The sequence below is a fragment of the Bufo gargarizans genome, chromosome 7, assembly GCF_014858855.1.
Source record: "Bufo gargarizans isolate SCDJY-AF-19 chromosome 7, ASM1485885v1, whole genome shotgun sequence".
NCBI lineage: Eukaryota > Metazoa > Chordata > Amphibia > Anura > Bufonidae > Bufo > Bufo gargarizans.
In genome coordinates, this window is record NC_058086.1 from 173,441,866 (window position 1) to 174,018,581 (window position 576,716).

At 45.7% G+C, this 576,716-nt stretch overlaps 7 protein-coding genes and 2 long non-coding RNA genes across 10 annotated transcripts; 6 read left to right on the forward strand and 3 right to left on the reverse strand.

The window, feature by feature from the left end:
- The first annotated feature begins 73,520 nt into the window (after window positions 1–73,520).
- Window positions 73,521–321,303, forward strand: LOC122943598 (zinc finger protein 436-like). The gene is made up of 9 exons (XM_044301467.1): window positions 73,521–73,603; window positions 77,016–77,095; window positions 77,175–77,253; window positions 265,438–265,529; window positions 313,395–313,473; window positions 314,556–314,647; window positions 314,729–314,807; window positions 314,903–314,974; window positions 320,133–321,303. Exons 1-9 carry the CDS (start codon window positions 73,570–73,572, stop codon window positions 321,269–321,271), a joined length of 1,746 nt encoding a protein of 581 aa, XP_044157402.1. The 5' UTR covers window positions 73,521–73,569; the 3' UTR covers window positions 321,272–321,303.
- A 5,792-nt stretch (window positions 321,304–327,095) lies between these two features.
- Window positions 327,096–337,563, reverse strand: LOC122944228 (zinc finger protein OZF-like). Its single transcript, XM_044302456.1, has 3 exons — window positions 337,512–337,563; window positions 334,071–335,336; window positions 327,096–327,262 (listed from the first exon to the last, which is right to left on the reverse strand). Exons 2-3 carry the CDS (start codon window positions 335,302–335,304, stop codon window positions 327,096–327,098), a joined length of 1,401 nt encoding a protein of 466 aa, XP_044158391.1. The 5' UTR covers window positions 335,305–335,336; window positions 337,512–337,563.
- A 4,428-nt stretch (window positions 337,564–341,991) lies between these two features.
- Window positions 341,992–344,361, reverse strand: LOC122943684. The gene is made up of 7 exons (XM_044301605.1): window positions 344,305–344,361; window positions 344,163–344,218; window positions 343,953–344,081; window positions 343,784–343,864; window positions 343,477–343,693; window positions 343,232–343,391; window positions 341,992–342,849 (listed from the first exon to the last, which is right to left on the reverse strand). The coding sequence occupies exons 1-7, from the start codon at window positions 344,324–344,326 to the stop codon at window positions 342,093–342,095; spliced, it is 1,422 nt and encodes a 473-aa protein (XP_044157540.1). The 5' UTR covers window positions 344,327–344,361; the 3' UTR covers window positions 341,992–342,092.
- Window positions 344,362–386,733: 42,372 nt separating this feature from the next.
- PALMD (palmdelphin) lies at window positions 386,734–397,243 on the forward strand. Its single transcript, XM_044302457.1, has 6 exons — window positions 386,734–386,807; window positions 387,940–388,054; window positions 388,212–388,236; window positions 389,145–389,258; window positions 390,423–391,421; window positions 395,202–397,243. Exons 1-6 carry the CDS (start codon window positions 386,734–386,736, stop codon window positions 395,243–395,245), a joined length of 1,371 nt encoding a protein of 456 aa, XP_044158392.1. The 3' UTR covers window positions 395,246–397,243.
- A 16,777-nt stretch (window positions 397,244–414,020) lies between these two features.
- Window positions 414,021–444,666, reverse strand: LOC122943660 (putative ferric-chelate reductase 1). Its single transcript, XM_044301570.1, has 16 exons — window positions 444,569–444,666; window positions 439,634–439,829; window positions 437,765–437,901; window positions 436,598–436,692; window positions 432,093–432,234; window positions 429,338–429,520; window positions 428,195–428,293; window positions 427,166–427,313; window positions 426,969–427,082; window positions 426,609–426,724; window positions 425,054–425,140; window positions 424,221–424,318; window positions 422,866–422,924; window positions 419,851–419,991; window positions 418,414–418,475; window positions 414,021–416,984 (listed from the first exon to the last, which is right to left on the reverse strand). The coding sequence occupies exons 2-16, from the start codon at window positions 439,827–439,829 to the stop codon at window positions 416,892–416,894; spliced, it is 1,770 nt and encodes a 589-aa protein (XP_044157505.1). The 5' UTR covers window positions 444,569–444,666; the 3' UTR covers window positions 414,021–416,891.
- An 8,841-nt stretch (window positions 444,667–453,507) lies between these two features.
- LOC122944038 (DNA damage-regulated autophagy modulator protein 1-like) lies at window positions 453,508–456,457 on the forward strand. The gene is made up of 7 exons (XM_044302238.1): window positions 453,508–453,801; window positions 454,401–454,468; window positions 454,661–454,803; window positions 455,019–455,190; window positions 455,557–455,612; window positions 455,772–455,858; window positions 455,963–456,457. The coding sequence occupies exons 1-7, from the start codon at window positions 453,683–453,685 to the stop codon at window positions 456,041–456,043; spliced, it is 726 nt and encodes a 241-aa protein (XP_044158173.1). The 5' UTR covers window positions 453,508–453,682; the 3' UTR covers window positions 456,044–456,457.
- Window positions 456,458–469,349: 12,892 nt separating this feature from the next.
- On the forward strand, window positions 469,350–470,286 carry LOC122943176. Its single transcript, XR_006390835.1, has 4 exons — window positions 469,350–469,409; window positions 469,776–469,831; window positions 469,991–470,077; window positions 470,182–470,286. It is a non-coding gene; the product is annotated as an uncharacterized LOC122943176 (long non-coding RNA).
- Window positions 470,287–484,722: 14,436 nt separating this feature from the next.
- Window positions 484,723–496,563, forward strand: LOC122944049. 2 transcript variants are annotated; one of them, XM_044302259.1, is made up of 3 exons: window positions 484,723–491,075; window positions 496,233–496,300; window positions 496,494–496,563. In XM_044302259.1, the coding sequence occupies exon 1, from the start codon at window positions 484,761–484,763 to the stop codon at window positions 490,590–490,592; it is 5,832 nt and encodes a 1,943-aa protein (XP_044158194.1). In that variant the 5' UTR covers window positions 484,723–484,760; the 3' UTR covers window positions 490,593–491,075; window positions 496,233–496,300; window positions 496,494–496,563. The 2 variants fall into 2 exon arrangements, with proteins under 2 accessions (XP_044158194.1, XP_044158195.1); XM_044302260.1 differs by lacking the exons at window positions 496,233–496,300; window positions 496,494–496,563 and adding an exon at window positions 495,077–495,424.
- Window positions 496,564–512,134: 15,571 nt separating this feature from the next.
- LOC122943518 lies at window positions 512,135–512,658 on the forward strand. The gene is made up of 3 exons (XR_006390874.1): window positions 512,135–512,174; window positions 512,334–512,420; window positions 512,525–512,658. It is a non-coding gene; the product is annotated as an uncharacterized LOC122943518 (long non-coding RNA).
- The last annotated feature ends 64,058 nt before the right edge of the window (window positions 512,659–576,716 follow it).

The window sequence follows — 576,716 nt, forward strand, 5'->3', positions numbered from 1 at the left end:
AGCCCTGATATCGGGGGGCGCTCTTGTCCCTCTATGGGGGTTCAGCCCTGATATCGGGGGGCGCTCTCGTCCCTCTATGGGGGTTCAGTCCTGATATCGGGGGGCGCTCTCCTCCCTCTATGGGGGTTCAGCCCTGATATCGGGGGGCGCTCTCGTCCCTCTATGGGGGTTCAGTCCTGATATCGGGGGGCGCTCTCGTCCCTCTATGGGGGTTCAGTCCTGATATCGGGGGGCGCTCTCCTCCCTCTATGGGGGTTCAGCCCTGATATCGGGGGCGCTCTCGTCTTTCTATGGGGGTTCAGCCCTGATATCGGGGGGGCGCTCTCGTCCCTCTATGGGGGGACAGGCCAGATATCGGGGGGGCGCTCTCGTCCCTCTATGGGGGTTCAGCCCTGATATCGGAGGTGTTCTCGTCCCTCTATGGGGGTTCAACCCTGATATCGGGGGGGCGCTCTCGTCCCTCTATGGGGGTACAGGCCTGATATCGGGGGGCGCTCTCGTCCCTTTATGGGGGTTCAGCCCTGATATCGGGGGGGCGCTCTCGTCCCTCTATGGGGGTACAGGCCTGATATCGGGGGGCGCTCTCGTCCTTTTATGGGGGTTCAGTCCTGTTATCGGGGGCGCTCTCGTCCCTCTATGGGGGTTCAGTCCTGTTATCGGGGGCGCTCTCGTCCCTCTATGGGGGTCACACTTTCTGGAGATTTTTCGGTCTCTGCTATTAGAAGCTGAAAACTGAAGGGTCAGAATTTCTCCTGTAAACTATAAAATGTCTGTTGAATCTGCGGCTCATAAACTGCTGCCGGCTGCCCATAGACTTCCAGGCTGCTGACTGCCACACCCCAATCATCCAGACTCTGAGGGCAGCGGGGTGAACTCCACCCTAATCCACCCGCAGGTCTCTGTTCTCCTCTGCCGCATTTCAGGATCCACAAGAGGATTTACAAAGATGGCGGCAGAAATGGCGGCTGACAGCAGAGTTCCTCCTCCTGTTTGTGGCGCTCAGTATTCAGTCTGTGTGTTATCTCCTATAGGTTCTAGCTCCAGGAGGAGAAATCCCCCCGAGAGATGTCCCCGTCCTCTGTATTCCCAGGACTGTCCAGAGGAGAAGCTCCCAGAGAACCATCAGGTAGATGGAGCTGAGCCCTATACACATCTATATAGGGGGGTCCTGCAGTCATAGAGGGGTCATAGATTGTGGGGGTCTCTTATGTGGACCTGTTAGATTTCCCACCTGTCTGCTGTATTGTCCTGAATTGTTACAGATGACAAATCATGAGGAAGATGTGACTGATATTAAAGTGGAGGATGAAGAAGAGCGGATGATGGGCGATCCCCCGTGTAAGAGTGAGGTGGAGGAGGACATTACAGTCCATGTGACCACAGGTATGGAATCATGAATGGAGGAAGGGAATTGGGAGGTTTCTTCAGGTGAGGCTCCACCTTAGAGCTGCAGTAAAGTAGCACTCCGGGCAGTGACCCCCTGTGTTATGTACAGGAGCGGAGGGAGCTGTGACTGCACATAGACATCCTCTCCAGGATCTTCTCTCCACCCTCTCATGGTCCAGGCTGGACACTAGGCTTAGTATCAGGTTTTGGGGGGCAGCAACTGTGATCAACGGCTGCAGTAATGGCAGAGCCTGAGAAAACCCAGTTTAACCACATACTGTACGCTCTCTGATAGGGGGCCGCCTGTGACACTTGTCTTTCAGTAAATACCAGGCTGATGGTATTATACTGACAAAGCCCCAGAGACATGTAGTAATGGCTGTTATACCTCAGGTAGGTGTCATCAGATGCCGGGTGTTATAGATGACATTACTTCTACACTATAAAGGCTGGAGACATGTAGTAATGGCTGTTATACCTCAGGTAGGTGTCATCAGGTGCTGGGTGTTATAGATGACATTACTTCTACACTATAAAGGCTGGGACATGTAGTAATGGCTGATATACCTCAGATAGGTGTCATCAGAAGTGGGGTGTTATAGGTGACATTACTACTACACTATAAAGGCTGGAGACATGTAGTAATAGCTGTTATACCTCAGGTAGGTGACATCAGATGCCGGGTGTTATAGATGACATTACTACTACACTATAAAGGCTGGAGACATGTAGTAATGGCTGTTATACCTCAGGTAGGTGTCATCAGATGCCGGGTGTTATAGATGACATTACTACTACACTATAAAGGCAGGAGACATGTAGTAATGGCTGTTATACCTCAGGTAGGTGTCATCAGATGCCGGGTGTTATAGATGACATTACTTCTACACTATAAAGGCTGGAGACATGTAGTAATGGCTGTTATACCTCAGGTAGGTGACATCAGATGCCGGGTGTTATAGATGACATTACTTCTACACTATAAAGGCTGGAGACATGTAGTAATTGCTGTTATACCTCAGGTAGGTGTCATCAGATGCCGGGTGTTATAGATGACATTACTTCTACACTATAAAGGCTGGAGACATGTAGTAATGGCTGTTATACCTCAGGTAGGTGTCATCAGATGCCCGGTGTTATAGATGACATTACTTCTACACTATAAAGGCTGGAGACATGTAGTAATGACTGTTATACCTCAGGTAGGTGTCATCAGATGCCGGGTGTTATAGATGACATTACTAGTGATGAGCAGCATAGGCAATATTCCTTTTCGCAATATTTAACAAACTTATGGCCTAATATTCGCCATAAATTCCAAAATTTGTGATCTCCAGTCATAAATTTTCTTGATTGCTCACTTTTGCTACATTTTTCTAGCTTCTAGACGTTCCCGGAGACTGAAGAAAAGGGTTGGCAGCAAGTTTCGTGAGTGTGACATATCAAAGCCCAATTTGGAAAGGGGTTCAGGAGTTAATTTCCAAACAGGTAATAACAGAGGTACCCCCATTGGAAAGAGGTAAAGGGTTCTACTCGACTCTTTTTCTGGTGAGGGTTCATTTCGAACCATTATAAACCTAAAGCTCCTAAACAAATTTATCTCTTATCAGAAGTTTCGTATGGAGACACTAAATTCAATCATTCCCCTCTTACAGAAATAGTCAGTGATGTGCACGGTGGATTTAAGCGACGCTTACTACCATGTCCCAATACACCACAATTCCCAGCAATTTCTGAGGTTTGCAATAAAGGATCACAGGGGCGATATTCACCACTACCAATTTACCTCTCTTCTTCCTTTCGGCATATCCTCGAGTGTTCAAAAAACTGATAATAGAAGTAGTAGCATATCTGCGGAAAAAAAGGACTAACAATCTTCCCATATCTGGACGATTTCTTAATAACCAACAACTCTCCTTCCCAACTACAGAAAGACCTGGAAGTGTTTCTACTAACCTTGGACAGACTGGGATGGATGGTCAACAGAACGAAATCGAACCTTGTACCATCAACCAAGATCAGGTTCCTAGGAGTTATCCTTGACTCTCAAAAACAGCTAACCAGTCTACCTCTGTACAAGATATCCGACATCGAACGGAAGATCAAGGTATTTTCATCCAAAACAACCTATTCCATCAATGAGTCTTCTAGGTGTCCTCACTTCTTGCATCCCATCAGTCCAGTGGTGTTAAATTCACTTCAGACCTCTTCAAATGTGGATACTCAGAGTATGGACAAACAAGTTTTCTCTCTAGATCACAGGGTTACCATACCTCAGAGGATAAAATCCTCACTTCAGTGGTGGAGGATCCAGGAGAACTTGACCAGAGGAGTAACATGGAAGAAGATACCTCACACCCAGATCACCACAGATGCAAGCCAGTGGGGCTGGGGGTCGAAGGTTGGCAAAGTTTATTATCAGGGACCATGGTCCAGTTCAATCAGGAGTCACTCATCGAACTACCGAGACCTGAGAGCGGTATGGGAAACTCTGAAGATTGCAGAATCGCAACTCCGAGGCCGTCATTTAAAAATACTATCCGACAACACGACGACAATAAAATATCTAAACCATCAAGGAGGTACAAAATCTATGAGTCTACTAAAACTATTCTCAAAAATATTCAGTTGGGCAGAAATAAACATAGAATCCATTTCAGCGGTTCACCTAAAAGGATCCCTGAATATAGAAGCCGACTAAAGCAGGAAAAAGATAGACCAATCGGAATGGTCCTTAAACAAACAGAACTTCCATATGATAAGACAAATGGGGAATACCGGAAGTGGACCTGTTAGCCCCTCGGGAAAATTGAAAGGTCCCAACATTTTGTTCCCTAGACCCCAGGGACAATCCATGGATTTTAGACGCCTTCTCCTTCATGTGGGACCAAGCGCTGAACTATGCCTTCCCGCCACTTTCGATAATACCAAAAGTGATACAGAAGATCCATCAGGACGGAGATATCATACTGATATTTTACATTTATATGAAGATCTGGAAGAAATTTAGTTCTTGGTCAGGCTCATCCTCTCCTAATAAATCTGCTCCAAATATACGATCGATTCTAGATTACCTACAAAATGGCTTCGATATAGGGTTAAGACCTGCTACCCTCAAAGTTCAAATATCTGCCTTAAGTTGTTTCTACGACACTGAATTAGCAAATTGTAAATGGCTCAGAAGATATTTTGAGAGCGGTTACAAGAATATGTCCAACGTTAAAATCTCGGATTCTTACCTAGGACTTAAACATAGTTCTCACAGGATTATCACGTCCCCCCCTTCGAACCATTGAGTGATTTATCTTTAAAACTAAAATCGTTTAAGACTGCTTTCCTAGTGGCCATCACTTCTGCCAGAAGAATTAGCGAACTACAGGTGTTATCCATGAGGGAACCTTATTTGCAAGTCAAAAATGATAGATTAATACTGAGGCTAGACCCAGAATTCATGCCAAAAATAGTGTCTAAATTCCACAATGATCAGGAAATTACGCTCCCCTCTTTCTATGATAACCCTTCAGACGACTGAGAACTAACCTTCCATTCCCTAGATGTCAGAAGAGCGGTACTTGACTACATAGACTCTACAAAAGAGATTAGGAGATCCGACTGTCTTTGTTCAATTCGGGGGCAAAAACAGAGGACAGAAAATTTCCAAATCTTCAATCGCTAGATGGATTAAGAATGCTATTTCAGCCTGTTATACTATTAAGAATCTCTCTTGTCCAGATAATCTGAAGGCTCACTCTACCAGAGCGATGTCTTCTTTCCAAGCGGAGAGAGCGGGTGTTTCCCTACTTGGTCTAGTATCCATACCTTCATTAAACACTATAGACTAGACCTTTTAAAAAAATCAGACATGTCTTTTGGGCAAAAAGTCCTTCAGGCTGTCACCCCTTCTTGATCATATTTTGTATATCTCCTTGTGTTGCCGTCGTGGTGATGCTATGGACAACTGGAATTGGTACTCACCGGTAATTCTTTTTCCATGAGATCACCATATAAATTCCCTCCCATTACGTTCTTTCCTTGTGTTTTTTGTGATTGCTAGACCTGTCCCACCCAATGTCTATGTTCACTATTAAAACCCCGATCCAAAATCCATATTAAAGACAAAACCCCAGAAACCAAACAGGCGTGCTGATTCATGTAAATTATCTCCCGGAGGCGTACAGTCTCATTGAGACATACCGAGCTTCCCTGGTTCTCCCCTTTGGGCTACTACAGTGCACACAGCAATATCAATCCTTCCTTTCAAAATGTAATGGTGGTAAAATATAAATTTTAATAATTATGGCAAAGATTAAGTTATAACAAGAACACTATAGTGCCAACCACCCGCCAGTCCCGTCATACTCTGCCACAGTTGGCTTACACAGCTCGTTCTCTGGAGAGGAAAGACTCCACTGTGAGCACCGTTTACATTTAAGATTGGTTTGTTGTCGCAAAATATGATAGAATACTATTTATATCTCGATGAATTAAATATAGGTAGTTTATTTCGGAATACTTCATTACAGTGTTGATGGTTATGATGTGGATAAATTAATTAGTTTATCGTTGTGACACTTTTCAATCTCGTTGAGCAAAAAATTTCAAAAAATCGTCCAATTTTAAAATAAAAAAAATCACAAGAGCCCTATCATTCATACCAATAATTCAAAATTTATGATACAACTCAAATGGCAGATGTAAATTATGACCTCCATGCCAAAGACTATTCCTGGCCCAATGGCAGGTTATACATCCAAAAATCAGACTTTATGTAGACAGAACCTCTGAAAAAGTTCTTCTTCACAGTCTTTGTTTCGCCTACAATCGCCATTAGTCAACAGCTTTATACAGTATTCACTAAATTGCATTTAATCTGGTGACAAAATAATAAACACTTTTTTCTTTTTTAACAGTAATTGAAGAAATAGAAAAAAAACTATTGGCCCTTCAGCGGGACAACAAAAAGCATCACCGGAAGCTCCGGGAGCTCTACAATAGAAAGATGACGGAGCTGGAGCTCCACTTCTCCCACGTCATGGCAGAATTGGAGGAGCAACACCGCAAGGCCATGGAGGAAGTGTTAGACCTCTGCGACAAACTCTAATCATTGCCTTAATGTGAATTGTTATAATTATATAAAACCAAAACAGATTTAATTAAACGTTTGAATATTTAACTTATATTGTGTTTGTTTTTATTTTTTTAATTGAAGGTTCCTTATAGATTTCTAAACATTAGGTTACAGTAAGGCCCCTATACTCCATCCCAAACTCATCAGTATCCTGACAAACAGCAGCCGCAGGTACATAGAAAAGGGGCAGTATTTGGTCTACACAGGACTCCAAAGGATATTGATGATAGCAGTAGTCCTTGATAATGGAGGAGTATTTGGTCTACACAGAACTCCAAAGGATATTGATGATAGCAGTAGTCCTTGATAATGGTGGAGTATTTGGTCTACACAGAACTCCAAAGGATATTGATGATAGCAGTAGTCCTTGATAATGGTGGAGTATTTGGCCTACACATGACTCCAAAGGATATTGATGATAGCAATAGTCCTTGATAATGGTGGAGTATTTGGCCTACACAGGACTCCAAAGGATATTGATGATAGCAGTAGTCCTTGATAATGGTGGAGTATGTGGCCTACACAGAACTCCAAAGGATATTGATGATAGCAGTAGTCCTTGATAATGGTGGAGTATTTGGTCTACACAGAACTCCAAAGGATATTAATGATAGCAGTAGTCCTTGATAATGGTGGAGTATTTGGCCTACACATAATCATTAAGGATCAGGACAATAGCAGCAGTTATTGTTAACGGTGGATTATAAGGCCTACACCAATCTCTGAATCATCTTCACAAACCAGCAGCAGGCAGATGGTTAGTTAACGTTGTATTTTAACCCCTTCCCGACCACAATACGTCTATATACGTGATGACTACACATGCCCCGTGCAGCTATCACGTATATAGACATCGGGAGCCTTAAAGAGAGGAAGCGCTGCTTCACTACTCTATGCAGCGCTTCCCCGCAATGTACCCGGCTTCCTTCTTCTGCCCAGCGATAACCGAGCCTTTAGCATCGGTTTCTGGGCAAAATAGTATCTGTTGACCACCACGATTTTTGTCCAATCGTGGTGGTCATATTGCTTACATGATCCGGCGCTCCCCTTGCTTTTTTTCAGCCTGCGCCTCCCTCCTCCTCCTTTACATCGCAAAGAAATAAATACATACCTACGGTCTTCCCCTGCTTCCTTCTTCTGCTTGGGGATAACCGAGCCTATAGCATCGGTTTCTGGGCGGAGTCGTTTCTGTTGACCACCACGATTGTCCAATCGTGCTGGTCAAATGTTTACATGACCCAGCGCTCCTGTCCTTATTTCAGCCCCCTTCTCCTTCTTCACAGCGATCCAGTGAAGGAGGACTGAAGAAGACACAGTGTGACGCTTCTCTATATATCTTTATACATAGTATTGCCCGCAATAAGACGCAACCCACCGTCTTGAAATACAAAGAAGAAAAGACTGCAGCACTTTTAATTGGTGAAAAAAATGTGAGGTCCTTTATTCACTCGCGCAATGTTTCAGTCCGCTCTCTGGGGCCGTTCTCGTGTATTTCAAGACGGTGGGTTGCGTCTTATTGCGGGCAATCCATACTTTGGTTACAATTTTGTGCTGCCTTGAATTTTCCTTTTGATATATATACAGTATATAAAAAAAGTGGCGTCCTTTAGTGATGTTTCAGTTCTCTTACTGGAAGATAATCTGCTTAATACCAGTAAGAGATCTGAAATATCGCTACTTGGGTTAATAAAGGACGCCACTTTTTTCACTTTATCTGGATGTGACGCTGATTTTTTTTTTTTCTTTTTTATACAGCAGATAATTGGTAAGGCACACGATTTATTCCTTAATCTGCATGACACCTGTGTTGCATCCATTTATTTTCTTTGCGGATCCATTGTAACAATGTCTGTTCTTGTCTGCAAAAAATGTGGGCATGCAGACACGAAATGCGCACAGTAATTTCAGTTTTTTGTAGCCCTATTGAAGTGAATGGTTCTGCATAAGGGCCACAAAAAAATGAAACGGACAAAGACAAAAAATGCATTTGTGTGCATGAGCCCTAAGGCCCCTTTTACACAAGCGAGCGCCACGCATTGGTCTCTCAGCACGTGTCAGCGAGAGCACCCGCACTGACGGGGTCACATAGCCTTATATTGATTTATGATGCAGTGTAACCCTTGCATAATGCTGTCAGTGTTACTGTATACAATACATTTAAGGTTGAGTTCACACTTCAGTCGTTTCCATCAGTTATTGTGAGCCAAAACTAGTAGTGACGCCTACTCAGAGATCAGCCATGATGTATAGTGACGCCTACTCAGAGATCAGCCATGATGGAAAGATTTGCACCTAGTTTTGGCTCACAATAACTGATGGAAATAACTGACCAAAAGTCACATAGGGCTAACTAGGTTGCGGGGGGGGGTCAGTCATATAAGCGTTTTGATTTCCGTATAACATGGTTATAATGAAAAATAACAGAATTGGTATAACGGAAAACAAAAGGAACACTTTCTGTTTTAATCCATCCTAATATATTTAAATGGAGAATAAATAATAGTCTGTTCGCTGATCGTTATTTTTAAAATTTTATTTCAGAAATATGTCCCAGAAACAGTACACTGCAGTACACTGCTGAGCTTAGACAGTGAGCTGTCTGATAACGCTGATAGTGATGTCGGTTTCTGTGGTTTTGAGGAGAGCGACACAGAGAGCTCTGACAGTAGTGTGCACGCTGGACGATTATCAAAGAGGTGCAGAACCACCAAACCACAAAATTCTGACACGCCTAGCACCAGCAGAGATGTCACAACTACAAGTGCACCAAGTTCTGACACGCCTAGCACCAGCAGAGCTGTCACAACTACAAGTGCACCAAGTTCTGTCACGCCTAGCACCAGCAGAGATGTCACAACTACAAGTGCACCAAGTTCTGACACGCCTAGCACCAGCAGAGCTGTCACAACTACAAGTGCACCAAGTTCTGACACGCCTAGCACCAGCGGAGATGTCACAACTACAAGTGCACCAAGTTCTGACACGCCTAGCACCAGCAGAGATGTGCCAACTACAAGTGCACCAAGTTCTGACACGCCTAGCACCAGCAGAGCTGTCACAACTACAAGTGCACCAAGTTCTGACACGCCTAGCACCAGCGGAGATGTCACAACTACAAGTGCACCAAGTTCTGACCTGCCTAGCACCAGCAGAGATGTCACAACTGCAAGTGCACCAAGTTCTCACACGCCTAGCACCAGCAGAGCTGTCACAACTACAAGTGCACCAAGTTCTGACACGCCTAGCACCAGCGGAGATGTCACAACTACAAGTGCACCAAGTTCTGTCACGCCTAGCACCAGCAGAGATGTCACAACTACAAGTGCACCAAGTTCTGACACGCCTAGCACCAGCAGAGATGTGCCAACTACAAGTGCACCAAGTTCTGACACGCCTAGCACCAGCAGAGATGTCACAACTACAAGTGCACCAAGTTCTGACCTGCCTAGCACCAGCAGAGATGTCACAACTACAAGTGCACCAAGTTCTGACACGCCTAGCACCAGCAGAGATGTGCCAACTACAAGTGCACCAAGTTCTGACACGCCTAGCACCAGCAGAGATGTCACAACTACAAGTGCACCAAGTTCTGACCTGCCTAGCACCAGCAGAGATGTCACAACTACAAGTGCACCAAGTTCTGACACGCCTAGCACCAGCAAAGATGTGCCAACTACAAGTGCACCAAGTTCTGACACGCCTAGCACCAGCAGAGATGTGCCAACTACAAGTGCACCAAGTTCTGACACGCCTAGCACCAGCAGAGATGTCACAACTATAAGTGCACCAAGTTCTGACACGCCTAGCACCAGCAGAGATGTCACAACTACAAGTGCACCAAGTTCTGACACGCCTAGCACCAGCAGAGATGTGCCAACTACAAGTGCACCAAGTTCTGACACACCTAGCACCAGCAGAGATGTCACAACTACAAGTGCACCAAGTTCAGACACGCCTAGCACCAGCAGAGATGTCACAACTACAAGTGCACCAAGTTCTGACACACCTAGCACCAGCAGAGATGTCACAACTGCAAGTGCACCAAGTTCAGACACGCCTAGCACCAGCAGAGATGTCACAACTGCAAGTGCACCAAGTTCAGACACGCCTAGCACCAGCAGAGATGTGCCAACTACAAGTGCACCAAGTTCTGACACGCCTAGCACCAGCGGAGATGTCACAACTACAAGTGCACCAAGTTCTGACACGCCTAGCACCAGCAGAGATGTGCCAACTACAAGTGCACCAAGTTCTGACACGCCTAGCACCAGCAGAGCTGTCACAACTACAAGTGCACCAAGTTCTGACACGCCTAGCACCAGCGGAGATGTCACAACTACAAGTGCACCAAGTTCTGACCTGCCTAGCACCAGCAGAGATGTCACAACTGCAAGTGCACCAAGTTCTCACACGCCTAGCACCAGCAGAGCTGTCACAACTACAAGTGCACCAAGTTCTGACACGCCTAGCACCAGCGGAGATGTCACAACTACAAGTGCACCAAGTTCTGTCACGCCTAGCACCAGCAGAGATGTCACAACTACAAGTGCACCAAGTTCTGACACGCCTAGCACCAGCAGAGATGTGCCAACTACAAGTGCACCAAGTTCTGACACGCCTAGCACCAGCAGAGATGTCACAACTACAAGTGCACCAAGTTCTGACCTGCCTAGCACCAGCAGAGATATCACAACTACAAGTGCACCAAGTTCTGACACGCCTAGCACCAGCAGAGATGTGCCAACTACAAGTGCACCAAGTTCTGACACGCCTAGCACCAGCAGAGATGTCACAACTACAAGTGCACCAAGTTCTGACCTGCCTAGCACCAGCAGAGATGTCACAACTACAAGTGCACCAAGTTCTGACACGCCTAGCACCAGCAAAGATGTGCCAACTTCAAGTGCACCAAGTTCTGACACGCCTAGCACCAGCAGAGATGTGCCAACTACAAGTGCACCAAGTTCTGACACGCCTAGCACCAGCAGAGATGTCACAACTATAAGTGCACCAAGTTCTGACACGCCTAGCACCAGCAGAGATGTCACAACTACAAGTGCACCAAGTTCTGACACGCCTAGCACCAGCAGAGATGTGCCAACTACAAGTGCACCAAGTTCTGACACACCTAGCACCAGCAGAGATGTCACAACTACAAGTGCACCAAGTTCAGACACGCCTAGCACCAGCAGAGATGTCACAACTACAAGTGCACCAAGTTCTGACACGCCTAGCACCAGCAGAGATGTGCCAACTACAAGTGCACCAAGTTCTGACACGCCTAGCACCAGCAGAGATGTCACAACTGCAAGTGCACCAAGTTCAGACACGCCTAGCACCAGCAGAGATGTCACAACTGCAAGTGCACCAAGTTCAGACACGCCTAGCACCAGCAGAGATGTGCCAACTACAAGTGCACCAAGTTCTGACACGCCTAGCACCAGCAGAGCTGTCACAACTACAAGTGCACCAAGTTCTGACACGCCTAGCACCAGCAGAGCTGTCACAACTACAAGTGCACCAAGTTCTGACACGCCTAGCACCAGCGGAGATGTCACAACTACAAGTGCACCAAGTTCTGACACGCCTAGCACCAGCAGAGATGTGCCAACTACAAGTGCACCAAGTTCTGACACGCCTAGCACCAGCAGAGCTGTCACAACTACAAGTGCACCAAGTTCTGACACGCCTAGCACCAGCGGAGATGTCACAACTACAAGTGCACCAAGTTCTGACCTGCCTAGCACCAGCAGAGATGTCACAACTGCAAGTGCACCAAGTTCTCACACGCCTAGCACCAGCAGAGCTGTCACAACTACAAGTGCACCAAGTTCTGACACGCCTAGCACCAGCGGAGATGTCACAACTACAAGTGCACCAAGTTCTGTCACGCCTAGCACCAGCAGAGATGTCACAACTACAAGTGCACCAAGTTCTGACACGCCTAGCACCAGCAGAGATGTGCCAACTACAAGTGCACCAAGTTCTGACACGCCTAGCACCAGCAGAGATGTCACAACTACAAGTGCACCAAGTTCTGACCTGCCTAGCACCAGCAGAGATGTCACAACTACAAGTGCACCAAGTTCTGACACGCCTAGCACCAGCAGAGATGTGCCAACTACAAGTGCACCAAGTTCTGACACGCCTAGCACCAGCAGAGATGTCACAACTACAAGTGCACCAAGTTCTGACCTGCCTAGCACCAGCAGAGATGTCACAACTACAAGTGCACCAAGTTCTGACCTGCCTAGCACCAGCAGAGATGTGCCAACTACAAGTGCACCAAGTTCTGACCTGCCTAGCACCAGCAGAGATGTCACAACTATAAGTGCACCAAGTTCTGACACGCCTAGCACCAGCAGAGATGTGCCAACTACAAGTGCACCAAGTTCTGACACGCCTAGCACCAGCAGAGATGTCACAACTACAAGTGCACCAAGTTCTGACCTGCCTAGCACCAGCAGAGATGTCACAACTACAAGTGCACCAAGTTCTGACACGCCTAGCACCAGCAAAGATGTGCCAACTACAAGTGCACCAAGTTCTGACACGCCTAGCACCAGCAGAGATGTGCCAACTACAAGTGCACCAAGTTCTGACACGCCTAGCACCAGCAGAGATGTCACAACTATAAGTGCACCAAGTTCTGACACGCCTAGCACCAGCAGAGATGTCACAACTACAAGTGCACCAAGTTCTGACACGCCTAGCACCAGCAGAGATGTGCCAACTACAAGTGCACCAAGTTCTGACACACCTAGCACCAGCAGAGATGTCACAACTACAAGTGCACCAAGTTCTGACACGCCTAGCACCAGCAGAGATGTCACAACTGCAAGTGCACCAAGTTCAGACACGCCTAGCACCAGCAGAGATGTCACAACTGCAAGTGCACCAAGTTCTGACACGCCTAGCACCAGCAGAGTTATACCAACTTCCAGCAGAGAGGCACCAGTGCCTAAAACGCTCCCTCAAATTGCCTCTCTGAATTGGCATCCCCCAAGTACAGGCCTCCCGTTTGTACCCCCAGAATTTAGTGCTGTGCCAGGTATTACACTGGATGTAACTGGATTTGACCCACTACAGTTTTTTCAGCTGTTTGTACCGGACGACTTTTTTGAGCTTTTAGTAAAAGAGACAAATTTATATGGTGCTCAATATATTTCAAATAACCCCTCCTCTTCCTATGCCCGGCCTGGACAATGGACACCCACAAATGTGGAAGAAATGAAAAATGTCTTGGCCTTAACATTTGCAATGGGTATCGCAAAAAAACCTACAACACGGTCTTATTGGGAGGCAGGTCCCATCCATTGCACCCCAAGTTTTGCAACTGTTATGTCCAGACAACAATATGAAATACTCCTCAAGTTCTTCCATTTCAATGACAACAGTCAGTGCCCCTCAAATTCTTCTCCGGATTACGACCGGTTATATAAAATTAGGCCGCTTCTAGATTATCTGTCAGAAAAATGTTTAACGGTTTATACCCCCTCTGAAAATGTCTCAGTTGATGAGTCACTTGTAAAATTTAAAGGAAGGTTACATTTCAAGCAATTCCTTCCATCCAAGCGCGCCGGATATGGCATCAAGTTGTGTGAAAGCACAACAGGTTACACTTCTGCATGTCGAGTGCACCAAGGGAGGGACTGCGAATTAAACCCCCAAGGATGCCCAGCTGGTTTAGGAACAAATGCAAAAGTTTTCTGGGAACTAATGGGTCCTCTGTTCCAAAAGGGATACAAATTATTTATAGACAATTATTACACAAGTATTTCCCCTTTTCCAGAGCCTGCAAGAAGCAAATACAGGAGCAGGGGGCCCATTCAGGAGAAATCGCAGAGGTTTTCCACAATCCCTGCTGGCAAAAAAACTACAAATAGGACAATCTGATGCCATTCGTAGTGGCAACCTGCTGGCACTACGCTACAAGGACAGAAAAGATGTACTTATGCTAAGTACGATTCACACAGAAGTCACAGTGCCAGTAAGAGAAAGGGGGTCTGTGGTGAAACCAACCTCGCCACAGTGTTTTGGAGGGGGCTGTTTGCCAGCCTCCTGCCCTGGGATTATGGTCCCTTAAGTTATTGGGTCTTAAGGCACTTGGGACTGAGCCCTCTGTCCCTGGATTGCATCCTTTGCCTTACTTGCTTGGATGAAGCACATGGTGAGAACAATAGATAGCGGCCATTTTACCTCACAGACACTGTTCTGACTTTCCCACACGGGGCTATCTTGCCTGTATTTGGTGCACAGAGACATCATTCAGTAGTTTGAAACTACCAAACAGGGGACACATTTATTAGTGACTATTTTCTGTATAACTTGTATATTTTCAGTGTAACTGGCATAAAACTGTATCTTCCAAACTACTGAACGGATGTGGGTGAATTTTGGACATGTGGTTCACCCAGATCCCCCGGTTCCGAGGATATATTGGTTATGGGGTTAGTTATTGCATGTTTTGGGGTCCCTGTGATATGTTTTCTAAAACTGTATTTCTCTGCCTTTGATAATTATATTCGTCATTGTGTTCAATAATCATCATCGGCAGAGGGGAGGATTTTGTGTGGGTGTGTTTCTATTGTCCCATTGTGTGTTTAAATGGTGATGTCTGTCCTGTTGTCTCCACATGTGTATTGGCGATCTCCCTTTGTCCTGAGAGATAATTGGATTGCCCTCGGTTGTCTCCGGGACAGAGAGGAGGAAACCATGATGCATTGTGGGGATGTGTTGTATCTGTCCTGTATTTGCAACAACTGTAATAAAAACCAGGCTGGGTGTGCCAGCACATCAGACCACTGCTTGACCCTCAACACGGAGGCTTGTCTCGTTATTGGGGGGATTCCCTGTATGCTGTTAGAGACTGATTGCCAGGAGTGTAAGCTGATTGTATGCTTTTCCTGTTCGCCTGCTGGCAGCTATTCGCGAGGTTCCAGTTTGGAGTGCTATTTTGTATCCAGTTCGGGAGTTTGGTGTTCTGCAGTAGCTTTGCCTGTCTCTCAAAAAGGGGCATACCGCCTAAACGGATTTTAACTCCTTGTCTGCTGAAACGGTCCGTTACAATTGGTGGCAAGCAGCGGGATCGTTCCTACAGCCAGAAGGACAGCTACAGGAGACACCATTTCTTTGGATTTTACAACTTAAGGGCAACGCATTTCTCAGTACAGCGACCCTAAAAGCACCAGGATGGAACCAGCAGTGGAGTACAGATACTCTGTTGAGGAATTTGACTGTATGATGTGGTTGCGGCTGAACTTCTTCGGACCCAATCCAGCTGAGAAATACGTGAAGTTCGTGAGGAGTCTAGTGTTCAAGACCCTACTATACCGGGCAGAAGGTGACGGTCAGCTGCTACGTTGGGTGGACCTCCATCGGAAGTTACAGTTGCGGGACAGAGGGAGCCCAGTCTCCATTCCCCAGTGGCAGTGTGAATTGCAGGGAATTGGGAGCCCAGTCTCCATTCCCCAGCGGCAGTGTGAAGTGCAGGGAGAGGAGAGCAGCGTCCTCCCTCCCCAGCGGCAGGCTGAGTTACAGGGGGCAGAGGTAGTTGTTCCTGCCCCCAAGCAGCAGAGTGATATGCCGGGAAGGCAGTGTGAAATGCAGGGAGAGGAGAGCAACGTCCTCCCTCCCCAGCGGCAGGCTGAGTTACAGGGGGCAGAGGTAGTTAGTTGTTCCTGCCCCCCAGCAGCAGCATGATTTTTGGGGAATTGGGAGCCCAGTCTCCATTCCCCAGCGGCAGTGTGAAGTGCAGGGAGAGGAGAGCAGCGTCCTCCCTCCCCAGCGGCAGGCTGAGTTACAGGGGGCAGAGGTAGTTGTTCCTGCCCCCCAGCAGCAGAGTGATATGCCGGGAAGGCAGTGTGAAATGCAGGGAGAGGAGAGCAACGTCCTCCCTCCCCAGCGGCAGGCTGAGTTACAGGGGGCAGAGGTAGTTAGTTGTTCCTGCCCCCCAGCAGCAGCATGATTTTTGGGGAATTGGGAGCCCAGTCTCCATTCCCCAGCGGCCGTGTGATGTACAGGGAATTGGGAGCCCAGTCTCCATTCCCCAGCGGCAGGCGGAGTTACAGGAGGCAGAGACAGTCGGTCCTGTCCCCCAGCGGCAGAGTGTCCAGCAGGGGAACAGAGAGCCCAGTCTCCTTTCCCCAGCAGCAGGACACTGTATTGGGAGCGGATACAGTCGGTCTCCCCCTCCAACAACCAGGCTTCTTCCATGGTAACGCTGGCACCAGGGCAGAGTACCGCTGATACCTGCCCACAAAGCAACCTCCACTCCAAGCCAGGGAGAAACTCAGAGACCGGGAGTACCAGCTACCAATATAATCTTGGTGGATTCACTGGACAGAGACAGGCTACTAAATTCAACAGGTACAGTATTGGGTTGTGGTTGGACTGCCAGACTAACTCAGGTACTGACCGTGAGGTCAGGTATCTGGTTAGTCTTTCCTGGGAGGAGGGGGGATGTGTGGCGAAACCAACCTCGCCACAGTGTTTTGGAGGGGGCTGTTTGCCAGCCTCCTGCCCTGGGATTATGGTCCCTTAAGTTATTGGGTCTTAAGGCACTTGGGACGGAGCCCTCTGTCCCTGGATTGCATCCTTTGCCTTACTTGCTTGGATGAAGCACATGGTGAGAACAATAGATAGCGGCCATTTTAGCTCACAGACACTGTTCTGACTTTTCCACACGGCGCTATCTTGCCTGTATTTGGTGCACAGAGACATCATTCAGTAGTTTGAAACTACCAAACAGGGGACACATTTATTAGTGACTATTTTCTGTATAACTTGTATATTTTCAGTGTAACTGGCATAAAACTGTATCTTCCAAACTACTGAACGGATGTGGGTGAATTTTGGATATGTGGTTCACCCAGATCCCCCGGTTCCAAGGATATATTGATTATGGGATTATTGCATGTTTTGGGGTTCCTGGGATATGTTTTATAAAACTGTATTTCTCTGCCTTTGATAATTATATTCGCCCTTGTGTTCAATAATCATCACCGGCAGAGGGGAGGAATATGCTGGGTGTGTTTCTATTGTCCCATTGTGTGTTTAAATGGTGATGTCTGTCCTGTTGTCTCCACATGTGTATTGGCGATCTCCCTTTGTCCTGAGAGATAATTGGATTGCCCTCGGTTGTCTTCGGGACAGAGAGGAGGAAACCATGATGCATTGTGGGGATGTGTTGCATCTGTCCTGTATTTGCAACAACTGTAATAAAAACCAGGCTGGGTGTGCCAGCACGTCAGACCACTGCTTGACCCTCATCACGGAGCCTTGTCTCGTTATTGGGGGGATTCCCTGTATGCTGTTAGAGACTGATTGCCAGGAGTGTAAGCTGATTGTATGCTTTTCCTGTTCGTCTGCTGGCAGCTATTCGCGAGGTTCCAGTTTGGAGTGCTATTTTGTATCCAGTTCGGGAGTTTGGTGTTCTGCAGTAGCTGTGCCTGTCTCTCAAAAAGGGGCATACCGCCTAAACGGATTTTAACCCATTGTCTGCTGAAACGGTTCGTTACAGGGTCAACCACCTATAAACAAAAACTGACTTGCCTACTAGAATACAATAAGTACATGGGGGGGCACTGACCTGTCTGATCAGGTACTCAAACCATACGAGGTAATGCACAAGTCCTATGTCTGGTATAAAAAGTTATCTATCTATTTGCTATGGTTGCTAGGAGACGATCTGGATGGAGACCCGATCATTAGTATTTTCCCTTATAACATGGTTATAAGGGAAAATAGTAGCATTCTGAATACAGAATATATAGTACAATAGCGCTGGAGGGAATAGAAAAGATAAAATAATTTAACTCACCTTAATCCACTTGATCGCGTAGCCGGCATCTCTTCTGTCTTCATCTTAGCTGTGTGGAGGAACAGGACCTGTGGTGACGTCACTCCAGTCATCACATGGTCCATCACCATGGTAAAAGATCATGTGATGACTGTGACGTCACCACAGGTCCTGTTACTGCACAAAGGTGAGTTAAATAATTTTATTTATTTTTTTAACCCCTCCAGCGCTATTTTACTACGCAGTCTGTATTCAGAATGCTATTATTTCCCCCCAGCCCATAACTGTGCCATCCACAGACCCCCCCAGCCCATAACTGTGCCATCCACAGACCCCCCCAGCCCATAACTGTGCCACCCACAGACCCCCCCCAGCCCATAACTGTGCCATCCACAGACCCCCCAGCCCATAACTGTGCCATCCACAGACCCCCCCAGCCCATAACTGTGCCATCCACAGACCCCCCCCAGCCCATAACTGTGCCATCTACAGATCCCTCCCCCCCCCCGCCACCGCTGCTCCTCCAGTATACAAATATAAGATGTCTTATTCAATTAATAGTTATTAAACATGCCCCCTCACTCCTAATAGTACCTTACATCCTAACCGCTTCAGTAGAACCCAGGCAGGACGGGCGGCCGGCGCGTCTCTTACTGACGTCACTTGCCTGCGCCGCCTGCTTCATTCATAAAGTAGGCGGCTCAGGCACGTGACAAGAGTTACGCTGCCGCCTGCCCGGCCTGCCTGCCTGAATTCTACAGAAGCAATTAGGATGTAAGGTAATAATAGGAGTGAGGGGGCATGTATAATAACTAGTAATTGAATATGACATCTTATATTAGTATACCGGAGTGGCGGGGCTATACTACACTGACTGCACCGCCCCGCCGCTATTGCCAGCCCCCAGATCCTCCTCCCAGTCCCTCCCCGAGTCCCCGCTCGCTGGTACATCGCAGCTTGCGATGTAAAACTGCAAGCATTCGCCCCATAAGACGCAGGGGCATGCGTCTTATAGGGCGAAAAATACGGTAAGAAAAATATAAAAGTAACTATCCATATATACATGTGTCATTCAGGATTCATTCACAAAACCGGATTTCCACACGGATGAGTGTAACGCCAGTCACACCGAACCATGTAGATAGGTCAACGCGGAAGTCAGCCATCCCTCCCAGGACAACAGACAACACCATGTTCGAACCAAAATCCGTATCTAAATTAAAAAGAAACAAAATAAAAATGTATTAATAGGTTCATCAATAAGTCCAGTACAATGTTTACTGCACAAGACCTTTTGACAAATGCGGTCCACAGCTTGCTACAGCGTGAACCACAACACGGCCGCACCAAACCCAACTTATTTTAAAATAAAACCAAATAAAGTAAAATATTAAAATTTTGTAAATGAAGCCAAACAACGCAGGATTCTATTTTTAAAAAATATTACCGTATTTTCCGGCGTATAAGACGACCCCCAACTTTTCCTATTAAAATATAGGGGTTTTGGCTATACTCGCCGTATAAGACTACCTCTGAATGCCCAGCCCTCCCTGTCTTCAAGACGATCTTCTCCAGTCCAGGGAACTGACTGGGATCTGTGAATGGCACTGCTATGAGGAGGGGGATCTGTGAATGGCACTGTTATGAGGAGGGGGATCTGTGGATGGCACTGCTATGAGGAGGGGGATCTGTGGATGGCACTGCTATGAGGAGGGGGATATGTGGATGGCACTGTTATGAGGAGGGGGATCTGTGGATGGCACTGTTATGAGGAGGGGGATCTGTGGATGGCACTGCTATGAGGAGGGGGATCTGTGGATGGCACTGCTATGAGGAGGGGGATCTGTGGATGGCACTGCTATGAGGAGGGGGATCTGTGGATGGCACTGTTATGGGGGATCTGTGGATGGCACTGTTATGAGGAGGGGGATCTGTGGATGGCACTGTTATGAGGAGGGGGATCTGTGGATGGCACTGTTATGAGGAGGGGGATCTGTGGATGGCACTGCTATGAGGAGGGGGATCTGTGGATGGCACTGTTATGAGGAGGGGGATCTGTGGAGGGCACTGTTATGGGGGATCTGTGGATGGCACTGTTATGAGGAGGGGGATCTGTGGATGGCACTGCTATGAGGAGGGGGATCTGTGGATGGCACTGTTATGAGGAGGGGGATCTGTGGATGGCACTGTTATGAGGAGGGGGATCTGTGGATGGCACTGTTATGGGGGATCTGTGGATGGCACTGTTATGAGGAGGGGGATCTGTGGATGGCACTGCTATAAGGAGGGGGATCTGTAGATGGCACTGTTATGAGGAGGGGGATCTGTGGATGGCACTGCTATGAGGAGGGGGATCTGTGGATGGCACTGTTATGAGGAGGGGGATCTGTGGATGGCACTGCTATGAGGAGGGGGATCTGTGGATGGCACTGTTATGAGGAGGGGGATCTGTGTATGGCACTGCTATGAGGAGGGGGATCTGTGTATGGCACTGTTATGGGGAGGGGGATCTGTGGATGGCACTGCTATGAGGAGGGGGATCTGTGTATGGCACTGTTATGAGGAGGGGGATCTGTGAATGGCACTGTTATGAGGAGGGGGATCTGTGTATGGCACTGATATGAGGAGGGGGATCTGTGGATGGCACTGATATGAGGAGGGGGATCTGTGGATGGCACTGTTATGAGGAGGGGGATCTGTGTATGGCACTGTTATGAGGAGGGGGATCTGTGGATGGCACTGTTATGAGGAGGGGGATCTGTGAATGGCACTGTTATGAGGAGGGGGATCTGTGGATGGCACTGCTATGAGGAGGGGGATCTGTGGATGGCACTGTTATGAGGAGGGGATCTGTGGATGGCACTGTTATGGGGAGGGGGATCTGTGAATGGCACTGTTATGAGGAGGGGATCTGTGGATGGCACTGCTATGAGGAGGGGGATCTGTGGATGGCACTGTTATGAGGAGGGGGATCTGTGGATGGCACTGTTATGAGGAGGGGATCTGTGGATGGCACTGCTATGAGGAGGGGGATCTGTGGATGGCACTGTTATGAGGAGGGGATCTGTGGATGGCACTGCTATGAGGAGGGGGATCTGTGGATGGCACTGTTATGAGGAGGGGGATCTGTGGATGGCACTGCTATGAGGAGGGGGATCTGTGGATGGCACTGTTATGAGGAGGGGATCTGTGGATGGCACTGTTATGGGGAGGGGGATCTGTGAATGGCACTGCTATGAGGAGGGGGATCTGTGGATGGCACTGTTATGAGGAGGGGATCTGTGGATGGCACTGTTATGAGGAGGGGATCTGTGGATGGCACTGTTATGGGGAGGGGGATCTGTGAATGGCACTGCTATGAGGAGGGGGATCTGTGTATGGCACTGTTATGAGGAGGGGATCTGTGGATGGCACTGCTATGGGGAGGGGGATCTGTGAATGGCACTGCTATGAGGAGGGGGATCTGTGGATGGCACTGCTGTGAGGAGGGGGATCTGTGGATGGCACTGCTATGAGGAGGGGGATCTGTGAATGGCACTGTTATGGCACTGCTATGAGGAGGGGGATCTGTGGGTGGCACTGCTATGAGGAGGGGGATCTGTGAATGGCACTGCTATGAGGAGGGGATCTGTGGATGGCACTGTTATGAGGAGGGGATCTGTGGATGGCACTGTTATGAGGAGGGGGATCTGTGGGTGGCACTGTTATGAGGAAGGGGGATCTGTGGATGGCACTGCTATGAGGAGGGGATCTGTGGATGGCACTGCTATGAGGAGGGGGATCTGTGGATGGCACTGCTATGAGGAGGGGGATCTGTGGATGGCACTGCTATGAGGAAGGGGGATCTGTGGGTGGCACTGCTATGAGGAGGGGATCTGTGGATGGCACTGCTATGAGGAGGGGGATCTGTGGATGGCACTGCTATGAGGAGGGGGATCTGTGGATGGCACTGTTATGAGGAGGGGGATCTGTGGATGGCACTGCTATGAGGAGGGGGATCTGTGGATGGCACTGTTATGAGGAGGGGGATCTGTGGATGGCACTGCTATGAGGAGGGGGATCTGTGGATGGCACTGCTATGAGGAGGAGGATCTGTGGATGGCACTGTTATGAGGAGGGGGATCTGTGGATGGCACTGTTATGAGGAGGGGGATCTGTGGATGGCACTGCTATGAGGAGGGGGATCTGTGGATGGCACTGCTATGAGGAGGGGGATCTGTGGATGGCACTGCTATGAGGAGGAGGATCTGTGGATGGCACTGTTATGAGAAGGGGGATCTGTGGATGGCACTGTTATGAGGAGGGGGATCTGTGGATGGCACTGCTATGAGGAGGGGGATCTGTGGATGGCACTGCTATGAGGAGGAGGATCTGTGGATGGCACTGTTATGAGGAGGGGGATCTGTGGATGGCACTGCTATGAGGAGGGGGATCTGTGGATGGCACTGCTATGAGGAGGGGGATCTGTGGATGGCACTGCTATGAGGAGGAGGATCTGTGGATGGCACTGTTATGAGGAGGGGGATCTGTGGATGGCACTGTTATGAGGAGGGGGATCTGTGGATGGCACTGCTATGAGGAGGGGGATCTGTGGATGGCACTGCTATGAGGAGGGGGATCTGTGGATGGCACTGCTATGAGGAGGGGATCTGTGGATGGCACTGCTATGGCACTATTTCACATTTTATACACGATGCATGATGGCATTGTCTTCTTCAACACTGCCCCTGGCATCATGGAAGAAAATATACATTGATGTATTAATAACCCGGTCACTCGATCTGTTCAATTACTCATGTGACCTCATTCTTGCAAAACATACTGTTGCTGAACATAGACCTGACCAAGTGCTGCGACCCCAGAATATAGCACTGCCCCACCGGCTGGTACAGTGGGCACTAGGCATGATGGGGGCATCACTTCATCTGCCTCTCTTCTTGTTGAGCCCATCACTCTGGAACATGGTAAATCTGGAATCATCTGCCAACATAACGTTCCAGAGTCCGATCTTTGTGCTCCCTAGCATATTGATTTTATTATTATTATTTTCCTACGGGCACCCGACTGTTCAGTCCCAATGTCCGGAGTTCCCTTTTCATTGTGCTTTTAAAAAAAAGCGCTTACTTTCACTAGTAAACATAGCCCTGAGTTGTTTTAGTAAGATTTTATTTCATAAAATGCTTTATTTATTGCCTGGCAGGATAATAGCGTTTATCTTAAATATTCATCTTTTTGTGTCCCTTCTAGACTTCAAGTTTTTACCAGTGTTTAGAACATTTATTACACGCGTCACTCTCCCTCATTGTTCGCTCTATGCTTGATACTTGCCGCTGTTTTGACCTTTCTCTAACTGACAAACAGAAGATATGTCTTTCAACGTGGTTGTTTGGTTGTTTATGAAATAAAAAGAAAATGAATACGGAGCAGAAATATAATAACACAAGCATTCATTTTGTAATCGGTGGCTGCGAACTATTATCTTATAAAAATCACGTATTTAATTTTTTCAATGTCCGAAAGCCATTGTAGTAAAGCTACAATTTAACGCCAAAACAAACTGTTGTGGACATTTTATTAGGATGTGTATTTAATATATTGTGTATTGTCATCATGTCTCTCGGTGTCAGGGTAAACCATCGGAGTGGATATCTTCCCGTGTACGTCCTGTCACAGCTGCTGGGCACAGAGGTCTCCGTCAGCGAATGGTCCATGTGCTAAGCACCGGGCTGTGGGCCGGGGGAGACTGATGTGTTCAGCAGAGCAGGGTTTTGTTGGCTGATGTATGGACGCCGGCTAGGGCCCCCACCGCGCAAGACGCGGATTCATTGGTTTGGCGTGGATGCATTCGTTAAGAGAACAATATATGAAAGGAACGTGCGCTTGTTGTCTCTAGTGCGCCTGATCATCCGCTGGAGATAATGACGCTGTCCTGCAAAATAAACCTGCAGGAGGATCATGGTAACTTTATCTGGCATTGATCACTGAGCGAGGATGGATAGAGTTCACTCCAGTGGTAATACATGTGTTTGTTAGCTGGCTAGGTTATTCTAAATGATGGTGTCTTATCTTCCTATGTCATCACTTCCTGTATGTCATCACTTCCTGTATGTCATCACTTCCTGTATGCCATCACTTCCTGTATGTCATCACTTCCTGTATGTCATCACTTCCTGTATGCCATCACTTCCTGTATGTCATCACTTCCTGTATGCCATCACTTCCTGTATGTCATCACTTCCTGCATGCTTGTTACATGAAGTAAGTGGTCGGGTGACGGGCAGCCCCTTTTCTATTGTTACACCTTTTGTGAGTAAACAATAAAAGTGTACAGACTGGGCGGGATCAAGGGAGTTGCTCAGCAGAAATCAACATGAAAACACCTTTGACTGCGGCTGAGATTTTTACCTTTCCTTACACAAAGTCTGATACGAGCGGACTTCTAATATAGAGTTGTTGCGATACCAAATTTTTGATTCTGTTGCGATACCATGAAAAAGTATTGCGATACTCGATACCATTCGATACAACGCAAAAAAAATAAACCAAAAAAACCATGTGCATTCCGCATTTTTAAAAATGGCAAATCGCGCAGTTTTTATTTATTTTTTCTGTTCCGGCGTTCACCGCATAGATTTTTTTAAATATTTTAATAGTTTGGACTTTTCTGACGTGGCGATATGTAATATGTTTATTATTTATACATTTTATATGTGAAATTGGGAAAGGGGGAGATTTATACTTAATATTTTGGTGGGTTTTTTGTTTACTTTTTTTTTTACACTTTTTTATTTAATAACTATTTCCCCCCTTAGGGGCCAGAACCTGGTATTTTTTCATCCCTTGTCCTATTCACCCTAATAGAGCTCTATCAGGGTGAATAGGACCTCACACTGTCCCTGCTGCCCTGTGCTCTGTGCACACAGCATCAGGGATGTTACCATGGCAGCCGGGGCTTCAGTAGCGTCCTGGCTGCCATGGTAACAGATCGGAGCCCTAGGATTACACTGCTGGGGCTCCGATCAGAAGCTGCCACTGCCACCAATGATTTAATGATTTAATACTGGGGGGGTTGAGAGGGGCCGGCGCACTGTGCCACCAATGATTTTAATGGGGTGGGGGGTTGAGGGGCGCACTGCGCCACCAATGATAATTACCCCTTAATACAGGAGGCGGGTACTGGCAGATCAGCGGCAGTTAACCCCTCAGGTGCCGCCTGAGGGGTTAACTGCCGCTGATCGCAGCTCCCTGTCAGGGGCAGGGTGCCGGCAATGCAATTCTGCTGCCGGCACCCGCCTCCTGTATTATGTGTTAAAGACTGACTGACTACTTTTCCTGGGTCCAGACTAAGTATTAGGCTACACAGAGCGGCGCCCAGAGATGTCCCAGCACTCACCATTATTCCTGGGCGCCGCTCTGTTCGCTCGCTGTGCCCCATTACTGTCTCCTCTCCTGCTCCATATGCTAATTACTATCGGAGCAATGGGGAGGAGACATCAGCTTCTCTGGTGGGCGTTCCTTCTCCCTGGCTGTAGCGCTGTCCAATCACAGCGCAGGGAGAAGGAACGCCCACTAGAGAAGCTGATGTCTGAAGCTGAAGACAGTAATGGGGAACTGCGGGCGAACAGAGTGGCGCCCAGGAATAATAGTAAGTGCTGGGACATCGCTGGGCGCCGCTCTGTGTAGAAAAAGTCGTATCATTGGTGGCGCAGTGTGCACGCCCCTCTCTTGGTGGCAGCGGCAGCAGCACAGGGGGGAGGGAGGTCAGCTTCCTTCTCCCCGTGCTGCTGAGGGAACATGAGCGCGCTGACAGCAGCGCGCTCATGTTCAGAGATACTAGACTGCGCAGAAGCGCAGCCCAGTATCGAAAAAATGGGAATACGATACCGGGACAAAAGTATAGATTGGGTATTGAAATTTCGATACCCGCAACAGCCCTATTCTAATAATATTTCTACAACAGATGGCGAGCTTGGAAGGACTCAACAGGTTTTTTCTCTGCACAGCAGGTAAAATGGGAGAGAAATGCGTCAGAGAAAATCTCTGCTTGTTAAAAGAACATTTTTCGCTCTATTTGTGTACGGATAAGGTAAGTGTTCTTCCGTTTTGAGTAGTTTTTGGTGGATCGGAGTTGATTGTACAGCGATTGTGATGTGTGTGCTGAGCAGGACAGAGTATTGTGTTCTTGTTGTAACTTCTTAACTTTTATATTACTGTGATTTTGTAAGAGGCGATTCTATAGAGGTTTATAGCGGCAGCAATTGGTTTTAGTGTTTGTACATTAGAGACAGCGTTTAGAGAGTATTTTTATATCGTTAGGCTGTAAATCACCCGCAGAGTGGAGGTTTGCTCTGGTTTCGGGGGTGGGGAACAGGGAATATAGAAACTGTTTTGTTTAGTTTGGTTTTCCTATTGCAGGATATTGTAGATGCTATCTTGTCTTCCTTTGTGTGAAGGCCATGTGGTTTTGTCGGCTATTTTATTTTCCTTTGTGTGTGTCAGGCCATGTGGTTTTGTCGGCCATTTTATTTTCCTTTGTGTGTGTCAGGCCATGTGGTTTTGTCGGCCATTTTATTTTCCTTTGTGTGTGTCAGGCCATGTGGTTTTGTCGGCCATCTTTAATCTCCTTTGTGTGAAGAGCATGTGGATTTGGCAGACATCTTGGTGAGTTGGTGCTGCAGGTTTTAACAAGGAATTCATTTAGTTTTGGTGTCTATGGAAAGCGATTTGGTTGTTTTTGCCTCAATTGTCAGTTTTGTCCAGAATAATTATCTTGTCTTTTTGTAACTTTCTATGTACAGTTGGATTTTGTGTTGGTAAGTTCTGTGCTGGATATCGGTTTAGTGCTCGGTTATGGTAGAGCGCAGTGACCGGTCTGATACAGGAACCATTGTGTGAGCATTAGTGGCAGTTTAGTGGTGAAATCTTCCTATAGTTGATGATTCTGCTTAATGTTCGTATATCTGTGGCTGTTACACTGAATTGTAGACTTGTTTGGCATAATTAACCCCTTAAGGACTCAGCCCTATTTCACCTTAAGGACTTGGCCATATTTTGCAAATCTGACCAGTGTCACTTTTAGTGCTGATAAAACACTTTGACTTATCCAAGCCGTTCTGAGAATTCATTTTTATTTATAAAAAAATACTAAATTTTACAAAAAATTTGTAAAAAATAGTAAATTTCCAAGTTTCAATTTCTCTACTTCTATAATACCTAGTAATACCTCCAAAAAATAGTTATTAATTTACATTCCCCATATGTCTACTTCATGTTTGGTTGAATTTGGGAATGATATTTTATAATTAGATATTTTAGTTTACAAGAAAATCTTGAAATTTTTCAGAAATTTTCAAAAACCCACTTTTTAGGGACCAGTTCAGGTCTGAAGTCACTTTGTGGGGCTTACATAATAGAAACCACCCAAAAATGACCCCATTCTAGAAACGACACCCCTCAAGGTATTCAAAACTGATTTTACAAACGTCGTTAACCCTTTAGGTGTTGCACAAGAGTTATTGGCAAATGGAGATGAAATTTGAGAATTTCAATTTTTTGGCAAATTTTTCATTTTAATCCATTTTTCCAGTAACAAAGCAAGGGTTAACAGCCAAACAAAATGCTATATTTATTGCCCCGATTCTGTAGTTTGCAGAAACACCCCATATGTGGCCGTAAACTGCTGTACGAGCACACAGTAGGGCGTAGAGGGAAAGGAACGCCGTGTGGTTTTTGGAAGGCAGATTTTGCTGGACTGGTTTTTTGACACCATGTCTCATTTGAAGCCCCCCTGATGCACCCCTAGAGTAGAAACTCCAAAAAAGTGACCCCATTTTAGAAACTACGGGATAGGTTGGCAGTTTTGTTGGTACTAGTTTAGGGTACATATGATTTTTGGTTGCTCTATATTACACTTTTTGTGAGGCAAGGTAACAAGAAATAGCTGTTTTGGCACCGTCTTTTATTTGTTATTTACAACATTCATCTGACAGGTTAGATCATGTAGTATTTTTATAGAGCAGGTTGTCACGGACAAGGCGATACCTAATATGTATAATTTTTTTTATTTATGTAAGTTTTACTCAATGATTTCATTTTTGAAACAAAATAAATCATGTTTTAGTGTCTCTATAGTCTGAGAGCCATAGTTTTTTCAGTTTTTTTGGCGATTATCTTAGGTAGGGTCTCATTTTTTGTAGGATGAGATGACGGTTTGATTGGCTCTATTTTGGGGTGCATATGACTTTTTGATCGCTTGCTATTACACTTTTTGTGATGTAAGATGACAAAAAATTGCTTTTTTTACACCGTTTTTTATTATTTTTTTATGGTGTTCATCTAAGGGGTTAGGTCATGTGAAATTTTTATAGAGTCGGTCGATACGGACGCGGCCATACCTAATATGTATACAATTTTTTTTATTTATGTAAGTTTTACACAATTATTTCATTTTTAAAACCCCAAAAAATCATGTTATAGTGTCTCCATAGTCTGAGAGCCATAGTTTTTTCAGTTTTTGGGCGATTATCTTGGGTAGGGTATGATTTTTGCGGGATGAGATGACGGTTTGATTGGTACTATTTTGGCATACATGCAACTTTTTTTGATCACTTTTATTACCTTTTTTGGGAAGTAAGGTGGACAAAAATTCAATTTCCTCATAGTTTTTATTTTTTTATTTTTATGGCGTTCACCGTGCGGGGAAAGTAACGACCGTTTTATAGATCAGGTCGTTACGGATGCGGCGATACCTAATATGTGTAGTGTATTTTATTTTTTGAATTTTTATTCAGTGATAAATGTGTTTTTTTTAATCTTTACTTTTTTCACTTTTTTTTACATTTTTTTTGACCCAGACCTACTTGGTTCTTGAAGATCCAGTGGGTCTGATGTACAGTACAGTAGAGTACACTATATAGTGTATTGTACTGTATTTTACTTACACTTTGTCTGAACAGATCTATGCCTTCAGCACAGATCTGTTCAGCACCATGGACGGCAGGACCATGGGAACCTTCCCCGTCTGCCACAACTGAGCAGACGGGGAAGGGGAAGGAGGGGGGCTCCCTCCCTCTGTGACCCCATCTGTGACATCACAGCACAGATGTCAGCCGTTTATACCAGAGTGTCAGCAATGTGCTGACACTCTGGTATACCCACTGGACACCAATGAATATTCAAGAGGAGGCAGGCGGGGGATCGCGATCCCGTCTGCTGCACCGCCTGCACCGCCTGCAACCCCCCCTTGCACCACCGGCCAGCATAAAATCATTCAGGGGTGCAGGGGGGGGGGGAATCTATATTTTCGGCATTTTAAAGTTTCTGATCCCCGCAGTCAGGGACCGCGGGGATCAGAAACTGCAGAAAGCGCTGCAAACCGCAGGTCTGAATTGACCTGCGGTTTGCTGTGATCGCCGATACGGGGGGTCATATGACCCACCCCGGCGTTGTGACAGGATGCCCGCTGAATGATTTCACCGGGCATCCTGTTCCGATTAACCCCCGCAGCGCCGCAATCTCGTTTTAAACTCATGACGTACCGGATTGAAATTGGTACCAGTGTTTTGTTTTTTTGTAGCAACCATTGTGTTTGTATTCCTCTGCAATGGAAAGCATTTTTAAAGAAGTTGCAAAGTTGAAGGACACGGCGGCCATTCTTCAAGCTATGCAGGGATCTACTGATCCATGGCTGTAGGCTCTGAATTGTGTAGCAAACCTGATCGGTACCAAAAAATGGCACAAAAGGAAAGGCAAGTGTGCTCAGATTTTTGCTGCTGGGTGGATAGCGGATAAATCAGGAGTCTTGTGGGCTGAAGCTGAGTTTGGAAGGAGAAGTAGAAGATTTAAAAGTTGAAATTGTTAAATTGAGATCTCTTGTCCAGCAGGCAGCTGAAGCTAGCCCTGAGTATGAATGTGCTGTGAGGTGTAATACTGCGCTGTGCAAGGAGAATGAATGGTTATCTGAAAGCCTGACGCATGCACAGGGTGCTGTAAGGGAATTGTCTGCTCTCTGCAGAAGGACAGAGGATGAGCATTCTCGGTGCTTAGTGCAGCCGGAGTCATTGAAGCAACCGTTAGAGAGTAATGTGTCTGGGATTAGAGGAAAAGTATGTATGGGCTGTAAGCATGGAGAAGTCTGAGGACTGTGGGTCACAGAGTGGATCCGACTCAGGGATGGAGATGGACAATGTGTCCGACCCTGGAGTTGGAAGTGTTAACACAATGCCAGAGGATTCCTCAGATGAGTCCGTGGTAAGTGGACTCAATACAGATGGTAGTGTGGGATCTAGTCATGCTAGGATGATTAATGTTGTGCACCAAGTCAAATCACCATGTGCCCAGAGAAGGTATTGTGCAGGGAGACATGCTATTCGTTGTTTTGCATGCAGGAAATCTGGGCACATTGCATGATATTGTGACGTTGCTAATGGCAACAGACACAGGTATAAGTACCCCAGAACCACACCTAGAAGTAAAGTGGTTTATTCAGCAAGGTGGGGTAGTGGTCCCAGACATGGTTCTTTGCAAAGGCAGAGAACCCAGGGACAGCCAAGGTCATTGATCAATGAAGCGGATTTTAACCACCTCCCGACCGCTGTACGCACATATGCGTCCTGGAGGTGGTTGCTTTACTCCTCCTGGACGCATATACACTACGTGCAGAATTATTAGGCAAATGAGTATTTTGACCACATCATCCTCTTTATGCATGTTGTCTTACTCCAAGCTGTATAGGCTCGAAAGCCTACTACCAATTAAGCATATTAGGTGATGTGCATCTCTGTAATGAGAAGGGGTGTGGTCTAATGACATCAACACCCTATATCAGGTGTGCATAATTATTAGGCAACTTCCTTTCCTTTGGCAAAATGGGTCAAAAGAAGGACTTGACAGGCTCAGAAAAGTCATAAATAGTGAGATATCTTGCAGAGGGATGCAGCACTCTTAAAATTGCAAAGCTTCTGAAGCGTGATCATCGAACAATCAAGCGTTTCATTCAAAATAGTCAACAGGGTCGCAAGAAGCGTGTGGAAAAACCAAGGCGCAAAATAACTGCCCATGAACTGAGAAAAGTCAAGCGTGCAGCTGCCAAGATGCCACTTGCCACCAGTTTGGCCATATTTCAGAGCTGCAACATCACTGGAGTGCCCAAAAGCACAAGGTGTGCAATACTCAGAGACATGGCCAAGGTAAGAAAGGCTGAAAGACGACCACCACTGAACAAGACACACAAGCTGAAACGTCAAGACTGGGCCAAGAAATATCTCAAGACTGATTTTTCTAAGGTTTTATGGACTGATGAAATGAGAGTGAGTCTTGATGGGCCAGATGGATGGGCCCGTGGCTGGATTGGTAAAGGGCAGAGAGCTCCAGTCCGACTCAGACGCCAGCAAGGTGGAGGTGGAGTACTGGTTTGGGCTGGTATCATCAAAGATGAGCTTGTGGGGCCTTTTTGGGTTGAGGATGGAGTCAAGCTCAACTCCCAGTCCTACTGCCAGTTTCTGGAAGACACCTTCTTCAAGCAGTGGTACAGGAAGAAGTCTGCAAGGTAAGAAAAACATGATTTTCATGCAGGACAATGCTCCATCACATGCGTCCAAGTACTCCACAGCGTGGCTGGCAAGAAAGGGTATAAAAGAAGAAAATCTAATGACATGGCCTCCTTGTTCACCTGATCTGAACCCCATTGAGAACCTGTGGTCCATCATCAAATGTGAGATTTACAAGGAGGGAAAACAGTCCACCTCTCTGAACAGTGTCTGGGAGGCTGTGGTTGCTGCTGCACGCAATGTTGATGGTGAACAGATCAAAACACTGACAGAATCCATGGATGGCAGGCTTCTGAGTGTCCTTGCAAAGAAAGGTGGCTATATTGGTCACTGATTTGTTTTTGTTTTGTTTTTGAATGTCAGAAATGTATATTTGTGAATGTTGAGATGTTATATTGGTTTCACTGGTAAAAATAAATAATTGAAATGGGTATATATTTGTTTTTTGTTAAGTTGCCTAATAATTATGCACAGTAATAGTCACCTGCACACACAGATATCCCCCTAAAATAGCTAAAACTAAAAACAAACTAAAAACTACTTCCAAAAATATTCAGCTTTGATATTAATGAGTTTTTTGGGTTCATTGAGAACATGGTTGTTGTTCAATAATAAAATTAATCCTCAAAAATACAACTTGCCTAATAATTCTGCACTCCCTGTACGTGTCATCTCGCGAGACGCGAGATTTCCTGTGAACGCGCGCACACAGGCGCGCGCGCTCACAGGAACGGAAGGTAAGCGAGTGAATCTCCAGCCTGCCAGCGGCGATCGTTCGCTGGCAGGCTGGAGATGTGATTTTTTTTAACCCCTAATAGGTATATTAGCTGCTGTTTTGATAACAGCGTCTAATATACCTGCTACCTGGTCCTCTGGTGGTCCCTTTTGTTTGGATCGACCACCAGAGGACACAGGTAGCTCAGTAAAGTACCACAAAACACTACACTACACCCCCCCGTCACTTATTAACCCTTTATGAACCACTGATCACCCCTGATCACCCCATATAGACTCCCTGATCACCCCCCTGTCATTGATCACCCCCCTGTCATTGATCACCCCCCTGTCATTGATCACCCCCCTGTAAGGCTCCATTTAGACATCCGTATGATTTTTACGGATCCACTGATACATGGATCGGATCCGCAAAACACATGCGGACGTCTGAATGGAGCCTTACAGGGGGGTGATCAATGACAAGGGGGTGATCACGCATATAGACTTCCTTATCACTTCCCTGTCATTGATCACCCCCCCCTGTAAGGCTCCATTCAGACGTTTTTTGGGCCCAAGTTAGCGGAAATTTTTTTGTTTGTTTTTGTTTTTTCTTACAAAGTCTCATATTCCACTAACTTGTGTCAAAAAATAAAATCTCACATGAACTCGCCATACCCCTCATGGAATCCAAATGCGTAACATTTTTTAGACATTTATATTCCAGACTTCTTCTCACGCTTTAGGGCCCCTAAAAGGCCAGGGCAGTATAAATACCCCACATGTGACCCCATTTCGGAAAGAAGACACCCCAAGGTATTCCGTGAGGGGCATATTGAGTCCATGAAAGATTGAAATTTTTGTCCCAAGTTAGCGGAAAGGGAGACTTTGTGAGAAAAAACAAAAAAAAACAATTTCCGCTAACTTGTGCCAAAAAAAATAAAAATTCTAGGAACTCGCCATGCCCCTCATTGAATACCTTGGGGTGTCTTCTTTCCAAAGTGGGGTCACATGTGGGGTATTTATACTGCCCTGGCTTTTTAAGGGCCCGAAAGCGTGAGAAGAAGTCTGGGATCCAAATGTCTAAAAATGCCCTCCTAAAAGGAATTTGGGCACCTTTGCCCACCTAGGCTGCAAAAAAGTGTCACACATCTGGTATCGCCGTACTCAGGAGAAGTTGGGCAATGTGTTTTGGGGTGTCATTTTACATATACCCATGCTGGGTGAGATAAATATCTTGGTCAAATGCCAACTTTGTATAAAAAAATGGGAAAAGTTGTCTTTTGCCAAGATATTTCTCTCACCCAGCATGGGTATATGTAAAATGACACCCCAAAACACATTCCCCAACTTCTCCTGAGTACGGCGATACCTTATGTGTGACACTTTATTGCAGCCTAGGTGGGCAAAGGGGCACATATTCCAAAGAGCACCTTTCGGATTTTACCGGTCATTTTTTACAGATTTTGATTGCAAACTACTTCTCACACATTTGGGCCCCTAAAATGCCAGGGCAGTATAACTACCCCACAAGTGACCCCATTTTGAAAAGAAGACACCCCAAGGTATTCCGTGAGGGGCATGGCGAGTTCCTAGAATTTTAAATTTTTTGTCGCAAGTTAGTGGAATATGAGACTTTGTAAGAAAAATAAAAATAAAAAAATCATCATTTTCCGCTAACTTGTGACAAAAAATAAAAAGTTCTATGAACTCACTATGCCCATCAGCGAATACCTTAGGGTGTCAACTTTCCGAAATGGGGTCATTTGTGGGGTTTTCTACTGTCTGGGCATTGTAGAACCTCAGGAAACATGACAGGTGCTCAGAAAGTCAGAGCTGTTTCAAAAAGCGGAAATTCACATTTTTGTACTATAGTTTGTAAACGCTATAACTTTTACCCAAACCATTTTTTTTTTTTGCCCAAACATTTTTTTTTTATCAAAGACATGTAGAACAATAAATTTGGCGAAAAATTTATATATGGATGTCGTTTTTTTTTGCAAAATTTTACAGCTGAAAGTGAAAAATTTCATTTTTTTGCAAAAAAATCGTTACATTTTGATTAATAACAAAAAAAGTAAAAATGTCAGCAGCAATAAAATACCACCAAATGAAAGCTCTATTAGTGAGAAGAAAAGGAGGTAAAATTCATTTGGGTGGTAAGTTGCATGACCGAGCGATAAACGGTGAAAGTAGTGTAGTGCAGAAGTGTAAAAAGTGGCCTGGTCATGAAGGGGGTTTCAGCTAGCGGGGTTGAAGTGGTTAAATCCCAATATGAACTGTGGAAATGTGAAACTCGGAGAGGCAAGAGATCGGTTCCTGGAATTCAGTAGAGTTTCTAGTTTTTGTGTGCCAGAGAAGGGTAAATTAAGGTCTTTATAAAGTTAAACCATTTTAACTCTAAGACCTAATTTAAATAGATTTTTCCCTTCCCCTAAAAAAAGATAGAGATCGGACCTTGTAATGTTAAATCCCGCTTCTTGGTTTGGGTCTGGGCAAATTAACATTTCAATGACTGGGTGGGTAGAAATTCTCCTGCTCACGGTTTCAGGTGAACCCTCCAAGACATTGATTTGTTAATTCAGTCCTATACAGTTGTATGTTTTCCAAAGGGTTTTTGTTTTTTGTATTTGAGGTTTGACTTTAAAGGGAACCTGTCACCAGTTTTATGGTGTCCTAACTAAGGGCAACATAAATAAGTCACTGATTCTCTTAGCAAAATGCTGGGTCACTTTCTTTAATTGACCCAGTGAATCTGCCAACATCTTGTATTGAAAAGCTCCAGCTGATAATGATTAGTCATGAATATTTATGAGCTCCTGACTCTCCCCGCCTACCTGCTGCTGATTGACATTTTTTGCCATATGAATCAGCAGCAGGTGGGCAGGGGAGTGGCTATAGCTCTGAATAAAAAAAAAACCCGCTGGACTCACTGACATCACGCTGGACTCAAATCAGCTCATTAGCATGCGGCATCTTTGTGTGTATATTATGAGATAACCATCTGTCACACCAGTAAGTGAATACATCTAAGGCACTTTTTAGTAGTTAATGATTGTATATAATTAGTTAGATTATAATCAAATATCCACATGACAGGTTCCCTTTAAGTTAACATTTACTGAATCTCAATGGGAGAGACTGATGTGTTCAGCAGAGCAGGGTTTTGTTGGCTGATGTATGGACGCCGGCTAGGGCCCCATGCAAGGTGCGGATTTAGTGGCTTGGCGTGGATGCATTTGTTAAGAGAATATATGAAAGGAACGTGCGTTTGTTGTCTCTAGTGCGCCTGATCAGCCGCTGGAGATAATGACGCTGTCCTGTAAATAAACCTGCATGAGGATCATGGTAACTTTATCTGGCATTGATCACTGAGCAAGGATGGATAGAGTTCACTCCAGTGGTAATGGTAGATCATTGTATACATGTGTTTGTTAGCTGGCTAGGTTATTCTAAATGATGGTGTCTTGTCTTCCTATGTCATCACTTCCTGCATGCCATCACTTCCTGCATGCCATCACTTCCTGTATGCCATCACTTCCTGTATGCCATCACTTCCTGTATGTCATCACTTCCTGCATGCTTGTTACATGAAGTAAGTAGTCTGGTGATGGGCCAGCCCCTTTTTCTATTGTTAGACCTTTTGTGAGTAAACAATAAAAGTGTACAGACTGGGCGGGATCAAGGGAGTTGCTCAGCAGAACTCAACATGAAAACACCTTTGGCTGACTGCGGTTGAGATTTTTACCTTTCCTTACACAAAGTCTGATGCGAGCGGATTTCTAATATTAATATATCTACAACAAAACTATAATCATGTTTGACAGCAGCATTGAAATGTCAACTATGTAGTGAAAGGACTACAAAATGTATTGACTTAACAAAACATATAGCTTGGCCCAACTCAGCAGGACAGGCAGCACCAGCAGGTAATCTAGTGTTATTAGGCCCCTAGATGACTCAGCTAGATCAGGATAGGCAGCATCGTCCACCACATGATTTTTTAAATGGTCTAGTATTAGGCCCACATAAAGCTCAGACCAACTCAGCAGGACAGGCAGCAGGTTATATAGTGTTATTAGGCCCCTAGATGACTCAGCTAGATCAGGACAGGCAGCAGCATCCACCACAGGAATTTTAAAATGGTCTAGTATTAGGCCCACATAAAGCTCGGACCAACTCAGCAGGACAGACAGCACCAGCAAGTAATCTATTGTTATTAGGCGCCTAGATGACTCAGCTAGATTAGGACAGGCAGCAGCATCCACTGCAGGATTTTTGAAATGGTCTAGTATTAGGCCCACATATAGCTTGGCCCAACTCAGCAGGACAGGCAGCACCAGCAGGTAATCTAGTGTTATTAGGCCCCTAGATGACTCAGCTCGATCAGGACAGGCAGCAGCATCCATTGCAGGATTTTTTAAATGGTCTAGTATGAGGCCCACATATAGCTTGGCCCTACTCAGCAGGACAGGCAGCACCAGCAGGTAATCTAGTGTTATTAGGCCCCTACATGACTCGCCTAGATCAGGACAGGCAGCAGCATCCACTGTAGGTTCCCTTTAAGTGCTAAAAAAATGAATAGAAAATAATCTGAGGTCAACTGACTGGAATCCATGGGCGTATCATCAGCCTCTGTTATCGCCAGAACGTGTAGCCACCATCCTTCGGCTATGTAAAACCAACATTAAGTCCCCTGACGAACCAAGCTTTTTACTTGGGGAAACGCGTCGGGACACTCTTTTGGGACATTTCCACTATCGGAATTCATTTACCATCATCCATAGGACAATCTATCTTGTCCTCTAAACAAGCAGCCTACTATGAGAAAGCATTAGGGTCATGTAGGGGTAAGTAAAGGGTTAGTTATCGTGTATCTATAAGGATATCGAACCCTCCGCACTTATAAATTCAAACATCTTCAAAACGTAAGTGCCGTTTCCCTGCTTTTTATTCTATCAACAAAGTATTTTTCACCCTGGTGTCTAGGGTAGGTTTTGCTTGACATTTAGTCTGGCCTACAATTTTAATATCATAGAAAGATTTGGAATGATGCTCTTTTAAAATATCATTAAGTAAAAGTTAATTTTTAAAATAGGTAGCTATATTTCTCTGTGATAATATTTGATGATAGCGTACCACTACAATATATGACACTCTGTGATTGTGGAATCCATGGAGGCAAAGAATGGTGGATATAAGGAAGAATCGAAGAGCTTCATTTATTGACAGAGCAGTGACAACTGATGATGAATTGTCCCCATGAACCTTGCCTCTTCTTTATTCATACCTCCACCCACACTGCAGGACAATCCAGAGGGATACAGTGGAAAAGGAAGGACACAACATGGATATATTTTTTTTTTCTATCATATATGGACATTTAACATTTAGATAAAGGTGATGGACATAAAACAGGAATTTACAATAATTTGATAAAAAAAACAACAACAAAAAAAACAGATCTTCCATTTCCTTTTACCTGGTACTTACCTTTTGGCAAAATATTCTCCAGCAGGCATTAATTATAAGGTCTCATTCACACTTGTGTGTTCTGGTCAGTATTTGATATCATTATCTGTAAGCTAAAACTAGGAGCAGCTTCAGAACATGGAAGACGCTCCCAATCAGTTTTACATCTCCCCAGCATCTTGAAGGATTTAGAACCAGGCTTTGATTTGCTCATTCAACTCTCAGCCATTCCTCGGTGGGTTTCTTGCTATATTTAGGGTCATCACCATGTTGCTAGGTCTACCGTGAGCTGATTTTCAATCTTTTTGATGGGTAGTCTCATGGTAGCCACCAGCAACCTTGGGTCCAATGAAGAATTCATAGTAGAGTTTATGATGATAAACTGCTGATGTAGTAAAGCAGTCCCAACCCAGAACATTTCCACCATCGTACCGTCACATCAGTATCTGGAATTTCTGGTAAAATTTGTTTAGCAAACATGTCTTCTGATTCTGCGACCAGATAACCTTTTTGTAGAAGATTGTTCCATAACTCCTGTAATATGTGCTCATGGGTAAACTGTAGTCTTCGTCTGATGGTTTATTGTGGACACTACAGGTTTTCTTTCAGAAAACCTCAATATAGTTAGATTTTTGCTGACTTATGGCAATGGTAGACATTATTGGTGATACAGAGCCTAAAGCTCTTGGGTCTTTAGATGCTTCTCTTGGAACCTTCTGCTCTTAGGCCGATCTTGCTGAGATAGACTGGCCTGCTCCAGTTGGCAGCTGCAATCTCCACCTGTAAATGGTTTTCTGGACAGTGGCATGAGCCGTCATCCCTTTCCAGACTCATATGCACCCATAACCTTTCTGGAGGGATCTAGGCAGGCGATACCTCTCATTTCAATAACAGAGCAACAAGTGGCTGCAACTGTCCTCTGGATATGCTATCAAAACAAAAATGTTTCAGTGGCAGAAAAGTCTGCGAGAAACCTGTCACATATGAATGTACCCTAATGGTAGGACCAGACGTGGCAGAGGAGATGTGTCTGTGAGCGCCAATAAGCTCCACAGTGTTTTAGTAGATTGTAGAATAAGAAATCAGCAGCACCAGATTTTCGAGGAGTTGAAACTTGACTATATTTGGTTATGGTTTAGGTAAGCCCTCGTTGCAGCTGAGGAGCGCTGCAGGTCTTGACTGATATTAGTAGATTGTTAATAATTAATTGTCCATCATTTGCTGGATGTTAATTGCACGGTAAACCTGAAAACCCGTACGACCTCTGGAGGCCTGGTGGTGATTTCAGGTCTCTAAGGCAATGATGAATATGCGTCTGACATTTCCTTCTATTAATTGCAGAGTCGGTTTGTTCAGTTCCATCACATTTATCTGTGAAGATCAGATCCTGATATGTCCACACTGTGAGGGATGAGAATCCATTTTGTATAAATATGTCCTCCATCTTGTCAGTGGCGTGCCCAGGGTGTTTGGCACCCGGGGCGGGTCCTTTCTCTGGCACCTCCCCCCCCCAATACTTGACCACATACCTCTTACATCCAGGGACATCTCCTGTCATGTAGACCTTCTCTTTCCTCTTCTCCTCCGTTAGACCGCCATGACAAATTCTTTCAGCCGCATCTCGTCTCTACACAGTTTGTAACACAGACACGTTAGATTTCTTAATTTTTCTATCAACCTCCCCATCCTGGTGTCCCCACAGTGTCATCCTGCTGCCACCCCCAATACCTGTGCCGTTGTGCCCCCCAATGCCCCAGGTACTATACTGCTGAAAAAATAGTGACCCTAATAGACATAATTGGGGTAATTTATTAAACTGGTGTAAAGTAGAACTGGATTTCCAAAAGAGCTGTCAAATATGAAAGGTGGAATCTGATTGGCTGCTATGGGCAACTAAGCCAGTTCTGCGTTACACCAGTTTGATAAATGACCCCAAATGTTCCTACAGTGTCTACAGCAGCTAAAATGTCCCCTAGAGACCCCCAGTAATAATAACACCCAATACTGTGGTCCAGGTAATAATCCCTCTATAGTGTCCCCAGAAATAATAGAATGGCCTCTACAGTGCCTCCCCAATAGAACGGCCCCCATGCTGCCCCCCCACACAGTAGTGTCCCCCCACGCTGCCCCCCATACAGTAGTGTCCCCTACACAGTAAGTTCTCCCACACTTCCCCCCATACAGTAGTGTCCCCATACAGTAATTTCCCCCACACTGCCCCCCATACAGTAGTGTCCCCCACACTGCCCTCATACAGTAGTGTCCCCTACACAGTAAGTTCCCCCACACTTCCCCCATTACAGTAGTGTCCCCTACACAGTAAGTTCTCCCACACTTCCCCCATACAGTAGTGTCCCCCATGCTGCCACCACACAGTAGTGTCCCCCATGCTGCCACCACACAGTAGTGTCCCCCATGCTGCCACCACACAGTAGTGTCCCCCACGCTGCCCCCCACACAGTAGTGTCCCCCACGCTGCCCCCCACACAGTAGTGTCCCCCACGCTGCCCCCCACACAGTAGTGTTCCCCACGCTGCCCCCCACACAGTAGTGTTCCCCACGCTGCCCCCACACAGTAGTGTCCCCCACACAGTGGTGTCCCCCACACTGCCCCCACATAGTGTCCCCCACACTGCCCCTCACACAGTAGTGTCCCCCACACAGTAGTGTCCACCACGCTGCCCCCACATAGTGTCCCCCACACTGTAGTGTCCCCCACGCTGCCTCCACACAGTAGTGTCCCCCACGCTGCCCCTCACACAGTGGTGTCCCTCACACTGCCCCCACATAGTGTCCCCCACACTGCCCCTCACACAGTAGTGTCCCCCACGCTGCCCCCACATAGTGTCCCCCACACTGTAGTGTCCCCCACACTGCCCCTCACACAGTAGTGTCCCCCACGCTGCCCCCACAAAGTAGTGTCCCCCACGCTGCCCCCACACAGTAGTGTCCCCCACACAGTGGTGTCCCCCACACTGCCCCCACATAGTGTCCCCGACACTGCCCCTCACACAGTAGTGTCCCCCACACAGTAGTGTCCACCACGCTGCCCCCACATAGTGTCCCGCACACTGTAGTGTCCCCCACGCTGCCTCCACACAGTAGTGTCCCCCACGCTGCCCCTCACACAGTGGTGTCCCTCACACTGCCCCCACATAGTGTCCCCCACACTGCCCCTCACACAGTAGTGTCCCCCACGCTGCCCCCACATAGTGTCCCCCACACTGTAGTGTCCCCCACACTGTAGTGTCCCCCACACTGCCCCTCACACAGTAGTGTCCCCCACGCTGCCCCCACACAGTAGTGTCCCCCACGCTGCCCCTCACACAGTAGTGTCCCCCACACTGCCCCTCACACAGTAGTGTCCCCCACACTGCCCCTCACACAGTAGTGTCCCCCACACAGTAGTGTCCCCCACGCTGCCCCCACACAGTAGTGTCCCCCACACTGCCCCTCACACAGTAGTGTCCCCCACACTGCCCCTCACACAGTAGTGTCCCCCACACTGCAGTATCCCCCACACTGCCCCTCACACAGTAGTGTCCCCCACACTGCAGTATCCCCCACACTGCCCCTCACACAGTAGTGTCCCCCACACAGTAGTGTCCCCCACGCTGCCCCCACACAGTAGTGTCCCCCACACTGCCCCTCACACAGTAGTGTCCCCCACGCTGCCCCTCACACAGTAGTGTCCCCCACGCTGCCCCACACAGTAGTGTCCCCCACCCTGCCCCCACACAGTAGTGTCCCCCACGCTGCCCCCACACAGTAGTGTCCCCCACACTGCCCCTCACACAGTAGTGTCCCCCACACAGTAGTGTCCCCCACGCTGCCCCCACACAGTAGTGTCCCCCACACTGCCCCTCACACAGTAGTGTCCCCCACACTGCCCCTCACACAGTAGTGTCCCCCACGCTGCCCCCACACAGTAGTGTCCCCCACGCTGCCCCCACACAGTAGTGTCCCCCACACAGTAGTGTCCCCCACACAGTATTGTCCCCCACACAGTATTGTCCCCCACACAGTATTGTCCCCCACACAGTAGTGTCCTCCACGCTGCCCCCACACAGTAGTGTCCCCCACACTGCCCCTCACACAGTAGTGTCCCCCACACTGCCCCCACACAGTAGTGTCCCCCACACAGTAGTGTCCCCCACACTGCCCCTCACACAGTTGTGTCCCCCACGCTGCCCCCACACAGTAGTGTCCCCCACGCTGCCCCCACATAGTGTCCCCCACACTGCCCCTCACACAGTAGTGTCCCCCACGCTGCCCCCACACAGTAGTGTTCCCCACGCTGCCCCCCACACAGTAGTGTCCCCCACGCTGCCCCCCACACAGTAGTGTCCCCCACGCTGCCCCCCACACAGTAGTGTCCCTCACATTGCTATCCCTCCCATAATCAACTGCCCCCCACTGTGCCACACAGTATCCCACCATATTCCCCCCACGTCCTCCTGTGTGCACCCCCCTCATGTCCCCCAAAGTTGGCACATAATAAAAGTTTGCCCCCACACGTCCTCTGTGTTGTGTGCACTCCGGTCCCCTCATGTCCCCCAAAGTTGGCACATAAAAGAAAAAACCTTAAAAGCTAAATACTTACATGCGCTTGCTCGCAGAGTCCCAGCACTGTGCTGCTGAGTCCCGGCACAGGCGCGCTCAATGACGTCATCACGCGCGCCTGCGCCAGGATTTCACTACCGCATAGGCTTCGGCGGCAGGGCAGGGAACTATGCGCTCTGCTCCCTGCCCCACTGCAGTATGTGGGACTGGGTCACGGGTGTCAGCGCTTCAGCAATGAGCGCTTCCATCTGTATTGATGGAAGCGCTTATTGCTTCTGTATATAGCTGAGTACATGTGTATAGCCGGGTACATGTACAGGTCCTTCTCAAAAAATTAGCATATTGTGATAAAGTTCATTATTTTCTGTAATGTGCTGATAAACATTAGACTTTCATATATTTTAGATTCATTACACACAACTGAAGTAGTTCAAGCCTTTTATTGTTTTAATATTGATGATTTTGGCCACAGCTCATGAAAACCCAAATCCTATCTAAAAAAATTAGCATATCATGAAAAGGTTCTCTAAACGAGCTATTAACCTAATCATCTGAATCAACTACTTACCTCTAAACACCTGCAAAAGATTCCTGAGGCTTTTAAAAACTCCCAGCCTGGTTCATTACTCAAAACGGCAATCATGGGTAAGACTGCCGACCTGACTGCTGTCCAGAAAGCCATCATTGACACCCTCAAGCAAGAGGGTAAGACACAGAAAGACATGTCTGAAGGAATAGGCTGTTCCCAGAGCGCTGTATCAAGGCCCCTCAGTGGGAAGTCTGTGGGAAGGAAAAAGTGTGGCAGAAAACGCTGCACAACGAGAAGAGGTGACCGGACCCTTAGGAAGATTGTGGAGAAGGACCGATTCCAGACCTTGGGGGACCTGCGGAAGCAGTGGACTGAGTCTGGAGTAGAAACATCCAGAGCCCCCGTGTACAGGCGTGTGCAGGAAATGGGCTACAGGTGCCGCATTCCCCAGAAACAGCAGCAGAAGCGCCTGACCTGGGCTACAGAGAAGCAGCACTGGACTGTTGCAGGTCATTCGGAAATCAAGGTGCCAGAGTCTGGAGGAGACTGGGGAGAGGGAAATGCCAAAATGCCTGAAGTCCAGTGTCAAGTCCCCACAGTCAGTGATGGTCTGGGGGCCATGTCAGCTGCTGGTGTTGGTCCACTGTGTTTTATCAAGGGCAGGGTCAATGCAGCCGCTATCAGGAGATTGTGGAGCACTTCATGCTTCCATCTGCTGAAAAGCTTTATGGAGATGAAGATGTCATTTTTCAGCACGACCTGGCACCTGCTCACAGTGCCAACACCACTGGTAACTGGTTTACTGACCATGGTATTACTGGGCTCAACTGGCCTGCCAACTCTCCTGACCTGAACCCCATAGAGAATCTGTGGGATATTGGGAAGAGAAAGTTGAGAGACGCAAGACCCAACACTCTGGATGAGCTTAAGGCCGCTATCGAAGCCTCCTGGGCCTCCATAACACCTCAGCAGTGCCACAGGCTGATTGCCTCCATGCCACGCCGTATTGAAGCCTCCTGGGCCTCCATAACACCTCAGCAGTGCCACAGGCTGATTGCCTCCATGCCACGCCGCATTGAAGCCTCCTGGGCCTCCATAACCCCTCAGCAGTGCCACAGGCTGATTGCCTCCATGCCACGCCGCATTGAAGCCTCCTGGGCCTCCATAACACCTCAGCAGTGCCACAGGCTGATTGCCTCCATGCCACGCCGTATTGAAGCCTCCTGGGCCTCCATAACACCTCAGCAGTGCCACAGGCTGATTGCCTCCATGCCACGCCGCATTGAAGCCTCCTGGGCCTCCATAACCCCTCAGCAGTGCCACAGGCTGATTGCCTCCATGCCACGCCGCATTGAAGCCTCCTGGGCCTCCATAACACCTCAGCAGTGCCACAGGCTGATTGCCTCCATGCCACGCCGCATTGAAGCATCCTGGGCCTCCATAACACCACAGCAGTGCCACAGGCTGATTGCCTCCATGCCACGCCGTATTGAAGCCTCCTGGGCCTCCATAACACCTCAGCAGTGCCACAGGCTGATTGCCTCCATGCCACGCCGCATTGAAGCCTCCTGGGCCTCCATAACCCCTCAGCAGTGCCACAGGCTGATTGCCTCCATGCCACGCCGCATTGAAGCCTCCTGGGCCTCCATAACACCTCAGCAGTGCCACAGGCTGATTGCCTCCATGCCACGCCGCATTGAAGCCTCCTGGGCCTCCATAACACCTCAGCAGTGCCACAGGCTGATTGCCTCCATGCCACGCCGCATTGAAGCCTCCTGGGCCTCCATAACCCCTCAGCAGTGCCACAGGCTGATTGCCTCCATGCCACGCCGCATTGAAGCCTCCTGGGCCTCCATAACCCCTCAGCAGTGCCACAGGCCGATTGCCTCCATGCCACGCCGCATTGAAGCCTCCTGGGCCTCCATAACACCTCAGCAGTGCCACAGGCCGATTGCCTCCATGCCACGCCGCATTGAAGCCTCCTGGGCCTCCATAACACCTCAGCAGTGCCACAGGCTGATTGCCTCCATGCCACGCCGCATTGAAGCAGTCATTTCTGCAAAAGGATTCCCGACCAAGTATTGAGTGCAGAACTGAACATAATTATTTGAAGGTTGACTTTTTTTGTATTAAAAACACTTTTCTGGTGGCTAACGGCCGACATGAGCGGTCGCACTTGATCTGAGCTCCGGCTCCCGTTTCCATCCTGAGCCATCCTGAGTGCTACAGCAGCAATTTTCAGACTTACCCGAAGCAGCAAACAGCTTGGATCCGACATACGGTCAAGGATGAGCCCCAGCAAAGCTCAGGCCGCGGCGGACCGGCTGAAAGAATTTGCGCGCCAAGAAACTCAACATGGCGCCGCGGCGAGTGGAACGCCCCGATCTCAGCATACCCGAGGTCAGGCGGCATTGCAGGCAGCTGCGGACGAACCAGAGACGGTGGAACTTACCCCTAAAGAGGCGCATGATCAGTTGATGGCCGCGATACTGGTGTGCCAGACCTCCCTCACGACTAAGATTGAGGAGGTACGTGTGGATGTGGGCCTCCTCCGGCATGATGTCCAGCAACTACGGGACAGAGTGCGGGGGACTGAGGACAGAATCTCTGAGCTGGAGGACCTTACGCGCCCGCTGCCCGCCAAGATACAAGCTCTGGAGGGTTCAGTTTCGTTATGGCAGCAAAAATGTGATGACCTGGAGAACAGGGCCAGGAGGAACAACGTGCGCATATTGGGCCTACCTGAGAGGACGGAGGGGCAGGATCCGGCAGCATTCCTGGAGGCCTGGTTTAAATCAACCTTTCCTGAGGCGGCATTCTCTATGGCGTATGCAGTTGAGAGAGCCCACAGAGTACCGGCGCGTCCGCCGCCTCCGGGAGCCCCACCTAGACCGCTTCTAGCCCGCATGCTGAATTGGAAAGACCGGGATTTGATCCTTACCCACGCTAGGAAAAAGCAGACCGTCATGCACGAGAATGCCAAGGTATCTTTGTTCCCCGATTTCTCCGCTGACCTGCAGAAGAGGAGGGCGACCTTCGTTGCTGTTAAAAGGAGACTACGGGACATGAACTTGCCGTATTCTATGGCGTACCCCGCTAGGTTGCGGGTGGTGGATGGCGACAGATCAATCTTTTTTACGGATCCTAAAGAGGCGGATGACTGGGTCGTGAGGAAGAGGCGAAGATCACCACCACGCCATGAAGCATGGCGGCACATCAACAACCCGCCTTTGTTATCCCCATGGGACCTTGGGGGTCAGTCGGGACGTATTCTGCACTTACGGGTGGTGCTTAGCTGCCCGCACAAGATACCAGGCTGACATTACGATCTCGGCGTGAGTTATGCTGTTTCACTGTTTATGTGCATATGATAGCTGCAAGCACGACCTATATCGTGCTGAGGGAGTTGGTCAGATACCGGCATGTTCTGTTTTCCACCTCGTGACATGCTGGTCCCTGAATCTGTAGCCGCACAGGAGATATTACCTGTCTTTTGGCATTATACAATGTTTTTCATTGCTAGTTTATGGCATGGTTGGTTCACATCTATGTTGTTTTATTGTGTATGGGCACTGTATGGTATGACACTGTTTGTAGGCGGCAAAATCTATGTCTGTAGCATGTTGGGGAGGAGCCTGCACAGGGATCCCTGGGGGGTAGACAGCCTTGTAGGTAGCTGGATAACACAGGAGGAATGGCTGCCATATTGTTAATGTCGTGGAATGTGAGGGGTCTGGGAGCTCCGGGTAAGAGAATATCCGTGTTTGCGCATGTCCGTAGATATAACCCACATTTGCTTTGCTTACAAGAGACCCATCTCACGGCCGACACGGCATCTAGATTACAGAAACCCTGGGTCCAATGGTCTAGTCACTCTTTTGGTACTTCCCACTCAAGAGGAGTGTCCCTACTTGTTAACCGATCTGTTAGGTGGGAGCCGCATACGGTTGAGTCTGATACAGAGGGCAGGTATATTTTTGTCCATGCACATGTGAATAATATGCCGTTTGTGATTTTCAACATTTATTGTCCCCCTCCTGCTAACATGTCACTTCTGCAGACCGCGGCTACTTTTGCAGCTCAGTATCCGCATGCTGGGTTGCTGTGTGTGGGGGATTTGAACATGGTTATGGATCTGCGGGTAGATCGATTCCATGCTAATCCGGCTTCCCCGCCGTCTGGTGCGCCGAGTTTATTGGCGTCCTGGATTGCGGAGATGGGATGGTTGGACCTGTGGAGGGAGAAACATCCGGACTCCATAGAGTATTCCTGTTTCACTCCCTCCTCCGGTGCAATGTCTAGGATTGACTACGTGTTTGGATCCCCCGGGGTATGCCTGGGATTGTCAGATATCTCTCATGGTCCCAGGAGTGTCTCAGATCATGCACCATTATTAGTAAGGCTGAATGATTCACGGGAGGGAGGGTCTGGGACAAAGTTGAGAATTCACCCCTTCTGGCTCACCCTCCTGAAAGACCAGGACAGGATTCCTGATCAGTTGCGAGTGTTTTTGGAGGTACAGGATGTGGATACGGATCCCTTATTATTGTGGGACACCCTTAAAGCCTATCTTAGGGGGTGTCTTAAATCTTCTATATCTTATATCAAGAGGGAAACCAGGGAGAAGGAGGACTCCTTTAACACGTGCGTTAGGGAGGCTGAAGCGAGGTTTGCTGCGGATCCCTCTGAGGGGAATAGACAGGACTGGTTGCAGAAGGGCAGGATGTATCTGGTACACTTGCATGAAAAGAGTAACCGGAAGATGTTCTTTTACAAGCAGCAGGCTTTTGAGGTGGGAGATAGGGCTGGGAGAGTACTGGCGCAAATTGTCCATAGGAATTCGGCTGCTCCGCCGGTTTTGCGTATACAGGCCCCAGATGGCGAGGTGAGAGACTCTGTACCAGGAATCCTATCGAGTTTTGCCGACTTTTACCGCGATCTATACCGCTCACGAGCGGAGCACTCGGAGGTAGAACTGGAGAATTATATAGCTGAAATAGACCATCCGACTTTATCAGTGGAGGACAGTAATGTGTTGGAGGAGGACATAACTGTTGAGGAGATACAGGAAGCTGTGGGAGACCTGGCAAATGGGAAGGCCCCTGGTCCTGATGGTCTGCCGTTAGAGATATATTCTAAATATGCAGATATCCTTGGGCCTCAACTTAAGACGATGTTCCAGGGGGCGTGGAGATTGGGTAGGTTACCTGATTCTTTGTATGAAGCGACTATAGTAGTGCTTTTGAAGCCGGATAAGGATCCAGTGGACTGTGCCTCCTATCGGCCGATATCTTTGCTGAACCTTGACTATAAGATTCTGACAAAGATCTTCGCCAATAGGCTGAACAGGATGATAGCCAGTATAGTACATAGCGATCAGACTGGGTTTATACCTGGTCGCTCGACCTCTAGCAATATTCGTAGGACCCAAGTCATTGCCCAAATTGGTACTCAGGATGATAGGCAGTGGGCCTTGGCTTCACTCGATACCGCGAAGGCATTTGATTCGCTAGAATGGGCCTATCTGCTGAAGGTGATGGAGAAGTTTGGCTTCGGTCCTAGGTTCCTGCAATGGATTCGGATATTGTATAAAAGTCCCAGGGCCAATGTCTTGGTGAATGGTACCACCTCGGCTTATTTTGATTTACAAAGAGGTACGAGGCAGGGTTGCCCTCTTTCCCCTCTCCTGTTTGCGATTGCCATTGAGCATCTAGCTCTTCGCATTCGACAGGATCCTCTTTATGCGGGTGTCGAGCTCGGGGGGAGGGAGGATAGAGTGGGCCTGTACGCAGATGATCTCATATTGTTCATCAGCAGGCTGGAGGTGTCTTTGCCTCGAGCGATCAGTATTATAGAGACATTTGGGCAGTATTCGGGTTTACATATCAACTGGACCAAGTCGGCTCTCATGCCTTTATGGAACGCTGACTGGCCCATTGAGTATCATAATCTGAAAATTGTGGATCATTTTAAATATTTGGGGATTTTCATTACCAGGGAGCCGAGAGAGGTGTACGCCAAAAATATTGCCCCTTTGGAATCAGTTTTTTCTAGCAAGTTTGCTATCTGGAAAACACTGCCTATATCTATTATGGGACGGATTAACTTGATAAAGATGGTCCTATTACCCAAGGGGCTATATTTGTTGGAACATGCCTGCACTCCAGTGTCTAGGAGTTTTTTTGATCGGCTTCATTCCTTAATGGTGTAGTTTATCTGGGGCAAGGCCAGACATAAATTAGCCTTGCACACGTTACAGCGGTCCAGGATGTTGGGGAGCGCGGCTCTCCCGGATTTTCATTTGTACTTCCTAGCGGGTCAATTGAGATTTTTAGCTGGTTGGGTTAATGGGCAGCCTCTTGTGAATATGGAATACTACCTGCAGCAGTACTTGGGGTTGTCCAGTTTATGGCCAGTGTTAGAAGGGGCGGGATCGCTGTCAGGGAAATTATTGCAGATTCACAGGCTGGCACATCAAGTTTGGAGAGACTCCAAATTGAGGCGCTATCAGGATTGGGCGGATGATATACCTCTGTGGGATAATCCATTGCTTCCCCATTTGCAGTCTATAGAGGGAACTCAGGTTTGGGCATCTTTAGGGATACATGCGCTGCGCGACTTGTACCAGAATGGTGTTCTTTGTTCCTTTTCTCAAGTTCAGGAGAAATATGGCCTGGAGCGTACCCAATTTTTTAGATACTTGCAGATCAGACATGCGCTGCAGGCACAGTTTAGGGATCTGAGCAGGGCCATCTCTTCATATCCCTTAATCGGTGTGGTGAAATCACAAGGACCTAGGGGGTTAATTTCAGCCCTTTACACTTACCTGTTGGGGTTACGAATGTCTTCACAACCCATTCTAGCCGAAGCCAGGTGGAAGGGTAATATTCCCCATCTTACTGCAGAGGAATGGGCGGATGCGTTGGAGGCTGTCACCTCTGTGTCACCCTCGGTTAACAACAGACTGATACAGTTATATATGCTGTACCGTAGTTATTTGACTCCTACCAGGCTGCATAAGATGGGGAGGATGCCTCAGCCTGACTGCCTTAGATGCTTACAGACTGGCGCGGACTTCTGGCACATGATGTGGGAATGCTCCCATATCAGATCATACTGGCAGGATATCCTTAGAGTCTTGTCGTCATTAGGTATGGGCCCGATTCCGCTATGTCCCAAGGTATGTCTGTTGGGTGTATTAGACAATGACGGGTGGTCGCATTATAATAAAATATTCCTCAGTGAATCCCTGTTTATGGCCCGCAAGGTGATAGCCCTAAAATGGATGGCGGAGGATCTTCCTACTGTGGGAATCTGGAAGAGGCTAGTGAACCAGATCATCCCATACGAAAAAGTACTATATGTGAATAGGAAGTGCCCTGACAAATTTCAGAAGGTTTGGGGTTTATGGTGCGACTCTGCTCTAACCACATCGTCCAATTCTGTAAGGTCAGACAACCCCTGAGGGGGCAAAGAGCCTCTAGGTTTTCTCTATTTTGCTTCGATGCTTTGATTGTCCACACTGTGCTCGGGAAGGGAGGGAAGTGATGACTTCTGTGCAACGGTGTACTCTTTATTTATTGTACTGTATTGTATGACATTTCGGTATGTTTCATTGTACTTGCTGTAGCCTACTGTATGCGATTTTACGATATGCATATGTCTATGCCATGTATGTGTCTATGCCATGTATGTGTCTATGCCATGTATGTGTCTATGCCATGTATGTGTCTATGCCATGTATGTGTCTATGCCATGTATGTGCCTTGTTACTCTTTTTCAATAAAACGAGTTTAAAAAAAAAACAAAACACTTTTCTTTTATTGGTCGGATGAAATATGATAATTTTTTTAGATAGGATTTGGGTTTTCATGAGCTGTGGCCAAAATCATCAATATTAAAACAATAAAAGGCGTGAACTACTTCAGTTGTGTGTAATGAATCTAAAATATATGAAAGTCTAATGTTTATCAGCACATTACAGAAAATAATGAACTTTATCACAATATGCAGATTTTTTGAGAAGGACCTGTATATAGCCGGGTACATGTGTATAGCCGGGTACATGTATATAGCCGGGTACATGTGTATAGCCGAGTACATGTATATAGCCGGGTACATGTATATAGCTGAGTACATGTATATAGCTGAGTACATGTATATAGCTGGGTACATGTATATAGCTGGGTACATGTATATAGCTGGGTACATGTATATAGCTGGGTACATGTGTATAGCTGGGTACATGTGTATAGCTGGGTACATGTATATAGCTGGGTACATGTATATAGCTGAGTACATGTATATAGCCGGGTACATGTATATAGCCGAGTACATGTATATAGCCGAGTACATGTATATAGCTGAGTACATGTATATAGCTGAGTACATGTATATAGCTGGGTACATGTGTATAGCTGGGTACATGTATATAGCTGAGTACATGTATATAGCTGAGTACATGTATATAGCTGGGTACATGTATATAGCTGGGTACATGTATATAGCCGGGTACATGTGTATAGCTGGGTACATGTATATAGCTGAGTACATGTATATAGCTGAGTACATGTATATAGCTGGGTACATGTATATAGCTGGGTACATGTATATAGCTGGGTACATGTATATAGCCGGGTACATGTATATAGCTGGGTACATGTATATAGCTGGGTACATGTATATAGCTGGGTACATGTATATAGCTGGGTACATGTATATAGCTGGGTACATGTATATAGCTGAGTACATGTATATAGCTGGGTACATGTATATAGCTGGGTACATGTATATAGCTGAGTACATGTATATAGCTGGGTACATGTATATAGCTGGGTACATGTATATAGCTGGGTACATGTATATAGCCGGTGTGAGACAGTGACAGGTCTCACTCAGGTTAGAGGCAAGGAAGGGGTGGATAGTTCGGTCCACACCCCTGTTCCACCACAGGTGAGAGAAGCTGGAGGTCCTCAGCCTGGCACAAAGCACCTCCCAGAGTGTCAGAAAGGGGGGAGTGTGGTACCTAGCAGAGTACATGTATATAGCCGGGTACATGTATATAGCCGGGCACATGTATATAGCCGAGTACATGTACAAAGCCCCGGGTGCCGGCTCTGACGGGGGGCCAGCAGGCCCAGAAGCAATAAGCGCTTCCATCAATACAGATGGCAGCGCTCATTGCTGAAGCGCTGACGCCCGTGACCCAGTCCCACATACTGCAGTGGGGCAGGGAGCGGGGCGCATAGTTCCCTGCCCTGCCGCCGAAGCCTATGCGGTAGTGAAATCCTGGCGCAGCTAAACACATGTACCCGGCTATACACATGTACTCGGCTATATACATGTACCCAGCTATACACATGTACTCAGCTATATACATGTACCCAGCTATATACATGTACCCAGCTATACACATGTACCCAGCTATATACATGTACCCAGCTATATACATGTACTCGGCTATATACATGTACCCAGCTATACACATGTACTCGGCTATATACATGTACCCAGCTATACACATGTACCCAGCTATATACATGTACCCAGCTATACACATGTACTCGGCTATATACATGTACCCAGCTATACACATGTACTCGGCTATATACATGTACCCAGCTATACACATGTACCCAGCTATATACATGTACCCAGCTATACACATGTACCCAGCTATACACATGTACCCAGCTATACACATGTACCCAGCTATACACATGTACCCGGCTATATACATGTACCCAGCTATATACATGTACCCAGCTATATACATGTACCCAGCTATACACATGTACCCAGCTATACACATGTACCCAGCTATATACATGTACCCAGCTATACACATGTACCCAGCTATACACATGTACCCAGCTATACACATGTACCCAGCTATACACATGTACCCGGCTATATACATGTACCCAGCTATATACATGTACTCAGCTATATACATGTACTCAGCTATACACATGTACCCGGCTATATACATGTACCCAGCTATATACATGTACCCAGCTATACACATGTACCCAGCTATACACATGTACTCAGCTATACACATGTACCCGGCTATATACATGTACCCAGCTATATACATGTACCCAGCTATACACATGTACCCAGCTATACACATGTACCCAGCTATACACATGTACCCAGCTATACACATGTACTCGGCTATATACATGTACCCGGCTATACACATGTACCCAGCTATATACATGTACCCAGCTATACACATGTACCCAGCTATATACATGTACTCAGCTATATACATGTACTCAGCTATATACATGTACTCGGCTATATACATGTACTCGGCTATATACATGTACTCAGCTATATACATGTACTCAGCTATATACATGTACCCGGCTATACACATGTACCCAGCTATATACATGTACCCAGCTATACACATGTACTCGGCTATACACATGTACCCGGCTATATACATGTACCCGGCTATACACATGTACCCAGCTATATACATGTACCCAGCTATACACATGTACCCGGCTATACACATGTACTCAGCTATATACATGTACCCAGCTATATACATGTACCCAGCTATACACATGTACCCAGCTATACACATGTACCCAGCTATCTTGTCCTCCACACAGTAGTGTCCCCCACGCTGCCCCCCACACAGTAGTGTCCCCCACGCTGCCCCCCACACAGTAGTGTCCCCCACGCTGCCCCCCACACAGTAGTGTCCCCCACACTGCCCCCCACACAGTAGTGTCCCCCACGCTGCCCCCCACACAGTAGTGTCCCTTACATTGCTATCCCTTCCATAATCAACTGCCCCCCACTGTGCCACACAGTATCCCACCATATTCCCCCCACGTCCTCCTGTGTGCACCCCCCTCATGTCCCCCAAAGTTGGCACATTATAAAATAAAATAAAAGTTTGCCCCCACACGTCCTCTGTGCTGTGTGCACTCCGGTCCCCTCATGTCCCCCAAAGTTGGCACATAAAAGAAAAAACCTTAAAAGCTAAATACTTACCTGCGCTTGCTCGCAGAGTCCCAGCACTGTGCTGCTGAGTCCCGGCACAGGCGCGCTCAATGACGTCATCACGCGCGCCTGCGCCAGGATTTCACTACCGCATAGGCTTTGGCGGCAGGGAAGGGAACTATGCGCTCTGCTCCCTGCCCCACCGCAGTATGTGGGACTGGGTCACGGGTGTCAGCGCTTCAGCAATGAGCGCTTCCATCTGTATTGATGGAAGCGCTTATTGCTTCTGGGCCTGCTGGCCCCAGTCAGAGCCGGCACCCGGGGCTTTGTACATGTACCCAGCTATATACATGTACCCAGCTATATACATGTACCCGGTGTAAGGGATCGCCTCTTATTTGGGGGTCATTCTCACAGATACGCCTTTAGGACACCAGGTTTCAGGTCCAAACAGTGTATTTATTGTTCAACACCAGCAACAATAAAATGACAAAATAATAAACACTCGCCCGTCCAGGCTCTAACTAAACACAGAGTTTCCTGACTCACCTAGGGCCCAGTTCACACCCTGTGAACTCGTGCGGCTTTTTCAGCCAATGTCCCCCAGCCTCCTGGCTGTACAGAGCACAGTACGCCCACTGCCTCCAGTTCAGTATTTCTTGTGGGGGATTGGGGCTCAGTAGTCTGCCTGACTATGGCCCTGCGACCCTCCCAGGCGTCGCTGCGTCCCCCAACTCCAGGCTATCGCCCAGCTTTGTGGTCCCTCAGCCTTGCCCAGCTGAGACCACACAGACAGAGCCTCCAGGCCTCTGTCTACAGGTACCACACTCCCCCCTTTCTGACACTCTGGGAGGTGCTTTGTGCTAGGCTGATTACCTCCAGCTTCTCTCACCTGTGGTGGAACAGGGGTGTGGACCGAACTATCCACCCCTTCCTTGCCTCTAACCTGCGTGAGACCTGTCACTGTCTCACATATTCCCCCCCCCGTTGTTCAAGCCCGTGAGGGTGAACACCTGCATAACCACGGGAGGCTGGTGAGAGGGTATCGACCTGGCCTGGACGTGGGGAACAGCCACCCACCCTGCTCTTTGGCTGCTCCCAATAAGAACCGGCCCAGATTGGCTTTACAGCCACACTAAGTAACCCAGTGTCAGCGAGCACTAGCTGCCGCTGACACAGAAAATTACCGGTTCTTATTTCACCGAGGCCAGGAACCTCGGTGACACGTACCTTCCCTTTGTTCTGCCAAACCCACGCCATCAGAGCTTGGTTTATCACCAAAACCAACATCTTGCCTAACCGAAACTGCCTAAAGGCCTCATGTGCCCATCTCATGGCCAGATACTCTTTTCTTACTCTTTCCCGAGTGATAATGATGCGCTGTCGTATATTTTGATCTCTCTCTCTTTTTAGATCCTCTGGCTCCTGTACATGCGCCTCACGTCCTTTCTGGGACTGCTGCAGCTCTTGCCTGAACTGTTCCCAGTCATGGTCATATCCTGAGACTTTCTCCTTTGCTTTGCAGGGCTCCTTCAGCAGAGCATGCTTGCCCCTACTCGCTTCTTTTACGTGCATCTGGGTCACTTCTTCCTTCTTTCCAGCAGTAGTTACCCCAGCTACTATGGCAGTTTTAGAGACCTCTGCTTCTTTAGCGGCTTTTTCCACTTTGGCCGCGGCTCCCTTTGGCTTAACTTTGGCCTCTGTAGAACCTGGGGACTTCATGTCAACCAACATATCGACCTTAACTTTTTCAGTCTTTGTCTTCTTGAAGTCTCCAGTCTCTTTGACCGCCTTCTCATCCTTCTCGGACATGGCACCATACACTTGCCCTGTTAACCCCTCCCCCTCTTTCTCATTGAGGCAGGAGGCACCAGGGTCTTCAGCAGACTCCTCGTCTTCTTTTATTTTCTCCAGAGGCTCATCCAGGACCCTGTTCTCATTTTGTGGAGGAGTCAGGAGATACAGGCCATTGTAATAGCCCGGATCCGAAAACTTATCGTTCACCTCCTTGTACTTCTTCCCCAGCAGCCTGCTGGCTATTTGGAAGGCCTTGTATGCAGAGGGGACATCTTCCAGGCCTAGGCTACACGCTACCACGGGTCTGTGGTCTTCGGCATCCACATCAGCCCCATCAACTGGTTTAGCAGAAGCATCTTCCATCTTCTCTGCCACAGCCAGCACCACAGTGCCACCCTCTCCAGTCCCATTTTTAACAGGCTCTGGCTTCTTGACGTCTTCCAGAGAACTCTCCTCTTCAGGTTTCTCACCTTCCACCTGCTGTTTGAGAGCACCCTTAGATTTCTCCAACTCATCTTTTAAGCTCATGAGATTTTCAGTCTCTGCTCTGAGTTGCTTGTTCAGCCTCTCCAATTCAGCATGCTCCTCAAGCGCTTCTTCCAGGGCTCTAGCCAAGGAGAGGGCCTTGGTCTCCTTTTCCCAAGCATCAGTCTCTGTTTGGTCACTTTTTTCACCATATCGAGCAGAGATGCATTTCTCTTCAGCTAGGAGCCAGTCACACTTCTCCTGTTTCTTCGCTGGATTAGACATAACTTGCTTCTGGTGGTCCAGGTCCACCATCAGATCATCCAATCCTCGCTGAAGTTTGTTCTTTGTTTTCTCCACCTTTTTGTAAGTCACACCCTGTTTCTCCAGGCGCTGAACCACCAACTCCATGTTTTTCAGCAGTTTCTTTTCAGCTTTTTGCACAAGCTTGTGGGAAGTGCCCCGCTTTTTGGCCTCCGGTTTCAGCTGCTCCTTGCTCGGCTCTGCTGCAGCAGATGTAGGAGTATCACCATTCTCTTTCTTTGCCCTTTCTGAAACCTTCTTCAGTTGCTCTGTGAAGACAGCTAGTCCTGTCTCTAACGTTTCTAGGGAGCGTGAGGAGATAGAGAGATCATCCTCCTGTTTGCAGCTGTACTGTCGTGTCAGGTCACCTACAACTGCCTGGACATGGACCTCAGACCCTAGGCTGATGTCACCCGACTTAATTCCCATCTCGTCAGATATAACTGTCTGGTCACTACTAGTAACCACCTTTGTTTCGCAGGACCTTGACATGGTAGCTTCACTCTCTGAGTCGGTCACAGCACATACGTCACCTATACCGCTCGTGTCATTATTAATTCTGACCTCTAGGGGCACCGATGAGCTAATCCCCACCTGGGACACTTCCTTAGTAACCGACCAACATTGTGGAGACTGCATTTCCACCTCTGGTCCGTGTGGTACACCCTCTAACCCGATCCTATTTTCCTGCACCTTCAAACACTGAGCTGGAGCTGGGCTTTGCTCCACACTACTTATATGCACGTCTTCAAACCTTTTGATTACGTCATATCGCGCTTCATGGAACATAGCAGATGCAGAAAATAAAGTTTCATCATCATTTACATTTTTACCACCAGGGGGCGCTTCTCCCCTGACCACAACCTGCAACGGAAAAGTTATATCACTGTCACCACATATTTCATATGACATCACATTTTCCTTATGCATTTCCGCACTTTTGTCACCATCACCTTGCACTTGACCAGCACCATTGTTTCCAATGGTCAATATTCTTTCCCCATGCAGGTCAAAGTGCAGCTCCCTTAGATCCTCACTTAAAGGGACAGGTACAGGTTCTGCAGGAGTTTCGTCACTATCTGCAGAAGTGTCTACCTTACCCCACAGCAATAAACCGATATCACGGCCCAACACTCCCTCATGCAGGAGCGTATCTGTAACATCAAGTTCATCAGTCTCTGTTCTCATTGGAGTCTCGCGCTCAGTGAAAATCAGCGGATAGTCCTTCTCCGCACGACTGTCTAGCACCTTTAATATTTTATCAGTCTCTGGTTTCAATATTGTGCTGCCCTTTACCCGGGCTAGCATGGGATCCCAGATCCTAGTCATCCCAAAACTAGCTTTGGTCATGGGCAACTGAGGAAACACAGAAACCTTCTCCCCTGCGGGTTTCTGCGAGGGAGCGATCACAGCCGGCTTATCCGCCTGTTCAGACACGGTTCCTTCTCTGTGTGACTTATCACCTACCGGCCCAGCAGATATCCCCTGCCGCCGGCTCACCGTCACTGGCTCTGCCACGTATCCCCCGCCGCCGGCTCACTGTCACTGGCTCTGCCACGTATCCCCCGCCGCCGGCTCCCTGTCACTGGCTCTGCCACGTATCCCCCGCCGCCGGCTCACTGCCACTGGCTCTGCCACGTATCCCCTGCCGCCGGCTCACTGCCACTGGCTCTGCCACGTATCCCCCGCCGCCGGCTCACTGTCACTGGCTCTGCCACGTATCCCCCGCCGCCGGCTCCCTGTCACTGGCTCTGCCACGTATCCCCCGCCGCCGGCTCACTGCCACTGGCTCTGCCACGTATCCCCTGCCGCCGGCTCACTGTCACTGGCTCTGCCACGTATCCCCTGCCGCCAGCTCACTGCCACTGGCTCTGCCACGTATCCCCCGCCACCGGCTCACTGTCACTGGCTCTGCCACATGGTTAATAACAGGAACAGTCTTACCCTTTGTAATCAGCCATTCTGGTAAAGCAGTGACATCCTCTCCCGCGGACTCATCAAGGTTGTGGTCGCTCCTAGCAACAGCCTTACCGCACCTCCGCACTTCCTCTCTAGGACTCCGGACACAGTCGCAGGGAGGATATGCACTCCTGAGAACCGCACCGCTCTCCCCCTCTTTGTCTTCCCGACGGTTGCCCTTGGCAACGGCATATCTTTTCTTTTCCCCCGATAGTCCCGGCACACCACCAACCTCTTGGAACTTTGTCCAGGGTCCATACAATGTTGAGAACCCATTTCTCAAGGCCAGCTGCAACTGCGCCTCCAAAGCCTCTCGCTCTGCATCAAATTTTGCCAATTCATTTTTAGTGTAGCCAATTGCTATGGGCATTTCTTCTGCCTGCTGTATGCGCCAGCGCCGCCGGAAGTACTCTTCCCCGAGACCCATGGTAGCAGGAAAAGCTTTCAGCCACAAGTCCACTTTTGCTGGGCTACTGGCCCTTTAATTCACTGCAGTTTTACTTGCACCACAGCAAAATAGTTCACACTCTTATGAGCAGCACCTGCTCCACTGGACAAAAAAAAGCTTCCGTTCCTTTAACGCCACACACGGCAAAAACAGCTTTTAGCAGCACCTGCAGTCTCAGCGTTGCCCCTAGCAACCGACCGTTGCCCTTCTCTCATGGACAACTGCCCGCATCCTCCACCAATTGTAAGGGATCGCCTCTTATTTGGGGGTCATTCTCACAGATACGCCTTTAGGACACCAGGTTTCAGGTCCAAACTGTGTATTTATTGTTCAACACCAGCAACAATAAAATGACAAAATAATAAACACTCGCCCGTCCAGGCTCTAACTAAACATAAAGTTTCCTGACTCACCTAGGGCCCAGTTCACACCCTGTGAACTCGTGCGGCTTTTTCAGCCAATGTCCCACAGCCTCCTGGCTGTACAGAGCCCAGTGCGCCCACTGCCTCCAGTTCAGTATTTCTTGTGGGGGATTGGGGCTCAGTAGTCTGCCTGACTATGGCCCTGCGACCCTCCCAGGCATCGCTGCGTCCCCCAACTCCAGGCTACCACCCAGCTTTGTGGTCCCTCAGCCTTGCCTGGCTGAGACCACACAGGCAGAGCCTCCAGGCCTCTGTCCACAGGTACCACACTCCCCCCTTTCTGACACTCTGGGAGGTGCTTTGTGCCAGGCTGAGGACCTCCAGCTTCTCTCACCTGTGGTGGAACAGGGGTGTGGACCGAACTATCCACCCCTTCCTTGCCTCTAACCTGAGTGAGACCTGTCACTGTCTCACACCGGCTATATACATGTACCCAGCTATATACATGTACTCAGCTATATACATGTACCCAGCTATATACATGTACCCAGCTATATACATGTACTCAGCTATATACATGTACCCAGCTATATACATGTACCCAGCTATATACATGTACTCAGCTATATACATGTACCCAGCTATATACATGTACCCAGCTATATACATGTACCCAGCTATATACATGTACCCAGCTATATACATGTACCCATCTATATACATGTACTCAGCTATATACATGTACCCAGCTATATACATGTACTCAGCTATACACATGTACTCAGCTATATACATGTACTCGGCTATATACATGTACTCGGCTATATACATGTACCCGGCTATATACATGTACTCAGCTATATACATGTACTCAGCTATATACATGTACCCAGCTATATACATGTACCCAGCTATATACATGTACTCAGCTATACACATGTACTCAGCTATATACATGTACTCAGCTATATACATGTACCCGGCTATATACATGTACTCAGCTATATACATGTACTCAGCTATATACATGTACCCAGCTATATACATGTACTCAGCTATATACATGTACTCAGCTATACACATGTACCCAGCTATATACATGTACCCGGCTATACACATGTACCCAGCTATATACATGTACTCAGCTATATACATGTACTCAGCTATATACATGTACTCAGCTATACACATGTACTCAGCTATATACATGTACCCAGCTATATACATGTACCCATCTATATACATGTACTCGGCTATATACATGTACTCGGCTATACACATGTACCCAGCTATATACATGTACTCAGCTATATACATGTACTCAGCTATATACATGTACTCAGCTATACACATGTACCCAGCTATATACATGTACCCAGCTATATACATGTACCCAGCTATACAGTATACATGTACTCAGCTATATACATGTACTCGGCTATATACATGTACTCGGCTATATACATGTACCCGGCTATATACATGTACTCGGCTATATACATGTACCCCGCTATATACATGTACCCAGCTATATACATGTACTCAGCTATATACATGTACTCAGCTATACACATGTACTCAGCTATATACATGTACCCAGCTATATACATGTACTCAGCTATATACATGTACTCGGCTATATACATGTACCCAGCTATATACATGTACCCAGCTATATACATGTACTCAGCTATATACTGTACATGTACTCAGCTATATACATGTACCCAGCTATATACATGTACTCGGCTATATACATGTACTCGGCTATATACATGTACTCGGCTATATACATGTACCCGGCTATATACATGTACCCGGCTATATACATGTACTCGGCTATATACATGTACCCCGCTATATACATGTACTCAGCTATATACATGTACTCAGCTATATACATGTACTCAGCTATATACATGTACCCAGCTATATACATGTACTCAGCTATATACATGTACCCAGCTATATACATGTACTCGGCTATATACATGTACCCGGCTATATACATGTACTCAGCTATATACATGTACCCAGCTATATACATGTACTCGGCTATATACATGTACCCCGCTATATACATGTACTCAGCTATATACATGTACTCAGCTATATACATGTACTCAGCTATATACATGTACCCAGCTATATACATGTACTCAGCTATATACATGTACCCAGCTATATACATGTACTCAGCTATATACATGTACCCAGCTATATACATGTACTCGGCTATATACATGTACCCCGCTATATACATGTACTCAGCTATATACATGTACTCAGCTATATACATGTACTCAGCTATATACATGTACCCAGCTATATACATGTACCCAGCTATATACATGTACCCAGCTATATACATGTACTCAGCTATACACATGTACTCGGCTATATACATGTACTCGGCTATATACATGTACTCGGCTATATACATGTACTCGGCTATATACATGTACTCAGCTATACACATGTACCCAGCTATATACATGTACCCAGCTATATACATGTACCCAGCTATACAGTATACATGTACTCAGCTATATACATGTACCCAGCTATATACATGTACTCAGCTATATACATGTACTCGGCTATATACATGTACTCGGCTATATACATGTACCCAGCTATATACATGTACTCGGCTATATACATGTACTCGGCTATACACATGTACCCAGCTATATACATGTACTCAGCTATATACATGTACTCAGCTATATACATGTACTCAGCTATACACATGTACCCAGCTATATACATGTACCCAGCTATATACATGTACCCAGCTATATACATGTACTCGGCTATATACATGTACTCAGCTATATACATGTACCCAGCTATATACATGTACTCAGCTATATACATGTACCCAGCTATACAGTATACATGTACTCAGCTATATACATGTACCCAGCTATATACATGTACTCAGCTATACACATGTACCCAGCTATATACATGTACCCAGCTATATACATGTACCCAGCTATACAGTATACATGTACTCAGCTATATACATGTACTCAGCTATATACATGTACTCAGCTATATACATGTACTCGGCTATATACATGTACTCGGCTATATACATGTACCCGGCTATATACATGTACTCGGCTATATACATGTACCCCGCTATATACATGTACCCAGCTATATACATGTACTCAGCTATATACATGTACTCAGCTATACACATGTACTCAGCTATATACATGTACCCAGCTATATACATGTACTCAGCTATATACATGTACTCGGCTATATACATGTACCCAGCTATATACATGTACCCAGCTATATACATGTACTCAGCTATATACATGTACTCAGCTATACACATGTACTCAGCTATATACATGTACCCAGCTATATACATGTACTCGGCTATATACATGTACTCGGCTATATACATGTACTCGGCTATATACATGTACCCGGCTATATACATGTACTCGGCTATATACATGTACCCCGCTATATACATGTACTCAGCTATATACATGTACTCAGCTATATACATGTACCCAGCTATATACATGTACTCAGCTATATACATGTACCCAGCTATATACATGTACTCGGCTATATACATGTACCCGGCTATATACATGTACTCGGCTATATACATGTACCCCGCTATATACATGTACCCAGCTATATACATGTACCCAGCTATATACATGTACTCAGCTATATACATGTACTCAGCTATATACATGTACCCAGCTATATACATGTACCCAGCTATATACATGTACTCAGCTATATACATGTACTCAGCTATATACATGTACTCAGCTATATACATGTACTCAGCTATATACATGTACCCGGCTATATACATGTACTCAGCTATATACATGTACCCAGCTATATACATGTACTCGGCTATATACATGTACCCCGCTATATACATGTACTCAGCTATATACATGTACTCAGCTATATACATGTACTCAGCTATATACATGTACCCAGCTATATACATGTACTCAGCTATATACATGTACCCAGCTATATACATGTACTCAGCTATATACATGTACCCAGCTATATACATGTACTCGGCTATATACATGTACCCAGCTATATACATGTACTCAGCTATATACATGTACCCAGCTATATACATGTACCCAGCTATATACATGTACCCAGTACCCATCTATATACATGTACCCAGCTATATACATGTACTCAGCTATATACATGTACTCAGCTATATACATGTACCCAGCTATATACATGTACTCGGCTATATACATGTACCCCGCTATATACATGTACCCAGCTATATACATGTACTCAGCTATATACATGTACTCAGCTATACACATGTACTCAGCTATATACATGTACCCAGCTATATACATGTACTCAGCTATATACATGTACTCGGCTATATACATGTACCCAGCTATATACATGTACCCAGCTATATACATGTACTCGGCTATATACATGTACTCGGCTATATACATGTACTCGGCTATATACATGTACCCGGCTATATACATGTACCCGGCTATATACATGTACCCCGCTATATACATGTACTCAGCTATATACATGTACCCAGCTATATACATGTACTCAGCTATATACATGTACCCAGCTATATACATGTACTCGGCTATATACATGTACCCGGCTATATACATGTACTCGGCTATATACATGTACCCCGCTATATACATGTACTCAGCTATATACATGTACTCAGCTATATACATGTACTCAGCTATATACATGTACCCAGCTATATACATGTACTCAGCTATATACATGTACCCAGCTATATACATGTACCCAGCTATACAGTATACATGTACTCAGCTATATACATGTACCCAGCTATATACATGTACTCAGCTATATACATGTACTCGGCTATATACATGTACTCGGCTATATACATGTACCCGGCTATATACATGTACTCGGCTATATACATGTACCCCGCTATATACATGTACCCAGCTATATACATGTACTCAGCTATATACATGTACTCAGCTATATACATGTACTCAGCTATACACATGTACTCAGCTATATACATGTACTCAGCTATATACATGTACCCAGCTATATACATGTACTCAGCTATATACATGTACTCAGCTATATACATGTACCCAGCTATATACATGTACTCAGCTATATACATGTACTCAGCTATATACATGTTACTCAGCTATATACATGTACCCAGCTATATACATGTACCCAGCTATATACATGTACTCAGCTATATACATGTACTCAGCTATATACATGTACCCGGCTATATACATGTACCCAGCTATATACATGTACTCAGCTATATACATGTACTCAGCTATATACATGTACTCAGCTATATACATGTACCCAGCTATATACATGTACTCCGCTATATACATGTACCCAGCTATATACATGTACTCCGCTATATACATGTACTCAGCTATATACAGTGGGGGAAATAATTATTTGACCCCTCACTGATTTTGTAAGTTTGTCCAATGACAAAGAAATGAAAAGTCTCAGAACAGTATCATTTCAATGGTAGGTTTATTGTAACAGTGGCAGATAGCACATCAAAAGGAAAATCGAAAAAATAACTTTAAATAAAAGATAGCAACTGATTTGCATTTCATTGAGTGAAATAAGTATTTGAACCCTCTAACAAAAAAAGACTTAATACTTGGTGGAAAAACCCTTGTTTGCAAGCACAGAGGTCAAACGTTTCTTGTAATTGATGACCAAGTTTGCGCACATTTTAGGAGGAATGTTGGTCCACTCCTCTTTGCAGATCATCTCTAAATCCCTAAGGTTTCGAGGCTGTCTCTGTGCAACTCTGAGCTTGAGCTCCCTCCATAGGTTTTCGATTGGATTAAGGTCCGGAGACTGACTAGGCCACTCCATGACCTTAATGTGCTTCTTCTTGAGCCACTCCTTTGTTGCCTTTGCTGTATGTTTTGGGTCATTGTCGTGCTGGAACACCCATCCACGACCCATTTTCAGTTTCCTGGCAGAGGGAAGGAGGTTGTCGCTCAGGATTTCACGATACATGGCTCCGTCCATTTTCCCGTTTATGCGAATAAGTTGTCCTGTGCCCTTAGCAGAAAAACACCCCCAAAGCAAAATGTTTCCACCCCCATGCTTGACGGTGGGGACGGTGTTTTGGGGGTCATAGGCAGCATTTTTCTTCCTCCAAACACAGCGAGTTGAGTTAATGCCAAAGAGCTCTATTTTGGTCTCATCAGACCACAGCACCTTCTCCCAGTCACTCTCTGAATCATTCAGGTGTTCATTGGCAAACTTCAGACGGGCCTGCACATGTGCCTTCCTGAGCAGGGGGACCTTGCGAGCCCTGCAGGATTTTAATCCATTGCGGTGTAATGTGTTTCCAATGGTTTTCTTGGTGACTGTGGTCCCTGCTAATTTGAGGTCATTAACTAACTCCTCCCGTGTAGTTCTAGGATGCTTTTTCACCTTTCTCAGAACCATTGACACCCCACGAGGTGAGATCTTGCGTGGAGCCCCAGAGCGAGGTCGATTGATGGTCATTTTGTGCTCCTTCCATTTTCGAACAATCGCACCAACAGTTGTCACCTTCTCTCCCAGCTTCTTGCTAATGGTTTTGTAGCCCATTCCAGCCTTGTGCAGGTCTACAATTTTGTCTCTGACATCCTTGGACAGCTCTTTGGTCTTTCCCATGTTGGAGAGTTTGGAGTCTGCTTGATTGGTTGATTCTGTGGACAGGTGTCTTTTATACAGGTGACTAGTTAAGACAGGTGTCCTTAATGAGGGTGACTAATTGAGTAGAAGTGTCTAACCACTCTGTGGGAGCCAGAACTCTTAATGGTTGGTAGGGGTTCAAATACTTATTTCACTCAATGAAATGCAAATCAGTTGCTATCTTTTATTTAAAGTTATTTTTTCGATTTTCCTTTTGATGTGCTATCTGCCACTGTTACAATAAACCTACCATTGAAATGATACTGTTCTGAGACTTTTCATTTCTTTGTCATTGGACAAACTTACAAAATCAGTGAGGGGTCAAATAATTATTTCCGCCACTGTACATGTACCCAGCTATATACATGTACCCAGCTATATACATGTACTCAGCTATATACATGTACCCAGCTATATACATGTACCCAGCTATATACATGTACCCAGCTATATACCTGTACCCGGCTATATACATGTACCCAGCTATATACATGTACTCGGCTATACACATGTACCCAGCTATATACATGTACTCGGCTATACACATGTACTCGGCTATACACATGTACCCAGCTATATACATGTACCCAGCTATACACATGTACTCGGCTATACACATGTACCCAGCTATATACATGTACCCAGCTATATACATGTACCCAGCTATATACATGTACCCGGCTATATACATGTACTCGGCTATATACATGTACCCAGCTATATACCTGTACCCAGCTATATACATGAACCCAGCTATATACATGTACCCAGCTATATACATGTACCCAGCTATATACATGTACTCAGCTATATACATGTACCCAGCTATATACATGTACCCAGCTATATACATGTACTCAGCTATATACATGTACCCGGCTATATACATGTACCCGGCTATATACATGTACCCGGCTATATACATGTACCCAGCTATATACATGTACCCGGCTATATACATGTACTCAGCTATATACATGTACTCGGCTATATACATGTACCCGGCTATATACATGTACCCGGCTATATACATGTACCCGGCTATATACATGTACCCGGCTATATACATGTACCCATCTATATACATGTACTCAGCTATATACATGTACCCATCTATATACATGTACCCAGCTATATACATGTACCCAGCTATATACATGTACCCAGCTATATACATGTACCCAGCTATACACATGTACCCAGCTATATACATGTACCCGGCTATATACATGTACCCAGCTATATACATGTACTCGGCTATATACATGTACCCGGCTATATACATGTACCCAGCTATATACATGTACCCAGCTATATACATGTACCCGGCTATATACATGTACCCATCTATATACATGTACTCAGCTATATACATGTACTCAGCTATATACATGTACCCAGCTATATACATGTACCCAGCTATATACATGTACTCGGCTATATACATGTACCCGGCTATATACATGTACCCGGCTATATACATGTACCCGGCTATATACATGTACCCGGCTATATACATGTACCCATCTATATACATGTACTCAGCTATATACATGTACCCAGCGATCCATCTGATCGGTGAGGGCCGCCTGAATATTGTCTTCACATTTTTGCACTTTAAAGCTTTACCAGGTCTTCCCAATGCTAAAACTCTTGCACAGGTGTTTGTCGATAACACCGTGAAGCTACACGGTACATTCCCTCTGATGTGGTGTCTGTACTCGTCTGGAGGTCGAATTGTCCTTCTCTTCGGCCTTTCATCCTCAGTCGAACGGACAGACGGAGCGCACTAACCAGGATCTGGAGACTTACTGGAGATGCTTTGTGTTAGAGAACCAGGAGGAGTCTTCATTCTTGTCTTTGGCCGAATTTGCCATAAACAACCATAGACAGGAATCTACTGATAAGTCGCCTTTCTTGGGGCATATGGGTTCCACCTGCAGTTTGGCACATTTCCTGGCACTGAGACTTCTGGTGCACCGGAAGAGGAATGATTTTTCTTCTTTTTTGTCAGCTATTTGGTGTTAAATTTTAAAATAATCTAAAAAAGATGGGCAAGAAGTATAAACGTGTGGCTGACAAGAGACCTATGAGTGGTCCGGACCTGAGAGTGGGGGATTCTGTGTGGCTGTCTGCAAGAAACATTAAAGGGAACCTGTCACCAAAACAGCGGATACTAAGCTGTTGATAGTCCCTTATAGTGCTGCAGAGTAGTTTCCTAATGCACTCTTTGATAGTTTAGCCGCATCTAGCCTCCTGGAGAAATCGATGTTTTATTCAGCCGCTGCCCCCTGCTTCAAGTCAGGTTTGAAGTCAAGGGGGCAGCGGCCTAGGCGTCTCCAATCCTGCTCTCCCCGCCTCCCGCCGCCTTTATTGACACGCCGGATCTCAGTGCCGGGACCGCGCTCCCAGCCCGCATGCGCAGTAAAGGGCTGCTGTAGCGCGATCCCGGCTCGTACACTCAGCCGGCTTCAGTTTTGCTACTGCGCATGCACCCGGCATCTTCTGTAACTGCGCTAGCATGTAAGGCTGGCTGAGTGTACGAGCCGGAGCCGGGATCGCGCTACAGCAGCCCTTTACTGCGCATGCGGGCTGGGAGCGCGGTCTCGGCACTGAGATACAGCGTGTCAATAAAGGCGGCGGGGAGAGCAGCATTCGAGACGCCTAGGCCGCTGCCCCCTTGACTTCAAACCTGACTTGAAGCAGGGGGCAGCGGCTGAATAAAACATCGATTTCTCAAGGAGGATAAATGCAGCTAAACTATCAAAGAGTGCATTAGGAAACTACTCTGCAGCACTATAAGGTACTATTCACAGTTTAGTATCCGTTTTTTGGTGAAAGGTTCCCTTTAAGTTGAAAAAACCTTCTTGGAAGTTTGGTCCAAGGTTTATTGGTCCATATAAGATCACTGCCATTGGTAGCCTTTCGTCTTGAGCTCCCCCAAGCTTTGAAAATTCATAATGTGTTCATAAGTCAAAAGAGTTATGTTGAACCGTTCACCTTGCCTCCCGCTCCTGTTATGGTGGACGGTAATTTTGGAATTTCAAATCACCAGGATAATTGACTCCCGAGTTCTCCATAGATCCTTCCAGTATCTTGTGCACTGGATGGGTTACGGACCGGAGGAGAAGATGTGGGTCCCAGCGGCCGACGTTAATGCTTAGCGTCTGGTGAAAGCTTTTCATCCAGATAAAGTGGGTCCTGGGTGTCCGGAGGCCACCCGTAGAATGGGAGGTTCTGTCACACCCATGACAGGTGGTAGAAGATCTGAAAGACTGGCTGCACACCAGTGATCTGACAGCTTCTTTTGGTTGACCTTGTCTATGTGTTGCTGGGATGTCCACACCTCAGGTGTAGATCATGTGACCATTACTACTCCTTTCTTGATCTGGATTTACCCATCGCTCCTTGCGGTTGTTAGCTCATTCTGGTTGTGGATCGTTTGGTGTCTGGATCTCGGCTGAGTTCCTGCTTTCCATTTACCTGAAGTTAAGCGTATTTCCTTTTTGTATTGTGTTTATTTCCCTGTCTCTTGGTACCAGACCTGAGGCAGACTCTTGTTCCTTCAGCTGGGAAGGAACAGGTCGTCTGTGGCCCAATCACTATCTTCAGGGCCTTCTAGGGTGAGACAGGCTTAGGTTCCTGCGGGTGAACAGTCCTACCGTCAGGGTCTGTTCATTCTGTTAGCAGTCAGGGCTCGGGTTGGGATTTATTAGGTGGTGACCTTTCTCCTTTCCCAAGTTTGCAGGCCTGGTACCTTCTCCATCCCTTTTGTGTTTGGTGTGGAGTTCCCCTCCCACACCATGCCGTGACAGTATGCTTTTTATGGAATAAAGTGAAGTAGTTGATTCAGCAAGCGTGTCTGTGTCCGCTCTCCGAGCGCTCATAAATAAAACTTCAATTTGGAATTCCGACAATCATAGAGGTCGGGGGTTTTACCCCAACATCCTAACACTGGGCAAAATAACACATGCTCCCTGCAAGGTGCACTTCATCAACCTAGTCGTGCAGCACTTTCTAAATAATGACACTGGCTTGTGCAAGGTGCTGGAGACCGTCCAAGGACTTCAGCCACTCTTACGTGGCGAGGAACACTCTCCCTGCACCGACAGAAGGGCCTGCCACTACATCTCTTAATCCGCAACATGCCACCTCGCTGGAATTCGACATTTGACATGCTCGAGCGTCTGTACGAGCAGTGGAAAGCCGTGAACAATTCTGTCGTACACCTGGGAGCACGTGTTGCTTTGAGGTCAGGCAGTGGCAGCTCATCTGAGACACCTGTCGGGAGCTGAAGCCCTTCGAAGAGGCCACAAAGTTCATCAGATGGGACAACTGCGGCATAAACGATGTCATCCCTCTTATATTTATCTTAGAACAGACGCTGATGCAGCAGGTGGCGATGGCAGAAGAACAGCTAACGGGGACTCCTAAAGAGAATCTGCCATGGAGAAGGATGAGGAGCTGCCATGGAGGTGGATGAGGAGCTGCCATGGAGGTGGATGAGGAGCTGCCATGGAGAAGGATGAGGAGCTGCCATGGAGGTGGATGAGGAGCTGCCATGGAGGTGGATGAGGAGCTGCCATGGAGAAGGATGAGGAGCTGCCATGGAGGAGGATGAGGAGCTGCCATGGAGGAGGATGAGGAGCTGCCACTGTAAGAGGAGGAGATGGAGGAGCAAGAGGACAACGATAACAATGCCACCAAGACATGCAATCGCCTCAGTTGGTGGCGGATCTGGAGAGAACTGACTCCTCGGGCACGCTGGACACAATGGCGACCTGTATGCTTGCTTACGCAGTGACAGGCGGATCGGTGACATCACGCAGTCTGAAGATTACTGGAGAGCCATGCTTTTAGACCCTCGCTATCAAAGCAAAATGAAGGAATGTTTTTCTCCCACAGAAAGGAGGCCAAATTACGTTATTACCAGTAAACACTGGACGCGGCATGTCATAGCTTACAGCGAACAGATGACTGCCGCCAGCGGGTCTGAAAGGGAGGCCCCTCTCCGCCGCCCTCTCGATGCCTCAAGCAGCAGAAGTCACAGCAGCTGCCATTTCAGTCTCCTCAACATGATGAACAGCTAGGGCCGATCAGCAAGCCGAAAGCTCCTGCCTCACCGCCCAGGTCCAGTCCTACCTAAACTCTGGCCAGTCTGGCACATTCCCAGTTCCCTGACCCATGGATTTCTGGGCAAGTGGCCTGAACTGGCACAGCGTGCTCTCTATCTTCTTTCTCGCCCAGCCCCCAGTCTCATCTCGGAGAGGGTTTTCAGCGCCACGAGAGGCGTCCTGACACCAAAACTGGCCACGTTGTCCTCAGCCAGTGTCCAAAACATGACTTTTGTCAAAATGAATCAAGCCTGGATTCGGGAGGATTCTCGCACTCCTCTGACTGATGCCGATGAATAGACCTGGCTTTGCTGGCGGTGCCTCATCTTGCCACTGTTGCTGCCAACCTGTACCATATGGCTGCTGCGGCCCCCTTGGCTGCTAATCCCCTACTACCACCGCCATTAATGCAAAGTATCTGCCACTACTACCACCACTATCAACATTACTTCTACTATAAGTACTACTACCCAGAGACAGCCGACCTACTGCCTTGTATGTTCCAGCCTGTTATATGATATCAGAAGACATCACAGGAGGTAGAAAAGGACTACAACTCCTAGCATGTCCAGCCCGTTATTATGTGATATCAGAGGACATTACAGGAGGAGGTAGAAGAGGAGAGGACTACAACTCCCAGCATGTTCAGCCTGTTATTATGTGATATCAGAGGACATTACAGGAGGAGGTAAGAGGACTACAACTCCCAGCATGTTCAGCCTGTTATGTGATATCAGAGGACATCACAGGAGGTAGAAGAGGAAAGGACTACAACTCCCAGCATGTCCTCATAGTTATTATGTGATATCAGAGGACATTACAGGAGGAAGTAGAAGAGGACTACAACTCCCAGCATGTCAAGCCTGTTATTATGTGATATCAGAGGACATTACAGGATGTAGAAGAGGAAAGGACTACAACTCTCAGCATGTCCAGCCTGTTATTATGTGATATCAGAGGACATTTCAGGAGGTAGAAGAGGAGAGGACTACAACTCCCAGCATGTCCAGCCTGTTATTATGTGATACCAAAGGACATTACAGGAGGAGGTAGAAGAGGAGAGGACTACAACTCCCAGCATGCCCAGCCTATTATTATGTGATACCAGAGGACATTACAGGAGGAGGTAGAAGAGGAGAGGACTACAACTCCCAGCATGTCCAGCCTGTTATTATGTGATATCAGAGGACATTACAGGAGGAGGTAGAAGAGGAGAGGACTACAACTCCCAGCATGTACATCCTGTTATTATGTGATATCAGAGGACATTACAGGAGGAGGTAGAAGAGGAGAGGACTACAACTCCCAGCATGTCCAGCCTGTTATTATGTGATATCAGAGGACATTACAGGAGGAGGTAGAAGAGGAGAGGACTACAACTCCCAGCATGTTCAGCCTGTTATTATGTGATATCAGAGGACATTACAGGAGGAGGTAAGAGGACTACAACTCCCAGCATGTTCAGCCTGTTATGTGATATCAGAGGACATCACAGGAGGTAGAAGAGGAAAGGATTACAACTCCCAGCATGTCCTCATAGTTATGTGATATCAGAGGACATTACAGGAGGAGGTAGAAGAGGAGAGGACTATAACTCCCAGCATGTTATTATGTGATATCAGAGGACATTACAGGAGGAGGTAGAAGAGGAGAGGACTACAACTCCCAGCATGTCCAGCCTGTTATTAGGTGATATCAGAGGACATTACAGGAGGAGGTAGAAGAGGACTACAACTCCCAGCATGTCCAGCCTGTTATTATGTGATATCAGAGGACATTACAGGAGGAGGTAGGAGAGGAAAGGACTACAACTCCTAGCATGTCCAGCCTGGTATTATGTGATATTAGAGGACATTACAGGAGTAGGTAGGAGAGGAAAGGACTACAACTCCTAGCATGTCCAGCCTGTTACTATGTGATATCAGAGGACATTACAGGAGGAGGTAGGAGAGGAAAGGACTACAACTCCTAGCATGCCCAGCCTGGTATTATGTGATATTAGAGAACATTACAGGAGGAGGTAGGAGAGATACAAAGCTCCGCCTACTGGATGTCACATGACGTCATTACAGATCCTTTACCGCCTCTTCGCTTTTGCTCTAATGAACTCCACCCCCTGATGCGCTGATCACATAACCATGACGTCATCACAGGTCCTGTACCAACAGTTCTCTAATGAACTCCACCCCCTGATGCTCTGATCACATGACCATGACGTCATCACAGGTCCTGCAGTTCTTTGTCTAGTTCCACATCGGTGTCCGGCCGCCATGACGGAGAGTCCCCGGCCCCTCACCCGCTCAGGTCAGTGTGGATTAGTGTATCCATGTTCAGGGGCTGAGCCCTGACCGAGCACAGGCTATGCGAGGTGATGCTGCCCTGAGGTCTGCTCCTCAGTGTCTGACCTGGTGAGAGGGGCTGACGGCGGAGCGTACCACAATATATAGGAGGGGGCGTACCACAATATATAAGGGGGGCGTACCACAATATATAGGAGGGGGCGTACCACAATATATAAGGGGGGCGTACCACAATATATAGGAGGGGGCGTACCACAATATATAAGGGGGGCGTACCACAATATATAGGAGGGGGCGTACCACAATATATAAGGGGGGCGTACCACAATATATAGGAGGGGGCGTACCACAATATATAAGGGGGGCGTACCACAATATATAGGAGGGGGCGTACCACAATATATAGGAGGGGGCGTACCACAATATATAGGGGGGGGGGCGTCTGTGACAGGGGCTGACGGCGGAGCGTACCACAATATATAGGGGGGGCGTCTCTGTGACAGGGGCTGACGGCGGAGCGTACCACAATATATAGGGGGGGGCGTACCACAATATATAGTAGGGGGCGTACCAGAATATATAGGGGGGGCGTCTGTGACAGGGGCTGACGGCGGAGCGTACCACAATAGATAGGGGGGGGCGTCTGTGACAGGGGCTGACGGCGGAGCGTACCACAATATATAGGGGGGGGGCGTCTGTGACAGGGGCTGACGGCGGAGCGTACCACAATATATAGGGGGGGGCGTACCACAATATATAAGGGGGGCGTACCACAATATATAGGAGGGGGCGTCTGTGACAGGGGCTGACGGCGGAGCGTACCACAATATATAGGGGGGGCGTCTGTGACGGGCTGACGGCGGAGCGTACCACAATATATAGGGGGGGGCGTACCACAATATATAGGGGGGGGCGTCTGTGACAGGGGCTGACGGCGGAGCGTACCACAATATATAGGAGGGGCGTACCACAATATATAGGGGGGGGCGTCTGTGACGGGCTGACGGCGGAGCGTACCATAATATAGGGGGGGGCGTACCACAATATATAAGGGGGGCGTACCACAATATATAGGGGGGGGCGTACCACAATATATAGGGGGGGCATACCACAATATATAGGGGGGGCGTACCACAATATATAAGGGGGGCGTACCACAATATATAGGAGGGGGCGTACCACAATATATAGGGGGGGCGTCTGTGACAGGGGCTGACGGCGGAGCGTACCACAATATATAGGGGGGGTCGTCTGTGACAGGGGCTGACGGCGGAGCGTACCACTATATATAGGGGGGGGCGTACCACAATATATAGGGGGGGGCGTCTGTGACGGGCTGACGGCGGAGCGTACCACAATATATGAGGGGGGGCGTACCACAATATATAAGGGGGGCGTACCACAATATATAGGAGGGGGCGTACCACAATATATAGGGGGGGCGTACCACAATATATAGGGGGGGCGTACCACAATATATAGGAGGGGGCGTACCACAATATATAGGGGGGGCGTCTGTGACAGGGGCTGACGGCGGAGCATACCACAATATATAGGGGGGGGGCATCTGTGACAGGGGCTGACGGCGGAGCATACCACAATATATAGGGGGGCGTCTGTGACAGGGGCTGACGGCGGAACGTACCACAATATATAGGGGGGGCGTCTGTGACAGGGGCTGACGGCGGAGCGTACCACAATATATAGGGGGGGCGTCTGTGACAGAGGCTGACGGCGGAGCGTACCACAATATATAGGGGGGGGGGGCGTCTGTGACAGGGGCTCTCCGGGGGCTGGCTGTCGACGGAGCGCACTACAATATATAGGGGGGGGGGGCGTCTGTGACAGGGGCTCTCCGGGGGACACGGCATGTGCCGGACCCCACCGACCTGGTATTGGTGACCGATCCCGAGGACAGGTCATCAGTAGTAAAAGCCGGAGATCCCCTTTATATATTACTGACAGAGGGACCCCGCCGACCAGTGACCGGAGGGAAGGACCCGCCGACCAGTGACCGGAGGGAAGGACCCGCCGACCAGTGACCGGAGGGAAGGACCCGCCGCTCCTGGACCTACAGCTGATACCCCCGCAGACGATGGACTGGTGTGGAGACAACTTGTGTTTAAGTTCGGGTTATCGAAGAATCGCGTTATGGATCCTAAATTTCCGTTCCGGTCCGTGGTAGCGGAATCCATAGCGCGATTCTTCGATAACCCGAACTTTAATCACAAGTTCGCTCCATACTACTGCAGAGGGGACCTTTCCTCCAGGTCACAGTCTGATTACATCTGAGGCCAATGATTAGTGTCAGTCAAGAGGGTTCAGCCCTGATATCGGGGGGCGCTCTCCTCCCTCTATGGGGGTTCAGCCCTGATATCGGGGGGGCTCTCCTCCCTCTATGGGGGTTCAGCCCTGATATCGGGGGGCGCTCTCCTTCCTGTATGGGGGTTCAGCCCTGATATCGGGGGGCGCTCTCCTCCCTCTATGGGGGTTCAGCCCTGATATCGGGGGGCGCTCTCCTCCCTCTATGGGGGTTCAGCCCTGATATCGGGGGGCGCTCTCCTCCCTCTATGGGGGTTCAGCCCTGATATCGGGGGGCGCTCTCCTCCCTCTATGGGAGTTCAGCCCTGATATCGGGGGGCGCTCTCCTCCCTCTATAGGGGTTCAGTCCTAATATCGGGGGGCGCTCTCCTCCCTCTATGGGGGTTCAGTCCTGATATCGGGGGGCACTCTCCTTCCTTTATGGGGGTTCAGTCCTGATATCGGGGGGGCGCTCTCCTTCCTCTATGGAGGTTGTCGTGATATCGGGGGGCACTCTCCTCCCTCTATGGGGGCTCAGCCCTGATATCGGGGGGCGCTCTCCTCCCTTTATAGGGGTTCAGTCCTGATATTGGGGGGCGCTCTCCTCCCTCTATAGGGGTTCAGCCCTGATATCGGGGGGGCGCTCTCCTCCCTCTATGGGGGTTCAGCCCTAATATTGGGGGGCGCTCTCCTCCCTCTATGGCGGATCAGTCCTGATATCGGGGGCGCTCTTCTCCCTCTATGGGGGTTCAGCCCTAATATTGGGGGGCGCTCTCCTCCCTCTATGAGGGTTGCCCTTTCGGTCTCTTTTACATTATAAGCAGAAAACCAAAGGGTCAGAAATTCTCCTGTAAAATGTCCGGTGAATATGCGGGTCACAAACTGCTGCCGGCTGCCCATAGACTTCCAGGCTGCTGACTGCCACACCCCAGTCATCCAGACACTCAGAGGGCAGCGGGGTGAACTCCACCCTAATCCACCCGCAGGTTTCTGTTCTCCTCTGCCGCATTTCAGGATCCACAAGAGGATTTACAAAGATGGCGGCTGACAGCAGAGTTCCTCCTCCTGTTTGTGGCGCTCAGTATTGTATTCAGTCTGTGTGTTATCTCTTATAGGTTCTGATTACATGAGGAGATGTCCCCGTCCTCTGTATTCCCAGGACTGTCCAGAGGAGAAGCTCCCAGAGAACCATCAGGTAGATGGAGCTGAAGTCTCCCCAGAATCTGACCAGAAAGGGATTGAACCAAAGACCATTTTACATTTCTCTTCTTCAGGATGAAAATCTGATGGATATTAAGGTTGAGGTTAAAGATGAAGCAGAAGAGGAGACGGATTTATGGGGCGATCAGCAGAGTAAGGAGGGGGGCTGTCATGGGTCACCTGGATACTACTCCCATCATCTCATCATCACATGTAATAATCTCTCCTGTCCCTGTGTGTTTCCTACAGATGGACTCATAGAAGGAAATCCCCCCGAGAGATGTCCCCGTCCTCTGTATTCCCAGGACTGTCCAGAGGAGAAGCTCCCAGAGAACCATCAGGTAGATGGAGCTGAAGTCTCCCCAGAATCTGACCAGAAAGAGATTGAACCAAAGACCATTTTACATTTCCCTCTTCCCCCTCCAGGACGGCTCCTGACCATGAGATGATCCTCCTTCCACCAGGCAAGGACAGTGAGGGTAAAGCATCTTCTCCTCGGTGTCTTCCTGTCCTTCCAGGTGGGGAGAGGACATCATCTTCACATTGCAGGAGGCGCGGTCATTCAGACTTACTTTGGGCTCTTAGGTTTGTGTAATGGAGCCTGCCGCAGACCTTTCTTCCCTGATCCTCTGGAGCACCAGTGGAGGCTAGGAGCCTCTCTCAGGCCCAGTGGAGTCCCTCCAGTCTTCTCCTCTGCTTCCTGAGATTCTCAGCTCCGGGGAGTGACGTCAGCAGGGTCTGGAGGCTTGGCGCCCACTCGATGCCCCTTCTGATGTTGGTGAGGCTGTGATTGGCTGGAGATTCTGGCTCCATTTTAAATGCAGCTTGATGTTGGAATGAGATCCAGCACAATCCTCCAAATATAAAATAAATCTAGCTTTTCTAAGTCCTTCAAAAACATGTTCCAACCATCATCAGTGTAATATAAAAACAGTACAGCGAAGTATGTGTGAACAGGGCAAACCACGGTCAACGCGTTCCTGACAACACTAGTCGTTATATATGACCTACCTGTTATACGTCTTGACACACATTATGTGAGGTCGTGAAGCAGCCACAGCTCCCACCCGATGACCGTGCCACAGAATACACCTGGGGGACGTAGCCGTCCTTTTCTCACATATATCAATAATTGAAGGCATGTTGAGCCTGCCGGTAATGGGGTGGGGGCTGTGGCTGCTTCATCTCCTCACCTAAATCTGTAGTAAGACGTATAACATGTGAGTCATGGAATAGGACTGGTGGTGTCCGAAATGCATTGAGTGGGGGTTTCCTCGGTTCACACGTGCTCCTTATGTACCCACCACATTTTTACACTCCTCAGCATTGAAATTGCAACACTAAGAAGAAAAAGTTGTTGAATTATGGAAATTACAGGATCGATCGACATGTTAATGATATGCAAGTTATTAGAAATGGAAACAAAACATTGTAAACATCTGAATATATTCAGTGGCTGCTCACGGTAGCATGAGCAACATGCGGCCACGAGAACTTCTATTGAAAAACGGCTTCTAGGACACTTTGGAGAAATGGCCGGACCACTGGTTCCACAACCAAATCAACGTAACGCTGAGCTGTTAATGTACTGAAATGAAGACTAGACGGGTCCGGCTACCGTATATTATGCCACCCCACACCATAATCTGGGGATAGTTCCGGTGTGACGTTCCCATTTTGAAGGTCTTTTCATGACATTGTCCACGTGGTCTCCAGACCAATCTTCAGCTATTGTTGGTTCTGAGAAAAACAAAGGATTCATTGCAGAAGAGGACAGACCTCCATTCCAGCCTCCACTGCCGTTTTTCTGTGCACCATGATAGCCTCTTAGAGCTGAGGTGTGAGATCAGTGGACACCTGTAGCTGGACGTCCTGATCGTACCCAATGTCATGCAGATGCCTTCTGATGATTTGTGTAGACACTGTGTGATGTCCAATTTCACTTGCAGTACAGAATGGATCACTGCGTGCCGTTCTTCTAATCAGGCAATCCGTCCGTGCAGAAGTTCTCCTCAGTACGTAATAAGTGGCATGTCGACGTACAGGAGTCTGCTGCCACTGGGAGGTGGACACGGAGCATGAAAGGTGTTCACTCTTCCCACCAGATATACCCTTCCCACCTAGATCAGTTTTCAGCTTTTGGTTTTTTTTCTCAGCTTTTTTTTTTCTTGGAAAGGATTTATAGTTGGACCCCCCCTCCCCCTCCCCAGCTGTGCCAGCATCACTGCCCTCCACAAGGGGCGTCGCACTGAAGGACATAATCCTGCTGTAGCTGGGGACCATCCTTGCGGTGAACAGGTAAGTATCTGCAGTGATTTGATATATATCTTTATATATACTCTTTTCTCCAGGGTCACCAGTGCCAGCTTCTGAAATCCCCCTTAATCACGCTGCCCCGCAAGGACACCCAGCCGGTCTGCACATACCACACCGGTCCTTCATAGGTGGTCATCAGTGCTGCTCTGTCCCGCTGCCAGCAGCCTTGGACTCAATCTCTCGGTTGGCGACCGACGGTCATTCCCTCATAGTCTGCTGGCAGTACCTCCACTGGGAGCTCCTTCTCATCCCCCACCTCCTTGTGGGAATTTGGTCCCACTGCTCTAATCCTGGCACCGGTTAGGCCAGGTTGGACTTCCCACTGCACCCGTGACTACAGTCTTCCTCTTTCATGGCTCAAAAGTCTTGCACCGCTCCTGATCCCTCCTTCACTCTGGGCCTTCCTCACATTCAGCAGAACGCTATTTTTCCTCACGCCTCCACAATGGCACTTCCTGGATGGTACCCGCCTCTTCAGGGACAGGAAAACAATGGAGATCGACGTATAAATGCCCCCTCCCCTTGACTACAGTCTTCCTCCTCCTCTTCCATGGCACAAAAGTTTCCAACCGCTCCTGATCCCTCCTTCAGTCTGGGACTTCCTCACATTCAGCAGAACGCCATTTTCATTTGGCGGCAGCTCTCTGCACCATCCTCAAACTCCTTCTCCTCTTCTACTGAGGGTCATCACCGCAGCACTATCTCTTCTACATTCTTGGGGGACTTCATCTGCAGACTAGGCAAGATCTGCTTAACCTGGCTTTCCCCCTTCCTACAGAGATAAGCTTTAACCCTTCTACAGTGGTGTTAAACCCTAGAAACTGTCATCCAAACTATGATCAAGGCCAGAAAACCAGCATCCACCCATATCTACCATAGGATATGGAAGTCTTTTTTTTTTTACTGGTGCGAAGAGCTTCAGCTTTTCCCCATGCAGTTTTCTTTCCCTTCTGTCCTATTCTTCCTTCAGACGGGCTTGAATCTCGGCCTAGGTCTCAGTTCTCTCAAGGGAACAGGTCTCTGCACTATCTATTTTTTTTTCAGTGATCTGTTGCCACCAATTTGACGTCTCACACCTTTCTTTGGGGTGTGGCCCTTAAGGTATCCACTTACCGCTGTCTATTGCCACCTTGGAACCTCAACCATGTTCTGGGCTCACTCCCACAGTCTCCGTTCGAATCCTTACAGGATATTTCTTTATGTTTTCTTTCTTCCAAGGTAGCCTTCTTGGTCGCATCACGTCTATCCGCAGAGTTTTGTAAATGGGAACCTTGTCTTGGAAATCCCCTTTCTTGATTTTACATCAGGAAAAGGTTGTTCTCTAAGGAGCTTGAGGCGTCTTAACCCACCATCTCTTGCTGGAGTTGTTTAACCATATATGAGGTGTGCTGCTGTAAAGGCTGGGAGACCCCCTTTCTGGGTTACCCCTGACTCTACTTGTTTCTTCAGAGGTTGTTGGGCAGTGCGTCACCAAGTGTCTGCTTTGCAGGTGTTTAAGGCCACTACCTGATCCTCTCTTCAAACCTTTACAAAATTTTATTGGGTGCACACATGATAAAAGTGGTGGGGTGCAAGGTTCTGCAGGCAGTGTCCACTAATCGCATGTCTGTTTTCTAAACCCTTTTGTTCCCTCCCTGGAGACGACTTTGTCCAATCGTCTGCCTTGTGTCCTTCAATGACCGAGATGAGAAAAATAGATTTTTGCTTTTCTTTAAAATCCTTTTCTCTTCCATGCGTTGGGGGACACGGTTCCCACCCTTCAGATCCTTGTTGTGTAGGTTCATTTTTTCCTGAGCTCTAGCTTCTCCATTATGGACTGTTTCTGTTCTGGGTTCCTCTGATACCTTGGCTATGTTTTCCTGTTCTCCTACTGCTCTGGCACTCACTTATTTAGCGTAGTCCCCCTGGGAACAGTATAGCTGGGGGGAGGAGGAATGAACGCTTTTATGCTTGGTGTCCTCCTCCTAGTGGTAGAAGCTATACCCATAGTCTATCATACAGTTGCAAGAAAAAGTATGTGAACCCTTTGGAATGATTGGTCATAAAATGTGATCTGATCTTCATCTAAGTCACAACAATAGACAATCACAGTCTGCTTAACCTAATAACGCACAAAGAATTAAATGTTGCAATGTTTTTATTGAACACACCATGTAACCATTCACAGTGCAGGTGGAAAAAGTATGTGAACCCTTGGATTTAATAACTGGTTGAACCTCCTTTGGCAGCAATAACGTCCACTAAACGTTCCCTGTAGTTGCAGATCAGACGTGCACAACGGTCAGGAGTAATTCTTCACCATTCCTCTTTACAGAACTGTTTCAGTTCAGCAATATTCTTGGGATGTCTGGTGTGAATCGCTTTCTTGAGGTCACACCACAGTATCTCAATCGGGTTGAGGTCAGGACTCTGACTGGGCCACTCCAGAAGGCGGATTTTCTTCTGTTTAAGCCATTCTGTTGTTGATTTACTTCTATGCTTTGGGTCGTTGTCCTGTTGCAACACCTATCTTCTGTTGAGCTTCAGCTGGTGGACAGATGACCTTAAGTTCTCCTGCAAAATGTCTTGATAAACTTGGGAATTCATTTTTCCTTCGATGATAGCAATCCGTCCAGGCCCTGACGCAGCAAAGCAGCCCCAAACCATGATGCCCCCACCACCATACTTCACAGTTGGGATGAGGTTTTGATGTTGGTGTGCTGTGCCTCTTTTTCTCCACACATAGTGTTGTGTGTTTCTTCCAAACAACTCAACTTTGGTTTCATCTGTCCACAGAATATTTTGCCAGTACTGCTGTGGAACATCCAGGTGCTCTTGTGCAAACTGTAAACGTGCAGCAATGTTTTTTTTGGACAGCAGTGGCTTCCTCTGTGGTATCCTCCCATGAAACCATTCTTGTTTAGTGTTTTACGTATCGTAGATTCGCTAACAGGGATGTTAGCATATGCCAGAGACTTCTGTAAGTCTTTAGCTGACACTCTAGGATTCTTCTTCCCCTCATTGAGCAGTCTGCACTGTGCTCTTGCAGTCATCTTTACAGGACGGCCACTCCTAGGGAGAATAGCAGCAGTGCTGAACTTTCTCCATTTATAGACAATTTGTCTTACCGTGGACTGATGAACAGCAAGGCTTTTGGAGATACTTTTATAACCCTTTCCAGCTTTATACAAGTCAACAATTCTTATTCCTAGGTCTTCTGAGAGCTCTTTTGTGCGAGGCATCATTCACATCAGGCAATGCTTCTTGTGAAAAGCAAACCCAGAACTGGTGTGTGTTTTATATAGGGCAGGGCAGCTGTAACCAACACCTCCAATCTCATCTCATTGACTGGACTGGGTTCACATACTTTTTCCACCTGCACTGTGAATGTTTACATGGTGTGTTCAATAAAAACATGGTAACATTTAACTCTTTGTGTGTTATTAGGTTAAGCAGACTGTGATTGTCTTTTGTTGTGACTTAGATGAAGATCAGATCACATTTTTTGACCAATTTGTGCAGAAATCCATATCATTCCAAAGGGTTCATATACTTTTTCTTGCAACTGTATGTCCCCTTCAGGGTTAACGCTTGCACTTCTCGTAACCCTGAAGACTGTATTGCTGGTGGGGATTACTTCAGACGGGATTACTGACCCATTTTTGGCTTTAATGGATGAGAGAATTGTTCTTAAATTCGGTCATTTCTTTCCCCCTAAGGTGGCTACTCATTTTTGAAATTTGAAGGTGTTCTTCCTTTCATTTGTGAAAATCCTAAGACCAAAAGTGAAAAAACATTGCTCAAGTTGGATGTTCTAAAGATACAAATAAGAAGAACGAGGCGCCACAAGTGCGGTATCAGTAGTTAACCAATAGGTTTTACAAACACGCAATTGTGCTTAGTGAAAAGTCACAACTGCTGTAGGTCGCTTGACCGGTTATTTGTAAACCCGACCGGTGGACGGTTATCCTGGTCCTCTGTGTTGCCCCCAGGGCAAACGACGCGTATAGACGATAACTTGACAAAAGGTCAGGATCACTGGAGGTGCTGCCGAGGTTCAGGTGAGTGATACATCGGAGACGGTGTAGTTGATGCAGGGTTTCTTTATTCACAGGTAGTCTCCGAGTTTCTGGGGCTGGATTGTCCCCTTCGTCAGGACTATGTACATGAAACAATGTTACAGCACATTTAAAACAAAGCTATTTGGCGCGCAGACCAGGGGGCGGATGGTGGGGGTGTTTTGAGTTGACATTCCTCTTACAGTGACACAGCGCAGGCTGATGCTGGGATGTGGAGATGGTGTCGGTGGTTAAGCAAATAAATAGACCAATAAATATATACATCAGTGGAAAGACCTGTGGTGGTTATTTTCTTTATGGGTGCTGTATTTGATGGGTGCAGCCATCGCTCTGTTATGTGTGGTGCTAGGGGCTGGGTGCGGTGATGTCCCGGCTAACAGTCATCTTGAGCAGGCTTTTCCTGTGCTGGATCTTTACAGAGGGGGGTGTTTAATGGTATTTAGATCTTTGCTTGGTGCCGGGATCGCTCTGTGTCGGCAAGGGTCGTTTTTTCGGGAGTATTGGCGCAATGCCTAGATAAGCTGTGTTTGGTATACTGTTTCTGCATGTTATGGCGGTGTTGATTCAGACGGCAGTGTAGTGTTTGGGTTGTGCGCCCAGCATATTGCAGACCACATTGGCATTCTGTCATGTAGATGACGTACGAGGACTGACGTGTCGGGTGGTGTTTGATGAGAAGGCTATTTTGTTATGTGTAATGGTGGTGCCACAGAGGCAGCGGGAGGTGTTACATCTGTAGCTCCCTACTTTATTCATACCTATTAGAGTGTGTCCCTTCTGATGGTGTTTTGGTTTACTTGGTGCCAGTAGGTTTCTGAAGGTGGGGGCGCGTCTGTATGTTATTTTGGGTTTACTGGGGAGATACTTTTTTAGGTGTGCATATTGTAGTAGGATGTGCCGATGTTTCTGTAACACCTGCAGAATGGTGTGATGAAATGGAGGTTCTTCGGAGCGGTTTGTTCTTTACTACTCCGTTTGGCTGTAGGCTCTGTTTGTATACGTCTTGTATGATGATGTTAGGGTATTGGTTTTCTTTAAATCTTTTTTCTAATTTCTTTGCTCGTGTGAAAAAAATCAGTGTGATTGGTGCAGCTGCGTCTAATGTGTTAATATTGGCTCTGGGGTATATTTTTGAGCCATTTGTTGTGGTGGAAACTGGTGTATTGTATATAGCGGTTTGTGTCGACGGTTTTAGTAATAAGTCTGTTGTCCTGATTAGTAATGACGATGTCCAGGAATTCTATTGACTCTCTCCTGTATTTTGGGGTAAAGGTTATGCCCCAATCTGTAAGGTTCAAGCTTCCGCAGAACTCCATGGCAGATTTCTCGTCTCCGTTCCATATAATAAACAGGTCGTCTATATATCTTCTGAAGTGGATGATGTTATCTTTGTATGTCTGGTGGCCCCAAATATGTGCCGCCTCGAATACGCCCATAAATATGTAAGCAAAAGATAGCGCTACCCGTGTCCCCATAGCGCTCCCAATTCTTTCATGGTAAATGTCGTTATTGTATATAAAGTAATTGTGTTCCAGGATAAAGAGAAGACTTTCCAGTAGGAAGTCTATCTGCATTGGTTTGAGGGATTGGTCCTTATGAAGAGTATCTTTTACACAGCTGATCCCTAATTGGTGAGGTATGTTGGAGTATAGGGCAGTTACGTCCAGTGTGAGGAGGCCATAGTTTGGTGACCATTCTATTGCCTGTAAATTGCGAATTAGCTGACTGGATTTTCATTCACTCGCTGATCATCTCTCTTTTTTCAAGTTATCATTAAGTTGGATGTTAGAAGATGACTTCTTCAGCACCTGGAGGTTACAGAACCTTGGAGGACGTCTAATAGTCTTCTCATCTATATTCAAGTTAATAGGAAGAGGATGAAAGCTTCCAAGATCTCCATCAGCAGGTGGAGTAGAATGGCTACTTGTGAATCCTACAGAACCATGGACAAGGAGCCACCTGGGAACTAAAAGACCACCCGACTAGAGCTTCATCCACTACCTGGGCAGAGGGGCATCTGCCTCCACTGAACACATTTGTAGGGCAGCAGCTTGGGTTCTTCCTCACACTTTTGTGAAACATTATAGAGCGGATAATTATTCAACACAAGATTTAGTATTTGGGGAGAAAGTCCTCCGGGCAGCAGTCCTACCATAGACTGTACTCTGGTAGATCTCATGGTCAGGTGCCGTAGTGGAGGGTGAAGGGGAAAAGCCGAATTAGTCTTACCGATATTTTCTCTTTTCACGTAACCTCCACAACGGCACCACGTAACTTCCCAACATTATGATATATATATATATATATATATATATATATATATATAAATACAGAAACATAATTGTACATATGAAAATATTCGACTGACCTCTGAGAGCATTTGTTTAATAAAATTTTTTTATTTTTTATTTTAACACCAAATAAAATTGTGAAAAATCAATACAAAATACATATGAAAACACATAAAGCCCCCCTTCCCCCCCAGCCAAAGAATAAACAGCAGCAGAGTAGTAAAGGGATCAATTCAGAACGGTCCCATTTCAAACACCCTTTCTTTTTTCTCCCAAATTGATGTCCATTATTTATATTGGCCTATACGATTATAATACATTCTTTCAGAACAGCTTACAGTCCTAACTAAATTTACCCAAACTGCCCTTGACGGTCCATCTTTAGAGCCGCTGCCTGACAACTGTCAATCCGGCCAAGAAGAGCGTCGTTGTACATAGGAAAATATTCAGCTGAGCATGAAGAGGGTGTCTGCTTCCTGCAAGTTCTCTTTAGGGTCTCTCAGGGTTGCAGGACATTGAGGAAAAGATGGAGAAGGACCCTTTTAGGCTTCTCTTCTCTGCCTGGTGGGTGGAGGATCATCTCAAGGTCAGGTGCCATCATGGTTTAGTGAAATAGGAATTTCAAATAAGACTTCATTTTTTTTTTCTTCTTTAGGATGAAAATCTGATGGATATTAAGGTTGAGGTTAAAGATGAAGAAGAAGAGGAGACGGATTTATGGGGCGATCAGCAGGGTAAGGAGGGGGGCTGTCATGTCTGTATTTAGGATACTACTCCCATCATCTGATTTTCACATCTGTTCCATCCCTGTGTGTTTCCTACAGATGGACTCATAGAAAGAAGTCCCCCCGAGAGATGTCCCTGTCCTCTGTATTCCCAGGACTGTCCAGAGGAGAAGCTCCCAGATAACCATCAGGTAGATGGAGCTGAAGTCTCCTCAGAATCTGACCAGAAAGGGACTGAACCAAAATTTTACATTTTCTTCTTGTTTAGGATGAAAATCTGATTGATATTAAGGTTGAGGTTAAAGATGAAGAAGAAGAAGAGGAGACGGATTTATGGGGCGATCAGCAGGGTAAGGAGGGGGCTGTCATGGGTCACCTGGATACTACTTCCATCATCACATCATATGTAATTAGTCTTTTCTGTCCCTATGTGTTTCCTACAGATGGACTCATAGAAGGAAATCCCCCCGAGAGATGTCCCCGTCCTCTGTATTCCCTGGACTGTCCAGAGGAGAAGCTCCCAGAGAACCATCAGGTAGATGGAGCTGAGCCCTATACACATCTATATAGGGGGTCCTGCAGTCATAGAGGGGTCATAGATGGTGGGGGTCTCTTATGTGGATCTGTTAGATTTCCCACCTGTCTGCTGTATTGTCCTGAATTATTACAGATGACAAATCAAGGGGAAGATCTGACTGATATTAAAGTGGAGGATGAAGAAGAGTGGATGATGGGCGATCCCCCGTGTAAGAGTGAGGTGGAGGAGGACATTCCAGTCCATGTGACCACAGGTATGTAATCATGAATGGAGGAAGGGAATTGGAAGGTTTCTTCAGGTGAGGCTCCACCTTAGAGCTCCAGTAAAGTAACACACTCTGTGTTATGTGCAGGAGCGGAGGGAGCTGTGACTGCACATAGACATCCTCTCCAAGCTCTTCTCTCCGTCCTTGGTCCAGGCTGGACACTCGGCTTAGCATCAGGTTTTGGGGCGCACCTGCTGCACTAATGGCAGAGCCTTAGAAAACCCAGTTTAACCACATACTCTACGCTCCAAAATCCATGCTGATAGGGGGCCACCTGTGACACTTGTCTTCCAGTTCTATTTGGGTAAATGGCATTCTGACACTGTCCCTGCCAACGCTGCATGGTAACCGATCACAGGCCCCCAGTTTAAATGCGGAGCGCTAACCTCATAGCTGCCGCAATCTCTGTTGAATGCAGTATACGAGGGGTTAATTGACCGGTTTTGGCGTGATCGTCTTTATCCATCATCATGGTCGGGTACCTGCTGTATTTGCACAGCCAGCACCCACCGCATATGGATCGGGCTCAGCACAACAGCTGGCTCCATACAATTCCCAGTTAACCACCTCCCGACCGCTGTACGCACATATGCATCCGGGAGGTGGTTGATTCATTCCTCCTGGACGCATATACGCGTCCTCTCGCGAGACGCGAGATTTCCTGTGAACGCGCGCACACAGGAACGGAAGGTAAGCGAGTGGATCTCCAGCCTGCCAGCGGCGATCGCTCGCTGGCAGGCTGGAGATGTGATTTTTTTTTTAACCCCTAACAGGTATATTAGACGCTGTTTTGATAACAGCGTCTAATATACCTGGTCCTCTGGTGTCCCTTTTGTTTGGATCGACCACCAGAAGACACAGGCAGCTCAGTAAAGTACCAGAAAACACCACTACACTACACTACACCCCCCCCCCGTCACTTATTAACCCTTTATGAACCACTGATCACCCCTGATCACCCCATATAGACTCCCCGATCACCCCCCTGTCATTGATCACCCCCCTGTAAGGCTCCATTCAGACGTCCGTATGATTTTTACGGATCCACTGATACATGGATCGGATCCGCAAAACACATGCGGACGTCTGAATGGAGCCTTACAGGGGGGTGATCAATGACAAGGGGGTGATCACGCATATAGACTTCCTGAGCACTTCCCTGTCATTGATCACCCCCCTGTAAGGCTCCATTCAGAGGTCCGCATGTGTTTTGCGGATCCGATCCATGCATCAGTGGATCCGTAAAAATCATACGGACGTCTGAATGGAGCCTTACAGGGGGTTATCAATGACAGGGGGGTGATCGGGGAGGCTATATGGGTGATCACCCCTCTGTCATTGATCACCCCCTGTAAGGCTCCATTCAGAGGTCCGCATGTGTTTTGCGGATCCGATCCATGTATCAGTGGATCCGTAAAAAATCATACGGACGTCTGAATGGAGCCTTACAGGGGGGGGTGATCAATGACAGGGGGGTGATCACCTCATATACACTCCCTGATCACCCCCCTGTCATTGATCACCCCCCTGTCATTGATCACCCCCCTGTCATTGATCACCCCCGTTATTGATCACCCCCCTGTAAGGCTCCGTTCAGACATTTTTTTGGGCCCAAGTTAGCGGAAATTTTTTGTTTGTTTTTGTTTTTTCTTACAAAGTCTCATATTCCACTAACTTGTGTCAAAAAATAAAATCTCACATGAACTCACCATACCCCTCACGGAATCCAAAGCGTAACATTTTTTAGACATTTATATTCCAGACTTCTTCTCACGCTTTAGGGCCCCTAAAATGCCAGGGCAGTATAAATACCCCACATGTGACCCCATTTCGGAAAGAAGACACCCCAAGGTATTCCGTGAGGGGCATATTGAGTCCATGAAAGATTGAAATTTTTGTCCCAAGTTAGCGGAAAGTGAGACTTTGTGAGAAAATACAAAAAAAAAAAATTTCCGCTAACTTGTGCCAAAAAAATAAAAAATTCTAGGAACTCGCCATGCCCCTCACGGAATACCTTGGGGTGTCTTCTTTCCAAAGTGGGGTCTTTTGTGGGGTATTTATACTGCCCTGGCTTTTTAGGGGCCCGAAAGTGTGAGAAGAAGTCTGGGATCCAAATGTCTAAAAATGCCCTCCTAAAAGGAATTTGGGCCGCTTTGCGCATCTAGGCTGCAAAAAAGTGTGACACATCTGGTATCGCCGTACTCAGGAGAAGTTGGGGAATGTGTTTTGGGGTGTCATTTTACATATACCCATGCTGGGTGAGAAAAATATCTTGGTCAAATGCCAACTTTGTATAAAAAAATGGGAAAAGTTGTCTTTTGCCAAGATATTTCTCTCACCCAGCATGGGTATATGTAAAATGACACCCCAAAACACATTCCCCAACTTCTCCTGAGTACGGCGATACCAGATGTGTCACACTTTTTTGCTGCCAAGGTGGGCAAAGGGGCACACATTCCAAAGTGCACCTTTCGGATTTTGCAGGCCATTTTTTACACATTTTGATTGCAAGGTACTTCTCACACATATGGGCCCCTAGAATGCCAGGGCAGTATAACTACGCCACAAGTGACCCCATTTTAAAAAGAAGACACCCCAAGGTATTCCGTGAGGGGCATGGCGAGTTCCTAGAATTTTTTATTTTTTGTCGCAAGTTAGTGGAATATGAGACTTTGTAAGGAAAAAAAATAAAAATAAAAAATCATAATTTTCCACTAACTTGTGACAAAAAATTAAAAATTCTAGGAACTCGCCATTCCCCTCACGGAATACCTTGGGGTGTCTTCTTTCCAAAATGGGGTCACTTGTGGCGTAGTTATACTGCCCTGGCATTCTAGGGGCCCATATGTGTGAGAAGTACTTTGCAATCAAAATGTGTAAAAAATGGCCTGCAAAATCCGAAAGGTGCACTTTGGAATATGTGCCCCTTTGCCCACCTTGGCTGCAAAAAAGTGTCACACGTCTGGTATCGCCGTACTCAGGAGAAGTTGGGGAATGTGTTTTGGGGTGTCATTTTACATATACCCATGCTGGGTGAGAGAAATATCTTGGTCAAATGCCAACTTTGTATAAAAAAATGGGAAAAGTTGTCTTTTGCCAAGATATTTCTCTCACCCAGCATGGGTATATGTAAAATTACACCCCAAAACACATTCCCTAACTTCTCCTGAGTACGGCGATACCAGATGTGTGACACTTTTTTGCAGCCAAGGTGGGCAAAGGGGCACATATTCCAAAGTGCACCTTTCAGATTTCGTAGGCCATTTTTTACACATTTTGATTGCAAGGTACTTCTCACACATTTGGGCCCCTAAATTGCCAGGGCAGTATAACTACGCCACAAGTGACCCCATTTTAGAAAGAAGACACCCCAAGGTATTCCGTGAGGGGCATGGCGAGTTCCTAGAATTTTAAATTTTTTGTCGCAAGTTAGTGAAATCTGAGACTTTGTAAGGAAAAAAAAATAAAAAAATAAATCATCATTTTCCGCTAACTTGTGACAAAAAATAAAAAGTTCTATGAACTCACTATGCCCATCAGCGAATACCTTAGGGTGTCTACTTTCCGAAATGGGGTCATTTGTGGGGTTTTTCTACTGTCTGGGCATTGTAGAACCTCAGGAAACATGACAGGTGCTCAGAAAGTCAGAGCTGCTTCAAAAAGCGGAAATTCACATTTTTGTACCATAGTGTGTAAACGCTATAACTTTTACCCAAACCATTTTTTTTTTGCCCAAACATTTTTTTATCAAAGACATGTAGAACAATAAATTTGGCGAAAAATTTATATATGGATGTCGTTTTTTTTGCAAAATTTTACAGCTGAAAGTGAAAAATGTCATTTTTTTGCAAAAAAATCGTTACATTTTGATTAATAACAAAAAAAGTAAAAATGTCAGCAGCAATGAAATACCACCAAATGAAAGCTCTATTAGTGAGAAGAAAAGGAGGTAAAATTCATTTGGGTAGTAAGTTGCATGACCGAGCGATAAATGGTGAAAGTAGTGTAGTGCAGAAGTGTAAAAAGTGCTCTGGTCATGAAGGGGGTTTCAGCTAGCGGGGTTGAAGTGGTTAAGATGATTTCAATGTGACTTTTAAGATTTTTATATTGAAAGGTAAAAACAACCTTCCAGATCCATGATTAGTAGGAGGCTCCTATGTCCCCTATGACATTTCAGTGATGATTACCTACACCCAGACACCACATCATTAGGACCACATTTATCGTACTTGTTCCCCTTAGAACTAGAAACCTTTCTTACAGATTCTGATTGACCTCATTCTGTCTATTCCTCTACATATTAATGATGTAAATAAACCTGGGATCTGATGACTGTGCGGCCATTACACTATACAGACCGCTTTGTTATCTCCATGACTCCAACCGGAGATGTGCACCAAGCCTCATGTCAGTATCATGTTAGAGGTAGACTTTGGCCAAGATCACATTGTGAATGGTTTAGATTTGAGAACTGAATGTGTTTGCAGAGGAGAAGGCTGATTACCAAACAAGACTGTTGCGCTTATCAGATTTAGAGTTTATTACACCTGGGTGTAATAGAAGTGATCGCTGAGTGTAGACCAGCATTATGGACTCTTATCATTCATTGTAATGTGTTATACGAAGCTCTGTAAGGCCGGAGCAATTTATGCATTTTTTTTTGAGCCAAAGGGAGGACTGGATTCATAAGGAATGGGAAATATAAAGGAAGAAGGACTTCTGCTTCTCCTTCCTGCTGATCCACTGTATGTGTGTTTCCAGCCTGATAACGTTATAACTTTATCTTCTTTGTTGTTGGAATAAGAATTCATGACATTTTATTTTAAATTCTTACAGGAAATCCAAGTGAGACCGCTCATGGAAACTTCATGTTATCACTAGATGGTAAAGTAGAAGATGAAGATATCGGGCAGCGCTCTTCACAAGAAAACATCCTTACCTTTAACGTATATCCAGGAATTTACAGTACAGATCTATCACATAATTCCCCTAATCATGAGGAACCTTCTCCTGACCAATCAGAGATTGTTACCACAATTATCGGGCAGGAAGGAGATAAAAGGTTTCAGTGTGGAGAATGTGGGAAACAGTTTGCACACAGCTCAGGTCTTTGCAGACACAGAAGAAGTCACACAGAAGAGAGGCCGTATTCTTGTTCAGAATGTGGGCAGTGTTTTCTAAAGACATCAGATCTGGTTAGACATGAGAGAAGTCACACAGGAGAGAGGCTATTTTCATGTTCGGAATGTGGGAAATGTTTTACCAATAAAGCGGCTTTAGTTAAGCATGCGAGAATTCACACAGGAGAGAAGCCGTTCTCATGTTCAGAATGTGGTAAATGCTTTACAAATAAATCGGCTCTTGTTAACCATGAGAGAATTCACAAAGGAGAGAAGCCGTATTCATGTTCAGAATGTGAGAAATGTTTCACAGAAAAATCTAATCTCCTTACACATCAGAGAATGCACAGAGGAGAGAAACCATATCCATGTTCAATATGTGGGAAATGCTTTACAGGTAAATCAAATCTTAATCGGCATGAGAAAATGCACACAGAGAAGCAGTATTCATGTTCAGAATGTGGGAAATGTTTCAAAGAAAAGTCAAGTCTCCTAAACCATGAAATAACTCACGTAGGGGTAAAGTCATATTCATGTTCAGAATGTGGAAAATATTTTACAGTTAAATCAAATCTTATTATACATAAAAGAATTCACACAGGAGAGAAGCCATATTCATGTTCAGAATGTGGAAAGTGTTTCACAGTAATATCAAATCTCCTTACACATCAGAGAAGTCACACAGGAGAGAAGCCATATTCCTGCTCAGAATGTGGGAAATGCTTTATAAATAAATCTAATCTTATTGTACATGAGAGAAGGCACACAGGAGAAAAACCATATTCATGTTCATTATGTGTGAAATGCTTTACAAATAAATCAGCTCTTATTAAACATGAGAGAAGTCACACAGGAGAGAAGCCGTATTCGTGTTCAGAATGTGAGAAATGTTTTACAAGTAAATCAGATCTTATTAAACATGAGAGAATTCACACAGGAGAGAAGCCGTATTCTTGCTCACAATGTGAGAAATGTTTTGCTAATAAATCAAACCTTATTCAACATGTGAGAATTCACACAGGGGACAAGCCGTATTCATGTTCAGAATGTGGGAAATGTTTTGCAAATAAATCAAATCTTACACAACATGAGAGAATTCATACGGGAGATAAATAATTCTGATGCTTCGCACAATGGAAATTAGATTTTAAAATTCCATCAGAGAATTCACACAGAGAAGAAACCATATTCTTGTTCACAAGTTTTGGAAATGCTAAACAACCAATAAGAGGGAATGTTTTTGGGTGGAATCAGCCTGTATCTACAAACGCCCAAAATATATTTAATAGAGGTCATCTGACTGGGACCCATGGAGAAAAAGCATTGTGGATATGAACAAGGGCCTTGTTTACCGGGGAAGGACACGTAGACTTTTATGTAACATATGTGGACATCAATATTTGATCTTCATTCGTACAGTATGGGGAGATAGAACAAGGCAAAAATAAAAAAATGGAATTTCTGATCATTTGTAAAATATTAATAAAATCCTTGGTCTGTAATTTCCTTCTGTCTGTTATTATTTATTTAGAAGCGCCCGAGAACACTCTACAAGCCTCTGTAGAATACCTTATACTGGCCCTTTGTCACAAACACCATCCAGTAGGTATTTATTATAAGGCCTCATTCACACTTGTGTATTTTGATCAGTATCTGTGAGAGAAAGCTAGAACGTTCTCCAGAACATGGAAGACGTGTAAATCTGTCGGTTCCAGGGGTCTCTGGTTATGTTCTCCTCCCAGTTTTGTCTTCCAAACAGATTCAAAATACACAAGTGTGAATAAGGTTGTACCATCTACTGCTCTCTTATATGGGTTTTCTAACAGATGGTCTTATATCCGCACACATTATCTGGGACAGTGATAGGATAAAATATGTGTGAGCCAAACCCATGGTGGATCTGCCTCTAGGACCAGAAATGCAGCTAAATGAAAATAGCACTAGCCATTTTCCTACGGATTTTAACTGAGAACACAGCTAAAATGCTCTTGAAATAAGTACCATGCTACTTCTCAAAAACATTCAGGAACAGCTTTCACTGAAATCAGCAGGAAGCTGTTGGTGCCTTGAATACAGATTCTGCAGAAGACTATAGAATTCATGGTGGATCCTATGAGAACACTCTCCCAAAGCAGAACATGGTCTCCAGTCATGAACAGCTTTTCTGGTTAAATGTCTTTAATTTTCGCAAAACATGTCTTCTGCTCCAGTGGGCAAATAATTGTTCCAGAAGTCCTGTCCTTTGCTGTTGAGTTCACGGACAAGTTGTAGTCCTGCCTTGTGATTTTTCACTAGGATATGCCCCCATTGTCTGATAGGACAAGAAGAACGGAGCGGGAGAGCTGTGGCTGAAGGACCCCAGGTGGGTCTGTCCACCACCAAGCGCTGCTCCCATACAAGTGAATGGGAGCTCAACGCTCACGCACGGCCCCTGCTCCCTTTCATATTTATGGGGCAGACGGAAAAAAACGAGGCAGCGCTCGGCTATTTTCGGTGGCCCAATTGAAATGAATAGAGGGCGGCTGCGCAGTGCGCCCTCCGTTCATTTCCCTGCTCCGTTCTTGTAGGTGCTGGTCCCAGAGGTGGGACCCACACCTATCAGACAAAGGGGGCATATCCTAGCGATATGCCCCCATTGTCTGTGATGGGAATACCCTTTTTAAGCTAGTTTCACACTAGTGCTAGAGGGCTAGGGAACAGCCGTCCAGATCTCTCTGTGTTCCAGCATTGCTGGAAGTTAGTGAGTCTCCGTCCGGCCCCATTAACTTTAATGGGGACTGGCAAGAGATCTGGCCACAACCCGAGAATCGGCCGGAAAAAAACCTGTAGATGTTGGATCTCTGCTGATTCGCATGATAGTTAACGGGGCCGGAAGGAGACTTACCAATTTCAAGTAATTGTGGAACGCAGGGAGATCTAGTCGGATGTTCCTTGCCGGAACAGCCGGCTGGATCTCAAGCACTAGTATGAAACTAGCTTCAGATAACACTTTTTGGCATTTCCGTATGTAGTTTTAACCCTTTCCAGTGCCGTACTAATATGTAACAGCAGGAAGGCAGATCTCACTAAGTGATGCAATAGTACGACCCTGCTTATCAGGTGTCATTTTCCATTGCTCTGTGATAGGACCCTCACAATGTACCCCTAAGGGGCTAATTGCAGTAGTCCCACTTCCCCTATCACTGCAATTGGTTAGCCAGTGACAACTGAACCACTGCAAGGATCAGTCCTGTTAGATGCAGGTGCTTCTGGCTGCATTTGTTCTGAACATCTCACTTGGGTCCAGAGCTGTTTAGATGAGGGCACCATCAGAGAGCTACCTTGTTTGGGCCTAAGCTCCCACTTTCCTCCACTGTCCCTTCTAGTTGCCTCCAGACCTTTTTATGAGGTTTATTTGTTGGCTAGATGTTATTGGTTTTGTTAGTGTGAATAGTTGTTTGTTGCAGCTTAGTGAGGTCATTGGTTAGTTTAGTTTTTTGGATAGCGTGAAGGAACTGTTCGAATAATTCGGTTATATACGAAGTGATCTTTCAGGAAATTATTGGGAACAAACTAAGCGCTCCATATAATTGCCTGATCATCAGCGGAGGTGAGGACTGCATTCCCGTTCAGTGATCACCTCTGTAGACAAGTGATTAATACAGCGACCGCCTGTCTCCATAGAAAATCACTGTTCATGTTCTGCAGACGGCTGTTTATACAGCGTGATCTGCTGCATCGGCACAATGAACGATCATCAATGTTCATCCCTGATAATTGACCTGATTATCAGTCCGTGTAAAAGGAATCGGGAAAGTCCACATCAAATAATCCAATAAGGTTTCGCAGCAGGGAAGTCTGCACCAAGCAGTCTAGTTACTGTATGTCTAGTTTTAGGAAAGTCCACATGAAGTAATCTCATTAAATGTAGCAGCGGGTAGGGGGGGGGGGCAGACCTGGGAGCTGTGTGCCTGGGAGATTAGTCTGTCTCCCGTGTCCAGGAAAGCTGTGTGCAGGGCACATGCTATCCTGAAAAGAGTGACTCGTGTAGTCAGCCTGATTGTTCATCCATGTCTGATATGTCTTTGGTTATTTTCTGTTCTGGCCGTGAACGCCATGCTTCCTGTATGTATCCTGATCTGCATGGGTTCCGGTTTATTCCTTGATCCTGATTCTGTGTCTTTGATCCGGTTTGCTTGTCACCTTGATTCATGTCTGTTTTGTGAGCTTCCAGTTCAGGCTGTGTGAACAGGTCCCTGCAGGTCTAACTGCGGGTGCTTGGACTAGATCCCTGTAAATAGCCAGCGTAGGGACATAGTAACATAGTACATAAGGCCGAAAAAAGACATTTGTCCATCCAGTTCAGCCTGTTATCCTGTAAGTTGATCCAGAGGAAGGCAAAAAAAACAAAAAACGGTGAGGACTGTCGACTGTTGTTTTAGACAGACCGTCCAAGCAGGTAGGGACAGTGGTACGGTGAGACCAGGTCTGCATTGTGTGATGTAAGTTGACAAAGATGGCTTTTTTACATTTTTTTTATTTTTATTTTTGGACGGTGTTCATCTGAGGGGTTAGGTCATGTGATATTGTTATAGAGCAAGTACTTTTTTATTTTATTTATGTAAGTTTTACACTGATATAATTTTTTAAACAAAAAAAGTTTTTTTCAGTTTTTGGGCGAATGTCTTCGGTATTGTATCATTTTTGCGGGATGAGATGACGGTTTGATTGGCACTATTTTGGGGTGCATATGACTTTTTGATTGCTTGGTATTATACTTTGTGATGTAAGGTGACAAAATGGCTTTTTAAAAAAAAAAAAAAAAACATTTAACACAATAAAAGCATTTTTGAAACAAAGAAAAATCATGTTTTAGTGTCTCCATAGTCTGAGAGCTATAGTTTATTTAAAATTTTTGCCAATTGTCTTATGTAGGGGCTCAATTTTTGCGGGATGAGGTGATGGTTAGATTGGTACATTTTGGGGGGCATACACCTGTTTGATCGCTTGGTGTTGCACTTTTAGTGATGAAAGGTGAAAAAAAAAAGTTTTTTTTTAGCACAGTTTTTATTTAATTTTTTTGATGGTGTTCACCTGAGGGGTTAGGTCATGTAATAGTTTTATAGAGCCGGTCGATACGGACGCGGCGATACCTAATATGTCTACTTTTCTTTTTTTCTCTATTTTTTTTTATTATTATTTTTTTTGGGGGGGGAAAGGACGCTTTTATTTATTTTTTATTGAAACTTTAAAAAAGTGGTTTTAACCACTTAGGGACATAGCCTTATTTCACCTTAAGGACCAGGCCATTTTTTGCAAATCTAACCAGTGTCACTTTAAGTGCTGATAACTTTAAAACACTTTGACTTATCCAGGCCGTTCTGAGAATGTTTTTTCGTTACATATTGTACTTCATGACACTGGTAAAATAAAGTAAAAAAAAATATTTTTTTTGCATAAAAAAATACCTAATTTACCAAAAATTGGGAAAAATTTGCAAATTTACAAGTTTCAATTTCTCTACTTCTGTAATACATAGTAATACCCCCCAAAATTGTGATGACTTTACATTTCCCATATGTCTACATCATGTTTGAATTATTTTGGGAATGATATAAAAAATTTTGGGGATGTTACATAGCTTAGAGGTTTAGAAGCAAATCTTGAAATTTTTCTGAAATTTACAAAAACCCAATTTTGAGGGACCACTACAGCTCTGAAGTCACTTTGCGAGGCTTACATAATAGAAACTACCCAAATATGACCCCATGTAAGAAACTACACCCTCAAGGTATTCAAAACTGATTTTACATACATTGTTAACCCTTTAGGTGTTGCACAAGAGTTATTGGCAAATGGGGATGAAATTTGAGAATTTCATTTTTTTGTCTAATTTTCCATTTGAACCCATTTTTTCCACTAACAAAGCAAGGGTTAACAGCCAAACAAGACTGTATCTTTATTGCCCTGACTCTGCCGTTTACAGAAACACCCAATATGTGGCCGTAAACTACTGTACGGCCACACAGCGGGGCGTAGAGGGAAAGGTGCGCCGTTTGGTTTTTGGAGGGCTGATTTTTATGGACCGGTTTATTTACACCGTGTCCTGTTTCAACCTCCCTGATGCACCCCTTGAGTAGAAACTCCCTAAAAGTGAACCCATTTTGGAAACAACGGGATAAGGTGGCATTTTTTGGGGACTATTTTTAGGGTACATATGATTTTTGGTTGCTCTATATTACATTTTTGTGAGGCAAGGTTACCAAAAATCGAAATTCTGAAATTTCATCTCCATTTGCCATAAACTGTTGAGGAACACCTAAAGCAGGGGTCGAGTGGAGGGGGAACGCGTGGGAACGGCGTTCCTGCACTTTTTTCATGGCAGGAACGCCGTTCCCTTTACAAGCCTCAAGCCAGGAGAACGCGGCTGAAATCAGGGGGTGAAGCGCACTGTGCAGGGCAGGCTAAGCGGCTTCACAGCTGTCTGTGCGGTGCTGCCTGTGACTCCTCTCATGGCGCCCCGATACCCTACTGACATCATCTCCTTCACTTCTTCTGTCGGCCTAATACGCTGCGAGTATGTTCAGTCACTTCGCAGCTGACACATAGGAGATCATTTAGAAGTTCATCATTAAGAAAAGCTTGTCCCTGGGATTCGAACTCACAACCTCTACACATCAGAGGCAAGGCATTTACCCTCACAGCCATGAATGCTGTCTAGGTAGTTGCTTTAAAAAAAAAAAAAAAAAAAAAAAAAAAATAAGACTTCTACTTATACCTAGTGTACTGATACCTAGTGTACAACCATACACATGACAGCTGTCCACTGTGTATGGATGTAGCAGAGCTGGGTGTGTTGGGGCAGCTGTCATGTGTATGGTTGTACACTAGGTATCAGTACACTAGGTATAAGTAGAAGTCTTTTTTTTTTTTTTTTTTTTTTTTTTTAAGTAACTACCTAGACAGCTTTCATGGCTGTGGGGGTAAATGCCTTGCCTCTGATGTGTAGAGGTCATGAGTTCGAATCCCAGGACAAACTTTTCTAAAAGTGTTTTTTTTTTTTTAAGACTCCTACTGATACCTAGTGTACTGATACCTAGTGTACAACCATACACATGACAGCTGCCCCAACACACCCAGCTCTGCTACATCCATACACAGTGGGCAAAGTTACCTACAGTAGAAGTCTTATATATATTTTTTTAAGTTATTAGCTAGACAGCTTTCATAGCTGTGAGGTCATATGCCTTGCCTCTGATGTGTAGGGGTCATGAGTTCGAATCCCATGACAAACTTTTCTAAAAGTGTTTTTTGTTTTTTTTTAAATACCGGACTGTTACTTTACTGCCACGGGGGAGGCGGGCTATTGGCGCCATGATACTGGCACATGAAGGGGGTAGGAGAGAGGAACTTGATACTGGCACATTAGGGGACAGGGGGAGAGGATGGCACTATGATATTGTGTTTTGATCACAATGTGTACATTTGGCTCAGTCCGCAGCTACACAAATTACAGCGTGCTAGATTTTCTGTGCTTTTTTTTTTTTTTTTGAGGGGGGGGGGGGTTGCAGTGGATCTTGGGTGAGTTCCCACACTTTTTTTCCCAGGACTTGACCCCTGACCTAAAGGGTTAATAAAGTTTGTATAATCAGTTTAGAATACCTTGAGGGGTGTAGTTTCTTAGATGGGGTCACTTTTAGGGAGTTTTTACTCTAGGGGGCATCAGGGGGGCTTCAAAAGGGACATGGTGTCAATAAAAAAGGCCATAAGAATCGGCCTTCCAGAAACCATGTCGGTCCTTTCCTTCTGCACCCTGCCTTTTACTGATACAGCAGAATACGACCACAAATGTGGCATTTCTGTAAACTGCAGTATCAGGGTAATAAATATTAACTTTTGTTTGGTTGTTAACCCTTGTTTTGTTACCGGAAAAAACGGATTGAAATGAAAAAGTGCCCAAAATAGCGGTTTTGGCCCCGTTTTTTTTTTTTTTTGACCGTGTTAATCTGGGGAGTTAGGTCATGGAATATTTTTATATAGGAGATTCTTACGGATGCGGCGATACCTAATAATTCACAATTTTTTAGGTTTTTGACTATATTTTCCTTTTTGATACAAAAATTTTTGGCACTATTTTGGGGGCTATTTGACTATTTGATCACTTGCTATTAAACTTTTTATTATGTAAGGTGAGAAAAAAAATCTTGGGAACCAGTTTTTTATCCGATGTCAGTGCTAAATTGGGATATAAATTTAGTACTCCATGGAAGTGTGATACTCCCTGAAGCAACCGTCAATGCAAAGGCCCGGATGATCGGGGCACGTGTCGCACTGAGTAGTGGTGTCCTTCCGTATCCCCCTCCTGCGACACACTCTGCACTTTTGGGGGGTTCGTCCCTTCTTTCCAGTATAGGGGACCACACCTGGAAAGTGTTGGCCAGGGACGATCCGGGCGCCTACAGTTCCAGAGGTACTCCGGCCTGCTCTTTCCCAGTCCGAAAAGATCAGGTCCTTGAGGACCTGCGCTCCGGGATAGTACAAAAGAGTTGTACATGGCAACCTGCATCAAGTAGACCGCAACTTTTTTGTACCATGCCTGGGTTTTGCGCATGGCGTTATATGGCTTGAGGACTTGATCAGAGAGATCAACTCCTCCATATACCGATTGTAGTCGACAATACAATCGGGCTTGAGGACCGTTGCCGCGGTACCTCGCACAAAGACGGGGGTGATGCTGTTACCGTGGATTGTGGACAGCATAAGAACATCTCTCTTGTCCTTATATTTGACCAGCAACAGGTTTCCAGTGGTAAGGGCACGGGTCTCACCCCTGGGGATAGGTACCTGGAGGGGGTGGGCAGGGAGGCTGCGTTGATTTTTTCCGCACGGTCCCACAAGCGGATGTGGATCTGGCGGCAAGGGACTGGAACAAGGAGATACTGGTATAAAAGTTATCCACGTACAGGTGGTGGGTACATAAGGTCCCACACAAGTTTCCCGGTAACACCCAGAGTGGGGGGACATTCTGGGGGTTGAATCGGGGAATCTCGCCCCTCGTATACACAAAATTTGTAAGTGTACCCTGAGGTACTCTCACAAATTTGGTATAGCTTCACGCCATACCTCGCCCTCTTGGAGGGCACATACTGGCAGAAAATGAGTCTCCCCTTGAATGCAATGAGAGACTCATCAACCGCGACCTCCCTTGGGCAGGATCACCTCGGGGGGGACATGCTGCATTATCTGAATAATGCAGACATTTCCGGATGGCCTCAAACCAGGAGCGTGTCATGGCCGTACTGTAAAGTGGGGTCTGGTATAGGACGTCCCCACTCCAGTACAGCCTGGCACTGGGTTTCTTGACCAGGGCCACCGGGCCTGGCCAAAAAGGAGCCCAGGTGTTGAGCGACGAACTGTTGGGCGTACAGGATCGTCTGCTCCACCATCAGATTTACCAGTGGGTCACTAAAAAAATGACCAAAATAAGTCATATTCAGTGTAGCCGACTGTGGAAATCTGGATTCCTGATTGGCCTACAAAATCAGGAATCACGGGCTCGTATCGCTCTGGGCTACACCAGACTAGTTCACCGGCAGGGTCCTTCGGTGGATTTAACTGGTGGGCCGGGAAACCAGTACGAGCCCCAGAGCTGCTCGTACTAGGCTGGGCCACAGGGTCCCTAACATGGCAGTCCCCTTGCTCCGCCTGGCGGCGTCTCCGCTGCCTTGGGGGCTCATCATCATTGCTAGATGATGAGAAGGACGCGAATGACAACAGGAATAAGGGGTCATCCTCGTCCTCACTGGGACTCTCGGAGTCAGAGGCAAGCTGAGCGTATGCCTCCTTGGCCGAGAACGTCCGGCGGGCCATAGGGGAGTGTGTGTAAATCTTTATTTGGTGTGCGTGTGTGTGGGGGCACGGGTGTTCACGAATTCACCCTTAAACTAACAGAAAAAATTAAATAACTAAAAAAAAGGGCAAAAAATGAGAAAAAAAATATTCATAACCGCTGATCAACCGTCCGAAGTTGATCAGCGGTGGGGTGTGCAATGCGCTAATAGTGGCCGGACGCTAAAAGTGCCGGCCACAGTCAGCGTACACAAAAAAGTTGGGAGGGGGGGCAAGCGGCAGCACTCCTGGGGGGTCTAGGGTCACACAGCTGTGCTGTGGACCCCAGACACCCTAACTTAGTGTGATGCAATCAAAGTTTACCAAACTAACTTTCCCTTAATTTTCCCTGCCTAACCCAAACTTTCCCTATGCTTTCCCTATGTACCTGATGGGGGGTGCTGGGGCACAGATCGGGTCCCGGGGGCACAGATGGGGTGATGCTGGCAGCGATCGACGAGACATGCAGGCAGCTCCTCTCTCCTCCGGCTCCGGAACACAAAAGGAGGAGGAGAGGAGCGCTTGCATCATTTGAATTTCGCGCCGTCCCGCCCACCAAACAATCAGAGGCGATCCTGAGAGGTGATGTCACCATCACCTCTCAGGATCGCTGGATGGTGATTGGTGGGGTGAAATCACACCACACCACCATCACCATCTTCAGAGACCCGAATAACCCAGAAACGCAGAAAACAGGTCTGAATTGACCTGCAGTTTTCTGCAATCGCATACATGGGGGGTCACAGGACCCCCCCGGCGCATTTGCGCCAGGTGCCTGCTCAGTGCTGACCGCGGCCGTGCAATGGTTAATGCACCGTCATCAGTATTTTCACCGATGCCGGAGTATACAGCAGGGGTCTGGCTATCAGTGATAGCCAGACCCCTGCCTCTGATCGGGCGGGCGCAGCTCCTGCACCCGCCCAATCAGTGCGCCGTACTTGTACTGCGCTGGGATTTCTGTCCCGCAATTTTGCGCTGTACATGTGCGGCGCTGGTATCCTAAGGGTTATCCAATCCCTAAAATGCCTCCCCGTACAACCGGGCCCCTCACACAGGTTGTACTCCCCAGCACCCGCATTGCATCTGACTCCCGCACAGCCGCTGCATCTCCCCATCGCGCGGATGGAAGATCTGACTACTGCCCTTAACGCATTATCATCTAGTGCCACACCAAAGAAACCCCTTTGATTGCTGCATAAGTCCCTTTACTAAGGACTCTTTGGGTGCTCTACCGCCAGGAACTCCATTCGCATCCAATACTTAATCTGCTGCAATATCTCCAATGAAAGAGGTGTCAAGGGTTTCAACCAGTGCTTTAAAAAACACCATTTGGTGGCTACTATCTGAGGGATTGTCTCATCCTCTGGAGGCCAATGGAACAAAACAACCTCAGGAGACAGTTTATCCACATTTATCGGAAATTTGGCACAGGCCCTCACCCTAGTATCTAAAAGTCTCTGGGCACGTCCAAATACCATGATATAGGCTGAATTACATTTTCTGGCAACTAGTTTTCCTATCCACCCGTTCTGGTACCTGAGCACCATAAAAGCCAAGGAAGTGGGTCTCCCACCAAATCTCGTTTGGAATTGTCCTTCTGTCAGCCATCCCTATGATCTATACCAGTGTATTAATGTACTGCGGCGGCAGCAGGGAGCGCACGGCGTCATAGCAACCAATGACGCCGTGCGCTCCTGCTGTCAGCAGGAATCCAGCCCGTGGTTCCACAGACCGCTCACGGCCGTGTGCATTCGGCCTAAACCTGTTGTTTTCGGTTCCTTCTCCCAGGACTTGAACAGTCTGTTCGAAGAGAGCCCTGAGGAGGCTTTTCGTATTTTAAACGACAGATCCGACCGGGAGAGCAGACAGCAGAGTACTGCTCGACTGCAATAACAGATTGATTTGAGGGGAATTCCCCTGAGACATCCCTCAGTAAAGCTCATGACCTGGTGATAGGCCAAGAAGTGGGCTGAAGTCAATCCAAACTTGACGCATACTTCTGGATAAGAGCGCTATCTCCCCTCTGCTGTGTACCACAAGGCTTGCACTCTCCCAATGCCCCTATTCCGCCAAACCTTAAATGGTCGAGGCTTTTATTTCCCAACACTGTGAATGTGCACAGAACAAGTTCTCTTGGCGAAGACGTGAAGTTCCTCTTCTCTCACTTACTGTGCCAGCTTCTCTGTGATAACATGTGACTATGGATTTTATAATAGGTCTGCCTTCATCCTCTGGTTGTACTTAGTATTGTGGACCATTTCTCCAAAATGGCTCACTTGGTCTTCCTACTGCTGTTCATCAAACACATTTTCCATCTGCATGAGTTACTCCAGCGCATTGTCTCTGACAGAGGAGTGCAGTCCTAGTTCTGAAGGTCCCTTTGCTGAAAGTCCAGTTGCATTTCTCCTCTGCATATCATCCTCAGTCCAACAGGCAGGTGGAATATATTAATCTGGTTTTGGAGAATTACTGGCATCATTTTATTTTACTAGTCAAGACGATGGGTGTCTTTGCTTTCTTGGATCAAATTCTCATGCACCAAGCAGTCTGGTGAGTCTACCAGCAAGTCTCCATTTTACATTGCATATGGCCAGCATCGAAGGATTCCACTTCTTACAAAGTACCAGCTGCTGATGCCCCCTCAGGGGTTTTCTACAGATCTGGTAGGAAAATGAAACCTTCCATGGTCAAGGGGGCTGCTCGTATGAAAACGTCTTCTAACCAGAAAATGAAGGTCACCACCTCACTTTTCTCCAGGAGAGAAGATCTGGCTGATCCTCCAAAAGCATTAGTCTCAAGGTTCCCTCTTAGAAGTTTGCTCATTGGGTCCTTATGTGGTTTCTTGAGCAAATTAATCCTGTATGCTATGGGTTATAATGCCCCCATACTCAATTCATTCCAAGTGTCTAATCTCAAACCACTGGTTCTCAACCACTATTAGAGGTCCCTAGTTCTGAAGATGAGTATTAGGTGAAGAGCACCCTTGAAAGACTGTCCGCCGGCTAATCTCTGCTCTTGGTGGTCTTGGCTGCCGGAATACTCCCCTCTCCTGTAGCACAGTCAGGCCGGCAGTCAGGGTCCACTGCCGATGTGTCTGTTCAGCTCCCACGCTGTCCCGTCTGCTAGTTCCTGCTTCCATAGGGCACAGCTGAACTCCGTCTAGATCTTAAGAGGCCAGCACCCCGGTCTGTTCCCAGACATTGTTTGTAGATAGTTCCTGGGCTATTTAGGTGTCTTCTGTTGGAGGGTGACTGAGCAAAAGGTCTTAGCTGGCCTGGTCCTATGAAGGTGTGCTGTTATACCACGCTCGACCTCTGCCGGTTTACCTGACTGGACCCAGTGCCGTCTGCTCCCAGAATATCCTGCCCAGATGCCTCTCCATCTGCCTGCAGAGGCTTGTACAGGGGGTTAACAGGTGAAAACCAAGGGAAGCACAGGTAACGCCCCTAGACCCTGATTCATTCAGAGCATGGTGAGTCCACACCCCCTACATAATACTTGTATGTGTACATGGACCGCAGTCCTGCTGGGCAGTGACAGGTTACATCTCTGTAGTAAAACTTTGTTGCGGAATATTCTGTGATGTTTTCTACTGTAGAAGCAAAGAGGAGGTTCTCATCCAGGAAATCCACACCAATCCTTACAGGGGGAGGGGTAAGAGGAGAGAACTACAACTCCCAGTGTAGAAGGAACTCAGGTGGGCGTATGTATATGGATATATATATATGTATCTGCCCCTTCTTTTATATGTGTAGATATGTATGTATATGGGCCCCCTTATATGGCCAATAGGGATATATATTCCCTGTATGGCCATATATATATATTCCCTCTTATGTAGATGTATATATGAGGATGTGTGTATGCAGTGCATACATCCGTATATGTGTATCTGCCATTGCTCTCCCCAGGTATATATATATATATATATATATATATATTTATACAGTACAGACCAAAAGTTTGCACACATCTTCTCATTCAAAGAGTTTTCTTTATTTTCATGACTATGACAATTGTAGATTCACACTGAAGGCATCAAAACTATGAATTAACACATGTGGAATTATATACATAACAAAAAAGTGTGACACAACTGAAAATATGTCATATTCTAGGTTCTTCACAGTCGCCACCTTTTGCTTTGATTACTGCTTTGCACACTCTTGGCATTCTCTTGATGAGCTTCAAGAGGTAGTCACCTGAAATGGTCTTCCAACAGTCTTGAAGGAGTTCCCAGAGATGCTTAGCACTTGTTGGCCCTTTTGCCTTCACTCTGCGGTCCAGCTCACCCCAAACCATCTCGATTGGGTTCAGGTCTGGTGTCTGTAGATGCCAGGTCATCTGGTGCAGCACCCCATCACTCTCCTTCATGGTCAAATAGCCCTTACACAGCCTGGAGGTGTGTTTGGGGTCATTGTCCTGTTGAAAAATAAATGAAGGTCCAACTAAACGCAAACCGGATGGAATAGCATGCCGCTGCAAGATGCTGTGGTAGCCATGCTGGTTTAGTATGCCTTCAATTTTGAATAAATCCCCAACAGTGTCCCTAGCAAAGCCCCCCCACACCATCACACCTCCTCCTCCATGCTTCACGGTGGGAACCAGGCATGTAGAGTCCATCCGTTCACCTTCTCTGCGTCGCACAAAGACACGGTGGTTGGAACCAAAGATCTCAAATTTGGACTCATCAGACCAAAGCACAGATTTCCACTGGTCTAATGTCCATTCCTTGTGTTCTTTAGCCCAAACAAGTCTCTTCTGCTTGTTGCCTGTCCTTAGCAGTGGTTTCCTAGCAGATCTTCTATCATGAAGGCCTGATTCACACAGTCTCCTCTTAACAGTTGTTCTAGAGATGTGTCTGCTGCTAGAACTCTGGGTGGCATTGACCTGGTCTCTAATCTGAGCTGCTGTTAACCTGCGATTTCTGAGGCTGGTGACTCGGATGAACTTATCCTCCGCAGCAGAGGTGACTCTTGGTCTTCCTTTCCTGGGGCGGTCCGCATGTGAGACAGTTTTTTTGTATCGCTTGATGATTTTTGTGACTGCACTTGGGGACACTTTCAAAGTTTTCCCAATTTTTCGGACTGACTGACCTTCGTTTCTTAAAGTAATGATGGCCACTCGTTTTTCTTTACTTAGCTGCTTTTTCTTGCCATAATACAAATTTTAACAGTCTATTCAGTAGGACTATCAGCTGTGTATCCACCTGACTTCTCCACAACGCAACTGATGGTCCCAACCCCATTTATACGGCAAGAAATCCCACTTATTAAACCTGACAGGGCCACCTGTGAAGTGAAGACCATTTCAGGTGACTACCTCTTGAAGCTCCTCAAGAGAATGCCAAGAGTGTGCAAAGCAGTAATCAAAGCAAAAGGCGGCTACTTTGAAGAACCCAGAATATGACATATTTTCAGTTGTTTCACACTTTTTTGTTATGTATATAATTCCACATGTGATAATTCATAGTTTTGATGCCTTCAGTCTGAATCTACAATTTTCATAGTCATGAAAATAAAGAAAACTCTTTGAATGAGAAGAAGGTGTGTCCAAACTTTTGGTCTGTACTGTATATATATATATATATATGGACCTATATCTGACCATGTATGCCCCAGGTTTATAATGAGTATATATGTGTATATAGATGCACCCAAGTATCTATATACATATATATATACTTAATTGTCCCCCTATAGGGACCAGGAGGTGGTGCGGTTTTTGTTTCCTAACCAACCCTCTCCTAAATGCCAGTTCCTGCAGAGGGGTGGATACGTCTCCAGGTGGCTGGTGACTTCAAATGCTAAGGGATCAATAGATCTGAGGCCTTTTGTTGAGTTTCACCAGCTTATCAGGCTAGTTATGCTCTGCCCCACCTTGTGCTTGTGACATGGCTGGGCGTGTGGTGCTGCTAGCCTCAGGGGGGGGCAACTGGCTGTCCTGAGTGCAGGCATACGTCACAGTCACAGTATGATGTCACATCCCTGAGGAGGGGGGAGGTCGGCTATTTCTGAGGCTGATATATGAGCCCCAAGCCAGCAACAGGGGCTTCTCGGAACTGGACTACACACAGAGACACATGGGAATAGCTCCTTGAAGGAAGAGAGGCCGATATGCCCCTGGAGATGGCTGAGTATACCCTGGCATGGCATTGTATCTCTGCCCTTGCAGAGCCAACCATATTTACCCCTTTCCTGCCCAGCAGCATCAACCCCTGTTAGTAAAACCCCCTGCAAATACCCTGGCACTGCATTACATCTCTGCCCTTGCAGTGCCAACCACATTTACCCCTTCCCTGCCCAGCAGCATCAACCCCTGTTGGTGTAACCCCTGACCTCCCTCCCCATTATCCCTGCATTTACCCCTACCTTGCCAACCCTGTTCCCCTGCTATACCCCTGCAGCAGCCGTCAGCCTGGTGTATCTGTGGCCTGCATTAACCCTTGCAGGTCCCAGTAAGCCCTGCTACAGGTTGGGTGGGCTGCTAATGAATGTATGTGTGTGTGTACTGTATTAGATAGTTTTGTGGGTGGAATTTAGGAACTGTGTAGTGTAGGGAGTATTGTAGGTTGATAATAAATATATTGTATTATTTGTCTTATACCTACTGTGTAACGTGTGGTTATTAGCGGTAGTTGGTTCAGTTAGGCGCATGCAGCTAGTTTAGTGATTAGCGTAAGGCAAAGTATAGTGAAAGTAGTGTTTCTTAATAAAAGGTATAAATAAGCGGAGTCATCGGTAGACGGCTCTTCCTATTTATAAATATTAATATTTTCATAAATATTGGTAATTAATATTCCCCCTTTACAGTATCTAAGGACTTCCCTGGATCAGCTAGGTATACCAACATGTCATCAGCATACAGGGAGTGCAGAATTATTAGGCAAGTTGTATTTTTGAGGATTAATTTTATTATTGAACAACAACCATGTTCTCAATGAACCCAAAAAACTCATTAATATCAAAGCTGAATATTTTTGGAAGTAGTTTTTAGTTTGTTTTTAGTTTTAGCTATTTTAGGGGGATATCTGTGTGTGCAGGTGACTATTACTGTGCATAATTATTAGGCAACTTAACAAAAAACAAATATATACCCATTTCAATTATTAATTTTTACCAGTGAAACCAATATAACATCTCAACATTCACAAATATACATTTCTGACATTCAAAAACAAAACAAAAACAAATCAGTGACCAATATAGCCACCTTTCTTTGCAAGGACACTCAAAAGCCTGCCATCCATGGATTCTGTCAGTGTTTTGATCTGTTCACCATCCACATTGCGTGCAGCAGCAACCACAGCCTCCCAGACACTGTTCAGAGAGGTGGACTGTTTTCCCTCCTTGTAAATCTCACATTTGATGATGGACCACAGGTTCTCAATGGGGTTCAGATCAGGTGAACAAGGAGGCCATGTCATTAGATTTTCTTCTTTTATACCCTTTCTTGCCAGCCACGCTGTGGAGTACTTGGACGCGTGTGATGGAGCATTGTCCTGCATGAAAATCATGTTTTTCTTGAAGGATGCAGACTTCTTCCTGTACCACTGCTTGAAGAAGGTGTCTTCCAGAAACTGGCAGTAGGACTGGGAGTTGAGCTTGACTCCATCCTCAACCCGAAAAGGCCCCACAAGCTCATCTTTGATGATACCAGCCCAAACCAGTACTCCACCTCCACCTTGCTGGCGTCTGAGTCGGACTGGAGCTCTCTGCCCTTTACCAATCCAGCCATCTGGCCCATCAAGACTCACTCTCATTTCATCAGTCCATAAAACCTTAGAAAAATCAGTCTTGAGATATTTCTTGGCCCAGTCTTGACGTTTCAGCTTGTGTGTCTTGTTCAGTGGTGGTCGTCTTTCAGCCTTTCTTACCTTGGCCATGTCTCTGAGTATTGCACACCTTGTGCTTTTGGGCACTCCAGTGATGTTGCAGCTCTGAAATATGGCCAAACTGGTGGCAAGTGGCATCTTGGCAGCTGCACGCTTGACTTTTCTCAGTTCATGGGCAGTTATTTTGCGCCTTGGTTTTTCCACACGCTTCTTGCGACCCTGTTGACTATTTTGAATGAAACGCTTGATTGTTCGATGATCACGCTTCAGAAGCTTTGCAATTTTAAGAGTGCTGCATCCCTCTGCAAGATATCTCACTATTTCTGACTTTTCTGAGCCTGTCAAGTCCTTCTTTTGACCCATTTTGCCAAAGGAAAGGAAGTTGCCTAATAATTATGCACACCTGATATAGGGTGTTGATGTAATTAGACCACACCCCTTCTCATTACAGAGATGCACATCACCTAATATGCTTAATTGGTAGTAGGCTTTCGAGCCTATACAGCTTGGAGTAAGACAACATGCATAAAGAGGATGATGTGGTCAAAATACTCATTTGCCTAATAATTCTGCACTCCCTGTATAGCGAAAGTTTCTCTGTAATTCCTGCTATTTCCCAACCTTCTATATTTGAGTTAGAGGACATGAGTATCGACAGAGGCTCCATTATTAATGAGAATAACAAGGGGGAGAGAGGGCAGCCTTTTCTTGTGCCTCTACCTAAGGAGAAGGGATCCGATGTATACCCATTCGCTCCGACTCTTGCTGAAGGGGATCTATAAAGCATCTGCAGCCAGCGCAGAAATTTCGCAGGGAACCCCATACGATCTAACACTGCCCACATAAAGTCCCACTCTACTGAATCGAAAGCTTTTTCATTATCCAAGGAAGCAAGGACCCTCATACCTCGATTATCATGTTTAACCTGAGGATTAGTGACCAAACGTCTGAGATTAATATCGGTAGTCTTCCCAGGCATGAAACCCGACTGATCTACCCCCACTAAGGAAAGAATTACCTCCCTCAATCTCAATGCCAGTATCTTCGCAAAGATTTTGACGTCAAGATTCAGAAGTGATAGAAAAAAATGTGTATAGCAGCACAACGAAAATTTAAAGTCTTATCTTGTGGCGGTGCCAGCCGTGTTGGGAGCCAGTCAGAAGTTCCCCCTTGGATGCGTCATATAGAAGAAACCGCAGCACTCTCTTATCTTCAGTTCAGTGGAATTTATTTCACCAGCAAAAAATGCGACGTTTCGACCGTAAAGGTCTTTTGCTGGCGAAATAAATTCCACTGAACTGAAGATAAGAGAGTTCTGCAGTTTCTTCTATATGAAGATTCAGAAGTGAGATAGGCCGATGAGAGCTACATTGATCAGAAGGCTTCCCCTGTTTATGTATTACTACTATTGTTGCCTCCGATAAAGAAGGAGGCAGTGAACCTTGTTCCAGCGCATATCTCAACAGCTTCCCCATTCTAGTAACAAGGTCTTTTGAAAATCGCTTATACCATTCAGCTGGAAAGCCATCAGGACCCGGGGTCTTTTTGGTTGCTAAAGAGTTAATGGCAGCTTCAATCTCTGAATCTGATATGTCCGCCGCCAGGGCCTCCCTATCAAGTGAGGGGATGTTAATACCTGAGATAAATTTGGCAATCTCTCCCGGGGGGTTCGTGGTTTTGGGGGCATACAAGTTCGTATAATAGGAGGCAAACTGACGGCAAACATCTTTAGGCTCCCTCAACAACACTCCCTGGTCATTCAGGACTCCCGCCACTATCGTTTGCTGGGCCTCAGATCTAGCCAGATATGCCAAAGCTCTACCACATTTATCCCCATCTCAAAAAATGGTTTGTCTCTGATTCCAGAGTTTCTTTTGAGTATACTAAGTTAAATGCAGATTAAATCTACGTTGTGCTTCTAGCCACATATTCTGGTTCTCACTACAAGGATCTAGTATGTACATCCTCTCGCTATCTACCACTTCCCTCTCCAATTTCGTTCGCTTGATATTCAATTCCTTTTTGTGAGTTGCTATTGCAGAAATCAATGCTCCCCTCACCACCGACTTAAAAGCATCCCATTCCACTAAGGGATTTATAGATCCTTCATTTTCCATCCAATAGTTTCCCATGGCATCTAGACACTCACTCACCACCGGTAAGACTTCCAGCCACATGGGATTCAACCGCCATTGTTTATCTGCTGAAACCAACGGTTGGGACAAAATGAGAAGGAGGGGGGCATGATCTGAAACGCCTCTCGGCAGATAATCACTGACCTGATATAGGGAGACAGATCTTTACTGAAAAAGGCCAAGTCTATACGGGATAATGAGCCAGTGGAAGCCGAGTAGCACGAGAATTGTGTATCTGCTGGATGTAAATAACGTCACGTCTCTATCAGACTATAGGCATCAGCCTAACATGAAAGCGCATTTTTGTGAGAGGCCTGGGGATTGGATCCAAAGTGGCATTGTAGTCACCCATAATAATGCAGGGCATCACTGGAAACATTGCCATCTTGGCTATAATCAGGTCCAGGACTTCTCTGCGGAACGGCGGCGGGATATATTGCAACCCTCTGATATCGGCATGTAAAATCACATATCTGCCCTGAGGATCTAATTGTACAGAGATTATCTGAAACGGGAGACTCTTCGCAATTAAAATTGAAACCCCTCTAGCGTGATTTGAGTACACTGCATGATATGTGGGGCCTACCCAAGGACGTTGCAAAGCGAGTACTTCCCTCCCTTGAAGGTGCGTTTCCTGTAGTAACACAATATCTGGATTATACTTCTTTAGATAATTAAACACTAAAGACCTCTTGATCTTATTGTTAAGACCCCTAATGTTCCAGGAAAGTAGTTTAATGAACGCCATTTTACCCACCAGAAAAAAAACATCCTATGTCTCAGACTGATGAAGGAACAATCACACACACATACACACCCTCTCAAAGATAATTTCAAAACAGACACCCTCACAAGCCCACCCTGCCCAAGCCTTCCGACCCACCCTGCCCAATCCTCCCTAACATGGTTGAGCCTGTATCCCTTAACTAGCAAACTTTCGGGTATGGTCGCCTTACCCTAACTCTTTAGAACATGTATACCCTATAGGTATTTTAGTGATGAAAAGCAAGTAAACACTTCCTACAGTGCGTGCCTGTTCAGGTTATTGCCACCCAGCATACATAGATAGGGTTAAAATCCTATCAATAGACAACACCCAAGATTAGGAATTATAACAGGAATAACAGTAGTGCGGTGGAATCTAACACTCCCCTCACGTATTTTGTCAAAATCGTGCCGTAAACAGCTAAGATCTGAATGGAGATGATCTATTTTTGATGTAAGAGCAGCTTGACAAGCCGCTATAGCTTTCATAATTTGAGATGCTTCAGCAGACGCCACAGGGACATGAGACCCCTCACTTTCTTGCTCTGTCTGACTCATGGCATCCTGTATTGTTTAACAGATGATGGAGCCACAGAAGAGGTTTTGTGGCCCATAGAAACAGTCCACAGATACTTGACTGGTCAGCTTAAGTAAGGCACTCCTGCAGACTATCAGGTAATTACTTTACGGAGTCCAGCGAGACTTGAGGATTAGTCAGTCAGACTTCTATTGTTTTTCCCCCACTATGCAGGGGGGGTAAGTATATCAGTCCCACCCTATGGAAGCACTGTATGTGCCCAGGGGATCCTCCAGCAGCCACTACAGTGTCCATGCAAACGATCCTCTATTAGGAGAGTCACATAAGGCCTTGCACTGGGAGTGCTATCATGGGAGAGGCACTCACCCACACTGCCCCACTCCGACCATCCGATCTGATAGGAGAGCTCCGGCACACCAAGATGGCACTTACCCCACGGCTCCGTCTCTGCTCCCGCCGCTAGTCGCGTGCGTCTTCCCGGTACCAGCAGCAGCGCACCTCAAGCTGACAACTCCTGATGTGGTGCCGTCCTTGCAGAGTGTTTCCTCCGCTTCGCCAGGGCCTGACACAGCGCCGCTCCACAGACTCTTCACCCGGCACCTTACCGCACTTACCCCTTAAGCCGCAGCGATCCGGTCAGTGTGGTATGTCCCCAAAGCTTGAGGATCTTAATGTTTTCTGTGGGATCTTGAATAACCCCTTTTGCCGGGTGTTTTAAGAGTTTTTATCAGGATTCTGGAGGAGCACTGAGACTTTGCTTCCTCACGCCATGCAGGTTAGGCCACGTCCCCGCAGACTCTAATACATAATTAAAAACTATATTTGATCACTTCGCCCCCTTCTGTTATTAGAATCTTACATTTCTGCAGTTTGTTGGGGTAAAACTTTGAAAAACGGCCTATATTTGGAACGAACATTGCGGTCACATGACGGCTGCTTGATCGAGCATGCGCTGATGGAGGCGGTGGCCATCTTTTGTATTGGCAACCGCCCTGTATACAGTCCCGCGAGAATGGGTGGAATGTCTGATACGCCAATGAACATATGGAGTGGATATCATGTGATAGGGGGTGGGAAGGGACCGGAAAATGGTCCATAGAAACCCGGGAATGCGAGAGATCTTTTTTGTTATACCACACGGGTGATTTGTGTTTTTCTAAGTAATTGCTCACATATATAAATAAGCAACCATCCCACTCTCCCTCACTTCCCCTGACGAAGCCATTCGGCGAAACGTGTTGGGTAAGTGAGGGACATTGGGCTGGGAGACTAGCGCTAATTTTCTTGGGAATACTATATAGTGTGAGATAGTTTCTTATATGACTGATATGCCTTTGTACCTTATGCAGCTTATACTCATAATATGTGGAGGATGGGCTCTCCTCTTACTTATTTAAGCAGCACCTCATTGATTGATAGGTATACATAACCGTTGTGATGATACGCACGTTGCACTTTCTTGCCTTAAATGCTCTGAATCATGAACATGTGATGTTATATTAGGAATAGAGTGTAAGATTTCCTCTGCTGATTGTACACATATGATGAAATTATGCTAGTTCCATTGCAGTTGTACCTTCTTCATGTACTGTGTGGATTCTGAATGTTTTTAGATTTTCAAATTGATGTTATTAAAAATATATATTTTTAACCATATGATCGTTTGGATTACTGGATGATTTGGGCATACACATTTTTCTTGAGAGGTGATCTTCAAGAGTCCTGTCAAGGGGACGGCTAGAGTAGCAAAGTGGGGAACAAACCTCATAGTAATAGCCCACCATTCCCAGGAATGACTTTATTTGCCTAGTGGTGACAGGTCGGGGCCAATTCCGTATCGCCTCAATTTTTTTTCACTTGGGGATTGATGACTCCGCGTCCAATGATATACCACAGGTACTTAGTCTCTTCTAACCCTATCGCGCATTTTTGGGGGTTAGCGGTTAGGCCAGCTTTCCGAAGGGAGTCCACTACAGTCTGCACATTGGGTAGGTGACTTTCCCAGTCGGTACTGTGGATGACAATATCATTCAGGTAAGCCGAAGCGTACCGACGATGTGGACGAAGCACAATGTCCATTAGTCGCTGAAAAGTGGCGGGGGCGCCATGCAGACCAAAGGGTAAGACCTTATATTGATATAGCCCCTCAGGCGTGATGAAGGCAGTTTTCTCTTTGGCAGCCTCCATTAAGGGCACCTGCCAGTACCCTTTCGTGAGGTCCAAAACAATAAAATACCGGGCTTGTCCTAACCTCTCGATGAGCTCATCCACCCGGGGCATGGGATACGCATCGAATTTGGAAACCTTGTTAAGTTTTCAAAAGTCGCTACAAAACGGCAACGTCCCGTCCGGCTTGGGTATCAATACTATAGGACTTGCTTACTCACTTTTTGACTCCTCAATGATGTCTAGATGTAATATTAGCTGCACCTCCTCCGATATGGCTTGTCACCGAGCCTCGGGTACCCGGTATGGTTTTAATTGGACATTTGCCTGAGGTTCAGTGACAATGTCATGCTGGATTATGGAAGTATGTCCAGGGAGGTCCAAGAACACATCCGTGTTCCGACTAACAAAATCCCTGGCCTGCTAAATCTGTTTAGAGAAGAGGCTGTCAGCAATTTTTACGGTGGCAGCCACCTCTCTTGCATAAGACAGAGGGGCCAGTACCTTTTCTCCTAGAAAACCCGGCCGCGGGCTGTCTTCTGTACAGGTTTCCTTATCTTTCCACGGTTTGAGTAAATTCACATGGTAAACCTGCTCCGGCTTTCGCCGTCCTGGCTGGTGTACCTTGTAGTTTACATCTCCAGTTTTCTCGAGTACCTCGTAGGGCCCCTGGCACCTAGCCAGGAACTTACTGTCCACGGTCAGCACCAGAACCAAAACCCAATCACCCGGGTTAAAGATCCAGACCCGAGCCTGGCGATTATAGAACCCGACTTTGAGCTTGCTGAGCTGCCTCCATATGCTCCCTAACAAGAGGCAACACTGTCTCTATCCGATCTTACATCTGGGTAACGTACTCAATGACACTTTTATGTGGAGCGGGTTGTTCCCACGCCTCTTTGTCCACGTCCAAGAGACCGCGAGGGTGTCTGCCATATAGCAGGTTGAAGGGCGAGAACCCAGTAGAGGCCTGGGGTACCTCTTGCACTGCAAACATAAGATAGGGCAGAAGGAGGTCTCAGTCCTTCCCATCTTTAAATACTACCTTTTTCTACATATTTTTTATTGTTTGGTTAAACTGTTCTACCAGACCATCCATTTGTGGTTGGTAAAAGGAAGTCTGTAGTTGTTGTATGTGCAGCAACTTTCAGAGTTCCCTCATCACCTTGGACATAAAAGGGGACCCTTGGTCAGTCAGAACCTCTTTAGATAGTCCTACTCGGGAAAACATCTCCAATTACTCCTTAGCTATGAGTTTGGCTGAGGTATGTCGCAGCATACAATACTGAGTTTTCTGCAGCCCCAGGTGACCCCCGAGAACGTGTTGGTGGGCTAAATCTAACACAAGCTTGCGATAAGCCTTGGGGACCACCAACTGTTCATAAGGCTCACCCCGTAGTTGGTTTACCCGATACAACATATCCTGATGAACCACAAAACGCGGAAACACTGACTCTGCCCCAGGTTGTTGTGGTTCACCATCTACTATTAATACATTTTCCCAGGCGCGGGATATGGTTGGCTCCCGACGATGGGCGGTACCAAAATTATCCAAGGAGAAATTGAGGTCTGCCAATTCAGAACCAGACGGCAAGTCGTCCATGTCTCCCACCATCATCTCAGGTTCCCAGGGTTCTGGTCTCCCCCCTGAGCCGGGCCACTCTGCTAGGGTTACCCCTGTCTAATGGGTATCAGTCACTCTCATAGCAGGCAACAGTGCCGGGAAGTCTCTCCCTATTATAAGTTTGTAGTGTAAATTTGGGGCAACTGCCACTTCATGAGTCCATCTGCTAGCCCCTGTGGTTAGAGACACCAGGGCGGTGGGATAGTCTTTTAAGTCTCCATGGATGCACATGACCCCGACTTTCTGGCCAGTATACTCCGCTGACCATACCAGAGGAGCCCTTACTAGGGACACCAGACTCCCTGAGTCCAGAAGAGCCTCCGCTGGAGTGTCTCCTACCTCCACCTGGCACAGGTAGTTTAGAGACTCTGGGGTACTTAACATAGAAACATAGAATGTGTCGGCAGATAAGAACCATTTGGCCCATCTAGTCTGCCCAATACACTGAATACTATGGATAGCCTCGGCTCTATCTTATATGAAGGATAGCCTTATGCCTATCCCATGCATGCTTAAACTCCTTCACTGTATTTGCAGCTACCACTTCTGCAGGAAGGCTATTCCCTGCATCCACTACTCTCTCAGTAAAGTAATACTTCCTTATATTACTTTTAAACCTTTGCCCCTCTAATTTAAAACTGTGTCCTCTTGTGGTAGTTTTTCTTCTTTTAAATATTCTCTCCTCCTTTACCGAGTTGATTCCCTTTATGTATTTAAAAGTTTCTATCATATCCCCTCTGTCTCTTCTTTCTTCCAAGCTATACATATTAAGGTCTTTTAATCTTTCCTGGTAAGTTTTATCCTGCAATCCATGGACCAGTTTAGTAGCTCTTCTCTGAACTCTCTCTAGAGTATCTATATCCTTCTGGAGATATGGCCTCCAGTACTGAGCACAATACTCCAAGTGAGGTCTCACCAGTGTTCTGTACAGCGGCATAAGCACTTCACTCTTTCTACTGCTTATACCTCTCCCTATACACCCAAGCATTCTGCTGGCATTTCGTGCTGCTTTATTACATTGTCTTCCCACCTTTAAGTCTTCTGAAATAATTACTCCTAAATCCCTTTCCTCAGATACTGATGTCAGGACTGTGTCAAATATTCTATATTCTGCCCTTGGGTTTTTACGCCCCAGGTGCATTATCTTGCACTTATCCACATTAAATTTCAGTTGCCAGAGTTCTGACCATTCTTCTAGTTTTCCTAAATCCTTTTCCATTTGGTGTATCCCTCCAGGAACATCAACCCTGTTACATATCTTTGTGTCATCAGCAAAAAGACAAACCTTACCATCGAGGCCTTTTGCAATATCACTTATGAAGATATTAAACAAAATTGGTCCCAGTACAGATCCCTGTGGAATCCCACTGGTAACATGACCTTGTTTTGAATGTTCTCCATTGACTACAACCCTCTGTTGTCTGTCCCTCAGCCACTGCCTAATCCACTCAACAATATGGGAGTCCAAGCTCAATGACTGCAGTTTATTGATAAGTCTTCTATGTGGGACAGTGTCAAAAGCCTTACTAAAATCTAGATATGCGATGTCTACTGCACCTCCACCGTCTATTATTTTAGTCACCCAGTCAAAAAAAATCTATAAGATTTGTTTGACATGATCTCCCTGAAGTAAACCCATGTTGTTTTTCATCTTGGAATCCATGGGATTTTAGATGTTCCACAATCCTATCCTTTAGTAGGGTTTCCATTAATTTGCCTACTATTGATGTCAGACTCACTGGTCTATAGTTGCTCGATTCCTCCCTACTACCTTTCTTGTGAATGGGCACGACATTTGCCAATTTCCAATCTTCCGGGACGACTCCTGTTACTAATGATTGGTTAAATAAATCTGTTAACGGTTTTGCCAGCTCACCACTAAGCTCTTTTAATAATTTTGGGTGTATCTCATCAGGCCCCTGTGACTTATTTGTCTTCACTTTAGACAGCAAACTTAGAACATCTTCCTCTGTAAAGACACATGCATCAAACGATTTATTAGTCATCCTTTCTAGTGGAGGTCCTTCTCCTTCTCCTTCTTTTGTAAAAACTGAACAGAAGTATTCATTAAGGCAGTCGGCTAGCCCTTTATTCTCTTCTACATACCTTCCGTCCTTTGTTTTTAATTTAGTTATTCCTTGTTTTAATTTCCTTTTTTCATTTATATATCTGAAGAATGTCTTATCCCCTTTTTTCATAGACTGAGCTAGTTTTTCTTCTGCCTGAGCTTTAGAAGTTCTTATAACTTGCTTGGCCTCTTTCTGCCTAATCTTGTAGATTTCCTTGTCTTCATTGCTCTGGGTTTTTTTATAATTACAAAATGCTAGCTTTTTATTTTTAATGATTTGGGCCACTTCTGCTCACCCCGTAGTTGGTTTACTTGTTGCACATAGCCTCCTGGCATATAGCGACTGACAGTAGCCATAGTTAGCGTCCATGGGTTCCACCTGATGGGAACAGTCAGCTTTTACATGGCCGGGCTCCTGCCACCACCAGCAGACTATCAGAGTCAGGACCGTAGAGGGTACACTCCGGGTGGGTTTGGTTGGTACAAGTCGCTGGGTCTGGAATGGAGATTTATGGGGTTTGACTGCCCCCCTCCCAAAAGAACCCCCTGTAACAGTCTTAGTAGCCTTGTAGCGCTCCACTAGGTCCACCGCTTCTAGGGTTTTGCTAGGAGACACCTGGCCGATCCAGTGCTGGAGAGGGGGTGGCATAGCCCTCCAGAACATATCAGCCAATAGTCTATCCAGCATAGCCATGGGACTCAGCACATCAGGCTGTAGCCACTTTTGCAAGAGGATGAGTAAGTCATAATACTAAGTCCTCGCAAGCTCAGCCGGCTTAAACCCCCATTGATGTTCCCGCTGGGCCCGGACCAACACATTCATCCCCAGTCTTGCCAAAATCTCCCCCTTTACTTTTTGGTAGTCAGCCACTTGATCGTCCGGCAAGTCGAAATACACCCGCTGGGAATCGGATGCCAGGAATGGAGCGATGACCTCAGCCCAGTGATCACGGGGTATCTTTTCCCTGATGGCCACTTTCACGTACATTGCCAGGTAGGTTTCAATGTCGTCTGCGGGGGTCATCTTAGGAATCGCGGCACGGACTGATTTCCGGGCATCGTGGACGCTTAGGGTTGCTCCTGCTGTCTGCAAAGCCATCACGTGTTGTAGCAGCAACTGGTTGGTCTCTTGCTGCTGTTAATTAGCCTCACGTTGCTGCAGGTTTGTCTCTCGCTGCTGCAGATTAGCTTCCATGAGGGCCTTCACAACAGCTGCCATTTTGTTGTGGGGCACTGGTTGTAATACAGCTGATTTAATGTACGACATACAACCGTGCCTGTAAAATGCAGAAACCAAGAATATTGCCGTTCACGCCAGCCACTTTGCTCTTGCCCGCATCCTCCACCAATTGTAAGGTTTCGCTCTGGTAGATAGGGTAAGTGGGCACAGTACAGAGGCAAAATACAAGTTCTTAACTCAAAATGTCATTGTTAAATCACATGAGGCAATTGCACAAAAGAGCACGTAACTTTGCAGTCTTGGTGTTAATTCACACACAATGGAAAGTTCATATAACACCTTGCTGGCAGCTCTGCTTCCAGTAGTCCACAGTAGGGTTTAGGAGGCCTGTTTCCCCAGCATGCGGCACAAAACCTCAGATCCTAAAAACAGAGACATATCTACTGAGCCCAGCTGCCTATTTAAGGACAGCCAGGTGCTGCCAAAACATGGACTGGCACTTCAACTCGGGTCCGGTATTTGACCTCACCTGGCTGGAAACCAGCCCAGCCGCACATGTGGGAGGAAAATACCTGCCTTGCCAGACACAACCCCTCACTGTGCCACTGAGCGATATGTGTACAGACAGCCTATCACATACCTTATATACCAAACGAGGGATATGTGTGAAGACCGCCGCTTATCACACATGCTATATACCCACACACGCAGCAGTTTTTATATGGCCGCTTTCAGCATATTTGCCAGGTTGTGGCTGGACCTCCGCCGGCCCCAATTATAGTGAAAGTGTGGAACGGAATGCCAGCAAAACGCGGCAAGGATGGATTCGACAGGCTGTTTCTGGCCATAACGCAAGTGTGAAACAAGCCTAAGTTGACCTTTGAAGAATATCACAAGGAAACCAAAACTCTTGCTTGAAGTAAATGGTTTATTGGGAGAATCGATAGCATCACACAGAATGTACAAAGCCTACGAAGATAATGGAATCACATAATTCTATCACCTCCCATCTTCGCTGCCTTTAGTCATATGATTACAAAGTTAATTCCAGTAATATAACAATGATCTGGAGCAGGATAACATAAAATAATATGGGTAAGACACAATGGACACAATTATATGCAATTTCTGGGAAAAAATAGAAACCACCCAGAAAAGTGGGGATAAGCACAAAGGGTTACAAATGATGGCACAAGTATAGTTTGCACTATTTTCAATTTTTTACACTACAAATATAGAGTAAAAAACCTAATAGTCTCCTGTTTCCCAGTTTCATACTGTTGATATTGGTAGAGATGATGTCTGTGAATTCACATGGTTGCCCTTAGTGTAAGCCTTATGGCCGTCTACGTATTGTACTTTACATCAGAGGAGGTGAGGATTTTATTAATTAGGTCTTTATGTATTATGTCGTTATACTGGTGGAGGGAAGCACGGCACATGCTTAAGAAAGGGAGTAGCAGTCCTCCGATACGTCACTACCAGTCATCTCCCACTACAACCCTAGGAGGAGCTCAAGCATGGAGAGCTTATGAATTATGATGTGAATTATGAATCCTGTTACAATGAGATGCTGCACTCTGCGGGTAAATGCTCATACACTTCACTAGTGGAAACCTGGATAAAAGAATAATTTGTAAAAAGGGGAAATTGTCAGTAATACACAACAACAGGATGGCACACTATAGTCTGGAAATGTTCTGGTTTGGGACTGCTTTACAACATCAGGATCTGGGGAGCTCATCATCATAGACTCCACTATGGATTCTTCATTGTACCAGAGGCTGCTGGAGGACAATGTGAGACCATCTGTCAGAAAGACTGAAGCTCAACGTAGACCTGACAAATGGGCAATGACCCTAAACACAGCAAGAAACCCACCACCAAAAAATGGTCAGAAATACAATGGAGGAGACCTGGAATGGCCAAGAAAAATCATTGTTCTAAATCCCATGAAGATGCTGGGGGACATCTGAACCTGGCTGTGCATGTTCTCCATGGAAGAGTAGGAAAACAAAACCTCCTACAAAAGACCAGCAGACAGTAAGGCCTCATTCACATTTGTGTATTCTGCTCAGCATCTTCTATCAGTATTTGTAAGAGAAAACTGGGAGGAGAACAAAACCTGAGAACTGTACAATTAGCAGATTTACTCTCCGGGTTCTGAACCAAGTCTTACTTTTTTGGCTTGCAAATCCTGATATGAAGTACTGTGAATGAGGCTTATAATAAATGCCCGCTGGAGGTTGTTTTTTGACATAGAGGCAGCACCAGGTATCAACGCCACTGAAGGAAATGGCATTTTTCTGGCCCCAACATGACCATGGACTGCTCACATGCTAGTTTCCCAATCCAGCCACAGTGTTATTCAATGAAAGCTGCTGATGATAAACTGGTCTGCTCACACGCTCCCCCATTAGCAATCATGTTCAGGACGGGAGAGCTGTACATGCAGTGAGGCCAGATGGAGTACACAAGTGGCAGCAGTATACTATTAAGAGCTTCAGAGCAGATCTTCTAAGGACATTATCCCAGATTTATTAATCATAAAGATGGTGTAAGCTTAGACAGATTTATCAGAGGGACTCATGCTGGATGATAAGGCTACTTTCACACTTGCGCTTGATCGGATCCGTTCTGAACGGATCCGATCATATTAATGCAGACGGAGGCTCCGTTCAGTACGGATCCGTCTGCATTAATAACTTAAAAAAAATTCGCAAGTGCGCAAGTAGACTGCGCGGATCCGTTCAGACTTTCAATGTAAAGTCAATGGGGGACGGATCCGCTTGAAGATTGAGCCATATGGTGACATCTTCAAGCGGATCCGTTCCCATTGACTTACATTGTAAGTCTGGACGGATCCGCACGGATCCGCACGCCTCCGCACGGCCAGGCGGACACCCGAACGCTGCAAGCAGCGTTCAGCTGTCCGCCTGTCCGTGCGGAGGCGAACGGAGCGGAGGCTGAACGCCGCCAGACTGATGCAGTCTGAGCGGATCCGCTCCATTCAGACTGCATCAGGGCTGGACGGCTGCGTTCGGGTCCGCTCGTGAGCCCCTTCAAACGGAGCTCACGAGCGGACAGCCGAACGCTAGTGTGAAAGTAGCCTAAATCTGGTGTATGGACACTTTTCACCGACTCTATACCAACTACTGGTTGGCTTACTATGAGAGATTTTTACGAAATTATGGTCCTCATCGAGCATTTTGGAAAAAAGTGTAGTAACCCTAGATGTCCCAATTCTGTCCCACTGTTTAACCGCCTCCGGACCGCCTAACGCAGATTCGCGTTCCGGAGGCGGCAGCGCTGCGCACAGTCACGCATATATGCGTCATCTCGCGAGACGCGAGATTTCCTGTGAACGCGCGCACACACAGGAACGGTAGGTAAGCGAGTGGATCTCCAGCCTGCCAGCGGCGATCGTTCGCTGGCAGGCTGGGGATGTGATTTTTTTAACCCCTAACAGGTATATTAGACGCTGTTTTGATAACAGCGTCTAATATACCTGCTACCTGGTCCTCTGGTGTCCCTTTTGTTTGGATCGACCACCAGAGGACACAGGTAGCTTTTCAAAGTACCAGAAAACACCACTACACTACACCCCCCCCTGTCACTTATTAACCCCTTATGAACCACTGATCACCCCTGATCACCCCATAAAGACTCCCTGATCATCCCACTGTCATTGATCACCCCCCTGTAAGGCTCCATTCAGAGGTCCGTATGATTTTTACGGATCCACTGATACATGGATCGGATCCGCAAAACACATGCGGACGTCTGAATGGAGCCTTACAGGGGGGTGATCAATGACAGAGGGGTGATCACCCGTATAGACTCCCTGATCACCTCCGTCATTGATCACCCCCCTGTAAGGCTCCATTCAGACGTCCGTATGATTTTTTACGGATCCACGGATACATGGATGGGATCCGCAAAACACATACGGACGTCTGAATGGAGCCTTACAGGGGGGTGATCAATGACAAGGGGGTAATCACGCATATAGACTTCCTGATCACTTCCCTGTCATTGATCACCACCCTGTCATTGATCACCCCCCTGTAAGGCTCCATTCAGACGTCCGCATGTGTTTTGCGGATCCGATCCATGTATCCGTGGATCCATAAAAAATCATACGGACGTCTGAATGGAGCCTTACAGGGGGGTGATCAATGACGGAGGTGATCAGGGAGTCTATATGGGTGATCACCCCTCTGTCATTGATCACCCCCCTGTCATTGATCACCCCTCTGTCATTGATCACCCCTCTGTCATTGATCACCCCCCTGTAAGGCTCCATTCAGACGTCCGCATGTGTTTTGCGGATCCGATCCATGTATCCGTGGATCCGTAAAAAATCATACGGACGTCTGAATGGAGCCTTACAGGGGGGTGATCAATGACAGGGGGGTGATCACCCCATATAGACTCCCTGATCACCCCCCTGTCATTGATCACCCCCCTGTAAGGCTCCATTCAGACATTTTTTTGGGCACAAGTTAGCGGAAATTTTTTGTTTGTTTTTGTTTTTTCTTACAAAGTCTCATATTCCACTAACTTGTGTCAAAAAATAAAATCTCCCATGAACTCACCATACCCCTCACGGAATCCAAATGCGTAAAATTTTTTAGACATTTATATTCCAGACTTCTTCTCACGCTTTAGGGCCCCTAAAATGCCAGGGCAGTATAAATACCCCACATGTGACCCCATTTCGGAAAGAAGACACCCCAAGGTATTCCGTGAGGGGCATGGCGAGTTCCTAGAATTTTTTATTTTTTGTCGCAAGTTAGTGGAATATGAGACTTTGTAAGAAAAAAAAAAAAATCATCATTTTCCGCTAACTTGTGACAAAAAATAAAAAGTTCTATGAACTCACTATGCCCATCAGCGAATACCTTAGGGTGTCTACTTTCCGAAATGGGGTCATTTGTGGGGTTTTTCTACTGTCTGGGCATTGTAGAACCTCAGGAAACATGACAGGTGCTCAGAAAGTCAGAGCTGCTTCAAAAAGCGGAAATTCACATTTTTGTACCTTAGTTTGTAAACGCTATAACTTTTACCCAAACCATTTTTTTTTTGCCCAAACATTTTTTTTTTATCAAAGACATGTAGAACAATAAATTTAGCGAAAAATTTATATAATGTCATTTTTTTGCAAAAAAATCGTTAAATTTCGATTAATAACAAAAAAAGTAAAAATGTCAGCAGCAATAAAATACCACCAAATGAAAGCTCTATTAGTGAGAAGAAAAGGAGGTAAAATTCATTTGGGTGGTAAGTTGCATGACCGAGCGATAAACGGTGAAAGTAGTGTAGTGCCGAAGTGTAAAAAGTGGCCTGGTCATAAAGGGGGTTTTAGCTAGCGGGGTTGAAGTGGTTAAAAACAGATTTTTGGTGCAAATGCCTTAGTAAATCGGGGGCATTATATCAGTAAGTGACTGTTTCCAGCACATTGCTAAAAAGAGCAGCCAAAGCCTTTAACCGCTCAGTAGGTTTGAGGTGGGAAACTAAAGCAAAAAACCCAGAGGAAACCCAATGCAAACACAGGGAGGACATACAAAATCCATCCAGATATCTTTAGTCAGATTTAAACACAGGACCCCAGCACTGCAAGATAACGATGCTGAACAGTAATCCGCCATGCTCAGTGCATTACTGCAAATTCAATTTATTATTACGGTTTTCTTCTATTTCATCACTTTTTTCTCTTATAATATTTCCCACATTCCAAACAAGAATCTGTGAATTTTCTGATGTGTTTCAATATTTAATTTCCTTGTAAAACATTATTAACATCAAAATCTCTTCTCTTTTGTGTGACTTTTCTGATGTAGAACAAGACTTGATTTGTTTGCAAAACTTTTCCCACATTGTGAACATGAATAAGGCTTCTCTCCTGTGTGACTTTTCAGATGCCGATTAAGAGTTGATTTCTTGGTAAAACATTTCCCACATTCTGAACATGAACATGGCTTCTCTCCTGTGTGAAGTCTCTTATGTTGATCAACACCTGATTTCCTGGTAAAGCATTTTCCACATTCTGAACATGAATATGGCTTCTCTCCTGTGTGCATTCTCTCATGTAGAATAAGACTTGAGCTGTATGTAAAACATTTCCCACATTTTGAACATGAATAGGGTTTCTCTCCTGTGTGAATTCTTTTATGCTGATCAAGACCTGATTTCTGGGTAAAACATTTCCCACATTCTGAACATGAATTCACTCCTGTGTTACGTCTCTCATGTTCTATTAGCTCTGATTTATGTTTAAAACATTTCCCAAACTCTGAACATGAATATGGATTCTCTACTATATGAATTTTCTTATGTATATCAAGGCTTGATTTATGTTTAAAACATTTCCCACATTCTGAACATGAATATGGCCTCTCTCCTGTATGAATCTTCTTATGTATATCAAGGCTTGATTTCTGGGTAAAACATTTACCACATTCTGAACATGAAAATGGTTTCTCTCCTGTGTGAATTCTCTGATGTTTAGTAAGACTTTTTTTTTCTGTGAAACATTTCCCACATTCTGAACATGAATATGGCTTCTCCCCTGTGTGAATTCTCTTATGTTGACGAAGGCTTAGTTTGAGTGAAAAACATTTTCCACATTCTGAACATGAATACGGCTTCTCTCCTGTGTGAACTCTCTGATGTGTAGTAAGATTTCTTTTTTCTGTGAAACATTTCCCACATTCTGAACATGAATATGGCTTCTCTCCTGTGTGAATTCTATTATGTTGATCAAGAACTGATTTCTTGGTAAAACATTTTCCACATTCTGAACATGAATACGGCTTCACTCCTGTGTGACTTCTTATATGTTGATCAAGATTTGATTTTGTGGTAAAACATTTACCACATTCTGAACATGAATATTGCTTCTCTCCTGTGTGAGTTCTCTTATGCTGAACACAATTTGATTTATATCTAAAACGCATTCCACAATCTGAACATGAAAATGGTTTCTCTCCTGTGTGAATTCTGTCATGTCGTAAAAGCTTTGATTTACTTCTAAAGTGTTTTCCACATTTTGAACATGAATAAGGCTCTTCTCTGGTGTGAAGACTCTCATGAGTAACCAGATGCGATTTATCTGCAAAACATTTCCCACATTATAAACATGAATACTGCTTCTGCTTTGTGTGAATTTGCATGTGTAACAAGATTTGATTTGTCTGTAAAGCATTTTCAACATTGTGAACATGAATATGGCTTCTCTCCTGTGACTACATCTGTCTACAGAAAGCTCTGACCTACATCTGACCTGTTTTCCACATTTCACCACAATGAAACCTTTAACAGCCTTTTTGCTCTATATTTGGGGTAACAATCTGTGATTGGTCAGGAGAAGGTTCCTCACGATTAGGTGTATTACATGACAGATTTGGACTTGTGGTAACAACCTTTGATTGGTCAGAAGCAGTTTCCCCATGATTAGGGGGGTTATATGACAGATCTGTAGTGAGAAGTGATGGATATACAATCATAGTAATGTTTTCACCTGAAAAGCGCTGGATGATATCTTTATCTTCTTTATAATCTAGCGATAACCTGATGCTTCCTTCAAGCTTCATACTGGGATTTTCTGTTATAATGAAAAATTGATTTTGTGAATTTTTGTTCAAACAATAAAGTGGATAAATGTATAATATTTAAAGGCCAGATTTACAGACACATAATCCATCTATGTTACGTGCACATGTATCTATGATGCTGTGAGTTGATGTCAGCTGAACCTGTGGTCGGGACACGTGCATAATACAGATGGATAATATGTCTGTAATAAGCGCATGTGAATCTGGCCTTAGGCTGGAGGGACACAAGCATCACTAGATAAAGTGTTTTACACAAGAATCAGAAATGGATCCAGCAGGAATGTGAGGAATATGTCCTTCCCTTCCTATGTATGTGCTGTGGAATCTGCAGTGGAAATGCAAATCCGGTGTTTCTGCAGTTTGCATATTGTGGATCTGCTTGTGGATTTAGCCCAAATCTATGAAGCAAATTTGTGCAAGTAAACTGTAACAAGAGGAAGTATGTCACGTTTATTCCTCAATACACGGCTAAAGAAACCGCATGTGGAAACAGCGATTAGGTGGATTTCCCTTTGAAAACAATGGATGATTTTGTTCCTTTCATGGAACAATGCACAATAATATTGCTATTTTATGGGACCTTTAATAATGTTATAGGTACAGTACATTACCGTTCCTAGATATGATGTATCAATAGGGATCTGCGATGTGGATCTGCACAGCTGATGCTGGCGATGTTTGCTCTCCTCAGCATCCCGGCTCGGCGTCCCACGTGGTTAGTATCGTATCCGTGCTAGCGATGGGCGCTCTCCCAGGTGTCCAAGCTCGGCGTCATATGTGGTTGGGAGCGGGTGAAAGTAATCCTGCTGTTGTGAGGGGATACTTGCTCCACTTATATGCTATCTGGAGTCAAAGTTTTTCGGCGCCTCGATTAGTACTGCTTTTTATGAGCCTGCTGCGGCTATATGGCTCCCATCAGCTGTGCAGATCCACATCGCAGATCCCTATAGAAACATCATATCTAGGAACGGTAACGTACTTCTAACATTACTAAAGGTCCCATAAAATAGCAATAATTATTGTGCATTGTTCCATGAAAGGAAAAATATTGCTCATATATAACACGTTGATATACAAACATTCTCTATCCCTGTAACCCTTGGATGGTCTGGAAATTATACCCTTGGGAATACAGTGACCGACATATCTGAATGACAATTTGATTGATATAACAGAACGCTAATATTGGCATTTCTGATTAATTTTCAGACTAATTAAATAGAAGCATCTCTCCTTTTTCCATATCAAGATCCCATTATTTAGATCCAACTTTTTGGATACCTGCAGGATCCATCCCTTATACTCCTCCATACAGACTAAATATTGCTGCTATTATCCTTGCTGCTACTAGAGATACAGTGCTGCCCATAATTATTCATAAAGTTACTTTTATTTAACCAGCAAGTAATTATTTGACGGGAAATGACATAGGTGTCTCCCAAAAGATAAGACGATGCACAAGAGGCAAAAAAAAAGAGGTCTCAGCTTTTTACATTTGAGCAAAAAGTGTCCAGTCCACAATTATTCCTACCCTTCACAAAGTGTCACAGTCTGTGGGAAAATCTAAAGTTCTATACCATTCCAAATAGTCCAAGCTGCTCTGAAGCCTCCTAATTACCTTGATTAATTGGGAACAGCTGTTTTAATCAACTCAACAGGTGGAAAAGCAGCAGCTCTCTGCAATTGGTTTGTGGACAGTCATGGCTAAGACAAAGGAGCTCAGTGAGGACCTGCGGCTGCGCATTGTGGCCGCTCACAAGTCAGGAAAGGGCTACAAGGCCATTTCTAAATGCTTTTAAGTTCCAGTGGCTACAGTGCAAAGTGGTCTGACTCCAAAAGTGACACCTGTGCTGCCAGGAGGATAGTTAGAGAGGTGAGAAAGAATCCAAGGATCACCACCAAGGCCATCCTGGTGAATCTGGGCTCTGCTGGTGGTAATGTCTCAAGGCAGACAATCCAACGGACACTGCACAATGCAGACCAAGGAGGACGCCACTTCTCCAGATAAGGCACACAAAAGCTCGCTTGGCTTTTGCAAAAGCTCATTTGGACAAAGAAGAAGACTTCTGGTCTTCTGTGTTATGGTCAGATGAAACAAAAATGTAATTGTTTGGTCACAATGATGTTTCCTTCATTTGGCGTAAAAAAGGAGAAGCCTTCAACCCAAAGAACATCATGCCCACTGTCAAACATGGTGGTGGGAATCTAATGCTTTGGGGGTGTTTTTCAGCCAATGGACCAGGGAACCTAATCACAGTAAACGGCGCCATGAAAAAAGAGCAATACATGAGGATTCTCACCGACAACATCAGGCAGTCTGCAGAGAAACGTGGCCTTGGGCACCAGTGGACATTTCAGCAGGACAATGACCCAAAACACACAGCAAAAGTGGTGAAGAAATGGTTAGCAGACAACAACAGTAACGTTTTGGAGAGGCCCAGCCAGAGTCCAGACTGGAATCCAATGGAGAATCTGTGGAGGGAGCTAAAGATCAGGGTGATGGCAAGAAGACCCTCCAACCTGAAAGATGTGGAGCTCATTGCTAAAGATGAATGGGCAAAAATACCTGTGGAGACCTGCAAAAAGCTGGTCTGCAATTATAGGAAGTGTCTGATTGCTGTAATAGCCAATAAAGGCTTTTCTATTGATTATTGAGAAGGGGAGGAATAATTCTGGACTGGACACTTTTTGCTCAAATGTAAATAAAAGCTGAGAAATGTATTTTTTTCCACAATAACGCCTCTTGTACATCGTCTTATTATCTTTTGGGAGACGCCGATGTCATTTCCCGTCAAAAAATTACTTGCTGGTTGAATAAAAGTAACTTTAAGTCAAAATTTGCCCAAGGGTATGAATAATAATGGGCAGCACTGTATATACTTTTAATTGTTGCTATAGGATCCCTGCCGTCACTCATTTGTTGTTGACATTGACTTATTGCCGTTTTTAGCTGTTTTATAGCTGCTATTTTTGGGATAATATTTATTGGTGGTATTGCATTTTTATTGTTCAGTGATACTACTTTTTCGACATCATTATCGCGTTGTTTTGATATCTCATTGCTACTGTTTATTTGTTTGACGCGACTGTCGTAATAATTGCATTTACATATTTATATACGGACTGAGGGTAAATCCTCCCTTTTCACATATAAATCATTGAGTTATCTACCTTATTGATGAACCCATATTTATTTTTGTATTGATATACATATTCATACTATTCTTAGAGGATAATCTTCTTTTTAATTAAATTTTTAAACTTATTTGTTTGTCATAAATATCAATAAATTACCATTAGACTCGTGCCTCACAACTGTTTAGCGTGCCATCCATTTGTCTTCTAATTACAATGCACAAAGTGCCCCAATGACGTCATCTATATTGGAGAAACCATCCAAAATCTCCAGTCGAGGTTGAATTTAAGTTAAGAAATTAAGGAAAAAAGGACACACCTGTGGGAAACACTTCTCTAGACCAGACCACAGGACCACGGACTTAAATGGTTAAATACTGAAAGTCAATTTTAAGACCAGAAAAGAGAGAAAAATCTGGGAAACATTCCAGTCATTAAAAGGACTCAGTCTGACACCTGGGTTTATAACCCACTACATGGACACCATTCCTCCGCCTCCAGATCTCCTTACTTCCTAAATCTTCAATGGAATGTGTCACCAGAAAATGGCCAATTGTTTCAATTATGTTTTTCTGTTTAACATATTTTTAAGAATTTTTGATTGTTATTTTTCATTTCAAAAAACATAATTACTGCAGTTTTTGTACCGTCCACTAAGCTTAAAGGGGTTCTTTGAAACTGATTATCTAACCTCTGGATAGATCATAGGCATCTGATCGGGGGGGGGGGGGGGGGGTCCGACGCCAGGGATCCCCGCGATCAGCTGCTTGAGAAGGAAGTGGCGCTGGCAGTAATGCCGCAGCCTTCTCGCTGTTTACCGCAGGCCCAGTGACGTCACGACTAGTATCAATGGCCTAAGCTCCATTCAAGTAAACTTCTTGATCTGTACAAATCACTTTACTGCAGTCACCTGCTTATCTGTCTTTCTAAATCTGCCCGTAAAGATATCACCTGTGTCTAGACAACACAGGATCCACCACTTCCAATAGGTGATTGTCAGCACTTATCTCTTCTTTCGTTATACAATGACCTCTGCACAGGTCCCAGAGCATGCCTAGAAGACTCTCCGATAGAAGTCAATGAGGTCTCCTCCTGAACATTCTGTCTATGGACCAGAGCGCTGCCGTAAAGGAATTTCCTTAATGCCTTTCTAAATTCTAAACTGGCTGGACACTAAGAAGTTAATCCGATCAGCCATCTTTGCATGATCTGGTTTGAGATACAACATAATTTAAAGGGTTTCTCTCATCTCACCATTACTTAGGTGAGAAGAGACACAGCACCGACCACCAGCCGGCCAGGAAACAGCAGAGCTTGCTGTGTGACACCGTTTCTGTAGCTCCCATGAACCGCAATGAAAGCTACTGAAAAAGCAAGCGCCACAGCTCTCTGCAGTTTCCCGGCCGACTGTTGGTCGAGACCGTGTCTCATCTCACCAAAGTAACGTGATAAGACAACCCCTTAATATACTCTATAACACCCAGCATCTGATGACACCTACCTGAGGTATAACAGCCATTACTACATGTCTCCAGCCTTTATAGTGTAGAAGTAATGTCATCTATAACACCCGGCATCTGATGACACCTACCTGAGGTATAACAGCCATTACTACATGTCTCCAGCCTTTATAGTGTAGTAGTAATGTCATCTATAACACCCGGCATCTGATGACACCTACCTGAGGTATAACGGCTATTACTACATGTCTCCAGCCTTTACAGTGTAGAAGTAATGTCATCTATAACACCCGGCATCTGATGACACCTACCTGAGGTATAACGGCTATTACTACATGTCTCCAGCCTTTATAGTGTAGAAGTAATGTCATCTATAACACCCGGCATCTGATGACACCTACCTGAGGTATAACAGCCATTACTACATGTCTCCAGCCTTTACAGTGTAGTAGTAATGTCATCTATAACACCCGGCATCTGATGTCATCTACCTGAGGTATAACAGCCATTACTACATGTCTCCTGCCTTTATAGTGTAGTAGTAATGTCATCTATAACACCCGGCATCTGATGGCACCTACCTGAGGTATAAACAGCCATTATTACATGTCTCTAGCCTTTATAGTGTAGTAGTAATGTCATCTATAACACCCAGCATCTGATGTCATCTACCTGAGGTATAACAGCCATTACTACATGTCTCCTGCCTTTATAGTGTAGTAGTAATGTCATCTATAACACCCGGCATCTGATGACACCTACCTGAGGTATAACAGCCATTACTACATGTCTCCAGCCTTTATCGTGTAGAAGTAATGTCATCTATAACACCCGACATCTGATGACACCTACCTGAGGTATAACAGCCATTACTACATGTCTCCAGCCTTTATAGTGTAGAAGTAATGTCATCTATAACACCCGGCATCTGATAAGACCTACCTGAGGTATAACAGCCATTACTACATGTCTCCAGCCTTTATAGTGTAGAAGTAATGTCATCTATAACACCTGGCATAGGATGACACCTACCTGAGGTATAACAGCCATTACTACATGTCTCCTGCCTTTATAGTGTAGAAGTAATGTCATCTATAACACCTGGCATAGGATGACACCTACCTGAGGTATAACAGCCATTACTACATGTCTCCAGCCTTTATAGTGTAGTAGTAATGTCATCTATAACACCCGGCATCTGATGTCACCTACCTGAGGTATAACAGCCATTACTACATGTCTCCAGCCTTTATAGTGTAGAAGTAATGTCATCTATAACACCCGGCATCTGATGACACCTACCTGAGGTATAACAGTCATTACTAAATGTCTTTGGCCTTTATAGTGTAGAAGTAATGTCATCTATAACACCTGGCATAGGATGACACCTACCTGAGGTAAAACAGCCATTACTACATGTCTCCTGCCTTTATAGTGTAGAAGTAATGTCATCTATAACACCTGGCATAGGATGACACCTACCTGAGGTATAACAGCCATTACTACATGTCTCCTGCCTTTATAGTGTAGAAGTAATGTCATCTATAACACCTGGCATAGGATGACACCTACCTGAGGTATAACAGCCATTACTACATGTCTTCAGCCTTTATAGTCTAGTAGTAATGTCATCTATAACACCCGGCATCTGATGACACCTACCTGAGGTATAACAGCCATTACTACATGTCTCCAGCCTTTATAGTGTAGTAGTAATGTCATCTATAACACCCGGCTTCTGATGTCATCTACCTGAGGTATAACAGTCATTACTAAATGTCTTTGGCCTTTATAGTGTAGAAGTAATGTCATCTATAACACCTGGCATAGGATGACACCTACCTGAGGTATAACAGCTATTACTACATGTCTCCAGCCTTATAGTGTAGTAGTAATGTAATCTATAACACCCGGCATCTGATGTCACCTACCTGAGGTATAACAGCCATTACTACATGTCTCCAGCCTTTATAGTGTAGAAGTAATGTCATCTATAACACCTGGCATAGGATGACACCTACCTGAGGTATAACAGCCATTACTACATGTCTCCAGCCTTTATAGTGTAGAAGTAATGTCATCTATAACACCTGGCATAGGATGACACCTACCTGAGGTATAACAGCCATTACCACATGTCTCCAGCCTTTATAGTGTAGAAGTAATGTCATCTATAACACCTGGCATAGGATGACACCTAGCTTGAGTGGTTAAACTGAGTTTTCTCAGATCCCCGGCCATTAGTGCAGCCATTTATAGAAACTGGTGCCCCCCAACATCTGTTGCTAATTCTAGTGTCCAGCCAGGAGCTTGGAGAGGATGTCTATGTGCAGTCACAATCCCCTCCGCTCTTGCACATAACACAGGGGTCACTGCCCGGAGGGCTACTTTAAGGGAGTTCTAAGGTGGAGCCTCACCTAAAGAAACCTCTGAATCCCCTTCCTCCATTCATTACTCCATACCTGTGGTCACATGGACTGGAATGTCCTCCTCCACCTCACTCTTACACGGGGGATCGCCCATCATCCGCTCTTCTTCATCCTCCACTTTAGTATCAGTCACATCTTCCCCCTGATTTGTCATCTGTAACAATTCAGGACAATACAGCAGACAGGTGGGAAATCTAACAGATTCACATAAGAGACCCCCACCATCTATGACTGCAGGACCCCCCTATATAGATGTGTATAGGGCTCAGCTCCATCTACCTGAGGGTTCTCTGGGAGCTTCTCCTCTGGACAGTCCTGGGAATACAGAGGACGGGGACATCTCTCGGGGGGACTTCTCTTCCTAGATCCATCTGTAGCAAACACACAGGGACAGGAGAGAATATTACATGACATGATAAGATGATGGGAGTAGTATCCAGGTGACCCGTGACAGCCCCCCTCCTTACACTGCTGATCGCCCCATAAATCCATCTCCTCTTCTGCTTCATCTTTAACCTCAACCTTAATATCCATCAGATTTTCATCCTTAAGAAGAGAAATGTAAAATGGTCTTTGGCTCAGTCCCTTTCTGGTCAGATTCTGGGGAGACTTCAGCTCCATCTACCTGATGGTTCTCTGGGAGCTTCTCCTCTGGACAGTCCTGGGAATACAGAGGACGGGGACATCTCTCGAGGAGATTTCTCCTCCTGGATCCATCTGTAGGAAACACACAGGGACAGGAGAGATTATTACATGAGATGATGGGAGTAGTATCCAGGTGACTCATGACAGCCCCCCTCCTTACCCTGCTGATCGCCCCATAAATCCGTCTCCTCTTCTGCTTCATCTTTAACCTCAACCTTAATATCCGTCAGATTTTCATCCTGAAGAAGAGAAAAAAAAACATTAATTATTCTTACTGGAAATTCCTTAACCATGAGACCTCTATGACGCAACCTGACTATGAAATGATCCTCCTTCCACCAGGGAAGGACAGGGAGTTTCAAGGGGTTCTCCATCTTCTCCTCAGTGTCTTCTCAACCCAACAGCCCCCAAAGAGAACTTGCAGTAAGCAGACATCCTCTTCTGTCCAAATACGTAGGTTTGGTTTTTAATTTCTTTTAGTACAAGATGGTTTTATGAAATCTACAATAAAGGATTGAATTTTAAGGAGCTGGAGAACCTTTTGTAATTGGATTTCCACCCTCTTCTCTCTCCCGCAAAAGTTTGCTCTGTCGAATATTTCCTTACATACAATTATGTTTTTTATACTTGGCTTATATAAAGACAGGCCCTCTACATCTGGGACCAATTAGAGAAGATGTAGCTCAAAAGTACATACTTTATTACATACAGTAATACAAAACAACATAAATGCCCCCCAACAATAATTAAAAGGGATAAATAAAACAAATATATAAAATACTGCAGTTGCGATGTTGGTGGCTGTATGCGCGGCATACACTACATCTGATGTTAGCGCCCGCACCAACATCACCACTGCAAAAGTATTTTAGAATTGCGCATCACATCATATTGAAAGCTGTGGAATCCGTTCTCCATTGTGACCACTATAATAAAAAAAATCCACCTACTGAAAGGAAATCGCATTAATCAATAATGTCACTTATCAGTGCAGTATCGCAACGTTGTCTCTTCCATTAAAGCCTCACTTTTGATATGGTTTGTTGATCTTGCGTTCCATTAAGTAGGCTGAATATATTCAGACACCCTATTACGGTAGATAGTACCACATAAGTAGCAATGTAGCTATTCAAGCCAACGTAGCGTGTTTATGAGAATGCACACTAAATACAGAGCGGCGGTAAGTACTTTAACCACCTCCGGACCGCCTAACGCAGATTCGCGTTCCGGAGGTGGCAGCTCTGCGCAGAGTCACGCATATATGCGTCATCTCGCGAGAGCCGTGATTTCCTGTGAACGCGCGCACACAGGCGCGCGCGTTCACAGGAACGGAAGGTAAGCGAGTGGATCTCCAGCCTGCCAGCGGCGATCGTTCGCTGGCAGGCTGGAGATGTGATTTTTTTAACCCCTAACAGGTATATTAGACGCTGTTTTGATAACAGCGTCTAATATACCTGCTACCTGGTCCTCTGATGGTCCCTTTTGTTTGGATCGACCACCAGAGGACACAGGCAGCTCAGTAAAGTACCACCAAACACCACTACACTACACTACACCCCCCCTGTCACTTATTAACCCCTTATGAACCCCTGATCACCCCATATAGACTCCCTGATCACCCCCCTGTCATTGATCACCCCCCTGTAAGGCTCCATTCAGACGTCCGTATGATTTTTACGGATCCACTGATACATGGATCGGATCCGCAAAACACATACGGACGTCTGAATGGAGCCTTACAGGGGGGTGATCAATGACAAGGGGTCGATCACCCATATAGACTTCCTGATCACCCCCTGTCATTGATAACCCCCCATGTCATTGATCACCCCCCAGTAAGGCTCCATTCAGACGTCCGTATGCGTTTTGCGGATCCGATCCATGTATCCGTGGATCCGTAAAAATCACACAGACGTCTGAATGGAGCCTTACAGGGGGGTGATCACCCCATATTGACTCCCTGATCACCCCCTGTCATTGATCACCCCCTGTAAGGCTCCATTCAGACATTTTTTTCAGACTTCTTCTCACGCTTTAGGGCCCCTAAAATGCCAGGGCAGTATAAATACCCCACATGTGACCCGATTTCGGAAAGAAGACACCCCAAGGTATTCCGTGAGGGGCATATTGAGTCCATGAAAGATTGAAATTTTTGTCCCAAGTTAGCGGAAAGGGAGACTTTGTGAGAAAATACAAAAAAAATCAATTTCCGCTAACTTGTGAAAAAAAAAAATAATAAATCTAGGAACTCGCCATGCCCCTCACGGAATACCTTGGGGTGTCTTCTTTCCAAAATGGGGTCACATGTGGGGTATTTATACTGCCCTGGCTTTTTAGGGGCCCGAAAGCGTGAGAAGAAGTCTGGGATCCAAATGTCTAAAAATGCCCTCCTAAAAGGAATTTGGGCACCTTTGCGCATCTAGGCTGCAAAAAAGTGTCACACATGTGGTATCGCCGCACTCAGGAGAAGTTGGGGAATGTGTTTTGGGGTGTCATTTTACATATACCCATGCTGGGTGAGAAAAATATCTTGGTCAAATGCCAACTTTGTATAAAAATTTTTTGAAAAGTTGTCTTTTGCCAAGATATTTCTCTCACCCAGCATGGGTATATGTAAAATGACACCCCAAAACACATTCCCCAACTTCTTCTGAGTACGGCGATACCAGATGTGTGACACTTTTTTGCAGCCAAGGTGGGCAAAGGGGCACATATTCCAAAGATCACCTTTCGGATTTCACCGGTCATTTTTTACAGATTTTGATTGCAAAGTACTTCTCACACATATGGGATCTTAGGATGCCAGGGCAGTATAACTACCCCACAAGTGACCCCATTTTGGAAAGAAGACACCCCAAGGTATTCCGTGAGGGGCACGGCGAGTTCCTAGAATTTTTTATTTTTTGTCGCAAGTTAGTGGAATATGAGACTTTGTAAGAAAAAAATAATAAAAAAAATAAATCATCATTTTCCGCTAACTTGTGACAAAAAATTCTATGAACTCACTATGCCCATCAGCGAATACCTTAGGGTGTCTACTTTCCGAAATGGGGTCATTTGTGGGGGTTTTCTACTGTCTGGGCATTGTAGAACCTCAGGAAACATGACAGGTGCTCAGAAAGTCAGAGCTGCTTCAAAAAGCAGAAATTCACCTTTTTGTACCATAGTTTGTAAATGCTATAACTTTTACCCAAACCATTTTTTTTTTGCCCAAACATTTTTTTTTAATCAAAGACATGTAGAACAATAAATTTGGGGAAAAATGTATATATGGATGTCGTTTTTTTTTGCAAAATTTTACAGCTGAAAGTGAAAAATTTCATTTTTTGGAAAAAAAATAGTTACATTTCGATTAATAACAAAAAAAGTAAAAATGTCAGCAGCAATGAAATACCACCAAATGAAAGCTCCATTAGTGAGAAGAAAAGGAGGTAAAATTCATTTGGGTGGTAAGTTGCATGACCGAGCGATAAACGGTGAAAGGAGTGTAGTGCCGAAGTGTAAAAAGTGCTCTGGTCATTAAGGGGGTTTCAGCTAGCGGGGTTGAAGTGGTTAATATGCCTAACGTGGCGTCCCACGTGGCAGTCAGTGCAGTAACTGCTGTTACCGCTCTCCCGTAGTCCGTTCGGCTGGCACGGCTCTTGTCTGCGGCTGGTTTTCTTTTATCGCCCTGAGCTCTGTGCTTGGCGTCCCACGTGATTACTCCGACGATGTTTTGGCGTCCCACATGTTCCTATATGCCGAACTCTGGATAGACTCCCGGGCAGGTAGACTATGAGGTAAATCACTTGTGGAAGCGCTTCCCAAAAAGTAGTCAGATACTGTCCATGGATATCATAACGTGGGGATTGCGGGTACAGTCTGAATTACCAGACGCGTTTCAGAGTCTTGACTCACTCCTTCCTCAGTGGTTGCCCGAATTTACATCGTCTACCCCCATTTATAGTCCTCTTTCAAGTTAATATGAAAACCCAAAATGGAATCAATCCACCTGTTTTCTTCCTTTTCTGTTTTTTATTGGTGACATTAATATTTATTCCGCTTCAAGTGACCACAAAGATCTCAACTTGTACCTTCTTTGTCAGCATCTGCTGCACTTACCTAAATGGTGCATTGCGTTTACATTGCGTCTTTGATGCTTTTTTTTTCTTTTTGATGCGTTTTTGTAGTCAAACCTGCCATTAAACCTTCCTTATACTAATTGATACAGATTCTTTGTATATAATAAAAAAAAGACAAAAATAAATGTCAAGAAAATAATAAAAATGGATTAATAGCCCCTAAAAATACATGTATAAATCTAGGATGCAGAAGGTAATATATTGAATTCCTATTATCCATTCTCCCTCCATTTCAAAGTGGTATCTTCATAATTATAGTTACTTTTTTAGTATGTTAATTTTTTTCTTTAAAAAGGGTTAATTATTTTTATTTTTTCCTTTGATAATTTTTATGTCTCTTTCTTTGGTGTAATACAGTGATGTTAAACTATCCAACCGGCGTCCGGTTTATATCTAGTATACGTTGGTATTCACACACTGTATAAGTATTTTATCCATGTGTCTTCTTTATCTCATCACAGATGCATTTGTGTCCGGGCGCTCCAGTGATTTATTATTCATCTATTGACTATTTTGGTATATGGCATCCTATCACCATACTGATACTAGAGGTCCCCTGATGAACCTTTGATAATCTATACGGGGAAACGCGTTGGGATATTATACGTTGTGTCAGAAAGGGATAGGGCTGTATAAGTACAGGTTAGCCTAGGTACATGGACAGAGTACACCTACCTTCAAGGTGTATCTCTGGGCTGAGCAGTGGTGGTAAGGGCAAGAGACAGATATATCATATTTTTATTATCCTTCCTAAGGTATTACGTTTTGATTGTCCTTGCTGACCGTCCATTGTATTGAGAGCTTTATGCACTACGGATATCATGGTCCAGTTGGTGACCGTATTTATTAATTCTATATGTAGATTAAAAGTTAAGTTTTAGGAAGTTGCCCTGTTGATTGGGAAACTATCTTTGGAATATCCTGACATTCAGTGATTGTGTTTTCTTCTAATCATCAGGTCATAATTGCTAGATGGAAGGGACGGGGGCCCCATCGAAAAAGAAGAAAAAAAAACGCATCAAAGACGCAATGTAAACGCAATGCACCATTTAGGTAAGTGCAGCAGATGCTGATAAAGAAGGTACAAGTTGAGATCTTTGTGGTCACTTGAAGCAGAATGAATATTAATGTCACCGATAAAAAACAGAAAAGGAAGAAAACAGGTGGATTGATTCCATTTTGGGTTTTCATATTAACTTGAAAGAGGACTATAAATGGGGGTAGACGATGTAAATGCGGGCAACCACTGAGGAAGGAGTGAGTCAAGACTCTGAAACGCGTCTGGTAATTCAGACTGTACCCGCAATCCCCATGTTATGATATCCATGGACAGTATCTGACTACTTTTTGGGAAGTGCTTCCACAAGTGATTTACCTCATAGTCTACCTGCCCGGGAGTCTATCCAGAGTTCGGCATATAGGAACACGTGGGACGCCGAAACATCGTCGGAGTAATCACGTGGGACGCCAAGCACTGAGCTCAGGGCGATAAAAGAAAACCAGCCGCAGACAAGAGCCGTGCCAGCCGAACGGACTACGGGAGAGAGGTAACAGCAGTTACTGCACTGACTGCCACGTGGGACGCCACGTTAGGCATATTAAAGTACTTACCGCCGCTCTGTATTTAGTGTGCATTCTGATAAACACGCTACGTTGGCTTGAATAGCTACATTGCTACTTATGTGGTACTATCTACCGTAATAGGGTGTCTGAATATATTCAGCCTACTTAATGGAACACAAGATCAGCAAACCATATGAAAAGTGACGCTTTAATGGAAGAGACAACGTTGCGATACTGCACTGATAAGTGACATTATTGATTAATGCGATTTCCTTTCAGTAGGTGGATTTTTTTTATTATAGTGGTCACAATGGAGAACGGATTCCACAGCTTTCAATATGATGTGATGCGCAATTCTAAAATACTTTTGCAGTGGTGATGTTGGTGCGGGCGCTGACACCAGATGTAGTGTATGCCGCGCATACAGCCACCAACATCGCAACTGCAATATTTTATATATTGTTTTATTTATCCTTTTAATTATTGTTGGGGGGCATTTGTGTTGTTTTGTATTACTGTATGTACTTTGAGCTACATCTTCTCTAATTGGTCCCAGATGTAGAGGGCCCGTCTTTAAATAACTATTATTCGATCACGTTTTGACAGGGTGAGTCAATCAGACAAAGAGCACCTTGTCCGTGATAGTAGGCGGCTGAGCCACTATACTATCTTCATCTCCAGTAGGCACCCGACCATGAGATCTACCAGATCAGTCACAGTCTACGAAGAGACTACTGCCATGTCTTGAATGAATATCCGCTGTACAGTCGTGTCCAAAAGTTTTGAGAATGACACAAATATTAGTTTTCACGGAGTTTGCTGCTAAACTGCTTTTAGATCTTTGTCTCAGTTGTTTCTGTGATGTAGTGAAATATAATTACTCGCACTTCATACGTTTCTAAGTATTCTGTGCCCTGGGGGAGGAATAGGAGGTATCAATGCAGCACAACGGTTTCTCATCAGTGGTGATGGTGTCCTAACCCTGTGTATGAGCAAACTACACGACTGCGAGTCAGACAGCGGCCACTCATACGGCTTCTGTGTAACTACCTACATGCCATGGGAGTTAAGTGGCCGGCCTCTGAGTTATGTCTGATGTCGGCCGTTACAGTGGGAACGTGACTACGGTCACAGCTGGGATCCTACAATGATCCGGAGCGCTGTATCATGGCGTGGGCGGCAGAGAAGCAAAAGACACGAACATCTGCTGCTACAATGCATCATAAGAAAGAAATTCAATATGACAATTATTAAAAATCTATATTGTTAGCTCGAAAAGGGTGAATTAACTGAATTATTTTGACTAATCGCCCAGCCCTAGCTTCAATAAACGCCCGTCTAAGGCAGAAATCCACCCGTTTATCCATGGGGTGTTTTAAAGAACTCAGAGGGCAGAAGCCGTTCCTGGACAATTTCACTATAAGCCACATCTACTTCAGGACCATCATCTTCATCAAACAGGAGTCTACGCCTCACAGTTTTAGGAACCTACCTTTGCGGTGCTCTCCATTCACGTGCAGAATGTAAATGTTTATGTGGTGAAAATACACATTGTTTTCCTTTCTTTCAGACCAGTGAACATTTCATCATGCATGGTCCTCTGAAATTCCACATCCTGAATATCCATAGTCAGACGTACAGCCTCTAACGATTCATTAGCATCTTCAGAGGAAATAAAGATCTTTCATATTCTGAGTCATCATTAGATAAATCAGTCATAAAGATATACCAGAAAAATCTGAATCAGATTCAGAAGAGGAGTAGGTGGTGGAAGAGGAGGAGGTATCAGGCATGTGGACGGGATATGGTATCAGGCATGTGGACGGTATATGGTATCAGGTACGTGGACGGAATCAGTGTAGATGAGGAAACTTCCACCACAGCAGATGAAGTCTGGTGAGTTCCTGGTGAACTACGTCCTTCACTTCATCTTGTAAAGAAGGACCTTCCTCTAAGACAATGTCCTCCTCACATTTTTTAGTAATTTACCAGAACAGATCTGGCATTTAGGAGAACGAGGCTCCTGCTCTGACCTAGACGCACTGGACGCATCCTTATCACTAATCTTTCACCCAGAGAAAAAGAAAGGAACCTGCAGAAAACGTCCAATTAATAAGGAGTCCTCTGTATACCCCCAGAGCTGCACACATACACCACACTCACTGCCGGCCACTTACACCAGGATCCACACATCACAGCAAACCGGATGTCCACAGCCCAGAGTCCAGGTAGAGATAGCCCTCCCATCACTGTCTGAGAGCGTCTGTCACCTTCACACTGGAGCCAGAATCTCCAGCCGATCACAGCCTCACCAACATCAGAAGGGGCATCGAGTAGGCGCCAAGCCTCCAGACCCTGCTGACATCACCCGCCCGGAGCAGAAAATCTCAGGAAGCGGAGGAGAAGACTGGAGGAACACTACGGAGGCTCCTCATCTCCACTGGTGCTCCAGAGGAGAAGGGAAGAAAGGTCTGCGGCAGGCTCCATTACACAAACCTGAGAGCCCAAGGTAAGCCTGAATGACCGCACCTCCTGCCATGTAAAGATGATGTCCTCTCCCTACCTGGAAAGACAGGAAGACACCGAGGAGAAGATGTTTTACCCTCACTGTCCCTGCCTGGTGGAAGGAGGATCATCTCATGGTCAGGAGCCATCCTGGAGGGAGAAGAGGGAAATGTAAAATGGTCTTCGCTTCAATCTCTTTCTGGTCAGATTCTGGGGAGACTTCAGCTCCATCTACCTGATGGTTCTCTGGGAGCTTCTCCTCTGGACAGTCCTGGGAATACAGAGGACGGGGACATCTCTCGGGGGGATTTCTTTCTATAAGTCCATATGTAGGAAACACACAGGGACAGGAGAGATTATTACATGTGATGATGAGATGATGGGAGTAGTATCCAGGTGACCCATGACAGCCCCCCTCCTTACCCTGCTGATCGCCCCATAAATCCGTCTCATCTTCTTCATCTTTAACCTCAACCTTAATATCCATCAGATTTTCATCCTAAAGAAGAGAAATATAAAATCATCTTTGGTTCAATCCCTTTCTGGTCAGATTCTGGGGAGACTTCAGCTCCATCTACCTGATGGTTCTCTGGGAGCTTCTCCTCTGGACAGTCCTGGGAATACAGAGGACGGGGACATCTCTCGGGGGGACTTCTCCTCCTGGAGTCAGAACCTATAGGAGATAACACACAGACTGAATACAATATTAAGCGCCACAGACAGAAGGAACTCTGCTGTCAGCCGCCATTTCTGCCGCCATCTTTGTAAATCCTCTTGTGGATCCTGAAATGCGGCAGAGGAGAACAGGAACCTGCGGGTGGATTAGGGTAGAGTTCACCCCGCTGCCCTCTGAGCGTCTGGATGACTGGGGTGTGGTAGTCAGCAGCCTGAAAGTCTATGGGCAGCCGGCAGCAGTTTATGAGCCACAGATTCAACAGACATTTTATAGTTTCCAGGAGGATTTTTGACCTTTCAGTTTTCTGCTTATAATGGAAAAAAGACTGAAAAATCCCCAGAAAGTATGATTCCCATAAAGGGATGAGAGTGCCCCCTGATCTCAGGACTGAAAACCCATAGAGGGATGAGAGCACACCCCAATATCCACTGACCTCAGATGTACACCCCAATATCCGCTGAACAATGACTGTCACATGCAGGACACGTCACCTCTGCAGCGTTAACATGGAGGACACGTCACCTCCGGAGCGGACAGACGGAGGATGCGTCACCTCTGCAGCGGTCACATGGAGGACACATCACTTCCACAGCAGTTACATGACGTACATGGACATGTCTCCTTGGCTGTGGTCACATGCAGTATACAGACACGCCTCAACCAATAAGTTATTTTGTAGGTTTCCTAAAGCGAATTACGACATGGCAGCCTCGGAGGTATATCTTTTAGGTCTAGGATATATGCAGCCACCATTCACCAGGATGAGTTTGCTGAATCATGAGTCTCATCGGCATCTCTATGTCACCTGGGAAGTCAGTGAGGTTTCAGCACCTCTTTTACACCGATGATCAGATAGCTCGGCTTTTTGTGCAACAGGATTCGGGGATATCTGTGTTAGGAGCATGTGTAAGTGACAAAGATCCCCTAAGAAAATCTAGAATGTTGGCAAGGAAAAAACCTCAAAGTTCAGTTGCATCTGTGGCTCCTACATCCTTACCTATAGTTGGCATTAAATATTTGGCCAATTTAAAAATATGACAAACTGGCCTTAGAGACAGGATTTATACAGGAAAGCCCTTTGGCGTTTTTCCTCCAGGATATTGTTCTTACTTAATTCAGCTGAAGAAGACGAGTAGTGACTCTGATAGGTCCTGACAGTTGGTTTATCAGATATCTGGCAAATGTGTGGAGATTTGAAACTCCGACCCGGGATGCAGGTAGAATGGAGTGGCCAATGTACCCTGATCAAGTCCTGATCGGGTACTGATGCCATTTGTTCTATTCTCACCTCCTGAGTGGGAACAAATCAGTAAGCAACACAATGTCCGGTCACGACTTAGGAGGTCACTCCCTACATCCTTTGACTCACATGTAGACATGGATGCCATAGGAGTCTGTAGAAGAGTTTCTGACGACTTTAAAGCTAAAAGTCAGATAGTTGCAGGATTGGAGTCATTAATTCTCACAATTAGTAGTATATAAAAAAAGAAAAAAGTAGATTGGATTAACATTTCTATTGTCATCAACAGAGATTTGTGAATTACACCTGTGATGCTGCGAAGGGAATGGTGGAACAACTGAGCTCTTTCCAGTGATGACTCTACAGAACCGACCAGTCCTTGACAGCAGAAAAAGGAGAGGTCTACAGGAAATGCTGCATCTACATTCCGGACAACACGGCCCCCGATGGAAGGATCACCACGGATCTGAGGAAACTGATGGACTTTATCAAATGAACTGACGGGAAAACTTCTGAAATTAATCACAGCATGGCCAGAACAATGTTTTGGGAACCGGTTCAGCGACTACAATGTTTTTAGCATTTGGTTTTAACAGGCTGTTATATAGTTCTGCATTTTAGAAAAATTGTTTTTAAAAATGTTTAATACATCCATGCCCACACTATGTATATGTGCTGTGCTCCTGTCAAAGACAAAGATTATTCCATCCTCAAGCGAATAAAACCTTGTTGATGGTTGAGGGGTAAATAGGACAAGGTGAAGGCAAACCCGAAAGGGAGTTGAGGGGACCTGGTGAAGCAATAAGGAAAGTCCAGCTCTTCGCTGTTTAGGGCGTTGGGAGGGAACCTCACTTTGCCTGTTCACCTCTGGTCTATTTCCTGCAAAAGGAGGAATTTGTGAGAGATGGGCTTTATTTCTGTCTCTATATAGTGAAACATTCTGTAGTATACATTTTTGTGTAGTACACGTTTGTCTACTAGATAGCCGCAAACCAGATGTATGAGCCACGTGTGCATTAAGGTCACTAGGGGAGGGGAAGGGGGGATTAGGTTGCAGTTTTCAAATCTACCTATGAACTCAGAGTTCAAGTTGCTGAAACCACTCCTATCAGGTTAAGGAGCCAATAGTCTCTTCTTAAAGGGAACCTGTCACCGGGATTTTGTGTATAGAGCTGAGGACATAGGTTGCTAGATGGCCGCTAGCACATCCGCAATACCCAGTCCCCATAGCTATGTGTGCTTTTATTGCTTTAAAAAACCGATTTGATACATATGCAAATTAACCTGAGATGAGTCCTGTATGTGAGATAAGTCAGGGACAGGGCTCATCTCAGGGTAATTTGCATATGTATCAAATCGGTTTTTATACACAATAAAAGCACAAAGAGCTAATGGGACTGGGTATTGTGGATGTGCTAGCGACCATCTAGCAACCCATGTCCTCAGCTCTATACACAAAATCCCGGTGACAGGTTCCTTTTAAGGAACACCCCTTTTGTGATGTCATGTCTGCTATTTAAGTCAATGTAACTTGAATAAAGCTCTCTCTTCTACCATGGCTCAGAGAGCCATGAAACCAACTGTGTGTCTGGTCTCATTATGAAAGCAGTATAATGTACGCATATTTATACTTCTAATTGATTTGGCACCACACAAAGATGAGAATCGCAAAAATTGTGACAACATTTTGGCGTCCCTGGGTGGGCAGACGGCTTGTGTAATCTGTTATCACTAGAACACACTGCTTATTGCTGTATATAGTATAAGAACAGGACAGAACACCGGAGAAGTGAGGACTGATTATCATTACTAGAACACCCTGCTTATCACTGTGTATAGTATAAGGACAGCAGAGAACACAGGAGAGGTGAGAACTGATTATCTATCATCACTAGAACACCCTGCTTATCACTGTATATAGTATAAGGACAGGAGAAGGAGAACTGATTATCTATCATCACTAGAACACCCTGCTTATCACTGTGTATAGTATAAGGACAGGAGAGAACACAGGAGAGCTGAGAACTGATTATCTATCACTAGAACACCCTGCTTATCACTGTGTATAGTATAAGGACAGGAGAGGTGAGAACTGATTATCTATCATCACTAGAACACCCTGCTTATCACTGTATATAGTATAAGGACAGCAGAGAACACAGGAGAGGTGAGAACTGATTATCTATCACTAGAACACCCTGCTTATCACTGTGTATAGTATAAGGACAGGAGAGGTGAGAACTGATTATCTATCATCACTAGAACACCCTGCTTATCACTGTATATAGTATAAGGACAGGAGAAGGAGAACTGATTATCTATCATCACTAGAACACCCTGCTTATCACTGTGTATAGTATAAGGACAGGAGAGAACACAGGAGAGGTGAGAACTGATTATCTATCACTAGAACACCCTGCTTATCACTGTGTATAGTATAAGGACAGGAGAGAACACAGGAGAGGTGAGGACTGATTATCTATCACTAGAACACCCTGCTTATCACTGTGTATAGTATAAGGACAGGAGAGGTGAGAACTGATTATCTATCATCACTAGAACACCCTGCTTATCACTGTATATAGTATAAGGACAGGAGAGCTGAGAACTGATTATCTATCACTAGAACACCCTGCTTATCACTGTGTATAGTATAAGGACAGGAGAGAACACAGCAGAGCTGAGAACTGATTATCATCACTAGAACACACTGCTTATCACTGTACAGGTCCTTCTAAAAAAATTAGCATATTGTGATAAAGTTCATTATTTTCTGTAATGTGCTGATAAACATTAGACTTTCATATATTTTAGATTCATTACACACAACTGAAGTAGTTCAAGCTAGGGATCGGCCGATTATCGGATTTACCGATATTATCGGCCGATATTCAGGATTTTGAACGTTATCAGTATCGGTATTTATTTTGCCGATATTCCGATAGCGTATGGGGAACACAGATCGCGCTGCTGACAGCGCTCTCCGTGTTCCCTCAGCAGCAGCACAGGGGAGAAGGAGCAGTGTCTCCTCCCCCTGTGCTGCTGCTGCCGCTCCAGCCAATGGGAGGACAGGGGACAAGAGGAGGGGAGGAGCTATGGCCACTGCGCCACCAATGAAGCTTAATCTCACATTAATTCATATACAGGAGGCGGGAGCTGCAGGATCACATAGCCGGCTCCCGGCCTCTATGAGCTGTAGCTGCGATCTGCGGTAGTTAACTCCTCAGGTGTCGCGGATCGCAGCTACAGCTCATAGAGGTCGGGAGCCGACTATGTGATCCTGCAGCTCCCGCCTCCTGTATATGAATAAATTAGAGATTAAGCTTCATTGGTGGCGCAGTGCGCCCCCCCAAGCCCCCCAGTATCAGACATTGGTGGCGCAGTGCGCCCCCCCTCCCCCCCAATATTAGGCATTGGTGGCGCAGTGCGCCTCCCCCCCCAAGCCCCCCCAGTATTAAGCATTGGTGGCGCAGTGCGCCCCCCCTCCCCCCCAGTATTAAGCAGTGGTGCGCCCCCCCCCTCCCCCCAGTCGCAGTGCGCCCCCCACAGGATTCACTCTCCCCTGCTCCTCCGATCGGAGCCCCAGCAGTGTAATGCTGGGGCTCCGATCGGTTACCATGGCAGCCAGGACGCTATTGAAGCCCTGGCTGCCATGATAAGCTCCATGCTGCTGTGTGCACAAAGCACAGAGCAGCAGGGACAGTGTGAGCTCCTATTCACCCTGATAGATCTCTATCAGGGTGAATAGGACAAGGGTTCTAGTCCCTAAGGGGGCTAAAAGTTAGTTAAAAAAAAAATAAAAAAAAAGTAATAAAAATAAAAACACCAAAATATTAAATATAAATGAAAAAGAAAGATTTACAAAAAAATAAAAAATACACATTAACAATAAACATAAATTATCAGCAGATTTGTGGGAATTTTAATTTTTTTTTTCAAAAATGAAAATTCCCAGAATATCGGTATAAATTATCGGCTATCGGCCTGAAAGTTCACAAATTATCGGTATCGGCCCTAAAAAATCAATATCGGTCGATCCCTAGTTCAAGCCTTTTATTGTTGTAATATTGATGATTTTGGCCACAGCTCATGAAAACCCCAAATTCCTATCTAAAAAAATTATCATATCATGAAAAGGTTCTGTAAACGAGCTATTAACCTAATCATCTGAATCAACTAATTACCTCTAAACACCTGCAAAAGATTCCTGAGGCTTTTACAAACTCCCAGCCTGGTTCATTACTCCAAACCGCAATCATGGGTCAGACTGCCGCCCTGACTGCTGTCCAGAAGGCCATCATTGACACCTCAAGCAGGAGGGTAAGACACAGAAAGACATGTCTGAAGGAATAGGCTGTTCCCAGAGCGCTGTATCAAGGCACCTCAGTGGGAAGTCTGTGGGAAGGAAAAAGTGTGGCAGAAAACGCTGCACAACGAGAAGAGGTGACCGGACCCTTAGGAAGATTGTGGAGAAGGACCGATTCCAGACCTTGGGGGACCTGCGGAAGCAGTGGACTGAGTCTGGAGTAGAAACATCCAGAGCCCCCGTGTACAGGCGTGTGCAGGAAATGGGCTACAGGGGCCGCATTCCCCAGAAACAGCGGCAGAAGCGCCTGACCTGGGCTACAGAGAAGCAGCACTGGACTGTTGCATGTCATTCGGAAATCAAGGTGCCAGAGTCTGGAGGAAGACTGGGGAGAGGGAAATGCCAAAATGCCTGAAGTCCAGTGTCAAGTACCCACAGTCAGTGATGGTCTGGGGGCCATGTCAGCTGCTGGTGTTGGTCCACTGTGTTTTATCAAGGGCAGGGTCAATGCAGCCGCTATCAGGAGATTGTGGAGCACTTCATGCTTCCATCTGCTGAAAAGCTTTATGGAGATGAAGATGTCATTTTTCTGCACGACCTGGCACCTGCTCACAGCGCCAACACCACTGGTAACTGGTTTACTGACCATGGTATTACTGGGCTCAACTGGCCTGCCAACTCTCCTGACCTGAACCCCATAGAGAATCTGTGGGATATTGGGAAGAGAAAGCTGAGAGATGCAAGACCCAACACTCTGGATGAGCTTAAGGCCGCTATCGAAGCCTCCTGGGCCTCCATAACACCTCAGCAGTGCCACAGGCTGATTGCCTCCATGCCACGCCGCATTGAAGCCTCCTGGACCTCCATAACACCTCAGCAGTGCCACAGGCTGATCGCCTCCATGCCACGCCGCAGTGAAGCATCCTGGGCCTCCATAACACCTCAGCAGTGCCACAGGCTGATTGCCTCCATGCCACGCCACATTGAAGCAGTCATTTCTGCAAAAGGATTCCCGACCAAGTATTGAGTGCATAACTGAACACAATTATTTGAAGGTTGACTTTTTTTGTATTAAAAACACTTTTCTTTTATTGGTCGGATGAAATATGCTAATTTTTTTAGATAGGAAATTTGGGTTTTCATGAGCTGTGGCCAAAATCATCAATATTAAAACAATAAAAGGCTTGAACTCCTTCAGTTGTGTGTAATGAATCTAAAATATATGAAAGTCTAATGTTTATCAGCACATTACAGAAAATAATGAACTTTATCACAATATGCTAATTTTTTTAGAAGGACCTGTAGTATAAGGACAGGAGAAGGAGAACTGATTATCTATCATCACTAGAACACCCTGCTTATTGTTTATAGTATAAGGACAGGAGAGAACACAGGAGAGGTGAGAACTGATTATCTATCATCACTAGAACACCCTGCTTATCACTGTGTATAGTATAAGGACAGGAGAGAACACAGGAGAGGTGAGAACTGATTATCTATCACTAGAACACCCTGCTTATCACTATTTTTATAAATAGGATCCTTATGGTGGATTTACACTGCACAATTGTGGTGCCAATAATAGGGAATGAACATTACTGCGCATGCTCATTCCCTATAGAAGGGCCCACAATTATCTGGATTCTTCCTGATAATTGCCTGTTCGGTCCGGGCATGTAAAAGCTCCTTTAGATGGACAGAACATGACATACACTAACGAGTAACACGTCTGAACTGTTATAAATCACATAAATGTTACTACTTTATTTACACAATGTTAAAGCCGGAGTCAGAGTAACTTTTTTAGCGACTCCACCCAAAGCCCTGCTCTGAACTGCACACATCTCCTGTCCGCTCCGCGTGTGAGACCTGCAGAGAACTCAGCGCACACCTGTACATGTGGAATACGTGTTCACTCACTGCACAGAACACGGCCCTGACACAGACACGTGAAGCCACCACTGGACATAAAGCACTGTTCACACTGCGCCTTCAGTGGGAAAGGAAAATCAGAGACAAATGTGAATCCAACAACCGATTCACGTCACTGAGAAGTCTCCACCTGACACCGATACCACGGCCTGAGCCCAGAGCTTGTTGGGGCTGAACCTAACTTTACATGCAGACTGCCCTCTGGACGCCGGCAGTGCGACCCCGCCCTCTGGACGCCGGCAGTGCGACCCCGCCCTCTGGACGCCGGCAGTGCGACCCCGCCCTCTGGACGCCGGCAGTGCGACCCCGCCCTCTGGACGCCGGCAGTGCGACCCCGCCCTCTGGACGCCGGCAGTGCGACCCCGCCCTTGGAAGCGGCAGTGCGACCCCGCCCTCTGGACGCCGGCAGTGCGACGCCGCCCTCTGGACGCCGGCAGTGCGACGCCGCCCTCTGGACGCCGGCAGTGCGACGCCACCCTCTGGACGCCGGCAGTGCGACGCCACCCTCTGGACGCCGGCAGTGCGACGCCACCCTCTGGACGCCGGCAGTGCGACTCCGCCCTCTGTACGCCGGCAGTGCGACTCCGCCCTCTGTACGCCGGCAGTGCGACCCCGCCCTCTGTACGCCGGCAGTGCGACCCCGCCCTCTGGACGCCGGCAGTGCGACCCCGCCCTCTGGACGCCGGCAGTGCGACCCCGCCCTCTGGACGCCGGCAGTGCGACGCCACCCTCTGGACGCCGGCAGTGCGACTCCACCCTCTGTACGCCGGCAGTGCGACTCCACCCTCTGTACGCCGGCAGTGCGACCCCACCCTCTGTACGCCGGCAGTGCGACCCCTCCCTCTGTACGCCGGCAGTGCGACGCCACCCTCTGAACGCCGGCAGTGCGACTCCACCCTCTGGACGCCGGCAGTGTGACGCCACCCTCTGGACGCTGGCAGTGTGACCCCACCCTCTGGACGCCGGCAGTGCGACCCCACCCTCTGTACGCCGGCAGTGCGACCCCCACCCTCTGGACGCCGGCAGTGTGACCCCGCCCTCTGTACACCGGCAGTGCGACCCCCACCCTCTGGACGCCGGCAGTGCGACCCCGCCCTCTGGACGCCGGCAGTGCGACCCCGCCCTCTGGACGCCGGCAGTGCGACCCCGCCCTCTGGACGCCGGCAGTGCGACCCCCACCCTCTGGACGCCGGCAGTGTGACCCCGCCCTCTGTACGCCGGCAGTGTGACCCCACCCTCTGGACGCCGGCAGTGTGACTCCACCCTCTGTAATTTAACCGTTTACATCCTGCTCTGTTGCCCATTTCCCCTGAGGACGGATCTCTGCCACTGTTCACATCACTGCAGGAAAGATCTCCTGAGGACAGATCATCCACTTCAGCTTCACTGCAGAGTGTGACCTGTGCCTAGAGCAGACGGAGAAGCCTCGGACACCCGCCGGGAACCTCCCCGCACACCCAGCGGTGTCAGCCCGGAGCAGACCCGTCCACAGCGCCTGTTACCTGGGAGGGGAGCCTCCATCATGGCGGCCGGGGGCAGCTTCTCCATGGGAACAGAGAGCGGAAGGACCTGCGGTGACGTCATCGTCATGTGACCAGAAAAGAAGGGGCAGGACGCGGTAAAACACTGAAATGTTTGAAGGACCTTTGATTACGTCAGTATCATGTGACCAGAAAAGGCGGAGCTAAAGAATGTAGAATAGATGTCGTAGCACAGGACCTCCCTCCCTGGTCCCAGTCATGTGATCAGTGAGGGAGAGGCGGGGCTCAATAGTCAGAACAGAAGTGGTGGAGAAGGACCTGTAGCGTCATGTAACCAGAGCAGGGAAGGGCGGAGCTCAGCCATGGAGAGAGTTGCTGAAGGACCTTTGAAGACGTCACCATCATGTGATCAGAGCTTTTGTGGGCGGGAGCTACGTACTGCTGAGGAGAATTGGTGGCCGGGAAGCTGTAAAGACGTCATGTGACCTGAAGGGGCGGGGCTTTAAAGTGCAGAATACCATGGGAGAGCGACAGAAATGCTGGGAGTTGTAGTCCTCTCCTCATCCTTCTCCCTGTAATGTCCTCTGATATCACATAATAACAGGCTGGACATGCTGGGAGTTGTAGTTCTCTCCTACCTCCTCCTGTAATGTCCTCTGATATCACATAATAACAGGCTGGACATGCTGGGAGTTGTAGTCCTCTCCTACCTCCTCCTGTAATGTCCTCTGTAATCACATAACAACGGGCTGGACATGCTGGGAGTTGTAGTCCTCTCCTCTTCTACCTCCCCCGTAATGTCCTCTGTAATCACATAACAACGGGCTGGACATGATGGGAGTTGTAGTCCTCTCCTACCGCCTCCTGTAATGTCCTCTGATATCACATAATGACCTGGACATGCTGGGAGTTGTAGTCCTCACTGTAATGTCCTGTGATGGTTGTCAGTCTGGGGTCCCCTCTATCTGCAGTCGGTGGTCTCCTCCTCCATCTCTCTGTTGGGGGCAGTGCTCTTCTCCGCTCTCACAGCTCGGCCATTAGTGGAGGTCCGCTCCTCTCTCTGCAGTCGGTGGTCTCCTCCTCCATCTCTCTGTTGGGGGCAGTGCTCTTCTCCGCTCTCACAGCTCTTCCATTAGTGGAGGTCCGCTCCTCTCTCTGCAGTCGGTGGTCTCCTCCTCCATCTCTCTGTTGGGGGCAGTGCTCTTCTCCGCTCTCACAGCTCGGCCATTAGTGGAGGTCTGCTCCTCTCTCTGCAGTCGGTGGTCTCCTCCTCCATCTCTCTGTTGGGGGCAGTGCTCTTCTCCGCTCTCACAGCTCGGCCATTAGTGGAGGTCCGCTCCTCTCTCTGCAGTCAGTGGTCTCCTCCATCTCTCTGTTGGGGGCAGTGCTCTTCTCCGCTCTCACAGCTCGGCCATTAGTGGAGGTCCGGTCCTCTCTCTGCAGTCGGTGGTCTACTCCTCCAGCTGTCTGTTGGGGGCAGTGCTCTTCTCCGCTCTCACAGCTCGGCCATTAGTAGAGGTCCGCTCCTCTCTCTGCAGTCGGTGGTCTCCTCCTCCATCTCTCTGTTGGGGGCAGTGCTCTTCTCCGCTCTCACAGCTCGGCCATTAGTGGAGGTCCGCTCCTCTCTGCAGTCGGTGTTCTCCTCCTCCATCTCTCTGTTGGGGACTGTGCTCTTCTCCGCTCTCACAACTCGGCCATTAGTGGAGGTCCGCTCCTCTCTCTGCAGTCGGTGGTCTCCTCCTCCATCTCTCTGTTGGGGGCAGTGCTCTTCTCTGCTCTCATAGCTCAGCCATTAGTGGAGGTCTGCTCCTCTCTCTGCAGTCGGTGGTCTCCTCCTCCATCTCTCTGTTGGGGGCAGTGCTCTTCTCCGCTCTCACAGCTCGGCCATAAGTGGAGGTCCGCTCCTCTCTCTGCAGTCGGTGGTCTCCACCTCCATCTCTCTGTTGGGGGCAGTGCTCTTCTCCGCTCTCATAGTTCGGCCATTAGTGGAGGTCCGCTCCTCTCTGCAGTCGGTGGTCTTCTCCTCCATCTCTCTGTTGGGGGCAGTGCTCTTCTCCGCTTTCACAGCTCGGCCATTAGTGGAGGTCCCCTCCTCTCTCTGCAGTCGGTGGTCTCCTCCTCCATCTCTCTGTTGGGGGCAGTGCTCTTCTCTGCTCTCACAACTCGGCCATTAGTGGAGGTCCGCTCCTCTCTCTGCAGTCGGTGGTCTCCTCCTCCATCTCTCTGTTGGGGGCAGTGCTCTTCTCTGCTCTCACAACTCGGCCATTAGTGGAGGTCCGCTCCTCTCTCTGCAGTCGGTGGTCTCCTCCTCCATCTCTCTGTTGGGGGCAGTGCTCTTCTCCGCTCTTACAGCTCGGCCATTAGTGGAGGTCCGCTCCTCTCTCTGCAGTCGGTGGTCTCCTCCTCCATCTCTCTGTTGGGGGCAGTGCTCTTCTCCGCTCTTACAGCTCGGCCATTAGTGGAGGTCCGCTCCTTTCTCAGCTGTAGATCTGGCTCTTGATTGGTTGGACTCTCTTTCAGGATTCCTGTCTCTGTCTTCTTTTTGTTCTGGTTTGCTTCTAGTGTCCTCTTCTTCCGCTTTCTATTCTGGTCATCGCTTTTCTGTCTTTTCTTCTTTTTTACTTTTTTTTTTCCCCCTCTGCCTCTAGTTCTGCTTTGCTTAGTTTCTTGTTTCTGGGTCCTAGTGCCCTACTGCTGTTCATGCTGCAGATTAAGGTTTCAGTAGGGATGTCTATAGGGGCAGTGGGGGTAAGTGGTGTCCGATATTAGGGTCAGCATTCAGTGGTAGATCTGGAGAAGATTGAGGGTAAGTCTGTTAGGGGCAGTTGTTTTTTTTAGTTAATCTCGATCTGTCTGCTACATCACCATTGTACATTACCACTACCATCCTCTTCCAGTCGTCTACTGGTGAATTCCAATCTTCTAGTATTCCTCTTACTTGCCAGTGTTGATAAGTGCTTTGTATTACTCTTCATGTGACTGCTCTAAGTCCTGGGGATATTGGAGTTCTGGGAGACCAGGGATAGGTGACATATAGGTGGAGCTCAGTTCTGACGTCCATTGTCCAGTCTGTCCTGCTTTAAGTAGAGTTTCCACATTGCTGAGCCTTCCCTGATTGATTGTGTTTCGTTAAATTTGTACTTGCTTGTTGTAACCCCCGGAGCAGTAGTTCCTGAGAGGATGGAAATGACGGCAGCGTACCACTAGTACCACATATCTGCAGCTGTGGCCGGTGACTTGTGGAGCCCACCATGGGGTTTTTTGTTCAGTAATGGGTGGTTAACAATTCACTTCTCCTTGCACCTGATCACTCTTCTTACCTGCATTTATCTCCATTTGTCACGGCCCCGCCTCTGACAGGGACTAGAAGATCGAGGAGACTGGCTGCACATGATTGACAGCCCCTTTGGTTTCACTTTTCTGTGTTGTTGCTGGGGGTGACCACACCTCTTGTCTCAGGTGTAGCTTAAGTGGTCATTCCTTCTCCTCTATTTAGTCTGGCCTCACCCATCATGCTATGTTGATAGCTCCTTGTTTGTGGAAGTCCTGGTGTTGGTTCTCTCTGAGTTCCTGCTCGTCCGCATACTTCTGGAAGCTAAGTGTATCTTCTTAGTTTTTTGTTGTTTTCCCCTACCTCCTGATATTAGGCCTGAGGGGGTGTCCTATTCCTTCCCATCCGTGTCCTGACACTATCTTCAGAGCCCTGTTAGGGTGAGATTGGGCTTCGGTTCCTGTGTATGAACATTCCTACCATCAAGGTCTGTTCATACTGATAGCAGTCAGGGCTCGGTGTAGGGACTCACTAGGTGTGACTATTTCCCTTTGCCTAGGTTCCAGGCCTAATCATTTTCCCCTTCCCTTCTGTGTTCAGTGTGGAGTGTATATACCACACTGCCCTGTGACATTATCAACCGCTGCACACCATCATTTTGTCTGTGTCAGTGAGGCTATAGGCTGCCTGGGCTTTTTCTCTGCCGACCGGATCACAGTCCCTCCGGTCGGTAGATTAATTTTTCAGAGCTCTAGGTCTTATCTACGATGACCCGGATCGGATCTCCCTGGCTGAGACCACGTTACAGTTGTGTTCAAAATAATAGCAGTGTGTTTAAAAAAAGTGAATAAAGCTCAAAATCCTTGTAATAGCTTTTATTTCCATACACACAAATGCATTGGGAACACTACACATTCTATTCCAAATGAAAACATGAAGAAAAATATATCAAATTTGTGTTGTTCCTCAATTTTTTTTTTAGGAAAAATGAATATTAGACTGTTCAAAAAAATAGCAGTGTTTGTATTCTTCTTTACAAACTCAACCATTCACAAAATAAACTGAGAAATGTTTGAAGATTTTGCTTTCCTTTGAATCACTTCACTAATATTTCATTGTATAACCGCTGTTTCTGAGACCTGCTGGACGTCTGTGCTGCTCTGAGTCACCACCTTCTGCCCCTGTGAGCAGGTATTCCATCCCAGGATGATTGGACTACATTCCACAGTTCTTCTCTACTTTTTGGTTTTGCCTCAGAAACTGCATTTTTGATGTCACCCCACAAGTTTCCTATTGGATTAAGATCCGGGGATCGGGCCGGCCGCTCCATAACGTCAATCTTGTTGGTCTGGAACCAAGATGTTGCCCGTTTACTGGTTTGTTTGTGGTCGTTGTCTTGTTGGAACACCCATTTCAAGGGCATTTCCTCTTCAGCATAAGGCAGCCGGACCTCTTCTTCAAGTATTCTGATGGATTCAGACTGATCCATGATCCCTGGTCTGCGATAAATAGGCCCCACACCGTAGTCTGAGACACATCCCCATATCATGATGCTGGTCCACCATGCTTCACTGTCTTCACAGTGTACGGGGGCTGAATTCAGTGTTTGGGGGTCATCTGACAAACTGTCTCCGGCCACTAGACCCAAAAAGAACAATCTTACTTTCATCAGTCCACAGAATGTCTCTTTAGGCCGTCAATGTGCTCTTTGACAAATTGTAACCTCTTCAGCACGTGTCATTTTTTCAGCAGTGGGACTTTGCGGGGGCTTCTTGCAGATCGCTCGGCTTCACAGAGGCCTCTTCTAATTGTAACAGGACTCACAGGGAACTTTACACCTTCTTTGATCTTCCTGGAGCTGATTGTTGGCTGAGTCCTTGCCATTTTGGCTATTCTTCTATCCATTCGAATGGTAGTTTTTCGCTTTTTTCAACGTCTTTCAGGTTTAGTTGCCATTTTAAAGCATTTGCGATCATTTTAGCCGAGCAGCCTATCATTTTCTGCACTTCTTTATATGTTTTCCCCTCTCCAACCATCTTTATATGGGACGAAGGAGATAAGATGGAGATGGGAAAATAAGAAAGGTAGCTTGGAAGTCGCCACCTGTACATTCTCACTTATGAGGAATTTATAATACAAGACAGATTAATATTACAGAGATTGGCTACAAAAGTCATCAAGGCCATTTACATCTGAACACACACTCTATTAATCGGCAGAATCTACTGGAGTTCAGTTCAATTAAGACATCAGAGGCATCTTCTCTGGTTTGCAGGAAACCTTGGCCCATCATTTTCATCTATCTCTACTTTTCAGCAGACGCTCCGTGTGATTTATTTCTTATTATATGTAGACATATCAATATCTGATCTTCTTCTTCTTCGGGGCGTGTCCGGAAGCCGACTGAGATGGCCGCCTGAAAGAACAGCTCCTGCCCGCACCGCAGCTTTCTGGCCAGCTACACGCCTGTTTTGGCTCCTATGGGGAAAAAAGTGGCTCCCAGGAAGACCCCTCTTCCTCCTCGGTCCCCCTCACCTACCAGCACCCTCGAACAGTGCTGGGACCAGGCTCCAGGTTCATCGCTCCTGCCGCGCAGCGCTAAAACACAGAGCAGATAAACCCATTACCTTATGTAACATCTTTGCCCCAAATACTTCACAGATCCACTTTCTTGGCGGAATCTTCCACAAGATTTTTGTTGAGAGAGTGGATTCTTCGGAGCCTCTGGTCCTTTTGGGTGGGGACTTTAATGCTGTGTTTTCTGAATCGATGGATCGCCTGGCTCTACCGGGCAGACCGGTACATTTGACACAGCAGCTCTTAGCTAGGGACTTGCGTAAACTGGTACGGAAATACTCCCTGTACGACCTCTGGCATCTCACTTACCCCACTGATAGGTCCTTCTCCTTTTACTCTGCCCCACACGGTTCCCACACCCATATTGATTATCTCTTTGGTACCATTTCGACCCTCAGGTTATTGGAGGGAGCGGACATGGGCCAAATTAACTGGTCCAACCATGCTCCTGTACTGTTGACATTAGTAATGGGTCGGGCTATGTTCGCCAAAGCCACTGGAGACTTAATGACTCCCTCCTGAAGCAGCCCATTACTATGGAGGAACTCAGCGAACACCTGAAAACGTACTTTGAACTGAATGAGTGATCGGTAAGGGATGTCCGTCCTTTGTGGAAAGCACATAAGGCGGTCATGAGGGGACATTGTATTGCAATAAGCTCAAAACTAAAGAAGGACTCGACTGCTTTGGTCAAGACCCTTACGCCTCGCTTGCGAATCCTAGAAGACAAGATGGCTGCTCACCCCTCACGCTGCACACTGAGACGAATTGTTGACTCTAGGGCCTAATTGAAGAGTCTAGCTTTAGGTCGTGTCAACAAGTTACTACTTTATACACGACAGCGTTACTACGCTTGGGGGAACAAATCCCATACTTTGATGGCCAGACAACTCAGGAACCGCAATCCCCAAACGGGTCCAAGTGCTATTAGGGGGAATGACAGAACAATCCACTATGACCCCAGAGTGATAGCAGAGAGGTTCTCGACCTACTACTCTTCCCTGTACAATCTACCCTCCGATCTCCCCTCGAATGAGACTCAGAGATAGTACATTCCAGTCTTATTTGGCCTCCTGTCACCTCCCTACCATATCAGCTTCCGATCTTACCACCCTTAATAGTCCGATAACACCGGAAGAAATAGGGGAAGTGGTGGACCATCTACCTGAGGGTAAATCCCCAGGACCTAATGGCTTCTTGTATAAATATTATAAGATTTTCAAGACCGAACTAATCCCTCACTTAGTAACCCTTTTTAATCATTTTTTAGCTCGCAACGCAGTACCTGCCCCAATGTCTCACTCTTATCTCACGATGATTCCGAAACCTGGGAAAGACCCCCACAAGTGCCAAAATTACAGGCCCATTGCCCTGCTTAACTCAGACCTTATGATTTACACCAAGGCCCTAACCTCCCGACTAAACGTTTTTCTCCCCTCCGTGATCCACAAAGACCAGGTGGGATTTGTCCCAGGCTGTCAGGGGCCGACAACACACGAAGAAGCATTGACTTGATAGATGTCATATCTCGCTTGGGTGAGGAGATGCTACTTCTTAGTTTAGACGCAGAAAAGGCGTTCGACCGTTTAGGTTGGCCTTGCCTTTTTGCTACCTTGCAGGCATATGGCCTTTCTGGTCCCTTTGTTAGAGCCATTCGTAGCCTATACTCCTCCCCCACAGCGACAATCAAACTACCTCATGCTACCTCATGCTTGGGGTAACTTCATACATGGCGGGTATGTGGCATACGCATTGCTAATGGGGCGAGACAAGGGTGCCCCCTATCTCCTCTATTATTTGCCATGTGTATCGAACCCCTGGCGGCCAAAGTCAGGGCATGTCCAGACATCAGAGGTGTTATGGTCAGGGACAGGGAGTTTAAGCTCTCACTATATGCAGACGACATCCTTCTTACCTTCACTAAACTTCATATTTTCCTACCAAACCTCCACTCTATCCTGCAGGAATTTGGTCGGCTCTCGGGGTATAGGGTCCACACCCATAAAACTGAGGCTCTCCCTTTTAATGTTTCTCAGGTGGCCCTGAGCTCTCTTAGGGTTAACTTCCCTTTCCACTTGAAGACAGATTCCCTGCGATATTTGGGTGTTGACCTTACGCATGGGGACCTTTTATAAAGCTAATTTCCCACGCATATATGCAGAAATCAGGGGTCTCCTGGACAAGTGGCACGCTCTCCCACTCTCTCTTTTGGGACGTATTGCCGCGACTAAAATTACGATCTTGCCCAAGCTTCTGTATCTTTTTGAGACCTTACCGATTGTAGTTCCCCTCAAAGATCTGAGATCCATTCAATCTCACCTCCTTAGATTCATATGGGCGGGGAGACGTCATAGAATACCAAGGTCAGTCCTTCTATCCAGTAAGCACCAGGGTGGACTGGGGATACCAGATCTGTCCAAATATTACTGGGCGGCCCAACTATGTTCTGTCACGGCCTGGGCTTCCTTGCACCCGTAATCTGTCTGGATGCAGATAGAAAGACTCTGGCTAGCTCCTACACATCCTAACTCTATGCTATGGTCCGGTTCTCACAAGACCCTACCAGTTAAGGACCTCTTCAGGCCCATGGCTTGCACTAGACTCATGTGGCAACTGTGTAGTGGTAGGTTCCCTCTGGTTTCTAGCCAATCAGCTATGACCTCCTTTTTGCATCACCCTATGCTTCCTACTAGTCTTACCACGTCCACGACGAGACCATGGTTTCAGCGGGGAATGTTTCAGTTTGCAGATATTGTGGACCCCTTCACTAGGGACCTCTTGCCGTTTTCTACCCTCTAGACCAAATATGATCTCCCCTCCTCCTCCTCCAATTACTTTTATATTCAGATCAGTCACTTTGCACAGTCCATTTTTTCAGGGGTCACAGTCTCCCTCCTGACTCCCTTTGAACGCCTTTGCAGGGAAAGGGGTTCACGCGAAAGGTCTAATTTCTGAGATCTACTCCATATTGCTGACTCCCTTCTCTGATCGGGTTCAAAGGCATACCTACATGGTACGGTGGGAGGAGTACCTAGGGAAGGCCTTACCGGACGCACACAGGCACCTTATATGGGAGAGGGCAGCGAAATCCTCTGTCGGTACTACACCAGGAGAACCTATATAAAATGTTAATGTACTGGTACCACACTCCTGACCTCCTCCATAGAATGAACCCAGTAGTCCCGGGAGATTGCTGGAGGTGTGGGTTGCATAGGGGTACATTGCCTCATATTTTCTGGGACTGCTCCAAAATACGCCCCTATCGGACTGGGGTAGGCACCCTCCTGAGTGATATTTTCGCACTGGAAATCCGACCTGACCCTATGTCCTTCCTGCTTAATGTGGTCCCCATTCAAGTTAAAAAACACTCACTTAAGTTATTACTATTAATACTAACAGCAGCCCGTTGTTTAATCTCCCGATCTTGGAAAAGCCCTGATCAACCACGGGTTTCGGATTTGTATGCTAGGGTGACAAAGGTCCGAACAATGGAATACTCCACGGCTATGTTTCAGGACAAAATTGCACTCTTCAACGCCATATGGGACCTGTGGGATAATTACTGGGCCACGAGGCAACCTTAACGACCTTGTGAGAAAGATGTGTCCCCCCCCCCCCCCCCCATTGTGTCATTGTCTTGTCTTTTGGATATTAGTTTGATGACGCATTACTTATTGAGAAGCTCTGGGCTCTCGGGTCTCTAAGACACCTTCACTACTACTTGATGTCTTATTGGTTCTAGGATATGCTGCTCAGTAGTCCTATCTTGGACTGATTAAAGATAGGCACAGTTTTTCTTAGTTCACTTTATTGTTATATTACTGCTCGGTTTTTCATTTTCCATCATTGCATATTATCGAGTGTTATAAATGCTCAATCAATATGAATGTGATGCTTTACATGATTCATCTTTTACCTTGTACTATTGTGCATGAATCTATTGTAGATGTGCATTGTCATTTCTATATTCTTTAATAAATATACAATTATAAGAAAAAAAAATCTGATCTTCATATAAAAAGATAAAGGAGAAGCAATTGAGCAGAAAACACATTTACTTTACTATAAATTACTAAAAGATGAATTCACAGAACTTTCCACTGAAGGAAATGCCGTGGATTCTCTCTCCCATTAGGGCAGTGCTACACACTGGTTTTGTGGCAGTTTCTGCACCAAAGTCAAAAGTGGCTTCTGCAGGAAGAAGTCCTTAATATTTCTCATTCTCTTCCACATAAAGCGGTATGTGCCGCCGGCCTTAGGCCTCTTTACACCAGAGTCTGTTCCATGAAAAATGGATGGTTTTGCTGCAAGTTCCACCCGTTTTGTCAGCGATACGTTCAGTGTTTGTTTTTGCTGGATTACATCCGTGCGTCACACATGTGAGAACAAACTGAAGAATAACACCCATCATCTCCTAGCAATCAACAGTGATAAATGGACAGCAGCAGATGGGAACATTGCCCATGAAATTACCCTAAGTCACATGGCAAAATCCGCAGCATAACAATCAGTGGCAAAATCAGGTGGAAACACTGACAAATACGATCCAGACTGCCCCCTACTCGTTAGTGTTTTACCCCTCCCCACTGACTTCTATGGAAATAAATCATCACTGAATCTGTCTCACAGAAGTAACGTCACTTCTCAAGTGTTTTTCAAATCAGCTCAGAAAAAAATATTATAATAATCACATGGTCGAACACACGGTCCAGTTATTACATTAAAGTCAATGGGAAGCTGTTAACGGCGCGACAGAAAATGGCCACTTTCTGCTGCTAAATCAGTGGTTAATTTTGCCCATCTGAACATAGCGGCACATTTATTAAGACTGGCATTTTAGACCCCGGCCTCTCTATAACTTTGGCGGATCCACCGCCGCTTCTAAACGTAAACCAGCTTTCTCGCGATCTTACATTTAGTCCCTCCCCACACCACGCCCATTGCGCCTCTATCTGACCCTGTAATACGCCTAATATAGGTATATTTCAGGGTCATAAATGACCCCCACAAGTTCTACAAACTAAAAATTACATCTAATGCTCCATTTCCCCCTTCCCACAAATAACTTACCGTAGGGGCAGGAGTCTGAGAGATAGACTCGTGCATAGCCACTACACCGGCGTTAAGAAGGAGGGCACATGGCTTGACAGACAACCAAAAGGGGTTTTTAGATGCGGGACCTGTAAGGCCTGTAAATTTATATGTACCTCTAAAACAATCACTTGCTCGATGACTAATTTTGTCCATACCATCGGCACCTTTGCTAACTGCAAAACACGGGGGGTTGTGTACATTTGCCAGTGTTCCTGCCCCAAGGACTATATTGGCAAAACATACAGAGAACTTAGACGCAGAGTATGTGAACATTTGAATGATATAGCCAAAAAAAAGGACACCTCCATAGCCAATCATGTCAACGATCAACATGGAGGTGATCCTGGTTCTATCAAGTTCTCTGTACTCGAGGTCGTTCCCTTCCCCCCGAGGGGAGGTGACTGGGACCGGAGGATACTCCAAAAGGAGTCCGAGTGGATTTATCGCTTCCGATCCCAGTCACCGGGAGGCCTAAACGAACGGCTGACATATACATGTTTTATTTGACAATGCCACAATACACGGCCCATTGTTCTTTCTTTGTCTCTGAATTAGTCCCATCCTCCGCTCTTTTGGATATCTGTAACTATGTCCCTTTTCACCATGCGGGTGCGGGAAGCACCATTACTTCAGTAGTGACACATATTATTGTCACCATATCTTTGCCCCTATCTACATATATTCCAGTCATATATTGTTGGATTATGTAGGAGGTGGAGTAAAATATTTCTGTCATTTCAGTTGGCTGACTCCTCCTATTCCTTTGTATGAGGGCTCAATAGGAAGACATATATATGGGTATATAAAAAACTTCCTGGGGAGGTCTTTTTGTCCTTGGCCTATAAATAGTGGGGGCCAGGATTGGCTGTTCACAAAGGTTTTAATATTATATATACATCTAAACCCTTTATCTGAGCCTTGACGATCTCCCAGGCTGTCTGGCCGCACTTCCGGGTCCGATGCGTTCCAACATGCGTTCCAAATACCGGAAGTGACATATCGCATCACTGCTATGCGTTCCACCAACCGGAAGTTCATTTTCTCGGCGTCCGGAAGTGTCACCACACGCCGGCGCTTAAATTCTGGATACAGCCAGCCCCACCTGAGCCCTCTAGCCTCCTATACCCTGGATGCATCTTCTCCAAGGGCCCCCCTCTGATCGGTGAGCACGTTTTTTCTCTGACATGGTGAGAGGTATTTATTTGTCCTCCACCATGTAACCTATATCTGATTTATTGTGTCTTTACCCACAGGTAATGTCTCCCTTGACAGAGGTTGCTCATCATCGTTATTAGAACCTAACAGGTTATATACATTACATAGGAGCTAAGTATCATTTTACATTATCTGTTTATTTTCGCTGTTCCCTACGTTCACATCACCCCCTGATGAGCTGCCATCTGCAGCTGAAACGCGTTGGGGTTGTTTTATTGTCTACACATGATTTCATCTATATATGTGTGTTTTTTTGTTTTTCCCTGGATTTATTTGCTTTCAATCCAGGTTTTCCAGTAGGGCCTTTTTAGGGCAATAAAGAGACTTAGGTACGGGGACAGGGTGTCTCCACCATCAGGGGACAACCCTGGGCACAGGATCTTAGATCTTGAGGGTCATCTAGGGAAAGAATATTTTCCCATCCATCTACCCACCACCCCCATTCTCTTTTTTACCAAGTCGGCACTTTATTGACCGTATGTCAGAATCTATTCCCTTTCTATAAGAGGAGTCTTTGTCCCAATGTATATATCATAGTCGGGATATCACTTGGAGCAAACCTCCTTTTGCTCTATAACCCAGTTGAATAATAAAGGTATCGTTTTAAATTTAAGCACGTTAAATTCTATATTCTTTAAAACTTAAACTTTGTACGTGTAGTATATCCTCAACTTCAACCTTTATAAGTCTGCTTTCTAAATTATACTATATAGCATGGCAAATTTTTTGTCCAGGACCTTTTTCACGGAGGAACTAATACGGGAAGCTAAAGACATTTTCTCTGACAAAGAGATACCGGGCCTAGTCTCATCAACATCTTGCAAGATAGCCTTCAGGGACCTGTACTCCGGCTACAAAGACAACATCAAGTCGTGGTGGGAGGTCAGGTCCCTGGAGAGCTACATAGAACAGAAAATTGTTCCAAAGGGACTACGAATCCCAATTAGACCAGCTGCTCGCATTCACTCTACACAGCTGATCACTAAGTGGGAACAAGAGCTGACTAATAGCTCTCTTAAACTTATGACCCTCCTTTTAGAAGAGGAAAAGAAGGTTTTTGAAAAAACATCATCTAACCTCAAAAATCTAACTGAGGGTGTCCTTAAATTCAAAACAGACACAGACTTTGATAGAAGGGAATCGTCATTACAGACGGCAGTCGAACGTTTCCAGAATCTCCTTAAAGAAAGGAAACATCGTCAATTTAACAAAGACTTGGCCGAGTTTAGAGAGAATAGGGCATATAACTACGAGAATAAGACACCTAACTACTCAGAGTCTGAGGTATCTTCTTCAGAGGCTGAACTCTCTGACTCAGATCCTGCCGGAACGCACCAAAACACCAACTACTACAGAGGTGGTTACAACCGTAGACCAGGCCGAAGATGGCAGAGGTGGGGGAGACAACGGGGATACTCTGGCCGAACAGGCGGAGGATCAGCCCAGCCCCCCCCACCTTCATCCTCCTTCTCCTCCTCCTCTCACACCTCTACTCAACAACCTCTGGTTCCTTTTTTGGCCAACAGCCAAGGTCCATACGATCTGAGAGATCGGGTGAAGGGAGGCGTAAATCGCCGTTAGCGGACAATTTGCAGATCATTAATCTCTCATCTCGGCCACTGACAGACATGGAAACGACTGTACTACAGAAAGGTCTTTCCTTTGTACCCACCACAAGATTTGATATCTTTACATGGATCAAGGATCTTAACCTATTCTGTAGAAAGCTCAAATGGCATAAATTTTATCACAACAACAACAGACAGACAGACTTGCCATGAGTTAGGAATAGACCTTGAAGACTTCCCTGGATTCCAAATCCTTATGGACTTAAGTGAGGAGGGGAGTAGGGAACCAGGGGAGGGTCCCTTCACTGACCTTCGCCCAACCAGCACTAAATTACCACCCCCCATGAACTCAGAGCATATTGATATCTTTTTGAAAATGGTCAGTAATGACCTAGAACAACTGAGTTGTAAACACTCTGGGGGTTTTAATCTGTCCCGATGTGAATCCACCGCCCTTAGGAACCTTGAGACAGACAACAGTGTCGTCATCAAGCCATCTGATAAGGGAGGCAATTTGGTAATTCTAGACCATTCGAATTACCAAAAAATGTGTCTTGATCTACTTAAGGACTCCAAAAGCTATAGGGTACTATCATGCGACCCAAGCTCCATTTTCCAATCACAACTAAAGGTAATTCTCCAGCAAGGCTTAGAGCAGGAAGTGATCAGCAAATTCGAACATGCTTTCCTTCTCCCCAAAAACCCACAGTTGGCAACCTTCTACAGCTTACCAAAAATACATAAGGGTGTCAACCCACTCAAAGGACGTCCAATTGTATCAGGTATTGACTCCTTGACCCATCACTGTGGTATATACCTTGATAAAGTCCTGAGAGAGTTTGTGTCATGTTTGCCTTCCTTCACGAGGGACACGATGGATTTCTTGAGAAAAATTGAGACCATCTCTGTAGACTCCCACTGCTACCTCGCAAGCATCGATGTCGAGTCTCTATACACATCGATTCCACACGAAAAGGGCATAGCAGCAACAGCCCATTTCCTGAGGTCTAGAGGTGTACAATGTTTAAACCACAACAACTTCATCGTGTCCCTCTTGGAGTATACCCTTACACATAATTTCTTCATATATGGCGGGTCCTTCTACCACCAGCTCAGGGGGACTGCTATGGGCAGTCCTTGCGCCCCTACCTATGCAAATCTCTTCCTGGGCTGGTGGGAAGATAAGTACGTGTTCCCTGACCACACAATGTGGTGGAACAGTAAGATCATATTTTGGACCCGCTATATTGACGATATTTTCCTGGTGTGGAGTGACAGTAAAGAGGAATTTGGGAACTTTGTGTCTGCTCTGAATGTAAATGATGTGGGCCTTAAGTTTACGAGCGAGATACAATCCAAAAATATAACTTTCCTGGATGTGGAGATTACATCGGTAGCTGGGAATCTTGTGACAAACATGTATCGCAAACCGACGGCCACTAACAATATATTACATTGGGACAGTCACCACCCCCTGGCCGTAAAAAGAGGCATCCCAAAAGGCCAATATCTCCGTACACGCCGAAACTGTTCGGTCAAGGAGAATTTCTATAGTGAGTCAAGGAAATTAAAAAATAGACTTATACAGAGAGGCTACCCTGTGTCCACTCTAAGAGAAGCATTTAAGACAGCGGAGAATAGTGATATAGGGGGGACCTACTGGTACCTAGAAATAGAAAAAAAGGGGACACAAACGTGATTCGCCTGGTTTCCACCTACGACGTTGCCAATAGAGACATCACGGCTATCTTGAAAAATCACTGGCCCATTTTAATGATGGATGATGATCTGTCCAAAGCCATTTCCCCCTTCCCACAAATAACTTACCGTAGGGGCAGGAGTCTGAGAGATAGACTCGTGCATAGCCACTACACCGGCGTTAAGAAGGAGGGCACATGGCTTGACAGACAACCAAAAGGGGTTTTTAGATGCGGGACCTGTAAGGCCTGTAAATTTATATGTACCTCTAAAACAATCACTTGCTCGATGACTAATTTTGTCCATACCATCGGCACCTTTGCTAACTGCAAAACACGGGGGGTTGTGTACATTTGCCAGTGTTCCTGCCCCAAGGACTATATTGGCAAAACATACAGAGAACTTAGACGCAGAGTATGTGAACATTTGAATGATATAGCCAAAAAAAAGGACACCTCCATAGCCAATCATGTCAACGATCAACATGGAGGTGATCCTGGTTCTATCAAGTTCTCTGTACTCGAGGTCGTTCCCTTCCCCCCGAGGGGAGGTGACTGGGACCGGAGGATACTCCAAAAGGAGTCCGAGTGGATTTATCGCTTCCGATCCCAGTCACCGGGAGGCCTAAACGAACGGCTGACATATACATGTTTTATTTGACAATGCCACAATACACGGCCCATTGTTCTTTCTTTGTCTCTGAATTAGTCCCATCCTCCGCTCTTTTGGATATCTGTAACTATGTCCCTTTTCACCATGCGGGTGCGGGAAGCACCATTACTTTAGTAGTGACACATATTATTGTCACCATATCTTTGCCCCTATCTACATATATTCCAGTCATATATTGTTGGATTATGTAGGAGGTGGAGTAAAATATTTCTGTCATTTCAGTTGGCTGACTCCTCCTATTCCTTTGTATGAGGGCTCAATAGGAAGACATATATATGGGTATATAAAAAACTTCCTGGGGAGGTCTTTTGTCCTTGGCCTATAAATAGTGGGGGCCAGGATTGGCTGTTCACAAAGGTTTTAATATTATATATACATCTAAACCCTTTATCTGAGCCTTGACGATCTCCCAGGCTGTCTGGCCGCACTTCCGGGTCCGATGCGTTCCAACATGCGTTCCAAATACCGGAAGTGACGTATCGCATCACTGCTATGCGTTCCACCAACCGGAAGTTCATTTTCTCGGCGTCCGGAAGTGTCACCACACGCCGGCGCTTAAATTCTGGATACAGCCAGCCCCACCTGAGCCCTCTAGCCTCCTATACCCTGGATGCATCTTCTCCAAGGGCCCCCCTCTGATCGGTGAGCACGTTTTTTCTCTGACATGGTGAGAGGTATTTATTTGTCCTCCACCATGTAACCTATATCTGATTTATTGTGTCTTTACCCACAGGTAATGTCTCCCTTGACAGAGGTTGCTCATCATCGTTATTAGAACCTAACAGGTTATATATATATTACATAGGAGCTAAGTATCATTTTACATTATCTGTTTATTTTCGCTGTTCCCTACGTTCACATCACCCCCTGATGAGCTGCCATCTGCAGCTGAAACGCGTTGGGGTTGTTTTATTGTCTACACATGATTTCATCTATATATGTGTGTTTTTTTGTTTTTTCCCTGGATTTATTTGCTTTCAATCCAGGTCTTCCAGTAGGGCCTTTTTAGGGCAATAAAGAGACTTAGGTACGGGGACAGGGTGTCTCCACCATCAGGGGACAACCCTGGGCACAGGATCTTAGATCTTGAGGGTCATCTAGGGAAAGAATATTTTCCCATCCATCTACCCACCACCCCCATTCTCTTTTTTACCAAGTCGGCACTTTATTGACCGTATGTCAGAATCCATTCCCTTTCTATAAGAGGAGTCTTTGTCCCAATGTATATATCAGTCGGGATATCACTTGGAGCAAACCTCCTTTTGCTCTATAACCCAGTTGAATAATAAAGGTATCGTTTTAAATTTAAGCACGTTAAATTCTATATTCTTTAAAACTTAAAAATTACATCTAATGCTCCATGTTTGATGCAAATGATTAGAATCTTGTTGGGGTAACTTCATACATGGCGGGTATGTGGCAGAAGTTAAAATCTGTTTCATACTTCTGGATTGCAGTGTATTGTGCTATTACTGATATCCAGGGTGTAACAGGAGTGCCAAGAGGGCAGGTCTGGGGCCTTCACTAGATGCCAAGATAGCCAGTTGGTACTCCATGAATGCATCACAAGGGGGCCAATGGGGGGGGGGGGCAAACAGAGCTCCCTCCCTCTATATAACCGCTGCAGTACTGAGGTCCCTTTTGGGCTGCAGCATTTGAGGGGTTAAAATACATGGATCAGCCTGAGTGCAGAACACAAGGAGGGAGACATTTATGATATGAGGCCATGTACGCAAGATTTGGGCTTTAAAACACACATTTTTATGACCTTGTCAGTTTTTGCTGCTTTTGTTGCTTTGAGGTGCGAGCAGTTAGCTGGGAGCAGGTTTATATAGCAGAATACTGGCTTCAAAAAGTCACAGACTTATGACTTTTTGGGCTTATTTGCTCAAAAATTTGCAAATTGTTATACCACTCACTTTGGGATTGAAAAGTGGTTGGGGCAGCGGGCCATTAGAAGGTGGTGTCCGAAAACTGGAGCAGCATTTCTAGGCAAAAGGGTCAAGTTTAAAGATGCACCAAATGTAACAAACATCGGGGGGAGTGTGATAAATGTGTCCCAGACTAGGCCAACGCAAACTCAAGCAACTGACCTCAAATACTCTACTCATTATAAATCCCCCCCCCCCCCCCCCCAGTGTCTCATTTTGTGAGTCCAATGAAATCTAAAACTTTGAGACTTTTACATGTTTGTCTTGCTCAAACTGCACAGTTTTATCCAGGGCGACACGATCCATCACTCGACTCATTCGGGTGAAAGGTTTCTACACTTACAATAGTCAGAATGACATTTCTATGGTAAAGTGTCCGCGTGGCAGGGGTTATATGGGGCAAACATCTCGCCCGCCAGGGTACGTGTGAATGAGCACCAATCTGCTATCAGACCATCTGCTCACTACAAGAAGAGAGACGGACATAAAACAAAGGAGACTATTAAGCCATTTACGGTACTTTTGTGGCGATATTTGTGCCATCATTTGTAACCTTTTGCGCTTAACATCCATTTTCTATAGTGAAAATAATTGGTGGCAGCACTTTGTGGAGGAGGGGGCCTCTGCATCCCACCAGATTTACATCCCCAATGTCTAAAATGTAAATAAATATCCATAAAAACTGAAGGCAAAGATGTACAAATATCATAGACCCAGGTTTTATTCACAGTGGATCATAAATGAGACTTTTTTACCACTTCATGAAAAACATAAACTCATTTAGAACTTAATGGGAGCAATGCATCTAAGAAAAGATGGGACAGGGGGGACAAAAGGCTGGGGTGGTAATAAAAACAGCAATTTGCTACGAAGTCACATGACTGGGTATGAAAAGAGCAGAAGATGGGCAGAGGTTCACCAATGTGTGAAAAACTGCATCTAAAAATTTTTGCGAAGAATGTTCCTCAACGTAAAATTCCAAAGACTTTGAATATCCCTCTATCTACAGTGTACAAGGCTGGTGGTCAACATTAAATGCTCTTGGTCTACAACCCCACAGGAGGAGCTACATTAAAAACAAGCCGATTCTGTCCTGGAAATCACTGCAGAGGCTCAGGAACATTTCCACAAATCATTGTCTGTGAAAACTGTTCCCACACAATCCACAAATACCACTTAAACCTGCATCATGCAAAGAAAACCCAGAAGTTAACACCATCCAGAAACACCGCATTCTTCTCTAATTTAAAATGGACTGAATCAAAATAGAAAACTGTTCTGCAATGACTCAAGAGGAGAAGGACCATCCAGCTTGTTATCAAAGTACAGTTCAGAAGCCTGCATCTCTGATGTTATGAGGCTGCATTAGTGCCTATGGCGTGGGCAGCTTACACATCTGGAAAGACTATCAATGCTGAACAGTATCTAGAGGTTTTAGAACAACACATCCAGATGTCTCTTTCAGGTAAGGACTTGCATATTTCAGCAAAACCAATGTTAAACCACATACAGCATCCATCACTACAGCATGGCTTCATAGAAGAAGGGTCCAGTGCTGAATTGGCCACCTGCAGTCCAAGCCTTTCACCGACAGAAAACATCATTAAACTATAAATCTGGAGAACCAGGACTGATGAGCACCTGGAATCATATATCAGGCAAGAATGGGACAAACTTCCTCTCCCAAAACTCCAGCAGTTGGTCTCCTCACTTCCCAGATGTTTACAGACATTGTTAAAAGAAGACTACACAATGGCAGACATGGCCTTGTCCCAACTGTTTTTGCTGCTTTCAAGTTCTAAATGAGTTAATTTCCTTCATGAAATGGTAAAAAGTCTCACTTCTAGCACCTGCTATGTGTTTTATGATCTATTGTGAATAAAATAAAAATCTGCGAGATTTACAAATCATTCTGTTCTGTTGTTTACGTTTATTTACATTTTACACGGTGCCCCAACTTTTTCAGAATTGGGATTTAACTATGATTTGACTTTCAGGAGCGTGGAGGGCCAGAGATGTGCATCTCACGTGAGCGCAGTTGTGACTTAAACTGGTTAGACATTTTCATACGGTAGAGATGATTCTGTGAATTTACATGGTTGCCCTTAGTGTAAGCCTTATGGCTTTCTATGTATTGTACTTTACATCAGTGGAGGTGAGGATTTTATTAATTAGGTCTTTATGTATCATGTTGCTATACTGGTGGAGGGATGCATGGCACATGCTTAAGAAAGAGAGTAGCAGTCCCCCGATACGTCACTACCAGTCATCTCCCACTACAACCCTAAGAGTTAATCCTTTCCTAGTGCTCCCAGCCCAGCTGCTCATTAAGGAGCTGAGCAACCTTCCTATTTAGCTGGGCTTTGCAGTCACTTCCTGGCCTGAGCTTTAAGGTTGTCTACTGTCTAGTAACCATCAAAGGTGTGATCTCTTGACTGACTTGATCCTGCTCTTTGCCACCTGCCCCGACCTTGGAATTTTTATCTGGAATATGCACATACTCAGCTTGCCCAGACCTTGGACTGTATTCAGACTACATCTTGCCTGATTCCTTGGTGCTTCTCTGACCCCCATGGGTCAGCCGCCAACTACTCCAGGAGGAAGTGAGTTGGTTGGTTCCCACTGCGAAGTTCAGATCCCTGTACAGGGGATAAGGGTGAGAAGCAGGGAACAGCCAGGGCAACTCACTTAAGTTTAGTCCAAAGTCAAACTGGTTAGTTAGCACACTGGGTCCACACCCACTGCCTGTTACACATAGCAAGAAACCCACCATGGAATGGTCAGAAAAAATCCTGGCTGTAAACCCCATGAAGATGCTGGGGGAGATGTGAAACTGGCCGTGCATGATCTCCATGGAACAGCGGGAAACAAAACCTCTCATAAAGGGACCAGTTGACAGTACAGTCTCATTCACACTGGTGTATTCTGCTCAGTATATTCTATCAATATTTGTAATGGGAAAAGAACATAACCATAGAACAGCAGAATGGACAAATTTACACGTCTTCCATGTTGTGGACCTAGTCTTCAATCCTGATATGAGATACTGACCATAAAGTGTGAATGAGGCTTATAATAAACGCCTGCTGGGAGTTGTAGTTGACAGAGAGGCAGCACCAGGAATCCGAGCCACAGCGGGAAATGATAGATCAGGTGATTATTATGTCTCTTACATGATAACCCCCACCATCTGTAATGCACTTTTCTCACCCGGGGACACAGAGCATTTGGTCAGTTGTGGAGCAGTGGAGTCAGTGCTGTCATCTAGGAGATCATTCTCCAACATCCACTAAGGTAAGCCGATTAAAAGGGTTGGTCGCTCTTTCTGTATTGTCAGAAATGTGCTGGAAACAACACAGTCATTAATGTAATGTGCCTAGAAGATCCGCAGGTGAAGGCCTCAATAGCATAGCAGATAATTGCCTGTGCATTTTCCCAACCTATCCCTAGTGTTATTCAGTGAAGGGCTGGTCTGGTCACCCCCCCCCCCCCCCCCAATCCCTACTCTCTGCCGCTGGCTGGGTACAGAATGAGCTCTAAACAGTAATTAACACTGTGAGAATCAGGTACTCATGGATCTCGCAAGTGACCACACATGCCCTCCTGAATTCAACTGCTAAGCCCCTTGTGTTATATCTTAAACTGATGGAGGAGGTCAAAAAATGGCATCTATTGATGGCCACCACAGAGGGACAACTTTTGGGGCAATATATTATGCTGCACTTTAGTATTTGGTTCTGATCTTATGGTATTTTGCACTATGGTATTGTTGGTCGCGCCTACTTGTGTTGCCCTGCCTTTTGCTTAGTCTAGAACATTGGGCCACTTTGGTTTTTTTTTTCTTTTCCAGGGCCACTTTAAGTTCCCAGTGCCCCTAAGTGTAATATTAAGAGCTTCAGAGCAGATCTTGTAAGGATATTGCCCCAGATTTATCAGAGGGACTCATGCTGTATGATAAATATGGTGTATGGACAGACACTTTTCACTGACTCTATACCAACTACTGGTTGGCTTACTTTGAGATATTTTTACGACAGAATTGTGCCGAAATTATAGTCCTCATCGAGCATGTTGGAAAAAAGTGTAGTAACCCTAGATGTGCCAATTCTGTGCCACAGTTTGAGACAGATTTTTGGTGCAGATGCCTTTGTAAATCGGGGCCATTATATCAGTAAGTGACTGTTTCCAGCACATTGCTGAAAACAAAGAGCAGCCAAAGCCATTAACCTCTCAGTATGTTTGAGGTGAGAGACAAAATCAAAGAACCTGGAGGAAACCCAACGCAAACACAGGGAGGACATTCATGCAGAAATTGTTGGTCAGATTTAAACCCAGGACTCCAGCGCTACAAGATAACGTTGCTGATCAGTAATCCGCCATGCTCAGTGCATTACTTTATTATTACAGTTTTCTTCTATTCCATCACTTTTACTTTTATATATTGTATGAAGATCAAATTGATGTGTCCACATATGTTACATAAACATCTACATGGGGAGTCCTTCCCCTTACACTATGTCACTCTGCAGTGAGGGTGAAGGTGTGAATACAGTAAAGAGAAGCAAGGTTTATGGGGACAATTTATCATCACTGCTCTGACAGTAAATAAGGCTCTTATGTGAATAAAGTCCTATTTTTCTCACATTTCCCACATTTCATACGGTTTCTTATGTCAATTCTCTGATGTTTCAATATTTAATTTCCTTGTAAAACATTATTCGTATGCAAACATCATAATGTCTTCTCTTCCATGTGACTTTTCTGATGTAGAACAAGACTTGATTCGTTTGCAAAACTTTTCCCACATTCTGAACATGGGTAAGGCTTCTCTCCTATGTGACTTTTTTTATGTCGATCAATAGATGATTTCTTTGTAAAACATTTCCCACATTCTGAACATGAATACGGTTTCTCTCCTGTGTGAATTTTCTTGTGTTGATCAAGAGCTGATTTCTTGGTAAAACATTTCCCACATTCTGAACATGAACATGGCTTCTCCCCTGTGTGAATTCTCTTATGTTGATCAACACCGGATTTTCTGGTAAAACATTTCCCACATTCTGAACACGAATATGGCTTCTCTCCTGTGTGCATTCTCTCATGTAGAACAAGACTTGATCTGTTTGTAAAACATTTCCCACATTCTGAACATGAATATGGCTTCTCTCCTGTGTGAATTCTCTGATGTTGATTTAGATGTGATTTCTGGGTAAAACATTTTGTACATTCTGAACATGAATACGGCTTCACTCCTGTGTGATGTCTCTCGTGTTCTAAAAGCTCTGATTTATGTTTAAAACATTTCTCACATTCTGAACATGAATATGGCTTTTCTCCTGTGTGAATTTTCGTATGTATACGAAGGCTTGATTTATAGGAAAAACATTTCCCACATTCTGAACATGAAAATGGTTTCTCTCCTGTGTGAATTCTCTGGTGTTTAGTAAGACTCTTTTTTTCTGTGAAACATTTCCCACATTCTGAACATGAATATGGCTTTTCTCCTGTGTGAATTCTCTTATGTTGACGAAGGCTTATTTTCAGTGTAAAAGATTTCCCACACTCTGAACATGAATATGGCTTCTCTCCTGTGTGAATTCTATTATGTTGATGAAGGCTTATTTTCAGTGTAAAACATTTCCCACATTCTGAACATGAATATGGCTTCTCTCCTGTGTGAATTCTATTATGTTGATCAAGACTTGATTTCTTGGTAAAACATTTCCCACATTCTGAACATGAATAAGGCTTCACTCCTGTGTGAATTCTTACATGTTGATCAAGATTTGATTTTGTGGTAAAACATTTCCCACATTCTGAACATGAATATGGCTTCACTCTTGTGTGACATCTCTTATGTTGATCACAGTTTGATTTATATTTAAAAGTTTTCCCACATTCTGGACATGAAAATGGTTTTTCTCCTGTGTGAATGCTCTCATGTCTTAAAAGCTTTGATTTACTTCTAAAGCATTTCCCACATTTTGAACATGAATATGGCTCTTCTCTGGTGTGAAGACTCTCATAAGTAACAAGATGTGATTGATCTGCAAAACATTTCCCACTTTTTACACAGGAAGAAGGCTTCTCTCTTGTGTGAATTATCATATGTGTAACAAGATTAGATTTATCTGCAAAGCATTTCCCACATTCTGAACATGAATGCCGCTTCTGCTTTGTGTGAATCTTCTCATGTGTAACAAGACTTGATTTTCTTGTAAAGCATTTCCCACATTCTGAACATGAATATGGCTTCTCCCCTGTGTGAATTCTCTTATGTTGACGAAGGTTTAGTTTGAGTGAAAAACATTTTCCACATTCTGAACATGAATAAGGCTTCTCTCCTGTGTGAATTCTCTGATGTGTAGTAAGATTTCTTTTTTCTGTGAAACATTTTCCACATTCTGAACATAAATATGGCTTCTCTCCTGTGTGAATTCTATTATGTTGATCAAGAACTGATTTCTTGGTAAAACATTTTCCACATTCTGAACATGAAAACGGCTTCACTCCTGTGTGACTTCTTATATGTTGATCAAGATTTGATTTTGTGGTAAAACATTTACCACATTCTGAACATGAATACTGTTTCTCTCCTGTGTGATTTCTCTTATGCTGAACACAATTTGATTTATATCTAAAACGTATCCCACAATCTGAACATGAAAATGGTTTCTCTCCTGTGTGACTACTTCTGTGTAAAGAAAGTTCTGATCTATATGTGAACTGTTTTCCACATTCTCCACAATGAAACCTTTTACTGCCTTTTTGCCCCATATTTGGGGTATCAACCTGTGATTCGTCAGGAGAAGGTTCCCTGTTATTAGGAGGATTGTATGACAGATCTGCAGTGAGAAGTAATGGATGCACAATTATTGGAACTTGGTTTTCTCCTGAAGAGCGCTGCATGACATTGTTGTCTTCTTCTTTACAATCTAGAGATAATATGATGTTTCCCTCAGGCTTCTTGCTGGGATTTTCTGTTAGAATTCAAAATGGATTTTGTTACTTTCTATACAAAAAAAACATGGATAAATTTGTAATATTTCAGTAAGGCTAAATTCACAAGCATATTACAGTCACATAATCCATTGATATTACGTGCACATGTATCTATGATGCTGTGAGTTGATGTCAGCTGAACCTGCGTTCGGGACACATGTGCATAATACAGACGGATAATATGTCCGTAATAAGCGCATATGAATCTGGCCTTAGGCTGGAGGGACACAAGCATCACTAGATAAAGTGTTTTACACAAGAATCAGAAATGGATCCAGCAGGAATATGAGGAATATGTCCTCCCCTTCCTTTTCTTTGTATTTGCTATGGAAACTGCAGCAGAACTTTAAGGCCTCTTTCAAACGGGCGTCCCAGATTTGCTCCGGATGCGTTGCGTGTGCATTGCGGCAAAACCGCACGAGTAGGCACGCAATTGCAGTCAGTTTTGACTGCGATTGCGTTCCGATGTTTAGTTTTTTCCGCGCGAGTGCAATGCGTTTTGCACGCGCGTGAGAAAAAATTTAATGTGGTACCCAGACCCGAACCCTGACTTCTACACTGAAGTTCGGGTTTGGGTTAGGTGTTCTGTATATTTTATTATTTTCCCTTATAACATGGTTATAAAGGAAAATAATAGCATTCTTAATACAGAATTCTTACTAAAATGTTGCTTAAGGGGTTAAAAATAAAATAAAAATTAAAGGGCTTCTGTCACCCCACTAAAGTGATTTTTTTTTTTTGGGCTGGTGAAATTAGTTATATTGCGATATATCACAATATAATTGTGTCACTTACTTTGATCCAGCAGTTTCTTCAAAAAACGAAGTTTTATAATATGTAAATTCGGTCTCTAACAGCAAGTAGGGCGGCTACTTGCTGCTAGCTGCTGCAGAAATCCGCCCCCTCGTCGTGTTGATTGACAGGGCCAGCCGGGATCTCCTCCTCCGGCCAGCCCTGTCGGCATTTCAAAAATCGCGCGCCTCTGTGGATTCGGCGCAGGCGCTCTGAGATGAGGAGGCTCGTCTCCTCAGCACTTCCTCAGTGCGCCTGCGCCGATGACGTCTTCTATTTCGGTGATGTCATCGGCGCAGGCGCACTGAGGGAGTTCTGAGGAGACGAGCCTCCTCATCTCAGAGCGCCTGCGCCGAATCCACAGAGGCGCGCGATTTTTGAAATGCCGACAGGGCTGGCCGGAGGAGGAGATCCCGGCTGGCCCTGTCAATCAACACGACGAGGGGGCGGATTTCTGCAGCAGCTAGCAGCAAGTAGCCGCCCTACTTGCTGTTAGAGACCGAATTTACATATGATAAAACTTCGTTTTTTGAAGAAACTGCTGGATCAAAGTAAGTGACACAATTATATTGTGATATATCGCAATATAACTAATTTCACCAGCCCAAAAAAAAAAAATCACTTTAGTGGGGTGACAGAAGCCCTTTAACTCATCGTCTTTTTTCTTCATCTTTCAGGACCTGCAAAAGGACCTTTGATGACGTAATCGTGCTCATCACGTGGTGAGTGCGGTGACGTCAGCGCAGATCCTGCTGAATGAAGATAGAAGATCATTATCAAAGGTCCTTTTGCAGGTCCTGAAAGATGAAGAAAGAAGACTATGCCGGCTGCGCGAACAAGAGGGTGAGGTGAGTTAATTAAAAAAAAAAATTTAACCCCTCAAGCAACATTTTAGTAAGCATTCTGTATGCAGAATGCTATTATTTTCCTTTATAACCATGTTATAAGGGAAAATAATACCGTAAATTGACTTTGATCAATTTACTAACATCATCTCCTAGCAACCATGCGTGAAAATCGGATTGCATCCGCACTTGCTTGCGGATGCAATGTGATTTTCACGCATCCCTATTTATTTCTATGGAACCTGCGTTGTGTGAAAAATTCAGAATGTAGAACATGCTGCGATTTTCATGCAACGCACAAGTGATGCGTGAAAATCACCGCTCATCTGCACAGCCCCATTATAGTGAATGGGTTTGGATTCAGTGCGGGTGCAATGCGTTCACCTCACGCATTGCACCTGCGCAGAATTCTCGCCCGTGTGAAAGGGGCCCAAGGCTGACTCTTGGACTTCTGCTATGTTTCTGCAGTTTGCATATTGTGGATCTGCTTGTGGATTTAGCCCAAATTTAAGGTGCAAATTTCCGCAAGGTAACTGTAACAAGAGGAAGTAAGTCGCTATTTCACCCCTATATATAAGTAACGAAACCGCATGCATCGATGAGGTGGATTTCAGTCAGTGCCTTATGTTGCTTGACCCATGTACATCGCAGGTTGTAACCGGCCTACGATCACGTGTCAAATGTACGACGAGTGATCCAGGAAGTGGCTGAAACCTATTTGCATCAGCGCAGCGCTGGCCCGGGAGGAATATTTTCAGCCATATCATTGTTAAAGTGTTTAATCATATGAAGGGGGAACCATTAAGAAATAAAAAGAACATGAGGATAGCCCCTTTAAGAGCAGCTCAGGCAAGAGAAAGCCCCATAATTATGTTCAGAAAAAGAATAAAATCTGAAATCAGAAAATAAAAACAGATTAGAAAAAAGGTGATGTGCTATGGTCTGGTTTTAAGCGGCAGATAAAATTGTGGTGACACATTTCCTTTAACCCCCATTGCCTGTCCACCTGTCAAGGTGGATTTACACAGCCCAAATACTGGGCCAATTATTGGGAATGAACGTTCCGACGATAATCTGCCTGTCTCAAGGTGCCGCAGATGACCCAATGAGCTTCGCTCGTTCATCGGGTGAAATGATCGGAGGTGCGGACGCCTCAGTAATCATTCCCGAGCAGAAAATTGTGCTGTCTAAAAAGTGATCTGCTGCCCAGGAGCAATGATTTTGTATGGGGACATGCGATAGCAGTAGTGATCACTCATCCTTATACTGTGGAGGTGATCGATACATGTAAATGCAGCGCTTCACATTCTCTTAACGAGCAGCCCACTGTCAGGAAGGAACTATCACAATGTGGGGGGGAGGGGATAAACACCAGAATGACCACAGTAGGGAAATGACCAGGAACTAGGCCTCAAGGCTAAGGAAAGAGAACGGGTGACCACCTAGGAAACCCTAAACCTAGCCCTGACTCCTGTCAGTATGAATAGACCCTGAAGGTGGGAATATTCATACACCGTAAACCTAGGCCCTAGTAACCCTGAAAATCCCTAGGAGTAGTGACAGGGTCTGAGACTACTGGTTCCTTCCCAGATGAACGAACCAGCGTCTCCCTGAGGCCTAGTAAATAACGAGCAATTGAGAACAACAAAATACAAAGAAAGGTACAGTTATCTTCAATAGAAAATGGGTGAGCAGGGACTTAGATGAGAACCACACACCAGCTCTTTCAACTCCAGGCAGATAATATCAACGGCATGGTATGAAGTCCAGACTAAACAGAGTAGCAGTAATGACCACAAGCTCCACCTGAGCCAAGAGGTGTGGTCATTACCAACAACACTGCAACAAGTGAAAACAGAGAGACTGTCAGATAACCTCACGTGCAGCCAGTCTCTCAGATCTTCTGACCTCTGTCATGGGAGGGACCGTGACAGGAACACTTTGTTCCCGACAATCGGCTACTCTTGTGCCATGTAGATGCGGTATAAGAGTAACGTTAGTTTTATTGCTCAGTCTTATCTTGGTGATGTATCACCCCATGTACAAGTGTCTGTAACATCTGTACCAAGTCTTGTGCCTTTCTCACAGTCACTTATTTGGATACTGCTTGATGACAGAGCCTCTGTGCTCTGAAAGCTCCAATAAAGGTATCACTGCTACAATACTTTGTCTTTTAACTTTTCGACTAACTCTTAGGCAAATCTTTTTTAATTTTTTTTCTCATCTTGGGTACCTGTGTCGTTTTCTGAAATTAGCCTCTCTTAGGCCACCTGCACGCGTTGTAGATTCTCTTGTTTCTTACGTGCAAAAACTGACCTGCTGTGCGTAATTAGAAAGCTGCAGCATGTCAATTATGTTTGCGGTTTTGGGTGTTGATTTCACGCTTTTCATAAGAAGGGTGAGATCTGTGGTAAAAATGCATCAAATCCGCACCAAAAATGTAATTATCTATTGCGGTTTTTAGTTCGATTTGGGTGGCAAAATGCACAGAAATCTGCATGGAAATTCGTGCAGATCTACTGCGCGTTCACCCACACCTGTATGCATGCTCAGTTATGGTGGTAATAAGGATCTGATGGAAGGTCTTTCCTTTTGTCAGGGGCATTGTCTAAGATGTCATCCAGAATTGATCCAAACAGACAGCCATCTTCACAATAGATTAAATACTCCTCGGGCCTGAGATTCATAGGGTCCTTCAAGGCACCCAGATCCTCAAACAGTAAAGCTGCTGTATTTTGAGATTTGTGCCAATGGGGCATCTACTGTTGGTGGCCCTATCTCAGAAGGCAGACTCCTCCTCATCAAAAGGATATTTATGTTTAACAGGCCTGGGAATAAAAAAAAAAAGCCAATTCAGCTTTTTCCATTTCCTCTGAATAAGGGATCTGATGTTGGAATTAAACAGGAAAAACTGTAGGTTTTCTTGGCCGAAGATCCCCAAATATATCATCCTGCACCGACTTCTGTTCTTTAGTCTCATTTAACTTCATAGTAGCACTAATTGCTCTGAGCAAAGTATTCATGTCTTCTGAAGAAAAGTCCCCAAACATTTCTCTGTGACGGTCCTCATCAGAGGAGGCAGAGTCGGATAAAAGTAATAGAAGATACTAACTTCCCAGATAATGAGTAAACATTTTCTTAAAAGCTTGAAACGAGGTAGATACTTCCATCATGTCTAATGTTCTGAATGGGAGACAGGGATTATACCTCCATAACCTTATCCACACACTGCTTATACAATGGTGTAAGCCAAGTTTCTTGTTAGATGTTGGTCTTACATCTACAACAAAATAAAAGCATTTCAGCTAAGGCCTCTTTCACACTTGCGTTGTCCGGATCCGGCGTGTACTCCACTTGTCGGAATTACACGCCGGATCCGGAAAAACGCAAGTGAACTGAAAGCATTTGAAGACGGATCCGTCTTCAAAATGCTTTCAGTGTTACTATGGCAGCCAGGACGCTATTAAAGTCCTGGTTGCCATAGTAGAAGCGGGGAGCGGGGGAGCGGTATACTTACAGTCCGCGCGGCTCCCGGGGCGCTCCAGAATGACGTCAGAGCGCCCCATGCGCATGGATGACGTGCCATGCGATCACGTGATCCATGCGCGTGGGGCGCCCTGACGTCACTCTGGAGCGCCCCGGGAGCCGCACGGACGGTAAGTATACTGCTCCCACGCTCCCCACTACACTTTACCATGGCAAACAGGACTTTAGCGTCCCAGCAGCCATGGTAACCATTCAGAAAAAGCTAAACGTCGGATCCGGCAATGCGCTGAAACGACGTTTAGCTTAAGGCCGGATCAATGCCTTTCAATGGGCATTCATTCCGGATCCGGCCTTGCGGCAAGTCTTCATGATTTTTGGCCGGAGCAAAAAGCGCAGCATGCTGCAGTATTTTCTCCGGCCAAAAAATGTTCCGGTCCGGAACTGAAGACATCCTGATGCATCCTGAACGGATTTCTCTCCATTCAGAATGCATTAGGATAAAACTGATCAGGATTCTTCCGGCATAGAGCCCCGACGACGGAACTGTATGCCGGAAGAAAAGAACGCAGGTGTGAAAGAGCCCTAACCCATGAAATAAATAAACCTCTCTTCAATTGTATATTAAGTTTTCAAAAAACAAACAAAAACATTAACAATGTCCAGGTATTATCGACAAGTGTATAAACGGGAAAGTATGACAACAGTACAAAAGGATGTCGTAAAAATGAATTGTACAGTCCCGTCAGTAATAATACATCACAACCTAATGGAGATCTGCATAGGTACCTGGAAATTATAACCAAAAAACATGACAAAGAAAGATAACTTAGAACAAAGGCATGGTAATCAGTAAGTAAGGGTTCACCCTGAGTATTTGTAAGGGAATATGTTTCTTTGCCTTTAGAAACTATTGTGGGCAATCCATGGGCTCCATGTGTTTAGAAAGTGATGTCTAGTGTTAGATTCCCAACCATAAAGTTTTTCCAATCAGAAGAGCTGATCAACCTTCTTCCTCCACTGAGCAATCGCAGGGGGTCTGAAGACCTCCAATGTAGTGGAATTAATAACTTGGCTGCCTGAAGAAATCAAGTGATAAGGCAGTTCCTGGCAGGAGTAAAGTCAGTAGAAGGAAGCCAGAGTAAGATGGTTTTATGTGGAATGGACGGAGATCTTCCACATACCCTCTGGATTTGTGAAGTGGCAGATTTTCAAAATGTAAATGTGTAAGACAAAAAAGAGAGACAGGAGGCAGTGCCTAATGTGCGCTGCCGTCTAAATGTATGAATAAATTACTGTAATGGTTGTGCCTACCAGATACGGTTGTGAGTAGTCACAACAGCTGTAGAATGCCTTGCTGGTTTCTGTCCGACCAGCAATCTGAGGTACTGGACCGCTGCCCCGGATCTGAGTCCCACACCGCAGGGCGCGATGTACAGGAGAGGTAAGTAAATAAGCGTGGAAAACATAAGTAGAACCGTTGGATCGGCGCTGTCAGCAGGAGTCAAGGAAGCATAATGGGCGATGAAGAACGTTACTTTTCTTTGTCTATGCATTTCAAGGGCTCGGCACCCTCTTCTTCAGGAACAGAAGACATTTCAAAACCTTGTCTTGTGTTCCTATTGAATATGCAACTGTCCTGAGGAAGAGGGTGCTGAGCCCTTCAAACGCGTAGACAAAGAAATAAAAGTAACGTTCATCACCCAGTATACTTCCTTGACTCCTGCTGACAGCGCCGATCCAACGGTTCTACTTCTGTTTTCCACGCTTATAGATTTTCAAAAAGGGCAGATAAGTGAGCAGTCCATCCAAAGGTGTGTGTGTAAGTGCCGTCAGAGATTCCACATCTCCAGCAATTATCCATCAGGGAGATGTTAGCTTTCTTTAAGAATGCCAGAGTATTCCAATACATGGAAGAAAACCATGGGAATTCTTACACATGGTTCAAACCTCCAAGTCACAGAAAGTATATAAAAGTTTGCTCTCCCACTCGCGCACATAAGGTTTAGGTTGCTGAGTGTGCAAGATTATTGTAAATGTTAGAAATTGAATCTGTGCGAGGTAGCCAGGAGGCAATTCCAACCAATTACATGCCCCTGAGAGGCATGAACGAAGACCTCAAAAATGAGTGTCCCACTGAACGGAAATCAAGCAAGTGTAAGGAAGTCACGCAGTTTCGATCTTCCTCTGTAAGAAGGGGAGCCAAATCGAATGTACGAGAGAGGTTTGGTAGTTGAGATATTGGGGTGGGCATCAGTTTCGTCCAGGGAAAGGTCAACTCTCTATGGCCTTGAGCTTGTAGTAATGGAAGGACACCTAATGGCATTATTGGGGATATAGTGCCGAGACATCCTGACTCAGCTTCCCATTCTGGAACCACAGCAATGGTCCCCTTTGTAATGTCGCTGACCAAGTGTGCAGTTGAGACAGAAATTTGCGAGGTCCAAAGCAGAGGCGAAGAATGAGATGGGAGCATTGCCCTTTCCATTTGAACTTGGATCCTAGCCTGGTAATTAGAGATCAAATCCAACCAGTGGGAAAAAGGAATCGCAAGACTGTGTTGGTAGAGGTCCAGTAGTGCAAAACCTCCCTCGTGCTTCTTTTGGGTTAGGTATGAGTATGCCAATCTAGGTCAGTTACTTCTCCACAAAAAAAGTTGTACCGTGCCTGCATATTTGGCGAAAAAAGGTTTTAGGGAGAATAATTGGTACAGTTTGCAGGGCATATAAAAGTTTTGGCAAAAAGTAGGTTTTGAGCACTGTTACGTGTTTAAGCAAAGACGCAAAATTCAAAGCATAGAGTCATTTCAGATCTGCACCTTTAATGGCCTGTATGAAGACGTTCTCTTTTTTTTTTATTGTCATGAAGATAGTGTTTAAATTTACAAAAAGTGGAATGCCTTAGCAGCTTTATAGTTGGACAAGTTCCTTAGTTGGGTTTTAAGGGCCAAAAGTTTTTCCTGAGCAATAAAGGCCCCAGAGAATTTACATATGTTTTCTAGGGTGGTAATCCTTGAAAGCAGAGAGTCAACTTGCGTCTCACACTGTTTCTTCAATGCAGAGCATAGGCTAATAAAAGTACCTTAAGGGTTGCTTTGTGCGATTCCCAAATTATAGTGGCAGGCATGCCTGGGGTGTCATTCATGGTGAAAAAAAAACCTGATATAGCACTGCGAATTGTGGGTGTATATTTAGGGTCTTGTAGAATCATGTTGTTAAGTATAAGCTTTCATAGGGAGGGATTGTACATGAAGTGTTAATGTGATTGGGGCATGATCCAGGAGCGTGAATGCACCTATTTGGGGTTGAGAGATAAATGACAACGCCGACTCAGAGATAAACAGATAATTGAGTCAGTGGTACATCAGATGTCTATAGGAGAAAAAGGTAAAGTCTCTCTGGAAAGGGTTAAAGGTTCTTCAAATGTCTCTCAAATGAAGAGAGGAAGGGTTTTATTGAGACATTCAAATCTCCACCCAGAATCACAACACCTTCAGCAAAGAGAGAAGCTTATTCCAAAACCTCCAATAACCATAGGACTTGGGCTACATTTGGGGCCTGCACATTAATAAAAGTGATTTTAATGTTAGCTATGTGACCTTTGAGGAAAATATATCTACCCTCTGGGTCTTGTTCTTTAGCAGTTAAGTAAAATGGGCCTTGGCATCACATAGCAATATTAACTCCTCTACTACTGGAGGAGTGTGTGCTGTGGGACCATGATAGGAAAATAGTGTGTGGATTAGGTTGGAACATGTTTAAACCTTAAATGAGTTTCTTGAAGGAGAACCTCATCAACTTTCTCCTCACGGAGCGACATAAAGATCTGGCTGCGTTTCTGTGGGGTGTTAAGCCTTGGACATTAAATGAGACTACTTTAATTGAACCCATAGTGAAAAAGAGGAGTGACTCTGGGGACAGGGTGACCCTGTATGATGGTGGAAACAAACCCTCCAGGGCATAACAGACATGTAATCTATAGCTGTAACATCAGAAAAAGCAGGGAGCAACACCTTTAGCAGCATTAGGAGAAACTGGTGAAGGAAGGCAAAATTACCAAACAATGTAGTAAGCAATAAAAGCGTCAACGTGAGCAACAACTTCCCACAGAGATGGCGGGGCGATGGTAGGTAAGGGGGCCAGATCACCATATTCCTCTGAGTTAGAAATAGTAAGGCCTGCAAGGCCCAGCTCTGACAGGACCCCCGGTAAATCCTCGTATTTGCAGATTACATAACACTTGTTTCTGAAGTTGAAAGGAGAGCCCAAAAGGGAAGAGCCAGTGGTAAGGTAGCTTGTGAGGTTTCAATTCCTCTGTTAGGGGTCTGAGCGGAAGTCACCTAGACAGTGTTACAGGAGAGAGGTCCTGGAAAAGAAAGAGTGGCTCCCACAAACACGATAGGTTCTTTAGTTCCTACTTCTCTCAAAATGCCATCTCACTCTCTAGAGCACATAAGTCTACAAATAATGTCCCTGGGAGGGACAGAGGGTTTAGGCTTAGCTCGAAGAGCACAGTCGGCCCTTTCAATAGCAATGGTGTGGGATTAGGAGTCGCCAAGGACCTGAATGAATATTTGTTTGACCGAATCAAGCAGGATCTCGAGAAGGAATGTCTCATCAGACCTCTAATGCATAAATTGTTTCTCCGTCCCCTGCTGTCTTGGTCCTCCAACCAGTAAGCTATATCGGTAAGATAGGATTGACATTTCTGCCAGGAGGTTGTAGAAGCTTCATTGTAAGAGACAGGCCACTTTCAAACGAGCGTATTGAGATCCGTCAGTATTTTGGCTTAGGATTCCTGATGATATACCATCAGTATTTGCATCAGGATTTCCATTTGTATTTTCTCCTTCCTTCATTATTTATGCACTGCACAGACTGTAACTCGGACATGATTTCAAATACTGACAGAAATGATACGCCCATGTGAATAGCTCTACTCATAAACATTAGCAGCGGATTCCGGAACATAAAATCCGGACTCTATATGCATTGCAAATACGCTCGTCGTGAACGTGGCCACAATCTGAGACTGGGTAGTCTCCAGGGATTCAACTCTATTTCCAATCTGTCTATTTTCCACATTGAGGTCTTGGAGTTCTTTCCTTACTGGCACCACAGCTTGACTGAGAAAAGAGCAGGAAATCGGAAGGTAAGATGCGGATGCGGAATCATCCCCGTCTGAGGTGTCTGTTGGAGAAACTTGTGGCTCTAGGTTTGGGGGGCGACATCTTTCTAGGTAGTGAAGATGGTTGCTGGTTAGAAACACTGAAAGTTTATGTATTCTTTGTAACTAAATGAGCCAGGTTGTCATCATTAGCCTGAGAAGAGGAGACACTAGGTTTTGAAGGACCAATCTTGACCAGGTTATATCGGTTATGTAGTGGCGGTGGGGTTTGTCATATTACAGACCGCACAAGCTACTGGCTTGTCACAAACTTCCAGAGTGCACCAGGTTTCAGCTTAGGTTCATGAGACGTTTGATCACAGGGGGAGACCCCTCTTATGCATGGGGAGCTAAATGTGAGTAGTATGGAAGAGAACTCCCCAAAAGCCTCAAGAAAAATGAAGTAGACTGCCCTTCTAGTAAGTGGCCACAAGATGTGAGGAGAGCTATGGGCTTGCAGGAGCAAAAATAAAATAAAATCTGTAATGCAGATGGGAACTTAAGGAACCCCTTCAGTGCCTTTTATCGCAGGAGAAAAAAAATCTGTGTGGGGAGGGATAGACAACTCTGGGCAGTGGGGAGGACTGGGCCAGCAGGGGTGGTGACTATAGACAATGGTGTGCAGGAAGATGGATTCTGGTATTGTGGGAGTCTGCTATCCCCTGCTCAGCTGTTGAAACATAACCTACCCTTTCTGAAACAACAGTCCAGGTATCCGGGTCAAAAGCAGAAGAAGAGTATAGAGCAGTACAAATCCAGGTGCTGCAACAATATTTCTAGAGGTCCCTCTCTCTCGGGCAGGCCCTCTCCCAACCAATACCACAGAGCAATCGAAGATGGCGGTCCCACTGAATGTGTAGGTTCACCACATCACCGTCACAGGCCCTGCCTTTCTCTCCATAGCAATCATCCAATACAGCCAGGTACATAAAACGTCTCCCTAGCACTGACCGCTAGGTGCAGGAGGCTGAGGCCAAATCATTCCCCACTCTGTAGGCCTGAACCGGGTTGGGTAGTCCAAAAAGGTTGTAGGCAGCTCCAAACCAAGCCCCAAAGACAAAAATTGGGTCTTCATCGCAAAGGGCGTCCTCCTGATGGTCAAATGAAACATATGACAGTAGATTGGAGCTTAGATAGACAAAAGCCTCCAGAGCCTAGCTGAAAACACATATCCTCAAGCCGGCATTTTCCTCCGCTTCCCCAAATAAATAGTGTAAAACACCCCTCTTAACCCTTCCAGGGACTACCCATTTAGAGCCATGGCTCTTGGGGCCATTAGCACGCTCAGCACTCTCCTTCTCAGACATCTTGTCAGCAAAGTGGAGTGAACATTCCATGAAGAGATGTAGGCTGGCTGGGTTCTTTTGAGAAAAATGTGCAGTATTCGGAATGTAGGTCTTATAAATGTAGAATCAGACCTAAAAACTAAGTGTGCCACTTCCACTGCACCCCTCTGTAGTTAAATGCTCCACTTCTGGCGAGCGGATTCCTGCTTCTGGTCCTAATCACATGGGGAGATATCCAGTCCCTCACTCTCATAGCATGGCCTGATCAGAAAAAAGGTGCCAGACATCTAGCATCAGGTTCTGATGGACCACCAATGCTCACCCGGATGGACACCGCCAAGTAGGAGTCATCCAGGGACGGCATGCTCCATTCACCAGACTTCAGTCGGAGCTGGGAAATAAGTATTACATGACACCCAGATATAGAAGGCGGCTCCTAGAGGAGACTTATGCCATACCTGGTAACCCACTCTGCAGCCCTTGACAGGCTCTCCACACATCCTTCTATCCAGCAGAACAGGAAACCGAGGTGGTAGGGGATTATCATCTTTTTAAAGCCAATACTACATGTCTACGGCCTTTATAGTGTAGTAGTAATGTAATCTATAACACCCGGCATCTGATGTCACCTACCTGAGGTATAACAACCATTACTACATGTCTCCTGCCTTTATAGTGTAGAAGTAATGTCATCTATAACACCCGACATCTGATGTCACCTACCTGAGGTATAACAGCCATTAGTACATGTCTCCTGCCTTTATAGTGTAGAAGTAATGTCATCTATAACACCCGGCATCTGATGACACCTACCTGAGGTATAACAGCCATTACTACATGTCTCCAGCCTTTATAGTGTAGTAGTAATGTCATCTATAACACCCGACATCTGATGTCACCTACCTGAGGTATAACAACCATTACTACATGTATCCAGCCTTTATAGTGTAGAAGTAATGTCATCTATAACACCCGGCATCTGATGACACCTACCTGAGGTATAACAGCCATTACTACATGTCTCCAGCCTTTATAGTGTAGTAGTAATGTCATCTATAACACCCGACATCTGATGTCACCTACCTGAGGTATAACAACCATTACTACATGTATCCAGCCTTTATAGTGTAGAAGTAATGTCATCTATAACACCCGGCATCTGATGTCACCTACCTGAGGTATAACAGCCATTACTACATGTCTCCAGCCTTTATAGTGTAGTAGTAATGTCATCTATAACACCCGACATCTGATGTCACCTACCTGAGGTATAACAGCCATTACTACATGTCTCCAGCCTTTATAGTGTAGTAGTAATGTCATCTATAACACCCGACATCTGATGTCACCTACCTGAGGTATAACAACCATTACTACATGTCTCCAGCCTTTATAGTGTAGAAGTAATGTCATCTATAACACCCGGCATCTGATGTCACCTACCTGAGGTATAACAGCCATTACTACATGTCTCCAGCCTTTATAGTGTAGTAGTAATGTCATCTATAACACCCGGCATCTGATGTCACCTACCTGAGGTATAACAGCCATTACTACATGTCTCGAGCCTTTATAGTGTAGAAGTAATGTCATCTATAACACCCGGCATCTGATGAGACCTACCTGAGGTATAACAGCCATTACTACATGTCTCCGGCCTTTATAGTGTAGTAGTAATGTCATCTATAACACCCGGCATCTGATGACACCTACCTGAGGTATAACAGCCATTACTACATGTGTCGATGCTTTTTTCAGTATAAATCCATCAGCCTGAGATTTACAGAGTTAAGGCTGAAGACAAGTGACACAGGCGGCCCTCTATCAACATGAACTGTGAAGCTTAAATGAAATGTGGTTACCAAAAATGTTATCCGCCACGTAAAACCAGATAGTAACATCTTTTGTTTTTATGTTTCTATTTTCTTATTGCAGATTTTTTTCAAATTCTTTTTCATGAACATGATTATGGGGCGGACATCTTGCCTGAGCTGTTCCTAACAGCACTGACAAAGCATTAAAAAAGTTGCTTTACGGCAGCCCCATAGCCATAGAAAGAATGGTCAAGAGGGGACCTCACTGACTTCTATGGGAGAGTTTTCTAGGCAAGCTCTGTGACCTGTGCAGAGGTCAGGAGGGAGTAGATAAGCTGTGATATCCCCTATTGTGAATGGTGGGTCCTGTCTAATCTGTCATTCTAATCCTGCCTGTAATGTTATCACCTCTGTGTATAGATCAGCAGGGAACTGAAGTAAAGTGATCTGTACAGACCAAGTGGCGTCTATTATTAGTGGCCAGTGCGAAAACTGCAGGATTTTATGTTTTTTGTTTACATGTAGATATTGAAAATTAAAAATAACCACCAAATTTTTTTTTTAAACAATAGGTCATTTTCTGATGCCACATTCCCTTGAAGTGGTTAAACTGGGTTTTCTCAGACCCCGGCCATTAGTGCAGCCGTTTATCGCAGCTGGTGCTTCCCAAAACCTGATGCTAAGCAGAGTGTCCAGCCTGGACCATGAAAGGATGGAGAGAAGATCCTGGAGAGGATGTCTGTGCAGTCACAACTCCCTCGGCTCCTATACATAACACAGGGGTCACTGCCCGGAGTGCTCCTTTACTGCAGCTCTAAGGTGGAGCCTCACCTGAAGAAACCCCCCAATTCCCTTCCTCCATTCATTACTCCATACCTGTGGTCACATGGACTGGAATGTCCTCCTCCACCTCACTCTTACACGGGGGATCGCCCATCATCCGCTCTTCTTCATCCTCCACTTTAATATCAGTCACATCATCCCCCTGATTTGTCATCTGTAACAATTCAGGACAATACAGCAGACAGGTGGGAAATCTAACAGATCCACATAAGAGACCCCCACAATCTATGACCCCTCTATGACTGCAGGACCCCCCTATATAGATGTGTATAGGGCTCAGCTCCATCTACCTGATGGTTCTCTGGGAGCTTCTCCTCTGGACAGTACTGGGAATACAGAGGACGGGGACATCTCTCGGGGGGACTTCCTTCTATGAGTCCATCTGTAGGAAACACACAAGGACAGGAGAGATTATTACATGTGATGATGAGATGATGGGAGTAGTATCCAGGTGACCCATGACAGCCCCCCTCCTTACCCTGCTGATCGCCCCATAAATCCGTCTCCTCTTCATCTTTAACCTCAACCTTAATATCCATCAGATTTTCATCCTGAAGAAGAGAAATGTAAAATGGTCTTTGGTTTAATCCCTTTCTGGTCGGATTCTGTGGAGACTTCAGCTCCATCTACCTGATGGTTCTCTGGGAGCTTCTCCTCTGGACAGTCCTGGGAATACAGAGGATGAGGACATCTCTCGGGGGGATTTCCTTCTATGAGTCCATCTGTAGGAAATACACAGGGACAGGAGAGATTATTACATGTGATGAGATGATGGGAGTAGTATCCAGGTGACGCATGACAGACCCCCTCCTTACCCTGCTGATCGCCCCATAAATCCGTCTCCTCTTCTGATTCCTCTTTAACCTCAGCCTTAATTTCAATAAAATTTTCATCCTAAAGAAGAAAAAAAACATGAATTATTGTTACTGGATATTTCTTATTCATGAAATCTCCATGACGACACCTGACCATGAGATCCTCCCCCTGCCAGGGAGGGACTGGGAGTTTAAAAGGTTCTTCCTCCATATTTTTCTCAGTGTCTTCTGAACAGCCCCCTAAGAGAACTTGCAGTAAGCAGACACCCACTTACAAGTACAGACAAAAAGTTTGGACACACCTTCTCATTCAAAGAGTTTTCTTTATTTTCATGACTATGACAATTGTAGATTCACACTGAAGGCATCAAAACTATGAATTAACACATGTGGAATTATATACATAACAAAAAAGTGTGAAACAACTGAAAATATGTCATATTCTAGGTTCTTCAAAGTAGCCACCTTTTGCTTTGATTACTGCTTTGCACACTCTTGGCATTCTCTTGATGAGCTTCCAAGAGGTAGTCACCTGAAATGGTTTTCACTTCACAGGTGTGCCCTGTCAGGTTTAATAAGTGGGATTTCTTGCCTTATAAATGGGGTTGGGACCATCAGTTGCGTTGTGGAGAAGTCAGGTGGATACACAGCTGATAGTCCTACTGAATAGACTGTTAGAATTTGTATTATGGCAAGAAAAAAGCAGCTAAGTAAAGAAAAACGAGTGGCCATCATTACTTTAAGAAATGAAGGTCAGTCAGCCGAAAAATTGGGAAAACTTTGAAAGTGTCCCCAAGTGCAGTCACAAAAACCATCAAGCGCTACAAAGAAACTGGCTCACATGTGGACCGCCCCAGGAAAGGAAGACCAAGAGTCACCTCTGCTGCGGAGGATAAGTTCATCCGAGTCACAAGCCTCAGAAATCGCAGGTTAACAGCAGCTCAGATTAGAGACCAGGTCAATGCCACACAGAGTTCTAGCAGCAGACACATCTCTAGAACAACTGTTAAGAGTAGACTGTGTGAATCAGGCCTTCATGGTAGAATATCTGCTAGGAAACCACTGCTAAGGACAGGCAACAAGCAGAAGAGACTTGTTTGGGCTAAAGAACACAAGGAATGGACATTAGACCAGTGGAAATCTGTGCTTTGGTCTGATGAGTCCAAATTTGAGATCTTTGGTTCCAACCACCGTGTCTTTGTGCGATGCAGAAAAGGTGAACGGATGGACTCTACATGCCTGGTTCCCACCGTGAAGCATGGAGGAGGAGGTGTGATGGTGTGGGGGTGCTTTGCTGGTGACACTGTTGGGGACCGGACCTGAACCCAATCGGGATGGTTTGGGGTGAGCTGGACCGCAGAGTGAAGGCAAAAGGGCCAACAAGTGCTAAGCATCTCTGGGATCTCCTTCAAGACTGTTGGAAGACCATTTCAGGAGACTACCTCTTGAAGCTCATCAGGAGAATGCCAAAAGTGTGCAAAGCAGTAATCAAAGCAAAAGGCGGCTACTTTGAAGAACCTAGAATATGACATATTTTCAGTTGTTTCACACTTTTTTGTTATGTATATAATTCCACATGTGTTAATTCATAGTTTTGATGCCTTCAGTGCGAATCTACAATTTTCATAGTCATGAAAATAAAGAAAACTCTTTGAATGAGAAGGTGCGTCCAAACTTTTGGCCTGTACTGTACGTCAGAAACACATAGGTTTGGTTTTAAATTTATTGTACAAAATGGTTTTATGAAATCTACGATAAAGGATAAAATATTAGGGAGTGCAGGAGAAGTGTTTGTGATTGGATTCCCTCCCTCTTCTTCTCTTTCTCAGAGGTTTGCTCAGCTGAATATAGCCATATGTACAATTATACTTCTGTTTCTGTGTGTGTGTGTATATATATATATATATATATATATATATATATACATATGAGACTAGCAGAAGGACCCGGCTTCTCACGGGTATATTTCATCTATTTAATTTAAGGTTTGTGTGTGTCATTAAAATATATCAACAGTACCCCCCATAACAGTGACCTCCACAGTCCCCCAACCCTTACACCCCCCCCCCCCCACACAGTGCCCTGGGACCTTAAAATGGGACCTCCACAGCAGCCCATCCCCTTAACTTTGACCTTCACAGCAGCCCGCCTATTTAACAGTGAGTTTCACAGCACCCCACTCCCTTGACCTCCTCAGGGGCCCACCCCCTTAACAGTGACCTCAACAGTACCCTGCTGCCCTAACAGTGACCTCCACAGCAGTTGCCCCTTTAATAGTGGCCCCTGCCCCCTTAACAGTGACCTCCACAGTTTCCGCCCCTTTAACAGTGACCTCCACAGCGGCCTGCCCCTTTAACGCTAGGGCTACACGACGACATGTGTCGTGCTACATTTTGTCTCAACAATATTTAAAATTATAGTCTATGGTGTCGCACTGCGACATGTGACATGCTGCGACTGTGACACGTTGCAAAAAATCCATCCAAGATGCAGCATGTCACATGTCGCAGTCCAACACCATAGACTATCATTATAAAATTTGTTGCGCGACATTGATGTTGCACTAATGTTGCGCGACACACGTAGCAGTTGTGCCCTATGTGTCATGCGACTTATTGTCGTCGTGTAGCCCTAGCCTAAAGCTGACCTACAGCAGTGAAGAAAAATGGCTGGGTTGTTATGGAAACCTGGAGTAAAACTGTATGTATGTGGAGACTAAGGGCCTGCAAGCTTCTATTGGCTGGTATATAGAACGCTCTGAGAGAGTGGATACGCCCTGAATACATACAGCCAAAGACATAGCGGCTTCCAAAGACTCAGGATTCTCATGAAAGGCCAAAATGTCCTTCAGCCTCTCAGATAATCCCTGACAAAACTGGCTACGGAGAGCTGGATTGTTCCACTCAGTATCCATAGCCCACCTCCTACATTTGGGAACAATAGATCTCCGCCGAACGCTCTCCCTGACGCAGGTCGCGTAATTTAGTCTCGGCCAGGGAGGTTCGGTCCGGGTCATCATAGATGAGACCTAAAGCTCCGAAAAATGCATCTACTGATCGGAGAGACTGTGATTCGGTCGGCAGAGAAAATGCCCAAGACTGGGCATCCCCTTTAAGCAACAAAATAATCACACCCACTCTCTGACTCTTGTCCCTCCCCCCCCCAAGAAGCTATCCGGGACAGCAACTTTAGGTACAGGACAGGTCAGGTACCCACTACTAGGATCAGCCAACAGTGGTCTCTGCATTTGTGAGATGGTCGTGCGGAGGTCATCCACCTCCAGAGACAGCCCCTGTAGCTGTACGGTCAGTGCAGCGATAACATCCATGGCTGAACTGATACAGACAACAAAATGACGGTTATTCGGCTGTTTATAATGTCACGATCAGTGTGGGGGGAAAACTATACACTGAACACAGGAAGGAAGGGGAACAGTAACTGGAAACTAGGGAAGGAACGGGTCACCTCCTAAACAACCCTAATCCGGGCCCTCACTACCTATAGACCTACCTATAAAATAGACCTTGAAGGTAGGACTATTCATATGCTGGATACCTAGGCCCTTATATCCCTACAAGGCCCTGGAATGAAGTTAGGACCAGAGACAACCCATTCCTCCTCAGATGGACGAATGGAAGTCTCTGTCTCAGGCCCAGATACAAACAGCAGGGAATATAACAAACACAAAACAATAAGAAAATACAAGACTTATCAGAAAGTAGAAAACTGGTAACTTCAAAAGCACCTCAGAGTACAACCGAGCAGCTAGTTAGAAGACAGGAAGAAAATCTATAAACCGCACCTCCAAGAGTGAGAAGTGGCTACTTATGGGAAAGGTAAATTACCAACAAGCAACACCTGAAATAAGGGGTGTGTCATTCACCAAAACACAGTAATTTAAAAAATCTGCAGCACTCCTCCGTTTTATCAAGCTTGATAAAGACTTATTATAGTCAAAACGTTGCAATTGTATGCTGCTTAGCTAAATAAAGTCACCAGATTTTTCTACTAAACGGAGGAGTGCTGCATAATTTTTTCAATTACTGTTATTCCAAGGGACCCTTAGCCTGGATCTCGACCCGCGAGCACCATGTCTGGACCATAATTACTGGTATCAGATGAATTGGACTTTTCCCTATGGTGGGGTATGTAGTGCTGCTTACTTTGATGTTTAAATTCACCAAAACACAGACACAATAAGATCCACAGTGAACTTGTCAATTTAACCCACGAGTTGCCAGTCTCTCCAATCTCCTGGTACCTGCCACAGGAACGTCCGTGACACCAGGACACCAAAATCAATGTCCATTACTAAAAAATAAAATCTATAATCATTCGGCTTTTAAAGGGTGAATTAATTTGATTAATCGTTCAGCCCTGGCTTCAATAAATGGACATAGCATGCCCCGTCTAATCAGTTTATCCATGGGGTGCTTTAAAAAACTGAAAGAGCAGGAACTGTTCCTGGACAATTTCCCCTAAAGACACATCTACTTGAGGACAATCATCTTCATCAAACGGAAGTCTACGCCTAGTTTTAGGGAAAGGAGACTTTGCGGGGCTCTCTATTCACATGCAGAATGTACATTTTTACGCAGTTTAAATACAAGTTTTCTCTTTGAGACCACTGAACATTTTGTCATGCATGGTCCTCTGAACTTTCAAATCCTGAATATCTAAAGTCGTGCGTACAGCCTCTAACAATTCATTTGTATCTTCAGGGAAAAAATGATGATTACACTTACCAGTAATCTGATTTTCTAGACCCCATGACAGCACCAGAGAGAGAGAGGAGCCATCCACCAGGGACTGGTTTACAGAGCATGCGAGTGACTCCGACCAAAGTTATTCATGTTTAAGTTACTTTGTATATAAACTTTTTTTTTGTATTCTATCCCCAGGTGCAACTAAAGGAACGCAGAAGAAAGAAGCGAGGGAGGGAATAAAGAAGGGTGCTGTCATGGGCTCCGTAAAATCTGATTAATGGTAAGTATAATCATAATTTTTTTCTTCCATGACAGCACCACACAGAGAATTAGGGAGTGACCACCAATTGTAACACCTTTCTACCAAAGGAAAGATCGGAGGAAGAACCATGGTCAAAGACAACAGTGCCTGAAGAAAGTGGAAGGAGAAGACCATGGGGCAGCCTTACAAATGTGTTCAATAGAGAGGTTAGCCCTTTCCGCCCAAGAGGTAGAGATAGCTGTGAGCCTTTTAAGGTCAAAGGAGGAGATCTGCCTGAAGCTAGATAAGCTATGGAGATCTCTAATCTGATCTATCTTTCCAATGAACCTTTTGAAGCTACCTTGCCTTTATTTGGACCCTGAAACAAAACCAGCAAGGCTGTAGACCTCCTCCATTCTGCTGACACCTGAAGATACTGCAATAGACACAGTCTTAAGGTGAAATAGTGAAACTCCCTTTCTTTATCCTATTTGGGATTATCACATGATGAAGGGGGATAAAAAAATAAACCTTTTCTGAGACCTATGGAATTTGGAAGGTACCTTTGGTAACAAGGCAGGGTACAGATTATTACTCTGTCCTGCGAGATAGTTATAAAGAGAGGATTAATTTAAAAAGCTTGCAACTCGCTAATCCTGCACGCTGAGTCAAGGCAACCAACAGTTATAGTTTATGAGTAAAATGTTTAATAGAGCTGGACTCTATTGGCTGCGTTAGGGCCTTCAAGACTCATTCAAATCCCATGGAGGAACCTTAGGAACTGAAACCGGGGTAGACCAATCTACTGCTCTGAAGAAAGTGTTTACCCAGAGATCTGCCGCTAAACTGTGGTAAAAGAAAAAAGAAAACCTGGACTTTGAAGGTGTTTTAGAACCCACAAAATACAAAAATAGATTTTGGTAATTTTGGGGGATCTGTTCCAGAAAAGGCCATTCATTTCCTCCATACTTAGATTGATACTGTAACATTCTTTTTCCTCTTTACCAAAGTTGACACTAAACTCTCTGAAAAGCTCTTGCTAATCAGTAATGCCCTTTCAAATTCAATGCTGTTAAGTGAAGACTCTGAACCTGCGGATGCCAGACTGGTTCCTAATCTCCGGAAGTACGAAAAGGTTTGAGATCAACATATTTTCCTGATCTTTTATATCACCAAGGAAACTAACTGAATCGGGGGAAAAGCATAAACCAGTGGCAAGTCCCATGAAGAAAGGCGTCCGCCCCACATGGGAATTCCCTGGGATTTAAGGAGAAGAACTGATCCACTTTTTTGTTCTGAATCATAGCAAAAAGTTCTATCACCTGAGAACCCCCCCAAAGGTCCACTACCTTGGCAAAGATCTCTGGGTTTAGAGACCACGCTCCCTGTTTTAGTTGGTAACAGCTGAAGTAGTCTGCTTGTGAACTCTCTTTTCCCTTTATATGAAGAGATGAAATGTGACTGAATTGTTTTTCTACTCCCTTGAACATTCTGTTTGTTTCCAGCATGAGCTTAACTTAGTACCTCCCTGGTAATTGATGTGAGCTACTGCTGCCTGATTGTTCTACATCACTGACTAATAAAGGCAAAGCCGCCTCCAAGGCTAACCTGACTGCTATGAGTTCATTCTTGTTGGAAGAAAAGGTCTGTTGAATTGGGGACCATAGTCACTGAAATACATGACCCAAGACAAGAGCCCCCATCCTGACGGGCTGGCATCTGTGGTGAGCACTATCGGGTCGGGTTGTCTCCAAGGAATACCTCTGACCAGATTCTCTTTGACCCTCCACCAGGATAGATCCCTCAAGGTCCTGCCTGAAATTGGAAGTTTGAATTCCAGATATCCCTGCTTTTCGTTAATGCTAACAGAATTTCCATCCTGAGGAATTTTTGATGATCCGGATGTTTAGGGACATGATAATAGGCATCCTTCAGGTCCATAACCGCCATAAAACAGTTGGGAAACAGAAGCTGTGTAAATCCTTCAAGTTTATTGTTGTCCTGAAAGAACCGTCTGGTTTTGGAACCATGCATAGCGGAGAATAATAACCTTTTGTTCTTTCCTGCAATGGGACTAGAACAAGGGCATTTTTGTTATCAAATCCAGAACCTCCTTTTCCATTGTGGATTTTCTCACTTTGGAAAACTGGGGCTTTGTCACAACAAACCTCTGAGGAGGAGAGGAATGGAATTCTAGTTTTAGACCTGCTTCTATTATGCCCATCACCCAACTTTTGGAAAACCCTGACCAGACGGGAAAAAAAAATATTAATCTTCCTCCCACCTTTAAGATGGTGTCATTGTTGGGGCTGTTTATTGTTTGAAACGGAGGAACCTCCAAAAATGAATCCCTTCCCTCCAAAACTTAAAGATCCAAATTTTTGCTCTCCGTTTCTATTCAGTCTTCTTCCCCCTGATCTAGAAGAGGTCGTCTAGATGTTGAAATGGAGAGCTGGGCCAAAAAAAATAAAAAATCACCCTGACAAGGGAAGCCACATAACTTTTGTTTTGAGGATAGATCCCTTCCACCCTAATTTTTGAACCACAGGGCCCTACGCGCGTCAGGGAAGAAGCTTGGGCAACTAATTTTACTGCATCGACTGAGGCATCAGCCAAAAAGTCAGAAGCTTTATGTAAGTAGGTAGAGAGGAAAATCATCTGTTCTCTGGGACATTTTTCGTTTAGCTGCGTGTCCAACCATTCTAGCCATATCATCATGGATCTAGCCGTGACGGTAGCTGCATTATTAGAACGGAAAGCAGAACCCTTCGCTTCCCGAGTCCCCTTTAAAAGGGAATCCGTTTAGTTTTTTTTATCCAGAGGGTCGTTGAGAACCCCCGTGTCCTCAAAGGCCAAGACGATCTTCTGGACATCTTAGAGATAGCCACATTCATCTTAGGAGCTTTGTTCCAGGATAACAAGGCCTCTTCTCCTCTTTTTCCATTCTTTCTTTATCAAAGCTAATATGTTTTTTTATGCATCGGGAAACATCTACACTATTTCTCCTGTAATACTTTTAAAAGTGGTAACCTCCACTGATTTATCTTCCTTTACGTCTTCTAAATTCATGGTGGATCTAATCATCTTTAACAATCTTTCCGTGTCTTCTATTGGAAAACAATCTCCCTCCAACGTCTACTTCCATAGGTAAGGAATGGTCTGACATTGTCCTGGGACAATAAGCTATTCTCAACAAAAAAAAAAGACACTGCTTTTATTTCTTAAAAAGATTTCATAGAACTCCTGACTTCTGATCTGATCAAAGTCTTTTTTTTATAAAAGGAGAGAGATTCTTCAGCCGCCATCCTATCAATACATGGCTGACATCGCTTCTAATAATAGGAAGAGGACAGACCACATCTGCACAAAGCACATTCTCTATTTTACCTCTGAACCAAAACTTTTTTGGGCTTGCCCTAAAACACAAACCATACATAAAGCCATAAAAATGTTGCCATCATCATAACTACTTACCACTCCAATCTTCCAGCCAGTACCGATACAGTAGCCATGCTTTCCCCTTCCACCATATCTGTCCTCTTTTCTACCTCCATAAATGATGGGAGCGACCCACAATGAGCCTCCTCTGAGGAACAGGAAAAGAAGGCTCACTGTACGGAGTCTTCTCATCTAGTTTAGTTCAAAGGATGAAGGAGGGAAAGAAAAGGGGCTTCAATTCTTCAGCAGAGCAGTGAAAACCTGTTCTCCCTGCACCGTTCACTCCAGCGTCCCGTCTCTCTAACAGACAATCCTCAAAGTGGCCATGACTGCGGCCTTTTTGAAGGATTTAGTGCTTTCTACCTCCAACCTCCAGTCAACCGCTCCAAACCAGAAGTGTGTCAGCCTATCACGCCTGCACCACCGGAAGTATGTCACCACGATGTACGGCCTTTCTGTGCACTCCTCCTAGTAATTCCTATATGGCGCCACTCCATCGGAGGAGCCAATGCACCTTCCACAAGAGCCTCTGAGTGACCTGTGATCTCTCCGAGTTCCTATGGTCCTCACCAAATGGAACTGCTGCGCGATGGACCCCGGCAGGCTGCCACCAATGCTATAGAGACCCCCTAGGACTTCCAGACTGGCAGTAAGATGACCTACAAAAAAATTCATTGAGGTCTACCAATCCAGAGACACGAAACCACTGAGGCAGGAGAGAGGCTCCAGCTTTTCATTCTGTAGGTTTCCTGTCCTTGGGGCGGATCTGATCACACTGTAGTGCTGACATTGGGTAAGGGAAAAAGAAAAGATGCTTTTATATTGCGAGTCATCAAATAAATCATCAGTCATAGAGGAAAACCTAAAATTAGTTATCAGACTTGGAGGAAGATGAGGAGGAGGTAGAAGTGCTTCTTCTTCCTCTGTGGACGGAGTTGGTGTAGATAAGGAAACTTACAACAAAGCAGAATGGACTAGGTCCTTCACGGGCCATTAATCCAGGAGTCCTCTGTTTACCCCAGCGCTGCACATACACCACACTCACTGCCGGCCACTTACACCAGGATCCACACATCACAGCAAACCGGATGTCCACAGCCCAGAGCCCAGGTAGAAATAACCCTCCCATCACTGTCTGAGAACGTCTGTCACCTTCACACTGGAGCCAGAATCTCCAGCTGATCACAGCCTCACCAACATCAGAAGGGGCATCGAGTGGGCACCAAGCCTCCAGACCCTGCTGACATCACCCCCTGAGCCGAGAATCTCAGGAAATGGAGGAGAAGACTGGAGGGACTCCATGAGTGTCCAGTCACCGCTGTGCCCTTACAGAGGCTCCTCACCTCCATTGGTGCTCCAGAGGAGCAGGGAAGAAAGGTCTGCGGCAGGCTTCATTACACAAACCTAAGAGCCCAAGATAAGTCTGAATGCCATGTGAAGATGATGTCCTCTCCCCTCCTGGAAGGACAGAAAGACACAGAGGAGAAGATGTTTTATCCTCACTGTCCCTGACTGGTGGGAGGAGGATCATCTCATATGGTCAGGAGCCGTCCTGGAGGGGGAAGAGGGAAATGTAAAATGATCTTTGGTTCAATCCCTTTCTGGTCAGATTCTGTGGAGACTTCCGCTCAATCTACCTGATGGTTCTCTGGGGGCTTCTCCTCTGGACAGTGCTGGGAATACAGAGGACAGGGACATCTCTCGGGGGGATTTCCTTCTATGAGTCCATCTGTAGGAAACACACAGGGACAGGAGAGATTATTACATGTGATGATGAGATGATGGGAGTAGTATCCAGGTGACTCATGACAGCCCCCCTTCTTACCCTGCTGATCGCCCCATAAATACGTCTCCTCTTCTGCTTCATCTTTAACCTCAACCTTAACATCCATCAGATTTTCATCCTAAAGAAGAGAAATGTAAAATGTTTTTGGGTTCAATCCCTTTCTGGTCAGATTCTGAGGAGACTTCAGCTCCATCTACCTGATGGTTCTCTGGGAGCTTCTCCTCTGGACAGTCCTGGGAATACAGAGGACGGGGACATCTCTCAGGGGAACTTCTCCTCCTGGAGTCAGAACCTATAAGAGATAACACACAGACTGAATACAATACTGTATGGATAGTGTGTAATAGAGCGGGCATCAGACCATAGGGGGCTGCATCAAAATGTGAATTTATTGATAAACAATACCATGAAAATCTTTACTATAAAAACAGAAACATAAAAGGCATCAAAAACATATAATTTTCATAACCTGCTGTGAAGTCATCGATTCAACAATTAAATGAAAAAATGTGATAATTTGGAAAAAAATAAATAAAATCGAATAGCTGAGAAACATTGAATAGTTGAAAGAACCACATAAATATAACAAGTCCTCCAGATCTGTTCTCGTAGTGAAGTATATGCCACTTGTTTCTTTTGATGTAATCACCATAATAGTGTAAAGAAAGTTGTACGACAGGCAAAAATATGGAAAAGAGCAGTCCCTTTACCGTGTCTTCACCACCCGCAGGTGGTTGTTCGGTTGAACAGACCGCACGCCGAATCGGCGTAGATTTTCTTTGCCGTGTAAGCACCGATGGTCCGGTGTGGATTCACGCTCGGTTGGCGTATTCATTGGTCATCCATTGGTCAGGATTCAACTTAGGAGGAGGAGTGCTTTTCAACATAATGAAGGCCAAGGGAAACAATCTCAGCTGTTGTACAATGCGGTTCTTCTTATCTCCTCAATCGACATGGTAAAATACAAGCGTTAATTAAAAAATAGTGTTTCATATCTTAGCAGTGTTATAGAGAAGAATATGGTATAAGGATGGCAAGAAGTCGCATCAGAAGCGCACATGCGGTATCTGCGCGGTTAGTGTGCGACTCATCATTATAGAGACGATATGTTTCAGAGGAATCGCTATACGAATTTTCGAATCTTTCCTTAAAGGATTTTAATAGATCTTCCTCATCACTAATCTATTCTTCACTGGACCAATGATGTAGAAAATCTGTCAAAACTCTTGGAGAAAATCTGGAAGACCTTCAGAAAAACTTCCCCCAATTATTTATTTTTTTAGAGAACTATAATCTAATTAACATTTGCTTGAAATGATGTTTAAGGCTGTTCAAAATGATGATTTAGAAGTCACACACTAACCGCACGGACATCGCATGTGTGTTTTTGGTACGACTCCTTGTGATGCTCAGCCCCAACCTAGATAGAAATTTTTATTAGACATTCCATCATTTTCTCTTAACATATTAGAAACATAGTAACATAGTACATAAGGCCGAAAAAAGACATCTGTCCATCCAGTTCGGCCTGTTATCCCGCAAGTTGATCCAGAGGAAGGCAAAAAAAAAAAAAACCCTATGAGGTAGAAGCCAATTTTCCTCACTTTAGGGGAATAGAAAATTCCTTCCCGACTCCAATCAGGCATCAGAAAAACTCCCTGGATCAGCGACCCCTCTCTAGTAGCTATAGCCTGTAATATTATTACACTCCAGAAATACATCCAGGCCCCTCCTGAATTCCTTTATTGTACTCACCATCACCACCTCCTCAGGCAGAGAGCTCCATAGTCTCACTGCTCTTACCGTAAAGAGTCCATAGTCTCACTGCTCTTACCGTAAAGAGTCCATAGTCTCACTGCTCTTACAGTATAGAGTCCATAGTCTCACTGCTCTTACAGTATAGAGTCCATAGTCTCACTGCTCTTACAGTATAGAGTCCATAGTCTCACTGCTCTTACAGTATAGAGTCCATAGTCTCACTGCTCTTACAGTACAGAGTCCATAGTCTCACTGCTCTTACAGTATAGAGTCCATAGTCTCACTGCTCTTACAGTATAGAGTCCATAGTCTCACTGCTCTTACAGTAGAGTCCATAGTCTCACTGCTCTTACAGTATAGAGTCCATAGTCTCACTGCTCTTACAGTAAAGAGTCCATAGTCTCACTGCTCTTACAGTATAGAGTCCATAGTCTCACTGCTCTTACAGTAGAGTCCATAGTCTCACTGCTCTTACAGTAGAGTCCATAGTCTCACTGCTCTTACAGTAAAGAGTCCATAGTCTCACTGCTCTTACAGTATAGAGTCCATAGTCTCACTGCTCTTACAGTAAGAGTCCATAGTCTCACTGCTCTTACAGTATAGAGTCCATAGTCTCACTGCTCTTACAGTAAGAGTCCATAGTCTCACTGCTCTTACAGTATAGAGTCCATAGTCTCACTGCTCTTACAGTAAAGGAGTCCATAGTCTCACTGCTCTTACAGTAAAGAGTCCATAGTCTCACTGCTCTTACAGTATAGAGTCCATAGTCTCACTGCCTCTTACAGTATAGAGTCCATAGTCTCACTGCTCTTACAGTACAGAGTCCATAGTCCTCACTGCTCTTACAGTATAGAGTCCATAGTCCTCACTGCTCTTACAGTAAAGAGTCCATAGTCTCACTGCTCTTACAGTATAGAGTCCATAGTCTCACTGGCTCTTACAGTATAGAGTCCATAGTCTCACTGCTCTTACAGTAATAGAGTCCATAGTCCTCACTGCTCTTACAGTAAAGAGTCCATAGTCTCACCTGCTCTTACAGTATAGAGTCCATAGTCTCACTGCTCTTACAGTATAGAGTCCATAGTCTCACACTGCTCTTACAGTACAGAGTCCATAGTCTCACTGCTCTTACAGTATAGAGTCCATAGTCTCACTGCTCTTACAGTATAGAGTCCATAGTCTCCTGCTCTTACAGTATAGAGGTCCATAGTCTCACTGCTTACAGTAAAGAGTCCATAGTCTCACTGCTTACAGAAGAGTCCATAGTCTCACTGCTCTTACAGTAAAGAGTCCATAGTCTCACTGCTCTTACAGTATAGAGTCCATAGTCTCACTGCTCTTACAGTATAGAGTCCACTGTCTCACTGCTCTTACAGTATAGAGTCCATAGTCTCACTGCTCTTACAGTAAAGATCCCATAGTCTCAACCGCTCTTACAGTAAAGAGTCCATAGTCTCACTGCTCTTACAGTATAGAGTCCAGAGTCTCACTGCTCTTACAGTATAGAGTCCATAGTCTCACTGCTCTTACAGTACAGAGTCCATAGTCTCACTGCTCTTACAGTATAGAGTCCATAGTCTCACTGCTCTTACAGTAAGAGTCCATAGTCCTCACTGCTCTTACAGTAGAGAGGTCCATAGTCTCACTGCTCTTACAGTATAGAGTCCATAGTCTCACTGCTCTTACAGTAAAGAGTCCATAGTCTCACTGCTCTTACCATAAAGAATCCTCTTCTATGTTTGTGTACAAACCTTCTTTCCTCCAGACGCAGAGGATGTCCCCTCGTCACAGTCACAGTCCTGGAGATAAATAGATGACGGGAGTGATCCCTGTACTGACCCCTGATATATTTATACATAGTTATTAGATCTCCCCTCAGTCGTCTTTTTCCTAAAGTGAATAACCCTAATGCTGATAATCTTTCAGGGTCCTGTAGTTGCCCCATTCCAGTTATTACTTTAGTTGCCCTCCTCTGGACCCTCTCCAGCTCTGCTATGTCTGCCTTGTTCCCAGGAGCCCAGAACTGTACACAGTCCTCCATGTGTGGTCTGACCAGTGATGTGTAAAGTTGTAGGACTATGTTCTCATCACCGGCATCTATGCCCCTTCTGATGCAACCCATTATCTTATTGACCTTGGCAGCAGCTGCCTGACACTGGTTTTTGCAGCTTAGTTTGCTGTTTATTAAAATTCCTAGATCCTTTTCCATGTCAGTGTTACCCAGTGTTTCACCATTTAGTATGTACGGGTGACTTGCATTATTCCTTCCCATGTGCATAACTTTACATTTGTCAGTGTTAAACCTCATCTGCCACTTATCTGCCCAAGACTGCAATCTATCCAGATCCCTCTGTAGCCGTATACTGTCCTCTGTAGTATATATATATACAGTATACTGTCCTCTGTAGTGTATATACAGTATACTGTCCTCTGTAGTGTATATACAGTACTGTCCTCTGTAGTGTATATACACAATATACTGTCCTCTGTAGTATATATACAGTATACTGTCCTCTGTAGTATATACAGTATACTGTCCTCTGTAGTATATATATATATATATATATATATATACACACACAGTATACTGTCCCCTGTAGTGTATATATACAGTCCTCTGTAGTATATATATACAGTATACTGTCCTCTGTAGTATATATACAGTATACTGTCCTCTGTAGTGTGTATATACAGTATACTGTCCTCTGGTAGTGTGTTATATACAGTATACTGTCCTCTGTAGTATATATACAGTATACTGTCCTCTGTAGTATATATACAGTATACTGTCCTCTGTAGTATTAGGGGTGCACTGAAATGAAAATTCTGGTCCGAAAGCGAAACCGAAAATTCAGGATACCCCTTGACCGAAACCGAAACTGCCTTTTTGCCCAAATACTTTTAAAAGACCCCCACCCCATAACAGTGCCATCCACAGACCCCCCACCTCATAACAGTGCCATCCACAGACCCCCACCCACCCATAACAGTGCCATCCACAGACCCCCACCCACCCCATAACAGTGCCATCCACAGAACCCCCACCCACCCCATACAGTGCCATCCCACAGACCCCCCCCACCTCATAACAGTGCCATCCACAGACCCCCCCACCTCATACAGTGCCATCCACAGACCCCCACCCACCCCATAACAGTGCCATCCACAGACCCCCACCCACCCCATAACAGTGCATCCACAGACCCCCACCCACCCCATAACAGTGCCATCCACAGACCCCCACCCACCCCATAACAGTGCCATCCACAGACCCCCACCCACCCCATAACAGTGCCATCCACAGACCCCCACCCCATAACAGTGCCATTCACAGCCCCCATTGTACAATTAATAGATTAATAGAAAATAGCGGGGAGGAACTGGGAGGAGGAGCTGGGGGCCGGTGCGTTCACTGTGCTCCGGCCCCCAGCTCCAGTAGTTATAAAATGTTGTACAATTAATAAGAAATCTATTCATTTGGCCCCCTCTGCAGTATTACATTCAATACAGCCACATCCTACTCACAGGGCTGTGCTGGCCGGCCGGGCAGAGGAGCTGCAGCGTCACAACTGACGTCATGTGCCCGGCCTACTTTCTGAATGAAGGAGGCGGCGCAGGCATGTGACGTCAGTCGTGACGCTGCCGCTCGTCTGCCCGGCCGGCCAGCACAGCCCTGTGAGTAGGATGTGGCTGTATTGAATGTAATACTGCAGAGGGGGCCAAATGAATAGAATTCTTATTAATTGTACAACATTTTATAACTACTGGAGCTGGGGGCCGGAGCACAGTGAACGCACCGGCCCCCAGCTCCTCCCCGCTATTTCCGGCCGATATGTAAAAATATCGGCAGAAACAGATTAGGTGCATTCTCGGCCGATATTTTCGGCCGCCGAAATTTCGGTGCACCCCTATGTAGTATATATACAGTATACTGTCCTCTGTAGTATATATATATATATATATATATATATACACAGTATACTGTCCCCTGTAGTATATATATACAGTATACTGTCCTCTGTAGTGTATATATACAGTATACTGCCCTCTGTAGTGTATATATACAGTACACTGTCCTCTGTAGTGTATATACAGTACACTGTCCTCTGTAGTATATATACAGTATACTGTCCTCTGTAGTGTATATATACAGTATACTGTCCTCTGTAGTATATACACAGTATACTGTCCTCTGTAGTGTTTATGTACAGTATACTGTCCTCTGTAGTGTTTATGTACAGTATACTGTCCTCTGTAGTATATGTACAGTATACTGTCCTCTGTAGTGTATATACAGTATACTGTCCTCTGTAGTATATACACAGTATACTGTTCTCTGTAGTGTATATACAGTATCCTGTCCTCTGTAGTATATATACAGTATACTGTCCTCTGTAGTATATGTACAGTATACTGTCCTCTGTAGTATATGTACAGTATACTGTCCTCTGTAGTGTATATACAGTATACTGTCCTCTGTAGTATATATACAGTATACTGTCCTCTGTAGTGTATATATACAGTATACTGTCCTCTGTAGTGTATATATACAGTATACTGTCCTCTGTAGTGTATATATACAGTATACTGTCCTCTGTAGTATATATACAGTATACTGTCCTCTGTAGTATATATACAGTATACTGTCCTCTGTAGTATATATACAGTATACTGTCCTCTGTAGTATATACAGTATACTGTCCTCTGTAGTATATATACAGTATACTGTCCTCTGTAGTGTGTATATATACAGTATACTGTCCTCTGTAGTGTGTATACAGTATACTGTCCTCTGTAGTGTATATATACTGTCCTCTGTAGTGTTTATATACAGTATACTGTCCTCTGTAGTATATATACAGTATACTGTCCTCTGTAGTATATATACAGTATACTGTCCTCTGTAGTGTATATATACAGTACACTGTCCTCTGTAGTGTATATACAGTATACTGTCCTCTGTAGTATATACACAGTATACTGTTCTCTGTAGTGTATATACAGTATCCTGTCCTCTGTAGTATATATACAGTATACTGTCCTCTGTAGTATATGTACAGTATACTGTCCTCTGTAGTGTATATACAGTATACTGTCCTCTGTAGTATATATACAGTATACTGTCCTCTGTAGTGTATATATACAGTATACTGTCCTCTGTAGTGTATATACAGTATACTGTCCTCTGTAGTATATATACAGTATACTGTCCTCTGTAGTATATATACAGTATACTGTCCTCTGTAGTATATATACAGTATACTGTCCTCTGTAGTGTGTATATATACAGTATACTGTCCTCTGTAGTGTATATACAGTGTACTGTCCTCTGTAGTATATATACAGTATACTGCCCTCTGTAGTGTATATACAGTATACTGTCCTCTGTAGTGTGTATATACAGTATACTGTCCTCTGTAGTGTGTATACAGTATACTGTCCTCTGTAGTGTATATATACTGTCCTCTGTAGTGTTTATATACAGTATACTGTCCTCTGTAGTATATATACAGTATACTGTCCTCTGTAGTATATATACAGTATACTGTCCTCTTCAGTGTAAATTACTTTACACAGTTTAGTGTCATCTGCGAAAATTGATATTTTTCTGTGCAAGCCTTCTACAAGATCATTAATAAATATATTGAAGAGAATAGGGCCCAATACTGACCCCTGAGGTACCCCACTAGTGACAGTGACCCCTCCAGTACTGACCCCTGTGGTACCCCACTAGTGACAGTGACCCCTCCAGTACTGACCCCTGTGGTACCCCACTAGTGACAGTGACCCCTCCAGTACTGACCCCTGAGGTACTCCACTAGTGACAGTGACCCCTCCAGTACTGACCTCTGAGGTACCCCACTAGTGACAGTGACCCCTCCAGTACTGACCCCTGAGGTACTCCACTAGTGACAGTGACCCCTCCAGTACTGACCCCTGTGGTACCCCACTAGTGACAGTGACCCCTCCAGTACTGACCCCTGAGGTACCCCACTAGTGACAGTGACCCCTCCAATACTGACCCCTGAGGTACCCCACTAGTGACAGTGACCCCTCCAGTACTGACCCCTGAGGTACCCCACTAGTGACAGTGACCCCTCCAGTACTGACCCCTGTGGTACCCCACTAGTGACAGTGACCCCTCCAGTACTGACCCCTGAGGTACCCCATTAGTGACAGTGACCCCCTCCAGTACTGACCCCTGAGGTACTCCACTAGTGACAGTGACCCCTCCAATACTGACCCCTGAGGTACCCCACTAGTGACAGTGACCCCTCCAGTACTGACCCCTGAGGTACCCCACTAGTGACAGTGACCCCTCCAGTACTTACCCCTGAGGTACCCCACTAGTGACAGTGACCCCTCCAGTACTGACCCCTGAGGTACCCCACTAGTGACAGTGACCCCTCCAGTACTGACCCCTGAGGTACCCCACTAGTGACAGTGACCCCTCTAGTACTGACCCCTGAGGTACCCCACTAGTGACAGTGACCCCTCTAGTACTGACCCCTGTGGTACCCCACTAGTGACAGTGACCCCTCCAGTACTGACCCCTGAGGTACTCCACTAGTGACAGTGACCCCTCCAATACTGACCCCTGAGGTACCCCACTAGTGACAGTGACCCCTCCAGTACTGACCCCTGAGGTACCCCACTAGTGACAGTGACCCCTCCAGTACTGACCCCTGTGGTACCCCACTAGTGACAGTGACCCCTCCAGTACTGACCCCTGAGGTACCCCACTAGTGACAGTGACCCCTCCAGTACTGACCCCTGAGGTACCCCACTAGTGACAGTGACCCCTCCAGTACTGACCCCTGAGGTACCCCACTAGTGACAGTGACCCCTCCAGTACTGACCCCTGAGGTACCCCACTAGTGACAGTGACCCCTCCAGTACTGACCCCTGAGGTACCCCACTAGTGACAGTGACCCCTCCAGTACTGACCCCTGAGGTACCCCACTAGTGACAGTGACCCAATCTGAGTGTCTACCGTTAAAGGGAGTCTGTCACCACATTTTAGCATGTTAGACCGTTAAAAAAGGGTTATTTGATCCAGCCAGAACATAAAAACGGTACCTTTGTGGTAGAAAACGGACTTTTGAATTTGCCGAAAACGAAGTTATAAGATTATCTTCTGAGCCCTCTCAAGTGCCCAGGGCGGTCTCTCAATCCTCGGAGCCCCAGGCAGGCACCTCCTAAACGGCTGATAACTCCGCCCTCCGTGCGCCTCTGCCCGCCCGTTTACTCCCCTCCCCTGTCCCTTTCCACTGCGGCTGTGCGGTACAAATCGTAGCGGGCGCATGCGCAATGCGATGCCCGCTCCTGGCAGGGCATCGCAATACCTATTGCTCATGCGCCGGCTAAACGGCGCGAAATCTGCATCGTCACTGTTTTCTATCCCTCAGCCAGTTACTTACCCACTTACAGACGTTTTCTCCCAGTCCGAGCATTCTCATTTTATATACTAACCTTTTATGTGGTACAGTGTCAGATGCTTTGGAGAAGTCCAGATACACGACATCCATTGATTCGCCGCTGTCAAGTCTAGAACTTACCTCCTCATAGAAACTGATTAAATGAGTTTGACATGACCGATCCCTCAGGAAGCCATGCTGATATGGCGTTATTTGCTTATTTCCGTTGAGATGCTCTAACATAACATCTCTCAGAAAACCTTCAAACAGTTTACCCACAACAGATGTTAAACTTACCGGCCTATAGTTTCCAGGCTCTGTTTTTGGACCCTTTTTGAATATTGGCACCACATTTGCAATGCGCCAATCCTGTGGGACATTCCCTGTCAGTATAGAGTCCGCAAATATCAGAAATAAGGGTCTGGCTATGACATTACTTAATTCCCTTAGGATACGGGAGTGTATGCCATCTGGTTCCGGCGATTTGTCTATTTTAATATTTTTAAGTCGCTGTTGCACTTCTTCCTGGGTCAGACAGGACAGTTTTAATGGGGAATTTATTTTTGCATTCTGCATGTCATCTGACAGTTTATTTTCCTCAGTGAATACATTGGAGAAAAAAAATATTTAATAGCTTTGCTTTCTCCTCGTCGCTCTCTGTGACTTCCCCCTCATCACACTGTAGAGGCCGACACCTTCAGATTTATACTTTTTAACATTTATATAATTGAAGAACATTTTAGGGTTAGTTTTACTCTCTTTGGCAATTAATCTCTCGGTCTCTAGTTTGGCCGCTTTTATTTGTTTTTTACATGTTCTATTTTTTTCCTTATAGTTTTTCAGTGCTTCCGTGCTACCCTCCTGTTTTAGTGATTTATATGCTTTCTTTTTGTCATCTATTGCTTTCGTTACAGTTCTATTTATCCACATTGGTTTCTTTTTGTTCCTTAACCTTTTATTACCATACGGTATGTACCTCTCACAATGAGATTTTAGGATGTTTTTAAAGATATCCCATTTTGTGGCTGTATTTTTATTTTTGAGGACTTTGTCCCAGTTAGTTTGGCCTATGGCCTCTCTTAGTTGGCTAAATTTAGCTTTTTTGAAGTTTGGTATTTTTGTTCCTCCCTGTAGAAACGCTCTTTTGAATGATAATTGGAAGGTTATTACTTTGTGGTCACTATTTCCCAGGTGTCCCCCAACCTGCACGTCTGTTGTTCTGTCGGGCCTATTGGTTAATACTAAGTCCAGTATGGCCGTCCCTCTAGTCGGGTCCTGAACCAGGTGGGAGAGGTAATTGTCTTTGGTTATTGCCAAGAACCTGTTTCCCTTATGAGATGTACAAGTCCCAGTTTCCCAGTCTATATCTGCGGAGTTCCCCCATAATAACCACCTCATTATGATTTGCCGCCTCGTCTATCTCGTTTAGTAGTAGATTTTCTGTGGACTCTGGTATATTAGGTGGTTTATAGTAAACTCCTATTAGTAATTTATTACTGTTTTTGCCTCCATGTATCTCTACCCACAGTGACTCCACATGTCCATGTCCCTCACTTATATCTTCTCGGACTGTGGGCTTTAGACAGATAAGAAGAACCGCATTGTACAACAGCTGAGATTGTTTTCCTTCATTATGTTGAAAAGCACTCCTCCTAAGTTGAATCCTGACCAATGGATGATCCGACTTCACCTCCTCAAAGCCATATAAAGTACGGACTGCAACACATAGAACTTTATAATAGCCACTGAAGAAGAGGTTTGCAACCTCGAAACGCGTACGACAACTTAATAACAAACTTTATGGATGATACAACTGAAAAAGAAACAGCGCGCTGTCATTTCAAATAGGTGACGCCATCGAACACGTGACCTGGACTCGGAAATTCCAACTTAGTGCAATACGCCAACCGAGCGTGAATCCACACCGGACCATCGCTGCTCACACGGCAAAGAAAATCTACGGTGATTCGGCGTGCGGTCTGTTCAACCGAACAACCACCTGCGGGTGGTGAAGACACGGTAAAGGGACTGCTCTTTTTCATATCGTACAACTTTCTTTACACGGATATGGTGATTACATCAAAAGAAACAAGTGGCATATACTTCACTACGAGAACAGATCTGGAGGACTCGTTATATTCATGTGGTTCCTTCAGCTATTCGATAACAGCAGGTTATGAAAATGATATGTTTTTGATGCCTTTTATGTTTCTGGTTTTATAGTAAAGATTTTCATGGAATTGTTTATCAATAAATCCACATTTTGATGCAGCCCCCTATGGTCTGATGCCCGTTCTGTTACACACTATCCATACAACTGGTTTATTGGGGTAAACTTATATACGCGAGCCCCTGACTCCATCTGGTTAGGAGGCGAGCCGCCCGCTTATTTATTCTTCTATTAATACAATACTGAGCGCCACAAACAGGAGGAGGAACTCGGCTGTCAGCCGCCATGTTTGTAAATCATCTTGTGACGGGGTAATACCGGACACCACTGACCACAGAACCAGAGAGGTCACCAGCGGAACGGGGGGGGGGGGGTAATACCGGACACCACTGACCACAGAACCAGAGAGGTCACCAGCGGAGCGGCGGGGTAATACCGGACACCACTGACCACAGAACCAGAGAGGTCACCAGCGGAGCGGCGGGGTAATACCGGACACCACTGACCACAGAACCAGAGAGGTCACCAGCGGAGCGGCGGGGTAATACCGGACACCTCTGACCACAGAACCAGAGAGGTCACCAGCGGAGCGGCGGGGTAATACCGGACACCACTGACCACAGAACCAGAGAGGTCACCAGCGGAGCGGCGGGGTAATACCGGACACCACTGACCACAGAACCAGAGAGGTCCCCAGCGGAGCGGCGGGGTAATACCGGACACCTCTGACCACAGGACCGGAGAGGTCACCAGCGGAGCAGCGGGGTAATACCGGACACCACTGACCACAGAAGCAGAGAGGCCACCAACAGAGCGGCGGGGTAATACCGGACACCACTGACCACAGAACCAGAGAGGTCACCAGCGGAGCGGCGGGGTAATACCGGACACCTCTGACCACAGAACCAGAGAGGTCACCAGCGGAGCGGCGGGGTAATACCGGACACCACTGACCACAGAACCAGAGAGGTCACCAGCGGAGCGGCGGGGTAATACCGGACACCACTGACCACAGAACCAGAGAGGTCACCAGCGGAGCAGCGGTGTAATACCGGACACCTCTGACCACAGAACCAGAGAGGTCACCAGCGGAGCGGCGGTGTAATACCGGACACCTCTGACCACAGAACCAGAGAGGTCACCAGCGGAGCGGCGGGGTAATACCGGACACCTCTGGCCACAGAACCAGAGAGGTCACCAGCGGAGCGGCGGGGTAATACCGGACACCTCTGACCACAGAACCAGAGAGGTCACCAGCGGAGCGGCGGGGTAATACCGGACACCTCTGACCACAGAACCAGAGAGGTCACCTGCAGAGCGGCGGGGTAATACCGGACACCTCTGACCACAGAACCAGAGAGGTCACCTGCAGAGCGGCGGTGTAATACCGGACACCACTGACCACAGAACCAGAGAGGTCACCAGCGGAGCGGCGGGGTAATACCGGACACCACTGACCACAGAACCAGAGAGGTCACCAGCGGAGCGGCGGGGTAATACCGGACACCACTGACCACAGAACCAGAGAGGTCACCAGCGGAGCGGCGGGGTAATACCGGACACCTCTGAACACAGAACCAGAGAGGTCACCAGCGGAGCGGCGGGGTAATACCGGACACCTCTGACCACAGAACCAGAGAGGTCACCAGCGGAGCGGCGGGGTAATACCGGACACCTCTGACCACAGGACCGGAGAGGTCACCAGCGGAGCAGTAGCGGCGGGTAATACCGGACACCACTGACCACAGAACCAGAGAGGTTACCAGCGGAGCGGCGGGGTAATACCGGACACCTACTGACCACAGAACCAGAGAGGTCACCAGCGGAGCGGCGGGGGTAATACGGACACCACTCTGACCACAGAACCAGAGGAGGTCACCAGCGGAGCGGCGGGGGGTTAATACCGGACACCACTGACCACAGAACCAGAGAGGTCACCAGCGGAGCAGCGGGTGTAATACCGGACACCTCTGACCACAGAACCAGAGAGGTCACCAGCGGAGCAGCGGTGTAATAACCGGACACCTACTGACCACAGAACCAGAGAGGTCACCATCGGAGCGGCGGGGTAATACCGGGACACCTCTGGCCACAGAACCAGAGAGGTCACCAGCGGAGCGGCGGGGTAATACCGGACCACCTCTGACCACAGAACCAGAGAGGTCACCAGCGGAGCGGCGGGGTAATACCGGACACCTCTGACCACAGAACCAGAGAGGTCACCAGAGGAGCGGCGGGGTTAATACGGACACCTCTGACCACAGAACCAGAGAGGTCACCAGAGGAGCGGCGGGGTAATACCGGACACCTCTGACCACAGAACCAGAGAGGGTCACCTGCAGAGCGGCGGTGTAATACCGGACACCACTGACCACAGAACCAGAGAGGTCACCAGCGGAGGCGGCGGGGTAATACCGGACACCACTGACCACAGAACCAGAGAGGTCACCAGCAGAGCGTGGGGGGTAATACCGAACACCTCTGACCACAGAACCAGAGAGGTCACCAGCAGAGCGGCGGGGGGGAATACCGAACACCTCTGACCACAGAACCAGAGAGGTCACCAGCAGAGCGGGGGGGGGGGTAATACCGAACACCTCTGACCACAGAACCAGAGAGGTCACCAGCGGAGCGGCGGGGTAATACCGAACACCTCTGACCACAGAACCAGAGAGGTCACCAGCAGAGCGGCGGTGTAATACCGGACACCTCTGACCACAGAACCAGAGAGGTCACCAGCGGAGCGGCGGGGTAATACCGGACACCACTGACCACAGAACCAGAGAGGTCACCAGCGGAGCGGCGGGGTAATACCGGACACCTCTGACCACAGAACCAGAGAGGTCACCAGCGGAGCGGCGGGGTAATACCGGACACCACTGACCACAGAACCAGAGAGGTCACCAGCGGAGCGGCGGGGTAATACCGACACCTCTGACCACAGAACCAGAGAGGTCACCAGCGGAGCGGCGGGGTAATACCGGACACCACTGACCACAGAACCAGAGAGGTCACCAGCGGAGCGGCGGGGTAATACCGGACACCTCTGACCACAGAACCAGAGAGGTCACCAGCGGAGCGGCGGGGTAATACCGGACACCACTGACCACAGAACCAGAGAGGTCACCAGCGGAGCGACGGGGTAATACCGGACACCTCTGACCACAGAACCAGAGAGGTCACCAGCGGAGCGGCGGGGTAATACCGGACACCCTGACCACAGAACCAGAGAGGTCACCAGCGGAGCGGCGGGGTAATACCGGACACCTCTGACCACAGAACCAGAGAGGTCACCAGCGGAGCGGCGGTGTAATACCGGACACCTCTGACCACAGAACCAGAGAGGTCACCAGCGGAGCGGCGGGGTAATACCGGACACCTCTGACCACAGAACCAGAGAGGTCACCAGCGGAGCGGGGGGGTAATACCGGACACCTCTGACCACAGAACCAGAGAGGTCACCAGCGGAGCGGCGGGGTAATACCGGACACCTCTGACCACAGAACCAGAGAGGTCACCAGCGGAGCGGCGGGGTAATACCGGACACCACTGACCACAGAACCAGAGAGGTCACCAGCGGAGCGGCGGGGTAATACCGGACACCACTGACCACAGAACCAGAGAGATCACCAGCGGAGCGGCAGGTAATACCGGACACCTCTGACCACAGAACCAGAGAGGTCACCAGCGGAGCGGCGGGGTAATACCGGACACCTCTGACCACAGAACCAGAGAGGTCACCAGCGGAGCGGCGGGGTAATACCGGACACCTCTGACCACAGAACCAGAGAGGTCACCAGCGGAGCGGCGGGGTAATACCGGACACCTCTGACCACAGAACCAGAGAGGTCACCAGCGGAGCAGCGGTGTAATACCGGACACCTCTGACCACAGAACCAGAGAGGTCACCAGCGGAGCGGCGGGGTAATACCGGACACCTCTGGCCACAGAACCAGAGAGGTCACCAGCGGAGCGGCGGGGTAATACCGGACACCTCTGACCACAGAACCAGAGAGGTCACCAGCGGAGCGGCGGTGTAATACCGGACACCACTGACCACAGAACCAGAGAGGTCACCAGCGGAGCGGCGGTGTAATACCGGACACCACTGACCACAGAACCAGAGAGGTCACCAGCGGAGCGGCGGGGGTAATACCGGACACCACTGACCACAGAACCAGAGAGGTCACCAGCGGAGCGGCGGGGTAATACCGGACACCACTGACCACAGAACCAGAGAGGTCACCAGCGGAGCGGCGGGGTAATACCGGACACCTCTGGACCACAGAACCAGAGAGGTCACCAGCGGAGCGGCGGGGTAATACCGGACACCTCTGACCACAGAACCAGAGAGGTCACCAGCGGAGCGGCGGGGTAATACCGGACACCTACTGACCACAGGACCGGAGAGGTCACCAGCGGAGCAGCGGGGGTAATACCGGACACCACTGACCACAGAACCAGAGAGGCACCAGCAGAGCGGCGGGGTAATACCGGACACCACTGACCACAGAACCAGAGAGGTTACCAGCGGAGCGGCGGGGTAATACCGGACACCTCTGACCACAGAACCAGAGAGGTCACCAGCGGAGCGGCGGGGTAATACCGGACACCACTGACCACAGAACCAGAGAGGTCACCAGCGGAGCGGCGGGGTAATACCGGACACCTTGACCACAGAACCAGAGAGGTCACCAGCGGAGCAGCGGTGTAATACCGGACACCTCTGACCACAGAACCAGAGAGGTCACCAGCGGAGCAGCGGTGTAATACCGGACACCTCTGACCACAGAACCAGAGAGGTCACCAGCGGAGCGGCGGGGTAATACCGGACACCTGTCACCAGCGGAGCGGCGGGGTAATACCGGACACCTCTGACCACAGAACCAGAGAGGTCACCAGCGGAGCGGCGGGGTAATACCGGACACCTCTGACCACAGAACCAGAGAGGTCACCAGAGGAGCGGCGGGGTAATACCGGACACCTCTGACCACAGAACCAGAGAGGTCACCTGCAGAGCGGCGGTGTAATACCGGACACCACTGACCACAGAACCAGAGAGGTCACCAGCGGAGCGGCGGGGGTAATACCGGACACCACTGACCACAGAACCAGAGAGGTCACCAGCAGAGCGTGGGGGTAATACCGAACACCTCTGACCACAGAACCAGAGAGGTCACCAGCAGAGCGGCGGGGGGTAATACCGAACACCTCTGACCACAGAACCAGAGAGGTCACCAGCAGAGCGGGGGGGGGGTAATACCGAACACCTCTGACCACAGAACCAGAGAGGTCACCAGCGGAGCGGCGGGGTAATACCGAACACCTCTGACCACAGAACCAGAGAGGTCACCAGCAGAGCGGCGGTGTAATACCGGACACCTCTGACCACAGAACCAGAGAGGTCACCAGCGGAGCGGCGGGGTATACCGGACACCACTGACCACAGACCAGAGAGGTCACCAGCGGAGCGGCGGGGTAATACCGAGACACCTGACACAGAACCAGAGAGGTCACCAGCGGAGCGGCGGGGTAATACCGGACACCTCTGACCACAGAACCAGAGAGGTCACCAGCGGAGCGGCGGGGTAATACCGGACACCCCTGACCACAGAACCAGAGAGGTCACCATGCGGAGCGGCGGGGTAATACCGGACACCACTGACCACAGAACCAGAGAGGTCACCAGCGGAGCGGCGGGGTAATACCGGACACCACTGACCACAGAACCAGAGAGGTCACCAGCGGAGCGTCGGGGTAATACCGGACACCTCTGACCACAGAACCAGAGAGGTCACCAGCGGAGCGGCGGGGGTAATACCGGACACCTACTGACCACAGAACCAGAGAGGTCACCAGCGGAGCGCGGGGGTAATACCGGACACCTCTGACCACAGAACCAGAGAGGTCACCAGCGGAGCGGCGGGGTAATACCGGACACCATCTGACCACAGAACCAGAGAGGTCACCAGCGGAGCGGCGGGGTAATACCGGACACCTCTGACCACAGAACCAGAGAGGTCACCAGCGGAGCGGCGGGGGTAATACCGGACACCTCTGACCACAGAACCAGAGAGGTCACCAGCGGAGCGGCGGGTAATACCGGACACCTCTGACCACAGAACCAGAGAGGTCACCAGCGGAGCGGCGGGGGTAATACCGGACACCTCTGACCACAGAACCAGAGAGGTCACCAGCGGAGCGGCGGGGTAATACCGGACACCTCTGACCACAGAACCAGAGAGGTCACCAGCGGAGCGGCGGGGTAATACCGGACACCATCTGACCACAGAACCAGAGAGGTCACCAGCGGAGCGGCGGGGTAATACCGGACACCATCTGACCACAGAACCAGAGAGGTCACCAGCGGAGCGGCAGGTAATACCGGACACCTCTGACCACAGAACCAGAGAGGTCACCAGCGGAGCGGCAGGTAATACCGGACACCTCTGACCACAGAACCAGAGAGGTCACCAGCGGAGCGGCGGGGTAATACCGGACACCCTCTGACCACAGAACCAGAGAGGTCACCAGCGGAGCGGCGGGGTAATACCGGACACCTCTGACCACAGAACCAGAGAGGTCACCAGCGGAAGCAGCGGTGTAATACCGGACACCTCTGACCACAGAACCAGAGAGGTCACCAGCGGAGCGGGCGGGGTAATACGGACACCTCTGGCCACAGAACCAGAGAGGTCACCAGCGGAGCGGCGGGGTAATACCGGACACCTCTGACCACAGAACCAGAGAGGTCACCAGCGGAGCGGCGGTGTAATACAGGACACCACTGACCACAGAACCAGAGAGGTCACCAGCGGAGCGGCGGTGTAATACCGGACACCACTGACCACAGAACCAGAGAGGTCACCAGCAGAGCGTGGGGGGGGGGGTAATACCGAACACCTCTGACCACAGAACCAGAGAGGTCACCAGCGGAGCGGCGGGGTAATACCGGACACCTCTGACCACAGAACCAGAGAGGTCACCAGCGGAGCGGCGGGGTAATACCGGACACCTCTGACCACAGAACCAGAGAGGTCACCAGCGAAGCGGCGGTGTAATACCGGACACCTCTGACCACAGAACCAGAGAGGTCACCAGCGGAGCGGCGGGGTAATACCGGACACCTCTGACCACAGAACCAGAGAGGTCACCAGCAGAGCGGCGCTGTAATACCGGACACCTCTGACCACAGAACCAGAGAGGTCACCAGCGGAGCGGCGGGGTAATACCGAACACCTCTGACCACAGAACCAGAGAGGTCCCCAGCGGAGCGGCGGGGAAATACCGGACACCTCTGACCACAGAGGTCACCAGCGGAGCGGCGGGGTAATACCGGACACCACTGACCACACAACCAGAGAGGTCACCAGCGAGCGGCGGGGTAATACCGGACACCTCTGACCACAGAACCAGAGAGGTCCCAGCGGAGCGGCGGTGTAATACCGGACACCTCTGACCACAGAACCAGAGAGGTCACCAGCGGAGCAGCGGTGTAATACCGGACACCACTGACCACAGAACCAGAGAGGTCACCAGCGGAGCGGCGGTGTAATACCGGACACCTCTGACCACAGAACCAGAGAGGTCACCAGCGGAGCGGCGGTGTAATACCGGACACCTCTGCCCACAGAACCAGAGAGGTCACCAGCGGAGCAGCGGTGGTAATACCGGACACCACTGACCACAGAACCAGAGAGGTCACCAGCGGAGCGGCAGGTAATACCGGACACCACTGACCACAGAACCAGAGAGGTCACCAGCGGAGCGGCGGGGTAATACCGGACACCTCTGACCAACAGAACCAGAGAGGTCACCAGCGGAGCGGCGCTGTAATACCGGACACCTCTGACCACAGAACCAGAGAGGTCACCAGCGGAGCGGCGGGGTAATACCGGACACCTCTGACCACAGAACCAGAGAGGTCACCAGCGGAGCGGCGGGGTAATACCGGACACCTCTGACCACAGAACCAGAGAGGTCACCAGCGGAGCGGCGGGGTAATACCGGACACCTCTGACCACAGAACCAGAGAGGTCACCAGCGGAGCAGCGGTGTAATACCGGACACCTCTGACCACAGAACCAGAGAGGTCACCAGCGGAGCGGCGGGGTAATACCGGACACCTCTGGCCACAGAACCAGAGAGGTCACCAGCGGAGCGGCGGGGTAATACCGGACACCTCTGACCACAGAACCAGAGAGGTCACCAGCGGAGCGGCGGTGTAATACCGGACACCACTGACCACAGAACCAGAGAGGTCACCAGCGGAGCGGCGGTGTAATACCGGACACCACTGACCACAGAACCAGAGAGGTCACCAGCAGAGCGGGGGGGGGGGGGGTAATACCGAACACCTCTGACCACAGAACCAGAGAGGTCACCAGCGGAGCGGCGGGGTAATACCGGACACCTCTGACCACAGAACCAGAGAGGTCACCAGCGGAGCGGCGGGGTAATACCGGACACCTCTGACCACAGAACCAGAGAGGTCACCAGCGAAGCGGCGGTGTAATACCGGACACCTCTGACCACAGAACCAGAGAGGTCACCAGCGGAGCGGCGGGGTAATACCGGACACCTCTGACCACAGAACCAGAGAGGTCACCAGCCGAGCGGCGCTGTAATACCGGACACCTCTGACCACAGAACCAGAGAGGTCACCAGCGGAGCGGCGGGGTAATACCGAACACCTCTGACCACAGAACCAGAGAGGTCCCCAGCGGAGCGGCGGGGAAATACCGGACACCTCTGACCACAGAGGTCACCAGCGGAGCGGCGGGGTAATACCGGACACCACTGACCACACAACCAGAGAGGTCACCAGCGGAGCGGCGGGGTAATACCGGACACCTCTGACCACAGAACCAGAGAGGTCACCAGCGGAGCGGCGGTGTAATACCGGACACCTCTGACCACAGAACCAGAGAGGTCACCAGCGGAGCAGCGGTGTAATACCGGACACCACTGACCACAGAACCAGAGAGGTCACCAGCGGAGCGGCGGTGTAATACCGGACACCTCTGACCACAGAACCAGAGAGGTCACCAGCGGAGCGGCGGTGTAATACCGGACACCTCTGCCCACAGAACCAGAGAGGTCACCAGCGGAGCAGCGGTGTAATACCGGACACCACTGACCACAGAACCAGAGAGGTCACCAGCGGAGCGGCAGGTAATACCGGACACCACTGACCACAGAACCAGAGAGGTCACCAGCGGAGCGGCGGGGTAATACCGGACACCTCTGACCACAGAACCAGAGAGGTCACCAGCGGAGCGGCGCTGTAATACCGGACACCTCTGACCACAGAACCAGAGAGGTCACCAGCGGAGCGGCGGGGTAATACCGGACACCTCTGACCACAGAACCAGAGAGGTCACCAGCGGAGCGGCGGTGTAATACCGGACACCTCTGACCACAGAACCAGAGAGGTCACCAGCGGAGCGGCGGGGTAATACCGGACACCTCTGACCACAGAACCAGAGAGGTCACCAGCGGAGCGGGGGGGTAATACCGGACACCTCTGACCACAGAACCAGAGAGGTCACCAGCGGAGCGGCGGGGTAATACCGGACACCTCTGACCACAGAACCAGAGAGGTCACCAGCGGAGCGGCGGGGTAATACCGGACACCACTGACCACAGAACCAGAGAGGTCACGAGCGGAGCGGCAGGTAATACCGGACACCTCTGACCACAGAACCAGAGAGGTCACCAGCGGAGCGGCGGGGTAATACCGGACAGCCTTGCCGTCTCTTAGATGACCGTCCTGGAATCTACGTCTTACTAGTTCAGCGCTGATGCTCTGGAAGAAGCTGCTGCAGAGTGGTCGCCGTTAGTCGCCGCAGCTTCCTGTAACCCCGGCCTTGAAGGGGACGTCTCATCATAGACAATGGGGGCAAATAGCACCTACATGGAGACCGGAGCCCACCGCCAGGCCGGCTCCCCATAGAAGTGAATGGGAGCGTACTGCGCATGCGCGTCCCCATAGAAAATGAATGGAGGGCGGCTGGACATGCGCAGTGCGCGCTCCTTCACTCGCGGGGCTCCGTTCTCGATATCGGTGCAGGTCCCATCGGTGAGACCCGCACCTCGAACACAATGGGGGCAAATCCTAGCGATATACCCCCACTGTCTATGAGAGAACGACCCTTTGACTGCCCGTCCCTGACAACTGCCCCGGCGCCCGTCTACCCTCCCCCGCTGTCCTATCTCCTGAGGGGCCTGGATCACCCGGGATATCCTCCTCCTCCTCCATCCACTATAAACCCATCACGTGACTGCCTGCTCTACGTGTGATGACGTCATCAGACAGCACAACGTGACATCAATTATCCAGGGTGGAGACTGTGATAGACGGGAACACACAGAACAGAGAAGCCTCTGACACCCGCCGGGAATCTCCCCGCACACCCAGCAGTGTCAGCCCGGACCAGACCCGTCCACAGCTCCTGTTACCTGGGAGGGGAGCCTCCATCATGGCGGCCGGGGGCAGCTTCTCCATGGAGACTGACAGAGGAAGGACCTGCAGTGACGTCATCGTCATCGTCATGTGACCAGTGCCGGAGTGGGCGGAGTGTAGCAGCGCAGAATGTTAGTGCTGGTAAAGGACCTGTGATAATGTCATGTGACCTGAATGGGCGGAGCTCAGCAGTTTTGAAGCTATGTGGTGATGAAGGACCTGCGGTGACGTCACTATCATGTGATCCGTGAAGGGGCGGAGCTTAGCGAGGTTGAAGAGAAGTAATGGTGAAGAAACTGTGGAGACCTGGAAACCGACAGCGGGGAATCTCTACAGAGAGGCTGGGAGTTGTAGTCCTCTCCTACCTCCTCCTGTAATGTCCTCTGATATCACCTAAGCACAGGCTGGACAAGCTGGGAGTTGTAGTCCTCTCCTCTTCTACCTCCTCCTGTAATGTCCTCTAATATCACATAATAACAAGCTGGACATGCTGGGAGTTGTAGTCCTTTCCTACCTCCTGTAATGTCCTCTGATATCACATAATAACAGGCTGGACATGCTGATAGTTGTAGTCCTCTCCTCTTCTACCTCCTCCTGTAATGTCCTCTGATATCACATAATCACAGGCTGGACATGCTGGAAGTTGTAGTCCTCTCCTCTCCTACCTCCTCCTGTAATGTCCTCTTGATATCACATAATAACGGGCAGGACATGTTGGGAGTTGTAATCCTCTCCTACCTTCTCCTGTAATGTCCTCTGGTATCACATAATAACGGGCTGGACATGTTGGGAGTTGTAGTCCTCTCCTCTTCTACCTCCTCCTGTAATGTCCTCTGATATCACATAACAGGCTGGACATGCTGGGAATTATAGTCCTCTCCTCTTCTATCGTACATGTAGATACAGCCGGTCACCCCTAGGTGGCAGCACCTATAGATGTAGAACACGGGGATAAGGAAGTGAAGTGCAGAGAGAAAGGTCTATTGTGACCTATAGAAAGGGGCAGCGTCAGTTTAGTCCACAGCCGAGGAGCGCTCCCTCCAGGGTCAGACACAGAGGCCGGACCTTCTGACCCTAGAAGAGCTGACACGTAGCTGCCCGTCTGGGTGTGCACAGACCGAGGCTAGGCCTCCCAGTGTGGAGGAGGACAAGGAGAGACTATGTGTTCCCTCAGCCTCCATGGGAGACAGGAGTTCTCCTGCGGGGCCGGTGTTCGGAGCCGCATTCCTCTATGGACAGTGCGGAGGAGGACAAGGAGAGACTAGAGGAGGTGAGAGTGTTCCCTCAGCCTCCATGGGAGACAGGAGTTCTCCTGCGGGGCCGGTGTTCGGAGCCGCGTTCCTCTATGGACAGTGCGGAGGAGGACAAGGAGAGACTAGAGGAGGTGACAGTGTTCCCTCAGCCTCCATCAGCCTCCATGGGAGACAGGAGTTCTCCTGCGGGGCCGGTGTTCGGAGCCGCGTTCCTCTATGGACAGTGTGGAGGAGGACAAGGAGAAACTAGAGGAGGTGACAGTGTTCCCTCAGCCTCCATGGGAGACAGGAGTTCTCCTGCGGGGCCGGTGTTCGGAGCCGCGTTCCTCTATGGACAGTGTGGAGGAGGACAAGGAGAGACTAGAGGAGGTGACAGTGTTCCCTCAGCCTCCATGGGAGACAGGAGTTCTCCTGCGGGGCCGGTGTTCGGAGCCGCGTTCCTCTATGGACAGTGCGGAGGAGGACAAGGAGAGACTAGAGGAGGTGAGAGTGTTCCCTCAGCCTCCATGGGAGACAGGAGTTCTCCTGCGGGGCCGGTGTTCGGAGCCGCGTTCCTCTATGGACAGTGCGGAGGAGGACAAGGAGAGACCAGAGGAGGTGACAGTGTTCCCTCAGCCTCCATGGGAGACAGGAGTTCTCCTGCGGGGCCGGTGTTCGGAGCCGCGTTCCTCTATGGACAGTGCGGAGGAGGACAAGGAGAGACTAGAGGAGGTGAGAGTGTTCCCTCAGCCTCCATGGGAGACAGGAGTTCTCCTGCGGGGCCGGTGTTCGGAGCCGCGTTCCTCTATGGACAGTGCGGAGGAGGACAAGGAGAGACTAGAGGAGGTGAGAGTGTTCCCTCAGCCTCCATGGGAGACAGGAGTTCTCCTGCGGGGCCGGTGTTCGGAGCCGCATTCCTCTATGGACAGTGCGGAGGAGGACAAGGAGAGACTAGAGGAGGTGACAGTGTTCCCTCAGCCTCCATGGGAGACAGGAGTTCTCCTGCGGGGCCGGTGTTCGGAGCCGCGTTCCTCTATGGACAGTGCGGAGGAGGACAAGGAGAGACTAGAGGAGGTGAGAGTGTTCCCTCAGCCTCCATGGGAGACAGGAGTTCTCCTGCGGGGCCGGTGTTCGGAGCCGCGTTCCTCTATGGACAGTGTGGAGGAGGACAAGGAGAGACTAGAGGAGGTGAGAGTGTTCCCTCAGCCTCCATGTGAGACAGGAGTTCTCCTGCGGGGCCGGTGTTCGGAGCCGCGTTCCTCTATGGACAGTGCGGAGGAGGACAAGGAGAGACTAGAGGAGGTGAGAGTGTTCCCTCAGCCTCCATGGGAGACAGGAGTTCTCCTGCGGGGCCGGTGTTCGGAGCCGCGTTCCTCTATGGACAGTGCGGAGGAGGACAAGGAGAGACTAGAGGAGGTGAGAGTGTTCCCTCAGCCTCCATGGGAGACAGGAGTTCTCCTGCGGGGCCGGTGTTCGGAGCCGCGTTCCTCTATGGACAGTGTGGACGGATCATTGGACGGTATAAGGAAGGCAGGAGACACTGCTCACAATAAGACCCTAAACGCCCTCTGACCTTTACAGGAGAACTCAATGTGACGAGGGAGGAAACGATGACACAATTGTATCAAGTAATTTAACACCCAAAAATCCTTGATGCAAATTTTTTGCATTGAGGATTTGTTTGTGTCATGTGACCGTCATTACTCACCGCTCCGTGGTCACCCGCACCGCGCTGTATCCTGACACATCGCCAGGTCATAGTACACATATATTACAATTATTTCACTGGCGCTGGAGACAAGGCTAGCAGGGGGAGATGGTGGCACTGGGGGGCATCTGGGGGCAAGCTGGTGGTACCGGGGGTGGGGTCAAGCTGGTGGCAATGGTGGGCATGCTGGTGGCACAGGGGGGCAGCTGATGGCATTAAGGGGCAAGCTGGTAGCACTGGGGGGCAGCTGATGGGATTGGGGGGCAGCTGATTGCACTAGGGGGAAGCCTAATGACTTTTTATAAAGAAAAATATTCTTTTAATTCGTTTTTTGTTATTAGAGTACTCAATCGTTGGATTAATTGTCAGAATACTCGATTACAAAATAGTTGATTGCTGTAGCTCTAAATGGGAGCTTCTCTAACCTTCTGAATGCACCCGTCCAACTCTCCAATGTTTCAGGACTTTTTGCACAACTTGCTGTTCTCTAACAAGGAGCTTAACGGCAAAATTCACAACAGGTGTTTGATCCATGAATCGCCCAATACATTTCCTGCTTCAATTAGAATTGGTATTAAACAGTCCTCCTCATCATGCTGCTCACCTTCTGACATCATGAGACCAAGACGACACCTAAAAATTGATGAACAGTACCTTGCCATTGTGAGGCTTCAAGCAGGCACATTTAGGGAGGTGAGAGGCACCAAGTGTCACGTCAGAACATTGGAAACCATTTACATCAGCGTGGTCTGCGTGCTAGACGACCTGCAAGGTACCTAACCACACCACCAAGCACAGGCGTCATTTTCTTGCATGGGCCAGGGAGCATCTACGCTGGATGAGGGACCAGTGGGCCTCAGTGCTGTTCACTGATAAAAGTCGATGTAAATGCAAATCCCTGCCTGCTTGCCTTGACTCTCCTGTTGCCGATCCAGACTGCCTGACCTGTGCCACCTGCCCTGACCTACAGGGAGTGCAGAATTATTAGGCAAATGAGTATTTTGACCACATCATCCTCTTTATGCATGTTGTCTTACTCCAAGCTGTATAGGCTCGAAAGCCTACTACCAATTAAGCATATTAGGTGATGTGCATCTCTGTAATGAGAAGGGGTGTGGTCTAATGACATCAACACCCTATATCAGGTGTGCATAATTATTAGGCAACTTCCTTTCCTTTGGCAAAATGGGTCAAAAGAAGGACTTGACAGGCTCAGAAAAGTCAAAAATAGTGAGATATCTTGCAGAGGGATGCAGCACTCTTAAAATTGCAAAGCTTCTGAAGCGTGATCATCGAACAATCAAGCGTTTCATTCAAAATAGTCAACAGGGTCGCAAGAAGCGTGTGGAAAAACCAAGGCGCAAAATAACTGCCCATGAACTGAGAAAAGTCAAGCGTGCAGCTGCCAAGATGCCACTTGCCACCAGTTTGGCCATATCTCAGAGCTGCAACATCACTGGAGTGCCCAAAAGCACAAGGTGTGCAATACTCAGAGACATGGCCAAGGTAAGAAAGGCCGAAAGACGACCACCACTGAACAAGACACACAAGCTGAAACGTCAAGACTGGGCCAAGAAATATCTCAAGACTGATCTTTCTAAGGTTTTATGGACTGATGAAATGAGAGTGAGTCTTGATGGGCCAGATGGATGGGCCCGTGGCTGGATTGGTAAAGGGCAGAGAGCTCCAGTCCGACTCAGACGCCAGCAAGGTGGAGGTGGAGTACTGGTTTGGGCTGGTATCATCAAAGATGAGCTTGTGGGGCCTTTTCGGGTTGAGGATGGAGTCAAGCTCAACTCCCAGTCCTACTGCCAGTTTCTGGAAGACACCTTCTTCAAGCAGTGGTACAGGAAGAAGTCTGTATCCTTCAAGAAAAACATGATTTTCATGCAGGACAATGCTCCATCACACGCGTCCAAGTACTCCACAGCGTGGCTGGCAAGAAAGGGTATAAAAGAAGAAAATCTAATGACATGGCCTCCTTGTTCACCTGATCTGAACCCCATTGAGAACCTGTGGTCCATCATCAAATGTGAGATTTACAAGGAGGGAAAACAGTCCACCTCTCTGAACAGTGTCTGGTAGGCTGTGGTTGCTGCTGCACGCAATGTTGATGGTGAACAGATCAAAACACTGACAGAATCCATGGATGGCAGGTTTTTGTTTTGTTTTTGAATGTCAGAAATGTATATTTGTGAATGTTGAGATGTTATATTGGTTTCACTGGTAAAAATAAATAATTGAAATGGGTATATATTTGTTTTTTGTTAAGTTGCCTAATAATTATGCACAGTAATAGTCACCTGCACACACAGATATCCCCCTAAAATAGCTAAAACTAAAAACAAACTAAAAACTACTTCCAAAAATATTCAGCTTTGATATTAATGAGATTTTTGGGTTCATTGAGAACATGGTTGTTGTTCAATAATAAAATTAATCCTTCACAATACAACTTGCCTAATAATTCTGCACTCCCTGTATTGCTTGTTTGACTTTGCCTCTGCCTCATCCTTCAGTCCTGCACTGTTTCTCCTGGTTATGACTCTGACTACTGCAGACTACGACTGTACCTTTGGTACCTTGCTCAGGTTCCTCCTGGTCCGCCTGGACCAGCTGCCTCGTGTGCCAATCCTTCTCAAGAGGTAGCGACCTGGTGTGTTCCTGTTGGGAAAGTCTATCCCTACCATCAGGGGTACTGTGAAGATCGAGGGGTTCACTTAGACAACGCCCTTAGAGGAGGTAGGACGTGTTGAATGGTGGGTTCACACCCGCTGGTTCGTGACACTTTGAATACCTAGCGATGCCCTGTGGGCTGTGTAATGCCCCAACTGTATTCCAGAACTTAGTTAAGGACATCTTTCGTGAGTTCTTAGGGTAATTTTTTGTGGTATATCTAGACGATGTTTTGACCTTGGTGTTTTCCCCTGATTGGACTGTTGTTGATTGGGTTAGGCCTATCTCTCTCAAGACCCTTCAATGGTTTCTTAACTTTGGCAAGTCGTCTGGGTAGTCACAGATAGATTCTCAAAAATCTGTCATCTGGTTTCTTTGAAAAAAAAATGAATCCATTGTCTCAGATAGAGGTGTCCAGTTTGTCTCGAGATTTTGGAGACAGTTTAGCAACAAACTCAGGATTAAGCTCTCCTTTTCATCTCGAGACTAATGGACAAACTGAGAGGGTCAACCAGGTATAGGAGCAAGTTTTAAAGTGTTTTGTTTCCGACTGACAAAATTAGTGGAAAAGGTTTTTGCCCCTGCAGAGTTCGCTGTTAACCATGTCAGCTCCTCTAGTGACATTTCACCTTTTTATTGTAACTATGGTTTATATCCACACTTTTCCTCTGTATCTGGGTCCAGCTTTATAAATCCTGCTGTGGATGCTAGCTTTAACGATCTGTACACAGTTTGGGCCTAGGCTCGCAAGAACCAGGAAAAAGCTCAAAGTATCCAATGTGAACAAGCAAATAAAAAGCAGTCAGTAGGTCTAAAATTTGGTTGGGTGATCTAGTATGGCTTTCTACTAGTGTTGAGCGAGCATGCTCGGCCGAATACCAGTTCGGCTCAAGCATCATGCCGAGTATAGCATGTGTTCGAGCGCCATGCTCTAGTCTCCTCCCGCATGTTTCGCGGCTGCTAAGCAGCCAATAAACGTGCAGGTAAGTACTGCCCTCACTATAATGCCAGTAGCCATGTTGGTAACTGGCATTACAGTGATTGGCTAGCCGGAACGCGTCATCGGGTGCTACATAGAACCCGATGACGCATGTTCGGCTCATTCTAAGTCAGGGAGAGCTGAACATAGGAAGGGACAGACAGTGTAGGGAGTGTAATCGAACATTATTTCAGAAAATGTTTCAGAGACCCAAAAGTCCTTGTAAGGACTATTGTGTGACGGCAGCAATATATTTTTGTAGCGCAACCTGCGCTAAATTGCTCAGTGTTAGGGAGAGCTGTGCATAGGAAGGGACAGACAGTGTAGGGAGTGTAATAGGAAGATTTTTATACAAAAACTTTTCAGAGACCCAAAAGTCCTTTTAAGGACTATTGTGTGTGACGGCAGCAATATACGGTATATTTTTAGCGCATCCTGCGCAAAATGCCGTGCACCAGGCCGCTGCGGACAGTTATATTATTTGCGCCACATCTCCTGTGTAAAGTGTGCGTATCCCTAAAATATCAATGACAGCCAGTGCAGTTTTTCTGTAGACTGTGTCCCCTGCAGACAGTTAAATTATCTGCGCCACATCTCCTGTTTAAAGTGTGCGCATCCGTAAAATATCAGTGACATCCAGTGTACTTTTTCCGTAGACGGTGTCCGCTTCTGACAGTGACCTGACCAGGCCCACATCTGCTGTGTAACGTGTGCGATTATAAAAAATTTCGGTGACATAAAATGTTATTTTTTAATAGACGGTGTCCTCTTCTGACAGTCAGGAGTGGGTAATTTGCGCGTTCCCTGTTTGCCTTCCTTGGATGTGGTAGCAATTTCTCAGGCTCTCTCTCCGGAATCGAACACTCATTCCCCGTTACCCGTGGTCACCATATTAGACGCATAAAAGAACATCGAAAGTTGATAGGGTAGACATCCAAATAGATTATTAACGTCATGGAGACGTGCGATCAGGCAGAAGTTATCTAGAGTCATAGAAACCTAGAATGTGTCGGCAGATAAGAACCATTTGGTCCATCTAGTCTGCCCAATATACTGAATCCTATGGATAGCCCCGGCCCTATCTTATATGAAGGATGGCCTTATGCCTATCCCATGCATGCTTAAACTCCTCCACTGTATTTGCAGCTACCACTTCTGCAGGAAGGCTATTCCCTGCATCCACTACTCTCTCAGTAAAGTAATACTTCCTGATATTACTGTTAACCCTTTGCCCCTCTAATGTAACACTATGTCCTCTTGTAGCAGTTTTTCTTCTTGTAAATCTTCTCTCCTCTTTTCCCTTGTTGATTCCCTTTATGTATTTAGCAGTCTCTCTCATCTCCCCTCTGTCTCGTCTTTCTTCCAAGCTATACATGTTAAGGTCCTTTAACCTTTCCTGGTAAGTTTTATCCTGCAATCCATGGACCAGTTTAGTAGCTCTTCTCTGAACTCTCTCCAAAGTATCAGTATCCTTCTGGAGATATGGTCTCCAGTACTGAGCACAATACTCCAGATGAGGTCTCACTAGTGCTCTGTAGAGCGGCATGAGCGGCCCCCTCTGTCTACTGGTAATGCCTCTCCCTATACACCCCAGCATTCTGCTAGCATCTCCTGCTGCTCTATGACATGGTCTGCCTACCTTTAAGTCTTCTGAAATAATGATCCCTAAATCCCTTTCCCCAGATACTGAGGTTAGGACTGTATCACTGATTTTATATTCTGCTCTTGGGTTTTTACGCCCCAGGTGCATTATCTTGCACTTATCAACATAAAATTTTAGTTGCCAGATTTTTGACCATTCCTCTAGAGTCAACAAAGTGGCAGCAGGCCCTCGCCCATAATGTTTACGATGGTCAGCTCACCTGCAGGCCCTCGCATATCTGTGACATACAGTGTACTTTATGCGTAGACACTGCGAACAGTGACATTACCGGTGGTACCTCTCCTGTATAACGTTTCCTCATCCTAAATACCAGTGACATTCCCTGTAATTTTTTATTACTCATTCCAATAACAGGGCCTCTTAAGAGTCCCGTATTATTATTTATCGTCACTACCTCCACGAGTCGGGAGTGGGTAATTTGCGTGCCCCCCGCTTGCCTTCCTTGGATGTGGTAGCCGTTTCTCAGGCTCCCTCTCCGGAATTAAACACTGTTACCCAAGGTCACCATGTTAGGCGCAAAAAAGAACATCGAAAGTTGATAGGGCAGACCTCCAAATGGATCGTCGACGTTACAGGGATGTGCAATCTGGCAGAAGTTATCTAAAGTCAACAAAGTGGCAGCAGGCCCTTGCCCATAATGTTTGCGATGGTCAGCTCACCTGCAGGTCCTTGCCCATAATGTTTGCGATGGTCAGCTCACCTGCAGGCCCTCAACCATAATTTTTTTGATAAGCAGCAGGCACTTTCCCATAGGAGTCTGGTCAACACAACAGGGGAGGGCTGGCAGCCTTAGTCCTGGGGGGAAAATCCAGTCAAGTGGCCCATTTTTATTTTGCAGAATTTTATTTTCTTTTATACAAGAACACATTGCATTTACTGTCCCCCAATGTGGCACGTGTAGCGCGCTGCGCCAATTCTTTTGCCCGCCCATTTTTCAAAGCCCCCCTTTATATTAAAAAATGCGGCACGCAGGAAAAAGAGATTATAGCTCCTTCACAGGATACAGTGGACCTAACACAACCTATAAATTAGGCAAGGGGAGGAACAACGAGCCTAACATACATGAGAGTCAAGCTGTCTGAGGAGAGCGAGTATAGGTACAACAACTTGTGCTTATACCGTGGTGGCAACTCGGTGAAGAACTGTCCTCTCAGTTCTGGAAACTCGGGCCTAAGGTTGGTAGCAGAGGTGACCTCTCTCCAAATTCCCATGCATTTGTCCTGTGATAATATCTGATTCCCTAAATAGGTCTTCATGGACTCTTTTTCTTCAACAGACCGTAGGGTACAGGCAGACATTGTGGATTATGAGTGGATTTTCGTGTAGTGTAATGCAGTACCAGGAAGGTGAACACCATCTGTCACATCTCATGTGCTTGGTGCGTAGTTTCTACAGATGGACACTTACCTGCAGTACAGATTTTAAAATCCACAGCAAGTCAATTGTTTATGCAATTCCACACCTTGTGTAGAGCGATTTTCCCCATAGACTTCAATGAGTTTGTTAAACAGAAAATCCACACCAAAAACCGCATACGGCTACGCGCACACATGGCGGACTATACATAGTTTTTCCATGTTGATTCTTGTGCAGAAAAAAAGCAGCATAATGCAGCACCAGCAAAGTGTATGAGATTAGACAAATCTCGTGTGCACTCTGATATAGAAGAACGCAGCACGTCAATTACATTTCCGATTTTTGATGCAGATTTCACAATTTTTAACGGAAGGGCGAGAACTGGTCAGAATTGTACCTCTTGCTCCTTATGGTAAAAAGGAGCAGAAGCCCCCCTCCCCAATCTCTTAAACCCTATTCCGCAATTGTACCCCCTTCCCTCCAAATATAAATGCCCTTCAGAGTGGAGAACTCCTGTAGGTCTGCTAGCTATCTAACCTGTCCGCTTCATCTAAGTGCCCCAACCATCCTTTCACCAGTAGAAAACATTACGTCAAGCTGGTGGGTCTGACTACTGCCCGTAAATCATTATAATCTAGTGTCGCAAAAATGAACCCCTTCCATTCCTGCATAAGTCCCTTTACCAAGGACTCTTTGGGTGCTCTGCTGCCAGGAACTTCATTCGCATCCAATGCTTAATCTGCTGCAATATCTCCAATGAAAGAGGTGTCGAGGGTTTCAACCAGTGCTGTAAAAAACACCATTTGGCAGCTACTATCTGAAGGGATTGTCTCATCCTCTGGAGGCCAATGGAAGAAAACAACCTCAGGAGACAGTTTATCCACATTCATCTGAGATTTGGCACAGGCCCTCACCCTAGTATTTAAAAGTCTCTGGGCACGTCCAAATACCATGATATAGGCTGGTATTTTCTGAATTACATTTTCTGGCAACTAGTTTTCCTATCCACCCGTTCTGGTACCTGAGCACCATGGAAGCCAAGGAAGTGGTTCTCCCACCGAATCTCGTTTGGAATTGTCCTTCTGTCAGCCATCCCAGGAGAATCTTGTCTTGTAAACCTGTTGTTTTCGGTTCCTTCTCCCAGGACTTGAACAGTCATTTAGAAGAGAGCCCTGAGTAGGCTTTTCGTATTTTAAACGAGAGATCCGACCGGGACAGGGGAGTCCTGCTCGACTGCAATAAGAGATTGATTTGAGGGGAATTACCCTGAGACGTCCCTCAGTCTCGACTTTAAGAAGCTCATGACCTGGTGATAGGCCAAGAAATGGGCTAAAGTCAATCCAAACTTGACGCATACTTCTGGATAAGAGTGCTATCTCCCCTCTGCTGTGTACCACAAGGCTTGCACTCTCCCAATGCCCCTATTCCGCCAAACCTTAAATGGGCGAGGCTTTTATTTCCCAACACTGTGGATGTGCACAGAACAAGTTCTCTTGGCGAAGACGTGAAGTTCTTCTTCTCTCACTGATTGCGCCAGGTTCTCTGTGATAACATGTGACTATGGATTTTATAACAGGTCTGCCCTCATCCTCTGGTTGTACTCAGTGGTTGTGGACATTTCTCCAAAATGGCTCACTTTGTTCGGCTGACTGGTCTTCCTACTACTGTTCATCAAACACATTTTCCATCTGCATGAGTTACTCCAGTGCATTGTCTCTGACAGAGGAGTGCAGTCCTAGTTCTGAAGGCCCCTTTGCTGAAAGTCCAGTTGCATTTCTCATCTGCATATCATCCTCAGTCCAACAGGCAGGTGGAATGTATTAATCTGGTTTTGGAGAATTACCGGCATCATTTTATTTTACTTGTCAAGACGATGGGTGTCTTTGCTTTCTTGGGTCAAATTATCATGCACCAAGCAGTCTGGTGAGTCTACCAGCAAGTCTCCATTTTACATCGTATATGGCCAGCATCCAAGGATTCCTCTTCCCACTTTCACTTCTTCCAAAGTACCAGCTGCTGATGCCCCCTCAGAGGGTTTCAACAGATCTGGTAGGGGACGGGGCTGCTCATATGAAAAAGTTTTCTGACCAGAAAATGAAGGTCACCACCTCACTTTTCTCCAGGAGAGAAGATCTGGCTGATCCTCCAAAAGCATTTCTCTCAAGGTTCCCTCTTAGAAGTTTGCTTTTTGGGTCCTTATGTGGTTTCTTGAGCAAAATAATCCTGTATGCTATGGGTTATCATGCCGCCATTAGTGATGGACGAACATTGGCCGGGATGGTTCGCGAACGCGATCGCGCAATCAAATGTTTGCGGCAGGCCCCATTCACTTTAATGGCAGGCGAACCCTTAGCTCATATTTGCAGCCACCAAATACAAGAAGTTCACAAATTGTCCCACAACATGGACAGTGAGAAACCAGAGGGGGATCAATGGCAAAAATTCCCACAAAAAATATGTATTTTAATCAGCGGCCATTTTTATGCATCTTAAATTGAAACTCTCAAAAATGTGCCATGCTGGAGCCTAGACATTTTTTATTTTAGGCCATGAGAGTACAGGCCCCAAACATGAGGTATTGACCGGACAGAAAACATCAAGTGATTATGTGGGTGGAGGTATATTAGACGGTCATTAGATATTGATTTTACTGCAGACCAGTGGAGTACAGGCCCCAAAAATTATTCATTCAATGTAGAGAAAAGAACAAGCTTTGTCTTCTTCTCATTGTCTGTCGCTAGTAGAGGCCTAAGCATGGCCGGCAGGTTCCCCAGAAGTATTTTGCTGGATGAGCAGCCAATACTGCACTTGCATCAATCTTGACAGGATTTGTCTCCAGGTGTAGAGGAATTTTTTTGGAATGCTTTCTCCATCGCAACACCCTCCACGTCGTTGAATAAAATGAAGACTGGCCGATTTTCTCCTAAGAAAAAAATGAAATGTTATTATAAAATTTATTAAACATTTTATTATGAAATTAATTCCATATATATTATAAAATTCTGTGTCTCCAAAATAAAGTGGGGCGAATAGATGACGGATGATCGGGACGCTCCATGACCTTCCCAGGAGCTGATTTTGGGAGCCGCGGTTCATTTCTGAGACGTCTGTGTGGGAATCCGAAGACCATCTCCGTGCACCAAAGGATGTCCTCCTCCTCCTGTGTTAGGAAAAATTTTATTTTTATTATAAAATGTATTCAAAATGTTATTATTAAATATAATAGGGATGCCCTCCTTTCCATTCCATGATGACTGGGAACCCCTGACGAAGAGACTGGGCCCTGGTTGGTTTGAATCGTGATTAAATTCGCAACTACTCCGGGCTTGAAACTTTGTCTTCTTCTCATTGTCTGTCGCTAGTAGAGGCCTAAGTATGCCAGGCAGCTTCCTCCAGAAGTATCTTGCTGGATGAGCAGCCAATACCGCGCTTGCATCAATCTTGACAGGATTCGGCTACAGGTGGAGAGTAATTTGTTTTTTGGAATGCTTTCTCCATCGCAACACCACGTCGTTGAATAAACAGAAGACTGGACGAATAATAATTTTTATTATTAAATATTTTAACATTCATTTTATTAAACCAAAACTTGATTAAAATTATAAGAAAGTATACTTAAATTTGCCAAACCTGGCCTAATAACTCAAGTGTGAACACTGCATTACAGGTCGATGTTAGCGCCAAGAAGAAGCGCACTCCTTTTACACCGTCGGCAGCTGATTCCACATGAATGTCTACAGAACCTGTTCTATCAACCCCTTATACAAGTAGAGCCCCCGACAGAGTGGAGAGGGGGTCAGCAGTAAGTGTGTGGTGACGTCACTGATTATTTTGCCCTTCCTCTGATCCGTCAGAACAATAACCCACAAAAAACGGATCCTGTCTTTGGAGCATATGCCTTTATTTGGTCAGTAATCCATCATTATTGCTAATGCCTATAAAAACAGGAGTGGATCTAAAACAGAGATGACACGTGAACGGAATACTTGCATGTCTTCTGTGTTTTGTACCCACTCCTCCTTTTGTCTACCAAATCATAAGCCAATTCTGATGGGACCATACAGGCCTTACAGCTGCTACACAGACAGGATCCGTTGTCCGTCTCATTTTTCCTTCCTTCTGACAGATCAGAAGAAAGGTCAAATAAATGATGTCATCAAGGCTGAAAGGCAAAATAGTGGCCCAGTCATGAAGTGGGGAGGGTGGGAACAGCATGTGAAGTCCACAGAGTATCCCTATGACAGAGTGGTGAGGTGGCAGCAGCATGAGGAGACCACAGAGTGGTGAGGTGGCAGCAGCATGAGGAGACCACACAGTGGCCCAATGACAAAGTCTGGAGGTGACAGCATCAGAAGGCCACAGAGTGGCACAATGACAGTGTGGAGGTGGCAGCAGTATGAGGAGGCTACCGAGTGGCACAATCACAGAGTATGTAGTTGGCAGCAGTATGTGGAGGCCAGCAAGTGGCACAATTAAAGAGTATGTAGTTGGCAGCAGTATGTGGAGGCCAGTGAGTGGCCAGGTTACATAGTGTGGAGATGGCAGCAGCAGAATGATACGACAGAGTGGCACTGTGACATAGTGTGGACATGGCAGCAGCATGATACAACAGAGTGGCACGGTGACATAGTGTGGACATGGCAGCAGCATGATACAACAGAGTGGCACGGTGAAATTGTGTGGCCATGGCAGCATCAGTAGGACACAGAGTGGCAAAGTGACAGTGTGGAGGTGGGTGGCAATACTAGTACTCGTTGAAGATGGTGTGTGAAAGAAGGAGCACGTGGCATCAGATGTTTGGCATCAGGTGGGTAACAGCATAAGAATAGTAGCTGAGGCAGGTAGCCAGAAGAAACCGGTCTATTTTGTCAAAATGTTGGTGTGGCACCATGGATGATCTAGTCTGATGCATCAGGCACTGGTGTGTTGAAATCCTGGCTGATCCACGCCTGATTCATCTTGATGCAATGTTCCACTATGTGCTATATGTGGGCACTTTAAAGGGACACTGACAGGCCCAATAAGCATATTTAGCTATATATATATGACCGCAAAGGTCTTCTAATGTGTAATAAAATCATATAAGTATACCCCCTGTCCACCTTATAAATACAGTAAACTCATGTTTTATAACCTAATAGAATCGTCTTCTTTCGGCCCAAGGGGTGGCGTTTCATCTCCACTTGTGCCCAGCCAGCCGCGCCCCAACTGCCGTTTTGAAGTGCCGCCCAGCTCATCAATATTCACTTCACTGGGCGGCTTCTGCTGTCCCCGACGTTCTGAGATCCCGCGCATGCCCAGTAAAAAGCTATGGGATCTCGGAATGTTGGGGACAGCAGAAGCCGCCCAGCGAAGTGAATATTGATGAGCTGGGCGGCACTTCAAAACGGCAGTTGGGGCGCGGCTGGCTGGGCGCAAGTGGAGATGAAACGCCACCCCTTGGGCAGAAAGAAGACGTCCATACCGCAAAAAGGACTTTCCCATATAACTGCAGCGCTGAATATATCTTGATTTTTGTACAGAAATACGCCACTAAAGGCTTTACCTCATATAACTGCAACAGTGAAAGCTGAATATATTTTTATTTTTCTACTGATATACGTCAATAAATGTTTTTCAAAATATAAGTGCAGCAGGAATGTATATTTCTTTTTCTACTGATATATGTCAATATAGGTTTTTCTACATATAAGTGCACCAGGATTGTATATTTCTTTTTATACTGCAATGCGCCAGTAAAAGCTTTACCAGATATGACTGCAACAGTGAACTGGGAATATATTTTTCTTGTAGTACTGAAATACGCCCCTATACGCTTTCAACAGAAATAACTGCAAAAGTGAACTGAAAATATATATTTCTTCTTGGACTGAAATAGTCTACTATACGCTTTCACCAGCAGTGCGTATGTATTTTTATCTTTTTTCTAATGAAATAAGCCCCTATACTCTTTCACCAGAAATGAATGCAACCGTGCAGTGCGTTTAAATGTTTTGTGTATTACTGAAATACCACCCCGCACAATACAAATGCACTATAATATACGTATCTATGTTTTTACTTTTCTAAGTATATCACACCTATCGATAGCAAACCTATACCAGTCCTTAACCCCTTAAGGACTCAGCCCTATTTCACCTTAAGGACTTGGCCATTATTTTCAAATCTGACCAGTGTCACTTTAAGTGCTGATAACTTTAACCACTTCAGCCCCGCTAGCTGAAACCCCCTTAATGACCAGGCCACTTTTTACACTTCGGCACTACACTACTTTCACCGTTTATCGCTCGGTCATGCAACTTACCACCCAAATGAATTTTACCTCCTTTTCTTCTCACTAATGGAGCTTTCATTTGGTGGTATTTCATTGCTGCTGACATTTTTACATTTTTTTGTTATTAATCGAAATTTTACGATTTTTTTGAAAAAGAATTACATTTTTCACTTTCAGCTGTAAAATTTTGCAAAAAAAACGACATTCATATATAAATTGTTCGCTAAATTTATTGTTCTACATGTCTGTGATAAAAAAAAAATGTTTGGGCAAAAAAAAACAATGGTTTGGGTAAAAGTTATAGCGTTTACAAACTATGGTACAAAAATGTGAATTTCTGCTTTTTGAAGCAGCTCTGACTTTCTGAGCACCTGTCATGTTTCCTGAGGTTCTACAATGGCCAAACAGTAGAAAACCCCCACAAGTGACCCCATTTCGGAAAGTAGACACCCTAAGGTATTCGCTGATGGGCATAGTGAGTTCATAGAACTTTTTATTTTTTGTCACAAGTTAGCGGAAAATGATGGTTTTTTTTGTTTGTTTTTTTCTTACAAAGTCTCATATTCCACTTGTGACAAAAAATAAAAACTTTCATGAACTCACTATGCCCATCACAAAATACCTTGGGGTGTCTTCTTTCCAAAATGGGGTCACTTGTGGCGTAGTTATACTGCCCTGGCAATTTAGGGGCCCATATGTGTGAGAAGTAGTTTGCAATCAAAATCTGTAAAAAATGACCGGTGAAATCCGAAAGGTGCACTTTGGAATATGTGCCCCTTTGCCCACCTTGGCAGCAAAAAAGTGTCACACATCTGGTATCTCCGTACTCAGGAGAAGTTGGGGAATGTGTTTTGGGGTGTCATTTTACATATACCCATGCTGGGTGAGAGAAATATCTTGGCAAAAGACAACTTTTCCAATTTTTTTATACAAAGTTGGCATTTGACCAAGATATTTATCTCACCCAGCATGGGTATATGTAAAATGACACCCCAAAACCCATTCCCCAACTTCTCCTGAGTACGGCGATACCACATGTGTGACACTTTTTGCAGCCAAGGTGGGCAAAGGGGCACATATTCCAAAGTGCACCTTTCGGATTTCGCAGGCCATTTTTTACACATTTTTATTGCAAACTACTTCTCACACATATGGGCCCCTAAATTGCCAGGGCAGTATAACTACGCCACAAGTGACCCCATTTTGGAAAGAAGACACCCCAAGGTATTCCGTGAGGGGCATGGCGAGTTCCTATATTTTTTTATTTTTTGTCACAAGTTAGCGGAAAATGCTGATTTTTTTTTTTTTTTCTTACAAAGTCTCATATTCCACTAACTTGCGACAAAAAATTAAAAAATATAGGAACTCGCCATGCCCCTCACGGAATACCTTGGGGTGTCTTCTTTCCAAAATGGGGTCTCTTGTGGGGTAATTATACTGCCCTGGCATTTTAGGGGCCCATATGCGTGAGAAGTAGTTTGAAATCAAAATCTGTAAAAAATGCCCTGTGAAATCTGAAAGGTGCACTTTGGAATATGTGCCCCTTTGCCCACCTAGGCTGCAAAAAAAGTGTCACACATCTGGTATCGCCGTACTCAGGAGAAGTTGGGGAATGTGTTTTGGGGTGTCATTTTACATATACCCATGCTGGGTGAGAGAAATATCTTGGCAAAAGACAACTTTTCCAATTTTTTTATACAAAGTTGGCATTTGACCAAGATATTTATCTCACCCAGCATGGGTATATGTAAAATGACACCCCAAAACACATTCCCCAACTTCTCCTGAGTACGGTGATACCACATGTGTGACACTTTTTTGCAGCCTAGATGCGCAAAGGTGCTTAAATTCCTTTTAGGAGGGCATTTTTAGACATTTGGATCCCAGACTTCTTCTCACGCTTTAGGGCCCCTAAAAAGCCAGGGCAGTATAAATACCCCACATGTGACCCCACTTTGGAAAGAAGACACCCCAAGGTATTCAATGAGGGGCCTGGCGAGTTCATAGAAATTTTTTTTTTGGGCATAAGTTAGCGGAAATCTTTTTTTTTTGTGTTTTTTCTCACAAAGTCTCACTTTCCGCTAACTTGGGACAAAAATTTCAATCTTTCATGGACTCAATATGCCCCTCAGCGAATACCTTGGGGCGTCTTCTTTCCAAAATGGGGTCAGTTGTGGGGTGTTTGTACTGCCCTGGCATTTGAGGGTCTCCGCAATCATTACATGTATGGACAGCATTAGGAGTTTCTGCTATTCTCCTTATATTGAGCATACAGGTAATGAGATTTTCTTTTCCGTTCAGCCTCTGGGCTGAAAGAAAAAAATGAAAGGCACAGATTTCTTCATTCGCATCGATCAATGTGGATGAAAAAATCTCTGCCCAAAAAAAAAAGGAGGGGAAAGGCGTCTGCCAGGACATAGGAGCTCCGCCCTACATCCATACCCACTTAGCTCGTATGCCCTGGCAAACCCGATTTCTCCATTCACATCAATCGATGTGGATGAATAAATCATTGCCGGGATTTTTATTTATTTTTTATATACAAAGTGTTTGCCAAAGCATAGGAACACCTCCACCCCCTCAGCTCATATGCCTCGGCAAACGTATCTTTTACTGCAGAGGAGAAATCTCGTCTTGCAGCGCCGCATACACCGACTTGTGTGTAATCTGACAGCAGCGCAATGCTTCTGTCAGAATGCACATCGGTGCTGCAGCTAGTCGATCGGTTGGTCCACCTGGAAGGTAAAAAAAACTAAACAAAAAAGAAAAAACCAGGCCGCAACGCAATAATTTTATTAACTTTGGAACAGAATATATAAACTTTAACTTTTTGAACAGAACATTAACCTTTTTGCGTACTGTTTTTTTTTTTTTTTTTTACCTTTATAGAACAAACCTCTCCTTCCCCATGGGTCAATGTGCAAAGCGCAAATCGCCCAAAGATGTGGCGAAGTGCGTTATGCACTTTGTCCCAGGTGAAAGGAGACGTTTGCAGCAGCAGTGAGTGAATGGGCCCTAATAGCCCTGTGTGCCTGTCCTGGTGAGATGTGATCCCTATGCTAGGTGTACCTGTGTGTGGTACTTCCGGAAACACTCCCCTAAGCATAGGGCAGGGTGGTCAGGGCAGCCAGGACAGAAATAGCGGGTGTCACGCCTTATTCCACTCCTGCTACAGACACGACATCTTTTTCGGGGTGACGGTTGGGTTGAGGTACCGGCAACGACATTGGGGAAATGTCGCTCGTGTAGACGGCTAACTACACTGGTGGATGGGGCCACGGAACCTCCTGGGTACAGGAGGCTCTCGATGATCTCTTCCTGAAATTTGAGGAAGGATCGTGTTCTCCCAGCCTTACTGTAGAGAACAAAACTATTATACAGAGCCAATTGAATCAAATATACAGCCACCTTCTTATACCAGCGTCTGGTTCTGCGGGACACTAAATACGGAGACAACATCTGGTCATTGAAGTCCACCCCTCCCATGTGAAGGTTATAGTCGTGGACTGAGAGGGGCTTTTCAATGACACGGTTGCTCGCTCAATTTGTATTGTCGTGTCTGCGTGAATGGAGGAGAGCATGTAAACGTCACGCTTGTCTCTCCATTTCACCGCGAGCAGTTCTTCGTTACACAATGCAGCCCTCTCCCCCCTTGCAAGACGGGTGGTAACGAGCCGTCGGGGGAAGCCCGCGCGACTAGTTCGCGCGGTGCCACAGGCGCCAATCTGTTCTAGAAACAAATGCCTAAAGAGGGCCACACTTGTGTAGAAATTGTCCACATAAAGATGGTACCCCTTGCCGAATAAGGGTGACACCAAGTCCCAGACTGTCTTCCCACTGCTCCCCAGGTAGTCAGGGCAACCGACCGGCTCCAGGGTCTGATCTTTTCCCTCATAGACACAAAATTTGTGGGTATAGCCTGTGGCCCTTTCACAGAGCTTATACAATTTGACCCCATACCGGGCGCGCTTGCTTGGGATGTATTGTTTGAAGCCAAGGCGCCCGGTAAAATGTATAAGGGACTCGTCTACGCAGATGTTTTGCTCAGGGGTATACAAATCTGCAAATTTCTGGTTGAAATGGTCTATGAGGGGCCGAATTTTGTGGAGCCGGTCAAAAGCTGGGTGGCCTCTGGGACGGGAGGTGGTGTTGTCACTAAAGTGCAGGAAACGCAGGATGGCCTCAAAACGTGCCCTGGACATAGCAGCAGAGAACATGGGCATGTGATGAATCGGGTTCGTGGACCAATATGACCGCAATTCATGCTTTTTAGTTAGACCCATGTTGAGGAGAAGGCCCAGAAAAGTTTTAATTTCGGAAACTTGGACTGGTTTCCACCGGAAAGGCTGGGCATAAAAGCTTCCCGGGTTGGCGGTTATAAATAGTGTGGCATACCGATTTGTTTCGGCCACGACTAAGTCCAAGAGCTCCGCAGTCAAGAACAGCTCAAAAAATCCCAGGGCCGAACCGATCTGAGCTGTCTCAACCCGAACTCCAGACTGGGCGGTGAAAGGGGGAACTACTGGTGCGGCTGAAGTTGGGGACTGCCAATCAGGGTTTGCCAGCACCTCAGGGATTCTAGGGGGTCTACGGGCCCGTCTTTGCGGTGGCTGCGATGGGGTAACTACTGCTCGTGCCACCATACCAGCTTCAACTGCCCTTCTGGTGCTCGCCACTTCACCATATTCTACGGCAGTGCTGGTACTAGGTCCAGGAAGGGCTGCGCTGCTGGTGTATGCCTCACCACGTAATCCGACAGCGCCAGCCCCACTCTGCTGCCCTTGAAGCGGATCCTGCACAACCTGTGGTCTAGCGACACGGGGCCGGGTACGCCTGGTGCTATCAGGGACCTCAGCCTCCTCGTCCGAACTTTGGGTCAGAGAGCCACTGCTTTCTACAGGTTCATATTCTGACCCGCTAGATTCATCAGATGAGGGTTCCCATTCCTCAGCCGACTGGGTCAGAAGCCTGTAGGCCTCTTCAGAAGAATACCCCCTGTTTGACATGTGGGCAGCTAAATTTAGGGGTATTCCCTGAGACTACCCAAGAAAAAAAGCAAGCCTGTCTTACAAATGGGAGGCTAGCGAAGTACCGGAGGCCGCTTTTTTGGGTGGAGGGCGAACTAAGGTGACACTAATGCTATTATAGATCTGACCGTGATCAGTTTTGATCACTTCCAGATACTATAAAAGTACAAAAGCTGATTAGCGATACGCTAATCAGCGAATCAGTGACTGCGGTGTGGTGGGCTAGGCGCTAAACGATCGCTAAACTACCTAACCAAGGGGCCTAAACTATCCTAAAACCTAACGGTCAATACCAGTGAAAAAAAAAGTGACAGTTTACACTGATCACTTTTTTCCTTTCACTAGTGATTGACAGGGGCGATCAAAGGGGTGATCAAAGAGTTAATTGGGGTGCAGGGGGTGATCTGGGGCTAGTATGTAGTGTTGGTGTACTCACTGTGTAGCCTGCTCCTCTGCTGGATCTAACCGACGAAAAGGACCAGCAGAGGAGCAGGCAGCCATATAACTAATATGATTTACTAATATGATCTGCTATGTGGCTTCTGATTGGATTTTTTAAAAATCATCAGCTTGCCAGCCGCGATCATTGGCTGGCAAGCTGATGACGCGACCCCCCTTGACGAAATGCCGGCCCGAACTGCGCATGCGCGGGCCGGCTAAGCGCGTCATCTCGCATCTCACGAGATGACGCGCCAATGCGTGATTGTGCGCAGCGCTGCCGCCTCCGGACCACAGATCTGCGTTAGGCGGTCCGGAGGCGGTTAAAACGCTTTGACTTATCCAGGCCATTCTGAGATTGCTTTATTGTCACATATTGTACTTCACGACACTGGTAAAATGAAGTAAAAAAATTCATTTTTATTTATAAAAAAATACCAAATTTACCAAATTTTTTTTAAAAATTGGAAATTTCCAAGTTTCAATTTCTCTACTTTTATAATAGATAGTAATACCTCCAAAAATAGTTATCACTTTACATTCCCCGTATGTCTACTTCATGTATGGATCATTTTTTTGGGGATGTTACAAGGCTTAGAAGTTTAGAAGCAAATCTTGAAATTTTCCAGAAATTTTCAAAAACCCACTTTTTAGGGACCAGTTCAGGTCTGAAGTCACTTTGCGAGGCTTACATAATAGAAACAACCCAAAAATGACCCCATTCTAGAAACTACACCCCTCAAGGTATTCAAAACTGATTTTACAAACTTTGTTAACCCTTTAGGTGTTCCACAAGAATTAATGGAAAATAGAGATACAATTTCAAAATTTCACTTTTTTGGCAGATTTTCCATTTTAATAATTTTTTTCCCGTTACAAAGCAAGGGTTAACAGCCAAACCAAACTCAATATTTATGGCCCTGATTCTGTAGTTTACAGAAACACCCCATATGTGGTTGTAAACCACTGTACGGGCACACGGCAGGGCGCAGAAGGAAAGGAACGCCGTATGGTTTTTGGAAGGCAGATTTTGCTGGACTGTTTTTTTTTACACCATGTCCCATTTGAAGCCCCCCTGATGCACCCCTAGAGTACAAACTCCATAAAAGTGACCCCATCTAAGAAACTACACCCCTCAAGGTATTCAAAACTGATTTTACAAACGTCGTTAACCCTTTAGGTGTTCCACAAGAGTTATTGGCAAATGGAGATGAAATTTCAGAATTTCAATTTTTTGCCAACTTTTCCATTTTAATCCATTTTTACCAGTAACAAAGCAAGGGTTAACAGCCAAACAAAACTCAATATTTATGGCCCTGATTCTGTAGTTTACAGAAACACCCCATATGTGGTCGTAAACTGCTGTACGGGCACACGGCAGGGCGCAGAAGGAAAGATATGCCATACGGTTTTTGGAAGGCAGATTTTGCTGGACTGTTTTTTTTACACCATGTCCCATTTGACGCCCCCTGATGCACCCCTAGAGTAGAAACTCCAAAAAAGTGGCCCCATTATAGAAACTACGGGATAGGGTGGCAGTATTGTTGGTACTAGTTTAGGGTACATATGATTTTTGGTTGCTCTATATTACACTTTTTGTGAGGCAAGGTAACAAGAAATAGCTGTTTTGGCACCGTTTTTATTTTTTGTCATTTACAACATTCATCTGACAGGTTAGATCATGTGATTTTTATAGACCAGGTTGTCACGGATGCGGCGATACCTAATGTCTACTTTTTATTTTATTTATGTAAGTTTTACACAATGATTTTTTTTTTTAAACAAAAAAAATCATGTTTTAGTGTCTCCATAGTCTGAGAGCCATAGTTTTTTCAGTTTTTGGGCGATTACTTTGGGTAGGGTATGTTTTTTGCGGGATGAGATGACGGTTTTATTGGCACTATTTTGGGGTGCGTGTGACTTTTTGATCGCTTGCTATTACACTTTTTGTGATGTAAGGTGGCAAAAAATGGTTTATTTAGCACAGTTTTTTTTTTTTTTTTTTTACGGTGTTCATCTGAGGGGTTAGGTCATGTGATATTTTTATAGAGCCGGTCGATACGGACGCGGCAATACCTAATATATATACTTTTTATTTATTTATGTTTTACGTTTTACACAATAACAACTTTTTTAAAACAAAAAAAATTATGTTTTAGTGTCTCGATATTCTAAGCCATATTTTTTATATTTTTTGGGCGATTGTCTCAGGAAGGGGCTCATTTTTTGCGGGATGAGGTGACGGTTAGATTAGTACTATTTTGGTGGGCAAACACCTTTTTGATCGCTTGCTGTTGTACTTTTTGTGATGTAAGGTGACAAAAAAAGGTTTATTTAGCAGTTTTTATTTTTTACGGTGTTCATCTGAGGGGTTAGGTCATGTGATATGTTTATAGAGCCTGTCGATACGGATGCGGCGATACCTAATATGTATACTTTTTACCCCTATTTTTTACCAATTTTTTTTACTTTATTTGGGAAAAATGACGTTTTTGTTTATTTTTACTTGAAACTTTAAAATTTTTGATGGGAAAACTTTATTTTTCCAACTTTTTTTTTTGTCCCACTTTGGGACTTGAACTTTTGGGGTCTAATCCCTTTTACAATGCATTCCAACCGCATGGCGACCCGATGGCACCGCTGGATAAGGTAAAATCCGCAAACCGCAGGTCGCCATAGACCCAATTCATTCCAAGTGTCTAATCTCAAACCACTGGTTCTCAACCGCTATTAGAGGTCCCTGGTCCCTAGCCGCACTCCTGTGGGTTCTGAAGATGAGTATTAGGTGAAGAGCACCTTGAAAGACTGTCCGTCGGCTACTCTCTGTTCTTGGTAGTCTTCCCTCTCCTGTAGCACGGTCCGGCCGGCAGTCAGGGTCCACTTCTCCCACGCTGTCCCGTCTGCTGGTTCCTGCTCCCACGCTGTCCCGTCTGCTGGTTCCTGCTCCCACGCTGTCCCGTCTGCCGGTTCCTGCTCCCACGCTGACCCGTCTGCCGGTTCCTGCTCCCACGCTGACCCGTCTGCCGGTTCCTGCTCCCACGCTGACCCGTCTGCCGATTCCTGCTCCCACGCTGTCCCGTCTGCCGGTTCCTGCTCCCACGCTGTCCCGTCTGCCGGTTCCTGCTCCCACGCTGTCCCGTCTGCCGGTTCCTGCTCCCACGCTGACCCGTCTGCCGGTTCCTGCTCCCACGCTGTCCCGTCTGCCGGTTCCTGCTCCCACGCTGTCCCGTCTGCCGGTTCCTGCTCCCACGCTGTCCCGTCTGCCGGTTCCTGCTCCCACGCTGTCCCGTCTGCAGGTTCCTGCTCCCACGCTGACCCGTCTGCCGGTTCCTGCTCCCACGCTGTCCCGTCTGCCGGTTCCTGCTCCCACGCTGTCCCGTCTGCCGGTTCCTGCTCCCACGCTGTCCCGTCTGCCGGTTCCTGCTCCCACGCTGTCCCGTCTGCCGGTTCCTGCTCCCACGCTGACCCGTCTGCCGGTTCCTGCTCCCACGCTGACCCGTCTGCCGGTTCCTGCTCCCACGCTGACCCGTCTGCCGGTTCCTGCTCCCACGCTGTCCCGTCTGCTGGTTCCTGCTCCCACGCTGACCCGTCTGCTGGTTCCTGCTCCCACGCTGTCCCGTATGCTGGTTCCTGCTCCCACGCTGTCCCGTCTGCTGGTTCCTGCTCCCCCGCTGTCCCGTCTGCTGGTTCCTGCTCCCACGCTGTCCCGTCTGCTGGTTCCTGCTCCCACGCTGTCCCGTCTGCTGGTTCCTGCTCCCACGCTGTCCCGTCTGCTGGTTCCTGCTCCCACGCTGTCCCGTCTGCTGGTTCCTGCTCCCACGCTGACCCGTCTGCTGGTTCCTGCTCCCCCGCTGTCCCGTCTGCCGGTTCCTGCTCCCACGCTGACCCGTCTGCCGGTTCCTGCTCCCCCGCTGTCCCGTCTGCCGGTTCCTGCTCCCACGCTGTCCCGTCTGCTGGTTCCTGCTCCCACGCTGTCCCGTCTGCTGGTTCCTGCTCCCACGCTGTCCCGTCTGCTGGTTCCTGCTCCCACGCTGTCCCGTCTAGATCTGCCCCCAGAATACCCTGCCCTGGGGCCTCTCCATCTGCCTGCAGAGCATTGTACAGGGGTAACAGGTGACGCCCCTGGACCCTGACCCCCCCCCCCCCCGTACATAATACTTGTAGTGGACATGGGCCGCAGTCCTGTTGAGCACTGACAGGTCACAGCTCTGGGCTAACACTGAGGCCGAGAGGAGATTCATCCAGGATATCCACACCAATCCTCACAGGGGGAGGGGTAAGAGGAGAGGACTACAACTCCCAGCATGTCCAGCCTATTATGTAATATCAGAGGACATTACAGGAGGAGGCAGAATAGGAGAGGACTATAACTCCCAGCATGTCCAGCCTGTTATTATGTGATATCAGAGGACGTTACAGGAGGTAGGAGAGGACTACAACTCCCAGCATTTCTCTCATCCATCCCCTCCACTTCAGTTCCTTCTCTTCTGTAGGAAGCCCCGCCCCCTCACGTGACTTGACGTTATCACAGGTTATTGACTACTCCCCTTTGCAAAGCTTAGCTCCGCCCCTCCGTCACTGGTCACATGACGATGACGTCACCGCAGGTCCTTCCGCTCTCTGTCCCCATGGAGAAGCTGCCCCCGGCCGCCATGATGGAGGCTCCCCTCCCAGGTAACAGGAGCTGTGGACGGGTCTGCTCCGGGCGGACACTGCTGGATGTGCGGGGAGAGATGACGTCTGGGGGAGAATTATCCGGAAACCTCTGCGGACACCGGGAGGAAGGACCCCCCATGGAAGCTGTGCGGAGGGGGCGTGTCCTCCACGGGAGCGCCGTGCAGGGGTCGTGTCCTCCGGGTGACAGGGCGGCCGGCATTGTCCTGCAGGGACTGTTCGCTCATCAGTGCAGCCTCTGCCTCCTCCGTGTGATGACGGCTCCAGTCAGCAGCGAGGAGGGGAGAAGGGGGCATTAGTAATTCAGAGGGGCACTAATGGGGGCGTAACTATTAATGGGGGCGTAACTATTACTAGGGGCACTAATGGGGCATTACTATTACTGCGGCCACTAATGGGGGCATTACTATTATTGGGGGCACTAATGGTGCATTAATATTACTGGGGGGGCACTAATGGGGGCATTACTATTACTGGGGGCACTAATGGTGCATTACTATTACTGGGGGGGCACTAATGGGGGCATTACTATTACTGGGGGCACTAATGGGGGCGTAACTATTAATGGGGGCGTAACTATTACTGGGGGCACTAATGGGGCATTACTATTACTGGGGCCACTAATGGTGCATTACTATTACTGGGGGGGGCACTAATGGGGGCATTACTATTACTGGGCACTAATGGTGCATTACTATTACTGGGGGCACTAATGGGGGCGTAACTATTACTGGGGGCACTAATGGGGCATTACTATTACTGGGGGCATTACTATGACTGGGGGCATTACTATTACTGGGGGCACTAATGGGGCATTACTATTACTGGGGGCACTAATGAGGGCGTTACTATTACTGGGGGCACTAATGAGGGCGTAACTATTACTGGGGGCACTAATGGGGGCGTTACTATTACTGGTGGCACTAATGGGGGCATTACTATTACTGGGGGCATTACTATGACTGGGGGCACTAATGGGGGCATTACTATGACTGGGGGCACTAATGGGGGCATTACTATTACTGGGGCACTAATGGGGCATTACTATTACTGGGGGCACTAATGGGGCATTACTATTACTGGGGGCACTAATGGGGCATTACTATTACTGGGGGCACTAATGGGGGCGTAACTATTACTGGGGGCACTAATGGGGCCGTTACTATTACTGGGGGCACTAATGGGGGCGTAACTATTACTGGGGGCACTAATGGGGGCATAACTATTAATGGGGGCGTAACTATTACTGGGGGCACTAATGGGGGCATAACTATGACTGGGGGCATTACTATGACTGGGGCCATTAATGAGGGCGTTACTATTACTGGGGCCACTAATGAGGGCGTTACTATTACTGGGGCCACTAATGGGGGCGTTACTGTTACTGGGGCCACTAATGGGGGCATTACTATTACTGGGGGCACTAATGGGGCATTACTATTACTGGGGGCACTAATGGGGGCATTACTATTACTGGGGGCACTAATGGGGGTGTAACTATTACTGGGGGCACTAATGGGGGCGTTACTATTACTGGGGGCACTAATGGGGCATTACTATTACTGGGGGCATTACTATGACTGGGGGCATTACTATTACTGGGGGCACTAATGGGGCATTACTATTACTGGGGGCACTAATGGGGCATTACTATTACTGGGGGCACTAATGGGGCATTACTATTACTGGGGCCACTAATGAGGGCGTTACTATTACTGGGGGCGTTACTATTACTGGGGCACTAATGGGGCATTACTATTACTGGGGGCACTAATGGGGCATTACTATTACTGGGGGCACTAATGGGGCATTACTATTACTGGGGGCACTAATGGGGGCATTACTATTACTGGGGGCACTAATGGGGGCGTTACTATTACTGGGGGCACTAATGGGGGCGTAACTATTACTGGGGGCACTAATGGGGGCGTAACTATTACTGGGGGCACTAATGGGGGCGTAACTATTACTGGGGGCACTAATGGGGGCGTAACTATTACTGGGGGCACTAATGGGGGCGTAACTATTACTGGGGGCACTAATGGGGGTGTAACTATTACTGGGGGCACTAATGGGGGCGTAACTATTACTGGGGGCATTACTATTACTGGGGGGCACTAATGGGGGCGTAACTATTACTGGGGGCACTAATGGGGGCGTAACTATTACTGGGGGCACTAATGGGGGCGTAACTATTACTGGGGGCACTAATGGGGGCGTAACTATTACTGGGGGCACTAATGGGGGCGTAACTATGACTGGGGGCATTACTATGACTGGGGCCACTAATGAGGGCGTTACTATGACTGGGGCCACTAATGAGGGCGTTACTATTACTGGGGCCACTAGTGAGGGCGTTACTATTACTGGGGCCACTAATGAGGGCGTTACTGTTACTGGGGCCACTAATGGGGGCATTACTATTACTGGGGGCACTAATGGGGCATTACTATTACTGGGGGCGTAACTATTACTGGGGGCACTAATGGGGCATTACTATTACTGGGGGCATTACTATGACTGGGGGCACTAATGGGGGCATTACTATTACTGGGGGCACTAATGGGGGCATTACTATTACTGGGGGCACTAATGGGGGCATTACTATTACTGGGGGCACTAATGGGGGCGTAACTATTACTGGGGGCACTAATGGGGGCGTTACTATTACTGGGGGCACTAATGGGGGCGTAACTATGACTGGGGGCATTACTATGACTGGGGCCACTAATGAGGGCGTTACTATTACTGGGGCCACTAATGAGGGCGTTACTGTTACTGGGGCCACTAATGAGGGCGTTACTGTTACTGGGGCCACTAATGAGGGTGTTACTGTTACTGGGGCCACTAATGAGGGCGTTACTGGGGCCACTAATGAGGGTGTTACTGTTACTGGGGCCACTAATGAGGGCGTTACTATTACTGGGGCCACTAAGGAGGGCGTTACTATTACTGGGGCCACTAATGAGGGCGTTACTATTACTGGGGCCACTAATGAGGGCGTTACTATTACTGGGGCCACTAATGAGGGCGTTACTATTACTGGGGCCACTAATGAGGGTGTTACTATTACTGGGGCCACTAATGGGGGCATTACTATTACTGGGGCCACTAATGAGGGCGTTACTGTTACTGGGGCCACTAATGAGGGCCTTACTATTACTGGGGCCACTAATGAGGGCGTTACTATTACTGGGGGCGTTACTATTACTGGGGGCACTAATGGGGGCGTTATTATTACTGGGGGGCATTAATGGGGGGCATTACTATGACTGGGGGCACTAATGGGAGCATTACTATTACTGGGGGCACTAATGGGAGCATTACTATTACTAGGGGCAGTAATGGGAGCATTACTATTACTGGGGGCACTAATGGGGGCGTTATTACTGGGGGGCACTAATGGGGGCATTACTATGACTGGGGGCATTACTATGACTGGGGGCACTAATGAGGGCGTTACTATTACTGGGGGCACTAATGAGGGCGTTACTATTACTGGGGGCACTAATGGGGGCGTTATTATTACTAGGGGCACTAATGGGGGCATTACTATGACTGGGGCCACTAATGGGGGCGTTACTATGACTGGGGCCACTAATGGGGGCGTTACTATGACTGGGGCCACTAATGGGGGCGTTACTATGACTGGGGCCACTAATGGGGGCGTTACTATGACTGGGGCCACTAATGGGGGCGTTACTATGACTGGGGCCACTAATGGGGGCGTTACTATGACTGGGGCCACTAATGGGGGCATTACTATGACTGGGGCCACTAATGGGGGCGTTACTATTACTGGGGGCACTAATGGGAGCATTACTATTACTGGGGGCACTAATGCGAGCATTACTATTACTGGGGGCACTAATGGGGGCGTTATTATTACTGGGGGGGCACTAATGGGGACATTACTATGACTGGGGGCACTAATGGGGGCGTAACTATTACTGGGGGCACTAATGGGGGCATTACTATTACTGGGGGGCACTAATGGGGGCATTACTATGACTGGGGCCACTAATGGGGGGCGTTACTATTCCTGGGGGCCACTAATGGGGGCGTTACTATTACTGGGGGCACTAATGGTATTACTGGGGGGGCACTAATGGGGGCATTGCTATTACTGGGGGGCACTAATGGGGGCATTGCTATTACTGGGGGGGCACTAATGGGGGCATTGCTATTACTGGGGGGGCACTAATGGGGGCATTGCAATTACTGGGGGGGGGCACTAATGGGGGCATTGCAATTACTGGGGGGGGCACTAATGGGGGCATTGCTATTACTGGGGGGGGCACTAATGGGAGCATTGCTATTACTGGGGGGGCACTAATGGGAGCATTGCTATTACTGGGGGGGCACTAATGGGAGCATTGCTATTACTGGGGGGGCACTAATGGGGGCATTGCTATTACAGGAGGCACTAATGGAGGCTTTATTAATACTGGGAGCCACATTATGATAAAAACTTAGCTCTCGTTCCTCTATGGGAGTTCAGCACTGATATCTGGGGGGTTCAGTCCTGATACCGGGGGGCGCTCTAGTCCTTCTATTGGGAGTCGGCCCTGATATCGGAGTGCGCTCTCGTCCCTCTATTAGGGTTCAGTCCTGATATCGGGGGGGCGCTCTCGTCCCTCGATGGGGGTTTGGCCCTGATATCGGGGGGGGGGGGCGCTCTCGTCCCTCGATGGGGGTTCGGCCCTGTTATCGGGGGGCGCTCTCCTCCCTCTATGGTAGTCACATTTTTCGGTCTCTTCCATTAGAAGCTGAAAACTGAAGGGTCAGAAATTCTCCGGGAAACTATAAAATGTCCGGTGAATCTACGGCGCATAAACTGCTGCCGGCTGCCCATAGACTTCCAGGCTGCTGACTGCCAGACCCCAGTCATCCGGACACTCAGAGGGCAGCGGGGTGAACTCCACCCTAATCCACCCGCAGGTTTCTGCTCTCCTCTGCCGCATTTCAGGATCCACAAGAGGATTTACAAAGATGGCGGCTGACAGCAGAGTTCCTCCTCCTGTTTGTGGCGCTTAGTATTGTATTCAGTCTGTGTGTTATCTCCTATAGGTTCTGACTCCAGGAGGAGAAGTCCCCCCGAGAGATGTCCCCGTCCTCTGTATTCCCAGGACTGTCCACAGGAGAAGTTCCCAGAGAACCATCAGGTAGATGGAGCTGAAGTCTCCCCAGAATCCGACCAGAAAGGGATTGAACCAAAGATCATTTTACATTTTTCTTCTTTAGGCTGAAAATCTGATGGATATTAAGGTTGAGGTTAAAGATGAAGAAGAGGAGGAGACGGATTTATGGGGCGATCAGCAGGGTAAGGAGGGGGGCTGTCATGGGTCACCACCTGGATACTACTCCCATCATCTCATCATCACATGTAATAATCTCTCCTGTCCCTGTGTGTTTCCTACAGATGGACTCATAGAAAGAAATTCCCCCGAGAGATGTCCCCGTCCTCTGTATTCCCAGGACTGTCCAGAGGAGAAGCTCCCAGAGAACCATCAGGTAGATGGAGCTGAAGTCTCCCCAGAATCTGACCAGAAAGTGATGAAACCAAAGACCATTTTACATTTCCCTCTTCCCCTTCCAGGACGGCTCCTGACCATGAGATGATCCTCCTTCCACCAGGCAGGGACAGTGAGGGTAAAACATCTTCTTCTCTGTGTCTTCCTGTCCTTCCAGGTGGGGAGAGGACATCATCTTCACATGGCAGCAGGTGTGGACATTCAGACTTACCTTGGGCTCTTAGGTTTGTGTAATGGAGCCTGCCGCAGACCTTTCTTCCCTGATCCTCTGGAGCACCAGTGGAGGCGAGGAGCCTCTTTGAGGCACAGCAGTGACTAGACACTCATGGAGCCCCTCCAGTCTTCTCCTCCGCTTGCTGAGATTCTCTGCTCCGGGGGGTGATGTCAGCAGGGTCTGGAGGCTTGGCGCCTACTGGATGCCCCTTCTGATGTTGGTGCAGCTGTGATCGGCTGGAGATTCTGGCTCCAGTGTGAAGGTGACAGATGCTCTCAGACAGTGATGGGAGGGTTCTTTCTACTTGGACTCTGGGCTGTGGACATCCAGTTTGCTGTGATGTGTGGAGCCTGGTGTAAGTGGCCGGCAGTCAGTGTGGTGTATGTGCAGCGCTGGGGTATACAGAGGACTCCTGGATTAATGGTCCGTTTTCTGCAGGTTCCTTTTCTTCTCTCTTGGTGATTGATTAGATATAAAGATGTGTCCAGTGAGTCCCATCCACAGTATGAGGGGTCGCTATTGCTTTTGCTCGTCCTCTTACAGCTACGTTGTTTATGGGCTGCAGATCATTATTTATATACCATGATGGGATGCCCAGAAATGATAATTTAGGTGCCTGCACGAACAACAACTTCCCCCGATGAACGATTTGTTTCCATCGTTCATGGTGATCAGCTGTACCATTAGACAGATTGTTGGTAATGAACGTTCATACCCAATAATCTACCTGATTATCTGGTCAGCGCAGGAGCTAATCAAACATCGTGAACTCCTCAGACCTTCTCACATCTCAAGCTACTGAGGTAGTCCTCTAGATCTGAGGGACAGACCACTTCAGGGGTAGATGCTCTAACGTTACCTTGGAAGTTCCAGCTGCTTAAACGTTTCTGCCTATTCCTTTTAATTCCAAGAATTCTGAGGAAAATTTGGGAAAAAGAGGTAGACGTCAACTTGGTAGCCGGGCTGTGGAGTTGGAGTTTTGGATGGAGTCTAAAGCAGACGTGGAGTGAATACAAAAGTTCTGACTCCAGCTTAAAAAATCTTGTCTGATATTAACATTATGTAATTATTTATTAAATTTCATAAGAGGTTAGAAAAGTTAATCATAAATATATTTTATTTTCAATTAATATAAAGGCGCATTTACGTGCACAGACCAAGCAGGCAATTATCGTGAAGAATCCTGATATTTACCTGCTCGTCAGTGGAGGTGAAGAGTTGTATTTACATGTAGGAATCTCCTCCTCTGTATGGGGATCAGTCATGACTACAGCCATCTCTCATCCTCATACAGAGCCATTGTTTCTGAGGAACAGATCACTGTTCACACAGCACAATCTGCCGCACAGAAACCATGGTGTAATGAGCTGCACAAACTGTGAACTCATCAGGTGATTGGCAGCACATTTACACAGGCCTATTATTGGAAACCAGCATTCATCATAACACTCATTCCCGATGATTGACCCTACAATTCTGCAGTGTAAATCTTCCATAAGACTCGTATTTATCAAAACCAATTATATGCAGAGTGCTTTAGTGATGATAGATAATCAGTTCTCACCTCTCCTGTGTTCTCTCCTGTCCTTATACTATATACAGTGATAAGCAGGGTGTTCTAGTGATAGATAATCAGTTCTCACCTCTCCTGTGTTCTCTCCTGCCCTTATACTATACACAGTGATAAGCAGGGTGTTCTAGTGATGATAGATAATCAGTTCTCACCTCTCCTGTGTTCTCTCCTGTCCTTATACTATACACAGTGATAAGCAGGGTGTTCTAGTGATAGATAATCAGTCCTCACCTCTCCTGTGTTCTCTCCTGTCCTTATACTATATACAGTGATAAGCAGTGTGTTCTAGTGATAGATAATCAGTTCTCACCTCTCCTGTGTTCTCTCCTCTCCTTATACTATACACAGTGATAAGCAGGGTGTTCTAGTGATAGATAATCAGTCCTCACCTCTCCTGTCCTTATACTATACACAGTGATAAGCAGGGTGTTCTAGTGATAATCAGTTCTCACCTCTCCTGTGTTCTCTCCTGTCCTTATACTATACACAGTGATAAGCAGGGTGTTCTAGTGATTATAGATAATCAGTCCTCATCTCTCCTGTGTTCTCTCCTGTCCTTATACTATATACAGTGATAAGCAGGGTGTTCTAGTGATAGATAATCAGTCCTCACCTCTCCTGTGTTCTCTCCTTTCCTTATACTATATACAGTGATAAGCAGGGTGTTCTAGTGATAGATAATCAGTTCTCATCTCTCCTGTGTTCTCTCCTTTCCTTATACTATACACAGTGATAAGCAGGGTGTTCTAGTGATAGATAATCAGTCCTCACCTCTCCTGTCCTTATACTATACACAGCGATAAGCAGGGTGTTCTAGTGATGATAGATAATCAGTCCTCACCTCTCCTGTGTTCTCTCCTTTCTTTATACTATACACAGTGATAAGCAGGGTGTTCTAGTGATAGATAATCAGTCCTCACTTCTCCTGTGTTCTCTCCTGCCCTTATACTATACACAGTGATAAGCAGGGTGTTCTAGTGATGATAGATAATCAGTTCTCACCTCTCCTGTGTTCTCTCCTGTCCTTATACTATACACAGTGATAAGCAGGGTGTTCTAGTGATAGATAATCAGTCCTCACCTCTCCTGTGTTCTCTCCTGTCCTTATACTATATACAGTGATAAGCAGTGTGTTCTAGTGATAGATAATCAGTTCTCACCTCTCCTGTGTTCTCTCCTTTCCTTATACTATACACAGTGATAAGCAGGGTGTTCTAGTGATAGATAATCAGTCCTCACCTCTCCTGTCCTTATACTATACACAGTGATAAGCAGGGTGTTCTAGTGATAATCAGTTCTCACCTCTCCTGTGTTCTCTCCTGTCCTTATACTATACACAGTGATAAGCAGGGTGTTCTAGTGATTATAGATAATCAGTCCTCATCTCTCCTGTGTTCTCTCCTGTCCTTATACTATATACAGTGATAAGCAGGGTGTTCTAGTGATAGATAATCAGTCCTCACCTCTCCTGTGTTCTCTCCTTTCCTTATACTATATACAGTGATAAGCAGGGTGTTCTAGTGATAGATAATCAGTTCTCATCTCTCCTGTGTTCTCTCCTTTCCTTATACTATACACAGTGATAAGCAGGGTGTTCTAGTGATAGATAATCAGTCCTCACCTCTCCTGTCCTTATACTATACACAGCGATAAGCAGGGTGTTCTAGTGATGATAGATAATCAGTCCTCACCTCTCCTGTGTTCTCTCCTTTCCTTATACTATACACAGTGATAAGCAGGGTGTTCTAGTGATGATAGATAATCAGTTCTCACTTCTCCTGTGTTCTCTCCTGTCCTTATACTATACACAGTGATAAGCAGGGTGTTCTAGTGATAGATAATCAGTCCTCACTTCTCCTGTGTTCTCTCCTGTCCTTATACTATACACAGTGATAAGCAGGGTGTTCTAGTGATGATAGATAATCAGTCCTCACCTCTCCTGTGTTCTCTGCTGTCCTTATACTATACACAGTGATAAGCAGGGTGTTCTAGTGATGATAGATAATCAGTTCTCCCCTCACCTGTGTTCTCTCCTCTCCTTATACTATACACAGTGATAAGCAGGGTGTTCTAGTGATGATAGATAATCAGTCCTCACCTCTCCTGTGTTCTCTCCTTTCCTTACACTGTCCTTAGAGAAGACAGAAATATGGATAAAGTGTGTAACCCTTTATACTGTATTCCTTGTGATTACTTTGGCCATGAGGGATAACGAAGTTCAGGCCATTCGATTATTAAATAGTGTTTGATGATAATTAAGTGCAGAATGTTCTGGAATTCTTCCTGAGGTGGTAGATTTTCATAGGTGGGAGGAAGTTGTTCTTCCTTCCTTTTGTGATAATCCAAAAACTAACCGGGAAAAACATTCCAGAGGTTGGATGTGAGGAGTTGCAGGGCTCCAGACTAAAAAAAAAATATCAAGGAGCCATTGGCTCCTAACCTGCAAAATTTAGGAGCCAAATAAAAATTTTTAGTTGCCAAATTTAAAATACATATAATTACGGTATAATAATAAAAAATAAAAATAAAGAACAGGTCTTACCTAGGGTTGTCACGATACCAAAATTTTGACTCGATTTTGATACCATAAAAAAGTATTGCGATACTAGATACCACGTTAAAAAAATAAAAACACCAAAAAAGCAGCGTGCATTCCAAATTTTATGGAACGTCTGGACCATAATAGAACAGTCCCAACCTAATTTTTGTCGGGACAAGGTGACAAAAAAAAGATATTTTTAAATATTTTAATAGTTTGCATTTTTTTTTGGGTGTGGCTATGTATTTTTTTTTGTATTGTTTATATATTTTATATGTAAAATTGGCCAAGGGGGTGATTTAAACTTAATATTTTGGTGTTGTTTTTTTTTTAACCTTTTTATTTTAACTTTATATTTCCTCCCTTAGGGGTAGAACCTGGGATCTTTCATCCCTTGTCCTATTCACCCTGATAGAGCTCTATTAGGGTGACTAGGACATCACACTCTCCCTACTGCTCTGTGCATAGTACACACCGCACAGTAGGGGCCATCCCTTGCGGCTCTTCAGCGTACGGGGCCCCAGTGAACACCGAGCAGACGCGTCCACTCTGGGGTTCACCTGAACCCCTACTTATATGGTCTAAGAGCGGCTCAGTCAGCCCCAACTTCGGCCCCAGCTGGCTGAGCAAGGCCTACAGCTGAGCCCACCAGGCAGTCAAAGGAAAGGGCAGACTTCATGGGCCCTGGGGCCCCCTTGTAGGGAGGCTTCCAGTAGGGCCCCTTGGGTTTGTAGTAGGGTGGCTGTAGCTGGTAAGTGGGCCCATAGTTTGGGAAGGGCGGGTAGGGAGGGTGCATGATCAGTGTCCTGCAAGGAGTAGGTGGGCTGCGCGGCTGCCCCTTATATCAGCCTGTTATACCAGGCTCGTTACTTTAACAACCGGCAGCCCTGCGGCCCTAACACCTTCACTGCCAGCCACGCTTGAGCCTCCCCAGCGCGGTGGCATCTCCGCATCGTAGGCTGTACAAATGGCGGAGTGCTCCCTCATACCGAGAGTTAGGTAGGCGGGGGGGTACTGGGCAGCGGCAGCCATTGCCAAGTGGTGAGGTGATCATCAGTCATCTCGCCACTTGCTAATGTTAAGTATGTAAAGGGTTAATAGGAGCCGGCGCTGGTCAAGACACTAAATAGCCAGTGAACCATATATCTCTCAATAGTCCGTGCTTAGTAGGAGGGGAGGTCATCTCCTGGAGGTTATCTCCTACTAAGCACGGACTATTGAAAGAGATATGGTTCACTGGCTTTTTAGTGTCTTGACCAGCGCAGGCTCCTATTAACCCTTTTCTTCCCTTATTAAGATAATTTTTGTGAGCCCAGACAGGGAGCTCACACGGAGCACCAGCAGGGTCGTAAAGACATAAGGATTAGCCTTTATCAGCGCAGGGGTGACTGTGACTGTTTGTGGAATGTTAAGTATTCGCTTCTGAAGCTAACCTGTGGAGCAGTCGGCGTGGAGCGGCTCCCCGTTCTGTGGAGCAGTCGGCGTGGAGCGGCTCCCCGTTCTGTGGGGCAGTCGGCGTGGAGCGGCTCCCCGTTCTGTGGGGCAGTCGGCGTGGAGCGGCTCCCCGTTCTGTGGGGCAGTCGGCGTGGAGCGGCTCCCCGTTCTGTGGGGCAGTCGGCGTGGAGCGGCTCCCCGTTCTGTGGGGCAGTCGGCGTGGAGCGGCTCCCCGTTCTGTGGAGCAGTCGGCGTGGAGCGGCTCCCCGTTCTGTGGAGCAGTCGGCGTGGAGCGGCTCCCCGTTCTGTGGGGCAGTCGGCGTGGAGCGGCTCCCCGTTCTGTGGGGCAGTCGGCGTGGAGCGGCTCCCCGTTCTGTGGGGCAGTCGGCGTGGAGCGGCTCCCCGTTCTGTGGGGCAGTCGGCGTGGAGCGGCTCCCCGTTCTGTGGGGCAGTCGGCGTGGAGCGGCTCCCCGTTCTGTGGGGCAGTCGGCGTGGAGCGGCTCCCCGTTCTGTGGGGCAGTCGGCGTGGAGCGGCTCCCCGTTCTGTGGGGCAGTCGGCGTGGAGCGGCTCCCCGTTCTGTGGGGCAGTCGGCGTGGAGCGGCCCCCCGTTCTGTGGGGCAGTCGGCGTGGAGCGGCCCCCCGTTCTGTGGGGCAGTCGGCGTGGAGCGGCCCCCCGTTCTGTGGGGCAGTCGGCGTGGAGCGGCCCCCCGTTCTGTGGGGCAGTCGGCGTGGAGCGGCCCCCCGTTCTGTGGGGCAGTCGGCGTGGAGCGGCCCCCCGTTCTGTGGGGCAGTCGGCGTGGAGCGGCCCCCCGTTCTGTGGGGCAGTCGGCGTGGAGCGGCCCCCCGTTCTGTGGGGCAGTCGGCGTGGAGCGGCCCCCCGTTCTGTGGGGCAGTCGGCGTGGAGCGGCCCCCCGTCCTGTGGGGCAGTCGGCGTGGAGCGCCCCCCCGTCCTGTGGGGCAGTCGGCGTGGAGCGGCCCCCCGTCCTGTGGGGCAGTCGGCGTGGAGCGGCCCCCCGTCCTGTGGGGCAGTCGGCGTGGAGCGGCCCCCCGTCCTGTGGGGCAGTCGGCGTGGAGCGGCACCCCGTCCTGTGGGGCAGTCGGCGTGGAGCGGCTCCCCGTTCTGTGGAGCGGCTCCCCGTTCTGTGGGGGCAGTCGGCGTGGAGCGGCTCCCCGTCCTGTGGGGCAGTCGGCGTGGAGCGGCTCCCCGTTCTGTGGAGCGGCTCCCCGTTCTGTGGGGGCAGTCGGCGTGGAGCAGCTCCCTGTCTTCATGACTGAAGAGCAAGCTGCTACTGTGTTCAGCGCGGGAGAATGGGGGTGTGAGAGGAGCAGCCAATGGGAGGGCAGCCCGGGGATACTGTGACCAATCAGCAGCCTCCTCTCTAATAACAGAGCTCTAGGCGCAAATGGTGACAAGACTACAAAGTCTTGTCGCCATTTTGCAATTCTAGGTCGCATTTGCAACCATTTGGTTCGCCATCTGGAGCCCTGCGTTGCCTTCTTCAGCGCCTGGAGGTTACAGAATCTTGGGAGGACGTCTAATAGTCTTTTCATGTAATTTCAAGTTAATGGGGAAAAGGATGAAAGCTTCTAAGATCCCCAGCACCAGGTGGAGTAGAGTGGCTACTTGTGAATCCTACAAATCCATGGAGAAGGAGCCGTCTCAGAACCAAAAGCCTACCTGACTAGAGCTTCATCCAGTACTTGGGCAGAAAGGCGTCTGCCTCCACTGAACACATTCGTAGGGCAGCAGATGGGTTATCCCTCCTACTTATTAAACATTATAGAGGAGATATTCATTCAACACAAGATTTAGCATTTGGGGAGAAAGTCCTCCAAGCAGTAGTCACTCCATAGACTGACTGATCTGGTAGATCTCATGATCAGGTGCCGTAGTGCAAACCTTCACTGCAGCACCACGTAACTTCCCAAATTAAAATATAAAAACATAGTTGTATGTAAATATTAGACTGAGCAAATGACAGGGAGAAAATAAGGTGTCTACTCGCTGAAAGTTCACTTTAGGGTCTGTCAGGTTCAGAAGACACCAAGGAGAAGATGGAGGAGGAACCTTTCAAGCTTCCAGTCTTGGTGTAGTAGGAGGATCATCTCATAGTCAGATGTCATCATTAAGGATAAAAAAAAAAAAAATTTCCAATGAAAATAATTCATGTTTTTTTTTTCTTCTCTTGTTTAGGATGAAAATCTGATGGATATTAAGGTTGAGGTTAAAGATGAAGAAGAGGAGACGGATTTATGGAGCGATCAGCAGGGTAAGGAGGAGGGGGGCTGTAATGAGTCACCTGGATACTACTCCCATCATCACATGTAATCAGTCTCTCCTGTCCCTGTGTGTTTCCTACAGATGGACTCATAGAAGGAAGTCCCCCCAAGAGATGTCCCCGTCCTCTGTATTCCCAGGACTGTCCAGAGGAGAAGCTCCCAGAGAACCATCAGGTAGATGGAGCTGAGCCCTATACACATCTATATAGGGGGGTCCTGCAGTCATAGAGGGGTCATAGATGGTGGGGGTCTCTTATGTGGATCTGTTAGATTTCCCACCTGTCTCCTGTATTGTCCTGAATTGTTACAGATGACAAATCAGGGGGAAGACGTGACAGATATTAAAGTGGAGGATGAAGAAGAGCGGATGATGGGCGATCCCCCGTGTAAGAGTGAGGTGGAGGAGGACATTCCAGTCCATGTGACCACAGGTATGGAGTAATGAATGGAGGAAGGGAATTGGGAGGTTTCTTCAGGTGAGGCTCAACCTCAGAGCTCCAGTAGAGTAGCACTCCGGGCAGTGACCCCCTGTATATGTGCAGGAGCGGAGGGAGATGTGACTGCTCATAGACATCCTTTCTAAGGTTTTGGAACGGAGGTCTCATCAGGTGCTGGTTATTATAGATGACAACAGGTCAGTTTTATCTCATAGGGAACGCCATAAAAACAAACCCCATAAAACTATATAAATGTGGTATCACTGTAATCGTACTGACCAGGAGAATGAAGGGAACAGGTCAGTTTTATCTCATAGGGAACACTGTAAAAACAAACCCCATAAAACTATATAAATGTGGTATCTCTGTAATCGTACTGACCTGGAGAATGAAGAGAACAGGTCAGTTTTATCTCATAGGGAACACTGTAAAAACAAACCCCATAAAACTATATAAATGTGGTATCTCTGTAATCGTACTGACCTGGAGAGAGAAGGGAACAGGTCAGTTTTATCTCATAGGGAACGCTGTAAATACAAAACCTATAAAACTATATAAATGTGGTATCACTGTAATCGTACTGACCCGGAGAATGAAGAGAACAGGTCAGTTTTATCTCATAGGGAACGCTGTAAAAACAAAACCCATAAAACTATATAAATGTGGTATCACTGTAATCGTACTGACCCAGAGAATGAAGAGAACAGGTCAGTTATACGGCATATTGAACATCTTAACATAAAAAAAAAACAACTTAAATTATAGTGGAAACAATCTTTTTTACCAACTCCCCAATATTTGGAGTTTTTTTCCCTCTTCCCCCTACATTGTGTACAATATTGAACGGTTCCATTAGAAAGTACAAGTTGTCCTGCAAAAACCAAGCTGTCCTATGGCTATGTGAATGGAAAAATAAAAAAAAGTTATGGCTCTGGGCAGGCAGGGTGTGAAAAACAAAAAATGCAGTAAATCGCAAGGTCTTGAATGAGTGAAGGGCTTGCATAATAGAAATCCACGATTCACCCAATTTCATCAACTACACTTTCCATTTTTATCAATGTTTTTCCTGTAACATAGCAAGGGTTAACAGCAAAACTCAATGTATATTATGCGTTTTACAGAAATAGTGGTTAACTGTTGTATGGGCCCCCACAGGGCTCAGAGGGGGAGGAGAGCTCGGAGCAACGCTTTATCTGAAATGTAATCTTTCATTTTCACAGCTAAGTGTTTCTTTTGATTAATTGTTTTTATTCTGGGGAAAGGGGAGTACTTAGAATTTTTCTATTTTTAAAAACTTTTTTATTTTTTTAGGCCCCCAAGGGCCAAACATCATTCAGTTGTTAGTTTGCCACTTCTGTTTATCAATTAAAAGATCTTTGGGGTTATTTACCTCTATATTAGGTGTATTTCTGACACGGCTTCTGCGACTCACGCCAGGTCTAAAAAAGTGGACGTGGCGTGGGTAGGACAAGAGTCATTAATCATTTTCTATCTACATCAGCAGGGGAGCTGGCGTAGATTCAGAAGCAGCGGTGGATCCGCCAAACCTATGTAGAGGCCGGTGCCAGCGCAGGGGCTTATTAGGCCGGTGTCTAAACGCTGCTCTTAATAATTTACCCCTCTTGAGTTGACGTTTTAATCGGTGCCATTTTGAAGTCTGTGATTTCCTGATCCCTGGATATTATGCTCTTTGTTCGGTGAGGAGGCCAGAAAATGGCTGTTTTGGCAATTTGTTTCTTCTTTTTTGTTACGGCTAGAGATGAGTAGGGCTGCACGATATGGGAATTTTGTGCGATTGCGATTAGGGCCCTAAAAATTGCGATAACGATATGCGATGCGATATTTTAAAGGAATTGTGCTAGACGTCTATTTGCTTGGATTTTCCCATATGAGCCGCTGACGCGGCTGGGTATGACGTAGTTATGGGGGATCTGTGGATGACGCTGTTATATGGGGGATCTGTGGAGGACGCTGTTATATGGGGATCTGTGGAGGACGCTGTGTTGTGGGGGATCTGTGGAGGGCGCGGTGTTGTGGGGGATCTGTGGAGGACGCTGTTATATGGGGATCTGTGGAGGACGCTGTTATATGGGGATCTGTGGAGGACGCTGTGTTGTGGGGGATCTGTGGAGGATGCTGTGTTGTGGGGGATCTGTGGAGGATGCTGTGTTGTGGGGGATCTGTGGAGGACCCTGTTATATGGGGATCTGTGGAGAACGCTGTGTTGTGGGGGATCTGTGGAGGACGCTGTGTTGTGGGGGATCTGTGGAGGACGCTGTGTTGTGGGGGATCTGTGGAGGACGCTGTGTTGTGGGGGATCTGTGGAGGACGCTGTGTTGTGGGGGATCTGTGGAGGACGCTGTGTTGTGGGGGATCTGTGGAGGATGCTGTGTTGTGGGGGATCTGTGGAGGACGCTGTGTTGTGGGGGATCTGTGGAGGACCCTGTTATATGGGGATCTGTGGAGGACGCTGTTATATGGGGATCTGTGGAGGACGCTGTTATATGGGGATCTGTGGAGGACGCTGTTATATGGGGATCTGTGGAGGGCGCTGTGTTGTGGGGGATCTGTGGAGGACCCTGTTATATGGGGATCTGTGGAGGACGCTGTTATATGGGGATCTGTGGAGGACGCTGTTATATGGGGATCTGTGGAGGACGCTGTTATATGGGGATCTGTGGAGGACGCTGTGTTGTGGGGGATCTGTGGAGGACGCTGTGTTGTGGGGGATCTGTGGAGGGCGCGGTGTTGTGGGGGATCTGTGGAGGGCGCGGTGTTGTGGGGGATCTGTGGAGGGCGCGGTGTTGTGGGGGATCTGTGGAGAACGCTGTGTTTGTGGGGGATCTGTGGAGGACGCTGTGTTGTGGGGGATCTGTGGAGGATGCTGTGTTGTGGGGGATCTGTGGAGGATGCTGTTGTGTGGGGGATCTGTGGAGGACGCTGTGTTGTGGGGGATCTGTGGAGGACCCTGTTATATGGGGATCTGTGGAGGACGCTGTTATATGGGGATCTGTGGAGGACGCTGTTATATGGGGATCTGTGGAGGACGCTGTTATATGGGGATCTGTGGAGGACGCTGTGTTGTGGGGGATCTGTGGAGGACGCTGTGTTGTGGGGGATCTGTGGAGGGCGCGGTGTTGTGGGGGATCTGTGGAGGACGCTGTTATATGGGGGATCTGTGGAGGGCGCTGTGTTGTGGGGGATCTGTGGAGGACGCTGTGTTGTGGGGGATCTGTGGAGGACGCTGTGTTGTGGGGATCTGTGGAGGACGCTGTGTTGTGGGGGATCTGTGTGAGGATGCTGTTATATGGGGGATCTGTGGAGGACGCTGTTATATGGGGGATCTGTGGAGGACGCTGTTATATGGGGGATCTGTGGAGGACGCTGTTATATGGGGATCTGTGGAGGACGCTGTTATATGGGGGATCTGTGGAGGACACTTATGGGGGACCTGTGGAGGGCGCTGTTATATGGGGGATCTGTGGAGGACGCTGTTATATGGGGGATCAGTGGAGGACGCTGTTATATGGGGGATCTGTGGAGGACGCTGATATATGGGGGATCTGTGGAGGACGCTGTTATATGGGGGATCTGTGGAGGACGCTGTTATATGGGGATCTGTGGAGGACGCTGTGTTGTGGGGGATCTGTGGAGGACGCTGCGTTGTGGGGGATCTGTGGAGGACGCTGTGTTGTGGGGGATCTGTGGAGGACGCTGTTATGTGGGGGATCTGTGGAGGACGCTGTTATGTGGGGGATCTGTGGAGGACGCTGTTATGTGGGGGATCTGTGGAGGACGCTGTTTGTGGGGATCTGTGGAGGACGCTGTTATGGGGGATCTGTGGAGGACGCTGTTATGTGGGGATCTGTGGAGGACGCTGTGTTGTGGGGGATCTGTGGAGGACGCTGTTATGTGGGGGATCTGTGGAGGACGCTCTTATGTGGGGGATCTGTGGAGGACGCTGTTATGTGGGGGATCTGTGGAGGGCGCGGTGTTGTGGGGGATCTGTGGAGGACGCTGTGTTGTGGGGGATCTGTGGAGGACGCTGTTATGTGGGGATCTGTGGAGGACGCTGTCATGTGGGGGATCTGTGGAGGACGCTGTCATGTGGGGGATCTGTGGAGGACGCTGTTATGTGGGGGATCTGTGGAGGGCGCTGTTATGTGGGGGATCTGTCGAGGGCGCTGTTATGTGGGGGATCTGTCGAGGGCGCTGTTATGTGGGGGATCTGTCGAGGACGCTGTTATGTGGGGGATCTGTGGAGGACGCTGTTATATGGGGGATCTGTGGAGGACGCTGTTATGTGGGGGATCTGTGGAGGACGCTGTTATGTGGGGGATCTGTGGAGGACGCTGTTATGTGGGGGATCTGTGGAGGACGCTGTTATATGGGGGATCTGTGGTGGACGCTGTTATGTGGGGGATCTGTGGAGGACGCTGTTATATGGGGGATCTGTGGAGGACGCTGTTATGTGGGGGATCTGTGGAGGACGCTGTTATATGGGGGATCTGTGGAGGACGCTGTTATGTGGGGGATCTGTGGAGGACGCTGTTATGTGGGGGATCTGTGGAGGACGCTGTTATGTGGGGGATCTGTGGAGGACGCTGTTATAGGGGATGAGTGGAGGACACATAGGGCCATGAGGGGGGCCAGCTTAAGACATATAGCATCTTATGCTGGTCCTCCTCATGTGTCCTAAACTGCGCACATAACTGCCTTTTGCGTGTAAAGTGTTTTACTAGTGTCTGTGGGTGAAACAATCTCTCTCCTAACAGGTCCGGCCTCTGTACTCACTATGAATGCAATGCTCTGCAGCGAGCGGCAGTGAGGTGGCCGGCCGGCGCGTGACTGACGTCACTTAGTAACGCCCCTTTTTCTTGAAGTGGGAGGAGCGTTACTAAGTGACGTCAGTCACGCGCCGGCCGGCCACCTCGCTGCCGCTCGCTGCAGAGCATTGCATTCATAGTGAGTACAGATGCCGGACCTGTTAGGAGAGAGATTGTTTCACCCACACACACTAGTAAAACACTTTACACGCAAAAGGCAGTTATGTGCGCAGGGCCCCTTTATATATAATCGCTGCATTTTCGGGTCGGCCAAATCGCCATATCGCATTTTATCGATTTATCGTGCAGCCCTAGAGATGAGCCAATTTCTCAAAAATCGATTCGCCGAATTATCCGAAAAGATTACATTTGATCCGAATTTATTCACGGTAAACTGCGTTAAAAAACAGCTATTTCCTGGCTGCAGAGAGCCTGTATAGCGGTGTAGAACACTGTGCCTGTATAGCGGTGTAGAACACTGTGCCCGTATAGCGGTGTAGAACACTGTGCCTGTATAGCGGTGTAGAACACTGTGCCTGTATAGCGGTGTAGAACACTGTGCCTGTGTAGTGGTGTAGAACACTGTGCCTGTATAGCGGTGTAGAGCACTGTGCCTGTATAGCGGTGTAGAACACTGTGCCTGTATAGCGGTGTAGAACACTGTGCCTGTATAGCGGTGTAGAACACTGTGCCTGTATAGGGGTGTAGAACACTGTGCCTGTATAGCGGTGTAGAACACTGTGCCTGTATAGCGGTGTAGAGCACTGTGCCTGTATAGCGGTGTAGAGCACTGTGCCTGTATAGCGGTGTAGAACACTGTGCCTGTATAGCGGTGTAGAACACTGTGCCTGTATAGCGGTGTAGAACACTGTGCCTGTATAGCGGTGTAGAACACTGTGCCCGTATAGCGGTGTAGAACACTGTGCCTGTATAGTGGTGTAGAACACTGTGCCTGTATAGCGGTGTAGAACACTGTGCCTGTATAGCGGTGTAGAACACTGTGCCCGTATAGCGGTGTAGAACACTGTGCCTGTATAGCGGTGTAGAACACTGTGCCTGTATAGCGGTGTAGAACACTGTGCCTGTATAGCGGTGTAGAACACTGTGCCTGTATAGTGGTGTAGAACACTGTGCCTGTATAGCGGTGTAGAACACTGTGCCTGTATAGCGGTGTAGAGCACTGTGCCTGTATAGCGGTGTAGAACACTGTGCCTGTATAGCGGTGTAGAACACTGTGCCTGTGTAGCGGTGTAGAGCACTGCGCCTGTGTAGCGGTGTAGAGCACTGCGCCTGTGTAGCGGTGTAGAACCCTGTGCCTGTGTAGCGGTGTAGAACCCTGTGCCTGTATAGCGGTGTAGAGCACTGTGCCTGTATAGCGGCGTAGAACACTGTGCCTTGCAGTAACACACATAGGGCGTCTGCTGTGGTAGTGAGATAATACCGTGAGTCCGTATGACATGCAGGTGACAGGCGTCGCTCTTACTGAAACAGAGTCCTATAAGGATGCATGAACGTGCATGTTGCCTCAGGGGCAGATGAACAAACCTACTGGTGCCCAAGTGGAGCAATGTAAAGACACGCACATGCCAATAAATGCACCCTAGAAATCAAACAATTAAGTGACCATGTCTAAATAGATAGTCACTAAAATCATTCCTGCACTAAAAAAGACACAGCTGGATCATGCTGCAGATCATAAGCTGACAAAGCAAGGAGGAGCCTCACACTATAACATTGCATATAGTAAAGACAGTCCAAACTCAGGAGAGCCACGTACCCCCGACAGAGTGGAGAGGGGGTCAGCAGTAAGTGTGTGGTGACATCATTGATTATTTTGCCCTTCCTCTGATCCGTCAGAACAATAACCCCACAAAAAACGGATCCTGTCTGTGGAGCATCCGCCTTCACTCGGTCAGCATTTGGTCAGTAATCCATCAGTATTGCTAAAGCCAAAAATACAGGAGTGGATCCAAAACAGAGATGACACGTGAACGGAATACTTGCATGTTTTCTGTGTTTTGTACCCACTCCTGCTTTTGGCCACCAAATCATAAGCCAATTCTGATAGGACCAAACAGGCCTTACAGCTGCTACACAGACAGGATCCGTTGTCCGTCTCATTTTTCCTTCTTTCTGGAAAATCAGAAGAAAGGTAAAATAAATAATGTCAGCCAGGCCGAAAGGCAAAATAGTGGCCCAGTCATGAAGTGGGGAGGGTGGGAGAACAGTATGAGGAGACCACAGAGTGGCCTATTGACATAGTGTTGAGTTAGCAGCAGCATGAGGAGGCCACAGACTGGCAAGGTGACAGTGTGGAGGTGGCAGCAGCAGCATGAGGAGACCTGAGTGGTGAGGTGGCAGCAGCATCAGGAGACCACAGAGTGGGGAGGTGGGTGGCAATAACAGTACCTGCTGACGATGGTGGGTCTAAGAAGGAGCACTTGGCATCAGGCGGGTGGCACCATCAGAATAGTAGCTGAAGCAGGTAGCCAGAAGAAACCGGTCTTTTTTGTCAAGGTTTGGCTGATCCACACCTGATTCATCTTCACAAAGGTCAGTCTCTTCACATTTTGGGTGGACAGGTGAGTTCTCCTTGGGATAACTATGGCCCCTGCCACACTAAACACCAGCTCTGATGCCACACTACTGGCCGGGCAGGACAGCTTTTCCAAGGCAAACTCGGCCAGTTGCGGCCACAAATCCAGTTGGGCGGCCCAGGGGATCCTCAATGTGGGGTGGCAGTGTACACTCCAAATATGCCACCACCTGCTGGTTCAGGTCCTGCTCCAGGTCTACCTGCTGCTGGTGAGTAGTTTCTTCACTAGGCGGGTTAAGAAAGCTGCTCATCAGCTACTCTAGACTCAGGTTGCTGCTGATGGAGCTGATACTGCTCCTACCCCCCACCACCACCACCACGCCATAGCAGTGGAACGAAAGCGCAAAGGGCCCCCCCGGTCAGAACTGCGAGAGGATGGCCGATGACGTAGATAGGCAGCGGCCAACTGACTACATAGGGTGTTTCTTTAGTAGTTCAGATTGTCCTCCCGCTAAGCGGGTGTAAAAAAAAAAAAAAAAAAAAAAGCCCCCATTTTGGACCAGTTGTGAGGGTCCAACAAGATGGAGAGCCAGAAGTAATCCCTCTGCCGAATGGTGACAATTTGGCTGTCACTACTCAAGCAAGTGAGCATGCATTGGGCCATTTGCGCAAGTGACTCGGAGGGACTCCCTGCCTCCATCTCCACTGCATACTGCCTCGGTGTGCCTGGGTCCTCTGCCTCATCTTCCTCTTGCTTCTCCAGCTGCTCCTGTTTCTCCTCTCCTGTCGCCCGTGTAGAAAAAAAACACCCATTTCGCTACACATTGCTTGTGCTCCAATGTCCTCCTCCAGTTCAGCCCCCACAGGGCTCATGTGGCCGTGAGATCTAGGCACCATGTTTCCAGTCCCCTGACCAGCCAGATTTATCAGTATCTGTTCTAGGACATGAAGCAAGGGAATGACGTTGTTCATCCCGTAGTCCTAGCGACTGACAAATAACGTGGCGTCCTCAAAGGACCTGAGCAAACGGCAGGTGTCACAGATGAGCTGCCACTGGCTGACATCGAAGTTACATAGGGGAGTACTCCTGTCCGCTTGGATCATCAAGAAATTGTTTATGGCCTTTCTCTGTCCATACAGTTAGTCCAACATATGAAGGGTGGAATTCCAACGGGTACAAAATGTCGCATATCAGCCGATGTTTGGGGATGCTGTTCTGCCGCCGCTGCTCAAGGAGGGTGTGCTTGGCGGTGTACGTGTGGCTGAAGTGCATGCAAAGTTTCCTGGCCATTTTTAGGATGTCTTGCAGATGGGTGGATGACGCAGCGCCGACACCATGTTCTTCCTGTTGTCGGTCACCATGATTCCGATTTTGAGTTGTTGCAGAGAAAGCCAGGATTCGATTTCTTGATGAAGGACATGGAGCAGTTCCTCCCCTGTGTGACTCCATTCGCCCAGGCAAATGAGGTGTAGAACAGCATCTCACGCCGTGCCCTTCACGTGTGGTATGCTGGAAGGACACTGTTAATTATACCTGTAGTGGAGGCTGTGGACACGGTGGAGGAGGCATTTGGGATGAAGTGGATAACAGAGTCAACCATTCAAGAAATGCTGGGTTGCTGGTCAAGACACGACCGCTAGATGACATCGGGAGCTCAGGCCTCTCGAAATGACCCCTGCTGCCTGTCACTTCTCTGTCTGACATACTGTTAGATCAAATAATTAAATAAAAAGGAAATTAGTACACCCCAAGAAAGTCTGTCATTTTGTCACACCACTACACAATGGCAAATAATACTCACCCCCCCCCCAGTAATATGCTTTAGAACATATAACTGCACCGCACAAGGGCAAATAAGACGTAGAAATATTTCCTTGTAATAACCCCAAGAGCGGTTTGCTGGAATTACAGAGCTGTATGATGGCAATGTGGTTCCGCAGTCCGTGCTGCAAGGTGTAATAGGATTGTTCCTGTTCCCCAGGCTGTAACCTCCCCGACTGAACCTGTGGCATGATTCCTCCCTATCCTTTCCCTCCACTTCTAATGATCTTTCCCTGAACTTCTATACACTAAAAAACGTTTTCAAGGCTTTCCTCGCACTGTCCCTAGCGCCTGCTGACATCTCTCCCTGCACTAAGTACACTGGAAAATGGCTGAATCCAAGATGGCTGAGGCTATCTATAGGGCTGTGACATCACAGGGCTGGCTGCTGATTGGCTGCATGCATGGCATTATGGGTGATACCTCATTCCCAGGGTTCTTTGCTCCATGCCCTCACACGTGCAGCAGCCATTTAAAAGAAAAAATGTGATTCATTACCACGAAGCGTCAGGAAATTCGGATTCTGTGCGAATTGAATTTTTCCTGAAATTCGGATTGAATTCCACTTTGTCAACTTCGATTCGCTCCTCTCTAGTTACGGCGTTTACCTGATGGGGTAGATCATGTGATATTTTTTGTAGAGCTGGATGCGGCGCTATCTAATGTGTTTTTAATTTTTTTTTCTTTTTTATTGTAAATGGTTAGATAAAAGGGAAAGGGAGCCTTTATTTTTATTTTATTTTTTTTACCTGAAAAGTATTTTTTTTTTTTACTATTTTTTTATTTTTCTGTTTGATTATGGGACTTAAACTTTTGAGGGTCTGATCCCTTTTCCAATGCAGGAGAATACATACATTGTACTGCAGTGGAAGTGTCCGTTTTACCCTGACCTGTGGGCTGGGCCTCGTAGGCCTCTGTAGCTGTCAGGCCCAGACTGCCCTAGCAGCCACCAGCCCCGCACAGTCACATTGCCGGGAGCTGTTGTGAGAGAGAGGAATTTTCCGTCATCAGAGTTTTCAGCCGGGCCCCTGTACTGATGGAGCAGGCACAGCTCCTGTGTCTAGTATTTCATACTCGTGAACTGTAACGACAGCCACCACTACTTGTCTACTACACGAGCACGCGCTGTCAGGCATGGGCTGTGCGGCGTTTTTATGTCCATGTATTGTGTCTACTTTATTTTATTTATTTTTTTAAAAACATAAGTATGTAGCTTCCGGCAAAGTAAGATCACAGAGCGATCCGGCGGGCATGACTTTTTTTTTTCTGTCTAAAATAACAGATCTCTGACAGAAATGGCTCAAACTGATGCACAGGAATCGTTGTTTTTTTTTGTTTTTTTACAAATCAGTTTTTTTTTTTTTTTTCTGTTCTGAAGTATCAGAAAAACAGAAAAATAACAGTGATGTGAATTCTACCTTGGGGCTCATGCACACGACCGTTGTCTGTTTTGCAGTCTGCAAATTGCAGATACCAACCGTGTGCATTCCTCATTTTATGGAACGTCTGGCCCGTAATAGAACAGTCTTATCCTTGTCCGTATTGCACGGTGTGCTGTCCGCATCTTTTGAATGCGGATCGGATGTGGTCCCAAACAACGGTCGTGTGCAATGAGATTGCGCCCGTTAGACTATATAGAGCTCATTGTCATGTCCAGTTTTTCATGTTGTGTGTTCTTTTTTTTTTGTTGTTTTTTAAAGACAAAGCCAGGATTGGATGCTTCTTCCAGCTAAAATATTTTTTAATTTTGGCTAAAAAGAAAAAAAAAATGCATAAAAATTGTATGTGTGTTTCCAGTCTAATAGGAATTTTATAAATTTGCTTTGGGGTTTGCAAACGAGAATCACAATTTTTTTTTTTATCCTAACAGAAAATCCCAGTAGAAACTCAGATGGAAGACTCAGGTTATCGCTAGATTATAAAGTAGAAGGTGACGATATCGGGCAGCGCATTATCTGTAAGGTGCATCCAGGACTTCACAGTGCAGATCTGTCACATAATCCCGCTAATCATGAGGAATCTTCTCCTGACCAATTGCAGATTATTACCACACGTATAGGGCAGGATGGAGATAAAAGGTTTCAGTGTGGAGAATGTGGGAAACAGTTTGCACACAGCTCAGGTCTTTGCAGACACAGAAGAAGTCACGCAGAAGAGAGGCCGTATTCTTGTTCAGAATGTGGGAAGTCTTTTCTGAGGACATCTGATCTGCTTAGACATGAGAGAGATCATACAAAAGAGAGACCAATGTTTTCATGTTCAGAATGTGAGAAATGCTTTACAATTAAATCTGCTCTTGTTAATCATGAGAGAAGTCACACAAGAGAGAAGCTGTTTGCTTGTTCACAATGTGGGAAGTGCTTTACAGACAAATCAAATCTCCTTACACATCAGAGAAGGCACACAGGAGAGAAGCCGTATTCATGTTCAGATTGTGGGAGATGTTTTACAGGAAAATCAAATCTTCTTACACATCAGAGAATGCACAGAAAGGATAAGTCGTATTCGTGTTCAGTATGTCGGAAGTGCTTTACATTTAAATCAAATCTTAATCGGCATGAGAGACTGCATACAGAGAAGCCAGATCTCCTTATACATCAGAAAAATCTCATAGGAGAGAAGACTTATTCATGCTCAGAATGCGGGAAATGCTTTACAAATAAATCAAATCTTACTGTACATCAAAGAAGTCACACAGGAGAGAAGCCGCATTCATGTTCACTGTGTGGGAGACGTTTTACAAATACATCAGCTCTTATTAAACATGAGAGAATTCACACAGGAGAGAAGCCGTATTCATGCTCAGAATGTGGGAAATGTTTTAAATATAAATCAAATCTCAATCAGCATGAGAGAATTCACACAGGAGAGAAGCCGTATTCATGTTCAGAATGTGGGAAATGTTTTACAGATAAATCTGCTTATGATAAGCACGAGAGAGTTCACACAGGGGAGAAGCCATTCTCATGTTTAGAATGTGGGAAATGTTTTACAAGTAAATCGAGTCTTGTTAATCATGAGAGACGTCACACAGGAGAGAAGCCGTATTCATGTTCAGAATGTGGGAAATGTTTTACAGAAAAATCTAATCTCCTTACACATCAGAGCGTTCACAGGCAAGACAAACCATATCCATGTTCAATATGTGGGAAATGCTTCACAGGTAAATCAAATCTTAATCGACATGAGAAAATGCACAAAGAAAAGCAGTATTCATGTTCAGAATGTGGGAAATGCTTTAAGGAAAAGTCAGGTCTCTTAAGCCATGAAGTAATTCACGTAGGGGTAAAGTCATATTCATGTTCAGAATGTGGGAAATATTTTACAGTTAAATCAAGTCTACTTATACATAAAAGAATTCACACAGGAGAGAAGCCGTATTCATGTTCAGAATGTGGGAAAAGTTTCACAGTTAAATCAAATTTAATTATACATAAAAGAGTTCACACAGGAGAGAAGCCTTATTCATGCTCAGAATGTGAAAAATGCTTTTTAAATAAATCAGATCTTGTTATACATGAGAGAAGTCACACAGGAGAGAAACCGTATTCATGTTCAATATGTGGGAAATGCTTTACAAAAAAATCAGTTCTTATTCAGCATGAGAAAATTCACACAGGAGAGAAGCCATATTCATGCTCAGAATGTGGGAAATGCTTTATATATAAATCAAATCTTGTTATACATGAGAGAATTCACACAGGTGAAAAGCCGTATTCATGTTCAGAATGTGGGAAATGTTTTGGAAATAAATCAAATCTTAATCAACATGAAAGATTTCACACAAAAGAGAAACAATTGTGATGCTTCAAACTGTGTTTTACGAGGAAAGCTAATTTTAAAACGGATCAGAAAATTCACTCAGAAAATAAACTTTATTCCTGTTGGGAAATGTTATAAGAGAAAAATAGGACTTTATTGGCGAGATATTTATGTACTGTTGGAGCAGTGACGATGAATTGTCCCCATGAACCTTACCTCTTCTCATACCTCACTTTCACCCACACTGCTGTAAAATCTAGAGTGACATAGTGTAAGGGAAAGGATCCCCTATGTAGATCTTTATGTACCATGTGGATGTATCAATATCTGATCTTCAGTCATACAGTATATAAAGATAAAGCTGATGGAATAGAAAGAAATAGCAATAAATTAAATTTGTGATAATTAGTAAAACATTAATAAAATCCTTGATCTTATATTTCCTTCTGTGTCTTGAATTCCTTATATTGCCTCTTTGTCAAAAACAGCTCCAGTAGGTATTTATTGTATGGACTCCTTCACACTAGTGTATTTTGCTTCAGTATTAGTGCTGGTAGGTTTGGATTTGTACTGCTTTGGATGAATCTGAATGTTTTTGGTGCTTTCACTAAACATCGAGTTCCCGATCGCCGTGCCTTCATTATACGGTATTGGCTCCGCTGCGGCTGAATGAAGATGGCCGCCAGTAATGCAAGACTACTCTTATACATTTTGTCATGTGACACTAGTCTTGCGTTACTGGCGGCCTTCTTCATTGGCCACAGTGGAGCCATTACCATATAATGAAGGTACGGTGATTGGTGTTGGCAGATTAGGAGCAGGATGAATCCAAATCAGTAGTTGTGAGCTAAAACAAGAATTGGCTCCAAAACATGGAAGACGTAAATCTTCCCATTATACTTTTCTCAGGTTATATTCCCCTCCCAGTTTTGTCTGATCCTCCAGAAATCCATGTAAGCCAAACCTGTGGCTTATCTGTCCATGAGAATTGTGCACTTTTAGCACCAAAAATGCAGGTAAAATGTGCAAATTACACCTAGCTATTTTAGCCCTTTTCCTATTGACTGCAGTAGGCAACACGGCTGAAATACTATTGAAAAAAAACAACCCCCTACTTCTATAGAAAATTTGAGAACAGCTGCATGAAGAAAAAAAGTGCAGTCTTGTATTCTGTACATGGTCCCAACTTGTTTCTTTGTTGCTGTTTTGAATGCAGATTACGCACAAGATAACGGATAGAATTCATAGTCGTGACGGGCTACGAGCGTCTGCAGTCCTGACGGGCTACGAGCGTCTGCAGTCGTGACAAGCTACGAGCGTCTGCAGTCGTGACAGGCTACGAGCGTCTGCAGTCCTGACGGGCTACGAGCGTCTGCAGTCGTGACAGGCTACGAGCGTCTGCAGTCGTGACAGGCTACGAGCGTCTGCAGTCGTGACAGGCTACGAGCGCCTGTACACGGCACTGTTGCCCATTTTGGGACCCTGGCCTGGACCTCCAGGTCCCAGCGGAACGTGGCCCAGCTGGCTCCCCCTTTGAGCCATCTCCCCTTAAAGCATTTCTCACATCTCTAGCAATTGGTACAGTCTTACCAGTAGACTTCGGGGACCTGCTGTCCCTGGGGCTGGCATACCTGGACGATGCTTGGAGTAGGTCCTCTGTTGCACTGTACTGCTCCACGAGACTCGCCAATTGGTCAGCAGTTGTAGGTCCTCCTTGTCCAATCCAGCGCTGGATCTTGGGGGGGTACTCTCAGAGAAAGTCCAGTTGTGTACACTGCCTGCCCGCATCTCCCACCATATGTGGGGGTTAGCTCAATAGTAGTAGGCACAGCAGTCAGAGACAGTGACACAATGGCACAGTTCACACAGGGGTTTGCCTGTTTTCTGTATTCTCATCCACAAACAAAATATAAGGCCTTTACATTCAGGCAAAGATACAAAATAAATTCCTGCTCGGCTGAGCACTAACTAAGCATAAAATGACCCTTTCTATACGGGCGGCCTACTACCAGCCACACAACACAATTCAAGATAAACTCTGTGTCCTTTTTGTTGCTTTAGCAGACTTCAGCAGCAATGGTGAAAGCCGGTCCGCTCACCCAGTCCCCACCCAGACATGCTCATAGTGCAAACCTTCATAGCCCAGAAATGAGCCAAGCTCCATCACCTGGCTGAGAGCTCTATATGAAACCTGTTCTGGACAGGAAGGGAATGAGGAGCCCGCTACCAACCTGTATCCTCAATTCAATAAAATCCAGGCCCGACAACACAATTCAGTTTCCTAGTTGAGATATCCACCTCCTGTAGCGTAGTACATGGTATATGAAAGAAACCTAGGCGAAATATAACTATTCTCTACTGCTTTTCCAGTCACTCTCTCACAATATATATATATATATATATATATATATATAGTACAGACCAAAAGTTTGGACACACCTTCTCATTCAAAGAGTTTTCTTTATTTTCATGACTATGACAATTGTAGATTCACACTGAAGGCATCAAAACTATGAATTATCACATGTGGAATTATATACATAACAAAAAAGTGTGAAACAACTGAAAATATGTCATATTCTAGGTTCTTCAAAGTAGCCACCTTTTGCTTTGATTACTGCTTTGCACACTCTTGGCATTCTCTTGATGAGCTTCAAGAGGTAGTCACCTGAAATGGTCTTCCAACAGTCTTGAAGGAGTTCCCAGAGATGCTTAACACTTGTTGGCCCTTTTGCCTTCACTCTGCGGTCCAGCTCACCCCAAACCATCTCGATTGGGTTCAGGTCCGGTGACTGTGGAGGCCAGGTCATCTGGCGCAGCACCCCATCACTCTCCTTCATGGTCAAATAGTTCTTACACAGCCTGGAGGTGTGTTTGGGGTCATTGTCCTGTTGAAAAATAAATGATGGTCCAACTAAACGCAAACCGGATGGAATAGCATGCCGCTGCAAGATGCTGTGGTAGCCATGCTGGTTCAGTATGCCTTCAATTTTGAATAAATCCCCAACAGTGTCACCAGCAAAGCACCCCCACACCATCACACCTCCTCCATGCTTCACAGTGGGAACCAGGCATGTAGAGTCCATCCGTTCACCTTTTCTGCATCGCACAAAGACACGGTGGTTGGAACCAAAGGCATTGATTCAACAAGGTGCTGATAGCATTCTTTAGAAATGTTGGCCCATATTGATAGGATAGCATCTTGCAGGTGATGGAGATTTGAGGGATGCACACCCAGGGCACGAAGCTCCCGTTCCACCACATCCCAAAGATGCTCTATTGGGTTGAGATCTGGTGACTGTGGGGCCATTTTAGTACAGTGAACTCATTGTCATGTTCAAGAAACCAATTTGAAATGATTGGAGCTTTGTGACATGGTGCATTATCCTGCTGGAAGTAGCCATCAGAGGGATGGGTACATGGTGGTCATGAAGGGATGGACATGGTCAGAAACAATGCTCAGGTAGCCCGTGGCATTTAAACGATGGCCAATTGGCACTAAGGGGCCTAAAGTGTGCCCAGAAAACATCCCCTCACACCATTACACCACCAGCCTGCACAGTGGTAACAAGGCATGATGGATACATGTTCTCATTCTGTTTACGCCAAATTCGGACTCTACCATTTGAATGTCTCAACAGAAATCGAGACTCATCAGACCAGGCAACATTTTTCCAGTCTTCAACAGTCCAATTTTGGTGAGCTCGTGCAAATTGTAGCCTCTTTTTCCTATTTGTAGTGGAGATGAGTGGTACTCGGTGGGGTCTTCTGCTGTTGTAGCCCACCTTTCTTTCCCATTCTGACATTCAGTTTGGAGTTCAGGAGATTGTCTTGACCAGGACCACAACCCTACATGCATTGAAGCAACTGCCATGTGATTGGTTGACTAGATAATCGCATTAATGAGAAATAGAACAGGTGTTCCTAATAATTCTTTAGGTGAGTGTATATTGCCTCCCCCCCCCTGCTGATGAATCCTCCTGCAGGTGCCTGCTGGGGGGAGATGCCGCCCGGATAAGTTGCTATCACATCAAAAAGACAGAGGACCAAAGAGATCCTGTGTCTTGTGCTAAACACCTCCGGCAGGGCTGCAGATGTTTGGCATAACAAGGACAGACCTGCCCCTGTATGCCACATAATTACAGCGCCAGAGGTACGCGGTCACTTCAAAGGCAGGCTATTTGGTTAGGAAATGTTTAGCAAAAGAAAATGAGAGTCATTTTTAGGTCCCTCCACTAGTAACGTGTCCGCTCCTGCCGCCACTGCAAAGCCACTACAGCCAGACATCATCTTCTGCACCTTGTCCGTCATGTTCCACACTGTGCTGCCACCAGTTACTACCTCTACCATTCTCACTACACAGCCAGACATTATTTGATATTCAAATCCAGCCTTGTCCGTGATGTTCCATACTGTACAGCCATTTATGTTGACGCACCCCTGCTGCTTCCACCATTACACAGCGAGACATCTGCTGCTTTGCCTGCATCATGTTCCTAACTGTATTGCCGCTGACAACTCGCCACTGCCGCTATCACCATCACACAGCCAGTTATCTGTCGCCGTTATGTCCGCTCTGATCTCCTCTGTATTGGAAATGTAGGCAACACCCATGTAGGACCTGCGCCTCATAAAGGAATACATTTTCGAAAGCCATTTAAAAAAAAGCCACTTCTTCATTTTTGAACAATAATAGTGATCACAGCCACCAAATGTTTACAAAATTTGTGTAACAACTTCCTAGTTCATAATAGATGGAAAAAGTCCTTTCAGAGTATGGATAATAGCCATTTCGATGTGAAAGACACCTAATTCACATCCATCAAACTGACCTCAGCAGTGTTAATCATCCCTAGTACAAAATAGATGGAAAAGGTCCGTCTGGTGTATGGGAAATAGACAGTCACTGTGAGCAGCTAAACTCCCATGTCTGAAGAGGACCTCACCAGCAGGAGAACCTCTCTGTATATAACACATAGAAAAGGTCCGTCTGGTGTATGGGAAATAGACAGTACACTGTGAGCAGGCTAAACTCCATGTCTGAAGAGGACCTCACCAGCAGGAGAACCTCTCTGTATATAACACATAGAAAAGGTCTGTCTGGTGTATGGGAAATAGACAGTTCACTGTGAGCAGGCTAAACCCCATGTCTGAAGAGGACCTCACCAGCAGGAGAACCTCTCTGTATATAACACATAGAAAAGGTCCGTCTGGTGTATGGGAAATAGACAGTCACTGTGAGCAGGCTAAACTCCATGTCCTGAAGAGGACCTCACCAGCAGGAGAACCTCTCTGTATATAACACATAGAAAAGGTCCGTCTGGTGTATGGGAAATAGACAGTTACACTGTGAGCAGGCTAAACTCCATGTCTGAAGAGGACCTCACCAGCAGGAGAACCTCTCTGTATATAACACATAGAAAAGGTCCGTCTGGTGTATGGGAAATAGACAGTTCACTGTGAGCAGGCTAAACTCCATGTCTGAAGAGGACCTCACCAGCAGGAGAACCTCTCTGTATATAACACATAGAAAAGGTCCGTCTGGTGTATGGGAAATAGACAGTTCACTGTGAGCAGGCTAAACTCCATGTCTGAAGAGGACCTCACCAGCAGGAGAACCTCTCTGTATATAACACATAGAAAAGGTCCGTCTGGTGTATGGGAAATAGACAGTTCACTGTGAGCAGGCTAAACCCCATGTCTGAAGAGGACCTCACCAGCAGGAGAACCTCTCTGTATATAACACATAGAAAAGGTCCGTCTGGTGTATGGGAAATAGACAGTTCACTGTGAGCAGGCTAAACTCCATACCTGAAGAGGACCTCACCAGCAGGAGAACCTCTCTGTATATAACACATAGAAAAGGTCCGTCTGGTGTATGGGAAATAGACAGTTCACTGTGAGCAGGCTAAACTCCATGTCTGAAGAGGACCTCACCAGCAGGAGAACCTCTCTGTATATAACACATAGAAAAGGTCCGTCTGGTGTATGGGAAATAGACAGTTCACTGTGAGCAGGCTAAACTCCATGTCTGAAGAGGACCTCACCAGCAGGAGAACCTCTCTGTATATAACACATAGAAAAGGTCCGTCTGGTGTATGGGAAATAGACAGTTCACTGTGAGCAGGCTAAACTCCATGTCTGAAGAGGACCTCACCAGCAGGAGAACCTCTCTGTATATAACACATAGAAAAGGTCCGTCTGGTGTATGGGAAATAGACAGTTCACTGTGAGCAGGCTAAACTCCATGTCTGAAGAGGACCTCACCAGCAGGAGAACCTCTCTGTATATAACACATAGAAAAGGTCCGTCTGGTGTATGGGAAATAGACAGTTCACTGTGAGCAGGCTAAACTCCATGTCTGAAGAGGACCTCACCAGCAGGAGAACCTCTCTGTATATAACACATAGAAAAGGTCCGTCTGGTGTATGGGAAATAGACAGTTCACTGTGAGCAGGCTAAACTCCATGTCTGAAGAGGACCTCACCAGCAGGAGAACCTCTCTGTATATAACACATAGAAAAGGTCCGTCTGGTGTATGGGAAATAGACAGTTCACTGTGAGCAGGCTAAACTCCATGTCTGAAGAGGACCTCACCAGCAGGAGAACCTCTCTGTATATAACACATAGAAAAGGTCCGTCTGGTGTATGGGAAATAGACAGTTCACTGTGAGCAGGCTAAACTCCATGTCTGAAGAGGACCTCACCAGCAGGAGAACCTCTCTGTATATAACACATAGAAAAGGTCCGTCTGGTGTATGGGAAATAGACAGTTCACTGTGAGCAGGCTAAACTCCATGTCTGAAGAGGACCTCACCAGCAGGAGAACCTCTCTGTATATAACACATAGAAAAGGTCTGTCTGGTGTATGGGAAATAGACAGTTACACTGTGAGCAGGCTAAACTCCATGTCTGAAGAGGACCTCACCAGCAGGAGAACCTCTCTGTATATAACACATAGAAAAGGTCCGTCTGGTGTATGGGAAATAGACAGTTCACTGTGAGCAGGCTAAACTCCATGTCTGAAGAGGACCTCACCAGCAGGAGAACCTCTCTGTATATAACACATAGAAAAGGTCCGTCTGGTGTATGGGAAATAGACAGTTCACTGTGAGCAGGCTAAACTCCATGTCTGAAGAGGACCTCACCAGCAGGAGAACCTCTCTGTATATAACACATAGAAAAGGTCCGTCTGGTGTATGGGAAATAGACAGTTCACTGTGAGCAGGCTAAACTCCATGTCTGAAGAGGACCTCACCAGCAGGAGAACCTCTCTGTATATAACACATAGAAAAGGTCCGTCTGGTGTATGGGAAATAGACAGTACACTGTGAGCAGGCTAAACTCCATGTCTGAAGAAGGACCCCACCAGCAGGAGAACCTCTCTGTATATAACACATAGAAAAGGTCCGTCTGGTGTATGGGAAATAGACAGTTCACTGTGAGCAGGCTAAACTCCATACCTGAAGAGGACCTCACCAGCAGGAGAACCTCTCTGTATATAACACATAGAAAAGGTCCGTCTGGGGTATAGGAAATAGACAGTTCACTGTGAGCAGGCTAAACTCCATGTCTGAAGAGGACCTCACCAGCAGGAGAACCTCTCTGTATATAACACATAGAAAAGGTCCGTCTGGTGTATGGGAAATAGACAGTACACTGTGAGCAGGCTAAACTCCATGTCTGAAGAGGACCTCACCAGCAGGAGAACCTCTCTGTATATAACACATAGAAAAGGTCCGTCTGGTGTATGGGAAATAGACAGTTCACTGTGAGCAGGCTAAACTCCATGTCTGAAGAGGACCTCACCAGCAGGAAAACCTCTCTGTATATAACACATAGAAAAGGTCCGTCTGGTGTATGGGAAATAGACAGTTCACTGTGAGCAGGCTAAACTCCATACCTGAAGAGGACCTCACCAGCAGGAGAACCTCTCTGTATATAACACATAGAAAAGGTCCGTCTGGGGTATAGGGAAATAGACAGTTCACTGTGAGCAGGCTAAACTCCATGTCTGAAGAGGACCTCACCAGCAGGAGAACCTCTCTGTATATAACACATAGAAAAGGTCCGTCTGGTGTATGGGAAATAGACAGTACACTGTGAGCAGGCTAAACTCCATGTCTGAAGAGGACCTCACCAGCAGGAGAACCTCTCTGTATATAACACATAGAAAAGGTCCGTCTGGTGTATGGGAAATAGACAGTTCACTGTGAGCAGGCTAAACTCCATGTCTGAAGAGGACCTCACCAGCAGGAAAACCTCTCTGTATATAACACATAGAAAAGGTCCGTCTGGTGTATGGGAAATAGACAGTTCACTGTGAGCAGGCTAAACTCCATACCTGAAGAGGACCTCACCAGCAGGAGAACCTCTCTGTATATAACACATAGAAAAGGTCCGTCTGGTGTATGGGAAATAGACAGTACACTGTGAGCAGGCTAAACTCCATGTCTGAAGAAGACCCCACCAGCAGGAGAACCTCTCTGTATATAACACATAGAAAAGGTCCGTCTGGTGTATGGGAAATAGACAGTTCACTGTGAGCAGGCTAAACTCCATACCTGAAGAGGACCTCACCAGCAGGAGAACCTCTCTGTATATAACACATAGAAAAGGTCCGTCTGGGGTATAGGAAATAGACAGTTCACTGTGAGCAGGGTAAACTCCATGTCTGAAGAGGACCTCACCAGCAGGAGAACCTCTCTGTATATAACACATAGAAAAGGTCCGTCTGGTGTATGGGAAATAGACAGTTCACTGTGAGCAGGCTAAACTCCATGTCTGAAGAGGACCTCACCAGCAGGAGAACCTCTCTGTATATAACACATAGAAAAGGTCCGTCTGGTGTATGGGAAATAGACAGTACACTGTGAGCAGGCTAAACTCCATGTCTGAAGAGGACCTCACCAGCAGGAGAACCTCTCTGTATATAACACATAGAAAAGGTCCGTCTGGTGTATGGGAAATAGACAGTTCACTGTGAGCAGGCTAAACTCCATGTCTGAAGAGGACCTCACCAGCAGGAAAACCTCTCTGTATATAACACATAGAAAAGGTCCGTCTGGTGTATGGGAAATAGACAGTACACTGTGAGCAGGCTAAACTCCATGTCTGAAGAGGACCTCACCAGCAGGAGAACCTCTCTGTATATAACACATAGAAAAGGTCCGTCTGGTGTATGGGAAATAGACAGTTCACTGTGAGCAGGCTAAACTCCATGTCTGAAGAGGACCTCACCAGCAGGAAAACCTCTCTGTATATAACACATAGAAAAGGTCCGTCTGGTGTATGGGAAATAGACAGTTCACTGTGAGCAGGCTAAACTCCATGTCTGAAGAGGACCTCACCAGCAGGAGAATCTCTCTGTATATAACACATAGAAAAGGTCCGTCTGGTGTATGGGAAATAGACAGTTCACTGTGAGCAGGCTAAACTTCATGTCTGAAGAGGACCTCACCAGCAGGAGAACCTATCTGTATATAACACATAGAAAAGGTCCGTCTGGTGTATGGGAAATAGACAGTTCACTGTGAGCAGGCTAAACTCCATGTCTGAAGAGGACCTCACCAGCAGGAGAACCTCTCTGTATATAACACATAGAAAAGGTCTGTCTGGTGTATGGGAAATAGACAGTTCACTGTGAGCAGGCTAAACTTCATGTCTGAAGAGGACCTCACTAGCAGGAGAACCTCTCTGTATATCACACACAGAAAAGGTCCGTCTGGTGTATGGGAAATAGACAGTCACTGTGAGCAGGCTAAACTCCATGTCTGAAGAGGACCTCACCAGCAGGAGAACCTCTCTGTATATAACACATAGAAAAGGTCCGTCTGGTGTATGGGAAATAGACAGTTCACTGTGAGCAGGCTAAACTCCATACCTGAAGAGGACCTCACCAGCAGGAGATCTGATGGGGATCATGCTGAGCTTTTCTTTGACAATGATGATGGTGAAATCACAGGTTACGGCCAAAGTCCTGCAATCTGAATGTTATACTTTGGTGGGAACAATTCATGGATAACTCTTGATAAATAGAAGATTTGAGCCGATAGTTTATTTTTCTTGTTCTCAGTGATTAGAGGCTCCTCTGCAGCATCATCTGAGGTCACACCCTATTCTCACAGGGCTCGGGGTGAAGGGCCTCCATGATACGGATTCATGGTTTATGGTGATATTAACCTCTTCAGGACACATGACATACCGGTACGTCATGTGTATTTCCGATCACCGCCGCCTGGTGGGACAAAAAATAAAGTGAAAAAAAAAGTTGAAAAAATAAAGTTTTCCCCCCAAAAAATTAAAGTTTCAAGTAAAAATAAACAAAAAAGTTTCCCCAAATAAAGTTAAAAAAAATTGGTAAAAAATAGGGAAAAAAAAAAGTATACTTATTAGGTATCGCCGCGTCCGTATCGACCGGCTCTATAAACATATCACATGACCTAACCTCTCAGACGAACACCGTAAAAACTAAAAAATAAAAACTGTGCTAAATAAACCATTTTTACAAAAAGTACAACAGCAAGTGATCAAAAAGGTGTTTGCCCACCAAAATAGTACCAATCTAACCGTCACCTCATCCCACTAAAAATTATCCCCTACCTGACACAATCGCCCAAAAAATAAAAAAAAACTATGGCTCAGAATATGGAGACACTAAAACATAATTTGTCACGGATGATGTTGCAGAAAGCTGGAACTAATGAATAAACATCCGACTGGCTTGATCCAACACTAAGGAGCATATGGGTGAGCCCTATAAAACCCTAAGAGCTCTCCCTGACTGCTATGCCCATGCAAGGGTCTCAATGGTAAACGATTGCATGTCCACGTACCTAATACTGTGTGACACCTGAATACCCTATAATAGTGAGGGGACACGACCACCGGCTCCCTGCACTTAATACGGACAGAATCAGGGTCATCTAGAATCAAGCCAGCAAGGAAACACAATACATGAAAGGACTTATCTGAGCAAGCAGCAGAAGCAGCTTCCAGCAGTGAACACTTCATCCAGGAAGTAGTATAAACCGCAAAGTGAGGCAGTATGGGAGGGAATATAAAGGGAGACAATTAGTGTAAATAGGTGACAGCTGGGAGAAGGAAAGGAGATGACAAAGTAAAACCAAAACAAAGAACATCATGCAAGAGGTAGAGAAGGACGTCTGCCAGACCTTCTCACAGAACTGGAGGTGAAATTTTTTTTTGTTTTAAAAAAGTTGTTATTGTGTAAAACTTACATAAATTAAAAAAAAGTATACATATTAGGTATCGCCGCGTCCGTATCGACCGGCTCTATGAACATATCACATGACCTAACCCCTCAGACGAACACCGTAAAAAATAAAAAATAAAAACTGTGCTAAATAAACCATTTTTTGTCACCTTACATCACAAAAAGTGTAATAGCAAGCGATCAAAAAGTCACACACACCCCAAAATAGTGCCAATAGAACCGTCATCTCATCCCGCAAAAATCATACCCTACCCAAGGTAATCGCCCCAAAACTGAAAAAATTATGTCTCTCAGAATATGGAAACACTACAACATGATTTTTTTTGTTTCAAAAAAGAAATCATTGTGTAAAACTTACATAAATAACAAAGTATGTAAAATCAGTTTTGAATACCTTGAGGGGTCCAGTTTCTTAGATGGGGTCACTTTTATGGAGTTTCTACTCTAGGGGTGCATCAGGGGGGGCTTTAAATGGGACATGGTGCCCAAAAAAAAAGGCATCAAAATCTGCCTTCCAGAAACCATATGGCGTTCCTTTCCTTCTGCGCCCTGCCGTGTGCCCGTACAGCAGTTTACAACCACATATGGGGTGTTTCTGTAAACTACAGAATCAGGGCCATAAATAATGAGTTTTTTTTGCGGTTAACCCTTGCTTTGTAAAGTAAAAAAAATATTAAAATGGAATTTCTGCCAAATAAGTGAAATTTTGAAATTGTATATCTATTTTCCATTATTTCGTATGGAACACCTAAAGGGTTAACAAAGTTTGTCAAATCAGTTTTGAATACCTTGAGGGGTGTAGTTCATAGAATGGGGTCATTTTTGGGTAGTTTCTATTATGTAAGCCTCACAAAGTGACTTCAGACCTGAACTGGTCTTTAAAAAGCGGGTTTTTGAAAATTTCTGAAAAATTTCAAGATTTGCTCCTAAACTTCTAAGCCTTGTAACATCCCCAAAAAATAAAGTGTCATTCCCAAAATGATCCAAACATGAAGTAGACATATGGGGAATGTAAAGTAGTAACTATTTTTGTAGGTATCACTATGTATTATAGAAGTAGAGAAACTGAAACTTGGAAATTTGAAATTTTTTAAAATATTTTGGTAAATTTGGTATTTTTTTATAAATAAAAATTATTATTTTTTACTTCATTTTAACACTGTCAAGAAGTACAATATGTGACGAAAAAACAATCTCAGAATGGCCTGGATAAGTCAAAGCGTTTTAAAGTTATCAGCACTTAAAGTGACACTGGTCAGATTTGCAAAAAATGGCAAAGTCCTCAAGGTAAAATAATCCTGTGTCCCAAAGGGGTTAAACAGTTATAAGGATTCAAAATAAAATTCATATAAAAACCTGATTTTCTACCACTCATCTGTTCCACTTTATTGGGCAAATTTAATTGTAATTGACCCCATACCACAAAGGGTTACGCAGGTCCTTACGGGGTGCGGCGTTTAGACAATTCACTGTGAATCAGCTAAATCCCATCACAGTTCCAGACCTGACCACCAGGGGGCTGAGAGGTCCGTGCCGTGCATGGAGTTTATCAGTGTGAGGGGCTAAACACTAGCTCTGTTCCGGACCTGTCCACTAGGGGGCTAAGAGGTCCGTGCCGTGCATGGAGTTTATCAGTGTGAGCTTGCTAAACACTAGCTCTGTTCCTGACCAGTCCACTAGGGGGCTAAGAGGTCCATGCCGTGCATGGAGTTTAGACACAACCTTGAATCAATGCTTCCAAAGGTTCTTCTCAGACAAACAAAGCTCCGCCTCCTCCGGTCACATGACGGTGACATCTTCAAAGGTCCTTCACCACAACTTCACTGCTGAGCTCCGCCCCTTTGCTCGATGATGTTCCGCCACATGTCACATATTTTCTGCTCTACTGAGCTCCGCCCCTCTGGCACTGAGCGCATCACGATGACGTCACCGCAGGTCCTTCCGCTCTCTGTCCCCATGGAGAAGCTGCCCCCGGCCGCCATGATGGAGGCTCCCCTCCCAGGTAACAGGAGCTGTGGACGGGTCTGGTCCGGGCTGACACTGCTAGGTGTGCGGGGAGATTCCTGGCGGCTCCGCCCCTCCCCCCGGGGAGAGATGACGTCTGGGGGAGAATTACCAGGAAACCTCTGCGGACACCGGGAGGAAGGACCCTCCATGGGGGGCCTGCGGAGGGGCGTGTCCTCCATGGGAGGCCTGCTGAGGGGGCGTGTCCTTCATGGAAGTACTGCGGAGGGGTGGTCCTCCATTTTAGAGCTGCGGAGTAGGCGTGCCCTCCATGTTAGAGCTGCGAAGTGGGCGTGCCCTCCATGGGAGAACTGCGGTGGGGGCGTATCCTCCATGGGAGTGCCGCAGAGGGGGCGTGTCCTCTGTGGGAGGGCTGCGGAGTGGATGTGTCCTCTATGGGAGGGCTGCGGAGGGGGGGTGTCCTCTATGGGAGGGCTGCGGAGGGGGTTTGTCCTCTATGGGAGGGCTGCGGAGGGGGTGTGTCCTCAATGGGAGGGCTGCTGAGTGGGTGTGTCCTCAATGGGAGGGTTGCGGAGGGGGCGTGTCCTCCATGGGAGGGCTGCGGAGAAGGTGCTTTTCCATATTCTTCCTGACTGCTATGGTATCTTAGCGGTAGTACGCCGGCAGTAATGCGGTGACCGGGCATCGGGGGGCGCTCTGCGGTTTTTCAGGATACCAAAGTTCCAGCCTCTTCTCCTCTTTCAGGAAAGAGATCTGTAATCAGTGCAGATGAGGTGGAGGCTGAGGCACCTCATCACTTCTGTCTCCTGACTGATCTCTCCGTGTACCGCACCTCATCACTTCTGTATCCTGACTGATCTCCTCCGTGTACCGCACCTCATCACTTCTGTATCCTGACTGATCTCCTCCGTGTACCGCACCTCATCACTTCTGTATCCTGACTGATCTCCCCGTGTACCGCACCTCATCACTTCTGTATCCTGACTGATCTCCTCCGTGTACCGCACCTCATCACTTCTGTATCCTGACTGATCTCCCCGTGTACCGCACCTCATCACTTCTGTATCCTGACTGATCTCCCCGTGTACCGCACCTCATCACTTCTGTATCCTGACTGATCTCCTCGTGTACCGCACCTCATCACTTCTGTATCCTGACTGATCTCCCCGTGTACCGCACCTCATCACTTCTATATCCTGACTGATCTCCCCGTGTACCGCACCTCATCACTTCTGTATCCTGACTGATCTCCCCGTGTACCGCACCTCATCACTTCTGTATCCTGACTGATCTCCTCCGTGTACCGCACCTCATCACTTCTGTATCCTGACTGATCTCCCCGTGTACCGCACCTCATCACTTCTGTATCCTGACTGATCTCCCCGTGTACCGCACCTCATCACTTCTGTATCCTGACTGATCTCCCCGTGTACCGCACCTCATCACTTCTGTATCCTGACTGATCTCCCCGTGTACCGCACCTCATCACTCCTGTATCCTGACTGATCTCCCCGTGTACCGCACCTCATCACTTCTGTATCCTGACTGATCTCCTCGTGTACCGCACCTCATCACTTCTGTATCCTGACTGATCTCCTCCGTGTACCGCACCTCATCACTTCTGTATCCTGACTGATCTCCTCCGTGTACCGCACCTCATCACTTCTGTATCCTGACTGATCTCCTCCGTGTACCGCACCTCATCACTTCTGTATCCTGACTGATCTCCCCGTGTACCGCACCTCATCACTTCTGTATCCTGACTGATCTCCCCGTGTACCGCACCTCATCACTTCTGTATCCTGACTGATCTCCCCGTGTACCGCACCTCATCACTTCTGTATCCTGACTGATCTCCTCCGTGTACCGCACCTCATCACTTCTGTATCCTGACTGATCTCCTCCGTGTACCGCACCTCATCACTTCTGTATCCTGACTGATCTCCCCGTGTACCGCACCTCATCACTTCTGTATCCTGACTGATCTCCCCGTGTACCGCACCTCATCACTTCTGTATCCTGACTGATCTCCCCGTGTACCGCACCTCATCACTTCTGTATCCTGACTGATCTCCTCCGTGTACCGCACCTCATCACTTCTGTATCCTGACTGATCTCCTCCGTGTACCGCACCTCATCACTTCTGTATCCTGACTGATCTCCTCCGTGTACCGCACCTCATCACTTCTGTATCCTGACTGATCTCCCCGTGTACCGCACCTCATCACTTCTGTATCCTGACTGATCTCCTCCGTGTACCGCACCTCATCACTTCTGTATCCTGACTGATCTCCTCCGTGTACCGCACCTCATCACTTCTGTATCCTGACTGATCTCCCCGTGTACCGCACCTCATCACTTCTGTATCCTGACTGATCTCCCCGTGTACCGCACCTCATCACTTCTGTATCCTGACTGATCTCCCCGTGTACCGCACCTCATCACTTCTGTATCCTGACTGATCTCCCCGTGTACCGCACCTCATCACTTCTGTATCCTGACTGATCTCCCCGTGTACCGCACCTCATCACTTCTGTATCCTGACTGATCTCCTCCGTGTACCGCACCTCATCACTTCTGTATCCTGACTGATCTCCTCCGTGTACCGCACCTCATCACTTCTGTATCCTGACTGATCTCCTCCGTGTACCGCACCTCATCACTTCTGTATCCTGACTGATCTCCTCCGTGTACCGCACCTCATCACTTCTGTATCCTGACTGATCTCCCCGTGTACCGCACCTCATCACTTCTGTATCCTGACTGATCTCCTCCGTGTACCGCACCTCATCACTTCTGTATCCTGACTGATCTCCCCGTGTACCGCACCTCATCACTTCTGTATCCTGACTGATCTCCCCGTGTACCGCACCTCATCACTCCTGTATCCTGACTGATCTCCTCCGTGTACCGCACCTCATCACTTCTGTATCCTGACTGATCTCCTCCGTGTACCGCACCTCATCACTTCTGTATCCTGACTGATCTCCTCCGTGTACCGCACCTCATCACTTCTGTATCCTGACTGATCTCCCCCGTGTACCGCACCTCATCACTTCTGTATCCTGACTGATCTCCCCGTGTACCGCACCTCATCACTTCTGTATCCTGACTGATCTCCCCGTGTACCGCACCTCATCACTTCTGTATCCTGACTGATCTCCCCGTGTACCGCACCTCATCACTTCTGTATCCTGACTGATCTCCCCGTGTACCGCACCTCATCACTTCTGTATCCTGACTGATCTCCCGTGTACCGCACCTCATCACTTCTGTATCCTGACTGATCTCCCCGTGTACCGCACCTCATCACTTCTGTATCCTGACTGATCTCCCCGTGTACCGCACCTCATCACTTCTGTATCCTGACTGATCTCCCCGTGTACCGCACCTCATCACTTCTGTATCCTGACTGATCTCCCCGTGTACCGCACCTCATCACTTCTGTATCCTGACTGATCTCCTCCGTGTACCGCACCTCATCACTTCTGTATCCTGACTGATCTCCCCGTGTACCGCACCTCATCACTTCTGTATCCTGACTGATCTCCCCGTGTACCGCACCTCATCACTTCTGTATCCTGACTGATCTCCTCCGTGTACCGCACCTCATCACTTCTGTATCCTGACTGATCTCCCCGTGTACCGCACCTCATCACTTCTGTATCCTGACTGATCTCCCCGTGTACCGCACCTCATCACTTCTGTATCCTGACTGATCTCCTCCGTGTACCGCACCTCATCACTTCTGTATCCTGACTGATCTCCCCGTGTACCGCACCTCATCACTTCTGTATCCTGACTGATCTCCCCGTGTACCGCACCTCATCACTTCTGTATCCTGACTGATCTCCTCCGTGTACCGCACCTCATCACTTCTGTATCCTGACTGATCTCCCCGTGTACCGCACCTCATCACTTCTGTATCCTGACTGATCTCCCCGTGTACCGCACCTCATCACTTCTGTATCCTGACTGATCTCCCCGTGTACCGCACCTCATCACTTCTGTATCCTGACTGATCTCCCCGTGTACCGCACCTCATCACTTCTGTATCCTGACTGATCTCCCCGTGTACCGCACCTCATCACTTCTGTATCCTGACTGATCTCCCCGTGTACCGCACCTCATCACTTCTGTATCCTGACTGATCTCCCCGTGTACCGCACCTCATCACTTCTGTATCCTGACTGATCTCCCCGTGTACCGCACCTCATCACTTCTGTATCCTGACTGATCTCCCCGTGTACCGCACCTCATCACTTCTGTATCCTGACTGATCTCCCCGTGTACCGCACCTCATCACTTCTGTATCCTGACTGATCTCCCCGTGTACCGCACCTCATCACTTCTGTATCCTGACTGATCTCCCCGTGTACCGCACCTCATCACTTCTGTATCCTGACTGATCTCCCCGTGTACCGCACCTCATCACTTCTGTATCCTGACTGATCTCCTCCGTGTACCGCACCTCATCACTTCTGTATCCTGACTGATCTCCCCGTGTACCGCACCTCATCACTTCTGTATCCTGACTGATCTCCCCGTGTACCGCACCTCATCACTTCTGTATCCTGACTGATCTCCTCGTGTACCGCACCTCATCACTTCTGTATCCTGACTGATCTCCCCGTGTACCGCACCTCATCACTTCTGTATCCTGACTGATCTCCCCGTGTACCGCACCTCATCACTTCTGTATCCTGACTGATCTCCCCGTGTACCGCACCTCATCACTTCTGTATCCTGACTGATCTCCCCGTGTACCGCACCTCATCACTTCTGTATCCTGACTGATCTCCCCGTGTACCGCACCTCATCACTTCTGTATCCTGACTGATCTCCTCCGTGTACCGCACCTCATCACTTCTGTATCCTGACTGATCTCCCCGTGTACCGCACCTCATCACTTCTGTATCCTGACTGATCTCCCCGTGTACCGCACCTCATCACTTCTGTATCCTGACTGATCTCCCCGTGTACCGCACCTCATCACTTCTGTATCCTGACTGATCTCCCCGTGTACCGCACCTCATCACTTCTGTATCCTGACTGATCTCCCCGTGTACCGCACCTCATCACTTCTGTATCCTGACTGATCTCCTCCGTGTACCGCACCTCATCACTTCTGTATCCTGACTGATCTCCCCGTGTACCGCACCTCATCACTTCTGTATCCTGACTGATCTCCCCGTGTACCGCACCTCATCACTTCTGTATCCTGACTGATCTCCCCGTGTACCGCACCTCATCACTTCTGTATCCTGACTGATCTCCCCGTGTACCGCACCTCATCACTTCTGTATCCTGACTGATCTCCCGTGTACCGCACCTCATCACTTCTGTATCCTGACTGATCTCCCCGTGTACCGCACCTCATCACTTCTGTATCCTGACTGATCTCCCCGTGTACCGCACCTCATCACTTCTGTATCCTGACTGATCTCCTCCGTGTACCGCACCTCATCACTTCTGTATCCTGACTGATCTCCTCCGTGTACCGCACCTCATCACTTCTGTATCCTGACTGATCTCCCCGTGTACCGCACCTCATCACTTCTGTATCCTGACTGATCTCCCCGTGTACCGCACCTCATCACTTCTGTATCCTGACTGATCTCCTCCGTGTACCGCACCTCATCACTTCTGTATCCTGACTGATCTCCCCGTGTACCGCACCTCATCACTTCTGTATCCTGACTGATCTCCTCCGTGTACCGCACCTCATCACTTCTGTATCCTGACTGATCTCCCCGTGTACCGCACCTCATCACTTCTGTATCCTGACTGATCTCCCCGTGTACCGCACCTCATCACTTCTGTATCCTGACTGATCTCCTCCGTGTACCGCACCTCATCACTTCTGTATCCTGACTGATCTCCTCCGTGTACCGCACCTCATCACTTCTGTATCCTGACTGATCTCCTCCGTGTACCGCACCTCATCACTTCTGTATCCTGACTGATCTCCTCCGTGTACCGCACCTCATCACTTCTGTATCCTGACTGATCTCCCCGTGTACCGCACCTCATCACTTCTGTATCCTGACTGATCTCCTCCGTGTACCGCACCTCATCACTTCTGTATCCTGACTGATCTCCCCGTGTACCGCACCTCATCACTTCTGTATCCTGACTGATCTCCCCGTGTACCGCACCTCATCACTTCTGTATCCTGACTGATCTCCTCGTGTACCGCACCTCATCACTTCTGTATCCTGACTGATCTCCCCGTGTACCGCACCTCATCACTTCTGTATCCTGACTGATCTCCTCCGTGTACCGCACCTCATCACTTCTGTATCCTGACTGATCTCCCCGTGTACCGCACCTCATCACTTCTGTATCCTGACTGATCTCCCCGTGTACCGCACCTCATCACTTCTGTATCCTGACTGATCTCCCCGTGTACCGCACCTCATCACTTCTGTATCCTGACTGATCTCCTCGTGTACCGCACCTCATCACTTCTGTATCCTGACTGATCTCCTCGTGTACCGCACCTCATCACTTCTGTATCCTGACTGATCTCCTCCGTGTACCGCACCTCATCACTTCTGTATCCTGACTGATCTCCCCGTGTACCGCACCTCATCACTTCTGTATCCTGACTGATCTCCTCCGTGTACCGCACCTCATCACTTCTGTATCCTGACTGATCTCCCGTGTACCGCACCTCATCACTTCTGTATCCTGACTGATCTCCCCGTGTACCGCACCTCATCACTTCTGTATCCTGACTGATCTCCCCGTGTACCGCACCTCATCACTTCTGTATCCTGACTGATCTCCCCGTGTACCGCACCTCATCACTTCTGTATCCTGACTGATCTCCCCGTGTACCGCACCTCATCACTTCTGTATCCTGACTGATCTCCCGTGTACCGCACCTCATCACTTCTGTATCCTGACTGATCTCCTCCGTGTACCGCACCTCATCACTTCTGTATCCTGACTGATCTCCCCGTGTACCGCACCTCATCACTTCTGTATCCTGACTGATCTCCTCCGTGTACCGCACCTCATCACTTCTGTATCCTGACTGATCTCCTCCGTGTACCGCACCTCATCACTTCTGTATCCTGACTGATCTCCTCGTGTACCGCACCTCATCACTTCTGTATCCTGACTGATCTCCCCGTGTACCGCACCTCATCACTTCTGTATCCTGACTGATCTCCTCGTGTACCGCACCTCATCACTTCTGTATCCTGACTGATCTCCCCGTGTACCGCACCTCATCACTTCTGTATCCTGACTGATCTCCCCGTGTACCGCACCTCATCACTTCTGTATCCTGACTGATCTCCTCCGTGTACCGCACCTCATCACTTCTGTATCCTGACTGATCTCCCCGTGTACCGCACCTCATCACTTCTGTATCCTGACTGATCTCCTCCGTGTACCGCACCTCATCACTTCTGTATCCTGACTGATCTCCTCCGTGTACCGCACCTCATCACTTCTGTATCCTGACTGATCTCCCCGTGTACCGCACCTCATCACTTCTGTATCCTGACTGATCTCCTCCGTGTACCGCACCTCATCACTTCTGTATCCTGACTGATCTCCCCGTGTACCGCACCTCATCACTTCTGTATCCTGACTGATCTCCTCCGTGTACCGCACCTCATCACTTCTGTATCCTGACTGATCTCCTCCGTGTACCGCACCTCATCACTTCTGTATCCTGACTGATCTCCTCCGTGTACCGCACCTCATCACTTCTGTATCCTGACTGATCTCCCCGTGTACCGCACCTCATCACTTCTGTATCCTGACTGATCTCCTCCGTGTACCGCACCTCATCACTTCTGTATCCTGACTGATCTCCCCGTGTACCGCACCTCATCACTTCTGTATCCTGACTGATCTCCCCGTGTACCGCACCTCATCACTTCTGTATCCTGACTGATCTCCCCGTGTACCGCACCTCATCACTTCTGTATCCTGACTGATCTCCCCGTGTACCGCACCTCATCACTTCTGTATCCTGACTGATCTCCCCGTGTACCGCACCTCATCACTTCTGTATCCTGACTGATCTCCCCGTGTACCGCACCTCATCACTTCTGTATCCTGACTGATCTCCTCCGTGTACCGCACCTCATCACTTCTGTATCCTGACTGATCTCCTCCGTGTACCGCACCTCATCACTTCTGTATCCTGACTGATCTCCCCGTGTACCGCACCTCATCACTTCTGTATCCTGACTGATCTCCCCGTGTACCGCACCTCATCACTTCTGTATCCTGACTGATCTCCCCCGTGTACCGCACCTCATCACTTCTGTATCCTGACTGATCTCCCCGTGTACCGCACCTCATCACTTCTGTATCCTGACTGATCTCCTCCGTGTACCGCACCTCATCACTTCTGTATCCTGACTGATCTCCCCGTGTACCGCACCTCATCACTTCTGTATCCTGACTGATCTCCCCGTGTACCGCACCTCATCACTTCTGTATCCTGACTGATCTCCCCGTGTACCGCACCTCATCACTTCTGTATCCTGACTGATCTCCTCCGTGTACCGCACCTCATCACTTCTGTATCCTGACTGATCTCCTCCGTGTACCGCACCTCATCACTTCTGTATCCTGACTGATCTCCCCGTGTACCGCACCTCATCACTTCTGTATCCTGACTGATCTCCCCGTGTACCGCACCTCATCACTTCTGTATCCTGACTGATCTCCCCGTGTACCGCACCTCATCACTTCTGTATCCTGACTGATCTCCTCCGTGTACCGCACCTCATCACTTCTGTATCCTGACTGATCTCCTCCGTGTACCGCACCTCATCACTTCTGTATCCTGACTGATCTCCCCGTGTACCGCACCTCATCACTTCTGTATCCTGACTGATCTCCCCGTGTACCGCACCTCATCACTTCTGTATCCTGACTGATCTCCCCGTGTACCGCACCTCATCACTTCTGTATCCTGACTGATCTCCTCGTGTACCGCACCTCATCACTTCTGTATCCTGACTGATCTCCCCGTGTACCGCACCTCATCACTTCTGTATCCTGACTGATCTCCTCCGTGTACCGCACCTCATCACTTCTGTATCCTGACTGATCTCCCCGTGTACCGCACCTCATCACTTCTGTATCCTGACTGATCTCCCCGTGTACCGCACCTCATCACTTCTGTATCCTGACTGATCTCCTCCGTGTACCGCACCTCATCACTTCTGTATCCTGACTGATCTCCTCGTGTACCGCACCTCATCACTTCTGTATCCTGACTGATCTCCTCGTGTACCGCACCTCATCACTTCTGTATCCTGACTGATCTCCCCGTGTACCGCACCTCATCACTTCTGTATCCTGACTGATCTCCTCCGTGTACCGCACCTCATCACTTCTGTATCCTGACTGATCTCCTCCGTGTACCGCACCTCATCACTTCTGTATCCTGACTGATCTCCTCGTGTACCGCACCTCATCACTTCTGTATCCTGACTGATCTCCTCCGTGTACCGCACCTCATCACTTCTGTATCCTGACTGATCTCCTCCGTGTACCGCACCTCATCACTTCTGTATCCTGACTGATCTCCCCGTGTACCGCACCTCATCACTTCTGTATCCTGACTGATCTCCTCCGTGTACCGCACCTCATCACTTCTGTATCCTGACTGATCTCCTCCGTGTACCGCACCTCATCACTTCTGTATCCTGACTGATCTCCTCCGTGTACCGCACCTCATCACTTCTGTATCCTGACTGATCTCCCCGTGTACCGCACCTCATCACTTCTGTATCCTGACTGATCTCCCCGTGTACCGCACCTCATCACTTCTGTATCCTGACTGATCTCCTCCGTGTACCGCACCTCATCACTTCTGTATCCTGACTGATCTCCCCGTGTACCGCACCTCATCACTTCTGTATCCTGACTGATCTCCTCGTGTACCGCACCTCATCACTTCTGTATCCTGACTGATCTCCTCCGTGTACCGCACCTCATCACTTCTGTATCCTGACTGATCTCCTCCGTGTACCGCACCTCATCACTTCTGTATCCTGACTGATCTCCCCGTGTACCGCACCTCATCACTTCTGTATCCTGACTGATCTCCCCGTGTACCGCACCTCATCACTTCTGTATCCTGACTGATCTCCTCGTGTACCGCACCTCATCACTTCTGTATCCTGACTGATCTCCTCCGTGTACCGCACCTCATCACTTCTGTATCCTGACTGATCTCCTCCGTGTACCGCACCTCATCACTTCTGTATCCTGACTGATCTCCCCGTGTACCGCACCTCATCACTTCTGTATCCTGACTGATCTCCTCGTGTACCGCACCTCATCACTTCTGTATCCTGACTGATCTCCTCGTGTACCGCACCTCATCACTTCTGTATCCTGACTGATCTCCCCGTGTACCGCACCTCATCACTTCTGTATCCTGACTGATCTCCTCCGTGTACCGCACCTCATCACTTCTGTATCCTGACTGATCTCCCCGTGTACCGCACCTCATCACTTCTGTATCCTGACTGATCTCCCCGTGTACCGCACCTCATCACTTCTGTATCCTGACTGATCTCCCCGTGTACCGCACCTCATCACTTCTGTATCCTGACTGATCTCCTCCGTGTACCGCACCTCATCACTTCTGTATCCTGACTGATCTCCCCGTGTACCGCACCTCATCACTTCTGTATCCTGACTGATCTCCCCGTGTACCGCACCTCATCACTTCTGTATCCTGACTGATCTCCCGTGTACCGCACCTCATCACTTCTGTATCCTGACTGATCTCCCCGTGTACCGCACCTCATCACTTCTGTATCCTGACTGATCTCCTCCGTGTACCGCACCTCATCACTTCTGTATCCTGACTGATCTCCTCGTGTACCGCACCTCATCACTTCTGTATCCTGACTGATCTCCTCCGTGTACCGCACCTCATCACTTCTGTATCCTGACTGATCTCCTCCGTGTACCGCACCTCATCACTTCTGTATCCTGACTGATCTCCTCCGTGTACCGCACCTCATCACTTCTGTATCCTGACTGATCTCCCCGTGTACCGCACCTCATCACTTCTGTATCCTGACTGATCTCCCCGTGTACCGCACCTCATCACTTCTGTATCCTGACTGATCTCCCCGTGTACCGCACCTCATCACTTCTGTATCCTGACTGATCTCCCCGTGTACCGCACCTCATCCTTCTGTATCCTGACTGATCTCCCGTGTACCGCACCTCATCACTTCTGTATCCTGACTGATCTCCCGTGTACCGCACCTCATCACTTCTGTATCCTGACTGATCTCCTCCGTGTACCGCACCTCATCACTTCTGTATCCTGACTGATCTCCCCGTGTACCGCACCTCATCACTTCTGTATCCTGACTGATCTCCCCGTGTACCGCACCTCATCACTTCTGTATCCTGACTGATCTCCCCGTGTACCGCACCTCATCACTTCTGTATCCTGACTGATCTCCTCCGTGTACCGCACCTCATCACTTCTGTATCCTGACTGATCTCCCCGTGTACCGCACCTCATCACTTCTGTATCCTGACTGATCTCCCCGTGTACCGCACCTCATCACTTCTGTATCCTGACTGATCTCCTCGTGTACCGCACCTCATCACTTCTGTATCCTGACTGATCTCCTCGTGTACCGCACCTCATCACTTCTGTATCCTGACTGATCTCCTCGTGTACCGCACCTCATCACTTCTGTATCCTGACTGATCTCCCCGTGTACCGCACCTCATCACTTCTGTATCCTGACTGATCTCCTCCGTGTACCGCACCTCATCACTTCTGTATCCTGACTGATCTCCCTCGTGTACCGCACCTCATCACTTCTGTATCCTGACTGATCTCCCCGTGTACCGCACCTCATCACTTCTGTATCCTGACTGATCTCCCCGTGTACCGCACCTCATCACTTCTGTATCCTGACTGATCTCCCCGTGTACCGCACCTCATCACTTCTGTATCCTGACTGATCTCCCCGTGTACCGCACCTCATCACTTCTGTATCCTGACTGATCTCCCCGTGTACCGCACCTCATCACTTCTGTATCCTGACTGATCTCCTCCGTGTACCGCACCTCATCACTTCTGTATCCTGACTGATCTCCCCGTGTACCGCACCTCATCACTTCTGTATCCTGACTGATCTCCCCGTGTACCGCACCTCATCACTTCTGTATCCTGACTGATCTCCCCGTGTACCGCACCTCATCACTTCTGTATCCTGACTGATCTCCTCGTGTACCGCACCTCATCACTTCTGTATCCTGACTGATCTCCTCGTGTACCGCACCTCATCACTTCTGTATCCTGACTGATCTCCTCGTGTACCGCACCTCATCACTTCTGTATCCTGACTGATCTCCTCCGTGTACCGCACCTCATCACTTCTGTATCCTGACTGATCTCCTCCGTGTACCGCACCTCATCACTTCTGTATCCTGACTGATCTCTCCGTGTACCGCACCTCATCACTTCTGTATCCTGACTGATCTCCTCGTGTACCGCACCTCATCACTTCTGTATCCTGACTGATCTCCCCGTGTACCGCACCTCATCACTTCTGTATCCTGACTGATCTCCCCGTGTACCGCACCTCATCACTTCTGTATCCTGACTGATCTCCTCGTGTACCGCACCTCATCACTTCTGTATCCTGACTGATCTCCTCGTGTACCGCACCTCATCACTTCTGTATCCTGACTGATCTCCTCGTGTACCGCACCTCATCACTTCTGTATCCTGACTGATCTCCCCCGTGTACCGCACCTCATCACTTCTGTATCCTGACTGATCTCCCCGTGTACCGCACCTCATCACTTCTGTATCCTGACTGATCTCCCCGTGTACCGCACCTCATCACTTCTGTATCCTGACTGATCTCCCGTGTACCGCACCTCATCACTTCTGTATCCTGACTGATCTCTCCGTGTACCGCACCTCATCACTTCTGTATCCTGACTGATCTCCCCGTGTACCGCACCTCATCACTTCTGTATCCTGACTGATCTCCTCCGTGTACCGCACACACCTCATCACTTCTGTATCCTGACTGATCCTCCTCCGTGTACCGCACCTCATCTACTTCTGTATCCTGACTGATCTCCCCGGTGTACCGCAACCTCATCACTTCTGTATCCTGACTGATCTCCTCCGTGTACCGCACCTCATCACTTCTGTATCCTGACTGATCTCCTCCGTGTACCGCACCTCATCACTTCTGTATCCTGACTGATCTCCTCCGTGTACCGCACCTCATCACTTCTGTATCCTGACTGATCTCCTCGTGTACCGCACCATCATCACTTCTGTATCCTGACTGATCTCCTCCGTGTACCGCACCTCATCACTTCTGTATCCTGACTGATCTCCCTCGTGTACCGCACCTCATCACTTCTGTATCCTGACTGATCTCCCTCGTGTACCGCACCTCATCACTTCTGTATCCTGACTGATCTCCCCGTGTACCGCACCTCATCACTTCTGTATCCTGACTGATCTCCCCGTGTACCGCACCTCATCACTTCTGTATCCTGACTGATCTCCCCGTGTACCGCACCTCATCACTTCTGTATCCTGACTGATCTCCGCGTGTACCGCAACCTCATCACTTCTGTATCCTGACTGATCTCCCCCGTGTACCGCACCTCATCACTTCTGTATCCTGACTGATCTCCCCGTGTACCGCACCTCATCACTTCTGTTATCCTGACTGATCTCCCCGTGTACCGCACCTCATCACTTCTGTATCCTGACTGATCTCCCCGTGTAACCGCACCTCATCACTTCTGTATCCTGACTGATCTCCTCCGTGTACCGCACCTCATCACTTCTGTACCTGACCTGATCTCCCGTGTACCGCCATCAATCACTTTCTGTAATCCCTGACGATGGCCCTCGTGTACCGCACCTCATCACTTCTGTATCCTGACTGATCTCGCACGTGTACCCACCTCATCACTTCTGTATCCTGACTGATCTCCTCCGTGTACCGCACCTCATCACTTCTGTATCCTGACTGATCTCCTCCGTGTACCGCACCTCATCACTTCTGTATCCTGACTGATCTCCCCGTGTACCGCACCTCATCACTTCTGTATCCTGACTGATCTCCCCGTGTACCGCACCTCATCACTTCTGTATCCTGACTGATCTCCTCCGTGTACCGCACCTCATCACTTCGTATCCTGACTGATCTCCTCCGTGTACCGCACCTCATCACTTCTGTATCCTGACTGATCTCCCCGTGTACCGCACCTCATCACCCTGTATCCTGACTGATCTCCCCGTGTACCGCACCTCATCAATTCTGTATCCTGACTGATCTCCCCGTGTACCGCACCTCATCACTTCTGTATCCTGACTGATCTCCCCGTGTACCGCACCTCATCACTTCTGTATCCTGATGATCTCCTCGTGTACCGCACCTCATCACTTCTGTATCCTGACTGATCTCCCTCGTGTACCGCACCTCATCACTTCTGTATCCTGACTGATCTCCCCGTGTACCGCACCTCATCACTTCTGTATCCTGACTGATCTCCCCGTGTACCGCACCTCATCACTTCTGTATCCTGACTGATCTCCCCCGTGTACCGCACCTCATCACTTCTGTATCCTGACTGATCTCCCCGTGTACCGCACCTCATCACTTCTGTATCCTGACTGATCTCCCCGTGTACCGCACCTCATCACTTCTGTATCCTGACTGATCTCCCCGTGTACCGCACCTCATCACTTCTGTATCCTGACTGATCTCCCCGTGTACCGCACCTCATCACTTCTGTATCCTGACTGATCTCCCCGTGTACCGCACCTCATCACGTCTGTATCCTGACTGATCTCTCCGTGTACCGCACCTCATCATTTCTGTAACCTGACCGATCGGCCCTGTGTACCGCAACCTCATCACTTCTGTATCCTGACTGATCTCCTCCGTGTACCGCACCTCATCACTTCTGTATCCTGACTGATCTCCTCCGTGTACCGCACCTCATCACTTCTGTATCCTGACTGATCTCCTCCGTGTACCGCACCTCATCACTTCTGTATCCTGACTGATCTCCCCGTGTACCGCACCTCATCACTTCTGTATCCTGACTGATCTCCTCCGTGTACCGCACCTCATCACTTCTGTATCCTGACTGATCTCTCCGTGTACCGCACCTCATCACTTCTGTATCCTGACTGATCTCCCCGTGTACCGCACCTCATCACTCCTGTATCCTGACTGATCTGCTCCGTGTACCGCACCTCATCACTTCTGTATCCTGACTGATCTCCCCGTGTACCGCACCTCATCACTTCTGTATCCTGACTGATCTGCTCCGTGTACCGCACCTCATCACTTCTGTATCCTGACTGATCTCCCCGTGTACCGCACCTCATCACTTCTGTATCCTGACTGATCTCCTCCGTGTACCGCACCTCATCACTTCTGTATCCTGACTGATCTCCCCGTGTACCGCACCTCATCACTTCTGTATCCTGACTGATCTGCTCCGTGTACCGCACCTCATCACTTCTGTCTCCTGACTGATCTCCCCGTGTACCGCACCTCATCACTCTGTATCCTGACTGATCTCCCCCGTGTACCGCACCTCATCACTTCTGTATCCTGACTGATCTCCTCCGTGTACCGCACCTCATCACTTCTGTATCCTGACTGATCTCTCCGTGTACCGCACCTCATCACTTCTGTATCCTGACTGATCTCTCCGTGTACCGCACCTCATCACTTCTGTATCCTGACTGATCTCCTCCGTGTACCGCACCTCATCACTTCTGTATCCTGACTGATCTCCTCCGTGTACCGCACCTCATCACTTCTGTATCCTGACTGATCTTCTCCGTGTACCGCACCTCATCACTTCTGTAACCTGACTGATCTCCTCCGTGTACCGCACCTCATCACTTCTGTATCCTGACTGATCTCCTCCGTGTACCGCACCTCATCACTTCTGTATCCTGACTGATCTCCCCGTGTACCGCACCTCATCACTCCTGTATCCTGACTGATCTCCCCCGTGTACCGCACCTCATCACTTCTGTATCCTGACTGACCTCCTCCGTGTACCGCACCTCATCACTTCTGTATCCTGACTGATCTCCTCCGTGTACCGCACCTCATCACTTCTGTATCCTGACTGATCTCTCCGTGTACCGCACCTCATCACTTCTGTATCCTGACTGATCTCCTCGTGTACCGCACCTCATCACTTCTGTATCCTGACTGATCTCCTCCGTGTACCGCACCTCATCACTTCTGTATCCTGACTGATCTCCTCCGTGTACCGCACCTCATCACTCCTGTATCCTGACTGATCTCCTCCGTGTACCGCACCTCATCACTTCTGTATCCTGACTGATCTCCTCCGTGTACCGCACCTCATCACTTCTGTAACCTGACTGATCTCCTCCGTGTACCGCACCTCATCACTTCTGTCAGGGAGCCTTGGGGCTGGATCCGGTCAGACGTCCATAATTTCATCCAATTCCTTTCTGTCCGTCTTATCGATCTTTATCTGAGCATGATGGTGGTTATGATAGTGGAGGATTGGAGTCCTCTTCTTCCTCAGTATGGGAAGTCCGTACTTTTAGCTCCAGGATGTTGAACAGGGTCTGAAGAGTCTTGGTCAGTCTGGGATGTATGGTCAGGTGCTGGTTTTCCTGCAGAAGACGTCTTCTTCCTATTAACATTAGGAAAGGGCCGGACAGGAGATCTGATCCTGAAGTCTGTTTACTGCAAATATCCTGCAGGGGTCGTGGACCTCCTCAGCCCCTCTGGCCTCCTCCTTCTTATGAGTAGATGGGCTTCCTGAGGAGCCAGTAGATAAGAAGATGAAGGGATTCCTCACGTCATCAGCCACTGCTTCCTTCCACCTTGTATCGTTTCCACTTGTGCTCCGGCCTCTGAGTTTCTGGAAGGAGCAGTCTGAGAAGTAGATAAAGTATAGAGTTCAGTGAACAGATTTTAGAGGCTTCTTCCAACCTATTTAAGGGGTGCTCTCACTTCGACAAGTGGCATTTGTCCTATAGTGTGCCAGCATGACCACCACTGATAGATTGGAGGGTGGTCGTAACCATGGAAACGAGTAGTGTATAATGTGATGGAAAAATTAATTCAGCCAGCAAAGGAAGCAATATGGAGAATCACAATACATTAGTAAGAGCCTGGTATTAACTTTCTCTACATTATAAATGCCATTTACTGACGTGAGAGGACCCCTTTAATAAAGCAACTGAGTTCATGGTGGTCATGTCTGTTGACGCTCCTGGGTTATCCTTCGCCCTGTGGTCCTTTCTGCTTCCATCTGTTGACGCTCCTGGGTTAGCCTCCCGCCCTGTGGTCCCTTCTGCTTCCGTCTGTTGACGCTCCTGTGTTATCCTCTTGCCATGTGGTCCTTTCTGCTTCCGTCTGTTGACGCTCCTGGGTTACCCTCCCACCCTGTGGTCCCTTCTGCTTCCGTCTGTTGACGCTCCTGTGTTATCCTCTTGCCATGTGGTCCTTTCTGCTTCCGTCTGTTGACGCTCCTGGGTTACCCTTCCACCCTGTGGTCCCTTCTGCTTCCGTCTGTTGACGCTCCTGTGTTATCCTCCTGCCATGTGGTCCTTTCTGCTTCCATCTGTTGACGCTCCTGGGTTATCCTCCCGCCCTGTGGTCCTTTCTGCTTCCGTCTGTTGACGCTCCTGTGTTATCCTCCTGCCATGTGGTCCTTTCTGCTTCCGTCTGTTGACGCTCCTGGGTTATCCTTCCGCCATGTGGCCCTTTCTGCTTCCGTCTGTTGACGCTGCTGGGTTTTCCTCCCGCCCTGTGGTCCTTTCTGCTTCCGTCTGTTGACGCTCCTGGGTTATCCTCCCGCCCTGTGTTCCTTTCTGCTTATGTCTGTTGACACTCCTGGGTTATCCTCCTGCCCTGTGGCCCTTTCTGCTTTCGTCTGACGCTCCTGGGTTATCCTCCCGCCATGCGGTCCTTTCTGCTTCCGTCTGTTGACGCTCCTGGGTTATCCTCCTGCCCTCTGGTCCTTTCTGCTTCCGTCTGTTGACGCTCCTGGGTTATCCTCCTGCCCTCTGGTCCTTTCTGCTTCCGTCTGTTGACGCTCCTGGGTTATCCTCCTGCCCTCTGGTCCTTTCTGCTTCCGTCTGTCAACGCTCCTGGGTTATCCTCCTGCCCTGTGACGCACAGCAGGAGAACTTGTTCCCGGTCCTCTGTGCTTCAGCAATGAGCATGAGCTTTCCTACTGTGCATGGTTCAGCCCTAGCACTGTGGCTCATATAAACAGACAGGGAAGGTTGAGGGTTCTTCCCCTCGTGGACGTAATGTTATTCTATCCTTGGTGGAAGCAAACTCTGTTAGCAGTTCACCTGATGGTGGAGGAGGACCAGGTAGCCGACCTCCTTAGTAGTGTCACCTGGATCAAAGAGAGTGGTGCTTTAACCAACTAATATTTTAAAACATCACTGACTTATGGGGCAAACCAGTGATAGACCTGTCTACAACCAGGAAGAGTCAGAAGAAGATGTTCTTCTGTTAGCGATCTCCTGATTGGAGTAGATTCTCCAGAGTCTTGGACTTCAGCCTGGCATATGCTTCCTCCAGAAGTAACCCCAAGAGTCATTGTAAAAAAAAATTGAAGAGTGCAGCCATTGTCATCCGAATCGTTCCCTTCATGGCGTTGAGGCCGGTTATCTTTGGGGCACATTTATAATTCTAACATCAAGGGTCTTCCTCTCTTTTCCTGGTTACTGAGGATTATTCCTGGACAGAGCGAGGTTTTAGGCCCAGTTATAGCCACGCTGATTCGGAAACCAATTACTTGTGCAGCTTGATAAAAAAGTTGGGGAATTTTGCAGTTCCTCTAACCTTTGCAACCCTAACCCCCTACGTTAGTAAGATCTATCTAGAAAAAAAAAGGGTGATGTCCCCTTCCTCTATATCTAGCCTCTTGGATTGCTTCTCTGTGTTGGTGGTCACATTCTCTCTACCTGTCCAGGGGGTGCCATGAGTATAAAGGAATCCCTTATTGTTTACCGCATTTATATGAAGTCAATTAGGGTTGGGGGCTCACTCAACCGCTATGTCTCCCGTCCGCCCCATACACATACATGTTTAGTCCGCTCAGATAAGAAATGTCACAGATTCTTTTCCCTGAATCTCCAGGATTTTCCTACAGTGGTGGAGCACTTGATCTTGAGTAGTAGGGATTTTCCAATCCAGTCATTTTTACTCTACCAGCCATCAGAAAGAAGGGGGCGTCTCACATGTCTCAGTTAGAGACAACTTCAGCTTTTTCAAAGAGTTTATATCTTGACTTGTTCTGTTGTCTCTACTCATCTAGATTATTTTACATGACTATCTTCACAAAAATGTACAGTACAGACCAAAAGTTTGGACACACCTTCTCATTCAAAGAGTTTTCTTTATTTTCATGACTATGAAAATTGTAGATTCACACTGAAGGCATCAAAACTATGAATTAACACATGTGGAATTATATACATAACAAAAAAGTGTGAAACAGCTGAAAATATGTCATATTCTAGGTTCTTCACAGTAGCCACCTTTTGCTTTGATTACTGCTTTGCACACTCTTGGCATTCTCTTGATGAGCTTCAAGAGGTAGTCACCTGAAATGGTTTTCACTTCACAGGTGTGCCCTGTCAGGTTTAATAAGTGGGATTTCTTGCCTTATAAATGGGGTTGGGACCATCAGTTGCGTTGTGGAGAAGTCAGGTGGATACACAGCTGATAGTCCTACTGAATAGACTGTTAGAATTTGTATTATGGCAAGAAAAAAGCAGCTAAGTAAAGAAAAACGAGTGGCCATCATTACTTTAAGAAATGAAGGTCAGTCAGTCCGAAAAATTGGGAAAACTTTGAAAGTGTCCCCAAGTGCAGTCACAAAAACCATCAAGCGCTACAAAGAAACTGGCTCACATGCGGACCGCCCCAGGAAAGGAAGACCAAGAGTCACCTCTGCTGCGGAGGATAAGTTCATCCGAGTCACCAGCCTCAGAAATCGCAGGTTAACAGCAGCTCAGATTAGAGACCAGGTCAATGCCACACAGAGTTCTAGCAGCAGACACATCTCTAGAACAACTGTTAAGAGGAGACTGTGTGAATCAGGCCTTCATGGTAGAATATCTGCTAGGAAACCACTGCTAAGGACAGGCAACAAGCAGAAGAGACTTGTTTGGGCTAAAGAACACAAGGAATGGACATTAGACCAGTGGAAATCTGTGCTTTGGTCTGATGAGTCCAAATTTGAGATCTTTGGTTCCAACCACCGTGTCTTTGTGCGACGCAGAAAAGGTGAACGGATGGACTCTACATGCCTGGTTCCCACCGTGAAGCATGGAGGAGGAGGTGTGATGGTGTGGGGGTGCTTTGCTGGTGACACTGTTGGGGATTTATTCAAAATTGAAGGCATACTGAACCAGCATGGCTACCACAGCATCTTGCAGCGGCATGCTATTCCATCCGGTTTGCGTTTAGTTGGACCATCATTTATTTTTCAACAGGACAATGACCCCAAACACACCTCCAGGCTGTGTAAGGGCTATTTGACCATGAAGGAGAGTGATGGGGTGCTGCGCCAGATGACCTGGCCTCCACAGTCACCGGACCTGAACCCAATCGAGATGGTTTGGGGTGAGCTGGACCGCAGAGTGAAGGCAAAAGGGCCAACAAGTGCTAAGCATCTCTGGGAACTCCTTCAAGACTGTTGGAAGACCATTTCAGGTGACTACCTCTTGAAGCTCATCAAGAGAATGCCAAGAGTGTGCAAAGCAGTAATCAAAGCAAAAGGTGGCTACTTTGAAGAACCTAGAATATGACATATTTTCAGTTGTTTCACACTTTTTTGTTATGTATATAATTCCACATGTGTTAATTCATAGTTTTGATGCCTTCAGTGCGAATCTACAATTGTCATAGTCATGAAAATAAAGAAAACCCTTTTGAATGAGAAGGTGTGTCCAAACTTTTGGTCTGTACTGTAAATCCCAGTAGTATTAATGCACAGACTGTATTTTCCGGTGTAAGGAGTGAAGGTTGAGTCTCTGGATGGAAGAGCAGCTCCAGGCCTGGGATTTCTGTGTGGGGTGACTGGATTAGTTTGGGATTTAGCAGAAAATTGTTGAGGAGCAGAACATTGTTATTTAGGCCCTGATCACTAAACCTAGAAGTGAAGGAGCTGAGAGAAGGGTCTGATCTATAGATGGATCTACAGGAGGCCATGTATTCAGTCACTGTGTGCTTGTGTCTCCACAGATGGATCCAGGAGGAGAAGTCCGATCGAGAGATGTCCCCGTCCTCTGTATTCCCAGGACTGTCCAGAGGAGAAGCTCCCAGAGAACCATCAGGTAGATGGAGCTGAACCTTCACCAGAATCTGACCAGAAAGGGATTGAACCAAAGACCATTTTACATTTTTCTTCTTTAGGATGAAAATCTAATGGATATTAAGGTTGAGGTTAAAGATGAAGCAGAAGAGGAGACGGATTTATGGGGCGATCAGCAGTGTAAGGAGGGGGCTGTCATGGCTGTTATCAGGGTCATATAGAGAACCAGTGGTAAACGTGGACCTTTTCATTCCATGGAACTCCGCAGCAAAGGAAGACCAAAAGTGCCCTCTGCTGCAGAGAAGTTCATTGCAGTTACAGCCTCAGAATCCCCAAATTATCAGCATCCCAAATTCCCGCCTCCAGTCAAGTACCGACACGTCTCACCATCACCTGTTTAGAGGAGACTGCGTGGACCAGGCCTTTATGGTCGAACATCTGGGAAAAAAAGCAACTATTGAGAAAGAAGAAGAGAATTGCTTGGGCCAAGAAACACCAGGAATAGACATTAGACCAGTGGAAATCTGCACCTTGGTTCCAGCCGCCATGTCTCTGTAAGACACAGAAAAGGTGACGGATGGTTTCTACATTTATGGTTGGTTCCCTCCGTGAAGCATGGAGGAGGAGGTGTGATGATGTGGGGGTGCTCTGCAGGTGACACAGTTCACTCATGACCAGCTTGGCTACCCCAGCATTCTGCAGAGACATGCCCCTCCATCTGGTTTAGACTTAAGCCTCATGCAGACGCCCGTGAACGCGGTCCGTGAGATACCAGACTGACATTGCAGGAGCGCACGGCGTCATTGCTTGCTATGACGCTGTGCACTCCTGCAATGCCAGTCCGGTATCTCATGGACCGTGTTGCACGGACGTCTGCATGAGGCTTTATTGCGACAATCATTTGTTTTTAACATGACAATGACCCCAAACACCTCCAGGCTATCTGACCAAGAAGGAGGGTGATGGAGGGCTGCGTCAGATGACATGGCCTCCACAGCCACCCGACCTAAACCCAACGGAGAGGGTTTGGGATGAGTTGGATGCAGAGTGAAGGAAAAGCAGCGACAAGAGCTCAGCATCTCAGCACTACTTAACCCCATATGTGGTCCTTCATCATCTTCATGTCTTCAATATGAATCTACAGTGTAGAAAATAATGAAAAAAAAACATGGAATGAAAAGGTCCAAACTAATCTCTTGTGCTGTAAATACTACTCCCATCATCACATGTAATCAATTATCCTATCACTGTGTTTCCTACAGATGGACTCATAGAAGGAAGTCTGCCCAAGAGATGTCCCCGTCCTCTGTATTCCCAGGACTGTCCAGAGGAGAAGCTCCCAGAGAACCATCAGGTAGATGGAGCTGAAGTCTCCCCAGAATCTGACCAGAAAGGGATTGAACCAAAGCCCATTTTTCATATTTTTCTTCTTTAGGATGAAAATCTGATGGATATTAAGGTTGAGGTTAAAGATGAAGCAGAAGAAGAGACGGATTTATGGGGCAATCAGCAGGGTAAGGAGGGGGCTGTCATGGGTCACCTGGATACTACTCCCATCATCTCATCATCACATGTAATAATCTCTCCTGTCCCTGTGTGTTTCCTACAGATGAACTCAAAGAAGGAAATCCCCCCGAGAGATGTCTCCATGAGGTGGACATTCCAGGCGATGTGACCACAGGTATGCAATTATGCAATAATGAATGGAGAAAGTGAATTGGGAGGCTTCTTCAGATGAGACTCCACCTTAGAGGTCCTATGAGGGGTGCACTAGGATCGGGCTGTTGAAAATGGAATATATCAGAATGACAGTAGATTGTGCTCAGAGAGAAGAAGAGGGTTTAAGATGGTAACAATCAGGTCACTCTCTGTTGGTGGCTGTAGACAACCATTATGGCCAGTGGAGGAAGGGAGAGATTGAACTTTGGAGGCAGATGAAAGGCGTGAGTCAGCTGAAATGTTGAAGTCCCCAGATGTAGGAGTTTACCACTGCTCTCTATGGCAGAGACCATACACAAAGCAGCAGACAGGACGGGAGACGGCACGTGTGCACTCTGCGCGCACCGTCTCCTTATACAGCTGATCGGCGGGGGTGCCGGGTGTCGGACCCCTGCCGATCTGATATTCATGACCTCTCCTGAGGATAGGTCCTCAGTAGTAAAAGCATGGACAACCCCTTTAAGATACTCCAGTGCGGGAAACCCAAATCAAAGGATTTCCTTGTCTAGGTACATGAGGTCCACTCTGTAGACATTAGCTCTTATACCAAATATTGCAACCAAGTCATAGCCACGATTTCATTATGTTTAATTAGTCCTAATATATCAGTATTATTTTGGTATCTCTATAGTGATATTTTTAGATTTTTTTATGCTGCTATTTTGTCCCTGCGTAGCGGTATTATTTAGTATGTTGGTATTATTTTGGCTCTTGTATTATTATTCGCTTCTTGTATATCTCTATTATTTAGTTCTTGTATTTTTTTTGTATAGTTGTATTACCTTAAGTTCTTTTATGGCAGTATTTTGGTTCTTGTTTAGCCATATCACTGTGTCTTGGGTCTGTGGTGGCATTATTATCTTGGTTCTTGTGCAGCGGTATTATTTCCGTTAATTTATGGCGCTATAATGTTGACTCTTTATGGCGGTATTATTTTTGTTCTTGTACAGAGCATTAGGGTATGCCCTCCTGATGGATTTTGAAAAGCCTGTCTGAGTACGGCACGATATCAGTTTTTTAAGATGCAGCTTTTGATGCCGTGTTTTAAAGGGTTTTTTTTTTGTACAAAACGAATCCGCCACTTAAAGCCACAGTGGTTGTCTGATCGCAGTTTAGCTCCATTCAGTTGATTGAAGGTTCGAGCAGGTCCACAGCATCTGAATTGTTTTTTTGCCAACCTGGCATGAATGCTCCACCATGTGAGAAGAAAGGAGATGAGACATCTGTGATTATCTCGTGCCGTAGAGCGATGGTGCGGGTGAGAAATCTCTTTACCTGTCCTATAAATCACAGTATCCCCCCGATGTCTTCTCCATGAAGGGAGGCGCTACCGACGACGCAGGGGCCCCTGGGGGTCATACTGGGCAACTCTGTGATGAATAGAGAAAGTAATTACACACACGCATATATCACACGGCTCCGTAGACAGAAATATTAACTCCATAATGACCATAAACGCCTAGATCCTGTTCATATTGAGGATTTTGATGCTGCGGCATATACCGCAGCCGATGCTGCCGCGGTTTCTTTTCCAGTGGGGCAGTTACAACCTGTGAGCGGCAGTGCTGCCACCTATTGAAAACAATGGGAGGCAGACGGCACACAGCCGCCGGCGGGATTCCACCCTTGGTTCATAGCGATGCTCCCCTTCCACCCTGCAGTCGGGTCATTAGACTTTATTGTGCACATATCGGGCATTCACACAACAACATGATAAAACATTCTTCTAGTTAATAGGGCAGGACTACACAGCGATATTGGGGGCAGCAGGTGTTGTGTGTCCACGGATCGCAGTGCTGCCATAGAAATGAACGGGGTCTACGGCAGCACTGCTACACTGCGATCAGTGGTTGTGGTTGTAATAACCCAAATAATTTTATATCAGGTAACGCAGAGTGAATCATGAACGGCATAAAGAAAACCCCAGCCCCAATCCCTCTCTGACGGGGATTGAGCCTACTGGGCCAGTTCAGGCCATGGTTCTAGTCTGCCTGCTGCCCAGAAGTCCATGGGACCAGGGAACACATTATGCGCCAGAGTCCAGGTAGCACTGAACATGGGTAAGGCTGGAGGTCTCCATTTGTTGATTTATCTCAGCCTGGCACGCTGCATGAAATAATGGCTCCGTCATGTGGTAATATATCTCATAGGGACCGCTAAAAAAACAAAACTGTGGTATCACTGTAATCGTACTGACCCGGAGAATAAAGAGAACAGATCAGTTTTATTTCATAGGGAACAGTGTAAACACAAACCCATAAAACTATATAAATGTGGTATCACTGTAATCGTACTGACCCAGAGAATGAAGAGAACAGGTCAGTTTTATTTCATAGGGAACGCTGTAAACACAAACCCATAAAACTATATAAATGTGGTATCACTGTAATCGTACTGACCCAGAGAATGAAGAGAACAGGTCAGTTTTATTTCATAGGGAACACTGTAAACACAAACCCATAAAACTATATAAATGTGGTATCACTGTAATCGTACTGACCCGGAGAATAAAGAGAACAGATCAGTTTTATTTCATAGGGAACGCTGTAAACACAAACCCATAAAACTATATAAATGTGGTATCACTGTAATCGTACTGACCCAGAGAGTGAAGGGAACAGGTCAGTTTTATCTCATAGGGAACACTGTAAAAACAACTCCCATAAAACTATATAAATGTGGTATCACTGTAATCGTACTGACCCAGAGAATAAAGAGAACAGATCAGTTTTATTTCATAGGGAACGCTGTAAACACAAACCCATAAAACTATATAAATGTGGTATCACTGTAATCGTACTGACCGGGAGAATGAAGAGAACAGGTCAGTTTTATTTCATAGGGAACGCCGTAAACACAAACCCATAAAACTATATAAATGTGGTATCACTGTAATCGTACTGACCCGGGGAATGAAGAGAACAGGTCAGTTTTATTTCATAGGGAACGCTGTAAACACAAACCCATAAAACTATATAAATGTGGTATCACTGTAATCGTACTGACCCGGAGAATGAAGGGAACAGGTCAGTTTTATCTCATAGGGAACGCTGTAAACACAAAACCCATAAAACTATATAAATGTGGTATCACTGTAATCGTACTGACCTGGAGAATGAAGGGAACAGGTCAGTTTTATCTCATAGAGAAAGCTGTAAAAACAAAACCTATAAAACTATATAAATGTGGTATCGCTGTAATCGTACTGACCCGGAGAATGAAGGGAACAGGTCAGTTTTATTTCATAGGGAACACTGTAAAAACAGAACCCATAAAACTATATAAATGTGGCATCGCTGTAATCGTACTGACCCGGAGAATGAAGAGAACAGGTCAGTTTTATCTCATAGGGAACAGTGTAAAAACAAACCCATAAAACTATATAAATGTGGTATCACTGTAATCGTACTGACCCGGAGAATGAGGAGAACAGGTCAGTTTTATCTCATAGAGAAAGCTGTAAAAACAAAACCTATAAAACTATATAAATGTGGTATCGCTGTAATCGTACTGACCCGGAGAATGAAGGGAACAGGTCAGTTTTATTTCATAGGGAACACTGTAAAAACAGAACCCATAAAACTATATAAATGTGGCATCGCTGTAATCGTACTGACCCGGAGAATGAAGGGAACAGGTCAGTTTTATCTCATAGAGAAAGCTGTAAAAACAAAACCTATAAAACTATATAAATGTGGTATCGCTGTAATCGTACTGACCCGGAGAATGAAGGGAACAGGTCAGTTTTATTTCATAGGGAACACTGTAAAAACAGAACCCATAAAACTATATAAATGTGGCATCGCTGTAATCGTACTGACCCGGAGAATGAAGAGAACAGGTCAGTTTTATCTCATAGGGAACAGTGTAAAAACAAACCCATAAAACTATATAAATGTGGTATCACTGTAATCGTACTGACCCGGAGAATGAGGAGAACAGGTCAGTTTTATCTCATAGGGAACAGTGTAAAAACAAAACCCATAGAACTATGCCGCAATTGTGTTTTTTTTCCAATACTACTTCATATGGAATTTTTGTCCACTTCCCACTATAGTTCAGCTTTGCCAGACACTTTGGATGGCAGTTTATGTATTGGGAGAACAAAAGGATCAGTCGAAAATATTAATTTCTTCCAATCCTTGTGTCCCCAACATCATCTGTTCGTAGAGAGTATGCCGCTCCCCACACACATTAGTGTGTCGGCCAAACGCCCTGTTCTCGGCAGGTTAGGCTGACAAGACTAATGTGCATGGTCAGCTTAAGTGGTAGTCCAAAATCCTAGACTTCCTGATTCATTTATGCTAGGCTGTGATCTGATGGCCCTTTTCTGCTTGTTTTTCAGTGAGTATTCTGTGCCAAAATCCACTAACAAATCCGTCTTTCATCGTAGTTAATGGAAAGTTTATGCCATAATTTATACAACACTGTTTCTAAAACAGTTGCAGAAAAATAAGTGATGTCTGCCTTCTTGGCATGGTTTCCAGGCTTGTATATCTGCTGGAGATTTGGGTGTATTTGAGCATACCCTCAAAGTCTTATCTTAAACAATATTAGTCTAGAATAACAGAGATCAAATACAAAGACCGGCTTTTTATGCTAGTCTTTGTTCCCCGATCACATCCACTTGGAGTTGTGAGGATGGCACAAAAACATACTGGCATTTAAAAAGTCACAAGAAAGGATTCTTGCAATTATTTTTTTTTGCCAAAAACTGGGGCAAAAATGTTTGTAAATGACCCCCTACATATTTAGTTTTTGGTGCAAATCTAAAGGGTGGACTTTTACACTTATTCCTGCTGGATTCAGTTGTGACTACGAATCAAATAACTATCAAAAACTGCATGTATGTTTACAGCCTTAGGCCTCTTTCACACGGTCAGTATTTGGTCAGTATTTTTGAATCAGTATTTGTAAGCCAAAACCAGGAGTGGGTCCAAAACACAGAAGACGCACAACATTTCTATTATACCTTTTCTCTCCAGGTCCCTCTTCTGGCTTTGGCTTACAAATACTGACAAAATACTGACCATGTGAAAGAGGCCTTATTGGAATGTTACAAATTGAATTACTTTATGAATTGACCAACAAATCACAACATCTATTTTTATTCCTAACAGAATATCTCAGTAAGACGTCTGATGGGAACGTCATGTTATCACAGAATTATATAGAAGAAGATGGAACCATCGTGCAGCGCTCTTCAGGAGAAAACCTAATTACCTTGATTGTATATCCAGGACTTAACGTTACATATCTTTCGTGTAATCCGCCTAATCATGAGGAACCTTCTCCTGACCAATCACAGATTGTTACCACAAGTCCAGATCTATTATATAATCCTCCTAATCATAAGGAACCTTCTGTTGACCAATCGCAGATCGTTACCACAAGGCAGAAGCGGGATAAAAGGTTCCAGTGTGGAGAATGTGAAAAACGGTTTACAAGCAGCTCATGTCTTTCTAAACACAGAAGAATTCACACAGGAGAGAAGCCATATTCATGTTCGGTATGTGAGAAACGTTTCACAAGGAAATCAGATCTTATAAAACATGAGAGAATTCACACAGGGGAAAAGCCATATTCATGTTCAGAGTGTGAGAAATGTTTCACAGAAAAATCAAGTCTCCTTATACATCAAAGAATACATACAGGAGAAAAGCCGTACCCATGTTCAGAATGTGGGAAACGTTTTACAAATACATCACATCTTATTAAGCATAAGAGAATTCACACAGGAGAGAAGCTGTATTCATGTTCAGAATGTGGGAAATGTTTCACAGAAAAATCAAGTGTCCTCATACATCAGCGCATTCACACAGGAGAGAAGCCGTATTCATGTTCAGAATGTGGGAAATGCTTTACTAGTAAATCACATCTCGTAAAGCATGAGAGAATTCACACAGGAGAGAAGCCGTATTCGTGTTCAGTATGTGGGAAGCGTTTTACAGAAACGTCAAGCCTTCTTATACATCAGAGAATTCACACAGGGGTGAAGCCATTTTCTTGTGCAGAATGTGGAAAATGTTTTACAAATAAATCACATCTTATAAAACATAAGAAAATTCACACAGGAGAGAGGCCACATTCATGTTCAGAATGTGGGAAATGTTTTATAGAAAAAGCCAAACTTCGTTATCACCAGAGCATTCACACAGGAGAGAAGCCGTATTCATGTGCAGTATGTAAAAAATGTTTCACAAATAAATCATATCTTGTTAGACATGAGAGAAGTCACACAGGACAGAAGACATTTTGATGTTTTACAAGTAAATAAAAGCTTGAAACTCATCATTCACATTATATTTTTTGTTTGGAATGTAGGAAATGTTATAAAAGGGGGAAAAGTAACCCATCAGTTATTTCACAGACCATTAAAAGACTATGAACACCTTAAAGGGAACCTGTCACTTCCAAAAACCATCCCAAGCCACCAGCAGTACCTGACAGTAGCCAGCAGCGCGTTTCCGACGATAATTTTCTTCCTGAAGGCCGATGTAGCTAAAGCTCAGAAAACGTTCTTTTATCCCCTGCCGACACGCTTCTCTAGTCATGCTTAAAGTCAAGGGGGCAGCGGCCTCCTTGCTTCAAGTCAAGATAACCACGCCCCCTTCCCTGCCCCTTCGCTGTGATTGACAGCGCTTATGCAGAGAGTTCGGCAAAGCCAGCCGAACTGCCGGCTTTAAGTCACAGCGAAGGGGTAGGGAAGGGGGCATGGTTATCTTGACTTGAAGCAAGAAGGCCGTCCTAAAAGGGGGACATGCCAAAAGGTGACTCAAATGACAATCAGGGCTGCCAGTAAATAATAATCCATCTTCCTGACACCTAGCCTACTAAAAAGTGTTAGTATGTTATTTTACAGGAAGGAATACAGGACCTCCACATCAATGCTCGCCACCCATGCCCCTTCCCTAATTCCTCTCTTATGATGTGTGCCAGTACAAAAAATCCCCCCTTACCTTTCAGATCAGACCCCCATATAATTTCTATCCCACAGGGAATGGTACTGTCGCTTCTTGACTTCCTTGTAATTACGTCACCTGCAGACGTTCTCCGATGATTCAGTGGCAGTTGGACGCTTGTTGAGGACTTTGTGGGATGATTCCGGGCATGGACCTGATCCTTATCGTAGCAAGAGTGAAGGAAATTGTATTTTACTTTGGGAGAAATGGCAGTGAGGTAGAGCCCGCGATAAATGACAAATACACTCACTGAATATAAAATACAGCACTCGGCAGAGCACAGTGGACTCTACAAAGGGAGATTGCTCTTTAGTTCTGTCTCAGTGCACTGAGGATTGCCTTTCCCCTTACTACTGTTCATCCACTTTGCTGCAACTGTAAAGTGCTGTGGATTTACTGCCCGCAATTCTGCAACCACAGCTTGCCCCATGTGGACGATACTACAGAGGTTTACAAGACAGGAAGCTCTTGTATCCAGATAGGAAGTCATGGCCGCACATGTGCACAGGTCTCGCCATCCTCTTCTCTGGCAGTTTTGGAAAGAGCTGAGCAACCTTACTCACCCTTTTCTAATAGCTTCTACAGCTGTGAATGAAGACATCTGTGCACATGCGCGGCCACGTCTTCGTTTATTCTCCACCTGGATGCCGTGCCGGCCATACCAGGTGATTCCAGGAAGCTCTATTCTCCACAGAGGTTTGGATCACATAGAAGGATAAGGCTCGCCCACATACTGCAAGAGTTCCCAGGAATATCTCTGCCAGATTGCCACACTTCCTTGGCTTAGGCCGGGTTCACATCACCTGATGATCCATCAGAAGAACTGAAAACTAAAGAGAACAGATCTTGTAGAAAAATGTATCCTGTGCATCAGTTATGCCCATTTGGAATAAGTTTAAAGCAGGGCTTTTTTCCCCTCTAAAATAACGGATCTCAGACTGGAATAGCTAAAACGGAACTGAGCAGAGCAGATACTTAAATGCAGCTTTCATTTTTTTTCTTTATTTTTATGTCCTTCTGTTGAATCAGAAGCATAGAAAAATAAACAGTGATGGTAAACCCACCATATCTCAATTTGTATCCAGGGTGGGCAACCTGCGGAACTCCAGCTGTTGTGAAACTACAAATTCCAGCATGCTCCATTTATTTCTATGAGAATTCGGAGAAGAGCAGAACAAGTATGAATGCTTGGAGTTGTAGTTTTACAACAGCTGGAGTTCCACAGATTGCCCACCCCTATAGGCCATATCTCATCTTGCATCCAGGCTAGAGGCCATAACTTATCTTGTATCATGGATAGAGGCTTGATCTCATCCTGTATCTAGGCTAGAGGCTGTATCTCATCTTGTATCCAGGCTAGAGGCCGTATCTCATCTTGTATCCAGGCTAGAGGCCGTATCTTATCTTGCATCCAGGATAGAGTATCTCATCTTGTATCCAGGCTAGAGAGCGTATCTCATCGTGTATCCAGACTAGAGGCTGTATCTCATCTTGTATCCAGGCTAGAGGCCATATCTTATCTTGTATCTAGGATAGAGGCTGTATCTCATCCTGTATCTAGGCTGGAGGCTGTATCTCATCTTGTATCCAGGCTAGAGGCTTTATCTCACCCTGTATCCAGGCTAGAGGCCACATCTTATCTTGTATCCAGGCTAGAGGCTGTATCTCATCCTGGATCTAGGCTAGAGGGTGTATCTCATCGTGTATCCAGACTAGAGGCCGTATCTCATCTTGTATCCAGGCTAGAGGCCGTATCACAGAGTGGACCAGAGGAGGAGACATTATGGAGGACCGTTACCAACTGTGACTTGAAGTGGGGACTAGTCCACTTGATTGTTGAGCACCTAACAGTCAATCCTGAGCTGTAGGTATCAACTCATTGATCTGACCCGGCGTTGGAATTGCTGGGCAATGTGACTGTACCCTATTGTGCCACTCCAGCACCCCGTGTCAAATCTGTCCACCATATTTGATTCAGATTGATGACTGGCACTCCGCTGACAGAAGGATCCCCTGTTCTCATGACTGTATGTAAGTAAATATCTTCTTATTCTTGGGTCGCAGGACTGGACGGCCTCTCTCCTCCTCTCACTATTATCCGTGGGTCCAATTTTTTAGTATCATACATTGAGTTACACCGGTGTATCAAAATCGGTGTTATACACCCGTTTCACGGAGCTCGCATTATGCTATGGTTCTCCGCTATCCTTAATACTGTTTGGATTATTTGTCATTATTCACCCCCTGATGATCCCACACCGTGGGGGAAACGCGTTGGGTTATTTTTTCTTGCTATGATTAGTGTATGTATCACACTTTCGTACTAGGGTGTGTTTTTAGATTTCTCGATTCACTTTGTACCTTCTGATCAGTTCCTGTATCATTAGGGTCGTATATAAGGTTCATCCCTTTGTTTTGTATGTCTGTCCGTTCGGTAGTCTACCATCAGGCTAGTACCCTAGCCGTCGTCATTATTTGAGGGTTAGGTAGGAGGTGCTAGCCGAGGTTCGAGGACAGGGAGTCCCCACCATCAGGGGCCGTTCTGGGCTAAGGTGTATATCAGGGTGTGAGTCTAGGGATATTCTTTCCCCCCCCCCTTCCTTTCTATCAGGGGCTAGTCTTAGTCGGTGGTATTCCTACCGTAGTGATTGATGTTTGTCCGTCATTTATATACAAGGACTTTATGTTCAATGAACAACTGTCCTTGTGCTGTCTTGCGGGGCTCCAGCGGGAGCAGGGAACTCGTGAACTGGCTAATGAGGGTAAAAAATTGCAAACACGCAATCCCCATTTCTACACTATTATGTCACGTACCACGAGTATGGATATATTCCAAGAAGTCCTGGAAAAGGAGCTGAAAACTTACACAAGGAAACTAATGAAGTTAAGATAGTTTAACCCCTTCCCAGCTTAAGGCTCTGTCAGAGCTGCAAACCTCAAAGGGGGTTGTTATTAAGATGGCGGACAAGGGGGGAGCGGTGGTGGTCTTGGACAGGGACATGTATAATAACCAAATGTTGGATATATTGTCCGATGCATCCACGTACAGTAAATTATCTAAAGACCCTTTAATGGATTTTAGAAAACAATATTTGACATTAGTACAAAAGGGTCTAAACATGGATGTCCTTACGGACACAGAATATAGATATCTGTGTGTGGATGCACCGGTGACACCAATAATGCATGCCCTGCCCAAGGTCCACAAACAGATCAACCCTCCCCCCTTGCGACCAATAGTATCAGGGATAGGATCCCTAACTAAACGCCTGGGCAGTTGGCTGGATAATATTTTACAGCCAATAGTCAGGCGTGTTCCAGGGTTCCTAAGGGACACGTCAAACGTCCTAAGAGCCATGTACAATTTAAAGTGGCAGCCAGAGTATAAGTGGATCACGGCTGATGTTGTGGCCTTATACCCATCTATCCCTCACAGGGTCGCTTTGCTGGCTATGGCGTTTCACCTACATACTTTATACCAGACACAGTGATATCTTTATTGATTACGTGTGAAGTTACAGAATTCCTACTGGTTCACAACTACTTCGTGTTTGATGATGGTTACTATCTCCAGATACGTGGGGTGTCAATGGGGGCGAAATTCTCGCCCTCATTGGCTAACCTAACAATGGCCTATTGGGAGGAGAAATATATCTACAGCCCAAATAATCCTTTTGGCTCTGGATTGGTCTGGTACGGCAGATACATCGATGACCTGCTCCTCATATGGGCGGGCGATGTGTCTGCCGTCCCGGACCTCCAGAGCTACCTCAACAATAATGATTACAATTTGCGGTTCACGTGTAATATGGAAATTTCAGATATCAACTTTTTGGATCTAACGTTAAGAACACTAATTTTTAGGAAAGACACATCTGGTAACTCCATTCTTAATGCCAAAAGTCACCACCCACTCCATGTCATCAAAGCAATCCCTGTGGGGGAATATATCCGTGCCATGAGAAATTGCAGCTCCATATCCGCATTTAAGGAGGAGTGTATGCTGATAGACAGCAGATTAAAGTTAGTGCACCCTGGAGACTTCCGTCAAAAACTTCTCCTCCGCGAAGCATACTGGATTTTCAGGTTAAACACAAGGGTTCCTGCCGACCGGAAGCTGAAGAAAGAGTTAATGTATATATACCAATGAATGCAACTCTCGCTATGGATCCAGTGTTTAAATATTTATTCTATATCCTAATGTAGTTAAAGATGATGTGGAGACAAACCAGAAGTGGGTTGTTATTACCTGTGATTTTAGTCTATGTAACATGTAGCCGTTCACACTGTGCGTTTTCTATCCTGGCTATGCCCTACGGTGCGTATGTCAAGCCCTTTAAGTGTTATTTAGAGAAACAAGAGTGGCAAGGGTTAATAGGGCGTAGGATGAAATCCCAGTGTGAAGGAAACATGAAATGTTATCACGGTGGAGCGACCAATGAGACATTTCTTCCCCGCGCCTCCTGCAGGGAGGAGGCCGAGTCTAACATTCAAACCATGCTCTCCACCGTGATACAATGTTACGAATAAGGACGTTTTGTCTGAAACGCGTGAACAAACACTGCATATGAAGTGACTGTATCTGCTGTGGAAAATTGTGAAATAAAGGAGGTTTTTAAGAGGACGAAAATTGTTTTCTGGAGCCGCCTTTCTCCTATTTTCTACTGCACTGGTCTGAACTAGTTTTAACAATATCTCCACAGTCAGAGAGGCATATGGAAAAAGTTACAGACATTGAGGGCAATCCATCAAAAAGTGTCTGAGAACAAGATCTGCTCCAGATGTCCACTACTATGCATGTCTCTAGTTTCAGGGTAGCAATGGTCTCTGCCTCCGGGACCTCTGACCTTTTAATTGTATAGACCAAGGCCCGGTACATACCCAATGAATAAAATCTACTCTAGAAAACAAGGAGTAAATGTAAAATGTCTCCAACAGCTGTCTCTGGGTAGTAGTAGTTATACAAGTAGTAGTAATGTTGATAGTGGTGGTAGTAGTGGCAGATGCTTTGCATTAATGGCGGTGGTAGTAGGGGATTAGCAGCCAAGGTGGCCGCAGCAGCCATATGGTACAGGTTGGCAGCAACAGTGGCAAGATGAGGCACCGCCAGCAAAGCCAGGTCTATTCATCGGCATCAGTCAGAGGAGTGCGAGAATCCTCCCGAATCCAGGCTTGATTCATGTTGACAAAAGTGATGTTTTGGACACTGGCTGAGGACAACGTGGTCAGTTTTGGTGTCAGGACGCCTCTCGTGGCGCTGAAAACCCTCTCCGAGATGAGACTGGGGGCTGGGCGAGAAAGAAGATAGAGAGCACGCTGTGCCAGTTCAGGCCACTTGCCCAGAAATCCATGGGGTCAGGGAACTGGGAATGTGCCAGACTGGCCAGAGTTTAGGTAGACCTGGACCTGGGCAGTGAGGCAGGAGCTTTCGGCTTGCTGATCGGCCCCAGCTGCTCCATCATGTTGAGGAGACTGAAATGGCTGCTGCTGAGGCATTTATTGCTTCATCAAGCCGCACAGTGTATGCTCCTGTTGAAGCCTGCTTCTTACATATATGAAGTTTGGGGCAACACACCCGTAAGTTTTAAAGTTTATTTCTTTTAATGCTCCTATCAGGTTTAGGTTAAAATGCTTCTAATTAAACCTGTTTCCCTTCCATTTTAAGAACTTTCCATGTTTGTCTTGCTCCAATATCATCAGGGCGAGATGGTTTATCACTCGACTAAGGGAAGGACAATTCGGATGAAAAGTTACTGTATGTTCAATAGTCAGAATGTCATGTATATGTATGTGTGACGAGGTTTACATTGGGCAAACATCTCGCCCGCCAGGGTACATGTGAATGGGGACCAATCTGCTATCAGAATAGTAAAAATCTGGATTTAGAGAATAAAACAAATTAACACTCAAGTCTGAGAGTCACAAAAGAAATGAGAAAAAAGCAAATTATTAAGCCTTTTATGCTACTTTTGTGCATATTTGTGACATGTTCTGCGAATCACTACTTTTCTAAAGTGGCAAGAAAAGGTTGTGGCACTTAGTGAAGCAGGAGGCCTCTGCAGTCCACCAGATTTACTATCTTTTGACTTTCAGAACCACGGAGGACCAGATCTATGCTCCGAATAGTTCGCCGGCGAATAGCTCACGGCGAACATAGCTTGTTCATGTTTGCCGATGCGGGCGAACATATGTGATGTTCGGTCCGCCCCTATACATCATCATTGAGTAAACTTTGACCCTGTACCTCACAGTCAGCAGACACATTCCAGCCAATCAGCAGCAGACCCTCCCTCCCAGACCCTCCCACCTCCTGGACAGCATCCATTTTAGATTCATTCAGAAGCTGCAGTCACAGTGAGAGGAGGGACAGTGCTGCTGCTGCTGATTCAATAGGGAAAGCGTTAGCTAGGGCAGTGTTCTGTGTCCACAGACTCATCTGCTGTAAGGACAGCGTCCAGACAGCACCCCAAAAAGCCCTTTTCAGGGCTGGTACATCAGTCTGCTTTTTATTTTATTTTTTTATATATATATATATATATATATATATATATTGCAGTTGCCTGGCTGCCTGTGTGTGAGAGGCTGCAGGCTCAGTCACATACAGCACTGTGTGCACCATTTATACAGGGGGTGACAGAAAATACCTTGTAGATAAAAAAAAATTATATTTAAAATGTTTCTGTGATATAATCACATTTGCAAGCCCGTGTGTGTCAGGCCCACACAGACTGTATTGTGGCCACTGGCTAGTGACTAGGCCTCCACTCATACAGTTATAGGGTGTCATTCACTCAAATATCTTGCAGATAAAAAAAATTATATAAAAAAATTTCTGTGATATTATCACTTTTGCAAATTGCAAGCCCGTGTGTGTCAGGCCCACACAGACTGTACAGTGCCCACTGCCCACCACTTATATAGGGTGGCACAGTACCTTGCACGCATAATACCACTTATCTAAAAAAAAATGACAGGCAGAGGCAGGCCACCCCGCAGGGGCCGTCGTGGTCGTGGTGCTGTGATTTCCACTGGCCCTGGAATAATGCCCAGTGTTCAGAGGCCACGTACCGTGAACCCAAAAAATTCTGAGAAAATAGTTGACTAACACAGGACACCCAATCTTCAACAGCTTCCGCTAAGAACCTTGACGCACCATCCTCCTCCAGCTCAGCTTTGGTCACCTGCTCTCAAGTTACCACTCTCCCGCCCTGGATCAGGCTGTAGATGAGCGTGAAGAGGAAGAGTTGTGGTCACCATCACCACCAGAAACAGCCTTGTCATCATCACTTGCCGGATCTGCGGCAACGCTGCAAGAGGAGTATGAGGAGTCAGAGGAGGAATGTGGCTTTGAGGAGGAGGAAGACCAACCATCCCAGGGTGCTCGTTGTTGTCACCTATCTGGGACCCGTGGTGTTGTACGTGGCTGGGGGGAAGAACAGACCGTCAATGACATCGGTGAGGAAGAGGAACGGGAAATGAGTAGCTCAGCATCCAACCTTGTGCAAATGGGGTCTTTCACGCTGTCATGTCTGTTGAGGGACCCTCGTATAAAAAGGATGAAGGAGAACGACCTGTACTGGGTGGCCACGCTACTAGACCCCCGGTATGAGCAGAAAGTGGCGGAAATGTTACCAAATTACCGGAAGTCGGAAAGGATGCAGCAGTTAAAAACCAAACTAAAAAATATGATTTACACAGCTTATAAGGGGGATGTCACAGCACAACGGGAATCTTACAGGGGAAGAGGTGAAAGTAATCCTCCTCCTCCTACCACGACCACGGCGGCAAGGACAGGACGCTTTACAGATGTGTTGCTGATGGAGGACATGCAGAGCTTTTTCAGTCCTACACATCGCCATAGCCCTTCGGGGTCCAGCCTTAGAGAACGACTCGACCGACAGGTAGCAGACTACCTCGCCTTAACTGCAGATATCGACACTCTGAGGAGCGATGAACCCCTTGACTACTGGGTGTGCAGGCTTGACCTATGGCCTGAACTATCCCAGTTTGCGATAAAACTTCTGGCCTGCCCCGCTTCAAGTGTCCTGTCAGAAAGGACCTTCAGTGCAGCAGGAGGCATTCTCACTGACAAAAGAAGTCACCTTGGTCAAAAAAGTAAAAACACAAAATGCAATCGCACACTGCAACCAGCACTCTGCCCTGCCTTTATGCTGGATGTTGAATAAGGCATTGGTGTACATTTTGGCCAAAGCGTAATAAGCCACTCACCGCGTCAAGGTTGCCTTCATGAGTGGTCCCTAACACTAGTTCCTACCTTTTATGGGCCATGACAGCCACATAAAGTCCAGGGAGCGCAGGTATAGCATGCATGCCAAGCACACTCTGCTTTTAACCCCGTCCGGTGCCATTACAGCTTTCATCGGATCCAGGGATGCAAGTACTCACATGCATGCTGAGCCCACTTTATACTTCTCCTGGAACCTAATGGTTACTGGTAGGTGCTGTATAATCAGACTCAGTTTTATACTGACTTTAAAACCAGCCTCCAGGGGGGCAGATTCTGGACAGGTGTGCTTGACTGCTTGGAGATCGCCACGCCTCCAATACGTACTACAAAGAGAAAAATATGGAAAATTTCAGCCCGCACAACCCCTAGCAGGTGCAGATTGCTATGGCGAAATATAAATATAAATGTAAAAACACAAAATGCAATCGCACACTGCAACCAGCACTCTGCCTTGCCTTTATGCTGGATGTTGAATAAGGCATTGGTGTACATTTTGGCCAAAGCGTAATAAGCCACTCACCGCGTCAAGGTCGCCTCCATGAGTGGTCCCTAACACTAGTTCCTACCTTTTATGGGCCATGACAGCCACATAAAGTCCAGGGAGCGCAGGTACAGCATGCACGCCAAGCACACTCTGCTTTTAACCCCGTCCGGTGCCATTACAGCTTTCATCGGATCCAGGGATGCAAGTACTCACATGCATGCTGAGCCCACTATATACTTCTCCTGGAACCTAATGGTTACTGGTAGGTGCTGTATAAGCAGACTCAGTTTTATACTGACTTTAAAACCAGCCTCCAGGGGGCAGATTCTGGACAGGTGTGCTTGACTGCTTGGAGATCGCCACGCCTCCAATACGTACTACAAAGAGAAAAATATGGAAAATTTCAGCCCGCACAACCCCTAGCAGGTGCAGATTGCTATGGCGAAATAGAAATATAAATGTAAAAACACAAAATGCAATCGCACTCTGCAACCAGCACTCTGCCTTGCCTTTATGCTGGATGTTGAATAAGGCATTGGTGTACATTTTGGCCAAAGCGTAATAAGCCACTCACCGCGTCAAGGTTGCCTTCATGAGTGGTCCCTAACACTAGTTCCTACCTTTTATGGGCCATGACAGCCACATAAAGTCCAGGGAGCGCAGGTACAGCATGCATGCCAAGCACACTCTGCTTTTAACCCCGTCCGGTGCCATTACAGCTTTCATCGGATCCAGGGTCAACTCTGTAATTTTCCATGGGAGTTTTGCCATGGATCCCCCTCCGGCATGCCACAGTCCAGGTGTTAGTCCCCTTGAAACAACTTTTCCATCACTACTGTGGCTAGAAAGAGTCCCTGTGGGTTTTAAAATACGCCTGCCTATTGTAGTCAATGGCAGTGTTTCTAGGACTCCTGTTACAAGGAGATGCTGCACTATGGGGGAACATGCTCATACACTTCAGTGGAAACCTGGATAAAGTGGAAACCTGGATAAAAGAAGTATTTGTGAAAAGGGGAGATCATCAATAATACAGAATAGGATGGCACACTATAGTCTGGAAATGTTCTGGTTTGGGACTGCTTTACAACATCAGGATCTGGGCAGCTTATCATCATAGACTCCACTATGAATTCTTCATTGTACCAGAGGCTGCGAGACCATCTGTCAGAAAGACTGAAGCTCAACGTAGACCTGACAAATGGGCAATGATCCTAAACATAGCAACAAACTAAAGAATAGTTTAAAAAAAACTATGGTGGAGTTCTGGAATTGCCAAGTAAGATCCTGCTTCTAAGGCTACTTTCACACTAGCGTTTTAGTTTTCCGGTATTGAGATCCATCATAGGGGCTTAATACTGGAAAAAAAAAAGGTTCAGTTTTGTGAACAGAATGCTCCAAAATGCATTCCGTTCTGTTTAGTTGCATTCCCATACCGGAGAGCAAACTGAAACATGTTGTAGTTTGCTTTCCGTACTGGGATGCAGAGCAATACAGATCCAGCCTGACCCCCAATGCAAGTCAATGGGGACGGATCCATTTTCTCTGACACATTCTGCCACCATAGAAAACAGATCCGTCCCCCATTGACTTTCAATGTAGTTCATGACGGATCTGTCTTGGCAATGTTATAGATAATACAACCGGATCAGTTCATAACAGATGGTTGTATTAACAGTAACGGAAATGTTTTGCCGAACCCTGCCAGATCCAGTAAAAACGCTAGTGTGAAAGTAGCCTAAGGCTGCATTAAAACAACGGTGTGGTGGCAATTCGCATTTTACTTACCGCGGATCCGGAAAACATGGGCACCGGCCATGCGCGCCCTGCATTGCAGTGCAGACCCACTGACTTAAATGGGTCCACAATCTGCAACATGCCGCCAAAGATGGGCCAAATTGAAGTCAATGTGTCCTCGGTTGATGGAGATAACTGAGACACAGAAGGAAATGGCAGATCTGGCAATAATTATATTAAATGACAACCACCACATTTGTCATGCACTTTTCTCACCCCAGGCACTTTTCCAATATGCATTGAGGTAAGCCAATTAAAAGGGTTGGCCACTCGTTCTGTTTTGCTGGAAAAAACACACACAATTTTTACTAAAGTTAAATCTTTAGAAGATTTTCACTGAGGTCCTCATGAGCAATAAGTTGTTTGTTTATTCCAAACCGTCTCATTGCATGTGCAGTAATCTGGTGATAACATGGCCAATGATGGAGGGATAGAAGACCAGACCCATCAGTAAGCGGCCTCCATTTAAAAAAACACTGCACACGGACTGCACATGCACTGGTTTCCCAGCCATCCATATGGTTATTTAATGGAGGCCGCTCATAGACTGGTCTGCTTGCCTGTCCCTCCAATAATCAGGACGGGAAAGCTTAACAAGCAGTGAGACCAACTGGAGTACACAGCATAATAAAAAGGACTTTGGAGAAGATTTTATAAGGACATTGCCCAGATTTTACTAATGGTAAAGATGGTGTAAGCTTAGACTGTCTAAACCTGCACCAGATTTATCAGAGGGACTCAGGCTGGATGATATATCTGGTGCAGGGATAGACACTTATCCCTGACTCTATATCAACTACTGGGTGACTTACCTGGTCGGATTTGAGCACAGGAACCGAGCTCGTCAACATAACAATGCCGATCACTATGCCGCCAAGCTCAGTGGTTAGCATTACTGCAAATTCAATTTATTGTTTTGTTCTTTTGCATCAACTTTATTTTTTATACTGGGAGAATAAAGATCAAATATCGGTGTCCACACATGTTACATAAGTCTCATGGGGAGTTCTTCCCCTTACCCTATGTTGCCCTCTGGATTCTCCTACAGTGTGGGTGGAGGTATGAATACTATATGGAGAAGCAGGGTTCATGGGGACTCCCAACGGTTTCTTCTCTGTGCGAATTCTCTGATAAGTTTCACAATTTGATTTCCTTGTAAAACATTATTCTTATACAAAACATCACAATGTCTTCTCTCCTATGTGAATTCTCCCATGAGTAACTAGACTTGATTTCTTGGTAAAACATTTCCCACATTCTGAACAAGAATATGGCTTCTCTCCTGTGTGAATTCTCAGGTGTAGAACAAGACTTGATTTGTTTGTAAAACATTTTCCACATTCTGAACAAGAATATGGCTTCTCTCCTGTGTGAATTCTCAGATGTAGAACAAGACTTGATTTGTTTGTAAAACATTTCCCACATTCTGAACATGAATACGGCTTCTCTCCTGTGTGAATTCTCTTATGTTGATCAAGGCTTGATTTCTGAGTAAAACATTTCCCACATTCTGAGCATGAGTATGACTTTCCTACTGTGTGAATTTTCTCATGTTTAACACAATCTGATCTATATCTAAAACATTTTTTACACTGTGAACAGGAAAATGGCTTCTCTTCTGTGTGAATTCTCCAATGCATTACAAGACTTGTTTTACACGTAAAACATTTCCCACATTCTGAACATGAATATGGCTTCTCTCCTGTGTGAATTATCTTATGTTTGTCAAGGCTTGATTTCTGTGTGAAGCATTTCCCACATTCTGAACATGAGTAAGGCTTCTCTCCAGTGTGAATTCTTTGATGTTCCACAAGAATTGGTTTACTTAGAAAAGATTTCCCACATTCTGAACATATATGTAGATTATCTCCTGTGTGAATTCTGTGATGCCTAAAAAGTTTTGATTTTCTTGTAAAGCATTTCCCACATTCTGAACATGAATAAGGCTTCTCTCCAGTGTGAATTCTCTGATGCAAAAGAAGATCCGACTTACTTACAAAACCTTTCCCACATTCTGAACATGAATATGGCTTCTCTCCTGTGTGAATTCTCTCATGTATAACAAGATGTGCTTTCTCAGAAAAGCATTTCCTACATTCTGAACATGAATATGGCTTCTCTCGTGTGTGACGTCTCAGATGTATAACCAGATTTGATTTATTTGTAAAGCATTTCTCACAATCTGAACATGAATAAGGCTTCTCTCCTGTGTGAATTCTCTTATGTTGATCAAGGCTTGATTTCTGGGTGAAACATTTTCTACATTCTGAACATGAAAATGGTTTCTCTCCTGTGTGACTTTTCTCATGTTTTAAAATCTCTGATTTATATCTAAAACATTTCCCACATTCTGAACATGAATATGGATTCTCTCCTGTGTGACTTCTCTGATGTTCCACAAGAACTGATTTACTTGGAAAAGATTTCCCACATTTTGAACATAAATGTAGATTCTCTCCTGTGTGAATTCTGTGATGTCTAAAAAGTTGTGATTTTCTTGTAAAGCATTTCCTACATACTGAACATGAATATGGCTTCTCTCCTGTGTGACTACTTCTGTGTACAGAAAGCTCTGACCTATATCTGAACTGTTTTCCACATTCCTCACATTGAAATCTTTTACCCCCTCTCTGTACTATATTTGGGATAACAACCTGTGATTGGTCGGGAGAAGGTTCCTCTTGATTAACGGAATTATATGACAGATCTGTAGTGAGAAGTAATGGATATACAATCATAGTATTTTCTCCTGAAGAGCGCAGCATGATAGCCTGATCTTCTTCCTTATAATCTGACGATAACATAATGTTTCCTTCAGGCTTTGTACTGGGATTTTCTGTTAGGATTAAAAATGAATTTTGTTAATTTCTGTTCCAACAGAAAAGTAGATAATTCTATAATATTCCAGTGAGGCCGGATTCATATGAGCATTTCATGGACAGATTATACATCTGTATCTGTGCATATATAGTACAGACCAAAAGTTTGGACACACCTTCTCATTCAAAAAGTTTTCTTTATTTTCAGGACTATGAAAATTGTAGATTCACACTGAAGGCATCAAAACTATGAATTAACACATGTGGAATTATATACATAACAAAAAAGTGTGAAACAACTGAAAATATGTCATATTCTAGGTTCTTCAAAGTAGCCACCTTTTGCTTTGATTACTGCTTTGCACACTCTTGGCATTCTCTTGATGAGCTTCAAGAGGTAGTCACCTGAAATGGTCTTCCAACAGTCTTGAAGGAGTTCCCAGAGATGCTTAGCACTTGTTGGCCCTTTTGCCTTCACTCTGCGGTCCAGCTCACCCCAAACCATCTCGATTGGGTTCAGGTCCGGTGACTGTGGAGGCCAGGTCATCTGGCGCAGCACCCCATCACTCTCCTTCATGGTAAAATAGCCCTTACACAGCCTGGAGGTGTGTTTGGGGTCATTGTCCTGTTGAAAAATAAATGATGGTCCAACTAAGCGCATACCGGATGGAATAGCATGCCGCTGCAAGATGCTGTGGTAGCCATGCTGGTTCAGTATGCCTTCAATTTTGAATAAATCCCCAACAGTGTCACCAGCAAAGCACCCCCACACCATCACACCTCCTCCTCCATGCTTCACAGTGGGAACCAGGCATATAGAGTCCATCCGTTCACCTTTTCTGCGTCGCACAAAGACACGGTGGTTGGAACAAAAGATCTCAAATTTGGACTCATCAGACCAAAGCACAGATTTCCACTTGTCTAATGTCCATTCCTTGTGTTCTTTAGCCGAACAAAGTCTCTTCTGCTTGTTGCCTGTCCTTAGCAGTGGTTTCCTAGCAGATCTTCTACCATAAAAGCCTGATTCACACAGTCTCCTCTTAACAGTTGTTCTAGAGATGTGTCTGCTGCTAGAACTCTGTGTGGCATTGACCTGGTCTCTAATCTGAGCTGCTGTTAACCTGCGATTTCTGAGGCTGGTGACTCGGATGAACTTATCCTCCGCAGCAGAGGTGACTCTTGGTCTTCCTTTCCTGGGGTGGTCCACATGTGAGACAGTTTCTTTGTAGCGCTTGATGGTTTTTGTGACTGCACTTGGGGACACTTTCAAAGTTTTCCCAATTTTTCGGACTGACTGACCTTCATTTCTTAAAGTAATGATGGCCACTCGTTTTTCTTTACTTAGCTGCTTTTTTCTTGCCATAATACAAATTCTAACAGTCTATTCAGTAGGACTATCAGCTGTGTATCCACCTGACTTCTCCACAACGCAACTGATGGTCCCAACCCCATTTATAAGGCAAGAAATCCCACTTATTAAACCTGACAGGGCACATATGTGAAGTGGCCAACAAGGGCCAACAAGTGCTAAGCATCTCTGGGAACTCCTTCAAGACTGTTGGAAGACCATTTCAGGTGACTACCTCTTGAAGCTCATCAAGAGAATGCCAAGAGTGTGCAAAGCAGTAATCAAAGCAAAAGGTGGCTACTTTGAAGAACCTAGAATATGACATATTTTCAGTTGTTTTACACTTTTTTGTTATGTATATAATTCCACATGTGTTAATTCATAGTTTTGATCCCTTCAGTGTGAATCTACAATTTTCATAGTCATGAAAAGAAAACTCTTTGAATGAGAAGGTGTCTCCAAACTTTTGGTCTGTACTGTATATATCTATGTGTCACGGCGGGGAGTGGGGAAAACCCCCCACCGTGCAATTGCTGAGGCTGCTACGCCAGATAGCAGGGAACTGGGAGCAGGTCACCTCCTCACGTAACCCTAAACGCTCTCCCTAGACTCCTAGCGCATGAGCCGCCTCATAAGGTAAGGGGGCTCATGCTCACCAACCTAGGACCCTGCTATCCCTGCTACACCCTAGGCCTGATGACAGGGCAGAGACCACCCAATTCATCCTACACAACGGATGAAAAGGTGTCTCCAGAGACCCAGTGGCAGACAGGAAGCAAGAACATGGGTAAAGCAGTACGGCAGGTAAATCACACAGCAAAATAACAATGTTATCTACTCTTACCTGCCGCAGCCAAGATGGACGGAGGCTCCAGGCTGGGAAACCCACGGTCTTGCCTTCGCTTAACCCCTCCGGGAAAGCACGCCCCTTCCGGAGCAAAGACACCACCAGAAAACCTCCATACACCAACCACACCAATACAACATACACCAGGTGGGGGAGGAAAACAGAGACACACCGGAGGGGACACACAGCCAGGGTAAGGAATATAATAAATAAGGGTGACTCACACAGACACAAAGACATACCGCCAGGGAGCAGAGCTCCTACACAGGCAGACAACAACATAAGAATGACCACAGGCTCCAACACACCATCTTATAAAGAGGCCTGAGGTCACACCCACCACACCTAGCAGACACACCTAAATTAACCCCGTGACAACCAAAACGGGGAAAGCACCAAATAAAGGAAAGTGTACGTGCAAACAGAAACATACACGTTGCCCCCGGCAACCAGTCTGCACGCAGCAGCGTCACGGTCAAACCTAAATTGGCCGTAACACTATGATGCTGAAAGTTCATGGCAGTTGAACCTCCAGTAGAGATAATACAGATGGATAACATGTCTGTAATAATCTTATGTGAATCCGGCCTTAGGTTTGAAGCACCCATACAATAATAGATACATTTATTTGTGCCTAAGTGGATCCAGTGGAAATGTGAGGAATATATCCTTCCTATGTATTTTCCATGGAATCCACAGCAGAAATGCAATACTGACTCTCGGACTTTTGCTGTATTTCTGCAGTTTGCATACTGTGGATCTGCTTGCGGATTTAGCCTAAATCATTAGAGCAAATTTGCGCTAGGAAACTGGTACAAGCGGGAGTATAAACACTTTTTATTGCTATATAACTTGAAAGATAACAGGTTGATCTGGATGGGCAGATGTATTCTTTTACTCTTATAAACTAGGTTACTATATTGTTAAAGGGGTTATCCAACCCATGTAATGACCCCCCTAATGTTTGGGCCCCTCATATAGATTATACTTACTTGCTGCCCGGCACCCGCGTTGCTTCTGATCCCTGCAAGGCCGCCGCTACATCTCCCCGTCACACGCATCAAAACATTCAGTGACAGGGTGGATATCCAATAGCAGGCTGTGACTGGGACTAGCCTCTCTAGCATCACCCGCGAAAACAAGACCCATGAAACTATATACATATGAAATCAATATAATCGTACTGACCGGAGAATGAAGGGAACAGCTCCGTTTTATCTCATAGGGAACGCTGTAAAAACAAAACCCATAAAACTATATAAATGTGGTATCTCTGTAACCGTACTGACCCGGAGAATGAAGGGAACAGGTCAGTTTTATCTCATAGGGAACGCTGTAAATACAAAACCCATAAAACTATATAAATGTGGTATCTCTGTAATCGTACTGACCCGGAGAATGAAGGGAACAGGTCAGTTTTATCTCATAGGGAACACTGTAAAAACAACTCCCATAAAACTATATAAATGTGGTATCTCTGTAATCGTACTGACCCGGAGAATGAAGGGAACAGGTCAGTTTTATCTCATAGGGAACACTGTAAAAACAACTCCCATAAAACTATATAAATGTGGTATCACTGTAATCATACTGACCCGGAGAATGAAGAGAACAGGTCAGTTTTATCTCATAGGGAACACCGTAAAAACAAAACCCATAAAACTATATAAATGTGGTATCTCTGTAACCGTACTGACCCGGAGAATGAAGGGAACAGGTCAGTTTTATCTCATAGGGAACACTGTAAAAACAACTCCCATAAAACTATATAAATGTGGTGTCACTGTAATCGTACTGACCCGGAGAATGAAGGGAAAAGGTCAGTTTTATCTCATAGGGAACGCTGTAAATACAAAACCCATAAAACGATATAAATGTAATATCACTGTAATCATACTGACCTGGAGAATTAAGAGAACAGGACAGTTTTACAGGAAACTGCGTAAAAACAAAACCCATAATTTCCAATTTCACCCCATTTGGAATTACATCGTATACAATATTAAATGGTGGCATTAGAAAGTGCAACTTATCCTGCAAAAAAAAATAAAAAAAGCCCTCATATGGCTATGTGAATGGAAAAATACAAAAAATATGGCCCCAGACAAGGCAAGAAGTGAAAAACGAAAATGCAAAAACAACAAAACCTCCAGGGCTAAAAGGGTTAAACAAAACCCATAAAATCCGTCAGTTTTCGCACTGGCCACTAAGCCTAATAATAGGCATGACTTCTTGGTCCGCATAGATCACTTTACTGCAGTTATCTCCTTATCTAGACACAGAGGTGATATCATTACTGGCAGGATTAGAATGACAGATAAGACAGGATCCACCATTCACAATGGGCGATTGTCACACCTTATCTATTCCTTCCTTGTACAATGACCTCTGCACAGGTCACAGAGCCTAGAAGACTCTCCCCATACAAGACAATACGGTCCCCTCCTGAGCATTGTGTCTATGAACCATGGGGCTGCCATAAAGCAATTTTCTTAATGCAGTCTAAATGCTGTTAAGAAAAAGTACAAGAAAGAGCAACTAAAGTGATAAGGGACATGGAGGGTCTTAGGTCTGTTCCACACTTCCGTTCATGGTACGTTACTAACGTATCCGGTATAGAAAAAGACAAAAACGGCGGATACCAGATGTGGCCGGATGCTTATTTTACAGGATCAGTTTATTGAATCCGTTACATCCAGTATTTTTTATATTTTTTTTGCCCCTTGTTGATGGGCTTGTCAATGGACAGTAGGTTTTCACACCTTTTCGGACAGTTCCATTTGCAGTCTATATAGTACGCCGACTTATGGGAGTCAACTACTACTCATTGCTGCTTGCGTACGCTCAGAACGCACTGCGTGCACCCATAAGATTTGGATTAAATGCATTAATACTGCAATCACGATACAGTACATGCCGCTAGTGGGTTCACCCAATCACCTCTGCCCGAATGACCAGGGGAGTTTTTCAAGTGCTATATCCGAAGCTCAGATCGCTTCCCGAAAGGTTCTTCGAATACCTCTGTATGACAGTCGAAAGTTTTGAAGATCTTGTGTAAAGGGTATCAAGCTGAACTGAAAGGCAGGATACTTCATGCAGAAGATCCATATCTCCTGACGAGCGTCTAATGGTGACTATAAGGTACGAGCACAGATTATCCATTTTTATATTTTTATTCCTCATTTCTTTCTCAATTTTTTATTTGCTTAAGTAATTTTTAAAATGCTCTTTCTTTCTAAAATTTATTCCATTCTTTGTCACTTTTTTACCTTTATGTAATTCATGACACCTTTTATTGTTATTTGGTCACCCAACTGAAACCCAATAAAAAATAAATAAATTGTTTTCAATATGAAACAGGAGTTTGTCATTTTCAGTTTTGTTTCGGAATCTCCGCGTTATCCAATATAGTGAAAGATACTTGTTGGGCATTGTGGGAAATGTTATACGATGAATTTGTCTCACATCCCACCACACGGCAATGGCTGGAAAGCGCCTAAGAACTTTGGGAATTTTTTCCAAACTGTGGGTTGCGTTATCAACCATTGCAGGACAGAATCTGAGTATTTCAATTATAAAAAGTATTTTTCAATTATTCTAATGGTTGATGCAGACGCCCTATATCGCTTTGTTGCTGTGGACATTGGGGATCACGAGTGAACAAGTGACTTCATGGTCTTTAAAAATTCTATGATGGGGCGGCTGTTTTTCTATAGACAATTTGGACTTTCACCACCCAGACGGGTCCTAAATACTGATGGTCTCCCAGCGCCCTTTGTGGTGGTTGTCAACAAGGCATTCCAGATCCGTGGAAACCTAATAAATCCTTATTCAAGTTGTGGATTGAAATAAAGAAAATGAATATTTAACTTGAGACTGACTAGAGCTAGAAGAACACAAGGTTAGTTTAGAAAATCTGGGTCCGAGGACAACTCTAGCAGTTTCCAGGATTCCAATTCTGAAGCTGACGGAGTGGACTGGCAGGATCCAGTGGTCTAAAAAAAATGTATCCAATTTGTTTCAGTTTGGTTTCAACAGGATAATTCACGTTTTTTTCATTATTTGATTCCTATAAACCAGAATAAAAATGCAGTTTCTTCCTGACAATCTCCTACTCGTCAGGAGACACATTTACATGCAGCGATCTCCTACACAATACGGGGGAGCAGTGGTCACTAATGCCATTGCTCCTCCCCATACAGAGTCATTGTTTGCCAGCAGCAAGACATTGTGACATGTCGTACATTGTTTGGATGGGCATGAACCAGACCTCGCACTACAATCCCCGGCCCCCGAATTACCCAGACTATTACCGAATTGAGCATCTGTGAAACCACCTCGATGGTTGTGTTCACTCTGTAGCTCCACCACTGTCCCCCCTCCATCAGCCGTGGCTCAAGTTCCTGTGACTACCTACCAGGACCTTATTCAGTCAATCACACCCATCTGGCAAAACCAATAAAATAATGAAAACACAATTTATTTTAAAAATGAAGTTTACTTATATCAATAAATAAAGTTTTCCCATAAACAATATAATACTTCAAGAGAAAAAAATGTTAAGCAAAAAGCTAATTTTTACAAATCCCGATATTTGCGTTGGGAGGTGGAAGAGCGGGGGTTGGATCTGGGACCAGAAATGCCCTCTCTGTCCTGTTGCATAGGTTCTGCCAGGGTGCTTGAAAAAGAATCGCACTGTCTGGAAAAGGCTACAGGAGGGGTGTGGTGAGAAGAGGAGGGTGAAGAGAGCTCCCGGCCAAGTGTCAAAGGGTTAGGGATAGAAGTAGGAGGGAGGAAGTGAGAAGGACGATTAGAGAAAGAATGAGAATGTGAATGTGACACTTGCTCAGGGGGACGGGAATGGGATTGGGGCTGGGATTGGGGGCGGTGAAGAATTTCCCAGAGACCATTATCCACCATTCTTCTGGCTTCAAACATCTGCTCAGGCGTCATTTGTTCCATCAAGGGAACTAGAGACATCAAATAGCACTCAGCAGGACTGCGGGAAACCGCCGACACCGCCCCCTCCTGTCGGTGATTCATAACCTCCTGCAGACTGTTGAGCCTATTTCCAAATCCCAGTAAGGAGTCGGAAACGACCCTTATAAGATCTTCGAAGTCCGCTTGACGGCTCCTACCGGCCTTGTGGCGACGTAAAACTCCCTGGAAAGCAATGCCAAGCGGATCCACAGGGAGGTCACCAGAGGGTTCCGGTTGGTGAACAGTAGTGTCCCGGGCAGAGGTAATCCGACCCAGTCCAGAGGGGCCGGCGGTGGCGGTCTCTTCAGGGACCACTTCAAGTTGGACTTTGGGCTCCCGAGTGCCACCAGATTTTCTAAAAAAGAAAAAAATATATATTAATAATTGTATATCTGTATTGGGTGTGATAGTCGATCTATACAACTGCATGTGGCTTCCCCAGACAGAGCAGCCAAATACTCATATGTCTCGGGCAGCCACGGATAGCCAAATGGAGTGGCAATCGGATGGTCGATCTATACAACTGTATGTGGCTGCCCCAGACAGTGCAGCCAAATACTCATATGTCTCAGGCAGCCACGGATAGCCAAATGGAGTGGCAATCGGATGGTCGATCTATACAACTGTATGTGGCTGCCCCAGACAGAGCAGCCAAATACTCATATGTCTCGGGCAGCCACGGATAGCCAAATGGAGTGGAAGTGTAAAAAATAAAATAAAAAATTTGTCATGTTTACCGCCTCAGCTCCAGCGTTCTTCTTAAAAAACCCAAGGCGGCCTGATAGCGATATTGCCGCCTTGAGGATGGCACTGAACCACTGGGGGCCCGAACTTCCTCGTTGTAGTCTTTCTTGAAGCGGTCCCTCATAGACCGCCATCGAGTGAGAATTTTTTCGCCTGGGAAAAAAATTCTATTTACTAATCCCATACTTTTTATTGTATTGAACAGACACACATTTCAGGGTTACACATCCATACTTACGACACTGTTCCTGAGCCCTTGGTTCGAGGTCCTCCCAAAATGGGACTAAGGCAGAGCACACCTGCTCCCAGAAGTGTCGGGTGGCTACGTGATCGGCATGCAGGCGGTGGGTGTGGTCCCACAATGCTGGGCGTGCCTCCACCAGTTGGATGAGAAAGTCATTATTTATGTGTGGAATAAATTCCTCCTCATCTTCCCTGGTGGTGCCTCTGGAACCCTGCAAGAAACAGAAAAGAAATATAAATTTAAGTTTAAATGAAAAAATTTTATAAAATTAAGTCTCGATTAAAATATTTTAAATACTTACACGACCCCGACCGCCACGACCTCCCCGACGACCTCTGGAGGTGGCTGGAGGACCTCTTTGGGGGACTACAGGATCAGTGGCCTTATAGAGGGGGGAAAAATAGCGAAACATTATATTTTTACATAACTTATAAAACTAACACGAGTATTAAAGCCGAATGTGCACTTACTGCTTGCCGATCCCGTCTGGTACTCGCTCCTCCCCCAATTGCTGTTGGCGAGGCTCCCTCCTCTCTTGAGGCAAGGCTGCCCCTTGAGGTGGCACTAAGATGCTCTTCTCCATCGGAAGATAAAGATTCCTAGAAGGAAAAAAATAACTTTAGTTTCAACTTCAATTTTATACTTTTGCAAGAGTTTTAAAATTGGTCGTGTGCACTTACAACAAGGCGCAGTCGCTGACGCGGCGGGCTGCCCTCATCACTGGACGAAGACATGTCTGTAAAAGGACGTACAAGCTAAGTATCCGGATTACAATATGTGCGTCCGTAAAAATAATACATATAGGCAAATATATGCACTTACTTTCGCAATAGACGCCTTGCATATAATCAGCTGTAAATTTGGGGAAATCCAAACAATCTGTAAAAATTATAAAACAATTAAAGGCTGTGTACTCCTTCGGAGGCTATTTTTATAATTGCATTTTATTCATTTTGGGCTAAAAAAAATATATATATATTTAGCCTGTCACAAAGGGTTAACCGTTTTTCTAGCTACGTGACTGGTCATCTAATAATCCTGATCTCTAAATGACTAAGGCCTGTATTACACCAACAGATTATCTGACCAATCACTGGTCAGGTGGCAGTTTACACGCACCAACAGTCTGATTGGACAGATATTGGTCAGATAGGCCTGTATTACACCACAGACTAAGAGGCCATAACACTTATTTAAGCCACATTCTTACCATTAAAGGGGTTCTCCGGGCTTTTACTATTGATGATCTATCTTCAGGATAGGTCATCAATACCAGATCGGTGGGAGTCAGACACCCCCGCCGATCACCTGCACGAGGAGATGGCACATGCACTCTGCGCACGCAGTCTCCTCATACAGTTGATCGGAGGGGGTGTCGGGTGTTGGACTCCCGCCGGTCTGATGTTGATGACCTCTCCTGAGGATAGGTCATCAATATTAAAAGCCCGGAGAACCCCTTTAAGATAAGAACTGAGCTATAATGAGGGTTTATAAGGCCAAAGAGCAGAGATAAGGAGCCCCTCAGGTGAGCTGTCTGACGGAACAGGGAGAAAATTCAGAGGCTGCTACTAGAGACTCTCTGCCCTGTAAGACCATTTAAAAAAAATGAAAAAATAAAATAAAAACAAAAACAAAAAAAATTGCCTCCAAAAGCGTACATAGCCTTTAAATGGAGATATATCACATAATTATGACCACTAAGGCCTGTTTTACACATGCGTTGTGGCTTTCCGGTTTTGAGATCCGGCAGATTTGTGCCATTTAACCCCCTAACTGTTTTGCCCCAGTCCAGCTAAGGGAGTGGGAAAAGTAGCTAACTGGAGGGGGGTGGCTGCTTTAGATGCTGCTATGTCCTGAATGGTAGCAGCTAGAAACATGCAACTTCCAGGCTTTCAGACAATACCAGAATGACAGCAATATGTTCAGTACAGGTGAAGATATCACTGATAGAAATCAGGATGCTGTGAATGCAGCTGAAAGTGAAAGTAAAAATAGGTTTTACCCGCGATTAGTCACAACTCGATTTCTAACAGTGATTTCTCCTCTATTGCTTGGACTTTAGCTGTCATTTTGGTCTTTGGTTTTAGTCTTTGGTCTTTATGTTTCTAGCTGCTACCATTCAGGAGATAGCAGCATCTAAAGCAGCCCTCCCGCTTCCAGTTAGCTACGTTTCCCACTGCCCGAGCTGGACTTGGGCAAACCAGTTAGGGGGTTAATACATTCGGATGCATCCATTTTGGCCAGATCTGGTTGTATTAAATCTAAACTGAACAAACCGGATCCGGTATGAAAATCATTGGAATATGTCAGTGATATATAAGGGATGAGAATGTCTGTACAGCGCTGTGGAATATGTCAGTGATATATAAGTGATGAGAATGTCTGGACAGCGCTGTGGAATATGTCAGTGATATATAAGGGATGAGAATGTCTGTACAGCGCTGTGGAATATGTCAGTGATATATAAGTGATGAGAATGTCTGTACAGCGCTGTGGAATATGTCAGTGATATATCAGTGATGAGAATGTCTGTACAGTGCTGTGGAATATGTCAGTGATATATAAGTGATGAGAATGTCTGGACAGCGCTGTGGAATATGTCAGTGATATATAAGTGATGAGAATGTCTGTACAGAGCTGTGGAATATGTCAGTGATATATAAGAGATGAGAATGTCTGTACAGCGCTGTGGAATATGTCAGTGATATATCAGTGATGAGAATGTATGTACAGCGCTGTGGAATATGTCAGTGATATATAAGTGATGAGAATGTCTGTACAGCGCTGTGGAATATGTCAGTGATATATAAGAGATGAGAATGTCTGTACAGCGCTGTGGAATATGTCAGTGATATATAAGTGATGAGAATGTCTGTACAGCGCTGTGGAATATGTCAGTGATATATAAGAGATGAGAATGTCTGTACAGCGCTGTGGAATATGTCAGTGACATAAGTGATGAGATTGTCTGTACAGCGCTGTGGAATATGTCAGTGATATATAAGTGATGAGAATGTCTGTACAGCGCTGTGGAATATGTCAGTGATATATCAGTGATGAGAATGTCTGTACAGCGCTGTGGAATATGTCAGCGATATATAAGGGATGAGACTGTCTGTACAGCGCTGTGGAATATGTCAGTGATATATCAGTGATGAGAATGTCTGTACAGCGCTGTGGAATATGTCAGTGATATATAGGTGATGAGAATGTCTGTACAGAGCTGTGGAATATGTCAGCGATATATCAGTGATGAGAATGTCTGTACAGCGCTGAGGAATATGTCAGTGATATATAAGGGATGAGACTGTCTGTACAGCGCTGTGGAATATGTCAGTGATATATAAGTGATGAGAATGTCTGTACAGCGCTGTGGAATATGTCAGTGATATATAAGTGATGAGAATGTCTGTACAGCGCTGTGGAATATGTCAGTGATATATAAGTGATGAGAATGTCTGTACAGCGCTGTGGAATATGTCAGTGATATATAAGTGATGAGAATGTCTGTACAGCGCTGTGGAATATGTCAGTGATATATAAGTGATGAGAATGTCTGTACAGCGCTGTGGAATATGTCAGTGATATATAAGTGATGAGAATGTCTGTACAGCGCTGTGGAATATGTCAGTGATATATAAGTGATGAGAATGTCTGTACAGCGCTGTGGAATATGTCAGTGATATATAAGTGATGAGAATGTCTGTACAGCGCTGTGGAATATGTCAGTGATATATAAGTGATGAGAATGTCTGTACAGCGCTGTGGAATATGTCAGTGATATATAAGTGATGAGAATGTCTGTACAGCGCTGTGGAATATGTCAGTGATATATAAGTGATGAGAATGTCTGTACAGCGCTGTGGAATATGTCAGTGATATATAAGTGATGAGAATGTCTGTACAGCGCTGTGGAATATGTCAGTGATATATAAGGATGAGAATGTCTGTACAGCGCTGTGGAATATGTCAGTGATATATAAGGATGAGAATGTCTGTACAGCGCTGTGGAATATGTCAGTGATATATAAGGGATGAGAATGTCTGTACAGCGCTGTGGAATATGTCAGTGATATATAAGTGATGAGAATGTCTGTACAGCGCTGTGGAATATGTCAGTGATATATAAGTGATGAGAATGTCTGTACAGCGCTGTGGAATATGTCAGTGATATATAAGTGATGAGAATGTCTGTACAGCGCTGTGGAATATGTCAGTGATATATAAGTGATGAGAATGTCTGTACAGCGCTGTGGAATATGTCAGTGATATATAAGTGATGAGAATGTCTGTACAGCGCTGTGGAATATGTCAGTGATATATAAGTGATGAGAATGTCTGTACAGCGCTGTGGAATATGTCAGTGATATATAAGTGATGAGAATGTCTGTACAGCGCTGTGGAATATGTCAGTGATATATAAGGATGAGAATGTCTGTACAGCGCTGTGGAATATGTCAGTGATATATAAGGGATGAGAATGTCTGTACAGCGCTGTGGAATATGTCAGTGATATATAAGTGATGAGAATGTCTGTACAGCGCTGTGGAATATGTCAGTGATATATAAGTGATGAGAATGTCTGTACAGCTCTGTGGAATATGTCAGTGATATATAAGTGATGAGAATGTCTGTACAGCGCTGTGGAATATGTCAGTGATATATAAGTGATGAGAATGTCTGTACAGCGCTGTGGAATATGTCAGTGATATATAAGTGATGAGAATGTCTGTACAGCTCTGTGGAATATGTCAGTGATATATAAGTGATGAGAATGTCTGTACAGCGCTGTGGAATATGTCAGTGATATATAAGTGATGAGAATGTCTGTACAGCGCTGTGGAATATGTCAGTGATATATAAGTGATGAGAATGTCTGTACAGCGCTGTGGAATATGTCAGTGATATATAAGTGATGAGAATGTCTGTACAGCGCTGTGGAATATGTCAGTGATATATAAGTGATGAGAATGTCTGTACAGCGCTGTGGAATATGTCAGTGATATATAAGTGATGAGAATGTCTGTACAGCGCTGTGGAATATGTCAGTGATATATAAGTGATGAGAATGTCTGTACAGCGCTGTGGAATATGTCAGTGATATATAAGTGATGAGAATGTCTGTACAGCTCTGTGGAATATGTCAGTGATATATAAGTGATGAGAATGTCTGTACAGCGCTGTGGAATATGTCAGTGATATATAAGTGATGAGAATGTCTGTACAGCGCTGTGGAATATGTCAGTGATATATAAGTGATGAGAATGTCTGTACAGCGCTGTGGAATATGTCAGTGATATATAAGTGATGAGAATGTCTGTACAGCGCTGTGGAATATGTCAGTGATATATAAGTGATGAGAATGTCTGTACAGCGCTGTGGAATATGTCAGTGATATATAAGTGATGAGAATGTCTGTACAGCGCTGTGGAATATGTCAGTGATATATAAGTGATGAGAATGTCTGTACAGCGCTGTGGAATATGTCAGTGATATATAAGTGATGAGAATGTCTGTACAGCGCTGTGGAATATGTCAGTGATATATAGTGATGAGAATGTCTGTACAGCGCTGTGGAATATGTCAGTGATATATAAGTGATGAGAATGTCTGTACAGCGCTGTGGAATATGTCAGTGATATATAAGTGATGAGAATGTCTGTACAGCGCTGTGGAATATGTCAGTGATATATAAGTGATGAGAATGTCTGTACAGCGCTGTGGAATATGTCAGTGATATATAAGTGATGAGAATGTCTGTACAGCGCTGTGGAATATGTCAGTGATATATAAGTGATGAGAATGTCTGTACAGCGCTGTGGAATATGTCAGTGATATATAAGTGATGAGAATGTCTGTACAGCGCTGTGGAATATGTCAGTGATATATAAGTGATGAGAATGTCTGTACAGCGCTGTGGAATATGTCAGTGATATATAAGTGATGAGAATGTCTGTACAGCGCTGTGGAATATGTCAGTGATATATAAGTGATGAGAATGTCTGTACAGCGCTGTGGAATATGTCAGTGATATATAAGTGATGAGAATGTCTGTACAGCGCTGTGGAATATGTCAGTGATATATAAGTGATGAGAATGTCTGTACAGTGCTGTGGAATATGTCAGTGATATATAAGTGATGAGAATGTCTGTACAGCGCTGTGGAATATGTCAGTGATATATAAGTGATGAGAATGTCTGTACAGCGATGTGGAATATGTCAGTGATATATAAGTGATGAGAATGTCTGTACAGCGCTGTGGAATATGTCAGTGATATATAAGTGATGAGAATGTCTGTACAGCGCTGTGGAATATGTCAGTGATATATCAGTGATGAGAATGTCTGTACAGCTCTGTGGAATATGTCAGCGATATATCAGTGATGAGAATGTCTGTACAGCGCTGTGGAATATGTCAGTGATATATAAGTGATGAGAATGTCTGTACAGCGCTGTGGAATATGTCAGTGATATATCAGTGATGAGAATGTCTGTACAGCGCTGTGGAATATGTCAGCGATATATAAGTGATGAGAATGTCTGTACAGAGCTGTGGAATATGTCAGTGATATATCAGTGATGAGAATGTCTGTACAGCGCTGTGGAATATGTCAGTGACATATAAGTGATGAGAATGTCTGTACAGCGCTGTGGAATATGTCAGTGATATATCAGTGATGAGAATGTCTGTACAGCGCTGTGGAATATGTCAGCGATATATCAGTGATGAGAATGTCTGTACAGCGCTGTCTGCCAGGAGTAGAACCCACAACCATCTATATTAAAAGGCAAGAATGTAAACCACTGAGCTATAGAGCTCAATGTTAAACTGCTGCAGAACAAACTGATAGTAGTTTCTCATGTATTTATATACAGCAGAAGTATCATTATATTTTTGTAAAAAAAAAAAAATATATTATATATCTATTATATATCACAAAGTATGCAAATTACTAAAAAAAAATATATAAAAATGATACTTATGATATACATGAATACATAATACATGGGAAACTACTGCAGAGGTTTTAGCCATAATAAGATTAATAAGTTAAAAAGATGCCAAACTTTAAATATGATCAAATAACACCCGCATTAACCCACACCATGCTTTTTAACTTGGCCAATATTTTTGGTTCGTAAAAGGTGGCAACCCTAACAGCACCCCCGCTCAGTGCAGCCCAGCCTCAGTCAGTACTATAAACGTCAGGACTCATTTTGGAAAAAATACATTTTTTTTTAATCGCTATATTCTGACCTTCATAACTTTTTTAGTTATGTCCATGGAGATGAGTGGGGCTCATTTTCTGCAGGACGATCTCTCGTTTTTGACAATACCATTTTGGAGTGTGTATGACGATCATTTATTAGTCAAATTTCTTGGGAGATAAAGTGATGAAAAAAACGTCAAATTAGCTTTTTTTTTATTTTTTTCTGTTATGTCTTTCACCATACGGCCTAACTTTTTATATTTTATTATTATGGGCATTTTTGCATGCGGCGATGCCCATGATTTTTCTTTTTGTGATGTTTTTTTTTAATTTTGGAGAAAGGGGGGTGATTTGAATTTTTTTTACACTTTGTTAGGCCCCCAAGTGGACCACAACTTGTAATGATCAGATTGCAACTTGCACAGAATAATGGAAATTGCTCCATTATTCTGTATAGAAATGCCTATATCCCAGTTTAATGCTGCCACCTAGGGGCCTGAACTGGGATATACTAATAATGTGCCTGGAAGCCTAGTACAGGCTGTGCCTTATTTTAGAACACGGTGCTTTCCCCGATCTCCGCCGGGAAAAAAGCACGCCTGAACAAGAAGCTCGGGCTTCTGACCATGACATCTGAGTGGTTAAAATGTCCAGGTCAGCATTACCGCAGATCGCAGAAATTGGCTTCCAGAGCGGGCACCGTCTTTAAAGACCCGACATATGATGTACATTTATGGCGGATGTCGGGAAGGGGTTAATGGTCAAATAATCAAATGTTTATAGGAGCTTTCTTTCTCTATGAGGTACTTTGGGAGAGAGGGGTTGTGTAGCCTGCAAGTGGCCAGGTGAGGAGGGTCTAGTGGTGTGCAGTGCAGTCCTGGGGTACATGCTATAAGACCACCCGCTCCATTGCTGTAGCTTTTTGTGAGGGAAGGGAACTGAATCCTGGGCGAGGAATCCAAAGACTGACCACTGTCCACCAGATCTTCCCTTCATGACACCGACGCTGCTTTGTACAACACCAAAATGACTTCAGCCCCCCTGGCGCACTCACCAAATAATAAGACAAGCTTCTAGAGCTGCAGAACATGGCTGGAAGAAAACCCACTCCAAGGAGGACATCATCTTATACAAACAAGCAGCTCTCAACTTCAAGTCTGCACTCGCCTCTTCTACACAGGAGTACCTCACTTCTCTCATATCTCTTTCCCACAGCCCTAAGCAATGTTTTAATGCCGTTAACTCTACTACGTTATAGAAAATGGATATAATTTAATCAAGATGGCTGCCATATCCTGCTTTACCTCTGGGACAGCGCCCTGCTGCATGGCATCTTAGAGCAAAGAAACGAAGGCTTATGTCCATACATGGATATGTTTTAAGGTTGCTTCCATTGTATGAGAGTATGCAGATATACGCCCTTGTATTATTGTCTAATTGGAGGATTCCATGCATGACCCTCCCCTCAGCTAAAGGTATAGAATGCTTGTAACTTTATAAAGTTAAGTTCTGCTTTGACCTGATAAAGTGCCAGTGTAGGACTTCCGTGCATGTATTACATATTACCCAATTTGGAGCAGGTGAACAAAACTAAGCTATGCTTGTGAGCATCGATATCATATGGCGCCCAACGTGGGGCTCGGGAGAAAGTAACGCCGGTAGCCGAAGGTTTAGCTTCCCGGAGCACGGTGAATGACACTTGAGGATGGGGACTGCAGCCCCAAGGAGATGGTAAGAAAACTGGTTGTTATCTTAGCTACCTCTTATTGTACGCCACAGTGCTATGGTAGGCTTTTCTTCTGGTTGATCGTTACGTTATAAGTAGCAGCCCTCGTCTGATGTTAAAATCTTGCGTCCTTAGAACCCTGGTCACGAAGGAACTTTTGTTCACTCTGTGAGATAAGTGTTTGTCCTCTCTGACAAATGGCAGGAGGGAGAGTACGAGTGTGAGGATTATAAGTTCCTGTACTGGCTTTCCCAAGGTGTGAAGGTCAGGGACAGATGGGATAATCCTGTGTTAGCAGACCAGACGTGGGAACTAGTGGTCAAACCTGCACTGTCAAAGGTTGAGTCCAGTTGTGACTGGCCCTTTCCATCACAGAACGTTGTGTGTGTCTAGTGTTACCACATTATGGGAAGTTCCGTGTCTTTGTTGCCTGGTGAATATAGTGCTCTGCAGTTAGTGGCTGAAGAAGAAGGGAAAAAGCATGTGAAAAATTGTAAGAAAATGATGGAGATAGCAAGTTGTAACTAGAAAAGGTACAATTTCTGGGGAAATTGTGTGATGTGTTCTTGCCTCCACCAGTAGCTTACAACTGGAGTGGGCGGAGTAACTGGGTGGAGTGTAGACTCCGCCCACTTTTATAAATTTTGACCTTTGTCTCACACTGACCCACCCTGCCGAGTTTGGGTGCTGTGAGAATGACAGCTGTTTAAAGGTTTCTTATTGAAGTCAATAGGGAAAATCTGATTGGTTGTTTGTGGCTCCGCCCACTTTTTAGCATCCCCAAAATGAGATATACATTGGCACAGTCCTCCAGTGACCAACTGTGCCAAGTTTCGGGAACCCTGCCATTAACAGTCTAAGAGCAGCGGCAGTTTGAATTTTTCCCATTTAAACAAATGGCTGAAATTTGATTGGCCGTTGTAGACCCCGCCCACTTTTTAATTTTTTTTGACCCCAGTCACCCAATGACCTACGGTGCCTAGTTTGGGTATTCTGGCTTAAATACTGTGAGAATGACAGCAATTTAAAAGTTTCTCATTGAAGTCAATAGGGAAAATCTGATTGGTGGTTTGTAGCTCCGCCCACTTTTTAATGTCCCCCAAAATGTGACAGAAATTTTCAGGTTGACCCCATGACTAAGTGACCCAAGTTTGGTGACTTTAGTTTAAAATCTGTGCGACTGGGAGAGATTTGAAAATTGTCCCTGTCAAAGTCAATGGGAAAAACGTGGCTTTTGGGGGCCCTGTCCCAGGGGCCCGGAGGGTGGGATCGGGTAACAAAGCAAAAGCAAGGTACTCGGGTGGGTGCCGACCAAGTCTGCAAAGTCTGGAATTTGTACTCCTAAAAATGTGGGAGGAGTAGCAATTTGAAGTTCTCATTAAAGTCAATGGGGAGATTTTGATTGGTTCTGTATGGCCCCGCCCACTTTTTGGGGTCCCCGAAATGTGCCCAAAATTTTCGGGTTGACTCCATGACTAAGTGACCCAAGTTTGGTGACTTTAGCGTCAAAGCCTGGCGAGTGGGAGCGATTTGAAAATTTACCCTGTCAAAGTCTATGGGAAAAAAGAGGGCTTCCGGGGCCCGCCACGGGGGCCCCGGGGGTGGGATCGCTCCACAAAGTAATAGCAATCCGATCGGGTACAATCTGCACGTTTTGGTAAATTTTTGTCTATGTAGTGTAAAAACTGTGGGAGGAGTTAGGGTGGCAAATTTGGCTATAATAATAAGAATAAGAATATATATGTGAGATAATAGTATGTGGTCTTGCTATGCAAGAACACATAACTAGAAAAGGTACAATTTCTGGGGAAATTGTGTGATGTGTTCTTGCCTCCACCAGTAGCTTACAACTGGAGTGGGCGGAGTAACTGGGTGGAGTGTAGACTCCGCCCACTTTTATAAATTTTGACCTTTGTCTCACACTGACCCACCCTGCCGAGTTTGGGTGCTGTGAGAATGACAGCTGTTTAAAGGTTTCTTATTGAAGTCAATAGGGAAAATCTGATTGGTTGTTTGTGGCTCCGCCCACTTTTTAGCATCCCCAAAATGAGATATACATTGGCACAGTCCTCCAGTGACCAACTGTGCCAAGTTTCGGGAACCCTGCCATTAACAGTCTAAGAGCAGCGGCAGTTTGAATTTTTCCCATTTAAACAAATGGCTGAAATTTGATTGGCCGTTGTAGACCCCGCCCACTTTTTAATTTTTTTTGACCCCAGTCACCCAATGACCTATGGTGCCAAGTTTGGGTATTCTGACTTAAATATTGTGAGAATGACAGCAATTTAAAGGTTTCTCATTGAAGTCAATAGGGAAAATCTGATTTGTTGTTGTTGGCTCCGCCCACTTTTTAAATTTTTGAATCCAAAGTAATCTATGACCTGATTTCAGAGATTTGAAGCCCCTGACATCAATCATGGAAGCATTTTTCAATTTTCTGCATTTTTTTTTTCCACATTGAAATCAATGAAAGAAATCTGATTGGTTGTTTTTGGCCCCGCCCACTTTTCAAAATTTTAATCCTAATCCTAAATTGTCCAACTGTACCAAGTTTGGGGAACCTGCCATTAACAGTCTAAGAGCAGCGGCAGTTTGAATTTTTCCCATTTAAACAAATGGCTGAAATTTGATTGGCCGTTGTAGACTCCGCCCACTTTTTTATAAATTTTTGAATCCAGTCACCTAATGACCTACGGTGCCAAGTTTGGGTATTCTGGCTTAAATATTGTGAGAATGACAGCAATTTAAAATTTTCTCATTGAAGTCAATAGGGAAAATCTGATTGGTTGTTTGTAGCTCCGCCCACTTTTTAATGTCCCCAAAATGTGACAGAAATTTTCAGGTTGACCCCATGACTAAGTGACCCAAGTTTGGTGAGTTTCACTCCGAAGCTGTATGAGTGACAAACGTTTGCATTTTTCCAATAAAACTCTATGGGAGAAAAAAAGAGGTTTTCGGGGGCCCGCCCCAGGGGCCCGGAGGGTGGGATCGGTTAACAAAGCACAAGCAAGATACTCGGGTATGTGCCGACCAAGAGTGCAAAGTTCGGTATTTATACTCCTAAATCTGTGGGAGGAGTAGCAATTTGAACGTCTCATTGTAGTCAATGGGGAGAATTTGATTGGTTCTGTGTGGCCCCGCCCAAATTTTCGGGTCTCCGAAATGTGCTAACAAATTGCGCGTTAACCCCATGACTAAGTGACCCAAGTTTGGTGACTTTAGTTTAAAATCTGTGCGACTGGGAGCGATTTGAAAATTTTCCCTGTCAAAGTCAATGGGAAAAACTTGGATTTTGGGGGCCCTGTCCCAGGGGCCCGGAGGGTGGGATCGGGTAACAAAGCACAAGCAAGGTACTCGGGTGGGTGCCGACCAAGTCTGCAAAGTTTGGAATTTGTACTCCTAAAAATGTGGGAGGAGTAGCGATTTGAAGGTCTCATTATAGTCAATGGGGAGATTTTGATTGGTTCTGTGTGGCCCCGCCTACATTTTGGGGTCCCCGAAATGTGCCAAAAATTTTCGGGTTGAGCCCATGACTAAGTGACCCAAGTTTGGTGACTTTAGCGTCAAAGCCTGGCGAGTGGGAGCGATTTAAAAATTTACCCTGTCAAAGTCTATGGGAAAAAAGGGGGCTTCCGGGGCCCGCCACGGGGGCCCCGGGGGTGGGATCGCTCCACAAAGTAATAGCAATCCGATCGGGCACAATCTGCATGTTTTGGTAAATTTTTGTCTATGTAGTGTAAAAACTGTGGGAGGAGTTAGGGTGGCAAATTTGGCTATAATAATAATAACTAGAAAAAGGTACAATTTGTGGGGAAATTGTGTGAAGTGTTCTTGCCTCCACCAGTAGCTTACAACTGGAGTTGGCGGAGTAACTGGGTGGAGTGTAGACTCCGCCCACTTTTATAAATTTTGACCTTTGTCTCACACTGACCCACCTTGCCGAGTTTGGGTGCTGTGGCCTAAATACTGTGAGAATGACAGCTGTTTAAAGGTTTCTTATTGAAGTCAATAGGGAAAATCTGATTGGTTGTTTGTGGCTCCGCCCACTTTTTAGCATCCCCAAAATGAGATATACATTGGCACAGTCCTCCAGTCACCAACTGTGCCAAGTTTCGGAACCCTGCCATTAATAGTCTAAGAGCAGCGGCAGTTTGAATTTTTCCCATTTAAACAAATGGCTGAAATTTGATTGGCCGTTGTAGACCCCGCCCACTTTTTATACATGTTTGAATCCAGTCACCCAATGACCTACGGTGCCAAGTTTGGGTATTCTGGCTTAAATATTGTGAGAATGACAGCAAATTAAAGGTTTCTCATTGAAGTCAATAGGGAAAATATGATTTGTCGTTGTTGGCTCCGCCCACTTTTTCAATTTTTGAAGCCAAAGTAATCTATGACCTGATTTCTGAGATTTGAAGCCCCTGACATCAATAATGGCAGCATTTTTCAATTTTCAGCATTTTTCAATTTTCCCATTGAAATCAATCAAAGAAATCCGATTGGTTGTTTTTGGCCCCGCCCACTTTTCTGAATTGTAATCCTAATCCTAAATTGTCCAACTGTACCAAGTTTGGGGATCCTGCCATTAACAGTCTAAGAGCAGCGGCAGTTTTAAATTTTCCCATTAAAACATATAGCTGAAATTTGATTGGCCGTTGTAGACTCCGCCCACTTTAAAACATTTGAATTCTAGTCACCTATTAACCGAATATATTAAGTTTAACAACCCTGCCATTAACAATGTTGAAATGGCAGCAATTTAAAATTTTCTCATTGAAGTCAATAGGGAAAATCTGATTGGTTGTTTGTAGCTCCGCCCACTTTTTAATGTCCCCAAAATGTAACAGACATTTTCAGGTTGACCCCATGACTAAGTGACCCAAGTTTGGTGACTTTAGTTTAAAATCTGTGCGACTGGGAGCGATTTGAAAATTGTCCCTGTCAAAGTCAATGGGAAAAACGTGGATATTGGGGGCCCTGTCCCAGGGGCCCGGAAGGTGGGATCGGGTAACAAAGCACAAGCAAGGTACTCGGGTGGGTGCCGACCAAGTCTGCAAAGTCTGGAATTTGTACTCCTAAAAATGTGGGAGAAGTAGCAATTTGAAGGTCTCATTATAGTCAATGGGGAGATTTTGATTGGTTCTGTGTGGCGCCGCCCACTTTTTGGGGTCACCGAAATGTGCCCAAAATTTTCGGGTTGACTCCATGACTAAGTGACCCAAGTTTGGTGACTTTAGCGTCAAAGCCTGGCGAGTGGGAGCGATTTGAAAATGTACCCCGTCAAAGTCTATGGGAAAAAAGGGGGCTTCCGGGGCCCGCCACGGGGGCCCCGGGGGTGGGATCGCTCCACAAAGTAATAGCAATCCGATCGGGAACAATCTGCACGTTTTGGTAAATTTTTGTCTATGTAGTGTAAAAACTGTGGGAGGAGTTAGGGTGGCAAATTTGGCTATAATAAGAATAAGAATAAGAATAAGAAAAGGTACAATTTCTGGGGAAATTGTGTGATGTGTTCTTGCCTCCACCAGTAGCTTACAACTGGAGTGGGCGGAGTAACTGGGTGGAGTGTAGACTCCGCCCACTTTTATAAATTTTGACCTTTGTCTCACACTGACCCACCCTGCCGAGTTTGGGTGCTGTGAGAATGACAGCTGTTTAAATGTTTCTTATTGAAGTCAATAGGGAAAATCTGATTGGTTGTTTGTGGCTCCGCCCACTTTTTAGCATCCCCAAAATGAGATATACATTGGCACAGTCCTCCAGTGACCAACTGTGCCAAGTTTCGGGAACCCTGCCATTAACAGTCTAAGAGCAGCGGCAGTTTGAATTTTTCCCATTTAAACAAATGGCTGAAATTTGATTGGCCGTTGTAGACCCCGCCCACTTTTTAATTTTTTTTGACCCCAGTCACCCAATGACCTACGGTGCCTAGTTTGGGTATTCTGGCTTAAATACTGTGAGAATGACAGCAATTTAAAAGTTTCTCATTGAAGTCAATAGGGAAAATCTGATTGGTGGTTTGTAGCTCCGCCTACTTTTTAATGTCCCCCAAAATGTGACAGAAATTTTCAGGTTGACCCCATGACTAAGTGACCCAAGTTTGGTGACTTTAGTTTAAAATCTGTGCGACTGGGAGAGATTTGAAAATTGTCCCTGTCAAAGTCAATGGGAAAAACGTGGATTTTGGGGGCCCTGTCCCAGGGGCCCGGAGGGTGGGATCGGGTAACAAAGCAAAAGCAAGGTACTTGGGTGGGTGCCGACCAAGTCTGCAAAGTTTGGAATTTGTACTCCTAAAAATGTGGGAGAAGTAGCAATTTGAAGGTCTCATTAAAGTCAATGGGGAGATTTTGATTGGTTCTGTGTGGCCCCGCCCACTTTTTGGGGTCCCCGAAATGTGCCCAAAGTTTTCGGGTTGACTCCATGACTAAGTGACCCAAGTTTGGTGACTTTAGCGTCAAAGCCTGGCGAGTGGGAGCGATTTGAAAATTTACCCTGTCAAAGTCTATGGGAAAAAAGGGGGCTTCCGGGGCCCGCCACGGGGGCCCCGGGGGTGGGATCGCTCCACAAAGTAATAGCAATCCGATCGGGTACAATCTGCACGTTTTGGTAAATTTTTGTCTATGTAGTGTAAAAACTGTGGGAGGAGTTAGGGTGGCAAATTTGGCTATAATAATAAGAATAACTAGAAAAGGTACAATTTCTGGGGAAATTGTGTGATGTGTTCTTGCCTCCACCAGTAGCTTACAACTGGAGTGGGCGGAGTAACTGGGTGGATTGTAGACTCCGCCCACTTTTATAAATTTTGACCTTTGTCTCACACTGACCCACCCTGCCGAGTTTGGGTGCTGTGGCTTAAATACTGTGAGAATGTCAGCTGTTTAAATGTTTCTTATTGAAGTCAATAGGGAAAATCTGATTGGTTGTTTGTGGCTCCGCCCACTTTTTAGCGTCCCCAAAATGAGATATACATTGGTACAGTCCTCCAGTGACCAACTGTGCCAAGTTTCAGAACCCTGCCATTAACAGTCTAAGAGCAGCGGCAGTTAGAATTTTTCCCATTTAAACAAATGGCTGAAATTTGATTGGCCGTTGTAGACTCCGCCCACTTTTTTTGTAAATTTTTGAATCCAGTCACCCAATGACCTACGGTGCCTAGTTTGGGTATTCTGGCTTAAATACTGTGAGAATGACAGCAATTTAAAGGTTTCTCATTGAAGTCAATAGGGAAAATCTGATTTGTTGTTGTTGGCTCCGCCCACTTTTTAAATTTTTGAATCCAAAGTAATCTATCACCTGATTTCAGAGATTTGAAGCCCCTGACATCAATCATGGCAGCATTTTTCAATTTTCAGAATTATTTTTTTTTCCATATTGAAATCAATGAAAGAAATCTGATTGGTTGTTTTTGGCCCCGCCCACTTTTCACAATTTTAATCCTAAATTGTCCAACTGTACCAAGTTTGGGGAGCCTGCCATTAACAGTCTAAGAGAAGCGGCAGTTTGAATTTTTCCCATTTAAACAAATGGCTGAAATTTGATTGGCCGTTGTAGACCCCGCCCACTTTTTAAAAAATGTTGACCCCAGTCACCCAATGACCTATGGTGCCAAGTTTGGGTATTCTGTCTTAAATACTGTGAGAATGACAGCAATTTAAAGGTTTCTCATTGAAGTCAATAGGGAAAATCTGATTTGTTGTTGTTGGCTCCGCCCACTTTTTTAATTTTTGAATCCAAAGTAATCTATCACCTGATTTCAGAGATTTGAAGCCCCTGACATCAATCATGGCAGCATTTTTCAATTTTCTTAAATTTTTTTTTCCATATTGAAATCTATGAAAGAAATCTGATTGGTTGTTTTTGGCCCCGCCCACTTTTCAAAATTTTAATCCTAAATTGTCCAACTGTACCAAGTTTCAGAACCCTGCCATTAACAGTCTAAGAGCAGCGGCAGTTTGAAGTTTTCCCATTTAAACAAATGGCTGAAATTTGATTGGCCGTTGTAGACTCCGCCCACTTTTTCATTATTTTTTGAATCCAGTCACCCAATGACCTACGGTGCCAAGTTTGGGTATTCTGGCTTAAATACTGTGAGAATGACAGCAATTTAAAAGTTTCTCATTGAAGTCAATAGGAAAAATCTGATTTGTTGTTGTTGGCTCCGCCCACTTTTTAAATTTTTGAATCCAAAGTAATCTATCACCTGATTTCAGCGATTTGAAGCCCCTGACATCAATCATGGCAGCATTTTTCAATTTTCTGAAATTTTTTTTTTCCATATTGAAATCAATGAAAGAAATCTGATTGGTTGTTTTTGGGCCCGCCCACTTTTCAAAATTTTAATCCTAATCCTAAATTGTCCAACTGTACCAAGTTTGGGAAACCTGCCATTAACAGTCTAAGAGCAGCGGCAGTTTGAATTTTTCCCATTTAAACAAATGGCTGAAATTTGATTGGCCGTTGTAGACTCCGCCCACTTTTTCATTATTTTGTGAATCCAGTCACCCAATGACCTACGGTGCCAAGTTTGGGTATTCTGGCTTAAATATTGTAAGAATGACAGCAATTTAAAAGTTTCTCATTGAAGTCAATAGGGAAAATCTGATTTGTTGTTGTTGGCTCCGCCCACTTTTTAAATTTTTGAATCCAAAGTAATCTATCACCTGATTTCAGCGATTTGAAGCCCCTGACATCAATCATGGCAGCATTTTTCAATTTTCTGAATTTTTTTTTTTCCATATTGAAATCAATGAAAGAAATCTGATTGGTTGTTTTTGGCCCCGCCCACTTTTCAAAATGTTAATCCTAATCCTAAATTGTCCAACTGTACCAAGTTTGGGAAACCTGCCATTAACAGTCTAAGAGCAGCGGCAGTTTGAATTTTTCCCATTTAAACAAATGGCTGAAATTTGATTGGCCGTTGTAGACTCCGCCCACTTTTTCATTATTTTTTGAATCCAGTCACCCAATGACCTACGGTGCCAAGTTTGGGTATTCTGGCTTAAATACTGTGAGAATGACAGCAATTTAAAGGTTTCTTATTGAAGTCAATAGGGAAAATCTGATTGGTTGTTTGTAGCTCCGCCCACTTTTTAATGTCCCCAAAATGTGACAGAAACTTTCAGGTTGACCCCATGACTGAGTGACCCAAGTTTGGTGAGTTTCACTCCGAAGCTGTATGAGTGACAAACATTTGCATTTTTCCAATAAAACTCTATGGGAGAAAAAAAGAGGTTTTCGGGGGCCCGCCCCAGGGGCCCGGAGGGTGGGATCGGTTAACAAAGCACAAGCAAGATACTCGGGTATGTGCCGACCAAGAGTGCAAAGTTCGGTATTTATACTCCTAAATCTGTGGGAGGAGTAGCAATTTGAACGTCTCATTGTAGTCAATGGGGAGAATTTGATTGGTTCTGTGTGGCCCCGCCCACATTTTCGGGTCTCCGAAATGTGCTAACAAATTGCGCGTTGACCCCATGACTAAGTGACCCAAGTTTGGTGACTTTAGTTTAAAATCTGTGCGACTGGGAGCGATTTGAAAATTGTCCCTGTCAAAGTCAATGGGAAAAACGTGGATTTTGGGGGCCCTGTCCCAGGGGCCCGGAGGGTGGGATCGGGTAACAAAGCAAAAGCAAGGTACTCGGGTGGGTGCCGACCAAGTCTGCAAAGTTTGGAATTTGTACTCCTAAAAATGTGGGAGGAAGTAGCAATTTGAAGGTCTCATTAAAGTCAATGGGGAGATTTTGATTGGTTCTGTATGGCCCCGCCCACTTTTTAGGGTCCCCCGAAATGTGCCAAAAATTTTCGGGTTGACTCCATGACTAAGTGACCCAAGTTTGGTGACTTTAGCCTCAAAGCCTGGCGAGTGGGAGCGATTTGAAAATTTACCCTGTCAAAGTCTATGGGAAAAAAGGGGGCTTCCGGGGCCCGCCACGGGGGCCCCGGGGGTGGGATCGCTCCACAAAGTAATAGCAATCCGATCGGGCACAATCTGCACGTTTTGGTAAATTTTTGTCTATGTAGTGTAAAAACTGTGGGAGGAGTTAGGGTGGCAAATTTGGCTATAATAATAAGAATAAGAATATATATGTGAGATAATAGTATGTGGTCTTGCTATGCAAGAACACATAATAATATATATGTGAGATAACAGTATGTGGTCTTGCTATGCAAGAACACATAACTAGAAAAGGTACAATTTCTGGGGAAATTGTGTGATGTGTTCTTGCCTCCACCAGTAGCTTACAACTGGAGTGGGCGGAGTAACTGGGTGGAGTGTAGACTCCGCCCACTTTTATAAATTTTGACCTTTGTCTCACACTGACCCACCCTGCCGAGTTTGGGTGCTGTGAGAATGACAGCTGTTTAAAGGTTTCTTATAGAAGTCAATAGGGAAAATCTGATTGGTTGTTTGTGGCTCCGCCCACTTTTTAGCATCCCCAAAATGAGATATACATTGGCACAGTCCTCCAGTGACCAACTGTGCCAAGTTTCGGGAACCCTGCCATTAACAGTCTAAGAGCAGCGGCAGTTTGAATTTTTCCCATTTAAACAAATGGCTGAAATTTGATTGGCCGTTGTAGACCCCGCCCACTTTTTAATTTTTTTTGACCCCAGTCACCCAATGACCTACGGTGCCTAGTTTGGGTATTCTGACTTAAATATTGTGAGAATGACAGCAATTTAAAGGTTTCTCATTGAAGTCAATAGGGAAAATCTGATTGGTGGTTTGTAGCTCCGCCCACTTTTTAATGTCCCCCAAAATGTGACAGAAATTTTCAGGTTGACCCCATGACTAAGTGACCCAAGTTTGGTGACTTTAGTTTAAAATCTGTGCGACTGGGAGAGATTTGAAAATTGTCCCTGTCAAAGTCAATGGGAAAAACGTGGATTTTGGGGGCCCTGTCCCAGGGGCCCGGAGGGTGGGATCGGGTAACAAAGCAAAAGCAAGGTACTTGGGTGGGTGCCGACCAAGTCTGCAAAGTTTGGAATTTGTACTCCTAAAAATGTGGGAGAAGTAGCAATTTGAAGGTCTCATTAAAGTCAATGGGGAGATTTTGATTGGTTCTGTGTGGCCCCGCCCACTTTTTGGGGTCCCCGAAATGTGCCCAAAGTTTTCGGGTTGACTCCATGACTAAGTGACCCAAGTTTGGTGACTTTAGTTTAAAATCTGTGCGACTGGGAGCGATTTGAAAATTTACCCTGTCAAAGTCTATGGGAAAAAAGGGGGCTTCCGGGGCCCGCCACGGGGGCCCCGGGGGTGGGATCGCTCCACAAAGTAATAGCAATCCGATCGGGTACAATCTGCACGTTTTGGTAAATTTTTGTCTATGTAGTGTAAAAACTGTGGGAGGAGTTAGGGTGGCAAATTTGGCTATAATAATAAGAATAAGAACTAGAAAAGGTACAATTTCTGGGGAAATTGTGTGATGTGTTCTTGCCTCCACCAGTAGCTTACAACTGGAGTGGGCGGAGTAACTGGGTGGAGTGTAGACTCCGCCCACTTTTATAAATTTTGACCTTTGTCTCACACTGACCCACCCTGCCGAGTTTGGGTGCTGTGAGAATGACAGCTGTTTAAAGGTTTCTTATTGAAGTCAATAGGGAAAATCTGATTGGTTGTTTGTGGCTCCGCCCACTTTTTAGCGTCCCCAAAATGAGATATACATTGGCACAGTCCTCCAGTGACCAACTGTGCCAAGTTTCGGGAACCCTGCCATTAAAAGTCTAAGAGCAGCGGCAGTTTGAATTTTTCCCATTTAAACAAATAGCTGAAATTTGATTGGCCGTTGTAGACCCCGCCCCCTTTTTAAATTTTTTTTGACCCCAGTCACCCAATGACCTACGGTGCCTAGTTTGGGTATTCTGGCTTAAATACTGTGAGAATGACAGCAATTTAAAAGTTTCTCATTGAAGTCAATAGGGAAAATCTGATTGGTGGTTTGTAGCTCCGCCCACTTTTTAATGTCCCCCAAAATGTGACAGAAATTTTCAGGTTGACCCCATGACTAAGTGACCCAAGTTTGGTGACTTTAGTTTAAAATCTGTGCGACTGGGAGAGATTTGAAAATTGTCCCTGTCAAAGTCAAAGGGAAAAACGTGGATTTTGGGGGCCCTGTCCCAGGGGCCCGGAGGGTGGGATCGGTTAACAAAGCACAAGCAAGATACTCGGGTATGTGCCGACCAAGAGTGCAAAGTTCGGTATTTATACTCCTAAATCTGTGGGAGGAGTAGCAATTTGAACGTCTCATTGTAGTCAATGGGGAGAATTTGATTGGTTCTGTGTGGCCCCGCCCACATTTTCGGGTCTCCGAAATGTGCTAACAAATTGCGCGTTGACCCCATGACTAAGTGACCCAAGTTTGGTGACTTTAGTTTAAAATCTGTGCGACTGGGAGCGATTTGAAAATTGTCCCTGTCAAAGTCAATGGGAAAAACATGGATTTTGGGGGCCCTGTCCCAGGGGCCCGGAGGGTGGGATCGGGTAACAAAGCAAAAGCAAGGTACTCGGGTGGGTGCCGACCAAGTCTGCAAAGTCTGGAATTTGTACTCCTAAAAATGTGGGAGGAGTAGCAATTTGAAGTTCTCATTAAAGTCAATGGGGAGATTTTGATTGGTTCTGTATGGCCCCGCCCACTTTTTGGGGTCCCCGAAATGTGCCCAAAATTTTCGGGTTGACTCCATGACTAAGTGACCCAAGTTTGGTGACTTTAGCGTCAAAGCCTGGCGAGTGGGAGCGATTTGAAAATTTACCCTGTCAAAGTCTATGGGAAAAAAGGGGGCTTCCGGGGCCCGCCACGGGGGCCCCGGGGGTGGGATCGCTCCACAAAGTAATAGCAATCCGATCGGGTACAATCTGCACGTTTTGGTAAATTTTTGTCTATGTAGTGTAAAAACTGTGGGAGGAGTTAGGGTGGCAAATTTGGCTATAATAATAATATATATGTGAGATAATAGTATGTGGTCTTGCTATGCAAGAACACATAATAATAATAATATATATGTGAGATAATAGTATGTGGTCTTGCTATGCAAGAACACATAATAATATATATGTGAGATAACAATATGTGGTCTTGCTATGCAAGAACACATAATAATATATATGTGAGATAATAGTATGTGGTCTTGCTATGCAAGAACACATAACTAGAAAAGGTACAATTTCTGGGGAAATTGTGTGATGTGTTCTTGCCTCCACCAGTAGCTTACAACTGGAGTGGGCGGAGTAACTGGGTGGAGTGTAGACTCCGCCCACTTTTATAAATTTTGACCTTTGTCTCACACTGACCCACCCTGCCGAGTTTGGGTGCTGTGGCTTAAATACTGTGAGAATGACAGCTGTTTAAAGGTTTCTTATTGAAGTCAATAGGGAAAATCTGATTGGTTGTTTGTGGCTCCGCCCACTTTTTAGCGTCCCCAAAATGAGATATACATTGGCACAGTCCTCCAGTGACCAACTGTGCCAAGTTTCGGAACCCTGCCATTAACAGTCTAAGAGCAGCGGCAGTTTGAATTTTTCCCATTTAAACAAATGGCTGAAATTTGATTGGCCGTTGTAGACCCCGCCCACTTTTTTCTTTTTTTTTACCCCAGTCACTCAATGACCTACGGTGCCAAGTTTGGGTATTCTGGCTTAAATATTGTGAGAATAATAGCAATTTAAAGGTTTATCATTGAAGTCAATAGGGAAAATCTGATTTGTTGTTGTTGGCTCCGCCCACTTTTTCAATTTTTGAAGCCAAAGTAATCTATGACCTGATTTCTGAGATTTGAAGCCCCTGACATCAAAAATGGCAGCATTTTTAAATTTTCTGCATTTTTCAATTTTCCCATTGAAATCAATCAAAGAAATCTGATTGGTTGTTTTTGGCCCCGCCCACTTTTCTGAATTTTAATCCTAATCCTAAATTGTTCAACTGTACCAAGTTTGGGGAACCTGCCATTAACAGTCTAAGAGCAGCGGCAGTTTTACATTTTCCCATTAAAACATATAGCTGAAATTTGATTGGCCGTTGTAGACGCCGCCCACTTTAAAACATTTGAATTCTAGTCACCTATTAACCGAATATATTAAGTTTAACAACCCTGCCATTAACAATGTTGAAATGGCAGCAATTTAAAATTTTCTCATTGAAGTCAATAGGGAAAATCTGATTGGTTGTTTGTAGCTCCGCCCACTTTTTAATGTCCCCAAAATGTGACAGAAATTTTCAGGTTGACCCCATGACTAAGTGACCCAAGTTTGGTGAGTTTCACTCCGAAGCTGTATGAGTGACAAACGTTTGCATTTTTCCAATAAAACTCTATGGGAGAAAAAAATAGGTTTTCGGGGGCCCGCCCCAGGGACCCGGAGGGTGGGATCGGTTAACAAAGCACAAGTAAGATCCTCGGGTATGTGCCGACCAAGAGTGCAAAGTTCGGTATTGATACTCCTAAATCTGTGGGAGAAGTAGCAATTTGAACGTCTCATTGTAGTCAATGGGGAGAATTTGATTGGTTCTGTGTGGCCCCGCCCACATTTTTGGGTCTCCGAAATGTGCTAACAAATTGCGCGTTGACCCCATGACTAAGTGACCCAAGTTTCGTGACTTTAGTTTAAAATCTGTGCAACTGGGAGCGATTTGAAAATTGTCCCTGTCAAAGTCAATGGGAAAAACGTGGATTTTGGGGGCCCTGTCCCAGGGGCCCGGAGGGTGGGATCGGGTAACAAAGCAAAAGCAAGGTACTCGGGTGGGTGCCGACCAAGTCTGCAAAGTCTGGAATTTGTACTCCTAAAAATGTGGGAGAAGTAGCAATTTGAAGGTCTCATTACAGTCAATGGGGAGAATTTGATTGGTTCTGTGTGGCCCCGCCCACTTTTTGGGGTCCCCGAAATGTGCCCAAAATTTTCGGGTTAACTCCATGACTAAGTGACCCAAGTTTGGTGACTTTAGCGTCAAAGCCTGGCGAGTGGGAGCGATTTGAAAATGTACCCTGTCAAAGTCTATGGGAAAAAAGGGGGCTTCCAGGGCCCGCCACGGGGGCCCCGGGGGTGGGATCGCTCCACAAAGTAATAGCAATCCGATCGGGAACAATCTGCACGTTTTGGTAAATTTTTGTCTATGTAGTGTAAAAACTGTGGGAGGAGTTAGGGTGGCAAATTTGGCTATAATAAGAATAAGAATAAGAATATTTATGTGAGATAACATTATGTGGTCTTGCTATGCAAGAACACATAATACTAGAAAAGGTACCATTTCTGGGGAAATTGTGTGATGTGTTCTTGCCTCCACCAGTAGCTTACAACTGGAGTGGGCGGAGTAACTGGGTGGAGTGTAGACTCCGCCCACTTTTATACATTTTGACCTTTGTCTCACACTGACCCACCCTGCCGAGTTTGGGTGCTGTGAGAATGACAGCTGTTTAAAGGTTTCTTATTGAAGTCAATAGGGAAAATCTGATTGGTTGTTTGTGGCTCCACCCACTTTTTAGCGTCCCCAAAATGAGATATACATTGGCACAGTCCTCCAGTGACCAACTGTGCCAAGTTTCAGAACCCTGCCATTAACAGTCTAAGAGCAGCGGCAGTTTGAATTTTTCCCATTTAAACAAATGGCTGAAATTTGATTGGCCGTTGTAGACTCCGCCCACTTTTTCATTATTTTTTGAATCCAGTCACCCAATGACCTACGGTGCCTAGTTTGGGTATTCTGGCTTAAATACTGTGAGAATGCCAGCAATTTAAAAGTTTCTCATTGAAGTCAATAGGGAAAATCTGATTTGTTGTTGTTGGCTCCGCCCACTTTTTAAATTTTTGAATCCAAAGTAATCTATCACCTGATTTCAGCGATTTGAAGCCCCTGACATCAATCATGGCAGCATTTTTCAATTTTCTGATTTTTTTTTTTTCCATATTGAAATCAATGAAAGAAATCTGATTGGTTGTTTTTGGCCCCGCCCACTTTTCAAAATGTTAATCCTAATCCTAAATTGTCCAACTGTACCAAGTTTGGGAAACCTGCCATTAACAGTCTAAGAGCAGCGGCAGTTAGAATTTTTCCCATTTAAACAAATGGCTGAAATTTGATTGGCCGTTGTAGACTCCGCCCACTTTTTCATTATTTTTTGAATCCAGTCACCCAATGACCTACGGTGCCAAGTTTGGGTATTCTGGCTTAAATACTGTGAGAATGACAGCAATTTAAAGGTTTCTTATTGAAGTCAATAGGGAAAATCTGATTGGTTGTTTGTAGCTCCGCCCACTTTTTAATGTCCCCAAAATGTGACAGAAATTTTCAGGTTGACCCCATGACTGAGTGACCCAAGTTTGGTGAGTTTCACTCCGAAGCTGTATGAGTGACAAACATTTGCATTTTTCCAATAAAACTCTATGGGAGAAAAAAAGAGGTTTTCGGGGGCCCGCCCCAGGGGCCCGGAGGGTGGGATCGGTTAACAAAGCACAAGCAAGATACTCGGGTATGTGCCGACCAAGAGTGCAAAGTTCGGTATTTATACTCCTAAATCTGTGGGAGGAGTAGCAATTTGAACGTCTCATTGTAGTCAATGGGGAGAATTTGATTGGTTCTGTGTGGCCCCGCCCACATTTTCGGGTCTCCGAAATGTGCTAACAAATTGCGCGTTGACCCCATGACTAAGTGACCCAAGTTTGGTGACTTTAGTTTAAAATCTGTGCGACTGGGAGCGATTTGAAAATTGTCCCTGTCAAAGTCAATGGGAAAAACATGGATTTTGGGGGCCCTGTCCCAGGGGCCCGGAGGGTGGGATCGGGTAACAAAGCAAAAGCAAGGTACTCGGGTGGGTGCCGACCAAGTCTGCAAAGTCTGGAATTTGTACTCCTAAAAATGTGGGAGGAGTAGCAATTTGAAGTTCTCATTAAAGTCAATGGGGAGATTTTGATTGGTTCTGTATGGCCCCGCCCACTTTTTGGGGTCCCCGAAATGTGCCCAAAATTTTCGGGTTGACTCCATGACTAAGTGACCCAAGTTTGGTGACTTTAGCGTCAAAGCCTGGCGAGTGGGAGCGATTTGAAAATTTACCCTGTCAAAGTCTATGGGAAAAAAGGGGGCTTCCGGGGCTCGCCACGGGGGCCCCGGGGGTGGGATCGCTCCACAAAGTAATAGCAATCCGATCGGGTACAATCTGCACGTTTTGGTAAATTTTTGTCTATGTAGTGTAAAAACTGTGGGAGGAGTTAGGGTGGCAAATTTGGCTATAATAATAATAATATATATGTGAGATAATAGTATGTGGTCTTGCTATGCAAGAACACATAATAATAATATATATGTGAGATAATAGTATGTGGTCTTGCTATGCAAGAACACATAATAATAATATATATGTGAGATAATAGTATGTGGTCTTGCTATGCAAGAACACATAATAATATATATGTGAGATAATAGTATGTGGTCTTGCTATGCAAGAACACATAACTAGAAAAGGTACAATTTCTGGGGAAATTGTGTGATGTGTTCTTGCCTCCACCAGTAGCTTACAACTGGAGTGGGCGGAGTAACTGGGTGGAGTGGCTTGAGTAACTGTTGTGTGGTTGGATTGGCTGGAGTAACTGTGGAAAGGTTGGACTGGGCAGAGTAACTTTATGGAGTGGGCAGAGTAACTGTGTGGAGGGTTTGGACTGAGTAAAGATAGTAAACATTACACTGACCAATTGATTGATCGAATTTAAAAAGTGCTTACAACTGGAGTGGGCGGAGTAACTGGGGAAATTGTGTGAAGTGTTCTTGCCTCCACCAGTAGCGTACAACTGGAGTGGGTGTTTCTGAAGAAACCACAAGATGTTGGCTTGAATTCTGATTGGCTGTTGGTGGCTCCACCCACTTTTTTGAATTTTAATCCCATTCCTCCAGTGACCAACTGCGCCAAGTTTGAAGACTGTGCCAATCAAAGTCTAAGAGCAGCGGCAGTTTGAATTTTTCCCATTTAAACACATGGCTGAAATTGATTGGCCGTTGTAGACTCCGCCCACTTTTAAAAATGTTGACCTTTGTCTCACACTGACCCACCCTGCCGAGTTTGGGTGCTGTGGCTTAAATACTATGATAATGACAGCTGTTTAAAGGTTTCTTATTGAAGTCAATAGGGAAAATCTGATTGGTTGTTTGTGGATCCGCCCACTTTTTAGCGTCCCCAAAATGAGATATACATTGGCACAGTCCTCCAGTGACCAACTGTGCCAAGTTTCAGAACCCTGCCATTAACAGTCTAAGAGCAGCGGCAGTTTGAATTTTTCCCATTTAAACAAATGGCTGAAATTTGATTGGCCGTTGTAGACCCTGCCCACTTTTTATACATTTTTGACCCCAGTCACCCAATGACCCACGGTGCCAAGTTTGGGTATTCTGGCTTTAATATTGTGAGAATGACAGCAATTTAAAAGTTTCTCATTGAAGTCAATAGGGAAAATATGATTTGTCGTTGTTGGCTCCGCCCACTTTTTCAATTTTTGAAGCCAAAGTAATCTATGACCTGATTTCTGAGATTTGAAGCCCCTGACATCAATAATGGCAGCATTTTTCAATTTTCAGCATTTTTCAATTTTCCCATTGAAATCAATCAAAGAAATCCGATTGGTTGTTTTTGGCCCCGCCCACTTTTCTGAATTGTAATCCTAATCCTAAATTGTCCAACTGTACCAAGTTTGGGGATCCTGCCATTAACAGTCTAAGAGCAGCGGCAGTTTTAAATTTTCCCATTAAAACATATAGCTGAAATTTGATTGGCCGTTGTAGACTCCGCCCACTTTAAAACATTTGAATTCTAGTCACCTATTAACCGAATATATTAAGTTTAACAACCCTGCCATTAACAATGTTGAAATGGCAGCAATTTAAAATTTTCTCATTGAAGTCAATAGGGAAAATCTGATTGGTTGTTTGTAGCTCCGCCCACTTTTTAATGTCCCCAAAATGTGACAGACATTTTCAGGTTGACCCCATGACTAAGTGACCCAAGTTTGGTGACTTTAGTTTAAAATCTGTGCGACTGGGAGCGATTTGAAAATTGTCCCTGTCAAAGTCAATGGGAAAAACGTGGATATTGGGGGCCCTGTCCCAGGGGCCCGGAAGGTGGGATCGGGTAACAAAGCACAAGCAAGGTACTCGGGTGGGTGCCGACCAAGTCTGCAAAGTCTGGAATTTGTACTCCTAAAAATGTGGGAGAAGTAGCAATTTGAAGGTCTCATTATAGTCAATGGGGAGATTTTGATTGGTTCTGTGTGGCGCCGCCCACTTTTTGGGGTCCCCGAAATGTGCCCAAAATTTTCGGGTTGACTCCATGACTAAGTGACCCAAGTTTGGTGACTTTAGCGTCAAAGCCTGGCGAGTGGGAGCGATTTGAAAATGTACCCTGTCAAAGTCTATGGGAAAAAAGGGGGCTTCCGGGGCCCGCCACGGGGGCCCCGGGGGTGGGATCGCTCCACAAAGTAATAGCAATCCGATCGGGAACAATCTGCACGTTTTGGTAAATTTTTGTCTATGTAGTGTAAAAACTGTGGGAGGAGTTAGGGTGGCAAATTTGGCTATAATAAGAATAAGAATATATATGTGAGATAACATTATGTGGTCTTGCTATGCAAGAACACATAATAAGAGCTTACAACTGGAGTGGGCGGAGTAACTGGGTGGAGTGTAGACTCCGCCAACTTTTGTACATTTTGACCTTTGTCTCAAACTGACCCACCCTGCCGAGTTTGGGTGCTGTGGCTTAAATTCTGTGAGAATGACAGCTGTTTAAAGGTTTCTTATTGAAGTCAAAAGGAAAAATCTGATTGGTTGTTTTTGGCCCCGCCCACTTTTCTGAATTTTAATCCTAATCCTAAATTGTCCAACTGTACCAAGTTTGGGGATCCTGCCATTAACAGTGTAAGATCAGCGGCAGTTTTAAATTTCCCCATTGAAATAAATGGCTGAAATTTGATTGGCCGTTGTAGACTCCGCCCACTTTTTAATAAATTTTTGAATCCAGTCACCCAATGACCTACGGTGCCAAGTTTGGGTATTCTGGCTTAAATACTGTGAGAATGACAGCAATTTAAAGGTTTCTCATTAAAGTTAATAGGGAAAATCTGATTTGTTGTTGTTGGCTCCGCCCACTTTTAAATTTTTTGAATCCAAAGTAATCTATGACCTGATCTCAGCGATTTGAAGCCCCTGACATCAATCATGGCAGCATTTTTCAATTTTCTGAAATTTTTTTTTTCCATATTGAAATCAATGAAAGAAATCTGATTGGTTGTTTTTGGGCCCGCCCACTTTTCAAAATTTTAATCCTAATCCTAAATTGTCCAACTGTACCAAGTTTGGGAAACCTGCCATTAACAGTCTAAGAGCAGCGGCAGTTTGAATTTTTCCCATTTAAACAAATGGCTGAAATTTGATTGGCCGTTGTAGACTCCGCCCACTTTTTCATTATTTTTTGAATCCAGTCACCCAATGACCTACGGTGCCAAGTTTGGGTATTCTGGCTTAAATACTGTGAGAATGACAGCAATTTAAAAGTTTCTCATTGAAGTCAATAGGAAAAATCTGATTTGTTGTTGTTGGCTCCGCCCACTTTTTAAATTTTTGAATCCAAAGTAATCTATCACCTGATTTCAGCGATTTGAAGCCCCTGACATCAATCATGGCAGCATTTTTCAATTTTCTGAAATTTTTTTTTTCCATATTGAAATCAATGAAAGAAATCTGATTGGTTGTTTTTGGCCCCGCCCACTTTTCAAAATTTTAATCCTAATCCTAAATTGTCCAACTGTACCAAGTTTGGGAAACCTGCCATTAACAGTCTAAGAGCAGCAGCAGTTTGAATTTTTCCCATTTAAAAAAATGGCTGAAATTTGATTGGCCGTTGTAGACTCCGCCCACTTTTTCATTATTTTTTGAATCCAGTCACCCAATGACCTACGGTGCCAAGTTTGGGTATTCTGGCTTAAATACTGTGAGAATGACAGCAATTTAAAGGTTTCTTATTGAAGTCAATAGGGAAAATCTGATTGGTTGTTTGTAGCTCCGCCCACTTTTTAATGTCCCCAAAATGTGACAGAAATTTTCAGGTTGACCCCATGACTGAGTGACCCAAGTTTGGTGAGTTTCACTCCGAAGCTGTATGAGTGACAAACATTTGCATTTTTCCAATAAAACTCTATGGGAGAAAAAAAGAGGTTTTCGGGGGCCCGCCCCAGGGGCCCGGAGGGTGGGATCGGTTAACAAAGCACAAGCAAGATACTCGGGTATGTGCCGACCAAGAGTGCAAAGTTCGGTATTTATACTCCTAAATCTGTGGGAGGAGTAGCAATTTGAACGTCTCATTGTAGTCAATGGGGAGAATTTGATTGGTTCTGTGTGGCCCCGCCCACATTTTCGGGTCTCCGAAATGTGCTAACAAATTGCGCGTTGACCCCATGACTAAGTGACCCAAGTTTGGTGACTTTAGTTTAAAATCTGTGCGACTGGGAGCGATTTGAAAATTGTCCCTGTCAAAGTCAATGGGAAAAACATGGATTTTGGGGGCCCTGTCCCAGGGGCCCGGAGGGTGGGATCGGGTAACAAAGCAAAAGCAAGGTACTCGGGTGGGTGCCGACCAAGTCTGCAAAGTCTGGAATTTGTACTCCTAAAAATGTGGGAGGAGTAGCAATTTGAAGTTCTCATTAAAGTCAATGGGGAGATTTTGATTGGTTCTGTATGGCCCCGCCCACTTTTTGGGGTCCCCGAAATGTGCCCAAAATTTTCGGGTTGACTCCATGACTAAGTGACCCAAGTTTGGTGACTTTAGCGTCAAAGCCTGGCGAGTGGGAGCGATTTGAAAATTTACCCTGTCAAAGTCTATGGGAAAAAAGGGGGCTTCCGGGGCTCGCCACGGGGGCCCCGGGGGTGGGATCGCTCCACAAAGTAATAGCAATCCGATCGGGTACAATCTGCACGTTTTGGTAAATTTTTGTCTATGTAGTGTAAAAACTGTGGGAGGAGTTAGGGTGGCAAATTTGGCTATAATAATAAGAATAAGAATATATATGTGAGATAACAATATGTGGTCTTGCTATGCAAGAACACATAATAAAACAATTTACTTACAAAAGAAGCGATTCAGTCGTCTGCTGTGCCGTCCTCTGCTTGCTTCCACTGATTATGTGCCCTCCTTTCTGTCTCTCCTCAGTGCGCAGGCGCACTGTTATGGGGGATCTGTGGATGACAGTATGACACACTGTTATGGGGGATCTGTGGATGACAGTATGACGCACTGTTATGGGGGATCTGTGGATGACAGTATGACGCACTGTTATGGGGGATCTGTGGATGACGCACTGTTATGGGGGATCTGTGGATGACAGTATGACGCACTGTTATGGGGGATCTGTGGATGACACACTGTTATGGGGGATCTGTGGATGACGCACTGTTATGGGGGATCTGTGGATGACAGTATGACGCACTGTTATGGGGGATCTGTGGATGACACACTGTTATGGGGGATCTGTGGATGACGCACTGTTATGGGGGATCTGTGGATGACAGTATGACGCACTGTTATGGGGGATCTGTGGATGACAGTATGACACACTGTTATGGGGGATCTGTGGATGACACACTGTTATGGGCATCTGTGGATGACGCACTGTTATGGGGGATCTGTGTATGACGCACTGTTAGGGGGCATCTGTGGATGACGCACTGTTATGGGGGATCTGTGGATGACACACTGTTATGGGCATCAGTGGATGATGCACTGTTATGGGGGATCTGTGTATGACGCACTGTTAGGGGGCATCTGTGGATGACGCACTGTTATGGGGGATCTGTGGATGACACACTGTTATGGGCATCAGTGGATTACACACGGTTATGGGGGCATCTGTGGATGACACTGTTATGGAACTTATGGGGACATCTGTGGGTGACACACTGTTATGGGGCATCTGTGGATGACACTGTTATAGGTGGCCGGGGGGATCTGTGGATGACACACATATATGGCAGGCAGCGCAAGCATCTTGTGCTATATAAATGTGTCATCATCCACATATCACTTCTCCCCCCCCCCCCCCCCATAACAGTGTCCCACCCTATTGTAAGACGTCCGTTCCTTTATGTAAGTGAGCTATTGAGCTTGTAAATAAACTTGTGCAAAGTATATGAGTAGTTAGTAACTACTCATATAGTTTGCAGTTTGCACAAGTTTATTTACAAGCTCAATAGCTCACTTAGGGCTCTTTCACACCTGCGTTATAGTCTTCCGGCATAGAGTTCCGTCGTCGGGGCTCTATGCCGGAAGAATACTGATCAGGATTTTCCTAATGCATTCTGAATGGACAGTCCGTCTTTCAGGATGCATCAGGATGTCTTCCGTTCCGGAACGGAACGTTTTTTGGCCGCAGCAAATAGCGCAGCATGCTGCGCTTTTTGCTCCGGCCAAAAATCCGGAACACTTGCCGCAAGGCCGGATCCGGAATGAATGCCCATTGAAAGGCATTCATCCGGATCCGGCCTTAAGCTAAACGTCGTTTCGGCGCATTGCCGGATGCGACGTTTAGCTTTTTCTCAATGGTTACCATGGCTGCCGGGACTGCTAAAGTCCTGGCAGCCATGGTAAAGTGTAGTGGGGAGCGGGGAGCAGCATACTTACCGTCCGTGCGGCTCCCGGGGCGCTCCAGAGTGACGTCAGGGCGCCCCAAGCGCATGGATCACGTGATCGCATGTACACGTCATCCGTGCGCCTGGGGCGCTCTGACGTCACTCTGGAGCGCCCCGGGAGCCACGCAGACTGTAAGTATACCGCTCCCCCGCTCCCCACTACTACTATGGCAACCAGGACTTTAATAGCGTCCTGGGTGCCATAGTAACATTGAAAGCATTTTGAAGACGGATCCGTCTTCAAATGCTTTCAGTACACTTGCGTTTTTCCGGATCCGGCGTGTAATTCCGGCAAGTGGAGTACACGCCGGATCCGGACAACGCAAGTGTGAAAGAGGCCTTACATAGATTATATTAGATAAGATAGTAACTTATCACTAATCATCACTATTCAGTATTCACTAACTTACTGCCTGGGACAGTCAGGAGTCAGGACTCAGTCAGGAGGACTCCAAATGTATTCTCATCACAACTTAGTACAAGCCAGTTGGCACTACTAGGGCGCAGGGGCGGGCACTGGCAGGCAGAAGCTGGTGGCGTGACTGGCGTGGCACTGGCAGCAGTGCTCCAGTCCCGCTCTTCAATATTCAAAATTGGCGGCCGCCGGAAGATGGGAGGCAGTCAGGCAGAGCACAGGAGGCGGAGCACAGGAGGCGGAGCACAGGAGGCGGTCTCAGTCTCACACGTGAGTCACGTCAGTATATGTGTCGTGTGTATGTGTCGTGTGTCTGTGTCTGTTCTTTGTGTCACAGTGGGCTGGCAGGAGGCGGAGCGGAGCAGTCACAGACAGTGACAGGGGTGTGATGTGAATTGATTAGGCCATACCCGGCCGGCCGGCGGCACACCCCCGGCCCCACTCGAACCCTGAGGCTGAGGCGGCCCGGCCCACCGGGCGGTCCGGAGGTGGTTAAAAAAAAAAAAAAGTCAAAAAAAAAAAAAGTCAAAAAAAAAAAAAGTCAAAAAAAAAAAAAGTCCCGGCGGCTCGCTCAGCGCCTTTCGGGTGACAGCGCTGGGGTGCGGGGCACCCACTGCACCCCGTGTATGATCGGCCCTGTATCAGTCTAGGCCAGGGATCAGCAACCTCCGGCACTCCAGCCGTGGTGAAACCTCAACTCCCAGCATGCTCCATTCACTTCTATGGAAGTTCTGACAACCACAACAGCCAAGCAAGTGTGCATGCTGGGAGTGGTAGTTTCACCACAGCTGGAGTGCAGGAGGTTGCTGATCCCTGGTCTAGGCAATGATCTGCAAGCTAAAGACATCCGCAGCACAACTTTCACTTGCTGGACTGTATGCTTGGGGTCCGGAGCACAGGCTGTGAACTTCACATAGGATTGCCTCTGATAGAGTTGTATCCAGAGCTGAAAGCAAGGTTCGCCATACACATTAGATGTCAGGCGAAAGCTTGCTCAGATGACCGCTGTTCATTTATTCGCTAATAATGTTTAAAGGGGTTGTCCAGGCTTTTAATATTGATGACCTATCCTCCAGATAGGCCACCCATATCAGATCGGCAGGGGTCCGCCACCCGCCACCCCCGCCGATCAGCTGTATGAGGAGATGACGAGCGCAGTGCGCACATGCCGTCTCCCCTCTCCCTTCCTGTTCACCGCTGCTGTCTATGGCAAAGCAGATTGTGCTGAGTGAACAGAGATCTAAGAGGATGAGCAACAGCAGGAGCCATCAGTAGTCCCCGACTTGAAACTGAACTTGGATTTGGTTCCGAGGTACCAGTCGCATCCGAAGCTGAGTTTGGTTTCAAGTTTTAAAGTTGTTTTCCACTTTAAAAATCAAGCATTGAAGTTATTCAACGAAGTCAATAACTTACTTAATCGGAGCCCATACATTCTAATACTGTATGGTGACGGATCTCCGTACAGTATTACTACGAAGTTTTGAATGAAGCGACTCCGGATGAAGCATCCCAAGCTCGCTTTGCTCACCACTATTGGGGACCTTTAGTGGAGTGATTTGCCTCTTTCAATTTGCTGTTGACTTTTTCCATTTTTCCTCTAGTAGGTGAAATTAACGGAAGACGGCTATATAGTTCTCGATGAACCAGTCGTGCTCCCCCTAGTGGTGTCTTCCAGCAGGCTGAATTTTATTTCTATAAACAGAATCTTTTTTTTTTTTTTATCCTGGACAACCCCTTTAACATGTTAAGAGATTAAATTGAGAATGTATATATTTTGTGGCTACTTTTTCATTCTAGGGGAAATTGTTTATTAAAATAAGATAGGACGGCCATGTTTTGCCTGTGTGTAGATCTGAGACGTCAATACTGTTTCAGCACATTGATGACCGCAGAGCAGGCCGTAAAGTGCAGTGACCTTTATAGCTTCCATCACACTTGCTTTCTTTTCTATCTTTCCATCTCACTGATCTATAAAGTGTCCCAGTACAAACTGTTCAGCTGATAAAATACAATAAATTACCTTCTAGAGGAGGATCCCTCGTAAACAGGACAAGGGAAGAGTGACCATAGAGTATACCGCACTGTATAGAGGAGGATCACTCGTAAACGGGACAATGGAAGTCACCATAGAGTATACCGCACTGTATAGAGGAGGATCACTCGTAAACGGGACAATGCAAGTCACCATAGAGTATACCGCACTATATAGAGGTGGATCACTTGTAAACAGGACAAGGAAGAAGTCACCATAGAGTATACCGCACTGTATAGAGGAGGATCTCTCGTAAACAGGACAAGGAAGAAGTCACCATAGAGTATACCGCACTATATAGAGGAGGATCGCTCGTAAACAGGACAAGGGAAGAGTCACCATAGAGTATACCGCACTATATAGAGGAGGATCGCTCGTAAACAGGACAAGGAAGAAGTCACCATAGAGTATACCGCACTATATAGAGGAGGATCGCTCGTAAACAGGACAAGGGAAGAGTCACCATAGAGTATACCGCACTATATAGAGGAGGATCGCTCGTAAACAGGACAAGGGAAGAGTGACCATAGAGTATACCGCACTGTATAGAGGAGGATCACTTGTAAACAGGACAAGGAAGAAGTCACCATAGAGTATACCGCACTATATAGAGGAGGATCGCTCGTAAACAGGACAAGGAAGAAGTCACCATAGAGTATACCGCACTATATAGAGGAGGATCGCTCGTAAACAGGACAAGGGAAGAGTCACCATAGAGTATACCGCACTATATAGAGGAGGATCACTCGTAAACAGGACAATGGAAGAGTCACCATAGAGTATACCACACTGTATAGAGGAGGATCACTTGCCGTCTCCTCATACAGCTGATTAGCGGGGTACCGGGTGTTGCCAAGGTCTTACCTTCATACAGTGGCGTACATAGAGAAGTAAGGGCCCCATAGCAAGGATCAAACCAGGCCCCCACGCAGGACAGAAGGGTTTCCGCCTAAACCCCTTTTAATGACCCTTGGGCCATTTTTCCACTGCCTCATTTGCTAAAAGTTGTTCCTTTAGAGCAGGCATCCTCAAACTGCGGCCCTCCAGCTGTTGCAAAACTACAACTCTCAGCATGCCCAAACAGCCTACAGGTATCAGCCTACAGCAGGGCATTGTGGGAGTTGTAGTTTTACAACAGCTGGAGGGCCGCAGTTTGAGGATGCCTGCTTTAGAGAGTAGAGTCCTGACCAAGTTTTCACCCCCCAGTAGAAGAGGAGATGATCCCAACTAAGACTGGGCCCCCCTCTTGCCCTGGGCCCCATAGCAGTCGCATGGTCCGCCGCTATGGTAGTTACGCCCCTGCCTTCATAATCGTGCAGCCAATGGCCGCTATGGACAAGGTGCGTTTGGGCTGAGTGTGGCAACCGGTGCATGTAATGCTGGCATCGGGTGGTATAGTCTGCCCACACCTCAATCTAATTGAGAATTTGTGTTTAGTAAAGGAATGGTGTGGTCACCAGACAGAATGGCACAGAGGAGACAACTAATCTAGATCACATTATAAAGATTGGTTTTACTTTGAGCTGAGCAGATTGACGAAAATCTATTCGTAGGAAAAGATTCATTAAAACTTGCAATTCATGGACCTAAATATCTGCTCATTCTGGGTTTAGTAGTCATGTAAGTGATCTTACTTAGTGACGGTCATTTCTTTATATACATGTGCATCTCTGCAGCCAGTGACTGGCCTCAGCGGTTATGTGCCCCCAAGTGGCACATCAAAGCTGCATCACATGCCGCTTGGGGACACGTCACTGCTGAGGCCAATCATTGGCTGCAGTGGCATACGGGACTCCATCTGTTTACTGGGAATAGAAAACCAGTGAATCCACAGACCTGGAATGGAGCAGTGGGGAGCAAGTGAGCACAGACTTCTCCATAGGTACTGCTGGCTGGGCAGTCCATTTAGAAATCAAACAAAAACTGGACAGCCCCTTTAAATAGTACCTGTCATGTCTGTTTTAGTAACTACTTACATTCCCCATGAATGACAGTTCTGGAGCATGTTGTCCTATTCCTTTTATTATTTCTGCTAAAAGTTTATGCAGTGATTTACTAGTCGCTTGCAATCCAGGTCCTGCTGAGAGTAACCAGTTGGGGGTGTGGCCCAGCATAGTATGCCGTTATCCAATCAATGCTACCAGTTTTAGACCCCCCCCCCAACTGGTAGCACCCATCTGAACCTTGATTGCAAACTGTTTGAAATTTCATTCATAACCTCTAGCAGGAATAATAAGGGAACGGTACATCATAGTCATAAGAATAGATTCTTATTACATGGGGAATGCAAGTAGTTACTAAACCAGACCTGTCAGGAGAAGTTTAATGAGACTGCGTCCATGAAGGTTGCATCTATTGTAATTCCGTATTACAGATAAAGAAATTGTCCAAGGGTGCAAATACTTTCTAAGCTGACGCTTCCTGAGTTTTTTGCCAATGAGCAGTGAATCATTCGTAAGAAAATTGCACATTTCATTTACAAGGCAGATCGTCAGTTAATGAGCTGTCCGTCTCTTCTTATCATAAAATAAAGGTCAATCTATCGTCGCTTTTTAATAAATATGTAAATGCCTTTTGCTGAGAACAGCATTTGCATATAGAGAACTGCAACTGTGACCAAGCCCTGATCCAGCAGGAGGCGCCTGAATTGTGCCGGTGAAGATCATGGGGCACATTTACTAAGCTCACCTTTTTCTACATTATTTTTTGCCCCTTTTTTCCCCCATCATGTGCACACATTTAGGGTATGAGTTATTAAATGAGCTGTTCTTTAAATGAGCCATATTTTGTGTGCAGCGCCAGATAGTACTTAGCAATTATGGTGCGAGACCATTGCACCTACATTTATTTTTGTGGCGCAGACGGACAAGTGTCTATGTGGTCCATGTTGTTTTTGGTGCATCCGTTACCCATATAAAGGCACCCTCTGTTGTGCCGCATGCTGACGTCCATGTCAGTTTTGGATCAGTGGTAACACGGACCGTGTTCAATCCATGTTTTCTCCTGTGACAGATCCGTGTTGGGTCCGTTTTTTTGCTGTCCGTGTTGCATCCGTGTTTTTCACGGACCCATAGACTATAATAGGTGTGAGGGATCCGGGAACACGGACCAAGATGGGATATGCATCCGTGCTGAAAACATGGACCGTGCTAAAACTGATGTGTGAATACACACATTCAAATGAATGGGGACGTGTGCTGTCCGCGGAGAACACGTACAGCACACTTCCGTGAAACACTGACGTGTGAATGAGGCTGTAGGCCTCATGCACACGACCGTTTTTCAGGTCTGCATCCGAGCCGCAGTTTTTGTGGCTCGGATGCAGACCCATTCACTTCAATGAGGCCGCAAAAGATGCGGACAGCACTCCGTGTGCTGTCCGCATCCGTTGCTCCGTTCCGTGGCCCCGCAAAAAAAATATAACATGCCCTATTCTTTGTCCGTTATGAGGACAAGAATGGGCATTTCTACAATAGGCTGCCCGTTCCGTTCCACAAATTGCGGAAGGCACATGGACGCCTTCCGTTTTTTGCAGATCCTCGTATTTTTGGCGGATCCGTTTTTTGCGGATCGCAAAATACATACGGTCGTGTGCATAAGCCCTTACTCGAAGCTTTGTGACTTCTTGTGGAATTTTCTCAAGCTTTGTTGAGTAGGAGGGACTCGGACAAGTCTGTGTACTGTGGAGAGGCAGTGTACTGTACAGTAAATGGAAGGCCCTGTGACCACTAACCTAGATGTAGTTACTGGGCTCAAATTTTCTCTGCTTGAACAAGCAGAGAAGAGGATGCTCAGCCATCACAAAAATATGCATCAACTCTGCAGAGTTGGTCTGTAAAAAGTATTCATACCATTGTGTGTAATTTGAATAGTTCACAACTGATTTTCACAACTGATATTTCACAAAAGAAAAAAAGAGAAAACAAGAATATCCACAGACTATAAAGGCTCATGCATATGTATTTTGAGGTCTGCAAAAAACGGATCCGTAATAAATACGGATGACGTCCGTGTGCATTCCATATTTTGAGGAACGGAACAGCTGGCCCCTAATAGAACAGTCCTATCCTTGTCCGTTATGTGGACAATAATAGGACATTTTTGTGGAATGTACATACGGAAACAAAATGCACACGGAGTAACTTTGTTTTTGTTTTTTTGTTTTTTTCGCGGACCCATTGAAATTAATGGTGCGCATGTGCACTTCGCTCAACTAAGCCACTGCCAGGAGTCCGCGGCGCATCAGGCTGAGCATAGTGCGCAGGCGCCGGATCTGGCAGAGGGCCGGCCGGATCTTGCGGAGGCGGCGCTGAGGTGAGGAGGGTGGCGATTAAGACTGGGAAGGAGGCGCTGGGCACCAGACGGCCGGGCACGCTGTATTAACTGACGTACCCTTGGGCACCTTAGGTAGGCGATTGACCGGTTGTAAAAACCTGTTTTTTGGGCTAATAGAGCCACAAGCAGGTTTAATAAGGCCAGTTTAGGATTCATGTTATTAGTACGGACATGGGCATGTGTATAGCTTATAGGGCTAAAACCTCATGACAGAATCCCTTTAAGAATATGAAAATACCTAAATATTCCCAAATACCTTTCATCAGATTTAAAGGGAACCTGTCACTGGGATTTTGTGTATAGAGCTGAGGACATGTGGATTGCTAGATGGCCGCTAGCACATCCGCAATACCCAGTCCCCATAGCTCTGTGTGCTTTTATTGTGTAAAAAAATAACCATTTGATACAAAAGCAAATTAACATAAAAGAGTCATATCTTACTTGTGTGACCAGAGAAGAGTCATATTTTCAAGCTCTGACTCATCTCAGGTTAATTTGCATATGTATCAAATCAGTTTTTATACACAATAAAAGCACACGGAGCTAGAGGGACTGGGTATTGCGAATGTGCAAGCGGCCATCTAGCAACCCATGTCCTCAGCTCTATACCCAAAATCCCGGTGACAGGTTCCCTTTAATGGCTCATTTTGTCTAGGGAGAAATCATTAGAAGAAATAAAATGGCCGCCATTCTATTAGTCCACACAAAACCTGTCCTAATCACACAAGTTACTTCAGAAACTGAGGTAAAGAGCTGCCTCAGCCTCCTCTCTGCCCTGCTTGTCAGGGATTATGATCCTGAATACAGATGATAAGATCTTCATCTGAATCTCTGTAGGAATGGAGTTCATGAGGAGACATGAAGTACAGGGAGGATGAACAGGTTGTGGGTAATGAGCAGCAGCACCTGTATGCAGTCTCCATTACCACAATCTGTCCTGTCCATCCTCCCTGTACTTCATGTCTCTTCATGAACTCCATTCCTATAGAGATTCAGCTGAAGATCTTATCGTCTGTATTCAGGATCATAATCCCTGACAAGCAGAGCAGAGAGGAGGATGAGGCAGCTCTTTAGCTCAGTGCTGTGAAGTAACTTGTCCTGCTGTGTGATAAGGACAGGTTTTTGTGTGGACTTATAGGATGGCGGCCATTTTATTTCTCCTGATGATTGCTCCCTAGACAAAATTAGCCATTATAACTATTAAGGTATTTGGGAATATTTTTTTATAATAAAGTAATATTTAGGTATTTTCATATTCTTAATTGCCGGAGAACCCCTTTAAGATATATATGGACTGTATACAAATGCATAAGTATTCACTCCTGCCCTCATGTCCCACCCATTGTTGACATCTAGCATATTTTTGGACTACTAATACTACTAAGATGTCCTTTTCCGTAATCCTGTGATTTACCAGGCTGATTGCTTTTGTACTTGGGGCTTATTTGAAGATTAATTGCTCATTCTTCAAGATATGCAGTATAATCCTAAGAAACACGTGTCCCTTTATGCTGCAAGGGATGGCTGTGAAATTGCGTATTCAAAGAGTGGTGAAAGGGTTAAACAGAGTCTACACCTTTTTAAAGGGAATCCATCATGTTGAAAATCCAGAGCAATCTGCAGACGGCTGGTTATGGAGCAGGAGGGATCCTGTCACTTTTCAAACCCTTAGATAAAGGAAGCCTTTCCAGGTGTAACGTTATATTGGGAATTTGCTGTTTTCTATATGAAATTCCCTAATAAAGCTGTTAAAGCGGCTTCAAAGGTGGAGATTCGCCTCAGGCTATGTTCACATCTCCGGTAACCACATCTGGCAGAGAACAGCCTGCTGGAGTTCACCGGATCCGGCATTGCCAGATACTGCCATTCACCCCTGGTCCCCATGGACTATATTGGGATCTGGCTGCTTTCCGGCATGAGTGCTGGGTTTTAGGCTACTTTCACATTAGCGGCAGGGGAGTCCGGCAGGCTGTTCCGGCGGGTGAACAACCTGTTCTGCCGCTAGTTCACGTGTGCCCCCGGACTGCCGCTCTGTCCCCATTGACTATAATGGGAACGGAGTTCCGTCAGCGGCACAGCGAGAGGCAGCCGGACAAAAAGTGCGACATGCAGTACTTTTAGTCTGGCTGCCTCTCGCCGTGCGCTGCCGTGCTGCCGCCGGAACTCTGCCCCGCCCCCATTATAGTCAATGGGGACAGAGCGGCAGTCCGGAGGCACACGTGAACTAGCGGCAGGACGGATCCGACAGGCTGTTCACCCGCCGGACTCCCCTGTCGCTGGTGTGAAACTAGCCTTAGACGGACAAGAAAACGTTGCATGCGTCTGTCCAAGATCTGGCACTTGTGGCCGGATCCCATATGGATACAGCAGTGAACGGCCGGATTCTGTGAACTCAGCGAACCGCCTACTGGATAAGGTTACTGGAGATGTGAACATAGCCTGAGGTACACAATGGAAAGTTATTGTTGGAACTGGCATAAAAGTAGAGAACGGCTATAGACACTTGCAGTATTAATGGGTCCTCTGCATTGGCGGAGTGTGTCCTTCTATACAATGGCGCTTTGTTAAGCATTAACTCAGTCCTTTTGCACCAGCTACGTAGTTACATTTCTAACAATGAAATCTCAGAATGCCAACTCGCTCTCGCTCACTGGAGCACCTAGTGTGCCGACCAGTCTTCCAGTACCCCAGAGACAAAGGACAGGCAACCAGTAGAACAAAAAGGTCTGCACTCTAGGTAACTGAAAGATTAAAAATGTAATAAATATAAAAAAATATAAAATGTACAGGTCACACTTAATAGAAACATAAATTCATGAATCGTATATTAATGCGGTCTTACAGCCCAAATGTCCAATAGTACAAATCTGCCGGCACTCGACCACGGCGTTTCGCGCTGCAGCGGGAAGGAGTACAACTCCACTTGTAATTCAAGAAGGGATCCCGGCAGCGGTCAGTTGCTATTCAAAGTATTCTTTTATTTTTGTCACAATATTGTATCTTATGACGCGTTTCGGCTTTGTTGATAAAGGCTGTTGAGCCAAAACGCATCATAAGATACAATATTGTGACAAAAATAAAAGAATACTTTGAATAGCAACTGCCGGCTGCCGGGATCCCTTCTTCAAAATCCACACAACAGGTCAATTTTTACATGGAACAAAAAAAAAGATGCGTGTACATGAGATTTGTCTGATCTCATACACTCTGCTAGTACTGTATTACGCAGCAGTTTTTCCCTACAAGAATCCGCACGGAAAAACTGTGCATCATCCGCAACGTGTGCAGGTAGCCTTAAAGGGGTTGTCTCACTTTATCATGTAGAGAAATAATACTAATGTATTGTTATTGTCCATATTGCCTCCTTTGCTGGCTTGACTAACTTTATCATTGCATTATACACTCTTCGCATCCATGGTTACAGACCTCCCTGCAATCCAACAGTGGTGGCCGTGCTGGCACACTATAGGAAAAAATAGCCGGTCTCTCTGGTGGCCGTCATTGTGGGAGCGCACATGGGCTGGTGCTTTTTCCTATAGTATGCAAGCACGTCCACCGCTGCTGGATTGCAGGGTGGTCGTAACCATGGAAACGATAAATGTGTAATGCAATGATCAAATGAGTCAAGCCAGCAAAGGAAGCAATATGGACAATCACAATACATAGGTAACTGCCTTGAATGCCACTTGCTGAAGTGAGACAACCCCCTTTAAGTCCCTGCAGGTTGGGTGGGCTCTCTTTGTGCCATGTAGACGGTAGTGGATCTCGCCAATGAGAGAGGGGTTAGATTGTTAGCGTGGGGAGAGATATTTATTACCTTTTCATAGGGACCTGCAATGGAAAATGAAAATGTGAAGTGACGTAGGATTCGGTGGAGGTTGCATACAGAATGGTGCTAGGAAAGGAAAATGGCCTCGGGCACGCGGTGGTTGTGGGCAGATCATCAGGAGGTGATTATGGCTTGTATGTTTTGAGAACAAATATAGTCACTGAAGCACAAGCTTTGTCCCGTCTTGTTGGTAGAAGATCATCTTTGTTTTCCCAATGAACGTTACTGTAATAATGACCCAGATACAAGTGCGACAACATCTCGTCCCTCTTCTGTATAATGCTATCCTTGTTCGGCCTAGGTTTCCACTTTGCACATATCTACTTTATGAATATACACTCACAAAAACCTAGCCATGAAGACGATGAGAGGAACAGAACTGTTACCTATGTATCCGCAGTGCGGAGCCTGCCCTGTAATAATCCTTCCTATTTCGAGGGGATTGCTATTTAGGATGATGGCTGTTTGCGGCCCATACCCCTGGCCGTGATATTAGCAGTATCTACAGAAATCTTTGGCTTCTGCCAGTTTCCTGAATCTTTTTGCCTTCTTCTGGATGAACAAAAGCTTTTAGTATAATAACGTTTGATCCGTGCTATTTAATACATCCGGGTGCATCCGTTTCTAAGCTGAACAAACCGGATCCGATATGAAAATCATTGTAAGTCAATGGGCGTCAGATCCAGGTTTTTTTTTTTGCTAACAAAAAAAAAACGTATCTGGCACAATTAACTTACATTGATTTTCATGCCTGATCCGGTTTGTTACTTTTCGCAAACCGGACACGAAACCGCAGCTTGCAGCAGTTTTGTGTCCTGTCGAAAAACACAACAAAAAAGAACTGGAATGCATCCAGATCAGTTTTGTCCCCATTGACAATGAATGGGGGGAAAAACGGATCCACTTTGGCCTGATTTGAGATCTTCTGCAGGACGCCATAGTGGCGTCCCCAAAATGAAAGTAGTGGCTGGTCAGACATGCGCACAGCCGCTCTAGTAATTTCTATGGGGATTCCGGAGACAGCGCTATACTCGGCCATCTCTGGTACTCCCAAAGAAATGAATGGAGAAGCCATGCACATGCCCGACCAGCCACTCCTTTCATTTCAGCGGGCTCCACTGGGTATGGGGCCCTGTTCTCGTGATTGGTGGGGCCCCAGCAGGAGGACCCCCAGTGATCTAATAGTTATCTCCTATTCTGTGGATAGAGGATAACGCAATAAAACCCAAATACCCCTTTAATCACAGGAACGTGTTTTAATTTCAGGCTTGAACAAGAAATCGAGGATCTGGAGAAGCAGGAGACTCAACTGTCTGCCAAAGAAGTGCGTGTCCTACAGAGGCTGAAGTCTGTGGAGCGAACGACAGAAGATATTATAAAGGTAAAGACAAACACAATGGGGATCTAGGCAGAAGATTTAGATCTATACTAGAATCAGGGAATTGTTTTAATTATCGTAGGTTGGTAGACTGATATTGTAAAATGCGGTCATTTGTGATAAAATAGTGCATATCTTTTTTCTCGTTTTATCCTTTCAGGCTGTGAAAGCTGAAGCACGAGATGGTATGTATATAGTATCTATCTATATTATCTATCGTTTATTAGTCTATACCACCCAATCCTATCAGCACAGAGAGACGCATAGAAGAAGGGCGAAGAAGACTTGGATTTCGGAAACTGCATCAGAAGAACGGCCTCAATGCTAAAACAGGCTATGAATATAGGACTGATGATTGATTTTAAACTGCATTGGGATAAGTACCGTTCTCTGATGTGGCCTAAGGGACGGTGGTTCCCTCAGACATCAGGAAGGGTGCAACTGCTAGCTCTGCACCCCCTATAGATTTGCCCCTGGGAAGAACCCCAACCTTTTGTAGCTTGCGATTTGCACTAAAGTATAATAATTTCACCAAATCATTACTTTAGCCAAGTATTTTTGGTTTTAACCCTAGTGTCAAGGTTCAGTAATGCTATGACATATCTGGTGCCACTTTCACCAGTGCCTAGTGGTGTCTACAATTGGCAGCATTTAGGAAGCCAGGTGCATCTGAGAACCTTATGTGGCTCCTAAGCAAGTGCACAATTATGGCGCGTGCATTGAGCTACGCATGGGCTGCTCTACGGATATGCAATGCAAAACTGTTCACACTCCGTACACTGCCATGTGGTGCCTCCACGAGACTTTGTATATTTAGATCATGTTCTGCTTTGCTGATCATCTATTCACACACAACTCCTGGTGTCAAAGGGTGCCCAATGGCCTCTCTGCCACATCAGAAGGCGCCAGTTTTATAAATGGTAGGTAGGGAGGCCCTCTTTGAGATATTGCTTTGAGGCCCAGGAGCTACCAGTTATGTTTCTGGTGGTAAATGATTGAACAGCAAATTTTGTACAGATCATTCAACAATGCAGAAACCAAGATTGTAGAAATTTCAGTGAGCATTTTTATTTTATGTTTTTGCTTGGTCCAGAACCAGTAAAGGATATTTATGCCGGCATCCCTGATTTACCGCCATCATATAAACCCTCATTTGTGAGAAGATTGCAGAGTGCGCAAACTGCGAATGGGGAAGAGGCAAGGAAAGGTAAAAATAATTCTATAACCAATGCACTATGATTGATGTGGTGGGACAATAATTGTTCTAGTAGATCTCAACATTCAAAGTTCTCCTAGCCTAGTTGGGTGCCACGAACCAGCGGGTGTGAACCCACTGTGCCATGTGCCCTACCTCCTCTAAGGGCGTTGTTTAAGTGAACCCCTCGTTCTTCACAGTACCCCTGATGGTGGGGATAGACTTTCCCAGGGGAACACCAGGTTGCTACCTCTTGAGGAGGATTGGCACGCAAGGCAGCTGGTCCAGGCTGACCAAGAGGTACCCGAGCAAGGTACCAGAGGTACAGACGTAGTCAGCAGGCCGCTTAGCGCCCGGGACCGTGGTGTTAAGCAGGGGAACAGCGGCGCACAGCAGCTGCTCTTACAGGGGGTCTTCTTCTTGGGCTAAAAATGTCCATACACATTAGAGCAAAGTCATCTGAACTTGCCAATTTTGGTGGTAATGACTGACTGCCATATGTGGTGTGGGTGTGCTGACTGTCCCTGATGCGGTATGTGGTGAGAAGAAGGAACGGTCATGTTAAATTTACAATGTGGTTCAATGTTGAGTTTAGTAAAACAGGACCTGCTCCTCTGACGACTCAGCGGATTACTCAGGGGAGCAGCACCAATGGAGGGAGGTGGACAGATGAATGACAGGAACCCTGCAAAGAATTATATTCCATGTTTCTTAGGGGGGCTTTCCAGGCTCCTAATATTATTATAATATTATCCTGAGGATAGTTCATCAATATCCAATCAGTGGGGCCCAACACGCTGCACCACCACCAATCAGAAGTTTCATGAAGTCTTCGGAGCTGGAACTAGCCCTTTGAATGGAAGCCCAGCACCATTTAAAGTGTAGTGGTTAATGCATCTCAGCTCCCATTTACTTCAGTGAAAGATGAGCTGCAGTAAACCAGCACGGCCACTACCCTTTAAACGGAGCTGTGCTTCCTGCTTTATCCAAGAGCCAGTTCCTGCGATGGAGGTTGGAGGGAACAGCTGATGGGTGGAGGAGCAAGGTGTCGCACTTTAACCAATCTGATATTAATGATCTATCCTAAGGATAGTTCATAAATATTAGGAGCCTGGAAAATCCCTTTAGTATAAAATTTTAATATAATATAGTAATGATATATCTATTTTTGTATAGCTTTATTTGCCATGGAAATCAAGGTCGAGAAAGATTTGAAGACTGGTAAAAACACGGTAATATCCTCGATCCCAGTGCCATCAAATGAAATTAAAGACGAAGGTGTTAAAGTCTATGATGATGGCAGAAAGTCTGTACATGCATTAAGTTCTCAAGGAAAGATGGTAAAAAATGGAATAGACAGTCTTGCCCCCGTAGAAGTGGAGGACCTTCTGAGGAAAGCTACAGAAAAAAGTACACAGTCTCCCACAGAGTATCACGAGCCCGTATTTTCGAATCCATTTCACACTGCTGCAACCCAAAAAGGCCAAGTCTCCCCCAGTTTGAATGGCCATAGCTCACCAGTGATCATGGAACATCAAAATGGTCATAATTCAACAGTTACAGAAGAAATAACCATAACTAAACCATCCATTCCAGAAGATCTGATCTCTTCACAGCCAAGAGTCGTCGTGCAGAATGGACAAGCAGCTAACGTGGAATTCCAGACTAAGGAGGCCCAGTATGAAGCAACCTTTAGTAACTCTGGAGATGACGTCGTAGAGTATCCACCTACTAAACTGGAGGATGACATACATTACAACATTGTCCACGCTACACCTTGTTATGTAGATGACAAGGAACCAGTCACTATGATTTTCATGGGATACAAACACGCTGATGAAGAATACGACAGCAAGAAGCTCACCGACTATGAAGGGGTCATCCGGGCAGAGTTGGTTGTTATTGATGACGATGAGGAAAATAAGAAGGAAGAAGAAAAAATGGAAAAAGAATTAATCAATGTTCCCGAAACTCAACCACTTCATCTTTCAAATTCTTCCATCGCAACCAATACGATACAAAAAGTACCAACACACAACATCGCATTGCACAGTCCTCAGCCATACAAGAACTCAATATCCTTGCGAGAACAAGAAGCAACCCTGGGGCCCCATAACTATCTCCCTGTCTCCAAACAGAGCATAGATGACGGTACTGAGGACCCGTCTCTAACAGGTGAGAAGCCTGTCAAGAGGTGCAAATGTTGTTCTATAATGTAATGTTTTCATACACAATTGGTCCATGATGACACGTTGCAAGTCATGCATGGTTACAGTCACAAGATTTTACCACCACAGTCTACTGAATTACTAGATAAGATATTTTACATTGCAATTTTTTTTTAAGTTCCTGTAAAGATTTAATTACAGTTCCCTGTTCCTACATGACCAGGGGACAACTACATTTTTATGTAAGATGTCTTCTGGCTTCCAGTTTAATGCATCACCAAACAAACATGTATGGTGCAACCTTAGGTAAGTGGTGAGAATCCCCTTGAAGAGGACTGCGCGCCACTATAAATCTCTGCTGATTACTGGCATGAGATCTTCATCCTGTGCAGCCTTAAAACCATTTTGGGCAACAGAAGCTTCCTTGTCGGCAGCAGCAAGAAGCGTCATTTAGACAAAAATGATCATTTGTGTATATTAAACATGCACAGAAACCGCATTCTGTCATGTTTGATGCAATGATTTTACCTCACATAAATCTGCATGACTGTAATCACCGTGTCAGTGGAATTAACGGATATCCAACCACCGTTACCATTTTTCCAAAATCCCTCATTCTCCTTATCGTAAAGGCTATGTCCAGCTTCACAACCATTTTTTTAACTGCTTCAATGTATCTAAAAAAAAAAGAATAAATAGCAACCATTGCAAACAGCTTTACTGCATACCCATGTGTCTCCATGGTAACAGACAACAAACAAATCCTGTGTGTAGTCTGATACTGCAGACAGAGGTCCACATTTCTCAGCCCATTTGTACCTCTCTAGTCTAGTGCATTTCACTCCACATCTGTGACATATCTGCCGTGGAACTTGTTTATTAATTATTCGTGCCATGCACATCACTTTATAAAGGTGGAATGAAAAGTGGGGAAGAATTTACATGCATTTATGAATGGCCAAATGTTTGCACAGTCTCACTCCAGTAGGCAGGTGACCTAAGAATTGAAGAAACATCTCTAGATGGTTTGAAGATGCAACAAATTTGAACATCATGTAACACTTCGATAATTTTTTTGCTAGTGATGGCAATGTTGCCGCCAACAAAATCTAATTCTGCAAACATTAATGTTTTCCATCTGTCCCTATTTCTTGTTAATCTAATAATTAAATTAATAAAAGGTAGAAGATGGAGGGAAGAAAGTATCACTGCATAATCAAGGAGACATATTGGTCTGCATAAGAGCTGTAGACATAAAAATGATAGATTTTTTTTAAATCTAGACTATTTGCAAAATGAAAAAGTTGCTCCTTTTTTATTTTAGGGAAAAATGGTTGTAAAGATGGACATATCCTTTAAAGGGGATGTCTTGGAATACATAGGGTAGTCTCTAACAGGTTTTGGCAGCCTGCCTCCACTACTGAAAGGATCATACTTACAGTACCTGCTCCCCGCCACTCCCCCCATCTTCATCTTCCAATCTGGGGTTTACTTTTTTCCTCGCTGGCATGGGCATGGTCACTTGATCCTCCTCAGCCAACTGTTGGCCTCAGTGGTGACGTGTCTCATGTGGACAGATCACTGCTGAAGCAGAAGAGCATCAGGTGACCATGCCCATGCCAGTGAGGGAAAAAAACCAACCCCGGACCAGAAGATGAAGATGAAGGAGTGGCGGGGAGCAGGTAAGTATAATCCTTTCAGTAAGGGAGGCAGGATGCCTACACCTGTTAGACATTATGTATTCCCTTTAAGCTTAGGAAAGAATCAGAGTCTCTTTGCCCTATATCAAGGACTTCTGATGACGCTCTCATCTGGCTGCTCCTGACTGGACATCACAGCTCACTCTATGTGGAGCCTCAATGCTTTTTAGTGGAATGATGGATTTTGGCTAAATATTTGGAGATTTTTCTTATAAGGCTACTTTCACACTAGCGTTTTTACTGGATCCGGCAAAAATGCTTCCGTTACTGATAATACAACCCTCTGCATCCGTTATGAACGGATCCGGTTGTATTATCTGTAACATACCCAAGACTGATCCGTCATAAACTCCATTGAAAGTCAATGGGGGACGGATCCATTTTCTATTGTGTCAAAGAAAACGGATCAGTTTCCATTGACTTGCATTGTGGGTCATGACGGATTTGTTTTGCTCCGCATCCCAGGACGGAAAGCAAACTGCTGCAAGCTGCGGTTTGCTCTCCGGTATGATAACGGAACAGAATGCATTTTGGAGCGTTCTGTTCTGTTCAGTTACGATTTGTCCCCATTGACAATGAATTGGGACAAGACGGAAGCGTTTTTTTCCCAGTATTGAGACCCTATGACGGATCTCAATACCGGAAAATATTAACGCTAGGGTGAAAGTAGCCTAACCTAAATTTGAACTTGAATATAAAATCTAAATCATGTTAATTGTTAAGTCGTCTCAATTACAGCAAAAAATTGTAATTGACGTTTGGAAGCACATTTCTTTGATTTGTGGATATGCTTTCACGAGTCTCATTTCTAATTGTCTGTAAACTTCTGCTTTTGCCACTGGAAATTATGCTGAGGTATGTTGGTCTGCATTCTCTATTGCCAGTTTAGCATGGTTGCCAACCGTTATAATGTTGACAATATTGGGGGTCTAGTTCAAATATTTTCCTAATTAATTCTCCAAATTTCTACAAATATTTTCTTATCGCAAAATTTGCCAAAGATTTTACAAATTTTAATCTCCATTGATTCTTTAAAATCGACCTAATGCTTCTGAATTTTGAAAGAGAACCAGTCAACAGGTCCATGCTGTCTGTACCACAGGCAGCATGAAATCCCGAAATGTTCCCTCATTACAGAGGGATGTGTTTTAATCTCAATCTATTCTGCATTTTGGATAAAACATACAGATGGAGACGTTCTAAACTTGAGTGCGATATGTCACAGTGAAAATCAAGATAAGGATTGCTGCATCTGTAGTTTCAAAAGTGGGCCAAGCACAGGGGGAAAAGTCCAGGCATGGGGACAGACCGTCAATCAAGCCCAGCACAGCACGGAGAAGCCGCACAGAGGACTCTTCTTCTGTGCCCGGACTCTTCTCCCTTTTCCCAACTTGTTTTTAACCTATGCAGAATTTCAAAGTAAGGGCTCATGCACACGACCGTGGTCGGCCCGGGAAACACGGTTCAAGTGTCTGCCGGATCTCCTGGGCTGGAGGTGGCTCCATTGAACTGACTGTGTCATAGTTTTATGATGCATTATGATCTATTGTACTGAGCTGTTTGTGAACGGATACCGTCAGTTCAGGGGAGCAGCAGTCGGCCCAGACGATCCGGCAGATCACGGTCGTGTGCATAAGCCCTAAAGCATAGCTCTCTGTCATTAGAGACCCTACAGGAACAATCGGGAGCCTGACAACCAAAAACTATCAGTTCGTCAGTGATATTGGTTCTTGATTTGCTCTTCTTTGGTCTCAATGGAGATTGTGTTGGCTGTCCTTTTTGTCCATCCGATGGAATAGAGTTTATTAATATTACACGGCCTCTCCTTCCTTAGGGGCAGCATTTCCCTGTAATATGTGCCCATAATAATAACACAAAGATATAACTCATCATTTTATACTATAGCAAACCTACAAATAAAATAAACCAAAAAGTGAGGGCCTCAGTGACTTGTCCATACAGAATATTCCACAGGTTGGCAATCTTGCTCTACACTCCTCCTTTCCCACTTCCTCCGAAAAAGGTTAAATAGGTAAAATGTCGGAAATCTTCCTGATTTTCTTCTCTTCTTCTCTCTATTCGCACAGCATTGAGAATTAGAATGGCCAAGCTGGGGAAAAAAGTGATATAAGATTCACGCTCACCACATATGGCGTTTTCTTTCTTTTTTTTTATTTTTATCTATGGATGAAGAACTCCAGAAGACTTGTGTATACATTTTTAAAGGACGATTTTTATGGCAGGCGACCAACAGCACGCTCCAGCAATGCAATCTGGGACTACACATTCAACAGTAGCTGGAGAGCCACCAGTGCCTGCCTCCTGCCGTATTGCTTTTGTAACTGACGCTATGCAAGTTTATGTCTTTTGATATAGAAAATTTAGCAATGTGCGGTTGAGTTTATTTTTTTTTGTTTTTTTATTGCATTTTTTCAGTAGTTATGTCATTGTGGGCAGCTTCAGACGAAATCTGACTTGGCTTCCCGTGTATCTACAGGCTTGAGTTTTATGTTAATAGATAATTACGGTATACTAATCATTGAGTTAGTTGCGTAATTGGTGAGACGCCTCGCTCGTTGCTGGAGGAGAGGTTTAATTCCTCCGTACTTGTGGTTGATTGTGTCAGATATAAAATGTTTTCTCTGTACTGCAAGGTTACGTAATGCTGATCGAGGGCTTCTTTACATTTGTCCCTTCCAGTTCTGCTTTACAATAGGAAAAAATTGAGCAGACAGGGGTAGTAAAATATTTTTGTATCCCACAGCCCGATGTGGCAGACGATTGTCGGGAGGGAAGCGTTCCTTCCCGCCAATCGCCTACTCGCTGGTGGAGGAGACCGCTGCTATTACATGCAACGATCTCCTCCGCAGCATGGGGAGGAGCGATCACTATGCTGTCGCTCGTCGCCATGCTGTATAGTGGTTTGCCGGCGGCAGATCATGATTAGACAGCTCGATCTAGCGCCGACAAATGCTTATTTTTAAGCAAGCTTAAAAATCAGAATTGCGCGATGAACGAGCATCAGGCAGTCGTCGGCAGTATTACACTGCAAGATGATCGCTAACGAGTGTTAGTATGAAAAGTGCGTACCGCTATACGGTCACACTGGTCGCGGCCAGGATCGCAGGGGCATTCCAGTGTAGCGTTTAACCCCAAAAAATGAATGGGATGGCAGCAGGAGTCTCGTGTGCCGACACCTGAATCGCAAAGAATCCAGCAGAGTTTGATTTTTTTTTTAAAATGTATTTTGCAATTCATAGGTTGCAGTCGAGGCACACGTGTGACTCCTTTCATTTCTATGAGATTACCGCTACACTGCGATGCTCCTGCGATCCTGACTGGGACCAATGCCACGGTGTAGCCAATCCGTAAACCTGCTAGACTCTCCATGTAAAGAATATTGAAAATGCAAATGTCAGGGAGCCTGAAGATGAATTTTCATTCCGCTAATACACGAAGGGTGCCCGTATCCATTAGACTAATACCTTCTGGTGACATCTGTTTTGGTGGGACCGGCTAACCAGCTCATGGTCCGATTTTGTGTCTGCTGTAATACAGTTGTGCAAGTCGCCCATAGGCTCCTGGTGTAACAAACAACATAGATGAATAATAATACCACCTCAAGGTATGCCAAAAAGGCATGTGTTGGGTCATTGGAGCCAATAGATGGGTTTTCAAGAGGACCTGTCCCCTCTCCTGACATGTCTGTTTTGGTAACGACTTGCATTCCCCATGTAATAACTATTTTGGAGCATCTATTCCTATGGCTCTAAGCTGTGCCATTGCTTTATTAATCCCACTAGCAGTTATAAGTGCATTGCCAGCAGTGTGCCATAAATGTCCAGATGGGGTGTGTCACTGAGCAGTCTGACACTGGCAGAAATGATTGCATAATGTCTGACGGTGCAGGGACACACTCCCAACTAGTAACACCCAGCTGGACCTTCATTGTAAGAAAATACGAATTCATAAATGAGTGATGGTGGCTCTACCAACCTTAACCCATGGTATACATTCTAAGGCCTCTTTCACACGACCGTTTTTTTTTTCCGTTTTGCGGGCCGTTTTTTGCGGTCCGTATACGGAACCATTCATTTCAATGGTTCCGCAAAAAAACCGGAATGTACTCCGTGTGCATTCCGTTTCCGTATTTCCGTTTTTCCGTTCCGTTTAAAGATAGAACATGTCCTATATTTGGCCGCAAATCACGTTCCGTGGCTCCATTAAAGTCTATGGGTCCGCAAAAAAACGGAATGCATACGGAAATGCATCCGTATGTCTTCCGTATCCGTTCCGTTTTTTGCGGAACCATCTATTGAAAATGTTATGCCCAGCCCAATTTTTAATATGAAATTACTGTATACTGTATTTGCCATACGGAAAAACGGAACGGAACAACGGAACGGAAACGGAACCACAACGGAAGCAAAAAACGGAACAACGGATCCGTGAAAAACGGACCGCAAAACACTGAAATGGACATACTGTCGTGTGAAAGAGGCCTAACAAATACTAAATAATGCATAACTTTTAGCAGGAGTAATACAGGAACGGCACAACGTAGAGTTATAGGAATAGATGCTCCAGAATTGATATTACATGGGGGATGCAAATAGTTACAAACCAGACATGTCGGGAGAGGGGGACGGCTCCTCTTTAAGAATACCGGAAACATCCACCATTGGTTCAGGCTCCCCAGTATACTCCTGCTAGATTCACACACCATGGGGGGGAATATTTCAGGTCAGTTCTTCAGTAGTCTGCATTGGAGCACTTTGCGCCAAATTTAATCAAATGTCACACAATGAGGGAGATTTATCAAACTGGTGTAAAGTAGACCTGGCTTAGTTGCCCATAGCAACCAATCAGATTCCACCTTTCATCTTCCAAAGGAGCTGTGAAAAATGAAAGGTGGCATCTGATTGGTTGCTATGGGCAACTAAGCCAGGTCTACTTTACACCAGTTTGATAAATCTCCCCCAGAGCTTGTTACATTTGGTGCATCTCTAACCCCACTCCAGTATTCCTGTGCCATCCTTTTTTGGGGTGAGTTTGCAACTTTCAAAAATGTCTCAGTGATCAATCTGGAGTGAGCTCATTAGCATAAATAGCCACGCCCACTTTTCAGAACTGGAGTGAGTGGTGTAAAAATGTGACTTTTGACATCATTTGTGCGCAGATGACTTCAAAAAGTAGCAAAGCCCCAATTGTCAGAATTTTATTTATTTTTTTAAGTCAGAACTCTGAAGCTCTGAGTGTTGAATTCCCTCCCCGTATCTTTACCTACATCTTAACTGCACCAAATGCTGTCTTTCAGTGTATGTTCACTGACGTGGATCATGATCTGCGTCCATACAATGGCAGCACTCCTCCATCATCCTAGGAGTGTTGTGTTCTGCGCAGAAGATACGTTGCTGTAGCGCACACTTATTTTCATCTGCCTTTAGTGTGCGACAGAGATTTCCAACTTTTCACATATAACAGAAAAAATGAGGATTAAAGCTTGGCTCTTGGGTGTTACAGGATTTAGGGCAGCGTTCTGCCTCAATATTAAAATATGTCCCATAATTTATTATTTTATTTTAGTGGATTTTGTAAAAAAAAAAAGCTAGTTAGCATCTACAGAGATAACTAAAGGGTTCTGCACACGACTGTGAGCACTATTGTGCGTAAGGGTCAGTTCACACTGAGATTTTGGTGCTGATTTCAAAACAGCCTCCTATTCATTTCAATGGGAAGCAGCACTTGCTGCTTTGTTACACATCTAAGGCGACTTTCACACTAGCGCTTTTACTGGATCCGGCAGGGTTCAGCAAAAACGCTTCCGTTACTGATAATACAACCATCTGCATCTGTTATGAACGGATCCGTTTGTATTATCTGTAACATAGCCAAGACGGATCCGTCATGAACTCTATTGAAAGTCAATGGCGAACAGATCTGTTTTCTATTGTGTCAGAGAAATCGGATCCGTCCCCATTGACTTGCATTGGGGGTCATGATGGATCCGTCTTGCTCCGCATCCCAGGACAGAAAGCAAACTACAGCATGCTGCGGTTTACTCTCCGGTATGAGAACGGAAAGGAATGCATTCTGGTACACTCCGTTATGTTAAGTTATGTTTTGTCCCCATTGACAATGAATGGAGACAAAACCGAAGCGTTGTTTTCCAGTATTGAGACCCTATGACGGATCTTAATACCGGAAAATATTAACGCTAGTGCGAAGGTAGCCAGTATGTTCTTGGGGCAGAATCAGCGCTGATTTTCCTATTCAAATTAATGGGAAGAAGAAAAAAAGCACACCATTTGAATGTGCACATACGCGTGTTTTTTGGTGTGTAAACACGCCAAAAAGCGCACCAAAAAAATGCTTGTGGGAAAAGTGCAATAGAATTGAATAGTCAAGGATCTGCCTGAAAAATGCTTTCCAAAAATAAACCACATAAAAAAACACATGTAATTTTGAGCTGTAAAATTTGCTTGGATTCAGCACTTTTTTTTTACACGTGCATTTTGAAAATCAGCTATGTGAACCGACCCTAAGATGGCACGGAGCACAGAACGTTTGAGTTGCCTCTAGTGGGAGTATATATATATATATATATATATATATATATATATACATATATACATACACACACACAATACAAAGAAAGAGCAGCAGCACTTGTGGATGTAGTCGGGTGCAGAAATCCTCTGACCTTAGGCAACTCGGTCAAGTATGGCTGTAGAGATTTCAAAGAAGAGGCAGCACTCCAGAGTATCCGTAAAACGACCCACTTTATTCCCCTGTGCAACGTTTCAACTGCTCCTTGCAGTCTTTTTCAAGCATAACATTCAGTGTCACAGCATATATTTATACCCACAATCCTTAGTGGGTTCAATTAACAGAGTGATTTAACAATAACATGATCAATATCATATAAAAAAGATAAATAGCATACAAATTCCTTCCAAATTCATCTGTGAAGACCTGACTTCATTTCATACACTGAAACCACAATTTTATACATAGTGAAATTTCCTAGATCATATATAAATGTATATAAACATTACCATATTAATAAAGTGCCTCGTGCTTTCAATCAATGTGATCACCTGCATGTGCTGATTATGCGGTCAATAGGCCGCGCGGTCACAATAATCACCTAGGAAGATTCGAATTCGGATTGATTGACAACCCAATTACTCCCTATATGAGGCTTCCGTTCCCCCTGTATACCTTACTGCCTGGTTCTCTCAGGCCCTGGAGATTGTGATTAGTGAGGGTGAGCACTTTCCTGTTGCCAGGCTACGGTTCCCATGACTAGTCATGTGACCCGGGGGCCGGACATGGAGGCGTCCTCCCGCATTGTCACGCTTCAGGGGCGGGGCTTGACGGCTGGTGCGAACGTCATGGCTGACGTCACTATGGAGCGCGGCCTGAGAGTTTGGACACTGGTTGCCAGGATATGGAGCATGCGCAGTGGAGGTATGGGGACGCGGAGACGGCTGCCGCCATCATCTTACTTCTTGCTGTAAGTTTTTAAACCACGCGGCCTATTGACCGCATAATCAGCACATGCAGGTGATCACATTGATTGAAAGCACGAGGCACTTTATTAATATGGTAATGTTTATATACATTTATATATGATCTAGGAAATTTCACTATGTATAAAATTGTGGTTTCAGTGTATGAAATGAAGTCAGGTCTTCACAGATGAATTTGGAAGGAATTTGTATGCTATTTATCTTTTTTATATGATATTGATCATGTTATTGTTAAATCACTCTGTTAATTGAACCCACTAAGGATTGTGGGTATAAATATATGCTGTGACACTGAATGTTATGCTTGAAAAAGACTGCAAGGAGCAGTTGAAACGTTGCACTGGGGAATAAAGTGGGTCGTTTTACGGATACTCTGGAGTGCTGCCTCTTCTTTGAAATTATATATATATATTATTAGATAGATAGATTATCTTTTTTGGTCCAGACCCTGGATATCCCAGAGGATTAGCCCTGTATTCAGGAACCTGGAACTACATACTAATAGGATTTCCCTTCTCATTAGAGCTGTAGCAGTAATGGTGATAAGACATATTTTGCCTTCAGTTCACATCTAATTAATCCATTTGTAGCAGTTACTGACACCCACAGTTGTACAATACTATACTGGTTCACATAATGATAAGGCACGGGAAGGGTAATTACAGGTTAGAATCTATCTCATTCAAGAAACAGAGAACTCTATGTAGGGGTGGTAGTAGAAAATGAAGCCCTTTGTTATCCTTACAGCCCCACTTTGTTGTTATACCCTTTAATTGCTATCGGTGCTTTGACCTGAGAGGAGTTGCAAAGCCTAAAGCTTCAGAGTTTGGGAACTGAAGGATGAAAAGATGAAAATCTCTGTCCATGAAATAATACCCTGGGGTGTTCCTTCTATAAAGGTGACTTCTGATCAAAATGTACACCGCACGCTTGTGTTCCAACTATACATAATTAAAGGTTTTGTGCCCCTTTTATCCTTGGTTAGAATGGTTGTCTGATCTAGAAGACTCGTTTTGAAAACTTGTATAAGGAAATCCAAAACTCGCAGAGGTGAAAGGTCTTCCAGCTTGCTTGGCTATTTTTGGAAGTCCCATAAAAATGAATGGAGAGAGCTGCCCGTGCACAGCCACCTCTCCCTTCCCATTGGAGTCAGGGCTCCTGTGAACTTGCCATAAATATCCAGATGGGACAGGTGACAACCTCTTTAATTAGCAGGGGAAAGTGCGGCTACAAAGAGTGTTTCTTATATTGGAGGACCTTGGATGTCTGTGAATGACACAGATAGACCATTGATTTCATGTAATGCCTCATTTACCCTGTTGAGGTGCTGTGGGGAATTGAGTACTTGCTGCCTTGGTACCCCGATAGATTTCAGCTGATCGCTGCGGGTCCAAGTTAGGACATCCTGTGATCAACTTGGCATCAGAGAAACCTTCTAGCATCTTTAAGCTGCTGGCCATACGGATAAGGCTACAGTTCTTTCTTCGATGTGTACTCCGGTAGTCTCTTCCGGCAGTACACTGTATCTGGCATATTAGGTCACTGCCAGATCCCCATTCGCTATAATGGGATCCAGCAGGTTTCTGCTATAAATGCAGTGGTATTTATTTATCCATCAGAAAGGCGGCATTTATGAAACCCGCCAGGTCCCATTATAGTGACTACCGGACTATACATCGACATCAGAGATGTGAACATAGCCTAAGATAGTTGTCAATCTAGAGGAGGACAAAGGATGGGAGGACAGTCTGGTTGCTCCCATACACCTTAGGGTCAGTTCACATGCAGTTTTTTTTGCGATGATTTTCCTCAAAAATCTGCTCCAAAATTGCCTTAAAACAGGCCCCCATTAATTTCAATGGGAAACAACACTTGCGTGTAAAAAAGAAGCAGCATGTCCTATCTTTGGGCAGAATCAGCGCTGATTTTCCTATTGTAATTAGTGGCGTTTTTCACGCCTAAATGCTCCTAAAAGCACTTGTGGAAAAGATACTATAGAATTTTTAATAAAGGCAAAAATCTGCCTGAAAAACGCTTTACAAAAAACATCAAAAACCGCACGCAATTTAGAGGTGTAAAAATCTGCTTGGATTCAACTCTGATTTTTTACATGTGTATTTTGAAAATCGGCCGTGTGAACTGACCCTTAGATTGACTGCGGATCACAACAATACAGTATGGTTTCCACATGGCAGCAGACATGTCATCCATACGGCATTTTTCCCGCACCAGGACACGTCGGCTATATGATAATTCCCTCTCTATTTACAACACAGAACTGTCAGAGGCTCACATTTTCTTGTTCCAGGTTTCTCTCTCTGGATGGGAAAGACATTTGAAAAGAATAGAAAGGTGGAAATGTTAAAATCAATATGATATAAAGGATTTATACATTTTTGCTCTATAATTTTTTAATCCAGATCATCAATGATGTTGAATAGAGGTTTCATTGATGTAAAATTATGCAAGGACTGGATACTTTAAGGACAATAGTGACACGTATTGGGCTAGGAAATACTGCCAGAAGCAAACAGGGCTGGTCCTGACAATTACATATAAAGCCAAGCGTGTCACTAGCATGTAGTCATGTCGTACTATTAAAGAGCTGTGCCTTATTTTGTCTTAAGAACGTGTGGTCTCTGCGTCGCCCGCCTGCTCTTATTTATTTGTCATGTCCGTACGATAATTCACCAGTAACACTAAATAAATAAAGACTAAAAGACAAAGTGGACTGGTGTGTGTTTTCTGCTGGTTCTAACTGGGCCTTCATTCTTTTCCGCATTACTTAAAGGGAACCTGACATCTTTATACTGAACTCGCCGAAGACAGAATAAAGTTGATGACAGGTTCCCATCAAATTGTACTCTCTGTGGCCGCAATGAATAATGTACAGATGGATCCATAGGCTTACAAGTGTAATTAATGCAGATGGAGAAAGTCCCAGAATAAGTTTTAAATGGACACTTCCATCAAACAAATGCAAGTAGAAAAAGGAACCAAACCATCGATAGTACCTGAAAACTGCAGACCAGCGGCAATGCGTCCAAAAACTTCCCCAAAAATTGGAGCTTTAGGCACCTTGCAGACGAGCGTTCCTCCCGCAGCGAGTCCGCATTGCAGCACCCGGCCTGACCTCCCAGCACTGACTGGATTCACATAGCATTATATTGATTTATGATGCTATGTAACCCTTACAGTTCAGGAATGTATTGGATAACACTGACATAATGCTGCCAGTGTTATCCACTGCATTCCAGAACTGTGAGGGTTACATAGCATTATTTTGATTTATGATGCTATGTGACCCCCGGCAGCGCTGGGAGTCCAGGCCGGGTGCTGCGTTGCGGACTCGCTGCGGGAGGAACGCTAGTCTGCAAGGGGCTTTAAAATCCATAAGTCTTTATTGGTTCATCATGTTAGTTCATAAACTATCACTGTATTTTTTAACATGATAAATCAATAAAGACTAATGGATTTTTATAATGAAAAGTAGAGGGGCACTCCTTAAATGGGAACAGAAGACGGCAGTCAGGATAAAATGTTATCTAGTTGATATTTAATAAGAATCACCCGCATCAGATATACCATTAAATAAAAAACCACATCATTTCATTCAATAAAACAACATAAAATGAACCTGAAAGGTCCTAATAAAACACAAGAGTTCCGGGGTTCATGGGACACTGCCCACAGTAGCAATCAGTCTCAATATATCCTCAAACACCTAGAAGCGGTATGAGGGATGTGTGGTTGGATGAAATCAATAGGAGCAGTATTGCCACACAATGTCCACCTTCAGACCTCCAGAGCAGGTAAGAAGTACCTATTGCCATTTTCTCCAGGACTTGATTGTATCATCGACTTCCCTGCTCTGGAGGTCTGAAGGTGGACATTGTGTGGCAATACTGCTCCTATTGATTTCATCCAACCACACATCCCTCATACCGCTTCTAGGTGTTTGAGGATATATTGAGACTGATTGCTACTGTGGGCAGTGTCCCATGAACCCCGGAACTCTTGTGTTTTATTAGGACCTTTCAGGTTCATTTTATGTTGTTTTATTGAATGAAATGATGTGGTTTTTTATTTAATGGTATATCTGATGCGGGTGATTCTTATTAAATATCAACTAGATAACATTTTATCCTGACTGCCGTCTTCTGTTCCCATTTAAGGAGTGCCCCTCTACTTTTCATTATATTTTTTATCTACTATACGGTCTGGGTGGACCGAGAGGTGAGCACCCATTTCCATCAGGGTCTATAGGTTGAGCCGCCGGTCTCCAATTTCCGTTAATGGATTTTTAAAGCTCCAATTTTTTTTGGACACATCATTTATAAACTCAGTGGGGCAGATGTACCATTAGTGTCACATTTTACACTGTCTAAGAATACCAATCTCACTCTTAATATTAGGGTACGGCTACATGTACAGGTTTCCTACAGTTTTGGAAGCCAAAACAAGGAGTTAATTAAAAAACGAGAAGTTGTATCTGTCCTTTTATCCTTTCTCTCTTTTTTTATGATCCACTCTTAATTTTGGCCTCCGAAACCACATCAGGAAACCTGCCCGCGTAGCGGCACACTTAGACAAATGTATTATTCTGGGGCTTGGACCTTTCTAAATTTTGAGTATTGTAAATCACGGAGCCAAATTTCCCCTTGAATTCTTTCCATGCTTCAAAAATTCCATCCATGCACCAGAAAACCTGCCTAGTCTAAGTGTCACAAACAGGTAGGGATAAGTGCGGCCCTAACTCCCCCCACACCTGTGTCCCCACCTACTTGCACGGTCCGTCCTCACCGACGGGGCACAACTGGACGGCAGTCCCTAGCTTGCGTACGTGCAGGGGCCTAAGAAAGGGGAGACACAACACAGGGAGGAAACTATACACAAAGACAGACCACATGGAAGTTAGAGCTTCCCAGGCTAGCAATAGAAACAATGGCGCTGAGATCAAGAGCCAGGAGATAACGCAAGCACAAAAGAGGTAATACAAGATCGAAGTCAAAACAAGCCGAAGTCAGGAGCCAAGATATCACATCATACAAGGTCGAAGTCAAATTCAAGCCTAGGTCAAACAAACTGAAGTCACACATGCAGGTCTTAAGACCAATCACAGGCAACCTGTGGCCAGCAGGTTACCTGTTTAAATAGGTCCTCTTGATGGGTCATGTGACGTGGCCAGCGTCACATGACTCATGTCCAGCATCTCTGTACACCTGAGCGCTCACCCACTAGCATCGGCGCTCAGTTCCCCACCTACTTGTTGTCTAGGAGATGGAGGACGCCGGCTACGCTGAGGAAGCGTGCGCCCAGGTCCTCCCCGCCCCCTTGTACCATGAAGACGAGGACGCCAGCCGCGTCTTCGCTCCTCCTCACGAGCAGGATGCCGACGCCACTGCAGAGAGAGAGAGCGCATCACCGGCTCCCCGTTACACTAAGTTTATGTCTTCATTAAGTTGGCATAGTGTTCCTCCAAAAATGCGCCCAAATTTTGTCTCGTGGAGGCGCATTTAGGCGGTGCTATTTCCCAAGAAGCCACGCCCCCTTGTCAGGTGAAATGCAAAAAAAAAAAGGGGGTCAGTCAGCACATCCTAATGTGAAGGTGCACGCTGCCATGGCTAGAAACACAAAGAAAAAAAGACAATGCAGCAGCACTCTGCAAACACAAATATAAATATAGAAAATTTTCTGGTGCTAATGCTACGCTTATTTTGCAAATTGGCACCAAAAATTGTAAAAAGCAGCATGCATGTGACGGCCATTATGGCACATAACAGGTAGGATTTAGTGTTAGGTTCCCGTTTTATAGAGATCACCTTGACGTTTTGCAGACGGGCTCAAATAATTTTGTACACAATGTATTTGCCAAGAATCTCAAATTTGCTAAATAAGCGTAGCATTAGAACCAGAATGTTTTCTATAATTATGGCGTTATTGTACTTTATTTGTGTTTGCAGAGTGCTGCTGCATAGTCTTTTTTCCCCTTGTCAGGTGAGTCGTAAAAAGCATAGAAAAGTGTGTAAACAGTTGGTAAATGTAATGCAAAACTGCACCAAACACCTGATGAATTTTCAAAAGCAAATGTGCCCCAATATTCATAAAAATATATATATTTTTAGAAAATGTGGCCATTTTCCTTTTTCATTTCTGCAGTACTATAGCTCTGAAAATGAGATAGAAAATACTGTCTTTGTGTAGCACTAAGCAGAAACGATAAGACCTCCTATATAGATACGAATCCATTTTCAGTATAAAGCCAAGCGTGTCACTAGCATGTAGTCATGTCGTACTATTAAAGAGCTGTGCCTTATTTTGTCTTAAGAACGTGTGGTCTCTGCGTCGCCCGCCTGCTCTTATTTATTTGTCATGTCCGTACGATAATTCACCAGTAACACTAAATAAATAAAGACTAAAAGACAAAGTGGACTGGTGTGTGTTTTCTGCTGGTTCTAACTGGGCCTTCATTCTTTTCCGCATTACTTAAAGGGAACCTGACATCTTTATACTGAACTCGCCTAAGACAGAATAAAGTTGATGACAGGTTCCCATCAAATTGTACTCTCTGTGGCCGCAATGAATAATGTACAGATGGATCCATAGGCTTACAAGTGCAATTAATGCAGATGGAGAAAGTCCCAGAATAAGTTTTAAATGGACACTTCCATCAAACAAATGCAAGTAGAAAAAGGAAGCAAACCATCGATAGTACCTGAAAACTGCAGACCAGCGGCAATGCGTCCAAAAACTTCCCCAAAAATTGGAGCTTTAGGCACCTTGCAGACGAGCGTTCCTCCCGCAGCGAGTCCGCATCGCAGCACCCGGCCTGACCTCCCAGCACTGACTGGATTTACATAGCATTATATTGATTTATGATGCTATGTAACCCTTACAGTTCTGGAATGTATTGGATAATACTGACATAATGCTGCCAGTGTTATCCACTGCATTCCAGAACTGTGAGGGTTACATAGCATCATAAATCAAAATAATGCTATGTGACCCCCCCCGGCAGCGCTGGGAGTTCAGGCCGGGTGCTGCGTTGCGGACTCGCTGCGGGAGGAACGCTAGTCTGCAAGGGGCTTTAAAATCCATAAGTCTTTATTGGTTCATCATGTTAGTTCAAAAACTATCACTGTATTTTTTTAACATGATAAATCAATAAAGACTAATGGATTTTTAAAGCTCCAATTTTTTTTGGACACATGATTTATAAACTCAGTGGGGCAGATGTACCATTAGTGTCACATTTTACACTGTCTAAGAATACCAATCTCACTCTTAATATTAGGGTACGGCTACATGTACAGGTTTCCTACAGTTTTGGAAGCCAAAACAAGGAGTTAATTAAAAAGCGAGAAGTCGTATCTGTCCTTTTATCCTTTCTCTCTTTTTGTGATCCACTCTTAATTTTGGCCTCCGAAACCGCATCAGGAAACCTGCCCGCGTAGCGGCACACTTAGACAAATTTATTATTCTGGGGCTTGGACCTTTCTAAATTTTGAGTATTGTAAATCACGGAGCCAAATTTCCCCTTGAATTCTTATCAAGCTTCAAAAATTCCATCCATGCACCAGAAAACCTGCCTAGTCTAAGTGTCACAAACAGGTAGGGATAAGTACGGCCCTAACTCCCCCCACACCTGTGTCCCCACCTACTTGCACGGTCCGTCCTCACCGACGGGGCACAACTGGACGGCAGTCCCTAGCTTACGTACGTGCAGGGGCCTAAGAAAGGGGAGACACAACACAGGGAGGAAACTATACACAAAGACACACCACATGGAAGTTAGAGCTTCCCAGGCTAGCAATAGAAACAATGGCGCTGAGATCAAGAGCCAGGAGATAACGCAAGCACAAAAGAGGTAATACAAGATCGAAGTCAAAACAAGCCGAAGTCAGGAGCCAAGATATCACATCATACAAGGTCGAAGTCAAATACAAGCCCAGGTCAAACAAACTGAAGTCACACATGCAGGTCTTAAGACCAATCACAGGCAACCTGTGGCCAGCAGGTTACCTGTTTAAATAGGTCCTCTTGATGGGTCATGTGACGTGGCCAGCGTCACATGACTCATGTCCAGCATCTCTGTACACCTGAGCGCTCACCCACTAGCATCGGCGCTCAGTTCCCCACCTACTTGTTGTCTAGGAGATGGAGGACGCCGGCTACGCTGAGGAAGCGTGCGCCCAGGTCCTCCCCGCCCCCTTGTACCATGAAGACGAGGACGCCAGCCGCGTCTTCGCTCCTCCTCACGAGCAGGATGCCGACGCCACTGCAGAGAGAGAGAGCGCATCACCGGCTCCCCGTTACACTAAGTTTATGTCTTCATTAAGTTGGCATAGTGTTCCTCCAAAAATGCGCCCAAATTTTGTCTCGTGGAGGCGCATTTAGGCGGTGCTATTTCCCAAGAAGCCACGCCCCCTTGTCAGGTGAAATGCAAAAAAAAAAAGGGGGTCAGTCAGCACATCCTAATGTGAAGGTGCACGCTGCCATGGCTAGAAACACAAAGAAAAGAAGACAATGCAGCAGCACTCTGCAAACACAAATATAAATATAGAAAATTTTCTGGTGCTAATGCTACGCTTATTTTGCAAATTGGCACCAAAAATTGTAAAAAGCAGCATGCATGTGACGGCCATTATGGCACATAACAGGTAGGATTTAGTGTTAGGTTCCCGTTTTATAGAGATCACCTTGACGTTTTGCAGACGGGCTCAAATAATTTTGTACACAATGTATTTGCCAAGAATCTCAAATTTGCTAAATAAGCGTAGCATTAGAACCAGAATGTTTTCTATAATTATGGCGTTATTGTACTTTATTTGTGTTTGCAGAGTGCTGCTGCATAGTCTTTTTTCCCCTTGTCAGGTGAGTCGTAAAAAGCATAGAAAAGTGTGTAAACAGTTGGTAAATGTAATGCAAAACTGCACCAAACACCTGATGAATTTTCAAAAGCAAATGTGCCCCAATATTCATAAAAAAATATATATATTTTTAGAAAATGTGGCCATTTTCCTTTTTCATTTCTGCAGTACTATAGCTCTGAAAATGAGATAGAAAATACTGTCTTTGTGTAGCACTAAGCAGAAACGATAAGACCTCCTATATAGATACGAATCCATTTTCAGTTTACAACGGCTGTTAGGAGACTGTTATTTGAACGGTAATCCTCGTGATAATAGGATGTGTAGAATGGGGATAGCAGCATGCCAGCTTTATTGTTCTCTTGATAGGACAATGTGATGTAGAATATTCCTGTGTTACGGAATACAAAAGTGATACCTTTATTGGCTCATCAGAAAAAGTCATATGGAAAGCTTTCAGCGGCTCCTTCTTCAGGCTCCCTTTTGGGTCAGTTCCTGTGCGCACGCACAGTGTTCTCTCCATTGATTTCAATGGGACTTTCAAAAATAGCCAAGAGCGCTTTCTCAGCTATTTTCGAAATTCTCATAGAAGTAAAGCATGCGCAATGTGCTCTCGTTTACTTTGGGGGCCCTGTTCTAGAGATAGGTGTATGGGTCCCAGAGGTGATATGTCACCAATATGTCAGGTAACACAACCCCTTTAGTAGCCGGACTACTGTCCGATTTCCTAATATATGACAGTGTTAAGGGCATACATACCAGCAGTGATGGCTAACCTCCGGCACTCCAACTGAAACTACGACACCCAGCATGCTCCATTCACTTTTTATGGAGTTCTGAGAACAGCCAAGCAAGTGTATATCTTGGGAGTTGCAGTTTTACAACAGCTGGAGTGCTGGAAGTTAGAGGTTATGCCTCTGAAGACAAGGAAGCTGCTAATGGCGTTTGACGACAGGAGACACAGGTGTGCTTGGTCCTGGTCCCTCCACTACTGGCGATCTGCCCAGGACTCTCCTCTCCGGAAGAACTGCGCTGATAGCAAAGAAGGGGCGAGGAACTGACCCAAGGGTTGTGGAAAGGGCTCTTCTAGGTGCCAAAACCCAGCATCATAAGGCTACGTCTACACAACGACATTTGTCACGCGACTTAACTACACTGCAACATTTGTAGCGCAACAATTTTTTATAATGGCAGTCTATGGTGTCGCACTGCAACATGCTGCAACTGCGACGCAACAGTCGCAGAAAAATCCATCTCGAATCAATTTTCTGCGACTGTTGCGTCGCAGTCGCAGCATGTTGCAGTGCGACACCATAGACTGCCATTATAAAAATTGTCGCGCGACAAATGTCGTCGTGTAGACGTAGCCTAATGGAGGACGGGAATTTTATGTCTTGATTGACACAGCTTATATTTACTCAAGCCATTTTATTTCAGACGTGAGGATCTTAAGAGACTCTGTTAGAAACTAGAAGGTAAAAATCTAAGTGTGTGAAATATGAGAAAACAAAAAACATGAAGTTTTGCGATTATTAATAACAATTATCAGATTGAAACATTAATAAAACCCTTTTGGGTAACACTCTGTCTCCCTTTTTCTAATTTCATAAACTCCTGCCAATTAAAACCAGATAGTCACACACATTCCTTTTTTCCTAGTCTCTTTTTATTTTCTGATTAATGATATTATTGTATTTCTTATGTAAGGTTATGTAGGCAGCCATCTTGCCTGAGATATTGGTGACAGCATTTGGAGAGAGATAGAGATATATATATATATATATATATCTCTATCTATCTCTACAGCAGCCACATGGGCCATCACAATAGATCAGAGGTGAGACATGCTCTGTGACCTGCGCATGGAATTGCATTATGGATTCCGTTACTACGGGACATATAGAGGCATTCCGTCATAATAGACGTCTATGGCCAGCATAACTGATCCGGCCGGTTTCCGTTATGCAGGAGAGGACTCCTATTATGAATGGAAGATTCTGTGTTATCTCTCCTCAGGTTCTTTCATAGTCATCCTCTCTCTGGTGGTCATGTTTAAAAGTAATCTCCACAAATTAGGCCGTGTGCGCCTAGAGGCCAGTGCCAAAACTGGAAGATTTTAGGATTAAAGTGTAGATAAAAAAATTTTTATTTACAACATAAAAACCTAATTTACACAGTAGGTCGTTTTCCGATGACCCTTTCATTTTTGTAAATGCCACTCACTCTACAGGATGGGAGGCGGAAAGGTCACGGCTATCTGCAGCATCACATTAGCGTAAAAGCCGAGCTGATCTGATGAGCTCGGGATTTATCAACGTTAATTCAGTAACATGATTGATAAGGATTATATTTCAGGCGCTGCTGGCTGTTCTGGCCTAAATATCAGATTAAATCAAGTAATACGGCTCTTTTTCACTTTAGCTGTTGCGATTAGATCTTCCAGAGCCCGTTCTCACGTCAACTCAATTAGCCACGGAAAGAGCGTAGATTATGCTCATTGTCCGTGCGGCCCCTTCCACTAGCGAGCATACCTACAGAAGACCACCCCGGATGGTGCCTGGGACAATGAAGCGAATCTAGCAGCTCTTCTGAGAACAGTCGGGCATTGTCTGCTTCCGTGGGTTCCCACTTTGTATTCTGATCATTGTAGTTTGCGTTTGGCCCAGCGGGATTATACCATGTGTGCTATGAATAACAATGTCATGTGGGTGAGCTGACGCTTTGTTTGAGAGGTGCCAGTAGAGTAAACACCAGGACCTGGTGTCCTGTGACTACATGAGATCCCCTTGACTGGTAGACACCTCTCCAGGATCCACTGCTGGTCTCATGCTCACTTTGGCCACAGATGGCAGCTTATTGAAAGGGCATCTGTCAGCAGTTTTGTACCTATGACTCCGGCTGACCTGTTACATGTGCGCTTGGCAGCTGAAGACATCTGTGTTGGTCCCATGGTCATATGTGTCCACATTGCTGAGAAAGACTAAAGCTTTAATATATGCAAATGAGCCTCTAGGCGCAATGAGGGTGTTGCCATTACACCTAGAGGCTCTACTCTCTCTGCAAATGATACACCCTCTATACTCTGATTGTCAGTGCCAGGCATGAAGACGTTTTTACTGCCTGGCCTTGTCAAAGTGCAGAGTGCGCAGCAGTTGGAGAGCAGAGCCTCTAGGTGTAACGGCAACGCCCCCGTTGCTCCTAGAGGCTCATTTACATTTATTAAAACTTTATTTTTCTCAGCAATGCGGGCACATATGAACATGGGACCAACACAGATGCCTTCAGCTGCCAAGTGCCCATGTAACAGGTCAGCCAGTGTCATAGGTACAAAACTGCTGACAGATGCCCTTTAAAGTGTGATCATCTTGTTTTAGTAAAATACATTCATTTCCCATGAAATAATTCTGGAGCATGTTTCCTTAGAACTCTGCATTGTGTTATTCCTCTGTTAGGGTACTTTCACACAGCGGCAGGACGGATACGACAGGGTGAACAGCCTGTCGGATCCGACCTGCCGCTAATTTCGCCTTGCCGCCGCTCTGTCCCCATTGATTATAATGGGGATGGGGATGGGGGGGGGGGGGGCAGAGCTCCGGTGCAGCACGGTGAGAGGCTGCTGTATTAAAAAGTACTGCATGTCTGACTTTTTAGTCCAGCGACCTCTTGCCATGCCGGAGCGCCGCCCTGTCCCCATTATAGTCAGTCAATGAGGACGGAGCGGCGGCAAGACTGATCTGACAGGGTGAACAGCCTGTGGGATCCGTCCTGCCGCTAGTGTGAAAGTACCCTTAGTCCTCTTGAACATTTATGAATAGATTGAAAGCTAAGGGTAGGTTCACACCTCCACTTAACTGACCTGGCAGGCTGTTCTCTGCCGGAGTTCACCAGATCTGGTCTAGCCGGATACAGCCGTTCACCATAATGGTCACTTTCCGGTCAGACAAAAAACAGTGTTTGTTGAGCCAAAAGGCAGCATTTCATCAGGATCCATTAAATGAAGGTCTGAACCTAACCTAGCTGTTACCATTTTGCTTTTGAAAGGGATGGGGATGTTCCTACACAGTGTAGTCAGCGCTGATTGGACAGTGTCAGTGTGTAGGGATACACCTCCATCTGCTAACACACCCACTTTATTCACTCATTTCTAGGAGGAGTAACAGGGGAACAGCACAACACAGATTTGCCATTGCATGGGGAATACAATTATTTATTATACCCGAGATGTCAGGACAGGTCGCCTCTAAGTTAGCGATTCTTGTTTGCAGTTTTACCGCGGTTCACAGGGGACCACGTGTCCTTAAGTCCACATTACGCTTGTGCGGCCTATGGCAGTAATAGATTAGGGCGAGGCCACCTGTTTGCATGCAGTGCGCTTCTCCAATGTCATTTTACAAATGTTTAAGTGCGACAAACAATTGCCTTGAAAAAACAATTGCCTTGACATCAACCCAAACATCCGCTTGGCCACTCTGTGAAAAAATTATTTCTTAAAGCACAATTATTAAAACGGAAAGTAAAATATTTATTATACAATAAATACATTTCTAGCAAAATCTTCATTCATAGACCATCTTCAGATGAGTGATTTTGGTGACTTCCTAAAAAGGCAGAGGCTCCAGTGTTTTTTTTTTTTCTGGGTTTCTACTGACGAAGTTACAGTTTTCTTAATTACTCTGAGAAGAAAGAAAAATGGAAGCATCCACTGACATCTTTCTAGCAGTAAGGCCGCGTTCACACACTGCAGATTTGGTCGGTATTTTTCTTCTAGATTTTTAAGCCAAAACTAGGAGAGGATCCTAACCACAGAAAGTATAATGGCAGATTTTTTACATCCAATCCTGATTTTGACTTTAAAATAAAGCTGAACATTTTTGCTGAAATCTGCAGCATGTGAAAATATCTACGGAGAGGTAGCAAAACTGGCGGAAAAAATAAAAAAGTAGTGTCATTTTATGGGGAAAAATATAGTGATTTACTAAAACAGACATGACAGGTCCTTGTTAAAGAGGTTCTACGGGCTGGAGATAATCCATCTTAAAGATAGTCATCAATATCAGATTAGTGTGTGCCCCACGTCCCCACTAATTCTGCAGCTAATACTGTACAGTGTGGAAGCAGAAGGCTCCATACACAGTAGTTTCTGATGCCGGCATACTAAAGCTCCGCTCCTATTTACTTGAATGGGAGCATAGCTGCAGTACCCCAGGATGGCCACTGCCCTGCGTATGGCACTGTCTTCCTCCAGCTCCGCACACTCTACAAGAACCTGCTTCATGGCAGCCCAAAACGGCCGATCGGACTCCCATCACTTTGATGCATGATCAACCCAGAGGTCATCTACAGCCTGGAGAACTCCTTTAAAAAGGGGCGGTCTCATCTATCCTCAGAACTAATCCTGAGGATAGGCCATGGACAATGGAGGCATATCGCTAGCATATGCCCCCTGGGAACCGCACCAATATCGAGAACAGAACCCCAAAAGTGGTGGAGGGTGCACTGCGCATGCGCAACCACCCTCCATTCCTTTTCTACGGGGCCGCAGAAAATAGCAGAACGCCGGCTCTGCCATTTCTGTCGGGCCTATAGAAGTGAATGGAAGCGGTGGCCGGTCATGCGCGGTGCACTTCCATTCACTTCTACGGGGAGAGCCCTTGGTGGAGGCCAGACTGGTGTCCTCCAGCCACCACTGTCGGGGCTTCGTTCCCAGAGGTGGGACTTGCACCTACAAGATAACGGGGGCATATCCTAGCGATATGCCCCCATTGTCGGCGATGGGAATACCCCATAAGTACTGCATAGTAATTTCTAATAAGAACGACAACCCATCAATGGTTTAAACAATTGCTACAAGTGTCAGAGCGACATTTCCATCAGTACAACCACGGTACATGTGCCGAAAACGTGTACGACTATAGTATAGCTGCCTAGACATTATAAAATTTGGACACGTGGACGCGCCTGTTCTAAAGCCGCCAGCTATCCGTTTTCACACATTTGCCTCGTCTTACCGCCTACGATTTAATGCACATCAAATGCATAAAACATTTTTTTTCAACAGCAAAAATTTCTCAGACTAGTCTTATGCTTATAAAATGACTCATTAGAAAAAATTTTAAAAATTTGCTCCATTTTTGAACCCTGAAGGATGGATGAAGAAAGAAGAAGAAGATCTTAAAAACGGCCCCGGAGGAGACCATACTAAAGGCACAATATAGCCCCTATATACCCTGAGATAAGACAAGAAAGTCTGCCGGATTATCTGAATGCATCCTGTGTGCCATAAATCTGTAAGATTAAAGGGGTTTTGCGGGACTTTAATTTCTATGATCTATCCTCAGGGTAGGTCATCGATATCTGATCGGTGGGGTCAGACACCCAGCACCCCCGCCGATCAGCAGTGTGAAGAGGCGCAGCACTCCAGTGTGTGCCAAGGCCTCATCACAGTGCCGTACATTGTATAGTGGATGCGCTTGGTATTGCAGCCCAGAGGTCATGTGACCAACTAATATGACATCACTGGCACTGCAGCCTCTTCATGCAGCTAACTGGTGCAGTGCTGGGAGCCCTCACCGATCACATATTGATGAACTAATCCTGAGGATAGGCCATCCATATTAAACTTTTGGAAAATCCCTTTAAGTGGATAAGCTTGTCTAGAATGTTCCTTTAAAGCTGGCCCTACACTCGACAGCTCTCTCTCCGCTCCACCCCATACACACGCACAAGCGCCCAAGCTTGCATGGGTTCTAATGGGAAGAAGGGAGAAAGACGCTGCCAGAAACTGCTGGCGGTGGCTTGTCACCCATGAACAGAAGAAGGATTGGGCATGTTTATATCCAACTAGGTCCCCAAATGTATTAAATGGTCGATCGGTCCCACAATAATGAGCAGGCTTAGCTGGCATTGATCTAAGGCAGGCATGCTCCACTGTGGCCCTCCAGCTGTTGCAAAACTACAACTCCCACAATGTCCTGCTGTAGGATGATAGCTGTAGGCTGCTCAGGCATGCTGGGAGTTGTAGTTTTACAACAGCTGGAGGGCCACAGGTTGAGCCTCCGTGATCTAAGGTATATGGCCAACTTGAGCCCAGATACAGAGGCACAAGGATGATTTTTCCCTTAAAAAAAAAGCAACAAACTGCATAAATAAAAGCATAAAAACTAATAATTTTCAGGACCGGTTTGGCAGCACGGACTTCATTTAGGCGCTTGAGCAGAGGTCAAGGTAAAAGTAAAAGTTTTCTGATCCTGTCGCAGTGGGTGCAGCACTAGGTACGTGGACCTTCGGATGATAAATGTTGAGTATAGAAGACGGATTTGTATAGTAAAACAGGCCGGAATAGCAGCAATAAGGATTTTTTCCAGAGTTTCCTTCAAAGTTGGTTAATTGCAGCCAAGAATGTTATCAAAAAGGCAAAGTTTCCGCAGATGTATATTGTCAGCACAATCCTCTTGAAGGTGTGGCCCTGCAAATGTAAAGATACGAGAGCACATTCAGCAAAGCAGCAAAAAAGCTTCAGGACTAAATACAATGATTACAGAGCGCCCTCTGCTGACCAGTCTATGAACTGCACATAGTTCTACCATCAGAATTTCTGTTATGTAGCTGACTAATTGGGATACCATGATATGTTAAAACACACGTTACGGGAGGTGAAAAAAATCTTCTTTAAACTTTAATTGTTACCAATTCTTTTACATTTGTCTCTGTGGCCGTTCTCCCCCCCCAAAAAACACTTGTACAATATGCTAATGAGCATCTAGGTGCTATGTGGGCGTAGATTCAGCACCGACTACGTCACAGTGAGGAAGCAGACACCATAAGCGCGTCATTCACTCACTGCGCCGAATACAGAAGTGGACGGCGCAAGCGCAGCATTTCATTTTCTTTTTTTTTTTTTTTTTTTTTTTTTTTGGGAGAACGGCCGCAGGGACAAATGTAAAAAACATACTGTTATGTAGTGCTGACACTAGCACATCGCTAGTGTCAGCTACATAACACAAATTCTGATGGTAGAAACCCTTTAAATAAAAATCTATAACTGGTACTGTTCGGGGACTACATTTTTACTACAGCAATTAGTTTATATACTCATCCACGTACAGCTTGTACAAGGGGAATTATATGACAATAAAATATACTACTATGGATGTCACATCAATACAACTAGATTGTGTACATATGGCCCTACATTAATGCACCTAAAAAGGCGTTCTCAAGTATAAGATCAAATTCCGCAGATTGATCCAGACCCATTACTTTTTTGCGGTGCTGAGGCATGGAGAGAGACCCAACGGAAGCACTCCGTAGTGCTTCCGTGCCTCCATTCCGCACCGACCTTCCAGATTGCAGACCCAATCAAGTGAACTCCAGATAATGCTAAATCACGCAGGGCAAAGGAGAGCATCGAAGCATGAACTGCTCCGATGCTCAAGTCAGGGGCGCTGCCTGGGTGAAAATGGGGCCCCCCCCTTTCTCACGATTGGTGTGGGGCCCAATAATCTAATAGTTATTCCCCATCCTGTGGCTAGGGAATAACTTCCAGTAACCGGAATACCACTTTATGGATTCTCCATGGGGAATACAGGCTTCCACATCTAGCATGCTGGATATTATTAAGGCCTTATGTACACATTATACCACGTGCATGGAGCCTGTGAAGCGGCACACAGCGGAGTCCCTGTGGCTCCCTACCACAATTTGATAGGTCCTCTGTGCACCGTTGTGTGCCACGTCTCCAGGGAAGAATAGCCACATGATTCGGTACAGAAATAAACCCCAGAGCTAAACCGTGCAGTACCACCGTGAACATCAATGGGTGCTGTACAAGTGCTCTGTACTTGAAGCTTATAAGCTTGAACGCGCCCCAACAGTAGGCAGATTATAAGTCTTACTTCAGCTTTAGCTGTGGATGGGTTTAAGATCTCCACTCTGTCTTCGAATAGCTTTTCACGTCCTGCAAAAAATAAATAAAAAAAATTGGTAACAATTAAAAGTTTAAAGAAGATTTTCCACCTCCCGTTTTAACATTTTATGGTATCCCAATATTTCTGGAGCATCTATTCTTATGATTCTATGTTGTGCTATTCCTCTATCATTCCTACTAGAAGCTTTTGAATCAACTGCCAACTGGGCGTTTCCAGTTCTTATGTCTCTGCACAGTCTGGCCCTCGGCACTGATTGGACAGCGTCAGACTGTGCAGGGGCACTGGCAACACCAACTGCGCCAACTGGCAATTTATTCAAAAGCTTCTAGTAGGAATAATAGAAGAATGGCACAAAATATATTCTCAGGGGAATAAAAGTAGCTACTAAAAACAGACGTGTCAGGAGAGATGACGGGTCCTCTTGGAAGTGTATCTGGCATTACAAATAAAATGTCAGTGACTTCTTAAACTGGTGCAAATATATTTTTCTAATCTTATAAAGTGGCGCCACATCACTAGGACATGCCATCACTATGTTCTGCAGGGGCCGGCCTCTGGGACCTCCTGCAATCTGGAGAATGTGAGGATTCAGAGCTGCGCCCCCTTCTAAGGTTTCCTTGCACAGCGGCGCCAGTGTCATCCGGATGTGCAGGGAACTGCGGTCGGTCACACTCACTTGAACGGGTTTGTGCCGCAGTTCCATGTGCAGAGGAAACCCATGAAGGAGCAGAACCACCAATATAACGGGGGTGTCGGATTCGGCAGATAAGCTAAGCAGAACCGGCTCCATTGACTGGTGTTTTTGACGGAATCTGCAGTGAAGGACCCAAACGGAGCCTCCAACGCAGATGTGAACCAGCCCTTGGCGATATAAGAAGTTTCGTGAATATATTGTGTGACCTAACACCCCAAGGGTGGAAAGAAACAAGTTGTTGTCAGGGTGCACATACAGGAAGGCACTTTGGGAATTAATTCTCCACCATGGGAATGCAAGGTATCCACTTACTAGGAAACCGCGACATCTCCAGCACAGTTTGCATGAGCTGCAAGGTTACATCCCTAGGATCATGACATCATGAAACACGGCGGTGTTAGGCCCGTTTCACACTGCCGGCAGTAGTTGAGACAGAACGACCTACCTGAGCTCTCTGGATCCGGCATTGCTGGATTTGACCGGAATGCCTGCCGACCCCACTGACTATAATGGGGTCTGGCGGAGATCAGGCTGCTACCCGGGAAATATGCCAGCAATCAGCTGGACAAAAACCACTGCGTGAAATAGGCCTTACTTCTATTAGACATGGATGCAGTGATCTCATAGGCTTCATTCTCCTGACTACTGCTTTATGTGGCATTTACATAAATGATCGAGTCTTACATTAGAAATACTAAGCACCAATCTACCTTTCAACTGGCAGAAGTCGTGAACCTCCAGCAAGATGTCTATACACACGTGCCATAGGACAAACCCAACCATCGTGTAGGAATCCCAGGGGTCAGGGAGATCCAAAGCTTGTAAATCCATGCCCAGGAATATCGCAACCACTGCAAGAAGAAACAGTATTTATCACCAGCAGAGCAGAAACACTGAGAATTCAAGTGATGGAAAAGTGAGGAACCCAAGATGTCTGTGTGTCAAACTCTGCAGAGATGAGACGTGACTGACAGAGGTCATCATGGCGGTCTGCCTCCAGTGGATGAGAAAAGAGAAGGTCTACATCAGAAGGGACATTACTGCATGTGAGGTACGTGGTGCTGTGTTCTCTTGTATGTGTGCTAGTGCTGTACGTAATGTTCATCCAGGGACGGCTCCAGCTTCATGTAGGCCCTTGGGCGATAAATCTCAGTGGCCCCCCTTGTGGCATTTTTTTACATTTACATGTATCCCCTTTACAAGTCTCCCACACCGTTTAAAGACCCCCCCAGTGGCCCCTCACACACAGTACAATGACCCCCAGTGGCCCCTCACACACAGTACAATGACCCCCAGTGGCCCCTCACACACAGTACAATGACCCCCAGTGGCCCCTCACACACAGTACAATGACCCCCATGGCACACACACTGGGGTATACTGTATGGAGGGGGCACTGGGGGTCATTATACTGAATGGAGGGTCATTGAGGATCGTTATACTAAATGGGGGGCACTGGGGACATTATACTGTGTAAGAGGCCCTCACTAGCTAGAACCCCGCCACCCCCGGTGGGTTCACATCACAACTATATTAGGCGTATTTCTGACAAAGATCGTGGCGCAAAAGGTACTTTGCGCCTCAATCTGCAACTTTTCCCCACTCATGCCAGGTCTGAAAAAGGTGGCGTGGGCAGGGGATACAGTAATTGCCATACAGTTATTGGATACCACCATACAGCGATTCAATACTGCTATACAGTAACTGGATAAAAGGGCATAGGAGGGCACAGTACAGGGAATGACCAGGAGCACTGTACAGGGTATGGTAAGAGGGCACAATGCAGGGTATAAGAGGGCACAGTCACGTGACCCTGTGACGTTAGAAGGTCCTTATGGTGCATGCAGTTTAGACACCACCATAATGAGAGGCAGAGGAGTGAGACAGGTGACCGGGGCCCTGGATGGACACAGCAAGTAGGTGGAAGGGGCTCTGAGGGGGATTCATACAAGAAGTAGAGGCAGGAGGTCCTTGCAGGGCAGCAATAGGAGATAGGAGGGTGGAACAGGAGCTCTGGATACATGAGGGAGGAAAGGAGACAACAGGGGCTCCATGAGGATGAGATAGGACAGGGGCAGGTGTCATTGAGGCAAACTGCTTAATGAGGCAGTAAAACAACTAAATAGCATGAAGCTGCTGGTCTACTACAGCATCCAGCAGCAGCTTGAAGAGTTCCCTGACCCCTGCTCATAGCAGCGCAGGAGCAGTGGGCACTTGCCCGGGTATGCCGGGTGCTGACGCTGGCCCTGTGTTCATCTACATGTCCTTAAAAGTAGAGGCGGGGTTGGATTCAGAATTTGGCACGGGGTGGGGTGGCGCCATTTCAATTTTTGCCTCAGGCAGCAGAAAGGCTAGAATCGTCCCCAAATAGTTTCAGGGAAAGGGTGAACCTGAAAAGCACCAGTACATGAAGAGCATCCCCATCACGGAGCAGGCTACATACCGCTCTGTATGTCTTATATATGCTGTAATACGATGAGACTTCTCTTTGGGGTTTGTCAGTGATCAATAAAATAATTAATTCAATTTTTCACATTCTTCTATATACTCTTAACAGTAGCAAGGTAAAAGCATAAAGATGAACGGAAAGTTTTGCTGGGTTTGAAACTCTCAGTTTAAACCAGTCAGCATTTTCTCATTCACCAGCAGCAAATCGGCCAGAGGCCTGGTGAACAACATGGAGACTTCCCGGTGGTTGTGTCCCTACACCAGGGATGGGCACCCTTTCCTGGCCCACATCATCAGACTGAACTCCCAAGGGCAACAGTAAGACTTAAAAGGGGTATTCTGATCTAAGCCATTGATTTCACATCGAAAGTATGTGCCATAAATGTCTAGTAGGTGACGATCCCACCCATCTGGAGAATGAAGGTTCCCTTTCACTTGTTCATACACAGAAAGGGTCCATTCAGATCGCCGTATGAACGGGTCCGCACCCGTTCTGCAATTTTGCGGAACAGGTGCAGACCCATTCATTTCAATGGGGCCACAAAAGATGCGGACAGCACACTGTAGTTCCGTTCTGCAGCTCCTCGGAAAGGAAACCTTGTCCGCAATCGCAGACAAGAATAGGCATTTTCTATTATGGTTGTGGCCATGTGCGGTCCACAAATTGCAGAATGCATACGGCTGTCTGAATGAGGCCAAAGGAAGAGGCAATGCAAAGTTCCCCTGCGTATTTTCTTTCCATTTCCGTTCAGTTTTTTTTGTGGGGGGGGGGGGGGGGGGGGAGAAATGACTATATGCAGAACCATTCATTTCAATGGGTCCGCAAAAAATAAAATAAAAAAATGGAAGTTTCTCCGTGTGCATTTAGTTTCCATATGTCCGATCCGCAAAAAAAAAAAAAGAAAAAGCAGAACATTTCCTATTATTGTCTGCATTATGGACAAGGATAGGACTGTTCTATTAGGGGACAGCTGTTCTGTTCCGCAAACAAACGGAATGCACGTGGATGTCATCTGTATTTTTTGCGGATCCGTTTTTTGCGGACCGCAAAATACATACGCTTGTGTGCATGAGCCCTAATGAGGTTAATAATTGAGAAATCACATTACAAATTACAATGAGAAATCCTCAATGAGATCATAGGACAAAAAAAAATAAAAGTATTAAAAAACCTCCCAAATTTTTTGCTATTGTACAAATGGATATTACTATTCGAGGATTTTTTTTATATTTAGTGCGTCTGCTGTAACATGCAAAATAAAATTACAATAACTTACCTGCCACTGTTCTGGCAATTGAACCAGTCCCCCAGTGTGCCCAGTTAAATAATGGCCTCCTATATATGGAAACAAATCAATTAATACAAAATATAGCGGTGAACTGTATCTCCAAAACCCGACTCCTATGTTAGAAAAAGTGGAAGAGATGCCTCAAACTTGTTCCTCCTTCTGAAGATTATATTGCTCAAGGTATTTACACCAGCCCACTGGCATAATTACTTTGATAAAGCTCCCCCCATACAGCTCTAAATACTCTGATTCCATTCATATAGTAGATGATAAAACTAGCCGTCTTCAGTCACCACTAGGGGGAGCTCAGTGCAGAGGAGTTTTTTTTTTTTTTTACAGCTACCATTGAAATGATAGCTTTTATAGCTATCTCTATGCACTGAGCTCCCCCTATTGGAAGCTGATGGAAAGTGCACTGGATTTATATCCGGAACAGAAGATGAAGTTCTGCACCAGGCCCCCTTCCCCAGCCCCCACAGCAGTCATATGGTCTGCCTCCATGGTAGGTATGCCAATTTTCCTGCCAATGAAATGTCTGCCATTTTGAATTACATTGCAAAGGAGAAAAGCATACATGGAAGGTATGTGAGGTATATATTGTGGACGCCAATTATAGGGCAATTGATGGTCACATAGGACGAGCTGCTGCCCTTTCAAAGACAAGTCCTAAAGATATGCGAGCCAAAAATTTAGTTAAAATAATGTTGTGTATAAAACCAGTAGAGTTTTGCCTTAAAAGAGTTGGCACATAAAAAAAATAATTATATTTTCCAAACCAGTGCCTGGATCTGAACACTTGGATGTAATAAAAAAAAAAAAAAAAAAAAAAAAAAAAAAAAAAAAATGTAGTATAGACATGGAGTTATTCAATAAAATCTATCTGTATAGCGCCACCTGCTGTTCTTCCTTTTCCTTTTTTCTCTGTCCACCTTGCTGAGGTGGTCGCACATGTTCAGTTCCAAACTTCAACCAGTCATATCTACTGTTAGAAGCTGTGACAGTTACATGGAGAAAGCTGCATCAGAATGGACATGGGCCCCCCCCCCCCCCCCCCCCATCCCATGAGCTGAGATAAGGAGCGAACTGCAACAGAAAGGACACACCCAGTGAGAAAGAATGCGCCAGCTAGAAATCAATGTTGCAGAGTAATGATTGAGGAGATCTCTGGTTCTAGCTTTGTTAGAAAGAGATTGTCGTGTACCATATGACTGGATTCTAATTTTTTTACATCAATCATGGCGTCAATCACTAACTTTCTAGGTGTCCATGTAAACCTTGATCTGACAAATGAAGATGCCATACATTTAAAGCAGCAATTTCTATTGCAATATTGGATTGCATACCTGCGACTGGAAGGTGGAGGTCTGAAAACGGCAAGTATCAGCTGAAGAACTGTCAAGGCCAAAACTATACAACCTAAATATGGATGATAACCAGCTCTCTGCAACAAACATAACCGTACATTAGTAAAATCATTTCCATGCTTCTTGGCCACTGATTGAGTACAAAAGTACAAAACAATAGTATTGCAGTAAAGGGATTTCCCAAAAGTTGATGACCCATCCTAATGATAGTCAAGGTCCTCAGCACCCCCTTCAATCTGCTCTTTGAAGGAGCCATAGCTGTACACTTGCAATCTTCCCAAATAACCAAGGCATGCAAGGTTCTCAAAAAAAGTGGTAGGCCCACATGTAAATCTTTCCTCTCAGGGCTTAGAGTACTTTACATCTTCCAGGAAAAGTGTGTCTCTTGGAGTAGGCCTCTCACTGGACAGACAGGATGCAGCCTACTTCCAGCTCGGCTGCCGACTCCCCAATCCCTGGCTGATGCAATCAGACTACACAGCAGCTGATGCAGAGAGTGCAGGGTCCGCGGGGGCAAGGCCAGCCTCCTCCTACTGAGTAGGGCACAATAACTAAGCTGTGTTCCACTACTCCGCTCTTGGAAGCGCACAAATGGTATAGGAAAGTACATTAACCCCTTAACAACAACAAACTAACTTGCTAACTAACATTAGTTTTTGTTGAGGGATTTGCTGAGAATAAATCAGAAAACACAGCCAAGCTGAACAGGGCTGAATTCCGGATTGGCCAAATTTGCATTACACTGATGTTTCCTATTTAAAATATTGTGCACAAAATCAGGTTTTCTGTAAAAGCAGACATGTTTTACTCACAGTGCTCCAGTGCCCACGGTATAAAAATGGCAGCACAAAAGCTACAGCTGTCAGTAACACTGTGGTGACCATGAGGATACGATGCATCTGGGAAAAAATAAAAATAAAAATCTGAAACAGCTGGAAGGGTTAGATAAAACATTAACATCAAGTAACTTCCATTTGGGTAATCTATAATAAGAATTGATTACTTTAGCTCAATGACATATGTAAAAGGGTTTTTACAAAATTTTTCAACTGATGGCCTATCTTCAGATAGATTATCAGTATCTGAACGGTGGGGGTCCAACACCCGGGACCCCCGCCAATCAGCTATTTGAGAGGGTTCTGGTGCTCCTGTGAGCGCCGTAGCCTTCTCCCTGCTCACCAGGTACAGCACCGTACATTGTATAGCAGCTATGCTTAGTATTGCGCTCAGCCCATACACATCTATGGGGCCAAGCTGTGCCTCACGTGACCGATGAAGGCGTCGTCATTGGCCTAGGAAATGCTGTAAGAAGGTTACTGCAAGCACCGAGGCCTTCTCAAACAGGTGATCGGCAAGGGTCTCACACCGATCAGATACTGAAGACCCTTTCAGAGGATAGGTCATCTCATCAGTATTAAAATCTCAGAACACCCCTTTCAATGCAGCAATGGTCAACAAAAAAATAATAAAAATAAATTAAAAAAAACGACTCTGGGGGGCTCTATCTAGAGTCTTCAGCAGTACTGCTTGGGCAAGTCAAAGCCAGAGAGGGCGCTCCATAGGGTAAGTAAGCTCAAATGGATGCAACAAAATGATAGCACACACGGTGCTCACCTTGGATGAGCTGGAATAACACAACTCACTATCAAAAGGCATTTGGAAAATAATCCTGGTGCAGCCACATCCATTCACCCTACTACTAGATCTTAGTCGGGTGTAATGCAAAATATTCAGGAAAATCAAGTGTCTAAGTCACCAATACCCCATCAAGGTGGACTTCAAAAGGGCGTAAATGAACCATCCGGCAATTCAGATTCTTATTATTCACTTTACTGAAGATCTTAAAACAACGCGTTTCAGGGCTTGAGGACGCCCTGTATTTAGAGTCTATCTAACCTCTGGTCCATCTGGTGAAAACATTGCTTGATGAAATTGGTGCATTAGACACATATCACTTATGAACGCCAAGTCATGGCTGTCATATATTTACACTAGAATTTTGCATCAAAAGTTTGTATCTTTATTAAATTTAAGGTACTTCTTTGTCACACCCTTTTTTCTAGCCCAATTTCTAAACTATCCAGGTTTTTTTTTTGGTTTTTTTAATGTACAAAATCATGCCACATTTTTTGGGGCAATTTGTAATAAGAAAATATGACCCTATGATGTATGGGGGAAAAATGAGACACCTCTTATTTGTTGTATATGTTACAAAATATTTTACAATAAAAATTATGTTTGATAAAAAATAAATAAAATTATATGAAAATATGACCCATGTATCGGACACAAAAGGGAGTCTATTTACAATATTTTAAGGAACTTTAAAAAAATAAAATAATTAAAAAAATAAAAATACATATATACCTGAAACCAAATTTTCTCCCCACACAAAGTAGATGTTGGCCAGACAGGTTTGAAGAAGCGGGCAAAGAGTACACCGATACTGACTGTAGTCATCCAGGCGATGAACATCATAGCACCTGTCAAGGTGACCAGAAATCAAATGAGGAGCAGAACAAAAAGGGAGGTCTCGCCTATGTGGAAGCATTTAGGACCTAAAGGTTAATGTAGACGAAGCCCTGTCTAGTTACAGGATGACTGAAGACTAGATTTGTGGCGTTTTGCCTCCTGATATGACTGAAGGGAAGGGGAAAAAGGTCCAAAACTATAGAACTCCATAGAAAAAACACAAGAAAACTATAAGAGAACCAAACGTTGACTAACCATGGAACTTAATGAGGAGAGGTGAGCGTGATCCACCAACGTCTTCAGTAGATCCAGCGATGTTATACACTTTGCTGGTGATGAGAGGCTGTCGTTGATGTCTGTGAATGCGTCCTTAAATTTTGACAAGAGTAATAAAATAAGTAATCCATAGTAATAATGAGTAATTAGGTCATAATTGTCATTTATCTACATACCATCCTCAACATCACCATCAGCTAGAAATATATAATAACTGCCGTCCAGTGGAAATCGCTCTGGAGAGTCTGCGATGTGAATGTCTCTGCGGAAAGAACATTGAAGAATCCCATCTTCTATCCTCCATACTGTGTCATGCAGAACATCCTGGAGTAAAAACCGTATGTCTGAGGTCAGAGGGGGCAGAATAGAAGGTACCTTACAAAGGTTCAATCTAATGGTCTCTTTACATAGGACTAATATCTGTATGAATATCGGAAATGTACGTTTGTATGAACACACATTCTCAATAATCGGTCCATGTGAAGGTGCCACCCATCTCCGAGTCATCATCAGGTGAAATCACTTATGTATCTGCTGCCCCAAAACAATGAATCTGTATGGGGACGAGCAATGGAAGTAGCGATCCCTTGTCCACGTGCAGTGGGGATGATCGCTGTATGTAAATGCAGCTCTCACCTCTGCTGATGAAGAAAAGGTTCCTTCCTGATAATGGCCTGCTCAGTGGTGGTATGTAACTGTGCCATAAAATAATTTTTGTAAAAACACACAGAGAAAACTACCTTTTTCCAGCACATGAAACGTTTATGAAAAAGGTATATTCCGGTATTATCAGTGAGGAAGAAGTACAGTAATCATTAGGGGTCTTGAGATCCTTTATTCGTATCTGTTATTTGCTAAATCACTACCTCTGGGTGCTGGGTAAAGGTATATTCACATGTGGCAGATTTGATCTGTGACTTTCCATTTCAATGGGGATTGGAGAAATCCATGTGCTTAGTGCCGGATTAACCCTATGCATAAGAACGGATTCTTCTTTTTTATCCTGCCACTCACTTAGAAATACAAGTTCATCACCTAGGACATTGTATAACCCTTCCACCCCAATGCAGAAAAACCTGCATTATTTTGCCAGTACATCAGGCCACGTATTCTATATTTCTTTTTTAGAAATCAGAATATGCTGCTTTATAAAACTTCAATAAGACACATGCTTATGGTGTCCCATCACAATCTTCTGTAATTACCGGTAATGCCACCTCTGGGTGAAAGCGTCCTCTGTTGTAGGCCGGGTTTATCTCAACAGTCTGACCATCAATAAGACACAGGTAGACATCATCATCCCCCTGTGAAACACACCAAATAATCAGTATATGCAAGAGTTTATGTACTGTTTTGTGGCAAAGTAGTGTTTTTCTTATATATTCTATAGATGGAGGTGTTTTTATAAGAGAAATAATAATAATGAAAGAAAACCTGAGTGGGAAAAATAAATCATTAGCACTGGAGGGGCCCACCAGACAGACTCAAATAATACCTCACCAGTCAGACCAAGGCAATACTGGGGTTCTGCCAGTCAGATGACCATAATGTCGCGGACAGACCAAGGTAATGTCGGGACCTCAGCGGACAGACCAAGGTAATGTCGGGACCTCAGCGGACAGACCAAGGTAATGTCGGGACCTCAGCGGACAGACCAAGGTAATGTCGGGACCTCAGCGGACAGACCAAGGTAATGTCGGGACCTCAGCGGACAGACCAAGGTAATGTCGGGACCTCAGCGGACAGACCAAGGTAATGTCGGGACCTCAGCGGACAGAGAGACAAATTTACCAGACTAGCCAAGATAATGGCTGGCTTCATCAGACAGACCAAGATATTGTTTCATCAAACGATAATGCTGATGGATGAAGGTAATGCCAGGACCTCACCAGACAAACCAAGGTAATGCTGGGGTCTTACCAGACAGACCAAGGTATTCTCTCACCAAACAGACTAAGTTATAGCTGGGGCCTTACCAGAAAGATGAAGGTAAAACCAGGACCTCAACAAACAAACCAAGGTAAGGATAGGACCTCAAATAGGCTAAGGCAGTGATGGCTAACCTCCGGCACTCCAGCTGTGGTGAAACAATGACTCCCAGCATGCTCCATTCATTTCTATGGAGCAAGTGTACATCTTGGGAGTCGTACTTTTACCACTGCTGGAGTGCCAGAGGTTAGCCATCACAGGGATAAAATAGTAGAAGTCTATGCTAAAATTATAAATCTCACTTAATTAACCTTTCATTTGTCTCCTGAACTGTGTAGAATAATAAGCAGAAAACAAGAGTTTGCTGAAACCATAGAAAAGGTCTGTGGAGCTTCTTAACATCTACCGTATCTACTCACCATCCACTGGTCATGCGACAAGGCAAATGACAGGTATCCTTTTACAGGTCCGCTCATTTCAATCAACATGGAGTCACCTTCTCTTCTGAAGGACAGGAAGAAGCACAGGAGATCCCGCTGAGGATCGCACGATGTGGGGTTTCTAACACAGAATTTGCTGCTTCCACATCCAGATGAGCTGAACTGCAAACACAACACAGTTATTTTCTACAGAAATCATCATCTGATTACATTTTTATATATTTGTGGCCACAGGGTGGCGCTCTTCTGATGGGAATAATATGTTCTCTACATAAACACATTGCGTAATAGTCTTACCTATTTTTGCATAACAGTATATAATACAAAGCATTCACTATGAGATTACAAGATCTATTTTGCAAAAAAAAAAAAAAAACTAGAGGAATATTCCAGTCTGTGTTCAGACTATTAACAAAAGGTTATAACAATATTAAAGGGGTTGTCCAGGGCTGGCATAATGAAACGCACTGCAATCTGCAGAGAACATTTTATAGAGCAGGAGAAACTGAGCAGATTGATAGAACAAGTCTTATTATTGTCCGCATGGGACAGTACAGTTCTATTAAGGGCCAGCTGTTCCGTAAATCACAGCGCACTGTGCAAGCGCAGCCACCGCTCCATTCCCTTTTATTGGGCTTACAGAAATAGCTGAGCTATTTTCAGCAGTCTCATAGAAATGAATAGAGGGAGGCCGCGCATGTGTGGTGCACCCTCCTGCACTTTGCGGGCTCTGTTCTAAGGATAATTGTGGGACCTGCACCTTAACATTGAGAGCACGTGCTAGTGATACGCCCCCCAATGCCCAAGATTAGGCTTGCGTCTATGACGTTAAGCTTTGGGTACGAGCATATAAATTATATAAATTTCCGTTTCAAAATCTCATTAACAAAGCAGAGTTCAGTCTCGGATTTTGAAACAGTAATTTATGCGCATAACTTAAGTGTGATGTCATAGACGCGGGACAAAGAAAGTCTAGTTTTATTTGTAGCGAGAGTTTCAAGGCCTCTGCCTATGTAAATGAAGTTTTCAAACGAATCGGGTTCGGATAGAGCAATCTGTACCAGATTTGCTCAACACTATCCAAGATGATACAACCCCTAAGGCTACTTTTACATTAGCGTTTTTTGCGGATCCATCATGGATCTGCAAAAAAGCTTCCGTTACAATAATACAACTGCATGCATCCATCAAGAACAGATCCAGTTTTGCCCATTCAGAATGCATTAGGGCAAAACTGATCCGTTTTAGACCGCTTGTGAGAGCCCTTAATGGATCTCACAAACGAAAACCAAAGCGCCAGTGTAAAAGTAGCCTTAAAATAGTCGCAAGTCTCTTTTTTGACTTGCCATGCAACAATATTTAGGCTGGTTTTATGCCATGTTTGGCAGTTGGATGGGACAGGGGTGTGTCGGGGGCCTCTTGGGGCTGGAAACAGACAAATGTTGGCGAATTTTTTTTTTTTACGCCAAGCACAAGGACTGCCTTTAATTAGCATTATTCATGATGAAGTACATGTCTCATCATAAATTAGGCGAATCTTACGGCTGCATAGGGGGTGTCTAAGACCAGAGTAAAAAAAAAACGTGACTAAGATACGATCTTTAAAGGCTATGTACGCCTTCGAAGGCAATTTTTGTTTATGATTGCATTTTACTCATTTTTGGCTAAAAATCATTTTTTCACTTTGCTTTTATAAAAAAATATTGAGCTATTCTGTCACAAAGGGTTAACTGTTTTTCTAGCTGTGTGACTGGTACTATCACTTTGTGCTGGTCATCTAATAACCCTTATCTCCAAACTACTAAGAGGACAAACAGTTACCACATTCTTATTATAGTCCAGTTCTTATCTTAAATGATGAGTGTTTATAATGTCAGAGAGCAGAGATAAGGAGCCCGTCAGCTCCCCAACTGACCGAAAAGAAAGAAAACCCAGAAGCTGCTAGAAGAGCATCTCAGCTCTGTATAGAAAGAAGGGATCCATATTTTTAATAAAGACTAATTGAAAAAAATTTGTATTAGCGCAAAATCAGTACAATGCAATAATAAAAAAAAATTGCCCTCAAAAGCTGTACATAGCCTTTATGGGCTGTTTCACATCTGCATTGGTTATTTCCATTATTCTGCTGAGTCATAAGAGCAGAACAACGATAAAAACAGTACTGATCCATGACATGATGGACACCAACGACAACCGATTGATCCCATTCCATTGACTATAACACAGCTCGTTGGGTTTCCATCATGGTGTCTAGGAACAGCTTGCTCTACTATTTTCTCCAACATATAATGCTGATACCTGCAGCTCAGGTATGAACACAACCTAAGGCAGCTCCTAAGGAATGTGGAAGGGGAGAGGGATAGGATACTGTGGCGACTGCCTGTACATTTCAATGCTTACAATAAAAATAGCTGTTTGCAGGCATGCTCAACCTGCGGCCCTCCAGCTGTTGTAAAACTACAACTCCCACAATGCCCTGCTGTAGGCCGATAGCTGCAGGCTGTTTGGGCATGCTGGGAGTTGTAGTTTTGTAACAGCTGGAGGGCCGCAGGTTGAGCATGCCCATGTTAAAGCATCAGGGCCGGCCACTATTTCCCCAGAACTGCAGATTGGCGAGAGGAGAACCTCTACATGACCAATCACCTAGTTGATGGCCATTACAAAGTGGATTCACTGAAAGCAAGATCATACGTAATTGATCAAAGCAATTAAAATACTGCTGAAAAAACAGTACCTCGCTTGTAAGTAATGATGGTGGCACGGCTGGCAACGCAGCGGTCTGTGGTTTGCTTGACACGGGCGGAACACCGGATTGAGAAATAATTGGTCCTGGAATCTTCACCCAGTATATGGAGTATTTCTCGACGACAGTGGCACTAAAACACAAACATTTTTCATATGCAAAGGAACTAAAATAATAAATAAAAAAATATGGAAAACAACAACACATGAGTAAACCACTTTAGCAACAGAATCTGCCCCGAACAGTTGTCACAGGGACTACACATAGAAACAGTAGCTTGAAAAACGAGTCCCTTTTATCAGATTGAACAGACCGTTGTATCAGACAGGTTCGGATATGAATACAAGTTTTGGATATGATCATATATATTAACGTATACGTTTGTTTTTAACCAGACTCTGCAGGATAGAAAAGTGTCGGGTGTTATGCTTTTGTATAGTTTTTTCCCCCAACTTATACGTTAAACAGATGGCAAAAAGGTGATGTGAACCTACCCCTTAAGCTACATTTACATGACAGTGTTTTGCGGGCCGCACATGGCCGCCACCATGATAGAAAATGCCTATTCTTGTCCGCAATTGCGAACAAGAATAAGTCATGCTCTATCTTGTTTACGGGGCAGCGAAACGGAATTACGGATGCGGAGAGCACACGGTCTGCAGTCTGCATCTTTTGCGGCCCCATTGAAATGAATGCGTCTGCGCCTGTTCCGCCAAATTGCGGAATAGATTTGGACCCATTCATACGGTCGTGTGAATGAGCCTTAGAGACATTTCTGTAGCTGCTTTTCTCAAGATGGGTAAACAGATCAAATCCCTCTGTCACTTGGTTTCCCTGACAAAATACATTGGGGACTATGAGGCTGCACCCACAGATTGTTAATAGAGGATTTGTCATCTATTATTTTGGAATATTATCTGCTATAATATAGTACTGGAGATAAGGAGTCCAAGTTGCTGCTTTTCATTTTCTCAGTGACACCCCCCCACTCCGGACCCCTTTGCTGTCGGTGTTTAAACCTGCACGGAAATGCATTGTCGGGACTGCTGTGCACGCGCACTCCAGTCCTCTCCATTATGTGGACACAGTCCGGACTGCGTATTTCAGTGCAGTTTTGAGTGCTGACTAGGTGGGATCTGGACTCCTTATCTGCAGCACTACTCATGGTTGACTGCAGATCATAGACCAGAATCGTAATGACAGATTCCATTCAAGATCCACCTAGAAATATCTTGTGTATGGCCAGTTTAAAGTTTATTAGTAAAGCGAATCGCTCAGAATTCAGATGCAACACAATTTTTTTAAATTTATTTTTTCCCGGTAGAATTTGATTTCTTTATAATCAATCTGCTCCTCTCTATTCATTAGGCATATGTTTGTCATAGAGTCCAGGCATGGCCAACCTGCGGCTCTCCAGCTGTTGTAAAAGTACAACTCCCACCATGCCCTGCTGCAGGCTACTAGCTGTATGTAGGCAGTCTGGGCATGTTGGGAGTTGTAGTTTTGCAACAGCTGGAGAGCCTCAGGTTCACCATCCCTGTCATAGACGCTAAGAGCAGCTCTTGCCCTGGTGGACTCTGCACCATCGTGTAGAAGACGATCATCAATTGAATTCTGTTCTGTACAGTAACAGTAAAGGCGTAGGATCTCACCGCCAGGGGGTCCGGCCGCTGGATATCTGCTGATCCATTTATCATTGAGGGAGATGCCCAACTAAAGGGCGATGCTCTGATGGGACAAACCCTTTATGTAGGATCAGAGTTCACAGTGCTCGTGTTATAACTAATGTCAAAATTGTGACACTTTGAAACTAAAATGAACACAAATCACAGTGTAGCCATCTATTGGGAGTCGGGCCACAATGTAACAAGTTGCAGACAGAGTCCGTTCTTTAGGCAGAATCAGGACATGTCCCCCTGTTACTAGTGATAAATCTAACTCAGCATGTATAATCCAAGTATTACTACTCCCCGCAGACAGGCATGTGCTGACCTTGGTTCCGTGAAACAGACTTGAAGCTTTAGGAGAAATAGCATTTGGCCTCAAATCCCTGAATTTGCAAGTGTAAGCAATTTATTTGCCAGATTCCTATCATTCTCTGGGTTAAGGCCATGGGCCAACTAAAAAGGGAATTTTCGGTCACAAACTAGTCATTCCCCATAATTTCCTGCTGGTCAGTGGAGGTGAGCGCTGTAGTGACGTGGAGCGATCATCTCCTCTGTATGGGGACAGGTGTTCGCTGCTGCAATGTTTATGCAGGGGGACCAGCTGCCCAAATCTGAATCTTCAAACTGAACTAATAAAATATCGCCTCATTACATGTGAACAGTAATAACCTGCATACACACGCTCCGAAAATGTGCTTTTACTTACCTATTACTGGACTTGGGTTACAATGCAAATTGCAGATGTGTCCATTCTTACCTTTCCTCTTGATTCAACATCTCTCCCCCAAAAATGTTTGTTTTAGGCCTCATGCACACTGGACTTTTGGTTTCCGTTTGTGAGATCCATTCAGGGCTCTCAAAAGCGGTCCAAAACTGATCAGTTTTGCCCTAATACATTCTGCATGGAAAAGGATCCGCTCAGAATGCATCAGTTTGCCTCCGTTCAGTTACCATTCTGCTCTGGAGGCCGCTGCAGCGTTTTGCTGTCCGTCTGATGAAGCAGAGCCAAAATGGATCCGTCCTGACACACAATGTAAGTCAATGGGGACGGATCCGCTTTCTCTGACACAATAGAAAACAGATCCGTCCCCCCATTGACTTTCAATGGTGTTAAAGACGGATCTTTCATGGCTATAGAAGACATAATACAACCGGATCCGTTCATGACGGATGCGTGTGGTTGTATTATTGTAACGGAAGCGTTTTTTGCAGATCCATGACAGATCCACAAAAAACGCTAGTGTGAAAGTAGCCTACCTCGCAACGCCTGATACACACTCATGACACCTGTCTACGGATATCTCAAGCCAAAAGGAAAGGTAAGGAAGGACACATCATATACCAACACTGGCATTAACAATTCTGCTGGCTTCAGAGCTAAAGTGGAAGTTCGGACAGCACTCCAAAGAGGGATGTGAAGGAAAAATCTGCGCAAGCATTGAGTACGGAGCTGGGCCCACACCAGCTAGTAAACTGAAGAAGACGACGACAGCACAATCGGATATGGTCTTCACTATTTGATGACCCTATAGGAGTGCTACCTTCTTGTTTTTGCTTTAGGGCTGAAGTCTCCCAGCACTGCCTGCTTGCTCAGTGTCCCACAAAAGTGGAGCTAGAGAGAGATCGCATTGGTACGTGTTACAGGTATCAGTATGTGTTAGGGTCCATTCACACGGCTGCAGTGTATTTTGCGGATCCACAAAACACAGACACCGGCAATGTGCGTTCCACATTTTGCGGACCGCACATCGCCAGCACTAATAGAATATGCCTAGTCTTGTCCGCAATTGCAGACAAGAATAGGACATGTTCTATTTTTTGGGGGGAACGGAATTGCGGACCCGGAAGAGCGCATCCGGGCAGCACATCTGGTGGCCCCATAGAAATGAATGGGTCTGCAATTCCGTTCCGCAAAATGCGGAACGACATTGCGGACGTGTGAATGGGGCCTTAGGCTACTCTCACACCTCCAGTTTGAATTCCGTCAGAGAACAGCCTGCTGGAATTCTCTGGACCAGCAGCGCCGGATGAGGACGGAGTGTCCGCCGGCCCCATTAGGTATAATGGGGTCCGGCGGAGATCCGTACGAATTCTGTCATGCTGTGGTTTGTGTCCGGCCGATTCTCCGCTTCCTGCTGGATCAACCATGCTTGAGTTTCACACAAGCAGTGTGAAAGTAGGCCTAGTATTGGTATTTGTTACAGGTATTACTATTGACATTTTATATTATTATGGTATTAAAGTGTTAGTATTGGTATGTGTTACAGGTATCATTATGTGTTAGTATTCGTATGTTACTGGTATTAGTATGTGTTAGTACTGTTCTGTGGTAGTATTAGTATGTGCTACAGGAAAGTATGTGTTAGTATTGTTATATCTTCGTATTGGTATTTGTATGTTAGTATTGGTACGTACAGTATGTGTATAGAGTGTTTTTATGTATGTGTACATATTGGCCTAGGTTTACTGGAGGTGTCAGCACCTAGAATCTTCCCAAAGATTTGCCAAATGGGACAAGTGCTAGCAGGAAGGGTGGGATTTGTGAGAAAGGGGCAGAACAATTCTGTTGTAATAGACGGTTTCAAAGTGAGCGAACCAATAGTCAGTATAGAGTCAGAGAAATGAGTCTATCCCTGCACCACACATATCCTCCAGCCCGAGCCCCTGTGATAAATATGGCGCAGGTCCAGACAGCTGGGCTAAGCTCACGCCATCTATAGGATTAGTAAATCTGCCTCACTGAATGCCATAGGATACAAACAACACAGCTGAGCGGTCCATGGGCTAAATCTACATTGGACTTTACTACGAGCCTTTAGATTGACATACAGGAACTGGATATGCTGGGGGCCATCGCTGGGTGCAATCCAATAGAAGTCCACCTGTTCTTTCCTCCTCTTGTTGGTCTGGCTGACTGCAGAATCCTGGAAACAGAAGCATTAGGTTATATAAGGCAGTTGTTTGCGAAAGTCCTGGAAAATAAAAAAAATAAAAAACAAGTACACGCAAGCATAGCAAAACCGGATGATCAGGAAGTGCTGTGGTGAACTCCAACTCCCTGCCTTCAAGTGGAGGGAAGCATCGCCTTTGAGCAACTTTTACAAAAAATGCAGTGAATTAGGAAATGACAGTGAGATTTTCTATTATAAACAGAGGATGATCCTAAACTCCTCCTTTTCAGTATAAGAACATTAAGTTCTATTAATAAGATCTATTATATCATTTGCACTTGCTTTCTTCAATATGCTTTTATTATTACAACATCAGTTGTTAGATAGGACGTGTTTCGGCCAGTCCAGAGCCTTTGTCAACTATAAAGTGTAACGGCAGGTGGGGATAAGGGGAACACCAAGTAAACAAACCGCAACAGGTAACCAGACTAAGGCCTACAGCTAGGGAGGAGGGAATGGTAATCTCCTAACAATCCCTGAGCCCCTTCCTGACTGCTGACAGTATGAGCAAGTCCAGATGGTGAACAAACTCATACGCTGGAACCTAAGCCCTGCTGACACTGAAGCAAACCCTAACTTAGGGAGTGGGGAATGACGGCCAGTACCTTCCACAGTGAAGGGACCAGCGTCTCCCTGAGACCTAGAAGCAACAAACACAAAGGGGAGAACAGGAGGAACAAGATTGAGACGAGCGGGAAGTAGCGGATCCACAAACAACCAGTATAGAACTCCAGAAGGAAAATATCAACCGCAAAGTCAGCAGTAAGAGGCGGACTTAAACAGAGCCTCTAAACCGCTAACTAGCAGAACCTGTGGAGAGGTGGGATCCTGGCCACAACAACAAACAGAAGGGAAACACAGAAAGATCTGTCAGACTCACGTGCTGCAAGTCTATCCGATCTTCTCAGATCTCTCACAGGGCAGGCAGTGACACAAAGGCTCTGGACCGGCCAAAACGCGTGCTATGTTACAACTGATGTAATAATAAAAGCATATGTGAACGAGGCCTAAATTACTCAAGAACATAAAGTATAATAGGCTATACCTGGATTCGTCCACATTTCAGAAGCTGTGAAACTTGATCATCAATTAAAGAGAAGGAGCCCACTGCATCGCCGTCCAAATTATTTGCATTTCGAGCCTGAACGAAAAATCCTGCAAAGCGCGATCCAGACAGAGTCACTGGAAGGGGTGAAATGTGCGTTATTTTTTTAGCATCTGCCATTTATACATTGTATTAAAGAGGTTTTACAAAATGTTTAAAAATGGGGACAGAGCCCACATATTCCTGTTCATGCACATGTGACCAAGGAGGTCAGAAATTGGCTGCAGCGGTCGCATGACATCACATCCATTGCTGCAGGACCAGCCGGGGGCAGAGTGGCAGCATTGGAGTGGCGGGATAGTTACAATCGGGTAAGGTTTATTTTATACTGCCTGTTGCTCATAAGCAGGTGTGATACAGGAGACAAACACAGCTAGTGTGGCCCAAGACCGTTTCCAGTCCGGTCCAGGCCGCCAGAGAGGCCGTCCCTTTTTCCTTTAGAGTGCAAGCACGACCATCACTGATAGATTGCAGGGTGGTCGTAACCATGGAAACTAGCAGTGCATAATGTGATGGAAAAAATGAATCCAGCCAGGCAAGGAAGCAATATAGACAATCACAGTACATTAGTAAGTGCCTCGTATTAACTTTGTCTACATGATAAATGCCACTTGCTGGAGTGAGACAACCCCTTTAAGGCTACTTTCACACTTGAGTTGTTGTTTACCAGTATTGAGATCAGACAGAGGATCTCAATACCGGAAAAAAACGTTTCCGTTTAGTGCTCAATAGGGATGAGCGAACTTCAGTTTTTGAAGTTCGGGTATATGGTGTATTGCGTTATGGATTCCGTTAACACGGACCATAACGCAATTCAAGGACGGAATGCATTCCGTTCTAATAGAAGTCTATGGCCAGCATAACGGATCCGTTCTGGGCTGTGGTCACATGACGCAAGTTCTAGCACAAGGCTACGCCAGCCCCTAACCCAGAGATGCGACTAATTTATTAAGAAGCATCTTACTCCAGCTCAGGGGAAAGACGACTGGTGTATGGGAACTCCAGCCCTGATAAATTTCGGCTCCTGACCATTGTGTCTATGGCTCATGTAGCTGCTCAGTTTTAGGCTTAGTGGCCAGTGTGAAAATAGCAGGATTATACACATTTTTAAATATAGTGACATGGAAAACTTTTTAAAAAAGCCCCCGCCCCCCCCCCCCAAAAAAAAATATAATATATATATTATAATAGTAGTAATAATATTATTATTATTATTATATATTATAATAATAATATTAAATCTAAACAATAGGTCCTTTTCTGATGATACATTCCCTTTCACCACTGATGTAACCCGCGTAATGTGTGCAGAATCGGAAAACTTTAAAGATGAGCTGTCTCCTCTCCTGACATGTCTGTTTCAGTCACTACTTGCATGCCCCATGTGATAACTGTGCTGTTGCATCTATTCTTATTACTCTATGTTGTACAATTCCTTTATTATTCCTGCTGAAAATGCATACATGAATTTCCAGCAGTCTGCAGTAAAGGTACAGATGGGTGTTGGTTCCTGCACAGTCTGACACCATCCAATCATTGTGGCCATTGTCAGACTGTGCAGGAACACCCCCCCCCCCCCCCCCCCTGTTCTGTGGTTGATACTATATACACACACACACACACACTGGTATTTTACACTGTTGCATGGTACTAGCATAGTAATTATTTGCAAGATTGCACCAGTATGGACTGTACCAAGCAAATAACTAAATTTTTAGGCTTTTGTAGAAAAATAAGTCATTTTTATGTGGTTGTAAAGGGAATACAGTTTCTTGAGCCCAACACTGTCAATGTATTGATAACTTTTACCTTTAATCCGATCTCCCGGATTGAACACAGTCTTATCCACAGTGATGTTATGAAGGACTTCGGATCGAGGGTGATGTCCGTGCTTTGGCATCATGGAGCTGCAGGCTACGCTGACTCTCCCATCTGGGTAGCTGGCGACAGGCGAAAAGCTGCAAGCGAGCAGCCAGAGAACCAATAGTGGAGACACCAGAGCCATCTAGAAAGTGAAGCAGAAGAAAGCCGCATGTTATATTACAGGATATCACCAGCAGATCAAAGCACGTATTTTGGAGCTTCTTTGTCTTTTACTGATATTTTTACCATGAAAAATATTATAATGCAATGAATAGGGCACGTCAAATGAACTAATACTGCAATATGCATGCAGTAAAAATAGTGGTTTTTATGTACAGTATATTATCCTTCTGGTCCACCTTCTGCATTCATGCTCGGGAGCTTCCCCGCTCCGGGGTCCGGACACCTTTCATTCATTCCTAGTTTTAAATTCATAGAAATAGCGATACTGTATCTCCTAGACAGTGGAGAAGAATATTATCGGGGCAGTGCATCCTGTATGTATGTTTGGGGCCTTTTTTTATGCAGGGGAGGAAGAGGTTAACAACAGCTAATAGCAATGCACCCTGGGAGATGCAGGTGCTGTCCACCCACAGAAAGGGATACAAGTTCTCCAGTTAGGGTATGTTCACACTAGCGTTTTTGTTTTGCGGCATTGAGTTCCGTCCTAGGGGCTCAATGTCAGAAAAAAAAAAACTGATCAGTTTTATCCTAATGCATTCTGAATGGAGAGCAATGCGTTCAGGATGCATCATTTCAGTCCCTCTTACGTTTTTTTGGACTGAGAAAATACTGCAGCATGCTGCAGTTCTCTCTCCGGCCAAAAATACTGATCTCACTTGCCGGAATGCCGAATCCGGCATTAATTTACATTGAAGTGTATTAGTGGCGGATCCATCATATAGCGCAGACCTTTAAAAAAATGCAAAAATAAATAAATACCGGATCCGTTTTTCAGGATGACACCGGAGAGACGGATCCCGTATTTCAATGCATTGTCAGACGGATCCGCATCAGGATCCGTCTGACAAATGCCCTCCGTTTGCATCCGGATTGCCGGAGTTCCAGCAACGGAACAGCCTGCCGGAATCCTCTGCCGCAAGTGGGACAGTACCCTTATGCGAGTAAAAAAATAAAAACTGTTTTAAATTTGTTGGATAATAACCCTTTAAAAAGGAGCTGTAACCAGGTCTATTCTAGTAACTACTTGCCTTCCCCGTGTAATAACTATCCTGGAGCCTTTAGGCCCCTTTCAGACGAGCGAGTTCTTTAACATGGGCGACAACAGCTCAGAAGGAGCGCCAATCCACCATATAGCTATTCAAACAGAGCTTTTGTTGTCTGCAAAACACGGATCCACAAAAAATACAGGCGACGTCCATATTGCATCCATTTTTCTTTATTTTTTGCGGATCCACTGTAACAATGCCTGCATTGTATTAATGTCTGCAAAACAGACAAGAATAGGACATCTATCTTTTTTGTGGAACAGCCATGCGGACACGGAAACAGAATGCATATGGAGTCATTTCTTTTTTTTTTGCTGATCCATTGAACTGAATGGTTCTGCATACGGGCCACACCAAAAAAAAAAAAATAACGAACTGACACAGGAAAAAAAAAAAAGTTTGTGTGCATGAGCCTCTGGATAGGTCATCAGTATCTGATCGGTGGGAGTACGACACCTGAGACCCCCGCCGGTCAGCTGCTTGAGAAGGCACCGGTACTCGCAGCCTTCAGCTCACTAAGCACAGCGTACATTGTATAGCGGCTGTGCTTGGTATCGCACTCAGACCCATTCACTTCAATGGGGCTGAATTGCGCCTAAGCCAGGTGACCGATATGTGATGTGACGTGGTCTGGGAAAAGCTAGAGACGGTCGTGGCATTACTGTGAGCGTCGGCTGATCAGATCCTGGTGACCTATCCAGAGAACACGGAGGTTACCACTTTGAACCGAACCCGAGTTCGGCAAAAGGTTTTTTAGGCCGGGTTCACACATAAGCGTACCCGATAAGCGCTGTTTACAAGTGTGCTTATCGAGCGTTTACATACGTGCAGGGAAACAAGCAAACGCCCATTGTCGCGCGTTCCCGCTAGGTCTATGTGCGGGAACGCGCGACAATACCCCCCAAAGAAGCTCCTGTACTTCTTGGGGCATAGGGCATTTTACAGCGCGTTCGTACGCGCTGTAAAACGCTCAGGTGTGAACCCAGCCTTACAGTAGAAATACATTTTTGAAGTTATTACCCGAAGTCTCATGAGATTTCGCGAAGTAATAACTTTGGCTCATCTGAGCCAATACATTCTAACACTGTACGGAGCACTCACTCCGTACAGTATTCTAAGTTTTATGCGAATCGACTGCAGATGTTTCATCCAAAGTGGATTTGCTCGTCCCTAGTCCAGACCAAATCCGCCCCAAAAATTGCATGTGTTACTTGCAGATTTTGATGCAGATTTACCCCAGACCTCACTACTTGTGTTGCAAAAGGGTGAAATCTGCCCTGAAATCCACAAAAACCATTGACATGCTGCGGTCCACACCTTAGGTCAATTTTCGCAAGGAAAATTTCTTCTGCACCAGGTAGATAAAATTTGAAAAATCTCATCCACTTACCTGGTACTGCATTACGCTGCGGGTTTTCTGAGCGGAATATCTGCACGTAATATGCACCGTGCGCTCACAGCCTAAAGCCATGTCCTGACTGATACATGAAATGCTCATATCAGAGGGGCTGCATGGGTGACAACCGGGATATGTCTGGGTTCAGCTCTGAAACCGGACAACCCTTTGAAGAGTGAATTTGTCAAAAAATGAGTCATTTTTACTCTTCTCCAGGGGAGGCGTAGTTCTGTTCACGTGCAATTTGTGGGGCTGTGCGACAATTTTATTTAATTTGTCACATTGTCTGGTAGACGTGCGCCTTTTCACAAGCATAAAACGTGTCGATAGTTGCAACTTTTGATTTAATATGTGACTTTTGGCTGCACTTTTGCGCCTAATTCGCGAGCCAACCAACCAGCAGTCTAATTGTACAAGATCCACCTGAGCCCTGACGAATACAGACGCACCTCACCTAACTTACCACGTAAGGGTTCCGTGCCTGTAAATTCCTCGCAAATTGAGGTCTGCAATGCACGGGCACCGACTACGGGGCAGCCGCATGCGGATCGCAAACCCATTCACTTGAATGGGGTCCGTGATCCGTCCATTCCGCAAAAAGATAGAACAAATTCTATCTACTTACGGAACAGAACACGTAGTGCTTCCATTTCGTACCTCCGGATTTGCGGACCCATTCAAGTGAATGGGTCTGCATCCGTGAGGCGGAATGCACGCAGCTGGTGACCCGCGTATTGCGGAACCGCCGTATACGGTCCGCAGCACGGGCACGGAGCCCTTACGTTCGTGTGCAAGAGGCCCAAGGCATTTTTACGATCTTCCAGAATGACAACAATCGTTGAGAAAACTCGTCTATGGCCAGAATACGGCATTGTGATCTACTCAGGACCCATCAGAGATCTTTCAATAGATCCCGATCTGGTCGCCTGCCTAGGTGTTAGGGCAGAGACTCACGTGACGGAAAATCCAGTGCACACAAAAAAAAACGCACGGTTTTTGCTGCTCCATAGAGAAGAGTAAAATCCACAATCGAAATCCTTTTCCACAACCTTTTTACGCCGTTCTTAGTTCCCCCTGCGGTTGCCGTTAGACTTGTCTAAGTTAGGCCTCTTGCACACGAACGCTGTGCATCTGTTCCGTGCATTGGGGACCGCAATTTGCGGTCCCCAATGCACGAGCATCGCCCGTGCAGCGGCCGGATCGAGACCCATTCAACTTGAATGGGTCTGTGATCCGTCTGCATCTAAAAAAAATAAAAAATAGAACGCGTTCTATTTTTTTGCGGTGTGGAGGAACGGACAGAAACACCACGGAAGCACTCCGTAGTGCTTCCGTGGGGTTCGGATCTGTGCTTGCGTACCTACCGCATCTCCGTCAAGCAATACGGCCACACAACATTCGTGTGCAAGAAGCCTTATGAGGAGGTGTGCATCTCGTCATTAATTAGGCCCAAGTGTGGTGGTCCTTACGCCTGGAGTGAAAAAAAAAAACTCCAAGTGTAAATGTTGATAAATTTGCCGGGGCTGCAGTCCTGGCCGCGACACACCCAACTGGCGGACATGATCTAGTGTTGAGCGAACTGGTTTTTTAAGTTCTGCGTCCAAAGTTTGTGTTATCGAAGAATCCAGTTATGGACTCCAAATTCCGTTATGGTCCGTGGTAGCAGAATCCATAAGGGGACTCTTCGATAACCCGAACTTTGGATGCAGAACTTAAAAAAAAAAAACAAGTTTGCTCAACACTAACATGATCTAAAACAGTCTGTGCGACTAAATATTGTCAGACGGCTAGTTAAAAAAAAAGGGGGGGGGGGGACGACTTGCAACTATTTTAACTAAAACAGTCCCTTAGGAAATGCAACACCAGCAGGTTTCACAAAATTTCTGCAACTGTGAATAAGCTGCCTATATGAATGGGGTTGTTTCTGCAGCAGCAGCAGCAGCAGCAGCAGCCTATATGAATGGGGTTGTTTCTGCAGCAGCTGCCTATATGAATGGGGTTGTTTCTGCAGCAGGTGCCTAGATTTCTTCAAGCCCCGTTCAGATTGGACAGTGCAGATATTCCCTCCTCAGCACGTGCAGAGCTCCTTCTGCTCCATCTTCAGTCACCTCCTTGTCACACAAGACACAATAGCAGTCACAGACAAGGACGTGAGCGCCGCCTACACCCCGGAGCATTGCTCCAGCTCTACCGGTCACAGGTGGGCAGAGCGGGCACAGCAGAGCCCCGGGGCCCCCGCTCCGTTCTCTCACTCACCTTGTACCGGAGGGGCCCTCACTGCAGCCACAGCCGGACACCGACCTCCGTCCTCACCGCTGGCGTCACTTACACTGGAGCTACAATGGGGTGGTGCTAGACAAGAGGGGCGTGCCCAGAACTTCCCTCCCCGCTCATTGGCTGCAGGGCGGGTCCTAGCAATGAATGGGGAGGTAATAACTCTGCTGGCTGCACGGCTTTCCTCATTCAGCTTCGCCTGATAGTTAGTAACAACACGCAGGGATCACTTCAGAGCTGCAGAAACAGCGGAGGATCACTCCGGACATGGTGGGAGTGGTAGTCTCACAGTGGAGCCCCGGCTTTCCCAAGTAACCGCTCAGCTCTTGTGCATTAGAACAATTACTCCCAGCATTCGGTGGCCAGAACACCGGACCTCGCCCCAAACCGGGGGAAATGGGGGGAGGAGAGGGAAGCACTTTGTGAGGGGAAGGTGAGCTGGGGGCAGCCGGGGGCTTCTCTCCCCCTCAGTCTGCCAGAGGGAGCCATGTCTGCGGCTCTAGTGACGGGTGAGAGAAGCCTCAGTCAGTGCTGCTGCAAGGGTGGACATCCCTGTGTCCGTGCAGGCGCCGGACGGAGGACAGGGAGCCAGAAAACCGGACGTCTCGCCACCCTGTGTTTCACGGATCCAGGACTGGTGCAAGGATTTTTGCCACCCTAGGCAAAAGCTTATTTTGCCGCCCCCTAGACTCCACCTATTGACCATGCCCTTTGACCCGCCCACGCGTGTCATCCACGGATCCCCACGCGTGTCATCCACGGATCCCCACGCGTGTCATCCACGGATCCCCACGCGTGTCATCCACGGATCCCCACGCGTGTCATCCACGGATCCCCACGCGTGTCATCCACGGATCCCCACGCGTGTCATCCACGGATCCCCACGCGTGTCATCCACGGATCCCCACGCGTGTCATCCACGGATCCCCACGCGTGTCATCCACGGATCCCCACTCTGGCAGTGCGCCTGTGCGAGATTACACAGAGGCAAGTGAAGTAAATAAATTAGCCAGGAGGCGGTGCCGGCGTCTCCAGCAAGAGTGTGCTCTACGCGGTGGCGTATCTTGCTTATGGGTGGCGCCGGCCCTGCCTGTCAGTGGGCACTATAAAGCAGTAGTGGGGAGGGGCAGTGGAGGCAAGTTGGGGGGGCTGTGACGGGGAGGGGGCCCCATGGATCAGTTTCGCACCGATTGTGTGTGTACGCCACTGGGATACTATATACCACCAGACTATTGGTGATGGGGATACTATATACTACCATACTACTGGAGACTATCTGCTGTAGGGCATTGTGGGGTTTTGTTTTCTCTTCTTAGGTAAAAAGAAGGCGCCCACTAAGATGGAGAGGACACCATTGAAAGATTTCTCTGGGTTCAGATTCCGCCACCGCACTTTGGTCTTTCAAATAGTGAGAGAGTTGAGCATCGTGATACCCGACCCCCTTTCCTGCCTATCCCGATATTCACTTTATACCCGAACATCTTCTTGAGCTACTTACAGCACCCCACAAGAGTTTGGGACATGATCTGGGTATGGAGTCAAAAATTGTTGCATTTAGTTATAACCCCAGAGTTATCTAGTACTCTCACAATACCCCTGAAGTATATGAAGATTTTCAAGAAAATTGGTTCAAAATGTAACACACTTCATTTATGTACTGAAAAATGTCATGGTGCCATATTCAACAATAAAACCTTATATAATAAATAAATAAGACAAACCTCAATATGGATGAAAAGGCCGCGGTCTTTATTAAATTCTTGGGGGTTACATAACTCAACCATTTTCAAACCAATATAAAATTCATATTGAATAAATATTAAAATCCGTTACTGAAATAATTTAAGTCCACCCAGAATTCTGAGCGACTAAGCCCCCCCCCCCCCCCCCCCCCAAAATAAAACAAAGACCTCGACAAAATTGCAGGGAGGGAGGGTGGGACAAGCTTCTTCTTGGCTCTTGACGCGTCGACTGCTCTTCACAGGTAAAATGCCTCCATAAATAGCCGAAATTCCCGCCACAGCTCCCTGCTAACCAATCCAGCATCGAGATAAAAATAGCAACTAGCCCAGCAACCGGACAGCAACAGATTTCACCAATAGAAACGCTGACCCATAAGGTAATTGACCAATCCTGAAGCTGTCCAGTATCTAACCGGCTCACTTAACCTGAGGAAAATCATAAGAAAAAGAAACAAGGGGGGTGTAGAAACACCACAAAAAAACATGTTTTAATGGCACCATGAGGTGCAAAGCCCATTCAGGCCATGCCCCTATCATTCTGCACTTTGTGTGCCTCCATTGTTTTTTCAATGCAATAATTAAGGGCTCTTTCACACCTGCGTTCTTGTCTTCCGGCATACAGTTCCGTCGTCGGGGTTCTATGCCGGAAGAATCCTGATCAGGATTATCCTAATGCATTCTGAATGGAGAGAAATCCGTTCAGGATGCATCAGGATGTCTTCAGTTCCGGACCGGAACGTTTTTTGGGCCGGAGAAAATACTGCAGCATGCTGCGCTTTTTGCTCCGGCCAAAAATCTTGAACACTTGCCGCAAGGCCAGATCCGGAATTAAGCTAAACGTCGTTTGGGCGCATTACCGGATCCGACGTTCAGCTTTTTCTGAATGGTTACCATGGCTGCCGGGACGCTAAAGTCCTGTCTACCATGGTAAAGTGTAGTGGGGAGCAGCACACCCACAGTCCGCGCGGCCCCCAGGGCACCCCACGTGCATGGATCACGCGATCCATGCGCATGGGGCGCCCCGACGCCATCCCGGGAGCCGCACGGGCGGCAAGCATACTGCTCCCCCGCTCCCCACCACTACCATGGCAACCAGGACTTTAATAGTGTCCTCGCTGCCATAGTAACACTGAACGCATTTTGAAGACTGATCAGTCTTCAAATGCTTTCAGTTCACTTGCGGTGTTACGGATCCGGCGGGCACCTCCGGCAACGGAATTGCACGCCGGATCCCAACAACGCAAGTGTGAAAGAGGCCTAAAGAGGATGTCTCACTTCAGTAAGAGGCATTTATCATGTAGAGAAAGTCAATACAAGACACTTACTAATGTATTGTGATTGTCCATATTCATTTCTTTGTTGGCTGTATTCATTTTTCTATCACATTATACACTGCTCGTTTCCATGGTTACAGACCACCCTGCAATCCACCAGTGGTGGTCGTGCTTGCACAATATAGGAAAAAGCACCAGCCTATGTGCGCTCCCATGGTCCCGGCCACCATAGAGGCTGATGCTTTTTCCTATAGTGTGCAAACACGACCACCACTGATGGATTGCAGGGTGGTCTGTAACCATGGAAACGAGCCGTGTATAATGTGATAGAAAAATGAATCCAGCCAGCAGAGGAAGCAATATTGATAATAACAATACATTAGTAAGTGTCTTGTATTAACTTTCTCCACATGATAAATGCCACTTACTGAAGTGAGACAGACCCTTTAATAAAAAGAGACTGAAAAAAAAAAAGAAAAGAAAGGATTCTCTGGGGCTGCAAGGAGAAAAAGCAGGAGGAATAATGTGACTCCTGGCTCCAAGGCTCAGTGACAGACTCAGAAGTGACCTCCATGTCACCCTCATGAAAGGTGTTATCCCCATCTTGGACATTGGGGCATATCTCTAAGATATGCCCCCAATGTCTGATAGGTGCGGGTCCCGCCTCTTAATGATGCACCTATACTTTTTGGAGCCCACAAAGTACAGAATTGTATACTGCGCAGGCACTTCCTGCGCATGAGCAGCCGCCCTCTATTCACTTACATAGAGTTTACGAAAAAAATTGCCGAGCCAGCACTCGCCTATTTTCGGCACACCCATAAAAATGAATGGAGGGCGGCTGCTCAAGCGCAGTGCGCCCTCCTGTACTTCGCAGGCTCCGTTCTAAGTATAGGTGCAGGTCCAAGAGGTGGGACCCGTTCCTACCAGACATTGAGGGCATATCCTGGCGATGGGAATAACCCTTTAACACCTCAACACAAAATGATGTTCTGCTGGTTCTGTACAGGCATTTGTGTCTGACTCCATTGGTCGTTTGTGCACCCCTAAAAACCTGTTTGTCCCACAGGCAGAATTACTGCAAGTATAAAGCTGAAAAATACCTAGACGGTCAGAAAGTAGTAACTATGCTGTTACTGGGGTACTCAGAAATATCAATGAACACCTTTAATAAATGAGTACTAAGAATCCCATATCATTTTAAAATTTATATAGTCTTTATTAGAAAATCAGAATGAACATGATTACATCACTTATAACAATATTTTGTAAAAGTTGTACCAAGCCATAAAAGTGAAGCTAACTAATAGCTACAGAGCCGATTTATATAAAGTGACTATTCTCATGGAAAGGGATCATCTAGGTCTAAACACTGCACAATGGTGGACTCAATTGGGAATTGTATCTGGGGTGCACTAGAAACTATTGACTAGAAGCAAACACCCGTCTAACTGTATGAAAGAGACCGACACCTGGGCAGTGGACAAAATGCTGATGGGTGGAACTGAAATCTGAAGCTACTAACCGTAAGATGAAATGTGGAACCAGTCAAGAGGGGTCAAGGAATAGGGCTCTGGATCTCCCCGACGTACGTTTCGCCGTTCTGCGTCCTCAGGAGGAGTAAATTAATGGGGCTAAATGACCAGTTTATATTGATATATGTTGTCCAATGAAATGGGGCGTTTGGGATCACATGTGTCGACTACGACGAGATGGGCGACGCTGGCGCATGGCGCGTCACTTCCGGCCGCTGCTGTAACTACTTCCGCCCGTCTCCCGAGTCCGGCGGCGGCAAGGGCAGCCACGCGTCGCGTACGGCACGGGCTGACGTCACCGGCGTCTGATCTCCTTGGAGACAGAGGGAAGTCCGCTGGCCGCAGGACCGTCATGCGCACTGTGCCGATCTCGTCTACTGCTATGCATGCCTAGGTTAGTAACTAGTACGGTTGTATGGGGCATGCTGGAGGAGCAATGCTGTAGCCTGCTCTTCCTGAATTGAATGGAAGCCATTCGGCAGCAGGAAAGGTAAAATACAGAGTGCGCTCAGCGCGTGTGGAACCTGCATTACCTGAACTTAATGGAGGCCAGATGGACACCCGAGTAGGTAGCATTTAGTGTAGGTCCCTGTCCTAAAGAGATCGCCTTGTCATGGACAGGTACAAGTAATTTTGAACAAAATGAATTTGCCAAGAATCACACATTTACAGTTGAAACCAGAAGTTGACATACACTATATAAAAAGACACACATGCATGTTTTTCTCAATATCTGACATGAAATGAGAATAAACCTTTCCTGTTTTTGGTCAATTAGGATTACCATAATTATTATTTGCCAAATGCCAGAATAATGAGAGAGAGAATGTTTTAAGGCATTTTTATTACTTTCTGCAATTTCAAAAGGTTTACATACACTAAGATTACTATGCCTTTAAACAATTCTGGACTGCCCATATGATGATGCCATGTGTTTGGAAGCTTCTGTTAGGTTTGTTGGCAACATCTGAGTTAATTAGAGACACACCTGTGGATGCTTTCAAGTGCACACCTGAAACACACAGCTTCTTTGTGTAGCATCATGGGAAAGTCTAAAGAAATCAGCCAAGATATCAGGAAGAGAATTGTGGACTTGCACAAGTCTGGCTCAACTTTGGGTGCCATTTCAAGATACCTGAAGGCACCTCGTTCATCTGTACAAACAATTATATGGAAGTACAAACAAGATGGGAATGTCCAGCCATCATGCCGCTCAGGAAGGAGACGGGTTCTGTGTCCCAGAGATGAATGTGCTTTGGACCACCATGTGCATATCAACCCAAGAACAAAAACAAAAGACCTTGTGAAGATGATGGCGGAAGCTGGTAAGATTGTGTCAGTAACCACAGTGAAACAAGTACTGTATCAATATGGGCTGAAAGGCCACTCTGCCAGGAAGAAGCCATTACTCCAAAAGAAACATAAAAAAGCTAGATTAAGTTTTGCAAACGCACACAGGAACAAAGACCTACATTTTTGGAGCCATGTCCTGTGGTCTGTTGAAACTAAAATTGAACTTTTTGGCCATAATGACCATCGTTACGTTTGGATGAAAAAGGGAGAAGCTTGGAAGCCTGAGAACACCATCCCAACTGTGAAACACGGGGGCGGCAGCATCATGTTGTGGGGTTGTTTTGCTGCAGGAGGGACTGGTGCACTTTACAAAATAGATGGCATCATGAGGAAAGAAGATTATGTGGAAATACTGAAGCAACATCTCAGGACATCAGCCAGGAAGTTAAAGCTTGGTCGGAAATGGGTCTTCCAAATGGACAATGACCACAAGCATACTGCCAAACTGGTTACAAAGTGGCTTAAGGATAACAAAGACAATGTTTTGGAGTGGCCATCACAAAGCCCTGATCTCAATCCTATTGAAAATTTATGGGCAAAGCTAAAAAGGCAGGTGCGAGCAAGGCGACCAACAAACATGGCTCAGTTACACCAGTTTTGTCAGGAGTAATGGGCCCAAATTCCAACCAACTATTGTGAGAAGCTTGTGGAAGGATATCCAAAACGTTTGACCCAAGTCATACAGTTTAAAGGCAATGGTACCAAAGAGTAATGAAATGTATGTAAACTTGACTTTGCAGAAAGTAATAAAAAATGCCTTAAAACATTCTCGCTCTCATTATTCTGGCATTTGGCACCAATAATAATAATTATAATAATCCTAATTGACCAAAAACAGGAAAGGTTTATTCTGATTTCAACACTAGTACATTTTCTATAGTGAGTATGGCACTATTGTATTTACTGTATTATTTGTGTTTGCAGAGTGCTGTTGCATTATGTTTGTTTTTGCTTTTTGTGCTTTCAGCCATGGAGACGTGTAACCTGCGCATTTAGATGTGCTGACTAACCCCCATTTTTTTTCTTGACAGGCATTTCCTTGCCTGCTGCCCACTGATTAACTGATCCAGGCTGTCTGCAAGCCCTCCACCCAACTTCCTCCCAGGAATATGCAGTAAAATGGCTCACTGTGTCAAATTTCCAGGGTGATGGACCTGGATCCACTCCCCTGATTAGTTCAAGTCTACTTTTGGTTGAGGAACAGTAAAACCTACACGTGCGAGCTACTCAGAGCTAGGCCCAAGTTCAGAGAACCAAGGAAGAAACTTAGCTACCAGAATATTCCAGTGAGAAGGAGATTAGAAGCTCTGAAACCCACAAGGCTGTGCATTGAACTGGAATTTAAGTTTTAGCTCCTTCCTCAGTGGCCATAATTAAGTTCTGGATTTCCTCCTTTGTAACATGTTTGAAACTCGTTAAAACAATATAAGATACACTGCTATAACCCTTAAATCCTACAAGGTGTATTATACTAATGGAACATCCATATTGGGACTATATCTAATACCTTTTTTGACAGCACATTATATCTAAGATCTATCATCAAGGCAAGAGATTGATACATTGTCCTACAATTAGTAGGGGATAACAATAAGTACACGTTTTTTATGTTTTTCATTTTTTTTAATTATTTTTTATTGTCTTTTATTTATTCAGAAAGGGCCCTTCTGGTACCATTTATAATTGTTATATTGTATAATAAAATATTTTAACTATATAATTGGTTGATACTAATAGTCCAGGTGGAGGTGTGTCTATTAATCAATTTATCCATAGTGTAGGAAGGGTGAGCCTCTGAATTATTTTACAAGTATTCAGGAAGATGTCAGTGTCCTCAAAAAATATATATTACAATTGTATATATTCCAGTATATTTACATGCACATCTTAGACATATTGGCCTATTCTACTGTTGATATAAAAAGTCTATGATGAAACATAAAATTAGTATAAGACTATGGGACCTTCTGCAGTAGATTCAGATGGGGGAGACCCGGGGGTTGCACTTGTCCATCTGTAATGTTCTTAACATCTGTGTCCTCCAGCAATCTGTATCTGTATGTGTATATAGAGCTAGGCTATGGCTGGACCCCCTGTATGGAGATGAGCCCCAAGGAGGTCTTCATTGTTTTGCACAACAATCCACGGTTCTCCAATTTGTCCTCAATTCCCTTTGTAATCAATCAAAAAAAGGAAAATTTCACATTTGCCATTTCATTACCAAATAACGTCAAAATCACTCTGTAGCCGAAGATCATGGGTGTATCTCCAGTGTGGGCTCATTGGGACAGCACTACCCATATGCCATATCTGAACATCATAGATGGGGACTTCTGCTCAAGACCCCTTCTACTAGACAAATCAGAGCGTCCCTGTAACTCTGACTGACCTGTCTTGTCAATGGATTACATTAACATTACTGCAAAGTATATGACTAGGAAACCATATACTCTGCTGCGTCCACCGCTGCAAAAGTATTACAGGGCAACTAGTGTGAGACAACTACCTTAAATGGATACTCCATATAATTTTGGAATCGCATTATCAATAATTGACCAAAAACGTCTATAAAACTCAATTTTTAAGTTTACAAGCAGGAATAATTTGGATAGGAGCGCAGAGCAGTGAGAGGTGATATCTTCCCTCCTGAAACGGTCAGCAGAATAGAGACACCTTTCATGGCCCCTTCATTCCCTACACATTGTAGGCAGAGGGGCTCACATGGGTGCAGGGTCCATACCCAGTTTTACTCATTCTGTTGTGATATGGTACACATGTATAAAAGTAGAATTTCTTCTCTATTCAGTAGACTTGAAAAGCCAGTAACATCTCAGCAGCATAGGCATAAATTTCGAAAATACGGAGGACCAATCAGATCGAGGCATGTATGGAGGTTGAAGCACCAATCACATCGCAGAAGCTACTGAGGACCAATCAGATTCAAGTATATAAGATGATGTCACAATGAAGGGAGAACCAATGAAATGAAATAAACTAGCGAGGACCAATAAGATTGCGGAAGGTGTGATGATGTCATAGAAGCTAGTGACATCACCGAGTTCTGAGCCTTAGAAAACCACTGCCTGACATTATCTTAGCCAGATTTTCTCTAGATATAGAGAGAGACAGATCGGCTTGTGCTTTTGCTTAGCAAATCCTTGCTTTCGCTTAGCGAATAATTGACTTTGCGCCATGGAGATCCGGGGTTTGGCATTCTTGCTTTTCCTCTGGGTCATATGGACGCTATCGGGCCTCTGTGCCCTGATTGCCTTGACTGTCATCCCAGGCCATGTAAAATATCCTTACATCAGGTAAGAGGGGACGGGGCGGGATTCCTCTGTAGTATCATTACTGTTATTACCGTATTATCAGTTTATTCCTGGAAAGTTATTACATTATTATTAGTGGATTATTAATAAGCGCCAGCTAATAATTGTTAGTATAGAAAACATCACATTTGGGGGTGGGGGAATCTATGAAGACTGAGGTTTCATGCCCCGGCCCTCATCTAATCTGCACTGGAGTGAGATGCACTTTTTTTTTAAATTGCACCAAATATTTCAGGTGGAAATTTGCCAGTTTGCAGAGGCCCGCCCCCTCCTGCTAAACCCACCTAAACCACACCCACTTTTTGGAAATGGCTTAAGAGTGCAAAAAGCTACTTTTTGTAGAAAATGTATCTTTCTTAATCATTTTTTAGAGTTGCAATCTCACTGGTTGCTATGAGCAACGGCTCCATAATATCTTCCCCATTGTTGTTTGTCTTCTATTTGTGTCTGGACATTAGATCATATTATGGAGGATGATTACAATGGAAGGAAATAAAGGCTCCTCTGCTATTAGAAGACATAACACAATCCTGCTGCCGTTTGTGTCCTAATAACACCCAATATTTTGCTTTCTTTCTCAGTGACACGGGACGAGCATTCCCCGAATCGGTGGTCTTTACAGTGGTCTTCTTAATATCTGCCATTTTTGGTAAGTGGATTTAGAGAGACAACATCATGAGGAGATCAGCGGCTCCAGCCTCAGTGATGACGTTTTCTCCCTAAGCACTATTCACTGCTGAGCGGCGGCCATCACTGGAGATTATAATCATCACTGAGTCCTGGAGGTTATCACAAGTGTCTATGGACGTTCCCGGCTGATCCCATGTATTGTCTATTTCAGGAGCTGGCAACGCTTCCATCATGTACCGGTTCATGATCATCCGGTCTGAACAATCAGAGAGGCGACATATCATCTGCCAGAGAATCCTCTATGTCGTTGCATGGATGGGCTGCATTGGGACCATTGTGACCGCCATAGTTTCGGTAAGTTTATATACAGATGTCTCAGGACTAGTAATACAGAGGGGACATTGCTTGAAGTCAAGAGATGTGTATAAATACAATGACGCGCCATAGTGACTATTCTTATGTATTACTGCCCCTGTATAATTACACCACCTGCGGCCTCTGCTGTTCTGTATTCTCAGATCTTCATGACGTCCATATTGATGACATTTATTCCTCTGCTTTTGTTCTAGATGAGGATGAGTCCTACAGTCCACAGGATCGGCGCAGGACCGGCATTTGTCTTTTGTGCCGTTTACAACCTAGGTCAAGCTGTATGCCTGTACAAGAAATCCTTCAGCAGTCGCCGCCTATGCCACATTAGATTGGCATCAACCTTTGTGCCCATTGTGGCCCTGCTGACCTGTATCCTCTTATAGCTGACTGGTACAGTGCCATGTTGTGTGCTGGATACACTTACACATACGTACTTACCATCATTGCTGCCGTTAGTAAATTTGGGTCAAGCTACCCGCCCCCTTAAATTGTCAGGTCACGCTCACTCATTGGTGGAGTTAACTAAGCCCCACTCATTTTCGGCCCAGGACAACCCAAATTTACAGAGAGATTGTCTCTGAAAATTTGGAAACATTTTGGCAAATTTGGGACTGTTGGCAACTAAGATTATTCGCTTCCTCTGACCCCATTGTAGCACAGATCAGACATCACAGTATAGGAAACACTATAATAATAGAATTAATTCTGTTACTTGTCCTTAACACGTCCTTCCAGTTTCTGTGTGTATGACCATCGGCTTCTTCCAGCTATGTACTGGCCGATGTGAAGAGGTGAGTTCATGCAACTTTTCACCGTCTTGTATAATCTACATCTTTCCTGTGTAACAGTAATATAAAAGCTCCTATCTCACCTCCATCTTCCCATCTCACTCCATATAGAGTCCCTGGTGAGTACCGCCAGGCACTAATCCTCTATTTTGTCTTCTGCAGATCTACACCAGGACAGGCATGGTGGCCGAGTGGACTGGATTCCTTGGCCTGATAATACACCAACTAACGAACTATACAGATTTCCAGGTGAGTAGATGCCGTGTGAAGGTCTAATGTGCTCCAGAAACATTTCAGAGAAGTAATATATTATATAGAGCTGTTTTATAATTAACGGTCTTCTTTTTTCTCAGCGTTTGTCTTTAACGTTGTCCCGAGAAGGTGTCTCCATTGGCCTGAGAGAAAAGACCCAGGACCCTGAAAACCCCCAATAAGATTCAAGGGGTGGAGCGCCAAGACAACTGAAACCATCATGAGATTGCTGGACATGAATTTTCTGTATCAAGAGGCAGATTCCAGGCTTGGTCTCTGTCCTCAATACTGGATGTGACATTTTACCGGACTTTCCTAATACCGGATTTGACATTTACCGGATTTTCTGGATTCAACATCTAGCAGAATTTCCAAATACTGGATGTGACAATTACCCGGACTTTCCATAGCTACCTCATCTCAAATGATGGCTTTTACCCCCTTGCCCAGGGGAAGGGCAGTCCTTCAGCCATGGTTCCCTGGAGGTTTCCCCCACTAGGGGGTTTTTCCTCTCCTGAGTGTTGAAGGATGAGTTGGGGGTTCACCATCATCAGGGCCATTTCAAAACCACTGGCCTATTAATAAATGAGTCAATACATGAGGTAGCTAACAATGTGTCCGAGCCTCTTTATTGTAGGAAATGTATTGGAACTAATGGTACCCATAAAAGAGCGGGGAACATCATTGGGGTGATCAGACCAAGCTCTGGAAGGTGGTATTTAGAGATGAGCGAATTCCCGCTTATGAAATTCGTTTGTGATTCGTTTACTGGTAAAAGCAGAATTGCGTTATAGATTCAGTTACCACGGACCATAATGCAATTCTATGACGGTATGCCTTTAGAGGCATTCCTTTATTCATTCCGTCATAATAGAAGTCTATGGGCTGCAAATGGATCCGTTATGCAGGCCATAGACTTCTATTATGACAGAATGAATAACGGGATGCCTCTAAAGGCATTTCGTCATAGAATTATGTTATAGTCCGTGATAACGGAATCTATAACGCAATTCACCTTTTACAAACAAATCAAGTGTGAACGAATTTCATAAGCGGAAATTCGCTCATCTCTAGAGGTATTAGGAGCACCAAATACTTTGAATATCACAATTACAAATAAATAAATGGTGGAGAAGACAGAAGGACCATTTGGCAATATAGGTATATAACACTCGTCAGTGGCCCATATGTCACTATATACAAGTTATAGGAATGAGGCCTGTAAAGCGATATCTTGTGCTGTATTCTGGACAGTGTCACAGTTTTAGATATCAGGGTATTTGACATTTTATATTTTATTAGCAGAAATCATGTATGCAGTAATGACTAGAATGGTAATGTAACAGGGTTAAATTCAGACTTCCCAACAGCACAAAAACATAAGGCTGTCACTAGAGGGAGCTCTAACATGATTACACTAGTTGAGGAGAGTTAGGGCCTGATGCTCATATTAGTGATGGGAAGTTCGGATCTTTCAAATGAATCGGTTCATTTGAATCCGCTCATTCAAATTAACCGATTCATGAATCGGATCTTCGGTTCACTTCATGAGCCGGCAGAGGCAAGTGAACTGAAGATCAATGCGCATGCTCAGCTCATCGAATCTTTGGTTCACTTGCTGAGTCGGCTCTCAAGTGAACCGAAGGTCAGGAGGGACTGGCTCCTGGCAAACACAGCTCTGCTGCAGTGAAGCAGACTGTGATAATTGTCTGAGAGTTTTAGTTAAAAGAATCGTGTCACCGAGTCCCTACCAGACCTCCTGCTCTGCTACATGCTAGATTAATGCCCCCCCCCCTCCCCCCTTCCCCCCGGACGGACTTACAGGGAGCCGCAGAGCAGGGAGCCTGGCAGGGACTCGGTGACTCACGGTTCTTTTAACTCAAAAGAATCAAATGAGTCTCTGACTCATTCGATTCTTTTAACTAATAGACTCAGACGATTCTCTGAGTCCCTGCGACTCCCCCTGTGCTGGGAGTCAGTGCTGGCTGCCTCTGATTGGTTGGATAACGGGGAGGGGCGGGGCTAGCGTCCACTGGAGGCTCCTATTACACTGCCTGCTGCTGATCTGACTGAGCCGTTTCATTCGGATCGACTCAGTCAGAGGAACTGACTCTTCCGGATCAGTGAACTGAATCGGTTCAAAAGAACGATTCGTTCATGATCCGGACATCACTAGCTCATATTAAAGATGGACATCAACTGAGCCACATGTCGTGTCTCTCCTCTGTTAAAACAGACGCTGTCGGCTGCATCGGGGCACTAGTCTGCACTACCACCACGAACGTGGGTAACATTTGGGGGCTCGTCCGGGATATGTAATTATCGTGCAAGACAGTCACAGAGTGAGAAGGCTGCCATTACAGTAAAGGGAGTGAGGGAAGGCTTCAAGCAAGCTATACAGGGTCTAAGATGGTGGACGCAGCATCAGTGAAGAAGCTGCAGTGGCAGATCCAGAAGCTGCTGCACACATTGTCTGAGGATCAGTTGCACTCACTTTCTGTACAGATTCAGGGAGATGCTGGAAAAGAAGTTCCCCAAGCTACAGGTGCAAGTGAGCAGGAGATCTGTGAGTACATCCTGGGACATTTACAGGGAGAAGCGGTGTACAGCATGGAGGACCGTGGTAAGGCATACCTGCTTCAGATAAAAGAACTGGCTGAGTCCTTGCTAGGAGAAAGACACTCTGACACTCCACATGGAAGTGTGAACAGAGAGCACAGCACAACTCACACAAAGGACAGGACAGGGCAAATGGCAGAAAGTGGGTTTACATTAAAGGACTTAGCAGCTTACCTGCCAAGGAAGGAGTTTAAAGTTCATGGTGGGCAAATTTCAGACTGGGACTCTGAACTGACATATAGCAGTGTATGTAGACAGATTGATGAAGGTATACAAGAAAGATACTCTGAGTCAGAAATCATCAGAACTGTGCTGAAAACTGTGAAACCAGGAACTTTTAAGGAGATGCTGGTAAACAAGGAGGATCTTTCTGTAGCAGAGCTGAAAAGGTTCCTGCGCTCGCATCTTCAGGACAGGAGCAGCACTGACTTGTTTCAGGAACTGATGAACGCTAAACAGCATGATAAAGAAACTCCGCAGCAGTTTGTGTTCAGAATTATGGGGCTAAAACAGAAAGTTTTGTGGTCTTCTCAACAAGTTGGTGCTGAAATTACCTATGACAAGAATTTGGTACAAGGAGTGTTTCTTCACATGTTATATCAGGGGTTAAGTGAGAAATATAGTGACATTAGAAGAGAGATTAAGCTATATATTTCTGACTTATCTACAATGATGATGTGCTGCTAGGAATAGTTACCAAGCTAGCCAGAATAGAAGCAGAGAGGCAAGCCAGATTAAGTGGCAGATCCAGGCTGACTACTGCCAATGTCATCCAGACACAGGATGGAGGAGAAGCCATACACCAGGTGACAATCAACCCTCTCTGGTAGAGTTGACAACACAAGTTGCTGCTCTCACAAAGAATGTACAATTGCTGCTACAGGCAGGGGCAATACAAAAGAATGAACATGGGCCGGTGAAGGTAGTGAATGGCAGTGTTAAACCCAAGACTGTGCCTAAATGTAAGCAATGTGTGCATGAGGGGAGAGGAAAATGTTGGCATTGTTTTAAATGTGGTCAGGAAGGTCACAGTGCACGTGGCTGCATGAAACAGAAAAGGTTCTCGGGAAACAAGGAATGGTCACAGGTGAGGGACAACCAGTGATCAGTTCTCAAGACAAGTCCCAGACAGTCACAAAGCTTAGTGAAATGCCCTTCCAACCAAAGAGTGGGGACAGGAGGAAAGTAGCCAGGCTGATAGGGGATAAATGCTTGCTGACTTGCAGTTTGGGAGGTGCGTCCACAAAAGCACTTGTTGACACAGGGTCCCAAATCAGTATTGTGGCTGCAAGCTGGATAAAACAATACCAGCAGCATGCTACAGTACAGCCTATTGGGAAATTGTTAGGAGAAAACGAATGCTTAACAATTAAAGCGGCAAATGGGTCTGTTATACCTTATGATGGATGGGTTGAGCTTGAACTAAAAATTGAGAAATATAGAGGAAAGGTAACTATGGTTGTACCCATGTTAGTTAGCCAACATTGCCCCTTTACCCCAATTATAGGGTTTAATGCAATTGAAGAATTGATTAAAGAAAATGCTGACAGTGGTAACTCTGATCAAAGTAGTGTCACCATACTATTAAGTGAGGCATTACATGTAAGAAAATGTAAAGCAAATGCTTTGGTGGGTCTTGTATTGTCACCCATGAGTAAAGATAATGAGTTGGTACGTAGCATATATACAGGTAGTCAAAGCATTAGGGTCCTGAAAGGGAAATCATGTGAGATTCGGTGTAATGTTGGTTCCTGGCCTGGCGAGGAAACAGTGCTGTTTGAGCCACTATTGCCCAGTCAATGTCTTGAGGGTCTGGAAGCATGGAGGCACAATACCTAGATATAATAAAAAAAACACACAAACTCCAAGTTGGATGAAAAGGCCGCAATGCTTTATTATGGGTTACAAATAAACTACCATCAACTTATTACTCAATAAATTAGCATAAATAAATAAATAAATAATTTAACCATCAAAACTCCGTCAATTAACCATTAAAAACCACAATCCACTCAGCTGTAGCTGAGCGATAAATCCCACACGCGGCGAGGCCCCCCACAAGCATTGCAGCCCTTTCTCAGTAGCGCCCTGCAAACCTAAATTAAAAATGTCAATTCCAATTTCAGATAGGTGCACATTGTCCGACCTAAAAAGACCTATCTCCCATCCTTCCAGATCAATATGCCTGTAAGAGAACCCACCCAGCAGGGGCATGAACTTGCACATGGCTCTATTAACCCTTTTACAAATTTTTTCACAGAATGACTGCTCTTTAAAAGACCGTACCAAGCGAGGCAGTATTTCAGAAAAAAACAAAACAGTGTCTGGCAACATGCATCTCAACAGTGACAGATCCCTCTTCATTTCCCATAATAAACTACACGTCTTGATTTTGCCTAAATCGTTCCCTCCCACATGAAAAATTTCAATATTTGGATGAGGGCGGCTAGTGCATAACTTATGAACCTCACGTAAAACACCGCTCCATCCCATTCCTCTAATACCCTGCCAAAAAACCTGCAAGGATGAGCCATCAAAAGATACGTTTTCAGTATACGTTCTCTTCTCTGCTCTCTTCTGGGCCCAGAATATATACGAATGGCCCAAAATCCAAACAATTATCTGACTCCCTGAAAAGATATAAAATAATGAAGTCTGGTTATAATAAATCAGGCCTAACATACAATCTAGCTCTATCCGAATCCCAACGACCTATCCTTCTGATGATAGCATCATCTAACCCAAACCTAGCCGCCTCCGTTGCTGCACCAATTATAAAGGAATGTGAAGAAATTTTTAATGAACTCAGCCCAAGTGCCGCCAAGCATTTTTTAAGTACAGCACTAAATTGAAATTTATTTAAGGGGAAACCATCCTTATGAATTAAAAAAGGAGGCGGAGCAGACGGGCGAACTTCCAGCCAAGCACGAACTATGCCCACTGGACACAATGAAGAACCCACCCACTCGTTCAGTCTTATAATTCTGCCCCTCCCATATTGATCCGTCTTTGACCGTTTCAACAAAATTTCAACAAAACTAGCCTTTAACACCACTTCATCCATTTTCAACCCAGAACATACTATACGACCAGCAGACACCAATTCACTTATCCTTAACGCTGCAAAAAATGCTAAAATAAAACTAGTCCTGAAAAGCAAAACCTCAAAACTATCAAAACAAATTTCAGACAAAATTTCATATAACTTCCCCAATAACTCAACTGAAATTGGCCTCCTATTATCTACACACGAAAAAAAAAATTACGGTAATCTTTCATCATTTGTTTAATCGGAAAATAAGCCGCTAACGGCTTCCTACCTGCCATTTTAAGAAAAAAGGAAATCCCTGCTATTGTTCTAGCGACTGATGAAAATGATAAGTTCCTTTTAAATAAACTAGCTACAAATAACATACCACAATCAAGGTCATCCACATCATCGGGCAAAGTATTAGAAAATAAAACCCAGTCCCGCCATGCGGCTGCATACGCAGCCCATGTTTTATTAGCCACCGACTGTCTGATTGATTCTGATATCAATCCCATAATAGGTCCCAAAGATGTTGAGGGCACGGCGACCCCTCCAACTCCGCTCCTGGTGCTAGCTCCCGGAATCTGGCAAACTGGAAACGAGACAGAGAATCCGCCAAATTATAAAATTTACCTTGAACATACTTCACCTTAACCCAAATATTAAGCTTCAAGCAACAAAGAACGAAATGCCTCAGCAATTTGACTACTAATTCGCACTTAGATGATAGCGTATTGATTGCAAAAACTACGCCTTTATTATCTGTATTGACCAATATTCTTCTATTCTTAACCACTTCAACCCCCCTAGCTGAAACACCTTAATGACCAGGCCACTTTTTACAATTCTGCACTACACTACTTTGACCGTTTATCGCTCGGTCATGCAACTTACCACCCAAATGAATTTTACCTCCTTTTCTTCTCACTAATAGAGCTTTCATTTGGTGGTATTTCATTGCTGCTGACATTTTTACTTTTTTTGTTTTTAATCGAAATTTAACGATTTTTTTGCAAAAAAATGAAATTTTTCACTTTCAGCTGTAACATTTTGCAAAAAAAACGACATCCATATATAAATTTTTCGCTAAATTTATTGTTCTACATGTCTTTGATAAAAAAAAAATGTTTGGGCAAAAAAAAAAGGTTTGGGTAAAAGTTATAGCGTTTACAAACTATGGTACAAAAATGTGAATTTCCGCTTTTTGAAGCAGCTCTGACTTTCTGAGCACCTGTCATGTTTCCTGAGGTTCTACAATGCCCAGACAGTAGAAAACCCCCACAAATTACCCCATTTCGGAAAGTAGACACCCTAAGGTATTCGCTGATGGGCATAGTGAGTTCATAGAACTTTTTATTTTTTGTCACAAGTTAGCGGAAAATGATGATTTTTTATTTTTTTTCTTACAAAGTCTCATATTCCACTAACTTGCGACAAAAAATAAAAAATTCTAGGAACTCGCCGTGCCCCTCACTGAATACCTTGGGGTGTCTTCTTTCCAAAATGGGGTCACTTGGCGTAGTTATACTGCCCTGGCATTCTAGGGGCCCATATGCGTGAGAAGTAGTTTGCAATCAAAATGTGTAAAAAATGGCCTGCGAAATCCTAAAGGTGCTCTTTGGAATGTGGGCCCCTTTGCCCACCTAGGCTGCAATAAAGTGTCACACATCTGGTATCGCCGTACTCAGGAGAAGTTGGGGAATGTGTTTTGGGGTGTCATTTTACATATAACCATGCTGGGTGAGAGAAATATCTTGGCAAAAGACAACTTTTCCAATTTTTTTATACAAAGTTGGCATTTGACCAAGATATTTATGTCCTGTGGTCTGTCGAAACTAAAGTTGAACTTTTTGGCCATAATGACCATCGTTATGTTTGGATGAAAAAGGGAGAAGCTTGGAAGCCTGAGAACACCATCCCAACTGTGAAACACGGGGGCGGCAGCATCATGTTGTGGGGTTGTTTTGCTGCAGGAGGGACTGGTGCACTTCACAAAATAGATGGCATCATGAGGAAAGAAGATTATGTGAAAATACTGAAGCAACATCTCAGGACATCAGCCAGGAAGTTAAAGCTTGGTCGGAAATGGGTCTTCCAAATGGACAATGACCACAAGCATACTGCCAAACTGGTTACAAAGTGGCTTAAGGATAACAAAGACAATGTTTTGGAGTGGCCATCACAAAGCCCTGATCTCAATCCTATTGAAAATTTATTGGCAAAGCTAAAAAGGCAGGCGCGAGCAAGGCGACCAACAAACATGGCTCAGTTACACCAGTTTTGTCAGGAGTAATGGGCCCAAATTCCGACCAACTATTCTGAGAAGCTTGTGGAAGGATATTCAAAATGTTTGACCCAAGTCATACAATGGTACCAAAGAGTAATGAAATGTATGTAAACTTGACTTTGCAGAAAGTAATAAAAAATGCCTTAAAACATTCTCTTGCTCTCATTATTCTGGCATTTGGCAAATAATAATAATTATAATAATCCTAATTGACTAAAAACAGGAAAGGTTTATTCTGATTTCAACAGATCATTTTCTATAGTGAGTATGGCACTATTGTATTTACTGTATTATTTGTGTTTGCAGAGTGCTGTTGCATTATGTTTGTTTTTGCTTTTTGTGCTTTCAGCCATGGAGACGTGTAACCTGCGCATTTAGATGTGCTGACTAACCCCCATTTTTTTTCTTGACAGGCATTTCCTTGCCTGCTGCCCACTGATTGGCTGATCCAGGCTGTCTGCAAGCCCTCTACCCAACTTCCTCCCAGGAATATGCAGTAAAATGGCTCACTGTGTCAAATTTCCAGGGTGATGGACCTGGATCCACTCCCCTGATTAGTTCAAGTCTACTTTTGGTTGAGGAACAGTAAAACCTATACGTGCGAGCTACTCAGAGCTAGGCCCAAGTTCAGAGAACCTCTGTTTCTGAGAACCAAGGAAGCAACTTACCGTATTTTTCGCTGTATAAGACGCACCGGCCTATAAGACGCACCTAGGTTTTTGAGGAGGAAAATAGGAAAAAGAATATTTTGAACCAAAAGGTGTGCTTTTGGTGGGTTTTGAACTAATTGTGGTCTGTGGATGGCACTGTTATGGGGGATCTGTGGGTGACGCACTGTTATGGGGGATCTGTGGGTGACACTTATGGGGGATCTGTGGGTGACACTTATGGGGGATCTGTGGGTGGCTCTTATTGGGCTCTCTGGATGGCACTGTTATGAGGATCTGTGTATGACAGTTATGGGGGGGATCTGTGGATGACACAAATATAGCATCTTATGATATGTGTCATCCACAGATCCCCTCCATAAGTGTCCCTGTAGAGAATGACCCTCAATACAGGGCTGGGGGTCGGCATCTTGTTTTATAATGACAGCGGGGCCCGTGCAGTGACTGTATTCTACTACACGGGCCCCGCTCACTGTATAATTGTATCTCTAATAGTTAATTGTTATGTACATAATCGCATAATGAGCGCTGTGTATTACTTACAACTACAAGCGCTCGCCGCTCGGTAGGTAGCAGAGAGGAGGGAGGAGGCAGGCCGGGAGGACAGGCGCTGGCAGCGTGATTCATACGTCATGCGCCCACGCCGCCTGCTTCATTCATAAAGTGGGCGGCGCAGGCGCGTGATGTATGACTCACACTGCCAGCGTCCGTCCTCCCAGCCTGCCTCCTCCCTCCTCTCGGCGAGTGCTTGTAGTTGTAAGTAATACACAGCGCTCATTATGCGATTATGTACATAACAATTTACTATTAGAGATACGATTATACAGTGAGCGGGGCCCGTGTAGTAGAATACAGTCACTGCACGGGCCCCGGTGTTATTATAAAAGCAGATGCCGGCCCCCAGCCCCTCCTCCCGGCGGGTGTATCACTGAAAACTCGCAAAATCAGCAGCATTCGCCGTATAAGACGCACTGCTACTTTCCCCCCACTTTTGGGGGGGGGAAAAAGTGCGTCTTATACGGCGAAAAATACGGTAGCTACCAGAATATTCCAGTGAGAAGGAGATTAGAAGCTCTGAAACCCACAAGGCTGTGCATTGAACTGGAATTTAAGTTCTAGCTCCTTCCTCAGTGGCCATAATTAAGTTCTGGATTTCCTCCTTTGTAACATTTCGAAACTCGTTAAAACAATATAAGATACACTGCTATAACCCTTAAATCCTACAAAGTACATTATAATAATGGAACATCCATATTGGGACTACATCTAATACCTTTTTTGACAGCACATTATATCTAATATCTAAGATCTATCATCAAGGCAAGAGATTGATACATTGTCCTACAATTAATAGGGGATAACAATAAGTACACGTTTTTATGGTTTTCATTTTTTTATATTATTTTTTATTGTCTTTTATTGATTCAGAAAGGGCCCTTCTGGTACCATTTATAATTGTTATATTGTATAATAAAATATTTTAACTATATAATTGGTTGATACTAATAGTCCAGGTGGAGGTGTGTCTATTAATCAATTTATAATTTCTATTGTACACTAGTTGGCAGTGGGCAGGCTATTTGGTAGAGAACCTTCAATTTATCCATAGTGTAGGAAGGGTGAGCCTCTGAATTATTTTACAAGTATTCAGGTAGATGTCAGTGTCCTCAAAAAATATATATTACAATTATATATATTACAATATATTTACATGCACATCTAATATAACAGGTACGCTTTAGGCTTCGTTCACACCAGCGTTCAGCCTTTCCGTTCTCCTGCTCCGTTATAGGAGCAGGAGAACGGAAAGGACGGATTGGGCACATAACTGAGCCTACGGACCCCATAGACTATAATGGGGTCCGTTAGGTTTAGGCTCAGAAGATGATTTTGGAGCGGAGACAAAAGTCCTGCATGCAGTACCGCTCCAAAATCATCTTCTGAGCGTAAACCTAACGGACCCCATTATAGTCTATGGGATCCGTAGGCTGCGTTCGCCTCAGTTATGTGCCCAATCCGTCCTTTCCGTTCTCCTGCTCCTATAACGGAGCAGGAGAACGGAAAGGCTGAACGCTGGTGTGAACTCAGCCTTAGACATATTGGCCTATTCTACTGATATGAAAAGTCTATGATGAAACATAAAATTAGTATAAGACTATGGGACCATCTTCAGTAGATTCAGATGGGGGAGACCCGGGTTGGCACATCTGTAATGTTTGTAACAAATCATTTCCATCTGTGTCCTCCAGCAATCTGTATCTGTATGTGTATATAGAGCTAGGCTATGGCTGGACCCCCTGTATGGAGATGAGCCCCAAGGAGGTCTTCATTGTTTTGCACAACAATCCACGGTTCTCCAATGTGTCCTCAATTCCCTTTGTAATCAATCAAAAACCTTCATTACCAAATAACGTCAAAATCGTTCTGTAGCAAAGACGAGACAGGAGCCGAAGATCATGGGTGTATCTCCAGTGTGGGCTCATTGGGACAGCACTACCCATATGCCATATCCGAACATCATAGAGGGGGACTTCTGCTCAAGACCCCTTCTACTAGACAAATCAGAGCGTCCCTGTAACTCTGACTGACCTGTCATGTCAATGGATTACATTAACATTACTGCAAAGTATATGACTAGGAAACCATATACTCTGCTGCGTCCACCGCTGCAAAAGTATTACAGGGCAACTAGTGTGAGACAACTACCTTAAATGGATACTCCATATCATTTTGGAATTGCATTATCAATAATTGACCAAAAACGTCTATAAAACTCAATTTTCAAGTTTACAAGCAGGAATAATTTGGATAGGAGCGCAGAGCAGTGAGAGGTGATATCTTCCCTCCTGAAATGGTCAGCAGAATAGAGACACCTTTCATGGCCCCTTCATTCCCTACACATTGTAGGCAGAGGGGCTCACATGGGTGAGGGTCCATACCCAGTTTTACTCATTCTGTTGTGATATGGTACACATGTATAAAAGTAGAATTTCTTCTCTATTCAGTAGACTTGAAAAGCCAGTAACATCTCAGCAACATAGGCATAAATTTCGAAAATACGGAGAACCAATCAGATCCAGGCATGTATGGAGGTTGAAGCACCAATCACATCTCAGAAAGCTACTGAGGACCAATCAGATTCAAGTATATAAGATGATGTCACAATGAAGGGAGAACCAATGAAATGAAATAAACTAGCAAGGACCAATAAGATTGCGGAAGGTGTGATGATGTCACAGAAGCTAGTGACATCACCGAGTTCTGAGCCTTAGAAAACCACTGCCTGACATTATCTCAGCCAGATTTTCTCTGGATATAGAGAGAGACAGATCGGCTTGTGCTTTTGCTTAGCAAATCCTTGCTTTCGCTTAGCGAATAATTGACTTTGCGCCATGGAGATCCGGGGTTTGGCATTCTTGCTTTTCCTCTGGGTCATATGGACGCTATCGGGCCTCTGTGCCCTGATTGCCTTGACTGTCATCCCAGGCCATGTAAAATATCCTTACATCAGGTAAGAGGGGACGGGGCGGGATTCCTCTGTAGTATTATTACTGTTATTACCGTATTATCAGTTTATTCCTGGAAAGTTATTACATTATTATTAGTGGATTATTAATAAGCGCCATCTAATAATTGTTAGTATAGAAAACATCACATTTGGGGGTGGGGGAATCTATGAAGACTGAGGTTTCATGCCCCGGCCCTCATCTAATCTGCACTGGAGTGAGATGCACAAGCCTCATAATAAATTAGGAGCATCTCTGACCCCCATGCACAAAAATTTTTTTTTAATTGCACCAACTATTTTAGGTGGAAATTTGCCAGTTTGCAGAGGCCCGCCCCCTCCTGCTAAACCCACCTAAACCACACCCACTTTTTGGAAATGGCTTAAGAGTGCAAAAAGCTACTTTTTGTAGAAATTTTTTCTTTTTTAATCATTTTTTAGAGTTGCAATCTCACTGGTTGCTATGAGCAACGGCTCCATAATATCTTCCCCATTGTTGTTTGTCTTCTATTTGTGTCTGGACATTAGATCATATTATGGAGGATGATTACAATGGAAGGAAATAAAGTCTCCTCTGCTATTAGAAGACATGACACAATGCTGCCGTTTGTGTCCTAATAACACCCAATATTTTGCTTTCTTTCTCAGTGACACGGGACGAGTATTCCCCGAATCGGTGGTCTTTACAGTGGTCTTCCTAATATCTGCCATTTTTGGTAAGTGGATTTAGAGAGACAACATCATGAGGAGATCAGCGGCTCCAGCCTCAGTGATGACGTTTTCTCCCTAAGCACTATTCACTGCTGAGCGGCGGCCATCACTGGAGATTATAATCATTACTGAGTCCTGGAGGTTATCACAAGTGTCTATGGACGTTCCCGGCTGATCCCATGTATTGTCTATTTCAGGAGCTGGCAACGCTTCCATCATGTACCGGTTCATGATCATCCGGTCTGAACAATCAGAGAGGCGACATATCATCTGCCAGAGAATCCTCTATGTCGTTGCATGGATGGGCTGCATTGGGACCATTGTGACCGCCGTAGTTTCGGTAAGTTTATATACTGATGTCTCAGGACTAGTAATACAGAGGGGACATCACTTGAAGTCAAGAGATGTGTATAAATACAATGACGCGCCCTGGTGACTATTCTTATGTATTACTGCCCCTGTATAATTACACCACCTGCGGCCTCTGCTGTTCTGTATTCTCAGATCTTCATGACGTCCATATTGATGACATTTATTCCTCTGCTTTTGTTCTAGATGAGGATGAGTCCTACAGTCCACAGGATCGGCGCAGGACCGGCATTTGTCTTTTGTGCCGTTTACAACCTAGGTCAAGCTGTATGCCTGTACAAGAAATCCTTCAGCAGTTGCCGCCTATGCCACATTAGATTGGCATCAACCTTTGTGCCCATTGTGGCCCTGCTGACCTGTATCCTCTTATCGCTGACTGGTACAGTGCCATGTTGTGTGCTGGATACACTTACACATACGTACTTACCATCATTGCTGCCGTTAGTAAATTTGGGTCAAGCTACCTACCCCCTTAAATTGTCAGGTCACGCTCACTCATTGGTGGAGTTAACTATGCCCCACCCATTTTCGGCCCAGGACAACCCAAATTTACAGAGAGATTGTCTCTGAAAATTTGGAAACATTTTGGCAAATTTGGGACTGTTGGCAACTAAGATTATTCGCTTCCTCTGACCCCATTGTAGCACAGATCAGACATCACAGTATAGGAAACACTATAATAATAGAATGAATTCTGTTACTTGTCCTTAACACGTCCTTCCAGTTTCTGTGTGTATGACCATCGGCTTCTTCCAGCTATGTACTGGCCGATGTGAAGAGGTGAGTTCATGCAACTTTTCGCCGTCTTGTATAATCTACATCTTTCCTGTGTAATAGTAATATAAAAGCTCCTATCTCACCTCCATCTTCCCATCTCACTCCATATAGAGTCCCTGGTGAGTACCGCCAGGCACTAATCCTCTATTCTGTCTTCTGCAGATCTACACCAGGACAGGCATGGTGGCCGAGTGGACTGGATTCCTTGGCCTGATAATACACCAACTAACGAACTATACAGATTTCCAGGTGAGTAGATGCCGTGTGAAGGTCTAATGTGCTCCAGAAACATTTCAGAGAAGTAATATATTATATAGAGTTGTTTTATAATTAATGGTCTTCTTTTTTCTCAGCGTTTGTCTTTAACGTTGTCCCGAGAAGGTGTCTCCATTGGCCTGAGAGAAAAGACCCAGGACCCTGAAAACCCCCAATAAGATCCAAGGGGTGGAGCGCCAAGACAACTGAAACCATCATGAGATTGCTGGACATGAATTTTCTGGATCAAGAGGCAGATTCCAGGCTTGGTCTCTGTCCTCAATACTGGATGTGACATTTTACCGGACTTTCCTAATACCGGATTTGACATTTACCGGATTTTCTGGATTCAACATCTAGCAGAATTTCCAAATACTGGATGTGACAATTACCCGGACTTTCCATAGCTACCTCATCTCAAATGATGGCTTTTACCCCCTTGCCCAGGGGAAGGGCAGTCCTTCAGCCATGGTTCCCTGGAGGTTTCCCCCACTAGGGGGTTTTTCCTCTCCTGAGTGTTGAAGGATGAGTTGGGGGTTCACCATCATCAGGGCCATTTCAAAACCACTGGCCTGTTAATAAATGAGTCAATACATGAGGTAGCTAACAATGTGTCCAAGCCTCTTTATTGTAGGGAATGTATTGTAACTAATGTTACCCAATAAAGACCGGGGAACATCATAGGGGTGATCAGACCAAGCTCTGGAAGGTGGTATTTAGAGATGAGCGAATTCCCGCTTATGAAATTTGTTTGTGATTTGTTTACTGGTAAAAGCAGAATTGCGTTATGGATTCAGTTACCACGGACCATAATGCAATTCTATGACGGTATGCCTTTAGAGGCATTCCTTTATTAATTCCGTCATAATAGAAGTCTATGGGCTGCAAATGGATCCGTTATGCAGGCCATAGCAGTGGCGTTGCGAGGGGGGTGCGGGCCGCACCGGATTACACCAGTCTGATGGGGTGTCACCCGCCGGCCGCCGGAGTTCTCCTTGACTCAGTCTAGTCCTTGACTAACTAACTTTAGGCAGGGCCGGCGCTTCCATAGAGGCAAGCGGGGCTCTCTCCCTCCCCCCTGTGCTGCTGCTGCCGCTGCCTCCGCCAATAAGAAGAGGGATGGGAGGAGGAGAGGAGGGGCTGTGGACACTGCGCCACCAATGAAGAAAACTGACCTGTAATACAAATACAGGAGGCGGGTGCCGGAATCAAATAGCCGGCACCCGACCTCTATGACAGGGAGCGGCACCTGAGGGGTTAACTGCCGCTGATCGCAGCCCCCTATCATAGAGGTCGGGTGCTGGCTATTTCATTCCGGCACCCGCCTCCTGTATTTGTATTAACATTGAGTGCGCCCCCCCCCCAGTATAATAAACATTTTGTGCACCCCCCCCCCCAGTATAATAAACATTGGTGGCGCAGTGGGCAGTGGGTTCAAAAAATAAATAAAAAATTAACTCACCTCCACCAGTTGATCGCGCAGCTGCCGGTCTCCTGTTCTATCTTCAGTACCTGTGGTGACGTCACTGAGCTAATCACATGGTCCATTACCATGGTGATGGATCATATGATGTACCATGTGATGACCACAGTGATGTCACCACAGGTCCTTTGACAGGTCCTGAAGAAAGAACAGGAGACCGGCAGCTGCGTGATCAATTGGAGGAGGTGAGTTAATTTTTATTTATTTTTTTAACCCTCATTGGCACTGCCCACTGCGCCACCAATGGTTATTATACTGGGGGGGGCGCTCTCAATGTTTGATATACTGGGGGGGGGCGCTCTCAATGTTTATTATACTGGGGGGGCGCTCCCAATGTTTATTATACTGGGGGGGCGCTCTCAATGTTTATTATACTGGGGGGGGCGCTCTCAATGTTTATTATACTGGGGGGGCGCACTCAATGTTTATTATACTGGGGGGGCGCACTCAATGTTTATTATACTGGGGGGGCGCACTCAATGTTTATTATACTGGGGGGGGCGCACTCAATGTTTATTATACTGGGGGGGCACTCTCAATGTTTATTATACTGGGGGGGCGCACTCAATGTTTATTATACTGGGGGGGCGCTCTCAATGTTTGATATACTGGGGGGCGCACTCAATGTTTATTATACTTGGGGGCGCACTCAATGTTTATTATACTGGGGGGCGCACTCAATGTTTATTATACTGGGGGGGCGCACTCAATATTTATTATACTGGGGGCGCTCTCAATGTTTGATATACTGGGGGGGCGCACTCAATGTTTATTATACTGGGGGGGCGCACTCAATGTTTATTATACTGGGGGGGCGCACTCAATGTTTATTATACTGGGGGGCGCACTCAATGTTTATTATACTGGGGGGGCGCACTCAATGTTTATTATACTGGGGGGCGCTCTCAATGTTTGATATACTGGGGGGCGCACTCAATGTTTATTATACTGGGGGGGCGCACTCAATGTTTATTATACTGGGGGGCGTTCTCAATGTTTGATATACTGGGGGGCGCACTCAATGTTTATTATACCGGGGGGGGCGCACTCAATGTTTATTATACTGGGGGGCGCACTCAATGTTTATTATACTGGGGGGGCGCACTCAATGTTTATTATACTGGGGGGCGCACTCAATGTTTATTATACTGGGGGGGCGCTCTCAATGTTTATTATACTGGGGTGTATATAATGTTTATTATATTGACCTTCTACTAAGCATTCTGTATAAAGAATGCTATTATTTTCCCTTATAACCTTGTTATAAGGGAAAATAACACAGTGAATAGACTTTCATCTTAGCAACCAAGCGTGATAATCGCACCGCATCCACACTTGCTTGCGGATACAATGCGATTTTCACGCAGCCCCATTAACTTCTATGGGGCATGAAAACGCACAACATAGAGCATGTCGCGATTTTCACGCAGCGCACAAGTGATGCGTGAAAATCACCGCTCATCTGCACAGCCCCATAGAAGTGAATGGGTCCAGATTCAGTGCGGGTGCAATGCGTTCACCTCACGCATTGCACCCGCGCAGAAATCTCACCCATGTGAAAGGGGCCTAAGGGTGAATAGGACAAGGGTTTCAGCCCCTAAGGGGGCTAATAGTAAGTGAAAATAAAACACAAACACTAAGGCCCCTTTCACACGGGCGTCATGTTTTTTGCCCGGATAAGAGCCGGGTGCGTTGCGGTAAAATGCGCAATTTTCCCGCGCCAGTGCAAAACATTGTCATGCGTTTTGCACTCGCGTGAGAAAAATCGCGCATGTTTGGTACCCAAACCCGAACTTCTTCACAGAAGTTCGGGCTTGGGATTGATGTTCTGAAGATTGTATTATTTTCCCTTATAACATGGTTATAAGGGAAAATAATAGCATTCTGACTACAGAATACATAGTATAATAGTGCTGGAAGGGTTAAAAAAATTAAAAAGTAAACTCACCTTATCCTCTTGTTCGCGTAGTTCGTTCCCGGTCTGTTCTTTGCTAGCTGTGGGCTTGGGCTTAATGACCTTTGATGACGTCAGATCACATGCTCCAATCACATGGTCCATCACCATGGTGATGGAGCATGTGATCTGACGTCATCAAAGGTCCTTTAGCCCAAGCCCACAGCTAGCAAAGAACAGACCGGGAACGAACTACGCGAACAAGAGGATAAGGTGAGTTAACTTTTTTATTTTTTTTAACCCTTCCAGCACTATTGTACTAAGCATTCTGTAGTCAGAATGCTATTATTTTCCCTTATAACCATGTTATAAGGGAAAATAATACAGTGAATAGACTGTCACCTAGAACCCATGCGTGAAAATCGCACCGCATCCGCACTTGCTTGCGGATGCTTGCGATTTTCACGCAACCCCATTCACTTCTATGGGGCCTGCGTTGCGTGGATTATCGCACCGCAACGCACAAAGAGGAGCATGCTGCGATTTTCATGCAATGCATAAGTGATGCGTGAAAATCACCGCTCATGTGAACAGCCCCATAGAAAATAATGGGTCAGGATTCAGTGCGGGTGCAATGCGTTCAACTCACGCATCGCACCCGCGCGGAATACTCGCTCGTGTGAAAGGGGCCTAAGGCTACTTTCACACTTGCAGTAGTGTGATCCGGCAAGCAGTTCCGTTGTCAGAACTGCGTGCCAGATCCGCCGATCTTGATGTGACTGAAAGCATTTATGAGATGCATCCGGATGCGGATCCATCTCGCAAATGCATTGCAAGAATGAATCCATCTCTCCGCTTGTCATGCAGACAGACGGATCCGTCTTGTATCTTTTTACACATTTTTACCGGCATGCGCAGACCGGAAGGACGGATCCTGCATTCCGGTATTTTGAATGCCGGATCTGGCACTAATACGTTCCTATGGGGAAAAATGCCGGATCCGGCATTCAGGCAAGTCTTCAGTTATTTTCGCCGGAGATAAAACCGTAGCATGCTGCGGTTTTATCTTTTGCCTGATCAGTCAAAATGACTGAACTGAAGACATCCTGATGCATCCTGGACGGATTACTCCATTCAGAATGCATGGGGATATGACGGATCAGTTCTTTTCCGGTATAGAGCCCCTGTGACGGAACTCTATGCCGAAAAAGAAAAACGCTAGTGTGAAAGTACTAAAATATTAAGTTTAAATCCCCCCTTTCCCAATTTTACATATAAAAAATATATACAATAAATAAACATATTACATAGCGCTGCGTCCGAAAAGTCCAAACTATTAAATTATTAAAAAAATATCTCCTATGCGGTGAGCATTCGCCATTTTTTAGTCACCTTGTCACCCCAAAAAATAGGATAGGACTGTTCTATTATGGGCCGAACGTTTCATAAAATGCGAAATGCACGTGGCTTTTTTGCGTGGTATTGAGTATCGCAATACTTTTTTATGGTGATGAAAGCGAATCAAAATTTTGGTATTGAAACAACCCTACGCTGATCTGATCGGCGTAGCGTTGTCACGATACCCAAATTTTCATTCGGTTTTGATTTGGCGACTAAAAATTTAATTTGGCTCCTAAATTTTTCAGTTCAGGAGCCAATGGCTACTAGGTATTTTTTTTAGTCTGGAGCCCTGCTATCAGAGGCCGGCGCAGGCGGCGCGATGACGTCATCGCGCCGCCTGAGCCCTGAGCCGTACACAGCGCGGGACACAGGCCAGAAGAGGCCTGCATCGCATCGCTGCCAAGGAGGTAAGTGTTTTTTTCCTTTTTTTTTTTTTTTTTTTTTTCTGTACAATACTGATGGCTAGTGGCACATGATAGGAGAGGCCCTATGGCTAGTGGCACATGATAGGGGGGGCCGCCTATGGCTACTGGCACATGTTCATGGGGGGCCACCTATGGCTACTGGCACATGATAGGGGGGCCCTATGGCTACTGGCACATGATAGGGGGGCCCTATGGCTACTGGCACATGATAGGGGGGCCCTATGGCTACTGTCACATGATAGAGGGGGGCGCCTATGGCTACTGGCACATGTTGATGGGGGGCTTAGGCTACTGGCACATGATTAAGGGGCATCTATGAGGGCACATTTCACTGGCACATTATTGGGGGACATCTATGGGGGCACTTCTTACTGGCACATTATTGGTGGCACTATAGGGGCATCTACTGAGGCTACAAAGAACGGTTATTTTATATGGGGGCTCTGTATAGGGGCATTTTATACTGGGACACATTGTGGTGGGTACTATGGGGTAGGGGGGAGAGGACTACTACGGGGGCACTGAGAAGGGGTATTTTATGCTTACAAATTATGGGGGACACTGAGGGCATCTACTGGCGCACTATATAGCGGGCATTTTATACTGGTACATTATGGGGGGCACTAGGGGGGAGAGGAGCACTATGGGGGCATTTACTGGGGTCACTATATAGGGGTATTTTATACTGGCACATTATGGAGGCACTATATGGGGACATTAGCTCAACTGGGGACATTACAGGGGGGTATTTTTTGCACCGACACATTATAAGGAGAATTATTTCTACTGGGGGGGCATTATGGTGGGCGTTATTACTCCCCCATGGTATGACCCCCTAGTAGCAGCACCAGCCTCTCCCTGCTCTGCTGTCCCTCTGCCCCTTCTCCAAATACTTATTATGAAATCTTTCTCATTAGGATAAAACACATCAGCTCCGCCGAGCCCCCGGCCAAAGTGTGGAGGTGTCCGAGATCCCCAAGGGCCAAGCCAAGTAATTGTACGTTTTCATATGAAATATGTTTGTTATACACATATAGCCTACACTGTCAGGTGTCAACCAGGGGGGGTGACACCATTTTCTACCGCACCGGGTGACACCAGCCCTAGCAACGCCACTGGGCCATAGACTTCTATTATGACAGAATGAATAACGGAATGCCTCTAAAGGCATTCCGTCATAGAATTATGTTATGGTCCGTGGTAACGGAATCTATAACGCAATTCACCTTTTACAAACAAATCAAGTGTGAACGAATTTCATAAGCGGAAATTCGCTCATCTCTAGTGGTATTAGGAGCACCAAATACTTTGAATATCACAATTACAACTGCCTTTATAGGCACATAATAAATAAATGGTGGAGAAGACAGAAGGACCATTTGGCAATATAGGTATATAACACTCGTCAGTGGCCTATATGTCACTATATACAAGTGATAGGAATGAGGCCTGTAAAGCGATATCTTGTGCTGTATTATGGACAGCGTCACAGTTTTAGATATCAGGGTATTTGACATTTTATATTTTATTAGCAGAAATCATGTATGCAGTAATGACTAGAATGGTAACAAGGTTTTGCTTATGTAATATATTGCTTGGGTACCAAAATATCTCCCTCCGCCATTGAAGCCGGCATGTTTCGGGGTGATTAATGATCTGGCTTTTGTTCCTAGTGACTTTGTACTCTACATCACAGTGAACTGCTGCAGTAGATAAAATGGCTGCCTCCTCTGTGAGCGGGAGCTGTTAATAAATCCATATTCATCATAAGTGGGCACAGAACACAAATATCAAGCCTTGCGCGCTTCCTACTGACATTAGGCTTCACACCTAACGTCTTCACTTATGCTAATTTCCAGCGCACTTCAAGCCGTGACATTTCGAAGACAAACATTTTACTAAGACGCCTTTCACAAACAAATTCTTCACATTTTACGTCTGGCGTAAACAGGCGCCATGTTTAGTACAGAGGCTGGTGCCTGGAGCGGGTTCTGCACCAAAAAAACTGCAGAATCTGCCTCCCATTGTTTTCAACGTGATGCCGCTCTTCACTCCATGCGACTGTGTTTTATAGCCGTGACTGGGCGAAGAATGGATATGTCCTTTCCCGGTATGGTGTCCAGCTAGATGCCACTGGAACCCGGCGTGAGCTTGCGGTTAAGCTCCATTTAACCACCTCCGGACCGCCTAACGCAGATGTGCGGTCCGGAGGTGGCAGCCCTGCGCACAGTCACGCATATATGCGTCATCTCGCGAGACGCGAGATTTCCTGTGAACGCGCGCACACAGGCGCGCGCGCTCACAGGAACGGAAGGTAAGCGAGTGGATCTCCAGCCTGCCAGCGGCGATCGCTCGCTGGCAGGCTGGAGATCCGAATTTTTTAACCCCTAACAGGTATATTAGACGCTGTTTTCATAACAGCGTCTAATATACCTCCTACCTGGTCCTCTGGTGGTCCCTTTTGTTAGGATCGACCACCAGAGGACTCAGGTAGGTCAGTACAGTCGCACCAAACACCACACTACACTACACCCCCCCCGTCACTTATTAACCCCTTATAAACCCCTGATCACCCATGATCACCCCATATAAACTCCCTGATCACCCCCCTGTCATTGATCACCGCCCTGTCATTGATCACCCCCTGTCAGGCTCCGTTCAGACGTCCGTATGATTTTTACGGATCCACGGATACATGGATCGGATCCGCAAAACGCATACGGACGTCTAAATGGAGCCTTACAGGGGGGTGATCAATGACAGGCGGGTGATCACCCATATATACTCCCTGATCACCCCCTGTCATTGATCACCCCCCTGTCATTGATCACCCCCTGTAAGGCTCCATTCAGACGTCCGCATGATTTTTACGGATCCATGGATACATGGATCGGATCCGCAAAACACATGCGGACGTCTGAATGGAGCCTTACAGGGGGTGATCAATGACAGGTGGGTGATCACCCATATACACTCCCTGATCACCCCCCTGTCATTGATCACCTCCCTGTAAGGCTCCATTCAGATGTCCGCATGTGTTTTGTGGATCCGATCCATGTATCCATGGATCCGTAAAAATCATGCGGACGTCTGAAAGGAGAGTTACAGGGGGGTGATCAATGACAGGCGGGTGATCACCCATACAGGGAGTGCAGAATTATTAGGCAAGTTGTATTTTTGAGGATTAATTTTATTATTGAACAACAACCATGTTCTCAATAAACCCAAAAAACTCATTAATGTCAAAGCTGAATATTTTTGGAAGTAGTTTTTAGTTTGTTTTTAGTTTTAGCTATTTTAGGGGGATATCTGTGTGTGCAGGTGACTATTACTGTACATAATTATTAGGCAACTTAACAAAAAACAAATATATACCCATTTACATTTTTTATTTTTACCAGTGAAACCAATATAACATCTCAACATTCACAAATATACATTTCTGACATTCAAAAACAAAACAAAAACAAATCAGTGACCAATGTAGCCACCTTTCTTTGCAAGGACACTCAAAAGCCTGCCATCCATGTATTCTGTCAGTGTTTTGATCTGTTCACCATCAACATTGCGTGCAGCAGCAACCACAGCCTCCCAGACACTGTTCAGAGAGGTGTACTGTTTTCCCTCCTTGCAAATCTCACATTTGATGATGGACCACAGGTTCTCAATGGGGTTCAGATCAGGTGAACAAGGAGGCCATGTCATTAGATTTTCTTCTTTTATACCCTTTCTTGCCAGCCACGTTGTGGAGTACTTGGACGCGTGTGATGGAGCATTGTCCTGCATGAAAATCATGTTTTTCTTACCTTGCAGACTTCTTCCTGTACCACTGCTTGAAGAAGGTGTCTTCCAGAAACTGGCAGTAGGACTGGGAGTTGAGCTTGACTCCATCCTCAACCAAAAAAGGCCCCACAAGCTCATCTTTGATGATACCAGCCCAAACCAGTACTCCACCTCCACCTTGCTGGCGTCTGAGTCGGACTGGAGCTCTCTGCCCTTTACCAATCCAGCCACGGGCCCATCCATCTGGCCCATCAAGACTCACTCTCATTTCATCAGTCCATAAAACCTTAGAAAAATCAGTCTTGAGATATTTCTTGGCCCAGTCTTGACGTTTCAGCTTGTGTGTCTTGTTCAGTGGTGGTCGTCTTTCAGCCTTTCTTACCTTGGCCATGTCTCTGAGTATTGCACACCTTGTGCTTTTGGGCACTCCAGTGATGTTGCAGCTTTGAAATATGGCCAAACTGGTGGCAAGTGGCATCTTGGCAGCTGCACGCTTGACTTTTCTCAGTTCATGGGCAGTTATTTTGCGCCTTGGTTTTTCCACACGCTTCTTGCGACCCTGTTGACTATTTTGAATGAAACGCTTGATTGTTCGATGATCACGCTTCGGAAGCTTTGCAATTTTAAGAGTGCTGCATCCCTCTGCAAGATATCTCACTATTTTTGACTTTTCTGAGCCTGTCAAGTCCTTCTTTTGACCCATTTTGCCAAAGGAAAGGAAGTTGCCTAATAATTATGCACACCTGATATAGGGTGTTGATGTCATTAGACCACACCCCTTCTCATTACAGAGATGCACATCACCTAATATGCTTAATTGGTAGTAGGCTTTCGAGCCTATACAGCTTGGAGTAAGCCAACATGCATAAAGAGGATGATGTGGTCAAAATACTCATTTGCCTAATAATTCTGCACGTAGTGTATACACTCCCTGATCACCCCCTGTCATTGATCACCCCCCTGTAAGGCTCCATTCAGACGTCCGCATGATTTTTACGGATCCATGGATACATGGATCGGATCCGCAAAAAAAATGCGGACGTCTGAATGGAGCCTTACAGGGGGTGATCAATGACAGGCGGGTGATCACCCATATACACTCCCTGATCACCCCCCTGTCATTGATCACCCCCCTGTAAGGCTCCATTCAGACGTCCGCATGTGTTTTGTGGATCCGATCCATGTATCCATGGATCCGTAAAAAATCATGCGGATGTCTGAATGGAGCCTTACAGGGGGGGTGATCAGTGACAGGGGGGTGATCACCCTGATCACCCCCTGTCATTGATAACCCCCCTGTAAGGCTCCATTCAGCCGTCCGCATGTGTTTTGTGGATCCGATCCATGTATCCATGGATCCGTAAAAAATCATGCGGATGTCTGAATGGAGCCTTACAGGGGGGGTGATCAGTGACAGGGGGGTGATCACCCTGATCACCCTGATCACCCCCTGTCATTGATAACCCCCCTGTAAGGCTCCATTCAGACGTCCGCATGTGTTTTGTGGATCCGATCCATGTATCCATGGATCCGTAAAAAATCATGCGGATGTCTGAATGGAGCCTTACAGGGGGGGTGATCAGTGACAGGGGGGTGATCACCCTGATCACCCCCTGTCATTGATAACCCCCCTGTAAGGCTCCATTCAGACGTCCGCATGTGTTTTGTGGATCCGATCCATGTATCCATGGATCCGTAAAAAATCATGCGGATGTCTGAATGAAGCCTTACAGGGGGGGTGATCAGTGACAGGGGGGTGATCACCCCCTGTCATTGATAACCCCCCTGTAAGGCTCCATTCAGACGTCTGCATGTGTTTTGTGGATCCGATCCATGTATCCATGGATCCGTAAAAAATCATGCGGATGTCTGAATGGAGCCTTACAGGGGGGGTGATCAGTGACAGGGGGGGTGATCACCCTGATCACCCCCTGTCATTGATAACCCCCCTGTAAGGCTCCATTCAGATGTCCGCATGTGTTTTGTGGATCCGATCCATGTATCCATGGATCCGTAAAAAATCATGCGGATGTCTGAATGGAGCCTTACAGGGGGGGTGATCAGTGACAGGGGGGTGATCACCCTGATCACCCCCTGTCATTGATAACCCCCCTGTAAGGCTCCATTCAGACGTCCGCATGTGTTTTGTGGATCCGATCCATGTATCCATGGATCCGTAAAAATCATGCGGACATCTGAATGGAGCCTTACAAGGGGGGGGGTGATCAGTGACAGGGGGTGATCACCCTGATCACCCCCTGTCATTGATAACCCCCCTGTAAGGCTCCATTCAGACGTCCGCATGTGTTTTGCGGATCCGATCCATGGATCCGTAAAAATTATACGGACGTCTGAATGGAGCCTTACCAGGGGGGTGATCAATGACAGGGGGGTGATCCGGGAGTCTATATGGGTGATTACCCCCCTGTCATTGATCACCCCCCTGTCATTGATCACCCCCCTGTCATTGATCACCCCCCCCTGTCATTGATCACCCCCCCCTGTCATTGATCACCCCCCCCTGTCATTGATCACCCCCCTGTCATTGATCACTCCCCCCTGTAAGGCTCCATTCAGACATTTTTTTTGGCACAAGTTAGCGGAAATTTTTTGTTTGTTTTTGTTTTTGTTTTTTCTTACTAAGTCTCATATTCTACTAACTTGTGTCAAAAAATAAAATCTCACATGAACTCACCATACCCCTCACGGAATCCAAATGCGTAAACATTTTTAGACATTTATATTCCAGACTTCTTCTCACGCTTTAGGGCCCCTAAAAAGCCAGGGCAGTATAAATACCCCACATGTGACCCCATTTCGGAAAGAAGACACCCCAAGGTATTCGCTGAGGGGCATATTGAGTCCATGAAAGATTGAAATTTTTGTCCTAAGTTAGCGGAAAGTGAGACTTTGTGAGAAAAAAAAACAAAAAAATCAATTTCCGCTAACTTATGCAAAAAATAAAAAATTTCTAGGAACTCGCCAGGCCCCTCATTGAATACCTTGGGGTGTCTTCTTTCCAAAGTGGGGTCACATGTGGGGTATTTATACTGCCCTGGCTTTTTAGGGGCCCGAAAGTGTGAGAAGAAGTCTGGGATCCAAATGTCTAAAAATGCCCTCCTAAAAGGAATTTGGGCCCCTTTGCGCATCTAGGCTGCAAAAAAGTGTCACACATCTGGTATCGCCGTACTCAGGAGAAGTTGGGGAATGTGTTTTGGGGTGTCATTTTACATATACCCATGCTGGGTGAGAGAAATATCTTGGTCAAATGCCAACTTTGTATAAAAAAATAGGAAAAGTTGTCTTTTGCCAAGATATTTCTCTCACCCAGCATGGTTATATGTAAAATGGCACCCCAAAACACATTCCTAGGGGCATTCCTAGAATTTTTTATTTTTTGTCGCAAGTTAGTGAAATATGAGACTTTGTAAGGAAAAAAGAGAAAAAAAAAAATCATCATTTTCCGCTAACTTGTGACAAAAAATAAAAAATTCTAGGAACTCGCCGTGCCCCTCACGGAATACCTTGGGGTGTCTTCTTTCCAAAATGGGGTCACTTGTGGCGTAGTTATACTGCCCTGGCAATTTAGGGGCCCAAATGTGTGAGAAGTACCTTGCAATCAAAATGTGTAAAAAATGGCCTGCAAAATCTGAAAGGTGCACTTTGGAATATGTGCCCCTTTGCCCACCTTGGCAGCAAAAAAGTGTGACACATCTGGTATCGCCGTACTCAGGAGAAGTTGGGGAATGTGTTTTGGGGTGTCATTTTACATATACCCATGCTGGATGAGAGAAATATCTTGGCAAAAGACAACTTTTCCCATTTTTTTATACAAAGTTGGCATTTGACCAAGATATTTTTCTCACCCAGCATGGGTATATGTAAAATGACACCCCAAAACACATTTCCCAACTTCTCCTGAGTACGACGATACCAGATGTGTGACACTTTTTTGCTGCCAAGGTGGGCAAAGGGGCACATATTCCAAAGTGCACCTTTTGGATTTCACCGGTCATTTTTTACACATTTTGATTGCAAAGTTCTTCTCACACATTTGGGCCCCTAAATTGCCAGGGCAGTATAACTACGCCACAAGTGACCCCATTTTGGAAAGAAGACACCCCAAGGTATTCCGTGAGGGGCACGGCGAGTTCCTAGAATTTTATTTTTTTTGTCGCAAGTTAGTGGAATATGAGACTTTGTAAGAAAAAAATAAATAAATAAAATCATCATCATTTTCCGCTAACTTGTGACAAAAAATAAAAAGTTCTATGAACTCACTATGCCCATCAGCGAATACCTTAGGGTGTCTACTTTCCGAAATGGGGTCATTTGTGGGGGTTTTCTACTGTTTGGGCATTGTAGAACCTCAGGAATCATGACAGGTGCTCAGAAAGTCAGAGCTGTTTCAAAAAGCGGAAATTCACATTTTTGTACCATAGTTTGTAAATGCTATAACTTTTACCCAAACCATTTTTTTTTGCCCAAACATTTTTTTTTTATCAAAGACATGTAGAACAATAAATTTGGCGAAAAATTTATATATGGATGTCGTTTTTTTTTGCAAAATTTTACAGCTGAAAGTGAAAAATGACATTTTTTTGCAAAAAAATCGTTACATTTTGATTAATAACAAAAAAAGTTAAAATGTCAGCAGCAATAAAATACCACCAAATGAAAGCTCCATTAGTGAGAAGAAAAGGAGGTAAAATTCATTTGGGTGGTAAGTTGCATGACGAGCGATAAACGGTGAAAGGAGTGTAGTGCCGAAGTGTAAAAAGTGCTCTGGTCATGAAGGGGGTTTCACCTAGCGGGGCTGAAGTGGTTAATGGGCCTAAACTGTGAGAGGGTCCACGGCATTCGTATTGAAAAAAAAAAGAACAGTTACAGTCAGGGAATGGCTTTGCAAAATCTGCTGTGTGAATGAGCCCTAATGTAACCCTGTGAAGTTACACAGGCTGCATTATCTGAAATGCCCAGTAGATGGCAGATGGACTCAGTATGCTGTTGATAAAACATTGAGCTTTGGTCACATGATTGTGACATCATCGAAGGTCCTGTAAGCTTTCCAGAAGTTACTACGTGCTCAGCCAAAAAAGGACATGTGTCTGAGAATGTGAGAGACTGCAGCACAGAGATGGAACCTTGCTGAGAGAACCTGCTTCACCCAAGATCACACCTGCTGAGAGAGGGGCCTGCTGGCAAAGACAAGCGCTGAGTCCAGACGTCTGGTGAATCCAGAGAGAGGAGACTGCTGCTGACCGGCCTGGCTAATCGTGTTGTGAGGGTAAGCCAAACCTCTCCCTGTATCACCACAGGGCACCTGTCTCCTCACTCACAGTAAAGACTCTGAGGTCCAGTGACGGACATTACACAGCTCAGGCTGCTTCAGTGACCCTGCAGAGCAGGACTTATAAGGGCCCCAACTCTTCCATGTGCACCAACGGCCACTAGGGCGAAGATAAGCGGGTGGGACACAGGCGTGCTTGTGGGTGGGTGAGGAAAATCCACATTGCATTGTTACCTGTGTTACTCTATTGTATTTTCCTATGTATGTTGGTTAATTTGCTGCTTACTATATAAAGTTAATTCCAGTTAGGCTGTGTCAGTCTCATTGCACTAAGTATGTTCCCAGTGGGATCCCACATCCCTACCCCGGATGCTCCACTGGGTGGAGGCACTGCCGCAGACATGTACCCCAGCTCCCAGATAGCGGAGGCTCAGGATCCGCCTGTCAGGCATAGTGAGTTAACTAGGGTTAGGGACCCCAAAGACACTAGGGGGCGCCCTCAAAACCCCGTTACATGTGGAGGCACTGCTGAGATGAACTGGGGTACAACCAGTGAGAATAAGTTAAGTCCTCAGGCCACTCCCTCCTTTGCAAAAGAGTGGGCCCAGCAAAGAAATGTACCATTACAGCAAGCTGTGATGTTATGCAAAGTCCCATCCTGCTGTGAGATGAATCACGTCATCTTGTGTGTAGAAATTCGACTGGGAATAGAAATGGCGACCGTCAGGGATATCCTGCAGGATTCCGGAGGCCAAACTTACATGTTAATATATTGTCATACGGACTTGGGAGACCATGAGATGCCTACCAACGTTCATTTATATGGAGCCCCGGATGAAGGATGCTCCTTAGTGTACGCTCTCCTTGATAAGAAAGAAAGGGTCTCACTGCAACAACCCTTTAAATTAGAACAGAGAGAGTATGTCACAGAAAATTATTCTAAGCTCCTGACTCCCATCCCCGGAAATACCGGAGCCATTCCTAAACAAGCTGCCCATCCTCCTAGAGGACAGGGGATGATTACTCCTAAAGCAGAATCTCATCCATCTACAGCATTACTGAAACCAGACAACCCTGAAGTACGCACCCTGCCTACAGGAGGTAGTGATGTGTCGGACATATTACAGAAACTCTCAGAAGCCATAGTGACGGCAAACCACACTCATAGTTACCGCAAACTAAAGGTGTTTTCTGGGAATCAGCCTGTTCCTTCAGGAGAAGAGCCTTTTGAGGTCTGGAAGGATAATGCTATGCAGTTGTTGGAGGAATGGTCTTGTACGGATACCATAAAGAAACAGCGGTTGGTGGAGAGTCTCCGTTTTCCCGCTACAGACATGATAAGACTGTACAAGGGAGTAAATGGGCAAGCTACTGTGCACGACTATCTACAAGTTTTACAGGATGCTTATGGGAGATCAGAAGATTTGGATGATCTGTTGGTTAAGTTCCTAGCCACTAAGCAGAAGGAGCATGAAAAAGCCACTGACTATATCAACCGGTTACAGCTATCACTTGGAAAGTTATTCCATAAAGGAGCAGTCACTGCCTCTGAGTTGGATGCTCGGCTATCTAAGCAAATTCAGAGAGGTGGTTTGACCAATAATCCAGTTATGATCCTGCTGAGAGCAAAGTTGGATGATAAAGTTCTGCCTTATTCCACATTAATAAATACAGCCAGGAGATTGGAAGATCAGACGTGTCCACCCCTACAGAAGGAGAAAGAGGATACAGAACTGTCAGCTCTTAGGAAGAAGGTGGCTGAATTGGAGCTCTTATGCAAATCACCACCAGAGAGAGCAGATCCTCCCCCTGGAAGTGGGGGACAACACAGGAAGACTCAGAAAAAACTGTTTCCTGAGGATTCACCCCGTCGAGGGGACTGCTTTAAATGTGGAAAGTCAGGGCATTTTCAGCGGGAGTGCCCTGCGAATTCCATGGAGGTGGATGTGGAGGTGCTGGCAACCGAGCTTGAGGAGACTCAAATGACCAGGTCTTACAAGCGACGGAAGACCCGGCCTACATATAGTTTATCTGTAGGGGCCAAGATTGGGCCAAAATCTTTGATACACGTGCAAGTAGAAGGAATTCATGCTTCAGCATTACTAGATACAGGTTCTCAAGTCACCATTATCTACAGAGACTTCTATGAACGTCATTTGAAACACATTCCTATGGAACCTGCAGGAGAGTTTCAGCTATGGGGCGTTGGGTCTCAAGCTCAATCTGTGGAGGGATGCATAAAAGTGACCATAACTATTCCCCAGTTAAACACCGGGATGATATGTCCTATGGAGCTGGAAGTTTTGATATGCCCTGCAGCCAAGAAAGTGTGTGCCCCAATAATATTGGGTACTAATGCAAAGATGGTACAGGATGTATTCAAGGCCTATCTGACCGAAGTGGGAGACGTCTCCTTAGACCGATTGATGGAGGTCAGCCCTGTCCTAGGAAAAGAGTGTAGACGACTAGCCCTTGAAACAAAACCAGGGTCGTGCCACTATTCAGGAACAGAATCCGCATTTGTGAAGCCTGGTGAGACCAAAACCTTACGAGCCATAGCCTCAATGCACCATGAAATGTTGGGGGGAACTGGACAATACCTTATTGAGTCTCTGCCTGAAGAGGATCAGAAGAAGGGGTGGACTCTCATACCTGAGGTAAAAGATTGGCGAAAAAGGTGGTGTCGGAGCTTTCCTGTGATGGTACAGAATTTAACCCCCACAGAAATCCGGATTGATCGTCATCAGAAGATTGGTGTGATACACCTTTTAGATCAAGTTTCGTCCATCATGTCTGTGAGTGCAGAACAGAAGGATCATGTGAAAGCACCTTTAGATTTTGATCTAGAAGATTCTCCTCTACCACAGCAGTGGAAAGACAGCCTTCGTTCAAAACTGGCCACCCGAGAGGGAGTGTTCTCCAGAGCAGAGATGGACGTGGGGTGTTCTAAGAGTGCCACCCATGCTATAAGACTTGCTGATTCTACTCCTTTCAGAGAAAGGTCAAGAAGAATACCCCCTCGAGATGTGGAAGATGTCCGGGACATACTCCAACAGATGGAAGGAGCAGGCATCATCACAGAGTCCCGGAGCCCCTATGCCTCACCTATTGTGGTAGTGAGGAAAAAGAATGGTTCAGTTCGGCTATGTGTGGACTACCGTACTCTGAACAAGAGGACTGTGCCAGATCAGTACACTTTGCCCCGGATAGAGGATCTTCTGAACGCCCTATCTGGCAGCCAGTGGTTCAGTGTGCTTGACTTGAGGTCTGGATATTATCAGGTACCCATGAAGAAGGAGGATCAGGAAAAGACAGCGTTCATCTGCCCTTTGGGGTTCTTCCAGTTCACCAGAATGCCACAGGGAGTCACAGGAGCTCCTGCTACTTTTCAGAGGCTGATGGAGAAAACTGTGGGGGATATGAATCCCAAAGAGTGTCTAGTGTATCTAGATGACCTAATTGTCTTCGGGAAGACACCAGAGGAGCATGAACAAAGATTGCTAAAGGTGTTGGATCGACTTCAAGTTGAAGGCCTGAAGCTATCAGTGGACAAATGCCGATTTGCCCAGAACTCTGTCACTTATGTGGGGCACATAGTCTCCGCTGAAGGAGTAGCCACAGATCCTGCTAAAATTGAAGCAGTGTTGAATTGGCCAAGACCAAATAACATCAGTGAGTTGCGGTCCTTTCTCGGATTCTGTGGTTACTACCGAAGGTTCGTGAAAGACTACTCAAAGATTGCTCGAGAGTTACATGACCTACTGAAGATTACCTCTGACGTAAAGGGTGCTAAGGCACTATATCCTAAAGATCCCTTTGGAGAAAAATGGACTTCAGGATGTGAAGATGCCTTTCTGACATTGAAGAAGAGACTTACAGAAGCTCCTGTCTTAGCTTATGCAGACCCTGAGAAACCATATATCCTCCATGTGGATGCCAGTATGGAAGGCCTAGGGGGTGTACTGCACCAAAGTTATCCAGAAGGATTGAGGCCGGTGGCTTACATAAGTAGAAGTCTTACAGGTGCAGAGAAGAACTATCCAGTCCATAAATTGGAGTTTCTGGCACTCAAGTGGGCCATCGTGGATAAGCTGCATGACTATTTGTATGGAGCAACATTCGAAGTAAGGACTGACAACAATCCACTTACCTACATCCAGACTACAGCTAAGCTGGATGCCACAGGACATAGGTGGTTGGCCGCCCTGTCAAGCTACAGTTTCAGCCTGAAGTACAAGCCTGGGCCCAAGAATGTCAGCGCAGATGCCCTGTCCCGCAGACCTAGACTCCCTCCTCACCAAGAAGAAGAGGAGTGGGAAGAGATCCCTGGGCCGGGGGTAGGAGCCTTTTGTCAGATGTATGTGGTGGCCGAGAGTCAAGAAGAATTTGCCGAGCTAAGAGGGATAGACTCCATTAGCCACTCTCCAGAAGCCGTGCCTGAGGTGTTCCATGCTCCGGTCATGCTTCAACAGTGGTCCAGTATAACCACAGAAGACAAGAGGAAGGCTCAAGCGCAGGACTGGTATATTGGGATAGTTATCAGAGCCATGAAGACTAAGAATCCTAAATTGCTGACTTCTCTACCTGTGAGTCAAAGAGAATTATACCGAAGAGAATGGAGCCGACTACATCTCGAAGATGGAGTACTCTATAGGGTTGTGAAGTATCATGATCACCCTGACAGAAAACAGTTGGTACTACCGCACAGACACCGTGGCATGGTCCTGAGAGCTCTCCACGATCAACATGGGCATCTCGGGGTGGACAAGACCTATGGCCTAGTACAAGATCGGTTCTATTGGCCTCGCATGAGGGAACATGTCGAGCAACATGTAAAGACATGCAGGAGGTGTATCCAGAGGAAGACCCTGCCTGTGAGAGCTGCCCCTATGGGTCATCTGAAAAGTACGGGACCCATGGATCTTGTGTGCATGGACTATCTCTGCATTGAGAACGATACAGCGGGAATTGGAAATGTGCTGGTGGTAACGGACCATTTCACCAGATATGCTCAAGCCTTCCCCACTAAAGATCAAAAGGCTGTGACTGTAGCCAAAGTCCTTTGGCAGAAGTATTTTATTCACTATGGACTACCCAATCGGATACACTCTGATCAAGGTAGAGACTTTGAGAGTAAGTTGATCAAGGAGCTGTTGGACATGTTGCAGGTGCAGAAGTCCAGAACCACACCTTATCATCCGGAAGGGGATGCACAGCCAGAACGATTCAATAGGACCCTCCTAGATATGCTAGGGACTCTCAAGCAAGTCGAGAAGCGGTCTTGGAGTAAACATGTGGAAGCCATGGTCCACGCATACAATTGTACAAGGCATGAATCTACAGGGTTCTCACCCTATTTCCTAATGTTCGGAAGAGAAGCTCGATTGCCGATAGATGTCCGTTTGGGAGTGTCTCCTGATGGAACAGATTCAACTTCACACTTTCAATATGTGAGGAACCTCAAACAAAACCTTCATCGGGCCTATGAGTTGGCTACCCAAGCTGCAGCAAAAATGGAAGAACGGAACAAAAGAAGGTATGATTCTAAGGTGAGATATCGGGAGATTCAAGCAGGGGATAAAGTTCTTCTCCGGAATCTAGGTGTGCCTGGAAAACACAAACTGGCTGACAGATGGAAAGATATCCTGTTTGAGGTTGTGTCCAAACTGGAAGGACTGCCAGTGTACAACATTAGGGGCCCGGAGGGCCGAATAAAGGCTTGGCATAGAAACCATCTGCTTCCAGTTGTGTATGCTGATGAAGAGGAAGAGAGTAGTGAAGAACTGGAGGAAAGCCCAGCCGAGAGTCCTGGAAATGGGGCAGAGGAGACCCCGGGAACTCCCAGTGCAGAGGACCAGTGGTGGTCATCACCCGCAGAAGAAACACAGCAATTGCCTCCTTTAACTCCTGTGGTTTCACAAAGTCCCGAAACCTCTCCTGGGTCACAAAGTTCTCCAAGGTTGAATCCAGAAAGTCCATGTTTTGTGCCTGGAACTTCCCTTAGAGACTCTACTTCGAGGGCAGGAGTTGAGGTTCCACAGTTGATGTCCCAAGATCCCCTTCCACAGCGAGAACTGAGACACAGCACCAGAGTGCGGCAACCCCCTAGGGCCCTAGTTTATGATAATATAGGAGAGCCCAGTTATGCCCCGCTGACACAAGCAGCATCTAAAATGGCCACTTTCCTACATGCACTAGCTGAAGTGGTAAATGTTAGCGACTCTTTACCCTAGATAACTAGCTAGCTAGGATGTTACTGTGTTAACTGTACTGTATGTATGCTAAACCTTTTTCTGTTGAGTTTTTGTTAAGCTCCCTGACTAGGACTTGCCAGTGGAAGGCAAGTATTTTCAAGGGGGAGCATGTAACCCTGTGAAGTTACACAGGCTGCATTATCTGAAATGCCCAGTAGATGGCAGATGGACTCAGTATGCTGTTGATAAAACATTGAGCTTTGGTCACATGATTGTGACATCATCGAAGGTCCTGTAAGCTTTCCAGAAGTTACTACGTGCTCAGCCAAAAAAGGACATGTGTCTGAGAATGTGAGAGACTGCAGCACAGAGATGGAACCTTGCTGAGAGAACCTGCTTCACCCAAGATCACACCTGCTGAGAGAGGGGCCTGCTGGCAAAGACAAGCGCTGAGTCCAGACGTCTGGTGAATCCAGAGAGAGGAGACTGCTGCTGACCGGCCTGGCTAATCGTGTTGTGAGGGTAAGCCAAACCTCTCCCTGTATCACCACAGGGCACCTGTCTCCTCACTCACAGTAAAGACTCTGAGGTCCAGTGACGGACATTACACAGCTCAGGCTGCTTCAGTGACCCTGCAGAGCAGGACTTATAAGGGCCCCAACTCTTCCATGTGCACCAACGGCCACTAGGGCGAAGATAAGCGGGTGGGACACAGGCGTGCTTGTGGGTGGGTGAGGAAAATCCACATTGCATTGTTACCTGTGTTACTCTATTGTATTTTCCTATGTATGTTGGTTAATTTGCTGCTTACTATATAAAGTTAATTCCAGTTAGGCTGTGTCAGTCTCATTGCACTAAGTATGTTCCCAGTGGGATCCCACATCCCTACCCCGGATGCTCCACTGGGTGGAGGCACTGCCGCAGACATGTACCCCAGCTCCCAGATAGCGGAGGCTCAGGATCCGCCTGTCAGGCATAGTGAGTTAACTAGGGTTAGGGACCCCAAAGACATTAGGGGGCGCCCTCAAAACCCCGTTACACTAAGATGAAATTTCCTTATTTACACGGCCCCAAGGGGAAAGAAATAAGCAAAAGTAGGAAATGACTAGAGTTCCTTGTCTAATAGGGAAACTGCTGTTGTTGCCAATAGCGACCAATCACAGCACAGCTTTCATTTCTTACTGTGCTCTTGAAAAATGAAAGCTGCCCTGTGATTGGTTGCTAAGAGCGTTACTCTGCAGCAGCTCAACAAATTTACTGTGATTTAAGCCAGAAACTGACATGAATTATAGAGCAAAACTATGGCAGAAATTTGTTTTTTAGGTGCACGGACTTCTAGAAGATGTGCCAAATTTATTTAGGGGCCTGTACTAAGTAAATTTGGCAAATCTTACTCCTGTGCATTTATTATTAAAACTGTAGTATGAAACACCAGTCTCAGTAAATTCCCCCATGACTTGTGATTTTCTTTCCATGTTGAAGGCTGGTGCTGAGACATCTAAAGCAGCTTTACAATGTGTGGTGTCCACCAAATATGTTTGTTTGCTTTATATGGGGTCCGTTGGTGGTGGTGGTGGTAAACTACAGTCACACAGGCTCTACAAATGTGATATTTCCAACTACAGAATTTTAGATCCGCAGATCACCAAGTCTGAAGAATGGCATGGTTCTTGGAGGAACATCATGGTCGCTGCATTCTGGTATTCATTAGGAGTCACTGACCATTTGTCCCTATCGAGGACTTCTTCTGACATGTCTAAGTGACACGTCAGAAGATGTTAAAAGGTGAAGCTTCATTTTAGCCACACTTGCCAACTCTTCCAAAACGTTCGGGACGTTCCCAAAGGCAACATCTCGGACTCCCAGAAGAGCTGTCAAATATCCCACACAGCTCAGGATCTCTGCTTTCTCCTGGAAAGAATGCCTTCATGAGCTCTAACTATATTTGGCACCAGGATGCCGCGTCATTAGACCCATAGAGGGGCAAACTGTCCTTAGACCTTACAGGGAATTTTCCTGGTTGGCCGATGCCCAAGGGGGCTTCCTCAGCCCTCCTCACTGTGGCAAGCAAAGTACCTAACGATCTTATCCTCTCAGCATTAATTAATGCTAGAAGCATCAGGTACTTGGCCGGCAGCTGCAAGTGCCCTCCCAAATTAAACTGTATTACCATCCTCAAGATGGTGATGCTGTTCAATACTGCTGTGGGGACGACAGTATTTTGTGCTGCACTGTGGTATTTCGTTTTGCAGGGGCTGTATCTTGCTGTCCCCACCTACTTCACTTGTCCCCGCCTGTGTTGTTCATCCGCCTTCTGTCAATCAGAACCTACCTACAACCTGGGGGCCACTTTTATTTTTATTTTTCCAGGGACACTTTAAGTACCAGCTCCACACCTTGACCCACTACTTCAGACATAGTTGCTAACAGTCCCGAAATTGCCGTTTTACTGGCTAGGGCAGCGCTAATTCCCGCCCATCAGTGCCGGTGACTTCACCGGGGTTCCTGGCAGCCCCATGGAGAGCCCCGGTACGTCACCGGATCTCCAAAAAATGCCTTTGCACTGCGCGATTTAGCACAGGGCAAAGGAGAGCATCGGAGCACGAACTGCTCCGATGCTCCTGTCAGGGGGGTTGCCGGGGTGAAAATGGAGGTATGTCCGGGTTCCGCTCTGAACCCGGACAACCCCTTTAAGTATGTTCAAAACAAGTATGGGTTGAACATTCTGGGAAAGGGGTGGGTCCTCTGAAAAAGGGGTGGGTCCTTGCTCTAAAAATGCACATTTCGCTCGCCACAATCAATCCCTCCTCGGCTATGAAAAGTTGGCAAGTATGATTTTAGCCCATTATAATCCTGGTTCTTATGGTCAAACCATGAAAATCTTGAGGGATATCTACGCAAAAAAAAAGTCATTTTGCACCCCATCTACTACAGAACAGCATTATAGGTATCTCAGAGGAAACTTTTCACATGAGATACGTGTCCGATATATACACCAATCCATGGTTGAGGTTCTGCAGCAGCTGATGTGCCAATTCTAAGTAAAAACATATCCCTATGGTCACCATACAAACTAATTTACAGAAGGCGGTGCCGTATCCTAGAGAACATTGTGATGACTCTAGTGCTCCTGACATGGTGGCCAAAATAGGGTCATCCTGCAGTAACGTAGTCAATGAAGGTCACTGGGTAAATCCTGCCCTCATGTCATCGGCCTTCACAGCCTCTATTTCTGTACCGTGTGACTCTCCAGAGAAGAAAGGTGTGCGCATGGGGTGTGCCGGGTGTACCTGGGCCTACCCTAATCACACCCTTGTGCACTGCCGCCTGCCAGCCCCGCACTAGTGTCCGACCGGGCCGGTGACCGCACAGATGGTAACTATGACACAAAGACACATACTGTAGACAGTGTATTCAGTCCACCCCCACTGCTCCGCCTCCGTGACTCCGTCTCCCGGCGGCCGGCCACTTAACGTCACTCACTCCGACGTCACGCGCCTGCTCCGCCTTCATTAATAAAGTGGGAGGAGCATGCGCCTGCGGTGTGACATAGTAAGTGACGTCACGTTACGCTGCCGCCGGCCGCCTAGTTTAAGTGCTTGAAGAGAGGGAGCCAGCCTGCCTGCCCGCCCACTCGCCCAGTGCCCAAGCATCTGGAGTCCTGACAGTCCCAGTAAGTTAGTGATAGATTATTAGATAGTAGTAGTACATATACTTTGCACAAGTAGCTCACTTAGTCACTTACATAAGGAACGGCGGGTCCGTCTTACAATAGGGACACTGTCAGGGACACTGTTATGGGGGGGGGGGAGATATCTCAGCTTTCTTATAATCTGAGAAAGCTGAACCCCCCCCCCCCAGGAAAAAATATTATTTACGGCCCTGATGACAAATGTTACCTAACAGTCTCAGAGGATGCTGACATTTTAGCATGACTGCACACAATATCCTCAGGAAATAAAATAAAAAATAATTGTTTTTTTCTATGACGTTCACCCCTCCCCCCACGCCAGAGATTTGAAGAGATGGGTCTACGATCAGATCTGCGTCCCTGAGACAGATGTCAGATTAATTACAGTGTCAGAAACATCCAGGCTCTTCGCACTGATAATGAAATCCCTGTCCACGTTATTAAGGCCTCATGCACACGACCGTTGTGTGCATCCGTGTCCGTTGTTCCGTTTTCCGTGATTTTCTGCGCACCCATTGACTTTCAATGGCTCCGTTGAAAACTTGGAAAATGCACCGTTTGTCACCCGCGTCCATGATCCATGTTTCCTGTCCATCAAAAATATAAGACCTGTCCTATTTTGTTGACGGACAACGGTTCACGGACCCATTCAAGTCAATGGGTCCGTGAAAAAACACGGAGGCACACAAGATTGGCATACGCGTCCGTGTCCGTAGGCTACTTTAGCACAGACGGATCCGCAGATCTCTCCTCATACAGCTTTTTCAGAGTTTTACTCATTCTGTTGTGATATGGTACACATGTATAAAAGTAGAATTTCTTCTCTATTCAGTAGACTTGAAAAGCCAGTAACATCTCAGCAACATAGGCATACATTTTGGAAATATGGAGGACCAATCAGATCCAGGCATGTATGGAGGTTGAAGCACCAATCACATCGCAGAAGCTACTGAGGACCAATCAGATTCAAGTATATAAGATGATGTCACAATGAAGGGAGAACCAATTAAATAAACTAGCGAGGACCAATAAGATTGCGGAAGGTGTGATGATGTCACAGAAGCTAGTGACATCACCGAGTTCTGAGCCTTAGAAAACCACTGCCTGACATTATCTCAGCCAGATTTTCTCTGGATATAGAGAGAGACAGATCGGCTTGTGCTTTTGCTTAGCAAATCCTTGCTTTCGCTTAGCGAATAATTGACTTTGCGCCATGGAGATCCGGGGTTTGGCATTCTTGCTTTTCCTCTGGGTCATATGGACGCTATCGGGCCTCTGTGCCCTGATTGCCTTGACTGTCATCCCAGGCCATGTAAAATATCCTTACATCAGGTAAGAGGGGACGGGGCGGGATTCCTCTGTAGTATTATTACTGTTATTACCGTATTATTATCAGTTTATTCCTGGAAAGTTATTACATTATTATTAGTGGATTATTAATAAGCGCCATCTAATAATTGTTAGTATAGAAAACATCACATTTGGGGGTGGGGGAATCTATGAAGACTGAGGTTTCATGCCCCGGCCCTCATCTAATCTGCACTGGAGTGAAATGCACAAGCCTCATAATAAATTAGGAGCATCTCTGACCCCCATGCACAAAAAATAAAAATAAAAAAAATAAAAATTGCACCAACTATTTCAGGTGGAAATTTTCCAGTTTGCAGAGGCTCGCCCCCTCCTGCTAAACCCACCTAAACCACAGCCACTTTTTGGAAATGGCTTAAGAGTGCAAAAAGCAACTTTTTGTAGAAAATGTCTCTTCCTTAATCATTTTTTAGAGTTGCAATCTCACTGGTTGCTATGAGCAACGGCTCCATAATATCTTCCCCATTGTTGTTTGTCTTCTATTTGTGTCTGGACATTAGATCATATTATGGAGGATGATTACAATGGAAGGAAATAAAGTCTCCTCTGCTGTTAGATGACATAACACAATGCTGCCGTTTGTGTCCTAATAACACCCAATATTTTGCTTTCTTTTTCAGTGACACGGGACGAGCATTCCCCGAATCGGTGGTCTTTACAGTGGTCTTCTTAATATCTGCCATTCTAGGTAAGTGGATTTAGAGAGACAACATCATGAGGAGATCAGCGGCTCCAGCGCTCAGTGATGACGTTATCTCCCTAAGCACTATTCACTGCTGAGCGGCGGCCATCACTGGAGATTATAATCATTACTGAGTCCTGGAGGTTATTACAAGTGTCTATGGACGTTCCCGGCTGATCCCATGTATTGTCTATTTCAGGAGCTGGCAACGCTTCCATCATGTACCGGTTCATGATCATCCGGTCTGAACAATCAGAGAGGCGACATATCATCTGCCAGAGAATCCTCTATGTCGTTGCATGGATGGGCTGCATTGGGACCATTGTGACCGCCGTAGTTTCGGTAAGTTTATATACAGAGGTCTCAGGACTAGTAATACAGAGGGGACATTGCTTGAAGTCAAGAGATGTGTATAAATACAATGACGCGCCCTGGTGACTATTCTTATGTATTACTGCCCCTGTATAATTACACCACCTGCGGCCTCTGCTGTTCTGTATTCTCAGATCTTCATGACGTCCATATTGATGACATTTATTCTTCTGCTTTTGTTCTAGATGAGGATGAGTCCTACAGTCCACAGGATCGGCGCAGGACCGGCATTTGTCTTTTGTGCCGTTTACAACCTAGGTCAAGCTGTATGCCTGTACAAGAAATCCTTCAGCAGTCGCCGCCTATGCCACATTAGATTGGCATCAACCTTTGTGCCCATTGTGGCCCTGCTGACCTGTATCCTCTTATAGCTGACTGGTACAGTGCCATGTTGTGTGCTGGATACACTTACACATACGTACTTACCATCATTGCTGCCGTTAGTAAATTTGGGTCAAGCTACCCACCCCCTTAAATTGTCAGGTCACGCTCACTCATTGGTTGAGTTAACTAAGCCCCACCCATTTCCGGCCCAGGACAACCCAAATTTACAGAGAGATTGTCTCTGAAAATTTGGAAACATTTTGGCAAATTTGGGACTGTTGGCAACTAAGATTATTCACTTCCTCTGACCCTATTGTAGCACAGATAAGACATCACAGTATAGGAAACACTATAATAATATAATTAATTCTGTTACTTGTCCTTAACACGTCCTTCCAGTTTCTGTGTGTATGACCATCGGCTTCTTCCAGCTATGTACTGGCCGATGTGAAGAGGTGAGTTCATGCAACTTTTCACCGTCTTGTATAATCTACATCTTTCCTGTGTAACAGTAATATAAAAGCTCCTATCTCACCTCCATCTTCCCATCTCACTCCATATAGAGTCCCTGGTGAGTACCGCCAGGCACTAATCCTCTATTTTGTCTTCTGCAGATCTACACCAGGACAGGCATGGTGGCCGAGTGGACTGGATTCCTTGGCCTGATAATACACCAACTAACGAACTATACAGATTTCCAGGTGAGTAGATGTCGTGTGAAGGTCTAATGTGCTCCAGAAACATTTCAGAGAAGTAATATATTATATAGAGCTGTTTCATAATTAATGGTCTTCTTTTTTCTCAGCGTTTGTCTTTAACGTTGTCCCGAGAAGGTGTCTCCATTGGCCTGAGAGAAAAGACCCAGGACCCTGAAAACCCCCAATAAGATCCAAGGGGTGGAGCGCCAAGACCACTGAAACCATCATGAGATTGCTGGACATGAATTTTCTGGATCAAGAGGCAGATTCCAGGCTTGGTCTCTGTCCTCAATACTGGATGTGACATTTTACCTGACTTTCCTAATACCGGATTTGACATTTACCGGATTTTCTGGATTCAACATCTAGCAGAATTTCCAAATACTGGATGTGACAATTACCCAGACTTTCCATAGCTACCTCATCTCAAATGATGGCTTTTACCCCCTTGCCCAGGGGAAGGGCAGTCCTTCAGCCATGGTTCCCTGGAGGTTTCCCCCACTAGGGGGTTTTTCCTCTCCTGAGTGTTGAAGGATGAGTTGGGGGTTCACCATCATCAGGGCCATTTCAAAACCACTGGCCTATTAATAAATGAGTCAATACATGAGGTAGCTAACAATGTGTCCGAGCCTCTTTATTGTAGGGAATGTATTGTAACTAATGTTACCCAATAAAGACCGGGGAACATCATAGGGGTGATCAGACCAAGCTCTGGAAGGTGGTATTTAGAGATGAGCGAATTCCCGCTTATGAAATTTGTTTGTGATTTGTTTACTGGTAAAAGCAGAATTGCGTTATGGATTCAGTTACCACGGACCATAATGCAATTCTATGACGGTATGCCTTTAGAGGCATTCCTTTATTAATTCCGTCATAATAGAAGTCTATGGGCTGCAAATGGATCCGTTATGCAGGCCATAGCAGTGGCGTTGCGAGGGGGGTGCGGGCCGCACCGGATTACACCAGTCTGATGGGGTGTCACCCGCCGGCCGCCGGAGTTCTCCTTGACTCAGTCTAGTCCTTGACTAACTAACTTTAGGCAGGGCCGGCGCTTCCATAGAGGCAAGGGGGGCTCTCTCCCTCCCCCCTGTGCTGCTGCTGCCGCTGCCTCCGCCAATAAGAAGAGGGATGGGAGGAGGAGAGGAGGGGCTGTGGACACTGCGCCACCAATGAAGAAAACTGACCTGTAATACAAATACAGGAGGCGGGTGCCGGAATCAAATAGCCGGCACCCGACCTCTATGACAGGGAGCGGCACCTGAGGGGTTAACTGCCGCTGATCGCAGCCCCCTATCATAGAGGTCGGGTGCTGGCTATTTCATTCCGGCACCCGCCTCCTGTATTTGTATTAACATTGAGTGCGCCCCCCCCCCAGTATAATAAACATTTTGTGCACCCCCCCCCCCCCAGTATAATAAACATTGGTGGCGCAGTGGGCAGTGGGTTCAAAAAATAAATAAAAAATTAACTCACTGTGATTTGTTTACTGGTAAAAGCAGAATTGCGTTATGGATTCAGTTACCACGGACCATAATGCAATTCTATGACGGAATGCCTTTAGAGGCATTCCTTTATTCATTCCGTCATAATCGAAGTCTATAGGCTGCAAATGGATCCGTTATGCAGGCCATAGACTTCTATTATGACAGAATGAATAACGGAATGCCTCTAAAGGCATTTCGTCATAGAATTATGTTATGGTCCGTGGTAACGGAATCTATAACGCAATTCACCTTTTACAAACAAATCAAGTGTGAACGAATTTCATAAGCGGAAATTCGCTCATCTCTAGTGGTATTAGGAGCACCAAATACTTTGAATATCACAATTACAACTGCCTTTATAGGCACATAATAAATAAATGGTGGAGAAGACAGAAGGACCATTTGGCAATATAGGTATATAACACTCGTCAGTGGCCTATATGTCACTATATACAAGTGATAGGAATGAGGCCTGTAAAGCGATATCTTGTGCTGTATTATGGACAGCGTCACAGTTTTAGATATCAGGGTATTTGACATTTTATATTTTATTAGCAGAAATCATGTATGCAGTAATGACTAGAATAGTAACAAGGTTTTGCTTATGTAATATATTGCTTGGGTACCAAAATATCTCCCTCCGCCATTGAAGCCAGCATGTTTCAGGGTGATTAATGATCTGGCTTTTGTTCCTAGTGACTTTGTACTCTACATCACAGTGAACTGCTGCAGTAGATAAAATGGCTGCCTCCTATGTGAGCGGGAGCTGTTAATAAATCCATATTCATCATCAGTGGGCACAGAACACAAATATCAAGCCTTGCGCGCTTCCTACTGACATTAGGCTTCACACCTAACGTCTTCACTTATGCTAATTATCAGCGCACTTCAAGCCGTGACATTTCGAAGACAAACATTTTACTAAGACTCCTTTCACAAACAAATAAATTCTTCACATATTACGTCTGGCGTAAACAGGCGCCATGTTAAGTACAGAGGCTGGTGCCTGGAGCGGGTTCTGCACCAAAAAAACTGCCGAATCTGCCTCCCATTGTTTTCAACGTGATGCCGCTCTTCACTCCATGCGACTGTGTTTTGTAGCCGTGACTGGGCGAAGAATGGATATGTCCTTTCCCGGTATGGTGTCCAGCTAGATGCCACTGGAACCCGGCGTGAGCTTGCGGTTAAGCTCCATTTAATGGGCCTAAACTGTGAGAGGGTCCACGGCATTCGTATTGAAAAAAAAAAAGAACAGTTACAGTCAGGGAATGCCTTTGCAAAATCTGCTGTGTGAATGAGCCCTAAGATGAAATTTCCTTATTTACACGGCCCCAAGGGGAAAGAAATAAGCAAAAGTAGGAAATGACTAGAGTTCCTTGTCTAATAGGGAAACTGCTGTTGTTGCCAATGGCGACCAATCACAGCACAGCTTTCATTTCTTACTGTGCTCTTGAAAAATGAAAGCTGCCCTGTGATTGGTTGCTAAGAGCTTTACTCTGCAGCAGCCCAACAAATTTACTGTGATTTAAAGGGCTTCTGTCACCCCACTAAACTGTTATATATTTTTTTTACTTATAATCCCTATACTGCGATTTATGCATACATAATCTAATTAATCATTTTGGTTCAGTAGATTGTGTTAAAAACGTGCTTTTAAAATATGCAAATGACCTTGCTACCAGCAAGTAGGGCGGCTACTTGCTGGTAGCAGCCGCATCCTCCGATCGTAAAGACGCCACCTCCTCATGTTGATTGACAGGGCCAGGGAACGGGATCGTTCTCTGCTGGCCCTGTTTGCATTCAAAATCTCGCGCCTGCGCCGCACCTGTCTTCAATCAGCGCAGGCGCACTGAGAGGCGGAGGCTCGCTCGGCCGCTCCATCTTCAATGCGCCTGCGCCGTGTGTAGATGTGACGTCATCAGCGCAGGCACATTGAGGATGGAGCGGCCGAGCAAGCGTCCGCCTCTCAGTGCGCCTGCACCGACTGAATACCGTTACGGCGCAGGCGCGAGATCTTGATAGCAGACAGGGCTAGCCTGAGGACGATCCCGTTCCCTGGCCCTGTCAATCAACATGCGGAGGGGGCGTCTTTAGGATCGGAGGATGCGGCTGCTACCAGCAAGTAGCCGCCCTATTTGCTGGTAGCAAGGTAATTTGCATATTTTAAAAGCACGTTTTTAACACAATCTACTGAACCAAAATGATTAATTAGATTATGTATGCATAAATCGCAGTGTAGGGATTATAAGTAAACAAAACAAAAAAAAAAACTGTTTAGTGGGGTGACAGAAGCCCTTTAAGCCAGAAACTGACATAAATTATAGAGCAAAACTATGGCAGAATTTAGTTTTTTAGGTGCACGGACTTCTAGAAGATGTGCCAAATTTGATTAGGGGCCTGCACTATAAGAAAATTTGGCAAATCTTACTCCTGTGCATTTTTTATTAAAGCCGTAGTATGAAACACCAGTCTCAGTAAATTCACCCATGACTTGTGATTTTCTTTCCATGTTGAAGGCTGGTGCTGAGACATCTAAAGCAGCTTTACAATGTGTGGTGCCCACCAAATATGTTTGTTTGCTTTATTTGGGGGTCCAGTGGTGGTGGTGGTAAACTACAGTCACACAGGCTCTACAAATGTGATATTTCCAACTACAGAATTTTAGATCCGCAGATCACCAAGTCTGAAGAAGGGCATGGTTCTTGGAGGAACATCATGGTCGCTGCATTCTGGTATTCATTAGGAGTCACTGACCATTTGTCCCTATCAAGGACTTCTTCTGACATGTCTAAGTGACACGTCAGAAGATGTTAAAAGGTGAAGCTTCATTTTAGCCACACTTGCCAACTATTCCAAAACGTTCGGGATGTTCCCCAAAAAAAAAAAAAGGCAACATCTCGGACTCCCAGAAGAGCTGTCAAATATCCCGCACAGCTCAGGATCTCTGCTTTCTCCTGGAAAGAATGCCTTCATGAGCTCTAACTATATTTGGCACCAGGATGCCGCGTCATTAGACCCATAGAGGCAGGGGCGTAGCTAGAACTGACTGGGCCCCACAGCAAATTTTTGTACTGGGCCCCTCCCAAACTTAATGGACGCACTCATACACACACTCGCCACATACATGGACGCACTCATACACGCACTCGCCACATACATGGACGCACTCATACACGCATTCACAACATACATGGACGCACTCACCACATACATGGACGCACTCATACACGCACTCACTACATACATGGACGCACTCATACACGCATTCACCACATACATGGATGCACTCATACACGTACTCACCATATACATGGACGCACTCATACAGGCACTCACCATATACATGGACGCACTCATACAGGCACTCACCATATACATGGACGCACTCATACACGCATTCACCACATACATGGACGCACTCATACACGTACTCACTCATACAGGCACTCACCATATACATGGACGCACTCATACACGCATTCACCACATACATGGACGCACTCATAAAGGCACTCACAACATACATGGACTCACTCATACAGGCACTCACCACACACATGGATGCACTCACCACATACATGGACGCACTCATACACGCACTCACCACATAAATGGACGCACTCATACAGGAACTCACTACATACATGGACGCACGTATACAGGCACTCACCACATACATGGAGGCACTCATACACTCACCACATACATGGACGCACTAATACAGGCACTCACTACATACATGGACGCACTCATAAAGGCACTCACTACATACATGGACGCACTCATACAGGCACTCACCACATATATGGACGCACTCATACAGGCACTCACTACATACATGGATGCTCTCATACAGGCACTCACCACATATATGGACGCACTCATACAGGCACTCACTACATACATGGACGCACTCATAAAGGCACTCACCACATATATGGACGCACTCATACAGGCACTCACCACATATATGGACGCACTCATACAGGCACTCACCACATATATGGACGCACTCATACAGGCACTCACCACATATATGGACGCACTCATACAGGCACTCACCACATATATGGACGCACTCATACAGGCACTCACCACATACATGGACAGACTCACATACGCACTCACTACATATATGGACATATATACTGTATATATATATATATATATATATAGTAGAGAAAGAAAGTCCGCAGCACTCCTTCAAGTAAAAAAGTGTAATTTATTCACACATGTCAGACAACGTTTCGGTCCTCTCACAGGACCTTTCTCAAGTCAAGTGAACATAAAAGTGCATAGTGCAAAAATAAATACAACTCTACAGCATGACACAATCCATTATCAGCCAATAGAGTACTAGTGCACTCCCATTCATGGGTGGGCTACAATTCATATAATCAGCTCCGTCTGTTACCCTACACACCAGCATCAATCGAGGCATATCAGTGATACATTTAATGATAATCCACCATCATATGTGTACATAAGTGTATATAATAAAGTGAACCGTGCAGTTTAAAAAGACCTTGACTATATTACCTTGCCGCAAGCCTGATGGAGAACCGAAATAACTTGTGGAGAAGGCGTCTCTGCTTGTATCGGAGCACGCCACTCATCCGCGTCCACTGCTCCTTACTGCGCATGTATTCAACCCCCTTCTGTTGACACAGCCTCTAATAGTCATGCGTCGCCTCTAGGGTGAACACGAACGTGATGACGCACGGCTGATCACGTCCAAGCGCTGTGCACATGCAAATTTGCGTCAGCACATAGACAAATCATACGCGCCCCCACACGAATCCATATCCACCATCTTACTTCAGGCACTGTTTTTGGGCAATAGTATTATGCCTCCATATAACCCCATGTTTATCTCGTCTCCATCGAATGCCCGGCACAGGCAAAAGTCAGCATACAAATATATATTTAGCTCAAACAGATCATTGTAGCTTCCATTTAATTCACCACATACAGAGAGCAGACAACATCAGAGCATAGGTCATGTAAAATGGGTATCTAACTAACCATTCCTCCTGTCACCCTAAATTCTACATTTAACCCTTTGGGTTTTAGGGTATCCAGCCGAAAGATCCACCTTAACTCAGTTTTTTTTTATTTGCTTAATCGATCACCTCCTCTATCCAATGGTTTAACGTGATCTATAATCATAAATTTCAAATCGCTTTCTTTATGATTTTTTTCGGCAAAATGCTTTGATACGGGCAGATCTCTTCTTTTATTCCTAATGGATTGTCTATGGTTATTCAACCTAGTCTTCAAATCGCAAGTGGTTTCACCAACATATAATTTTTTACAAGGGCACCATAGTACATATATCACCCATGACGAATCACAGGTGAGATAATGTCTTATGTCAAAGGTCTCGCCCGTGTCTGGATGTGCGAACGTCGATCCCTTGACCATCTGTTTACAGTTCACGCATCCCAGACACGGGAAAGAACCCGTGCGCCTTGTTTTAAGAAACGTCTGTCTCAATTGTCCTTTGTCTGGTACTTTGGAGTGTACTACCTTATCCCTGATGTTGCCTGCTCTTCTGTATGCCATCATCGGCGAACTTTTAAAGGCAGCAACATTGGGGTGTCCACTACTCAATAAACCCCAATGTCGCCTCACTATCTTTTCAATTTCGGGACTCAACTCGTTGTATGATGATACAAACGGCAATCTATAATTAGTCTGTCTTGTTTTCGGGGTTTTTAGCCCTTTCCGCATGTCTTTTTACTAACTTTCTAGGGTATCCCCTAGAAAGTTATGATTTGTCGCGTATGATTTGTCTATGTGCTGACGCAAATTTGCATGTGCGCGGCGCTTGGACGTTATCAGCCGTGCGTCATCACGTTCGTTTCCACCCTAGAGGCGACGCATGACTATTAGAGGCTGTGTCAACAGAAGGGGGTTGAATACATGCGCAGTAAGGAGCAGTGGACGCGGATGAGTGGCGTGCTCCGATACAAGCAGAGACGCCTTCTCCACAAGTTATTTCGGTTCTCCATCAGGCTTGCGGCAAGGTAATATAGTCAAGGTCTTTAAACTGCACGGTTCACTTTATTATATACACTTATGTACACATATGATGGTGGATTATCATTAAATGTATCACTGATATGCCTCGATTGATGCTGGTGTGTAGGGTAACAGACGGAGCTGATTATATGAATTGTAGCCCACCCATGAATGGGAGTGCACTAGTACTCTATTGGCTGATAATGGATTGTGTCATGCTGTAGAGTTGTATTTATTTTTGCACTATGCACTTTTATGTTCACTTGACTTGAGAAAGGTCCTGTGAGAGGACCGAAACGTTGTCTGACATGTGTGAATAAATTACACTTTTTTACTTGAAGGAGTGCTGCGGACTTTCTTTCTCTACTGAATTTGTCCCATATCGAGGGACCACCACGGGCACCCACACAGCTATATCTGCACTTGAGGGAGTGCTGCCTGACCCTTTCCATGGATATATATATATATATATATAGATATATATATACACATATATACACACACACATTACATACACATGAACTTACAAGTAGTTATACACCTATTTCTACAGACAGACACTATTTCTACAGACAGACACTTACCTTTCCTGTAGACAGCTGATGTCTGGTCCTCACAGGCAGCCTGGAGAAGTAGGTGCCATCACCCCTCTGTGCCATTCAGTGACAGCAGTAGTAGTGACTAGTGAGTCACTGATTATGAGCCGGTTCCTCTCTGGCCCGCCGCCCTCAGACTAGTTCAGACTGGTTTTGGGCGGGACCAGTCTCCCTCCATAGTCCCACTCCCAGTCCCTCCTCCCCACAGCAGGACAGGTAACAACCCCCCCCCGGCCTGGCCCCGCCCCCTCCACCGCCTGAGTCCGCCTCCTACTAACTAGAGGGACTGGGTGGGAGGACTCAGGAGGCGGACTCAGGCGGTGGAGGGGGCGGGGAAATTCATTCCTTTCCTGCACTGCGGTCTGCGGGCGGCGCTGGTGCTAGCCTGGCTCCGCCTCCGCTACGCCCCCGTTCCGGCCCCCTCCACCGCATCCGCCGGCCTACCTCATGTTCTCAAGATCGAGCCGCGGACCGCCCGCGCCCCGCCCACTACACTGGGCGGGCGGTCGGCCCTGGCTGCTGGCTGCCTGTGAGTGCTGTAATGTATTAAAAAAAATAATAATTATGCGGTCCGGACGGGCGGGCCCCCAGTCGCGTAGGGCCCCATAGCCACTGCTTCGGTTGCTATGGCAATCCCTACGCCACTGCATAGAGGGGCAAACTGTCCTTAGACCTTACAGGGAATTTTCCTGGTTGGCCGATGCCCAAGGGGGCTTCCTCAGCCCTCCTCACTGTGGCAAGCAAAGTACCTAACGATCTTATCCTCTCAGCATTAATTAATGCTAGAAGCATCAGGTACTTGGCCGGCAGCTGCAAGTGCCCTCCCAAATTAAACTGTATTACCATCCTCAAGATAGTGATGCTGTTCAATACTGCTGTGGGGACGACAGTATTTTGTGCTGCACTGTGGTATTTGGTTTTGCAGGGGCTGTATCTTGCTGTCCCCACCTACTTCACTTGTCCCCGCCTGTGTTGTTCATCCGCCTTCTGTCAATCAGAACCTACCTACAACCTGGGGGCCACTTTTAGTTTTATTTTTCCAGGGCCACTTTAAGTTTCAGCTCCACACCTTGACCCACTACTTCAGACATAGTTGCTAACAGTCCCGAAATTGCAGTTTTACTGGCTAGGGCAGCGCTAAATCCCGCCCATCAGTGCCGGTGACTTCACCGGGGTTCCTGGCAGCCCCATGGAGAGCCCCAGTACGTCACCGGATCTCCAAAAAATGCCTTTGCCCTGCGCGATTTAGCACAGGGCAAAGGAGAGCATCGGAGCATGAACTGCTCCGATGCTCCTGTCAGGGGGCTGCCGGGGTGAAAATGGAGGTATGTCCGGGTTCCGCTCTGAACCCGGACAACCCCTTTAAGTATGTTCAAAATAAGTATGGGTTGAACATTCTGGGAAAGGGGTGGGTCCTCTGAAAAAGGGGTGGGTCCTTGCTCTAAAAATGCACATTTCGCTTGCCACAATCAATCCCTCCTCGGCTATGAAAAGTTGGCAAGTATGATTTTAACCCATTATAATCCTGGTTCTTATGGTCAAACCATGAAAATCTTGAGGGATATCTACGCTAAAGGAAAGTCATTTTGCACCCCATCTACTACAGAACAGCATTATAGGTATCTCAGAGGAAACTTTTCACATGAGATACGTGTCCGATATATACACCAATCCATGGTTGAGGTTCTGCAGCAGCTGAGGTGTCAATTCTAAGTAAAAACATATCCTTATGGTCACCATACAAACTAATTTACAGAAGGCGGTGCCGTATCCTAGAGAACATTGTGATGACTCTAGTGCTCCTGACATGGTGGCCAAAATAGGGTCATCCTGCAGTAACGTAGTCAATGAAGGTCACTGGGTAAATCCTGCTCTCGTGTCATCGGCCTTCACAGCCTCTATTTCTGTACCGTGTGACTCTCCAGAGAAGAAAGGTGTTTTGAAATGAAAAACAGGGGCGTGGATAAGGGAGGGGGGGGGGGGGTAGGGGGCTTCAAACCCCCCCCAGAGTGTCTGTCCTCCTAACCTGCCAGAGAACGGCCCGGGCGTGCCGCTGCCTGCAATAGCGGCGCCGGCAGTGCGGCACACAGAGAGGTGATAGAGGCTGCAGGGCATGCAGCATAGGCGTGCGCATGGGGTGTGCCGGGTGTACCTGGGCACACCCTAATCACACCCTTGTGCTCTGCCCCGCACTAGTGTCCGACCGGGCCGGCGACCGCACAGATGGTAACTATGACACAAAGACACATACTGTAGACAGTGTATTCAGTCCACCCCCACTGCTCCGCCTCCGTGACTCCGTCTCCCGGCGGCCGGCCACGTGACGTCACTCACTCCGACGTCACGCGCCTGCTCCGCCTTCATTAATAAAGTGGGAGGAGCATGCGCCTGCGGCATGACGTAGTGAGTGACGTCACGTTACGCTGCCGACGGCCGCCTAGTTTTAGTGTTTGAAGAGAGGGAGCCAGTCTGCCTGCCCGCCCACTCGCCCAGTGCCTAAGCATCTGGAGTCCTGACAGTCCCAGTAAGTTAGTGATAGATTATTAGATAGTAGTAGTACATATACTTTGCACAAGTAGCTCACTTAGTCACTTACATAAGGAACGGCGGGTCCGTCTTACAATAGGGACACTGTCAGGGACACTGTTATGGGGGGGGGGGAGATATCTGTGGATGTTAATGATGACTCTTATAATCTGAGAAAGCTGAACCCCCCCAGGAAAAAATATTATTTACGGCCCTGATGACAAATGTTACCTAACAGTCTCAGAGGACGCTGACATTTTAGTATGACTGCACACAATATCCTCAGGAAATAAAATAAAAAATAATTGTTTTTTGCTATGTGTAAATAATTTTATTTTTAAGGGTATTTTAAGGATATATATCTTGGAGTTACATCACTCCAAATGAATAATTATAAAGATTTCTCTAAATATCTGACAAATAATATACATATATATCCATATACATATTGTAATGAAATAGTAACATCATTGATACATGATAAAAAAGGACAAACAAGGAAAGAGTAGGGAAGGAGGGAGGGAGGAGGGAAGGATAAGTAAAGGAAAAACAGGTAAAGGAGAAGATAATGGTTACCAGTCAAAATAGCAATTTAGTAAACCTTTTAGAGAATGATCTAAGTACAGACCTCTAAGGAGTATAGAAACAGAGAATAGTCTGTTTAGTCTCGACTCAAAATAAACACAAATAAACAATTAAACACAGTCCTCTAAGAACATATTTGTCTTTTCTGGTGTCAGGTATGTAGTCCATTTTTCCCATGTTTCCTCAAATCTTTGCACATTTTGGGCTAGAGTCCACCTCAATTTTTCAAAACTCTGTACTTTCTTGACCTCCAGAAACCAATCTTTCAGCGTTGGAGGTTCTTTCTGCAACCACTTCCTCGGTATTAGTATCTTGGCCGCATTGAGGAAAAGAATACATAACTCTGACTTGATTTCCACGTGTTTTTTTCTATGACGTTCACCCCTCCCCCCACGCCAGAGATTTGAAGAGATGGGTCTACGATCAGATCTGCGTCCCTGAGACAGATGTCAGATTAATTGCAGTGTCAGAAACATCCAGGCTCTTCGCACTGATAATGAAATCCCTGTCCACGTTATTAAGGCCTCATGCGCACGACCGTTTTTGTTTGCCGTTTTCCGTGATTTTCTTTTGACCCATTGACTTTTTAATGGGTCCGTTGAAAACTTGGAAAATGCACCGTTTGTCATCCGCGTCAGTGAGCCGTGTTCCCTGTCCGTCAAAAAAATAAGACCTGTCCTATTTTTTTGACGGACAACGGTTCACGGACCTATTCAAGTCAATGGGTCCGTGAAAAAACACGGAGGCACACAAGATTGTCATCCGCGTCCGTGATCCATGTCCGTAGGCTACTTTAGCACAGACGGATCCGCAGATCTCTCCTCATACAGCTTTTTCAGAGTTTTACTCATTCTGTTGTGATATGGTACACATGTATAAAAGTAGAATTTCTTCTCTATTCAGTAGACTTGAAAAGCCAGTAACATCTCAGCAGCATAGGCATAAATTTTGGAAATACGGAGGACCAATCAGATCCAGGCATGTATGGAGGTTGAAGCACCAATCACATCGCAGAAACTACTGAGGACCAATCAGATTCAAGTATATAAGATGATGTCACAATGAAGGGAGAACCAATGAAATGAAATAAACTAGCGAGGACCAATAAGATTGCGGAAGGTGTGATGATGTCACAGAAGCTAGTGACATCACCGAGTTCTGAGCCTTAGAAAACCACTGCCTGACATTATCTCAGCCAGATTTTCTCTGGATATAGAGAGAGACAGATCGGCTTGTGCTTTTGCTTAGCAAATCCTTGCTTTCGCTTAGCGAATAATTGACTTTGCGCCATGGAGATCCGGGGTTTGGCATTCTTGCTTTTCCTCTGGGTCATATGGACGCTATCGGGCCTCTGTGCCCTAATTGCCTTGACTGTCATCCCAGGCCATGTAAAATATCCTTACATCAGGTAAGAGGGGACGGGGCGGGATTCCTCTGTAGTATTATTACTGTTATTACCGTATTATTATCAGTTTATTCCTGGAAAGTTATTACATTATTATTAGTGGATTATTAATAAGCGCCATCTAATAATTGTTAGTATAGAAAACATAACATTTGGGGGTGGGGGAATCTATGAAGACTGAGGTTTCTTGCCCCGGCCCTCATCTAATCTGCACTGGAGTGAGATGCACAAGCCTCATAATAAATTAGGAGCATCTCTGACCCCCATGCACAAAAAAATAAAAAAATAAATTGCACCAACTATTTCAGGTAGAAATTTGCCAGTTTGCAGAGGCCCGCCCCCTCCTGCTAAACCCACCTAAACCACACCCACTTTTTGGAAATGGCTTAAGAGTGCAAAAAGCAACTTTTTGTAGAAAATGTCTCTTCCTTAATCATTTTTTAGAGTTGCAATCTCACTGGTTGCTATGAGCAACGGCTCCATAATATCTTCCCCATTGTTGTTTGTCTTCTATTTGTGTCTGGACATTAGATCATATTATGGAGGATGATTACAATGGAAGGAAATAAAGTCTCCTCTGCTATTAGAAGACATGACACAATCCTGCTGCCGTTTGTGTCCTAATAACACCCAATATTTTGCTTTCTTTCTCAGTGACACGGGACGAGCATTCCCCGAATCGGTGGTCTTTACAGTGGTCTTCTTAATATCTGCCATTCTAGGTAAGTGGATTTAGAGAGACAACATCATGTTGAGATCAGCGGCTCCAGCCTCAGTGATGACGTTTTCTCCCTAAGCACTATTCACTGCTGAGCGGCGGCCATCACTGGAGATTATAATCATTACTGAGTCCTGGAGGTTATCACAAGTGTCTATGGACGTTCCCAGCTGATCCCATGTATTGTCTATTTCAGGAGCTGGCAACGCTTCCATCATGTACCGGTTCATGATCATCCGGTCTGAACAATCAGAGAGGCGACATATCATCTGCCAGAGAATCCTCTATGTCGTTGCATGGATGGGCTGCATTGGGACCATTGGGACCGCCATAGTTTCGGTAAGTTTATATACAGAGGTCTCAGGACTAGTAATACAGAGGGGATATAACTTGAAGTCAAGAGATGTGTATAAATACAATGACGCGCCCTGGTGACTATTCTTATGTATTACTGCCCCTGTATAATTACACCACCTGCAGCCTCTGCTGTTCTGTATTCTCAGATCTTCATGACGTCCATATTGATGACATTTATTCCTCTGCTTTGGTTCTAGATGAGGATGAGTCCTACAGTCCACAGGATCGGCGCAGGACCGGCATTTGTCTTTTGTGCCGTTTACAACCTAGGTCAAGCTGTATGCCTGTACAAGAAATCCTTCAGCAGTCGCCGCCTATGCCACATTAGATTGGCATCAACCTTTGTGCCTATTGTGGCCCTGCTGACCTGTATCCTCTTATAGCTGACTGGTACAGTGCCATGTTGTGTGCTGGATACACTTACACATACGTACTTACCATCATTGCTGCCGTTAGTAAATTTGGGTCAAGCTACCCACCCCCTTAAATTGTCAGGTCACGCTCACTCATTGGTGGAGTTAACTAAGCCCCACCCATTTTCGGCCCAGGACAACCCAAATTTACAGAGAGATTGTCTCTGAAAATTTGGAAACATTTTGGCAAATTTGGGACTGTTGGCAACTAAGATTATTCACTTCCTCTGACCCCATTGTAGCACAGATCAGACATCACAGTATAGGAAACACTATAATAATAGAATTAATTCTGTTACTTGTCCTTAACATGTCCTTCCAGTTTCTGTGTGTATGACCATCGGCTTCTTCCAGCTATGTTCTGGCCGATGTGAAGAGGTGAGTTCATGCAACTTTTCACCGTCTTGTATAATCTACATCTTTCCTGTGTAACATTAATATAAAAGCTCCTATCTCACCTCCATCTTCCCATCTCACTCCATATAGAGTCCCTGGTGAGTACCGCCAGGCACTAATCCTCTATTTTGTCTTCTGCAGATCTACACCAGGACAGGCATGGTGGCCGAGTGGACTGGATTCCTTGGCCTGATAATACACCAACTAACGAACTATACAGATTTCCAGGTGAGTAGATGCCGTGTGAAGGTCTAATGTGCTCCAGAAACATTTCAGAGAAGTAATATATTATATAGAGCTGTTTAATAATTAATGGTCTTCTTTTTTCTCAGCGTTTGTCTTTAACGTTGTCCCGAGAAGGTGTCTCCATTGGCCTGAGAGAAAAGACCCAGGACCCTGAAAACCCCCAATAAGATTCAAGGGGTGGAGCGCCAAGACAACTGAAACCATCATGAGATTGCTGGACATGAATTTTCTGGATCAAGAGGCAGATTCCAGGCTTGGTCTCTGTCCTCAATACTGTATGTGCCATTTTACCGGACTTTCCTAATACCGGATTTTCTGGATTCAACATCTAGCAGAATTTCCAAATACTGGATGTGACAATTACCTGGACTTTCCATAGCTACCTCATCTCAAATGATGGCTTTTACCCCCTTGCCCAGGGGAAGGGCAGTCCTTCAGCCATGGTTCCCTGGAGGTTTCCCCCACTAGGGGGTTTTTCCTCTCCTGAGTGTTGAAGGATGAGTTGGGGGTTCACCATCATCAGGGCCATTTCAAAACCACTGGCCTGTTAATAAATGAGTCAATACATGAGGTAGCTAACAATGTGTCCGAGCCTCTTAATTGTAGGGAATGTATTGTAACTAATGTTACCCAATAAAGACCGGGGAACATCATAGGGGTGATCAGACCAAGCTCTGGAACGTGGTATTTAGAGATGAGCGAATTCCCGCTTATGAAATTCGTTTGTGATTTGTTTACTGGTAAAAGCAGAATTGCGTTATGGATTCAGTTACCACGGACCATAATGCAATTCTATGACGGAATGCCTTTAGAGGCATAATAGAAGTCTATGGGTTGCAAATGGATCCGTCCCATTTCCATTATACAGGGGAGTCCTCTCCTGCATAATGGAAACAGGGCGGATTCGTTATGCAGGCCATAGACTTCTATTATGACAGAATGAATAACGGAATGCCTCTAAAGGCATTTTGTCATAGAATTATGTTATGGTCCGTGGTAACGGAATCAATAATGCAATTCACCTTTTACAAACAAATCAAGTGTGAACGAATTTCATAAGCGGAAATTCGCTCATCTCTAGTGGTATTAGGAGCACCAAATACTTTGAATATCACAATTACAACTGCCTTTATAGGCACATAATAAATAAATGGTGGAGAAGACAGAAGGACCATTTGGCAATATAGGTATATAACACTCGTCAGTGGCCTATATGTCACTGTATACAAGTTATAGGAATGAGGCCTGTAAAGCGATATCTTGTGCTGTATTATGGACAGCGCCACAGTTTTAGATATCAGGGTATTTGACATTTTATATTTTATTAGCAGAAATCATGTATGCAGTAATGACTAGAATGGTAATGTAACAGGGTTAAATTCAGACTTCCCAACAGCACAAAAACATAAGGCTGTCACTAGAGGGATCTCTAACATGATTACACTAGTTGAGGAGAGTTAGGGCCTGATGCTCATATTAAAGTTGGACATCAACTGAGCCACATGTCGTGTCTCTCCTCTGTTAAAACAGACGCTGTCGGCTGCATCGTGGCACTAGTATGCACTACCACCACGAACGCGGGTAACATTTGGGGGCTCGTCCGGGATATGTAATTATCGTGCAAGACAGTCACAGAGTGAGAAGGCTGCCATTACAGTAAAGGGAGTGAGGGAAGGCTTCAAGCAAGCTATACAGGGTCTAAGATGGCGGACGCAGCATCAGTGAAGAAGCTGCAGTGGCAGATCCAGAAGCTGCTGCACACATTGTCTGAGGATCAGTTGCACTCACTTGCTGTACAGATTCAGGGAGATGCTGGAAAAGAAGTTTCCCAAGCTACAGGTTCAAGTGAGCAGGAGATCTGTGAGTACATCCTGGGACATTTACAGGGAGAAGCGGTGTACAGCATGGAGGACAGTGGTAAGGCATATCTGCTTCAGATAAAAGAACTGGCTGAGTCCTTGCTAGGAGAAAGACACTCTGACACTCCACATGGAAGTGTGAACAGAGAGCACAGCACAACTCACACAAAGGACAGGACAGGGCAAATGGCAGAAAGTGGGTTTACATTAAAGGACTTAGCAGCTTACCTGCCAAGGAAGGAGTTTAAAATTCATGGTGGGCAAATTTCAGACTGGGACTCTGAACTGACATATAGCAGTGTATGTAGACAGATTGATGAAGGTATACAAGAAAGATACTCGGAGTCAGAAATCATCAGAACTGTGCTGAAAACTGTGAAACCAGGAACTTTTAAGGAGATGCTGGTAAACAAGGAGGATCTTTCTGTAGCAGAGCTGAGAAGGTTCCTGCGCTCACATCTTCAGGACAGGAGCGGCACCGACTTGTTTCAGGAACTGATGAACGCTAAACAGCATGATAAAGAAACTCCGCAGCAGTTTGTGTACAGAATTATGGGACTAAAACAGAAAGTTTTGTGGTCTTCCCAACAAGTTGGTGCTGCAATTACCTAAGAATTTGGTACAAGGAGTGTTTCTTCACACGTTATATCAGGGGTTAAGTGAGAAATATAGTGAGATTAGAAGAGAGATTAAGCTATATATTTCTGACTTATCTACAAGTGATGATGTGCTGCTAGAAATAGTTACCAAGCTAGCCAGAATAGAAGCAGAGAGGCAAGCCAGATTAAGTGGCAGATCCAGGCTGACTACTGCCAATGTCATCCAGACACAGGATGGAAGAGAATCCAGACACCAGGCTGGTGACAACCAACCCTCTCTGGTAGAGTTGACAACACAAGTTGCTGCTCTCACAGGGAATGTACAATTGCTGCTACAGGCAGGGGCAATACAGAAGAATGAACATGGGCCGGTGAAGGTAGTGAATGACAGTGTTAAACCCAAGACTGTGCCTAAATGTAAGCAATGTGTGCATGAGGGGAGAGGAAAATGTTGGCATTGTTTTAAATGTGGTCAGGAAGGTCACAGTGCACGTGGCTGCATGAAACAGAAAAGGTTCTCGGGAAACGAGGAATGGTCACAGGTGAGGGACAACCAGTGATCAGTTCTCAAGACAAGTCCCAGACAGTCACAAAGCTTAGTGAAATGCCCTTCCAACCAAAGAGTGGGGACAGGAGGAAAGTAGCCAGGCTGATAGGGGATAAATGCTTGCTGACTTGCAGTTTGGGAGGGGTGTCAACAAAAGCACTTGTTGACACAGGGTCCCAAATCAGTATTGTGGCTGCAAGCTGGATAAAACAATACCAGCAGCACGCTACAGTACAGCCTATTGGGAAATTGTTAGGAGAAAACGAATGCTTAACAATTAAAGCGGCAAATGGGTCTGTTATTCCTTATGATGGATGGGTTGAGCTTGAACTAAAAATTGAGAATAATAGAGAAAAGGTAACTATGGTTGTACCCATGCTAGTTAGCCAACATTGCCCCTTTACCCCAATTATAGGGTTTAATGCAATTGAAGAATTGATTAAAGAAAATGCTGACAGTGGTAACGCTGATCAAAGTAGTGTCACCAAACTATTAAGTGAGGCATTACATGTAATAAAATGTAAAGCAACTGCTTTGGTGGGTCTTGTATTGTCACCCATGAGTAAAGATAATGAGTTGGTACGTAGCATATATACAGGTAGTCAAAGCATTACGGTCCTGAAAGGGAAATCATGTGAGATTCGGTGTAATGTTGGTTCCTGGCCTGGCGAGGAAACAGTGCTGTTTGAGCCACTATTGCCCAGTCAATGTCTTGAGGGTCTGGAAGCATTCCCTACACTTGTGAAGATACACAGGGGACGAATAAAACAGATAAGGATTCCCGTTCAGAACACCACTAAACTTACTGTATACATTCAACCAAGGACTGTGTTAGGCATGATCTACCCAATTATGGAAGAGATCCCTGTGGATGAGATTAAACCTGCAAAACAAACGACACAAAAAAAAATTAGGAATACAATATCCATGATGCAAGCAAATGCCCAAAGCTTACAAGGAGAGAAATGGAATCCGCCAGTAGATCTACAGCATCTCACTGAAGAGGAGCAGACACTTGCTAGGCAGATGTTGTGGGAGGAGGCTGACATGTTTGCAAAAGAGGAGGAAGACATTGGGTGTATTCCTAATCTGAATCTGCAGATCAATTTAACAGACAAGATACCAGTGCAGAAGTCCTACAATTCCATACCAAAACCCTTATATCAGGAAGTAAAAGATTATATACAGAAGCTAATGAAGAGGGGGTGGATTCGCAAGTCAAAATGATCTTACTCCTCACCTGTGGTATGTGTATGGAAAAAAGATGGCAGCTTGAGACTGTGCATTGACTTCAGAGAATTAAATAAGAAGACTGCACCTGATAGGCATCCCCTACCACGATCTCAAGATCTTTTAGATAATCTGAGTGGATTCTCATGGTTCTCTATTTTGGATCAGGGAAGTGCTTACCATCAAGGGTTTATCTCCAAAGAATCAAGGCACATGACAGCATTAAGTACACCATGGGGGCTACATGAATGGGTGAGGATCCCTTTTGGCTTGAAGAATGCCCCAGCAGCATTCCAAAGGTGTATGGAAGAGACCCTAGAAGGTCTGAGAGATGAATGTTGCTCACCTTATCTTGATGACGTTCTGTGTTATTCTAAGACTTTTCCAGAACATATTGAAAGTTTAAGAAAGATTTTTCAGAGAATGCGTGCATATGGGATTAAGTTGAGACCAAATAAGTGTGAACTTTTCAAAAAAGAAGTGAGGTTCCTAGGAAGACTTGTGTCGGGCAATGGGATTCGACTGGACCCAAAAGATACAGAAGCAATTCAAGCAGTCAGAGAGAAAACACCAAGGACAGTGGGAGATGTGAGAAAACTACTGGGGTTCTTGAGTTATTACCGCTGCTTTATACAAAACTTCTCCCAAATTGCGAAACCTCTATATGACTTGCTGCAGACAAAGAAAGAATCCAAGAAAACAAGTAGAAATAATTTAGCGAAGGAGAGGTTGCATGTAAAGGCAGGAAGAACACAACAGTTACCCTCAGAAACCTCAGTTCAATGGACAACAAAGCATCAGGAAACTGTTGACAAGATAATAGCGTTTCTAACCAAACCCCCAATTCTTGCTTATCCGGACTTTAACCTGCCATTTATTTTGCATACTGACGCATCACAGGACGGGTTGGGTGAAGTGCTGTACCAACATCAGGAGAATAAACTACGTATTATTGGGTTTGGTTCACGGACACTGACACCCACCGAGAAAAATTATCACCTGCACTCAGGTAAACTGGAATTCTTAGCCTTGAAGTGGGCCATTTGTGATAAGTTCCGGGACTACCTGTACTATGCTTCCACTTTCACTGTTTTTACCGACAATAACCCCCTGACCTATGTCCTCAGCTCAGCAAGACTAAATAGCGTGGGACACTGATGGGTAGGGGAGTTAGCTGATTTCTGTTTTGATATTAAATATCGACCAGGGAAGAAAAATGCAGATGCTGATACTCTGTCAAGGATGCCATTGAATATGGCCAAAGATGTAGATGAATTTACAAAGGTGACTCCATCACAGACTATCTCTGCTATATGGAAAGGAAGCAATGCAAGGGTTGATGAAGCAGATCTTTGGGCCATGTCACTAGCCCTAGAACCAGAAGTTGAAGAAAAATTTCGAGCTATTGATCCTCAGGAAATTATTACAAAGGATAAGCTCAGAACTGCTCAGGCAGAAGACAAAGCTATTCGAGTGGTGATGGATCTGAAACTGAAGAAGGACGTACCCTCAAGGGAAGACAAAACGGACCTGGGAAGGAGAGGGAAACAACTCATACATGATTGGGGCAAACTGAGTGTGAAAGATGACATTTTACTAAGGCAGAAAAAAATAGTGGTTCCAGAGAAACTAACCCCAATAGTGTTGAAACACTTACACAATGACATGGGCCACTGTGGAGCAGATAAAGTGATGCAGCTTGCAAGAGAAAGATTTTACTGGCCTTTCATGCAGAAAGAGATAACAGATTATGTCACTAAAAGATATAGCTGTCTCAAACAGAAGCATCCAACAGTACCAGACCGGGCACCTCTGGGTGCTATTAAAACAAGTGCTCCCTTTGAACTTGTCTCAGTAGATTTCCTTCACCTGGAGAAGAGCAGAGGTGGCTATGAATACATACTGGTAGTCATGGATTTCACCCGTTTTGCCCAGGCATATGCTACTCGCAACAAAGCGGGAAAAACAGCTGCAGAGAAGATTTTTGACAATTTCATCCCTGTATTTGGTTATCCTGAAAAATTACATCACGATCAAGGCAAGGAATTTGAGAACCACCTTTTTAGAAGGTTGAGACATTTGTCAGGAATAGCCCATTCTAGGACTACACCGTACCACCCACAAGGCAACCCAGTTGAGAGACTGAACAGAACACATTTGCAAATGCTTCGGACGTTAGAAGAAGAAAAGAAAACTCAGTGGAAAGAGTATCTCCCGCACATAGTCCATGCATATAACTGTACCAGGCATGAGGCAACTGGCTACGCCCCTCACTACCTGCTATATGGTAGGACAGCTCGTCTACCAATAGATCAGATATTTGACCTGGATAATGGAAACGGAGCAGCTTCACCTCAAGACTATGCTGAGAAATGGGCTTTGAAAATGAAGGAAGCGTATAGAATTGCATGTGAGACCAGCCAAAAGTCATCTCAAAAGGGGAAAAAGTACTATGACAGGCATGTCAAAGGAGTCGCTCTTCAGTCTGGTGACCGTGTTCTTGTAAGAAATTTGTCGGAGCGGGGAGGGCCAGGGAAACTCCGCACTTACTGGGGAAAAGATGTATACAGGGTAGTTGAACAGATAGGGCCAGAACATATTTATAAAGTTGAATCAGAAAAAGGCAATAAACCAACAAGAGTGATTCATCGCAATTTGTTTTTACCTCTGGAAAACAAACCAAAAAATCAGGGAAGAGGATTCACACCAGACCAGTAGCTAGACCTGAAGTAAACAGCAATGCAGAAAGCACAGACTCAGATTCTTCAGATGAAGGGTATTACTACTGTCCTGAACTGTTTCAATACAGTGAGCAAGGTATCACTCCTCAACTACGAGCTGAGGCTGAAGAATTACATCCTAGGGATCGCAATGCCTCACAATAACAGCGGAAAAATCACAGTATGCTTGAGGAAAATGTTCAAGACCTGCCTATAGAACTTGCAGAAGAACAACTGAAAAGCCATCGCTCATTAGATGAGGAAGTCCAAGACTTGCCCATAGACTTTACAGAAGGGTCTGTAGCACCATCCTCACAACAAGTAGATTCACGGTGTGACAAGGATGCAGTTATACCAAATGTCCCTGAAGAACAGAGACATGACAGTCCTCCACGACAATCAGACTATTCTCAAAAAACAAGAATACCAAAGAAGATATTCACATATGAGACCCTGGGAAAACCATCTTTCCAAAAATGGAATGTTCATGCAGATGTGATCGAACAGCACTGTGATTCCCCAGAGGTAGAGGGGCCAATCTCTATACCCTTATGTTCATACTTTTTGCCAGCAACATATGCCGATTGCGATAGACTCCACCTATTGACCACGCCCTTTGCCCCGCCCCCTTTTTGTTGCCAACCTATTTATACAGACTGTACGCTTCATTGTGGTAAACCCACGTTTTCCCCCTCCAGCTACATACCATGTCATCCACAGATCCCCACATGTGTCATCCACAGATCCCCACGTGTGTCATCCACAGATCCCCACGTGTGTCATCCACAGATCCCCACGTGTGTCATCCACAGATCCCCATGTGTGTCATCCACAGATCCCCACGTGTGTCATCCACAGATCCCCACGTGCGTCATCCACAGATCCCCACGTGCGTCATCCACAGATCCCCAAGTGCGTCATCCACAGATCCCCAAGTGCGTCATCCACAGATCCCCACGTGCGCCATCCACAGATCCCCCCCTTGCGTCATCCACAGATCCCCACGTGCTTCATCCACAGATTCCATGTGTGTCATCCACAGATCCCCACGAGTGTCATCCACAGATCCCCACGAGTGTCATCCACAGATCCCCACGAGTGTCATCCACAGATCCCCACGAGTGTCATCCACAGATCCCCACGAGTGTCATCCACAGATCCCCACGAGTGTCATCCACAGATCCCCACGAGTGTCATCCACAGATCCCCACGTGTGTCATCCACAGATCCCCACGTGTGTCATCCACAGATTCCCACGTGTGTCATCCACAGATCCCCACGTGTGTCATCCACAGATCCCCACGTGTGTCATCCACAGATCCCCACGTGTGTCATCCACAGATCCCCACGAGTGTCATCCACAGATCCCCTCCCCGCCCAGCACCGCCTCCTAGCTAATTTATTGACTTCACTTGCCTCTGTGTAATCTCGCACAGGCGCACTGGCAGAGGCATCGTCGAGCGAAGTGCGCTGGAATATGGCGCATGCGGACTTCGCTCGACGATGCCTCTGCCTGTGCAAGATTACACAGAGGCAAGTGAAGTAAATAAATTAGCCAGGAGGCGGTGCCGGGGGCCGGCGTCTCCAGCAAGAGTGCGCTCTACACAGTGGCGTATCTTGCTTATGGGTGGCGCCGGCCCTGCCTGTCAGTGGGCACTATAAAGCAGTAGAGAGGAGGGGGAGTGTAGGCAAGTTGGGGGGTCGGCGACGTGGAGGGGGCCCCATGGATCAGTTTTGCACCGGGGCAAAAATTCCTGCCTATCCCGATATTCACTTTATACCCGAACATCTTCTTGAGCTACTTACAGCACCCCACAAGAGTTTGGGACATGATCTGGGTATGGAGTCAAAAATTGTTGCATTTAGTTATAACCCCAGAGTTATCTAGTACTCTCACAATACCCCTGAAGTATATGAAGATTTTCAAGAAACTTGGTTCAAAATGTAACACACCTCATTTATGTACTGAAAAATGTCATTCTGCACTTTGTGTGCCTCCATTGTTTTTTTCAATGCAATGTTTAAAGGGGTTGTCTCACTTCAGTAAGTGGCATTTATCATGTAGAGAAAGTCAATACAAGACACTTACTAATGTATTGTTATTATCCATATTGCTTCCTCTGCTGGCTGGATTCATTTTTCTTTCACATTATACACGGCTCGTTTCCATGGTTACAGACCACCCTGCAATCCATCAGTGGTGGTCGTGCTTGCACAATATAGGAAAAAGCACTAGCCTGTGTGCACTCCCATGGTCCCGGCCACCAGAGAGGCTGATGCTTTTTCCTATAGTGTGCAAGCACGACCACCACTGATGGATTGCAGGGTGGTCTGTAACCATGGAAACGAGCCGTGTATAATGTGAAAGAAAAATGAATCCAGCCAGCAGAGGAAGCAATATTGATAATAACAATACATTAGTAAGTGTCTTGAATTAACTTTCTCCACATGATAAATGCAACTTACTGAAGTGAGACAGACCCTTTAATAAAAAGAGACTGAAAAAGAAAAGAAAAAAAAGAAAGGATTCTCTGGGGCTGCAAGGAGAAAAAGCAGGAGGAATAATGTGACTCCTGGCTCCAAAACTCAGTGACAGACACAGAAGTGACCTCCATGTCACCCTCATGAAAGGACATTGGGGCATATCTCTAAGATATGCCCCCAATGTCTGATAGGTGCGGGTCCCACCTCTTGAAGATGCACTTATACTTTTTGGAGCCCACAAAGTACAGAATTGTATACTGCGCATGCACGGCCTGCGCATGAGCAGCCGCCCTCTGTTTACTTATATAGAGTTTACGAAAAAACAGCCGAGCCAGCACTCGCCTATTTTCGGCACACTTATAAAAATGAATGGAGGGCGGCTGCTCAAGCGCAGTGCGCCCTCCTGTACTTTGCAGGCTCCGTTCTAAGTATAGGTGCAGGTCCAAGAGGTGGGACCCGCTTCTACCAGACATTGAGGGCATATCCTGGCGATATGCCCCAATGTCCAAGATGGGAATAACCCTTTAACACCTCAACACAAAATGATGTTTTGCTGGTTCTGTACAGGCCTTTGTGGCTGACTCCATTGGTCGTTTGTGCCCTAAATAACCTGTTTGTCCCACAGGCAGATTTTAATTACTGCAAGTATAAAGCTGTAGCCTGCGCTTCCTGAATTGAATGGAAGCCATTCGGCAGCAGGAAAGGTAAAATACAGAGTGCGCTCAGCGTGCGTGTGGAACCTGCATTCCCTGAACTTAATGGAGGCCAGATGGACACCCAAGTAGGTAGCATTTAGTGTAGGACCCTGTCCTAAAGAGATCTCCTTGTCATTGTATTTTGAACAAAATGAATTTGCCAAGAATCACACATTTACAGTTGAAACCAGAAGTTGACATACGCTATATAAAAAGACACACATGCATGTTTTTCACAATATCTGACATGAAATGAGAATAAACCTTTCCTGTTTTTGGTCAATTAGGATTACCATAATTATTATTTGCCAAATGCCAGAATAATGAGAGAGAGAATGTTTTAAGGCATTTTTATTACTTTCTGCAATTTCAAAAGTTTACATACACTAAGATTACTATGCCTTTAAACAATTCTGGACTGCCCATATGATGATGTCATGTGTTTGGAAGCTTCTGTTAGGTTTGTTGGCAACATCTGAGTTAATTAGAGACACACCTGTGGATGCATTTAAGTACACACCTGAAACACACGGCTTCTTTGTGTAGCATCATGGGAAAGTCTAAAGAAATCAGCCAAGATATCAGGAAGAGAATTATGGACTTGCACAAGTCTGGCTCAACTTTGGGTGCCATTTCAAGATACCCGAAGGCGCCTCGTTCATCTGTACAAACAATTATATGGAAGTACAAACAAGATGGGAATGTCCAGCCATTATATTGCTCAGGAAGGAGATGGGTTCTGTGTCTCAAAAATAAATGTGCTTTGGACCACCATGTGCATATCAACCCAAGAACAAAAACAAAAGACCTTGTGAAGATGATGGCGGAAGCTGGTAAGATTGTGTCAGTATCCACAGTGAAACAAGTACTGCATCAACATGGGCTGAAAGGCCACTCTGCCAGGAAGAAGCCATTACTCCAAAAGAAACATAAAAAAGCCAGAATAATGTTTGCAAACGCACACAGGAACAAAGACCTCCATTTTTGGAGACATGTCCTGTGGTCTGTCGAAAATTTAACTTTTTGGCCATAATGACCATCGTTACGTTTGGATGAAAAAGGGAGAAGCTTGGAAGCCTGAGAACACCATCCCAACTGTGAAACACGGGGGCGGCAGCATCATGTTGTGGGGTTGTTTTGCTGCAGGAGGGACTGGTGCACTTCACAAAATAGATGGCATCATGAGGAAAGAAGATTATGTGGAAATTCTGAAGCAACATCTCAAGACATCAGCCAGGAAGTTAAAGCTTGGTCGGAAATGGGTCTTCCAAATGGACAATGACCACAAGCATACTGCCAAACTGGTTACAAAGTGGCTTAAAGGGCTTCTGTCACCCCACTAAAGTGATATTTTTTTTTTGGGCTAGTCAAATTAGTTATATTGCGATATATGACAATATAATTGTGTTACTTACTTTGATCCAGCAGTTTCTGCAAAAAACGAAGTTTTAATATATGTAAATTCGGTCTCTACCAGCAAGTAGGGTGGCTACTTGCTGGTAGCTGCTGCAGAAATCCGCCCCCTCGTTGTGTCTATTGACAGGGCCAGCCGGGATCTCCTCCTCCGGCCAGCCCTGTCGGCATTTCAAAAATCGCGCGCCTGTGTGGATTCGGCGCAGGCGCTCTGAGATGAGGAGGCTCATCTCCTCAGAACTCCCTCAGTGCGCCTGCGCCGATGACATCACTGAAATAGAAGGGAGTTTGCAGAGTGCTGTTGCATTATGTTTGTTTTTGCTTTTTGTGCTTTCAGCCATGGAGACGTGCAACCTGCGCATTTAGATGTGCTGACTAACCCCCATTTTCTTCTTGACAGGCATTTCCTTGCCTGCTGCCCACTGATTGGCTGATCCAGGCTGTCTGCAAGCCCTCCACCCAACTTCCTCCCAGGAATATGCAGTAAAATGGCTCACTGTGTCAAATTTCCAGGGTGATGGACCTGGGTCCACTCCCCTGATTAGTCCAAGTCTACTTTTGGTTGAGGAACAGTAAAACCTACATGTGCAAGCTACTCAGAGCTAGGCCCAAGTTCAGAGAACCAAGGAAGAAACTTAGCTACCAGAATATTCCAGTGAGAAGGAGATTAGAAGCTCTGAAACCCACAAGGCTGTGCATTGAACTGGAATTTAAGTTCTAGCTCCTTCCTCAGTGGCCATAATTAAGTTCTGGATTTCCTCCTTTGTAACATGTTTGAAACTCGTTAAAACAATATAGGATACACTGCGATAACCCTTAAATCCTACAAGGTGTATTATACTAATGGAACATCCATATTGGGACTATATCTAATACCTTTTTTGACAGCACATTATATCTAATATCTATCATCAAGGCAAGAGATTGATACATTGTCCTACAATTAATAGGGGATAACAATAAGTACACGTTTTTTATGTTTTTCATTTTTTTATATTATTTTTTATTGTCTTTTATTGATTCAGAAAGGGCCCTTCTGGTACCATTTATAATTGTTATATTGTATAAGAAAATATTTTAACTATATAATTGGTTGATACCAATAGTCCAGGTGGAGGTGTGTCTATTAATCAATTTATCCATAGTGTAGGAAGGGTGAGCCTCTGAATTATTTTACAAGTATTCAGGAAGATGTCAGTGTCCTCAAAAAATATATATTACAATTGCATATATTCCAGTATATTTACATGCACATCTTAGACATATTGGCCTATTCTACTGTTGATATAAAAAGTCTATGATGAAACATAAAATTAGCATAAGACTATGGGACCTTCTTCAGTAGATTCAGATGGGGGAGACCCGGGGGTTGCACTTGTCCATCTGTAATGTTTGTAACATCTGTGTCCTCCAGCAATCTGTATCTGTATGTGTATATAGAGCTAGGCTATGGCTGGACCCCCTGTATGGAGATGAGCCCCAAGGAGGTCTTCATTGTTTTGCACAACAATCCACGGTTCTCCAATTTGTCCACAATTCCCTTTGTAATCAATCAAAAAAAGGAAAGTTTCACATTTGCCATTTCATTACCAAATAATATCAAAATTATTCTGTAGCAAAGACGAGACAGGAGCCGAAGATCATGGGTGTATCTCCAGTGTGGGCTCATTGGGACAGCACTACCCATATGCCATATCCGAACATCATAGAGGGGGACTTCTGCTCAAGACCCCTTATACTAGACAAATCAGAGCGTCCCTGTAACTCTGACTGACCTGTCATGTCAATGGATTACATTAACATTACTGCAAAGTATATGACTGGGAAACCATATACTCTGCTGCATCCACTGCTGCAAAAGTATTACAGGGCAACTAGTGTGAGACAACTACCTTAAATGGATACTCCATATAATTTTGGAATTGCATTATCAATAATTGACCAAAAACGTCTATAAAACTCAATTTTTAAGTTTACAAGCAGAAATAATTTGGATAGGAGCGCAGAGCAGTGAGAGGTGATATCTTCTCTCCTGAAACGGTCAGCAGAATAGAGACACCTTTCATGGCCCCTTCATTCCCTACACATTGTAGGCAGAGGGGCTCACATGGGTGAGGGTCCATACCCAGTTTTACTCATTCTGTTGTGATATGGTACACATGTATAAAAGTAGAATTTCTTCTTTATTCAATAGACTTGAAAAGCCAGTAACATCTCAGCAACATAGGCATACATTTCGAAAATACGGAGAACCAATCAGATCCAGGCATTTATGGAGGTTGAAGCACCAATCACATCGCAGAAGCTACTGAGGACCAATCAGATTCAAGTATATAAGATGATGTCACAATGAAGGGAGAACCAATGAAATGAAATAAACTAGCGAAGACCAATAAGATTGCGGAAGGTGTGATGATGTCACAGAAGCTAGTGACATCACCGAGTTCTGAGCCTTAGAAAACCACTGCCTGACATTATCTCAGCCAGATTTTCTCTGGATATAGAGAGAGACAGATCGGCTTGTGCTTTTGCTTAGCAAATCCTTGCTTTCGCTCAGCGAATAATTGACTTTGCGCCATGGAGATCCGGGGTTTGGCATTCTTGCTTTTCCTCTGGGTCATATGGACGCTATCGGGCCTCTGTGCCCTGATTGCCTTGACTGTCATCCCAGGCCATGTAAAATATCCTTACATCAGGTAAGAGGGGACGGGGCGGGATTCCTCTGTAGTATTATTACTGTTATTACCGTATTATCAGTTTATTCCTGGAAAGTTATTACATTATTATTAGTGGATTATTAATAAGCGCCATCTAATAATTGTTAGTATAGAAAACATCACATTTGGGGGTGGGGGAATCTATGAAGACTGAGGTTTCATGCCCCGGCCCTCATCTAATCTGCACTGGAGTGAGATGCACAAGCCTCATAATAAATTCGGAGCATCTCTGACCCCCATGCACAAAAAAAATTAAAATTGCACCAACTATTTCATGTGGAAATTTGACAGTTTTTGCAGAGGCCCGCCCCCTCCTGCTAAACCCATCTAAACCACACCCACTTTTTGGAAATGGCTTAAGAGTGCAAAAAGCAACTTTTTGTAGAAAATGTCTATTCCTTAATCATTTTTTTGAGTTGCAATCTCACTGGTTGTTATGAGCAACGGCTCCATAATATCGTCCCCATTGTTGTTTGTCTTCTATTTGTGTCTGAACATTAGATCATATTATGGAGGATGATTACAATGGAAGGAAATAAAGTCTCCTCTGCTATTAGAAGACATGACACAATGCTGCCGTTTGTGTCCTAATAACACCCAATATTTTGCTTTCTTTCTCAGTGACACGGGACGAGTATTCCCCGAATCGGTGGTCTTTACAGTGGTCTTCTTAATATCTGCCATTTTTGGTAAGTGGATTTAGAGAGACAACATCATGAGGAGATCAGCGGCTCCAGCGCTCAGTGATGACGTTATCCCCTAAGCACTATTCACTGCTGAGCGGCGGCCATCACTGGAGATTATAATCATCACTGAGTCCTGGAGGTTATCACAAGTGTCTATGGACGTTCCCGGCTGATCCCATGTATTGTCTATTTCAGGAGCTGGCAACGCTTCCATCATGTACCGGTTCATGATCATCCGGTCTGAACAATCAGAGAGGCGACATATCATCTGCCAGAGAATCCTCTATGTCGTTGCATGGATGGGCTGCATTGGGACCATTGTGACCGCCGTAGTTTCGGTAAGTTTATATACAGAGGTTTCAGGACTAGTAATACAGAGGGGACATCGCAAGTCAAGAGATGTGTATAAATACAATGACGCGCCCTGGTGACTATTCTTATGTATTCCTGCCCCTGTATAATTACACCACCTGCGGCCTCTGCTGTTCTGTATTCTCAGATCTTCATGACGTCCATATTGATGACATTTATTCCTCTGCTTTTGTTCTAGATGAGGATGAGTCCTACAGTCCACAGGATCGGCGCAGGACCGGCATTTGTCTTTTGTGCCGTTTACAACCTAGGTCAAGCTGTATGCCTGTACAAGAAATCCTTCAGCAGTCGCCGCCTATGCCACATTAGATTGGCATCAACCTTTGTGCCCATTGTGGCCCTGCTGACCTGTATCCTCTTATCGCTGACTGGTACAGTGCCATGTTGTGTGCTGGATACACTTACACATACGTACTTACCATCATTGCTGCCGTTAGTAAATTTGGGTCAAGCTACCCACCCCCTTAAATTGTCAGGTCACGCTCACTCATTGGTGGAGTTAACTAAGCCCCACCCATTTTCGGCCCAGGACAACCCAAATTTACAGAGAGATTGTCTCTGAAAATTTGGAAACATTTTGGCAAATTTGGGACTGTTGGCAACTAAGATTATTCGCTTCCTCTGACCCCATTGTAGCACAGATCAGACATCACAGTATAGGAAACACTATAATAATAGAATGAATTCTGTTACTTGTCCTTAACACGTCCTTCCAGTTTCTGTGTGTATGACCATCGGCTTCTTCCAGCTATGTACTGGCCGATGTGAAGAGGTGAGTTCATGCAACTTTTCACCGTCTTGTATAATCTACATCTTTCCTGTGTAATAGTAATATAAAAGCTCCTATCTCACCTCCATCTTCCCATCTCACTCAATATAGAGTCCCTGGTGAGTACCGCCAGGCACTAATCCTCTATTCTGTCTTCTGCAGATCTACACCAGGACAGGCATGGTGGCCGAGTGGACTGGATTCCTTGGCCTGATAATACACCAACTAACGAACTATACAGATTTCCAGGTGAGTAGATGCCGTGTGAAGGTCTAATGTGCTCCAGAAACATTTCAGAGAAGTAATATATTATATAGAGCTGTTTTATAATTAATGGTCTTCTTTTTTCTCAGCGTTTGTCTTTAACGTTGTCCCGAGAAGGTGTCTCCATTGGCCTGAGAGAAAAGACCCAGGACCCTGAAAACCCCCAATAAGATCCAAGGGGTGGAGCGCCAAGACAACTGAAACCATCATGAGATTGCTGGACATGAATTTTCTGGATCAAGAGGCAGATTCCAGGCTTGGTCTCTGTCCTCAATACTGGATGTGACATTTTACCGGACTTTCCTAATACCGGATTTGACATTTACCGGATTTTCTGGATTCAACATCTAGCAGAATTTCCAAATACTGGTTGTGACAATTACCTGGACTTTCCATAGCTACCTCATCTCAAATGATGGCTTTTACCCCCTTGCCCAGGGGAAGGGCAGTCCTTCAGCCATGGTTCCCTGGAGGTTTCCCCCACTAGGGGGTTTTTCCTCTCCTGAGTGTTGAAGGATGAGTTGGGGGTTCACCATCATCAGGGCCATTTCAAAACCACTGGCCTGTTAATAAATGAGTCAATACATGAGGTAGCTAACAATGTGTCCGAGACTCTTTATTGTAGGGAATGTATTGTAACTAATGTTACCCAATAAAGACCGGGGAACTTCATAGGGGTGATCAGACCAAGCTCTGGAAGGTGGTATTTAGAGATGAGCGAATTCCCGCTTATGAAATTCGTTTGTGATTTGTTTACTGGTAAAAGCAGAATTGCGTTATGGATTCAGTTACCACGGACCATAATGCAATTCTATGACGGAATGCCTTTAGAGGCATAATAGAAGTCTATGGGCTGCAAATGGATTTGTCCCATTTCCATTATACAGGGGAGTCCTCTCCTGCATAATGGAAACAGGACGGATTCGTTATGCAGGCCATAGACTTCTATTATGACAGAATGAATACCGGAATGCTTCTAAAGGCATTTTGTCATAGAATTATGTTATGGTCCGTGGTAACGGAATAAATAATGCAATTCACCTTTTACAAACAAATCAAGTGTGAACGAATTTTATAAGCGGAAATTCGCTCATCTCTAGTGGTATTAGGAGCACCAAATACTTTGAATATCACAATTACAACTGCCTTTATAGGCACATAATAAATAAATGGTGGAGAAGACAGAAGGACCATTTGGCAATATAGGTATATAAAACTCGTCAGTGGCCTATATGTCACTGTATACAAGTTATAGGAATGAGGCCTGTAAAGCGATATCTTGTGCTGTATTATGGACAGCGCCACAGTTTTAGATATCAGGGTATTTGACATTTTATATTTTATTAGCAGAAATCATGTATGCAGTAATGACTAGAATGGTAATGTAACAGGGTTAAATTCAGACTTCCCAACAGCACAAAAACATAAGGCTGTCACTAGAGGGAGCTCTAACATGATTACACTAGTTGAGGAGAGTTAGGGCCTGATGCTCATATTAAAGTTGGACATCAACTGAGCCACATGTCGTGTCTCTCCTCTCTTAAAACAGACGCTGTCGGCTGCATTGGGGCACTAGTCTGCACTACCACCACGAACGCGGGTAACATTTGGGGGCTCGTCCGGGATATGTAATTATCGTGCAAGACAGTCACAGAGTGAGAAGGCTGCCATTACAGTAAAGGGAGAGAGGAGGCTTCAAGCAAGCTATACAGGGTCTAAGATGGCGGACGCAGCATCAGTGAAGAAGCTGCAGTGGCAGATCCAGAAGCTGCTGCACACATTGTCTGAGGATCAGTTGCACTCACTTGCTGTACAGATTCAGGGAGATGCTGGAAAAGAAGTTCCCCAAGCTACAGGTTCAAGTGAGCAGGAGATCTGTGACTACATCCTGGGACATTTACAGGGAGAAGCGGTGTACAGCATGGAGGACAGTGGTAAGGCATATCTGCTTCAGATAAAAGAACTGGCTGAGTCCTTGCTAGGAGAAAGACACTCTGACACTCCACATGGAAGTGTGAACAGAGAGCACAGCACAACTCACACAAAGGACAGGACAGGGCAAATGGCAGAAAGTGGGTTTACATTAAAGGACTTAGCAGCTTACCTGCCAAGGAAGGAGTTTAAAATTCATGGTGGGCAAATTTCAGACTGGGACTCTGAACTGACATATAGCAGTGTCTGTAGACAGATTGAGGAAGGTATACAAGAAAGATACTCGGAGTCAGAAATCATCAGAACTGTGCTGAAAACGGTGAAACCAGGAACTTTTAAGGAGATGCTGGTAAACAAGGAGGATCTTTCTGTAGCAGAGCTGAGAAGGTTTCTGCGCTCGCATCTTCAGGACAGGAGCAGCACTGACTGGTTTCAGGAACTGATGAACGCTAAACAGCATGATAAAGAAGCTCCGCAGCAGTTTGTGTACAGAATTATGGGACTAAAACAGAAAGTTTTGTGGTCTTCTCAACAAGTTGGTGCTGCAATTACCTATGACAAGAATTTGGTACAAGGAGTGTTTCTTCACACGTTATATCAGGGGTTAAGTGAGAAATATAGTGAGATTAGAAGAGAGATTAAGCTATATATTTCTGACTTATCTACAAGTGATGATGTGCTGCTAGGAATAGTTACCAAGCTAGCCAGAATAGAAGCAGAGAGGCAAGCCAGATTAAGTGGCAGATCCAGGCTGACTACTGCCAATGTCATCCAGACACAGGATGGAGGAGAAGCCATACACCAGGCTGGTGACAACCAACCCTCTCTGGTAGAGCTGACAACACAAGTTGCTGCTCTCACAAAGAATGTACAATTGCTGCTACAAGCAGGGGCAATACAGAAGAATGAACATGGGCCGGTGAAGGTAGTGAATGACAGTGTTAAACCCAAGACTGTGCCTAAATGTAAGCAATGTGTGCATGAGGGGAGAGGAAAATGTTGGCATTGTTTTAAATGTGGTCAGGAAGGTCACAGTGCACGTGGCTGCATGAAACAGAAAAGGTTCTCGGGAAACGAGGAATGGTCACAGGTGAGGGACAACCAGTGATCAGTTCTCAAGACAAGTCCCAGACAGTCACAAAGCTTAGTGAAATGCCCCTCCAACCAAAGAGTGGGGACAGGAGAAAAGTAGCCAGGCTGATAGGGGATAAATGCTTGCTGACTTGCAGTTTGGGAGGGGTGTCCACAAAAGCACTTGTTGACACAGGGTCCCAAATCAGTATTGTGGCTGCAAGCTGGATAAAACAATACCAGCAGCATGCTACAGTACAGCCTATTGGGAAATTGTTAGGAGAAAACAAATGCTTAACAATTAAAGCGGCAAATGGGTCTGTTATTCCTTATGATGGATGGGTTGAGCTTGAACTAAAAATTGAGAATAATAGAGAAAAGGTAACGATGGTTGTACCCATGTTAGTTAGCCAACATTGCCCCTTTACCCCAATTATAGGGTTTAATGCAATTGAAGAATTGATTAAAGAAAATGCTGACAGTGGTAACGCTGATCAAAGTAGTGTCACCATACTATTAAGTGAGGCATTACATGTAATAAAATGTAAAGCAAATGCTTTGGTGGGTCTTGTATTGTCACCCATGAGTAAAGATAATGAGTTGGTACGTAGCATATATACAGGTAGTCAAAGCATTACGGTCCTGAAAGGGAAATCATGTGAGATTCGGTGTAATGTTGGTTCCTGGCCTGGCGAGGAAACAGTGCTGTTTGAGCCACTATTGCCCAGTCAATGTCTTGAGGGTCTGGAAGCATTCCCTACACTTGTGAAGATACACAGGGGACGAATAAAACAGATAAAGATTCCCGTTCAGAACACCACTAAACTTACTGTATACATTCAACCAAGGACTGTGTTAGGCATGATCTACCCAATTATGGAAGAGATCCCTGTGGATGAGATTAAACCTGCAAAACAAACGACACAAAAAAAAATTAGGAATACAATATCCATGATGCAAGCAAATGCCCAAAGCTTACAAGGCGAGAAATGGAATCCGCCAGTAGATCTACAGCATCTCACTGAAGAGGAGCAGACACTTGCTAGGCAGATGTTGTGGGAGGAGGCTGACATGTTTGCAAAAGAGGAGGAAGACATTGGGTGTATTCCTAATCTGAATCTGCAGATCAATTTAACAGACAAGATACCAGTGCAGAAGTCCTACAATTCCATACCAAAACCCTTATATCAGGAAGTAAAAGATTATATACAGAAGCTAATGAAGAGGGGGTGGATTCGCAAGTCAAAATGATCTTACTCCTCACCTGTGGTATGTGTATGGAAAAAAGATGGCAGCTTGAGACTGTGCATTGACTTCAGAGAATTAAATAAGAAGACTGCACCTGATAGGCATCCCCTACCACGATCTCAAGATCTTTTAGATAATCTGAGTGGATTCTCATGGTTCTCTATTTTGGATCAGGGAAGTGCTTACCATCAAGGGTTTATCTCCAAAGAATCAAGGCACATGACAGCATTCAGTACACCATGGGGGCTACATGAATGGGTGAGGATCCCTTTTGGCTTGAAGAATGCCCCAGCAGCATTCCAAAGGTGTATGGAAGAGACCCTGGAAGTAGGGATGAGCGAACTCGAACTGTATAGTTCGGGTTCGTACCGAATTTTGGGGTGTCCGTGACACGGACCTCAACCCGGACATTTTCGTAAAAGTCCGGGTTCGGGTTCGGTGTTCGTCGCTTTCTTGGCGCTTTTGTGACGCTTTCTTGGCGCTTTTTGAAAGGCTGCAAAGCAGCCAATCAACAAGCGTCATACTACTTGCCCCAAGAGGCCATCACAGCCATGGCTACTATTGGCATGGCTGTGATTGGCCAGAGCACCATGTGACCCAGCCTCTATTTAAGCTGGAGTCACATAGTGCCGCCCGTCACTCTGCTCTGATTAGTGTAGGGAGAGGTTGCGGCTGCGACAGTAGGGCGAGATTAGGCAGATTAACTCCTCCAAAGTACTTGATTATTGATCGATCTGCAGCTGTGGATCATTGAGCTGCTGATACTCAATTGCTCACTGTTTTTAGGCTGCCCAGACCGTTTGTCAGTCACATTTTTCTGGGGTGATCGGAGGCCATTTTGTGTCTTGTGGTGCGCCAGCACAAGCTGCGACCAAGTGCATTTAACCCTCAATGGTGTGGTTGTTTTTTGGCTAAAGCCTACATCAGGGTGAAGCTGTCACACCAAGTGCATTTAACCAGCAATAGTCTGTTCATTTTTTGGCCATATACTACATCAGGGGCAAGCTGCGCCCGTCACCAAGTGCATTTAACCCTCAGTAGTGTGGTTGGTCAAGCTATCACACCAAGTGCATTTAACCAGCAATAGTCTGTTCATTTTTTGGCCATATACTACATCAGGGGCAAGCTGCGCCCGTCACCAAGTGCATTTAACCAGCAATAGTGTGGTTATTTTTTGGCCATATCCCAGTCTAATTCTGTCACTAAATCCATACCGGTCACCCAGCGCCTAAATACAAGGCCTCAAATTTATATCCCGCTAAATCTGTCGTTACCGCTGTACTGTTGTGGCTGGGCAAGTTATTTAGTGTCCGTCAAAGCACATTTTTTGTTCAGGGTTGAAATACAATTCCCAATTTAGCAATTTCATAATTTTGTGGTTTCTGCTATATCAGAGCTATTTGAAATTTATCCCTAAAAGGGTATATAATATTCAAGGTGCACATAGGGTCATTCAGAATAACTTCACACACACGCTACTGTGCATTTCCAAGTCCAATTCTGTTAGTAAATCCATACCGGTCACCCAGCGCCTAAATACTAGGCCTCAAATTTATATCCCGCTAAATCTCTCGTTACCGCTGTCCTGTTGTGGCTGGGAAAGTTATTTAGTGTCCGTCAAAGCACATTTTTTGTACTGGGTTGAAATACAATTCCCAATTTAGCAATTTCATAATTTAGTGGTTCCTGCTATATCAGAGCTATTTGAAATCTATCCCTAAAAGGGTATATAATATTCAAGGTGCACATAGGGTCATTCAGAATAACTTCACACACACGCTACTGTGCATTTCCAAGTCCAATTCTGTCAGTAAATCCATACCGGTCACCCAGCGCCTAAATACTAGGCCTCAAATTTATATCCCGCTAAATCTCTTGTTACCGCTGTCCTGTTGTGGCTGGGAAAGTTATTTAGTGTCTGTCAAAGCACATTTTTTGTTCTGGGTTGAAATACAATTCCCAATTTAGCAATTTCATAATTTAGTGGTTTCTGCTATATCAGAGCTATTTGAAATCTATCCCTAAAAGGGTATATAATATTCAAGGTGCACATAGGGTCATTCAGAATAACTTCACACACACGCTACTGTGCATTTCCAATTTTAATTCTGTCAGTAAATCCATACCGGTCACCCAGCGCCTAAATACTAGGCCTCAAATTTATATCCCGCTAAATCTGTCGTTACCGCTGTACTGTTCTGGCTGGGCAAGTTATTTAGTGTCCGTCAAAGCACATTTTTTGTTCTGGGTTGAAATACAATTCCCAATTTAGCAATTTCATAATTTTGTGGTTTCTGCTATATCAGAGCTATTTGAAATCTATCCCTAAAAGGGTATATAATATTCAAGGTGCACATAGGGTCATTCAGAATAACTTCACACACACGCTACTGTGCATTTCCAATTTTAATTCTGTCAGTAAATCCATACCGGTCACCCAGCGCCTAAATACTAAGCCTCAAATTTATATCCCGCTAAATCTGTTGTTACCGCTGTACTGTTCTGGCTGGGCAAGTTATTTAGTGTCCGTCAAAGCAAATTTTTTGTTCTGGGTTGAAATACAATTCACAATTTAGCAATTTCATAATTTAGTGGTTTCTGCTGTATCAGAGCTATTTGAAATCTATCCCTAAAAGGGTATATAATATTCAAGGTGCACATAGGGTCATTCAGAATAACTTCACACACACGCTACTGTGCATTTCCAAGTCTAATTCTGTCAGTAAATCTATACCGGTCACCCAGCGCCTAAATACTAGGCCTCAAATTTATATTCAGCTGAATTTGAATACAATACATTGGGCCAAATAATATTTTTGTTGTTGTGGTGAACGATAACAATGAGGAAAACATCTAGTAAGGGACGCGGACGTGGACATGGTCGTGGTGGTGTTAGTGGACCCTCTGGTGCTGGGAGAGGACGTGGCCGTTCTGCCACATCCACACGTCCTAGTGTACCAACTACCTCAGGTCCCAGTAGCAGCCAGAATTTACAGCGATATATGGTGGGGCCCAATGCCGTTCTAAGGATGGTAAGGCTTGAGCAGGTACAGGCATTAGTCAATTGGGTGGCCGACAGTGGATCCAGCACGTTCACATTATCTCCCACCCAGTCTTCTGCAGAAAGCGCACAGATGGCACCTGAAAACCAACCCCATCAGTCTGTCACATCACCCCCATGCATACCAGGGAAACTGTCTCAGCCTCAAGTTATGCAGCAGTCTCTTATGCTGTTTGAAGACTCCGCTGGCAGGGTTTCCCAAGGGCATCCACCTAGCCCTTCCCCAGCGGTGAAAGACATAGAATGCACTGACGCACAACCACTTATGTTTCCTGATGATGAGGACATGGGAATACCACCTCAGCATGTCTCTGATGATGACGAAACACAGGTGCCAACTGCTGCGTCTTTCTGCAGTGTGCAGACTGAACAGGAGGTCAGGGATCAAGACTGGGTGGAAGACGATGCAGGGGACGATGAGGTCCTAGACCCCACATGGAATGAAGGTCGTGCCACTGACTTTCACAGTTCGGAGGAAGAGGCAGTGGTGAGACCGAGCCAACAGCGTAGCAAAAGAGGGAGCAGTGGGCAAAAGCAGAACACCCGCCGCCAAGAGACTCCGCCTGCTACTGACCGCCGCCATCTTGGACCGAGCACCCCAAAGGCAGCTTCAAGGAGTTCCCTGGCATGGCACTTCTTCAAACAATGTGCTGACGACAAGACCCGAGTGGTTTGCACACTGTGCCATCAGAGCCTGAAGCGAGGCATTAACGTTCTGAACCTTAGCACAACCTGCATGACCAGGCACCTGCATGCAAAGCATGAACTGCAGTGGAGTAAACACCTTAAAACCAAGGAAGTCACTCAGGCTCCCCCTGCTACCTCTTCTGCTGCTGCCGCCTCGGCCTCTTCTGCTGCTGCCGCCTCGGCCTCTTCCTCCGCCTCTGGAGGAACGTTGGCACCTGCCGCCCAGCAAACAGGGGATGTACCACCAACACCACCACCACCTCCGTCACCAAGCATCTCAACCATGTCACACGGCAGCGTTCAGCTCTCCATCTCACAAACATTTGAGAGAAAGCGTAAATTCCCACCTAGCCACCCTCGATCCCTGGCCCTGAATGCCAGCATTTCTAAACTACTGGCCTATGAAATGCTGTCATTTAGGCTGGTGGACACAGACAGCTTCAAACAGCTCATGTCGCTTGCTGTCCCACAGTATGTTGTTCCCAGCCGGCACTACTTCTCCAAGAGAGCCGTGCCTACATTTTAACCTGTTGCCCACATTTTAACCTGTGCGGACTACTGGGTTGCCACCCTGCTGGATCCACGCTACAAAGACAATGTGCCCACCTTACTTCCTGCACTGGAGCGTGATAGGAAGATGCGCGAGTACAAGCGCACGTTGGTAGACGCGCTACTGAGAGCATTCCCAAATGTCACAGGGGAACAAGTGGAAGCCCAAGGCCAAGGCAGAGGAGGAGCAAGAGGTCGCCAAGGCAGCTGTGTCACGGCCAGCTCCTTTGAGGGCAGGGTTAGCATGGCAGAGATGTGGAAAACTTTTGTCAACACGCCACAGCTAACTGCACCACCACCTGATACGCAACGTGTTAGCAGGAGGCAACATTTCACTAACATGGTGGAACAGTACGTGTGCACACCCCTCCACGTACTGACTGATGGTTCGGCCCCATTCAACTTCTGGGTCTCTAAATTGTCCACGTGGCCAGAGCTAGCCTTTTATGCCTTGGAGGTGCTGGCCTGCCCGGCGGCCAGCGTTTTGTCTGAACGTGTATTCAGCACGGCAGGGGGCGTCATTACAGACAAACGCAGCCGCCTGTCTACAGCCAATGTGGACAAGCTGACGTTCATAAAAATGAACCAGGCATGGATCCCACAGGACCTGTCCGTCCCTTGTCCAGATTAGACATTAACTACCTCCCCTTAACCATATATTATTGGACTCCAGGGCACTTCCTCATTCAATCCTATTTTTATTTTCATTTTACCATTATATTGCGAGGCTACCCAAAGTTGAATGAACCTCTCCTCTGTCTGGGTGCCGGGGCCTAAATATATGCCAATGGACTGTTCCAATGTTGGGTGACGTGAAGCCTGATTCTCTGCTATGACATGCAGACTAATTCTCTGCTGACATGAAGACAGATTCTCTGTTACGGGACCTCTCTCCTCTGCCTGTGTGCTGGGCCTAAATATATGCCAATGGACTGTTGCAGTGGTGGCTGACGTGAAGCCTCATTCTCTGCTATGACATGCAGACTAATTCTCTGCTGACGTGAAGCCAGATTGTCTGCTACGGGACCTCTCTCCTCTGCCTGTGTGCTGGGCCTAAATATATGCCAATGGACTGTTGCAGTGGTGGGTGACGTGAAGCCTGATTCTCTGCTATGACATGCAGACTGATTCTCTGCTGACATGAAGCCAGATCCTCTGTTACGGGACCTCTCTCCTCTGCCTGGGTGCCGGGGCCTAAATATCTGAGAATGGACTGTTCCAGTGGTGGGTGACGGGAAGCCAGATTCTCTGCTATGGGACCTCTCTCCAATTGATTTTGGTTAATTTTTATTTATTTAATTTTTATTTTAATTCATTTCCCTATCCACATTTGTTTGCAGGGGATTTACCTACATGTTGCTGCCTTTTGCAGCCCTCTAGCCCTTTCCTGGGCTGTTTTACAGCCGTTTTAGTGCCGAAAAGTTCGGGTCCCCATTGACTTCAATGGGGTTCGGGACGAAGTTCGGATCGGGTTCGGATTTCGAACCCGAACATTTCCGGGAAGTTCGGCCGAACTTCTCGAACCCGAACATCCAGGTGTTCGCTCAACTCTACCTGGAAGGTCTGAGAGATGAATGTTGCTCATCTTATCTTGATGACGTTCTGTGTTATTCTAAGACTTTTCCAGAACATATTGAAAGTTTAAGAAAGATTTTTCAGAGAATGCGTGCATATGGGATTAAGTTGAGACCAAATAAGTGTGAACTTTTTTAAAAGAGAAGTGAGGTTCCTAGGAAGACTTGTGTCGGGCAATGGGATTCGACTGGGCCCAAAAGATACAGAAGCAATTCAAGCAGTCAGAGAGAAAACACCAAGGACAGTGGGAGATGTGAGAAAACTACTGGGGTTCTTGAGTTATTACCGCTTCTTTATACAAAACTTCTACCTAATTGCAAAACCTCTATATGACTTGATGCAGACAAAGAAAGAATCCAAGAAAACAAGTAGAAATAATTTAGCGAAGGAGAGGTTGCATGTAAAGGCAGGAAGAACACAACAGTTACCCTCAGAAACCTCAGTTCAATGGACAACAAAGCACCAGGAAACCGTTGACAAGATAATAGCGTTGCTAACCAAACCCCCAATTCTTGCTTATCCGGACTTTAACCTGCCATTTATTTTGCATACTGACGCATCACAGGACGGGTTGGGTGAAGTGCTGTACCAACATCAGGAAAATAAACTACGTATTATTGGGTTTGGTTCACGGACACTGACACCCACCGAGAAAAATTATCACCTGCACTCAGGTAAACTGGAATGCTTAGCCTTGAAGTGGGCCATTTGTGATAAGTTCCGGGACTATCTGTACTATGCTTCCACTTTCACAGTTTTTACCGACAATAACCCCCTGACCTATGTCCTCAGCTCAGCAAGACTAAATAGCGTGGGACACTGATGGGTAGGGGAGTTAGCTGATTTCTGTTTTGATATTAAATATCGACCAGGGAAGAAAAATGCAGATGCTGATACTCTGTCAAGGATGCCATTGAGTATGGCCAAAGATGTAGATGAATTTACAAAGGTGATTCCATCACAGACTATCTCTGCTATATGGAAAGGCAGCAATGCAAGAGTTGATGAAGCAGATCTTTGGGCCATGTCACTAGCCCTAGAACCAGAAGTTGAAGAAAAATTTCGAGCTATTGATCCTCAGGAAATTATTACAAAGGATAAGCTCAGAACTGCTCAGGCAGAAGACAAAGCTATTCGAGTGGTGATGGATCTGAAACTGAAGAAGGATGTACCCTCAAGGGAAGACAAAACGGACCTGGGAAGGAGAGGGAAACAACTCATACATGATTGGGGCAAACTGAGTGTGAAAGATGACATTTTACTAAGGCAGAAGAAAATAGTGGTTCCAGAGAAACTAACCCCAATAGTGTTGAAACACTTACACAATGACATGGGCCACTGTGGACACGTTTCGGCTAGACTGCCTTTTTCAACAAGTAGATGTACATTGTGAGTAGCAAATATATATACACACACATCAATGATTGAGGATAAGGAACCTCCCAGTGACGTCAACGCCCATAAGACGCCCATAAAACAGACGGCACGGTGTTAGAACACATATTAATAATTATGATAGATAGTAGACGGTAAATACCAGCATAGCAGAGAAAATTCTTCATTAGGTAGTAGATGTCTATAATTATTAATATGTGTTCTAACACCCGTGCCGTCTGTTTGATTGATTGATTCTTTGTTACTATGTTACCATGAATGTACCGCCCCTTATGGGCGTTGACGTTACTGGCAGGTTCCCTATCCTCAATCATTGATGTGTGTGTATACATATTTGCTACTCACAATGTACATCTACTTGAGGCAGTCTAGCCGAAACGCGTCCTAGATGATGGGACATATTGATTTATGATAATAAAATTCTATGAGCATCAAGTCACGTCTGCAGGGATTTTCCATTCAACTACACGTGGAACCCAACTACACGTGGAACCGGTCCTATCCCGTGCGGCGTGCATCTTAGCTAGTGCTGGCCGACTTATCTCTATGGGCCACTGTGGAGCAGATAAAGTCATGCAGCTTGCAAGAGAAAGATTTTACTGGCCTTTCATGCAGAAAGAGATAACAGATTATGTCACTAAAAGATATAGCTGTCTCAAACAGAAGCATCCAACAGTACCAGACCGGGCACCTCTGGGTGCTATTAAAACAAGTGCTCCCTTTGAACTTGTCTCAGTAGATTTCCTTCACCTGGAGAAGAGCAGAGGTGTCTATGAATACATACTGGTAGTCATGGACCATTTCACCCGTTTTGCCCAGGCATATGCTACTCGCAACAAACCTGGAAAAACAGCTGCAGAGAAGATTTTTGACAATTTCATCCCTGTATTTGGATATCCTGAAAAATTACATCACGATCAAGGCAAGGAATTTGAGAACCACCTTTTTAGAAGGTTGAGACAGTTGTCAGGAATAGCCCATTCTAGGACTACACCGTACCACCCACAAGGCAACCCAGTTGAGAGACTGAACAGAACACTTTTGCAAATGCTTCGGACGTTAGAAGAAGCAAAGAAAACTCAGTGGAAAGAGTATCTCCCGCACATAGTCCATGCATATAACTGTACCAGGTGTAGGAGAGTCCCCGGAATAATAATGGACGGACGATACGTGCCACCAGAGGTCCTGGCCTCGGTGGAGTAAGAACCGGATCATTGCGGTTACAGCGGCGAATGCTGCTGGCGCAGCGTGTCCGGGCCGGTTCTTACTGTTCCCCACGGCCAGCCCAGGTTTTTGGTGGAGCTGGGCCTTTAAAGAACCCAGCCTGCTGATGATGGGGGGGGGTGTGTCTTGCTGAGCTGGAGATTTTCCACAGACAGAGTGAGTGCTGATGGAGGAGAGTCTGGGCGCAGCACACATTGAAGGATAGCCCTGGGACCTGTGGTGCTACAAGCCAAAGGGGCTCTGGCCTGAGGGAGACAAAGGCAGATAGCCTAGAAGCCTGCAGAACTGCTGTGGTCTGTCCAAAACAAGGTGACTCAAACCTGCTGTTTATTTTCTATGGAAGGACTTTTGTTCTATGCACTATGTGGATATGCACCTGTGTGGTCTGCACATTGCCTGTTATGCCGTTGGTGTGAATAAAGTCACAGTGTATCACAAAGACTGTCTGTGATTGCCTCAATACTGCCGCCGCTACCGTAGCCTACCACGAGCACATCCCCACAATTGGTGGAGGATGCGGGCATTCCTGCAGTGAGGCAGGCCTGAGGCAAAAGTTGTGTTGGACTGCATGTCATATATCAGGCCTGCAAGTTTTATGGTTCCTGACAAGATGGAGGAGGCCATTAAGCACCTGATTCAGAGTAATGTACAGCAGCAACAGGCATTGCAGGCTCAGAAGGAAAGACATGATGAGGCTATGTGTGCACAGCAGCAAACAAACACTCTCCTAATGCAGCAGCTGGTAGCCATGCAAGAGTCGGTGCGAACATCCCTGCAAGGAGTTTTAACTGCGACAACCCCGACTGTGTCTACCGCCAGGGACAAAGTCCGATCCGCCCTGAGGAAAATGGGTCCGGGAGATGATATAGAGGCATTCCTGATGGTATTCGAAAGAACCGCGGAGCAAGAGAGGCTGCCGTTGGAGCAGTGGGCTGAGGTGGTGGCGCCTTTTCTGGTGGGGGACGCACAAAAGGCCTATTTTGACCTCAGCTGCGATGAGGCCAAGGACTATGAGAGGCTAAAAGCTGAGGTGTTGGCCTAGGTTGGGGGTAAACACCTATGTGCGAGCGCACAGGGTGTATCAGTGGGTGTTTGCCGAGTCCCGACCCGCCCGGTCACAAGCCTATGACTTACTTCACCTAGTAAAAAAATGGCTTCAGCCTGAGATATTAAGCCCTTCTCAGATGGTTGAAAGGGTCGTGGTCGACAGGTTCGTGCGTACCCTCCCAAGAGCCATACAGCGCTGGGTGGGACAAGGCGATCCAGGCAACCTGGAACAACTGGTTAGCCTGGTGGAGAGGTATATGGCCACTCAGGATTTGGGGCGGGACTCAGCGGTACTACCGAAGTCACGTCAGCCCCCGCTGCCGACCCGGGATCCTGAAAAAGGGATCCCACCACATAAGGAGGGGAGTGGATCTCCAGTCCGTGGGAGGAATACCCTGGGGAGGAGGGAGGCTGCGAGGATCAGATGTTGGCATTGTCAGGACTGGGGACATGTGGCATCCAACTGCCCTAGGGCATCCGAACCCATGGACTGCGGGTTCGCTCGCCGGTCCTCTTTTTATGCCCAACCGGTGTATATAGCTGACCCCCTGCTGGCGGCGGACAACCCTCCGGTGTGTGATGTCGTTGTTAATGGACACTCCGTGCAGGCCCTGCTGGACTCTGGGAGCCTGGTAACTCTGGTCCATGAGTCGCTGGTAACAGAAAAACTCCCAGAAAGGCGAACCCTTACCATTGTCTGTATACATGGGGATCGCAGGGAGTATCCCACCACTAAGGTTACCCTGGCAGTGTGTGGAAAGGAGGTACCACATGTCGTCGGGGTGGGGAGACGGCTCCCTTATGCCGCAATATTGGGGAGGGACTTTCCCCTGTTCTGGACTTTGTGGAGGAACGGGTTGCCTACCTATGGGGAAGGAAAATGTCCAGGTCCCGAGCCCGAGGACCCCGAGGCAGGGACCCCAGCTGTAGGGGTCACCGTAGAGGAGGTAGAGTGTAACCCTGACCGGTTTCCCCTAGAAGTATTGGCGGGTGAGACAGTAGAAAGTTCGTCCATCCTGGATCTGGAGGTACCCCGAGAAACCTTCGGGACCGCACAGCTCCAGGATTCGACGTTATTGCGGGCTAGAGAAGGTGTGTCGGTGGTTAATGGGGTTGCCCAGCGTCCCGGCGCCGATACCGTATTTCCTCACCTGGCCTATAACCAGGACCTGTTATATAGGGTAGACAAGGTGAGGCAGGGGGTGGTGGAACAACTGGTGGTGCCCCAGCCTTACCGGCGAATGGTCTTGGATTTAGCGCATGCGCATGTGTTGGGTGGTCATCTGGGGGTTAAGAAAACGCTGGAGCGAATTCTACAACGGTTCTATTGGCCTGGGATATATGAGGAAGTCCGGAGGTTCTGTCAGTCCTGTCCAGTGTGTCAGCTGACTAGCCCCCAACCTCACTATCGCAGTCCACTGGTACCTATGCCCATTATAGAGGTGCCCTTCGAAAGGATCGCCATGGATCTGGTAGGCCCCATTATTAAGTCAGCCCGAGGTCACCAACACATCCTGGTAGTGTTAGACTATGCCACTCGCTATCCGGAGGCGGTCCCATTGCGCCATACGTCGGCCAAGGTAATAGCTAAAGAGCTCATGAGTATGTTTGCCCGGGTGGGGATACCAAAGGAGATTCTGACGGACCAGGGGACACCCTTTATGTCCAAAATAACAAAGGAATTGTGTAAGCTATTAAATATTAAACACCTGCACACGTCCGTCTACCATGCCCAAACCGATGGGTTAGTAGAACGGTTTAATAAGACCCTGAAGTCCATGCTAAAAAGAGTCGTGGCTAAGGACGGGAGGGATTGGGACTTACTGTTGCCCTATGTTTTGTTTGCGGTACGGGAGGTGCCCCAGGCGTCCACGGGGTTCTCGCCCTTTGAGTTGTTATATGGGCGACATCCCCGTGGGCTACTGGATATCGCTAAGGAAGCATGGGAGCAACAGCCTACGCCTCATAAAAGTGTGATAGAGCACATAGGAAAAATGCAGGACCGAATAGGGGTCGTGTTGCCGATCGTCCGTGAGCACATGGAAGCGGCACAACTGGGCCAGAGTCGGGTATATAACCGAACCGCCCGGGTAAGGACATTTCACCCGGGGGACCGAGTTCTTGTACTCGTGCCCACGGTCGAGAGTAAATTCTTGGCCCGGTGGCAAGGACCCTATGAAGTTAAGGAGAAGGTGGGCCCAGTTGATTACAGGATATACCAGCCAGGGAGGCGGAAGCCCGAACAGGTATATCATGTGAATCTACTAAAACCTTGGAGAGACAGAGAGAATTTGTTTGCAGACAGCCCGCCCTCTGTCGGGACGTCAGGGAGTGACCCGGGGTCACCAGGTGTTCCGGAGAGCGCCGCTGGGGTGACGATAGGGGACGGACTGTCGACCAAACAAGCACAAGAGGTGAAAGAATTTGTTAGTCGGAATAGGGACGTATTCTCTGACCTCCCTGGACGTACCACCTTGATCGAGCATGACATTGTCACCGAGCCCCGGGTGAAAGTCCGCCTAAGACCATACCGAGTACCGGAGGCTCGGCGACAGGCCATTTCGCAGGAGGTAAGATCGATGCTACGTCTAGGGGTCATAGAAGAGTCAAAGAGCGAGTGGGCTAGCCCGATTGTCCTTATTCCCAAACCGGATGGTTCATTACGGTTCTGTAATGATTTTAGGAAATTGAATGAGGTATCAAAATTTGACGCCTATCCCATGCCTCGGGTAGACGAGTTGATAGAGCGGCTGGGAAAAGCCCGGTATTTTTCGATCCTAGATCTCACGAAGGGCTACTGGCAGGTACCTCTGACGGAGGCGGCAAAGGAGAAGACGGCCTTTGTCACCCCGGAGGGGCTTTTTCAGTATAGGGTGTTGCCTTTTGGGTTGCATGGCGCTCCGGCTACGTTCCAGCGTCTGATGGATGTCGTCCTCAAGCCCCATCACCAGTATACCTCCGCGTATCTGGATGATATAGTCGTGTTTAGCCCAGACTGGGAGGGTCATTTGTCAAAACTTCAGGCAGTGATAGATTCTCTAAGGAAGGCGGGGTTAACTGCCAACCCAAAAAAATGCTCGGTGGGACTAGAGGAAGCTCGCTATTTGGGGTATGTGATTGGACGCGGAGTCATTAGGCCCCAAGTAAATAAAGTTGAAGCAATCCGGAATTGGCCCAGGCCTCGTACGTCCAAGCAAGTACGGTCATTTTTGGGCCTGATTGGGTACTACATGAGGTTCATTCCCCATTTTGCCACCTTGGCAGCCCCGTTAACCGGCCTCTTGAAGGGTATAAAGTCGGTGATGGTTCGCTGGGGGGAGAAGGAGGAGGAGGCGTTCTCCCGTTTGAAGTCGGCCCTATGTGAGTCCCCAGTTCTGGTGACGCCCGACTTCAAGCGGGAGTTTGTAGTTCAAACAGATGCCTCGGGAGTAGGACTAGGGGCTGTGCTTTCCCAAGAGCTCAACGGGGAAGAGCACCCCGTGGTTTTTCTAAGCCGCAAGCTTACCCCAGCAGAAACCCGGTATAGCATTATGGAGAGAGAGTGCCTCGCCATCAAGTGGGCACTCGAGTCTCTCAGATATTACCTTCTGGGGAGAAGGTTCCGTCTGGTGACCGACCACTCCCCTCTCCAGTGGATGAGTCGGGCTAAGGAGGGGAGCGCTCGGGTTACCAGGTGGTTCTTGTCCCTCCAGAACTTTAAGTTCACTGTTGAGCACAGGGCCGGCCGCTTACAGGGGAACGCAGATGCCCTGTCCCGGGTACACTGCTGTGCGTGTGTTCACCCCCTCACGCTTGAACGGTATGTTCAAGCCCTCAGGGGTGAACAAAGGGGGGGGATATGTAGGAGAGTCCCCGGAATAATAATGGACGGACGATACGTGCCACCAGAGGTCCTGGCCTCGGTGGAGTAAGAACCGGATCATTGCGGTTACAGCGGCGAATGCTGCTGGCGCAGCGTGTCCGGGCCGGTTCTTACTGTTCCCCACGGCCAGCCCAGGTTTTTGGTGGAGCTGGGCCTTTAAGAACCCAGCCTGCTGATGATGGGGGTGGGGTGTGTCTTGCTGTGCTGGAGATTTCCACAGACAGAGTGAGTGCTGGTGAAGGAGAGTCTGGGCGCAGCACACATTGAAGGATAGCCCTGGGACCTGTGGTGCTACAAGCCAAAGGGGCTCTGGCCTGAGGGAGACAAAGGCAGATAGCCTAGAAGCCTGCAGAACTGCTGTGGTCTGTCCAAAACAAGGTGACTCAAACCTGCTGTTTATTTTCTATGGAAGGACTTTTGTTCTATGCACTATGTGGATATGCACCTGTGTGGTCTGCACATTGCCTGTTATGCCGTTGGTGTGAATAAAGTCACAGTGTATCACAAAGACTGTCTGTGATTGCCTCAATACTGCCGCCGCTACCGTAGCCTACCACGAGCACATCCCCACACAGGCATGAGGCAACTGGCTACGCCCCTCACTACCTGCTATATGGTAGGACAGCTCGTCTACCAATAGATCTGATATTTGACCTGGATAATGGAAACGGAACAGCTTCACCTCAAGACTATGCTGAGAAATGGGCTTTGAAAATGAAGGAAGCGTATAGAATTGCATCTGAGACCAGCCAAAAGTCATCTCAAAAGGGGAAAAAGTACTATGACAGGCATGTCAAAGGAGTCGCTCTTCAGTCTGGTGACCGTGTTCTTGTAAGAAATTTGTCGGAGCAGGGAGGGCCAGGGAAACTCCGCACTTACTGGGAAAAAGATGTATACAGGGTAGTTGAACAGATAGGGCCAGAACATATTTATAAAGTTGAATCAGAAAAAGGCAATAAACCAACAAGAGTGATTCATCGCAATTTGTTTGTACCTCTGGAAAACAAACCAAAAAAATCAGGGAAGAGGATTCACACCAGATCAGTAGCTAGACCTGAAGTAAACAGCAATGCAGAAAGCACAGACTCAGATTCTTCAGATGAAGGGTATTACCAGGCCCGTCGCTACCCAACAGGCAAAACAAGCAATTGCTTGGGGCCCCGAGCTGGCCCGGGGCCAAGCAGAGCTGAGTAACTCAGACGATCCGATGGTATATTCTAACCCCCCGGCATTCCCATGGTGACCGGGACGCTTGCCTGCGGGTTAGAATATACCATCGGATCTGAGTTTTACGAGCTCAGTGAGATAGTAAAAACTCAAATCCGATGGTATATTCTAACCCCCAGGCGTTCCCATGGTGACGGGGACGCTTGCCTGGGGGTGAGAATATACAGGGCCACGCCGCTCACAGCAGTATATTTATAAACTAACCAGTAACTACTTTAACTTTAATCATTGCTCATTGCTGAGCTCTTTACTTGGATTATTTGGATATCTTACTTTGTCTTAGCTCCGGTAACAGCAGGCAGTGCGGGGGGTGGCGTTCACTCACTGATCGACATCACACGCCTGCTCCTCCCACTAGGCGGCGCAGGCGCGTGACGTCAGTGAGTGAGCGCCGCCCCCCGCACTGCCTGCTGTTACCGGAGCTAAGACAAAGTAAGATATCCAAATAATCCAAGTAAAGAGCTCAGCAATGAGCAATGATTAAAGTTAAAGTAGTTACTGATTAGTTTATAAATATACTGCTGTGAGCGTCGGGGAAGGGGATCTGTGGATGGCACTGTAGGGGGATCTGTGGATGGCAGTGCCATCCACAGATCCCCCTACAGTGCCATCCACAGATCCCCCCTCCCCTAAATCATGGCACTGTTTAGGGGAGGGGGGATCTGTGGAAGGCACTGTTTAGGGGGGGGGATCTGTGGATGGCACTGTTTAGGGGGGAGATCTGTGGATGGCACTGTTTAGGGGAGGAGGGATCTGTGGATGGCACTGTTTAGGGGAGGGGGATCTGTGGATGGCACTGTTTAGGAGAGGAGGGATCTGTGGATGGCACTGTTTAGGGGGAGATCTGTGGATGGCACTGTTTAGGGGAGGGGGATCTGTGGATGGCACTGTTTAGGGGGGATCTGTGGATGGCACAGTTTAGGGGGGATCTGTGGATGGCACTGTTTAGGGGAGGGGGGATCTGTGGATGGCACTGTTTAGGGGGGATCTGTGGATGGCACTGTTTAGGGGGGATCTGTGGATGGCACTGTTTAGGGGAGGGGGATCTGTGGATAACACTGTTCAAATTTCATGCACATTAAATGCAACAGCAGTATTTGCACTGTAAACCTCCTTTTTTATTTATATAAAGTGTGGGTGAACTTAAACTGTATGGCTATACTGGGGTTCCTGTAGGCTTTGCGTGCGTAAGGTGTGGAGGGGGGGGGGGCCTCCATGTCTATTTTGCTTGGGGCCCCCAAATTCCTTCAAACGGCCCTGGGTATTACTACTGTCCTGAACTGTTTCAATACAGTGAGCAAGGTATCACTCCTCAACTACGAGCTGAGGCTGAAGAATTTCATCCTAGGGATCGCAATGCCTCACAACAACAGCGGAAAAATCACAGTATGCTTGAGGAAAATGTTCAAGACCTGCCTGTAGAACTTGCAGAAGAACAACTGAAAAGCCATCACTCATTAGATGAGGAAGTCCAAGACTTGCCCATAGACTTTACAGAAGAGTCTGTAGCACCATCCTCACAACAAGTAGATTCACGGTGTGACAAGGATGCAGTTATACCAAATGTCCCTGAAGAACAGAGACATGACAGTCCTCCATGACAATCAAACTATTCTCAGAGAACAAGAATACCAAAGAAGATATTCACATATGAGACCCTGGGAAAACCATCTTTCCAAAAATGGAATGTTCATGCAGATGTGATCGAACAGCACTGTGATTCCCCAGAGGTAGAGGGGCCAATCTCTATACCCTCATGTTCATACTTTTTGCCAGCAACATATGCCGATTGCGATAGACTCCACCTATTGACCCGCCCCTTTTTTGTCGCCCACCTATTTATACAGACTGTACCCTTCATTGTGGTAAACCCACGTTTTCTCCCTCCAGCTACATACCATGTCATCCACAGATCCCCACGTGTGTCATCCACAGATCCCCACGTGTGTCATCCACAGATCCCCACGTGTGTCATCCACAGATCCCCACGTGTGTCATCCACAGATCCCCACGTGTCATCCACAGATCCCCACGTGTGTCATCCACAGATCCCCACGTGTGTCATCCACAGATCCCCACGTGTGTCATCCACAGATCCCCACGTGTGTCATCCACAGATCCCCACGTGTGTCATCCACAGATCCCCACGAGTGTCATCCACAGATCCCCTCCCTGCCCAGTGCCGCCTCCTAGCTAATTTATTCACTTCACTTGCCTCTGTGTAATCTCGCACAGGCGCACTGGCAGAGGCATCGTCGAGCGAAGTGCGCTGGAATACGGCGCATGCGCACTTCGCTCGACGATGCCTCTGCCAGTGCGCCTGTGCGAGATTACACAGAGGCAAGTGAAGTGAATAAATTAGCCAGGAGGCGGTGACGGCGTCTCCAGCAACAGTGCGCTCTACGCGGTGGCGTATCTTGCTTATGGGTGGCGCCGGCCCTGCCTGCCAGTGGGCACTGTAAAGCAGTAGTGGGGAGGGGCAGTGGAGGCAAGTTGGGGGGGCTGTGACGGGGAGGGGGCCCCATGGATCAGTTTCGCACCGATTGTGTGTACGCCACTGGGATACTATATACCACCAGACTATTGGTGATGGGGATACTATATACTACCATACTACTGGAGACTGTCTGAACTATCTGCTGTAGGGCATTGTGGGGTTTTGTTTTCTCTTCTTAGGTAAAAAGAAGGCGCCCACTAAGATGGAGAGGACACCATTGAAAGATTTCTCTGGGTTCAGATTCCACCACCGCACTTTGGTCTTTCAAATAGTGAGAGAGTTGAGCATCGTGATACCCAACCCCCTTTCCTGCCTCTGCCGATATTCACTTTATACCCAAACATCTTCTTGAGCTACTTACAGCACCCCACAAGAGTTTGGGACATGATCTGGGTATGGAGTTAAAAATTGTTGCATTTAGTTATAACCCCAGAGTTATCTAGTACTCTCACAATACCCCTGAAGTATATGAAGATTTTCAAGAAAATTGGTTCAAAATGTAACACACTTCATTTATGTACTGAAAAATGTCATTCTGCACTTTGTGTGCCTCCATTGTTTTTTCAATGCTATGTTTAAAGAGTCTGTCTCACTTCAGTAAGTGGCATTTATCATGTAGAGAAAGTCAATACAAGACACTTACTAATGTACTGTGATTGTCCACTGTGATTGTCCATATTCATTCCTTTGCTGGCTGGATTCATTTTTCTATCACATTATACACGGCTCGTTTCCATGGTTACAGACCACCCTGCAATCCATCAGTGGTGGTCGTGCTTGCACAATATAGGAAAAAGCACCAGCCTGTGTGCACTCCCATGGTCCCGGCCACCAGAGAGGCTGATGCTTTTTCCTATAGTGTGCAAGCACGACCACCACTGATGGATTGCAGGGTCGTCTGTAACCATGGAAACGAGCCTTATATAATGTGAAAGAAAAATGAATCCAGCCAGCAGAGGAAGCAATATTGATAATAACAATACATTAGTAAGTGTCTTGAATTAACTTTCTCCACATGATAAATGCAACTTACTGAAGTGAGACAGACCCTTTAATAAAAAGAGACTGAAAAAGAAAATAAAAAAAAGAAAGGATTCTCTGGGGCTGCAAGGAGAAAAAGCAGGAGGAATAATGTGACTCCTGGCTCCAAGGCTCAGTGACAGACTCAGAAGTGACCTCCATGTCACCCTCATGAAAGGTGTTATCCCCATCTTGGACATTGGGGCATAGCTCTAAGATATGCCCCAATGTCTGATAGGTGCGGGTCCCACCTCTTAATGATGCACCTATACTTTTTGGAGCCCACAAAGTACAGAATTGTATACTGCGCATGCACTTCCTGCGCATGAGCAGCCGCCCTCTATTCACTTACATAGAGTTTACGAAAAAAATTGCCGAGCCAGCACTCGCCTATTTTCGGCACACCCATAAAAATGAATGGAGGGCGGCTGCTCAAGCGCAGTGCGCCCTCCTGTACTTTGCAGGCTCCGTTCTAAGTATAGGTGCAGGTCCAAGAGGTGGGACCCGTTCCTACCAGACATTGAGGGCATATCCTGGCGATGGGAATAACCCTTTAACACCTCAACACAAAATGATGTTCTGCTGGTTCTGTACAGGCCTTTGTGGCTGACTCCATTGGTCGTTTGTGCACCCCTAAATAACCTGTTTGTCCCACAGGCAGAATTACTGCAAGTATAAAGCTGTAGCCTGCTCTTCCTGAATTGAATGGAAGCCATTCGGCAGCAGGAAAGGTAAAATACAGAGTGCGCTCAGCGTGCATGTGGAACCTGCATTACTTAATGGAGGCCAGATGGACACCCGAGTAGGTAGCATTTAGTGTAGGTCCCTGTCCTAAAGAGATCTCCTTGTCATGGACAGGTACAAGTCATTTTGAACAAAATGAATTTGCCAGGAATCACACATTTACAGTTGAAACCAGAAGTTGACATACACTATATAAAAAGACACACATGCATGTTTTTCTCAATATCTGACATGAAATGAGAATAAACCTTTCCTGTTTTTGGTCAATTAGGATTACCATAATTATTATTTGCCAAATGCCAGAATAATGAGAGAGAATGTTTTAAGGCATTTTTATTACTTTCTGCAATGTCAAAAGTTTGCATGCACTAAGATTACTATGCCTTTAAATAATTCTGGACTGCCCATATGATGATGTCATGTGTTTGGAAGCTTCTGTTAGGTTTGTTGGCAACATCTGAGTTAATTAGAGACACACCTGTGGATGCATTTAAGTGCACACCTGAAACACACAGCTTCTTTGTGTAGCATCATGGGAAAGTCTAAAGAAATCAGCCAAGATATCAGGAAGAGAATTGTGGACTTGCACAAGTCTGGCTCAACTTTGGGTGCCATTTCAAGATACCTGAAGGCGCCTCGTTCATCTGTACAAACATTTATATGGAAGTACAAACAAGATGGGAATGTCCGGCCATCATACCGCTCAGGAAGGAGACGGGTTCTGTGTCCCAGAGATGAATGTGCTTTGGACCACCATGTGCATATCAACCCAAGAACAAAAACAAAAGACCTTGTGAAGATGATGGCGGAAGCTGGTAAGATTGTGTCAGTATCCACAGTGAAACAAGTACTGTATCAATATGGGCTGAAAGGCCACTCTGCCAGGAAGAAGCCATTACTCCAAAAGAAACATAAAAAAGCTAGATTAAGTTTTGCAAACGCACACAGGAACAAAGAACTACATTTTTGGAGCCATGTCCTGTGGTCTGTCGAAACTAAAATTGAACTTTTTGGCCATAATGACCATCGTTACGTTTGGATGAAAAAGGGAGAAGCTTGGAAGCCTGAGAACACCATCCCAACTGTGAAACACGGGGGCGGCAGCATCATGTTGTGGGGTTGTTTTGCTGCAGGAGGGACTGGTGCACTTCACAAAATAGATGGCATCATGAGGAAAGAAGATTATGTGGAAATACTGAAGTAACATCTCAAGACATCAGCCAGGAAGTTAAAGCTTGGTCGGAAATGGGTCTTCCAAGTGGTCAATGACCCGAAGCATACTGCCAAACTGGTTATAAAGTGGCTTAAGGATAACAAAGACAATGTTCTGGAGTGGCCATCACAAAGCCCTGATCTCAATCCTATTGAAAATTTATGGGCAAAGCTAAAAAGGCAGGTGCGAGCAAGGCGACCAATAAACATGGCTCAGTTACACCAGTTTTGTCAGGAGTAATGGGCCCAAATTCCGACCAACTATTGTGAGAAGCTTGTGGAAGGATATCCAAAACGTTTGACCCAAGTCATACAGTTTAAAGGCAATGGTACCAAAGAGTAATGAAATGTATGTAAACTTGACTTTGCAGAAAGTAATAAAAAATGCCTTAAAACATTCTCGCTCTCATTATTCTGGCATTTGGCACCAATAATAATAATTATAATAATCCTAATTGACCAAAAACAGGAAAGGTTTATTCTGATTTCAACACTAGTACATTTTCTATAGTGAGTATGGCACTATTGTATTTACTGTATTATTTGTGTTTGCAGAGTGCTGTTGCATTATGTTTGTTTTTGCTTTTTGTGCTTTCAGCCATGGAGACGTGTAACCTGCGCATTTAGATGTGCTGACTAACCCCCATTTTTTTCTTGACAGGCATTTCCTTGCCTGCTGCCCACTGATTGGCTGATCCAGGCTGTCTGCAAGCCCTCCACCCAACTTCCTCCCAGGAATATGCAGTAAAATGGCTCACTGTGTCAAATTTCCAGGGTGATGGACCTGGATCCACTCCCTTGATTAGTCCAAGTCTACTTTTGGTTGAGGAACAGTAAAACCTACATGTGCAAGCTACTCAGAGCTAGGCCCAAGTTCAGAGAACCAAGGAAGAAACTTAGCTACCAGAATATTCCAGTGAGAAGGAGATTAGAAGCTCTGAAACCCACAAGGCTGTGCATTGAACTGGAATTTAAGTTTTAGCTCCTTCCTCAGTGGCCATAATTAAGTTCTGGATTTCCTCCTTTGTAACATGTTTGAAACTCGTTAAAACAATATAAGATACACTGCTATAACCCTTAAATCCTACAAGGTGTATTATACTAATGGAACATTCATATTGGGACTATATCTAATACCTTTTTTGACAGCACATTATATCTAATATCTATCATCAAGGCAAGAGATTGATACATTGTCCTACAATTAATAGGGGATAACAATAAGTACACGTTTTTTATGTTTTTCATTTTTTTATATTATTTTTTATTGATTCAGAAAGGGCCCTTCTGGTACCATTTATAATTGTTATATTGTATAATAAAATATTTTAACTATATAATTGGTTGATACTAATAGTCCAGGTGGAGGTGTGTCTATTAATCAATTTATCCATAGTGTAGGAAGGGTGAGCCTCTGAATTATTTTACAAGTATTCAGGAAGATGTCAGTGTCCTCAAAAAATATATATTACAATTGTATATATTACAGTATATTTACATGCACATCTAATATAACAGGTACACTTTAGACATATTGGCCTATTCGACTGTTGATATAAAAAGTCTATGATGAAACATAAAATTAGTATAAGACTATGGGACCTTCTTCAGTAGATTCAGATGGGGGAGACCCGGGGGTTGCACTTGTCCATCTGTAATGTTTGTAACATCTGTGTCCTTCAGCAATCTGTATCTGTATGTGTATATAGAGCTAGGCTATGGCTGGACCCCCTGTATGGAGATGAGCCCCAAGGAGGTCTTCATTGTTTTGCACAACAATCTACGGTTCTCCAATTTGTCCTCAATTCCCTTTGTAATCAATCAAAAAAAGGAAAATTTCACATTTGCCATTTCATTACCAAATAACGTCAAAATCACTCTGTAGCCGAAGATCATGGGTGTATCTCCAGTGTGGGCTCATTGGGACAGCACTACCCATATGCCATATCTGAACATCATAGATGGGGACTTCTGCTCAAGACCCCTTCTACTAGACAAATCAGAGCGTCCCTGTAACTCTGACTGACCTGTCTTGTCAATGGATTACATTAACATTACTGCAAAGTATATGACTAGGAAACCATATACTCTGCTGCGTCCACCGCTGCAAAAGTATTACAGGGCAACTAGTGTGAGACAACTACCTTAAATGGATACTCCATATAATTTTGGAATCGCATTATCAATAATTGACCAAAAACGTCTATAAAACTCAATTTTTAAGTTTACAAGCAGGAATAATTTGGATAGGAGCGCAGAGCAGTGAGAGGTGATATCTTCCCTCCTGAAACGGTCAGCAGAATAGAGACACCTTTCATGGCCCCTTCATTCCCTACACATTGTAGGCAGAGGGGCTCACATGGGTGCAGGGTCCATACCCAGTTTTACTCATTCTGTTGTGATATGGTACACATGTATAAAAGTAGAATTTCTTCTCTATTCAGTAGACTTGAAAAGCCAGTAACATCTCAGCAGCATAGGCATAAATTTCGAAAATACGGAGAACCAATCAGATCCAGGCATGTATGGAGGTTGAAGCACCAATCACATCGCAGAAGCTACTGAGGACCAATCAGATTCAAGTATATAAGATGATGTCACAATGAAGGGAGAACCAATGAAATGAAATAAACTAACGAGGACCAATAAGATTGCGGAAGGTGTGATGATGTCACAGAAGCTAGTGACATCACCGAGTTCTGAGCCTTAGAAAACCACTGCCTGACATTATCTCAGCCAGATTTTCTCTAGATATAGAGAGAGACAGATCGGCTTGTGCTTTTGCTTAGCAAATCCTTGCTTTCGCTTAGCGAATAATTGACTTTGCGCCATGGAGATCTGGGGTTTGGCATTCTTGCTTTTCCTCTGGGTCATATGGACGCTATCGGGCCTCTGTGCCCTGATTGCCTTGACTGTCATCCCAGGCCATGTAAAATATCCTTACATCAGGTAAGAGGGGACGGGGCGGGATTCCTCTGTAGTATCATTACTGTTATTACCGTATTATCAGTTTATTCCTGGAAAGTTATTACATTATTATTAGTGGATTATTAATAAGCGCCATCTAATAATTGTTAGTATAGAAAACATCCCATCGTGCGGGGGGGGGTCTGTGAAGACTGAGATTTCTTGCCCCAGCCCTCATCTAATCTAAACTGGACTGAGATGCACAAGCCTCATAATAAATTAGGAGCATCTCTGACCCTCATGCACAAAAAAAATTAAAAATTAAAAATTGCACCAACTATTTCAGGTGGAAATTTGCCAGTTTGCAGAGGCCCGCCCCCTCCTGCTAAACCCACCTAAACCACCACTTTCTGGAAATGGTTTAAAAGTGCAAAAACTTACTTTTTGTAGAAAATTTCTCTTTCTTAATAATTTTTTAGAGTTGCAATCTCACTGGTTACTATGGGCATCGGCTCCATAATATCTTCCCCATTGTTGTTTGTCTTCTATTTGTGTCTGGACATTAGATCATATTACAGAGGATGATTACAATGGAAGGAAATAAAGTCTCCTCTGCCATTAGAAGACATGACACAATCCTGCTGCCGTTTGTGTCCTAATAACACCTAATATTTTGCTTTCTTTTTAGTGACACGGGACGAGTATTCCCAGAATCGGTGGTCTTTACAGTGGTCTTCTTAATATCTGCCATTTTAGGTAAGTGGATTTAGAGAGATAACATCATGAGGAGATCAGCGGCTCCAGCCTCAGTGATGACGTTATCTCCCTAATCACTATTCACTGCTGAGCGGCGGCCATCACTGGAGATTATAATCATCACTGAGTCCTGGAGGTTATCACAAGTGTCTATGGACGTTCCCAGCTGATCCCATGTATTGTCTATTTCAGGAGCTGGCAACGCTTCCATCATGTACCGGTTCATGATCATCCGGTCTGAACAATCAGAGAGGCGACATATCATCTGCCAGAGAATCCTCTATGTCGTTGCATGGATGGGCTGCATTGGGACCATTGTGACCGCCATAGTTTCGGTAAGTAAGAGGTCTCAGGACTAGTAATACAGAGGGGACATCGCTTGAAGTCAAGAGATGTGTATAAATACAATGACGCGCCCTGGTGACTATTCTTATGTATTACTGCCCCTGTATAATTACACCACCTGCGGCCTCTGCTGTTCTGTATTCTCAGATCTTCATGACGTCCATATTGATGACATTTATTCCTCTGCTTTTGTTCTAGATGAGGATGAGTCCTACAGTCCACAGGATCGGCGCAGGACCGGCATTTGTCTTTTGTGCCGTTTACAACCTAGGTCAAGCTATATGCCTGTACAAGAAATCCTTCAGCAGTCGCCGCCTATGCCACATTAGATTGGCATCAACCTTGGTGCCCATTGTGGCCCTGCTGACCTGTATCCTCTTATAGCTGACTGGTACAGTGCCATGTTGTGTGCTGGATACACTTACACATACGTACTTACCATCATTGCTGCCGTTAGTAAATTTGGGTCATAAGCTACCCACCCCCTTAAATTGTCAGGTCACGCTCACTCATTGGTGGAGTTAACTAAGCCCCACCCATTTTCCGGCCCAGGACAACCCAAATTTACAGAGAGATTGTCTCTGAAAATTTGGAAACATTTTGGCAAATTTGGGACTGTTGGCAACTAAGATTATTCGCTTCCTCTGACCCCATTGTAGCACAGATCAGACATCACAGTATAGGAAACACTATAATAATAGAATTAATTCTGTTACTTGTCCTTAACACGTCCTTCCAGTTTCTGTGTGTATGACCATCAGCTTATTCCAGCTATGTACTGGCCGATGTGAAGAGGTGAGTTCATGCAACTTTTCACCGCCTTGTATAATCTACATCTATCCTGTGTAACAGTAATATAATAGCTCCTCTCTCACCTCCATCTTCCCATCTCACTCCATATAGAGTCCCTGGTGAGTACCGCCAGGCACTAATCGTCTATTCTGTCTTCTGCAGATCTACACCAGGACAGGCATGGTGGCCGAGTGGACTGGATTTCGTTGGCCTGATAATTACCAACTAATGAACTATACAGATTTCCAGGTGAGTAGATGCCGTGTGAAGGTCTAATGTGCTCCAGAAACATTTCAGAGAAGTCATATATTATATAGAGCTGTTTTATAATTAATTGTCTTTCTTTTTTTTCTCAGCGTTTGTCTTTAACGTTGTCCCGAGAAGGTGTCTCCATTGGCCTGAGAGAAAAGACCCAGGACCCTGAAAACCCCCAATAAGATCCAAGGGGTGGAGCGCCAAGACAACTGAAACCATCATGACATTGCTGGACATGAATCTTCTAGATCAAGAGGCAGATTCCAGGCTTGGTCTCTGTCCTCAATACTGGATGTGACATTTTACCGGACTTTCCTAATACCGGATTTGACATTTACCGGATTTTCTGGATTCAACATCTAGCAGAATTTCCAAATACTGGATGTGACAATTACCCGGACTTTCCATAGCTACCTCATCTCAAATGATGGTTTTTACCCCCTTGCCCAGGGGAAGGGCAGTCCTTCAGCCATGGTTCCCTGGAGGTTTCCCCCACTAGGGGGTTTTTCCTCTCCTGAGTGTTGAAGGATGAGTTGGGGGTTCACCATCATCAGGGCCATTTCAAAACCACTGGCCTATTAATAAATGAGTCAATACATGAGGTAGCTAACAATGTGTCCAAGCCTCTTTATTGTAGGAAATGTATTGGAACTAATGGTACCCATAAAAGAGCGGGGAACATCATAGGGGTGATCAGACCAAGCTCTGGAAGGTGGTATTTAGAGATGAGCGAATTCCCACTTATGAAATTCGTTTGTGATTTGTTTACTGGTAAAAGCAGAATTGCGTTATGGATTCAGTTACCACGGACCATAATGCAATTCTATGACGGTATGCCTTTAGAGGCATTCGTTTATTCATTCCGTCATAATAGAAGTCTATGGGCTGCAAATGGATCCGTTATGCAGGCCATAGACTTCTATTATGACAGAATGAATAACGGGATGCCTCTAAAGGCATTTCGTCATAGAATTATGTTATAGTCTGTGGTAACGGAATCTATAACGCAATTCACCTTTTACAAACAAATCAAGTGTGAACGAATTTCATAAGCGGAAATTCGCTCATCTCTAGAGGTATTAGGAGCACCAAATACTTTGAATATCACAATTGCAAATAAATAAATGGTGGAGAAGACAGAAGGACCATTTGGCAATATAGGTATATAACACTCGTCAGTGGCCCATATGTCACTATATGCAAGTTATAGGAATGAGGCCTGTAAAGCGATATCTTGTGCTGTATTCTGGACAGTGTCACAGTTTTAGATATCAGGGTATTTGACATTTTATATTTTATTAGCAGAAATCATGTATGCAGTAATGACTAGAATGGTAATGTAACAGGGTTAAATTCAGACTTCCCAACAGCACAAAAACATAAGGCTGTCACTAGAGGGAGCTCTAACATGATTACACTAGTTGAGGAGAGTTAGGGCCTGATGCTCATATTAGTGATGGGAAGTTCGGATCTTTCAAATGAATCGGTTCATTTGAATCCGCTCATTCAAATTAACCGATTCATGAATCGGATCTTCGGTTCACTTCATGAGCCGGCAGAGGCAAGTGAACTGAAGATCAATGCGCATGCTCAGCTCATCGAATCTTTGGTTCACTTGCTGAGTCGGCTCTCAAGTGAACCGAAGGTCAGGAGGGACTGGCTCCTGGCAAACACAGCTCTGCTGCAGTGAAGCAGACTGTGATAATTGTCTGAGAGTTTTAGTTAAAAGAATCGTGTCACCGAGTCCCTACCAGACTTCCTGCTCTGCTACAGCATGTAGCAGAGCTGTGTGTGTACAGGGTGCATGTAGCAGTGTAGCATGATGCTACACTGCTGCATGTACCCTGTACACACACAGCTCTGCTACATGCTAGATTAATGCCCCCCCCCTCCCCCTTCCCCCCGGACGGACTTACAGGGAGCCTGGCAGGGACTCGGTGACTCACGGTTCTTTTAACTCAAAAGAATCAAATGAGTCTCTGACTCATTCGATTCTTTTAACTAATAGACTCAGACGATTCTCTGAGTCCCTGCGACTCCCCCTGTGCTGGGAGTCAGTGCTGGCTGCCTCTGATTGGTTGGAGGATGGGGAGGGGCGGGGCTAGCGTCCACTGGAGGCTCCTATTACACTGCCTGCTGCTGATCTGACTGAGCCGTTTCATTCGGATCGACTCAGTCAGAGGAACTGACTCTTCCGGATCAGTGAACTGAATCGGTTCAAAAGAACGATTCGTTCATGATCCGGACATCACTAGCTCATATTAAAGTTGGACATCAACTGAGCCACATGTCGTGTCTCTCCTCTGTTAAAACAGACGCTGTCGGCTGCATCGGGGCACTAGTCTGCACTACCACCACGAACGTGGGTAACATTTGGGGGCTCGTCCGGGATATGTAATTATCGTGCAAGACAGTCACAGAGTGAGAAGGCTGCCATTACAGTAAAGGGAGTGAGGGAAGGCTTCAAGCAAGCTATACAAGGTCTAAGATGGTGGACGCAGCATCAGTGAAGAAGCTGCAGTGGCAGATCCAGAAGCTGCTGCACACATTGTCTGAGGATCAGTTGCACTCACTTTCTGTACAGATTCAGGGAGATGCTGGAAAAGAAGTTCCCCAAGCTACAGGTGCAAGTGAGCAGGAGATCTGTGACTACATCCTGGGACATTTACAGGGAGAAGCGGTGTACAGCATGGAGGACAGTGGTAAGGCATATCTGCTTCGGATAAAAGAACTGGCTGAGTCCTTGCTAGGAGAAAGACACTCTGACACTCCACATGGAAGTGTGAACAGAGAGCACAGCACAACTCACACAAAGGACAGGACAGGGCAAATGGCAGAAAGTGGGTTTACATTAAAGGACTTAGCAGCTTACCTGCCAAGGAAGGAGTTTAAAGTTCATGGTGGGCAAATTTCAGACTGGGACTCTGAACTGACATATAGCAGTGTATGTAGACAGATTGATGAAGGTATACAAGAAAGATACTCTGAGTCAGAAATCATCAGAACTGTGCTGAAAACGGTGAAACCAGGAACTTTTAAGGAGATGCTGGTAAACAAGGAGGATCTTTCTGTAGCAGAGCTGAGAAGGTTCCTGCGCTCGCATCTTCAGGACAGGAGCAGCACTGACTTGTTTCAGGAACTGATGAACGCTAAACAGCATGATAAAGAAACTCCGCAGCAGTTTGTGTTCAGAATTATGGGACTAAAACAGAAAGTTTTGTGGTCTTCTCAACAAGTTGGTGCTGAAATTACCTATGACAAGAATTTGGTACAAGGAGTGTTTCTTCACACGTTATATCAGGGGTTAAGTGAGAAATATAGTGACATTAGAAGAGAGATTAAGCTATATATTTCTGACTTATCTACAATGATGATGTGCTGCTAGGAATAGTTACCAAGCTAGCCAGAATAGAAGCAGAGAGGCAAGCCAGATTAAGTGGCAGATCCAGGCTGACTACTGCCAATGTCATCCAGACACAGGATGGAGGAGAAGCCATACACCAGGTGACAATCAACCCTCTCTGGTAGAGTTGACAACACAAGTTGCTGCTCTCACAAAGAATGTACAATTGCTGCTACAGGCAGGGGCAATACAGAAGACTGTGCCTAAATGTAAGCAATGTGTGCATGAGGGGAGAGGAAAATGTTGGCATTGTTTTAAATGTGGTCAGGAAGGTCACAGTGCACGTGGCTGCATGAAACAGAAAAGGTTCTCGGGAAACGAGGAATGGTCACAGGTGAGGGACAACCAGTGATCAGTTCTCAAGACAAGTCCCAGACAGTCACAAAGCTTAGTGAAATGCCCCTCCAACCAAAGAGTGGGGACAGGAGAAAAGTAGCCAGGCTGATAGGGGATAAATGCTTGCTGACTTGCAGTTTGCGAGGTGCGTCCACAAAAGCACTTGTTGACACAGGGTCCCAAATCAGTATTGTGGCTGCAAGCTGGATAAAACAATACCAGCAGCACGCTACAGTACAGCCTATTGGGAAATTGTTAGGAGAAAACGAATGCTTAACAATTAAAGCGGCAAATGGGTCTGTTATTCCTTATGATGGATGGGTTGAGCTTGAACTAAAAATTGAGAATAATAGAGAAAAGGTAACTATGGTTGTACCCATGTTAGTTAGCCAACATTGCCCCTTTACCCCAATTATAGGGTTTAATGCAATTGAAGAATTGATTAAAGAAAATGCTGACAGTGGTAACTCTGATCAAAGTAGTGTCACCAAACTATTAAGTGAGGCATTACATGTAAGAAAATGTAAAGCAAATGCTTTGGTGGGTCTTGTATTGTCACCCATGAGTAAAGATAATGAGTTGGTACGTAGCATATATACAGGTAGTCAAAGCATTAGGGTCCTGAAAGGGAAATCATGTGAGATTCGGTGTAATGTTGGTTCCTGGCCTGGCGAGGAAACAGTGCTGTTTGAGCCACTATTGCCCAGTCAATGTCTTGAGGGTCTGGAAGCATGGAGGCACAATACCTAGATATAATTAAAAAAAACACAAACTCCAAGTTGGATGAAAAGGCCGCAATGCTTTATTATGGGTTACAAATAAACTACCATCAACTTATTACTCAATAAATTAGCATAAATAAATAAATAATTTAACCATCAAAACTCCGTCAATTAACCATTAAAAACCACAATCCACTCAGCTGTAGCTGAGCGATAAATCCCACACGCGGCGAGGCCCCCCACAAGCATTGCAGCCCTTTCTCAATAGCGCCCTGCAAACCTAAATTAAAAATGTCAATTCCAATTTCAGATAGGTGCACATTGTCCGACCTAAAAAGACCTATCTCCCATCCTTCCAGATCAATATGCCTGTAAGAGAACCCACCCAGCAGGGGCATGAACTTGCACATGGCTCTATTAACCCTTTTACAAATTTTTTCACAGAATGACTGCTCTTTAAAAGACCGTACCAAGCGAGGCAGTATTTCAGAAAAAAACAAAACAGTGTCTGGCAACATGCATCTCAACAGTGACAGATCCCTCTTCATTTCCCATAATAAACTACACGTCTTGATTTTGCCTAAATCGTTCCCTCCCACATGAAAAATTTCAATATTCGGATGAGGGCGGCTAGTGCATAACTTATGAACCTCACGTAAAACACCGCTCCATCCCATTCCTCTAATACCCTGCCAAAAAACCTGCAAGGATGAGCCATCAAAAGATACGTTTTCAGTATACGTTCTCTTCTCTGCTCTCTTCTGGGCCCAGAATATATACGAATGGCCCAAAATCCAAACAATTATCTGACTCCCTGAAAAGATATAAAATAATGAAGTCTGGTTATAATAAATCAGGCCTAACATACAATCTAGCTCTATCCGAATCCCAACGACCTATCCTTCTGATGATAGCATCATCTAACCCAAACCTAGCCGCCTCCGTTGCTGCACCAATTATAAAGGAATGTGAAGAAATTTTTAATGAACTCAGCCCAAGTGCCGCCAAGCATTTTTTAAGTACAGCACTAAATTGAAATTTATTTAAGGGGAAACCATCCTTATGAATTAAAAAAGGAGGTGGACCAGACGGGCGAACTTCCAGCCAAGCACGAACTATGCCCACTGGACACAATGAAGAACCCACCCACTCGTTCAGTCCTATAATTCTGCCCCTCCCATATTGATCCGTCTTTGACCGTTTCAACAAAATTTCAACAAAACTAGCCTTTAACACCACTTCATCCATTTTCAACCCAGAACATACTATACGACCAGCAGACACCAATTCACTTATCCTTAACGCTGCAAAAAATGCTAAAATAAAACTAGTCCTGAAAAGCAAAACCTCAAAACTATCAAAACAAATTTCAGACAAAATTTCATATAACTTACCCAATAACTCAACTGAGATTGGCCTCCTATTATCTACACACGAAAAAAAAATTACGGTAATCTTTCATCATTTGTTTAATCGGAAAATAAGCCGCTAACGGCTTTCTACCTGCCATTTTAAGAAAAAAGGAAATCCCTGCTATTATTCTAGCAACTGATGAAAATGATAAGTTCCTTTTAAATAAACTAGCTACAAGTAACATACCACAATCAAGGTCATCCACATCATCGGGCAAAGTATTAGAAAATAAAACCCAGTCCCGCCATGCGGCTGCATACGCAGCCCATGTTTTATTAGCCACCGACTGTCTGATTGATTCTGATATCAATCCCATAATAGGTCCCAAAGATGTTGAGGGCACGGCGACCCCTCCAACTCCGCTCCTGGTGCTAGCTCCCGGAATCTGGCAAACTGGAAACGAGACAGAGAATCCGCCAAATTATTAAATTTACCTTAAACATACTTCACCTTAACCCAAATATTAAGCTTCAAGCAACAAAGAACGAAATGCCTCAGCAATTTGACTACAAATTCGCACTTAGATGATAGCGTATTGATTGCAAAAACTACGCCTTTATTATCTGTATTGACCAATATTCTTCTATTCTTAACCACCTCAGCCCCGCTAGCTAAAACCCCCTTAATGACCAGGCCACTTTTTACAATTCTGCACTACACTACTTTCACCGTTTATCGCTCGGTCATGCAACTTACCACCCAAATGAATTTTACCTCCTTTTCTTCTCACTAATAGAGCTTTCATTTGGTGGTATTTCATTGCTGCTGACATTTTTACTTTTTTTGTTTTTAATCGAAATTTTACGATTTTTTTGCAAAAAAATGACATTTTTCACTTTCAGCTGTAACATTTTGCAAAAAAAACGACATCCATATATAAATTTTTCGCTAAATTTATTGTTCTACATGTCTTTGATAAAAAAAAATGTTTGGGCAAAAAAAAAAAAGGTTTGGGTAAAAGTTATAGCGTTTACAAACTATGGTACAAAAATGTGAATTTCCGCTTTTTGAAGCAGCTCTGACTTTCTGAGCACCTGTCATGTTTCCTGAGGTTCTACAATGCCCAGACAGTAGAAAAACCCCACAAATTACCCCATTTCGCAAAGTAGACACCCTAAGGTATTCGCTGATGGGCATAGTGAGTTCATAGAACTTTTTATTTTTTGTCACAAGTTAGCGGAAAATGATGATTTTTTCTTTTTTTTCTTACAAAGTCTCATATTCCACTAACTTGCGACAAAAAATAAAAAATTCTAGGAACTCGCCATGCCCCTCACTGAATACCTTGGGGTGTCTTCTTTCCAAAATGGGGTCACTTGGCGTAGTTATACTGCCCTGGCATTCTAGGGGCCCATATGTGTGAGAAGTAGTTTGCAATCAAAATGTGTAAATAATGGCCTGCGAAATCCTAAAGGTGCTCTTTGGAATGTGTGCCCCTTTGCCCATCTAGGCTGCAATAAGGTGTCACACATCTGGTATCGCCGTACTCAGGAGAAGTTGGGGAATGTGTTTTGGGGTGTCATTTTACATATAACCATGCTGGGTGAGAGAAATATCTTGGCAAAAGACAACTTTTCCAATTTTTTTATACAAAGTTGGCATTTGACCAAGATATTTATCTCACCCAGCATGGGTATATGTAAAATGACACCCCAAAACACATTCCCCAACTTCTCCTGAGTACGGCAATACCACATGTGTGACACTTTTTTGCAGCCAAGGTGGGCAAAGGGGCACACATTCCAAAGAGCACCTTTTGGATTTCGCAGGCCATTTTTTACACATTTTGATTGCAAAGTACTTCTCACACATATGGGCCCCTAAATTGCCAGGGCAGTATAACTACGCCACAAGTGACCCCATTTTGGAAAGAAGACACCCCAAGGTATTCCGTGAGGGGGATGGCGAGTTCCTAGAATTTTTTATTTTTTGTCACAAGTTAGCGGAAAATGATGATTTTTTCTTTTTTTTCTTACAAAGTCTCATATTCCACTAACTTGCGACAAAAAATAAAAAATTCTAGGAACTCGCCATGCCCCTCACTGAATACCTTGGGGTGTCTTCTTTCCAAAATGGGGTCACTTGGCGTAGTTATACTGCCCTGGCATTCTAGGGGCCCATATGTGTGAGAAGTAGTTTGCAATCAAAATGTGTAAAAAATGGCCTGCGAAATCCTAAAGGTGCTCTTTGGAATGTGTGCCCCTTTGCCCATCTAGGCTGCAATAAGGTGTCACACATCTGGTATCGCCGTACTCAGGAGAAGTTGGGGAATGTGTTTTGGGGTGTCATTTTACATATACCCATGCTGGGTGAGAGAAATATCTTGGCAAAAGACAACTTTTCCAATTTTTTTTTACAAAGTTGGCATTTGACCAAGATATTTTTCTCACCCAGCATGGGTATATGTAAAATGACACCCCAAAACACATTCCCCAACTTCTCCTGAGTACGGCGATACCACATGTGTGACACTTTTTTGCAGCCTAGATGCGCAAAGCGGCCCAAATTCCTTTTAGGAGGGCATTTTTAGACATTTGGATCCCAGACTTCTTCTCACGCTTTCGGGCCCCTAACATGCCAGGGCAGTATAAATACCCCACATGTGACCCCATTTTGGAAAGAAGACACCCCAAGGTATTCCGTGAGGGGCATGGCGAGTTCCTAGAATATTTTTTTTTTTGGCACAAGTTAGCGGAAATTGATTTTTTTTGTATTTTCTCACAAAGTCTCCCTTTCCGCTAACTTGGGACAAAAATGTCAATCTTTCATGGACTCAATATGCCCCTCACGGAATACCTTGGGGTGTCTTCTTTCTGAAATGGGGTCACATGTGGGGTATTTATACTGCCCTGGCATTTTAGGGGCCCTAAAGCGTGAGAAGAAGTCTGGAATATAAATGTCTAAAAAATTTTACGCATTTGGATTCCGTGAGGGGTATGGTGCGTCCATGTGAGATTTTATTTTTTGACACAAGTTAGTGGAATATGAGACTTAGTAAGAAAAAACAAAAACAAACAAAAAATTTCCGCTAACTTGTGCCAAAAAAAATATGTCTGAATGGAGCCTTACAGGGGGTGATCAATGACAGGGGGGTGATCAGGGAGTCTATATGGGGTGATCACCTCCCTGTCATTGATCACCCCCCTGTCATTGATGACTTTCTGATCACTTCCCTGTCATTGATCACCCTCTGTCATTGATCACCCCCTTGTAAGGCTCCATTCAGACGTCCGTATGATTTTTTACGGATCCATGGATACATGGATCGGATCCGCAAAACGCATACGGACGTCTGAATGGAGCCTTACAGGGGGGGATCAATGACAGGGGGGTGATCAGGGAGTCTATATGGGGTGATCACCCCCCTGTCATTGATCACCCCCCTGTAAGGCTCCATTCAGACGTCCGTATGATTTTTTACGGATCCACGGATACATGGATCGGATCCGCAAAACGCATACGGACGTCTGAATGGAGCCTTACAGGGGGGTGATCAATGACAGGGGGGTGATCAGGGAGTCTATATGGGTGATCACCCCCCTGTAAGGCTCCATTCAGACGTCCGTATGATTTTTTACGGATCCACGGATACATGGATCGGATCCGCAAAAACGCATACGAACGTCTGAATGGAGCCTTACAGGGGGGTGATCAATGACGGAGGGTGATCAATGACAGGGAAGTGATCAGGAAGTCTATATGCGTGATCACCCCCTTGTCATTGATCACCCCCCTGTAAGTCTCCATTCAGACGTCCGCATGTGTTTTGCGGATCCGATCCATGTATCAGTGGATCCGTAAAAATCATACGGACGTCTAAACGGAGCCTTACAGGGGGGTGATCAATGACGGAGGTGATCAGGGAGTCTATATGAGTGATCACCCCTCTGTCATTGATCACCCCCCTGTAAGGCTCCATTCAGACGTCCGCATGTGTTTTGCGGATTCGATCCATGTATCAGTGGATCCGTAAAAATCATACGGACGTCTGAATGGAACCTTACGGGGGGGTGATCAATGACAGGGGGATGATCAGGGAGTCTATATGGGTGATCACCCCTCTGTCATTGATCACCCCCCTGTAAGGCTCCATTCAGACGTCCGCATGTGTTTTGCGGATCCGATCCATGTATCAGTGGATCCGTAAAAATCATACGGACGTCTGAATGGAGCCTTACGGGGGGGTGATCAATGACAGGGGGGTGATCAATGACAGGGAAGTGATCAGGAAGTCTATATGCGTGATCACCCCCTTGTTATTGATCACCCCCCTGTAAGGCTCCATTCAGACGTCCGAATGTGTTTTGCGGATCCGATCCATGTATCCGTGGATCCTTAAAAATCATACGGACCTCTGAATGGAGCCTTACAGGGGGGTGATCAATGAAAGGGGGGTGATCAATGACAGGGGGGTGATCAGGGAGTCTATATGGGGTGATCAGTGGTTCATAAAGGGTTAATAAGTGACAGGGGGGGTGTAGTGTAGTGGTGTTTGATGCTACTTTACTGACCTACCTGTGTCCTCTGGTGGTCGATCCAAACAAAAGGGACCACCAGAGGACCAGGTAGCAGGTATATTAGACGCTGTTATCAAAACAGCGTCTAATATACCTGTTAGGGGTTAAAAAAAATCACATCTCCAGCCTGCCAGCGAGCGATCGCCGCTGGCAGGCTGGAGATCCACTCGCTTACCTTCCGTTCCTGTGAGCGTGCGCGCCTGTGTGCGCGCGTTCACAGGAAATCTCGTGTCTCGCGAGATGACGCGTATTTGCATCGCTGAGCGCAGGGCTGCCACCTCCGGACCGCACATCTGCGTTAGGCGGTCCGGAGGTGGTTAAAATAACTACCCCATAAAACAATCTATACTACCACCGGAAAAAACTCTAACAAGACTATATTACGAGTCACCCCGTTAACTATCAACGAAGATGGCCAGGCCTCTGCCGACCACCTGCCATCCCAATAAGCCCCGTAACCACAGCTACCAGCTGCATCTGTGAATAAACCCAGAGCATCCGACTCCACAAACTCCTCCTGCCAGCAGTTTGCTCCATTAAAATGTTCTAAAAATTCAAACCACATCGCCATATCCTCTTTTAAACTCCTAGTTAACCTGATATGCGAGCGGGGAGATTTAAGGCCCCGCGCCGCAAAGTAAAGACGCTTAGAAAAAACCCTTCCCATAGGAATAATTCTACAAGCAAAGTTTAATGACCCTAGCAAAGACTGCATTTCTTTTAACGTGCATTTCTCTTTGCCCAGTAACAAACTCAACTGCAATTTAATCTTAACTAACTTTTCTGATGACAAACGAAATTCCATATCCGTATCTATAACTATGCCCAAAAATTCTAAACAAGTACCGGGAAAGACTGTCTATATTCTGCTACCGGTATCCCAAACCCTTCACAGACCTTTAAAAACAACTCCGAACATAAACTAGAACTGCAATCACCAACAAACAAAAAATCATCTAAATAATGTAATACACCCCCATTTGGAACTAACGACTGTAAAACCCAATAATAAATGTAGAAAATGCTTCAAAATAAAAACAAGATAAAGAAAACCCCATAGGCATGCATTTGTCAAAAAAGCAATCATCATCAAACTGGAATCCTAACGAATTAAATCCAGAGGGCCTCACTGGCAGCAAGCGAAAGGCTGATTTCACATCCGCCTTAGCCAGCAAGGCCCCCATCCCAAATTGTCTTACCAATGCCAAAGCGTCATCAAAAGACGCATAAAATACAGAGGACTTAGACTTATCCACCTCATCATTAAGCGAACACTCATCAGGAAATGACAAATGGTGTATAAGTCTAAACTCCCCAGAAGCCTTTTTGGGGAACGACTCCCAAAGGTGAAATACGGAAATTTACAAAAGGAGGGGTGACAAAAGGCCCCGCTATTTTACCTAGTTCTAATTCTTTAAACAACTTACTCCTCACTACATCTCTGAATAAACTGACGGATTTCATATTGTCCACCCAGCAGCAGCCCTCACCTGTAAACTCAGGAACTAAAAAAACGTATTGAAAACCTTCAATTAATAACTTCGCCGCCGTCTGATTAGGGTACTGCCTTAACCATGGAAGCATTTCTAAAAGCTTCACTGGGGTCGGTGCTTTTAGAAACTTGCTCCCTTGCTGAAGGCTGCTGCTGACTGGATTGTGAACCCCTTTTAAAACACCTCAGCATAGGATGAGTACCACCGCAGAAAGAGCACTCGTGTTTATAGCGGCAATTAGACGCCCACTTACAGGTTGCTTCATTGAAGGCGAAGCATACCCCTTTCCTCAGACTAGGCTGAGGTGTATTCAATGTTCTGGGTGTAAACGCTTTCTGTGGTAACATTAAATTAACCCAAAGACCTATGTTCTTAACTCCCCATTTAAGTGACGGGTGCACCGCCAACATACTGTATACATTCAACCAAGGACTGTGTTAGGTATGATCTACCCAATTATGGAAGAGATCCCTGTGGATGAGAATAAACCTGCAAAACAAACGACACAAAAAAAAAATAGGAATACAATATCCATGATGCAAGCAAATGCCCAAAGCTTACAAGGCGAGAAATGGAATCCACCAGTAGATCTACAGCATCTTACTGAAGAGGAGCAGACACTTGCTAGGCAGATGTTGTGGGAGGAGGCTGACATTTTTGCAAAAGAGGAGGAAGACATTGGGTGTATTCCTAATCTGAATCTGCAGATCAATTTAACAGACAAGATACCAGTGCAGAAGTCCTACAATTCCATACCAAAACCCTTATATCAGGAAGTAAAAGATTATATACAGAAGCTAATGAAGAGGGGGTGGATACGCAAGTCAAAAAGATCTTACTCCTCACCTGTGGTATGTGTATGGAAAAAAGATGGCAGCTTGAGACTGTGCATTGACTTCAGAGAATTAAATAAGAAGACTGTACCTGATAGGCATCCCCTACCACGATCTCAAGATCTTTTAGATAATCTGAGTGGATTCTCATGGTTCTCTATTTTGGATCAGGGAAGTGCTTACCATCAAGGGTTTATCTCCAAAGAATCAAGGCACATGACAGCATTAAGTACACCATGGGGGCTACATGAATGGGTGAGGATCCCTTTTGGCTTGAAGAATGCCCCAGCAGCATTCCAAAGGTGTATGGAAGAGACCCTGGAAGGTCTGAGAGATGAATGTTGCTCACCTTATCTTGATGACGTTCTGTGTTATTCTAAGACTTTTCCAGAACATATTGAAAGTTTAAGAAAGATTTTTCAGAGAATGCGTGCATATGGGATTAAGTTGAGACCAAATAAGTGTGAACTTTTTTAAAAGAGAAGTGAGGTTCCTAGGAAGACTTGTGTCGGGCAATGGGATTTGACTGGACCCAAAAGATACAGAAGCAATTCAAGCAGTCAGACAAAAAACACCAAGGACAGTGGGAGATGTGAGAAAACTACTGGGGTTCTTGAGTTATTACCGCTGCTTTATACAAAACTTCTACCTAATTGCAAAACCTCTATATGACTTGATGCAGACAAAGAAAGAATCCAAGAAAACAAGTAGAAATAATTTAGCGAAGGAGAGGTTGCATGTAAAGGCAGGAAGAACACAACAGTTACCCTCAGAAACCTCAGTTCAATGGACAACAAAGCACCAGGAAACTGTTGACAAGATAATAGCGTTGCTAACCAAACCCCCAATTCTTGCTTATCCGGACTTTAACCTGCCATTTATTTTGCATACTGACGCATCACAGGACGGTTTGGGTGCAGTGCTGTACCAACATCAGGAAAATAAACTACGTATTATTGGGTTTGGTTCACGGACACTGACACCCACCGAGAAAAATTATCGCCTGCACTCAGGTAAACTGGAATTCTTAGCCTTGAAGTGGGCCATTTGTGATAAGTTCCGGGACTATCTGTACTATGCTTCCACTTTCACTGTTTTTACCGACAATAACCCCCTGACCTATGTCCTCAGCTCAGCAAGACTAAATAGCGTGGGACACTGATGGGTAGGGGAGTTAGCTGATTTCTGTTTTGATATTAAATATCGACCAGGGAAGAAAAATGCAGATGCTGATACTCTGTCAAGGATGCCATTGAATATGGCCGAAGATGAAGATGAATTTACAAAGGTGATTACATCACAGACTATCTCTGCTATATGGAAAGGAAGCAATGCAAGGGTTGATGAAGCAGATCTTTGGGCCATGTCACTAGCCCTAGAACCAGAAGTTGAAGAAATATTTCGAGCTATTGATCCTCAGGAAATTATTACAAAGGATAAGCTCAGAACTGCTCAGGCAGAAGACAAAGCTATTCGAGTGGTGATGGATCTGAAACTGAAGAAGGACGTACCCTCAAGGGAAGACAAAACGGACCTGGGAAGGAGAGGGAAACAACTCATACATGAATGGGGCAAACTGAGTGTGAAAGATGACATTTTACTAAGGCAGAACAAAATAGTGGTTCCAGAGAAACTAACCCCAATAGTGTTGAAACACTTACACAATGACATGGGCCACTGTGGAGCAAATAAAGTGATGGAGCTTGCAAGAGAAAGATTTTACTGGCCTTTCATGCAGAAAGAGATAACAGATTATGTCACTAAAAGATGTAGCTGTCTCAAACAGAAGCATCCAACAGTACCAGACCGGGCACCTCTGGGTGCTATTAAAACAAGTGCTCCCTTTGAACTTGTCTCAGTAGATTTCCTTCACCTGGAGAAGAGCAGAGGTGGCTATGAATACATACTGGTAGTCATGGACCATTTCACCCGTTTTGCCCAGGCATATGCTACTCGCAACAAAGTGGGAAAAACAGCTGCAGAGAAGATTTTTGACAATTTCATCCCTGTATTTGGATATCCTGAAAAATTACATCACGATCTAGGCAAGGAATTTGAGAACCACCTTTTTAGAAGGTTGAGACAGTTTTTAGGAATAGCCCATTCTAGGACTACACCGTACCACCCACAAGGAAACCCAGTTGAGAGACTGAACAGAACACTTTTGCAAATGCTTTGGACATTAGAAGAAGAAAAGAAAACTCAGTGGAAAGAGTGTCTCCCGCACATAGTCCATGCATATAACTGTACCAGGCATGAGGCAACTGGCTACGCCCCTCACTACCTGCTATATGGTAGGACACCTCGTCTACCAATAGATCTGATATTTGACCTGGATAATGGAAACGGAGCAGCTTCACCTCAAGACTATGCTGAGAAATGGGCTTTGAAAATGAAGGAAGCATATAGAATTGCATCTGAGACCAGCCAAAAGTCATCTCAAAAGGGGAAAAAGTACTATGACAGGCATGTCAAAGGAGTCGCTCTTCAGTCTGGTGACCGTGTTCTTGTAAGAAATTTGTCGGAGCGGGGAGGGTGTCACCACCAGACATCTGAGAAGCTCTGACAGACGTCTAGAACCTCCTCCTTGAGGTTCCTTTGTTTTGCTTTCATTTTCTCATCTCGTTAGCCTCTCTCAGCTGTCATGTAGTTGCACTGATTGCATCCCTTTAAATCCTTTTCCCATAGTGCATCACTTTGCGGTGTATACAACTTCCTGGAGTGTATGCATGCTGTTCCTACTTCTACAAGATAAGTTTTGTTCATTTATTTGTGTTTTTCTGTTTGCTGAATCCCAGGTGACCCTGACTCCCTCCGTATCTAGTGTAGGGAGCTGGTGGTCGTGTCCCCTCACTATTATAGGGTGTTCAGGTGTTATACAGTCGAGGTACGAGGATATGCGATCATCTACCATTGGGATTTTCGCATAGGCTGAGCAGTCAGGGAGAGAGCCAGGTCTGATGCAGGGCTCTCCCTTTTTGTTCCTTAGTTTTGGATCCAGTCAGTCGTATATTCATTTTGTGTTTTCTAGTTTCCTGCACACCTTCCGTGACATTATAAACCGCCAAAACCGTCTCAAGCATGGATCCGGTTTCACTTTTGACTGAACGCATGCAGGCTCTTTCATTGGAGGTAGCAGATCTCCATAAGACTCTTTCTCAGTTTCAAGTGACCGGTTCAGCTTGCGTTCATGGAGCTTGTTCTGAGCCTAAGATCTCGCTCCCGGATACGTTCTCCGGGGGTAGTGAGAATTTTGTGCGTTTTAGAGAGGCTTGCAAACTCCATTTTCGCCTACTTCACCATTCCTCTGGTGATGAGAACTGGAGGGTGGGGATCATCATATCGCTGCTCAGGGATAACGCTCAGTCCTGGGCCTTTTCGCTGCCGGTGGCGGCAAGGCCCCTCCGTTCAGTGGATGAATTATTTTTAGCCCTGGGTCAGATATATAATGATCCGGATCTTGTTGCTCTGTCTGAGTCTAGACTACGTCTTTTATGTCAGGATAAACAATCCGCAGAGATATACCGTTCAGAATTTCGGAGATGGGCAGCTGATACTGGTTGGAATGATGCTGCACTCCGAAGTCAATTTTGCCATGGTCTTTCAGAGGGATTGAAAGATGCATTTGCCTTTCATGAGAGGCCTACCTCCTTGGACTCTGCCATGTCTCGGCCCGTTCGTATTGACAGGCGTCTTAGAGAGAGAGGAGAGATCACTCCTTCCTGTCATACTCAATCCCAGGACAGTGCGGCGGTCTCATTCTGTGCACAGGGGTCTCAGTCGCTGTCAACCCCTTCTGATCAGGAGCCAATGCAGCTGGGTTTGATTGCCTCTAACAATAGAAGATTCAGCCCTCATGGGAAGGTTTGTTTCTGTTGTGGAGGTATAAATCATTTGGCAAATGTTTATCCCTCTAGAAGATTCAGGCAGTTTTTTGAGAGTAATAAAGAAACAAAAAGGAAAAAATCCTTAAAAAATGTTCCATCTGTTACCATTGGCAGGGTTGATGCGGAAATTGAAGGTTTTCCGTTTGCTTGTAGTTCCCGTTTTGTCCTACCTGCCAGGGTGGCGCTAGAGACTAAGAACATTTTTTGTGAGATTTTTGTAGATAGTGGAGCAGCTGTCGATCTCATAATCAATTTGCTATAACTCATGGTTTCCAGGTATGCACTTTGGGAAAGGATATCCCTGTTTTTGCTATTGATTCCGCTCCACTTTCTCAGAAATCATTAAAGGGCATAGTTCACAATATCCGTTTGATTGTGAGTGATGCTCATGTTGAGGATGTGTCATGTTTCGTCCTAAGCGGGTTGCCTACTCCTCTAGTATTGGGGCTACCCTGGCTCACTAAACATAACCCTACCATTGATTGGCAAGCGAGGCAAATAAATGGTTGGAGTGACTTTTGCAGAGAGAATTGCCTCACGACATCTGTTTCTGAGGTTTCTACTAAGACTGTACCATCTTTTCTCTCTGAATTTTCGGATGTCTTCTCTGAGACTGGTGTTCAGGACTTGCCCCCGCACAGGGAGTACGATTGCCCTATTAATCTCATCCCAGGCGCCAAGCTGCCTAAATCTCGTTTATACAATCTCTCCCAACCTGAAAGGGTCGCTATGCGTGCTTATATCTCTGAGAGTCTGAGAAAGGGACACATACGACCCTCGAAGTCACCTGTTGCCGCTGGTTTTTTCTTTGTTAAGAAAAAAGATGGCTCTTTAAGACCATGTCTGGATTTCAGGGAGCTGAACAGTATCACAATTCGTGACCCTTATCTGCTTCCTTTGATCCCGGACCTGTTTAACCAGATTGTTGGGGCTAAAGTTTTTTCCAAGTTGGATCTAAGAGGGGCATACAACCTGGTCAGGGTCAGAGAAGGAGACGAATGGAAGACGGCCTTCAATACCCCTGAGGGCCATTTTGAGAATTTGGTTATGCCTTTTGGTTTGATGAATGCTCCAGCCGTCTTTCAGCATTTTGTGAACAGCTTTTTTTATCATTTAATGTGGAAATTTGTATTAGTGTATCTGGATGACATTTTGATTTTTTCTCCTGATTTCAAAACTCATAGGGAACACTTACGTCAGGTCTTGCTCATCCTGCTGGAGAATGAATTGTACGCTAAACTGGAGAAATGTGTGTTTGCGGTTCCAGAAATTCAATTTCTGGGGTTTCTTCTCTCCGCTTCTGGTTTTCGCATGAACCCCAAGAAGGTCCGCGCTGTGCTTGAGTGGGAGCTTCCTGAGAATCAGAAGGCTCTGATGTGTTTTTTGGGCTTTGCCAATTATTACAGGAAGTTTATTTTGAATTATTCCTCTGTTGTTAAACCACTCACTGATATGACTAGAAAGGGGGTAGATTTTTCCTCCTGGTCGGCGCATAAGGCCTTTTCTAATATCAAGGAGAGTTTTGCTTCCGCTCCCATCTTGGTACAACCTGATATTTCTCTACCCTTCATAGTTGAGGTTGATGCTTCTGAGGTGGGTGTGGGTGCGGTCTTGTCTCAGGGTCCCTTTCCTGCCAAATGGTGACCGTGTGCCTTTTTCTCGAAGAAACTCTGCTCCGCAGAGAGAAATTACGATGTGGGAGATAGGGAGTTGTTAGCCATCAAATTGGCTTTTGAGGAATGGCGCCATTGGCTAGAGGGAGCCAGACACCCTATTACCGTGTTTACTGACCATAAGAATCTGGCCTACTAGGAGTCAGCCAAGCGTCTGAACCTGAGACAGGCCAGATGGTCTTTGTTCTTTTCCAGGTTTAATTTTGTTGTCACGTTCCGCCCTGGGGTTAAGAATGTGAA

Coding starts and splice junctions, on each gene's coding strand:
- LOC122943598 (XM_044301467.1), top strand. CDS start 73,570: ATGACGGAGAGTCCCCGGCCCCTCACCCGCTCAG. Junction 314,648..314,728: donor AGCTCCCAGAGAACCATCAG/GTAGATGGAGCT, acceptor TTTCTTCTTTAG/GATGAAAATCTGATGGATAT. Junction 314,975..320,132: donor TCCAGGCGATGTGACCACAG/GTATGCAATTAT, acceptor TATTCCTAACAG/AATATCTCAGTAAGACGTCT.
- LOC122944228 (XM_044302456.1), bottom strand. CDS start 335,304: ATGTTATCGTCAGATTATAAGGAAGAAGATCAGGCTATCATGCTGCGC. Junction 327,263..334,070: donor TAAAAAATGTTTTAGATATA/GATCAGATTGTG, acceptor TTTCTCGCCCAG/CCCCCAGTCTCATCTCGGAG.
- LOC122943684 (XM_044301605.1), bottom strand. CDS start 344,326: ATGCAAGGCGTCTATTGCGAAA. Junction 343,865..343,952: donor CCAGACGGGATCGGCAAGCA/GTAAGTGCACAT, acceptor CCCCTCTATAAG/GCCACTGATCCTGTAGTCCC. Junction 343,392..343,476: donor AAGGGCTCAGGAACAGTGTC/GTAAGTATGGAT, acceptor TTTTTTTCCCAG/GCGAAAAAATTCTCACTCGA.
- PALMD (XM_044302457.1), top strand. CDS start 386,734: ATGGTGCTAGGAAAGGAAAATGGCCTCGGGCACGCGGTGGTTGTGGGC. Junction 386,808..387,939: donor TCAGGAGGTGATTATGGCTT/GTATGTTTTGAG, acceptor TTTTAATTTCAG/GCTTGAACAAGAAATCGAGG. Junction 391,422..395,201: donor TGAGGACCCGTCTCTAACAG/GTGAGAAGCCTG, acceptor CTATTCGCACAG/CATTGAGAATTAGAATGGCC.
- LOC122943660 (XM_044301570.1), bottom strand. CDS start 439,829: ATGGCTCTGGTGTCTCCACTATTGGTTCTCTGGCTGCTCGCTTGCAGC. Junction 427,083..427,165: donor TGATGGTGATGTTGAGGATG/GTATGTAGATAA, acceptor TCAAAATTTAAG/GACGCATTCACAGACATCAA. Junction 416,985..418,413: donor CATCCACAGCTAAAGCTGAA/GTAAGACTTATA, acceptor TTACATTTGCAG/GGCCACACCTTCAAGAGGAT.
- LOC122944038 (XM_044302238.1), top strand. CDS start 453,683: ATGGAGATCCGGGGTTTGGCATTCTTGCTTTTCCTCTGGGTCATATGG. Junction 454,804..455,018: donor TTGTGACCGCCATAGTTTCG/GTAAGTTTATAT, acceptor CTTTTGTTCTAG/ATGAGGATGAGTCCTACAGT. Junction 455,191..455,556: donor CATTGTGGCCCTGCTGACCT/GTATCCTCTTAT, acceptor ACGTCCTTCCAG/TTTCTGTGTGTATGACCATC.
- LOC122944049 (XM_044302259.1), top strand. CDS start 484,761: ATGTACCCCAGCTCCCAGATAGCGGAGGCTCAGGATCCGCCTGTCAGG.